This window comes from Phyllostomus discolor, chromosome 7 (genome assembly GCF_004126475.2).
Source record: "Phyllostomus discolor isolate MPI-MPIP mPhyDis1 chromosome 7, mPhyDis1.pri.v3, whole genome shotgun sequence".
NCBI classification, from domain to species: Eukaryota; Metazoa; Chordata; class Mammalia; order Chiroptera; family Phyllostomidae; genus Phyllostomus; species Phyllostomus discolor.
In genome coordinates, this window is record NC_040909.2 from 59,432,276 (window position 1) to 60,008,991 (window position 576,716).

General features: G+C 39.9%; 2 protein-coding genes, 1 long non-coding RNA gene and 1 other non-coding gene across 12 annotated transcripts; 1 reads left to right on the forward strand and 3 right to left on the reverse strand.

The window, feature by feature from the left end:
* The first annotated feature begins 19,818 nt into the window (after positions 1 to 19,818).
* SLC25A26 (solute carrier family 25 member 26) lies at positions 19,819 to 171,753 on the forward strand. 5 transcript variants are annotated; one of them, XM_028518902.2, is made up of 10 exons: positions 19,822 to 19,965; positions 30,541 to 30,697; positions 34,314 to 34,423; positions 47,390 to 47,494; positions 48,637 to 48,684; positions 135,122 to 135,166; positions 157,238 to 157,307; positions 163,446 to 163,510; positions 164,916 to 164,989; positions 171,363 to 171,753. In XM_028518902.2, the coding sequence occupies exons 1-10, from the start codon at positions 19,933 to 19,935 to the stop codon at positions 171,478 to 171,480; spliced, it is 825 nt and encodes a 274-aa protein (XP_028374703.1). In that variant the 5' UTR covers positions 19,822 to 19,932; the 3' UTR covers positions 171,481 to 171,753. The 5 variants fall into 5 exon arrangements, with proteins under 5 accessions (XP_035886893.1, XP_035886891.1, XP_028374703.1 ...); XM_028518904.2 differs by lacking the exon at positions 164,916 to 164,989; XM_036030999.1 differs by lacking the exon at positions 30,541 to 30,697 and having other exon boundaries at positions 19,823 to 19,965.
* Positions 22,386 to 22,488, reverse strand: LOC114502250. Its single transcript, XR_003685080.1, has one exon. It is a non-coding gene; the product is annotated as a U6 spliceosomal RNA (small nuclear RNA).
* Positions 171,754 to 173,104: 1,351 nt separating the features above from the next.
* On the reverse strand, positions 173,105 to 276,178 carry LRIG1 (leucine rich repeats and immunoglobulin like domains 1). Of its 5 annotated transcripts, none has more exons than XM_028518860.2 (19): positions 275,274 to 276,178; positions 237,526 to 237,597; positions 229,635 to 229,709; positions 202,381 to 202,518; positions 199,992 to 200,135; positions 198,339 to 198,482; positions 196,144 to 196,287; positions 193,440 to 193,583; positions 191,295 to 191,375; positions 185,621 to 185,692; positions 184,769 to 184,840; positions 180,798 to 180,961; positions 179,523 to 179,843; positions 177,982 to 178,263; positions 177,078 to 177,497; positions 176,399 to 176,524; positions 175,746 to 175,892; positions 174,893 to 175,174; positions 173,105 to 174,794 (listed from the first exon to the last, which is right to left on the reverse strand). In XM_028518860.2, exons 1-19 carry the CDS (start codon positions 275,489 to 275,491, stop codon positions 174,535 to 174,537), a joined length of 3,306 nt encoding a protein of 1,101 aa, XP_028374661.1. In that variant the 5' UTR covers positions 275,492 to 276,178; the 3' UTR covers positions 173,105 to 174,534. The 5 variants fall into 5 exon arrangements, with proteins under 5 accessions (XP_028374661.1, XP_028374660.1, XP_035886889.1 ...); XM_028518859.2 differs by having other exon boundaries at positions 175,734 to 175,892; positions 275,274 to 276,151; XM_036030996.1 differs by lacking the exon at positions 237,526 to 237,597 and having other exon boundaries at positions 175,734 to 175,892; positions 275,274 to 276,151.
* Positions 276,179 to 530,869: 254,691 nt separating this feature from the next.
* Positions 530,870 to 536,761, reverse strand: LOC118501859. The gene is made up of 3 exons (XR_004904521.1): positions 536,751 to 536,761; positions 531,023 to 531,026; positions 530,870 to 530,985 (listed from the first exon to the last, which is right to left on the reverse strand). It is a non-coding gene; the product is annotated as an uncharacterized LOC118501859 (long non-coding RNA).
* Positions 536,762 to 576,716: the final 39,955 nt, after the last annotated feature.

A 576,716-nucleotide genomic window follows, 5' to 3' on the forward strand; every position in this document is an offset into this window, starting at 1 on the left:
AGGTGACTCTGACTCTCACCTTGATACTCAACTTGACACTGACCTGGACCATCAACCTGACCCTTTATCTGAAAAGTACATTCACCCTTACCTTGACACTGACCATCATTTCTCTCTGACCCTGACCCTATTCATGGTCATCACCAATCTTGACCCTTGTTTGAACTTCGCCCTCATCCTACCCTCACCATTTCTACAACCTTGATCTTTACTCACACATTTACATTAACCCTGAACCACCTCCATCTCAAAATGCATCTTGCACTTGCACCTCACCTACAACCTCATACTAATCTTATCTACCATCATGAACCTGATGTTAGCCTTCACCTATTCCCTGATTCTCACCCTTACCCTCACTGAGACCATTTCCTTCACCCTGCACTTGACTCTCTGACCCTCACCATAGTTTAAATTTCATCCTCATGTGGACCTGACACTGACCCTAATATTCATCTTGACACTGCTTCCAACCCTTACCTTTATCCTTAAGCTGATACTGGCCCTGAAGTCTGCCTGACATTGTCACATTCACCTGACACTCATCCTGATCCTGACTCTGACCATGACTCTGACCCAGATCCTTCCTGACTCTGACTTGAAGTTTGCTCTGATCCTGACCTTGATGCTGGCCTGATACTGACATTCATATAGATCCTGACCCTTACTTTGACCCTCTACTTAATTTTTACCTTCACATTGAAGTGGACCCTGACTTTAAATCTAAACCTAACTTAAACTTCACTATGACCAAACCCTGACACTCATTCTCATGGACATTCAGATCTACCCTATTCCTCATTATGTCCCTGGCATCCACCCTCACACTGACCCTGACACTGAACTTTACCATGAATCTGACTCTGACCTTAAGGTATACCTGACTTTCACAGGGATTCTCATTATCATGACCTTGACTCTGACCTAGAACTTTACCCTCCCACACATCGAGACCCTGCACTTGACACCGAAACTCACCTGACACTAATGCGTTAACTTTCATCCTGGCTCTATTCCTCTCCATGATTCTGATCCTGACCCTCACACCATCAAACTCATTCTGACCCAGACCCTCACCTTCACCATGTCCCTGATACTTCACTTGATCCTCATCAACATCCTAATGCTGACTAATGCTCACCCTGACTCTTAATCTGTCCTAACCTTCATGTTTCCTATTAACCTGACTTTGATATTAAATGTGACATTAACACTTATCCTTACTTTCACAATAACATGCTTTGACACTGATCCTTACTTTGATTCTTCCCTCACTCTGACCCTTAAACTCGTTTTGATCCTGACCCCCTCCCTGACCATGAGTTTACCTTGATCCTCATCTGAATCTTATCATCACCTGATCTTGAACTGATCCTGGAGCTGACTTGAAACTGACCTTTAAATGTGACCCTTATCCTTACCATGACTCTGATCTTCCCCTTGACCATAGCACTAAATCACACCCCTCACCTGATCTTTATATTCATCCTTACTCTTTTCATGATCCTTACCCTCAAATCTGACTTTCACCCTCATGCCTGATTCTCTCTGACTCCTTTACCTCTCCCACCCTTACAATGATCTGTACTTGACACTGAACTTGATCCTGCCCCTGACCATCACCCTGAACCTGAACAATGTCCTGACTTCAACCCTAATGCTCACTCTAACCCTGATACTGCCCTCATTATGAACCTGAATGTTACCCTACCTTACCCTGATCCTTACAATGACCCCAAGTGTGAAGTAAATCATTCATTAATTCTTACTTTACACTGACACTGAACTTGACCTTGACCCTCACCCTGACTCTATCCTTTCCTCCTACCTGCCCTGAACAATGACTCTTATACTAAATCTGGCCCTTGCTATCACTTTGACTCTGATCCTGACCCTCATTCTGACTCTGAAAATGATCTTGAATATCATCCACATTTTACTGGACTCTCATTCTGACCCTGACCCTCTCCATGACCTTGACCCACAGCTTGACCCTGTCCCTGTCACTGACATAGACCCTGAAATGTACACTCACTCTCACCTCGACTCTGACCTTCATCCTCATTCTGTTGCTGACCCTGAGTCATCAAAAATGACTTGGCAGGGCACAAAACTGTGCATGTTATAAAATAAAAATCAGAAATTACTTTTAGATATAGCATAAACGTTGGAGAGTTCATCCTGGAGATGGTTTCCTTTGAGAACTTTCTTAGTTAAACAATGCCACTGAACTAGTTTAGAGCAATTGACAAAGTGGGGAAGATATCTTAAGACTACAGAATACTTTCTATGTGCCAGACACAGCCCAAGATTTTCATAAATGAGAGAAGACAGTAAAAAGACAGTACTCTCCTTCACAGACAGTAACCCAGCAGATCCCTAGAGCAGCCTGTGGTCATGGTGGAAGGAAGACAACTGATTGTTCATGGTTTTAATCATATTTTTTGACTGTGCTCCCTTTCCTTCTTACCAGAGGGAAGTAGATCAGTAAGAAAAGCTAAAGGCCTGATATGAGGAAAAGAGGAAGAAAGGAGCATAACATTTAAAAAATGGAAGCTTTTCTTGATTAAATAGAATCTGTTTTCAATGTGCCAAGTGAGTGAATGTTTTTTAATTCTTCAGTATAAATACTGTTTCTTCACATTACATATCAGGTACTGACCTTGTCATGCCATTTCTGACTTGGTTGTAAGCCCAATCAACTTGAGTAATGAGTATTTCTTATGTAGACACAGGCACCATAGCCTCGAACAGGCAAGGCAGATAGCAGCAGTATGAAACCGCCAAAATCTAAGGAACAGAGGCCCAATACAGAGTATTTTATATTACATAGGACAGGAGATTAAAGCAGAAGAAGCAAATGATAACTGCTGTACAGCTCTGAAATCAGGGGAGCTTCCTATAAAAGCTCATGTAAGAAAGAAAAAAAATCCTATTGTTAAGTTTACCTCAAGAAGGGTGTTTAGATGTCTCAAAATTGTGGCATCATAGGAATCACCTGAGAAACTTGCTAACCATCAGGACTCTTCACCTTTTGTACAGCTCTAATTTCACCCCCATGTGGTCCTACACATCAGTAGCCTTCTGAAAAGTCATTAAGAAACCCCATTTCAAAAAGAAAAAAGGTACAAAAAAAGGAAGGAATTCTCTTTTCCCCCCAGAAGTTATGTGGATCTCTATTTAAATAACTCTAATGGTCAGTGTTTGGCAATCCTAAAGCTTCAGACATCATTCAGTCTCTAGCAAGTACTTTACCATGAAAAATTTAGCACAATGTTTTACTTGGTTGGAGACCAAGGGTAAATTTACTATTAAAAATGATGTATGTTAAATTGTATTTAACTAAATAATGTAATCGTGGATGTCTCTTTAAATGGCTTATTTTATAAAATTCTTGCAATAATACAATTCATAAAAATCTAATATGTGGACTAAATTGTAATTTTTACACTTTTAACTAACTTTAAAAACTTAGACTAAGTTTAATTAATAAGTTATCTTTAAATGCCTATTTCTTTTTTTAAAAGATTTTATTTATTTATTTTTAGAGAGGGAAGGGAGGGAGAATGAGAGAGAGAGAGAAACATCAATGTGCAGTTGTTGGTGGCCGTGGCCTGCAACCCAGGCATGTGCCCTGACTGGGAATCAAACCTGTGACACTTAGGCTTGCAGCCTGCGCTCAATCCACTGAGGTATGCCAGCCAGGGCTCTAAATGCCTATTTCTTTAAGAAATGACAAAAACTACTAAATAGAATTTTTAATTTTAATTTACCTTTTTTAAACCAAGCTCTGCCCAGTTTTATTAAAGAGAAATTTTGCAAGATTTCCTTTTCACCAGTGTATTCTGGCATGCTTCTAATGATACCAGAATCACCTGGATTGCATGGTAGCCAATGTGAACACTCTAGTATTTTCCACACACTGTGTCCTATTCAATATCCTTGCCAATGTAGTGATGGACACCAGTCTCAGCCAACATGGCATAGTGCTCTATTTCCGATCTCCTCAGGGCAGGACAGTTGTTGGTGAGGATGGCCAGTTTCACTTTGCCTTATTTGATCATTCTGAGTCTGTTTGTACCCAGCATATACTTTCCACCTTTCAAAACAAGTAGGAACCTAGAGTTGATTGACACCAGTGACTTTTTCATCTTCTTTACAGCCATCGCCCTCCTGCCTTAGGTGCAGGACCACCCCCAACAGCTGCCAAAATGGCCGGCAAGCAAGAAAGCTAATTTACCCATATGTCTTTAAAATTTTTTTATTGATTGATTTGAGAGAGAGACAGAGAGGGAGAGAGAGAGAGAGAGAGAGAGAGGGAGAGAGATGTTGTTCTACTTATTTATGCATTCATTGGTTGATTCTTGTATGTGTCCTGACCTGGGATCAAACCCACAATCTTGGTGTGTCCAACATATCAGGTTGATGCTCTAACCAACTGTGCTACATGGCCAGGGCCTTACTTCTTAAAATGTCAGTAGAGTAATAAAGTATAAAAATGCCTTTAGATGACAATATATATCTTTGGCTTTCCTTTAAAATATATAATGATAAGAGATAAATGCTCCTCAAAAATTACCAATTTTCAGGATGGGTTTTAACTTTCTGGCCTCTGGGCATCTAGAGAAAGAAAGAAAAGATGGATTACTTTAAATATGGTAATTATCTGTGGTGTAGTTCATAAAGTAGTATATTACTTCTAGGACACTTACAGCAGAAGGTCTTCAGTGGAATGATTACATTCAAGGATCAGCTTGTTCAGCTGATACAGTGAGCCCAGCCCTGAGTACTCCACAGTACTACTCTGAGTTCACCTGTTTATGATCCCACATTCCTCATTACACTGTGAGCATTACAACAGCAGAGAATGAAACTCAATCAGCTTTGCATCTCCACACCTAATTTAGCACCTGACACACAGTAGGCAGGCAGCAAGTTGGAATGGAGGGGAAAGAAATACTGTATCAGTTTATTTACCCTTTTCCTCTGTATCTGAATTGTTATCAGTAAATGAGTTAATTGACCTAATGAAGCAATGGTAGAATTGCTGGCCTTAGAGGTGGAAGCTTGCATAAAAATATCAATAATAGTTTTTATATGGAGTGTGCAGCCAAAAATACCTATACCATTTACTTCTGGAGGGTTATTTTGGATTTTTAGTTTTCTGTTTTCAAAAGCACTTATTAAAATGCTGAGACCCTAGGAAAAGCAAAGATATCATCTGTTTTGTTTACCACTATATCATGTTATCAAGAACATTGTTTTTTTCATCACCATATTCCTAGTCAGAACAGTGACTAGAACAGTAAATATTAGTTGAAAGAATGACTTTTTTGTACCAACTCTGCTGGCTGCTGGCTGCACTTTGTTGGATAAATGTGGTGTTGTTTTAGGAATTGATTAGTGATGTCTGCCATGTGCACAATAATGTAAAGTGGGGATATTTGTAACATGGTTGCTATGAATGTGTCAAACCACTCCTCGCACTACACATTTTAGACAGTTAGTTGACAGTAAAGAGGAAGACTACCGTACTGGGGGGTAGAGGAAGGGTATTGAGCAGGATGACTAAAGTGGCTGTGAGATGAAAATGAGAATTCCAGAAAGCAGGTTCTTGCTATTTCCATGTTTAGCTGAGTACTTTAATGAAAAAGGAAAAATTTCAAGCTTTACTATTATTTATTAATGCTAGTTTTTGTTTGTTTATTTAGTTTTCCCACAAATTAAAAGGCTATATTGTGCAATGCAACAGTTTTTTTAACTTTTCGCTAATTGAAGGAAGGTATGATGTACAATGAAAGGTTTTCATATTTATTTATTGAGATTGTGCATGCACTGTGTTAATTTCACACTCTGCACATGTATTCCTCTTCAAATTAGAGAATGAGCATTGTTGGGGCTCAGAGATAAAGGAATGATTTTAAAGAACAAAGAAATGGATTTATAATTCCCTGTCCCAGAGTCTTACATCTTTTTCTGGTTAGGAAGCAGATGTACTCATGATCATTCCAAAGCTAGGTTATTTCAAGGCTTTTCATTCAAGATCAGAATGGGATTTTTTGCAGGTATTTTATTAAGAGCTTGAAGGAAATTTGAGGGGTGGAGGAAAACATTTTATAGCATAAATACAAAGGGTCTTATACTTCCCCCGACTCAAAAATTACAATAGTAGGCAGTGCTATATAAAGCAGCATTCATTTGCATCTGGAACTGATCATGTTTTATTGCACCCATGAGTGACAGTTGAGTTTTGTGTCACATTGTCACATATGCAGTTTGAGGTATGAAACTTAATAATGAACTCTTTCTTCTTGCTTCCTACCTTCCTGATCAGTGGAAGTGGCCCATTGTCCCACTGAAGAATTATTTGTCTGTTTATTTAATAAATACTTAGACCTGACCAGCACGTAGTTACAGAATCAAGTAGGGTCATTTGTTTTCCACGGCATCTGTTTTAATTTGGGTTTCTTCTAAAATAGACCCTGAGGCAAAGACTTGGGTGCAGGTAGTTTTTTTGGGGGGAGGGAGAAGACAATCCCTAGAACTGCAAATAAGAAAGTACAAAAACTAAGACAGGAAAGGGGGAAAAGGTGATAAATTATGCATAAAATAGCAAATTAGTGCTGCAGGCAAGGAGGGCTCAATTCTCCTACGTAACCTGTGAGAAATTATGTGGAATCTCCCTACCAGAGCAAAGATTGGGACATTTATTTACCCACGTATCTCTTGATAGATTATGCCTGCAAAGCTCCCATGGTGCAGGAGAGAGCACCCAATTAGAGGAGGAGAGACACTCCCAACTTGAGGTGTTGTCAGTGTGCCAGAGCTTGTTTATCAAGAGATACTGCTAAACTCAGGTGAGCCAGGGAGGTATGGGGCAGTGCATCAGTAGCATCTTGAAATTCTTGTTTTCTTTACTCAAGGTAGGATTCATGTTGAAGCTAGTAAAACTCACACTGAAATAGATCCAGGGCCACCATATATGGCTGTGTAGGCTGTGCACTGTACAATTCTAGGGATTGCTACTTGTACAGCCTGCAAAGTAATTATTGTCCCCGAACACTGTGCAGTGAACAATCTGTAAAACATTCACATGGACTACATTGCATTCCTTGGAGCCATGCCATGCACAATCTGCAAAACTGTACACATACTTTCTCTTTATAAGAAAATCCTCCCCTGAAGAGTAGATGTTATTTTTGGAAGAGTGAACAAATTATAATAAAGCATGAGGGGACATTTTAAAACAAAAGAGACTTTAGTTTATATATCTGCATCAGCCCTGCTATTGGTACTGGTTCTTTCTAAATGGCAATCAGACTCAGGAGATCCAGTAGACTTTAACCTAACACATTTTCTTACCTTTTTAGATAGATAAAGGACCACATACACAGCACCTGGGCCTCATTGGGAGGCCAAACTGCTACCTGAATTCCCAGCCTTTTGGCTTTCTTCAGCCATACAGGACATGAATAGCTGCCACATATATACAGTATAGGTGTGTCATCTTAGCACAGAAAGGCTGCAACCTCAGTTTCCCAATGCTTTACACCATTCTAGTGCAGTCCAAGGCTGTTCCATTCTCACTGTGGTACCAACAATTAGAGGTTTTACAGCAAACAAGGCAGATACTACCTTCCATGTATATATTAATTTGTGATTTCCAATGAGACAGTATTATAAGAGACTGACTCTGAATTTCTTCAAGACCAAAGGTAGGTCTTGATTTCAGCCCAGGGCTTGATGTTAACATTTCACTCACAGCCCTGACTAGTGTGGCTCAGTAGGCTGAGCATTGTCCTGAAAACTGAGGGGCTGCTGGTTTGATTCCCAGTCAAGTCACATGCCTGGGTTGCAGGCCAGGTCCCTGGCTGGGGTCTTGTAGGAGGCAACCAATCAATGTTTCCCTCATACACTGATGTTTCTCTCTCTCCCTTTCTTCCTCCCTTCCCTCTCTCTAAGAATAAATAAAATATTTTTTAAAAACCATTTTAATCACAGTAGTCTGCATGATTCTTTGATGAATAAGAACACAATGCATATAAAACAATGGCCCCATCTGACTTGTGTGGCTCAGTTGTAGAATATTTGGAACAGGAGATATAGGCATACAACATGTATTTTAGAATGACATTTATCAACTTCCTTTAAAATTTTTTCCTGTCCCAATTTTCTTGTCTAAGCTTTCTTTTAGAGCAGCAAGAATTTTTAAAACATAGAGTACCTGACTGTTTAGTCAGGGGCACTGACCTCTTTTCCCTTAGATTGTCAAATAAAAAAATGACAACAGCTAACACAACAATAGCCATCCAGTGTGATTGAATCAAAATTATACCTTTTTGTCAAATTGGCAAAAAATATAATAATTTGTTGTGTGCCACAGAATTACAGTAATCATTAGTTTATGCATGCCATGAGATGAAAACAGTTGGTATAAGTGGAATCACAAAGTATGTAGTTTTTTACCTGGCTTTTTAAATTTAGCATTAGGCTTTGAGATTATTCCATGTTGTTGCATGTGCCAGTAATTCATTTGTTTTTATAACTAGGTCATATTCCATTGTATGGCTATTCCATAAAATGTTTATCTACTTACTAATGGATGGACATTTGGGTTGTTTCCAGTTTTTGCTATTATAGATAAATCTGTCTGAACAATAACATAAAAGTCTTTGTATGAACACATTTTCACTTCTCTTGGGTAAATATCTAAGAGGTTCATTGGCAATCTGGGAGGGGGAATGAAGCATTTGGGGGAGGATATAACAGTAGAAAATTCTTCTTTTAAAAAGATAGTAAAAACACATATACAAAAATAAGGTCATTGGTTTCCATATTTGTACCATATTACATTCCCAATAGCAATGCATGAGTGTTCCAGTTGCTCTTCAAAAAATTATTTATTTATTTATTTATTTATTTATTTACTTTTAGAGAGAGGGGAAGGGAGAAAGAGAGGAAGAGAAACACTGATTGGCTGCTTCTCGTACAGTTCCAAACCCACAACCCAGGCATGTTCCCTGGGTGGAGATTGAACTGGTGACCTTTTGCTTTGTGGGTTGATGCCCAACAAGCAGAGCCACACCAGTCAGGGAGGTTCCATTTGCTCTTTGTCCTTGCCAGCAATATTTGTTCTTTTTGGTCTTTTTTTTTTTAAGATTTTATTTATTTATTTTTAGAGAGGGAAGGGAGGGGGAGAGAGAGAGAGAGAGAGAGAGGGAGAGAAACATTAATGTGCGGTTGCTGGGGGTTATGGCCTGCAACCCAGGAATGTACCCTGGCTGGGAATCGAACCTGGGACACTTTGGTTCCCAGCCCGCGCTCAATCCACTGAGCTACGCCAGCCAGGGCTTCTTTTTGGTCTTTTTAATTGTAGTCAGTCTAGTGAGTATATAGTTGTAACTCATTGTGTTTTTTTTTATCCTTCTTTTTATTTATTTATTTATTTATTTATTTAAATTTTTTTATTTTAATCATTGTTCAAGTAGAGTTTTCTCCCCCCTACTCCCATTCCAGCCACCCACCCAACCCTCCCCCTTCCCCCCCATTACCCCCCACCCCTAGTTTTTGTCCATGTGTCCTCCAAATTTGTTCCTGTAAACCCTACCCATTCCCCCCTGAAATTCCCTCTTCTCTCCCCTCTGGTCACTGTCAGACTATCCCCTATTTCAGTGTCTTCGGTTATATTTTGCCAGTTTTTTTTGTTTTGTTGTTTAGATTCCTGTTAAAGGTGATATCATGTGGTATTTGTCTTTTACTGCCTGGCTTGTTTTGCTTAGCATAATGCTTTCCAGCTCCATCCATGCTGTTGCAAAGGGTAGGAGCTCCTTCTTTCTTTCTGCTGCATAGAATTCCATTGGGTAAATGTACCATAGTTTTTTGATCCATTCATTTACTGATGGGCATCTAGGTTGCTTCCAGCACCTAGCTATTGTAAATTGTGCTGCTATCAACATTGGGATGCATAGGTTCTTTTGAATTGGTGTTTTAGTATTCTTAGGATAGAGTCCCAGCAGTGGAATTGCTGGGTCAAAAGGCAGATCCATTTTTAGTTTTCTGAGGAAGTTCCAAACTGCTTTCCATAGTGGTTGTACCAGTCTGCAGTCCCACCAACAGTGCACTAGGGACCCCCTTTCTCCACAGCCTCTCCAACACTTGTTGTTTGTTGCTTTGTTTATGATGGCCATTCTAACTGGTGTGAAGTGGTATCTCATTGTGGTTTTAATCTGCATCTCTCTGATGGCTAGCGATATTGAGCATCGTTTCATGTGTCTTTGGATTTTCTGTATGTCCTCCTTGGAGAAGTGTCTGTTCAAGTCCTTTGCCCATTTTTTAATTGGATTCCTTGTCTTCTTAGAGTGTAGTCATGTAAGTTCTTTATATATTTTGGAGATTAAACCCTTGTCTGAGGTATCATTGGCAAATATGTTTTCCCATACAGTTGGTTCTCTTTTAATTTTGATACTGTTTTCTTTAGCTGTGCAGAAGTTTTTAATTTTGATGAGGTCCCATTTGTTTATTCTTTCCTTTATGTCCCTTGCTCTAGGGGACATGTCAGTAAAAAAGTTTCTGCATGAAATATCTGAGATTTTCCTACCTACATTCTCCTCTAGGACTTTAATGGTGTCACGTTTTATATTTAAGTCATTTATCCACCTTGAATTTATTTTTGTATAAGGTGTAAGTTGGTGCTCGAGTTTCATTTTTTGCACGTGGCTGTCTAGTTCTCCCAACACCATTTGTTGAAGAGGCTATTTTTATTCCATTTTATGTTGCTGCCTCCTTTGTCAAATATTAACTGACCATAGAGACTTGGGTTTATTTCTGGGCTCTCTGTTCTGTTCCATTGGTCCATGTGCCTGTTTTTATGCCAGTACCAGGCTGTTTTGATTACAGTGGCCTTGTAGTATAGTTTAGTGTCAGGTATTGTGATCCCTCCTACTTTATTCTTCTTTCTCAAAATTGCAGCAGCTATTCGGGGTCATTTATAATTCCATATAAATTTTTGAAGTGTTTGTTCTATGTCTGTGAAATAAGCCATTGGTACTTTAATAGGTATTGCATTGAATGTATAAATTGCTTTTGGTAGTATGGACATTTTGATGATATTAATTCTTCCAATCCATGAACACGGTATATGTTTCCATTTGTTTGTGTCTTCCTTGATTTCTCTCCTCAGTGTTATGTAGTTTTCTGAATACAGGTCTTTTACCTCTTTGGTTAGGTTTATTCCTAGGTATTTTATTTTTCTTTTTGCTATTTCAAATGGAATTTTTTTCTTGATTCCTGCTTCTACTGTTTCATTGTTCGTGTACAGAAATGCCTTTGATTTCTGGATATTGACTTTGTATCCCGCTGTTTTGCCGAATTCATTTATTAGGTCAAGCAGTTTTTTGGTGGAGTCTATAGGATTTTCTATGTACACTATCATGTCATCTGCAAACAGTGACACTTTTGTTTCCTCCTTTCCGATTTGGATTCTTTTTATTTCCTTTTCTTGTCTGATTGCTGTGGCTAGAACTTCCAGTACTATATTGAATAGAAGTGGTGAAAGTGGACATCCTTGTCTTGTTCCTGTTCTTAGTGGAAAAGATTTTAATTTTTTGCCCATTGAGTATAATGTTGGCTGTAGGTTTCTCATATATGGCCTTTATTATGTTGAGGAATGCTCCCTCTATTCCCACTTTACTGAGTGTTTTTATCATAAATGGGTGCTGTACCTTATCAAATGCTTTTTCTGCATCTATTGATATGATCATGTGGTTTTTGTCTTTGCTTTTGTTTATGTGATGTATTACATTTACTGATTTGCGAATATTGTACCATCCTTGCATCCCTGGAATGAATCCCACTTGGTCATGGTGTATGATCTTCTTAATGTACTGTTGGATGCGGTTTGCCAGTATCTTGTTGAGGATTTTAGCATCAATGTTCATCAGCGATATTGGCCTGTAGTTTTCTTTCTTTGTTGTGTCTTTATCTGGTTTTGGAATTAAGATGATGTTGGCCTCATAAAAAGAGTTTGGGAGTCTTCCATCTTTTTGGATTCTTTGAAATAGTCTGTGAAGGATAGGTGTTAGTTCTTCCTTAAATGCTTTGTAGAATTCTCCTGTGAAACCATCTGGTCCAGGGCTTTGTGTGTTGGGAGTTTTTGGATTACTGCTTCAATTTCTTTTGCTGTTATTGGTTTGTTCAGGCTTTCTGCTTCTTCATTGAGTTTTGGAAGATTATATTTTTCTAGAAATTTGTCCATTTCATCTAGGTTTTCAAATTTCTTGGCATACAGCTCTTTGTAGTAATTTGTTACAATCCTTTGTATTTCTGTGGTATCTGTTGTAATCTCTCCTCTTTCATTTCTGATTGTGTTTATTTGGGTTTTCTCTCTTTTTTTCTTGATGAGTCTGCTTAAAGGCTTGTCGATTTTGTTTATCTTTTCAAAGAACCAACTCTTGGATTCATTGATCTTTAGAATTGTGCTTTTAGTCTCTATGTCATTTAATTCTGCTCTGATCTTGGTTATTTCCTTCCTTGTGCTTGCTCTGGGCTGTCTTTGTTGTTGTTCCTTGAGTTCTTGTAGACATAGGGTTAGGTTGTTTGTTTGAAATGTTTCTAACTTTTTTAGGTGGGCCTGTATCGCTATGAACTTCCCTCTCAGGACTGCCTTGGCTGTGTCCCATAAGTTTTGAGTTGTTGTGAGTTCGTTTTCATTTGTTTCCAAAAACCGTTTGATTTCTTCCCTAATATCATTCTTGACCCATTCATTGTTTAATAGTATGCTGTTTAATCTCCATGAATTTGAGTGTTTTGGGTTTTTTCCTTGGGGTTGGTTTCTAGTTTCAGTCCCTTGTGATCCGAGAAATTGCTTGGTATGATTTCAATTTTTTTGAAATTGTTGAGGCTTGTTTTGTGTCCTATCATGTGGTCAATCTTTGAAAATGTTCCATGTACATTTGAAAAAAATGTGTATTTAGCTTCTTTGGGATGGAGGGTTCTGTAAATATCAGTAAAGCCCATTTCGTCTAGGGTATTGTTCAATGCCACAATATCTTTGTTGATATTTTGTTTGGAAGAGCTGTCCATTTTTGATAGTGGGGTGTTAAAACCCCCCACAATAATTGTGTTGCTGTCCATATCTTTCTTGAAGTCCTCTAAGATTTTCTTTATGTATTTGGGTGCTCCTATGTTGGGTGCATATATATTTACAATATTTATGTCTTCTTGGTGAATTCTTCCCTTGAGTATTATGAAATGACCTTCTGGGTCTCTCTTTATCGTCCTTCTTTGGAAGTCTATTTTGTCAGATATGAGTATTGCTACCCTGGCTTTTTTTTCCTGTCCATTTGCTTGGAAAATTTGTTTCTAGCCCTTCACTTTCAACCTGTGCAGATCTTTTATCCTGAGGTGGGTCTCTTGTAGACAGCATATGTGTGGGTCATGTTTTCTTATCCAATCAGCTATTCTATGTCTTTTGATTGGAGCGTTTAATCCATTTATGTTTAAGGTTATTATTGATAGGTACTTATTCATTGCCTTTTATGTACATGTGATCCTCTCTCACTCTCTCTTTTCCTTTCTTTCCTTAAAGCAGTCCCTTTAGCATCTCTTGCAGAGCTGGTTTAGTGGAGGTGCATTCTTTTAGACTTCTTTTGTCTGAGAAGCTTCTTATTTGGCCTTCTATCTTAATTGAGAGCCTTGCTGGGTAAAGTAGTTGTGGTTGCAGGCCTCTGGTTCTCATTACTTGGATTATTTCTTGCCATTCTCTTCTGGCTTGGAGTGTTTCCATTGAGAAGTCAGCTGTTAGCCTTATTGGGGCCCCCTTGTATATTACTTCCTGTTTCTCCCTTGCTGCCTTTAAGATTCTCTCTTTGTCTTGAAATTTTGCCATTTTAATTATGATGTGTCTTGAGGTGGGCCTCTTTGGGTTCCTCTTGATTGGGACTCTCTGTGTTTCCTGGATTTGTGTGACTTTTTCTCTCATCAAATTAGGGAAGTTTTCCATCATCACTTGTTCAACTAGGTTTTCTATCCCTTGTTCTTCTTCTTCTCCTTCTGGTATCCCTATTATACAGATATTATTACGTTTCATATTGTCTTGCATTTCTCTTAATCCCTCTTCATTTTTTCTGAGCCTCTTTTCCTTTTCTTGCTCTTTCTGGGTGTTTTCTTCTACTTTGTCCTCTAGCTCGCTGATCTGATCTTCTGCTTCATCGATCCTGCTTTTCATTCCTTCTACTGTGTTCTTCAGTTCTAAATTGTATTCTTCATTTCTTCTTGGCCCTTGTTGAGAGTTTCTATTTCCTTTTTTATGCTGATGTAGTTTTCATTGAGTTCATTGTAGCTTCCCTGTAGTTTCTCATAGCTCATTGTGAGCTCATTGAGCTTCCTGACAATCACTGCTTTGAATTCAATATCTGATAGTTGAATTGCCTCTATTTCATTTAGCATTCTTTTGAGGCTTCCTCCTTTCCTTTCATTTGGGGATTATTTCTTTGTCTTCCCATTGTTTGTGAGACTCTTCTTGTTCTCCTCAGCTTCTTATATTGGTCTGTTCTGGCTCCCTGGGTTTATGTTGTGAACTTCTTTAGTAGAATAGCAGTGAGTTTCAGTGGTGCTGTTTCCTTGATCTCCCAAGCTCAGTGGTCTTGGGCTGTTGTTTAAGTTGGCTTTGTGTTTGCCTTTAGGTTTTGATTGTTGTTGAGTCTTTCTTTGGTGGTTCCTTCCCACCAGCTGGTTAAATGTGGGTTACTCTGTCCGCCACCTTCTGTATTTTGTTGTGCTGGTGAGGGCAGGTTGTGTTGAAGCTGGTTCTTCTGTGTGTACAAGGTTTAAAGAAATCTTGTTCAGTTGTTTGTATTGGGTACTGCCTCTACTGTTTAGTTGTATTTCCAGATAAGTCCTGGATTGAGGTTTGTGTGGTTACTACTCCCTCCTTCACCTTCTTCTGCTGTTATCTGTTAGTGGATCCTTTGTTGTTGGGTTTCCTCTTCCAGTGGGTATCCTGGTGTTCACCTCCTCCACCTATTCTTTTTTGTCATCAGTTGGAGGGGGAAGGCAAAATGGTTTAAGGCAGCAACAGAGAATTCTATGCTATTTACAGTAGTAGCAAGTAGGGAAGCTATAGGAGATCCTTTCACTATGTATAGTGTTAACCGTGGTCTTCCACCCAGCTAGCTGATTTTTAGAAAGGATGGAAAGAAGATAAGACTCTTGTTGGGGGAGGAAGGATTGTGAGTTGGATCTATAAAGCAGGGAGGTTGTGGGCGGTCAGATTCTGGGGTAAGGTGAGAGTAAAGGATAGTAAATAGGTGTAGTGTGTGAGAGAATAGAGTTAACCACTACAGTAATAGAGTTCAGGAAACTTTGAAATGGGCTAAGATCTGGGGCGGGGGGTGTTGTGAAGTAATTACAATTGCATGGAACAGCAGTTATTTACAATAATATTGTGGCAACATTCATATGACAGAGTCTATGAGATCTAGGTAACAAGAAGAGGGACAGAACATCGAGTAGTGTGCTGATGGGACACAGGTGAGTTAAAGGACAGTAGATTAGTAATACAGTATAGAAAGAGATATCAGGGGAAAGCTGTCAGGTCATACAATATATCCAGCCTAGCAAAGCAGGCTATACAAAAAGAAGAGGCTATACAAAAAATACTGTTAAAAAAGATGTAGGAACACTGGAAAAATAATAATAATACAAATATGCAATAACTTGCAGGTTCTCTGTAATAGCAGAGTGACATTTATCTCACTGTCCCAGCTGTTGTGATGCCCCTTCTTTGGGTTCAACTTTGGTCTTTTCACAGATCCAGGATTTTGTCTCACTTGTAGGTATTTAGGAAAAAATTTAAAAAGTAAAAAATAGAAAAGGCAGACGAAGGAAGGAAGAAGAGATAAAATTGGAGGACAGGAAGGAGGAAGGAATAAAACAAGAAATCAGGTAAGAGAGGAAAAAGAAATCAAAAGAGAATAAAAACAATAAAACTTAAAAAATTAAAAATTGTTAAAAAATAGAATCCAATTAAAAAGTCTCTTGATTTCAAAGTGGCCAAACCAGTTTTTCTGCTCTTGCTGGTTGAGGCAGGCTGAAGGAGGATTTGTTTGGCTTTTCTTCCTTGGCCAGTGGAGTTCACACTGGCTCCTCAGCTTTGGGCCCTGGGTGTGGGAATCAGGTCTTTCCCCAGGGTTACTGCTGTGAGCTGGTGTGCAGGGATGCTCTCCTTGCAGGCGCGCCCCTGTGCCGGTGCGACGGTGGGCCCATCCGCTGGTGGGCCGGTGGGCTGGTGTGCGGGTGGGCCAGTGCGCCCGTGCCTGTTCGCCCACAGCTGGGGAGCAGACGGGCTGCAGCCACTGATCACTTTAGGAGAATTCCCCAAACAGTGTCTGTGTCTATTCACTCTTTCCTCTTGAGAAATTCCTCCCGTTCAAACCCGCTGCTCCCCACAGTGGCCTGGGTTCTCCCACCGCCAAAGCTCCAGCCATACCGGTGACCGTGGGAGTCCGGGTCCGCTGTGCGACTCGGCCCCTCTGGTGTCCACCGCCTCCAAAGCTGCTCACCGTCCCCATGTGTTTGCCAGCACCTGGATTCCTCCCAGAGCCGCTCAGACCTTGCTTGGCTGGGGAGGGAGCAGTTGACCTGGCTCTCTCCCAAGAACCCTATGGTAAACCCAGCAGCGGCCCCGGGCCTGGGGCTACAGTCCCGGGATCACACACTTGTCCTGGGACCCTACCTTGTTGCAGCACTCCCCTTAGGATCCGTTCTTTGTTCTTTCGGTTCTGCCACAATCCTTGGTCCTCTGTTTTCAAAAATGCTGAAATATGTTGGTTGCTTGCCTTTCTACTCCATAGATCGGTCAGGATTTTCTCCTCTGAGCAGAGGAAAGCCGAATCTGCTCCTTCCTACTCCAACGCCATCTTTCATTGTGGTTTTTACTGGCATTTCTCTGATATGACAGTTTCCAATATGGCACCCAAATGATCCTAACCTCTTGGTATTTATGCCTTTGCATAGTCCCATCCCATAATAAATAGGAATGACCTGTGTAACAAATAGGCTGTTGTAGAAATGACAACTGAGTGACGTCTGAGGGCAGGTCATAAAAGATACTGTGGTTTCTTTCTTGTTCTCTTAGATCATTTACTCTGGGGGAAAACCTGCTACCATTTCAAGAGGGCACTCAAGCAACACTATGGAAAGGTCCCTGTGGCGAGGAACTGGGGCTACCCACCAACAGTTAGCACTAATTTCCCAGTCATGGAGTGAGCCATTTTTTAAGTGGATCCTCCCAGTCAAGTCTTTGGATATAGCCCTAGCTGATGCCTTGACTGCAGTCTCATGAGAGAGACCGAGACTAAACCACTCAGCTAAGCCACTCTTAAATGCTGACCCACAGAAAGTGTGTGAAGTAATAAAAGTTTATTGTTGTTCTAAGTTTTGGGGTAATTTGTTACTCAGCAATGGATAACCAATAGAGATTTTGGTACTTGGAAATTGGATACTGCTATTACCAACATCTAACCTGTGGGAGTGCCTTTGGCATCAGGTAGCAGCTGAAAGATGGAATAACTTTGAGGGGGATTTTAGTGAAAGCCTATTGACAGAAACTTGATGACCTTTGAGAAGGCTACCGGCAAGGGCTTGTGGGAAAGTATGGTAGGCAGAATTCTCAAATGGCTCTCAAGATTCCTGCCCCTTAATGTATGTGTTTAGCATAATTGCTCCCCTTGAGTGTGAGTAGAACCTGTTAGTATGATATTACAACCAGGATTATGTTGCACTCTATGGCAAAAGGGAATTTGCAGATGTAATTAAGGTCTCTCATCATTTGACTTAGAGATATTCAAAAGGAATACTATTCTGGCTAAGCCTGGCCTAGTAATACAAGCCCTCCAGATAGACAAACAACAGCATAAGAAATTCTTTTGGCTTTGAGAAAGTGAACTAGCATGTTTTGAGATGACCATTGGAGGTTGCCATGTGGCAAACAGAAGGGGATCAGTGCTCTGCAGGCAGCATAGGGAAAGGTGTTCTTGGTCGAGGGAACAACATGGGTGAAATGAGGAGACTTGAAAGTGTAGTCTGTGAGCAGTCCAGTCAGTGGGAACAGTGACAGGAGACACCAGCTCAGAGGTGTCTCATGTTAAGGAGCTGGACTGTCTCACATGGGCAGCAAAGGGCATCATTCAAAACTGGGAAGTGACATCACCATTATCTTCAGACAGTACTTCCAATCAGCCAGGAACTAAGTTAATGTGAATGTGTTATCTCAATCTGTATTAGTACTAAAGATGTTTCTCTCATTATCTCCACTTTACAAAGGAGGAAACTCAATCTTAGAGAAGTTATACCTTAGGGAAGGAAATAAATAGCTCAGAATTTGAAACTCTAAAGGTATTCTGCTAATCATTTCTAGATCAGCTAGTCCATAGAGAATGAAGATTCTAGCAGTGGTATGAAAGATTGAACAAGGGCAGACAGGGAGGCTGCTAAAGCTGTTACACAGGCTTTGAAGAAAAATGAAAGCACTAAGTAAAATTGCAAGCCACTCTACTATGTTCTCTGTAGTTTTTGGTTGGCTACTGAACCTCTTGGAGCATCCCCATCCTCTGTAAAATGTGGTTGGTAATAGTTTATAAGTTACAGTGTGACTGTATTATGTGAGAAACTGTTCCTCAATCCTCTAGTACCACATCCAAGATGTAGTTGGCCCTTAATATACGGTAATTTTGAAGGAATTTATTCAATAAATGTAAGGGCAAGTCCACTTCAAGAAACCTTTATTAAGTACTTAATAAAATGGTATTCAAGGTGTGCACACTGGTCGCAATGAACAAAATGAGCAATAATTGAACAAGTAAATAACTATTTTTAAAAAGAGGGGAAGGGAGGGAGAAAGAGAGGGAGAGAAACATCCATGTGTGAGAGATACATCAATCAGCTGCCTCTCACATGCCCCCACCTGGGGACCAGGCCTGCAATCCAGGCCTGTGCTCTGACTGGGAATCTAACCGGCAAACTTTCAGATCTCAGGCCCTCACTAAATCCACTGAACTGCACTAGCCAGGGCACCAGTAAATAACTTTAAATGCAATAACTGCCAGTGAGAAATGGAGGATATGAAGTGTTTTTCTACAGCTTTAATAATCTTCCATTCTGAGTCTGTTTTATAGTAATTCAGACACTTGCCAGCAATATTTGTTCTTTGCAGATAAAACCAAGACAGAAGCCAAAAAGAAATGACGGATTACAAACAAACCTTGCCTCCCCCAAAACACTTCTCTGCCCTTCCATGCATTAAGCAAAACAAACAAATCCCCCAAAAGCCTTCACACAAAGTGTAGTCGTTATCAGAGGGACGTGGGGGTGGCACGAGAGGGGAAGGGGGGGCGGAAATAAATAGCAATAATAGGAGACAAGACTCCGTGTGAACACACAATACAATACACAGATGATGTATTAATAGAATTACACACCTTAAACCTATAAAATATTTTTAACCAATGCAACCCCAATAAATTTAATAACAAAACACAATAAAACGCAAACCTCTTCCTCTGAAACTAGTTTTGCCTTTCCAAGGCCCCTCCCTCCGCTCTAACCTCTGCGGGTCACACTTTTGCTCCACCCTGACCTCAATGGCGGACTCCCTACTCTTGCATCCCACTGGAGGCTTCTAAGCTCCGCAGAGTTCCTCCATCTAGTCCCAATATTTGGCTTAATCACACTTCCTAGACCCCGCCCCTCCATCTCCGACTTCCTCCCGTCCCAGGTTGTGAGTTGCACACGTAGTTTCTGTGGTTCGCCTCACCGACACGGCGGAAACGCAACACTTCAGGCACCGCCTCCAAGATGGCGGCGCCCAGTACTTAGAGCTGTGACTTGCCTCTGCTGGGCTTCTAAATAAAGCGGGGTTGCTAGTGTTTTCGGACTATGGACCCGCCTGGGTTTACGGCCTCTCTGGTGGTGAGTGCGGGGCGGTACAGTGCGGTGCTCGGAGCGCCGTAATCCAGCACTGGCGCCGGTGGTGCTTCTCTGCACTAGCAGTTTTTTCGGGTGTTGTGTGAGGTGTGGGAGCGAGCGCGTGGGTTCTGCGCCCCCGCCCGGTCCCTTGTTAAGACCACGTCTTTCCTACAAGGACTTCAGAAAGAGTCGGGCGGTTTGGGGGTGGCTACTTGCCTTATTATCTTCCGCGCGAAGACAAGTTTTCTCTCCTTAAGAGCTTCCGTTGATATAACCCACTGGAAAACTTAGACATTTTATGTAGGAACATGTGTAACAAAACAAAACACGTTGACTCGAATCATTCAGAGCCCTCTTGTCCAAGTATGGTCATTTTGCGGTATCTTTTTCAGTCTTGGAAAATGAAATTCCCATTCATCCAGTATATAATTAATCTGCTCCTGCTTCAAAGCATTCTTCTAGCCTTTGGGTATATTGATGCTGTGCCATAGGACCAATAAGACTGGTGCTTAATTCCTTAGAAAACAACTAGAATCAACACTTTTTAACACTAAAAGACCAGTTTTTTAGTAAATATTTTAAAACCATATGGCAGGGGATACTAGATAAGGCAGTGGATCAGACAGAGATTTACTTGTGTGGGGGAGTGGGCAGAACAGGCAAAACAAATAACTTCTAAAAAGCTTCTCACCAAATGTTAATTATCAAATGCTTGTTGTTGCAAGTGTTAGAGATAAGGTGGTGAGCAAGATAAACCTGCCCACATGGGCCAGGTGGCAGAGAAAGAATAGTGAAATCATTGTTGGGAAAAATGTCATCAAGGCTAGTTTCAGAGCGTTATGGAAAAATGTGGAAGGGGCACCTTAGCCAGACTTGTGGGATGATGGTTTTCAATCTAGATTTGTTGAGGCTTGTATAAGCTAGGTTTTAGAGATGCAGGCAAAGAAATATGTTAGCACTTTCAAGGAGTTATTCTGTCTAGCCGTTGAGGTAGCAGTAGTAGTTTTGACAGATAACATTGTTGTGCCAGGAACTAGGGTGAACTTTTTACCTACACCATCTCATTTAATTCTGTCAAACAATTGAAGGCTTGTTTTATTTTTCCAAATGAGGGAACTGAGCTACAGAGTTACCTTATGTAACTTGTCTAGAATCACACAAGTGAGATCCATTTCATGTGTCTATTGGAGATCACATTTCAACCGAGGCAACGTGGGACCCCATGCCCCTAACTGCTCCTTGTGAATTCTAACTCTGAAGTCAGTACCAGTTGCTAAAGTCATGAGTGCTCAAGTTAACACAATAACAATGGTTTTAAAATTCATTTAAAGTGTAGTACACATGGTGAAAGTTATACTTGTATTTTTTAAATGTAGTTACAGAGGGTAGAATTTGAGTCAAAGGGTACAAGTTTCAAGGAAGTTAGATTTCATTCCAGCTAAAGACAAACATGTTATTCATTCTGCACACAGTTTATCTGTCATGTGTTCTGCCCACTGGCCACTCTGATTACCCTTGGAGATAATGATGGCAAACAAACCAAACTAAAAAAAAAATACTCTGAAAGAAATGAACTGAGGTAGGATAGTGATAGAATAATATTGCAGAACCTTCTTTAGATGGAGTGACCAAGGAAGGCTCTGAGGAGGTGACATTTAAACTAAGATCTAAAGGGTAGGAAGGGGCAAGACATGTTGAGGGGATGTGGGGCAAAGTTCAGATCAAGCAGCGCTTCGAGAAAACCACAGGTGGAAAGAATAAACTTTAAAGTGTTAAAGTGGTGGCTGAGGCCTAGTGAGTAAGAGTAGTATAGGGTGGATGAAACTGGAGAGGGCACAAAACCAGCAGAAGTGAGTCTTTGTGGGCTGTGGGAAGCAATTTGGATTTTATTTGAAGCATAATGGAAGCCATTAGAAGGGTTTATTATCAAAGTGGTATACATATAGAGTGGCCATTTTTTAAGGTTGGTAGCATTTTTGAAAAGGGTGAGTACTCCTGAGGAAGTACTGTTTTGCTTACTACTGTGTTAGCAGTACCTTACACTTTGTAGGAACTCAACATAACTTGTTAATGAATGAATGAATGAATGAATGAAAAGAAAGGTGCAGAGCCTGGCATGTGGTAGACATTTTTTTATTATTAGTCTCAGGTGCACACCCCAGTGATTAGACATTATAGACTGAGTGATCATCCTGATAAATCTCATACCCATTTGATACCATACACAGTTTTTTAAATATTATTGACTATATTCTTTATGCTGTACTTTACATCCCCATGACTGTTCTGTAACTACTAAGTTGTACTTCTAAAATCTTTTTTTTTTTTTTACCTATCTCCGCAAACTCATTCCAGTCTGACAACTGTCAAAATGTTCTTTGTATCTATGAGCCTTTTCCTGTTCTGCTTGTTTGTTTATTTGGAAAAATATGGAATACTTCATGAATTTGTCATCCTTGAGCAGGGGCCATGCTAATTTTCTCTGTATATTTCCAGTTTTAGTATATGTGCTGCCGAAGCAAGCCCTGCAGCAAGCAGACACTGTATTCAAAGAGAGCATTGACTGGTACATGCTTTTAGGAAGGTAATTTGGGACAAAGTATTAGCAACCTAAAAATGTCCATAACATTTAACTTAGCAAAGACAATAGGAAGCCACTTACATATTAAACAGAAGAGGAATGGTTAGGTAAATGATGGTGGATGCATTTTATGGACTATTCAGTGGCTCTTGGCATTAGTGCTTATGAAGAAGAACATGTGCTATTATATATTATAACATGGAAAATGCTTATGAGATTAAAAAAATAAAAATATAACACAGTACATATGTGCATCTGTTCATGGCTAATTAAAATGATTAAAATAGTATTCCTAATTAAAAATAGTATTCCATTCATTTTTTTACAAGCTGCTTTGAAATTCTCCAAGGTAATACAAAATAATTTGAAAAAATTGTTTAATGTATTGATTTGAGAGAGAGAGAGAGAGAAACATCAATTTGTTGTTCCATTTATTTATGTATTCATGATTGCTTCTTGTATGTGCCCTGACTAGGAATTGGACCTAAAACCTTGGCATGTTGGGATCATGCTCTAACCAATTGAGCTACCTGGCAAGGGAATACAAAATAATTTTGATAATAACATTACAGGCATACCTCAGAGAAATTACCATTTGACTCCAGACCACTGTAATAAAATGAGAATTGCAGTAAAGTGACTCTGGTGGAGGATCTTGCCTTCCATTTAATGTAATAAACAAACAAACAAACAAACAAAACACCTGTGAAGCTCAATAAAGCAAAGCACAGTAAAATGATGTATTCTTATGCATTTTTCTTCTGGTTGTGTTTTAAATACAAAAAAGTACTAAAGGTTTTTTAAAAAATAGCACACCCTTTCTCACAATCCTTTTTCATCCTGCCTGATTCTTCTGTCCCCTCCCCTTCAGTACCTTACTGTTCCATTGACCTTGTAGTCTTTCTACTCACATGGCTTGTTCTGGAATGAAACTGAAAACATCCCTGCTGCAGTTATTTTTTAAGCAGTCCTAAGTTGCAATTACATAGTTGCAACTCTTTAATTTGTTGTAGTAGGAAGGACTTTGGCAAATGTGGGGACTGTGCAGTGAAAAATACAGGCCATCCTTTGCATGGTAGTATAGGGCTGTACAAATGAATGTGGAAATCACACAGAGTGGTCTTGATGAAAAAATTAATGATAATTTAATGATCTTTAAAAATTCTTGACAGTGTTAAAAATTAAAAACTCAACTGTTGACTGCAAATGTATAGAGAAATGAAAAATAGTCAACTAATATTGAGGACATTGTAATTTTTTTTAAAGGGATTTTACTAAATCTTCTTGTTTTTTTTTAAGATTTTATTTTTAGGGAGGGGAGGGACGGAGGGGGAGAGAGAGAGAGAGAGAGAAACATCAATGTGTGGTTGCTGGGGGTTATGGCCTGCAACCCAGGAATGTACCCTGGCTGGGAATCGAACCTGGGACACTTTGGTTCCCAGCCCGCGCTCCATCCACTGAGCTACGCCAGCCAGGGCGAGGACATTGTAATTTAAAACATTGGAACCACTAAGAATGTATTTCTTTGTAATAAAAAAGTATAAAAATAATTTGAATACTTGTCGTGGAGTCATATAACTTACAATATAGACCAAACATCTTTTTTTTAAGATTTTATTTATTTATTTTTAGAGAGGGAAGGGAGGGAGATAGAGAGAGAGAAACATCAATGTGCGGTTGCTGGGGGTCATGGCCTGCAAGCTAGGCATGTACCCTGACTGGGAATCAAACCTGCGACACTTTGGTTCGCAGCCCGCGCTCAATCCACTGAGCTACACCAGCCAGGGTGCAAACATCTTTTTTTATGCCTTGGCAAAGTGTCTACTGCTTTCTAAGTTTGGATCAACTTCTATCATTTTATCCTGTGTGCTTTCAATATTGGAAAGTATTTCCCAGAGTTCCTTTATTTGTGAAGATTTTCACTGACTTAACTTCCTTTGGGAGTCTCCATCCTTTTCATCACAAACACTTTCCTCTTTATGTTGATGCGTTTTCCTTCTCTAATTTTTTCTGGCTGCATATCTACAGTCTCAAATGACAATATTCCCTCAGCCAGCTATTTCTACTATAACTCCATTTATACCTGTATGGACTTGAATATCACTTACATTGTTACTACTTTTCATGTATTTGCTGTACTTTCATCTTTGTTGACCAGTTCCCTCCTTTGATTACTGGATTTTGTAAAATGTCACTCTGGTACTGTAATTTGAACCATGGTGTCGGAGGACTTGTGTGACTTGTAACTGACATTTATGTGTGTCAGTACTGTGCAAAGTCCAAGGACTGCTTGTATTTTTCTTTTCTTACTTTAGTGAGGTGCTTCTGAAAAAGCTTTTACATTATACTCATGTTGTATCTGCTCACTGGGCCTGCCCCTATGCATGGGTGTGTTGCCAGGGTCTCTTAGATGGAGTGAGTAAACAGAAGAAAAGGATGAAATTATTGGACACATTGTTAAGGGAAGTTTTCAATGTCCTTCACCCCAAATCTTTCTTTCTGGAAGATAGCCCTTTAGTCTTCAATCTGGAGTAAAAGGAAATTAATATCTGATAATGAAGCATTATCTCCAAATCTGTAAGGAATTGGGAATGAGGCTTCATGTTCTCAAGGTTGCCTTTATGAGGGGAACCCCCCAAAACTGGAATTTATTTATAAAAAATTGTGTATTTATTCATACTTCAGTCATCTTCAAAGTACTCTGCATTTAATGCAGTATACCTATGGAGATGTTTTTTTTAACTGGTCAAACCAGTTTTTGAACTTGTCAGTTTTGATGCCTTTTAGTGCCTCTGCCATTTTTTTGTTTCACCTCTTTCATATTGGCAGAACGTTTCCCTTTGAGGACTTTTTCATCCTGGGAGACAAAAATTGAACGGGGAGAGACCAGATTAATTGGGAGGGTGAGGCATGGGGGTCATGCCATTTTTGGTTTAAAAACTGCTGACTACTCGGTGTGGTATGTGCAGATGCGCTGGTAAATCACCCATCATGAAATGGGCAAATGTGTTGAGTCTTCAAAAAAATTCACCGGAGCAGAACGCAGCCTCTTGCAACAATGCTAGTTGGTACACTGATACACATGGGTTCCTAGACACTCACCCAGCAGAGGAAGCCTGTACTGTAAGGGCCCACCCTCCAGAAGATAATTCTGGTTGTTTTTTGGTTCCCCCTTGTATGTGACTTGTTTTATTTTGGCACTTAAGTCAGAGGAAGCAGACCTACCATATTTGCTTGTTTTTGTGTTGAGCAGGCAGTCACCTAGACACAGGTATATTCTGAATTTTTATCAGTTAGTGGAGCACATGAGGCACCCTTGGAGACAGATCTAGGACCATAGCTATGATGGAGGAGTTTCTTCTGCATCTCAAGTACTGAGAGATGGGACTACCTTCCTTTATTTTTCTTTCAGCATAAGAGAAGTACTGGGAAAGTTTTAGTATGTGACAATTTAGCTGGAAACCCCTTGTTAATGTGCTTTTGTTATCATTTCCAAACCAAATAGTATGTGTCCAAATATAAGTTTTAAATACTAATTTTTTATGGCACAGACAGGTTGAGTAACATTACTGAAATGTCTAGAGAAAATTTAAAGTTTTGGAAAGATAAAGTTACACCCATAGGTTTTCCACCTCACAAGTCAAGTATCTTTTATGTTTAGCCAAACATTTGTTAGCTTTTGCTCTGGTACTTGGGAAAAGTGCCTCAAAGCTACAGTCCCTGCCCTCATGGGGTTTATAGTCAAGTAGGAGCAGACATTAAACAGTAAATAAATAAAAAATAACTATGTAATTGCAAATGGTGACATAAAGTAACCATTTACTCATCACTTTAATGTGCTTATACAATTTTTTTCATATCTAAAGTCCTATCATTACAATTTTGTATTCTCCTTGTTTTTGGTAGTCTTTTTTTAAAAATTAACCCATAAACTTAAATCCAAGGGTTATAATGAAGTTTGAACTTCCCTTCCTGTAGGGAAGTAACCCTTCCTATATTCATTAATTCATACATAATTCAAATAGTTGAGTGTCTGCTGTGTACTGGTGCTGGGAACATATTGGTGAACACAATAGGTATGGATTGTGCAATCTAGTGGCACATAAAGACATCATCTTTATGAGCATCTTCCTCATCTAGTGGTGAGATGCTCAGTTATAGAATTGAAGTTGTCATCAGTGTGTGGAAACAAGAGGATCTAATTCTAGACTTGGGGATTAGAGAATAGTTGCACAAAGTCCTGGAAATGAGGAAGATCAGATGTGGAGGAAACGAGAGCTCAAAGTGGCAAGAAGGGCAAATGGTGGAATTGAGAGTGGAGAGGTAGAACTTCCAGAGCCTTAAAAGGATTTTGTTCTTCATCCCAGGGGCTGCTGGAACTTTGGGGGACTCATAAGCTGGAGAGTGGCTAGATGAAATTGAAGTTTGCATTTTACAAAAGTGACTCTGCCATCAGTGTAGAAGTGGCAAGGAGCACTGCAGGACAGGTGAGCGGGGAATGGGGAGAAGAGAAGTGTCCTGGGAGTAGGAACAGCAGTTCCCTTAACAAGGAACTGCTCCATTGTGGAGAACACAGAGACTGTCAAGGAGGGATGTTCCTTGAGGAGCCATGTTAGTATTCTGGGTGGGTCTTCTCAGCTGTGGTTCAGGCCAGTGGCTGTGATGAGTTTGCATAGTTAAATTAGGTGGTTTCATCCTGTAGTTGAGCAGCAGTGATTTATTTTCTGTTGTGCAGCCTTCTTTTGAGAAATAAAGGCTTTATAGCATGTGATCTTGATGTTTTTCAACTCTTAGAGTAATTTCAAAGCACTAATTAGGCACTTCTCCATAGCCCACCAGTATTTTTTACACTTTTTAACTTAAGGTAGAGGACTGCATGTACACACACACACTCACACACACACTCACACACACACACACACACACACACATTTTACTCAAGGACTTTTTTTTTTCATTGCTTTTAAGGAGAGAGGGAGGAAAGGTGGGAGGGAGAAAGAGAGAAAGAGGTAGAGAGACATTGATCAGTTGCCTCCCATACCTATTGGACTGGGAATTGAACCCATAAGCTAGATATGTGCCCTGACTGAGAACTGAGCCCACAGCATTTCTGGGGTACAAGATGACATTCCAACCAACTGAGCCACTTGGCCAGGGTAGTAGAGCTGTGTATTCTATTTGTAGTATGTCAACGTTGCAATAAATTGTTATGCTGTAGTAAGGCTTGCTGGCTGCCTGGGTTATATTCTATATCTTTGGATTTTATTTAGTTTTTTTTTTTTTTAAGAATTTTTACCTGTTTTTTTAGAGAAAGGGAAGGGAAGGAGAAAGAGAGGGAGAGAAACATCAATGTGTGGTTGCCTCTCGTGTGTCCCCTACTGGGGACCTGGCCTGCAACCCAGGCATGTACCCTGAACAGGAAACAAACTGGTGACACTTTGATTTGCAGGCCCAAGCTCAATCCACTGAGCTATGCTAGCCAGAGTGGATTTTGTTTAGTTCTTAACTTACCATTTTCAACTGAAGCTACCATAAATCTTTAAACTAATCATTTGCCTGATAACCTTTTTGATAAATGATCATAAAACGAATTTCTCCAACTAAAAAAAAAAATAAAAGAGTTTGGTAGAGTTTCTTGTAATTCCACTGATGTTGGCTTGTATATTTTGTACATAATTATGAACAAAACAACACTGATGTAAAATAATAAGCACTTCTTAAAGTTTTTATTTAAATCTTGAATATGATGCTTTGTGGATATATATATATATATTCTTATTCTTCTTCCTACTCTGTTATCTGATTTTTTTCAGTGTCATGAATTTAAATGACATTTGAGTCACAGAAGTTTAAAATCTGCAGAAGCAATTAGTAACTTCTCATTTATATTTTACTAGATAAATAGATTGAATCTGGTCATTTTATTCTTAGGAGATAAGAATTCAAAGGATTAGAAACTCAATGCATGCAAAGTAGTCAAAGAGATTGAAAGTGTAATTAACTTATTGGTTAAAATTTAGGAATAGATTGCAAGCACTTTCTGAACCCTCCCCTAAGATTAGAGCAAGAATTATAATGAAATGCTGCTTGTTGTAAAGGAATCCAATTATATTAGACATTCTTAGCAGCATTTTAGTTCTTTGAGGTTTGAGGAAATGAAGAGACAGGCAAAATATTTTATTTACATAGTTTTTGTAAAAATCTATTAAAAATAAGTGGGAAAATATTGAAAAAGGTTGACTTTTTAAAATTTTTCTACATTACTTATGAACCTTTTCCCATGACTTAGGAAAGGTCATCTTTCTACCCAGAGAGAAATCCCACATGATGTGGCATTCTCTATCTACTACGGTGTGTGGTTCTCTACTGGTGCGTCTCTGTTCTTTTGGTGACATCTTTTTAGGTCCTTTGCAGAGTGAGCCTTCTTGGTCTCTGACGTTCCGTTGTGTCTTGCAGGCTTTGATCAGGTCAAAGACCATGATCATATAGTATAATAGTGTTAATGTTTATAGTAATGAGATTTTCTAGTGTAATTTTAAATAATTTACCCATGTTAGTTAATTATTGGATTTCTCATCAGAGTAGTTTTATTTTTCCATTGAATGCTTGCAGTGGTTTTATTGTGAGTGGTAAGTAGAGTGGAGAGTGTTTACTAGGTAATAAGCTTCGTACCCCTTGAGCATTTGTAAATCCAAAGGGTGGAAACAGCTAGTTGATCATTTCTTTCTTTCTTTAATTGTTCAATTACGGTTGTCTCAATGATGATCATTTTTGAATTTTGCTTGTATGGTTGAATAATACTAATTCTTTTTTTCCTACATTTTGGCATATATAGTTTTTAATGTATATATTTAACCTCTTGAATAGGTAATAAAGTCATGTGGTTCAAAATTCAAAAGATAGCAGAAGTTGATAATTCAGTTTAAGAATACCTAAATAGGAACCACAGTGAGAGTTTCCTCTTTGTCATTCTTACATCTGTGTACAGTAAACTGGTTTTGATTTCGCATCTATGATACTTTAAGACCTTGTGTTTGACCTTTTTTTTTGACAGTGGTGAATTCATATTTTTTCTGAGTAGCTTTACTTTGACTAAGGTGTAACCAGTTTTAAAATATTCTCCATATTCTGCAAGTACTCATGAGGTTTAAACTTTTTAAAGTGCAGCTTTCCAAAGCAATGTAGTGTCTGTTGGGAGGTGATGGTAGTTTGGGCCAGGTTTTAATGTCCTCTAGGAATTTAGCTCTTATTTTTTTTCCATTGTTTTCACTTAATGAAAACATTTATCAAGGGATTTTCAGATACAGAAAATAGGAACCCTTATGTACATGATTCTTAAAATGCAGATCTAGATTCCGAAGGATCATTACCTGTTTAAAAACAGAATTCTCCCCACCCCAAAAATGTCTTACTGAAGATTCACCACTCATTAGTTAAAAAGATAAAGATGTAACATTTGGTCTGACATGGAAATATTACCAAGATAAATTAAGTGAAAAAAAATAAGGTTCAGCTTGGTGAACCTTATACACCTTTTATTTTTAAAGAGGAAAATAAAATGCATAGTCATATTTGCTTGTATATGCTCAAAGTAACTTTGGAAGGATACAGTAAGAAAACAGTCAAACTGGTTACCTGATTACTGCAAACAAGGAAGGAGACTTGGAACTCTTTACCTTTCTGAATTTGCTTGTTTACTTTTACTTTTTTGAACCATGTGACAGTATTAAAAATGAATTTAAAATTTATTTAAAGATAAATTCAAAATTCACTTTAAAAATTATTTAAAAATTTACAAATTTGAAAATATAGCACAATAATGGCGATTTTCCTATTGTTTAGTTAGCAGGCCTTTTGACTATGCCACATGGTCCATGGACTGAGAGGGATGAGACATGCTTTAAAGATTACCTTCTTATTCTTACCCCAAATGGCAGAGAGCTTATTTTATTATGACCTGTTTTCCCTTTTCTTATCCCCTCCTTTTTTTTTTAAAGGCTGGTGGGGTAGCAGGTGTCTCTGTTGACTTGATATTATTTCCTCTGGATACCATTAAAACGAGGCTGCAGAGTCCCCAAGGATTTAATAAGGCTGGTGGTTTTCGTGGAATATATGCTGGCATTCCTTCTGCTGCTATTGGATCCTTTCCTAATGGTAAAAATTTTATTTATATTCTCCCTGTTATAAAGCCAAGATCATGGAATTTATTTTCAGAATGATATGTGTTGTTACCCCATATAGAATTTTTTATGTGTTGTGGCTTTATCTTCTGAATTTGTTTTCTATTCATTAACCCATTATTTTTGAATCAGCTGTAGATCCTATTCCACTGTATTTTTAATAGAAAAAATATGAGCAATCTTTTAAAAAAGATTTTTATTTATTTACTTTTGGAGAAAGGGGAAGGATGGCAGAAAGAGAGGGAGAGAATCATTGATGTGTGATTGGTAGCACCTCGCATGCCCCCGTCCAGGGACCTAGCCCGCAACCCAGGCAAGTGCCCTGACTGGGAATCGAACCGTCAGTCAGTGTTTCAGTTCACAGGCCAGTGCTCAATCCACTGAGCCACACCAAACAGGACTGAGTAATCTTTTAAAAATGATTTTGTTACTAAAATTCCCAGTTAGAAGCCTTAATGTGTTATTCTGACATTGATTATGATATCTTAGAACAGAGTTTCTCAACCATGTCTGCAAATCGGAGTTTCTTGGAAAGCTTTAAAAATTACTGATGCTTGCGTCACACATAGACGTTTAATTGGTCTGAGCTTTGTCTGAGTATTGGGGGGGGGGTATTAGCTTCCCAGGTGATTCCAATGTGAAGCTGAGTTTAATAACTACTGCCCCAGTGAGTCTTCAGGAGCAGATGAATCTAAGAGGCATTAAGCCTTTCTGTCTTCACTAAATTGCTTTTAGATGATGAAACAATTTGCACTAATTTCTCCTTCCAGTGTCTTGCTTTTGTTTTGGGTTTGAAGTCACATTATATGATTAGTGGCCCTCTTATTCTAGAATCAATATCATCTGTTTTACTTAATTCACTTGTTGGTATATTTTTTTCAGATATTTACCTCATTTTAATTGTTTACTGATGCTTTGAGTGGCATTGAAAAGCAAATGAAAAAATTATGACCATCACACACACAATTATAAAACCTCTGCTCTAGGAGATTATTAAATCCTATAGTTTGATTTCTTTTTTTCCTGAGATAGTTCATGAGAAATTCTTTTGTGTTAACTTGACATTTACCTGTCCATTTATGTCCGCATGTGAGTGCAGCATTCATGTAAAGATTCATAGCACATGGAGCCCAACAGTGTTTTGGTCCCTTTGTTTCCTTCTCTCTTCTTCCCCTGCTCTAGCAGTCCTGAGCATAGCAAATTGTTTTGAGGTTATCCTTGAATTTTCATTTGTCTCACTACTTTCAGTAATTGATTAATTGATTATAGCATGTTTTCATTGAGCACCCACTCAGTGCCACCAAGTACAGCTCTGTGTGGGAGAGGGGCAGTGTTTCCTGAATTTGACCATGTTGCAGTCACTTGATCACCTGATCAGATTTTAAGAAGTACTGATGCCATGTCCCACTTCCAGAGATTGTGATTTAATCCTTTTGGGCTGTGGCCTGGGAGCTGGAAGTTAAAAAACAAAATCCTCAGGTGATTTAATTTGCAGACAAATTGGGAACCTTGAATGAGGGAATTGAAAGGATTATGTTACTAGGTTCCTATCTTTTGGCCATCAGTTTTTATGGTGTCTCCCTCATTGTCCTAAACATCTTTTTTTTCTTACATATTGCACCTAGGAATTACTGTTGGTAGGTGTGGTATTAGTGCTGGTCTGAGGGTACATGGTGCTTCATTCAGCTCACAGGACTGGTTTAGATTCTTTTTTTAAAAAAATAGCTTATTTTGTTGTTGTTTTTTTCCCCATTATCATTTATCCGCGCCCCCCCCCCCCCACCCCCCATTTAGATTCATGCCAGCAGGAGTTTACATACAGAACATGGTTTTGAATTTTTTGTGTGTGTGATAAGTGGCATTTTTACCAGGCTTGCTTCTTCTCCCCCCCACCCCCCATCCACAGCACATCATTAGATTGGAGTTGCTGGAAAAATAGTCAGTGACAGGGTTTCAGAAATGGTCTTTTTGTTTTTCTGTAAATTTTTTGTGAATTGAAATTTTCTATGTGGCACTTTTTTTTTTTCTATTGCTGTTCAAGTCCTAGTCTGAGTACGATATACCAGTGTAACATTCATAGGCCAGTGCTCAGTCCACTGAGCCACACCAACCAGGACTGAGCAATCTTTTTAAAATGATTTGAGATTATGTTCTCTTTTTGAGAACATATTCTGTAGGGGTGAGTAGTTGGGGATGGAGGAAATTGAAAGTTGAAAGAGGAGGCAGGAAGACTTACTCCGTTTTTATAAGGGACTGTAGAAAAACCATAGTTTTTTTTTTTCCCTTAAGAGTTAGAAGAGACTAGTCTATGGCCATACCACCCTGAACACCCTGATCTTGTCTGATCTTGGAAGCTAAGCTGGGTGGGGCCTGGTTAGTACTTGGATGGGAGTGAGAAAAGACTATAGGTGTCAGATAGCCCACCCCCTCTTTGTTATAACTTGCCTAGAGCCTCATTTGGAACCTTATTGTGCCATCACTTCCAATTAGCAAGGGCTTTCTTGGGTGTCACCCAGGAGAGTTTTGGGGGCTTACATTTCTAAAGAACTTTCTTTGTCTTATAAAATTAGCAATAAGGTCTGACCAGGTTGAAGTGGTTAACCATGAGAACCTAGAAACTTTTTAGCAGTCTTTCTTCCTTCCCCTAGTAGGTGGGGGTAGGAGGGTGGATTGTGTAGCAGTTGGAACTTAGCTGAAGCAATTGGAGATATCCCAGCTGTATGGTGAGTGGGCTAAAGCAGGAAAATCCTTGTTGGGAACCACAGATATGGGAATAAGGACTTGTGTTAACTACATGAAACTGCTCACACAGGTCCTTACTCTTCTGGAGACTCCCTCCTCGTTGATGTTTGTTTGTTTGTTAGCAGCCTGAGGAGTGTTCATAACAACAAAGCCTACCAATTTTAATTGCGGAGAACTGATTTTTCACTATCACACTCTTCCTATGTGTTTTAGACTTTAGTGTGACGTGTTCAGATGTCTTTCAAAAGATGAATTTGTCTTTCATTGATCTTTTATGCCTTATCTCTTATGGAGGTGATAAACATCTTTTGTTAATAGTAAATGGCAGGTCTTAAAACCCTCTTGTGCAACTTAAATTAGCTCATGGTGGCAGGGTTTGAGATTTTGGTTTCCAGTTTTAATTGTTGATTGTTTTCTTGATGTAAAGGTGTGTTGATGTAGTAAAAAGTATCCATGGTTATTTTGACTAAACAGCAATAAAATATCATTTGATGTTTTATTTAGTTAAAGTATATGTTTGCAGTTTTAACCTGTCTATGCTGATTATTTTATGACTGTATAAGGAAATTTATATCTCATTTCTAGAAAGATTTCTAAGAAACATTGAGTGATTTGATGAGTTAGCTGCTAGGCTCCTTTGGTGCAGGAGTAATGTCTTCTGCCTTTTCGTAGGTCCAGGTCGGGCATATCATATGGGCTTGGTGACATTCTGCAAGAGTGAGTGGGGTGGGGAAAGAGTATGTGTTTATTATCTTTATCTGTTATGTCATATTTTATTAACTAGTTTTGTAATTTTTTTGACAAACATATTTCTTAACCTTGTGAAGGCTGGCTTGTTTAAATTTCAGCTTCTGCCTTTTTTATCACCTATGAATATGTGAAATGGTTCTTGCACGCTGATTCATCTTCGTATCTGATGCCTGTGAAACATATGTTGGCTGCCTCTGCTGGAGAAGTGGTAAGTAACTAGTTGTATATATAAAACACTTCAGAAATACAAATCATGCAAGTCTTTGTTGCATTTTTTAATGATAAACAAAGTATTTTTTAAGTTATGAGAGTTAGAAATTCCAGTAAATGTGAATCAATTAGACAAGATAATTAAAAGGCAGGGTCTAGATAGGATGAAAGAGAAATCCAGCTATGTGCTATATGCAAGAGACAGACCTAAAACAATTATACGGAAAGAATAAAATTAAAGAGATAGAAGAGAATACTCATGCAAAATTGGAATGGCTTTGTATTATGTCAGCATATCTGAGCTAAGACTCCTTTTCCTAGAACTCGCTTTCCAGGATGGTTACAGGTTAGGCTGACCAGGAGACATTTGTACAAGTTGTGTTAGATTGGAAGTGAAGCAGATGTTATGTTTATGCTCGGCAGACTGGTGTAGGGTCAGGCATGCTCGCAGTTCATACTCTGCATCACTGCCCTGGGGACTCAGGCAGCTTCTCCAGCTCCCACCGGATCATCTCCTTCAGCTTCTCTACATTCTGAGTCTAGATGTACAGGCACTGTGGTGAAGGGTGTCAGCTTATACCGCAGGTCACCCACATCATCAAGGTTGGTGGGAGATAACGTGAGTTCCTGTTTGTCCTGGCTTTTACCATATATCCATCTTTCCTTCCTGATCCCCTGCCCTCTGACTTCTGTCCCAGCCCTGGACACAGAAGTTACAGTTCTACATAAGCTACTTAATCAGCTCCCACAATTACTTTTCACATTCTTATAATAACTTTTTATTCTTGCTATTCACAGTAGTTCTACAACTCTGATCAACCTACTTTATACAGAAATACTAATTGAAAGGCTAATAAAATAATGTTAATATCAGACAAAAAAAAGAAAACAAAAACCAAAGAGAACAATGTGTAAATGATACAGAGAATAACTCTCCTGAGATACATAATGAACCTGAACCTGAACTAAATAATATAGTCTCAAAATATAAAACAAAATTTCCAGAATTATAAGGAGAAGTGAATAAAAATACAATTTTCATTGTAGATACTCATGATCTATCTGTAAAAGTCTTTAGGACCAGACAGTCATTAAATTAAAAACTGATAGAGGGTCATTTTTTACTAAACTAACATAGAGAAGGGTACCGATAAACATTTCCTCACACCCCTCACTCACTTCACTCTCTCTCGGCTTCTGCTCGGTACTAAGGGACATTCTCTGTTAGAATTATTTGTGTGTCTCCATTCAGAGATGGGTGTTCTTTACTACTATTATCTGCAGTCTGGTGGTTACGCAGTCTTACTAAGCCTCTCCAGTCTTATTATGGGCAGGAGTGCATAACAAAGTGGAAAGAAAGGGTCTCCATTTCTTTTATTATTTTATCAAGTAATATTTTTTTCCTGTTTTGGGAAGTGGTTGTATATATTAACATTAGGAAATATGGAAAGCAAATCAGTTTTTTTAACATTTACATAAAAATATATATTGTGATTTTGTTTTCTATGCACTATGTTTTGTTTAGAAAATTTAGATGAAAATCTACAAACTTAAGTAATCGAATTTTCTTCACTTGAGAATATAGAGAATGGGGATGATGAAGAGAGAGAGATCCTGACAGAAAAGTAAAAGTAAATACTAATTTTAAGAAGACAATTAAAAATAACTTTATTGAGGTACAATGTAAAGTGTATAAGTCAGTGGTTTTTAATGTAATTGCAGAGTCGTGCAACCAACATTGCAGTCAATTCCAGAACATCTTGATCTCCCCAAAAGGAAACCCTGTACTCCTGAACAGTTACTCTCCTTTTCCCCGATTCCCAGCCCTGGGCTACCAGCCAACTGCTTTTTGTCTTTCTGGACTTACCTATTTAGGGCATTTTATATTAATGGAATCCTGCAGTATTCACAAGTGTTCTGTTTTTTTCCGTAGCTTCACCAACACTTGTTATTTCTTTTCTTTCTGTTAGTAGCTGTGAAATGGATTTCTTGACTAAGAAATCAGTTGTATGGGTCCTTGAAGACAATGTTGAAAGAAATTAGCATGAGAGACATCAAAATCACTGTAGTGCTTTAAATAAGCTTCTTGTTTGCCATTGGTTTAAAAATGATTTTTCAGAACCCAAGTTAACCCTGGATTGAAAATAATTGCCTTTGTAATTAAGTGTTATATTAATTTTTTAATAACAAAGAACATAGAGTAATAGTTCTTTCTATGAACTAGAAACCCCTTTAGGAATCTAATGAAACCCTATGTCTATTTCTTCAGTAAAATATGGATATTTGCATAAAATTTCTTGGGGATTTTAATTCTTTATGTTCTTAACTCAATGTAAGAACTCCAGTGCTTCAATTCTACCTGAAAATTAGCTTAACCTGCATTAGAAAGCAACTTATACTTAATTTAAAAAATCTTTTGACCTGTTATTCTTGATTTAGATTTTTTTGGTGATATTCTGAAATTAGAATCTTATTGCATGCAGTTATTTTTGAGTACATGTACTAAAGAATTACAATTCATGGATGAACATTTCATGTCTCTCAGGTTGTGCAAATTCTGTGTGATAGCTTTTGCCTCTATTTTAGAAATGCATGTTGCTTTTGGTTAAATGAGGTTAAATATATTCTCATAAATTCAGTATGTGGCTTACATTTTCTAATATGTTGCTGAAATCAAGCAGCAAAAAGAACTTGGCCACTTATTTCCTTTCACATAGAACCATCTTGTGTGAAAGCTGGTGTGAGGTGTTCAAAGATAGGCTTTCTTCAGTTTGTAAACTTCCTCTTAGAATTACAAAATAAAGTATTTAAACAGACATAATGAGGTAGGGCAAATGAGAGCTGTTAGATTACTCATGTTAATGATACAACTTTTCATTTGTAGAAAATTCTGTATATTCTGTATTTTAATATCTGTAACTGACATTTTAAAAATACAGAAGCCCTTGTAATGTAGTATTCTGTGTGTGAACTGTTGTACATAGGTGGCGCTGTAGGTAAATGTCAGTTAGGAAACAAGTATATAAGAGTGGGAATATATGATTCTAGGACATTCTTACCTTTATTGGGTTTTTTAGGGTTTCTATAGTCCCTTAGGTCATAAGACATGATGTAAGGTGTCTGTTTTAGTTTTCATGATGTCTGGAGGAATTTTATTTATCAGCAGTGGGTACATGGATTGATGTCACAGATAACTCTTGATGTGGACTTTCAATTGATTTTATATATTTATTCATTATTATTATTTTTAGAGAGAGGGGAAGGGAGGGAAAAAGAGAGGGAGAGAAACATCGACGTGTGAGAGGTATGTTGACTGGTTGACTCTCACATGCCCCCAAGTGAGGACCTGGCCTGCAACCCAGGCATGTACCCTGACCAGAAATCAAACCAATGACCTTTTGGTTTTGCAGGACAGCACTCAATCCACTGAGCCGCACCAGCCAGGGTGAGGACTTCTCATATGTTTTAAATGCAATTATGGTTAGAAAAAACAAACAAAGAAACAAAGAAACAAACAAACAAACAAATTCAAGTATGGATTAGTATACTGGAAACATTGTCAAGTGTAGGAAGTTTGTAGAAATGTTGGTTCTGATGCTTCAATTGTCTTTGAATTTTCTTTAAAAATTTCCCAGAGCCATTCAATACCAGTTTTCTCAGCAAATGCTTGAGAAATGTGTGTACTATTTTAGTAGTACATACTAAATGCCCTAAATAGGTAAATAACTGTTTTAATAACTTATTTCAGTTTCATAGAGCATAAGCTTTTGGTTTCAGATTCATACAAGCATGGTTGCTAAAAGCAAGAGAAAGAAATGGGTGAATTTAGGAGAAACACATTTTTATAGGTAAAATAAAATGGAGTAGAAAACAAAAACACATATGGCTGTCAATAGTCAGGTATAGAGACCTAAAAAAAAATAATAGTTGAGTCATTGCCGCATAAACCATTTACTTTGATATAAGATTGTTATGTTACAGATTTCTTAGAAACAATGCCTTAAGAATGTGTCCACAATTACTTTATTGTAGCAACTGTAAATGTATGAAAGAAACTTAGAAGCAGAACCCTACCATAATAATCATTCCCTGTAGCAGCACCTTGATTAAAATGTGATGACCAATCAATAAAACTGTAATTACAACCGTCTACCTGATGTTTGTAATTAGGAATACAGAAAAATGGATCAAATAAGATTTAATATGTAACAACAGTAAGAAGAGTCCTGTTTGTACCATTTTTATGAAGATGTTTGCCATACCAAATCTCTAAATCCCTACCTCAATTATTTTACAGCTCAGTTTTCATCAGATACGATAAAGCCCTGTGAGAAGTAGAATTTGTAATTAGATGTTCGGGGTATGTTTACTTTAACACAACAGATGCTATAAAATTACAGTGGTAGTGATTTTTTTTAAGGTTTTAAGGTTTGACTTTTCCTGGGTCTTATCCAACTTTTGGTCTTAGTTCATGTTGTTTTGAGAAATGAAAGAACATTGACATTTCTTCACAGCCAAAAGCAAGCCACTGTGAATTTACTCTGCATGGATGACATGTGTGGATGCCCTCACATACATAGATGCTGGTAGATGATTCCTTTCAACCCCATTCTGATTCATGTACGAGAAAGCTAGGAAGTAAATTATTGGGTTGGCCAAAAGTCTGCATGTTTTTTTTTCTGTAAAATAAAAGACACATTTTTCATGTTCATCAATAACTTTATTGATTTGGATATTTTGAGTATGTCGGTTATTTTTCACGTGGTAGAATATTGATTGTTCTCAATTAATATCTTTATTTTGTTGCGCTCAGCTTCAGATTGTCTGCCTGACTGTGGAGCATCGTCCAGCGAAAAATCTCTAGCACGAGACTCCGTAAACCACTTTTGATATGTTCGATCAGTCACAGCACCTTCTCAGTACACTGCACAAATCTTTCTTTGTGTTTCAGTTGTGTTTTACCTTTCTTTATAAAACAAAGTGTAGTATGCCAAAAATGTTGCTTATTTTCTTCCATCTTCAATATTAAAATGGCTACACAAAAATTCAACAATTTTGATACATTTTTTTAATGAATGCTGATATGACAGCTGTCACAATACAGTCTAACAGAATTGTTTCCAATGAAGTAAAAGACAACTAAGTGCTAGTAGAGCCATCTTACAGAAAAAAAATGAACTTTTTGGCCAACCCAATATATCATGTGTTTTAAATGCTTTTCCTACAGCTTCTAACAGTAGTCCTGTTAGAAGTATAATCCAAGGAGCACCTACTTCAGATTCAATTGCCTGGACAGCTGATAACAAATGAAGATTTTTGGAGATGGCACCAGGGGCCCTGCATTTTAAAGAAGATTCCTACATGGTTCTAGTTCTCACTGATACTTAAGTACTACTGATTTAGGATTATAAAACAATGTAACATATCCCAGTAGTAAGTATTTGCATGGAATTGGCTCAGCACTCTAGTACATAAACATATTTTGGTAGGTACAGCACAAGAGCAGTGCCACACACTGATCAGAAGTGTGATTTGTCTTGTCTTCCTCAGAATTACATTCTTTAGACCTGTTACACACCCTACTCCCATAAACTGGCTAGTTTTGAGGGTGGCAGTGTACCAAGAAATGGAGATTGGGTTTTGGAGACAGAGTGTAGTGTGGGTTGCACCAGCTCTGATGCTTTCTTCAAGGCCATGCTGTTGAAGTAAGAGCCTTGAGGCTGAAGGCAACTTGTGCTACAGTTTAGCTGCTCTAGCAACTGACAAGGTCGCTGGGCCTCCTTTGTCCTGCAATCAGTCCCAGGGCCTGCTGGATATCAGCGCATTGTTTCCTCTCCTCCCAGGACTCGTTGCCTGGAGCACTGGATGCACTGATGCTGCCTGCCAGGAGCATTTGCCAGGTGTGAGGTACAGTGCACAGCTCACTCTTCATTGAGGCCTCCCTAGTGAGGGCTTTAGCTAGTTTTTATTTTGCTGTTATATCATGTTTTAAAATGTATTTATAGTATTTTTCATGATCTTTACTGGCTTTTTCTAAGAACCACAGAGCAAGATAATAGAAGATTAACAACTTTTGAAATGTGTTACAGCTTTTGAAGTAATCATATTAGATTTTGAAATACACATAAATTAACATAGATTAACTTTGACTTGCAGTTGTGATAATTCTTGGCTGAACCCTTGTTTGTACAGTCAAGTCCCAGGAGATTACGTGGAAAAGATATGCTGGCTGCCATGAGGTAGAAATTGCTCGTGTTTAAAGATGAATGGAAGCAGAAGTTTTTTTGTTTATTTTTCAGTGGCTTGGGAACCTTTTTCACCTCGGGATATTGAGTATGTAAGGCAGATGGACCTTTTGTTTTTTTTTCTTTTAAATTTTTATTCATAGATTTGAGAGAGAGACAGAGAAACATCAATTTGTTGTTCCACTTATTTATTCGTTCATTGGCTGATTTTTGCATGTGCCCTGACTGGGGATAGAAGCTTCAGCCTCGATGTACTCTAACCAACTGAACTACCCAGCCAGGTCCAGACTTTTAAATTTCTTACTAAAACCCCAAAGTGAGAATTACACAAACATTTATCTCAGAAAGATAACAAAAACCCACTTTCTGTCGCGGTCTTTACAACCTTTAATTGTGTATACTCTCCTCACTCAGACCCCTTTGATTCCTTTTATGCTGACTGTGCTGTTCACCTCCGCAGTTCCATCCACCCTGTCTGCTGCCCATCACCAGAGGTGTTCTGGGCATTGAGATAAAAATGACAAGACGCTGCCTTAAAGAGGCTTGCAGTCTAGAGGTGGAGATGGACGTGTAAATCTGTTAAGTACATCAGAGTGTTGCAGGTATTTTAATAGTAAGGACAAGGTACAGTGAGAGCCTGCAGGTAAAGGAATGGCCAGTTGTCTAGATTGAAGTGGGCACAGTGTCATCTTGGGAATGGCCTCATAGAACAGCTAGTCGGTGGGTTGCATTTTACAATATCATTGTTAGGTGTGTTGGTGCAGAGGAGTACTGAGAATATGGAAAGCCCTTGTTAGATACTTTCAGGTCCCAAATGGAGCCCAGGTGTGGCTGGGTCATTGTGAAATGAGGTGGAGAGGGGTGTGGTTGGGCATAGCTGGAGGTCCCTAACTGCTATGGTGAAAAGTTGGGCTGTTAGCCTTTGAAGAGGTGAGCAAAAGAGCACCATTGGTTGGCATTTTAGGACCCCTTTGGCAGCAGTGTGGAGGTAGAGGGAGGAGACTGTCAGAAATCCCAGGATAGACAGATGACCAGGGCCCCTGCCAGGGCAGGGGCAAGGGGATGCAGAGGCAGCAGGTGAGTTTAGGAGGTGTTAAACAGGAGGAAATCTAAAGATTTTTGTTGTTGTATGAATTCTTTGTATATTTTTGATATCAACCCATTATCAAAGGTATCATTTACAAGTATCTTCTCCCATTCAGTTGGTTGCCTTTTTGTTTTGTTGTTGTTTTTTAAAGATACTTATTTATTTTTAGAGAGAAGGGAAGGGAGGGAGAGAGGGAGAGAAACATTGATGTGCAAGAGAAGCATTGATTGGTTACCTCTCGCATGCCTCTAACTGGGGAGCTGGCCTGCACCCTCAGCATGTGCCCTGACTGGGAATTGAACGAGCGACCTTTTGGTTTGCCAGAGGATGCCCAGCTCACTGAGCCACACCAGTCAGGGATGTTGTTTCTTTTGCTGTGCAGAAACTTTTCAGTTTGGTGTAGTCTCATTCATTTATTTTTGCTTTTACTTCTCTTGCCTTTGGGGTCAAATTCATGGCTCATTTCTATTAAGGAAAAGTACAAAAGTAAAAAAGCCATTTGAGGCTTCCTTTGAGATGTATAAAATTATGTGAACAACTTTAGACATATGACCTAATAGATAATATAATTATTTTTGTTGAGAAGATAACTCTCTTTGGATTATTAAGACAGTTTTGTCAGACAAAACGAATACCTACAAAACTATTTTTTCTTATTTCTATTGGTTATTTGTATACATGGAAATAGTCTTGTAAGGAAGAAAGGTGTGATGATCTTATATCCCAGTATCAGCGGATAAAATTTAAACCTTAAGGAGGGTGGGTACGTTAGGATAAATTGCTATTTCTAGATTTGCCATCAGCTGTGGTTCCATTTGTAACCAGAAGATGGCAGAATTGACACACAGATGAGTTACAGGGTTTCAATTTTTAATGGAGGTGCAGAAAGATGTTTTAGGTATTCTTAATTTGGGAACTTGTTTTCTAGAAAAAATTTTGGGAATTACACAAAGAATGTGGAATAAATTACAAGTAAGTAAACTGCATTTCAAAAATCTTCAGCTCTCTCTCCCTTTCATTAATTTGTCACATTGAGTTTGCAAAGTCTAAAGCAGCTTCTTTGCCTTTACCTTGATTGGCACTATTCAACTTAAGTTTCTGTTGACTTCTTTTTTAAAGATTTTATTCATTTATTTATAGAGAGGGGATGGGAGGGAGAAAGAGAGGGAAACATCAATGTGTGGCGCCTCTCGCGTGCCCCCTACTGGGGACCAGGCCTGCAACCCAGGCATATGCCCTGACTGGGAATTGAACCAGTGACCCTTTTGTTCGCAGGCTGGCATTCAGTCCACTCAGCCATACCAACCAGGGCTCTGTTGACTTTATTATAGATTTACCTATTTAGTCATTAGGAATTGGCTGATATTAAACCTTGAATCTTTAAATTCATTAGATGTGTGTAAATATACACCTTTTATTGAAAATAATTTTGGAGATGATAATCAAAGATTTGTATTTTATCCTTGTTCCCTAAGCCAAGAAGCTCTTTGACTTCACTAACTTCTACAATCTTAGATTGATTTGCATATAAAATGCTGATATGCTTAGCTTCTAATATAAAAAACATTTACAGGTTCTTAGTTTCTTAGAGAAGAAGCTTATATCAGTAATTTTTTGTGAACTATGATGAAGTGGTTGGGAAAAAAGATGTAATGTTAAGATAAGGTACTCTGGTAATGCCTAGGGACTTTGAAGAGCATTTTTTAAGAGCACAAGGCTGGAAGTGAGGCTGTCATGCTGGCAGACGTGGGAGGTGTGGAATTTAGTTGTGGCTGTGAAAGAACAAGGGGTTTGTCTCTTCCTCATTCCTTTCTCTCTCTGCCTGCATTCATTAACCTAATGTGAGGCTGTAGTTTGCTGTAACTTTTCCCTTCAAACACTTAGTCTTAGGACTTGTAATTTTGCACTTTGGTGCTTAATAAATATTAAAGGCGATGTTCAGCTCTCTATTGAAAAAATAAGTAATATCATATTAGTAAAGTATTTGCTGTGTCAAAGAAAGAAAAATGTTGGTAGCAGCTTCATTTTTATAAATAATTTTTAATCTAAAGCTCACTAAGTATTTGGTAAGCTTAAATCTAATGAGTCTTGCATTTCAGTGTTGATAAAAGATGGTGACACGTGTATTTTCTTTATGGAAAACCTTAGTTTTCTTGTCCTTTGATAGAACTTTAACATATAAAGCACTCTTGGGTTTAATGAAAATGCTACCATTCCTGTGTGATGGATTCATACCAAACTCCAGATTTATGAGGAAAGAATGCTGTAGAGAATGGATTGACCAAGAGACCCACAGATGACATTACCTTTATTTCCTTTCATAGAACCGCAGTATTGAAACATGTTTTTGTTCTTGTGCAGTGAAATACTCTGTTGTAGCTCAAATTCAAATCTAAGACAGATCAGAGTTAATAGAAAACCAAATGGAAGGCAGTGGAGTTACTGGAGGAGATAGAGGCATTGCTTTGTGGCCTCTCTCTCATGCCCCGGAAGTCAGGAAGCCATGCGGGGTGCTTTATGCCCTTTCTGTTAGTCAGATTGCTTTTCATCTGAGAACCTTTTCAAAGTTTCCCCTGTTTCTGCATTTTTAAGAAATAAAAACAGTAATGCAAGAACATGGAAGGTTATGAGGCGTGGAGTTCCATAAATATTTATGCCAACTCACAAAAGCAGACAATTCCTATTTTCTTGACATATGGGGGTCATTTTTCACTCTTGACCTCTTGAATTGAAAAATACAAGGAATTAGTATACTTTTTATTTTTTCTTTTCTTTTTTATTTATTTTCTTTTCTTTAAAGAGTTTTAGGTGCTGGGAACTATCCTGTTAGGTTCATGTAAATTTCACAGGATTTTATTTTCTATCCTAGTTTTATAAGGATGAATTTAAAAGTTCACTCTTATCAAAAGTAACAATTTATTCTCAATTTTAGGCCTTAGTGGTTAGCTGTTTAATCTGTTTTTATGTGTGTTATTGTTATTGAATTAAAAATAAATGTTTTCTCAAGGATAATAAGTAGGATTGCATAGAAAAACATATTTAAAAGTAGCTCTTTCATTTTTTTTTAAAATTTATTTTTAGAGGGAGAGAAACATCATTGTGTGGTTGCCTCTTGCGCACCCCTACTGGGGACTTGGCCTGCAACCCAGGCATGTGCTCTGACTTAAAATCGAACCAGCGACCCTTTGGTTTGCAGGCTGACGCTCAGTCCTCTGAGCCACACCAGCCAGGGCTCATTTACTGTTTGGTTCATAGCAGATATTTTTGCCCTTGAAAGTATGTTGAAAAATCTTAGGAAGTAATAATACATGTTCTTTGTAGAGAATTTAGAAAATACAAGTCAGCAGAAAAGGAGAAGCATTACCTGTAATCCCACTCTATTTTTCCTTGTCTTTATATAACTATATATATGCATACTACTCAACACAAAGAAAAACAAAATTTAAAAAATTCTAGAGTATTGGTAAGGTCATTTCAGTGGAAATGATTGATTTTTGGTGTTATTTTCACTTGGGTAGTTTCATTTGCTTTCTACATAAAATAATACAAAAATAATGCATAGTATTTATTTGTCAAGTATGCCTAAATAAAGCTGGGGGGAAATATAGTGCAGAGATTCCCTGCCTCTGTCTACGACCATACCACCCTGAATGTGCCAGTCTTATCAGAGATTCCTTGACTCCCTTCCCAGTGGTTTAGTAAGGTTGATGTCTATTTTCTTCTTGCCCTCATAATGTTTATGGTTTAGTAGAAGAGAGAATATATTTGAAAAACTAGGTGACAGTAAAAAATGTCAGGTAAGGTAGTTTATTTTGGGAAATAAGAATAAGGAAGAAATAGTTTGGAGAATAAAGAAGAAATCTTTTGAACTTAAGGAGAAAAGATATGATTGGAGAAAATTAATTACAGTAGTCAGTACTTAAAAGGATACCATAAAGATTTCTGGATCAAGTCAAGTAAGAAAACTTGGACCCAACAAGGCAAACGGAATGCTTGAGAGTTCATTTTCAGAGCTGGGGCCACAGTCTAGGTCTGAATATGCTCAACTAGACCACTGCTCATCTCCTGCTGGAGGTGAGCCCTGAAGGAAAGGTCCAGTCGTGATGCGGACTGCCACAGTTGTGTAGGCATGTGCCAGGGACTCCTGACTCTGCCTTTTTTCATAGCCTCTGGGGTCTTCATGTACTTTCCCTTCTCTTTTCCAGATTTTTTAAAAAAGATTTTATTTATTTATTTTTAGAGAGGGAGGGGAGGGAGATAGAAAGAGAGAAACATCAATGTGCGGTTGCTGGGGGTCATGGCCTGCAACCCAGGCATGTACCCTGACTGGAAATCTAGAAAATCTCTTTTCTAGATTTTTAACATCTGCTTTGCTATTATCACTTTCCCCATGCTACATGCAGATATTAACTATCTTAAAGACAAAGAACTGCCTTCAATTCTGAATCAGTCTGCTGTTGTGTTAGCCTACCTCCTGGAGTAGTAGTCTACATTTGCCCATCTCTGTCTTGAAATTACTTATGAATTCTCTGCATGGGTCTGCTGCCCTAGCCCTCCATTGAACCAATTTTGACGAATGCTGTTAACTCTCATATGTGCATTACTTGAGACTCTTGATTCGTTGCTCTGCAAATCTCCATTTGATACTTGTCTGTCATGAATATCAAGTACCATTCTTGGTTGCATGCATTTGAAATTGGTCTTGGTAAGTATGGAAAAAAGATCTTTGTGGGGAAGTTGAGAGACACTAGTAACTCGCCTTCCCCTTCTAACTTGCCAACAGAATGGTGATTTGGTTTGGGTGTCAGTGTCCCTAACCCTTTGCCAAATCTACATACTCTCAGCTGTCCTAACAGGGTGGCCATGCCACATGTACAAGTAAATACTGCTGGGGGCACATCAAAGAAAAAAAAGATGAAGGCTCGTTCTTCTTGGGCCCAGTTGTGTGACAAATTGTGAGTGAGGGGTGGCATATACATCTCCCTGGCATATCATGAAGGCTGATGTTAAAATTGTCAGGTGTGAGAATGGACCAACCAGGACCTGTGTCATGTTGAATGCTGGAGCAGGTCTGAGAGTACCTGGCATTACTCCTCTGTTGTGGGAGATAATGGTGTGCTGGAGCTGGGAGCTGGTTGAGGCTGCAGGGGGTGATATGGAAGGTTAGGAGTAACTTGTTAAGGAACAGTCCTGCTTCTGCCAATGTGTGCATTGCTCCCAGTAAAGCAAAGTCATGATTGATTAGTTCAGTCTTTTGTCAGACATGTTTGAAATGACTGTCATGTGAACACCAGATGCTGTTCAACAGGTGTGAGGGGTTCACCATGAGTAAATGTGCTTGTTGCTACCCAGGGGCTTATAGACAGATATGATTGGAACAGTGTGGTGGGAGGTGGGAGGCTCTATATGGAAATGGGAGGGAAGGTTTTGAGCTGATAAAACAGTGCATGTTCATTAAGGGTTCTAAGTGTTTTGTGTTAAGAAAAAAAAAAAACCTTCTGACATCTTGCACTAAGCCCTCTACATTATACTTCCTTATACCATAATTTTTACTTATGAAAAAATTTCAATTTTCTTGGCAGTTACTTCTTTTTTTAGGATGTACGGATGTACTTAAATTTATATATTTTAGGTTGCCTGCCTGATTCGAGTTCCTTCTGAAGTAGTTAAGCAGAGGGCACAGGTTTCTGCTTCTTCAAGAACATTTCAGATTTTCTCACACATTTTATATCAAGAGGTAAGATGTGTTTTCAAGTTCTTTTTTCTTTATTAAAAAAGACTTTTTATCATCTGATATGAACACTGTGAGTCTCATATCAGGAGTCCTAGAAGAGACCTTAAAGCTATATTTAATGTAGTATTATAGTAAATTTTCATGCTAAGATTATCATTATCATTCCTTTATTTGTTTTTAAAATTTTATTTTCGTTTTTATTTCTTTTCAAAATTTCTAAACAAACACATAGTAAGTGCCACTACTGTGTATGGGTTCTACATTGTAACCCTTCCACAGTTTTTTTGGAATCAGACATGGAATAAGTAGTGAATGTGTAAAATGGATGAAGAGCTATTAAAACAGTACTATAGAATTTGAGGGCCATGGAAGAGAAGTCTACTAATGGACAGATATCAGTCACCAACATCGTAATGTTTATATCAAAGTGTAATTCCTCTTTTCCTGGTTAGTGTTAAGCTGTGGGTCAGAAATCATTCCTGCTGGCCATGGGACTAAGAACCACTGAGCTCTTTTTCGTTATAGTTTTACAGAAACCTTTAAACAATTAAATTTTTTTTAACAAAAGTCAATCACATGGAAATTTCAGTCAGTGTGGGTTTTAGAAAAAGTTGTTCTCAATGGTCCCCCTGTGTCACCTCGGTGAGGGGATACTGAGTCTTTAATTGTATGAATGAGGTCAGCCCAGTAGAGGGTCTCTGTTGACCCATGTGGATGGTGGAATAGATAAGCCAAAGTTTGTCCAGAGGTTTTCTCACTAGTGAGAGGTTATTAATGAATATATGATACCTTCTGACTGAAACTTTGAAGCATAATTCTGTTTTCATATGAAAAGATATTCAACATTCTGTGTGCATTTGCTTTTGGAAATATTTTTATTTAAAACATCTCAGGTATTATTTTCACAAGAAGAAATATAGAAAGCACCTGAAGCTCAATTTGTAAGTAGTCAGTTTTATTATTAGAGATGTTTTCATTTCAAAGGGAGCTGACCTGAGCTTTATATACCTTGGGCCAGTTAGAACCTTTAACTTCTGAGAGAACTGTGGTCATTACGGTGTTTTAATGCTCAGATTTTAGGAGCAGTTCATGCACTTTATTGAATGTCCTTCTGGAACCTCTGCTCTTCTTTCCTGTTGTTTCAGGGCATCCGAGGACTGTATCGAGGCTACACAAGCACAGTTTTGAGAGAGGTAATGAACTTGATTTCCAGAAACTAGAGGTAGAGAAACTAGTTTAAAAAGTTAAAAAGGAAATTATGATCACTTTTGAAAATACTCTTTAGTCTTGTGTTGGTTTTACGTCTAGTAAATGGGTCAAATGAATGAGTTGGCAGAATGAGCAATCCTGTAGCTTCATTGTAATTCTAGAGTGATAAGTGTTTGTTGTAGCTGAAATATTGGGAAATAACTAAAAAGAGTAAGATATTAAGTTAATTACTCTAATACACAGAATTTGTGAAAAATTGGTCATGAAAGAAGTACTCTAAGAGACAGGTATCTCAAAAATCTGTATGATGCAGTTAACTCTTGTTTTCCTAAAAGCAGTGTGGTGGGCTGAAGAGTCCAGTCTGTCCTGGAGTTCTGGCCCACAAGCTGTTTTACCTCCTGTGCCTTCCAACGCCAAACCCCATGACTCAGTGTGATCCATTTCTTCTTCTTTTTTGAGGGTGGGGTTTAAAAAGCAGAGTGGCTTCAGTATATGACTGTAAGAAGCATATTTTATTTAATTTTTGCCTCACATAAAAGGGGCTGTATTAAAGTTTAAAAGTTGATTTACAGATATGTGAGATATTAAGTCTTTCGTTTGGGACATAATTTTCTTTTTCTTTTTTAGTGAGTTTAAATCCTAGAGGTTCCCCCCCAGTTTTATTGAGATATAATTGACAAAGTTGTAAAGGACTTGAAGCATATACCATGAAGGTCTGATAGATGTATAATTGTGAAAAGGACTGGGACAGAATCTTGTGTTAAAGAAAACACAGAAGAGCATCTGTGTACATCTGCTCCATGTCCTTGCTTTCTGTTTGGTGTTCTTTGGGTGCTGAAATTTTTTTTACTTATGAAAATGTTTTTACTTTGAATAAATATTATCATCATCAACAGAATATTGAAATTCTTTGGTATTCCTAACATGTTACTAGGTATTTTTTTTTTTTTGGTTTGTTTGTTTTATACTATAGATCAGCAATTTCCAACCTTTTTGGCACCTCATCTCATGGCACATATAAACTAATTACTAAAATTCTGCAGCATACCAAAAAATATATTTTTTGCTGATCTGAGAAAAATATGTATAATTTTGATTCATTTACACCTGATGGCTATTATTATGTTGGCTGTTGTCATTTTTTAATTTGACAATGTAAGGGAAAAAAGATCAGTGCCCCTGACTAAAATAGTCAGGTATTGCATGGTTTAAAACTTCTTATAGCACACTGGTTGAAAATTGCTGCATTAGATTAGTTTTCTTTATAAAACACCTATACTGTTATTTAAAGCTTTGTTTCGCACAAGGTAATAATGACCTTTCGTGTGGTATGGTATAGGTGATATTTCTTTGAAAAACTTGTTTTGCAGGCAAACAATGTTTCAAAATTAGTCGTTTGTGGGAAGATGACTTCCGCCTTTCAAAAATACTACCTGTGCTATAGCTTGATTCTGCACTTATATTCTGATTTACTAAACATGCATTAGTTACTCAGATTTCACCTGGGTACAGGGAAAAGGCAGGGAGACCAATGAATCTTTTTTATTTTTCTGAGAGATGCTGAATAAATGAATATATTTACATGCCAGAGAATACTGGTTTTGCATTTAAACAAATAAATAAAACACATAGTTACAACTGCATTCTATCCTTTTAAAAATTTGTTTTGACACATGTCACAACAAATGTGACTAATTTTTTAGGTAATTAATTTCTAGCCTGCAATTCTTGCAAATAGTGTGACCCTACTGAGATGACTTTGTTTACTCAAAATGGCATGCCTTGTTGGAAATTTAATTGGGGTCTTTGCATTATGCGTATTCATAAAAGGGCTTTCAGAACTTATTTTAGTTGAAATATTACTATTGTACAGATTTTTTGGATGAAATGAGAGAAGAATTATTGCTGAAAGAAACATAGCTTCTTTTCAAAATGAGAAAAATAAGAAGTGATACATCTGCTCTAAACAAAATTTTTGCATTATAAGTAGTTTCAGTTCTTACACTGTTCTGACACCAATTTCAAATCTTTTTTTTCTGCCAAGAGTGTGTTTGATTGTTTCAATAAGAAAATACATTGAAACCTTAATGAGAATCACCAGGAAACTTATACATTTATTCTGTGTATAATTTTTCCTTTAAAGTAGTTTTATCTCCCTAGCAGTAGTCCATTAGAATGAGATTGAAGTTTAAATCCATGCATTTTAAAATAGATTGTGTGTTCTTTAGATTTTATGAATGCTATCACCTTGGGTTTTTTTTTTTTAAATTACATCTGATGTTTGTGGAGATTGCAGGCTTATCCCTATGTTCTCCTAAATTATTTTAGTTACTGTGAATTTTAGATTGAATCTAAGCAAGATCAACAGATTATGCCATTTCCCTCACCCTTTCAGTATTTGTTTTCCTCATGATCTTGGCCAAGTACTGTGGTGCAGTGGTGTCACTGTAGTAAGATGGAAATGTGGAGCAGAGTCACAGCTGCTTCAGAGCCAGGCTGATTTGAGATGGTCCACTGTCCTGAGAGTTCTGTGGAGAGTAGCCTCACGATCGTGGATGTGAATTAGGACTTCTCTGGAAGAAGAAAGCAGAGAAGGGCAAGTTGTTTCAAAAGAAGTAGGACCAAATTAAGGTCAGCAAATGTGTTTTATCCACAATTTCTATTCAGCAATCATTTAAAAAGTGTCTGCTGTGTGTTGGGCACCACATAGAAAGAAATAATTAGGGCAGTGGACATGTTACCATGCAGTGTAGGAGTGCTGTAATGATGTGGGTATAATAAGATGCAGCTAAAGTTCTAGAAGCAGTGCTTGAGTGGCACTCATAGTATTTGTTGCATTAATAAAAATTAGTTTTGACTTAATTCTTGAAGGAGTGATTAGAAGTAGTCAAGGAGGTAAGCAGATGTAACAGCATGAGTAAAGGCACAAGGCTGTGAAAGAACTCATGTACCTTGCTTATCAAGCAGAATTGGGGTTTTCACACCTGTAGAAGAGGCAAGAGTGATTTCCCTCTACCTGAAACCTAGTGAGGGCACTTCAGGAAAGCACTTGACCAAGTAGGGTATTTACTAGGAGGAGAGGTTGAATATTTCACCCCAGCTGGATGTTTGCCGGGAGACTCTCATGGAGCACAGGGGAAGATCCCTTGGAAGAGCCTGACATAATGTCCCCTGGAGTTTGTAGGATAAATTACTGGTGTTTGACTCATGTCTGCACAAATATGACAGTGATATGCTGGTTGTAGCTGCTTCATGGCAGGATGTTGCCGTTTTGGTGATGAATAACTCCTGGCTTCTTTTCAGTGGGTAAGTTTGGCTGCTAAAGAGATTTGGGATAGATGAGGGTTATCTCCCCATCTCTCCCTAATTTTCTTACCAGGCTTCAATGAAAGTGAATCTCCCTCCAAATTCTATTATACACGCAATCAAACACATGCATTCAAAGTCAAGCAGGCCAAAATAAATCATTCAATATATTCTTTAAGTTCATTGAGGCCTTCAGTCTATCTCTTTAGGCACAAGAATGAACACTGATTGAAAAGTTAACTTGCAAGTAGATATGGTAGCTTTCCAAAGTTAGTTATGCTTATTTTATTGATTATGCTATTACAGTTGTTGCAATGTTTTCCTCTTTGCCCCCCCCCCCCAGTACCCCTCACTCCCTCAGGCAATTCCCACCCCTTTGTTCATGTCCATGGGTCATACATGTAAGTTATTTGGCTACTCCAATTTTTATACAGTACTTGATATCCCTGTGGCTATTCTGTAACTACCAATCTGTACTTCTGAATCCCATTACCACTTCACTAATTTCCCCAGACTCCCCTCCCATTTGGCAATCATCAAAACTTTCTACATATCCATGATTCTGTCTCTGTTCTTCTTTTTGCTTAGTTTGTTTTTTAGATTCAGTTCTTGATAGATATGTACTTATTGCCTGGTATGGGTTTGGGACCCCTCGCTTCTGAGATATCCCTTCCAAATTTTTACCCACCACACATGGGTATGAGACCAGCCTGTTCTGCATTTACATGTCTCTGATCCTCCTACCAGTCTGGAATGGATGTGATTTCTTTAATTCTGTAGTTGACAGACTTTCATTCAACTCAATTTCTGACCATTCTGAGTGATGGTTGATCTATAGTTTAGTTGTAATTTTGATCTGGTTGTGCAAGGAGGTGAACTGTGTTCACCTATGCCTCCATCTTGACTGGAAATCTCCCAAAATTCATCATGCTTAATATCTACTTCAGGCAGTGGTAATTCCTCTGATCTAGAGGCTGGAAACAGGAATCTTTTGGAATCAAGCCTCAAGGATTGTCCTTCCATATCTGTTTTCCAGTTCTGTTGTCTGTACCAAGTTCATTTTCCCCAGACTCTTCACATTACACAGGGTAGGACAAAGGTAGGTTTACAGTTGTTCATATGATAAGTAATATAATAATAAACATTACAAGAATAAACTCTGTTTCACATATTCACAGCTGTTAACCTACCCTTGTCCCACCCTGTATAAATCTCGTGTATTGTTCAAGAACCCCTCTGTTCTGGGTGGTCTGCATCTTGTCTGTTTTCTTAGCCAAAATATTTGGAGATCAATTTATATCACTTCATAAAGAGCCCCTTCTCTATTTTGTGATTGCATAATACTCCACTGTACAAATGACCCATTGTTTATTTAACCAGTTTCTCATTGGTGGATATTGAAAACATACAACAATGAATAATATTGTTCCTGTGTCATTGTTGAGGATGTTTTTGGTTATATGCCAAAAAGTGGAATTGCTTGCTTAAAGGTGTATAGGCATTTGTAATTTTGATACTTACAACCAAATTGCTCTCTATGGAAGCACCAGTTGACACTTTGGCCAACATTGTGTTTTCTTCTACTTCACTAAGGGTACTAGCAATCTAAGATGTGAAAATGATCTCACTGTAGTTTTAATTTTAAGTGAGACTGGTCATGTTAACATATATCTGAGAACTGTTTTATTCCTTTACTGTAAACTGATTATTTAAATGTGTGCTAGAGTTAGAATTAAATGAGGAGATCCTTATTAAGTGCTTTTCTTCAGAGCCTGTCATATAACAGGTGTTTAAGGAATGTTAACTATGGTTATTAGTATTTTTGGTGATTGAAAGAGTTTTTGACAGGAAGTGACACCTAAGTGTGGAATACAGTTCTGCTCTTGGCAAGTTACTAAATTTCTCTGAGCCCAAGTTTGCCCATCTGTGCTAAGAATGTTGCATAGACCTTTTTTTTTTTTTTTTAGAGAGAGAGAGAGAGAAACATCAATGTGCGGTTGCTGGGGGTTGTGGCCTGCAACCCAGGCATGTGCCCTGACTGGGAATCGAACCTGCGATGCTTTGGTTTGTAGCCTGCGCTCAATCCACTGAGCTATGCCAGCCAGGGCAGAATGTTGCATAGACTTTTCATGTTGAAATCTCACAGCAGGCTCAGGAAGGAAGAATAACAGCAACATGGTCTGTGAGGAGACTCAGAAATAAAGGAATCTGAGTTCAGGCTGAGAAGGTGGATTAGGTAGAAACCCTTTGCTTCTTTGCACAACCAAAAGGAAGATAACAACCAATCTAAAGACAATTAACAACCTTAAGTGCCAGAAATTCAAACTGCACAGAACTGGGACAACCAAGGAGTTAAAGAATCATTCATCAGATCAGTAGGAGGGATGGAGGGCAGTTGGGAGGGTGGAGAGGACCCACTGCAAGGCGGAGGACCATGTGAGCAAGGTGGCAGACTGTTGGAGCAAGGTGAGGCTGGCTGAACAGGAAACCAAAGACTCAAGCTAGCTGTAAACGACTTTAGGGGTTGCCACTCGGGAGAAACTCCCAGTCTCACATGACAGAGTTCATTGGAAAATGGGGCTGGAATGGAGCAAGCAAGCCGCATTGTTCCTTCTCTGACCCCTCTACCATAGACAGCACCATAAGGCAGCAAACAGAGTTGCCTCGCCTGGGTAAATACCTAAGATCCTGCTCCTCTACAACATAACAGGTACACTGAGACAAAGAAATATGACCCAAATGAAAGGACAGATCAAAACTCCAGAATAAGAGCTAAGCGATGAGGAGATAGCCAACCCATCTGATGCAGAGTTCAAAATACTGGTAATCAAGATGCTCACAGAACTGATTGAGCTCAGTCACAAAATGAAGGAACAAATGGAAGCTACCCAAAGTGAAATAGAACAAAACATACAGGGAACCAACAGTAACGGGAAGGAAACTGGTTTGGAGCAGAAGAAATAAACATCCAATCAGAACAGAATGAAGAAACAAGAATTCAAAAAAATGAGGAGAGGCTTAGGAACCTCTAGGACAACTTTAAACGTTCTAACATCTGAATCATAGGGATGTCAGAAGGAGAACAAGAAGTTAAAAACTTATTTAAACAAATAATGAAGGAAAACTTCCCCAATCTGGCAAAGGAAATAGACTTCCAGGAAGCCCAGGAAACCGAGAGAGTCCCAAAGAAGTTGAACCCAAAGAGGAACACACCAAGGCACATCATCATTAAGACTTAATGATGATGTCTTAACAAATCTTAAAAGCAGCAAGAGAAAAAGGGACAATTACCTATAAAGGAGTTCCCATCAGAGTATCACCTGATTTCTCAAAAGAAATCTGATAGGCAAGAAGGGGCTGGAAGGAAGTATTTGAAGTCGTGAAAGGCAAGAACTTACATCCAAGATTACTCTATCCAGCAAAGCTATTGTTTAGAATGGAAGGGCAGATAAAGTGCTTCCCAGATAAGGCTGAGTTAAAGGAGTTCATCATCACCAAGCCCTTATTATAGGAAATGTTAAAGAGGTTTATCTAAGAAATAGAAGAAGATCAAAAACTATGAACAGTAAAATGACAACAAACTCACAACTATCAACAACTGAACCTAAAAAAAAAGAACAAAACTAAGCAAACAACTAGAACAGAAACAGAATCAGAAAAATGGACATCACGTGGAGGATTTTCAGGGGGGAGGGGAGGAATGGTGGGGGAAAGGTACAGGAAATATGCATAATTGGTAGGCATAAAAAAGATGGGGAGATGTTAAGAATGGTAGAGGAAACAGAGAAGTCAAAGAACTTATATGTACAAACCATGGACATGAACTACGGGGGTGGGGGGATGCTGGAGGGTTGGGTAGTGCAGGGTGGAGAGGGGATAAAGGGGAAAAATTGGGGTAGGGATTGTAATAGCATAATCATTAAAATATACTTAAAAAAAGAAATAAAGAAATCTGCCTCCAGGTTCTTAGGTTCTTGAACAGGGATGCAACCTTGATCTCTCTGCGTTTAAACATGTGAATGCCATTTCATGATGATGGGTAACAATAGTTGTATTTGAACTAGAGCCAGCTAACTGTCATTACTTGTAAAGCTTTCTTAACTGCAGTTGGAGAGTGTTGATGGTTGAGCAGATCAAAATTACTAATGCAGATGGGTTGGAAAATTCTTATGATTATCTTCATTTGGGACAGATTGATAATTTACTGGAATTTATTTGCCACATAATATTATCCATCTAGAGGAAGGCTTTCTAACTGAGAATGCAACACTTGAATGTTTCCTGTTGAAAAATGTTTTGAAGCAACTATAGCTAGAACTCTTCTTAATTATTTAATATCCATGAACCTGTGTAGCAGTTTCTGCTTCCATGGTAGTAAAAAGGCAAAAAAAGAAAAAGTAAGATGAGATTTTTTTATGATAATATTTTTTCTCCTTGTATCAAAGTGCTGTATATGTCTCTGTGTTTCTATGAAATTTTCTTTGATTCACCTCTTCCCCTCTTTTTTGGTTTGTCTTCACTTTTTAGTTCTTTATGGCTACATACATGTTTCTGCCTTTTCTTCTCAGCATGTAAGTTCCTCTTGAAAACAGCAGCTGGAGTTTTACCTCTTCATAGCATGCACAGGCTCTAGCCATAATGCCTTCCACAAAGTCAGCTCTCAGTAAATATTTGTGGTTTTTTGATTCCTTTGAGTTTGATTACTTTTTTGTTCAGATGCTTCTAGATACCATGACCATTTCAGAATGCTGAGGGATCTGTGAGGGAACTTGAAATTATGCAAGTTGGTGGTTCAGCCTTTGGATACACTACATTATAAGATCTTTGCATTAGTTAGGTGGTGGAATACCAAACAGTATATAGTTTTCAGTTTTCTTAAACCTTAAAAAAATAATTTTTATAAGCCTGCTTTTATTAGAAGTATAGTGAGTGCTATAATTAATTCACTTATATTCTACATCTTAGTAATTCCACAGAAAAAGAAAAAAGTGATTATAAATCTTTTGAAACTTTTAATGTGAAATTGTTTTTCAGTTAAAATCCAAGGCAAACATATTGAACCCTATTTTAATCCTACATAATTCATTTTATTAACTATGACCAAATAGAACATCTGTTAAAATTCCATACTGTTAGCTTCATGGGAAAAGAAAATCCATTTGCTTTTGGAATTTGTCCACTGTTTTATTGTTCTGGGTTTCAGTCAGTGTATTGAGACATTCTTATTAATATGAATATTAAACAAAGGAAAATAAAATATCCTTTTTCATCACAAAGGTTTATAAAATGAGTCAATTGCATTTACATTGCAACTTTACTGTACAGATGTTCTATGAAGAAGGAACCATAGTTCATTTAGTTCACTCTTTAATTCAAGAACCCCAAATTATTACTCTTCAAATGTGGTTCTTAGCCTACAGTTTTTTCATCTCTTAAATAAACAAACACTTTTAGAAGGAACAACTTAGTAAAATTATCTTAATGTAGAAAAATTACTTTAGCCCTTTTGTGCATATTTTCTCATGTTTTGTTTACATGAAACCAGCTGCTATTCACTTTTCTCATTCTTCGAATGGACTTGATTTGCACTGTGCAGTTTTGAACAGGCTGCACATTTCCGTTGCTGCACATTGGCCATGTCATCCCGAAGGCATAGTAGTTCCCGTGTGCAGGTTTCGCTGGGGTGTAAATGTGGTAATGTGACTGCATTGTAAACAGATAAGAAAGCTGCTCGGTGAAGGTGGAATTTGATTCTTCATTTTAAATGTTAGTATCATAAACCATAACATTGAAGTAGCCCCGTATGTGGTGTTCATTTGTGTTTTTCATCCCATATGAAATAGCCTCTTCCTTCATCTTTGCGTTTCAGTTTAGATTGCACTTAGGCTGCAAATAACAGAAAATTGGACTACTGTGACTGCCTGCACCAAATAAGGTGTTTTTTTCCCTTCTCTAACAAGAATTCTGGAGATGGTTACCCTAAGTTTGGTGTGCTAGTTAAATGAGGGCATCGAGAACCCAGGCGTGTTCATTTTGCTTTGCTCCCTTTAGTATGTTGGCTAATTTACTCATGGTCACACAATGGGTATCTCACTTTTAGGTATTGTGGCTCCTTTCCATGCATGTGGAAATGGCAGGGGCAGGAGGAAGTACTAGCCTTACTCAAGAACAAAAAGGCAGGCAAAGGGAAGCTTAGGACTACTGGGACTGAGTCCCCCTGCAGTGTCTGTGATGTTCTGTCTGTTCAGGTCCTAGCTCAAGTTCCATCCCTTGCACTTTCTTGCACCTCTGGCTTCAGCTGCACATTTGGTACCCTGTTGCTCACATCCAGAACACTTCTCTAGATCACAGTTTTTTGGACATTAAATCTATTCTCTAAACTGTGATGTCTTTTTATTCTTTTTCTGCCACCTTTGTTCTTTTGGGCACACATGCAAGATCTTCTTTAAAAATCATTTGGTGTTCTCTCTACAATTATTCTGAAAACATGAATTTACTTCAAAGTTGCTTATTTTTACACAATTCTGATTTTAAAATTAAGATTTCAGAATACCTGTGTTGATGTAGTCATATGTAGACACTTTCCTTGAAAAATAGGTAAATCACAACTGAAATAGTAGCTAATGTTTACTAAGTACTTACAGTGTTCCAGTCATTGTGCTAAATTCTTTGCATGCATTATTTCATAAAATCATCACAATAACCCCAACAGGATCCCTGCTTTATAGAAACTGAGGCTTAATAAGTTTGTTGTTTGCCCAAAGTCTAGTATCCAGTAAGGGAGAGAATGGAGGACATGAGAGCTGCAAGATCTTAACTGCTATGGTGAACTGTATATTTTGCACTTTATAGGCAGATACATTTTCCTGGAGAGAATGTGTATTTATATTTATATACATTTAAAATTAGTAGTCCACATTTGTATCTTTCTTCAGTCTTTAAACCTTTAGGTGGGCATTAGTACCAGGAGTTTGGGGAAAGTAAGTTCCCAGCAACTGGAATTCATCTACATGACATTAAAATAAAATGAATCAGAGGACAAACTTTAGAGAATGCTTGATGGAAATGTTCATGAAGAAGAATGGCTTGCTAGTGCACATTATCCCACATACTTGCATGATTTGCTCTTATTATTCAGGTGTCAGTCATACGTCCCTTCTCTGAGGGGCTTCCTGTGACCACTGTAGTCAAAATAAACTTGCCTGACCCTGATCACTCCCTAACGTGGTGCCCTAGCTTGCACCATTATCTGAAATTATCTTCATTTCTTGTTAACAAATTTGTTACCTGCCTACCTCCGCCTATAGAATATACACCACACCGTGAGGTACCTACTGTTTGTTTTGTTCCCTACTATTAATCCAACACCTGGCAGAGTACCTGACATACAGCATACTTAGAAAATATTTCATGACTAAACCAGTGATTTTATTATACTTGCTTCTCAGTTTTAAGTACTTAGATATTTCAAATCTTTAACACATGCTCAGACTAAGATGCATTTGATAAGACTTATGGCTTCCTCACTTAATTCTCAGGCAAGTTAGTGGTCTTTTGCTATATAAACTTTCTGCACTCCCAGTGAAGTTAATTTTTTCCTTGTCTTTTCTTTTTTGTATTTCCTGGGATTCTTATGCCTTCCACAAATAGCCCTTATTTTAATTTTGTCAGGTAAGGATTGCTCCTGTGAATATTTTATATATAAAACATTTTTTGAAATCGCATATGAAAATAGTAAACAACTTACTCATGATGAATATTCTTCATCAAATATATTGCAAATTACGTACAATGAATACTGTGTGGATCAAAAATTACCCTTGAGATTATAAGTACTGTATTCTGTCTCATAAGGAGTATTAAGAAAGGAACTATATTTATGTATTAAGAAAACCAAGTGTGAAGATCTGGATTTTTTTGCAGTGCACTTCAGTTTATTTTACTTTTTAAAGTATATTTTATTGACTACACTATTACAGTTGTCACAATTTTATGCCCCCTGCCCTCCCCTGCCTGAAACTCCTTTCCTCCAGCAATCCCCCCACTTGGTTCATATCCATTGGTCATGCATATAAGTTCTTTGGCTTCTCCATTTCCTACACTATTCTTAACCTCCCCCTGTCTATTTTGTACCTGCCAATTATGCTTCTTAATCCCTACACCTTTCCCCCCATTCTCCCCCTTCCTTCTTGCAGCTGATAACCCTCCAAATGATCTCCATTTCTATGATTCTGTTCCGGTTGTTTGCTTAGTTTGTTTTTGTTTTTTTAAGATTCAGATGTTGATAGTTGTGAGTCTGTTGTCATTTTAATGTTCCTAGTTCTAGCTTCTTTTTCTTAGATAAGTCCCTTTAACATTTCATATAATAAGGGCTTGGTGATGATGAATTCCTTTAGCTTTGCCTTGCCTGGGAAGACTTTCTCTGCCCTTCTATTCTAAATGATAGCTTTGCTGGCTAGAGTATTCTTGGTGGTAGGTCCTTGCTTTTCATCACTTTGAATACTTCTTGCCAGTCCCTTCTTACCTGCAAAGTTTCTTTTGAGAAATCAGCTGACAGTCTTATCAGAGCTTCTTTGTAGGTAACTATTCTTTGTAGGTAAGCTTTTCTCTTGCTGCTTTTAAGATTCTCTCTTTATCGTTAACCTTTGACATTTTAATTATAATGTGTCTCAGTGTGACCCCCTTTGGTTCCAACTTGTCCGGGACTGTCTGTGCTTCCTAGACATGTATGTCTCTCTCCTTCACCAAATTAGAGGAGTTTTCTTTCATTATTTTTCAAAAAAGTTTTCAATTTCTTGCTTTTCCTCTTCTCCTTCTGGCAACCCTATGATTCGAATGTCGGTACGTTTAAAGTTGTCCCAGAGGTTTCTAAGCCTCTCCTTGTGTTTTTTTTTTTTTTTTAATTCTTGTTGTTTCTTTCTGTTCCAGTTGAATGCTTATTTCTTCCTTGTATTGCAAATTGTTGATTTGAATCCAGCCTTCCCTCCTTTCACTGTTGGTTTCCTGTGAATTTTTCTTTATTTCACTTAGAGCAGCCTTCATTTCTTCCCTTATGCTTTTGCCCTACTCAGTGATTTCTCTGAGCATTCTGATCACCAGTGCTTTGAACTCTGCATCTGATAGGTTGACTCTCTCCGTTTCATTTAGTTCTTTTTCTGGGATTTTATTCTGTTCTTTTACTTGGGCCTTATTTCTCTGTCTCCTCAACTTGGCAGCCTCCCTGTGTTTGTTTCTGTGTATTAGGTAGTGCTGCTTTGATTCCCTGTCTTAGCACAGCTGTAAAGTTATATGGGGCAGAGCCCTAGGTATTTGCCAGAACAGGGCAACCCACTTCACCACTGTGTGGCTCTGTGTGGGGGGTAGGGCTTGGAGAGGAGACAGTGCTGCTGCCTGGCTTCTGGAGATCTGCTTGGCACTCGCCCCATTTCTAGTCACTTCACCCACTTTCCAGATACGACTGGAGCCCCTCCAGCTCTTGCCCTGGTGGTGGCCCCCAGAGTGGGTGGATTTGTGTACATTTTAGGTCTATTGGCCTTTTAAATGGATTCTTCTAAGAAATCAGCAGTTTTGTGCACTGTACCAACCCCCTGCTACCCCTTACTGCCAGAAGTTATGAGGCTTTATTATCCTGGTACTGGAACCCTGGGCTGTGCGGTGTGGCCTGGGGCTGGGATTGCTAGCTCCCAAGGTATCCCTCCTGATCATTATCCTCCACATGTGAATGTGGGAGCTGCCCTTTATGCCAGCGCCACCTTTCTGGTGCCACAGCACATCTCCTGTGCCCTGTCTCCCTGTCTCTGCCTCTCCTACCCGTCTGGATGAATGTGGCTTCTTTAAATCCTCGGTTGTCAGACTTCCATACAATTCGATTTTCTGGCAGTCTGAGTGTGTTTTGTTTTGATGTTAGTTGTGAATCTTGTGGTTGTACAAAGAGGCAAAGCATGTCTACCTATGTCTCCATCTTGACTGGAAGTCAAAATCTGGTTTTGTTTGTGCATCTCAAGGATTATGGTTGAAGGGAGTCATTTAAAGGAACTATTGAAAATGTTTACCTGAAGGTTTGACTACTTGGTTATATATTACCTTGGGGTTATATAATGATAATAATTACAATTTAAAGTCTGACCACATGCTTTGCATATATTTTTCTAATCTTTAGATAAAATTGTGAGATATTAACTTTTTTCTTTTTGCACAGATCAGTAGGCTGAAGCTTGTAAAAGTTAAGCAGGTAGCTAGCATATGGCAGGACTGGAAAACAGAGGCTAACCCTCTGTGATTCCTAAGTTTATGTTGCTTATTATACTTTGCTTCCTCTATGTCTTGCAGAGAAATGCACAGTTCACTTCTAGAATTTTGCAGTAAGTCATAGGAAAATTAAGTGGTAGTTCATTTGTAAGACTAAATAATATAGAGTATTCAAAAAGATAGAAATGGAGTAATCAACTTGGCCAAACACATGCTTATAAGTCAGACAGTAACATTAATCCTCCTTCATTTAGCCTTTGTTGAGGTCCTTAACCATGCTTTGACTGATTTTAGCCCACTTACCCCCTTTTCTTCCCTGAACTTTAGCATATGTTCTATGAAAGAGCACACTAGGTGGGGAAAAGTTGATAATGTTTGGCATTGAAATGGTTGTTGTACCTAACAAAGTAGTTAACAGATAACTTATCAACTAGTGGAGAATCAGAAGTTGGGGAGAGAGAAGGGTGTTTCTTTTGTAAGAATATTCTGCTTTCTGTTACTTATCTTGTTGATGCAAAAGTTGTGTTACAGAATTGCACACCAGAGGGCGCACAATGCCTGTTTTAATTGTTGGTGGCAGAAACTTCAGTATACATGAATCCTGAAGTTCTTGAGTTGATTGCCTGGCACCTTTAGAAGTGATTCAGATTAAGAATGGAAATCCAAGCATAATAAATAGTGTTTTCCAAGCCAGTATTACTGAATAACGTCTTATTTAATCCAGAAATACTTCATTATGCATCTCTAAAAGATAAAAACTGGTAAGTATATGTAACTTATCAAAAAATGAATGTCACAGTCTCAAAGTATCTCCCAAGCTATTTTTCAATTACAAATGGAAAAGCAATAATTTTACAGTTGGAAAAACTGGCAGATATTGCCTTATTAAAGTAATGAAGGTCATCATCAGTAATAATATCTATTGATATCATACACTCTCGATAGGATGCACTGAGAAGGACACAATATCACTTCTTTGGTCATCTTGCAAAAAGTCATAATCTCAATTTGATCATGAGAAAACATGAGACAAACTCAAATTGAGAGACATTGTACAAAATAGCCAGGGTTAGGAAAAACAAAGATAAAATTAGTCACATGTAAGGGGACACTTAGGAGACACAACAAGTAAATGCAGTGAGGGATCTTGGAACAGAAAAAAGATATTAGGAGGGAAACTGGTGAAATTCAGATAAGGTCCGATTTAGCTGTTAGTATTGTGTTAGTACTAATAGCTGGTTTTGATAATCATACTCTGGTTATTTGAGTTATTAGGAAAGCTTGGATGTAGAGTACATGTGAACTCCCTATATAAGCAGCTTTTAAGAAAGTCTATAAATTGTTTCAAAAATTAAAAACCTGAAAAAAATGCCAGATTTGGACATTATATGAAGTAATTTATTTTTAAAAAGGTCTTCTAAAATAATGATAATTTAACTTGAAGTCTGATTTGTTCAAATTTTTTTTATCAAAGTAATACATGCAGTTGGCAACAATTCAACTAATAGAGAAGAATTTGATGAAAAGTAAGTCTTTTGCCCTGTCCTTCTCCATTCTAGTCCCATTCTCTAGAGGTGACCTCTTCTGACCATTTCTATTTTTAGTTCCTATTACATCCAGATTGTTGGATAATATAAGAGTGGGCAAAATAGGTTTACAGCTGTGAGTATGCAAGTTTATTCTTGCATTATTTATTAATTACTATTATTTATTTTTATTACAACTATAGGCCTACTTTTGCCCACCTGTATATGTAAATACCCATTTCTTAATTTGTCAATTGTAGGTATAATTACTGAGTCTCTGGAGTGGGAGAAGGTCACATCATGCTTCTCCCTAACCCTGTCTCATTACAGCATTCCAGTTATATGAATTTCATGTCTCTGATTATTAGAAACTTTGTCATGTATCTGTGTCTTTATTTCTTATTCCACAATCTTTCAGCATCTTACAACTTTCTCTTTACAAGTTAAAGCTGTTACTTCCTTTTTTTCCCCTTACCTTTCAAATTCCCCCTTTTTGGAATGACTTTTTCTTAGCTGCAGTTTGGTCCTAGATTGTCAAGGTGGCTGACAGTTTCATCCTGTTCTTCACTCACAATCACTTCTTCCATGGTTTTTCTGGATTGATCCTAAAAGTTGAACACCAGTGACCTGGTGTTGGTGTATTTTTGCATTCATGAGACTTCAGCAGGCCAAGTAGTATGCTAGAGTACACTTCCTTTTGTGTTGGTCCTGCATCATCACCCTGACAGAGAGTTTTCGAACATCAGATCAAATGGACTGTCTTCCTGCACCCAATCAGTTGCCAGAACTCACTCAATATTTGAATTTGCTGGACATATGGAGAATGAACCTTCTTATGTTTTTTTCCTGGAGTTTCTAATTGCCCTTTGTGAGGTGTGTTTGACTTTTTCACACATTTAAGTGTGACAATCTCAAAATCATGTTTTGTTGTACTGAGTTCTTTTTCCCTTGGGAATCCTGGACTCTTCCATCCTCCTATTCTAATCTGGAGTGATCATTCACTGTGTCTGGACTTCTCACTGCCTTCCTGGGTTGGATTTGCTACATCTTGGATGTCCTGGAGCATAGTAGTTCAGATGGTGGATTTGCAGCCAGACTGCCTGAGCCCGACCACAGCTCTGCCTCTGACAGAGCTCTTACACCTTTGGTGCCTTACTGTCCTCATCTAACTAAAAACATTTCAAGGCATAATAAATATAAGTATATGGCTGATTTGTTTGAAGGCTTTTCTTTTATCCTGATTTTTTTGTCAGGTAGTTATCTTTCCCTAGTGCCTAATATAATTTACAAAAGTTCTTACTAATGACACTTGATGATAACCATTCATAATGATTCTTTGGCCTCAAGTATGTGTCACTGACTTTTTTTAAGTAACAAGGAATTATGTTAGTAAATTGTGGTTCTTAGAGAAGCATTTTGGTATTAATCAGTTTAGTGTACATCCTAATTATATTTGGGAAATAAGTGATTAAGTTTGTGTATATAAGAGCCTTTTAAACTTTTCCAAGTTTTCTAATAAAGCTCTCACATACCTTGAACCACATGTTATGAGTCTTCCCTGTTGTTTAGCCTTGAATTATTTCATACTTTTGTTTGGAAAATGGAATGATGACCAAGTTAAAAATCACTTTGGGAGGAAGTTTATTTTTTTAATAGGGTAAATTGTCAGTATACACAATGATATGTCTTTTATTGAGCAACCAAGATTTTGTGGAAGTTACACTTTCTACTGACATATATGTTGGTTCACACAATTGTTAATTGACCTTAATCATCATGTTTTGGACATGTTTTGAAAAGTGAAAACACCAAAGGGTGGTAACCTCTTGGTAAGTTCTTATCACATTGTTTTCTGTTTTTGAAGGAGGGAGTAGATTGAATTCATCCAGCACCTGCAGTTCACCAGACAAGATTCACCAGACTTTTCATATGTTTTTCATTTTATCTATAATAATCTGAAAAGAATCATTATTGCCAACTGAGTACTTGGAATGTATGCGTTCCCTACATATCTAGTCATGATTCCCAAGCAATCTGTAATGTTTGTATATCTTGTAAATCATTTTATGAATTAACAGATATTTGCCTATTTAATAACAGTGAGAAAACTGACGTTCACTGGTATAACTTGATAACATTCAGAAATAGTTAATAGAGGGCAGAGTTGGGCTCTGAAATCTTTGCTATTTTACATAGCAATGCATATATTTCCTGTCCCATGTTGTGTGAATAGGTTTTAAAATGCCTAGTAACACCTTTTTCATTTCCTTTTTTCTCCAACTTTTTATTTTGAAAAATGGCAATTTATAGAAAAGTTAAAGCATATTCTTTTCCAAGATTCAGACATTAACATTTTGCTTTATTTGCTTTCTCTCTCTCCCATGTGTATTTATATATATACTTATATATATGTTATATATAATGTGTGTGTATGTATCTATATTCCTGAAACACTTTAAGTAGGTAGCAGACATACTGACACTTCATCATTAAATACTGAGCATATGTCTCCAAAGAACAGAGTCATGCTTCTCATCACAATACCATTATCATATCCAGGAAATTGACACATTAATATTATCTAATATATGGTCATTTTTATCATCTTCCTATTATCCCAATAATAAAAGCTTTGTAACTTCTTTCTATCTGAAGGATTTAGTAAAGTCTTATACACTGCATTTAGTTTAGTTTTCACTAGCCTTTATTCCCCGTGGCCTTGACATTTTTGTAGAGTCTAGGGTAGTTGTTCTATCAACAGTCCCACAATCTAGATTATCTGATTTCCTTATGATTATATTCAAATTAAATGTGTATATGTGCACATGAATACTGCATGTGTGATGTTCGATACTTGTGTTGTATTGTACTAGGGGTGTATAATGTCCCATACTTGGTAAAGTTCAGTTTAATCATTTGATTAAGTTGGTGTTCTCTGAGTTTTCTGAACTCTAACAGTTTAATTCTCCTTTGTTATTAAGAAGTAATCTATGGGGTAATATTCTGAGACCATGTGATTATCCTGTTCCCCAATAATCTTTCACCCAGTAGTTTTAACATCTGTGGGTGCTTCTTGCCTGAAGCATATATTGCATTGGTGATTACAAAACATTGGTTTTCCTAATACTGTCATTTTTCTCTGAATTTATTAGCTTACATTCTTTGGTAAAGAAGAGCTTTTCTCCTCTACCATTCCTCCAACTCCCTTTTTAGTATCCCTTTGGATTCATGGATTCTTTTTTTTTTTCCCAAAAAACTTCATGTACCATACAGCTTATTCATTTAAAGTGACAATAGGTTTTAGTATGTTCAGAGATATGTGTAACTATCACCACAGTTTTGGGCTTTTTTTATTCAATAATTGTAATCCATTACCATCATTATTATTTTTGATGTTCAGACTGACCCAAATGTGGCCAATGGGGGCCTGTTCAAGCCTACTTCTCTGTTCTTACATTTCCCCATTAGTCTTTGAGAGCTTCCTTGGTGGTATGACAAGGTGCCCCAGTCTTACTTTGTACTTCCCTGCCCCTGTTCTGTAATTTGCCACCTCTCCAAGGAGCCCCTGATTCCTTTTTGGGAGTGGTGGTTCCAGCTCTGGAGTCTAGGTGTATTATTGCCTCTAGGCTTTTTCATTATGTAGGAAAGGTTTTAAAAATACATTGTTTTTATTCTTGTTCTCCATTTTCCTATATTTATCTCAGGCAAGAACAAGAAGTAAATACTATTTATTTATTTTTTAAGGTATTATACTGTAAAATAGACTTTTTATACAACTATAAATATTAATGCATGTGGATTTGTTAACCTGCACACTATTGGTACAAAACATTTACATCTTCCCCTAACTTCTGTGCCTTCCCTTTGTAGTCATATCAGTTATCTGACTTCTAACCCCTGGCAACCACTGAGCTGTTCCCTATCACTGTGGTTTTTTTCTTTTTTTTTTTTTTTCCTGAGGACACCATTTAAATGGAATCATACAATAAGCAAACTTTTGGACTAGTTTCTGTGATCACAATGCATTTTTAGATTCATTATACTGATTGTTTGGCTATACTGCACTTATTGAAGGATGCTGGATACTTTTCAGTTTGGTGTCATTTTGAAGAGAAGTGTACTTTGAAGAGAATATTCATGTACAGGTTGTTGTTTGTACATAAATTTTCATTTCTCTGAGGTACAGAGTAAGAAAATGGATTGCTGGGTTATATGGTAAGCTTATGATAACTTTTTAAAAGTACATTTTATTGATTATGCTACTATAGTTGTCACAATTTTTCCCCCTTCGCTCACCTCTGCCTGGTATCCCCATTCCCTCAAGCAATCCCCCCACTTCGTTCATGTCCATGGATCATACAAATATGTTCTTCAGCTTCCCCACTTCCTATACTGTTATTAACACCCCCCTGTCTATTTTGTACCTGCCAATTATGCTTCTTAATCCTTGCACCTTTCCCTCTATTCTTCCTCTTCCCCCTCCCAGCTGATTACCCTCCAAATGATCTCCATATCTATGATTCTGTTCTGTTTTGGGTGTTTGCTTTGTTTTTATTTTTATTTTTTAGATTCAGTTAATAGTTGTGAGTCTGTTGTCATTTTAATGTTCATAGTTTTGATTTTCTTCTTTTTATTAAATAAGTCCCTTGAACATTTCATGTAATAATGGCTTGGTGGTGATGAACTCCTTTAGCTTTTGCCTTGCCTAGGAAGCACTTTCTCTACCCTTCTATTCTAAATGATAGCTTTGCTGTCTAGAGTACTCTTGGTGGTAGGTCCTTGCTTTTCATCACTCTGAATACTTCTTGCCATCCCCTTCTTACCTGCAAAGTTTCTTTTGAGAAATTAGCTGACAGTCTTATCAGAACTCCTTTGTAGTTAATTCTGCTTTTCTCTTGCTGCTTTTAAGATTCTCTCTTTATCTTTAACATTTGGAATTTTAATTATGGTGTGTCTTGGTGTGGTCCTGTTTGGGTCCAACTTGTTTGGGACTCTCTGCTTCCTGGACTCGTATGCCTATTTCCTTCGCCAAATTAGGGAAGTTTTCTTTCATTGTTTTTTCAAAGAAAATTTTAATTTCTTGCTTTTCCTCTACTCCTTCTGGCAACCCTATGATTTGAATGTTGGTACATTTAAAGTTGTCCAGAGGTTTCTAAGCCTCTCCTTGTTTTTTTTTTTTTAATTCTTGTTTCTTCTTTCTGTTCTGATTGAATGTTTATTTCTTGCTTTTGTTCCAAATTGTTGATTTGAATCATGCTTCCTTCTCTTCATTTTTGTTCCCTGTATATTTTTCTTTATTTCACTTAGAGTAACCTTTATTTCTTCCCTTATGCTTTTGCTGTACTCAGTGATTTCTCTGAGCATTCTGATCACCAATGTTTTGAACTCTGCATCTGATAGGTTGGCTCTCTCCATTTCATTTAGTTCTTTTTCTTGGGTTCTTCGTTCTGTTCTTTCATTCAGGACATATTTCTTTGCCTCCTCAATTTGGTGGCCTCTCTGTGTTTGTTTCTGTGTTGTAGGTAGAGCTGCTTTGACTCCCTGTCTTAGTAGCATGGCCTATGTAGATAAAGCACCTGTCTGGATGAATATGGCTATTTTATTTTATTTTATTTTATTTTTTATTTTTTTTAACACTGTGAAAGTTATTTATTCAATATTCACTTGATATTTGCTTACCAAATACTGTAGTAAATACTGGGATTCACATATAAATACATCTTCTGGTGCAAAATAGGAGTTGGTCATGCAGACCTTAAAGGTAAACAATCTTAAGCTATTGCCAAGATCCTAGGAATGCAGACTAAAATGATTCCATGAAATGGGTCCATTACGAAAGTTTATTTTAAGCAGATAATCTGAAGCTGGAGAAGATTTTTCCATAGATAATGTGTCATTCATGCTGGTGACCTTCGCAATCTACCCTTTACTGATTCAAACTAGTGTACATTACTTTTAATCCTGCAGGGCATCTGGAAAGTCCTACCTGCTTTCACTTTTCCAACCATTCATGTCCCAGTGTTGATGGGAGAGACCTGGTTCTTCTTACTGACCCATGTAAAGAATTGCAGATCAGCAAATTTATTAGTGTACATTCTGAGTTCACTAGGGATTGTTTCCCATGGATGAGACTGGGCCTACCTTTTTTCTGTGGGCAACATGGAAAGGCCAATCTGGTTTCCTGAATATGGCCATTTTAAATCCTTGGTTGTTGGACTTCCATATAGCTTGATCTCCGGAAGGTTCTGGGTGTTACTTGTTTTTGAGATCTCGTTGTAATTCTTTCTATGGTTGTGTGAAGAGGTGAAGCATGTCTACCTAGGCTTCCATTTTGACCAGAAGGCAGCTTATGGTAACTTCATAAGAAATGTTCAAACTCTTTTCTATAGTGGCTGTACAATTTTGTATTCCTATTAGCAATGTATGCACTGAGTCCTCATTGGAACTTGGTTTTTGCAGGACTTCTATTTTAGCCATTCTGATAGGTGTGTAATGATATCTCATAGAGGTTTTAATTTTCATTTTACATAGGTAATGATATTAAATGTATTTTCATGCACTTATTTGCCATCCATAGATGTTCTTTGGTGAAGTGTCTTTTGCCTATTTTTTAAAAATTATTTTATTGTTGTTCAATTACAGTTGTCTGAATTTACCTCCTGCCCCAGCCATCCTCACCTCCCTCACCTGTTTCCAATGCCCCTTTGGCTTTGCCTATGTGTCCTTTATACATGTTCCTGAAAACCATTCCCCCTACCCCCCATTATCCTCACTCACCTCCCTTCTGGTTACTGTCAGATTGTTCTTAATTTCAATGTTTCTGGTTATGTTTTGCTTGCTTGTTTGTTTTGTTGATTAGGTTCCATATAAAGAGGAGATCATATGGTATTTGTCCCTCACCTCCTGGCTTATTTCACTTAGCATAATGCTCTCCTGTTCCATCCATGCTGTCATGAAGGGTAGGAGCTCCTTCTTTCTTTCTGTTGCATAGTATACCATCGTGTAAATGTATCATAGCTTTTTGATCCATTCATTTATTGATGGGCACTTCAGTTGCTTCTAGCACTTGGCTATTGTAAATGGTGCTGCTATGAACATTGGGGTGCATAGGTTCTTTTGGATTGATGTTTCAGGGTTCTTAGGATATTATCCCAGCAGTGGAATTGCTGGGTCAAAAGGCAGATCCATTTTTAGTTTTCTGAGGAAATTCCATACTGTTTTCCACAGTGGCTACACCAGTCTGCATTCCCACCAACAGTGCACTATTTTTTTGTTGGGTTGTTTGTTCCTTACTATAGTGTGTTTGAAAGTTTTTTATATGTTTGAAATACTAGTCCTTTGTCACTTATTTGATTTGCAGGTATTTTCTGATGATCTATAGCATGTATTTTCATTTTCTGAACAGTATTAGTTATAAAATAAAAGTCTTAATTTTGTCAAAGTCCAATTTATTTCCCTTTTGTTTTATGAATAGTACTTTCAGTGTCATGTCTAGGAACTCCACTTAACTTCAAGTCATTAAGGTGTTTTTCTGATGCTTTTATTGGTTTATGTTTGACATTTATATCTGTGATCCATTTGACTTAATTTTTGTTTAAAGGATAAGGTTTAGGCCAAGGTTTGCTTTTTGTATATGAGTGTCTGGTCGTTCCAACAGCACTTGTTGAAAAGACTATCTTTTCTCCATTGAAATGCTTCAACACCTTTTGTTACAGATCAGCGGGTCATATTTGTGTGGGTCTCTATCTGGAACAAATTTGTATTATTATGTACCAAGCAATGTGTTTGTTTTTCTTTTCCTATTCAGGCATTTGAGTTCACATTTTTTGGACATCCATGTCCAAAGATGTGAACTCAAAGATGATATTTAAAGATTAAAAAATGGTGTTTTGATTTTCTAAGACATTTCCCTTTTATTTAAAAAAATTTTTTTTAATCCTCACCCAAGGACATGATTATTGATTTTAGGGAGACGGGAAAGGAGGGAGACAGAGAGAGAAACATCTGTGTGAGAAAGAAACATTTCAACAAAACATTTATTGCCTTTTGTACGTAGCCTTACTCGGACCAAACCCACAACTCAGGTATGTACCCTGACCGGGAATCAAACCTGTGAACTTTTGGTTCATAGGATGATACCCACTAACTAAGCCATACTAGCCAATGCTCCCTTTTTTATTTTTTAATTAATAGTAAGGGCTGTCTAATAAGACCCCCAAACTTATATCTGCCATCTTTTTTTCCTAAATCACCTCTTAAAAACAAAGAGCTGATAGTAAATATTGACTAAAAAAATCCAAAACTTATGTATCTTGTATCTTTTCTTCCTTCTATTTTTGTAAAAATGACCTATTTTCTCTTGAATTACTCTGCTTTTAATATGTATATATCAGTGTATCCATCAGTGGGTTAAAATCTTAATTCTTCAGCTAACTTTGATTCAGCATATTTAGTAGTATTTTCCTGTCCAGATTGCGCCACTCACTTTTTTTGTTATTGGTGTTTTGTCGCCATATAGTATATGTAATCCTGACATTCACTTATTTCAAGAAGGAAAAGGTGTTATTTGTGTTTTATTTTCTTTAGGCATGAAGCATGTTTTCTTTGAGAGTTATCCTCTTCGCAATATTCTGTAATAAAACACAAGACCTGAGATGCCTACCAAGATCACTCTGCTAGTTTGTGGTGAAGATAAACCAAGAACTCAGATTATTTGACTCTTAATCCAGCACTGACTTCCTAGACTGGAAAGTCTACAAACCACAGAATTAATGTGAAGCTTTTATGTAAAAGATAGATTATGGAAATATTTTTTTATTGCTCCCTGCAGCCCAAAAGAATTTTCACTGTGAGTGAGAAAAATATTGGTGCTGAGATGGTAACCCAGTTGTTTTTAGCTCACCCAAAATCTTTATGGAATATAGTAAAGAGCTATGGAGTTAGCAATGTGTGGATCAAAACATTTACCCTCAGAGGGCATCTGTAATTTGTGGTTGAAAGGGCACCTATATGCTTTGTGAAGCAGTTCATCAGTAATTGAAAATAATAGTGAAAGTGATAAAGTGCTGCCAAGTATCAGAAATAAGCAGTGAGTCTGGGGGTAAATCCTTACCTCTGGATGAGTCGAATTTTGGGTAATCCTTTTACAAAATAGAAGAAGGTAGTGAAGATTAATGGAATTGATATGTCAGTCTTGGGAAGCATGCTTTAAAAAAAGCATACTAACTGCCTTCTAATGAGTATCTTTTACCTTATATTGGGTTGGCTAAAAAGTTCATTTTTTTTTTCCATAAGATGGCTCTAGTAGCATGCAGTTTTCTTTAACTTCATTCGAAACATTTTTGTTAGATTGTGTTGTGACAGCTGCCATATCAGTGTGCATTTAAAAAAGGAACTTACCAAAATTGGTGTATTTTTATGTAGCCATTTTAATATTGAAGACAGAATAAGCAACATTTTCAACATATTATGCTTTATTATTTCAAGAACGGTAAAAATGCAACTGAAACGCAGAAAAAGGATTTGTACAGCGTATGGAGAAAGTGCTGTGACTGATCAAATGTGTCAAAAGTGGCTTGCGAAGTTTTATGCTGGAGATTTCTCAATGGATGATCGTCCATGGTTGGGTAGACCAGTTGAAGTTGATAGCGATCAAATCAAGACATTAATTGAGAACAATCAATATTATACCATACAGAGATGGCCAACATATTCAAAATATCCAAATCAATAAAGTTATTCGTAAAAATGAAAAATATCGTTTATTAAAAAAAATGTTACTTTGTGGCTTCCCATGGTACTGAAACACTAAGCTTGTACTTCCTGCCTATAATCACATGTACCAAAACCCCTTTGTGGTTGGGGCTTTTGTTAACCTTTTTTTTTAAGTGCTTAACTCTTCCCTCAAATTAGAAGGAAAAATAAAAATTGCAAGCCACGGTGAAATTTGCTTGGAAGGCTCTATGTAATGTTCTCATGTAAATTTTAGGAAAGTATCTTCTTAGAATATCAATATTTAATAGAAGAGCTTTTAAAATATCCATCTGGTGGGAGGCCCCCAAAATTATGGAGATGCTTGCTAATTAACATTCTCTGTTTAGTATTTAATAACCTATTTACAGTGGGTTTCTGATTGATTACTGCAAATAAGTATTAGGAAGATCTTTATAGCAAATGTGTCCAGCAGGCTCAAATGTGTGAATAGTAAAGGCATACCCTTTGTTCTTGGCTCTTACATGTGGGATTTCACTTAAAAGAATGAACTGATTGTCATTGCAACTAAAAAAACAAAATGTTAACTTCTTATCAGGCAGTTTATTGTGATTCCTAATGTTGAAGTAAAGGTAGATGTATGTTAAATCTCATAAAAATTGACTGCAGAGAGAAAAAAATTTGTATTCATTTTATACAAAGCAAAACCACCAAATATTTATGACCCATTTTATAGCTTAGCATTAAATAGGTATCACTCATATTTTGGGACTTGTTGAGGCATTATTCAACATATGTGACTTTGTCAACTTGGACTAGTTCTTTCATTTTCTAAAATTTGCTTGTGTGTGTTTTTAACACTATTTTTAAATTCTTTTTCTTGAAGTAAAGAATCAGAGCCATCAAAGTCGGCAAGCATTAAGCATGCTAATTAGTTCAACATACTGATCAGTTCTTTAAATTATTAGTTCAAAGAGGCATGTAGACAGGGATGAAATCAGATTTGGGCATTTTTCACTCTAGTTGTTTTAGGATATTCAGGGTTCCTTTGATGTGTAAATAACAGATGCTTTTTCAAGCATGGCTCAGGATACATCACACATGTCTAAAACTTTGTCTCAGATTTAGGACCCTTCATTCTTATTGAATTACTTGTAACTGTACAGTAATTTTAGAGAAAACTTTTTAGAGTTTGTGTTTGTTCAAGTTAGGGTATTTTATTTTTCATAATATGTTTTCACAGGCTTATTTTTAATATATTGGCATAAATAGTTACAAGGCAACAAAATTTTACTTTATCAGTTATATTCACTTATTCCATTGTCAGTTTTAAAAGTAAAAGCTTAGGCAGGTATGAATGCATAAAGATTATGTGTTTACATGGGTGCGTATGCATACACACACATACAGCTTCTTATGTGTATATATGTACATGCGTATAATCACACTTAGCTATCTGTGTGGTAAAAGATAACATATTTGTTTTATTTTTTATTAGCTAAGTACTCTCTTTAACTTAATAATTATCTAATAAGTAGAATTAAGAACAAACCTAGTAGTCTGTACTAAACATTATTTTTGATTTTTTAATAATAGTTTATTGATTATACTGTTACAGTTTCCCAATTTATCTCCCTTTGTCCCTCTCTACCTGGTACACCCTTTCCCTGCAGCAGTCCTCCACCTTAGTTCATATGCATATAAGTTCTTAGGCTCCTCCATTTCCTGTATTGTTCTTAACATCCCCCTGTCTATTTTGTACCTACCAATTATGCATCTTAATTTCTGCACATTTTCCTCCATTCTCACTCTTTTCTCTGCCAACTGATAGCCCTCTAAATGATTTCCATATCTATGATTCTGTTCCTGTTCTTGTATTCACCTTGGTTGTTTAGATTCAGTTGCTAATAGTTATGAGTTTATTGCCATTTTAATGTTCCTAGTTTTAAGCTTCTTTTTCTTAAGTAAGTCCCTTTAACATTTTTCATAGTAAGGGCTTGGTGATGATGAACTCCTTTAGCTTTACCTTGTTTGGGAAGCACTTTCTCTGCCCTTCAATTCTAAATAACAGTTTTGCTGAATAATCTTGATTGTAGGTCCTTGCTTTTCATCACTTTGAATACTTCTTGCCAGTCCCTTCTTGCCTGCAAAGTTTGTTTTGAGAAATTAGCTGCCAGTTTTATCAGAACTCCTTTGTAGGTAACTCTCTGCTTTTCTCTTACTGCTTTTAAGATGCTCTGTCTTTAACCTTTGGAACTTTAATTATGGTATGTCTTGGTGGGGTCCTGTTTGGGTCCAACTTGTTTGGGACTCTCTGCTTCCTGGACTTGTATGCCTATTTCCTTCGCTAAATTAGGGAAGTTTTCTTTCACTATTTTTTCATATAAACTTTCAATTTCTTGCTCTTCCTCTTCTTCTGGCACCTCTGTGATTCGGATGTTGGAACATCTAAAGTTGTCCAGAGGTTCCTAAGCCTCTCCTCATTTTTTTGAGTTTTTGTTTCATCATTCTGTGCTGGTTGAATGTGTATTTCTTCTTTATGTTACAAATCATTGATTTGAGTTTCACTTCTTCCCCTCCACTGATGGTTCTGTGTATATTTTTCTTATTTCACTTACTATAACCTTCATTTCTTCCTTTATGTTGTGGCCATACTCAGTGAATTCTCTGAGCATCCTGATCACCAGTGCTTTGAACTCTGTATATGATAGGTTGGTTATTTCCATTTCATTTAGTTCTTTTCCTGGATTTTTGTTCTGTTCTTTCATTTGGGTCATATTTGTCTCTTGAATTTGGCAGCCCCTCTGTGTTTGTTTCCATGTATTAGGTAGAGTTGCTTTGACTCCTTGTCTTAGTAGGGTGGTCCATTATAGAAAACACACATATAAATCATGTGGGGCAGAGCCTTAGGTATTCACCAGAGCAGGGCAACCCACTTCTTTGTGGCTCTGTTTTCCGGGAGGGCTCAGAAAGGGACCAGTGCTACTTTCTGGCTTCTGGAGGCTTGCCCAGCACTCATCCCATCTCCATTCATTTCATCCACTTCCTGTATGCTACTGGTGCCCTTCCAGCTTTTGCCCTGGTGTTGAATCCCATAGTAGGTGAGTTTGTATATGTTTTAAGACCTGCAGGCCCTTTAAGCAAGTTTCCTGAAAATCTGGCCATTTCTTCCACTGCCCCAACCTCCACTGGTTTTTATAGCCAGAAGTAAAGGGGATTTATCTTCTTGGGGCTGGAACCCTGGGTCATGTGGTCTGGCCTGGGGCTGGGATCATTTGTCCCTAAGGTATCCCTTTCAATTTTTATCTACCACATGTGAATGTGGGATTGCTTGTTCCACAGTCTCAGCTGCTTTGTGCAGCACTGCATGTCTGCTGTCTCCACAGCTCCACCCCTCCTACCCAGCTGGAGGAATGTGGCTTCTTTAAGTGTCACAATTTACTGGCTCCTCTGATTTTCATGTGGGAAAACTTTAGTATTGTTGGGAACCCTTTTTGTAAGGAGAGGCATTGAATGGATGGTGGATTAGATGTGAAAGGTGAAAACCAAGAGGGTGAGGACTGAGAAACCCTTGAATTGTACTCTCCATCGTCCCTGATCAGAGTGCTCCATTGCAGGCCCTGCTTCAACCAAGTGCAAGGTGCAGGACCTCCTTGTGACAGTAGTCCAGGCAGAGTCCTGTACTATGTTGCCTCCTATTTAGAAATAGTATTGGAAATATTAAATAACAATGTCTTGTATTAATTAAAGAGTACTAAGTATACTCTTTAAGTCACAGGTGGCAAACACAAAGCCCGTGCAGGCTGAATCCAGCCCTCCACCTTGTTTTATTTGGCCTAGCACCTTGTTTCTACCCAGTAGCAGCACTGAGTGCTTGCTTAACTGTTAAGGAGTAGTTACATTTATACAGTTTTAGAATTACATTTGGCCCTTTGATTGAAGGCAACCATAAGGCTGATGTGGCCCCAGTGAAAAAGAGTTTGACACCCCTGCTTTAAGTAAAATCATCTTTTTTTTGACAGGTCATTAAATTACATGAGCTTTTATAGCAAATTTCATTTTGTAGCTCTTCTTTATCAAAATATTACCACAACAGCCCTGGCTGGTGTGGCTCAGTGGATTGAGTCTGGCCTGTGAACCAAAGGGTCTCCAGTTCAATCCCTAGTCAGGGCACACGCCTGCATTGCTGGCCAGGTCCCCAGTAGGGAGCGTGGGAGGCAACCACACATTGATGTTTATCTCCCTCTCTTTCTACCCTCCTTCCCCTCTCTAAAAATAACTAAATAAAATCTTTAGAAAAATACTACCATAACAGAAGCTTCTTTACTATATTATGCATTAAGATACTGAATTTCTGGTTGTGATTATGTAGCTTGCTGTCTTATGCCTTTTAAAGTTGTTTACTCTCCCTTGACTTTGATTTTCACTTTTTTAAAATGGTTGGTAAACATAAGGGCCTTGCTAAACCACAGGCTGTTTTTATATAAAGTTTTATTGGCACACACCCACTCATTTATGTACATGCTGTCTCTGGCTGCTTTTGCACAGTATGGCAGAGTTGGGTAATTGTGACAGACACTATATGGCCTGCAAAGCCTCAAATATTTATTATCCAGCTCTTCACAGAAAATATTTGCTAAATCTTGGACTACATCATATCTAATGCCTACCCTTTGCCTGTCCTAGACTTTCTTTATGTCAACATCTTAATTATAAGTATCAGAATTCTTTATTTCTGCTAAGGATAGTATACCACATATCATGTTGCAGTGTTCATTTTTCCCGGTTACCAGCTTTGCTAATATAAAGAGAAAGAAAATATTGACTAGGTCCTTGGTTCTGTACGTATGGTGTGGTCTGTGGACCAGCTGCATCAGCATTACCTGGGAACTGTCTACAAATGCAAACTTGCAGGGGCCCACCCCAGACCTCCTGAATTGGAAACTGGGGGTGAGTGGTGGCAGTGGTACCCACAACTGTGTTTTATGAGCACCCCATGTGATTCTGATGTTCACTGAAGTCTGAGAACCATTGGGCTAGATGACACCAAGTTCAGTTAAAAGATTTCTATTTTATTTTATAATAAAGAAAAGAGTTAAATTCTATAGTTGTTTGGTAAATCAGGAGAATAGTGAATTGTTGGATAGTATTATAGAAACCAGAGAAATTAATATTTTTTCCTCTCCAGTAAAACCTTTTGTCATAAATTGTATAATAACATTTTGATGTAATGAGAAATTCCTGAAGGATACATTTATGTCACTTTCAGCATAGTTTGTGTGTGTGTGCGTGTGTGTGTGTGTGTGTACAAAAAGAAAAGTAAATAATATGTATGATTTTTTTCATGGGATTTTCTTTTTCTTGGTCGGGGGTTAGAGTTATTTTAAAACTAATGATTTGAAATAAACTTTTCACAATAAAAGAATCACACCAATAATTATTTTGCTTATAAAATTAAGCCTTTAAGAAAAGAATAGAGGGTACAGTAGCTTGTCTGCTGTGGCTGCCTTCCTACCCATTTTAAGGGAGATCACTTGAATTTTCAATGCTGACAACCCCTAGAAATGTACACCAATCAGACTACTCATCTGTTAGGAAAGATCACTAGCATAGTGCTTTGAATTAAGTATCAGAGAGGAATAGCAAAGTTGTACATGTCAAGAAAGCATTACTCGATGACGTTGTTATTTGGAGAATCGCTTTCATCTTTGCGATATCTCACACCTGCTTCATTTGGCACAGGCTGTTTCCATCTCTTGAAAAAACAGTCTTGCCCTTCCACAATTCCTAAGTACTGGGTTGGCCATAAAGTCTGTATAGTTTTTCCATAAAATAAAACACACAGTTTTCATTTTCTCCAGTAACTTTATTGATTTGGATATTTTAAACAAGTCAGCTATCTACCACATGGTATAACATTAATTGTTCTCAGTTAATATATTGATTTGATTGCCATCGACTTCAACAGATTTACCCAACTGTGGACCATCATCCACTGAGAAGTCTCCAGCATGAAACTTCGTAAACCATTTTTGACATGTTTGATCAGTCACAGCCCCTTCTCCGTACACTGCACAAACCATTCCCTGTGTGTCAGTTGCATTTTTACCTTTCTTGAAATAATAAAGCATAATATGCTAAAAATATTGCTTATTTTCTTTTGTCTTCAATAATAAAATGGCTGCATAAAAATTTCACCAATTTTGGTACCTTTTTTTAAATGCACACTGATATGACAGCTGTCCCAATACAATCTAACAAAAATGTTTTGAATGAAGTTAAAGACAATTAAGTGTTACTAGAGCCATCTTATGGAAAAAAACAAATGAACTTTTTGGCTAACCCAATGTATAGATAACAGCATAATAATCAAAGAAAATTTCTAACATAAAAATTCATCTTAAAATATAGAGTATGTAAGCTGAATTAACTAACTTCATTTTGTTGGAAAGGGACTCTTGGTATGTGTGTATGTGTACATATAATAAAGCATACACATGTATACACTTGTATTATTGTATATACACTTATATATGTATATATACAGTTCATTTGATATGTACGTAAATATGTATAGACAAATTTCAATATATGTATTTTTTTAAAGATTTTATTTATTTATTTTTAGAGAGGAAGATAGAGAGAGAGAAACATCAATGTGTGGTTGCTGGGGGTTATGGCCTGCAACCCAGGCATGTACCCTGGCTGGGAATTGAACCTGGGACACTTTGGTTCCCAGCCCGTGCTCAATCCACTGAGCTACACCAGCCAGGGCTCAATATATGTATTTTTAAAAATGAATAGCAACAAGCTTTCATATATAAAATCCTGTAATGCTATTTTTTTAACTGCTTCTGAAATCTGTGTTAACCCTCAGCACAATGTATTATGCTGGTTACTTCTACTGTCTCTTTTTTAATTTTTAAAAATATTTCTTCTTTTTTTTAATCCTTACCCAAGAATATGTTTATTGATTTTAAAGAGAAAGGGAGAGGGACAGGGAGTGAGGAAGAACAAGAGAGAATGAAAGAGATAGATATTGATCAGTTGCCACCTCTATGTGCCCTGACTGGGGATCAAACCTGCAACCTAGGTATGTACCTTGACCCAGAATTGAACCTGTTGCATTTGGGTATATGGGAGGATGCCCCAACCATCTGAGCCACATGGCCAGGAACCTTTTTTTTTTTTTAATGCAGCCAAAATAGAATTAATTCAAGGGGAACAAAAACTTGCATTTGTACATGTGCACGTGTAACAGGTTATCCTTTATTATAAAGTAATAGTTAAATATCTCCAAATAATAACATGATAAATTCTGTGGTGTCTTCTTTTCTTCAGATAAACAGGTTTGACTTTTCAGCTTATCGGTGCTTTTTTTAAGTTAACATCATGGTTGTTTGAATATAACTCTCTGGGAATCTTCCTCATTGTAGAAATTTTTGAAAAAGAGGATATATGTTTGCTTCAGTTTTTCACGTTTTATAGATGACATATTTGGCTGTATCTGGGGAAAATCCAGTTAAAAAATAATAGTATTTAATATTTAATAAGTGACCAGGCTTTTTGAACCGTCTAGAATTTCACTTTCTCTGCACATGGCATGTGAGTTTCAGCTGTTAGCACTTCTTTGCTCTGGGGAGGGTCTCTTGCTTTTCAGTCTTTGATGCTTGCTGTGTCAGCCCTTTTCATATTTTCAAAATGCCCATGTAAAAGGGCTTTTCATCCATTCATGCTGATAATTCTTTTGAACTTGAGGTTTTAACCAATCAAATCAAATTTAATTATACCTCAAATCTCATTACAGTGAATTCCAGTAGACTTCTAGGCTAAGTTATTATTATTATTATTTTTGTTATACTGGAATGCAACCATTACCAATATTACTTGAAGTGAGTGGGCCATTGACTGCTGTTTGGGAGATGTTTTGTAATGCCCAGATTTCTTACATTGACATTGGTAAATAGTGAACTTTATTCTTTTCTTTCTTTTTTTTTTTTTTAGAACTTAATTAACATTGTTTGAACCACAATTTCTTTTTTTTTTTTTTTTAAGATTTTATTTATTTATTTTTAGAGAGGGAAGGGAGGGAGGGGGGGAGAGAGAGAGAGAGAGAGAGAGAGAGAGAAACATCAATGTGCGGTTGCTGGGGGTTATGGCCTGCAACCCAGGAATGTACCCTGGCTGGGAATCGAACCTGGGACACTTTGGTTCCCAGCCCGCGCTCAGTCCACTGAGCTACGCCAGCCAGGGCTATTCTTTTCTAAGGAAATACTGAATTAGTCTAAAGTAAAATTTCCATTTATTTGCATGTATTTTAGGTGATGTTTTCCTATTCATCTCTAACAGCTTGAATGATTAAATTCCACAAACTATATCCTTAAAAAATCCTTCAGTTTTGTCATTGCTGATTCTTCTTTTTTGTTTCAAAGATATAAGACTGAGTGGGCATTTAAATACTCCTGGAAGCATCACCTGGGGTGGTTTAATGCATATCTGCCTGGTGTTCTGAGAGTGTATTTTTCCTTTTTGTTTCATTAAAAAAAAGTTTGAACAGTTTATTTACTGGAGAGAAAATAGGAAATATAAACATTTTAGACTGCAGCATGTATTAAAAGAAGGTGGACTAGTATTGACATTTTTTAGCACTTTCTTCAAAATGATTGTTAACACATGTATGTTATATGTTAGCATCTCGTTAAATTCACTTGTTAATCTGTATTTATGTTTCTGTGTGTGCAGAATTCTTTTTCCCAGCAGTTTAAGTTTCTGTCTACTTTAAGATTTTATTTGGATTTCTAAGCAGATTTAGAAGTAATAATATTTAAAATACTAAAAGTTTCTTTTCATCTCTAAGATGTTTAATGTTAGACCAATTTTTTTTATCTGCAAGAACAAAATACAGAACTCCTTTCTTTGGAGCCTTTGCTTCTGAAATGGAAAATAGGGTTCATGAAAAGCAGTTAATCACAGAGCTGCTATTAAAGGTGAAAATTGTATTTTCTTTTTTAAGTTCAACTAAAAACTGCCAGTTCCCCTGAATTTATTATAGCAAGGGCTCTAGTTTTAAAATGAAGTGAAATGTAAAGTTAATTTACATACTAGGTACTTTGAAGTTAAATTTTGTTTGCTAAGTAGTTAGGGATTTCAAGTACATATGTTTAAAGCAGTTTTAATAATTTTAGTAATGAAGCTGCCATGCATGGTGTGTCTGCAATTTCCATGTGTAGGACAACTTGATGCCATAAATTGGTGGGTTTTACAATTTTTGCAGTAGTTTTTCCCACTATAGTCAGAGGGCATAGCCAATTCTTGTATCTCTTTTGACTTAAGTGCAAGAGAGCATGACTCGTACACATGGTTGTCAGTATTCTTTTGTAAGCAGAAGCCCAAACTATCATTAGGTAAGTAAAACTTTAGCTAACAAGGACTGTAGCCTGCTAGACCAATATAATTTGAGAGAGCAGAGGGTTAACTTTTTCCTTTAGAAAAAAATACTTCCAATTCCATACATGTTTAGACAGAGTACACTGAATATTGCTTTAGCTTTTTCTTATTGAAGTGTTGCTATTGGGAACTTAGATTGATGAAATATATTTTATCTGTAGTTACAGATGATGAGAGATGTGGAACTTCATGCCTACAGACAAAAGCACAAGAATCTTGAGAGCTGGTGGTTAGGGCATGGCCTCTGAGGGGAGCTATGGCCCTAGGGGTTCAGATCTCAGGCCAGTACTTACTAGTTGTGTGTCCTTAGGCAAGTTATTTAATCTCACTTATCTCATTTTTTTCATCTATACCATGAGAGTCTCATAAGGTTGCTGGGAAGATTAAATATGTTCATGTATGGGGGGGCAAAAGTAGATTTGCAGTTGTAACAAATAATACAGTAATACAAGAGTAAACTCTGTGTTTACCCTTCTTTAACTCTAAACCTGCTTTTGCCCACCCCTGTATATAAAGTGCCTAGTACAGTGCCTGAAATATAGTCCTATAGGAGTATTTGTTAGGAGCTGTTGTTGTTACAATATCATCACCATTATTAGAGACACACTGAAGCTTGCTGGCCTCATCCAAGAACCTTACTATTTAGCTTCATTCTGAGTGTCCCTAGTACTCTATTGGATATACTGAGCATACCCTGAATTTGGTCTGTTTGGAACCTCTTCATTCATCTTTATTATAATTTCCAGACCATAAAGTTCAAAGAGGTGGTCCAGAATGTTGGACCCATAAAGTTTTTAACACTGTAAGCCAATATGTTAAAACTGAGTGGTTCCAAATACAAGTCCAGACACTCAAATTTTCTTGGAAAATCAGAGGATCTGGCAGTATTGAGCCCACATTACTGTGTGGCAACAGTTGGTTTGAGCTGAGTAGCAGCTGGCTCTTGAGATGGCTGTGCTCTCCAGATCACCAGAATCTCTGCCACTGCCGTTGCTTTGACCCCTTCCTCCATCAGCCATTTGTATCATTTGCTTGGGCTGTGTAGTATTTATTTGCCACCAGCAGTTTAGACTAAGCAGTGCTCCTCAACTGTGTGTTGTGCACAATCACATTCCACAGTCCTTTGCTGGTAGGTCGCCAGATTTTGATCAGTGTGTAAAACCTGTTTGTTAACTCCACTACACACAGTAGTGCTTTGACTTTGTCAGAAGGAACAGTGAGCTGTGCAGATGGGCCTGTGCTGTTTAAGCAGGATACAATCTGCTGAAAATAAGGGGTGAAAAATTTAGTCTTTGTTGAAAGCTCAAGTCAAAAAAAAAATCAGTGAAAGCCCAAGGCCAAGAAAAAGGGGATGTGGGAGAGCTTTGCTTTCTGAGAGTGTCAGAGCACAGTTGAGGCAGGTCAAAGTGCTATGCGGGGTCGACAGGGGTAACGAGGGATAACTGTGTCCTTCACAGCAGCTTTTCTCAACCTCAGCACTGCTGACATTTGGGGCCCAATAATTCTGTGCTGTGGGCGCTGTCCTGTGCTTTACGGGGTGTTCAGCAGCATCTGTGGCCTCTGTGTCCTAGAAGCGAGAAACACTTATCCTCCTCTCCTGGTAGTGAAAACCAAATGTCCCCTGGGTGGCAGAATTATCCTTGGCTGAGGACCACTACTCTATAAAGATATGGAAGACATTTGTAATGTAGTAGTTGTGCTTTAGTAACCATTGCCATCTTTAGTACTCCTTTTAGTCTTTGAATTTTTTCCTTTCTAATACTTGCTTCATAACCTATTTTTCTAAAGCATGCAGTATTTATTTCACAAACATTTTAATGCAGTAAGAGAGATGAGATATCCATTCTCTCTCTTTCTCTTTCTCTCTACAGTGAAGCCCAGCTACTAATATCTTTCAGTAGAGGCCAACTGACCTCCTTCTGAGGAGACAGCTCAGTGTGCTGGGGACCTGGGCTTTCGCTCCTCCTGCACTGCTCATTAGCTTTGCAAGCCTGGGCAAGTCAGCATGTATGTGGCTTGTCTAGAAAATGGGCTGCTTGTATCAGATAATGATCACCATGACTTCTAGGTAAAGTGTAGGCTCTGAGTCAGAAAATACTGTAAGATTTCTGAAGCCTGAATGGCATCTATATATACACCCCTCCCTTATACACATATGTTACGTTGGTTTTTTCCTTGTCTGAGGTCAAACTTTTAATAGTCAAGATCATTTAACCAGAGTATTCCATATTTTTTCACCTTGTTAAAATGAATAACTTTAATAAAGGGTCATGTAATGCCAGGTTTTAACTTTGGGGAACATGTAAAGGTGCCTTAGATGACTGTGTTAGTTATCTATAACTGTGCAATGAATTACCACAAACTTAGTGGTTATAACCACATGTATTTATCATCCCACAGCCCTCTAGTCCAGCCTCTGGCCGGTGTGGCTGGTTCTCTGCTCAGAGGTTCAGCAGGCAGCAGGCCAGGTGTCAGCCAGGGCTGTAATCTTGTCTGAGGCTCTGGCCTCTCCCAAGGCTATTGGCATATTTCTTTCCTGTGGTTGTATTGATACATTAGTATCAAGGAGGTGATTTATGACATGCATTACCTGGTAACTCACCAAGGTTTTACTGAATAATGTTAACAAACTTGAAACATTTTGTCACTGAAAAGTACATTTTGTGGTTTTTAGAACACCGTGGTATTAGTTGTTAGGATCCTAGGACTTACATTAAGCAACTATTTCCTAGAAACTAAAATTTTACACTTGCAGCTGTCAAAAGCCACAGCTATTTCCAAATAATCTTTTCCCCCCACCCCCAAAAGAATAATTCATAAGATCAGTAAGTATCCTGGGCTAGCATGCATATCTTTGGTGTTCTCACAGATGTAAGAAGTTTGAAACAGCAGTGTCTGAATTTCAGGGCAGAGTTGTTTTTTTTTTTTTTTTTTTTTTTACATTATTAAGTCATTGCTGTAATTTAGACACATAGGACAGCTTGTCTTTTTTCCCCACAAGTGGATCTGCGTAGTTTTCTCCAAGGTGGTTCTCTAAGAGTCACCTGATGGGATAACTAATCTGTTGTGTAAAAAATGAACTGGTTAGCCCCAGCTGGTGTAGCTCACTGGACTGAGCATGGGCCTGTGAGGCAAAAAGGTTGCCGGTTTGATTTCCAGTCAGGGTACATACCTGGGTTGCAGGCCAGGTCCCTAGTAGGGGGCACATGAGAGGTAACCACACATTGATGTTTCTCTTCCTGTCTTTCTCCCTCCCTTCCCTTCTCTATACCAATAAATACATAAAATCTTTACCAAAAAATGAATTGGTTAGGATTTTAAGATTATATTAACAGACTCCAAGTTTATACATTAAGGACAGAAAGATTTTTAGATTCATAAATTTGAGTGACCCTTAGCCCTGCCTGTGTGATCTGTGCTATACTTACATGGATTTTCACTTAACGCTGATAGACTTCATATGCGCGGGAGTCTGTAAATACAAAGAGTGAAGGCTGGGTCATAGCCAACCTCAGGGAGCTTACAGTTTTGAGGTAGGAAGTCAAGAGTCAAGTTAGAGGTTGTAGAATAGGAAAGTGTATCAGATGAGGACCTCATTACAAATTTCCTATATATCAGGGACCTCATTTTATAATTTCAGTCTAATATAATTTTTATGGTCAGTGATAGTAATCTGAGATGTGATGTGTGCTACCAGTCTGTCTGTTGGAACACTTCATGTGCTTTCACCAGGCAGTTTGTTTTTTATATAATTTGGAAGAAAATGAAATTAGATACTTTTTCTTTGAAACAAGACTACTTATGTCATCTTCATGTACCTTCCTGGTCTCTGATTAGTTTTTGTAACTCTTCTGTCTTTCACAGTTGATTTAACTAAATTGGGTTAAAACTGTTGTCTAATTTCCCATAAGTGGGTTTTCTTTGTGAGCATATAAATACTGTAGACTAAACAGGACCAATATGACATGTCTTTATAATATAAGGGCTCAGTTAAACTGATTTCAAAGTACTGATATCAGCAATTTAATCTATAGTGGGCTATTAGAACAAATATTTGAGACTAAACCATTTGAACTTTTATGGGGTGGTAAAATATATGTAATATAACAGTTGCCATTTTAACCATTTTTAAGTCTGTAATTCAGTAGTGTTCATTATATTCATGGTGTTGTGCAACCATCACCACTATTTATTTCAAAAACTTTTTCATCACCTCACATATAAACTCTGTAACGATTAAGCAATTCCCCCCTCACTCCAAACCCTCATAACCTCTAATGTATTTCTTTCTGTTTCTATGAATTCACTTATTATAGATATTTCATATAAGAGAATTATATTTGTCCTTCTGTGTTTTCACTTACAATGTTTTTTCAGGGTTTATCCATGTTGCAGCTTGTATCAGAACTTTACTTTTTATGGCTGAATAATATTCCATCGTATATACCACATTTTGTTTATCCACTCATCTGCTGTTGAACACTTGGGTTGTTTGCACCTTTTGGCTATTTGGAATAATGCTGCAGTGTGTTAGTTCATGCTGCATAACAAAATACCACAGACTGGATGGATTAGGAACAGCAGAGATTTATTGCTCACAGTTGTGGAAGCTGTAAATTCAAGTTCAGGATGCCAGCATGATCTGGTGAGGGTCTTTTTTGGGGTTGCAGATATCTCATTGAATCATCACTTGGCTGAGGTAGCTAGGGAGCTCTGTGGCCTCTTTTATAAAGAGCACTGATCCTGTTCATAAGGACTCCACTCTCATGATCTAATCCCCTCCCCAAAGCCTCTTCTAACATATTGCACTGGGCGTTAGAGTCTTACCATGTGAATTCTAAGGGGACACAAACATTCTGACTGCAGCATGCAGTGAATGTTGATATAGAGTATCTGTTTGAGACTCTGCTTTCTATTCTTTTAGGTATATACCTAGAAATGGAATTTCTGAGCCATATAGTAAGTCCATTTTTAGCTTTTTGAGGAACTATCAAACTTTTCCACAGTGGCTGCACTATTTTCTCACCAGCACTGTATGGGTTCTGGTTTATCTGTAATGCTTGTTATTTTCCATTTTTGATTATAGCCATTCTAGGAGGTATGAAGTGGTATAAACCACTTGAATGTTTAAAAGTAAATTTACGATGGTTTATGAAAGCTTTAAACTTTATTTTAAAATGCCCTGAGTTCAACAGTTTTTAAAAATTACTGTATATTTTAAAATATTTTATATGAAAAATTGTTAAACCCTCTAATTCTTTTATATGTTAACATTGCCCACTTTTATCCCTGTTGTCATAATTTTTAAAGTGTGTGTATCATAACTAAAGTATACTAAACAAATGGAAACTTTTTTTTGAGAAAAAAAAAGGAACTTCTTATAAATTAATGCCAAACTGATTTCTAACCATAGGAACTAATTGGGATTCTCCAAACAGGTCATGCATTTCTTCTTATACCAGTCATTCTCAAAGTGTGTTCTGTGGACCAACAGCATTGCATCAGCATTACCTGGGAATTGGATATAAATGCAAATTCTCAGGCCCTACCAAAGTCAGAAATCGAGGGATACTGCCCAGAGTTATAACTGTGTTATAACAAGTCCTCCACATGATGTATACCAAAGTCCATGCCATTCTCTCCATTGGGTGTATCCTCTCGTCCTTTACAGCATGGTGAGGGACCATACGCCTTGGCCCAGCTGTAGTGACACCCCTTGTAGGATGGCTTCCCTCCCCCTACCCAGGCAGTTCCTGCTCAGGGCTCCTTGAGTGCTCTGCTGTGGAGTGCTGATACTTTGTTAGGTATTCCCTCCAGTTCAGAAGCCCTTCAGTGTAGGGATTTCCATTTCTTTCAATTTTTCATCTTTCATAATGCTTAGCAAATTATAGAAATTCTTTAAAGATTTGTTCATCTGTACTATATTCCCAGTAAGTAGGGAGAGGGTACATGAATAATTACAGGGAAGGAGAGAGGAAACCAGCTGTTGTTTAATCTGTGGGATACTGGAAACCATGGCAAAGGTGGTTTTAAGTTAAAATTTTTTTTTCTTGTGGGATTTTATATATTCGTATTTCATTGTTTTTTTTCCCCTCAATTGAACAGTGGTATGATGTTAAGAATACAGAGTTAAGAATCAGAGGAAGTTGCCTTAAAATACAAGGTTGTCTGAACTGAACTTCGAAGATATATGGGAGGTGACTTCTCAGATTATTTGAGAGTATAACAAAGTGTTCTTAAAAACAGTTGTCCTTTCTGTTAATTTTATTTCACTATTCACTAGTTCAATACATACTTTAGATTTTTCTTTTTCTTTTTAAAATGTCATTTTAATATTCATAGTTTTGATCATCTTTTTCTTTAAAAAGTCCCTTTAACATTTCTCATAGCAAGGGCTTGGTGATGATGAACTCCTTTAGCTTTACCTTGTCTGTTAAGCACTTTATGTGCCCTTCCATTCTAAACAATAGCTTTGCTGGATAGAGTAATTTTGGATGTAGGTTCTTGCCTTTCATGACTTTGAATACTTCTTGCCAGTCCCTTCTTGCCTGCAAAGTTTCCTTTGAAAATTCATCTGACAGTCTTATGGGAACTCCTTTGTAGGTAACTGTCTCTTTTTCTTTAAAGATAAAGAGGGAATCTTTAACCTTTGGCATTTTAATTATGGTGTATTTTGGTGTGGTCCTCTTTGTATTCAACTTGTTTTGGACTCCCTATGCTTCCTGGACTTGTATGTCTATTTTCTTAACCACATTAGGGGAGTTTTCTTTCATCATTTTTTCAAATGATGAATTTCTCAATTTGACATTAAAATGACAACAAACTCACAAATATCAATAACTAAATCTAAAAAAAATAAAAACAAAAACAAACTAAGCAAACAACTAGTACAGGAACAGAATCATAGGTATGAGGATCATTTGGAGGGTTATCAACTAGGAGGGGGACTGGCAAGAAAAGGGGAAATGGTGCAGGGATCAAGAAGCATAATTGGTAGGAACAAAATAGACAGGGGGATGTTAATAATAGTATAGAAAAGGGAGAAGCCAAAGAACGTACATGCATGACCCATGGGCATTTACTAAGGAGGGGGTATAGCTGGTGGGAAGGTGGGTACCAGTAGGAGGGGGCAAAGGAAAAAAAATTGGGACAACTATATCAGCATAATCAATAAAATTAATTGATTTGGAAATTTTTCAAATTTCCAATTTCTTGCTCTTCTTCTTCTCTTTCTGGCACCTTTGTGATGAGAATGTTGGACCTGTAGAAGTTGTTCTAGAAGCTGCATATACTACTACCATTTTTTTCAATTTTTTTTCTTCATCTCGTTCTAACTGGTTATTTTTGTTTGTTTGTTTTTTGTTTGCTTCCTTATGTTCTAAATCACAGATTTAATTCTCAGCTTCACCTACTCTACTTTTGTTTCCCTGTAAATTGCTCTTTATTTCAATTAGTAAATCCTTCATTTCTGACTGGATTTTTTTATGCTGCTGAGGCACTCACTAAGTTCCTTGAACATTCTTATGACATTCTTGAACATTCAGTGTTTTGAACTCTGCATCTGATAGATTGCTTATCTCCATTTTGTTTAGCTCTTTTTCTGGAGTTTTAATCTATTCTTTCATTTGGGCCATGTTTCTTTGTCTCCTCATTTTGGCAGCCTCCCTGTGTTTATTTCTATGTATTAGATAGAGCTTCTTTGACTCCGTGTCTTGGTAGTATGCTCTGATGTAGTAGGTGTCTTATAGGGTCCAATGGCACAGCCTCCCCTATTACTCAAGCTGGCTATTCAAGGTGTGTGCCCTTCTTGTGGGCTGAGTACATCCACCTCTTGTAGTTGAGTCTTGATTGCTATCGGCACATCAGTGGCAGCCAGTCAGCTGCAAGGATTGGCTATGACCATTTACCATCAACCTCCACCCTCCATGGAGGATCAGCTGTGTAGGAACAGGGTGGCAGTGCTCCAAACTGGTCTGTAGCTGTTCATTGATGCACTAGCCCTGGGGTTTCCTGGGTGCTACAGGCTAAGGTCAGCCCCCACCTGTGCTTTGCCTGGGGCCACCCTCCCTGAGCTCTAAAGCAATCTGGGATGGCTGCTACATTGTGCTGGGCTTGGAGATTCCCAGGCAAAGACAAGCTGTGAAACTAATCTGAATGCTGCTAGTGTCCAGCCTGGAGCTCACTGAGGCCAGCTGTTGCTTGTTTGAGAGGATTTTGGAAGTTGTAAAGCAGGAACCAAGACCAGTTATTCATACGGGAAAGCAGCTTGGGTGGACCCATAAGTTGAGTGGGGCACAGTCTCTGCAGATCTCCAAGGTGGACACTCAAACAGTGTTAGCCTGATAAATGGAGTCTCAAATATGGCACCAGCCTGCTGACTCCATGGCTCTGCAGGGAGAGGGCTTAGAAAAGGGACAGTGGCCTCTGCTTGCTCTGATGCCAGATACTTCAGCCTCTCCCTTCAAGCTGCCATTCTGGTGCTGGAGCTCAGAGGGAATGAATCTGAGTAGGTGAGTCTGTGTATGAGTTTTTTAAGAGGAACTGCTTGGGACTCCAGAAGTTTCTTCCACTGACTCAATGCCTGCTGGTTTTTGCAGCCAAAAGTTGTGGGGATTTATCTTCCTGGCACTGGAAACCTGGCCTGGGGGGCCTGGTGTGGTGCTGGGCCTGCTCGATTCTGAAATATCCCCCTGAATTTTTATCCACCACATGTGGGTGAGAGACCAGCCTGTTCTGCATCTGTGCCCTTCCTCCCAGTCTTAATGACTGTGGTTTCTTTAATTCTGTAGTTGTCAGACTTCCATTCAACTCAAATTCCGGCATTTCTGAGTGATGATAGTTCTGTATTTTAGTTGTAATTTTGATGTGATCATGTGAAGAGGCAAACCATGTCTGCCAATGCTGCCATCTTTACCCGAAGCCTCTAGATTTTTTAAATTGTACACTTTTACCCTGCAAAATGTAAATATTCTATAGTTGAAGATATCATCTAAGTTTTTGCACACATTCTATTGTAAAATAAGTAACGGGATCTGTTGAGGTGGAACATTTTTTTCTTTTATCCTCTAGGTTCTTTGGTGTAAAAATCAAATTAACATCTCAGATTAACAGAAGAAAAAAACAAATTTAAATATGTACATACAGGGGCCCCATAAGAATATGAAACCAATAGGCATTCAGGCCAAGAAAGGCTATGTTGGGAATCCCCCTGCCTGGTTTCAGAAGCTGTAACCCCCACCAAGGCTAAGGCTGAGGGAGCAACCTTGGACCGTAAGCCACCAAAGAGACAAAAGCTTATCTCCCTGGTGTAGGAACATCACTTCTGCTCCTTTTACTTCATCCATAACTGGCCCCCAATGCTTGGTTGGTTAGCCAATGACGTGTAAGATTCCCCAAGGGGGGAGCAATTTAAGACAGGCACAATCACGTGGGAGGCCCCCAACGAAGGACTTTGGGGACTACAGCAAAAGGGGGTGATGGACCCTCCCCGCCTCAGCTTTGACAAAACCTGAGTCCTCATTCTGTCTGTGAGAAATCTCTTAATCTCTTGGCTGCCTTACTTCCCGTGATCCACCTAAGCCTGAAACAATGACAGAGGGTGGTGCAGCCCTGTGCTGGAAAGGGTGGGTTCCCTGGGCAATCAGGCCTAAGAAAGAATATGTAAAATCCTGTGTAAACTGCTTTGTTTAGAATGCTCTCAGTTAAATGATAAGGGTCCAAACAAGAAGTAAGTTTGTTCCTCAAAGTTTTACAGCTCTTTAGCTATCTGACTCTGACTCAAAATAGGCCCTCAGAGTTGTTTGATCCTTACTGCCTGGCAATGATTAATGAGCTTTACCTGAATTCCTGTGTAAATGAACCCAATAAAAGCCCATTGAGTAAAAGGCTCTTAATCCTTCTCCTTTGAGAGATTGGCCGCCTTCCACCCCAAGCAGATCATGTCTTGGTAGACTTATTTTCATCTGTGGCTGCTGGGGTGGGGGGCCTGTGGGTGGAGCACCCCTCACAAGGCTAAGAAGGAGGTGATAGGGTTCTGGGACTTCAAAGGGAAGGAGGACAATTCATAGGGAGTTGGTAGGAGCAGATGTTTGGTAAACAATGTTTGCTGTGCCATGAGGAAAGAGACAGTGGACACAGAGAGGACTTTGATCTCCAGGCCTGGCCTAGGTCCCCTCAGATCACCACACCCCATATAGTCCATATTCTTTATAGTTATCTCTGGTGAGATTGGTTCCTTTCTGGGCCAGACCCTCTGTCTAAATTCTTTTAGTCAGTTAAAAGGGAGGCAATAAGCCCTTCCCTGAGTCCTCTCGGGGCTGATTGTTTTAGCTCAAAAGAGTCCACGTGCCAAAGTGGCACATTCTGGGTAGACTTACTCTGAACCCCTACTGATCCATGTTTTTCAGTTCCTGGGATAAAAATTGAAACTTGGTTAGTGGTTGCTACAGTTCAATCCCATTATAGCTGCAATGAAGTTTTCTTTAGGACAAACCTTTCTTCAACTACATACACCTTTTTTAGCTTAGGCTTCATAAAGCCTCATAATTGAGGCTGCATTGGAGTTGAGTATCTCACATTTAACAGACTTCTAGTGCTCCATTTGTTTCCCACAATTTTCTGCATGTTTGTCTCAAATGAACCATAAAATGATTCAGTGCCAACATGTGGTTTTAATAAGAAATAAGCATGGGCAAATGAATGTTGAATTAGAATCTGAATTAGAATGTTGAATTAGAATTGAAGTTTTATACAGTTACTATATTACATTTTTTATTCTGTGCAACAATTACTTGTGTATATTAATGATTGAAAATCATACATTTGTTGATAAATAATTTTCTGCAAGTTTTTTATAGTACATTTCTAGTCAGGTTTTATAACTTAAGTAGGAACAACTTTCTCCCAGAGCTCTTTTTTATCTCCTTAGCTTTTAAATATTATGGTTAATATTAAATAAGATGATTGTTTCAAAATTAATTTGGTATTATAGAACTCACTTGTTTGTAAAATTCCTATTGCAAATAAAGCCTTTGAAGCAAGAATTTACTCTGTAGCTGCTCTGAACACTAGGATTAGGCACAAGTGAAAATTCTTTCTCTTCTTCCCTTTCTGTAGTGGAACAGCATGAGGTTATAGAAATGTGTCTGTTTCCTCAGGTGGGTCTTGGGGTGAGAGGTGAGGGGGGCTGGGAGAGGTGATGAGAAAAAGAATATTAACAGAGGCCACATGGCCCTGTCTTGCCCTTAACAGGCATTGCCTAATCCAAAATCATATTTTCAATCAGCTTTACAACAATAAAAATTATATTCTTTCTTTCTTTCTATCTATCTATCTATCTATCTATCTATCCTCTGTCTATTTAAATCTTTTTTTAAAGATTTTATTTACTTATTTTTAGGGAAAGAAGGGAGGGAGAAAGAGAGAGAGAGAGAGAAACATCAATGTGCGGTTGTTGGGGGCCGTGGCCTGCAACCCAGGCATGTGCCCTGACTGGGAATTGAGCCTGCGACACTTTGGTTCTCAGCTCGTGCTCAATCCACTGAGCTATGCCAGCCAGAGCCTAAATATTAAAGTACAATTTATTAATTCTTCCTTTTATAGATCATGCTGCTCGTCACAAGACTTAAGGATTCCCTTTTTCTTTAGTATATTTTATTGATGATGCTATTACACTTGTCCCATTTTTTCCTCCTTTTTATCCCTTTTGCCCTGCATTCCTTCTCTCTCCAGGATCCCCCTCCCTTAGTTCATGTGCATGGGTCATACATATAAGTTCCTTGGCTTCTCCATTTCCTATACTGTTCTTAACCTCCCTTCTGTGTAGTTTGTATAATTGGTACCTACCAATTATGCACCAGTTATACTTCTTATTCCCAGTACCTTTTCTCCCATTCTCCCCCTTCCTTTCCCTGCTGAAATAAAAAAAAATGAGGAGAGGCTGAGAAACCTGTGGGACAACTTTGAACATTCCAACATCTGAAACATAAGGGTGCCAGAAGGAGAAGAGGAAGAGCAAGAAATTGAAAACTTATTTGAAAAAATAATGAAAGAAAACTTCTCCAATGTGGGGAAGGAACTAGACATGCAAGTCCAGGACACTTAGAGCCCAGCACAAGTTGGATCCAAGAAGAAATACACCAAGACACATCATAATTAAATTATCCAAGATTAAAGATGAGAGAATCTTAAAAACACTAAGAGAAAAGGAGACAGTTACCTCCAAAGGAGTTCCTGTAAGACTGTAAGACTGTCAGCTGATTTCTCAAAAGAAACCTTTCAAGCAGGAAGGGGTTGGAAAGCAGTATTCAAAGTGATGAAAAGGAAGGACCTACATCCAAGAATATTCTAGCCAGCAAAGCTATCATTTAGAATGGAAGGGCACATAAAGTGCTCCCTAGAGAAGGTAAAGTTAAATGAGTTCATCATCACCAAGCCCTTTTCATTATATGAAATGTTAAAGGGACTTATCTAAGAAAAAGGAAAGGATAAAATATATGAACAGTAAAATCACAACAAACTTACAAATATCAACAACTGAACCCACAAAAAACAAAAACAAAAACTAAGCAAACAATTAAAAAAGGAACAGAACCACAGAAATGGAGGTCACATGGAGGATGTTCTATTTTAAAAATAAAGAAATAATGCTTTATATGTAAAGAAGATGGTTTTGTAGAAGTTCATTTATAAGCCCAATTTTGTTTCTTTCGCTCTATATTTTGTCTTTGCTTTTTAGAAAAACTAATCAGACTGATGTGTTGCTTTTACATCATGATGTATCCTCTTCAAAGTATTTGTTCCTTTTAGATTAGTTTTATTGAGGTATAATTTACCTAAAATGTATTCATTTTAAACATACCAGCCAGTAGATTTTGACATATTCATACAACCTTGTAACCCCATCATCTCAAGGAAGGCAGAGATAAGGAACAGGTGTCAACAAATTAGTAAATGTCTTAGACTTTTTGTCATTACATTAAGAATTTATTAGGGGAATTTACATAGGATATGCGCCCTGGGCAGTGGTAAGACACCATGAATATCCTCCTTCAGCATAGCAGATGCTAAGGGCTTATATAGGACAGAGCAGGATGGTTGGGGTACTGGGGTATGACCTGCCCCAGAATAGGGGAAGAACACTTGTCACACTTGCCTGGGGTTGGGCAACAGCCCCTTCCAGGAACCAGCACAGACCAGCATGCTGTGGAGCATGTGTAGAAGTGGAATAGGTGGGCCACATGGTGTGACTTTAACTTTTGAGAAACAGCCAAACTTTGTCCAAAGTGATTGTACCATTCACACCCTTCTACCACTGAGCTATGTGTGAGTTCTAGTTGCTTTATATCCTTGTCAACTCTTGGTATTGTCTGTCTTTTTACTTTTCTGTTCATATATACTTTTTTTTCTTTTTCTTGCCTTATGATTACTTGCTAGTCCCTCCAGCAAAATGTTAAATAAGGTGGCAACTGTGGACATCCTTGCCATTTTCCCAGTCTTGGGGCAAGCTTGCAGTCTTTTACCACTAAATGTGGTGTCAATGGTATGCTTCTTATAGATGTTCTTTATGAGGTTAGAATAGTTCTCTGCTATTCCTAGTTTGTTTATTATAATGGTTGTTTAGGTTTTTGAAATACTTTTCTGGCATTTATTGAGGTGATCATGTGGCTTTTCCTTTTTATTCTGTTGATATCAAAGTATATTGAATTTAGACTGATGAAACAACTTTGTATGTCTGAGGTAAACCTCACTTGCTTGTGATGCATTATCCTTTTTATTATTTCTGGATTCAACTTAGTAATATTTTGTTAAAGTTTTTTACATCTATGTTCATGAGCAATATTGATGCATAGATTTTCTCGGAATATCTTTGGTTTTGGTATCAGGGTAGTACAGGCTTCATAAAATGTATTAGGAAATATTCGTCTCTTATTTTCTAAAAGTGTGTAAGGTTGGTAATGATTCTTCGTTATTGTTTGATAGAGTTCACCAGTGAACCCATCTGGGTTTAGATTTTCTTTGTGAGAAAGCTTGTGATAAATTCAATATATTTGATAAATATAGAGCTATTAAGGTATTTCTCTTGTGTCTATTTCTCTTGTGTCAGTTTTGTAAGTTGTATTTTTTAAAGGAATTCTGTCCATTTCATCAAAGTTGTTTGTCTTATTCTTTTAATGTGATGTCCCCTCTTTCATTTTCAATTTCAGTAATTTGTATCTACACTTTTTTCTTCTTGGTCAGTATAGGTTTGTGAATTTTTTGATCTGGTCAAAGAAACAATTTTTTTAAAGCTTTTCTTTATTTTTAGAGAGAAGGGAAGGGAGAGAGAAAGGAAAGGAGAGAGAAGGATGGGGAGAGAAATATCAACGTGTGCCTGCTTTTCTCATGCCCTCCTACTGGGGACCTGGCCCACAACCCAGGCATGTGCCCAAGAATCAAACCAGTGACCCTTTGGTTCTCAGGCTGGCACTCAATCTACTGAGCCACACCAGACAGGGCCAAAGAAACAATTTTTGAAAATTAATTCTATTTCTGGTTTGTTTTCTATTTCACTAAACTGCTTTTATGTTTATTATTTCCCTTACCACTTTGGGTTTACTTTGCTGTTTTTTTTCCAGCTTCTTCAGATGAAAGCTTGGATGAATGATGTGTAGATCTTCCTACTTTTTCCTTATCCATTTAAATTTATAAATTTTCCTCTAAGCACTAAATTAGCTGTATCTCCAAAACTCTGATATGTTGTATTTTCATTTTAATTCATTTCACAATATTTTCTGAAGCACCCTGTCACTTAGGATATATGAAGCCACATGGAGGAAAGGGACAGGTAATGTGTAAAATCATAGTTATTTTTCTTGAGACCATCATAGAACTAAGATTGCAAGGCAGCCAGGCAAACAAGGGAACCAGATAACAAAGGGTCATAAGTCCATCCAAAGAAATACTGGACACATGAACTGTCTGTCACCTTTGGAAGATAGGAAGAGGTAGGTGGCAGCCATAAGAAGGGGTAAAAGCCTCTCACAACAATGCCAGCTGGTACACTGACATAGATGGGTTCCTAGAATGCTTTCCTAGTGGGGGAAGCCTGTACTATAAGGGGCCTGCCCTCCAGAAGATAATTCTGTTTTTTTTTGGGGGGGGTCTTCTTTCATATGCCCAGCTGTGTTGATTGATTTTTAATTTTCTACAAGACTGTTGTCTTCCACATGGAAGTTTTACATTTTTGGGTAGACAAATACATCATTTTCCTTTCATCATGATTTTTTTTTTTTTTGCTTTATGAAAAGGCCTATAGTGATTTTTTTTCCTGAGATACAATTTACATACAGGGTAGGCAAAAGTAGGTTTATAGTTGTTCATATGGAAAAACACAAATAATAATACAAGAAAAAAACATGTTTTGCATATTCACAACTATTAACCTACTTTTGCCCGTCCCTATATTCCAAAGTGCACAGGTCTCCAGTGTACAGCCTGGTGTGCTATACTTAGGGTGCACGTCCCCGTGACTGCCATCCAGATCAAGGCACAAAACTTCTCATCACCCAGAGGCTCTATGAGCCCCTTCCTATTTCATGTTCACAATCCAGTCCTCACGAGTTAACCTCTGTTTTGACTTTCATCATCATAGACGTTTTCATATAAGCAGCATCAATCACTGTGTGTGCTTTGGTGTCAGTCTCCTTTCACTCCAAGATTCAGCCATATTATAAAATAGTAGTTCTTTTTTATTGTTTTATTTTATAGTAGTCTAATGTATGAGTTGCCACAATGTACAGTACATCCATTGCTTCTCCTATTGATAGATACTTGGGTTGTTGGCAGTTTTTGGATACTGTGAATGAAGCTGTATGAACATTTCTGTGTGTGATATTTTTGTGAGTTTCGGTACTTGGGTGTATACATAAGGGTAGAAATGCTGTGTCATAGGATAAGATGTATATTTAACTTAATAGAAACTGCCAAAGTCTTATCCAAAGTGGTTGAACCAATGTAAAACTCCCCCAGAAGGCATGTACTCATTAGTCTTCCCTTGTTGGAGAGATTATTTTTATGTGTTTTTAGCAAAAATTCTATTTAGTTCATTTTCAAATTATAACATCAAGTGTGAGAAATATTATTTTGTATAATTGAGTGACAAAGCACAACTCTGTGGAATATGACAGTAGGTCAAGGCCTAGTATCCCTAGCTGCTCCCAGTATTTAAAAGAAATATTATTGTTTAGAAAAAGCAGTTATCCTATTTCCAGGTCAGTACATTCTTTTAACAATGTCATTTCAGAACATGTAAACTCTTTAGGTGAGTAGAGAGTGTTGTTAGGTTAATTTTTTTAAAATATATTTTATTGATTATGCTATTACAGTTGTCTCATTTTACCCCCTTCACTCCCCTCCATCCTGCACACCCCCTCCCACCCACATCCCTCCCCTATAGTTCATGTCCATGGGTTGTACATATAAGTTCTTTGGCTTCTATATTTCCTATACTACTCTTACCTTCCCCTTTTCTATTTTCTACCTACCATCTATGCTACTTATTCTTTGGAGCTTTTCCCTGTCTCTCCCCCTCCCACTCCCCTGTTGATAACCCTCCAAGTGATTGATCTCCATTTCTGTGGTTATGTTCCTGTTCTAGTCGTTTGCTTAGTTTGCTTTTGTTTTTGTTTTAGGTGTGGTTGTTAATGATTGTGAATTTGCTGTCATTTTACTGTTCATATTTTTTATCTTCTTTTTCTTAGATAAACCCCTTTAACATTTCCTATAATAAGGGCTTGGTGATGATGAACTCCTTTAACTTGACCTTATCTGAGAAGCACTTTATCTGCCCTTGCATTCTAAATGATAACTTTGTTGAATAGAGCAATCTTGGATGTAGGTCTTTGCCTTTCATGACTTGGAATACTTCTTTCCAGCCGCTTCTTGCCTGCAAGGTCTCTTTTGAGAAATCAGCTGACAGTTTTATGGGAACCCCTTTGGAGGGAACTGTTTCCTTTTCTCTTGCTGCTCCTAGGATTCTCTCCTTCATTTTAATCTTGGTTAATGTAATGATGATGTGCCTTGGTGTGTTCCTCCTTGGGTCCAACTTCTTTGGGACTCTCTGAGCTTCCTGGACTTCCTGGAAGTCTATTTTCTTTGCCAGACTGGGGAAGTTCTCCTTTGGTAGCGTTATTATTCAGATGTTGGAATGTTTAAAGATGTCCTGGAGGTTCCTAAGCCTCTCATTTTTTTTGAATTCTTGTTTCTTCATTCTTTTCCTGTTGGATGTTTCTTTTTTCCTTCTGGTACACTCCATTGATTTCAGTCTCAGTTTCCTTCCCATCACTACTGGTTCCCTGTACATTTTCCTTTATTTCACTTAGCGTAGCCTTCATTTTTTCATCTAATTTGTGACCAAATTCAACCAATTCTGTGAGCATCCTGATCACCAGTGTTTTGAACTGTGCATCTAATAGGTTGGCTATGTCTTCATTGCTTAGTTGTGTTTTTTTCTGGAGCTTTGATCTGTTCTTTCATTTGGGCCTTTTCTTTTTCTTTTTTTTTTTTGTCTTAATGTGCCTGTTACATAGTAAGGAGCAGAGCCCTATGTGTTCACTCAGGTGGGACAACTTACACCACTGTGTTGTGATGCTGTATATGGAGGGGAGGGGTCAGAGAAGGAACAATCATGCTTGCTTCACTTCCTGCCAGATTTCAGTCACTTCCTCCTCTTCCCACAAGCATTTTGGGCCCTTCTGGTGCTGATTCCTGTGTGATTGGGTTTGTGTACTTTCTAGGACCCTGTGGGTCTCTCCAACAAACTCTCCTGTGAGGCTGGGAGTCTCTCCCACTGCTGCCTCAACTCCCACAGGTGTTTACCATCAGTAGTTTGAGGCTTTATTTCCCTACTCTGGGACCCTGAGTTGTGTGGTCAGTCCTGCTCCCCAGGTGTTTCTCCTGGTTTATCTGCATGCAAATGTAGGACCACCCAGTCTGCAATCTGCCACCACTACTGCCTTGCTGGCCGGCCACAACTTTGCATGGCCTGCTTCACAATCCACTGCCTCACTGGGTCCACCAACCACCACCTTGCCATGAGTCCTCTCTGCCCGGCCTGTCTCCGCCCCTACTGTGATCTGGATGAATGTGTCTTCTTTAACTCCTTGGTTGTTGGACTTACATACAGTTCAATTTTCTGTCAGTTCTGGTTGTTTTTTGTTTTTAAATTGTTGTTCTTCTTTTGGTTCTTCAAGGAGGCACAGTGTGTATACCTATGCCTCCATCTTGGCCGGAAGTTAGGTTTTTATTGTGATTTTATTTCTGTCCAGGCATAGAGAGGACTCTTTTGTGTCTTAATTTAGTTAGTTATATGTAAGTGAAAAAGAAAAAAAAGTTTACCCTTCCTTTAAGGGATATGGGAAACTAGTGGTATTTTGTATCTAAGTTTCTTTTTTACATGAAAATCTAGAAATCACATCTTTAATGTATGTGAGACCCTCACCTGTTTGAGTTTTCTACTCATCCCTCTAAACACTGCTCACATCATTTGTATCTAGCTTAATAAGTGAACTGGTATGATTATAGAGAATAGTTTAGAAAATTATGTTGCCCCAGAGAAAGGGGTTTGGATGTTATCATTTGCTGAATAGTTGAAGTGTTAAGGATGTTTTAAAAGTCAAATATTGTATCATAAAGGTGTGACCACTGTCTTTGTTCCTTTATCCTGGGGTGTTTTCCCCCTGGCTTAGACTCTAATTAAGTTAGCCCCACTGTGGGGATCAGTCCCCAGTTTCTCATTTTGTTCAGTGGCTTCTATGGTTTTACCCTTGTTCATAAGGACATTTTGTGTGCCAGTGTCTCATTTTTTACTGTCCTGCACTTGGACATGCTGGCGTTGATCGCCTACCAGATGAAGTGGCAAGAATAACAAGGAGCATGCTCTTCTGTTACTGCTTAATGGTGTGCTCACCTGTACCTGGCCCGTAAGCAGGTGCTGGGGTGTGCCCCTGCTCCCTGACCACAATCCGGCTTGCTTGTTCTCTTCTGGTTTAGTTGCTTTGGTTCTGGCAAGATGTCCCTCCACATAAAGTGTGGTCTTTAAATGTACTTACAGACCTAGGGAGCCTAAACCCATGTGAAACCAGACTGCCCTGGGAGAATCCAAATGCATATGAGTCATGGCTGCTTAGTGGGGCTGTTGTAAGAAAATGCCAACCCAGAAAGACCAGAGCAATGAGCTGTGTTCTTTTCTTCAGCATTCTAAAGAGTAGCATTTACGTGGCTTTGATCTAGCAAACCATGGATTTAAATCCAACACCTACTATGTGCAAGGCCCAATGCTACACATTATAACAAACACATATCACAGTGAGCATATATTAAGGTTGAAGAGTTTTAATAATAAAATAACTTTCACAGACAAGCTGGCCACTTTAGAAGACTGATCTAGCTTCCTTTCACCTAGAAATTGGATAACATCTTAAAGGCAGAATGGCTTGAATTCTCAAAGATCTGCACATTGCTCTGTTCTTTTCTATGCTTTATCTTAGTGGTTGTCAAACTGTGGTGTGCACACATTACTTTGTAAGGTTGGTTATATAAAACCAGGTATCCTAAATTTTAAGAGCAAGTAAAGAGGAATTTATGGTAATTTGGAGCTGATTTGAGTACTTTCCTCCTTTCCTATGTATTGCTCAGCTTAATAGTTTGATCCCCACCCTCTGTCCCCTTTCATTGGGGTTTCTCTTTTTTTTTATGCCAGAGAATTGTCTTGGCCATCCCTGCCTTATCTTGGTCTTGTTTGCTGTTTTCACAATTCCAGTACAAACATTTCTTTCAGAACACTCATAAGGTCTAGTTTGTAGGAGACTTAAGGCATATATTCAACAAAAAAAAGAAAAGATAATCAGATTAAAAGGTAAAGATTCTAAGGAAAGGTGAGATGATGCACACTACCCTGCTTGTATATCAAGAGTCGGGTCCAACTACATGAGGTTTTACAAATCGTTGGATGAATGGATGGTTAGTTCATTGATTTATTTATAAAAATGTACAATGAGTCTTTTATATGTGCAAGGCACTGTGCTTGGGGGAACACCTATTAACAAGACACATGTGGTTCCTGCCCTTTGCTCTTGCCTTGCTCATGGTCTGGTACATGAAACAGACACTATTTAATTTGACTATAATGAGTATTTCAAAGGAGCAGCATAGGGAATGTCAGAGCAGAGCACCTGATATAATCTGGGATTGGTTCATGCCATTTTCCTGGAAGCTGCTTTTGTGTCTGAGTTCCAAGGTGTGAATGGTAATTAACTAGATGAAAAGGGGTTCAATTAAGGCTGAACAGTCTAAGCAGAGGGAATCATATGAAGGCCTTGGGGCTAAGGCTAGTAGCTGAGAGCATGGAAGAGGGTCAGATGGCTCAAAATGGGCCTGTTTATGCAGAACCTTGAAAACCATGAGTGATGTTTTACTTTATTCTAATAGTAGTACCAACATCATGGAAAGCTTCTGAAGCTGCCCCTGGCTTCTCTGTGGAATGGATGGGGGTGGGTGGGTGGAGGGAATGGAAAGGAGGGAAGGCAGAGATGAGTCTGGCTGTTGCTGTTTTCCAGATGAAAGTTAATGGCAGCTTAGACTAGGGTAGATTGGAGAGAAATAGATTAAAGAGAGCAGACAGATTTCAATGGACAGGATAGGATTGTTCAGTAGCATTTGAAGAAAAAGGAGGTGCCAAGGAATACCTACAGTTCTCTGACAGTCACCTGGGTGTATTGTGCCCACATTGATTGAGATAGGGAACTGAAGAGAGAATGGACATGAGATCGTGGGCCATTGGACTGTGAGATCGATTGCAGGACATACTGAGGTTGAGTGAGTGGACTGTGAGATACGTAGTCCAGCAAGATACTGAGTGGATAGTTAAATGTATGGATCAGGAGCTAGAGAAGGAAATTGCAGATGGATTTTTAAAGAAAACATGTTTGGGTTGGAACAGCTTTGTGAGTCCCATAATTGTTATTGGAATGTCTAATATTATAGAAATTTGCAAATGCTACAGATTATGCTAATAAAACCTTTTATTTATTGAATGAAATATCTTAAATGACAGCAGCAGTGCAGTGGAAAGATAAAAACCATAACATAAGGTCATCTGTGGAACTATTTTGGGCAAGCTACCATTCATTGAATGTCTGCTGGCAGTCAGCCCTTTATATCTCTAATCCTCCTACATAGTGCCTCTCTTTTATGCATAAATAATGAGATTTAGGGACATTAAATAACTTGTTCAAATTCATTTGGCCTATCTGGATTTTAACAAGAGTCTGTTTGGCTTCATAGTTTTTGCTCTTTACATTAATCCTGTTGCAATCCAGAAAACAAACTGAGATAATAGTTTACAGTCAATGTAAAATCATTTTTGGAGCATCTGTGGTCCACAGGTACACGAGATGTCCCATGTTGCAGTGGTATACCTCTTGGCTTCCCTGTCTTTTTCTTCTACCATTATTCTCTCAGCTAACAAAACGTAAAACCTTGGAACCTTAGAATTTCTAAACTTTAACATGGGAAAGGACTGGTGAAATCTCCTGGTCTAGTGGCCTTGCTTTACAGTTAAGGTAAGAAAGACATCGAGGTCACAGGTCCTATAAATGCAAAAAACATGCCATAGCCTAAGCATCAAAGTCCTGGTCTCCCCTTTTCTTAGTCCCCTGCTTTCTTCATCTTTGCCTTCACTTTCCCAACTCACATTTTGTCACTGGAGCTTCATCAATTGTTCTTCTATGATACCTTTCATACTGTTCCTATCTCTGCTTCTTACTTTCTCTAGCCTAGTTCAGTCTCCCTTTGAGTCTGCATGTTGCCATAACCTCCTAACTGGTCTTTTCCTAAAGCAAGACTGTGTGCTAATTCTCTCTCTAGCTATACCCACTGAATTCTCCATGGAGCCTCCTGTTTTACATCAGAACTTCAGACTGTCACTCATGGGAACCTATGGCAGGCTCCAGCCCCCATATTCTCCTTCTGTGTACCCCACTGGTCCTAATCTTTTGTATGCCAGCCAACCATGCATTACTGCTCCTTAATGGCTTTTTCTTAGCTGTACTTTTCTACTTATTTGTTCCTCTGCCAAAAGCTCCCATTATCTGTTTTGTTCAAGCTTGGAACACACCTTCCATCAGTTGATACAGAAGATCATTCCCACCTGCAGTCTCCTCTTATCCTACTCACCCCTTTGTTTCCACTGAGGGCCCTTAAATCTTGCAGGAAGGTATAAATATTTGTTAAATAAATGCTGTGTGATTCTCCCTTTTTGGGGTCAAAGTTGTACTTTCTTAAGAGAACATAAAATTTGTATTGGTCATTTGGATTTTAACACTGTAAATGTCTTGGAATTTCTGATAACTTTCCCATTATGTACATGTGTTTGCTGTACTATTTGTGTCTGATTTCTGGTTTTTACATCACTTTTGACACTGTTCCTGGGTGCTGTGGGGTGAAATCATACAGAACAGTGGCTGGAGTCACAAGGACTTGGTGGAAAGGGTCTGATTTGAAAACTGAAATTAAATCATTGGTAATTTATTAGTTTGTAGGTACTGCTATTTCTATAGTTTAAGTTATTTTGCAGAAAGCATTACTTGAGTATTGTATTATCTGCAATTTATTGAAAAATACTTCTAAATACTGTAAAATATATATATGAGTTAACTGACACCATGTTGTAGGATGGTTAGGAAAACCTGACAATAGTAGTTTGCATTTGAAGGACCCTTATAGAGTCTACATTACAGAAGTAGCTATGGTAAGGACTTAGATATTACCATCTAAACTTGTTCTAGAGGATTCCTTAATTGACATAAAGAACCTTTACTGGTTCTGTAATCACCACTGAAAAGAGGATTCTATTGCCTGAAGGTCATGATTGGACATTGTTGCTTTCTCCTAGGACTGGACATACCCAGCTGCCTAAAACAACAGAGACCAGAGACTTTACCAAGCTTAAAAATTCAGTTTTTTCAACCATTCTTAAATCACAGATTGCTTATAAATATCTGTTTTAAATTCCATCTGAGGTGTCTTTTCACTGTAAATACCACCTGATAGAGAGGTTGTTGAGTAGGAAACTATTGCACTTACCCCTGCCTACTTCAGTGTTTTAAAAACAATTAGTTTTTAAAATACTAATTAGTTCTGCCAGTATTTTAAAAACAAACAAACAGACAAACACATCTAGTCAGATTGTTTTGGTCAGATCACAAGAGTAGTTAGACAAATATTAAAGCCCCCACTAATAACCACCTCTTCCTTTATCACCCCATGCGCACTGCGAGTTATGATGGTTGGGGCAGATCAAGTGGCCTTAACATTCTAGAATGATAGATTTAAAGCTTCTCACTTCTTTCCAGCTTAGTTTTGCTATGTCATAATGGAGGTTCCAAAGTTCCTGCCTATGTTATGTGAACTGTTGGGTTTCATTCCCTGTGTGTTTCTTAAACAATCAGGGGTCTTTTTTTCTTTATGCTGAAAAGATTATAAAAGGGTTTCAACTATTTTTTTTTTAATTTAAAAAATAAAACAAGCAAATTCTTGGTTAGTCCTGCAGATTAAGCATAGCTTTGTAGCTTATACAAGTAGAAAATGGATGTATCCTTCTGCCTACATTATAGCAATGTGTATTAAAGAGTTTTGAGGAAGATAACTGGAGTTCTGGCCAAGATAGAGGCATAGATAGAAACGCTTTGCTTCCTCCTACAACTAAAAGAGGGATAGCAACCAATCTAAAAACAATAAATAACCAGAAGTGCCACAAAATCGAACTGCATGGAACTCCAACAACCAAGGAGTTAAAGAAACATTCACCCAGACAAGTAGGAGGGGCAGAGACAGGCAGCCTGAGAGGAAAGGACGGGCAGCAAGGTGGAGGACTGGGAAGTCAAGGCAGGGCTGGCTGAATGAGAAACTGAAGACTCAAGCTAACTGCAAACTACTGTGGGGGTTGCCACAGCGGGAGAAACTCCCAGTCTCACACAAGAGTTCCTTGGAAATGGGGCTAGAGCAGAGCAAGTGAGCCACATTGTTCCCTCTCTGACCCCTCCATCACAGACAGTGCCACAAGGCAGCAAAGAGAATTGCCTCACCCAGGTAAATATCTAAGGTCCCACCCTGTTACAACATAACAGGTGCAGCTAGACAAAGAAATATAGTCCAAATGAAAGAATAGATTAAAACTCCAGAAAAAGAGCTAGGTGATGGGGAGATAGCCAACCCATCTGATGCAGAGTTCAAAACACTGGTAATCAGGATGCTCATAGAACTGATTGAGCTGGGTCGCAAAATGAAGGAAGAAATGAAGGCTACACAAAATGAAATAAAGCAAAATATATAGGGAACCAACAGTTAACGGCAAGGAAACCAGGACTCAAATCAATGATTTGTAACAAAAGGAAGAAACAAACACCCAACCGGAACAGAATGAAGAAACAAGAATTCATAAAAATGAGTAGAGGCTGAGGAAAGTGTGGGACAACTTTAAACACTTCAACATCAGAATCAGAAGGGTGCCAGAAGGAGAAGAACAAGAGCAAGAAGTTGAAAACTTATTTGAACAAATAATGAAGGAAAACTACCCCGATCTGGCAAAGGAAATAGACTTCCAGGAAGTCCAGGAAGCTCAGAGAGTCCTAAAGAAATTGGTCTCAGGGAGGAACCACCAAGACACATCATTATTATCAAAGGTTAAAGATAAGGAGAGGATCTTAAAAGCAGCAAGAGGAAGGGACAGAATTATCTACAAATGAGTTCCCATAAGACTATCAGGTGATTTCTCAAAAGCAACCTTATAGGCAAGAAGAGGTTAAGATTGGTATAGGAAACAGAGAAGTCAAAGAACTTATATGTACGACCCATGGACATGAACTAAGGGGTGGGATGCTGAAGGGTTGGGGGGGTGCAGGGTGGAGGGAGGTATAGGGGGAAAAATTGGGAAAACTGTAATAGCATAATCAATCAAATATACTTTAAAAAAGTTTTGAACTTTTGGCAATTGACACTATTATTCTTAAATAATTATATGTCTTTGATATATGTGTTTGTATGTATGTATATACATACACACACTCTCAGCCTATATGTACTCCCCCCCGCCCTATACACACTCATTCCCTTTCCTTGTTTCTGTAATTTTTTTTGTAAAATTATTAGTTTGCAGTTTTTTTCCTATTTTTTTGACCAAAATTGAAATGGAGTTACTTGGCAAACCCACAATGCCAAATGTCTGTCTTATTTTCCTGGTATACAGATAACAATTGCAAATATAGAGGAAGACCAGTTCTCATTTTTGTTATTAAACTAATAGCTGAACTAGGCTGGTTATACATCCCGGGCTCCTGAATGTGACTCATCTTCTCAAGGAGTACCAAAGAACTGGTGTTCTGGGAAGGGCTTTGTTGAAATACGGAGTTGCTTCTGAAGCTATTTAGTTGGGGGAAGGGAGACACGTGAAGAGGATACACAAAACTTCAACATCCATTTTATTGTTTCTCACCTTGTTATTTGAGAAGAATGAACTTTTAAGGACAGGGCATCAATAAGCCTTTTGTACATGTGGTTGAACTTCCAGTACCCCTTTCTTCTATGCTGTCATTCAGTTCAGCTGCTTCATTGATCATTTAGGAAGTGCTTACAGGGGCCATGCCCTGTGATTGTCATGAATATGGAGCCAGTAACTTTTATTTAGTGGAGTAACATTTGTTAAAGTTAGCTCTTACAAAATTTTAAAATACCATTAGATTATAGGCTCCTTGAAGCTAAAGGCCTTGTTCTAATTATCCTTTACCCCAGGGTTTACCTTAGTACTGGATGCTTAATGGGCCTTCAGTATATGTTCATAGTGTTAATGGAGATTGAATTAAACTAAGTCTTTTTGAACTTTCATATTGAGTTTTACTTAAAGATTTTTTTCATAAAAAAACTTGTACATTTTAAAGGGGTCTTAGGTTTTTTTGTTGTTCATTCTGTCATGAGTATTCTTTCCATTCATTTCTTTCATATCTAATTTAATGATCAGAAGGCGAGTAATAGTTTAGTCATAAAGAAAATAAAGGTAGCCATGGCTGGGTGCCTCAGTTGGTTGGATTGTCATCCCGTACACCAAAAGGTTGGGGGTTTGATTCCTAGCCAGGGACATATGTACCTTGGTTGCATGTTCAATTGCCAGTCAGGGCATCTGTGGGAGGCAACCAATCAATGTTTCTCTCTCTCTGAAATCAATAAACATATCCTCAGGTGAGTATTAAAAAAAGAGAAAAGAAAGTAAATATATTAACATGTAATAAAATCTTTCGTTGTGTCAAATTAATAAATATACTGTGTTTTATTAGGAATTTGATTGAAACAATAAATATTTTATGAAAGTACATTTTATTATTTGTAGTATTTGGTTACTCCTTGTCTCTTATTAACAATTTTAATTAGGAAGAAAAGTTCTTCACATATTTTCAAAATTATGTTGATCTTTCTTGGTATTGTGATGAGGTTACAATCCTTCCACAATGGAATGGAAAGAATAAAAGTCCTATTAAGATGCAGATTCAAAGACTGTTACTTCATATCAAAGGTTTTTCTTTATAGCTAGACTTCAACCTTTTTACTCTAAACTTTTATTTAATATGAAAAGCTAATTCTAGGAGGCACTCCTCAACTCCTCATGTGAATCAGTGTTAGACTGTCACAGTCTTAAACTCGGTGCTTGTGGTCTAACACACTACCTACCAGTAAGTAGATCAGCTATGGTGCTTGTGTATATATATTTGTGAAAAGCTTTCAGGTGGTTCATTGTTATTTTTTCCCTTTAACAATGAAACTGTGAAAGACTTGCTTTCTGTCACACTTCTATTTCTTATTTAACACACCTCCATTCATCTGCTAATGCTCAAATCATCTATCTTACATTTTTACCTGAAAGAAAACTTAGTTTTTAAGGAATGGCTAACTTATTTTAAGGGTATTATACATTCTTCAGCCAATAAAAATTGTTTCAATAAAACACCTTTGTTACTGGAGGAGGACCTGTCTGGAAATAGGTTCTTTCATGATGTTGCAGGAAAGGAATTTCAGGGACACACGTGTAGGAAGATTTTAAGTGATTGTGGTAAAATTTACTAGAGCACCCTTGAAAACGCTGCTTAACTTTGATGAGTCACTTCCCTGGCAATTCCAGCAGTAGAAGCTGGTCGACATTGTTGATCTGCCCCTAGATACACCATGCCCACTACCTCATCCATGACCAAGTGCATTAGCCCTGTCTTGTGAGAGAAGTCCAGTGTCCAGGGCTGCAGGGCTGCCTTTATCCCCATTAAGCCCAGGAGGAGGGCCAGGGCCCCAAACTGCCATGGTATTACTCCAGCATCCAAGGCTTCATCAGTCTAACTTAGTCTCTGTTCCCATCTGGCTCATGGTCAGTGCTGTATTTCAGCCTACATGGCTGTGAAAGAGACTGGGGCCTTTGTTAAGCTTCCCTTATTTCCTTGGGCTTGGGAGAGAGCAGGCTTTCTCTCAAACTATCCAGTCTTGAAAAGCCAGGGTAAGGATTTGCTTCCTTATCCTATCCTATATTTTTCCCAGATTTTTCCAGGTTTGTCTTCTACCATTTGTGATCTCTATTTTGGCTCCCACTCTGCATATACCTGGTAGAAGGCCTTTCCCCTTAACTGCTTTTCCTTTCCCCTATTAATCCAGGGCAACTCCCCAGAGTGACTGTTGTGTCTGTTCCGCCTACTGGAATGCCCAGAGTGACTGTAAAATTGTTCTTTCCTATTAATCGGGTTGGTTATGTTTGCTCCTTCCTTTTTGTTAATATCTAACTAACTACCTACTGTAATATTTCTCTCCTGAAGAACTTTGGGCCCTTGTATCTTACAAGGGTAAATGGGTGGAGGTCTTGTTTTCTGTAGTTTCTTCCAACTATAAAGACACATAGTCCCAGCTATCTCTGGGCCCAGAGATTCTTGTTACCTGCCCAAAAGAGGAAGTGAAATAAGAGGAGGGGTGCTTTTACTCAGGGGAGAGGGCTTTTGTAACTTCTGAGTGAGTTTGTTGCTGTTCTTGGAAGGCATCATATGTAGTGTCTAGAAGATGGAACTATTGGACAAGTTGGCATCCTTGTGGAGGCATCTGTAACATGATAGCTTCTAGACAGGAAGCTTTGATTTTGCTGGCTGTTGACTCCAGACTTTCTTATTTTAAAAAGAAATTTTAAGTCCTCAAGGGGTTGGCAGTCATAGGTGTGCTTGTTGTGGACTACCTCATCTGGATTCTTCTGGGAAAGAAAAAGGTTTAACTCTAGTCAGATGGACCCAGCTAGTAATCCCCTGGAGCTTCACAGCTGTTTCATTGCCTCAATTATTTAGTCCTGAAAATAAGTTCAGTTAAATTGTTGAGTCTTATCTCAGGAAGTGGTAATGCAGATGGGCTCCCAAAGTGAGACCAATATGGTATAAATAAGCAATTGGGTATTTAATAAGGTGTATGCCTATGAAAACAGAAGGAAAAATCACAAAGGTTAATGATAACAGCAGATTATAAACCAGTTTCTCAGTGTGTAAAGTGAGAAGATTTTTAGATGTAAAGGCTCAAATTTCTTTTGCTGGAATGAAAGCAAGCAGTGAAAACCTAAGTATCTCTGGTGATATCATCAAGTGTTCAGGTAAATTCTGTATGGTGTACACAGCTTTATGGAAAAAAGTTTTAGTTTTTAATAATTCCAAGTCAAAGGATGGAAGAAAAATGAGGATTGAAGAAAATTAGAATTCAGGATCCAGATTAGTTTATAGGTGAAAAATAAAACTTTGAGGACAACTAACTGAACTGGAGTCTAATATCCACAACTGGATATTAGATAACTATTGAAACACAATTTCCGCCTTATGATTTCCATTGAAACACAATTTCTCTCCCTAAAATCACCCTTGTTTTTATCAAAGAACCAAATTAAGACCAATTTATTTACTACTTTAAGTCCAGTTTCAATTTGGCCTGATTATTTGCATAAACACAACAAGAATAGCAATCAGTTACATAGGCTGTTTACATGTGAGTTGCTGGAATCTCATAAGGAATTTCCAGATGGAAGGCTTTAATTAGCCCCCCAGGGCAAAGAAGCCAAGCCACAGAGTTGCCATCAGGCTTTGGGGGACCTCAAGTTGAGGCCCAAAATGTCTTGAGGTACTTTTTTGCCATCTCTCAGGAAAGCAGTCTTGATTCCTTACCTGAAAAAACTGTCATGAATCGTGTAAATAAACAAGATTCCAGGCTGTTTCTCCAAGGGGTTTAATCAGCTTCCAAAGTCACTCTTTATTCCTTAAGGATTTCTAATGACATCCAGAGTCTAGGCATGTCTCTCTCAGACACGATATTCCAATAAAACTGTGGTTAATAAAACTACAGTTGAAATCTGGTCTTATCTGTAAAGAGAACAGATTCTTATTGGATTCATGCAGACAAACATGTTGCATGACTCACTGGTTAAGAGTTGCCACTTCTGGAGGGATCAGGTAGGGAGAAAAATATAAAGCATAAGGAAAATTCCTGTTCTTTTAAAAGAGTGGAAAAGAATCAAACTCCAACTCAATTAAACAACTAAAAAGTAAGCAATTAGCTTTCTTTAGATTGGCAAACACATTTCATAACTTCTAGAAATAAAAGTTTCTCTATTGGCAAACATACACTTTTAAGAGACATAGGTTGCCACCCAAATATTGGCAAATGACTGACAGATTTATCTATCCATTTTTGGAATGTTTCTATCTGGGTATGTTTCTCTAGTTTTCAGGCAGTAAATACATAGCTTAGGGTCATTTCTGAGAGCAAAAAAGTCTTAGATATGTGGAACCTTAATTTTTTTCCTTGAGACTGACAAAACAGGTCTAGCTGTAAGATAGTATTAACAGTAATGGTGTTATGTTGTGACTGTGTGACTCAGCGGGTTAGGTATCATCCTACCAACTGAAAGGTTCCCTGTTTGAATCCCAGTCAGGGCACATGCCTGGGATGTGGTCCAGGCTCCCCCCCAAATCATCCTCCCCAACCTCTGTTGGGGCACATGTGAAAAGCAACCGAGAGATGTTTCTCTTCCTCATCGATATTTCTTTCCCTTTTTCTCCCTCCCTTCTCCTCTCTCAAATAAATAAATAAATAAATAAATAAGTAAATAAATAAGTGTGTGTATATATGTATACACACACACACACACACACACACACACACACACACACATATATACTATTAAAATAAATTAATTGTGTTTTTAACTGGCCATACTTCTTCATTGCCCAGTTTATATTAGAGCTAGGCTGTGTTGCAAAACAAGATTCGAGACTTGGGGTCAAATTTCTCCCAGTTGATGAGTATGCACCTCAAAAGTGGTCTCTTGAGGCATTGTGCATGGACATGGTATTGCCCATTTTCTCTGAGGAGAGAGTTATCCTTCCTTGTAAAAGATGAAGTAATAGGACAGCTAAGGAAATCACTGGCATCTTTAGTTTTTCCCTAGCTGTGCATCATATAGCCAGAACCTAGGATGGTGTACAACCCACTTGCTGGCCTTGATGTCCCAAGCCTGACCCTTGTTTTTATCCCAATGGGTGAAGTCCTTCCCTAAGATGGAGATATGGTTTATGTCTGGGTGTGGAGTGTTACTGCATCTTCCAACAGTCACAGTGGTCATCAGACACTGCTTAGTCAGGTGGCCTTAGTTCCACACAGATGATAAGTATGGAGCTCTGATCTTTTAAGAGGCCAGTAAGGAGAAGATAGCCAGCCCTAGAAGGGAAGGGAGAGTCTGTGTTAAGTCATCCCTGAGGCTCTCATAGAAAAGGTATTTTTTAAAGACAGAGGACCTGGGAGGGATCAGAGAAGATCCCTAGTGTCCTAGGTATGGTATCGAGGATGGCCAGACAGAGACAGCACCCTAGACAGGGATTATAACATATCTTCTTTGACATGAATTTCAATTCCTCTCAAAAAGATTCCCAGACTTCCAGCCAAGATGGAGACATAAGTAGATATACTTCACTTCCTTGCGCAATGAAAAGAATAACAGCCGGCTTAAAAACAAAAAATAACCAGAACTGCCAGATAATTGAACTGTATGGAAGTCCAACAACAAAGGAGGTAAGGAAGAAACATTCATCCAGACTGATAGGAGGGGTAAAGACAGGAAGCCAGTGTGGAGAGGACCCGTGTAGTAAGGTAGTGGCTGGTAGACTGACATTCCAATATTCACCTGCTGATAAATTGGGAGCAAGACAGACTGCGCATCCCAGGGTTCCAGTGTGGTGAAATAAAGCCTCAACATCTCTGGCTGTAGAAACCTGTGGGGGTTGTGGTGGTGAGAGAAACTGCCAATCTCACAGGACAATCTGTTGGAAAGGCCCACGGGGTCCTAGAATGTACACAAACCCACCCACCTGGGAATCAGCACCAGAAAGACCCAATTCACTTGAGGGTAACGAGGGAAGTGACTGAAAGCAGGGTGATATCTGAGCAAGTGGTATTGTTTCCTCTGTAACACCTCTCCCACATACAGTACCACAACAGAGAGATGTGGGTTGCTATGCCCTGGTGAATACCTAATGCTCCTCCCCTTACTACATAACAAGTGCACTGAGACAAAGAAATATGGGCCAAATGAAAGAACAGATCAAAACTCCAGAAAAAAAACTAAGTGATGAGGAGATAGTCAGCCTATCAGATGCAGAACTCAAAACACTGGTAATCAGGATGCTCACAGGAATGACTGAGTATGATCTCAAAATAGAGGAAGAAGTGAAGGCTATGCAAAGTGAAATAAAGAAAAATATACAGGGAACCAACAGTGAAGAGAAGGAAACCAGGACTCAAATCAACGGTTTGTAACAGAAGGAAGAAATAAACATTAAGCTGGAACAGAATGAAGAAATAAGAATTCAAAAAAAAAAATGAGGAGAGGCTTAGGAATCTCTGGGACAACTTTGAACATTCCAACATTTCGAACATAGGAGTGCCATAAGGAGAAGACAAAGAGCAAGAAATTGAAAATTTATTTGAAAACACAATGAAGGACAACTTCCCCAATTTGGCAAAGGAAATAAACTTCCAGGAAGTCCAGGAAGCTCAGAGAGTCCTAAAGAATTGGACCTAGGGCGGAATACACCAAGATACATCATAATTAAATTATCCAAGGTTAAATATAAGGAAAGAATCTTAAAAGCAGAAAGAGAAAAGGAGACAGTTACCTCCAAAGTAGTTCCCATGAGACTTTCAGCTGATTTCTCAAAAGAAACCTTAAGGCAAGAAGGGACTGGAAAGAAGTATCCCAAGTCTTGAAAGGCAAGGACCTACATCCAACATTGCTCTATCCAGCAAAGCTATCATTTAGAATGGAAGGGCAGATAAAGTACTTCTCAGATAAAGTCGAGTTAAAGGAGTTCATCATCACCAAGCCCTTATCACATGAAATGTTAAAGGGACTTATCTAAGAAAAAGAAGAAGATCAAAACTATGAACAGTAAAATGACAACAAACTCATAACTGTTAACAACTGGACCTTAAAAAAAAACAACAAAAAAACAATGAACTAAGCAAACAACTAAAACAGGAACAGATTCACAGAAATGGAGATCACATGGAGGGTTATCAGTGGGGAGGGGAAGAAGGGAAAAATGGGGGAAAATGTACAGGGAATAAGAAGCATAAATTGTAGGTACAAAATAGACAGGGGAAGTTAAGAATAGTATGGGAAATGGAGAAGCCAGAGAACTTATATGTGTGACCCATAAACATGAACTTAGGTGGGGGAGAATGTTGAAGAGAGGGTAGGGTGCAGGGCAGAGGAGATAAAGAGGAAGGAAAAGGACAACTGTAATAGCGTAATCAGTAAAATATACTTAAAAAATTCCTACTTCTGTGCCTGTTGTTTTAATCATTTCCTTATTTTGTCTTAAACATAATATTTGTTTTACACAGAATATATCCAAGTCTTTTAATGGAACAATTTTCTTTTTTCACAAACTATTGCATAAGTAATTTTTCTTTTAATTTGCTTTGTTATATATTTTTATTTGTGGTTTCTTACCATTTTTCTTTTTTTTTATTTTGCTGGTTTGATCAAGTTGTTTTGGATTGTATTTTAAATGCAGTTAATTTGGAAACTCTACTAGGCATTTCCATTCAATTAATGATGAGCTTCTCTTTCTCTGTGCTTTTAATTAATAATATGAATTTGCTATTTTTTGGAAAATGAGATAGTGATTTTTCCTCAGCAACTTAACTTGGCTATGATTGGTTCATTTTTCTACCTCTTCCTTCTACCCTCTTCAGCACAGTGAGAACTTTATAATACTTTACTTCCTTCCCCTTCTATGTCTCTCAAGTCCAGCTGAGAACTTCAGGATAGAAACTTTATTCCTCCTTTCTTTAGCCCTCTCTGAGCTCCTAGATTTTCCTGAAACAATTTAGTGCTGTTAGTTCAACTCTTACTAGATATTGCTTTGCTGTAGCTCTGTTTTGTTTTAAGAGTTCTGATTTAGAATTTATTACATTACTAGATAGTTATTCATTACTCATTTAGATTAAACTGTATATAAAACTATCATGTTTCATGATTTTAAAGGCATTTTTTTTACATTTTAGCATTTCTGAAATTAGGAAATGTCTATAATTGATAGAATTAGATTTACAATAGAATTGGCAAGTGTTTTTTTTTTTTTATAGCTTGTATAGTGACTGGAATTGATACAATACATGAAACTATATGGAGGGGAAGCAAATGCATATACAAAGTTTATTTCTTACTGCTATTATCTCATCCCTTCTTTCCCAGAGAGTCTCTGTCTGATTTGTTCTCTAGTCAGAATTCTTTCACAGATATTTTGTTGCATGAGGTTTGTGAGTAGTACATTTTGTGAGTTTCCACGCATTTTATTTTTCCTGCCAGGTGCCAGATGTAGTGTTTGGCCACTGGCTTTCTCTCAGTAGTCTGTTATCTGCTATCATGTCCTCCAAGGCTCTTATCTTTTTCTGTCATGATTCTGTTTTGCTGCTTTGAGCCATTTTTTCCACTTGATCCTACAGACCATGAATTTGGACCTTTGCCACGACCCATTCTTCTGTTCAGTTATCTACTATATACTTTATTTGGAGAATCATGTTTTTAGATCCAGGAAGACTTCTCTCTGTTGTAGTTAAATCTTTCTAAGTTCCCTTGTTTTTGTGACCCATATGACCTCTCTTTCTTCAAGCAGCTCTGTTTGGTTGTGGGTTTTCTCGCTTTGTCTTGACTGATCACTGTGTTTTTGGGTGCCCAGCCTCCTTATATGTTGTCATAATTTCCTTCTTAGCTCCTCAGGGCACAGTTCTGGTCTTGGCAACTTATGATTCAGGGAGATAAGCTCCCCACTCAAGTGTCCTCTGATCTCCGCAGTCCAGGCTTTTTCTAGAATCTTTAAAGTCATTTATCCTGGGTGCCAAGAAGCTGGTCTCAAGGCACTTGCCCAGCTTCCAGAAAGACTAACTTGCACATCTCAGTTCCCACTTCTGCACTCCACAGAGCCCAAGCCTTAAATTCCATGGGCTGTCTGCAGGCTCTAGGCCTGTGTCTGTTGCAGCAGAGAGATCAAAAAATGATAGTGGAGGTAAAGAGGCATGAGTTCATGTCATCATCTTCTGGGATCATTGTCAGGCCTGGACTTTTGTTTTTTTTCATTCCCTTAATGATTGTGGATGTGTGTTTTGGTCCAGACTTACCAACAGTTGAAGAGAAAAAGCATTAGTCATGGAAGTTGTACAATGTGTGGTATAAATAATATTATAGTTCTCATCTTCTTGCTTTTCCTGTGAGAGGATCGATTTTACTTCCCTGACTGCTGTTAAGTGATTTGCAATTCCTCCCTGGCCCATGGTCATGATTGGCATTAATGACTTGTTGTGGCAAGTGGAGTATATGCGTGACAGAATTCTAGTTCTGAACAAAGCTTTAACAGCCTAACAAGTTTTTGTTAGTCCTTTTTCTTCTGCCTTTTGTCTTGAGAATGGCATGTCTCAGATTTGGTCTGTTCCTTCTGATTGGGTCTGGAAATGTGAGGACACCAGAGCACAGGCCACCACCTGAGGGCAGCCATGCCTGCCCAAGGCTGATGTGTGCTTGAGTGGCAAAGCATGTGTGTGAGGTGCCACTGAGCCCAGAGGGTGGCTTGGGTAGTGTAGCATTACCGACTGAGAAACTGCGGCTTGATTTCTTTTTTTTTAATTATTATTTTTTGTTTTAATTGTTGTTCAAGTACAGTTTTCTGCCTTTCCCCCCAATCCCAGCCCACCCCCCTCCACCGTCCTCCCCACCTCCCTCCCGTTTCTGACCCCCCTTGTTATTTTCCATGTGTCCTTTATACTTGTTCCTGCAAACCCTTCAACCTTTTCCCCTGAAATTCCCTCCCCTTTCCCCTCTGGTCACTGTCAACCTGTTCTCAATTTCAGTATCTTTGGTTATATTTTGCTTGTTTGTTTGTTTTGTTGATTAGGTTCCTGTTAAAGGTGAGATCATATGGTATTTGTCTTTCACTGCCTGGCTTATCTCACTTAGCACAATGCTTTCTAGCTCCATCTATGCTGTCGCAAACTGTAGCAGCTCCTTCTTTCTTTCTGCTGCATAGAATGCCATTGTGTAAATGTACTAGAGTTTTTTGATCCATTCACTTACTGATGGGCACCTAGGTTGCTTCTAGCACTTGGCTATTATAAATTGTGCTGCTATGAACATTGGGATGCATAGGTTCTTTTGGATTGGTGTTTCAGGATTCTTAGGATGTAATCCCAGCAGTAGAATTGCTGGGTCAAAAGGCAGATCCATTTTTAGTTTTCTGAGGAAATTCCATACTGTTTTCCATAGTGGTTGTACCAGTCTGCAATCCCACCAACAGTGCACTGGGGTTCCCTTTTCTCCACAACCTCTCCAACACTTGTTGTTTATTGATTTGTTTATGTTGGCCATTCTGACCTGTGTGAAGTGGTATCTCATTGTGGTTTTAATTTGCATCTTTCTGATAGCTAGCAATACTGAGCATCTTTTCATGTGTCTCTGGACGCTCTGTATTGTCCTCCTTGGAGAAGTGTCTGGTAAAGTCCTTTGCCCATTTTTTTAATTGGGTTGCTTGTTTTCTTAGTGGCTTAATTTCTTGTTTCCCCCTTTATCAGTAAATATTTTCCCATTAAAATCTGTATGAGGCCCTAAAGTTTGTTTCCTTTCTTTTCTACTTGACTGATAGGCATGGTGAACTAGTATTGTTGTTATGGTCAAACACTAATTAGCTGTGGTAGAGTGTTCACAGATTATATAGTAAGACCCAACCTATGTAGCAGAACTGAAGAAAGGATAACCAGTAAACTGGGGGCAATGTCTTGTAGCAATTTATCCCATTCATTTATCTAATGCCATAAACTTGACCCGAAATTATTCTTCTGAAGGTGTGGCTTATCTCTAATTGTACCAAATAATCACTGGTAGTTCTTGACAACTGGGCTTTAATGCTTTTTTTCTATTATCATAAATGAATAAGAGGTAATTAGAGAAGCCTTTATACAGTTGCTTTCCCAAGCTTCTGTTTCCTGGAATGAATGAGTGAATAAAGAAATACATACATACATACTTATCTGACTTGTTGACTTAACTAACAGAAGTAACAAATGAGACCTATATTTGTATTTTATTCATTTTCTGTATAATTCATATTTACTTTTTTCTTTTTAAAAAATATATTTTATTGATTATGACATTATAGTGGTCCAATGTTTTTCTCCCCTTTATTCCTCTTCACCCTGTACCCCCCTCCCTCCATCATTCCCCCACCTTAGTTCATGTCCATAGGTCATACATATAAGTCCTTTGGCTTCTCCATGTCCCATATTGTTCTCAACTTGCCCCTGTCTATTTTGTATCTACCATTTATGCTACTTACTCTCTGTAACTTTTCCCCCTCCCCCTCCTCACTGATAACCCTCCATGTGATCTCCATTTCTGTGAATCTTTTGCTGTTGTAGTTGTTTCCTTAGTTCATTTTTGGGTTTTTTTTTGGTTTAGTTGTTGATAGTTCTGAGTTTGTTACCATTCTAATGTTCATAGTTTTGATCTTCTTTCTCTTAGATAAGTCACTTTAACATTTCATATGATAAGGGCTTGGTGATGATGAACTCCTTTAACTGGACCTTATCTGGGAAGCACTTTATCTGCCCTTTCATTCTAAATGATAGCTTTGCTGGATAGAGTAATCTTGGATGTAGGTCCTTGCCTTTTATGACTTCAAATACTTCCTTCCAGCCCCTTCTTACCTTAAGGTTTCTTTTGAGAAATCAGGTGATAGTCTTATGGGAACTCCTTTGGAGGTAACTGTCTCCTTTTGTCTAGCTGCTTTGAAGATTCTCTCCTTATCTCTAATCTTGGGTAGTGTAATTATGATGTGCCTTGGTGTATGCTTCCTTCAGGCCAACTTTTTTGTGAGACTCTGAGCTTCTTGGACTTCCTGGAAGTCTATTTCCTTTGCCAGATGATGAAAGTTGTCCTTTATTATGTTTTCAAATAAATTTTCAATTTCTTGCTCTTCCTCTTCTCTTTCTGGCACACCTATAATTCCTATATTGGAATGTTTCAAGTTGTCCCAGAGGTTCCTAAGCCTCTCCTCATTTTTTTAAATTCTTGTTTCTTCATTCTGTTCCAGCTTAATGTTTATTTCTTCCTTCTGTTACAAACTGTTGATTTGAGTCCCAGTTTCCTTCCCTTCTCTGTTGGTTCCCTGTACATTTTCCTTTATTTCATTTTTCATAGCCTTTGCTTTTTCCTCTGTTTTGCGACTATATTCAACCATTTCTGTGAGCATCCTGATTACCAGTGCTTTGAACTGTGCATCTGATCGGTTGTCTATCTCTTCATTGCTTAGTTGTATTTTTTTTGAGCTTTGACCTGTTCTTTCATTTGGGCCATATTTTTTTTGTCTTGGCTCGATGTAGTAAGGGGCAGAGCCTTACGTGTTCATTGGGGTGGGGAAACTCATGTCTCTGTGCTGAGATCCTGTATGTAGGGGAGGGGTCTGAGAGGGAATAATACCACTTACTCAGCTGTCTGCTAGTTTTTAGTCACTTCCTCTACTACCCACAACCAAATTGGGCCTTCTGGTGCTGATTCCCAGGTGGGTGGTTTTGAGTACATTCTAGGAGCCTGTGGGTCTCTCCAGCAAACTCTCCTGTGAGGCTGGGAGATTTTTCTGCCTTCTCAACCTGCACAGGTTATTTTTCAGTCACAGGTTTTGAGGCTTTATTTCACCACACTGGAACCCTGGGTTGTGTGATCTGTCTCACTCCTCAGTTGTTTCTCCCAGTTTATCCCCATGCAAATGTGGGACCACCCACTCTACCAGCCACTGTGTTGCCGGTTCACCAGCCGCCACCTTGTTGGGAGTCCTTTCCAACCCAGCTGTCCATCTCCACCCCTTCTGCCAGTCTGGATGAATGTTCCTTCTTTAACTCCTTGGTTGTTGGGCTTCCATACATTCCAATTTTCTGTCAGTCCTGGTTATTTTTGTTTTTAAATTGGTTGTTGTCCTCCTTTTGGTTGTGTAAGGAAGTGCAGTGTATCTACCTATGCCTTCATCTTGGCCAGAAGTTCTCACTTTTTTCTTGTTAAGTTCTCAGAACATTATTTTGAGAAGTATTTATAAATCAGTTGTTGTTGAGTGGAAAGAGTATTCATTGGATCGTAAGCCAAAAGACCTTTGTTCTTCCTTAATTTTCTACTAGTCTTCTTCCCAACCTTCTCTTCTTTCATTCTTTTGCCTTTCTTCCTTCACTCTTGTAATAAATAGTTACTGAGCAATTGGGTATGCCAAGCACTGAGATGTAATGATGTGCAAACCAGACACAGCTACCTTCCAGCCCTTATCAAGTTTACTGTCTTTTTTCTGCTCCTGCAACCCCTTCTTTCTCTTTTTTCTTCTGACCGTACTATAAATTGGTCAGGGCCACATTACTGCTCATTCTATTTGTTGTTTTGTATTAGTGGGGCTGCTTTCTTTATTTTTTATCCTCAACCAAGGGCATTTTGCTTTGCTTTGGAAAGAGAGGAAGGGGTGGGACATAGAGAGGGAGAAAGAGAGAAACATCAATTGGCTGCCTCTCGTACACTCCTTGGCCAGAGATCGAACACCCTACCTACGTATGTGCCTAGACAGGGTATTGAACCCACAACCTCTTGGTGTACAGGATGATGCCCCAACCAACCGAGCCCCACTAGCCAGGAGATGGTTACTTTCTAATATGTTTTTCCTACCAGTGGATTTTGTGGGGAGGTTGGAGTGGTACTGAGAGAGAAAGGTAAGTGTGAGGGCGTGAGGAAACAGGTGAGCTGTTCACATGGCCTAACCAGCATACAAACATATTTTTATTTTTCATGATTCTTTTCAAGTTGTAATTTTGCACAAATACTCAAAGGGTGTATCTCTATAAATGATTGGAACATTAGGTATTATTGCTCCTGGTTATTCTAAATTTAAATACTTTCATTTTAATTTTTTTAGAGTTTGGGAAACCATGAATTAGAACATCTTCATTACTAAAAAACCAGTTCCTTCAGAAATGAGGAAAACCTGAAAATTAAGCATGTGTCTTAGTTTACAAGAGCAATTGGTAGAAAAAAAAGTAACATAATCTACTTTGTATTGTAGGACTTCCTGAGGGATTGGTTACTATTTTTCCTCACCCTTATTTTTTGCTTTGTGAGTAAAGAGTTAAATGTGCCAGCTTGCCAGGGGGTAGTGGGAAGATGGGGGTCAGTGGTTGGAGGAGAGAAGGAGTTGTAGGTGGGAATAACAACTGAACTATGCATGCTAATGGTATTCTCAGCTGCAGATGAAAATCTTAAGAATAACCTCATTATATTTTGTAAGGGATTAAAGTTTGCATGCAGATTCCAACTGAAAACATCTGTTTCCTGACCCTGTGCCACAATTCTCACATCTTGACAGGAATTCTGGTTTTGACATTTCTGTCTCCAGCACCTCCCTCTATTACTCTGGCTGTTTTCTTAGAAGGCTTCAATCAGCACTGCTTAACATATTGGGAATGATGCTGAAGAACTGAAAATGAACTTCTTCATTGGCTTCTTATCCAGAAAAGGACAATTTCAGGTTGATTAGCAAGAATCATCCTAACTGCTGAGTAGCTGTTGTAAGAATTAGTGGGGTGCCCCATAGTTCCTTAAAGAAGCCAATAAACTGTGAGTCTGTTCTTTGTATCCGTGAATCTGTTTCTATTTTGTTTGTTCATTTATTTTGTTCTTTTGTAAACTGAATTGAAAGATATGTTAAAAAAAAACAACAAAAGCCAATGAACATAAATGGACCAATGAGGGATTAGTGTATATGTGTATGCGTATCTCTGTATGTATATTTATACAAAGATATGTGTTTTTTCAGACTCAAAGGTACAAAAACCATTTTTTTCTCTTTTTTGTTGTTCAAGTACAGTTTCCATTTCTCCCACCACCACTCACCCCCACTGCAGCCATTCCCACCACAGCCATCCCCACCTCCCACCCTCCATTCTACCCCTTTTTGACTTTATCCATGGGTTCTTTATACATGTTCCTGATGGACCTTCATTCTTTTTCCCCCATTATCCCCTCCCACCTCCTCTTGGGTTACTGTCAGTTTGTCAGTTTATTTCTATATCTCTGGTTATATTTTGCTTGCTTGCTTGTTTTATTGATTAGGTTCTACTTATAAGTGAGATCATATGGTATTTCTCTTTTACTGTTTGGCTTATCTCACTTAGCATAATGCTCTCCAGATCTATCCACACTGTTGTGAAGGGTAGGAGTTCCTTTTTTCTTTCTGCTGCATAGTATTCCATTGTGTAAATGTACCATAGTGTTTTGATCCACTCATTTACTGATGGGCACCTAGGTTGCTTCTAGCACTTGGCTGTTATAAATTGTGCCGCTATGAACATTGGGATGCATAGGTTCTTTTGAATTGGTGTTTCAGGATTCTTAGGGTATAATCCCATCAGTGGAATTGCTGGGTCAAAAGGCAGTTCCATTTTTAGTTTTTTGAGGAAATTCCATACTTTCTGCCATAGTGGCTACACCAGTCTGCATTCACACCGAAAGTGTACTAGGGTTCCCTTTTCTCTAGAACCTTGCCAGCACTTGTTTATTTGTTTATGATGGCCATTCTCACTGGTGTGAGGTGGCATGTCATTGTGGTTTTAATTTGCATCTTTCTGATGGCTACTGTTGTTGAGCATCCTTTCATATGTCTCTGAGCCCTCTGTATGTTCTCCTTGGAGAGGTGTCTATTCAGGTCCTTTGCCCATCTTTTAATTGGATTATTTGTCTTCCTAGAGTGGAATGGTGAGTTCTTTATATATTTTAGAGATCAAACCCTTGTCTGAGGTGTCATATGCAGATATTTTTTCCCATATGGTTGATTCCCTATTCATTTTGCTGATGTTTTCTTTAGCCAGGCAGAAGCTTTTTATTTTGATGAAGTTCCATTTGTTTATTCTTTCCTTTCTGTCCCTTGCTCTAGAGTATATATTGGTGAAAATATTACTGCATGGAATATCTGAGATTTTCCTCTGTATGTTCTCCTCTGGGACTTTTATTGTGAACTTGTATTTAAGTCTTTAATTCATCTCGAGTTTAGTTTTGTGTATGGTGTAAATTGGTGGCTGAGTTTCATTTTTTTGCATGTAGCTGTCCAGATCTCCCAACATCATTTGTTGAACAGGCTATTTTTACTTCATTTTATGCTTCTGCCCCCTTTGTTGAATATTTGACTGTAAAGACTTGAGTTTATTTCTCTGTTCTGTTCCATTGATCTATGTGTCTGTTCTTATGCCTGTACCAGACTGTTTTGATTACAGTGGCCTTGTAGTAATAGTTTGATATTAGGTATTGTGATCCCTCCTACTTTGTTCTTCTTTCTCAAAATTGCTGCAGCTATTTGGGGTCATTTATGGTTCCACATAAATGTTTGAAATGTTTGTTCTATATCTGTGAAATACATCGTTGGTATTTTAATAGGGATTGCATTGAATCTGTAAATTGCTTTGAGTAGTATGGCCATTTTGATAATGTTAATTCTTCCAATCCATGAGCATTGTACATGCTTCCATTTGTTTGTGTCTTCCTTGATTTCTTTCTTCACAGATGTGTAGTTTTCTGAGTACAGGTCTTTTACCTCCTTAGTTAGGTTTATTCCTAGATACTTTGTTTTTCTTGTTGCTATATCAAATGAGATTATTTTCTTGATTTCTGTTTCTGATATTTCATTACTGGTATACAAAAATGCCTTCAATTTCTGAATATTGACTTTGTATCCCACTGTTTTTCAAATTCACTTACTAGGTCAAGTACTTTTGCCTCATTGAAAATGATGTTGGCTGTAGGTTTCTTGTATGTGGCCTTTATTATGTTGAGGTATGCTGTTTCTATTCTCACTTTGCTGAGTGTTTACTGAGTGTCTGAGTGTTTGCTGGGTGCTGTATGTTATCAAATGCTTTTTCCACATCTATTGATAAGATCACGTGAATTTTGTCTTTCCTTTTGTTTATGGGATATATTATTACGTTTATTGATTTCAAATATTGTACCATCCTTACATCCCTGGGATGAATCTGGTATGATCTTTTTAATATATTGTTGGATGCGGTTTGCCAATATTTTGTTGAGGAGTTTAGTATGTATGTTCATCAGTGTTGTTGGCCTGTAGTTTTCTTTCTTTGTTATGTTTTTATCTGGTTTGGGGATTAGGGTGATTCTGGCTTCATAAAAACAGTTTGGAAGTCTTCCCTCTTCTTGGATTTTTTGGAATAGTTTCATAACAATAGGGGTTAGCTTTTCCTTACATGTTTTGTAAAATTCTCCTGTGAAACTGTCCAGTCAAGGGCTTTTGTGTGCCAGGAGTGTTTTGTTTACTGCTTCAGTTTCACCAGATGTTATTGGTCTGTTCAGGTTTTTTGCTTCTTCTTCATTCAGTTTTGGAAGATTATATTTTTCTAGAAATTTGTCCGTTTCACCCAGGTTTTCAAATTTCTTGGCATGTAGTTGTTCATAGTAATTTCTTACAACCCTTTGTACTTGTGTGGTATCAGTTGTAATCTTGCCTCTTTCATTCTGATTTTGTTTGTTTTGTCCTCTCTTTTTTCTTATTGAGTCTGGTTAAAGGCTTGTTGATTTTGTTTATCTTTTCAAAGAACCAGCTCCTGGATTTATTGATCCTTAGAATTGTTCCCTTAGACGCTTATGTCACTTAATTCTGCTCTGATCTTGGTTATTTCCTTCCTTGTACTTGCTCTGGGCTTTGTTATTGTTTCTCCAGTTCTTGTAGCTGTAAGGCTAGGTTGTTTATTTGAAATGTTTTTTATCTGTTTTAGGTAAGCTTGAGATACAGAGAACATTTTGACAGTTGCCAGATAGTAGGGGGTTACGGGTAGGGTGAATAAGATGATGGGATTAAGAAGTATTACAAATTGGTAGTTGCAGAGAATAGTCATGAGGGTATAAAGTACTGCATAGGGAATATCATCAATAGTATTGTAATAACTGTATGCTGTCAAATGGGTATTAGATTTATTGGAGTGATCACTTAGTTATACAATTTCTAATCATAGGGTTGTACACCTGAAACTAATATTTTATGTCAACTCTAATTGAATTAAAAAGATAGGGTTTTATTTTAAACTTTCCTGAATTAAGTGGGAAACTTTAAAAGTATTTGTAAGTTTATTTCTTAAGACTCTCAACTACCAAAAATAGTTCCTTTTTTTTTTTTGGTAGGACACAAGTTATATCTACTTGTGACCTCATATTGACATTCTGCTCAGTTAGGCATAGGATGGTAGTTCTTGATACTATAATTCCTCTGCATAAGTAATGTTTACAGACCCATTGAAACAGGTCTAATGCAAGTATTGAACATTTGCTAGGAGTCAGTTAATATTGAACAGTGTATTAAAATCTGTCACTTGACATATGAAAGCCAGTGTGACTTTCTTATTTTCAATTTGATTCATTTCTTAAATTAAATCATGAAGACACCTAAAAGAGGATTTCTGTTTGCTTTGATATTCCCAATGTTAACATTTTTAAGGATAATTATGCTAACAAATGTTTAATATTGGGCCTTAGCCTTCCATGTTATTCGGTATGTTCAGAGATTATGTATTTATACTCTGTATACTATATTAGAATCTCATGTGAATCTCAATCTTAATCTAATTAGAATCTCAGTTAGAATCTCAATCTAATAATAAATGATTAAAGAAAAATAATGTTTAATGGGGGAATTGGAAACAAATCATTCAAGGATAAATATTATGAGATATTATGCAGTGGTCAGAAATAACAGGTCTATATTAATCGACATAGAAATATCTCTAAAAGGTTGTTTAGGGAAAAAACAAGTTTTGGAATTATATGTATACTAACTAATGTCTAATTTTAAAAAAAGGTTGAAACTAAATAAGTTGAGATAAATGAGAAGCTATATCCCAAACTATTAATGTCAGTTAACTTTGGTTAACTGACCAAGTGAGGTATGGAGCTCACTTGGACCTTTAGTTCCAGGCTTCTATATATGAATTTTAGCAATGGGAATGTGGTCATGCTTTACTTGTACATTTATTTTTTATTAAGAAAAAATTAAAACATAAATAAGGCAAGTAATGGTATAACACACCCCAAAGTACTCAACACTAAGCTTCAATCAACAGTTATCAATATTCTGCCACTTAATCATCTATACCCCTGTTCACGCTTTACCTTGAGCATTTTTATAAAAGGTATAAAACTATACCTTTTATAATTATATTTGTCGATAAAATCTTTATACATTGAATCACAAATCATAGGTGTACTGTTTTGAAGAATGAATATAGTCTTGTAAACCACATCCCTATTATGATTTTAAAGATTTCCATATCCCCGGAACATGCTCTGATGTTGTATCCCAGTCAGTCTGCCCACTCAGATAGTTGTGCCTTTCCTTAGAACTTTATATAAATAGAATCATACAGCATAAACTCTTTGTGTGTGTGACATTTTTTGCTTGATGTGATGTGTGTGAGAATCATTCATGTTATAGCATGTATCAGTAGTTCTTCCCATTTTATCCCTAATATTCCACTGTATGAATATGCCACACTTTATATAGCCTTTTTCCTGTTCATGGGCACTAACTACTGTGATTAAAGCTGCTGTAACATTCATGTACAGATTTTATTGTTGACATATATTGTCATTGCTATATGTATTGATTTTGAATACATACCTAGGGGTGGAATTTCTGGATCAAATGAAAACTTACCAAACCCATTTTGAAAGTGACTGTTTTGTTTTAAATTCCTACCAGCAGAATAGGAGAGTTGTGGTTGCTCCACATGTGTATCTTTATTGGTTTTGTCAGTCTTGTTCATTTCAGCTTTTTTAGTGGTTCTATAGAGGCACCTCAAATTGTGCTTTTTAAAAGTATTTTTAAATTTGTGGTAAAATAATATAACATAAAATTTGCTATTTTAATCACTTTAAGTGCACACTTCAGTATCAGTCATAACATAGTGCAGTGATCACTACTCTGTACTCCTGAAATTATTCCATCACCTCAGACAGAAAAAACTCTACTCATTAAGCAGTGACTCCCTACTTCCCCTCTTCCTTGAACCCCAGGGAACATTTAATCTGGTGTCTTTCTCTATTAGAGAATTTCTCTAATAGAATTTTAGATTCTCTATTAGAATTTTACATTCCCACCAATTTCTTCACATCCTCTCCCCTATTTATTATATTCAGGGTTTTTTTGATAATAATTTCCTAATATCTCATGCCTTGTCTAGCTGTGTCATGTAGTTGGAATGGTACAATGTTTGTCCTTTTCTATCTGGCTTAATGTTTTCCAGGTTCTTCCATATTGTAGCATATATCAAAGTTTCATTTCCTCTTATGACTGAATAATATTCCACTGTATGGATATACCACATTTTGTTTATCTGTTAATTTGTTGATGGACACTTGTATTGTTTGGCTGTTGTGAATAATGATGTAATGAAGGTTTGTGTGCAAGTATCTGTGTGAGTCCCTGTTTTTAACTGTTTTGGCTATATAACTAAGAGTGGAATAACTATGCTGCATGGTGATTCCATGTTTAACTTTCTGAAGAAACGCCAGACTGTTTTCTCAGTGTGTTTTAACTAACATTTCCCTGGTGGCTTATGATGTTGATTATCTTTTCATGTGTTTATATTAGTGATGTGAATATCTTTCTTTGTGAAATGTTTATCAAGTCTTTCATGCATTTTAAAAATTGGGTTATTAGTTTTTCTTTCTTTTTATTAAGTTTTGAAAGTTATTTATTCTGAATAGAAGTTCTTTGTCAGATATGGTTTTCTAGTATTTTCTTCTAGTCTGTAGTTTGCCTTTTTTAAAAGTATCTTTTTAAAAGTTAAAAATATTTTTAAATGGTGGTAAAAATACACATAACACCATTTTAACCATTTTTAAATGTACAATTCAGTTGTATTAAGCATTTTTACATTGTTGTGCAACCAGTCTCCCAAACTCTTTTCATTTTGCAAAACTGAAACTCCGTATCCATTAAACTGTAACTGCACATTCCTGTGTTCTCCCAGCCTTCATTCTGCTTTGTGTTTCTATCAATTTACTCTAGATACCTCATATAAATGTAATCATATAATTTTGTCTTTTTGTGACTAGCCTGTTTCATTTACCATAATGTACTCAAAGTTCATCCATTCTGTGGCAAGTCAGAATTTTCTTTTTAAGGCTGAGTAATATTCCATTGTGCATTTATAGCACATTTTTGGTATCCATTTCATCCATCAATGGATTCTTGGGTTACTGCCATTTTGGTTATTGTGAGTAAATGCTGCTATGAACATGAATGTACAAAAATCTCTCTGAGACCTTGCCTTCGATTCTTTAGCGTGTACACTCAGAAGTAGAATTGCTGGATCATATGGCAATTCTATTTTTAATTTTTCAAGGAACTTCCGTACTGTTTTCCAAGTGGCTGCACCATTTTATATTCCCACCAATTTCTTCACATCCTCTCCCCTGCTTGTTATATTCAGGGGTTTTTTGATAATAATTTCCTAATATCTCATTGTGGTTTGGATTGCTTTTCCCTAATGATTAGTAATTTTGAGTATCTTTTCATATGTTTGATGGCTATTTGTATATCTTTTTTTTTTTTGAGAAATGTCTATTCAGATTCTTTGCCCATTTAAAAATTTAGTTTCTTTTGTTGTTGAGTCGTAGGAGTTATTTATATATTCTGAATACTAACTCCTTATCTGACATATGATTTGCAAATATTTTCTTCTGTTTCTTTCTGTTTGTGTCCTTTGATACACAGGGGTTTTATATTTTGATGTAATCCCATTTGTCTAGCTTTGCTTTTGTTTCCTGTGAATTGGTGTTACACCCAAGAAACCATTGCCAAACCTAATGTCATGAAGGTTTTCCTCTGAATTTTGTTGGTTTTAGTTCCTACATTTAAATCTTTGATCCATTTTCAGTTGATTTTTGGATATGGTATACGGTAGGGGTCCAACTTAATTCCTCTGCATATGAATATCTAGTTTGCCTGGCACCATTTATCTTTTCCCCCTGAATGGTTTTGTCGATGATCATTTGATCATATATGTGGGGGTTTATTTCTGAGCTCTCTATTTTACTTCATTAGTCTATATGCCTTTGTTGATGCCACTATTGCACTGTGTTGCTTACTACAGCTTTGTAGTAAGTTTTGGTACTCTGAATGCTGCTGCCTTTGAGATCTAATAGGTGTACTTAAGAATACAACTACTCACATTCATCTCCTTTTCAGTATTTGATTTCAAAGTCTTGTGTCCATATTCTGTGCAAAGATGCTTTAGGAATTTTAGTATGTTTTAGAAATATTAAGAATAATTCAGTTTTAATTGTTCCTACTTTTAGTTTACTGGGTAATTTCCTTCATTATTGAATACATTATTTTCTCTATATGTATATAAATGGGTTACAGTTACTAAATTTAAAATAATATATACTTATTATGTATAAATTTTTTGGTATGGCATATGCTAGCAGATCAGATTTGAATGGTTCTCATCACTTTTTTATTTTTTAATTTCATGACAAGTTACATTGAGACAAAAGGTTTCAAGTTCTTCAGCTTTGTTTGCCCATGGTGACCACTGGGGTTGGATGGAAAAGGCCCAGAGCGCTAAGGAGGAGAAACAGCTTTGTTGTTGTGTGACACTAGGATGTAAAACCCTAAATCAAGCACAGAGATTTTAACACAGTCCTGCAACAAAAGGTGATTCCTGGTGGGATCTCTTGAAAACTGCAATGGCCAGTGCTTGCACCCACCCTAATATCCATGCTGTTTTTCAGACCCCTTCTGATTTGAGGTCTTGGCAGATTCTGTGATTTTTTTTGTTTTGTTTTATTGCTAGAAAATTTTGGGATTATTTCTGAAAGTCTGAAAGCTTTCACAGCTTTTTATATATACTTTCTTATTCGTTAGGCTTCCTTGATCACTCATAGTAGTAGTATGCTCATTGCAGATTACAATCAAGTCTTTTTTTTTAAAATGAATTGGCATTTTACTTTGACCTTTTCAATGAAAAATATAGTTATAGAGCTAAATGATACAACTCTTATGTTCATATCCCCTCAATTATATTATAAATTACATCATTATTTGTTAAAGGACTTATCAGGTTACAGACATTTATTTTAAAATCACAGCATTATAAGTATTTATTGGTTTCAAGGATGAATCTAGTCCAATACCTGGTGAAAGGTAAAGTGTGCTTGTAATGTGATTTTGTGCATTCTTTATGCCTTTAGTAACACCAAGCACTTCCTTCCCCTGTTTACCACACCCAAGATTTCATTTTATCTATTTCACATGGAATCCTCACGCGCCCTTGCATAGAATTGTTGCTATGCTTATTACTAGTGGAATCCATGTTAAATTTTAGCAGGTTTTTTTCCTTCTACATCTGCCTCTTTGATGGTAGCTGGGTTTACTGCCACTCACTTATTAGGGCTCTGGGTCTTAATAACCTTATTTAAACAAAACATCTTAAATGGAGGCATTAGAAAGGTCAAAACAGTGAGCCATTTTGTAACTTTTAGTGCAATAAAATGGATATGTTATGTTTGGAATATAAGACCTCTGAGTATAGTTATGCATTTTCTTCATCTATAAAACATTTTAGAATAACAGCTTACATCTGTTTGGGGTTTTAAATTCTACATTTTGAAGAAACTTCACTGTTACATAACTCCAAACCAGACATAGGGAGGGTGCTAGCTTTCTGATAGGCCTTGCTGGCAACTATGGGACTTGAGAGAAGTGTTGGTTTTCGCTGTGGAGCCATGTTTGCTCCACGTGAGGAACACATTCCATTAATTGTTTTTTCATATGGTGAATGACAAGATGCATGTAATATGATTTGACTTATTTTTAAAATTTTCACACATCAGGAGTTTATCTTAGGAGGGATATTTCACTATCAGAAACCAGAAATAAATTTAATTATTTAAACATTTATAGCACATTTAATTACCTTAGACTGTCAGTTAATCTTGTTTTAGAGAATAAAGTTGGGATTTACTGCCAACTCACTCTTAAAAATAAATACCCAATGGGATAGTTTGGCCGTTTCAAATGTGTGATTTTAAGATTACTTCTTTAAAGGAACAATTTAACAAATAATATTTAATAGAGGAAGGTGGGTGAAATCCAATACAGGGTGAGGCAAAGGTAGGTTTATGGTTATGAGTACGTGAAACAGAGTTTATTCTTATATTATTATTTATTAATTATTGTATTATTTTCCATATAAATAACTGTAAACCTATATCCCCCCCATATTAAGAAAAAGTGCAGATAACACACAACTATTTTATGGGTTATTTTAATCAAGAAGTGAAAAATGCTGTCATGGGAAGTTACAATAAGTTATAAGGCCTTTTTCATCTTATAAGTGTGAAATACATTCTTGTTAAAATGTGATACGTTTACATTTGGGAGGAAAGAGTACAAAGAAGAACATTAAAATAATCTGTAATCCTACTTCCTGTTCTCCTCTTGGGTATTTTATTAAATACTGGGTATTGGTAAAAATTTTGGTTTTAATAATTAATTTAACTGCAAATAGAGCACTTTAGTTTCTGAATGGACAGTGTCAGATGCTTTCATGATTTTATGACAAAAAAACCCTGAACTAAATTGGACTCCTGTTGTAGCACTTTGACACATGGAGTAGGATGTTGCCTGTTTTGAAGATGATGATCTTCTCTGAGATTCTGCTTAAACCAATCTATTGACATTGAATTTTTTTTCCTCACTGCCATTTCCTGTCTGAATGGAAGACAGATTTTCTTTCTGTGGCCCTTGTCTAGCCTGGGGCTATCATTGTTCCAGCATAGTAAGAGAGATTATGTTAGATTCTTAATTTCTGAATAAATATAAATATTTTAGAAGTAATTTAATACCTTATTTCATGGGCCATTAATTCCTTCAGAGTTGCAATCACACACACTCACTCACACTCACAAATTCACACCCACCCACACTATTAATGTTCAAAGTGTGCATTTACTTTTCAGCAGTGAGCCGAGTACAAGATAACAGTACTAGGGCCATGGCCGGCTTGTGAGCAGTGTTGTCCCCAGCACAGGCCTCTATGGGTCAGAGGGTGGATACTATGTAGCTTGGTGGGTGGGTTCCACTGGGGTTCAGGTACTTGGAGGTGTAGGGTTCTCTTTTTAGAATTTTTGAAAGTTTAATTAAAAGCTAATAGATTATACTGAAGGTGAATGTACTCTATGCATTAAGTGCACTTAGATGTATTTTAGGTAGAGACCTACATATCACTGGAGTCAGATGGTCTGAGCTTCTTAATTCTAACTGTGCCTTTAGGCTAGTTACACAGCTTCTCTGAACCTCCACGTCCTCATCTCTAAAATGGGCTGGTAATAATACCTCTCTTGTAGGATTGTGAGGACTCAGCAAAATAAAACCTATGAAGTGCTTATACACAGTGCCTGAAACATGAAAAGTGCCTGTTAATTCCAACTCTTATGGTTATACAACTAATCGTTAGTTCTTCTTATGTAAGTGTGGTGTTTAAGACACCATTCAGACTTCATTATTACAGATTTCACTTCTCTTTGCTGCTCTTGTGTCTACATCAGGCACTCAGGAGCCCTCTACTCTGCCAGCGTTGATCAGCTGTTCCTTCTTTGAGGGGTGCACACTTGCCACACCCATGCTTAGTCCCTCTGATCCCACGTCTCATCTTCCTCTTGCCAGTAGCTCTGTCTGTCTCTTCTCTTCCTTCTCCACTCCTTTTCTCCACCTGCCTTACTTTCTCTACCTTTCCTCACTAATCTCCCTCTGGTTTCCCTCTTCTTTCCTCCTCTCTCCCTTTCTTTCTCCTCAACTCCTCCCTCTCTCCAACTTCTCCCCTCCTTTCTCTATCTGTCCCCCTGCTTTCCCTTCTCTCTCACTCCCTCCTTCTCTTCCTCTTTGCCTCTCCTTCTCTTTCTTTTTCACTCCTTTTCCCCTTGGCTCTTTCTTCTTTCCCTTCCCCTACTTTCCTTCCCCCTTCCTTTGTGGCCCTTTCCCTTCTACTGCCTCTTTACTCCCAGCTCTTTCTCCCTCCTTGGTCCTCTACCCCTCTGTCCCGCTCTCCCCTATCTCTTCTTCTCTTTTAAACCCTAACAGTTGGCCTGCCAAGGAGCAGACAGTTCTAGCTTATAAGCAGAAATATGCCAGGTGTTTATTATATGTGATAGGAAATGCTGATTTTGTCATTTTAGTAGCTGAGCCTCTCCATATTGTGCTTTTCTTCCACTTGAAAAGAGCATCAAGCATCATTTTCTACCCCATGGGCTCAAAGAGTTAGTGGAATGCTCATAGTTAACTTGTTTTCTAAAACCTGTATATATATAGTAAACCTATACATTTGTTTAATGTTAGCTTTACTATATACATAGTTCAAGTGAAATAATGTTCTCAGTAATAATTATGGGTTTGTGTAGTCATGCTAGGCAAAATCTCATATTCTCTGCCCAATTTATTTGATTTTTTTTTTCTCTCTTCAGATTCCTTTCTCATTGGTCCAGTTTCCCTTATGGGAGTCCTTAAAAGTAAGTTTTTCAATCTTCATATAAAATTCCTCTCTAATTATTATAAATACCCAAAAGTGTTCATGTGTAATAGTAGAATATAATATTGAGTGCCAGTTTAAAGAACTCAAAATTATGAAGAGCTGAAAATATTTTTTGCTTGTGATCTACATGACAATTAAATCTTTTAAACTTGTTCAGGTGTCTCATGGTCCTGAGAAATAATCATAACTTATACATCTGAAGACTCAAATGTTAAAGAAAAACCGTGCTTCACTTTCTTCTGTTTTGCAGCTGTTTTCTACACAGTTGACTTTTATTTCAGTTCACTCTGTGTGTATGTATGTGTGTGTAGAAGTTAAGGAATGACAATGAGGGTAAATGAAAAAGGAAAGAAGCAAGGCTCTGACTATTCAGCCAGGCCTCCCCCACCCACTGTCCCTTCCGCTGCTGCTCGCCCCACTGGACCTGGCAACCGCCAGTGAGAAAGAAGGAGCAGTCTGCCGCCTTGTAAGTCAGCCTCAGTGAAGGTTATTCGTGTGTTTAAAAACTAACAAATGAATTTTTAAAAGCCTGTTTTCAAATACACAGAAACATTTGTATTTGTTTTTCACCTTCTAATGCCATGATTTTTAAAATTATGGGTCATCGTATGAATTGCGTGAGTGTTTGCCAGCATTTTAAAGACTGAAAAAAAAAAGAGAAAATTATTAATAGAGAGCATCTTATGTGGTGAGGATAAGTCCTGTTTTGTAAAACTTTGGTGCTGTGCATACGTGCATACACAGCTCTGTACTAGGTTTCATTGTAAATGCACTTCTCACTGTAGATGATAGTCAAAAGAATTTGAAGGCCCTTGTTCAAATGAAAGTGGTTGACAAATCACCAAACTGTAAAATGGTAACGTATCTAGGTAGGCACTGATAACACAGAAAATAAAGAGATGACTCCCATTGTTGTTGTGGACTTAGTAATCGTGTGGTGTGCTTGTGCAAAATGTCTGTTGAAGAGTAACAAAGATTATCTGTACTCTAAAAATACATTCTATTGTAGTTATAATATGAAGATAATAACATGAGACAGAACATTAATCATAAAAAACAAACTCTGGAATAGTAAGTGTTGAGAAATAGTACTTATAAGTGATCTGATTTAAAGAGTAGCACAGTTTATTTAATAAGGGTTTCGGGTCTTTTATTGCTGTTGTTTTGTTTGTTTTTACCATTTTCTCTGTGCTGCTTGGCGAATGGATCTCTCAGGCAGGGTTTCCGGACGTGATGTAACAGCTATACAACGAGAAGGTCACATTCCATGAGCATAACAGCCCCCCCCTTTTTTGTGAGTGACAAAGGAACAATGGAGCCAGCAGCTGTCCAGCAAACAAGACTCACTTCATTAGTGCCTCAATAACCAGCATTCACGCTGCTTCTGCACTCCAACATCCTGTGCCCTGTCTCTGCACAGGAATGTTTTGAGGCCCAACGAGGGAAAAAGCACACAGTTTATTTCTTTCCAGTATTAAGGACATTTGTAATATTCTAGCTAGTTAAGAAATGTATAGAACTTCACAGAGTAATCATAGATAACAATGTTGGGTTTTAACAGTTTTCTTTGAGCAAATATTAAGATGCTATAGTGTTTTTTTTAATATATATTTTATTGATTATGCTATTACAGTTGTCCCATTTCCCCCCTTCTCTCCCCTCCACCCTGTACCCCCTCCCACCCACATTTCCCCCTTTAGTTCATGTCCATGTGTCATACTTATGAGTTCTTTAGTTTCTACATTTCCCATACTATTCTTGCCCTCCCCCTATCTATTTTCAACCTACATTCTATGCTACTTATTCTCTATACCTTTTCCCCCTCTCTCCTCCTCCCACCCCCCTGCTGCTAACCCTCCATGTACCTTCCATTTCTGTGGTTCTGTTCCTGTTCTAATTGTTTACTTAGTTTCTTTTGGTTTTGCTTTACGTGTGGTTGTTAATATTTGTGAGTTTGCTGTCCTTTTACTATACATGTCTTTTCTTTATCTTCTTTTCTTAGATAAGTCCCTTTAGCCTTTCATAAAATAAGGGCTTGGTGATGATGAACTCCTTTAACTTGACCTTATCTGAGAAGCACTTTATCTGCCCTTCCATTCTAAATGAGAGCTTTGCTGGATAGAGCAATCTGGGATGTAGGTCCTTGTCTTTCATGACTTGGAATATTTCTTTCCAGCCCCTTCTTGCCTGTAAGGTCTCTTTGGAGAAATCAGCTGACAGTCTGATGGGAACTCCTTTGTAGGTGACTGTCCCCTTATGTCTTGCTGCTTCTAGGATTCTCTCCTTCGTTTTTACCTTGGCTAATGTAATTATGATGTGCCTTGGTGTGTTTCTTCTTGGATCCAACTTCTTTGGGGCTCTCTGAGCTTCTTGGATTTCTTGGAAGACTGTTCCCTTTGCCAGATTGGGGAAGTTCTCCTTTATTATTTGTTCAAATACGTGCTCAATCTGTTGCTTTTCCCCTTCCGATTCTGGTACCCCTATAATTCGGATATTGGAACGTTTAAAGGTGTCTTGGATGCTCTTAATCTTTTCCTCAATTTTTTGAATTCTTATTTCATCATGCTTTCCTGCTTGGTTGATTCTATCTTCCTTCTGGTCCACTGTATTGTTTTGAGACTCATATTCCTTCCTTTCACTATTGGCTCTCCTCCGAGTGTCTTCCTGCATCTGTTTTATGGTAATCTGCATTCTTTCATCTAAATTTCATCCAAAATCAACCAGTTCCATGAGCTTTCTGATCACCAGTGTTTTGAACTGCACATCTGATAGATTGGCTAATTCTTGGTCGCTCAAAAGGATGAGTCCTGGGGGACTGATCTGCTCTGTTGAAAACATTTTTTTTCCCCCCTGTCTCTCCTTTTTTTTTTTTTCTGGTCTGGTTGCTCTTGTTACGGTGGGGGGTGGAGCCTTAGGTGCTCACCAGGGCTGGGCACCCCAGTCGCTAGATTGTGACGTTATATGTGGGGGCGGGGCGGGAGCGGGGTGGGAGAAAACAATGGCGGTAGTTCCGTTCCCCTGGACTCAGACCCTTGTCTGGGCTTCTGGGCCGCGAGTTCTGCCCTGGTCCACAATCGCTACCCCTCTGGGTCTGCCAGCCGCAGCTTGCGTACTCAGTGATCGCCGCTGCCTTCTTGCGCGCCAGATGGCTTTTGCGCCGATTTCGCGCCAAACCTTCCCCCGACCTCCGCGCGTCGCCAACCGGAGCCAGCCCCGCGCCCGCCCGACTGGTCTTCTCCTACCAGTCTAGATGAACGCGTCTACTTCAACTTCTTGGCTGCCCTACTTCCATTCAGATAAATCCTCTGCCGACTCTGGGTGTTATTCTGATAGTAAATTATTGTTGTAAATTATTGGTTTTCTAATCTTGGTTGTACGAGGAGATACAGTGCATCCACCTATTCCTCCATCTTGCCGGAAGTGAACGCTATAGTGTTTTTTTAAAGTTGGGTTTATTGAGGAATAATTTTCTGACAGGAAAATTCAACCTTTATAAGTGTACAGTTTTAGAGTTTTGATAAATGTTTATTACTGCCATCATAACCATAATGTCTATAGAATATTTGTAATTTTTCCTTTTTCTAGACTACCGTATAAATAGAACCGCATACTATTAAGCATTTTGTGCCTGTTTTTTTCCCCATGTACATTCGTGTTTTTGCCTATAGCAGCAAAATGTTGCTAAATAGTGTGCCATGGTATGGAGGTAGTAGTTTATCTGTTCACTAGTTTGTGCACATTTGAGTTCTTTGATGATTATGAATAAAGCTGCTATAAATATTTGCATATAGGTATTTGTAAGGATGTATGTTTTTGTTTCTCTTGGGTAAGATCTAGGAGTGGGATTGCTGGTTCATAGGGAAAGTGTAAGTTTAGTTTTGTAATTAACTGAAGTGTTTTCCAAAGTGGCTGGGTCATTTCACAACAATGTATGAGAGTTCCAGTTGCTTTGCATTCACATTGTTGCTTGTTGTTATTAGATTCTTTAAAAATTTAGCCATTCTGATAGTTGTGTACTGCTATCTCATTGTGGTATGAATTTACAGTTCTCTCATGGTTAAATAATAATGAGCATCTTTTCATATAATAGTGTTTTAAAAAATCTAAATGTGAAATCACAATGCTTTTTAGAAGCAATTTTTGGCCCTTATTTTTGTGTTTATGATTTTATCCATTTCACTTTGCTTTTCAAACACAGAGACTGTATTATATGGAAGGGTTTTTCTATTATGTTTATATGGAAATACTACTTGGTGAGATTTTTCTGGGCAAGGACTTGAGAGGATAACATGCTTTTGTACTGTAAGGAGTGGGCATCAGGAGGCGGGGGTGGCCACTTTCAGCTTAAACTTACTCTGCATGAAATGGAAGGTACCATCTCTCTTTTAAAATCACTTTCTGCTGCCCTCTCTCTGATTTCCATCAACCATGCTGAGTGCTTGGTCTCAAACCCCAAATTAAAATCTGAGTCTCTCTTTTGTCCTCCTCTGTATCTTATCACTCATGAAGTTCGGTTGACTTGGATTTTTTGGAACCTCTGGCCTCCTTTTTATCAGATTCTTATTAACTTATGCCTGGACTGAGTTAACAGAGTTGCTCTGCTTTCTCATCCACTCTACACGCTGAGTTTGTGTGATCTTTCTTAAACATCTTTGAAGTTCTTAGAAATGTGTAACTTTCTAAAACTCTAAATCATAAAGTTGTCGCCTTTAAGGATGTCCACATTGTGTTCCCACTAGTTTTTCCATTTCCCCACTCCTTATGCATTTTTTTTACAAAGTCATTTCCCTCCAGCCAGAATATTATGGAGCTTCAGGCTCCCTCCTGGATGCTGTGCATGGAGCCAGGATGGCCATGACCATGATGCGTCTAGGGCTGCAAGGTTGTGTGCTCCTGGATGAGAGAGCATGCAAACATACCAGCAAATGCTTCAGCAGGTCAGCAAGAGAGAGACTCCCTCCTGAAGGTCATGGGCCACATGACTGATAAGATCACATGGCCCATGGAGAGGACAGGTCAATGCACCATCTAAGTGCAGCAAATGATGCACTACGATGAACAAGAGCAGAGCCAGTCCTGAACAGCAAGCCAAGAGCAAGAGCAGAATTGGTCCTGAGGAGTGACCTACAGGTAGGAGCAAAGCTGGCCCACATCAGTGAGCCACAGACAAGAGAGGGTTTCTTTGTTTTGCTAGGGCTATATCCATTTTGGGTATGGGAGGGGCTAAATGCTTTCTCCCAGAGAAAGACTGATTAAGTTCCTAAACTTTCGTGTGCTTTGAGTAGGTCCACCCTGTAACCAATCCCTTCTTTCCCCAGGCTAGACTGATAGGCCTCTTTGGTCCAGGACCTCCTGATGCCACCATTCTGACTTCTGATTTCTAGGGCACATGTGCCTGCCACCTGTGATCCCACCCCCAATCTAGTATGGGAAGGGCAGCGCAGGGGCTTTTCCTTGTACCCAATTATCTTTCTAGCTTTTGGTGTCCTCTGGCCCCCTCCATTTGTCTTTGCAGCTTTCTGTGGGCCTGGGTCTTTACCATTCATATTTTCAGCCTTCAGCCCCTCAGTTTAAGAATCGCCCCCTGCTGCCATCTCACTGGTGGAGACTCCCCTGCCTCCACGGGCTCCCAGGTCCTGAGACTGCCCAGCTTCCCTGCCCTTGGGGCCTTGTGGCACGTCTGGTCACGGTGGCTGCAGTGGCTCTGCCATCTCTGGGCAAGTGCTGTGCTGCAGCTGGGCCCAATCACCGCTCCCATGGTGGGAGGCAGTGCCTTGCCCCAGGAGGTGTCTGCCATGGTTCCTACCACCTCTGGGCTGGGCAGTTGGGTGGCTAAACTGCCACGATCATCCAAGCCTCTGCACTACTCGCCTCACCTGCAGAGGGACACCCCCTCCTCCCTGCAGCTCAGCACAGTCCTCCAGGCATCGGGTGCCTCAGCTCACTGAGAAGGGGCAGGCTAGAGGTATGGGCTCATCTACTGGTAACAAGAATAGGAGCCTTATTGCTCCTGTTCTGTGGCCCCTTTTTGCAGTGTGCATCCGCAGATCTAAGTACCATGCACCTTTTATAGCCACTTCAGTTTTTTTTTCCTTCTGGGTGAAGTATTTCAATCCAGGATTGGAAAATTTACTTTTACTAACCAAGCATTTGTCTATATTGCTGATTGGTATGTAATCATGCACTATATTGTGTTTAAAACATCTTGGAACTAAGCCTTATATTGGAACAAGGCCTCAATCACTTTCATTTACAGACATGTGACGCACACCATCAGTGTACACGTACTGTCTGCCTGCTCTGGGCTAGGCATTGTTCCATTTCACAGCAATGCAAAGATAAGACATAATTCATGCCCTTAGTAGGCTTCTAGTCTACCAGCGACACCACAGATCACTTCAAGGTACTGTGTCAGTCATTGAAGACCAGGCAAGGTAACATGGGAGCCAGCCTGCCAGACTCCCCAAATCATGTCACTGCAGTACCTCATTTCATGCATATATATGTACATATATGTAATAATACATATACTTAAAAAAGAGTTTAGATAAAAGACTAGATACCATAAAGAGGAGGGGAAGCAAGAGGTGTATATTATCATATGCAGAATTTCTGAGATGATAATTGTTCTTTATGTTGAGTTTGGAGCTTTCTGGCAGCCAAGCAGGAAGAGAAATGTGATAGATTACATGTTTCTTGTTTTCTGATAAAGACTCATACATAGCTTCTTAGTTAATCTTGTCACTGACTTTGGATGACTTGACATGTGTAGCTTAGCCGTGGACCACCTCCTCACAGTTACAGCCTAATTTGACCAGCTTGCTAGTAGGCATCCTTACTCATATGTCTCAGGGGAATCAGTTCAGAACAGAACAGAACTCCTGGTGTTTATTCTTCTCCTCACCTGCTCCTTCCCAGTTGTTCCCATCTTGGTAAATAGCACATTCATCTGTGCTTGCTAAAGTAGAAACCCAAGAATTATTCCATTTCTGTTTTTCCCTTGTCCCTCACCATCCAGCCCATCAACAAGTCTGCTGTTCTGACGGAAAGCTCCAGCTCATCTCTTGATTGATACAGTGGCCTCTCAGATGGCCTCCTGATTCCATTCTTGCTTATCTAAAACAGCTTCTCTTCACAGCAGCCGTAGTGATCTTTTAAAGAAATGAACCAGGTTATACCACTCTCTGCTTAAACTCTTCAGTGATATCTTTTTGAAAGGTAAATAAAATTAAGTTTAAACTATGACTGATAGGGTCATCTGTCATTTGGCCCCTCCTGCCTCACCGCTGCCATCTGTCACACTCCAGCTACAGTGTGTCCACTTACTGCACTGAGCCCTGCAGCCTCCCCTCTGTTCTTTTTGACCACACCAAACTGGTACTTACCCCAGGACCTTTGCATTTGTGGTGCCCTCTGCTGGAAATATACTTTCTTCATTCATTCTGTATGTCATTACTGAGTGCCTACTATGATGGGCCAGGCATTTTTCCAGGGTCTGGAGATATAGTGGTGAAGAGGAGTAACAAATATTTCTTCCCTCATTGAGCTTTCATTCCAGCACTTTCCCTAGGTCTTTCTCATGTCCAACTCTTTTTCATTACCCAGAGCTTAGATCATGTCACCTCAGAGAGCATCCCTTGTCCTTCCCTCTTGAGAGTAGGACCTTTCCTTCTTTCCTCCTCAATAATCACTGCACTTGCTTATTTTCCCCCTAGCATTTTAATAGAAGTTTATTTAGTTATGCATATATCATCACTTGAATACTTAATTTAAAAATATCAGTTGTGTCTTGAGCTATATGCCAGCCACTGGGCTAAGAACTATACAGCTGACCCTTGAAATTAGGGGTGCTGACCCCCACCGAGTTGAATAACTGTGTATAACTTAAGTTGTCCCTTCACAAACATGGGTTGAAAATACTGAGTATTTGTTTGTTTTTTCAGTCCTCACCCAAGGTTATGTTTATTGATTTTAGAGAGAGGGGCAAGGAGAGAGAGAGAGAAAAAAAAAAAGCAATTACCTGAAAAACACCAATGGTTTACCTCCTGTACATGCCCCAGCTGGGGATCAAACCTGTAGCCTTTTGGTGTACAGAATGGTACTCTGACCAACTGAGCCATGTGGCCAGGGCTGAAAATACTGTTTTTGATCTGAGGTTTGTTGAATCTGTGAGTGGGAGATTGGGGATACAGAGGGCTGACTATATGTTTATTGAAAAAGAACCATGTATAAGTGGACCTGCACAGTTGAAACCCATGTTGTTCAAGGGTCAGTTGTACATTCATTAGCATCTCATTCACATCACACACAACCCCGGGGAGATCAGCCTTCTGTTTATCCCCACTGAACAGGGAAACAAGGCTTGGAGAGGTTGTCTTCATCTAGTGACCCAAGTCCTCAATTTCCTGTTCAGCACCCTTTTTCTATTTTAACATTGTTAATGATAACCATAGTAATTTAAAAAAACAACTAGAATACCTAACTAACATTTCTCTAAGTTACAATGTGCCGGATAGTATGATAATCACTTTCCATGGATTATTTCCTATTAATCTTCATGATAGTCCTGTGAGGTAGGTGCCACATGGTCTTTCATAGATGAGGAAACTGAAGAAGAGTTTGAGTGCCTTGCCCAAGGCTCAGGATATTAAATGTCTTAAGGGTACAGCCAAAATCTGAACCCAGGCAGTCTGATTCAGAGTTGAAGTTCTTAATAACTCTGCACAAAGCACGTGATGTCTTTAACAATGCCTTGGCTGTTTCATATGCACAAAGTGTGCTAAAAAGTTCAGGTCATATTATATCACATCAGCTTATTTAAGATGTTTCTACAAATTGTGTTGATTTCTTAACTTGCTGACATAAAGCCCAAACAGCCTGGCCACAACATTTCTTAGACCAGCTCTCCCAAACACCCCTGGTTCTGCTGCACTTGGGCAGGGATTGAACAGTGTTCACTTCGTAAGTCAGCCCTCCGTGACCCACCATGGGGAACATGCATGGTTTATGGTGATGAGTGGACCCAGACCACATTCTTCCACGTGTTTTGTTTAATTCCTCATGGGACTCTGCTTATTAGAGGAAGGAACTTTGTCTTCTGATTGTTTATGTTTATATTCCTTACGGTCTGTCTGTTACACAGCCAGTTTTATAACTATTGGTTAATTGAAGGTTAGCATTTTTTTCCAAGTTGGATAACTGTAGACATTAACTGTTTTATTTCTAATTAGCTTCTTTTAGAAACATGTTCAAAGCTATAACATACAGATTTACTGTTACTCAACTTTATATAAATAATAAGCATATTTTAAAAGGATATGAAAAAATTTCTTGTAAGAATGTCAGTTTTTTTTCTATTGTCTGGATATTCAACATCAGTGTATAGTATAGTATAAAGGATTAAGAAGGATGCTGTTAAGTCTAAGTAGTTTTGCATCTAGCCACAAGATATAAAGTTGCCAATCAGTAACTAGTATTGCATTGGCCCAAAAGTCCATATGTTTTTTTCCCTAAGATAAAAGACACATCTTTTCATTTTCACCAATAACTTTATTGACTTGGATATTTTGAATATGTTGGCTGTGTCCCATGTGGTATAATATTGATTGTTCTCAATGTTGTGGTATAATATTGATTGTTCTCAATGTCTCAATTTGATTGCTATAAACTTCAACTAGTCTACCCGACCATGGAGGATCGTCCAGCAAGAAACCTCCAGCACAAAACTTCACAAACTACTTCTGAAACATTCCATCAGTCACAGCACCTTCTTCATACACTGCACAAATCTTTTCTTTTACATTTCAGTTGCATTTTTACCTTTCTTGAAATAATAAAGCATGATGTGGCAAAATGTTGCATTTTTCTATCTTCAGTATTAAAATGGCTACATAAAAATTCTTGAATTTTGATTTTTTTAAGTGCATGCTTATATGACAACTGTCACAATACAGTTTAATGGAAAAAAAACCATCTTACAGAAAAAAACAAACTTTTTGACCAATGCAATAGGAATGCAAGCTTTAAGTTCAGATGCAACTTTGAAGCAAAATGAAAATAAAACCAGTTTGGTCATGTAAGATTATGACATCATGCTGATGATTTTCTAAGATAAAATCATAGCTTTGCAATAGAAATCAGGGGCCACTGGGTTATCATTTCAGTTATATTCTAGTGTATAAAATAATTGGATTTTTCCTTTACATTTTATGAATATTTTAAGTAGCCAGTACCTTATAAAAGCTATGTTGTGTTCATGTTGAAGAGTAAGTAACTTATTATTGTTGATTTCTATTTCTTAATTGTTAAAATGTCACCACCTCACCCCAAACAAAATTCTCCCATACTTTTAGTAATGTAATAAAAATAATAGTAATCAGAGGGTGTTCACTGCTTGGGATCTCCGCATACACCATGTCAGGAGCCTGGGGCGCTCTGGTGTCTGCACAGACATGTTTGGTTGGAACTTAGATTTCTGTAAAGATTGAGGAGGAAATGAGTAAAAATATGTGTATGATTTCTGCTGCACTAAGTTTGTGCCCTAAATTAAATATAATTTGTTAATGTGGAAGAAAACAATTGAAAAGAAGGGCAAAGTATTTATTATATGTCCAAGTCACCAGTGAAGCCAGAGTCCATGATGCCAATTAGGATTTTAGTAAAATCAAATAATGAACAGGCATCTTTTAACAATCCAAAAACTGCAAGGACATTCGAATTCTTAATTTGCATCCTGGAAAATATGGGATACTTCATGAAAAAGGAAAAGAAATTAAAATCCCAAAGTATTCTTTCACTCAATTCATAAAAATAACGGGTAACACTTTCTTGGCTGTTTCTAAGGCTGTCGAGGGAGAAAGATTCAATCAGTAAACAAAATGCTTAGAAAATGCTTGCATTTTATAGTTTGGCCAATTAAAAGGTAGACAGATGGTGAAAATGAGATGCCGATAGAAACTGAGTCGGGAAGGAGAAGCGTCTTGTCAGCCAAGGCTTGATAGGACACGTGCGCGTGGCAAGCTGATCGTCCCCCAGCTCCTCAGGCAGCCTGTGTGCCCAGCTGCAGGCAGCCTGCGCATAGCCATATCCATGAAGCCAAAGGAATAACAGCACCCGTCCCATTCCTTTTACCTGAAAGTCAGATTTAACCTTCATCCCTCATGAGTGCTGCAGCTAAGAAGGTAGTGGGTTAGGGTCCTTTGTCAAAAGACAGTAAAAAGCACTTTATGTCTTTGGCCTTCTTTCCTCTTTTTTCTTCTTTCTCTTAAGCATTTCTCTCCTTTTATGCAAATTTGTGACTAAAATAAGATAAATATGATCATCAGATAGAAAATTCCTATGATGAGTCATATTGATGTTGTTGGCTGAGACAAAGTGACAACAGGGGAGAGTTTACTGCCTTAGTTTAATTCGATTATGAAACAAAAGTATGTATTGAAATGCACCTTGATGATGCCTACAATGATTCCCAGTTCCTTTGGTGATACAAAACCCTGGGTTCTATTTCAGAGAACCCATCTTTGGATGCATATGTAACCCCCTTGGAAAAACAAGGAAAAACGGATTTAGCTTTGTTTTTACTTGTCCTTTAGACTTGCTTCCTGGTTATTCATGGGCATTTTGGGTATTTGATTAATATGTTTGGTTTAAATGTGCAATGTGGCTCTGCTGAGAATACAGCAAGGCTAGAGCCGCACAGTGCCAGGTGATCCCAGCCCTCCTTCCAGCTCAGCCAAAATGAAACCTTGGACTTTCTGGGCACAGCTCACCAGGAAGCCCTCTCCAGCGACATGAATGGTGGTCCTTGACGTGGCACCCATTGTCATTTCGGAATTACATGGTTCTCTGCTGAGCCAAGAATGAATGAAAATTTGGGACGATTATGTTTGGCCAGTTCATATCTTCCCTCATTGTTTACACAAGGTAAAACGATCAAACACTATGTACACTGCAAGTAGTTGTTCAGGATCAAAGGTTTGGCTACCTTGTATGTACAAGGAACTCTGCAAGGCCTGTGGGACTCCAGACCTGAAGGGAACGAGGGCCTCTCCTGTAGAGTCAAGGGTGAGGTGGGAGAGCTTTTGAAGGTGAGTGAAAGTGAGTGACTCATATTTTTTTTGGTGTTGTTGAGGATAGAGTCTTGTCAATATATCTGTTTCTAGATAAATGGGGTTTGTCAGTGTAAGTCCCTCAATTCTTTCATTTTAACCGTTTTTTATAAAACTTTAAGAAGATTGTTCCATATTTAAACATGTCAAGCCAGGTGTGCCTTTGTAGGTTGAAGCATTAAAAGTAATAATACCTTGTTGATTCATGGGAACATCATAAATGTGGGTTACAATGATCTATTTCATTGTAACTGTTAGTGAAATATTTTGATATTGTTATTGAATAACATGAATGGGAACTTTTATTTCTACCCCAAACTCACAAGACATCAAACCACAGACGTAGGAAGCTCGAAGAACCTCTAATCAGCGTAAATACCCTTCCATGAAAACCTACCCACGCACATGCCAAAACAATTACTTTCTGATTATAAAACCTAACTATCACTAAGCAAACTTGGCCCATCTTGCTTATGCTCAAGAATAATAAATAAAATTTCTTCAATTATCAGCACAATCATTTGTTATATACCCTCCTATAAATTCTTATTATCTTTACCACTTACTTATCTAGAAGGCAAGTATTAAGCCAAAATATAGTTTAACAACAACAAAAAAGGTACAAATCAACCCCAACAAAGTTGGTGCTACTTAAAAATTTCAGAATAGTTTCAGTCCAGTTGCCATTGTAATCAAAATTGGCATGTGCATTTCAAATGATCTGTAGCTATCAGGTATATCTCATTTTAATTATGGAAACTAGCACTATAGAAGAAATCTATTTTCACCTTTCAGCCATTTGATTCTATTGCTAGAGCTTCTGTGTGGCAGAAGTGAGCTTAATCATGGTTCCAAAGTATATTTTATATATTTTTTGGTTTAAAACTGTGCATGAGAAATATCTTTTAATGACATATTAGTATATGAGTTCTTTGCAGAGAGACCATTCACCAAATTGAATACAAAACTTTAGGCAGATATTGCTTTAGTTTTTAAAGTACGTGTGCGATGGCCACATGGCAGCTTGCTTGGCGGTGGTGTGGAGAATGTTTGCCTGATGTTGCCTGCTATCTTCGGTGTATTGGAAGATTCTGCAGGTAGGTTGGCAGCAGTGAGACCTATATAGAAGATTTTCATTCTGTTAAATAAATTACCATCTGATGTTATTCATGTGGAATTGAGTAGGTGATTCTGTGCTTGGACATCTTGTACCACAAAAAGCATTTGGTAAACTTTCATAATCTTGCAAAATGAAAAACATAACTACTTTTGAATACAACAGGTGAAGAAGTACCAAATATAAGTTTTCCTGCACTAAAGCCACACATTTATTTTAATTGTTATTCATTCATAAGACATGCACATTTGGGTGGGTGTTTTGAAGTGAAAAACAAAGCCTTTTCTTTATGCTATACTTTAATAGAACACACCTGACCCAGCCTCAGCCTCCTAAGCTATTTCGTAGTGTTGTGCCTGGTGTTTGCTCTCTTGGCCTGCAGGAATCCCGGTACTAATAGCTGTTACCCTGGGGCCCGGGGGCAGCTGGGGCATGTTCTTCTTCTGGTAGGCCTTCAGTAATGAGTGAAGAATCGCTTTGGAAATTAGAACATCCTGATTACTTTTGTAGTGATACTACTAGGTATTCAAGATTTCTCATAATATCCTAATGGATAATATAAATATCATTAATTGAAAAAAAACAGGAAAAATCACATACCTTGAAAATTTAAAGTAGTGGTATGGGGAAATTCAATTAAGGTATGTATTTTAGTAGTATTACACCTACCTTAGTCTCCTGTTTTGATCTTGTACTGTGGTTATATAAGATGTGAACATTAGGGGAGACTGGGTGAAAGGTATATGGGAACTGTACTATTTTTGCAACTTTTCTGTAAGTCTAAAATCATTTTGAAATGAAATTTTCTATATGAGCTCTTAGAAATATTTTCCAATCAACCTATATTAAGGAAACTTAAGAAAAACTGTAGAAACTAAGCTATGACCCAGATGCCAGGCAGTTACTAAGGACAGGATTGTGAGCACCATAGAGGTCTCTCTCATGTCTAGGGACATGCAGCTCTGCCGTGCTCATCCCTGTCTGTTGTCACTTAGTAGTTGACATTCCCAGTCAAAAGAGAAAAAAAACAAAAAAACAAAACTAAACCACAGAAGCAAAAATTAAGGACATTTCTGACTATCAGCCTCATTACTTCAACTTGAAATTTCTCGTTAATATGAGATACAAACACATGCTTGTGAATTCATCTGAAAAATATATTCTTTAGTTGAAAAGAAAAAGGAAACAGGACATCAAATTGGATAAATAAGCAAATATGCCAACCTGCTTTTTTGTTCATATTGTTTTTGGTGCACAACCTGCACAGTATCATTCTTCATATCTAGGCCCACTCTCTGTCCCTCATCTCTGTGCCCGGTCATTTGTCTGCCTTTACTGGAATGGTCAGTAGACCTCTTTGGCAATGGAAATACTTACGTAGGTTGAGATTTTATGGCAATTTAAAAAATGTCTGATGTTCAGATAGACCCTTAAAAATCCTCCATTACAAACACACATTATTTAAACAACTTTTATTAATATCAAAATATTTTGTTGAATAACTTGCATATTATCATGTAGCTCTACTGGATGTTAAGCTATATATGGTAATGAGGAATCTTATAATGATGCCACATGAATACTGTTCTGTCTGTGAGACTCGTGGCTTTGGGGGTGGGAGCCAGACAACCAGCTCTAGTCTTAAGTTATCTGAAAGTCATGAACAGTATTTACAATTGCAGTGAGTAACCTTTCCTGTCTTTCCAGCCAGCGTTTTTGTTGATCACAACCCTCTGATCTTTCCACACACGTGGGCAACTGTGTATTTTTAGAATATGATACATAATCCATATGTAGTACTTTTTACCAGTCAGATTCTTGTTATTGGTGGTGCTTAATGAATTTAAAGTTGTTCCCAAATGAATCATTTGTATTTAACACTTGTCTTTTTAGCGTGGTCTCAATATTATTTTCTAGAGTTTCTATATTTGGAAAATTCCTCATTTAAATTCCTCATATTATTTAAGGCAGGTTGCTTTGGGCATTGATGTAGTTTGTTCATCTACTTGAATATTTTAATAATATTTCAGTAAAATTTATGACCCATATGTGTAAGTAAATACCATTCTATTTGCTATGAAGACAATGATAACTTACAGATGCAAGTTCACGTGTTCTTGTGCTCTATACCGATTGTCTCATTCAGATCCCAGTTGTTATTAACTACCTCTTTAAACTTCAGCCAGTTACTTAACTTCTCTCAGCCTCAACATCCTTGTCTATAAAATGAGGATAAAACGGCACGTCCTCAGAAGATTGTGGTTAGGATTATACGAGTCAATGTGTATAGTGTTTAGTGCCTGGAATGTAGGAAGTCGTGTGTGTGTGTTTATTGTGGTTACTGTTATATTTGTTGTTTCTTTCAAGATCTGTGTTTGCCACTGAAATTTCTCACCTGATTCTAAACCATGTGGTTCTAGAGATTTTTCTTTTATTTTAAGATATTTTTTAGTATCCTCTTCAAATATAAAATGATTTTTTTCTTTGTCTTTAGACTAAATTATTCTGGCCAGGAGATAGTGGGAAATTAAGGTTATCTATAGAGATTCTATTTTTAAACTGTGTTTTCAGGCATCTGAACCTGTTTTGATTAAGTGTTCCCCCCCCTCCCCACCCCTTGCAACCAGTTTGTTTTTGTCTTAGATTACAGCAGGCACCTCTGTGAAGCCTTCACCATAACCTCCCTTCTCTCTGTTCAAACCCTCTTCTACTCCCTCCATACCCCCCATCAGATATTTGACCTCTAGGAACTGGTGGCTTGTTTCCTTGACTCTGTAGTACCTGGCACCTAGTTAGATACTCAGTAAATAATTGAATTTATGAATTACATAGCATCTTTGTTTCCTCTTGTAAGCTATGCAATTCACATTTTGTTATTTGTTCTTTATTGTTTATAAACTCTGCATTGTTAGTAATATTTTAAGTCTGTTTGGAGTAAACTTTTGCTTTTTGGAACCCTTCAGTAGATTAACTGAAGATGACCTTTAGTCATCATTGAAAGTCTAGTTTATGTTCCATATTCCTTTTCTAAAATGTTGGCAAAGTAAATAATGGTGCTATAACTGGAATTAGCCTGATAAAATACACATTTTGCTACCTTAAAAGTAAAAGGATGTTGCTCCACTGTCTTTTTTCTTATTCTTATAAAATTTGTTTGCAGTGCTTATAAGACCTCAGGAGAAAATGTTTGCTACAAAAGCACAGGTATATTTGCAAAACTAGTGTATTTACTAAAGAAATACCGAGTACTACACTTAATGGCAAGGCTATGTTTAGAAAGCTGGTTTTTTTTTTTAAGATTGTATTTATTTATTTTTAGAGAGGGAAGGGAGGGAGAAAGAGAGAGAGAGAAACATCAATGTGCGGTTGCTGGGGGCCATGGCCTGCAACCTAGGCATGTGCCCTGACTGGGAGTTGAACCTGCGATACCTGGTTCACAGCCCACACTCAATCCACTGAGCTATGCCAGCCAGGGCAGGAAGCTGTTTTTAAGAAAATATTTTTTTAGCTTATCTACTTCAGGTTACAAATATCCATTTGATAGCTGCACTCATAGTCCAGTGAATTTAATAAATACACTTCTACAGTCACTGTTCTCATCAGTTAGGTGGAAGAAAATGTCAGAGTCTCATACCACACATGACTGTATGTCTGATTTGCTGGGTAGTTTACATAGCTAGGTATCTACTTAAGAAGAGCTGTTCCCTGGTATTGGTGTAAAAACAGACACAAAGATCAATGGAACAGAATACTCAGCCCAGAAATAAACCACACATACATGGTCAATTAATTTATGACAAAGGAGGTGAGTCTATACAATAGGGAAATGACAGTCTTTTTAATAAACAGTTTTGGGAAAGCTAGACAGCCACATGCAAAAGAATTAAACTTGGCCACTATCATATACTGTACACAAAAATTAATTTAAAATGGATTAAATGATCTGAAGTAAGATCTAAACCCCTACAACTCCTTGAAGAAAATGTAGGTGGTAATCTCCTTGGCATTGGTCTTGGTGATGACTTTTTGACTCTGACACCAAAAACAAAAGCAAAAGCTTCTACACAGCGAAGGAGAGCAACAAAATGAGAAGATAACCTACTGAATGGGTAAAAAGTATTTGCAAATCATATATCTGATAAGGGGCTCATACTCAAAATACGTAACACACAACTCAGTAGCAAATCTCCCCCCACAAACAATCCAATTAAAAAATGGGCAAAGATTTGTATAGATATTTTTCTAAAGATACACAGATGGCCAACAGTTATAAGAAAAGATTCTCAACATCATTAATAATCAAAAAAATGCAAGTCAAAACCACAATGAGTTTATCATTTCATACCTGTTGGAAGGACTGTTATCAAAAAGACAAGATATAATAAGTGTTAGCAAGTGCACCGAGAAAAGGGAACCCATGCGCACTCTTGGTGATAATATAAATTGGTGTAGCCGCTGTGGAAAATGGTCTGGAGGTTCTTCAAATATTCAAAATAGAACTACTGTGTGATCCAGCAATTCTACTTCTGTGTATTTATGCAAAGGAAACAAAGAAAAAAACCTAAAAGGATATCTGTACCTCTATGTTCATTGCAGCATTAATTTTTTTTTATTTTAATTTTTTAAAAAGATTTAAAAAATTTTTTTAGACAGGGAAGGGAGGGAGAAAGAGAGAGAGAGAAACATCAATGTGCGGTTGCTGGGGGCCATGGCCTGCAACCCAGGCACGTGCCCTGACTGGGAATCGAACCTGCGATACTTTGGTTCGCAGCCCGTGCTCAATCCACTGAGCTACGCCAGCCAGGAATTCATTGCAGCATTCTTTACAACATCTAAGATATGAGTGAATGGAAAAAGAAATTGTATATGCACACAATGGAAGATTTTTCAGCCATTAAATAGAATGAAATTTTGCCATTTGCGACAAAATGGACCTTGGGGGCATTATGCTAAGTGAAATATGACAGAGAAAGACAGATACTGTATGGTCTCTCTTCTATGTGTAATCTTGTTAAAAATATATCAAACTTATAGATACAGATAAGAGATTGGTGGTTGCCCAAGGCAGGGCATGGGGAATGGAGTGAGTGGTGAAGGGGATCAAGGAGTAAAAAGGAAATAAAATAAAACCAGTAAATAACACACACAAAAAGTTGTTAAAATTGACGATAAATAGGGCCCTGTGTCCTTTTTCATGGCAACCTTCTCAACCTCACAGGTATATTTTCAGTGGGGAAGTATTGAAAGTAGGAAATTAGTATCAACTTTGCTGTTCTTTCAGTTGTGGTATATTTGATCATCCCTAAAACTGTCATTCCATCATAAATAGGTCATTACACTGTTCTAACCATTGTAATTAATATATTTGAGGTTTTTTGTAATTTTTTCATCAATACTGTAGCACATACCATTATGCTAGAGGTCCTTTCCAGTGCAGTAAGGCAAGAAAAAAGAAGTAAAAGGCAATAATCTGATAGGAAAGGAAGAAACTCTTTATTCAGAGACAATATGAATAAAGAAAAGAAATAAAAGGCAATAAGCTAGTTGGAAAGAGAAAAACTGTCTTTATTCATAGACAGTTTGATCATTGATATAGAAAATTTGATGGAATCTACAAAGAAGCTATTAGAGCTGTTAAGTTGAGCAGGGTTGCAGGATACAAGATCAGTGTGTGAAAATTAATTGTACTTGTAGATATTAGCAACAAACAGAAAGTGAAATTAAAAACAAGCACTACTACTCACAGTAACATCAAAACATGAAACAGATAAATCTGACAATGAAGCACAAGACCTGTACTGAAAACCAGAGAACACTGTTGAGGGAAAATAATGGAGGCATAAGTGACTGGAGAAAAGTGCCATGTTTATGGTTCAGAAAATTCAATGTTAGCACCTGTTTTCTCCAGAATGATTTATAGATTCAGTGCAATTCAGATAAAAATCTTGGCAGGCTGTTTTGTGGAAGTTGATAAACTGATTCTAAAATCCATTTGAAAGTGCAAAGAACCTAGAGTAGTAAAAGCAACTTTGAAAAAAAGAACAGAACTGGAGAACTGACACTACTTGATTCCAAGATATTATAGAGCTATAGTAGTCAAGAATTAGTACTGAATTTCTATCAAGATGGATATGTGGAGTCGAGCAGAGAGTCCACAGAGACCCACACATACATGGGCAATTGATTTTTGACAAAATTGAGAAGGCAGTTCATTGGAGAAAGGATAGTCTTTTCCAATTGCTGTAACAATTAATACCCATATGTAAAAACAAAAGAACTTCAATCCATAACTTGTGGCATACAGAAAAATGAACTCAAAATGGAAGATAGGTCTAAATGTCAACCTAAAGACATAACATTTCTGGAAGAAAATAGAAAAATCTTTGTGGCCTGAGTTAGATAAAGGTTTCTTGGATATGTTATGAAAAGTAAGATCTGTAACAGGATAATTTAGACTTCATCAAAATTAAATACCTTTGTCCTTTGATAGACACTGTTAACGGAATGAAAAGGAAGCCACAGATTAGGAATATTTTTCAATGACTTTTATCTAGAATACATAAAAAGCTCTCAAACCTCAATACTTAAGGAAACAGACAACTAAATAAAAATGCAAAACATTTGAACAGACACTTAAGAAAATATATGGATGCCCTGGCTGGGTGGCTCCCATCCCATACACTGAAAGGTTGCTGGATTTTGGTTTTTTTTTTTTTTAATTTTATTTTAATAGTTGTTCAAGTACAGTTTTCTATCCTTTACTCCTATCCCAGCCCACCCACCCATTCCTCCCCACCTCCCTCCCATTTCCACGCCCCCCCCCCCTTGATTTTGTCCATGTGTCCTTTATATTTGTTCCTGTAAACCCTTCCCATTCTCGCCTGAAATTCCCCTGAAATTCCCTCCCCTCTCCCCTCTGGTCACTGTCAGCCTGTTCTCTATTTCATTGTCTTTGGCTATAAGGTTACTGGTTTGATCCCTGGTCAGGGCAGGTACGGGAGGCAATTGATTGATGTTTCTCACACCAATGTTTCTCTCTCTTGCTCTCATTTTTTCTCTCTCTAAAATCAATAAACATATCCTCAGGTGAGAATTTTTTAAAAAGAGGAAATATATGGATGGAATAAGTACATAAAAAGCTCAATATCATTAGTCATTAGGGAAATACAAATTAAATGGCACAGTGAAATGCTACGTATATACTCCTATAGAATAATAAAATTTTTTAAAATACAATGTCAAGTGTTTGGAAGGATGTAGAGAAACTGGAACTGGTTAGAATGTAAAATGGTACAACCACTTTAGAAAATAGTTTGGAGGTTTTCTAAAAAGTTAAACATATTCCTACCATGCAATATAGCTATTTCACACTTAGGTATTTCCACAAGGGAAATGAAGGCACACATCCATATGCTTCAGCGGTCCCCAGCCTTTCTGGCCCCAGGGCCCAGTTTCATGGAAGACAATTTTCCACAGACTGGGGAGGCGGGTGATGATTTCGGGAAGATTCAAGCTCAGCTCCTGCTGTGCAGCCAGGCTGCTAACAGGCCACGGTACCAGTCTGTGGCCCCGAGGTTGGGGACCCCAGCATATGAAGGCAGGAATATAAATGTTCATAGCAGCTTTATTTGTAATAGTCAGAAACTGGAAGAATCCCAAATGCCCATCAACAGGTGAGTACATAAATTATATATCTACACTATGGAATACTATTTACCAATTAAAGGGCAATGAACTGTTGATATCCACAATAACATGGGTAAATCAGACAAAATTTCTGAAGGAAAGAATCCAGGTTTTAGAAAATGAATGTATAATTTGTTTATATAAAATTCTAGATAAGGCAAACTAACCCAGAGTGACAAAGATTGTTTGAGGGCTGTCAAGGAAGGACAGGAAAGAGAGAGAGGAATGGCAGGGACACAGCAAACTCTGGGGTGGTGAGTATGTTCCTATCTTAATTGTGGCAGTGATTTCATGTCAAAACTTAACAAGTGGCATACTTCAAATAAATGTACCTCATTGCACATCACTTACATACACCTCAGTAAAACTAAAAAGAGTGAACAAGCAGGCTCTGCTGTTATTAGAAAGCCCAGGTAAAAGGTAGATAATAACAGGACCCAACTCTTAGGGTGGTTGTGAGGACCATGAGTTTTCATCTATGTTCAGAGATTAGACCAGGCCTGACTCAGCACTGTTCACCACTTGTTGTGAATGTATCTTGTCTTCTACCGTACCGTAAATGCTTGGTGAGCAGGGCACCATGTCTCAGTCATCATTTTGTCTAGTTGTGAAACTCGCCATGGGTATTTAATTGTATAATCCTCAACATCATGAACAGTGCAAAAAAGTTTTTGACAAATTTCAGATTGATACTTAAGTAGCAGAATCAACATCCTTCACACATGCAACATGGATAAAAGATTGAAAAAAAGAACTGAAGAATTCTGACATACACTGTTCTGAACTAACTTGTGAATTATAGAAAGTTCGGATTTATATGGGAAATTTTTGCAATGCCATATTGTCTTAAAGATGCATCTGTGTTTTATTTACACACACGCACAGTGTGTGTGTCTGTGTATCACACACACTGACTAGAAATCGTGTCCTCTGAGCACTCCGATGCAGCCGTCACCCTGGTTTCTTTCACTTATTTTAGAATGCAGTTAAGTCCTTGGGAAAATCACTTAGGTCATCACTGAGGAATGCCACCAAAATAGCTTCTCACTTAAGTTCCCGTCCCTAGAGCTCACCCATAGGAGGTTCCGATAAATTCAAATATTTAATAACTTGTATTTTTCTTTCTCCTTAAACACAGGCCCTCTGGTCCTGGAGGCAGGATCGCATGGTGGATTCTTGGCAGTCAGCAGTCTGTGGAGCTTTTGCAGGTGCAGAGGATTATATTATACTGGGAAAGACCAAAGTGGGATGGGGGGGGGATGTGAAAATACTCACTATGCAAAAACAACATTCTTCAGAAATTCCAGATTGTTTAGATGAAGAGAGTTCCACTAGTTGTTTGAGAAAAGAAAGTGTCTTAGGAAAAGGAAAAACCTAGAAAGGTGTCCACTTGAAAGACAACCAGTTTGTTTTCAACAAATTTTTCTCTTTATCTTTATTAAAGCCTTCACTCAGACCCTTTGGATTATTTTAAAGATGATTTATAAAGCCCTGTGTAGGTAGGGACTTGTTGTGGGTGCAGGGCTGACTCTGCAGCTGTCTGCCCTGAGCACTGCTTTGGGGGTTTAAGTGATTTCTGTAGCAGGCTGTGATTCACGGTTCCTGTGACACATTTGACAGCACTGTGGATTAACTAGTGTCAGGAGAACGGAGGCTGCCCCACAGTTTACTGAAGGCTAAACTGCTCCGTGTAGAAAATATGGAGATCTAAACATCTGGGTATTTTGTAGACATTAAACCAAGAGCAAAGTGACAATATGTGGTATTGTGTTATCCCTCACTGAGTCATATGAATTTTCCAGTGAGGGTCTAATGAGAACTCAGATGCTTTATGGAACTTAATAAATCATAGGTTTAACATTCTGAGAGAGAAATAGAGTTTGTTGTTGCAAACAAAGGTAATTAGAATTACAGTTGAAAGAAATTGAAGTAGAGATTTGCCAGAAAGTTGTCAATTGCTAGTTTAGATGTGAAGCCAGTAAGTTGACAGATATGTAGGGTTAGATGTCGACTTGATTAGAAACACATTGTTTCAATTTCTTCAGTGGTTGCTGGATTGGGTGTTGTAGTGATTAGGAAAATAGAAAACATACATGTTATAGGATTCTGCATTAATAATTGGACCCATTTGACTTGTAGAATTGATAATCAAAAATAAGAATGTTGCCTCTAGACCTGAAGCCAGCTCAGACTGATTGTGATGGGCAATTGTTTCCACATGACACTGCCATTAACTGTGTTAAATAAGTAGGTGGTCTTGATTCATTTTCCAGAAGTCAGGTATCTTTATTGCCCAGTCCTTAAATGTGAAAATGTGTACTTTTGTGACTCCCTCCTGGGCCCTGGGGATGAAGTGAGCACTGGGGAAATCTGGTCTCCTGGACAAGGCAAGGCTACTTTCTTAGGCTCACAGTGCCACGCAACACAGTGCACAGATGATGTGTTGTAGAATTGTGATCCTGCAGCCTGCATGTTTTCGTTAGCCAGTGTCACCCCAATCAATTCAATAAAAAAGGAAAAAGATAAAGTTAATAATACCATGAAACTCTCATGTGTTGAAATGAGAAGTATATATTCTCTGGGCCCATTCCTTAAGTAGCAGATACATTCAAAGCCAATGCATTGGATCTGTTAAGGAAATTTGCATCCATTACAGTCCCTTTTTCTGAGTAATGCTTTGTAATAGGCACTAAGCACTTGTATTAGAGTCAGAATAGGGGGAGAAACATTTTATCAGATGGCTGCCCATTGATCATGGGATCCTGTGGGCCAGGCCCTCCCATTAAGGTGGCTCACTGTGTCCAGTGACAGCAGAGAAGCTGGGACGTGAGCAGGGAAGGGCTTTGCCCAGAGCCATATACCTAGTCCTGGCCAATTGGTTGGATTTAAAAAAAGCTGTCAAGTCTCAGTTCTGCCACCAACTAAGGAATGAGGTTTTGGGGCCTTCCTGGGCACCAGCTTCCTTACCTGTAACATAGCAGCAGCTCTCCCTACCTAAAGGCATTATAGTGCTTTAGGATATATATTAGTACTTTGTAACTGATAAAACTTATGTAAGGAATTATTACTATTTCGATAAAAACAACCAACACCTGGAAAATGAAAAGCTGTTATCATCACAATAATTTCAATTACATTGATAGAATAATATTAATAAAGTTACTGTACAAAAACTTCTCTTCCCATACAGTCACCTTATTTTTTCACCTGAGGTTCTGATATGTGAAGAAGTTTGTCCAAGATCTGCAAAAATCCCCAGATATTTAGCAAAAGATTAAATACATTTCTTGTTTATATCCCTTTTGTTTTGAAATTTTAATTTATGATAGTGTTGATCCTGAGGAATTACATTACTACTTTAAAATGTTTCTGAAAGATAAAAATCACTGGAAAATACTCCAGATTGTGAAAAAGTGATACTCTGCAAGAGTCTGTTGCAACATTGTCCATCACACACTATAGAGAAGTGAACGAGGACTCACCGCGGGGAGCAGCCCTCTGCGGTCCCACATGCTCACACACACTGTCAGACTCAGGCTTATGTGGCTGTAGAGGCAGTGATAAAACTTGCCCTCATGTCAGAAATCAGAGTTCTCATTCCTGCATGCTTGAACACAGTCTGTGCCATCTTCTGTTCCCGTGCTTGTTTTATAAAGTACTTGACACACATATCCAAAAATGGCCCTTGAGAATGGAGGTGTTGAAGGCTTGTCATGCTCAGCAATTTCCTGGCTGCTGGTGAGGGGTTAAACTAGGAAGAGAAGGGACTTTGCCAACTGTCTCACTTCAAATTGACTTCTAAACATAAAATTGTAATTCTGTCTGAGTAATTATGACATCTGCTACTAAAGTGATAATTGCCATTCCATGGTGTTTTTTGATCAGTTTCTTGTAACTAACACCTATTTACATTCTCTGAGAGCAGAATGATAGAGATGTATATATAGATAGACAGACAGACAGATCTTCTCCTGACTTGAAATTCTAGAATAGGGTGAAGGGTTACCTGGGTACAAATGAGAAGGCGTAACACAATCTTTAACAGAAAGATACGTTTATTGTTGTTGAAGCCCTACCTGTCCGGACACTGTTTGGAGATTAAGTAGAAAATGTACCTGAAGACCCTGTTCTGGCTGCCAGGCTAATCTGAGAGGCCCTGGAGGGCCTATGAGGGACAGTGCTGCCCCCTGTAGCCCCCACCATGCTCACAGCTGCTACTAGGAGGTGACAGCTGCAGAACCTGTTGAAGGAAGGTGGCCCCTTTTGTCTGGACAGCGTAAATAACCAGCATTTGTTTCCTAAGGACCTGAGTAACATCTAGTTTCCCCTAAATCTGGTCCTGAAAGCAGTTCTCCTAACATTCAGTCAAGTAAAAACCTACTGTGGTAGGGCCCATAGTAAATTGTTTCTTGTGTGATTTGAACACGAAAGCAGCCTACAGTGGCTGTACCAAAGAATTGTTTCCTGTCCAATATGTTAGCAGGTTCCCTGTATTTATTACTGGCAGTTTACAATTCCCTTGAGTAAAATGTAGAAAATAATGACATTTTAACTGAAAGTACCAGTCCTCCGCCCCCTCCCTATTATGACCAGTTACTCTGTACATGACCTTCACAAGTCCTTCCTGCAGCCTCATAAAGAACATTGTGGGGTCTGTGAATTAGAGCAATCTTTGATATTTGAAGATATTCAAATTGACTTAGTAACTTTCATAAAATACAGTTTTCCTTATGGTAGTAAAATTAGGACCTATTTAAGCATATGCATCCTTGTCTTTCACGCTTCCTCGTATCGTTTTTGATGAACCGAAATCTCTAAGAGAATACTGGCAGGTGTCCACAGTAAAGGAATGGGGAACTTACGCTAATGGCTAAAATAAGTTTGATTTGCAGCACCCGGTTTTATTAGAAGGCACATACTTTTCAACATAGGTGGCTCATAAAAGCTTGAGTAGACCGACAGGGGACAGATGTTCTTGCTAATTTTCAAGTTGTCATAGTTGGTTTAGGACAGTTTGTGAACATTTTCAAACAAGAAAAATGCACTCAGAGTGCATAAAACTCAGTATGCACTTCCGAGTTTTAATGAACAGGTAAATTTTAATGTCTTTTTATGTATCAAAGTCAATACAGTGAAGGAGCTAAGATACATGTGACTTTGAGTCCCCACTCCTTATTATCTGTGTGTCCCTGGGCAAGTTGTCTGTCAAGTGCAATGAGATAAAATAATCTGTGAAAATACCTAGTACAGTCCCAGTGTACCAGATACAAAATAAGCACAGGATTAGCTTGGGACTTCCCCCTCCTCCTCCCCTTTTGAGAACAAATTGAAATCTTCAGTTTGTAAAAACTGCAGCACTTGTCCAGGGCACCCCGTAAGCATGTTTGAGCCCCTACTGTGCTTGCTGGGCTACAGACATGAAGAAAATGGCTAGAGACATGAAGAAAACTCACACATCTCTGCCCGCCCAGAAAAGAGCTAATTACTTGGAGCATAAATATGAGCCAGGGACTACTCTAGACCCTTTGCATAGACTCATTTCATTTCTGTGTCATATTGCTGTCTGCATTTTATAGATGAAAAACTGAGCCCACTGGAAGACCCAGAGGCCAAAAGCCTCCGAGTCTGGAAGTGAGAACAGTTTGTCTCAGCTCTGTATTAGGAAAACCTGCTGTGATTTAATGTCTGTGAGCTCCAGATTCCCCCCGCCCATAGCATGGCATAACCGGAATGCCTGTCTCATAGGGTTTTTTTACTGAGGGCAGTCAGCGAGGAGAGCAGGAGTGAGGCCTGGGTCTTCCCGACTCTGAGGGAGGGTTGCTTCAGGCCAGACCCTGCAGCTAGTAAGGTCAACAAAACCGAGTATGAGATTGGAGTGCTACAGGTTCATTGCCTTTTTCTTCCTTTGTCCTTTTTATTCCTTCTTAAGGATTTTTTTAATGGATGTGAAGCCTTCCTGGACCCTTTTCTGTAGTTATATTTACTCTTTTAGTACAGAATGTGTGGTTTAAAAACATTGATATTGTTGGATTTCAGGACTGAGTCCACCAAATTTTAACATACTTGAGGTTTAGCCAACTCTCTGAATATCAAACAACTTCTGATTTTGGGGGGAAAATATTCCACATGTTCATAACACAAAAAGTGGCTTAGAAAGGGCACTCGCATTCATGTTATTGATCCTTATTAACCCTAAGTGTGTCATCTGTGGGTAACCAAAAATGGAACACAGAAGCATAAATGGGTGCATCTTTCTAAAACTCATTGTCATGAGTTTAGCGATTGGAGGAGCTTCAGTGTAATGCTCGTTCTTCAGCAACACATTTAGAAAGAGATTTGGCAAAGTTCAAATGACCTTCTTGTCCACACGCCACACAACTTGGAGGGAGAGTGTTGCTATTTTTGGAGTATCCTTCCCACATGTGTTCTGTTCAGTCCTTTTACAAAACTGTCCACCTCACCCGAGCTCATGGACGCTGAATCTTTTAGAAAGTCCTTTGAGTTTATTATTTTACCTCCTTAGGGCCTCTTGAGGTTGAAATGATATCTTTGTATCATATTACATAGAATATTTGCACCATATAATATGGTTTCTGTTAGAAAAAATGTTTGGATTTCTCTGTCTGTAGATATAGCTCCCTTTAAAATATGTGCATTTTTTAAGTATCTGTTGTGCAGTCACAGCATTTCCGTGGGAGAGAAGGTAGGAGGGAAACCATGAGGAGCGTGCTTCTTAGACAAGACAGACTAACAAGATGCAGAAGGAAGCTTAGAAATGTTGTTTCTTCAACTGGCTTGTTATCAGAAGCCTGGAAATACAGACAGCTTTTCTTTTTCAGTGTTTTTAACTTGAAGAATCCAGGCATTTGTACCCAAAACCCCACTGTGATATACATTTCTCTTGGCCCACTCTGCCTCAGAGCAGAAATGATAGAAGCATTTTGGAGTCAGATGAGAGACCAGTGGCCGATGGAAGGCATGGCCCTCTGAGAATCAATGGGAGCCCCCTGCCTCTCTGAGTAGGTGACTGCTATAGACACGTAACCCGGTACACACTCATCTCAGTTCACTGTGCCACAGAGAGCAAGAGGTGGGGGTGGGGCCCAGTTAGCCTGAGGAGGTAAAGCATTATTACCTTGTCATCTTGTCATATGTGGTGCAGTGTCATTGCAAAAGCTGTGGCATGCAGGTAAAGGTTTTGTATGCGTGCAATATAGTTCTTGAACCAATCAAGGGGATATAATGATAAAGAACTGATTTTTGCAGACTTATGTGGAATTATAAAATAAACATTATAAAACACTGTAACACCATAAACAACACTGTATTGGGGTTTATATACACAGGTGGATTCGCAGCTATGGTCACCACACCTCTGGATGTGGCGAAAACAAGAATCATGTTGGCGAAGGTAAGTGGTAAAATAACATAATGTGGACATAACAGACGCTCCTATATACTAGCACTGGGGCTTATGTGTACATAAAGTGAAGAAAAGTAGAAAACACTTCCCTGTAGGAGAAGCCTTATGCCGCTGTCAAACCACCAATGAAACTGACGTTGATGAAACAATCTGTATTGCTGTCACTGTGTACAATGTCTGTGTAATCATTTTCAACTACGCTATGTAAGTGAGCAGGGCTGGTAGGGTCTCTGTGTGGTACGACTATATTCGAATTACCTCTGTTTTTACCATTGACAGACCTGAGGCTCAGAGTCAGCTTGCTTCATGCCACACAACAGGTGAATTAACAGGCTCTTGAACTTCATGCTTGGCCTTAACTGGATAAATTAGGAGAGTTGTCAGAATTCTTACAATTTTTTCCTTAAAAAGAAATATTGTTAAAAAAAAACAACTACAGACTTCCCGGGTGCCATACATACAACGTAGCTGGAGACTAAAACAATAAAAAATAAAGTCATACACTTGTGGAAAAGTACATGACTTTTCCTAAGAGGTCAACCATGTTTACATTGAACATATTAATAGCACCCTTCAATAAATGTGTTTATTAGCTACTTAGGTGAGTTTCATAATTGTACCATCTATACTGACTATCCTCCATTTTTCTCAGCTCAGTTGATACTGCTTTCCATCGCTCTCCACCCCTCCCTCTACCCCCCAGTTGTGTATGAACTATCTAGATGTGTATTTCCTGTCAGTAGTTGTATGTCAGTATCTGAGTGTGATTTTCCTATTTAGTAGTATGTGTGAATTATCTGAGTATGGATTTCATAGTTAGTAGTTGTACATGAATTACCTAGTTGTGGTTTTCCTGTTCAGTGGTTGTATGTGAATTACCAGGGTGTGATTTCCCTGCTTAGTAGTGTAAGTGAAATATCTGGCTATGGATATCTTGGTCATTAGTTGTATGTGAATTATCTGGGTGTAGTTTTCTTGTTTCATGGTTTTATGTGAATTATCTGGGTGTTATTTTCCTGTTTGGTAGTTTTACAGGAATTATATTGTTACAGTTATCTTGTTCAGTGGCTGTTTGTGAATTACTTGGGTGTGATTTTCCTGTTAACACAGTAGTTGTATGTGAATAATCTGGGTGAGCTCTACCCATCTTTTGATAATAAGACCAGGAAAAGTGGCTTTCTGTGGCTTTAAGCCAAATCAGCGCTTGCTTGTGGGTTTGAAGATAAAGCCCTCTGGTGCAGTGAGATCCAGGGCTCCTGATTCCTCAGAAACTCCCCAGTCTATTTGAAACTATCTTAGATAAAGGCATTAGGGAGCTGTGTACCCAAGGATATCATCTGTAAGTTGGAGACTTTCATAAGATAACAGTTTTCTCTTTTGTCCTTTCATGCAGGCTGGTTCCAGCACTGCTAGTGGGAATGTCCTCTCTGTCCTGCATGAGGTCTGGCGGATACAGGGATTGTCAGGGTAAGAATGAGAAAGAATGTTCACCTATCTCACTCTCTCCACTGGTTTGTCTTCTTCTGGCCTGATGTAGGACAAATCCTTTTCTTTCTTCTGCTTATGCCCTGGCTGGGGGTCTCTTTGTTTTAATGTATTGGACCAAACATTACATTTGATTTTGGTTATGTGAGATAATATCACACAATCAAGGTGATACAGTCTTCTAGCAAGGTGATTCCCAGCCTTGTTAATCTTGATGTGAGATGCCGCCCACATGTGTACCTCTTGCTACCTTCTGGGCTGCAGCATTAAGACAGGCTTCCAGTTATGTGATGCAGGAACTCGGTGAGTGAGGGTAACATTATCAGGAGAAAGCATTTGTGGTCTGGGGTACTGTTCACTATTACTAGCCACAAATGACGGCCAGCACCCTGTAGTGCATGACCCCTACTTGAAGGCACTGCTCTGTATTATCAGTAAAGTGCCTCAAACCTTTAGCATCATATCCCCAAAAGCTGTCTTCAAAATGTTATTTCAGGACTTCCGGCCAAGATGGAGGCATAGGTAGACACACTGTGCCACCTCGCACAACCAAAATAAGGACAACAAAAATTTAGAAACAAAAAAACAACCAGTACTGACAGAAAATTGAGGAAACACTCATCCACACCAGTAGGAGGGGCGGAGTCGAGTAGCCGAACAGAGAGGGCCTGCTTCACTCGAGTTGGCAAGTGAAGGTGGTGGATTGTGGAGGGATGCCGTGCACAAGGTGGCCCCACGTTCGCGTGCAGATAAACCAGGTGGAACTGGGGAGTGAGACAGACCACACAACCCAGGGTTCCAGTTCAGGGAAATAAAGCCTCAAAATACCTATTGAAAACACCTGTGGGGGCTGAGGTTCTAGGAGAGACTTCCAGCATCACAGGAGAATTCATTGGAGATACCCACAGGGTCCCAGGATGTACACAAATCCACCCACATGAGAATCAGCACCAGAGGGACCCAGTTTGCTTGGGGAAAGCAGGGAAAGTGACTGAAATCCAGCAGAGAGTGGAGCAAGTGCCATTGTTCTCTCTTGGACCCCTCTCCCACATACTGTGTCACAACCCGGCAACTGGGTTGCCCTGCCCTGGTGAACACTTAAGGCTCTGCCCCTCACTAGGTAACAGGCGCATCAAGACAAAAACAAATGGCCCAAACAAAAGAACAGATCAAAGCCCCAGAAATAATACAACTAAGTGATGAAGAGATAGCCAACCAATCAGATGCACAGTTCAAAGCACTGGTGATCAGGATGCTCACAGAATTGGTTGAATTTGGTCGCAAATTAGATGAAAAATGAAGGCTACACTAAGTGAAATGGAGGAAAATGCACAGGGAACCAATAGTGATGGGAAGGAAACTGGGACTCAAATCAATGGAGTGAACCAGAAGGAAGAAAGAAACAACCAAACAGAAAAGAATGAAGAAATAAGAATTCAAAAAAACGAGGAAAGGCTTAGGAACCTCCAGGACATCTTTACACGTTCCAACATCTGAGTTATAGGGGTACCAGAAGGAGAACAGGAAGATCAACAAGTGAAAAAGTTATTTGAACAAATAATAAAGAAGAACTTCCCCAATCTGGCAAAGGAAATAGACTTCCAGAAAGTCCAGGAAGCTCAGAGAATCCCAAGAAGTTGGACCCAAGGAGGAACACACCAAGGCACATCATCATTACATTAACCAAGATTAAAATGAAGGAGAGAATCCTAGAAGCAGCAAGAGATAAGGAGACAGTTACCCAGGAAGGAGTTTCCATAAGACTGTCAGCTGCTTTCTCAAAAGAGACCTTACAGGGAAGAAGGGGCTGGAAAGAAGCATTTCAAGTCATGAAAGGCAAGGACCTACACCCAAGGTTGCTCTATCCAGCAAAGCTTTCATTTAGAATGGAAGGGCAGATAAAGTGCTTCCCAGATAAGGTCAAGTTAAATGAGTTCATCATCACCAAGCCCTTATTTTATGAAATGTTAAAGGGACTTATCTCAGAAAAAGAAGATAAAAAACATGTATAGTAAAATGACAGCAAACTCACAATTATTAACAACCATACTTAAAAAGAAGAACAAACTAAACTAGAACAGGAAAAGAACCACAGAAATGGAGATCACATGGAAGGGTAGCAACAGGGGAGTGGGAGGGGGAGAGAGCGGGTAAAGGTACAGAGAATAAGTAGCATAGATGGTAGGTAGAAAATAGACAGGGGGACGGCAAGAATGGTGTGGGAAATGTAGAAGCTAAAGAACTTATGACACATGGACATGAACTAAAGGGGGGGAATGTGGGTGGGAGAGGGTGTACAGGGTGGAGGGGAATGAAGGGGGGAAAATGGGACAACTGTAATAGTATAATCAATAAACTATACTTAAAAATGTTATTTTCAGTGTTGCTTTTAAGCAGATACTTACAAAGCTGTCTGAATGCTGGGGTCTGTACAGATACGTGAAATTACAATTTTCTCTTTGGAATCATCTACCAGGGATTTTCCTAAGCAGCAGCCTCCTTTGGGGAGAAGGTCATGACTGAGCCTCATGACAGGGTTGACTGGTGCGGACACAGAGGGTGGTGGTGCCATCTCCTCATTTATTTGACAACAGGAGTTTATTTTAGTTGGTTGATGGTTTGGGGATCATGAAGCATGTTGGTCAGGCTTCAGGTAAGATTTTTGAAGAACAGCCTCATTATCCATTCAGAGTTTCCATCTGGAAGTTTGAAAAGTAGGTAGTGTTGGATGCTTGTGTGCCTATGACCACTCTGATGGACTGATGCTGGTTGCCTGAAGGATGTAAGGATTCTGATACAAGAACTGAGATTAACAGAGAGGACCAGTCAAGCATGGGAAGGGCAGAGTGATGGCCTCTGTGCCTGGTCAGCCATTTATGGATAGCACACTGGGAGGAAATAAGAATGCGGTTGCTCAGAGCTGAGGCATATTGATTTGGACAACAATTCCACACTGAACGAAGACATGGTGTGAGAAGAAAGTGAGGGCTAAAGCAGCTTAGTAACAGGAAAAAGACCCTTACTGTTCCAGTTAGTTTGAGGCTACACAGAGGCGTGACACATAGTAGCATTTTTAGATCATAAGATCAGACTGCCGAATCTCAGTGTCTTACTCATTTCAATATAATTCATATTTGATTCTATGGCAACTCTTGGTCAAAGCTCTGCTTCTGACCTTAGTTCTGTGGATTTGGTATCAAGCTGTGACCCACCTGCCTGTCTTGAGAAAGTGGTGATATGTGGATCGTAAGAAGTTTGATTGGCCAAATAGTGGCCACTGAGAGCTTCTACAGAAGGGATTTCCTTGAGTAGCTGACATGAAACCTTCCCTGTTCCAGTTGTGATGTGAACTTGATGTTACATAACTAGGCAGAGCGGAATCATGGGCAGAGGATGGGGGTCAGAGACATGCGAAGGGCCTCTGTCTCCACTGTCAGCCCTGAAAAGGTAATTTGGAGTTTTGCTTAATTCTGGAAGCTCCTTAAGTCTTGGGCTCTTATTAGTATCAACAGACCTCAGAGTTGGGCGGGTTCAGTTCCAGGCACCACAATGAAGTGAATTATGATCTTTTTGCTGGTGGAGAGTCTTATTTTCAATTTGTAAAAAAAAAAAGCAACATCTGTGAAGGACAATAAAACAAAATGTAATAAAGCACAATGTACCTATATGCACAGTATTCCAGGAGCCAAGCTTATCACTTAGGGAATGACAGTTTTCACTAGCTTCCTATTAAAATGATAAAAGACAAACAATAATTTGACAAAAGAACTATAACCAAAAGCAGGGAAAACAAACAAAAAACTCCAACAATTGTGCACAGTGTTCTGATGACGGGTCCTACACATGCTCAGCCCTGCAGGCGTCTCAGTGGCTCCACCAGTCCTGCTTCCACACACTGCGGACTCCTACCACCACCCTGAATGCACCTGCCAACATCACCAGGTCCTTGGGTGCCCAGCAGGTTCAGGGTTCATGTCAGAGTGGAATGGTGCTAATCTCTCAGAGAGAATCAAAGGGGTGACACTTTGGTGTCGTGTTGGTTTGCTTCATGTTTTGGCACACCTTTGGTTTCTCCAAAATAAAACTGTGGTGTGCTCGTTGGTCCAGCATTCAGAAAACGAGCAGGAAACTGCTTGCCCTGCAGCGCTCCTTCCTGCTTTTGTGTTTTTCTCGACTGTGCCCTGTACATAAGAACTGCCACTGCCATGTGTGCCCTCCGCTAAGCGCTCTATGTCTGCCGTCTTGTTTGATCTGTGCTCACTCAGAACAGCCCTGCTCTACTTGTCTGCCTTGCTGTACAAATGCCTTCTTTAAGGCTATGCGTTATATTAAACAATTTGACTGTCATCTATTGAAACCATAAACTACTTCCTTCTGCCTCTTGCCAGGAGCAGCTGAGCTCATTAGATGCAAAAGCTGAACCAAGACCCTGGCTTTAAAGAGAAGTCAGATAGAAAGGAGCAGGGAGGGTGGCTTTGTGGCCAGCGTGGTCTCCCAACTCAGCCTCTGCTGGCCTCCTTCCCACACCCTTCCCTTTGTGGGTTACGGCAAGGTGATTAATCTGTTTTTCAAGCCATAAGGACAGAGTGGCCTTAGAGTGGTAATTTATGAGTTTTTTGTCCTCACCAACCACCTCAGGCAAAAACAATTTGCATGATGCTGAGATGAACAACTTTTTTTCTTACAAGTGTATTTTGGTCTTCCATAAAATATTCATGGTTATTTCTAGACAAGAAAAAGAGGTTATAATTTTATCTCTAGTATTTTACCTAATGATTTAAGTCCTTACTTAGCTAATTAAAATCAGGATGCCCTAACACTACCCTCCAATCTGCTTTCCTCAAAAGTGCTGAGCGCTGCACACTAAGGGGCAAGCTGACCTCATCGTACATGGTGCACAAAGGAGGTGGCCAGGGCTGCCTCAACTTGGACAGCAGGGCTTTCTTCCTGGCATTTCCTAGCAAGCCACCGTTTACTTATTGTGGAGGCTTTTCTCTTATCTGAGAAGATACACAAACTACTATTGGCATAACCTGACCATTTTCAGTTTTCTTCTGTAGACCTGATCTTTTCACTAGTAAACTCACTACTTCTTTGTAATTTTGTTTTTGTGCTTACAAAAGTAATACTCTTGGTTAAAAAATAAAGTTGTTATTACAGAAATACAAGTTCTTTTCTGTAATGCCATGCCCCAGGTGCAGTTTAGGACACATGCCTACCATATGTGTTACACATACATTCACGTTACACAAGCAGCTTTGGGACTTGACTTTTCCAGAATCCATTGTGCATACTTTCTGTGTTGGTATCTCCTGCCTGCCCCATTCTTCGCAACTTCAGTTTCCCCTGTGTGTAGACACTACACCAGGATTTGTGTAACCAGATGGGGTTATTTGCAGTTTTTTTCTTTTTAAATTAGCAATGTCATGATGAACATCTTCGAGCAGATACCTGCGCATAGCTATGGGAGGGTTTTTAAAGAATGAATTCTGCCCTGGCCAGGTGGCTTAGTTGGCTGGAGTGTCACCCCATACACTAAAATGTTTTGGGTTAGATCCCCAGTCTGGGCACATGTAGATGGCAACCGATTGATGTTTCTCTATCCCCTCCTCCTCTAAAATCAATAAATATATCCTCAGGTGAGGATTTTTTTTAAATGAGTGAAATCTCCAATATACATCCATTGTAACATTGTTCTTTTACTTTGCATTTCCTCAATTATTCCAAGTTGCAACTTTGACAGTAAGTCATCTTCTGAGGTGCTTGGGCACGAAGCTACTACTCCTTTCCCTGCCATAGCCCTGTTCGCCTTTCTTCCCCTTCATCAGAGGAGAAAGAAAACAGAATCCGTGGAGATTTGCCTCCCACTGTGGCATCATATTTGTGGGTCTCCAAGGACAAAATGTGCCTGAGTCAATGGGAGGAACAGCAGAGTTGTCCAAAAGTCTCCTCTAACCCCCTGAGACCACTGCGGGCTTCCAGGGTGGGCTGTGCCCCTTGACCCCTTGCCGATTCCATCATCTCTAAAAGACAGAAAGAGTTTGAAAGTTTTAAACAGGACTATTGTGCAGACAGAGTTACTATTTCTTGACTAATTATTTGACTTAATTGTGAGTGCTCACAAGTAAGCTGTCTGGTATGTAGCCACTTTTGCCAGCCAACAGCTGGGCTCAGATTTTAGCAAGTCTACTTGGGAATGTAATTTAGTGCCATTATAAAAGGAAAAAACACACATTTAAGTACTGTGTGGGGTTTAATGAGCATGGAGTGTTGAGTTGAGCAAGCTGTGGGTGTTGGAATTTAACCTTTTTTACACACAAAATATTTTTTTAAATCTTTGTTTTGTTGCCCCTAGATTATTTGCAGGTGTCTTCCCTCGAATGGCAGCCATCAGTCTGGGAGGTTTCATCTTTCTTGGTGCTTATGACCAAACTCGCAGCTTGCTGTTGAAACTTGGCAAAGAGAGCCCATGAATCCCACGGCCCTGCATCCCCTTCTTTCATGAAGGGGCCATGCTGTGAGAGCTGATCCAGTCCAGCGAGCAGCTGTTCGGCTGTCTAAACCACAAAACACAGTGCTGAAATCCAGCTCTGCAGATTACGACATGGAGAATGTGTTTTCTGTGCTATAGGCTGGCTGGAATGAGGTCATCAGCCTATTTGCCAGAAAGAGAGAAAACAATGTCCATAGAGGTACTCTGAATAATTTTCTCAGAACCACTTAATAAATAAGTTTGGTGATGCTGAGTCATGGCCTCTGAGAGCTTTCATTTGGTTGTATCTGACCTTTTGTTTCCTGCCCCATGATAGCAGATTCGACAGAGATGGCTATAATTTTAAAAGAATGGCTAGACTGGGGAAGGGAAGAGCCAGGGAAACAGTGGTACATGAGAGTGCGTTTCTCTCCTGGATTAATCACTACTGTGTAAGCTTACAGCTTTGTTGGAAAGAATGAACTACAGGTGCATGTGAACATTCTTGCTAGGTAACCAGGCTGGGCCCTCAAATTTAACCTGTAAAAGTACACAGTTGTATTTGACAGAGAAGTATCCAGCGGCCCATGTGGTGTGTGAAAGAAAGCAAACAGTTGCAGGCCCATGACCAGGCAGGCCTCCTGGGCTTGGGGGCAGAAGGTGTCTGGGGGCTTCGGTGGCAGCTGGGCTGCACTCCACTCTTTTCCATTTCAGACCAAAGGATGGGCCAGGCCAGCTTTGCAGACAGCGTTATTTCTTGGTTCCTAATCAGTAAACTTTTCCTGAAGTTTTAAGCTCAACACTGGAAGTGGAAGGGATGAAATGGGAAGGTAACCATTCTAGAGTTTGACTAATAAGCTCCAGGTGTTGGAAAAATTCAGAATCTGAGAAATCTAATGCTGCTATGTCTTCCCTAGTGCCACAGCACACCATTCTGCTCTGCCTAAGTTTTTTTTTTGGGGGGGCGGGGGGCAGGGCAGGAGGGCAGATGATAATTAAAGGCAGAATGACTGCATTTATCAGGGCATCTCTGGAATTAAATGGGGTGAAGTGATGCTGGTTAATGTACACAGAAGAATGACCCAAGCCACACACTGATGCAGACCCCGGCTTATGGGGTCCACATCATTATGGATGAAAATGAGACATTCACAGGGATTACCGAATGTGGGGGAGGAAAGGGGCAGCATGGCTTTTCTCTCAAGGGGAGCAAAAGCCCCAGCCCTTGCTCCAATGAACTTTTATTGTCTCCCTGGGCACATCACAGGAAGGTCCTCATCAACTATGCACAGGCTCCCTTTAGGTGGTTACCTTTTACAGAAAACAAAGGAGCCAATGCTGCTAATCACATCACAGAAGAGGGATATTTACAAATGAAAAGGCAAAAGTAGTTGGACAGGTTACACTCAGCCTTGGAAGGTTTAGCATGAATTTTAGGAAGTTGCTTTGCAGTAAATGTCCTTAATTCAGGGTGAGGGAGTTTTAGCAAAAAGCAAGACTCATAGTGGCCTAGGTACATTGCAGGCCTGATTCCCCACGGGAAAACCTATCCGTGGGCGTGGGTCCTGTGCATCTCCCAGTGGGAGCTGGGCCCACACCATGCAGAATAGTCTACTACAACACACTTAACGTTTATAAATGAAACTTTATTAAAGACACTTCAATGCCATTTGTTAGACACTTCAATATTTTACATGTTTTTCAATGTACATTGTACCAAAATTTCTATAAATAAATAACTTTGTACATGAAAGTAATACTTCCTCTTTCACATTGCCTCTCAGAAGCAGCAAATTCACATATGTTGTGGAAGTAATATTAATCAGTTCACTGTTAACAAAATTCTAAATGTGCTTACCTTTTGGAACAGTGATGACATCTGACAGTAAAATTTAACAAAGTAACCATTTTGTCAGTATACCTTCAGCTTTTTTGCTAAAGGACCTTGCTTTCTGAGCTTTTAAGGACCTTGTTAGTTTCAATGTAATTTTTCCTGAACTATACATTGGCACTCACAAGATGTTTAGCTACCGGTCTCAAAAGTGCAAATATACCCAGAACCCAGGTCAAGGGCTAAAGCTTGCAAGTCCAAGCCTGGGTCCGTGTGCGAGGGAAGGTGTGGACAGGCCTGCTCCCAGTCCTCAGTCAAGATAAGCTAGCCCTGGAAAGGAAGGACTTGATCCTTTTTCTCCCTTAAGATCAATATATTAGTCCTATTGGCAGACTAAAACATCACTGAAAAATCCACAGGTATCAACAGCAGCAACTTCTATCTCATTAGAAAGCCTCAAATGATACTGACAAGACCACATTTGCTTTTATCATAGAAGGAAGGCTTAATGGTTCGGAACAAATGCTGGTGGTGGATTAAGAACCCGCCCCCCCTTCATGTTTGTTAAAGCAAGAACTCAAAACTACGAGAAAGTCACTCACTGCAGAGGTCCACGAACACCGTGGGTCTGGGCTCCACAGGGGGGTCTGCGGCAGGAGGCACCACAGAAGTTACATGAGCAACACTGACATGAAGTTACTTCCAATGCAAACCAAGGCTCTGCCTATAAAGCATCCCAGGGGCCTGTCCTATGATGTGCAACTCAGGTAGGACTTTCCATCCTTCCCACCCACTACAACTCCTCAGAGCAAATGTGGTTTTTAGCTTCTATAAATTCTATCCATACATTAAGGCACCAGAACTATCCCCGTTCCTTCCAAAATTAAACAGCAACCTGGTATGAAAAATAATATTGTTAAAATTGTACGATTTTTTTTTCTGTTAACCATGCACTAAAGATTAAAATATCCTCTGTAAAAGATATATAATATATATGAAATCTCTGAAAACTCTTATGTACAACAATATCAAATACTTTTCTGCCTTTTGTACACAATAGCCTCCTGCATTCTGTGACTTCAGCTGCAAGTCCTTTAGACTACTGACACTCCACATGGAAGTTAAAACTGTACAGATCAGTGACGCTTGAACCCAAGCTTCCTCACAGCCTCTCCTACCTCTCTTTCCCATAGAGATTGCCACAAGAGCTGAGGTAGACAACGCCTAGATCTGTGGTGCAAACAGCAGCGGCCCACTCCGTTTCCCAGGGAGCTGTCCTGTCAGTGGTGTGGACTCAGTACCGGAGTCACATGCTCTGGGGAGTTGTCCGTTGGAAAGAAGCAAGTGCTGGCCTTCGCTGGGGATGTCGGGAAAGCCCGAAGGGGCTCGTGTGAGCTCAGAACTGCCAGGAGTTAATGTAGAGGAAGGCTGGAGGTCTATGGAGTCTGGCTCACACAACCTTGCTAACGTCCACGAAGAGGCCCCTAACGAGAAAGGAGAGGGCACGTCAGACCCCCTAGCTTGGCTGTTTCCATGCCCACCCCAGATGCTGGTGACTCCTGGGATGAAAGTAAACATTTACCTTTGCCATCTGGGGGTGCCCCAGACTTTTTCTTCAAGGACATCAGCATTCTGTCATGGTTACTGGGGTAGAGGGACTCCCTGCAGTCGGTGTGGGGCCTGTCCAGAGTCCCACTGGGCAGACGTAGAGAATGTTCTTGGTCACTGTGACTGGGCTCCTGGCTGTTTGGTGTACCTGGTTGTGTACTGTCTCTGGACACAGGCTGAGGACAGAAGGCTTGTTCCTTGGAGTGACTGTCCATATCAGTGTTGCAGTCACTGCATACAACTGGGCCACTGTGCTCTGCAACACACAGCCGGAGACAACGAGAACCATCAACTGAGGCCTCCACCCCCACACAGAGGCTGCTGCACTCCACCTCTGTGAGGCCAGAGCCCCACTCATCAACTCTACAACCCCCCACGCTCCCAGTATGTTCATATAAAAACTACTGGGCAAATACCGTGCCATTAAGAATGGGTCTTCCATGTTTAAACATTTCAGATTAAATTCTTTGTCAGACAACTTTGGTCCAGAAAGGAATCTCATTTGAAGAGAGCACATAGTTCAGAAGCCAGGAATCTTCTGAACAATTAGAAACATAATCTCCAGAGCCCTGGTGAAAAGGTCCTTTTGTTTGGGCTTTGCCTTTATTTAGGTTGCTTATAAATTTGGAAAGTTCACGTCCAGACTCACCACACTATCAGTTTATTTTAGAGACACCCTACTCAAACTCAGAGAGAACCAGGCCCCACAGAACTTCCACTGAATACCAACTTCTGAGATAATCTTAGACAATAATGTGTCCCCCTGCACTTCGTTTTCGAGGTCAGCCCAGATTTGGATTTCAAGAACAAAATACCTCCTGACATACCCATCTTCTGTTGACCAGGTGTGCCATCGGCTTTCTCCATCACTTTCCACGGCTCCTTATTGTACCCAACACAGAGCTTGGGCTGCCTGCAGGTAACCACATGAGCATCTGCCTCTGGATAGAGACCTGCATCTCTCGGACAAATACCTGCAATAGAGCCCCACACTGTTGGATATGCTGGGCCTAGCACGTCACAGAAAGCCTGATGGAAAGAATGGACAACACTGCTAGGACAGCCATTTCTGAAGTGTTCTCTAGCGTGATGGTTCACAGGCCCGTTTTCTAAGACTGCCTTCCCGGTGGGCAGACCTTTCAGCACTCAGCCCTGGGAACAAGTTCCTGTAAGGATCAACTTGCCCTGAGCATGTGCTCTGTCTCCCCCACTGAAGTCACTGAGCCTTGTGAGAGTTTTGCGTATGAGAGGAATTGAGACTCTTAGTAAAAGATGCTAAGCTCAATATAGTGATTTCCTAGGGGATGAGGTTTTAAAACTTTGTAGAACTTGCATAGGGAGGTCCAAAAACCCAACAGGCTTCCGTTACCAGCCTTCCAAATCAAATGCGCTGGGTGTAATGCTATGTGCCTGCCCTGGGAGAGGGCTAGAGGCCACCTCCTGCTCATGGGAACAGTCATATCAAACTTGGAGGCCTTACCATTGCTCTCAATGTGTCCATTGGCCTGATGGCCACCCTCAGTCCTGAGCACAGTTTCCTGTCGGTCAGAGAGCGTCCCCTGAGAGGAGAGGTAGCTTGGAACATCTGGAGGCACGACGGTCTCATCTACAAGGAGACAGGACAGTCACCCACCAGGTGTCCCAGTCCTTTGTGGTAACAAGAATATAGACACAGACACAGGATCCCTCAATGGTAGCTGTCAGGGCCGTGCAGAGACTGTGTGGAGTCTTGCACTCAAGAGGCCCTCCCAGGATGTGCTGAGCCTTACTTTATACCCAGGTGTAAAAAGTGTGGCAATCAGATGCCCAAGTGCACAAAAGAGAGGAAGTAGTGATGCGAAGGGACCGAGCTACAGAAACACAAAACTGAGATCACTGTGGCAACAAAGCGTGTGCCCAGGATGCCTCTGAATTACCAAAGAGACAGAAAATTGCAGAGTTCATAATTGGAGAGTATTCCCACCTAATGCTAAATTCCTGGAAGTTAAAAGAGTATCAATGACACTAAAGCCTCAGCTGTCCAGAATGGCTCCATATTCCCATATGTTCTAGAGTTCTAAATACACTGAAATCCTTCAAGGGCCTCTGGACCTGGCCTACCCCCCAAACGTCACTGCTCTCCTTCTCCCTGAAAACCGACTTGGCCAGTGGGGACTCACCTGTGTTGGTGACACTGTACTCCTCACTCTTCTTCCTAGTCTGGTAGATGATGCACACCCAGACCAAGGATGTCAGGACAATGCTGCACACCACGGCGATGGTGAAGATGCCTGCAGTGGTGCCGTCCCTCCTGCAGCCGGGGCTGGGCAGGACGCTCAGCTGGCTGTGAGCCCGCTCTGTGCCGAGGGCGTTAGACATTTCACAGGTGTACTGGCCTGCATCCTCAGCCACCACATTCTGTACAACCAGCAGCTGGTTGCCAGGGGTGAAGTGGTGCCGCTCAGTGAGGCTCAGAGGGCGGTCCCCCTTGAGCCAGGTGATGCGGGGTGGAGGGCTGCCGGCTGCCTTGCACTGAAGAGCCACTGTGTCTCCCATGGACACCACACGGTCTTCCAAGGGCACCGCCAGGGATGGGGTTTCTGCAAGGCAGAGGAAATCTTACAGTTATTCCGGGTGTCCTAATGGCTTCTGGACAAAGGACAAACCACCACATGAGTGAAATGCCATATGAGATCTTCTACTGGAGTGGCAAGCTTTTCAGAAGCCCTTCTAACACACTGACTGAGTCACTGCCATGCTGGGGGTGGCTCCTACAAGGAGAATGAACTGGCCTGCTCCCCAACTGTCCTGTGTTTCTACACCTATCCTGCCCCATTCAGACGTGGTTCTCATCTACAGTGTTTATACCTAAGCCTTTTTTTTAAAAAGATGAAATCACTTGTTCAAAAAAATCTTAGAAAGTAGCCTAGAATGTTTTCAGAAACAGCTTACCACATTTCTGAACCTCAAGGCTCAAAGATGGTTTCAGAACCTTGCCTCTAGGTATCTGTGATATTTAAGAAAACCTCTGTCATACACACACACACAAACACATGTAAACACCCAGTGTAGCAACAGTCGAACCTAAGACAGTCAGGGTGGCGTTCGCTGAAATGGAGCCGGCAGAGTTCTGGGCGGTACAGCTATAAACCCCCATGTCGTCTATTTTCACATCAGTGATGAAAAACACGTCATCATCGGGCATGACATGCATGCGTCGCTCACGAGCAGCAGGGAAATCTGTGCCTCCATCCTTCTGCCAGGCTATCTGGGGGTTAGGGTGGCCAGTGGCAGCACATTCAAGGCGGGCCATGGTGCCAGTCCGGATAGCGATGTCATGGGGCATTTTGGTGAATGACGGCAACACTGTAAAACACAATCCGGTTGGGTTATGGGATGCAAAGGCCAGCATAACCCTCTGGCAACCAGCCCTCCCACCGTTCCTAGGTGTCAGCTCACCACCTCACCACCCTGCATGCCAAGGTCTGCCTACAGCCACTACGCTCACCTCTGAAACAGTAGTAATATGTCCCCAAGGCTGCCCAGCTGCCCACGACCACAGTGGAGCACTTCCATCCATCACTCTGTACCACTGAGACTGGTGGCACCCCCTCAAACCAAGGCTTTCAATGAAACATTTCCCTTGTCTCTCACATGGTGACACCCCATAAATGCCAGGGCCTAGTGCTGGCCCACCGTGAGTACCAACAGAGAGCCTGAGAAACACAAACATCTGCTGCGGCAAGAAGCAACTACAGAGGGAGGGTGACGTGCCTGCACCCAGAGAAAGCAGTGGGTGAGCTCTCCTTCCTGAAGAAACCCGTTTGGAGAGGGAATGTCAGGCCATGTTACTGTGTACATGCAAGCTGAAAGCACTTATCCCGCATTCTTACCCCAAATATTCCCTGATACACTGGGAAGTGGTCAGCCACATATTCCAATCAAGGTTACTTTGGTGGGGAGTCTAACAGTTCACTGAGTTTTTGAGAAACAATGAGGAGTCCCTCAGAAAAGCCAAGAGACCCAGCCAAAATGTAGTAAAGAATGTTTTTCTGTGGTCTGCAAGGGCTTAAGAACACATTAATTCTAGCGTTTTTTTATTAGAGGTTTAATAATCAGGAAAATCTTGTTAGGTTACAGGGGTGGGTGGTTAACTACTAAAGCTCTATACCTCTCTCCTTCTGTTCTAAACTCACTACAACAAACAGCAGTCTTGAAGAAAGCCACCTCAACGGGCTCCAAAGCTGTTTGCAGAGTAACAATTGCCTGTCAAACATCCATAGGACCATTTGCTCTCAGGCTAGCACTCACGCCAGCTTTGCACGCCACAGCCTCTGAGAAGTGTGCCTGGCTGCCCTCACTGCTAAATAAAAGGCTTGGGCTCACAATTTCAGTTAACATAATAACTGCATTAAAAAATCCCTCAAAACAAAGACTCTGTTGAAAATAACCCTTTAATCTTCAAAACTTGTTCTGGGGCTAACGAAGGCAATAGTGTGAAATAGGACTGTCCCAATGATGGTGTTACTGCTGTCTCAATCATCCCTACAGGGATAACTGACTGAACAGTCGCACTCGGACTCCTAGGAGCCAAACACCAGGATAATGAGATGGCACCTCCATACCGTTCACGGTGAGCCTGGCCTTATGAGAGTAGGTGGAGCCAAAGTGGTTGGTGATGACACACTGGTATCGGCCCTCGTGCCTGAAAGTGACATGGCGGAGGTGCAGGATGGTGGTATACTCCATCACTTCCCCATCCTGTGCCCGGACGTGGGCGAAGTTCTCCATGTCGGCGTTGACCAGGACCTCATTGTCCTTCTTCCAGGCAAAGGTCATAGGGGAGCTGCTGCTGCTGGCTGCCGAGCATGTGAACCGGATGTCGTTGCCCACCACAGCCATAGTCGTCTCTGGCTGGATGATAATCTGTGGTTTTGGTAAGTCATCTGGGAAGAGAAGAGCCAACTCTAAGTCCCCCAGGCACCTAGGACACAGAGGATCCAGCTGCTGTTCCAGATCCAGACACAGCAGGACCTCACATCTTTGGATGTGGGAAGGAGGACTTTGGCAGGCACACTGGCTATGGCTATACCCAAAAAGTAGGAGCATAGGAGCTCCCATATCCCTAGAGGCACTCCTGGTCAGGACCATCAGAGCAGGGACCGCAGAGCTTAGGGCAGACCAGGAGGCAGCAGGACTCACACCTGTCTGGCAGTTCCAGGTAGGCCTGGGAATCCCACTCTGGCTCCTGCTCAGAGCACAAACCAGGAACAACTCAAATTCATTGTTCTGTGACCACATCTTACTGACCACAAGGGCATTATTCCTATCTGAGCTAGTGCACTGGACTTCAGCCAGCCCTGGGCAAAAGATGACAAGACCTACATTCCAACAATCAGAAGAAAAAAGAATTTCAAGCTACAAGTACAGATTTCAGTGGTTTGAGAAACAGCAAGAGGGCAAGTCAACATTAAGGAATTATTTTTACGCAGCTATTCTCCTGAGACTAGTTCTTCCTGTATTTAACCTTTCAATCTTGGGGTTGGAAAGAAACACATTAATACCCCAGCCTCACACACGGGGCAAATTCACAGCTAAACCCGGTCTCCAGCACACTCTTGAAACAACACAAACTATCTTCCTGTAACTGATTACTCTGATTTGTAACTGAACCAATCCCTGCTCCTTTCTCATTAAACACGTGGATGCCAAGAACCACATAACGAGGCAACTATGCAGTAAATACTATGTGTGGTTTCAGTGGAAAATAAATTGCATTCAGCAGCTGATTGGTAACCACGGGCTAGGGTTTAACTCTGATCATAGGAATCACTCCCATAATGAAGAGCTCCTCCTGGCTCCTTGCCCTTCATGGAAAATAATCACAAAGACAGTCTTACCACACACGAAACTCTCTGGCAGAACAGAGAAAATGCTCTGGCCCTTCAGTGATTCCGGGTGGGCACAGGTGGCTGTCACAAAGGCCTGCAGCATCCTGCCCAGTAACCACGGCGGCAGCCACTTCAGCTGGCAGTCACACAGGAAGCTATCACTGCTGATGCGGCTGCAAGAAAAACAAAAGGGGTGTTTGAGGTGTGACTGAAAAAAGGAATATTCTCTCAGACAATGATCCACCACCTCTGATCAGCTTCTGCCATTCACACCCACGAACTGGAAAGGGAAATGATTCTTCTCCCATTTCCTCTTCAATCACATAGAATCTACCTGGAGATTCTGATAAAATGTAGCTTCTGGTTTACTCAGTAGGTTGGGGCTGGATCCAAGACTCTGCATTTCTATCAAGTTCCCAGGTGACGCTGATATGCTAGCCTAAGCACAAACCTGAATAACACCAAGCTGGAGTTCACACATGTTCTGGGACAGACACTGCTTTCACCGGACCTTGGGGTGGTCAGGTCACCTCTCCTGGTCTCTGACCATCCAGTGGGGAGGGATGATGCTCTCCTCTTTAACCACTGGGAGTTTCCAACTTCAATCAGAGACTTTGATCTAAATTCTGAAACAAGTTCTGAGAAGGGATCTATTTCTATATGACTGTTATCTTTTTATTTGGCAAAGCTGCATGTTTTCTTCCAAATGTAAGCCTGGCTGACGGCTTCTGTCTTGTTTGTGTATTTATCTCTACACCAGCCCTATCGGGAGGCCGGCAGAAGTCGCCTCCACTCCCTAAATAGCACTTGTTAGTTAACTGCCACTGCCCGGGGAGCATGAGAATGCACAACTTTGGTTTTGTGAGGCTCCAACCAAAACAGAGAATATTTTCTTCTTCATTTCTCAGCAACTGAGGATCAGCTTTTTAAACAGAAATCTGAGTCGCCACCTCAGTGGACATTCTTTCCTGAGGAGTCACTCGAAGATAAGCCAACCAAAGAGCCTTGCAGCCCCATTCCTGGAAGACCTGAAGGCCACGTGCGCAGAACAGGGTCCGGCCCACAGCAAGGATGCAGACCGAGAAAGAAGACACACAGGCTTCCCTGTCATCACCTGTCTCTAGGACGTGTACCTAGAAATTCCAAAATGTCACATGGACCAATATTATGGCAATAGCTTCCTTCTCCACCCACCATTTTCCTCAGACATCAAACAAAGCAACCAAATGGACAGTTTTTGTGTTTTCTTCCATTTCACACTGGCCTTCTAATGCGCAGAGGAACTTGCCCTAGTACACAGCATGGGAAAATGAAACAAAAGCCCGAGAACCCAAGGCTGACTAAATTTTGTAAAATCTACTCTTCCCTCCTGCTCCTCATCATTCCCAGATTAGTCAGGCCTCTTAACATATTAAACTTATTCCAGGAAGTGCTTTTTTAAAGACCCAAATAACTGCTCGCAAAGCCATTATAAGCTAGATGCTTGCCCATATTAGATCTTTAAACCAGCATTAGATTTTGAATCTATTTTTTGGTGGGCAGGTAACTCTACTTCAAGACACCTGGGGGACTGTTCTGCCACAGAGTTACTGTAGGGGCAGGGAGGCTGTCACAGCGAACCATGAGGACACAGCCAAGTCCTGCTCAGCAACTGAGGAGCTTCCCAGCATGGGCGTGTGTGTGGAGGGAAAGGCTGCCACGTGGACTGGAAACCTCATCGCCTTGGTGAAGAACAAGAAAAAAAATGTAATGGGTGAAGAGCTCCCCATTACAGGGCATTTGGCGAGACTGTCCCTTTCTACATAGTCAACAGGAAAGCCTGGGTGTTACTGCACGCAAAAGTCTAGAGGAAGACACTGGGACTTCACTGTGAGGCTTCAGGCACTTAAGCGGGGGACAGGGACATATTTCATTCAAGCCACAAGAACACATTGGGGAAAACAGACTTGCCATTTGTTCTTGATCAGAAATAGTGTAGAAGGGTCAAGCCTCACACCACACAGTTAGTCTGTTGGCCTGGGTCCCGAGGACTTCCTTTTTCCTCCACAATGACAGCCACCTCAAACAGATGTTCAGACCTCAGAAGCCACTGGGCACTCGGGGTTGAGAGAAAGCTTTCCTAAATAATAAGTTCGGACCAACAGGATAGACAAAGAAGAAAGGGAGCCAGACACTGACCCCTGACCTCCCATCTACATACACACATTGCTTTAAAGACAAAGGCTGAGCTGAGAGACTAGACAAGGGCATGACCAGCAACCCCAAGGCTCTGCAGACCACCGTCACTCCTCCCTCACCACCTAAAAGCACAGCTTTGCCAACTTCCTCAGCTGCCACTGCCAGCCATCCCAGCCCTCTGCTGGCTTCCACCGTGCACTGTCATGATTCCAGTTCTGAGTGTGTTTCTAATCATCACATGTGGAAATTTACCCAGAGGGTGACTAAGCACATAGTACAACCTGCCGTGATCGGATGGGGGAAGAAAATGACCAAGTGGAATTAACTGTTTCTCTATTGGAAGGCTGGGACCAGGGCCAACCACAGCTGGGTCCATGCAGTGAATGATGGGAAACTCAGGCAGAGGGCCAAGGTGGAGTCTCCAGAATCTCGCAGATGTGTGGGGGGTAGGGGGTGTCCAAGCACCTGGAAGGATCCAGTTAATCCCAACTAGAAACTGGAATTTTAGGAGGCCAAAAGGAAAATCTTGTCTCTGTGTCCTTCCCGCTTTCTCTCAAAATACTCTCTTCCCATTTAATTAGACTTTTCCAACTTACATTATATTTGAAGAGTTTCAAAAACAGAAACATTGATGGAAACATAAATACTCATGTCCTCACCACTTAGATATTACAATAAATGCTTCGTTATGCGTGCTTCATCACCTATCTATCCATGTAGCTATCTTTCTATGAACTCCCATTCTAAAATCATGACCCTTCTACAAAAAAGCATCTACTCAACAGACTGGAATCTCACAGCAAAGAAAAGGTGCCACCTAGAGGAGTGTCATCAGGGACCTGCTTCTGCTTTGATTTCCAACTATGGGGACTACAGCTCCCTATTTCCCCATTCCTACTCCCACCCCCTACAATCTAGTGTCCACCCGGCACAGCCTCAGGAAATAAGTCAGGGTGCAAAGATGCCCACCCTTGGCCTCTCCACTCCGTCAGCGCACCTTGAGGGAACTAATATTATAGCTAGGACTCACTGGCTGCAGGATCAGACTTATGTATAGGAATAATAAAGGAAACTTGAGTATCACCAGTTGAATACCTAGATTACCTCCTCTTCCACAGACAAGGACACAGGTAAGCTCTTCTAATTCTTGTCACCCAAGAGCCTATATGGTGACAGTCTACAGTGGCAACACTACCACCATGAACTCCAAGGGGACCTTTGAAACAGATATGGGCTCGGCACCACTTCCCTGTCCCACAGCCATATGTGGCCATGCCATAGATATGTCTGTTCTGCTCACAGCCCACCAAGTTCTTTAAAGAAGCCCCTCTCAACACAGGCCCTTCATTTTAAAATTCCAAACGTGAAAACTTGTCCCTGACACAACTGCAGGGATGTCTGTACTTGTTCTGGAGCATTCACTGCATATCATTCAGAACAGCGGGAGTAAACCACAGTGTGCAGCCCACTGTCTCTGCAAACAAACTTACCGGTGAACAGCTTGCCCGTCCCTTTATGTATTATCTATGGCTGCTTCCTGCTACAATAAGAATTATCAACACAGAGACCCTATGGCCCACAAAGTTGAAAATATTTATAATATGGCCCTTCAAGGAAAAGTGAGCTTACCCCTGATCCAGAATAAGCCCCACAGGGAATTTTTTTAAAAGACAATTTAACTTGCACACAATGATATATGATCACACCTATTACATAAGATGAGACACAATCCAGGTAAGGCGTTTCTTACTCTGAAATTCTCTACTCATGTTAACCGTGGTCTTGGAGTCCCAGGTACTTACAGCTCTTTGAGATTCTTCATCTTCACAAAGGCATCAAACTGGACAGATCTGATAGCATTCTCGCCAAGGTTCCTGCAAAAAAGAATACTCTTTACCTATGCAGAGGACTCTGGGTACCCTTCAAGTCAGCCCCATGTTTGAGCTAAGAGACTCAGGCATTTTTCAGGACAGCCTTGGCTTTGCGAATGAGCCACAGGTATCAGCCAGATGCTTGTGTCCTTCTGTTAATTCCAGTGTAAATGGCTATTATTTCACATGTGTTGATGTAAGCATATGGAATAACTCTGGAACCAAGCCAGCCTTAAGAGTAGCATCAAAGCTAGGTTAAGGACTGCTCAACAAGTCAACAGGCAAACCTTTCCTAACAGAGATCAAACTTGACTCAAGGACAAAATAAACTAAGAATCAAGTACTGGAGTCATCTGCCCCAGAACCACCACACAGAAAAATCACTCAGCAAAGCTCAGCAAGTACTCAGCACTGTTAAGCTGTTCTAGTGGAGGTACAGGCCTTGGCCAGGACAAAATACCCTTGCCAAAGTGGGAAGGAGACCAGGGTCTGTGGAGGACCTGGTGCAGGGGTACAGCAGGACAGGAAAAGGAGGAGTGGATTTATCCAAACACCAATGGCATTAATTGGGAGCTCACAGACTGACCATATATTCTGTAACTGTCCCCAGCACAGGCAAAATAAAGGCCAAAGTTGAAGCTGATTTATAATGAGAAGGAAGCAGCTGGTGTTTCCATATTGCCTGTTTCTCGGTTTACAAAGATGTGATTAAATTGCTTGCAGGCATCCCTAGCCCTGCATTTGGCAGCCCTGGGGTCAGGGAGGGTCTGGCAAGATACTCACAGGTGCTCCAAGCCTTCCAGCCCCGAGAATGCTCTCTTAGCTACCGACTTGATCTTGTTTCCAAACAGAGTCCTGCAGTTTCCAAACATCCAAAAATGGGGGGTTGGGGGCAGGGGGAGGAGACAAGGGACGGTTAGAGAGAGAAAATACACAATTAGGGTAGTGCTATCTGATAAGTCTGTCCAGTGAGAGGCAGGTGGAAATCTGACCTGTGCTGAGCTTACAGGTCTGAAAAACACAGGCCTTCCCCTTTCTGAAATAAAATACTTTTATCTTTATTAGAATTTAACAGTGATGACAGGTTGGAATTGCATGCACTGTCTCGCCTAAAAAGGCCCCTTGCGATGTTAAGTGGAAATCTACTCGTCTAGCCCTGGCTGTTTCCCTCTGAGGACCACCCAAGGGTGAAGGCTGAAGTTCAGCCATGGTCTCAGAGGACACAGGGGGGTGATCACTGTGTCAATGAGAGGAAACAGAGTCATAGAAGGGAAGGAAAACTCCAGAACCAAAAACTACCATCCACCTCTGAAAGCTGCATTCTGGGATCAAGGTTCCCACAGGAGGCAAGAAGAGGGCAGGAGTCCATTGGGATGACTCTCCAGCTCTTGTCTTGGCCTCTTTAGCAAGAACCCAGACTATCAATGATGACAACAGGCCCAGGCTCACTAAGTCTCAGACAGTCATGTTATCAAAGATCAACCACCACCCACCCACCCATAAGAGGCTCCTGCTTCCAAGCAATTCCAATCTCAACCTTAGCAGTAACTGTTGAGTTTTCTTAGGAACCAAAATTTGCCCCTGTCCAGCACACAAAGACGAAATGGGTCTTCTTCCACTAGGCTGTGTAGTGCAAAGAAAAGTTTCTGGACAGAAGAGGAGGGACAGCAGCTAGAATATGCTGGACATTGGGAATGAAAAGAATCAAGTTTCAGTTTTTGCCTCCTCATTTTCAGGTACTCTGATGAGAGCCCACCAAGGTGTTCCCTCCGCCTCCTGTTAGCATGGGGACTATCTGCCAGTGGACACCTGAAGGGAATGCGGCAGTCAGCTACATGGGCTCTGCAACTCTGACGCATACGAGGATAATCTCCAGGGCTTGTTAAAAATCGACTGCTGGGAGTCAGCTCCCAGGCAGTCTCAGAATCACCAGATCAGGGACAGCGACTCCTACGCAGCCCGTGCAGGTGGTTAGGGCAGAAAGCCAGTGGATAAAGCCAGCCTGGTTCAGCCCCTCATGCAGGGTGGGGGTGTCCTCATCCAGGGTCTACTGAGAAGCAGGAGAAAGATTTCAACTAATAGCCAGTTCCACCTTCAGACCTGCATTAAGACTGGGACCCAAAAGGAAAACCAGCAAGCACCAGACCTCCCTGAATAAACAATGGAAAGGAAATATACCCTTGAAAAAATTTAAAGATGGCAGGGTAGCCTCCATGGTTCTAGCTTTAACCTAATTGTAAAAGGCCCCAGGGCCACCCAGGCAAATATGGAATGCTGCCTTGAGGAAGACAGGATCAAATGTGGACTGAGCCAGGCAGTGCCAGGAGCACTGGTGGAGGGGCTTTCTCAGCCTGCTCCCTGGGCACCACGAGCCCATGTGACCACTTCTGAGGGGCTTCCCGATGCCCCCACTTCATCAGGAACAGACTCTTCTCTCAGGGCCTCCAGTTAAGCAGCCTCACCAGTAACTCTGAGTTCAGCCTTCAGACAAAGCCAGCTCTGTTTCCTGCCTCTGGAGGGAAGGGGAGCTCGAAGGCCAAAGATCCCTTTGCCTTTTCTTTCTCTCAAAGGTAGTCTGCATGGATGTGAAAACAATCTCATTCTGAGTTTCTAAAACCTCTCTTAATCTGAAGCTCTTATTTTAGAACAAATAAACCAAGCACACAGATACTGGTGGTCATGCTAACTAGCACCGCCCCTCCCCCCTTTCCCAGCAGACAGGGCATAAACCCCATTCCCAGAATGCTGCCCACCTCACATTACTCAGGTCCCCAGGACGAGGCAGGTCCTATTAAACGTTTTGAACTATAGTGAAGTCTCCCGTAAACTAGAGCCAGGAAAAGCTGTGCTTTATTTCACCCATTAAATATTAGCCACACTGACCTCTTTTACAATGAGGGCAGGCTGTTATTTCTAATGATGACAATAGCAATAAAACAAATTCTCAATTAGGCAGAGACTGATCACCCTGGTGGTAGATAAAAACAGGTTGTTACAGTTTCCCAGCAAACACCTGAGGGGTGTGGGGGCTAGGGCTCAGCCAGCAGACGGTGAGCCCCTGATACAGGTTGCTGTGTGGAGGAAGAGCTGGACTCTGACCTAGGAGGATGCTCATGCTGTCCCATGTGGTTGTGGGCCACTGAGACTGGGTCCACCTGATCTGAGGCTCCCAGAGAAGGGACAGCTGACCAATTTCTCCATACCACCAACTCAGAGCAGACAGTCACCCTGGGAAGCCACCCATCAAGTCCTCTCATGCATCTCCTGGCCGACCCAGCCAAGGGCTCCCACAGGTCTTTGGGCTCTTGCTAAAGCAATCCTGCAGATCCTGGGGGTGGGCAATGCTAAGATGGTGCCTGTGATGACTGAGAGTAGCCTCTTCCCCCACCCCCCACGACTTGTCAACAATGAATACTGTTGTGTAAAGACTGGGAGATCTCCCTCAACACTCAACCAGGGACAGTACCTACCAGGGCCCTCTCCAACCTGCAGAAATCAAGAAACTTGGCCCTATAATCCAATGCTCCATATTGTTCCCAAAACTACCATTCGCACATGCTACCCACCCCTGTGTACCTCCCGAGGAATGCCATGAGGAGCACTCCACCCACGGGGCAGGCCCCTGCATCCCTCACTGCACACAAGAGACTGAGTGTCCCTAGTTTATGCCCCAGAAACCCCCTTCCCCCCTCACATCCTAGGACACTGCAGGCCCCCAGCAGGCTCCACAAACATTTGGAAAGCAGGGCATTGAGTTGGTGAGTATAATGATCACAGGCAAATAAGGGAGAAGGACCTCTAGGAACATTCTTGCCTTGCCAGGGGCTCCAGTCTGAAGAACCATCCAAAATGGCTGTTTAGCGGCTGCAGAACTTACAGGCATTGCCACATCCACCCAATCTTCACAGACGGAGGCCTCTTATGTCTCTGTTGCTTACTGGTCTTTTTTGGAAAACATTAAATTTAGGTCTGGCCTCTGGCATGGTAGGAAGGACACGAGATCCTTGAATAACTGAGTGAATACCAGAGAGTTCCTAACTTCCCATTCTAAGGTAGATCCCTGGAACATCATCCCTCAGGTACTTCAAAGGTGAACCCACACCAGGTCCACAGGACACAGCACTGGCTACAGCCCACATGGGTCAGAACCATTCTCTGTGCCAACGTGCTCCTTACATCTAATAGACCCAACAGACTGTCACCAGGCCACTGAGAGGTGGCAATGTGGTGTCACTCACAGACACATCTCCCAGCCATGGCCATGCCACAGAGCTTCCAGGCAGTGCTCTAAGTGGAGAAGAGATCAAAGCCTGCCCTCCCTCCTATAATGTTTACTCCAAACCTTCCATATGCCAGGCACAGTGGCTTTAACCAGAACCGGGCACCAGAATCACAAAGAAGCACTTGCTTTCCTTTTTCCCATTTAACTTGAAAGACCTTGCACACCTTCATGGCAGATGAAAGAGAGCCACCTACCCCACGTGTCTATCACACAACTGCAACCACCTCTAATTCTGCCAGCCTTACTTCATCTTCCCATTCCCAGCTGGGCCAGATGACTGGGAATCCAAATTAGAGGCATCACACTATGTTTTTTAAATTCAAGAAGAGGAGGATTCTTTTTTCTGTTTCTGTTTTTGTTTTTTTGCAACATAACTATGATACCATCTCACCTAAGTAACTGACTGCATATACTTAATCATATGAAACAATTATTGTCATTGTCTCAATTTCCCCTACTTATGTGCATCTCTGTTTTTCCGTGCACCAAGATTCTGATCAGTGGGGCTAGGTCAGGGGAGGCAGGAGACTCTGTTTTAAAAAGTTCTCTGGGGTCTCAGCACCAGGTCAGTTGGAGCCCACTGCTTTGGGGATCCCTTGCTAAAAAAGCACAGTGCAAGTGAGGAACATGGGGGCTTGTGCTAACTTCTTGGGGCTTTAGACAGAACTGTGGGGCCTGGTCCAGCAGGATGAAATACAGAAAACACAGGAAAGAGAGCAGGCTGTTTGGTTAGGAAGGGAGTCTGGGCTGTGGACACAGCCTGGTTTATCCAGAACCAGAGGCCCTAGAGTACCAGCCACACTTCACATGGGAGGGAAAGCCTCCTGGAAGCCATGATACCCAGCAATGGCTCGGTTCCTCTGAGGGACATGCCCTGCAAGGACCCGAGGGTTCCAGCCCCTGTCCCACCTACACCTCTGTCAGTTATGGCTAAGGCCCTCACAGTGAGGCTTGTGCTCAGTGGCTGGCCAGGTGCCCCCCACCAGTTGCCAAATTCCCAGTTCCAGGCTCCTTCACCCCACTCACTGCACTATCCTGGGCAAAGGGGTCAGGAGGCAAGGAGGAGGGAGCATTTTTTTAGGGAAGAAAAGGAAGACTGACAGACATTTTTGACATACTGTTAGAATATAGGATGCTCAAGAGAAACAATCCTCAGAGATCCCAGCTTCTTTTTACTCAGGACTGAGAGACAAGAGGTATGAAAAGTCTACTTTTCAAAACAAATCAGAAACAGTGACTATACAGACTCTTCCTGCCACAGGCTTTCCCTAGGGCCCTGTGCTGCTGCTTCCAAATGTTTACTTTATATCTTCTACCCAGCTTGCCGTCAGGGATGGGACAGGAGCAGTGGTTGTCTTCTCTGTCTCCTCCAACCCCCGCTCTGAGAGGTTAGTGAACAGTAATAACTGCTCCAATCTCTGCTCCTGCATGTTGCTTGGGCAGCATCTGCAGAAAGTGCTGGTGAGATGCAGAGAAAGCATGGGACAAGGGAGACCCAACCCAGGCTTTGGGGCCACACAGGCAAATTCTGACCCTGCCACCTATAAGCTGTGTGGTCTTGGGCAAAATCCCTTCAGTTATGTTTCTTCAACTACAAAAAGGTTGCATAACAGCCTGCCCTCATGAGACTGTTCTATATAACACGTGTGCCTCAGAGAGTAACTGGCAAATCCTAAGAACTTAGAAAAACAAAAATACCAGACATTTTGAATAAAAAATAGCTACCATATTACCTGTAGTAAATTATTGTTTCTGTTTAAAGTTACTATCTATGACAAAAATACCAACTGAAGACTCACAATGTTCAAGAGGTACTCGCCTTTAGACATTTCACACAATTTCTAGAAACTGAGCAAGAGGGCAAGACTTGTTTGTATAAAAAATTTGGCTGTTTTCACATCAGTCAAAAATGAAATGGTAGAGGAGCTCCAACAGGCCTCCAGACACCGGGTCTTAAGCCCTAAGGGAATTAATGCCCACGGTATTATGAGACCACAGGCCAGAGAGAAGCTGGTATGTCTCTCACTCTCTTATTCATATTTTTCTTCCCAAACAAAAGAAGATAAATACCAGCCAGCTCTCCTCTAGCAGGCCTAGAACAAAGGAGACCTGGCGGGAGCCAAGAACTGTCTTCACATGCAGGAGCTCCCACAACTTCAAAGGGGAGATACTCACAGCTTGCTGAGGCTGTCAAGCCCCATAAAAGCGCCACTGGTATCTTCTATTGTGCCCGAAATCTCGTTATGGTCCAGATCCCTGGGGAGAAGACAGAAAGACAGTTCACCATCCAGTTCTCAACTTGTTCTTCAACATGAAGGGGAGGATAAACTGACACCCAAACTGCCACACTGAAGCGGAAACATTGAAAAACATTCTAGGTGCCCAGCTGTGATGTACAGTCAAGAGAAGTGTGACCACTGAGCCACAGGAAGCCCAGGTTTGAACCCCATGTGGCGCAGCCTGGCTTTCTCAGACTTCCCACAAAGCTGACACACACTTTGAACAAGCAGCTTCCCCAGCTCTGTGCACTGGTCCCGAGTCGGCTGAGGCCAAGGCTGGGGAAGGAGGGTGTGCAAACAGCACACGAGAAAGCCTAGTTTGTATTCCACCCCAGAGAGCAGATGTCTGGCCACTGGCACCAAGAATCAGACTGCGCCCAGAACCCTTTTTCTGGACTTGACCAAGAAACTACAAAGAGCATGTGGAAGGAAAGGGACAGTGAAGAAAGGGGCCTTGGCATGGGGCCCTCCTAGGGGTCTCCTCCATGCTGACAAGTGGTTTTGGAGCCCAGAGCCTCCGTCTTTTTACAGGACCTGCGCAGACCCTGACTCTGAGCCAGGGATGACATCTGGGGGCTGAGTCAGACTTGTATTCCATTTTCCAGGATCAGAGTATAAGGCCAACTTCTTAACCCAGGCTCCTCCAGCAATGCAAATCACAAGGCCAATGATTCAGCTTCCTTCCCCAGCTTCTAAGGCAGGTCATGGGCCCAGGAGAGAAGTTCCACCTGGCAACTGGGCCCCCATCTGCCAGATGGTTGGCCCTCCCCAACTCTCCACAAGGTTCTCAGTACCTACACCCTCTTCTTCCAAGCCCTTGCAGATGAGGGCCAGGAACAGAGAAGATGCTACACTTGGCTCCCGTGAACCTTTAGAAGGACTCCACAGTGCCAGTAGAGAGGGAGCTCTGGCCACAAAGTGAAATGCTTCCTCTGACCTTTATTTTATAGTAAGATGCTCAAAGAGCTGAGATTTTGCTGCTGGCAGCGACTTCTTTCAATGCGGTTCCTCCTTATTATCTACAAGCTAAAAAACTGGGAACTGGGGCTGCAGCTTTGTGTGCCTATCTACCCGCTCCCAGCCCTGGCTGCCAAATCTTTTCTCTTCTTCCTGGCCTACTCAGTCAGAATATTCCTAGCCTTGTTATTTGGGCTTTGCCAGGGCTTCAGGCTGACCTCAGCTTGAATGGCCTAGCATCTGGGCTATTTCACACGCCCCAACAATGGCTCAGCATCAAAGCCCACTCTGCCCTTCCACCAGGTGCAAGTGCAAAGGCCTTCCTCCCTGACACGGGAACAGGCCCTCTTTCTGCAGTGGGCTGGGCTGGAAGGAGGTCTCAGAACCTACCACTACTGTTGAAACCATACTGCCATCTTTGGGGACATTATGCCAATAGTTGCCTGGAAGTTCTCTAAAGCCAACAACTAAAAAATTTTAAGTCCCAGAAAAGGATCCTGTGGCAACTTTTGGCAACTACATCTAATTAGAAGTTTAGAGAGAAATGACATTCTTGCCTCCATTTAGGCTGAAGGAAAAATACAGGATCCTCTAATTCCCTGTCTTGGAAATGGGGCCTCCTAGACACAGGGTCCCCAAGAGGTGAGCCGCAGCATTCCCTTGGTCCACACAGAAAGCATTCAGAACTTAAAATGGAAGTGGCAGAGAGAGGACTCGGGATTGAAAGACTGACCACACAGCCATTGTCCAGGAGACTGCTCCAGCACTCAGCACGGGAAGCTTCTCACAACCATAGGACCCCTGCATCCCGCAGGTGGCTATGGGAATTAGTGCTCATTAACCTTGAGTCATCATCACTCCATAGCACCACCCTGGGGAAGTAAGGGGCATTTTTTTGCTCAACCAGTTCTTTTTTGGTTGATTACATGTAAAAAAGTGTGAGACTATACCCATAACAGGTCAGTTTTAGACCCAATTCTAACTGGCAGCTAATGAAAGGTACTTTAACAAAGCAGCTAGCTGGCCCATACTGCCTCCCAGCCAGGATCCCTTCATTCTATCAACCCCACAGTGACAGACGTACAAGATGCGCAGGTTTTTGAGTCCCCTGAAGGCACCTTCCGCGATGTGGCTGATGGAATTGTGGCTGAGACGCAAGATGCTTAAGCTACTGAGGTCAGCCAGGCTCTCCTCATCCAGCCGGGTGAGATTGTTGTAGGACAGAATCCTGAAGAAGGGGAAAACAAATGTCACCTTCAGGTTGCAAGAAGTCACCCTCTTCTGATCAGCAAACCATAGCCAGCTGGGTCTCAGTGGGAAGGAACATGCACAAAAGAATCCTGAGGGCAAGACTGGTCAGACAGCTGGAAACCCATTGGGACTATGACTGCTGGAATGTTCCTGGAGACCAGGAAGTATGAGGACTACATGAGGACATGCAACTCAAGAATGCTCAAGGTTCCAACCCCTTCGTCTCAGCACCCATGGCCTGTCCTGATCCAGGCTACGAAGGACTTTTCATATCAGGGGCCTGAGTCTCTGGACAGGACCCCAGGGCGTGCCCAAAGTGAGCAGGGAAGCTCAGTTAGGCTCCCCACATTGACCAGCAGAGGGCACCACTAACTACCACCTGGAACAAGCCTTCCTCGCAGCACTTCACGCCTTTACCTGGGCACCATCCATGGCACCAGAGTCTCCTGTCCAAACTTCTAGGATGACATCAATCCTCCACCCCTCTATAAGCAGGACACCTTCCCTAAGCATCAAAATCAACTTTCCTTTCTCTTGGTATGCCTCCTGCCCCTCTGATTAGGCCCTGCCTGGGTTGGTTACTTGGCATGTTAAGTCATCTATTGTTGAAAAATCGGAAATTTGGTCTGGGACAGGCATATAGAAAATAAATTCAGAGAAGATTAATATGTTTTTAAAGGCAGCAGGGAGTAACATTCTTTCCCTCCTGGAGCAATAAGTCATGGTGCCTGTCAGTTGCAAAGACTTGGCAGGAGATCAATATTACATCCTCACCTGCAATTAAAGAATTTAGCTGAAAGGAGGGGCGGGAATATGCTGGAAAGTAGTCCTGAACCAGGACCCAAGGTTCTCTGGGTGTCAGGCAAACTGCCAGGCTGCTGATGGCATACTGCTATGACCTCCTCTGCTCCTTCTAAAGGGTACAGAAAACATTCTCACACTGACCACTAGCCCTTCACCACCACTGCCTCAACCCCAGGGCTCACACCCCCTCCAGTGATCAGAGGACTCTCCTTCACCTTAGCAGTTGGACTGGCTCAGGTCTGGAGGACTTAGAAGACCCCTCCTGCTTCCCAGGATCCTAGGCCTGGATGATAGAGAACTGTGGGTCCCGGGAGTTCCCGAGTCAGGTCACGGCCCAAACAAACAGCCTGTTAGGAGTCACCCAATGCCACATGAGAAGACTATGCAACAACACTGCCATGAAGGGTTCCAAAACTAAACCCAAAGGGTTAACATTCACATGCACACTCACAGAATCCAAGGAAAGTGAAAGGGAAAAGGAAAGAGGCAGGACCATTGACTGCTGTTTTAGGGAATGATGGATTCGCTGATATATAAACTCCAGGTCAGTGCAGGGTATGTGGGGGAGGGAAGTGGAGGAAGGGACATGGAAGCCCAGATGAAAATACCAGCTGCAAGGCTCAACAGTACATTTAAACATCCCCCAAAGTTTGCCTGGTGAGGTCAAGAGAGACCAGACACACAGAGGATTGGCACTCATAACAATTATTTGCTTCAGTGGCTGAAATCTTTTCCAACGGTCAAGTCTAGGGGGAAAAAAACCCACCAAACCTTTTTCAAAAAAGTAAAAAAAAAAAACACTGGACTAATTTGGATTGAGAAACCCTGAACATATTAAACTGAAATAACAAATACAATGAGAATCTACTTTTTTCCTCCAAAACAACTACTCTTCTAGACATGGGGCATGAACAAAGGGACATGGCTATGTCCACTGAGTCCCTGGCAATGCCGCTTCCATCACTAGTCACTGACCCTGCCATGGCAACCAACCATGCCCAGAGCAGTCCAACACCACTGGTCTCAGGGGCCTTGGACACCAGCTCAGGAGGTCCCAGTCCCAGCTGAGGCCCATCTGGGAGTCCCTGAAAGGGATGAAGGGCTGTCCATCTAAGTGAAGTGTGAGCAGTCACATCAGCACAGAAGCTTCATCACGAGGCCAGGGGAACACTGGGTGGGGAAGGGGGAGGAGCCACTGCGGCCAAATGTCTAAGGGCAGTAAGGTAAGACTGCAAGGCCGTGTGAATCTTCCACTGTTGGCATGTCACCATCTCTCAAGTTTACTGTCTTTTATGTATTTGAGCCCAAATAAGCCCTTCACTAAAGAAGTCCATGTTACTTGTAGCCTTTAATGTGTAATAGCTGCAAAGAGAACATGCCAGCAGGCTGCCCTGCGACACCAGAGGACTCTGCCCCAGGGACTTTCTCCAAGCCCAAGGAGGCCCTAGGACTATCCATAGGGGATGCAGAAAAGAATCAAGAAGGAATCAGGAATCAGTTAAGCTCAAATCACTGAGGTCTGCCTGGCCTCAGGGTCCTGCTCTGGGCCTGGTGGTGGGGCTCTGGCTTCCCTCTAGAATAGGCAGTGCCTGTCTCTGAGCCCTCCCACCTGAGCCCACCCCAGTTCACCATGCTGTGGGACAAGCCAGGCTTCCAGCTTCCTGGGCTCTGGAGGGTCCCCTAGGCAGTGTCTCTCCACAGCATGACACAGAGAAAAGTGGGACAAAACTCACAGTTCATGTAGCTTTTGGCAGAAGCTCCAGCCATCCCGGCTAATACGGGAGATGGAGTTGTTGCTGAGGTGCAGCTGGTGCAGGGCCGTGAGGCCATACAGTGAGCCACTGTTCACTTCTACCAGGCTATTGTACTCCAGGTGCCTGCAAAGACAGATACACACAGGATGAAGGGGAAGGTCCTCTGGTTCTCATTCACCCCACTGCATAGGCAGCAGAGCTGGAACTGAGGGTAAAACACCAAAGATCCACTGGCTGGCACCAAGTATCTAACAACAGTGCATGGGAGTATCGTGTATATGCAGGAGTAGAACAAGACAGGCAAACCAAAACAGATGGTAGTGAGTGTCCAGGCCAACCTAGAGAGCTCAGGAGGCAAGGGGAAGCTTTGTTTTCAACTGAACACAAGGTGAACCAAGCACAAACATGGGCAGAAGAGCTGAAAGCAGAGGGCAGAGCCCACGAAAAAAACAGAAAGGAGAGAGAACAGGAAGCAGCTTTCATCATCATCCCCGTTTTACAGATGAGTAGTCAGATTACTTGGATTTAAATACCAATTTTGCTACTCTGTGGGTTGAATGAACCTGAACACATAGAAAATGGAGATATCCAAGAGTACTAACCTCATAGGGCTGTTATGAGAAGGAAATAAAAAAATAAATGTCAAAATTTCATCATAGCGCTGAGAACTTAGCTCCTACCAAGTGTATTAAGTAAGAAGGTTGCTACCCAGTTTCTTGACCCTGCACACCTGGCTGGGGATGGCTCTAACCTTGAGAATGAAAGTTAGTCATTCAAATACTGCCCCCATACAGTATTACAAGGGCTTTGGGCAGCTATGTTTTGCTGTTATCCATTTCACTCTCTGCTGCTGCACAAAAAGCAAGCACTAAACGTATAACCAACCTCTAAGGCAACTAATCACCTCCAATTTATATGAATTTGTTCAACATAAAAACTATATGGTAGATACTGCTAACTGCATTTTCTTCACAAATTCTCTTTTTATCTCAGCCCACCCAACATACAACCACTTAGATTTCAAAGTCTAAAGTTATAGTTTTAAGGATGTCAAGTAAAAGTGTTCTTAAATATGAAAAAAAAAAAGTATAGCCAGTCAGAGGGGGACATCAAACACAGGGAGAAGCAAAACCGTAGTGCTAAGGCCCTTACTTCTGTGCGTACATGTGTGTGAGCGTGTGTGTGAAAGAGGCATGGTCCATGAGACATAGCAGAGAGAGCCGATGGAGTGAGACCTAGAATTTTTTTTTGTTTAGGTTGCAAAGATAACAAACAAAAGATAAATGCAGTGACATCACTCACAGAGACTAGAAGGGAGCACAGAAGGTGTCTTGACAAGTTAAACTGCTGACCATAAAGCAAGAAATCTCAAGTCAACTGATCAAGACAGTGATATAAGTGCATTAACTACAAACAGAAAACACAAGAGAGAAATGAGAAGTGACTGCCTCTTAGAAGCGCACTGGGGGAAGAGGGCGGGCAACCACTGCTTTTCCTCACCATTCAAGTATGTTTACAACTACGAGTAGAATTTACTTTGGATTAACAATAAACAAATTTAAATGTTTGAAAACAGAAGATGAACACTGCCTTTTCTGCCCTTCTCTGTGCATTCTTGCTGCTTTGTGCTACTCCTTCAGGCAGACGAGTTCTGCGATATACACATCTGCTCCCGGGATAAAGGGGACATGCCGCCAATGCCAATTAACTCAGCAAGCAAAATAAATCTCCCAGGATGAACCTACACATTTTTGGCCCACCTGAACATCAAGACTGTCAAAGCTCAAACAGGAGAGAGGGAACCTCCCCTAGGGTGTGGGCCAGAGGAGAGGACACGGGAAGGGCACCTGCTCCACAGTCCGTGAAATGCAGGAAAGGAGGGAAGAGCGGCCCCCCAAAAATGGTTCTCTCTTCCATCTTCGCTAACCAACTTACACCACTGAATCTACTATAACTCCCCACAAGAGGTTTTCTTAACCTTCAAGGAAAAGACTCTTATCTGGCAAAGTCCCCAAAGACACTGAGTTAGGCCTAGCTTAAGTCCAAAGGACTAGGGGCTGGTTTGGGCTGAAGTCCTAAATGATCCTTGGGGCAGGGCACTTGATGAACACATACATGTGACTCAAAGAGATCACACACAAGTCCCTGGTGCCCAAACACAGCCCTGCACTCACAGCACATGCATCTTGGACAGCCCCCAGAAGGCTCCGTCGGTCAGCTTGCTGATGTTGTTTCGCTGAAGCTTCAGCACCTCCAAACTGTCAAGCCCCTGGAACGTCAGGCCCTCGATCAGCCGGATCCGATTCCGATTAAGGTCCCTAAAGATAAAAAGCTGGTGGGTTCAGAGTGTCTGCACACACACCTCACCTACAACTATTCCCACACAGTCCCTGCTGGATTTCTGAAGCAGCAGGGAAAATCCCAGTGAGGAGGTCCCAGTGGAGCTGGTCATGCAGTGGGAGCTCACCATGCAGACAATGGCACTGACCAAGATGTGGCTAATGAATGAAAGAGGAGTAGAGAGCTCCTGAGCAAGTGAGCATGCCCATTTCCTCCTGGATACCCATGACTCTGCAGTGAGGAGGTGGGTATGACTCAGGATGTGGATGTCTGAGGTAAGCTGTCTCTTAGCTCATCAACAGAAATCCACACCAGATGCCTCAATCCAGGAAAATCTAACCACTGGGTATCAGATGGCAATGGCACTTTCCAGTTGAGCATTAATAGGATCTCTACAGAGAGGAGTTATTGCCTTTGGGTGTGAGGGGAACTAGACAAACCACAAAGCACACATATTTGGCTTCTAGCCCCGTGTGATAAAACCTCAGTTAACCAAAAGATTTCAGGAATCTGGTGGGCTGGACCCATTAGTAACACTAGGGGAAGAGATGGGGAACACTGGGCTAGTCAGAAAGCTCTTGGTTTTCCCCCAAATACTTCCATAGTGCCTCAGAGCCCTGCCTCCCACAAACCTCCTGGGCACGAAGAGCCCAGGTTGCAGATGGCAAAAGCTGGACTGCTGTGAGGGCTGCGTGTGTGAAGCACAGGCAGAGACAACACTTGCCCTGAACAACTGTTTTGTTCTGTTTAAACCAAATCTCCAATAATGGCTTCTTTTCCTGAGATGCAAACTTCCGTAACAAAGAGGATACAGAAAAAAAAGAAACAACAAAAAAATAAAAACAAAAACAGGGAACAAATATTCCATCAGGTTCTGAAAATAGAGGTTTTCTTGAATCCAAACCATGTGCCATTCCTGAAGGGTACTCAACCATGGTCATAAAAAAACTAAACAAAGAAATCCTTTCTTTAAAAAAAAATAAATCAACAAATTTATAAAATATAGGAGATGAAGATGATGACCCATCTCTTGTTTTCTACTGTCTGGCTACACTAATTTCTTCTCAAACTGTTCAAGAAGCACTGAACACCATAGTGTTCATGGCACAGATTTTATAGCTCCCTTAAAAAACAAAAAAAAACCTTGAGGAACAATAAAGAATCTGATCACAGCTGAAGCCTAAGCTTTAACAGGTTCAGCTAACTAGCAGAATTCCTCATTTCATTCTGGAAAGTGCCATCAAAGATAAGCATATATATCCTCAGTGGATCTTTTTCTCAGCAACCTAAGGCAGCCCACAGGCACCAGACCCAGATTCTAATTTGCTTTTATTAGGTGTTGCCATAGGGTCATTAATGATAGTTTATGCAGGGCTTGACTGAGGAGAAATGAGGAAAGGGCTGCATATGGTACAGGGTCCTTGGGGAAATATAGCCTCCATAAAGTTTGGCTAACCTTAATTAACATGCAGGTTTCTAATACTCACAGCTGTGTCAACCTAGGTAACTTGAATGCTTTCACAGGAAGCTGGGTGATCCTGTTTTTGCTCAGGCGAAGTGTTAGCAGTGACCGTGAAAGACCATCAAATGCTCCTGACTCTAAGGTACTGATCCGGTTGCTGACCAGGTTGCTGGAATGATTCAGGAGAGAAAATGCAGTGGTCAGTAGGAGTCCTTCCTCATTTTGTTATAGACACCAGGCCCAGCAAAGTTGGGAAAATAAGCTAAAACACATCCAGAGACACAGATTTCCCATGAGACATTTGTCATCCTGAGGCTGCAAAGCACATCTTCACTTCAAATGGGGGAGCCAGGGAAATGCAGATTTCAGGACCATCCACTTCAGGCCTGCACAGAAGCCTTGTTTCAGCCTAGAGCAAACTGTGCTTATGGCCACTGGGCAACCCAGGAGGATGAGCAAGAAAGTCAATTACCTCCACCCCAAGAGCCACCTGCAGGATTCCTTCTCAACACCCATCACTCAAGGATTAGGGTTCAAGGTTAGTGAGAAAAGCTCTGGGAAGCAGAAAGACAATTTCGAGGCAAGGTCAGAGTAGATGTAATTTGGGGACAGCTTTTAATTTTGCAGTGTACAAAGCTCTCATTGTACAGCTTGTAATAAATGTGCATAAACCAATGCTCTGTAATAACTGTAAATGTGTCAAAGAAAACACTCTAGAGAGCCTTGCACAGTCCCCTTAGAAAATAAGCAATACTTCAATGGGAGCTCCACTTACAGGATTATGCATGTAAGGGGCATTCCCCTTGAAACACACTGCAGTACACAGCTCAGATCTGTGCATTCTATTGTACATAATGATATCAAATAATAAAAGAGAAAAGACAGAAAAGGGAGGAACACTATGATATTCCTATGAGAAGTCACCCCAATACCTCTCCTCTTCCCCAAACAAATGCTGTTTATATGGGGCTTAAGCAAAAAGGGAGAAAGAATAGAGAGAATTTTCTACAAAAAAGAGGGGAAGGGAATAAGGCATTTTCTGTCTCTGCATCAGGCAGTGGCCCAGGGCAGGGGACATGAGGATTCTTTGCAAATAGGGCTGGGCTTTTTGTTCTTTTTTTTTTTTTAAGATTTTATTTATTTATTTTTAGAGAGGGAAGGGAGAGAGATAGAGAGAGAGAAACATCATTGTGTGGTTGCTGGGGGTTATGGCCTGCAACCCAGGCATGTACCCTGGCTGGGAATTGAACCTGCGACACTTTGGTTTGCAGCCCAAGCTCAATCCACTGAGCTACGCCAGCCAGGGCTTCTGTTTGTTCTTAATACTCCAGATTAAAGAAGAACGATCTGTGTAATGAAGATATACTGGCTCATATCTGCCAAAACAGAAAGTCCTTCCCGCTCTCATGCAGAGAGAGAAGGTATAACTGCAATTCATTTTAGCAGTTGGTGGTTTCTTTGTTCCCACCAAGGAGATGCCAGGTGGCAGGGAACACCTTTGGAAGGCCCACAGGGGGGCCCTGAGCTGCACTGGACACAGCCCGAGTTTCCCTTTTCCAATTTGGTGCCTTGATGCTGCCTAAGAAAGAAACCACTCCTCTACTTGTGGGTCTTGGAAAATCCACACGCCAAGCCTTGGCCTCCCTAAACAGATGGGTCACAATGATCCCTCCTTTCAATGATCCAGCCTTTCAAATGATCTCCAAAATTAGTCAGGAACGTTAATAATGCAGAGAATGAAAACTCACACGTCATTTGAACATATCTCCGTAGCTTGGGGTTTCAGGTTCTTCCCCAAAGCAACATTTTCCTACCATGGGTTACATTGGTTTTAACCTTTTCCTCCTATCTACCGTCTGATGGGTGTAAGATGGGGCATTAAGATGGGTAAAAGCAAAACAGACCAATGACAAAATTTAGAAGGTTCTGAGAACCCACAGAATGGAGTCGCTGTCCCCTCAAGTATACCAAGGTATACCAAGTGGCATGTTTCAACAGTGCATGATTAAAAAGATAAGCAGTGACAGGTTAAACCTTTGCAAAGGCCTCCCCCCACTACCATGACTCCAACTATCCTGAGTCTTTCCTCTCTGGCTTCCTGGGAGGCAGCCCAGTAAATGGGGAAGAAAGCAGGCTTTGTAGCCAAGACAGACCTGTACCTGAGGGCTAGAATCTCTTTAGTGGTGAGTCTATTAGACTAATCCTCACTTTCCCTGCCTCAAGCTGCCCCACTGTCTGTAAATCTCTACAAATAGAAAACATGGCCACAGGTCCCCTGCCCTTGGCCCTGCAGAGGACAGCCCTAGAAGCTCTGTCCGCCTATCCCCATGAAGTCAGCCAGGCCATGCTGAGAAAAGGAAAATGCCCACCCTACATCCAGACCTGGGTGCCAAGAGTAGAGCAGAGGCACTTACAGCTCCTTTATGGGTGGTCCGTACAAGAAGCAGGTGCTCCGCATCTCCGTGATGTTGTTCCAACTCAGGTCCAGCACTTCCAAGGACAGGTAAGCCTTCAGCCGGCTCCCTTCCACATTGCGAATCTTGTTGTGTTGACTAAACAAACAAAGGGTGGTGGATTCCAGCATGTCTTTTTGCAAAGAAAGAGTTATTTTCCCCCTTACTTCTTTAGACACATTTTCCCCTAGTTGTGTTGCTTTTTAGAAAATTACAAATGCAGTGACCCTCAAAGTGACATCTCCCGTTCTCCCTTCCATCAAGGTATTACCTGCTGGATGGGTGCTAGACAGAATACTCAAGTCTGTCTGGGACAAGTCTGTCCAAGTTGTAAGCCTAAGCTGCTCTCCCCAAAGCAAGAACACAGGGGTGAGGTTTCAGAAATGCAGAGAGCAGCATGACATGACCAGGACCAGAACTCACTGATGTACCTCCCATCAATGATGTGCCCTGATGCAGCTGTCACCTCAAACCTTCGGAACCTTGGCCAAACCCTATGAGACTTTAGGCACCAGTGCCCACAGCTCGATTTAATCCATCCTAACACATCATTACATAAACTCCTTACATTTTACCAACACCTACGATGCCAGTCATGGAGACAGGCACAATGGACTTTAAAATAGACAAATTCTCAACAACAAGGGAAATCAGGAATTCAGTGCTGGATCTAACTGGAATCCAAGCCCCTGAACATCTGACTCTAGCCCTTGATAACTTTATTCTTCACTTTTCTCATTTAGAAATGTCATCTTAACATTTCCAAATGGGAATATATAGGATCTCCTTTTGATACACCTCCAGCTGTCCTCTTGGGATTCTGTGGGTCCTTCCCTTATTCTCCTGTTGCATCTGTCTCTGTGTTGCCACCACCTTTCACCTGGCCCACTGTGACATGATTCCCTACTCATTTTAGGATATGGATAATCCAATCTGAAACCATCAAAAATGTGCAGTAGATGTTAGCCTAAGAGTTTGGTGGTGTACCTCCCTCCAAGAAAGACATTCCACCACCATGATTATCGGTACCTTTGATCCTCTTTCTGACAAATCCAGTCTAATCAACTAACCACAGAAAGATAACACATGCTGTCCAAGGCTAGAGGGAACAGCCCATGCATGGGTTTGGGACAGCCTGGCAGATTTTCACCACTGCAGCCCTGATCCCAACGTTCAGAGACGAAATCATGTGCTGGGTGGCAGTGCTGGGCTTCTTGGGTTCCAGGCACTCACTCAGCCAGTTTCTGAGTAAACAGTGTCAAGGTCTCTAGCCAATCAAAGCATTCTTGAACACAACACAAGTAAGCCAGGCGTCGCTTACCAAGTGGCATCTCTTTTAAACAAACACTTGACCAAATCAGTTCCAACAGGCATAAACAAGGCCCTCTTTCCCAGAGGCTCTAGGCTTCTCATGGAGTCCTTTGTTGTTTTTTTTTTGTTGTTGTTGTTTTTTTCCCCCTCACAACTCTCCCAGGCCCCAAAATCCATTTATAAACGCACAACTCCACATACAGAGAAATCTCTCTAGAATGAAAGACCACTTTTTCCCTTCACTTCCCCTCCTCACCCCCCAAAGCTATTTCCTTTGAGTTCTTTATTAAGTTCTTAATAAAGATAATCTCTTCAGTTTTCTGACTCCAAAAGAAAAGAAAGGAAAAAGTAAAATAAAAGAAAGCCTTTATTATGTAAAGTATGGGAAAAGAAGAACAAGAAATAAAGGCAACAGAGCTGAGCTTATCCAGGAAGTCTGAATGCAGTGCAGGGAGCCAGGAAGAGTCTGAAAAGACGGGAAAGGGCGCCACAGGCCTGCAGTCGCAGAGAGGCACACAGTAGAGGGGCCACGGGACAGCTGCTACAAACCCCCAGCACCTCCCCTGTTCCTCATCTCTCCTCTTTCATCTTACACATTTCTTCTTTCTCATCAGTCTACTTATTCATTGAACCAAACACATTCTGGGCCCCTGCTCTGCGCCTGGCCTACTCTGGAGGAAGGGCTCTGGAATAAAGACAGGTCTTTTTCACACACTGGAAGAGATCCCAACTTAGCAGAGGCAGCCATGGAGATGAGAAACGACGGGGCCTGGGATGGGGCAGGGTTACAGAGGCAGATGGATGAACTGTGCTGGGTCGTACCCCCTCTCCCCCACCCCCGTTCCAGCAGGCAGGATGCTGATGTGGGGGAGACTGCAGAGCAGCAGCAGGGCTGGAGCTCGGAGCTGGGAGGGCAGGCAGGACCATAATGAACAATGCCTCACAAGCCAAGCTGAGAAATAGGGACTCATGTCACAGTGGGCCAGGTGAGACAGACACAGGAAGAGAATAAGGGAAAGACCCACAGTACTGAAAGTTGAGAGCTGCAGCAACTCAGGCCTGGGCCCTTGACCCTGCCCATCAAACCCCACCCTAACGGCACCAAGGGCAGCAGGCCTGCCCTAGACATCTCCTCTGAATAGCCATCCATCTGGGTTAGAGCAAATAGCCTGTATTCTGGAAGCCCTCCCACCTCCTTAAGAGTAGATGGCTCTGCAAATGTGTATGCTGCTCTGATTCAATCCAACATGCCACTTTCCTAAAACTGTGCATGTTTTAATGTCATGTGCAACATGGGGGGTCATGATATCACTCCTTTAATGCAACTAAGCAGCTTACTTCAGAAGAAGGTCCACACTCATATTTACTGATTCTTGTCTAAGTTCTTTTTAACAATAGCTGACCAATTAGTGAACACTGGTGTGCACAGGCCCTGGGTGAAGCCTCAGTGAAATCTCACATGAGGCAGGTACTATTCTTATCCCTAACTTCATAGGTGGAAAAATTGAAGTTCAGACATCTGCTGGAATTTTCCCAAGGTCTCAGCTGGGAAGTGAAGGAGCCAGCATGCAAACCCAGGGCAGCAGGCCTACCCACCAGCCCATCTGAGAAGCTCCCCCATCTGAATTTTATGGGTACTGCATCAGATTTCACCTGTAAACCTTCCCTCAGAGCTTGCCTAGACCTGAATGCTAGCTATTTCCTGGGCAACCAGACTGGTCTGCGTAACTGTCCTCAGCCGGTCCTTGCTTTTCTACCAGCCTCCCAGTCCTGTGTGAGCAGCAAATCTGCAGAGGGATTTATGCAGCTCATTTCAGCAAATATGGCAGATGGAGCTAAAGTTCTTACTCATGGACACTCTGGATGAAAAGAAAAGTTCCACTGAGATCATGTCTTTTTACAGACCTATATTTGAGGGGGACCAACACCCTTTATTCTTCAGGAAGAGAAAGCCACAAAGGGGCGCCCCTAGACTTACAAAAAAAGAAACGAGAGGAAAGGGAAGAGGATAGTACTGTGGGAGAAATACTACCAACTGGCCTCATCAAAGGGGCACTTCAGACTTTCTCTGCCACCAAACAAAATTAGAAGGATTCTGCAGTGACGGGGCTGGGAGAAGTGTCTGATGGTCAGATCGCATGGCATCCACCTCCACCCAGTGTAGGTTTACTCCATGGGCTGCCCTCTGGGGCAAGGAGAACTTAATACAGCAGAAGTCTATTAAACCAACACCTGTTAAAGACTTCAAAAATAAAATCAGTCTTCAAAGGCAGAGAGTAGGCAAGATAAGCTGTAGCCACTTGGCTACATTTTCTGAGCTGATATTAAATGAGACAGTAAAACAGACAGATGCATTTGAAACCAACATTTAAAACTTATCATAAGTGATTGTTCCACAATAGCTCTGTGAAACCCTGGTTTACAAGGTATTCCCTTTAGTAGGGAAAAGATCCCATGTCACAGATAACAGCCAGGAAGAAAAGGCAGGGGATCAAAGGATGCAGGGTCAAGGTGGATCAAATAGATTACAGCTGGTTCCTGAAATTATGCACTTATTGCCTACACCAGTCAGGGATCAGCAACTGTATTTTATAATGGGTCAGACAGTAAATTTTTTAGGCTTCGTGGGTCATTTGGGTATGTCACAATTACTCAACTCTGACGTTGGAGCATAAAAGCACCACAGACAATATATAAATGAATGAGTGTGGATATGTTCAAGTAAAATTTTATTTTCAAAAACAAGCTGTGGGTCAGATTTGGCCCACTGCCTGTGGTTTACTGACCCCTGGTCCATACTGTAGCAACCAATTTGGGTTTCTGGAAAACAGAGACCCAGATTCTAATTCTAGCTCTAATGCAGCTTTGGAACTGTGTGTAACTCACTTGCTGTATCTAGTTTAACCATCTGCAAAATGGGGCTAAATGCCTCTCTACAGCAACAGAACCCTCCCATTCTTCCAATAGTGCCCATATCCAACACCACTAATTCCACACTTTCCCACTGATGTCTTTCCTCCCTCTTCAGGAAGCGAAAAATAGAATATAAGTCTGTATCACTATTACACTCCTGATAAGATGATCCAGGCTCCTTACAGAGCTGGTGCAGTCAGGCAGGCATTCACACTCTATATCCTTCTCTTTCTAGTTCTTCCAATTAGGCAGAGATTGAAGCCAGCCAAAGCATTGGTCCTAACACCAAAACAGACTTTGGCTCTTCCGGACAATTATGGTGACTCAGGAGTCCACACTGTCAGCCCCCAGAGCACTGACTCTTAATAGAAACAGCAACTCTTCCATAATACTACCTCAACATCAAACTTCTAAAATGTCTTACTTAACAAATCAACAAAATTCAAATAATGGCTCTTTCCCGGCTGGAACCTCTGGCTAAGAAACAGTGTTATCAATCTAGCCCTGAAATGAGAAAAGATTATAATATACCTGCCAATACTCCTTACCCTCCCCCTGCTCCCACTCCCCACAGTGATCTTGGTAGACATAGTTCCTCCAATTCCACAGTGGGCAGCCTCTGAGCAGCAGCAGCACTTTGCACCTGGCCCATCAATGTGCTGCCCCATAATTCTCACTATGGTTCTGCACCATAGTGTCTAACCCACTGTCCCCCAAAGCAGGCAGTCCAAGGTCTGATCAAAACAAATGGGAGGATGCATGCATCCTTGAGTGTCACCTGGGGCTATAGTGTAATTTTATATCCCATATGTGGAATCTACATAGTGTGAGACAATTTGTGATCCTGATATTCATTAGTGTAAAATTCAGTGCAGGGCAGAGTGGCCCTGTTGCCTACCTAACAGGGTTTCTGTATTACTGCAAATGCCAAAAGATGTTAATGATTTTGAGAGCACATGTGAAGATAGCAATTTTTCTTTTGTTGAATAGTAAAGTTCTACCAAACAGGCCATGAGGTCCATAGTTGTTCTGTTTGTTTGTACATGTTCTTAATGAAATAACAAAGGCAAACTGAGAAGTGCATAAATGATAAGTACAGAGATCAGTGCATTTTTATAAAATGTATTGTACCCATGTATCCACCACTCAGATCAAAGTACAGAACATTTTCCCCCTGGCCAGTATGGTCGAATCAGTTGGAGTGTTGTCTGTCGAAGGAAGGTCACAGGTTCAATTCCTGGTCAGGGCACATAACCAAGTTGCAGGTTCTATCCCTGGTAAGGGTGCTTACGAGAAGGCAACCAATCAATGTTTCTCTCTCATATCAGTGATTTTTTTCTTCCTCTCTCACCCTTCCTGTCTCTAAAAAGTAATGAAAAGAAAAGGTCTTCAGGTGAGGATAAAAAAATATATATATATACAGGACACCTTCAGCATCCCGGCAGCCTCCCTCCTCTCATTTTCCTATTGTTATTCTTAAAGGGAACGTCTAATTTCTACCACTTAATTTTGCCTATATTTGTGCTTTATATGCATGGAATTGTTCCATATAAATTCTTTTGCACCTTGCTGCTTCACTCAACATTATGAGTGTCAGATTCAGCCACACTGCTTCATTAACAGTAGTTAATTCTTTTTCATTGTTCTATAATATGTCTATTGAGGGAATATACAGCAATTTGTTTTTCATTTTACTCTTCATAGACAGTGAGCTATCTCCAGTTTGGGTTATTGCAAAAGTCACAGCTATCAACACAGACATGACTCCTGCACATACCTTTGGTGCATATTTACATTCTGGCAGGTGACAAGGTCCAGGTGCGGCATTGCTATAGTGCGGCCTTAGCCGACACTGGATAGTTTTCTTTCAAACCAAATTCCCCAGAGTTTAAGTGATCTGAAAAACCATTTGCCATGTTTCATGCTACTTCATTCACCTGCATTCCATTCCTGCACCCCTCCCTCACAAAAACCATTAGGAATATATAGCCTGGGGCCACAGAGCTACAAGAGGAAAAAAATAGAATAATTCTAAGTCCCAAATTGGCAAACAATAAGGTGAATGTACCTGATGTGAGGACCAGTGCCAATATTTAACTTGAAAGCGAAGATAAAGGGGTTTAAAAAAGAGCAAGTCCAGAAGAGCTTTCCTAGGCCAACTTGGAAGACAGTTTTCTTTTCAGAATGAAAGTTGAAAGCATCACCCTCTCACTAGCCTGCTCTATGTTCATCGTCTTAAAAAAAAAACAAAAACAAAAACAAAAATCTGTTATATTGCATACATTTATAATTTGCTCCAAGAAACTGGTGCCTCACAGGAACAGCCCAGCCTGGGTTAGTTGCTGAACAGGAAATGAGGATCGGAATAAGCAGGTCTCTTTCTCTCTCTCAATCGCTCACTCCCTCTGCCTCCTCCCACTGCTGGTGAATCACTAGGTCCCTGGGGAATTTTGGCAGATTCTCAGTCTGGCTGCAGATAACATTCTGGATCTGTTTATTCAGGTGGAGATCGGATAAAAAACAAGAGTGGCCCAGTGGCGGAATAAACAGCCTTGGCCAGGCAGGGTCACCCCCTCCAAAGTTAGGACTGGGCTATGTCAACCAACCTCCCAACTGCTAACTTCCTTTAGCTTCACCCTCCCCTTGATGTCTTCAATGAACCCTCCTGATTAACTACTTGCAAAGGGAACACGATGTCTTCATGGGAGTGTATGGCCCAGGCAGCTTGATGCGCAACCTGGCTTAGCCCTCCTACCCATTGGCTTATATACATTCAGCCCAAGATCCAGAATGACAAAACCTGCACGGTGAAGAGTCAGTCACCAGGGGCCTGTGAAGCCTGCAGTGACTCACACCAGTAATTGCTACAAATCATCAGCATTTGGTCCAAACTATTAGGGGTCTGCATTCTATTTTAAGATGCACAAACAAAAAACAATAACAAAACCTACTAAGGAACTGGGGTTTGGGGGCAGAGAGGGCTGAAGAGCACAGGGGATCTTTAGGGCAGTGAAATAATTGTGTGACACTCTAACGGCGGATATGTGTCATTAAAATTTGTGGAAACCCACAGAATGTACAACACAAACAGTGAACCCTAGTGTAAACTGTGAGTTTAGTTAATAATATTGTAATATTGGCCTATCTACTGTAACAAATGCACCACACTAATGCAAAATGTTAGTGAGACTAGGAACTAGAGGAGGAGGGAAGTCTCTGTACTTTCTGCTCAATTTTTCTGTAAACCCCCAAACTGCTCTGAAATTCTATTAATTATAAACAGAACAAAACAAAATCTCCTCAGATATTAAGTAGTCCTGAGGTCATTATACCATTAGAATGTAAGCTGCACAGGGGCTGGGACTTTAGCTGATCTGTGCTAAATTCTTAGCACCTAAGACTACACATAGAACATAAAAGGCATCCAATAAATATTTGCTGAATAAACTCATGAATTACACTTTAGAATTACACTCATGAATGTCGGTCTCCTACATTCACCACCACAAACGTGAACAAAGGAATGTTATTCAGAAAAAAAAAGAAAAACACTCTGACACAAGAGCAACCATGATATTAAAAATTTTTTTTAAAAGGTATACAATTAACTGTTTTAGGTAGAAAAGCCGACAGACATGTTTAAAAGAAAACGTCAAAATGAATTTTCAGGTTAATTGTACATTTCCCAAGTTCAATTTAACCCCAAACACAGACATTCATTGATTATCCAGGGTTGGCAAAGGTATGAGGGCTCTCTTATCATGCAGTAGACAACACTTTCTCTGTCCCTGCCCACCTCTCAGCCTCAAGGGACAATGAGGAGCAGCCCAGTCTGAGTCTCCAACTGTACAGATACTTCCCCAGCTCCTGCCTTGGCCCCAGAAGGGAAGGATAACAAGGAATTCAGCTGGGAGTGTTCTGATCATATACCACGGACCGGAGGGAGCCCTTGAGCCTCATCTGAACTGCACTCCCCAGGGAGAAAGGCTGTGCCTGTTAACACTGGCAGGGACTTCTGAGGGCTGGCTGATGCAGCAGGTGAGGGGAGTGATGTCAGTTCTGTGACAGTGGGAGGTAACTTGTCCTGACTTCTGGGTAGGACAGAGAGGCACCAAATCAGGCCAGGAGATGGAAAAGCCAGGAATAAGGAGCTCCTTGCACCTGAACTGCCATCCATATATGGGCAACCCTGGGTCAGAAAAGCCAATGTTTCTCTGCTCTGGTAAAGGCTGATATGGCCACTCTGTTTTTTTTCTTGGGTTTCTCTTCTGAATAAGTCAGTACATCCCTGCATTCTCCTTTTCTTCCCTTCCCTCTAACACCCTGCTGGCCCGCACACCCAGGACACAGGTGGTGGTCCTCTCCACCACATTGGAACCCCCATGACCCAAGAGTTAGGGCACCATGCTGTGAGGCCATTATGTGAAATCACAACCCCAGCACCAGCACTGGTCTATGGGTGCACCACAGCTGACCTGGACTCACCTGATTATTTCTCAGTGAGTTTTCAAGGTCCACATATTTGTTCTCATTTGGTTCTGACAGGAAGCAGGGAGGAAAGTCTGCATGCCTAACCCCCATATCTAGTGCACAAAATGACCCATATTCATGGGACTGAGCTACTACTGTTTCTGGCAAAGAACAGTGGGCCAGGTGGAGACAAGGCAGCAATCAGCAACAGGGTGGTAAGAGAACACCTTAAGGTTCAAACCCTAGAAATTAGCAGCAGTAGTGTACACAAGGAAGGTGTGAAGAAGCTGCAATGGATAATTCTCAAACTGATGGCCCTGCCCAAGCATGGGTCTGATGGGAGAGCCCCCCACCCCTCACCGTGAGCCATAACAGCAAGCACGTCTCTCCTAGTCCATAAACACTGTTGGCAGCTGGGGTGAGGCTGGGGTGGTACAGAGGGTCAGCCAGGAGTTCAAGACCAACAGGCTTTGTCATTAGCTATAGTGGTTTCTGTTCCTCATAGATATCACCAACCAGGACTTGAATAAATGGAATCACCAATGAGAAACAACTTGGCGACCTTACTCAATATTTCCAAGTGAAACAGCCTCCTTCTCACATCACCCTCCCACGTCAGCCTCAGACACCAAGCGCCTGTGAGCGCCCCAGCACTCACGTGCTCAGGAGACTGTCCCACACCACCATGCTCAAGCGAAAAGCAGGATGGACAGTTGATCTCACATGACTGCTACCCTCTCAAAGATGTTGGCAGAAAAAAGGCAGGCAATACTATACACTGCTTTCCAACACAGTATGATGATGACAAAATTTTTTCCCCTCCTCTTTTTGGCATATTATTTTAATGTGTTTATCAAATAGGTAAACAAATTAAATTGATATTTTACAAAGCAGTTAATACAACCTTGGACATTGACCTTTGGGACCTGATCCTTATGTTTAGAAATGCCTGGCATGTGTGACAGTTGCAAGGCAGAGGGCCTTCCCGGCAGGCAAAGCCAACAGGGCCTTTCCTCAAGGACTGCCAGTGGAGCAGGGCCTCAGGGCCACCACACAGAGTTCCTGTACTCCCTCACCAAGTAGGTTAGTGCTGGGTTCCAGATGCTCCTCTTGAGTACAGGGTGCTCCCCCCACACCCTAACACTCTCATGCATGCAGACAGCTCCAGGAGGTGAGAACATCAAAGGGCCTTTGTAGCCAGAGTTTAGAGTGGAGGCCCAGGGTCTCTGCAGCAGCCTGAAGTAGTTCCAGCACCCAAGTCGGCTGCATGGGGGCAGTGAACCCTACACCGAAGAGCTCCAACTTGCCACTCAGCCCCCTAGGAGGCACACCACATTTCTTTCTTAGCAGACATGGTAGCTAGAGTAGCAGGAGCCATAACAGCAAGAACAGTGGTCTCAAATTTAACATGGTAGTGCTTACCAAGAGCCTGGCTCTGGCTTAGTTCATTTAATCCTCATGACAACCTGAAAGGAGTGCATCATTACTATCCCCATTTCACAGACAGGGATGCTGAAGCACTGGCAGGTTAATGTAGCAGAAAGCAGTGGCTGGGACTGGAGCCCAGATGTGAATCCTTACCCCACACTCCTACTTGGGGTGTGGAATGCCTCACAGTAGAAGTGGGCAGAAGAACCCTTAGGGAAGAGAGCTTCTCTGAATAGCACCCTGTGCCTCTCCCTCTTTTTGGCCAAATCCATTAGGATCCCTACCACTGGCATCTATGGCTCAAATGAAGGCAGGACCCAACTCTGCACATACAGAGGGCACAAATCCTCCTAGGCCCACTGCACAAGCCCCCTACCCCCACACCTACACATGTGCACATGGGCCTCACAAGCTTTCAGATGTTGCACACAGTGGCTGCAGAGCATAACCAGACTGCCCCTACTTATATTTAAGATCACTGGTGCAGTGTCTAAATAGGAGTGGGTATGACAGAAGAGAACTGGGCTTTCTCCAGGGAGTAAAGAAACTGTTCACTCATCACTCTCTACCATGCCAGAGAAGGCACCTGCGGACTCAGAATCAGAGAAGGTAAGGCCCTGATCTGGGGTCACTCAACTAACCTGCATGCAAGGCCAGGCACCCTCTGATTTTAGGGTGTACCACTCTCTGGAGGGACAGAGACACTGGCTATGAAGACAGAGACAGGACAGTGGGTGCCAGGATGCCCCTGATATGCCCTTGGGGCGAGGAGAGGGCCACTGGCACATTCCCTGTGCCACCCAGGCAAGCTTCCCTCTGAAGTTTTAACAGAGAAGGAAGCTGCTTCAGTACTTGGCTGCAGCCTCCAAGACAAGATCCTTTCCCCTCTGGGGAGAAATATCACTTATGTGCCTTTAAAAATAAAACCAGGCCAGCTTCCTGCCCCATCTGGAAGACTTCTGATCTCCTGATCATATGATTTAGAATATCTCTTAACAACCTAAATTCCCAAGCCTTCAGCATATGCTCTCACTGCTCTCTGAGAGGGTTAAGGATGTGTACGGCTGGGATTAGGGAGTCAGCCCTTTAATGCAGTACTTCTTATCCACCCTGAAGATGGTAAGACTTGCTACAACATCAAAGTGGCACCATCTCCAGCACCTCAGCTGCCACCCAGAATCACACCCTCCCCTCGTGTTGCCCGTTCTGGGTCCTTGTAGGACCCAACACTTGCTCTGTTTCTTTCTTGAAACCACAAACTTCGATTTTCTTCTTGGCTTTTAGTTCCTATTATCATGGACCTAAGTGTATAGACTTTTAGAAAATACATGGGAGAAAACTAAAGGTAGGCAAAGTTCTTAGACGTGACACTAAAAGCACAATGCATAAAAGACTTCATGAATTAAAAATGTTTCCACTGTGAAAGATCCTGTTAAGATAAAAAGGCAAGCTTCAGGCTAGAAGAAAGTATTTTCAAATTACATATCCAACAAGAAGTAGTATTTAGAATATATAAAGAAAGAACTTTCAAAACTTAGCCAAAACTGAATAATCCAGTTAGAAAATGGGCAAAAGACTTAAACAGACATTTCAACAAAAAGAATATGCAGATGGCAAAGGGCAAAGAAGCACATGAAAAGATGCTCATCATTAGCCATTAGGGAAATACAAATTAAAACCACAATGAGATGTCAATACACAGCTATGAGAAAGGCTAAGATTTTAAAAAACTGACACCACCAGATGCTGGCTAGAATGTGGAGAACCAGGTCACTCACATATTTCCAATGGGAACATAAGATGGTATACAGCCACTTGGGAAAGTTTGGCAGTTTCTTAAAAACCTAAACATATAACTACCATACAATGCAGCAATTATACTCCAGGGCATTTATCCCAGATAACTGAAAATTTATAGCCCACACAAAAACCCATACGTGAATGCTCACAGAAGCTCTGTTTGTAATAGCCAAAATCCAGGAACACCCAGATGTCCTTCAACAGGCGAATGATTAAACCAAGTGTGGTACATACATACCACAACCCAAAAGCCAACCCTAAAAGCCAACCCTGAAAGGTTACATGCTGCATGACTTCATTTACACAACATTCTTTAAGTAAAAAAACTGCAAATATGGAGAGGATATTAGAGATTGCCAAGGGTGTGGGGCAGGAAGGAAATGGGTGTAGCTATAAAAAGGCAACAGTAAGGATCCTTGTGGGATGGAAATGTTCTGTATCTTGAGTGTATCAAGGTCAATACCTGGGTTATAAAAAGTTCTACAAGATGTCACCATTGTAGGAAACAGGGCTAAGGGTACTCAGATCTCTCTGCATCATTTTTTACAGTTGCATGTGAATCTACGACTAGCTCAAAGTAAGTTTAATTAAACCAACAAAAAACATATCATGGTGGACTCAAATAAAGGATTTGGTGGAATTTGGGGTGAAATCAGACAGCCAATATGCTACATCATTTGGTTTCCAGCATCTCCTTCAAATCTGCAGGAATTTACCCCTTATGACTCACTGCGAAGGACCAAGCACCAAACACTGCTGGGCTCTGAGAGGTTTCTGAAATCTAGAGATATTCATGCATTGTTTACTTCCTTTCCACCATTTGGGAGCAGGGGTGGGGGGAGGTCCTGGTGAGGAAGGTGTTGCTGATAAAGCTTATTATACCAGTGTGGCCCCTGCCTGATATGTCAGAAGTTACCATTCAGTTCTGTGCCCTGTAACAGCCAAGCCCAGTAGTACCTGGCCAAGCAGGAGGGCTTGCTGGGCATCCAAGCTCAGATGGTACAGACACAGGTTAGGTTTGAACTGCCAGACACAACACTCCCAAAGTGCCACCCCTGGAACACTAGCAATGGGCACAGTTCCATGAAAAGGTTCTGGAACTCTGTTCCAGGAAGGTATATATCCTCCCTTGTGGGCTGGTACAGATGCCCAAAGCAGGTCAGCCAAAGAAAAGTGTTGATGAGGGCTCTAATATAGATATCTTTCCTTCTGCTCGATTCTGTATTTGCCCAACAAGGCTCCCTTTTCATGAAGTAACTGTTAACATCTCACAGAACAAGAGCTCCATGTAGCTCATTTTATGTGGGGACACCATGCTTCATCCCTCATTATCAAAGGCCCTGACATGTCCTATAGCAAAGACAGCTGCTTATCTTTAATTCAGTTTTTCTGAACTATCTGACTACACTGGAGAAGTAGCCAGGGTGGTCTGGACACACAGAGGGACCTACAGTGATTATTCATCTTCGCTTCAGAGAAAACCTTCCCCCAAACCACCTGCTGGCCCCTCACAGGTGAGCAGACACACCCATGCCACCAGAAGGGCAAACCAGGGCTTTAGAGAGATGCTCCAAGGAAGTAGCAGGATAGGGGTCAAACCTGGATAATGGGAACCCCTGCCTGCCATGGGGCAGTTTCTACTGCTTTCTCTATCAGCATCTGCCCAGCTTTTCAATAAATCAAGAAAGCAAGTCCCATCTCTTGGCTGAAAAGGAGCCATGCCCTCTAGGAGCCCCCAACAGACGATTTATGCTAATATTCGTCCCAAGTTTCTCTCTAAACCTTGATGATAAATGTCTAGAATGATCCACTTTCTGCCCTATACTCCACAATCACTTATACTTGGATTGACCCATCTATTTAGTGAATTTACTTATTCTTTCAAACGGGTATGGGATGTGTCATGTGTAGCTGCTGTAAGAAAAAGTAAACTTGCCTGCCGTATGGTCATCCCCCTAACCCTATGCCCCAATGCCCCCAAATGTACACACGAGTCAAGGATACAGGAAAAGACAGATGTGACGGGCGCACTGATAGATGTGGACACAGTGTTGTGGAGGAAGCAGGTTAGGAGGACAGCCACTCCAGACCAAAGTGACAACATGAACAAGGCATGGAATTGACAGACACAGTCAGTATGGGCTTTCATTCTATGTAGTTTGATGTCAAGTTCAAGGCAGGAGGTAAAAAGAGGTCAAGAAAATGGAAGCAGAGGCCAACTCTAAAAGAGCTGAGAATTCATCTCATAGATGATGAAGAAGCCACAAAAGAGACATGTCCTTCATTCATTTCTTCACCAAACACTAACTGTGGGGCAACCACGAGGCAGGTACTTACTTCCCTGGATGAGGTGTGAAACAACAGGAAGGGATGATAAGGTTACAGGTCTCTGGGAGACACATGGGGAAGAAAAGGAAGGCCAAGTCTGGGTGCCTTTGGAGCCAAGGCCATGAGCAACCCCATTAGAAATGAGGTGCATGTCTCCGGTACGCAGTGGACCAGAAGAGCAGGACAGGATACTATCTCCCTGCATCATTTACCCAAACTTCTCAACACCAGTGCACATAACACAGCTGGCCCACTAGACAGAACTCACAAGCATCTGAGCCTCTACTGGGAACCCAGGGTTTCAGAGCCAGTGGGTCCCCCACAACAACCATCTCAACTAGAGGTGGACACACACCCCAGGCCTCACCCGGTCTCCAGGTGCACAGGTCCACAGGAGGGGCAGTAGCCCTGTGTATTCTTGACCCTGGTTAAGTGTGGCTGATGGAGAACCAGATTCTTTCCTTGGAGTTGAGATAACAGACGTGCAAACAGGAAAGGTGACTTGTGGAAGGTCCTATAGTGGGTGCCTGGCAGAGTCAAGGTTAGAAGCTGACTTGCCAATCTGGTTCCTCTCTGAACACTGGTGTGCTGACAAGATAGAGGCCGTACACAGCGAGGAACAGATGCTTCCTCCTATGCCCTAGCACCCGCACCACACTGCAGAATGACCTGCATTCTGGAACCAACAAGTAGGATGTACTCGCTGGGTGATGTCCTGAGAAGAGGATGGTGAGTCACCAAATATACCCCAACATCCAGCTAAAGTGGGCAAAGAATGGACCATAGTTCTCTCCTAACCCCTTGACCCCCACAAATGAGCAGCCACATGAGAGGCAAGGAGAGCATGAACCTTCACCTTGCCAGGAAACTGATCTGATGATGCCCAGAGTTTACAGTAGCACTCTGGTTCCTGAATCCATTTCCCTGAACAATTTATTGAGTTTTCAGGAGCTAGAGCTCTTTTTCAGGGAATAGGAGAAAGTGAAGACAGGCATTAAGACTCTTATTTGGAACCATATAATTGATGGAGAATCACCAAATCAGGGATCTTGTTAATACACTAGAGAATGAGGGAGGGGATGGGGCCAGCCTGACCTACAAGGAGCCCCAGGTGGTAAAAGGGTTGGGGGGCAGGGAGGGACAGCCAGTCCTCACTCTGACTCCCAGAACCAAGCAACAGTTACCAAGCAGATAACCACTGTTCTTCCACTTATAAAAAAGAGCACAATTTGGAAAAAACATCATGTTCTAAAAAGTCCAAAGGCATTTTTTCCCTCATTTCCAAAATTCTACTTATCCTTTGCAACTCATCTAAGGGTCCAATTCTAAACACAAGCCTCACAAAATTATCTAAATCAATGTTAGTACTAGAATTTTGCTACATCACAATATAACTTTGGGTGGGATCAGAGGGGACCTTTACTTTCTACAGCATATATTTACATATTCTTTTTTAAAGAAGAAAGTTGAGCTAAATTTACTTACAAAATTATTTTTAAAAAAAGGTTTTGAAAGAGCCTGAAGTTAGTAAGTTTTGCCTATTGTTTTACTATAGAGGGGTTTTATTTTTGCTTCTGCTTTTTTTTTTCCCGCCATCATAACGGGACTTCTCTGATTTATAGGTAGACTGCATGAGAGAGCTGGGTGGGCTGACTTTCAGGGAAAATAAGTGATCCAGATTAGATGCCAAATCCACAGTCACATTCTGTGATCATCAAATGAGGGGGTCATGTCTAATCAGACCAAATGCCACAAAGGCAAAAGCAGTTTCCTAGTACTTAAAGTGGCTAACATCACAGTGCCCTCCCATTAAATCAATGGTGAAAGAGGTAATTCAAACCCATAAAGGGACCCTCAGAATCATGAGGGTTAAAATGAAGGCCAACTTTGCTATTTACTTTTCCTCTACCTGGATACAAAAAGAAAGGGGGTGAGCCAGGGCAACATTTTAAGTGACACGTATGAGAGGTAAAGGAAAGAATTAGAGGACAATACCTTGTACTTGCAATAACCCAACTGAGGATCATTAAGATTTTTGGCTGCACATTGAAATGACCCGGAGAGCTTTAAAAAACAAAAAACATCAATGCCTGTGTCCAATGTCCTTCATGCCAAAAATTGGCATGGTATATGGCCAGGCATCTTGGCTTTTTAAAGCCCTCAGGTCATTGGCCTAGGCAACCAAGGATGAGAGCCACTACTTCATACATGCTTAGTGTTTTGCTGCTTGCTGCACCTACCCTAGGTACAGGCAATGAGAAAAGAGGAAAGAAACAAACCCCACTGCTCTACGCAAAGCCCCCACAACAGGAATTAATGTATACTCACAAACATGGGGGTTACCCACAAGCTTCAGCTAGTTCACAGATGAGTCACAGGGGAATCTGTAAGGAAGGTCTGTTTCCAGAGGGTGTAAATAGCCTCCTGGTTCCATGTAAAGACCACCAAACCCCTCAGAACACTGCAGCCACAATGGGTCAGCCCTGCCACACCCAGAAAGTGCTTAGGAGAGAGCTGTCAGTGATAAAAAAGTGTCTACTACTTGGGACACGTTCACTAGAACTCCAGACATAGTACTGGGGACATACAGTACTTAGTGAATCCTCCTCATATCCCATTATTATCATTAAATAAGAGAACTCAGCAAGGATGATGACGGCAAGACTCAAACCCAGATCTGTTTGATCCAGAACCTCCACTTAACCATTTTGCTATACTGCCCCCTCTACATAAAGCCCAATGATGCAGAAATCAATAGGGTGAAGATGCCCCTTTGTACCTACATTTTTCCTATGGCTACTTGGTCTTTACAAATTAATTCCATAGCAGCCTCCCAACCACAGACTATTTCTGAGCCCTCAAAGATTATGTGGAGACTGATGAGCAGAGGCCATGGGAGCTGAGAATCCATGCCCCTGCCATTCTTCCCATCATACATTTCCACCTACTGGCTGAAGAAGTTGGGAAGAAAGAAACTCCCACAAATGGACACCTTTATCTCAGCTCTTTGGGTTTGAAAGGCATCAGGAAGTGAGGAAACCATGAAGGAATTCACCTTGAAGTGATTATGTTGGAAGGTACATGGCCTATGTCAGAAGCTGATGGCACCATCGAACAAGTCTGGGTTCTGTATAAACCGCAACAAGATGATTTCCCTCACTATGCCCTTAACAGATGGATGATCACACCACCTCAGAGTAACTTACTGGGTGTGACTAGGAGGCCAGGGGAACAGCTGGTCAACCTAATGTTCAGGGGCTTGAGAAGCACTTGCTATCACTCTGCATCAGTTAAAGACAATCCTACTGAGGCTGCCCACGGTAAGGCTGCCCATGTAAGGCCAACCTTACAAAAGTGCACACAACTTTAAGAGACACATGCTGCCCTTACAGGGAAGCAATGTCTCAGCCCTGCCCCAGGGCAACCTACAGTCTTTTGGTCACAATCCTGAGGCTTCCCCCTCTTAACAAAATTTGATATGTCATCTCTTGAAAACACAATACCCTCCCAGGCTTCCAGACCATACACTTCCAATTATACAGAGAAATGAGATCAAGACTCACCTGTGTCACTTCCTGTATGACCTCTAGCAAGTTTCTTGCCCTCTCTGTGCATCAGGTGCCTCATCTGTAAAATGTGCTCAACGACAGACCCTGTGTCTCCTGGGACTACAGAGGTGATCAGTGCAGTGGGGCCCAGGAAGGCACGTGGAGCAGTGCCTGCCAACTGTCAGTATATCATGTATGCTGACCATTGCAATTTTCATTACAAAAGACTGAACCATATGAGACTGCCAACGTTTTGACCCTTTTTGAGCTATAAAAAACAGACAATTTTGTATGACTCGTCTTAATACACTGAGCAGACTATTCTATCTTTGAAGGCCCTTGCCTTTGAACAAGCAGGGTGAATCTAATACTCCCTTCGATCACCTAATAATAACAGGCCTTATGAAAGGAAGGCCGGATATAAATGCAAACACATTTCTTCCACTTGGGCTATAAAAGCTGAAAATGGCTCCCAGGTGTGAGCAGACAAAATGGGCTCTGCCTTCTTTGCAAGGTCACCATGGGGGTCAAAGTCAGGCTAGCCATTTTCGGATTAGGTGCACAGACTCACAAGGCTTCCCCAGAGGTAAATGGATTAGAGAAACCACCTGCAGGAAGTGGGCCAGGGGGAGGAGGAGGAAGTGGTCCCAGTTGGAAGGAGATTGTTGATATGGGCAGGGGCCAGCTCCTTTCACACAGGAGATTGTGCAACTGACAGAACAGCTCTGCCTGCCGGCCACAGTCCCATTGCCCTGGGGGTGTCGGCACTGCAGCTGGTAGGAGACACCTCCCTCCAGACCACACGTGCTTTGCCAGCATCCTATTCCCACTGGATCTTGGACTGTATTTAAAGCTTACATGGTCATCAGAAAAAATGAAGGAGGAGTGGCAAACACAAGACAAAAGCCAATCTCACCAACAGAACCTAAGCTACAAGTTCCCAAAAAAGGCAGTGACCATGGCTGAGCTCCTATTCCACCACATTCCCCTTCCTTGGCTCTGAGACCCTACAGCTGGTGTTCGCTTCATTTCTGCAGCAAATGACTTGCAGATGTACTGCTCATGTGGCTGCCTCATCACCCCTAACCCTAACCCCTCCCCACTCGCAAAGAAGTAAAGAAAAAGTAAAGAAGGAAAATGACAAGTCACGATTGTGTGTAACTTGGCAGGCTCACAACAGAGGCCATAGTGGCTCCTTTCCCAGTGAACAACTCAGACTCAGGCAAGAGGCAATCTGCACTCTAGAACCCCTGAGAAGTTCCTGGGACAGAGAGAGCTGCTTTCTTTGTAAACTGGGTGCTTAATTTTCTATTTTGAGGCTCATGGGTGGTATCCAGCATCTGATGAGGCTAGAGTTCTAAGAACCAGGGGTCTTGCTCTGCCTTCCAACAGAAGCTGGCTGGCTCTTCCTACCAGCCTGCTCATCAACAAGGGAGAGAATGGGGAGGGGCAATCTGAGCTGAAGATGGGCTGAGGACTAATATTCAAATCTTAGGTGAGGGCAAAGATTTATCTGACAATGGTGATTGATCAGCATCAGGGAGGTGAACGGTGTGCTGGTCCCCGTCCCCCATCCAGGTAGGTGGGGCTATAAGGAGATTCTTTAATACTCCTAGGTTGAGATAACAATGGGTCAGCTAGGCTGCACAGCAAGTCTTGCTCCTCTGCAAGAAATGGTAAAGGGCTGCAGGGGAGACTTCTTGTTCACCAATAAATAGCAAATTCTGCAGAGACAAATTTACCACCACCTTGGACCACTAACCCGCAGCCACAGCCAGGTCTGTTCTCTCCATACTCAATAAGTGTCCTCTATCCCCAGCTCTTTTGGGACCCACCAGCCCAAACAAATGCCTGTTGCTACATCAGTGACATTGGGAATTTGTCTAAATAATTTACTGCCCCCCAAATGCTAATCAGCTTGGTAGAAACTTGACACATGAACCTTGTCCCCCAGCCCCCAGCCCTGTATGCGCCCAGGCAGTGGTTCTCAAATGGGGGTTCCCAGAGTAGCAGCATCACCTGGGAAAATGTGAACAAAGAAAATTCTTGAGTCACACCCCAAACCAACTGGATCAGAAATTGGGGCTGAGTCCAGCCATCACGTGCTCCTGATGGGTGTTCCAATGTAAGAACGACACAGGTGATTGAGAAGCCACGGTCTCTCATAGGAATGGGTGGCATGTTTTATCCAGAGGACAGAATTCATTCACACCACCAAAAATCTGGGCAAAAAATGCAAAAGTGAGCATGTCTCTGAAGACACAGGGAAGCAGCTTCAGCCTCCACTTGACATACTTTCTCCCCAGTTGTGCTGTTTCCTGACTAGGGCCACATCTGGGAACCCAACCAGTCACTGGCTGCCCAAAAAACAAGGGCATTCACTTAAACCTGACTTGGGGCTTTTGAAACACAGCTTTGATCACAGTTTCTTCCTAAAGTGTTTCAGTCACTATTACCTCCACACTGTTGATGAAAACGCATAAGACGACCCAGAGCATAGAAGGCACCAACAGCCCAGGTGCAAACACTGGCCTTCCTTCACCAGCAGGGCTAAATTCGGTTCTTAGGTGGAGGATGCCTCTCTGAAACAGAGTGGGGTAAGGGCCATTACCCATTTCTACATTTTCTACCCATTAAAATGATTCAGTCCACTCTTAAACTGATGATTTGTGGGAGGTCCACCAAATTCCCCCAGAGGAAAAATGAATGGTCTGTCACCTTAAGAAATGCTATGTCCACCTCACCTTGTACGTACATCTACAGTCTCCACAGGTGCAGCTATGTTTCAGTAGGCAAAGAGCTTCACTAAGATCACCATTAAACATTTTAAGACAAATTATTTCATACTTCTGGAAATAAATATCATGTGTAAAAAATATTTCAATGCCTACACTCTATTATGTCTGCAAATTATGACCTTCCTCTAGAGAAGGCGATATGGAGAAAGTCTGAATGTCAGCTAATTGAAGAGACAGGCAAGAGACCCCACACCAACTCCTTAGGGCACAGGTGGCAAACACAGGGCCTGCAGGCCGAATCCTGTCCGGCACCTTGTTTCTACCCAGCGGCAACACCAAGCTCCTTGCCCCTAGTTAAGGAGTAGTTACATTTATACAGTCCTAAAATTACATATGGCGCTTTGAAGGCAACTGCGAGGCTGATGTGGCCCCCAGTGAAAATGAGTTTGACACCCCTGTCTTATATCTGCCCTCCACACCTTCCCAAAATGTACACACAGTTTCAGGAATGCCCACCAATTATTTGTTATTTAATGTAATTTCACCTGTGCTTTACTCCTGATTATTAACAACCTTAGTTCAGGTCCTGAAGACAACCCTAATTTTCTGCAGTGGATTCTGGGTCCTTACCTTTCTCACTGGCTCCTGTTTGGGTCCTATGAGATCTTAATTCCTCTCCCAATCCCTTAGCAGTCAGGCAGATCATCACTGCCTCCCCTGAAGGCATTGCTCTGTAATTACGCTTTAATGTGAATTGATCTTCGCATTAATGAGCCTATAAAGAAGACTGATTTAGCCCCTCTTTCTCACAGGGCTTTCGAGGCACACAGAGAGTTAAGTATTGTTATTAATTTTATTTCCCCAGCAGATCTATCTAAGAAGAGCCTCCATCCTTCAAGGCCTCAGGGCCAACCAGCTCCACTCAGGGCTCCTGACACTTAACTCCCTCTGAATGGGGTCACAGACAGAACACCAGGTTTTATTCCTTCAAGGTTTTATTCTTTGGAAGTTAGAATGAAGAGATATCAAATATTCCATGACTTTTATTTAATCAGTTTTTCTTCAGCTAAGAGGTGAAGAAAAACTATATTTTCTTCTATAGAAGACTATATAGAAAACTATATTTTCACAGCAAAATATATAAGTAGTCAAATCTACTTCTGATATTTTTAAATTATTCATATTCTAAGTTTTCCAGGTCCATTTGCTAACACAAGAGAAAAATACTTTCATTAAAAATATTGGTTTTCAGCCCTGGCTGGTGTGGCTCAGTGGACTGAGTGCCAGCCTGAGAATTGGAGGGTCAGCGGTTCGATTCCAGGTCTAGGCATATACCTGAGTTGTGGGCCGGGTCCCCAGTAGGGGTGCGCATGAGAGGCAACCACACATTGATGTTTCCCTCTCCTTCTCCTTCCCTTTCCCTCTCTCTAAAAATAAATAAAATATATTTTTTAAAAAATTAGTTTTCAGATTATTGGTTGCCAGGGTACTGGAGGGAAGGGGATGGGGAAGTGATTCCTTAAAGGGTATGTATGGGGTATTGTTTTGATGTGATGACAACGTTATGGAATTAGATAGTGGTGATGGTTGTACAACCTTGAAAGTGTACGAAAAGTGGTGGAACTGTACACTTTAAAATGTTTAAAATAATGAGTTTTAGGTTATGTTAGTTTTACCTCAATAAGAAAATTATTTTCAAAAATTTTTTGAAGATCAGAAGCAAAAGGTACTTTGATGTGCTTTCATATTCAACATAACCTTAGGGATTTTAACAGTACTCTTGCAAAGTCACAGTATTTGTGTGCAACTGCTCTTTGCCTAAATCCCTTAAGTTGATCTAGGCCAAAGGCAGGAGACAGGGAAGATGGTTAAGAAAAAGCCTGAAATATATCAGTAACTGGAAAAGAAGTTACATGGACAAAGCCCAACACCATATGGGAAAAAGGCTCCAGCCAATGTGCTAGCGACAAATGTTGCCCTGCTTTAAAACTAAAGTCCATTTTACAGCATGCTTTTGACTCCTAGGACAGAAAAAAAATCCAACCATTTCCACTGTAACCAATCTTCTCAATGATACAAGTGCAGCAACACTACAGGAAAAGTGGAAATTTTTCTTCACTAGAAATGTCACTTATGTACCACACAAAATTACTAATGCCCTGGGAATCATAATTTGAATTTCCTGGACTTTATATTTTTAAAAAAACTCTCAAAATGAAAATCTAACGGCAGATCTTGCCCCCATTTGACAAAAGTCTATTGCTTTTTCTGATAATTATTTCATGAAACTAGTTACCTTACTCTAACCCAATCCTATTAAAAGCTTTCCTTCAGTTTAGTGCTTTTTTGTTAAGAACAAATGGCTTCAGCATTATCCTCAGAATATGATGCAAATAAATCTGCTCTGTGACAAATACTTTAATTGAATTTGATTCCTTTAATCAGAAAGTATTAATCAACTGAAATTCTACTGAATGACTCCAGTTCCCCCAAATCGTGAAAAACTGTTCTGAAACCAAAGAGTAATACCAGAGGTGAACCATTTTATTATGAGGCCCTCCCAACTGTGACCCAGCAGAGGACGACCCTGTGTCTGGAGCTCTCAGAGCACGTGAGCATGGAGCCAGGACACTGACACGGACTTGGGGGATAGGAACCTAACACAGAGATGAAGAGTTGACTTCCAGAGACCAAAGTCCACAATTCCAGGTGTCTGAGCTGAAAACCACAAACCTGCTGCTTCTGCGAAGTGACAAAAAGCAGTAATAGATGTTATAGGACATCAGGCTCAGTAATATCTTTTTTGTGACATTATTGCCTATCTTAGTTTCTGAGTCACAGAAGGAATATGAAAAAGCTGTCTTTTATCCTTCACTCAACAAATGATATAAAACATCATCTGAGACAGCTGGATATATGCCTAGTCCACCTTTTCCCTATTGCACCTGCCTATACAGCTGACTTTTGAACAACGCAGGGGTAGGGGTGCCAAACTCCACCCCCGTGCAGTTGAAAATCCACATACAATTATAGTAGTCCCTCAGTAACCAAAGGGGATTGGTTCCAGGACTCCCCTCAGATACCAAAATCCAAAGATGCTCAAGTCCCTTAAATAAAATGGCAGAGGTCAATACATAGCCAGCCCTCCACATTCTCGGATACCCAACAGTGAATCAAAAATATTGTTTCTGATCTGTAGTTAGCTGAATTCATGTATAAGAAACCCATGAGTACGAGGCCTGACTGTTCATTGGAAAAAAAGCTACATGTGCCCTGGCCAGTGTGGTTCAGTTGGTTGGGCGTTGTCTCTCAAAGCAAAAGGTCACTGGTTCAATTCCTAATCAGGGCCCATGCCTGGGTTGCAGGTTCAGCCCCCGGTAGGGGCATGAAAGAGAGAGGCAACAATTGATGTTGTTCTCCCTCTCTCTCTCCCTCTTTCCTCTCTCTCTAAAAATAAATAAATAAATAAAATCTAAAAAAAAAAGTGGAATTTCTACACATAAGTGGAACTGCACAGTTCAAACCTGCCCTGGCTGGTATGGCTCAGTGGACTGAATGCCGGCCTAAGAACCAAACGGTCACTGGTTCGATTCCCAATCAGGGCATATGCCTGGGTTGTGGGCCAGGTCCCAAGTAGGGGGCATGTTAGAGGCAACCACACGCTGATGTTTCCCTCTCTTTCTCCCTCCCTTCCCCTCTCTAAAAATAAAAAATAAATAAAATCTTTAAAAAAAATCCTATATTGTTCAAGGGTCAACTGTACTATCAATGTGAACATTTACTGAGCTGACCAACCACATTTTCAGACAACATGTCAGAGGCTTCCCACATCTGATGACACTGAATACTCTTGAGGTCACCCTGGGAAGGCCCCAGGCCTCAACTGCAGAGGCACAGGACGTGCCAACTAAATAATTGTTCAAGATATGACACCTTTTAGTTCTATGGTTCTGAAAAAAACAGACACATCAGTACACATGCTCTTTGAAGCCTGAATGGGTGAAGTCATCACATGGCTGGAGATGCTAAGTGGGTCACCTTCACACATCAGGTGGGAAAGTATTGCCCATCATCTGCTGCCATGTTCTCTGCAAAAGTCCGCTTGGGAAATACAGAAAGGCTTGAAGATGACAGCAAGTTATCTATAATCCCGCTACCCAGACATCATTGTGCCAACCTAACTTTGCAGGATGACATCCAGGCATCTGGTCCAAGATTAGGAGACATAGGACCCAAAGAGAAAAGGAAGGTAAGGACCCTTCTGTTCCTATAATTTCAGAGAAATCACTGACCAAGTCAGATGGAGACCAGCTTCAGGCCAAAGAGGTAGCTGTCAACGCTAACCTGCATTTTCCAAACTCACTCAAAACCAGAGCGGGAGTCTTCTCTTCTGCTCCCCTTCTGCCACTTTACATATTTTAACACAGTCTTAATGAAAAAGCAGGAACAAGACCAACCAGCCCCACTGCTCCAGGCACTTGGGCCAAGGCACAGAAATGTATTTTTAGTCAACAGAGCAGAGCAGGATTCAAAGTACATAGGCCCTGGGGGCAAGCTGGGGTCCTGCCTATCTCTGGCACAGGGTGGCTCAGAGTCATCTGCCACCACACTCTTGTGTCAGTGCACAGGGGCAGATAAAGGGGAGATGCACAGGCATTTATGGGCAGTGTCAGTTCATCTCAATTTTACAATTTACGGGGACTTGGGGAGCCTGCTGGTAATATAAAGATGTTCTCTGTGGCTCTGGCTTCCCAACCAAGCCTGGAGCAAGGGGAGTGAAGGCAGTGCTTCTGAACTTAAATGAAAGGGCAAATGACCAGGGGAACTTAAAGTAGCTTCTGACCCAGTAGGGCTGGGATGAGGCCTGAGATTCTGGACTTCTAAGGAGCTTAGCACCGATAACACTGTTGGTCTAGGAACCATACTTTTAAGTAGTAAGGCGATAAAAGCATCTTCCATTGCTTCGCTCTGTGAACATATGAAGGATTATCACATCTGTAATCAACCACAGGTAGGGGTAACTCATTTAATTTAGCCAGTAATTATACACATCCCAGTTGTTGGGCACACAGGCTGAATAGGCACAAAAAGTCAGTCAGACCTGCCTGGGACAAAAGGCCACAGCCTTCACTCCAACACTTCACAGGAACACAAACTGAATCACACCTCCTGTGGCCCTAAATGTGAGATCATACCAGGCACAAGGGGTTATGTGACAACTACCCACCAGCCAGAAGCAGCAGCCACCATCTTTAAAATACCTACTGTGTGCTAAGCACAATACAGGAGTTTCATAGATACCCCATTACCCTCAACTCAGCCTCACTTTCCATGCACATAAAACAGGTCAAGAACACATTCTGTAAATAAGATTCAAAGAGATGAAGTTGTTTGTCCAAGACACAGAGCTGGGCCAACATTCTAACCTCTGTCTCCTACCCCTACAAGTGCCGTGAAAGAGTTAAGCCTGAAACATTGTCTTACAAGGACGAGCATCTCCTGAACATAGCCTGTTGCTAGAAAAACCTAGAGATCTTCACGCTGCACCAGCAGTCTCATAATACAAAGATGGATGGCACCTTGCTGCCAAGTCCCTGTGCTCAGCCTGCCCAACCTCAGTGTCAAGAATAGATATATACAGGTGAGCAAATAAGTTACAACACCAGCAAAATAAAAGTCAAGTAAAAGTATGCAGGGCTGGAGTGGCAACAGGAAATTCATCGTGGAACGCAAGGTGCTCTGCTGAGGAACCTCCCAATAGGATCTATTGAGAGAGTTACTAGATTCATGACTGGTTTATCTGGAAAGACTGGGTAACTTCAAAACAAGCAAGCACCTCCACCTGACTACTGGAGCAGGCTCTCACCTGCCCCTTCCTTCCTTCCTTCCTTCCTCCCTCCCTCCCTCCCTCCCTCCTTTCCTTCCTCCCTCCCTCCCTTCCTTCCTCATTTAAGTCCCTCTGCATTCACACTTTTCCATTTCCAGAGTGTTGCCTATAATAATCAGCAGGTTGCCTGCTATCTCACAGTTGACCATTCCTTACACAACTAATTCCTTACTTTCCTGATTTTGGAAGACTGGGATATTTCCTTTTTTAAAAAAATTATTTGTATTTAGTTTTAGATAGAGGGGACGGAGAAAGAAAGAGAGGAAACATCAATCAGTTGCCTCTCACACACGCCTAACTGGGGACCTGGGCTGCAACTCAGGCATGTGGCCCAACTGGGAATCAAACCAGTGATCTTCTGGATCATGGGCCAGCACACAATCCACTGAGCCATACCAGCCACGGCTGGGGTATTTTCTTTTTTAAAACCAAAACAGGAGACTGCATCATGTTACCAAGTTCACTGGCACAAAGATGAACTTGCAGTCTTATAATTCAGACAGTTTCTTTTAACTCCAGTTTATTCACCTAAGAAATTTAATTCTATATGTATCTCTGGGCATTAAAAAGACCAGTTTCTCCCCAAATCGGAGAGGAGGCAAAACTTACAGGTTTTAATTCTTAAAAACCCCAAAACAGCATGTAAGACATTTGTCATGATCATTAGGACTACATAAAGAAAGGCTGTTCTACACCACTAAGTACAGGAACACAGTTTCCTACCACCAAATGTCAGTATGGTAATACTGTAGCCTTATCACCCAGCCCAGGGTCCCCAAATGCACCACTTACAGGAAGAGAGAGACGATGTGAGATGAAGCAACACCCAGGGATGGTATGGCTGTCAACTCATTGTTGTTAAGATACCTGTAACAACACAAAGAATTAATCACCTACATGGTTTAAATTAGTAGTTTGAAATCATATACTAGTAAGAGAAATCAGAAAAACAGTGCTGAGTTGGACATGGTAATATTGAATAAAGCATGAAGTTAAAAGTGAGTTCTTAAGGGGAAAGAAGTCAGGTGAGGTCACAAAAACTACCTATCACATCCACGGTTTGGAAATTAACACTCAGGGAGTGTCTCTTGTCTTCCAAGAACTTCCAACCTAAATCAGAAATCAACACTAACAATCAAGGAACAGTGACGACACGCCAAGATGCACAGTGCAGAACAAAGTGTCCCAAGATCACCCAGGAGAGTGCTCCTTATGGGCTGAAAGAGTCAGAAAAGGATCTGAGGAAGAAAGAGCATTCCCTTCTAGATGTTTTCACACAGTTGGACACAGTGGTCTGCAAACTGCTGCTCTGTCCTCACCAGAAGATGACATGCTGGGACGCAAAGCTTAGACAGACGTGCGGGAGGTTCCCAGGGGCTTGGACATGCGGGGCAATTATTCTGATGCCTCATCTGTGCAATAACAAGAGAGTTGGACTGGAGACTCTCATTTATTTGAGATTCTAGATTCTTTGAACTCTGATGGACCTTCCAGACACATTTTCCAGGAATACATACATATAGAGACATTTTTGCACGACATTTTGAAAATTCTCTGCAGACCAGAGATACCCTCTCTCCAAGCTCACTTCCTGTCGGAAAACTCTACATCTGTGTTTCTAGAGTTCACATCTTTTAGTGGAAGGGGAAACCTGCAAACTAAAACACTGTCACCCGGGCTGCCCCCAGTGGCTCTGCAATCCAGCCTCCTTACATGGACATGTATTTCCAAATCTGGGAAGAGAATCCAAAATCAGGCTTGTGAAGTAAGCCCAAAAATCCTTAAGAAAGCCAAAGCACAGTGTTTAGGCTTTCTGCCAAGTGACGGGCTGAAAAATTGTATCTGAGATGCAGAATTAAGGGGGTAAAGCTAGGCTATCTCAGTCTCCTCTTTTTAAAGGAGTACGTCTTACCTAGATCATCTTGTCACTGTTTGAAGACAAGGCCGTGAAAATGACAGCTGTATTCAGGTATGCATACAGCTAGCATTTGCTTGAATAGAATAATCTGATTGCCATCTTTTGTAGAAACGAATAGGAAAAAAGAAAAGACAAAGGCCTTGAATTATCCCATTTGCTTTGTTTAGTGCCACAGCCAGTTGGAGATGAAGTTTGGCAATTACTAGGCTAAGGGACACAGAATGTCTGTTTCACAGTTTCAAGACTACAGCATCTGGCAGAGAGAAAGCAGATCCTTATCATGTGGCAAATCCTTTCTCCACTTAAAGGGCCCTTGTTTGTGTGCTGAAGTAGACAATTAATTACTTTAACAGTCTCTTATCTGACATCCCCTAAACCAGATTGTTTCTGCTTCACCTTTTCTCCCCAGCCCTGCAGTGATACAGATACTGAAAACTCTATGTCAGTCTGAATCTACTAATAAATTTTCATAGTACTATCGATGTACTTATTAGTAAAAAAGACCCTCAGATCTTATCAGAGTAAGCTTGCTTAAGAACTCTTCATTTCCTAGATATTTATTCTAAACAGGTGATGGTGATAATAGTAATAATTTAATAGCGCCAGCCAACTTATCGAGGGCTTATTATATGCTAGGCACAGCTCTGAGAGCTTTTCGATGTATCAGGTTGGCCAAAAAATTTGTTTTGTTTTTTTCTGTAAGATGGTTCTAACGGCACTTAGTTGTCTTTAACTTCATTTGAAACAATTTTGTTAGGTTGTACTGTGTCAGCTGTCATACCAATGTGCATTTTTTTTAAAACTTACCAAAATTGGTGAATTTTTGTGTAGCCATTTTCATACTGAAGATGGCAGAAAATATATAACATTTTCAGCATATTACACTTTATTATTTCAAGAAAGGTAAAATGCAACTGAAATCCAAAAAAAAAAAACGATTTGTGCAGTGTATGGAGAAGGTGCTGTGACTGATGAAATGTGTCAAAAGTGGTTTGTAATGTTTTGTGCTGGAGATTTCTTCCTACTGGATGATGCTCCACAGTTGGGTAGACCAGTTGAAGTTCACAGTGATCAATTTCAGACACTGAGAGCAATCAATGTTATACTATGCAGGAGATAGCCGACATACTCAAAATATCCAAAGCAATAAAGTTATTGGTGAATATGAAAAATGTATATTTTATTTTACAGAAAAATCAATTTGGATTTTTTGGCCAAATCATTATTAACTCACCTTTAGGCCCCTAGAAGGTATATCCCATGAACTTTTCCATGTACCAATGAGGACACTGAAACACTGACAGGTTAAATAATTTGATGATGGGTACTAGCAGTAAGTGGCAGTAGCCCTGGGAATCCAGCCCCAAAGTCTAGATTCTTCTAGAATCTAACCACCACACTCTATTTCTTTACAACTATCGTAACCACTTGACATGTATTATGTAACTTCATCATCACAACCCCGAGTAAGGTACCAGATACTAGTACTGTTCCCTGCCTTAAAGGTAAGCTGTTTAACTGAAGTTTCACTTCAGGTCACTACCCCAGAGTTACAGATGAGAACTGAACCCAAATGTAATTGCAAGTCAAGAGACCAACAAGTGAAAAGGTCTGCAAGCGCAAAGCTCCTACCCCTAGGTAACATGGTAGCTGTGTTTCAGCCTGCTTAGGAACTGACTTGACTTTAAACCTGAAACACGCAGTATGGACTCTCTGCAGGGGAACCTTTGCTAAATGAACTTGGTCTTAGGCCAGCCCTCCTGCACACGTGACAAGCTACTCCATCCAAGTTCACAGAAATCAATGAATAAGGAAAGAGGCATCATCAATAACAGTTCAAGTCTTCACAAAACTGCTGGAAGTGGAGAGTACAGGTGCAGTGAACCAGTACTCAAGACAAACAGGGCATTTTGTCTGGAGCAGCAGCCCCAAATCAATAGGTGGAGGCAGAAATCACAGGCTCTGCACATGGCTACTCAATTTACAGAGAGGACAGGTGGAGCACAAAGGAGGATTGCATGGCCAGTTCTCTCTAGATCACGTCTATGAAAAAAGAACTGCTAGCTAAATGTACGTCTGTTAGCTCCACAGTGTAGCTTTCTTTGTTTGCCCCATTCCCTGCTGAAATAAGAATACTGTCCTCAGAAGGCAGTGGAAGCCAAACTGGCTCTGCGACATTACCAACTTGCCAGACTGAAATAGAGACTGGTCAAAAATAGCACAACCAGAGCTGGAGGGAAAGGGCTCTAGGGAAGTTTGCAGTCTCCACAAGTAAGAAAATGGCAGGAATTTAAGACTTGTATTTAATGAAATCTAACCTTTACACTCTTCCCATATCTGCTTCCATCTAAGACCCTAAAAATCCTTTCGATGTCTGGCTTCTATAACTGAATCTTTTCCTGACGATTTCTGACCAAGAAGTGCCTGGCACAACAGATCATGAGTCAAAATCGTGACCCACCTGATCTGGAAGAGGTATGAATAAGAAAAATGGGCAGCATTGACCAACTGAACCCAGGGCAGAGCCTGGACATGGGCCTTTCTCAGTTCAGGCTTCAGGGACCTCAGCTCTCTCCGAAACTTCCATTTACTTGGCTTAATTAAAGGAAGTGTTTACATTTTGCAAGATGCAAAATGTTAAAAATAAAAAAGCCACTTCGAGGTACTTTATTATTACCCAGTCAAATTAGGCTTTAACAAATAAAAAACAAACCCAAGGAGTAATTTTGGATTATGGAGCTTTAGGGTTTTTTGTTTGCTTTATTTGCTTACTTACTTTATTTATTTGCTAATTAGCTGATACTAGCACACAGTAAAATTTTCAAAGCCTTTCAAAAGAGAATACCAAGAATATACAGTGAAAAATAAAGCTTTCTTGCACTTTGGCTCTCTGGTCTGCCTCCGAGCGGAGGCTCCTGTTGCCAGCTACTAGAAATGCACATGTTGCTCTTTTACACAAATGCTTGTGTTTCATACGGACTATTTTGTTACACTATTTTTCCCTTAGTAATACATCTCAAAGTTTTCTATAATTCTTTTAACCTGCTGCAGAGTACTCCTCTGCTGGCATGAACAGTATAATTGAACCATAATTTATTCAGCCATTCCGCTATTCCTAGACACTTCAGTTGTTTCCAAACACAAAGAGAACTGCAATTAATAATGGTCAAAGTTGGGCAGGGAGTTGGGACTTTGGTTAGTTTTGTTTCTTAAAAGGGAGCAAGTCACCAATACCAAGTAAGTAGGAGCACAGGCTTTGGAGTTAGGGCCACTTAATAACTATTATTATTAGCACTATTAGGCACTTGAGAATAGGGCATATTAAATAACTGGCAAGTCTTTATGACATACAATTTGCATACCAGAGGGCCAGGTATAGATGTTTTAGTGCAGTGATACTTCCATCAGAAGCAATAATAATAAGAGCAAATGTTTCCTCTGTGCCAGGCTCTGAGCTGAGTGCTTTACATGTAGTTGTCTCAACGAATGACACGTCAACCTTTGAGGAAGGCACTATACTAAATGATCACCCTGCCTTAAAAGAAGAAACTGAGGCACTGTTACAGAGCACTAGGAATTATTAGGGGGGGGGGTTACAGCTCAAATTTTTAAATCAGATACACCTGGGTGCATTCAACCCCAATCCTACCCCTTATCCATAGAAAGGCCTTCAGCATGTCACATAACCTTACTGTGCCTAGTTTCCTCTTTCAAAAAATGTAAATAATGTAAGTACCAACTTCATAGTTTTTTGGCAGGATCCAGCTGAAATAATTAAACCTAACAGTTTAGGATATAGCTAGATACAAAGTAAACACTTAGCAGGTGGTGGTAATTCACAGCCAAAAAAGTGGTGCCTCAAAATGACACTCCTCGTTATTTCAGGCCTCCCTTAACCAACACCACACACACGCACACACGCACCCAGGAGAACACAGGCCTGAGACACAGAGGGTGAGCCATAAATACCCACAGGCAAGGCCTAGTCAGGCTTCCTCACCGCCAGCAGGAACATTTTAGGTCAATGGCCCTGGGAAGCACATGGCAGCACCCACATTAAGTATTCTTGGGCCAGGCAGCAGTAACATGATCCCAGGGCGGTTTTTAAAGAGGATGGTATAAATAGCCCCTCTTATTAATAGAGGAGCCTGGCCATCCAGGACCCTGGCTGGAGGCCCTCCTGGTGGGCTTTCCTCAGCTGTGGGCAGTGAAGCTTGTGGGGCCTGGCAGCAGCTGCACAAATGTCCTCGTATCCTCCAGGGGCCTCCAGCAGGCTCACTTCTCTTCAACCAGCCCACACTGTTCTGTAGTCCCAGCTTCCAAAATAAAACCACCACTCAAACACCACCGCCTGCTGCTTGCCAGCCTGTGGTTCTCCTTGCTGAGGTTTCCAGACTTGCATGGCTCTGCAGAGTTCAGAAGAACTGACAGGTCCTGGGAAAGCCTGAGCCCAGTTAATTTAGAAGCAGCTGTGTGTCCACTATCATTTTTTTCCTTCAATATACTTCTTCACCCCTCACTCTTGACAGCTTCTTTCTGTGTCCACTAGATATTAGACTTACTATTAGTGGCAAGTTCCACTGCTCTGGGCACCAGGGAATTTGTCTCACCTTTAGCCCCATGGTGTGACACCAGGGACTGCAGGCAGTCACAGCGGTAAAAAGTTCAACCTATCAGCCCTCAAGGATTTGTTCTTTAACAATGCATCCAGCCTGGGTGGCTATGCAATTAGAAAGTACTAGAAGAAAAGAGAAGTAACCTTTAGTGAGTCATTCCCATGTACAAGGCATGGGTGTCATGTCTAATTAACAACTATAGCAATAATAATAATGTGTTATTATGTTCACTCTGTAGAAGAGCAAAAGAAGGCACTGAGGCACTAAGTAACTAGTCCAAGGACAGAATCCCATAAGGGACAGAATCAGACCTCCACCCAGGTCTATCTGCTACCACAGAGTGTGTTTTTCCCACTACACGGTGTTGTATCCAAACAATGTAATCCCTGCCCTTATATCTCCCACACACAGGAAGGTTGTATTGCCATAGAGGACACTGGATAGGAGTGAGTTTGGGGATGCAGGCTCAGGTCTACCACTCACAAGCCATGCAGTTCTGGCTAATTCTCCATAGCTTGATTCCCTCAAGTGTCTGAAAAAAGTATGAGTGACTAAAGGATTGCAGTGCTTAGCACAATGACTGGCCATGGTCAACCTTCCTGAGGGCATTAGCAGAGACAGGAGAGAAGTCCTACCTGAAAGAGAAGGAGCATGGGATGGGCTCAGGCCTCATCCACCCTGTAAGTGCAACAGGAGCTCAGAGGAGGGAGAAAAGCCAAGCTGTGAGGGGAGAAAAGAGGCTTAACTTGGAGGACTATATGGGTTTGGAAAAGAGGTCTAAAGGAGTAAGAGGAAATACTCTGCACCTAGAAAGAGCAGACTGGTGTAGAAACAGTGATACAAGTTGATAAACACTGGATTTTCTGTGTTTAAAAACTCTTCAGTTGAATGTTGTATGTTAAGATGAGGGATGTAGGAACCTAGGGCAGTGCAGCTTCAGGGTTAAATGCTTAAGACTTGGAATTAAATAGATTTAGTTCAACTCTCAGGTCTACCAACTGTGTAACACTGCATAAGTGTACCTAACTTCTCCTAGCTTCCGTTTCCTTTTCTGTCCAGTGGGGAAAATTATTGTAATGAAAATAATTTATATGAATCATAGTGTCAATGTGAGGATCGAACGAGGTAGTATTCACCAACAGCTTAGCAGGGTGATACTATAATTGCTATTATCTACAGTCTGATCCCAAAGTTACATGTGTAGAGATACATGTTTTTCACTAAGTGTTCACAATGGTTTTGTCTGGGTGATAAGAGTGTTGATTTTAGTTAATTTGTCTTTACATATTTCTATAGTTTTCAAATTTTCTGCGGTGGGCCTACATCATCTATGGCAGCAAACACAAGGCCCACAGGCCAAATTCGGCCCTCCACCTTGTTTTATCTGGCCCAGCACCTTGTTTCTACCTGGCAGCAGTGCCAAGCTCTCGCTTAACTGTTAAGGAGTAGTTATATTTATACAGTCCTAAAATTACATTCAGCCCTTTGGAGGCAAACACAAGGCTGATGTGGCCCCTGGTGAAAATGACTTTGACACCCCTGATTACAGTAAAGTGTCCTAAAGTCTCTGTGGAACTAATATTCCTGATAATACTAACATCCATTTTAAAAGCAGAATTCTTTACATGGAAAAGGAGGAAAGGTTGAGGCCTGACTTAAAGGACACTGCAAAGGAAGCCAACTTGGGTTCCAAAGGAAGCAATGCCTAGCTCTGTTTGGAGATGGGATAGGAAACATAAACCTTTACTGTCCACTTTTCCGTATCTTTGTTTCCTGGGAAATAGTTGGGTGGGGCTGGTTCTCTGGGAATTGTGGGAAGTACCAGCCAAGTGTGTTAACCTAGCTGGTCCACAGGACTTCCCACAAAGGAGGGGATTCTGTTATACCTACCATGTTCCTGGAATTTCCAGTAAGTCCATACCTACCTGACTATAACACACCCATCACTGAGGCCTAGGAAGAAGAGATGGGCTGCAACGAGGGAGAGCTGAGTGAGCAGTACATTTGTCACCAACAATATGAACACAAATGTTCCTTCTAACAAGCTTAGACTGGTGATCCAGGGGTGATACTCCTGCACTAGGAGAGGGTTTTCCCCAGGAGCTCCCCATCCCTCCAATCCCCCAGGGGCTTGGGGAAAAGCACTCACACTTCTTGTAGATTCGGCAAGTCCTCAAAACCCGAAGGGTCAATCTCAGAAAGTCTGTTGTAACTCAGGTTTCTGGTAAAGGAAGAGGGGGGAAAAAGTTGAATCAACATTTCAAAACACCCAACATTCTGGAAATTTCTATTCCCTGCCCCAAACAAAAATAATGACTGCCCTAATCCATGCATTATTTTAAGTAACCTTACTGACATTGAGATTTACAGACATACATCCTGGCTTTTGCATCCATCAACAAGTCACTGTGAAAATCTCAAATCACCTGAGGATTGCTGAACTCAAATGAATTTTACTCCATACCATTTCAGCACTTAGCAACTTGAAAGAAATTCTAAGGTACGTCAGTCCTCTACTTACATTAGAGTGTCCTATTCTAAAGGTTTTGCACCATATCAAGTCCAAGTCCATTCTAAAAGACACTTTTTAATAATGTCTTACTAAAACATCAAACAACATCAAGCAGGAATACAGAAAAAGAGCAGGGTAGGGGACTAACCCTTCATTGTCTAAAAAATATCAGTGGTTCTCAATCAGTGATGACATTTGGCAATGTCTGGAGACATTTTTAGTTGTCACAGCTGTAGGGAAGGGGGTGAGTGGCTACTGGCATCTGGTGAGTAGAGACCAGGACACTGCTAACATCCTATAATGCAGGGGTGTCAAACTCATTTTCACTGGGGGCCATATCAGGCTTGCGGTTGCCTTCAAAAGGCCGAAATAATTTTAGGACTGTACAAATGTTACTACTCCTTAACTGTAAAGGAGGTGAAATTACATCCAGTTAGGTTATGTTACATTAGCTTAATTAATTCACAGGAACAGAATACACACAGATGTGGTCCACTGGACCTTAACTTCTTGCACACTGGCTGATCCATGCCACCGAAATATATCCCAGCCCTAAGGAAGCTGAAAAGGTCAACAATTTTCACTTTAGCTATTAATTTCACTGACATTACTGCCAATTAACAGTGCTACTAATCATGAGTTTAAAGTCTAGTTCTTAAGGGCACAATGTCACATAAGTGGCAGCTACCTTTTAAACTTACTCCAGAGATATTCCAGTCAATCCTAACCTACAGCTGACAGTCATTTCACTGTCAACTCAAGACATTCATCTAAATAAAAGTCAAACTACACTTGCACTTAACAATATATCTGTATTCAGGGCATAGCCTAAATAAAAAGCAATTTGTCCAGAAATTATGTTACTACAAAAAATTGAGGATGGTAATTTTTAAAACCACATTACTGAAGCCAAATGTGAGCCTGTCTGCACTTAGGGCTACACAGAAATCAACAGGTTAGACTCAGAAAAGAAATTCACAAATGGAGAGAATTTACCCACATCAGAAAAAGGACCAGGCAGACTGAAATTGTCTAGTTTGAGCACAGTTTCTTAAAAGGGAGAACTGAAATATCGTTTCTGGGTCTAGAGATACTGTGAGTTTACACTGACTATACATTTATATCATCAGAGGTAATGGAAGGTGTTGAGCTGGAGGAGACATCAGAGAAAGACTTAGACACCACACAGACAAGAGCCTGGAAGGCAGGCAAGGAATGTGGATGGTCACCCTGCAGGTGTGGGATGGGGCCAACACAGGAGTGCCCGCCTGCCCATCTAATGGGCATCTGCTCCTGCGTCTCCAGAAACAAGGCCAGTGCAGACCAGTCTTCTTCACTGTCAAGGAAGCTCAAACTCTGAATTCTTACATGAAATCTTTCCAATTCTTTAAAAAAAAAAAGTAACCCTAGATGGGCCAAACAATATGTATCTGCAGACTGCATCTGGCTTGAGAACCACCAGCTTTCAATCTCTCATCTAGACCACTGACTCTTGTGGCTACAGGTACAAAATGAATGACTTGTTTCAGGCTTAAATATGTAGCCAGGGGTGGAGCTGGGGTCATGGGATCTGGGTCTTAGGCAATTAACTGGCAGCCACATTTTAAACTATCTGGAATGAAACTACTTAAGGCTACTTTAAAAAGGGTCTTCCATAAACTGGTCTTAACAAGAAGCCAAACAATATCAGGACCTAACATTGAGATCCCAGTAAGTAGAAATGAAGTTGTATATATTGGGTTGGCGAAAAAGTCTGTATGATTTTTCCTGTAAAATAAAAATTTTTCATTTTCACCAATAACTTTATTGATTTGGATATTTTGAATATGTTGGCTATCTCCCGCATGGTACAACATTGACCGTTCTCAATTAATGTCTCAATTTGATTGCTATCAACTTCAACTGGTCTATCTGACCATGGAGTATCATCCAGTGAGAAATCTCCAGCATAAAACTTCACAAACCACTTTTGACTCAATTGATCAGTCATAGCACCATCTGCATACACTGCACAAATCTTTTTTTTTGCATTTCAGTTGAGTTTTTACCTTTCTTAAAATAATAAAACATAATATGCCAAAAATGTTGCTTATTTTATTACATCTTCAATATTAAAATGACTACACATAATTTACCAACTTTTTTTTATGCATGTTGATATGACAGCTACCAGAATACAACCTAACAAAATTGTTTCACATGAAGTAAAGACAACTAAGTACTACTATAGCCATCTTATGAAAAAAAGCAAACAAACTTTTTGGCTAACCCAATATTTGTAAGTGGAAATTGAAAGCTCTCACTGGGTCAGCCTGGATGTGGTAATGTTTCAACATTCAGTGAACAGCCACATACCAACAAATGAGGGCCAAGCAGACTGGCTCTCAAGGGTTAATTCTCCCCTGGGAGCATCTACAGCAATTACATAGAAAAGACAGAGGCTGAAGCTTGGGTCCCCTGCAACAGCTTCTACTTCTTAGCCAGAGCTTTTAAGTCTAAGAAGTGACTAGTCCTGCAACCTGAGACAAGCTGTTGATCATCAACTGCTTTACCAGGAAATGGGGAAAATATTTACTGTATTCTCCCACATGAATATATTCTGAAGTAAAATCCTTAGAGATATTTTCTTATTTGCTCATTTCAGGGAGACACACTGCCAAGCATAACTTTTTTTTGTGGTAAAATATAGATAACATAAAATTTACCATCTTTATCATTTTTAAGTGTACAATTCAATACACATTCACACTGTTATGCAACCATCACCATCACCTATCACTAGATCTTTTTCACCTTCTCCCTGAAATTCAGTACCTGTAAACACTAACTTCCCGTCTTCCCCTATCACCCACCCCACAGGCCTGGCAACCACCAACTCTACTTTTCTGTCTTTATAAAATGTGACAACTCTAGATATTTTCTATAAGTGAAAGCATACAGTATTTGTCCTTTAGGGTCTGGCTTCTTTCACATAATGCCCTCAAGGTTCATCCATGTTGTAGCACATGTGAGAATTCCTTCCTTTTCAGGGCTGAATAACATTCCTCTGTGTGTGAACATGTGTGTACATGTGCACACAGATTGTGTGTATCCATTCAATAGTTGATGGGCATTTGGATTTTCCCATCTTTTTGGTATTGTGAATCATGCTGCTATTAACATTGGTTTAATTTTTCCAGCAGAATGCTAAATAAAGTTTTTTTAACCCTTTGACTGCTATACCTACTGATATTCAGTTTTCAATGATTAAGGAACTACATTTACTCAGCCCAAGTACTGTATACGGAGGGATATGAATTCTCATCTTTGTGCTCAATGAAAATTAAATGGTTAATCAGTGAAAAACCTTTAATGAGGACTTTCTTTCAGGTGGCAGCTGACATGCACACAAATCTAAAGCATCTTACTTATTTCTACAAACATGATCACCCTTTACCCAGCTGGACATCTGAATGTGTCTTAAGTTGAAGGTTTCAGATTCTCCTGTCAAAACAATTCATCTGTCAGCAGGACAGATGCTGTCAAAAGTATTTCTGCACCTTTCAGTAGCAAAGAGGAGTGAAAAGAAACCTCAGGGAATTTAGTTACTGCCAATTGCAGCTTTCATTAAACATTTTGTCAGCCATTGTCATAACACAAATTTTCCCTGTTCTTGTACAAAGGGTGCACAAATCTTTGAACAATTGAGCCCAAACACAGATATTCTTTCAGCTAATCTGCTGAAAGATGACCATCGGCCCACCCTTTGCAGCACATACAAGAGGCACCTCTGCTGAGAACAGCTCAAGTTTTATCCAGGTTTTATCTGTGTCTGAAAAGCAAACTGTTTAACAGTGCACAACACAATCTGCCTGCTGATCATTTTTCCTAACAAGGCCCCTACCCCAAACCCACAGAACTAGAAGAGCTAAAGCTTTAAATCGCTGAGAAATCCCCACCATTAAGTAAACCTGTGGTGTCCAAGTCAGTAGTTACTAGCCACAGCTACCCACATCTGTATTTAAACTAATTAAAATTACACAAAATTAAGGATTCAAAAGTGTTCAACAGGCATATGTGAGAGGGACTAGCCCAGTGCACAATGCAAAGAGCACCTCTGTCATCACTGAAATGTCTAGTAAACTGTGCTGTATCTAAGTCATGGGGTAATCAACAAATATTTCTAAATCATGAAATCATTAACAAATACAGGGTCCAGCACAAGTAACACCCCTTTTTTATTACAAAATCTTTTATTACATAATTATAAGCATGTGATTCTGTAACATCCCAATATCACACTTAAGCACAGCATATGACATTTTAGGTGAAATGCTGAAATTAACGCTATAAACTATTACACCCATATTATTACCCTACCAACCACACTCAAGCAGGCCTTACTTCCGCCAGACCCTGTAGTTAAAGTGAAATGGCACCTATATGAAAACCTTGGATTTTAACAATACATGTGAATTTCTGAAGAATTCCAGAGCTTTGTTAAAAAGTGTGGTAGGGGATGAACATGGATATTAACCCACATCTTTCAGGAGCATCAAAGTTCTTAACCATCCCAACAGTGGAAAGGGCCTTGGAAAACTCAATTCACTAGGAAGACACTCTTAATTAAAAAAAAAAAAAGTGCCCTCTGAGTGTAACTTTATAGGCTTAATCAGTAGTTACATAATCTGACCAGTATCTTCCTGGATTACAATCAGAACCACATATTATAAACTTGGCAAAGCCTACTCAAGGCTGGCAAACAATAATTCATTGACTCTTTGGAAGCTGAGGGGTAAAAAGTTCCATTTGCCTTCGACTAAGTTGTAGTGAGAAAATAACCCCAGTGTCCTTGGACAACATAATTAGCACTCATCCTCAAAATCAGGGTCACTGACAAAACCTCTAGCTGAGAAGGGTGGCACAGCACATGGTTATATCTTCAACATTAACAGGAATCATTCTTCAGAGTGGAAAGAACTGGCCCTAAATCTACGACAAGCATTCCCTAGGGAAGGAGGTTTCCATATGCATTTGAGTTTCCAGGCCAGGCTATTTCCCATTACTCAGCCTTGTCCGGACTCCTAAACGTCACCACACTTTACATATTTTTAAGCTTTCAGATGCCTGCTAAACTGAGTAATACAGCTGGAAAGAAAAGTGTGAAACAATCCAATGACCCAACTATTGAGCACTAACTACTGAGGTGGCCCAGGACTACCCCAGGAACTTCTTGTTTCTCTGATGATGGACATCTCTTCTGAACCTCAGAAACTGCATTGTTTGCCACCCATTTTAAAAAGGAGTCACCTGCTTAGGACCAACTGAGCAGTTCTTTCAAATTTCAAGGGGTGTGAATGAGGAAGAACATATAATTCTGTAAAAGTTATTTAATCCCTTACGCTTTGAAGGTTCTTTCTGCTGACTTTTGCCTTCTGAGGAATTATGTGCAACACATATCAAGTTCTAATAAAATCATCACATTATGTTCCACAGACACACATTATAAGGCTTTATGAGAATAAGAGATTTCTTTTAACACCTAGAATATCAGATGGCCTTTTTGTTTTCTACTGCAATGTTTCCCCTCATTAACAAGTGCCACAACAGCCTAATAATGCACATAAAATGCTTATATTAAGAATATAATTGTACCTTAAACTGGAATCATCCCTCTGGCCTCCTCAGCCCAGATTCTCACTCAGGAGAAGGTTCTGAGTATGCTGCCATCTCTCTTCAGTAAGCTAGGCAAGCAACATACTCCCTAAACTGAGGCTTGGAAAAAGAAACACTTGCTGCAAATAATAAAAGGCAAAAATCACCCAGATATTAACTAGATACACACAGCTCATTTTGTAAGCTTTTGGTCAGTTACATTTAAGAAGTCAGTAATGAATCATAGTTACTTCAATTTTTGAAAATGTTTCATACCTAATTCTCTATGCAAATGAGGTATACAAACAACTCAAGAGAAGAGATCGTACATACCAGCCACATAAGGACTCCAGAGTCACTGCCTACTTTTACTCCTTAAAATCACCTACAGAAATCAGTGTGGGCCTCTAAATTCTGACGCTTAACACGTTATCTAAGAGCAGTCACCATGCCTGCTTCCATAATCCCATGGGTCTCAAATGTGCGCCTCTACCTTAATAGTTCATCACACACCTTGCCCCAGCCCATGGTTAATTTGAATACAGGTCTAAGTTTTGTCCTTTAGCACCCAACAGCTATCAAATTCAACAAGCAGTAGTTGAGGGCTTTTCTACAAAGTATACTGTACTAAGTTCTGACAAAAATCAGGATAAGATCTAGTCTGTGACCTTAAGTTTACCACCTATGTTCAGATAAGCCTCTGGACCAAATCATGATAGCCAAAGGGTCTAATATGGCAAGCATCTGTGAATGGAAGGCCAGCAGTTGCAAATTGGTGGCTCTTCGGCCAAAGCTGGGCTTTAGGGAAATTTGTTTGTTTTGGGACTGAACAGTGTCTGGAGAAACATAAGATTTTCACACAAAAATAATAATAATAAAAGTTTCAGTTTCTCTTGCAAGTAATCACCGGGTCAGCATTCCTGATAGCAGCAACCATTTTGCAAGCACTCCACAGGGGCACAGACCTCTCCACATACTGGCCCACCAGGCCCTCTTCAGTCAGTTGCAGCATCTGTGTGGTCTCTGGAAACTTCTGAGTTTGTCATTCCTGGTAATGGATACCACTGAGTCCAGATGGTGTTCAGAGCAGGTAAGATCAGTTGTGACAAGAAAGATGTATCAGAAAAACACAAAACCTTAGCTAAAAATGGAAGAAGACTAGGAAAAGAACATGGTTTTTCAGGAAGAGTACCAGGAAATAAGGCTAGAAATGTTAAATAGGGTGTAGAGGTTTTTAAACAAAACAAACAAAAACAAAAACAAAAACAAAACCCCAAGAAGTTAGGTCCTCCTAGAAAGGAGAGAGACAAGAGCAGTTTTAGGGCTAAGTCAAGAAGAGTAGCCCGAGACGTGTGTTGTCAGATCCACAGCTTACCAGTAAGTTAAGTCTCAGTGCCAGGCCCCTCGTAAATGTTAATCTTCTGAGCCATTAAAGTTGATTTCCACAGAAACAGAATATCTCTTTGTTCAACTACTTAAAACTTTGACTATAACAGTCCAGAGGTCCACCACTGAAGGCAATCAGCATTTGCTTTCTATAACATCCCTTAAAATAAGATATTCTAGGATTTATTTTTCCTAACAAACTAAAATTTTGACCCAAGAAAGACAGAGCAATTGGGTGTGATGTAATCTTGTTATTTAAGCACTCTCATACTTAGTTGTGGGGTGGTCCAGGGGGAGTCCACAAATTTCCTGTAACAGTCTCTCGTTAAATATGGTACATGCATCATTAACCCATAAAGATGAATTAATTTAATTAGGAGGAGGCAATGGAGCCATAGCAGCTCTGCAGTTGGTAGGGAGTCTGCACAGGTAATAGTTGCTGGCCACACGCTAACCCTGACACAGGTTAACCTTCCCACAGGCCTGCCACAAAGGGAACACCACCATGACCACCTCAGCAGGGAAGAGATACCTACAGGCACCAACTGGTATGACTGTTAGAGAAGTGGCTTTGTGGGAGACTTCGGAATGAGCAGGGAGAGGAGGGGGTCAGTGGTCTGGTCCCTATTCTGTACTTTATCACCTCTAAAAAGGGATCACAAATCTGCCATTTCAAAGTCCTCAAGCTCACAGAGGTGTCCAACCTTTTGGAGTCTCTGGGCCACACTGGAAGAACAAAAGTTGTTTTGGGCCACATATTAAACATACTGCAACACATAATCACAAAAACATCTCGTAAAGTTTTAAGTAAATTTATGATTTTATGTTAGACCACATTCACAGCCATTCTGGGCTGCATGCGAGCTGCCAGCTGCAGGTTGGACACCCCAGGACTTTCCAGACTCATCACCTCCACAACAGAACCCTTTCACCCTTGCCAGACACCATCTAGCACATAGCTCATCTTGACCTGAAGGCCTGGCCATTATGCAGAACTGAGGGGATGTGGTTCCTGGGAACAGTCTCTTCCCCAAAAGGCCCCCATGTCCCATCCCAAGAAGCAAGGTGCTTCAGTGAGAGCAGAGAGTTTAACACTCATGACCTGGAGGGGATGGAAAGTGCAGCAAGAACCAGTGCTCACCTCTAGGGACACACTGAGAGGCTGGAGTTTCTTCAGTGAAAGAGTGAAGAAGGATTCCCCTAACTGAAAACCTTGCTCTATTAAAGTAGGAAACAGTGACTCTTGCTTCTGTAGCAGTTAAAACAAGTCAGGCAAACAGGACAGGAAATGAGGGATAAATTTGGAATCCTCAGTGCACCAAGTGCTTTGTAAAGTCCATCAGTGCCCTCCTGCTCACAGAAAAATGTTTTCCTTTCTCAACACCTCCATCCATACCCCTCTGCCCCTATAAATGTCCATGTGGAGATCAGCCTCCTGTAAAACCACCACTGTAAAATAAAAGGTGTCTATTAAAAGCATGATGCAGCTTTAAAATTCATTAACTCCGGATTTATATATGAAAGCTGCTAACTAACAATACCTTATGAACATGTCTTTGGCTGCATGTGTCACCCAACAGAATTTGTGTAGAAGATGACACAGTTGACAACCATCAGTCATACTGTGATCAATTTCCTGTTCCAACACACTGAAATGATTCTCCATTTCACACTGTGATTTCACACACTTTGCACCCACAATTAAAAGCCCTGAGAGGAACATCACTATGGGAGGGGAAAATAACTATTTTAACACAACCCCATAAAAAGTACTCCTGGTCACAAGAACGGGGTGGCCAAATCCCAAGCCTGTCTTTTTTAGCACAAGGAACAACCAAGGATTTCACTGATTAAAGGTGTAAGGAAACTACACCAGCGATGCTGGATTTTCAGAAATGAACCCTCCAATAGTGTATCACTTCCTTTAAGTACAGACACACATTAAAGTATTAAAAACAAATAACAACCCCCACCCCCCACCTCTATCTGACTCCTTATACACCATTCTAACACTCTCATCTAGATGTTTACTAGAACCAGGAAAGGATCAAGCCATTTTGAGGCTTTTTTACCCCTCATTTTCAACAACTCCCTCTCTAACATAATCCAATCAATGAAAATAATAGTATGCAAATCTCATGTTACAGAAATGTATGCAAAAGGATTAAAAAACTGTGTTAACTCAGTTCTGGATGTGTAATGATCGGGGCTTGTCATTGTTAAAGAAAGTGTTTAGAAGGACAATTTTAGGCAAATACACTTTTGGGTTACAAAAGAGCAATATATAGTAAGTTGCCTAGTTGTCCTTTATAGGGGAGGAAGAAGGAAATGAAAGTGCTTTTTTTAAGCAAATACATCTGTACAAACAAAAGCTAACTTCACTGTTATCGGCATCTCTTTCCTCCCTTCCCCCCACACAAAAAATTTTAAGGGACAAATGACACAAGTGGGTGTAACTACCTTCCCAGGCTAGATCTGCTCATAAGCAAAATCTGTCCTGGGAAGCCTGGGGTTCCTGGAGGTGTGTGCTGGTGTCTCCTTGTCAGCTTCCAGGGGACGTATATGCACCTTTCATTTTTCCAACTGAAATCACATCCACTACTCACTGCTCTTTAACATCTTTGTGCCTAGATGAAGCCCAAGCATCTGAAATCTAGGAAGCTGACACAAAAATACTCTGTATTTTAATATATTAAGTGCAACATTCTTTCAAATATTACCATGTGTTCTCAATACTACCTTCTCTTCTAGGTTTTCAATGTCATCTTCTAGGTTTCAAACACTAAATATTACCTCCTAGGTTTATCTTACCTTCCTTTCCCAGCTACCTCAACCCTCAAACATGAAGATCACTCAAATATACAGAACAGGTCCCTGCTATGAAAATTCAATTCCAAAACTGAATTTTACCCACAATTTTTCAAGAATACATTTGGTCTGTTATAGGAAGGTACACAAGTGTCTCTAGCTATTTTTTTAAACAAAATGTGCAGTTTTAAAAAGGTTAGCCTTCTGACTAACAGTTAAGGCCCTGACTTTATTCACTAGCTTACTGACACATGATTACGTTCTATCAACTTTTCCATTGGGTTTTTTAAGTTTATGCGTGTCATCAAATACTTAGCTAAACCCAAAAGGCAACATTTTTCTTCCTATGATATGAGGCATCATGAAACACTGTAACTTAAAATAAAAGTTTGTCTCCACCGTTTTCTCAGGGCCATGGCCGCTTCTCTGGCTCTGGTTATTTAAATGGCTGAAGTGACACTAAGTCAAGGTGCAACAACCACAGAGTATTTAGCATGCATTATTTCATAGACTGCTTTCTGCTATTACAACATGGAAGCTCCTTCTCATTGAAATTATAAGCACAAAGAATCAGAAGATGCATGTGACCTCCATCCTTGAACAGATTAAAATTTTACTATTTCAAATGGAAAACTGGCCATGAAAATGACTGAACCACAATGTATGTTCATTTTCTCCTTTAAAAAAATCATTTACCAAGTCCTTTCAAAATGATGCCTCAACTTTTCCACATCCACCTTAACCCAGGGCCAGGGCAGCCCAAAGCCAAGAGCTCATGTCTTCTCTCTCTCTCTCTCTCTCTCTCTCTTCTCTCTCTCTCTCTCTCTCTCTCTCTCTCTCTCACACACACACACACACACACACACACCACTCTTGAGAGTTTGCAGTTCCGGGTCATTTACTTCCAAAGATGCATCTTAAAGGGTGGATCCTAGCAGCAAATTCTACTTGCTAAACTATACCTTACCCAAATACAGGTACCTACAGCATGTCAGTCAGTTTTTAAAGTAAACACCAGCAACTTCTGGACAAGGTGGAGACATAGGCAGACACACTGTGCCTCCTCACAGAACCAAACGAAGGAAAACAACAATTTAAAAACAAAAAATAACCAGAACTGATGGAAAATCTAACTGTATGGGAATCCAACAACCAAGGAGTTAAAGAAGACACATTCATCCAGACTGGTAGGAGGGGCAGAGTTGGGCAACCAGGCAGAGAGGGCTTGCAGCAAAGTGGTGGCTGGTGGAGCAGGCACTCCCACATTCACTCGCAGATAAACCAGGTGAAACAAAGGGGCAGCGGGAACTCCCAGCCTCACAGGAGAATCCATTGGAGAGACACACAGGGTCCTAGTACATACACAAACCCACCCACATGAGAATCAGTACCAGAAAGGCCCAATTTGCTTGTGGGAAGTGGGGGAAGTGACTGAAATCTGGCAGAGAGTGGAGCAAGCACCACTGTTCCCTCTAGGACCCCTTCCCCACATACAGTGTCACAACCCAGTGACATGAGTTACCCGCCCTGGTGAACACCCGAATCTCCGCCCCTCACTATGTAACAGCCACATAAAGACAAAAAAAAAATGGCCAAAACAAAAGAACAGATCAAAGCTCCAGAAATAATACAACTAAGCAATGAAGATATAGCTAACTTATCAGATGCACAGTTCAAAACTTCGGTAATCAGGATGCTCACAGAATTGGTTGAATGTGGTTGCAAATTAGATGAAAATATGAAGGCTATGTTAAGTGAAATAAAGGAAAATGTACAGGGAATCAATAGTGATGGGAAGGAAACTGGGACTCAAATCAATGGTGTGGACCAGAAGGAAGAAAGAAACATTCAATCAGAAAAGAATGAAGAAACAAGAATTCAAAAAATGAGGAGAGGCTAAGGAACCTCCAGGACATCTTTAAACATTCCAACATCCGAATTATAGGGGTGCCAGAAGGAGAAGAGGAAGAGCAACAAATTGAAAACTTATTTGAACAAATAATGAAGGAGAACTTCCCCAATCTGGCAAAGGAAATAGACTTCCAGGAAGTCCAGGAAGCTCAGAGAGTCCCAAGGAAGTTGGACAGAAGGAGGAACACACCAAGGCACATCATAATTACATTAGCCAAGATTAAAAATAAGCAGAGAATCTTGGAAACAGCAAGAGAAAAGGAGACAGTTACCCAGGAAGGAGTTTCCAAAGACTGTCAGCTGATTTCTCCAAAGGAAGAAGGGGCTGGAAAGAAGTATTTCAAGTTATGAAAGGCAAGAACCTTCACCCAAGATTGCTCTATCCAGCAAAGCTTTCATTTAGAATGGAAGGGCAGATAAAATGCTTCTCAGATAAGGTCAAGTTAAAGGAGTTCAGCATCACCAAGTCCTTATTATACAAAATGTTAAAGGTATTTATCTAAGAAAAAGATAAAAAATATGTATAGTAAGATAAAAGCAAACTCACAATTATTAATAAGCACACCTAAAACAAAAACAAAAACAAACTAAGCAAACAACTAGAATAGGAACAGAACCACAGAAATGGAGATCGCATGGAGGGTTATCAACAGGGGAGTGAGAAGAGGAGAGAGGGGGAAAAGGTACAGAGAATTAAGTGGCATAGATGGTAGGTAGAAAATAGGAGGAATATAAGAATAGTATGGGAAATGTAGAAGCTAAAGAACTTATATGTATGACACATGTATGAGCTAAAGTGGGGGAATGTGGGTAGGAGGGGGTATGCGGGGTGGAGGGGAGTGAAGGTGGGAAAATGGGATAACTGTAATAGCATAATCAATAAAATATATTTAAAAAATAAACACCAGCAAAAAGTAATTAAAAGCTCTACAAAACTCAATCATAAGTGACTCCTTTTGGAGTCTCAGTTACAGGGTGCAGAGACCTCAACAACACCACGTGGATTTCTAGGTACTCCATATCCTCTTTGTGTGCCAGGAGAGACAAGAGCCACCCACTTCCCACCTCAGCAGGAAATCAAGGCCCATCCATGGTTCACACCAAACCCAGACATCAGATGAGCTCAGCTACATCATGGCAGCTTTCCTATGAAGAGCAATCACTTCTTTGCCTAGCACTTTATCTGATAACCCACCACCCACCCCTGCTCCCAGCTTCCACCATCAGTCCTTGTTGAAGGTATTGTGATGAAACTAGTTGGTTACAATTTCTGTTCAGATTGCCTGAGTCAAGTAAGTCCATCAGGACTTCCTTCTAATAAGCACACCACCTTGGGGAGAGAAGAAAGTTTGACTTGTTCCTGCATACTTCACATTAACAGAATTGGCATCATAAAGCCCTCCTCAATTAGAGGGCAGGTGAATACTAAGCCCAGAGATACAGGGGATCAAACAAAGTATGGTTCAGGATGGGACACAGTTGGCTCGATATGGCATTCAGGTCTGACATCCAGCTAAAATCCCCAGGCTGGCTTTTCTTTCTCCCCAACCTCCCACACTCAGTTCTGAAATACTATCAAAGCAAACAAAGGTGCTCCAACCCCAGGTCTGGTCCACATGACCACACAAGCATGACTCTGCAAAACTGTGCTGGCAACCACATTTACTTGCAGCAAACTCAAATGGGATTGATAAACCAAAGCAGGTTGGGATTTGATTAGGTTTAAGCTTGCACTAGCACAAAGAGAAAACCACCCACTCTCAAATGCAAAAAGCTACTGCAGAAGGCACCTGCACAAACTAGTCAAGGTGGTTTATAAGGTCCCAGCAACTCAGAAAAACTCTTTCATTCCTAGGGGCATGAGACAAATGGTAGGCCTGTCACAATGCTGGGGTCAATATTTACCTAAGGCCCAGATATTCATGATGGTATTAACAAGGCACTTCTTCAATTCACTCATACACATAATTTGCCACTACCAAGCCCCCAAACAGATTCATTTACAGATTGAATTTCTTTTCTTCCATTCCATACAGGAGCCTGGCCGTGGGGCCTACAGTCTATGTCAGCAATAATCCTCGTGGCTTGAGAATAAAGTGGACCACATAACACAGAACTACCAATATCAAGTGGCCTGCACCCAATGATAACAGTAAGATGGGGAAGGGAATAAAGCTCCTGCTTTCTCCATTCCTATGGCATGCATGTTGTCTGCACTGGAAATGACCAAAGCTCAGACCTTGCAGTAAAGTAACTGAACCCCTAGCACCACACCCAGGCATTTCTAACTGTGACTTGCTCACAGGACAGGGTTAATCCAGCAACCGATACCCAAAGGTATGTGAGGCTCAGACGGAGACTAGCTATTCAAGTCATTTTATCAGCTCCAATTCTCCCAAACTCCCTCTTCCTTCACCCTTTATGTAGTCTTCGTCCCTCAGTCTCTCCCTCCATCTAAATAAAGAGCACTATGCAATTCCTCTCCCCAGGTTAAAAGTCATGATAGATAACTAGTCCATTAATATAAACTTCAGGAGGCCCTTGGGGCCTCTGAAGAGAGGTGAGAGGAAACCAGGGGCATAAGCGGATTCCTCCAGGTCTCTTGCCATCACTCAAAGTCCTCAGTCCCTTTTGCCATGGGTGCTGAAATGCAGCCCACTCAGTGGGTTGTGTTGGCTTCTTTCAAGGGGATAGCCTGTGGTGGCCTGCTTAGGAGGCCAATGCCAGATTTTCATGCATAGGAAATTGAGGGTATAAAGAAAGATGGCTCTCTCTCCAGTAACAAATGAAAGAACTTTAAAGCCCTCTTGGCAAAGTTGATGGGAAGTAACTCTGCAGCCAGCTTCCTATGCTTCACTAAATCTACTTTTCTGATCTCATACTCACAATTCTTCCCAACTAGATAGGCATCCCTACCAAACTCCTCATTCGGATTCTGGATACTCCATGTAGCCTGGGAAGGATCATCACACTTGTATCTGCCAACAGGCTGCAAATCACTCTGCTTCCTTCCTAAGCAGAATGCAACGGTGATTGAGCTATGATATATAGTACACATGTGGTCTGTGAGGGACCAGCATTCCTACCTCTGCTTTAAATACACCTGCTGAGTGAAAACAGGCAAGTACAGAGCCCCAAATGGTAGCAGCTGAGGGTGTGGTCAGTTTTATTTTTTGTTACATAAAAAAATATACATGACACTCAAGCAGTCAATATTTCCTCATGCACATTGAAGTTAATAATTCACAAACCAACTGACATTCATCAAGGATCAGAAAACTTAAAGGTGGTGTGTGCAAACACTTCTGTTCTTGCTCTTACTTAACAGCTGGTATAGTTAACTGATGGCTTCTGTTGCCATTAGGGGAAGGTAGCACTTCAAAATGTTATTTGTTAAGCCAGATATACTACTACTACCCAAGTCACCTAGCCTCTGGATGTTATGCTATCCAAATTCCAGCATTTTTTTTCTCATATGGAACAGTTAGGCAATTCTAAGATAGCAAAATTATTCTAACTTGCTGGTAAGATTTTTATTATAAACATGCTCTCTCATTTCTAATCTGTTCCCTCTACATGGACAATCCCCAAAGACACCAATGCATGAAAGAGCTACACATACAATGGAAATAGCACTCATCCAAGAAGCAAGCTGCCTGGATCTCAAACCATCCTGTCTTGCCCACATGAGGAAGACATGCCTCTCCACCTTGGTTACCCCTCGCCCCAGAAACAGAGGGCCTAAATTCCCTCTCCCCTCCACCCTTCCACTCTCCATCTCTTTCTTCATCTCACTTAACTTCACTCTCTCTAAAACTGTATGCATGCTAAGAATGGGCTAAGGAAGAGGGGACCTATAGAAGTCTTCTCCAGCCATTATTTGGGTGTGTCCAACCGGCTGCAAGAGAGGATTACCAGTTGGTGGTGGTGCTTGTTTTCAACCAAAGGAAATTAAACCTTGGAGTATGAGTTACCTGAAAAGCCATGCTCCACAGCATGGGTTTATGAGCCTGTGATAGCTGCAATGCCACAGGCAGCCTTATTAAAGAGGTTACACATTAACCACTACACATCTCAAGGTAGATCCTATCACCTCCACCATCTCTACACCTTCTATACCCTGCCTTTGAAAGGGCTTCCTGGAAGTTGCTACCATGGCATTTGAAATAAATGCAGATGGGTCCATTTTTTAGTTTTTGTTTTTAATAAACTAATTTCAGTGCATGTAGCTGGTCCTTAAAAGGCATCTAACTAACCCCCACTGGGCAGAAAATAAGCAGTCCCAGGAGACCAGAGGTTTGGATGGCCAATCTGTGGTTACTTCTACAGGTGTATGTAGGCTGTATCAGACACAGGAAACAATGCCTGGGACCATACAACACAGCAGAAAAGCCAATGGTCACCCACATGTGGTTGGGAAATTAATGAACACAAAATGCTTATTAAACACCTTCCATGTGCCAGGAGTGGCACTGGACTTCATCCAGGACCACACTGCAGTAATGTAGTCTCTATCCTTACTGAATTTACAATCAGGAAAAAACACAGACGCTGAGCAAGGAATCAGAGCCATGCCCCTAAGGCTTTCCTGGAAGAAGGTAGAGGCCCTCCCCGGCTTGGTGCTCTGGGAAAACCTCTCTGAGGAAATGTTTAACCTGAGACCAGAAGGATAAGTCATGCAGAAGGAGGCACAGTGGCAAGGGCACAGTGGCGAGAGCACAGGCAAAGGTATTGAGGGCGGTAAAGGCTTCACTACCAAAGAAGACTCAGTCCTGTATCACCCAAAATCAGAAAGCCACAGTATCAGGCGACTGCAGAGGGTGGTGGAAGGCAGGGGAACAGGGACTTGGAGCCACAGGGACTTGTAGCTGAGCCTAAGGGAGCCCACCATCTAGGGCAGTGGGTCTCACATATAAACCTCCAAAGCAGTGTCCCACTAAGAGCCTGATGAACAGGCAGACTCCCAGGCCTTGGCACCACAAATTCAGACTCCAAGGTCTATGGAGGAATTTGAAAATGCCTACTGACTGCCTAAAGGACTAATAGAAAGCCACCATGTAATTACTATTTCATTTGTTTAGAGATCTGTCCACTGCCCACTCTACCTAAAAGGATCACCAACCAAGGTGGGCTGTCAATGTGTTTTCAAAGTGTACCTGTAAGCGTTCTCTCAAGCTCCCCACCACCACCCGGAATCCCTGCCTTCATCCACTCAGTTCATCCAGAATGGGACTGAGCAGCAAATTAAAAACAAACAAAGAAAACAGAAGATCGGATCCTCTACACCCAGGCCCAAGGTTCTAAATGCTGGCAGTTTCTGTACAGACCCCCTGAGGAGCATAGCGAGCCATTCTCCCTCTGGCTTCTTGCTGTAAAGGAAACCACTGCAAGGCCTCGGCTTCCTTTCCCATTAAAAGCCACAAGGGCCATACTTTTCAATTAGCTGTGTCAGCCTACCACCCTGAAGCAGCCCAAGTTCAATATGTCTTCCTCCCTCCCAAGCGCCCCCCTCCCCCCCGGCTTCCGGTCTCCACCAAACATTTCACACCTCCTTATTGTAAACCTGTCCAAAGCAATTACCCCTCCTGAGTTTGGACAGCCTCAGTACTGCATTTCTCTGTAATTTATAGCTGCAGTTCTCTTCGGCAAAACAGGCTTGCCCTGGAGCAGAGGAAATACACAGAAAATGGTCAGACCTGGCTATAAATGCATATGCACAGTAAATTTCCTTTGATTACAGGAGAGCAAATTATCCCAATCTAGCAAAGAACACTGTGTGATGAGCTGCCCCAAAGGGTCTGAAATCTGTACTCACTGCAAGAATAACTATCGTTCTTTTCTGCTACATTCCCTCCTTCACCTGGGGTTACAAACAGGAGACAAGAAAACCAAATAAACCAGGCAAGTATTGTCCATTATATTTCTACCTAAAGATGTTAAAAGTCCTCAAACCCTTAAAAATAAACTTCTGTTCATCTAAGGAACGTAAGACAAAGAAAAGTATTGGGCAATAACCAAAACCAATGAAACTGTATAACCCAACTTAAAAAATGAGCAAAGAAACTGAATTGCATTTCTCTGAAGACACATAAATGACCAGCAAGCACACAAAACCACAAGTCATCACAGGTGCTCGGCATCACAAGTCATTACCGAAATTCAAATAAAAACCACAATGAGATACACTTCACATGCACTCGGATGGATAAAATTAAAAAGACAGACAATAATAATAATCATTGGAGAGATTGTGCAGTAATAGGAACCTTCATAAGCTGCTGATGGAAGTCAAAAGTGTATAACACAGGCTGTAAGGAAAATAGTCTAGCTGTTCCTCAAAAAGTTAAACAGAGTTATAATATGATCCAGCAATTCTACTCCTAGATACCTACCCAAGAGAAATAAAAACATACATTCGTATAAAAGTTTGTATGCCATGTTCGTAACAGCATTATTCATAATGCCAAAAAGTGGAAACAACTTAAAAAGTTCATCCACTGATGAATAGATAAACAAAAGTTGATATATTCATTACAGTGGAATACTATTTAGTCATAAAAGGAAAGAACCCTGAAAACATTATGCTAAGTGAAAGAAACCAGATACAAAAGGTCCCATACTGTATGGTTCCACTTACATAAAATCTCCAGAATAGGCACATCTATAGAGAGAACAAGGACAGGTTGCCAGCGAATGGGAGGTAGGAAGAATGGGGAGGGACTGTGAATGGGTGATAAAATGTTCTAGAATTAGTAGTGATGCTTGTATAACTCTGTGAACATGCTAAAAATCCTGAATCACATAGTGTAAAAGGATGACTTTTATGGCATTTAAATTACATTTCAATAAAGTTTTAGCAGGCTTTTAAAATTCCAGATTAAAAATGCCACCTATTTCTGTATCATAAAAATGCAGAAATAACCTTTATCTTCTAGCTGCTAGTAGATAAATGAAGTTGGGAGCAGGCAAAATATCCACACTTCGGATGCTAAAGCCATGACACAACCTTCAAAAATGCTGCCCTCCCAGCCAGCACCTTCCTGCTTCCTAAACTGTACTGCACGCATACCACAGCTCTGCCCATGAATCTGTTAGCAGTGAAAAACCTCAGTTGGAGTCTATCCTCTCACAGAAAACAAAATTCTCGGCATTTTGAAACAGCATTTTTTTTCTTCTTTTGACTAATTATTTAATAAGGCTCTGAAAAGCAGGGTTCCCAATGGCTAGTCATTCAAAAATTAAGAGCAAGCCATAAGGCAGGAGGAAATGTCACCACAATGGGGAAAAAATAAATTAGATTAAGACTAAGGTCTGACTAATTAAGATATAACCCCTTTCAGTGGTTGCGGCAGGCAAATTTTAGAATAAAAGCCAGCTATTCTGGAAAAAATCCCTCCAGCAGAAAGGCTGGGAAGGTGGGGGTCTGAGACTATATGTTTCCATTTTACAATGAAGTGTGTTGAAGTGGAATGAAAACACACATAAATGGTCAATGCCCCACCCCCAATCCCACAGGTATGTTGGTCCTTCCTGGACCAGAGCAGGTCCCCCCAGACTTCAGGTACCACACCAAAATGCTGCCCTCACCAGCAAAGACTTAGTTAACTGGGAAGTCTGAAAGTCTAATGGGGGCAGGATGCTAACAAACATCAAAGGGATTCCAGGTGCTCCCCTTATGCAAAAAAAACTTCTTTCACCCAGCATCATTCACACTTTCAGAGTGCAAAGTTCACTCTGATACTAGTGGCTTTCTCACTTTGTAGCTTTCTTGGCAAGTGTCCCTTGTCCTGGTTGTTCATTAATACACAATAAGAACATTAATAGCATTGTTTTGCCTTGGGCAGGGGGGCTGCGACCAATTTAATAAAGCCAGCATTGTCCCTAGGGTGGGGGAACCCCACCTTGCAACTGACAGAGGATTCCAAGATACACAGATCAGAGGGTATGTTCATGTCCATACTCACACAGAGTTAAGTATTTCACAAGATGTTTTTTATATGCCTCCATGGCAAAGAGGTTAAGATTAAAATGTTTATCTTACCACAGAAATTGACCGGCACTTTTTCCTTTTAACCCTTTCAACCCCAAGTTACTTCTCACCTTTAAAATCTTTACAGAAGTACTGACATTTGCAGCAGGAAGACAAATGAAGGAACATCTTGAGCCAATCAGACTCTAAGAGAACACTGGACAGTTTGCTCCTCTTACTTTTCAAATCAGACAAACACAATGACAACTTACTTTCAAGACCATGTTTACATTGTTGAAAGCCACATTCCAAACAGGCCGGTTGGTAGAGGGAAGCAGCTCACAGGCCAACCTTGTTTATGCTCCAAGTAGGTTTGACAGAAAAACCACATCAATTTGTTTTAAAATAATTTCCATTTGCTGGAAACTGTTCCTGAAGGGTTCTCCACCATGCTAATCTGCTCTGATTCCTACCAGCTGTAAGTAGCAGGCAGCTAGGGCAACTGCTGGCTGACTCGGCTGACTTTGCAGGGCTGGAGTGGCTGCATCTAGAGGTCTGCAAAGCCACTGCCACCTTCCCCTCCAGGACACACAATCAACTTCCATTTAAGAAGAAAACAAAAACACCTCCTAGTTCATAGTCACAATCTGTGACACGCCCATACAGAACACAGTTTGTTATGCAGTGACACCTGAGGAAAGAGGCTTTTCCTACTCACAAAAACATATAATCTCTTGTGCCCTGGCTGGTGTAGCTCAGTGGATTGAGTGCAGGCTGCAAACCAAAGCATCGCACGTTTGATTCCCAGTCAGGGCACATACCTGGGTTGCAGGCCATGACCCCCAGCAACCACACATTGATGTTTCTCTCTCTCTCTATCTCCCTCCCTTCCCTCTCTAAAAGTAAATAAAATCTTTAAAAAAAAGAATTATTTTAAGGAAATGCAGATTAAAATAACAATGCAATTTTCATGTATTAAACTGGTGTATGGTTACAGAAAAAAAGTAATGTTTGTGAGGGTGTGGAGCAAATGGGCACAATTTCAACATAAATTGGTAGCCTCTTAGGAGCAGTGGTGCCAAGTCTTAAGAATTTGCAATATCCAAAGCGATTTGGATTCAGTAACTCATCCTAAGGAAATAAGAAATGTATAAACATGTATGTATAAGGATATTCACCACAGTTTAGGAAAAAACCTAAATGCCCAATGTCAGGGCAAGTTTAATTATAACTTACACGGTAGTTTTTAGAAAATGCCTAAATCAAAGAAAATATTCATCCTATTACGTCTTTATTTAAAAAAAGCAGACATGATGTACAACTGAAACTAATATAATGTTATATATCAATCATGCCTCAATTAAAAATTTTAAAACAGAATTACAAATAAATAGCAACCCTAAATTTGTTTTTAAAATGTTAACTCAAAACAGGTATTCAATGACAGACATTGCTGGAAATGTATACAACAAAGTGGTAATATTTATCACTGAATATGAGATCAATTGTTCTTTTTTCTTTTGTAGTTTCCTCTTTATTCAATAAACACACCTACCAGAAAATTTAAAGTAATTAAAATAAAGGCATGGTCACTAGGCAAACAGGTCAACAGCACAAAATCCCTTTAACATAAAGTCACCCTCCCCAACCATCACAGCTTACTAGGTACACAAGGTCCTTCCCACAGAATCACAGCCCAAGACCTCAATACCATTAAAATACACATGAGGCAGAACTTGCTGGGCAGAACACAGCTTTCCCACTGCCTCTCATTAGCATTGCAGGAAGACTGCCCACACCTGAGGTGCATGCCAAAAGGGGCCAGATTTAGAGGTCCATCCACCCAAACTCTCCTGCTTGGAAGCCTCTGTAAATCTAAGTTGCTAGTTTGAATTGAACCTGTGAGGGTATGGTATTCTAACCTTAATATTCTTATAGCTTGCTCTGGTCAAGGAGAGAAGCCTTTCCCATTGCCAGGGAAGAGGGAGAAAAACAACCTTGGCCTGGTCACCTTTTTTGTCAAAGTAGAGGACTTAGCAAAATAACAAAGAGCCAAGCAACCCAAACCAGCTGCCTGGCCAGGGCTCAGCATAAACTGAGCAGAATAACCACAAGGGAAGGGCGTCTAGACAGCCTCAGTCTGTGCAAGAAGCAACTCTCCCCTGCAGGGTCAACTCTGAAAAAGCAGACTCCAAACATCAGCTCCAGCAAAGAGATGAGAGCCATGCCACAACTGGGAAAGGCACTGTGGGCTCCCTGGCCAAACGCAACACAGAGGAGCTGCCCGCCAGCCCACCTGCCAAGGACAGCTACCAGAGGTCCAGAGGGAAAGCGATACTGGGACCCTACATGGGATACAGGTCACATGCTTTAACTGAAAAGGAGTTCCGGTAACAATACTTAGATCCAGGATTTTAAAGCCACCTTCCTACAACAGAAGGACTAAAAAGACCATCTATTTTTAATATGGCATGTAAATTACCTACCTGTCATCCTTCAACTTCGGTTCTCTTTGCGGCTTCTTCCTTACCTTCTAGTTTCTCAACTAGTTTCTCAATTAGTATTTGGTGGCAGGTGGAGACAACTATCAACTAGATGAGGCATAGTTAGGAAATGTACAAAGAGATGAGCCCTTAGGAGGCCAGAGTTATACTGAGTGTCTGGGAGAGGTATTTCTCTAGAACTTGTAGGAACACATAGAATGAATAAATACCAAGAGCTTTATCTACTTCAATATCTGTACTGGCAACAAACGTGTCCCAGGCTTTGTGCTAAATTCTGAGAATACAACAGTGGATCAGAAACAAAGCCAGTCCCTGCCTCCAAAAAGTTCACAGATTAATGGGGGCAAGAGACAGTAATCAAATATTACATGAAACTTCTGTATAAAGTACTTCAGAGTCCTCAAGCAGGAATCTAACCCAGAAGGAAAGTCAGCAGTGGTTTCCAGGGGAAGAGACATTTAAGGGGGATGAGTAGGAGCTTGCAAGTCAAAGAAGGAAAAATATTTCTTCAGGCAGAGGGAACAAAATATTAAGAGCTTAGAAAAAGTTCCACGTGATTGCCAGGACACATGGAGGACACATAAGACACATAAGAAATGCAGGACACATAAGAAAGAATGATGAAGGTGGAGAGGTAGATGGACAGCCAGAGCTTTACCCATTGGGAGTCGTGTGTTCTAACCTACAATTCTGCAAAAACCCCTGTGGCTTAGAGGGGGGGGGACAAACCAGATTTGAGTAAAAAGATCTCTATTTCCCTGAAGCAGGGGTGTCCAATCTTTTGGCATCTCTGGACCACACTGGAAGAAGAAGAGTTGTCTTGGGCCACACATTAAATACATTGAGACAGGTAATCACAAAAAAAATCTCATAATGCTTTAAGTGAATTTATGACTTCATGTTGGGCTGCATTTACAGCCATCCTGGGCTGCATACAGCCCATGGGCCCCAGGCTGAACACACCTGCAAAAGTCTGCACAACACACAGACATAGCGTAGAAGAAAAGTGGAACATAAAATTTATCATACAAAATCACTGATGTATTCCAATGTGCTTCCATCTCTCTCTCTGCTATGGTCCTTTTTTAAATGAAATGTCGGGGGCAGTGGGTCACTGCCATAGCAGTCTCCCAGGATCACATACATCTCACAGAGCCACACAACCCAAGGCACGTCAAGGATTTCTGGCAGCATATAACCTCCATTAGCAGGCTAAACTGTTTATATGTTCTGGAGTTAAAAATATACCAGTCAGGTCAGTGTTAACACCAAGGCCTTATCACCCAGGCTGTTTGTAAGCTGGTTACACAGGCCGGCCTAGGACGTGCCCATCTTCTAACTGTGCCTCAATCTTCAAATTATCTAAGGCTACATCGGTAAGATTATAATAAAGCCACCAAATATACAGGCATTTAAGAAAAACACTTTCCAAACCCAAGGATACTTTACTGTTTATAAATAGTTTACTTTTTTTGATCCCTGAGTATATAATATTCTCAGTTGCTCCAGAAACCAAAGAAATATGGAACAGGAACACAAACCACAACCTAACAGAAACAATAAACAACAGATGGCGAGACATATGCTAGCATCCCCTTCACCAAAGGGGCACACCAAAAATGGACTCTACACACCACCCTACCAATAAGAAGCGTGCTGTTCAAGGTCACATTCAGACACCATTCCAGAGCACTAGCTCTACACGCAGGCCCCAGAAGAGTTGAAGGACCACTCACTGGCCTCAAGGAACTCACAGACTTGGAGGGGCAAGACAAACACAAGAAGGCAGACAGGACTAGTCTTACAGTATTTTTTCTGAATACAATCATGGAGAGTCAGGTTTGAGTTCCAACTCCAGCAAGTGCGAGACCCTGGACAAGTCAGTCAACCACTCTGGGCCTCATGCATAATATGGAGGTAATGTATTCCACAGAGTTAAGATGATAATTAAATTAGTTAATGTACATAGGTCCTGCTGCAAAAATGTGAACTTCTCTTACTGCTATAGTTATAATAATAATGACTAACTTTCCTCAGGTTCTTACTGTGTGTTAGGCCCTCTTCTAAAAATTGTAAAATATTTCAATTTTTCCTCATTTCAAGTTTAGTGAGCTAGACACTACACTTATCCTTTTAACAGAAGAGGATACTGACTCAGGGGGAAGCTGAGTAAATTGCCCCAGGTCACCCAGAAAGCTGGGCTGCCACCTAACAATATGGCTGTTTCACCCCCACTGCCACCACCCCTCAAAACCACACCTGTGGAAGGAGGCAGAGCTTTGCAGAGGACAAGGACACCACAGCCTTATCTTCCCTAGGAGACCCTTTAACATTTCACTCTTCTGGGCTTTTCACTGGTTAACATGGCTTGAAATTATTTGAAGAGTTGAAGACAAATGCTAAAATAAATTCAGACTCACAAGTCATATTTGCCTTAACTAGTGATTCTGATTATTTGGTATTTACGAAAAAATGTTAAATATCATCCATCTCAAAGCAAAGGGGAGGGGTCCCAATAATAAGTGTGGCTGTCACACTGCTTTCCATATACAGACGTGTCTATTTTAGGTATCACAATCTCAAGTCTAATTATCTGGCCAATTTTACCTCAATGTTCATTTTTTAAAACTTTGACTAGAATTTTCCAACTGCACTGTAACTTTAAGCTTTTGTGTTTCTTCTACATTTAAAAAGAAAGACATTTCCCAACATATAACTCCCAGATGGAGAATTCACAGATGATTCATCTCACAGAACAAGTGTTCAGACACATCAGCGCCAAATAGAGGAAAAACTTGGAATCCCCTTCTCTCTCAAAGTAAGAACTCGCCTAGATCTGCTTTGCTCAACAAAGTTTGTTTTCAATTATACTTTCAAATTCTTTTAACAATGACTGCATGGCGTCGGGTAACAACACATCTGATTCTTTGAAGTGGTTCTCAAACAGAAAGTAGAAAATCAGGAGAAAGGGGAAAAGGAAGGAAGGACCATCTATAATTGTTGTTTTAGGTCAAATATTCTCTCCAAAACTTCTCTTGGACATATAATATCAGAAAATCCACACACTGTACTTCTCACTTTTGAAAGCCTGCTCTGCAAGGAGCACTGGTGAATGGAGAAAGCCTCTGAATTCATCCCGTAACCACCCCTCCCTGCCCCTCTCTCCAAGGGAACACAGATCCTCAGCAGAAAATACTCTTTACTTCTACCTCAGTTCCAAAACACTTTTGCTAAGTCCTCCACACAGGTCAATTAGAAGGAATCTTCCAGAATAAATCTCAGAACCCCTTTGGGAAACAATGAAAATGTGTGAGATCATTTCTGCCCAGAAAAAAGGTACCAAGCCCCATGAAGGAAAGTCATAGGGAAATAAGTAGGGAGGGAATTCCTAGGTACATGAAATTGAACAATCCCTGTTGCTTTCAAGTCTAAGTAGAGAAAAAAGACAGGGATCTGTGAAAACTTAATTAACCACACAGACTGAGAATCCTCTAGGAGAGAATTAGATTTAAAAAAATACATTCACCAGAATGAGGGAAAGTAAATGAGAGAGACTGCCTGACATTGACAAAAGTCTAGTGGAAGAGTAGGAGGATTATTTTCCCTATTTTGATCTCAGAAAGCACATGGGAAAATGCCATCTTTAGATCTTAAAGGAGAATTTTTAAAAGGAAAAAAAGTCTAGTTCTTTGGACTATTTGCTTTAAACCTAAATTAGTCCCTAATTCCTGTTAAACTTCCTGTCAAGAAGTTCCAAACCACTAACTGTGCCTCCAATTTCACAGCATTTTAGTTGTATCCCCAAACAAGTTTCCAAATTCCAAGAATCTGTTCTAAAGAAAAAGAAAAAATCCAAAGTTTTCTCCTTATGAAAATTTACATGACAAAGAATGAGTGGAAGAGAAAAAGCCCAGGAATTTCCACTCAAGGAATTAACAAACTCCATGTAGAAGAAAGGTGAATATTCAAAACAGAGAAAATAAAATTTCTGTATTATTTAGTAGGACAAATAAAGTCTTTTAAGGAGTCCAATTTTAATAAGGATCATGATTTTCAAGAATAGTGTTTGTCTAGGCCAAAACCAATGAAAACCTAGTCAGATGGATAGATGTGGTATAAATTTGACCCTCCCCCCTTTAAAAGACCACAGTTGGATAAATCAAGCCACTCAACTGTATATACTAAGCTGTTGAGTTTCATCTTGAAAGGTACACACTCACTCTCTGGTAAAAAGGTAGAAAGTGCCCTGGCTGGTGTAGTTCAGTGGATTGAGTGCCAGCCTGTAAACCACAGGGTCACGGTTTCGATTACCAGTCAGGGCATATGCCTGGGTTGTGGCAGGTTCCCAGGGGGCGTGCATAAGAGGCAATTACACATTCATGTTTTTCTCCCTCCTTTCCCTTCTTTCTAAAAAATAAATAAAACCTTATTAAAAAAACCGGTGGAAAGCTACTCTGATATCTATGTTCCTTACACATAGTCAATGGTGAGCCAGCTTAGAAAGGACAGACAGGGAGTATAGCTGCCCTTTCTTTGGCAATAGTCATTTAAGGCAGTTTACCGGCAATGCCTACAACTACACTCATCCCAACCATGCACTAAAGGCCTACTTAAGACGGATGCTACCTGCAGTGGCCCTAAGAAAGGCAGAGATAGGCAACTCTTTGGGAAAATGTGCCCTTAATTTATTTGCTGTTTCTAACCTAAGTGTTCAAAAGCAAAATCCAGGATCTTAAGTAGGTCTCTACCAGCTCCCACAGTTCTCTCTGGGCCAGAGGGAAAAAGATGGCAGCATCAAAGAAAGAAATACCAAGAAGTCCTTTCTCCCCCTCTACAACACAAAAGGTTCCCTCATTGGAAGATCCCAAGCACACCCTATTTCCCTGTGCTAAGCCGGTTACACATCTGAAGATTCCACTCAGAAGCACTGACCCTGCTAACATTATTTTTAAGTAAGTATCCTAGACATGCAGATGGATTTACTAATTCCTACCATCCGATGAGTAGTAAGTTTATTCCCTCTTTGTTTCAAGTGGGATAAAATCATAAAACCTGAAATTGACAAGTTTTTAAAGTCATACATCCCTTTATATAAAGGAAATTAATTGATTAATCCAAGGTCACACTGCCAAGCACAGTCAGGGCCAGGACAAAACCCCAAGGTCTCCTGACCCAGCCATGGACTATTTTCCCATCCTACCACATTCCTGCCTTCACAGCTTTAAGAAAATTAATTTTTTCCTGTTAAGTCAGTAGTTTTATTCCTGTTTGGTCAAGAAACTCTTAAGGAAGCTTAAAGAAAATGTGGGCTCCTTTCTGCCCAGAAAGATGTACTGTGCTCTAAGACTTCACATACAATAAAGCTTCCTAGACCCCCTCCCCTCAAAATATTTGCCAGTCTTTAAGTCAATCTGGAGTTCAATATAATGTAATCATTTCTAAGTACTGTTCTTTCAAGTAAACTTGTGAAAGAATCCAAAAATCTCCACAGAAGAGTTCCTGATTTTTCTCTTGGGCAAAGCACACACCTTGATGAGGCCAAACCACCCATGGCCAACAGAGCCCTCACAGACACCAAATCTGAGAAAACATTCAGAGAAATTTGGGCTGAGGCAAACCTTAATAGATGAAAAACATTTCAGTTTGCTTTCTGGATCTCTTCCCTTCCAAATTCGGAAGGAACACTGTCCCACTCAAGCTGCGTCTGCATCCATCACTCTGATTCATCAACAACCAACTTCCTGGGAGCAATGAGCTCTTCTGGCTGTTTACAAGTTCTGCAAGCACTGGGAGTTTTTGTGCCAGAAACTTACACCAGCCCAGGTGGAAGGAGCAAATCATAGGCAAATTTTTTTAATTGAAAATAAAATAACGAAAATATAGGTAAGATGCACAGTGCTGGACCAAGGCACGTGCACTGCTGAATCAAATGAAAAATGAAGTTCTCTCAATTTGCAAAATAGAAATTAAATACCTAGTTGGAATTTCTCAATTGTAAGTATTTTCTCCCATAAATTTTTAAAAACCCTTTGGCATGTGCTTCCACTTTTCTAAACATAGAATCCACTGTAAGATGGTATCTAATTAAATATCATATAAATTTAATTAAGCTGAATATATCCATGAGTTTAACCTGACCATGTTGGACAGCGTTTAAAACCTTTGAACACTCCATAACCCATGTAAAGTTATATTTTCACAAGTAGAATATAGAAATCATTCCATAAACTATGACCAAGTGAATGGAGCTTGGATGACTACGTGACTGACCCCCATTCAGATTCCTAATTAAGCTGTAGCCATCATGAAATCTATTCTAAAAAGGGCTCCAAACCAATCAAGTAACATGCTATGGAGAAATTAAACTATGGACTTCCACAAAACAGAACAAAACCGTTCTGCAATTACTTGGAGAAAAGCATTCTGAATCTGTATGAAGCTTAAATCAAGCACAGAGGGTTCCAGGAACCTAGTTCTTTGCTTTCTGAGGATTTTCTTACAGGGTACCCTAAACTCTATCTATTTAAAGCAGCCTCAAGTAGCCGCAGCTGGAGGGTCAGGCCTTACAGAGTAAACAATAGTTAACTCAATTCAGACTCAGGACTTAACTACAACCAATGGTTAATTATCCTTTTATTAAGTAACAATATCTGAAAAGTCAGTTCTTAAACGACCCATTTGTAATTATGTTTGCTCACTAATGGATTCCAATCGACAATTAAATAGCACAGTAGAAACTTCCCCATTGAGAGCTACAGGGGGAGAGAGGAGAGTTCTGGCAAAGCCTCCAGGAAAAAGCACTTTTGAAGCCCCTCCCAAAAGAGAACAAAAAAATCCTGTATTCTGAAAACACAAATTAATAATGCACACTGTATATGCTCAATAAACATTCCATAAATACAGAGTTTACAAAAAAAAACCCCACAAAATAAAAGCTGAAATTTTTCAAGTTGTTCAAATCCACATTTCTTAAAACATAGTTTAGTAAATTGTATGATATGTTAATTATATCTCAATAACGCTATTTTTAAAAAACATACACATTTACAAATGAAATGATAGGCCTGGACTTGCTTCCCAAAAACATGGAGAAGTGCATTGGGAAGTAGATCAAAGAGCTGGGGGATGGTACATAGAGTTCATTACATTATTTGTCCACTTCCATTAGATATCTGTTATCCCCATAGTAAAGGGTAAGAAAAAACACCTTACACCAACAGAAGGGAATTAGTTTATTTAAAGTACCTGGCTGCATATTCAATGTTCCTTTAATTCAGAATTTTGTTTTAAATAAGACTTTTCAGCTCTGGCTGGTGTGGCTCAGTGGACTGAGTGCCAGCCTGCAAACCAAAGGCTTGCTTGTTGATTCCCAGTCAGGGCACATGTCTGGGTTGCAATCCAGGTCCCCAGTAGGGGGCACCTGAAAGGCACCACACATTGATGTTTCTCTCCCTCTCTTCCCCTCAAAAAATAAGTAAATTAAAATCTTAAAAACAACAAAAAAAGACTTTTCGGATCTTCTCCTCACAAGAAAAAGATGCTCTATCCCCAACTACCAACTTCCCAATCAGTTATAGTTGTCACTGCCCACACAGAGCCCAGCCTGTCAATTTCTTTTCACCCAGCCCAAAGTGCTAAGACTCAGAGGTACATGCAAATGCTTCCATACAAAGAATGCTACAACTACAACATTTGGAACTAAAGTGAGATGATCTGTCCCCAGTTCAAAAGTGCTCAGTCCTTTTCATTGTATCTAACAGGCACTATCAAGTAGGTCGGAATTTATCAGTGTAACATATGCTCTGACCGAGATAAGCAGCAAATTATTTGAACGGCAAATTATAAATTGGTGGAAGGAGCAAAGGACAGGAAGTGAGGGTGGAGGGACATCTGCTAAATGCTACAAAGAAAAGTCTTAGATGATTACATTATGAGAAAAAAAACTACTATCTATATCTCCACCTTGTTTCTCAACATGGAGCTAATTCTACTTGAGACAGACCCTCACTCATTTCATTCATTTCTTCCTTATGATACCTTGAGATATAAAAGATTACAGACCTGTGCATGACAAAAGTTTAAAGGACAATCAATGTAAATCACTTAAAAAGAGACAGGTCATGCTTTCTTTAAACTCTCTAAATGGCACCTTTTGTCAAAATAAACTAAACAAGCAGTGATTGGAACCTGCATCCTGGTTCATAAGGAAACCAAGACATATTAGACTTGCGGGAATGAACGGATTGGTTGTTCGCACAATAGGCTTTACCGGTTGTGGTAGATTAAACAGTAAAGAAGCCCCGTTGTAGTGGGCAAGGCTGTCAATTGTGGCCACTCACTGGGGAAGGGACATGGGTACAGATGCAAAGAAGCCACCACACATGGTTCTTCTGATGGCACCCTTAACAGATTCCTCAGGTGACTGTGCTCACTGCCCAAGGTCCCCTATAAAGTTACTTTAGGATGGCAAGCAAACCAAACCAAATGAAAATGTCAGAGCTCTCCAGCTTTCTGCATAGAACCCAACAATTACCTCCCCTCTACACCTCCTCCTTCAACTATTTCCAAAGAAAAGTGGGTACAGTACAGGGTTCAGCCAGCCCCATAGTCTGTAACATAACCCGTGTTTTGAGGAGTACACCTGCATTTTTCCAAGCTATTGACCAAGAGGAGTTAGTTGCATCTCGGTCAGGCTCAATTTCAATGAAACCCTGGGAAATAACAGGATAAAATTATTAGTTTAAGGTCCTCTCACTTCCCTGCCTCCTTCCCACATCTCACTTCCCAAAAGGATAATGCTAATAGAAGTAGTCGCACAACTGGAGTACATTGTTAAACCACCTCGATAATTTTTGCTAATTGTATAATTTGTTGCAACTGTTCATAGCTTCCTGCCTGTACATCTCAGCTTCCCAAGGGCACATGAAGTTTCACTGTTTCTCTCTATACCTATAACCAAAAACTCTATGGGAGAAAGCTGCTTGGGTATAAGCCCTGCCGTCCTGCCCAATCCAAAAGAAGCCTTCATACCAAAAAAGTAAACTTTTCCCAGGAGGGCCTTTGTCACCAGGAAATGTGACTTGTAGAACCTTTGTGTGAGAGGATGCAAAATTTGATGTACTGAGGCCTTAATTTTCAAATTGTGTTCTGGAATCATCAGCAAGCTGATCAACCCACATTGTGAAATCACGCTAAAACAAATGTGCCATCTAACTTTGTCCTCACAGCAGCCATAAGAGAGAATATTATGATCCCTTTTAAGAAATCAAGGAAAAAGGTTTGCCCCAAATCACAAACATAGCTACAGAGCAGTGGAGCCAGGAAATAGACCCCAGAAATAATTTTCCATCTCTTCATCACTATTCCTAGTGAAGGGTGTGTACTCCGTGTGATCACCAGATGAGAACTTCCTCAATTTAACAGAATAAAACTGAAGAAGGCTTTACCCTCACTCATTTTTCCCCATCAGTAACCCAAACCAAGATTTGGGGTTCAACTGGGTAGCAATTGCCCATTTAAAGGGCATCAAAAAGAACTGAAGGCAAGACACCAAAAGCATGAAACCCATGGAAATAAAGAAATAGCTGTTTTTAAAATAGAGACACTTTTATAAACAGACTGGGTTTATAGCTTGTGTTTCAGAAGACAATGTATAAAGTACTTGGATAGAAAGTACATATAAAGTATTAAATTATATAAAACATAATAGTATGTAAGTATATAATGCATAAAGCTTTTGCATAAGAAAAATACATAAGCACATCCACTCCCCAAAAGACAGAATACAAATTAGCAACTTCCAATTGGACCAGACACAAACCACAATTTTCTTTTTGATATACAATCTCCATCCATTCATTTTGCTTTAATGACAACAATGGATGTACCAAATTCTTCATTAGAAAATTTCTCAGCCCTTGGCATGTAACTGGCTAATTAACTGGTCCATTTGGACAGTATTCTAAACACTGCAGTTGTATAAAAAAATAAGTGCAGGTTCCAAGAGGATAAACTACTGTGGAAACTTTAACCTCTGGTCTTCAAAGTCCTACTTCTTTGCATGGAGAGCTAAGAACGTATCTGACCTTCTTACCAACTCCCACACTTTCTCTTGAAATAAAAGCAGGACACCAGCACATTACTGACATACAACATGAAGTGGAACTAGGAGGTAGATGGAATGGACCCCACTGCCTCCACATCATGCTTAAGTCATTAAAAAAATTAAAAAACAAAAACAAAAGAAACAAAACAAAACAAAAAACACTAACAGCCCTGAATTTCCCACAGACCAAGAAACACTGGGGAGTTTTAGATATTTCTCCTCTGCCTGGGAATGTCTCCTCCTCCCCTCCACCCTCCTATCTAAAGACAATGCCTTCAGCCTTTGAAACTGCAACCACTGTAAATAGCTCTGAATATTAACACAGCCTAGAGTCCCATTGCTTTTAAAAGACCCCTAGGGTTTCAAATTGCAGTCCTGAGGAGGGGGAAGGTCCCCAGTGAGTAAATGTCACCACGCTCATTCAAAAAGAGTTGAAAGTTAGGCTTGCTCATGAAACTTCAATCTATGGGTATGTCAGAGAAATCCCTTTCAGTTTTAAACAAGGAAGAAAAAAAATTAAAAAGACCTGGGACAACCAACATTCTTTATTGCTTAGAGTGACTTTCAACTCAATGAACCCCTTTTCTAGATTCCTCTGCCTTTGGATGTCACTTTTAAAATAACCATAGGCTATTTTAAATAACCTCCTTCCGCCCTCCTTCCCACTAACAGATCTTCAGGGCTTTAGCAGGTGCACAAAATGGGCCCAGGTGCATTGTTAAGTCACACAAAACCCTGCTGTTCTCTTGCATTCCTGTCCAGCCTGAAAGAGAGGATGCTGAAAAGGCTCTGCACCAAGGAGACACCTCTGCAGAATGGGGGAGAGGCCCTTTCATTGTGAGCATGTGTCTGAGGGAGAGAAAGGTCAGCCAGGGGCCATCCCAATGTGCTCAGGGAAGGCTGCCTGGGGAACCCAGGCAAAGGAATTAACACTGCAGGGACGGAAATCTTCAGCTCCAGGAGCAGAGCTCAGATGCTGGACATTGGGATGTGTCCCCTAGGATCCAGTTCTCATTATACTGCACTGAATCATCTTCATCTTTCTGGAGACGAAGAATTATTGTTGACAATATATTCCAAAGTTCAAAGTTTGTGAAATCTACTGACCAAATGTAATTATGGAAAGAGACGAACACACTTCTTTTTAAAATGGTCCCTTGAAAAAGGAGGCAAGAACAGCTCTGACATACCCTAAAGGCAAGAGGAACACTGTGCCAACATAGCTCACTGGGCCTTGGGCAGGGGTCTCTAAGCACTGAAAAATTAGATTTTATGTCCATAATTTCATATTAGGGGTCTTTCTCTCAAGGCAACCAATTCTATTTGCCAGAGGCTTCCTCTTACTCAAAAAAGGTGTGGGAGAACTAGTAACAGACAAGTGCCCCAGCCTGGAGGGAAGCAAGGCCATGCTTCTGACATTAGTTGCCACAAGTCTTCTGAGTTCCAGCTAAAGCAAAACTCTGAAAGCCCTCACACCTTTCAGGTTTTCTCTTCCCCATTTCCCGGTGGGTAAAAAACTCGCTATTCCAAATTACCCTTTGCCCTTCCTGACAAGTAGGAAAATGTCAATGTCTCCTGTGTCCTTGATAAGTGATATAGGGACATAAAACAGAAATGGGCAGAACCTCAGGACAATTTGGACAATAATTTATTTCTTAAAACAAACAAACAAACAAACAACAACAACAAACCCTGGAGAATCCCAAGTTGGGTTCCTAAACCATTTGGTCACCTACACTTTAAATCTAATTTGCATAAACAGGATGGGAGGTATTTTCCAAATTCTTAATACACAGCACCCTGCACACCTGGACCCCAGCACAACTATAAAGTTTGAAGACAAAAGCACCCTTTGCCTCACAACTACAACAGCAACCGCATTCTGTTTTTATTTTCTAAAGTAATCATAAGCATCACTTACATGCCCAAACCAACGATTCAAGGCACCCAGGTTTGGTACTGGAAACACATAAGGAGATATAATCCAAGGAAGCCCAACCAACGCATTCCTCTTTGTGTGGCACAGGAGAATCACATGTGGTGTCCTTTGGTGAATGTCTTTGCTTTCGAATGCCACGTCGTCTTCCCTCCACACTGAGAATGAGAATCAGGGTTTGTGCTTCCTCCCTATCATAATCCCACTGGGCCATCATTTAGCTCCCAGAGAGGTTAAGCTAGCAACGCTGTGCTCTACATTACTCCACAGATAAGAGTCTACAGTATGTTGTATTTAATACTTCTTAAACGGTTTCTGAAGCCTTGCTCTCAAAAATAATTTCAAAGAAAGCAAACATCTGAGTTCTAAGAAGTTCAATTTCTAAGGTTCTGGGAAGTTAGAATAAGGCTTGGCAGTGCTTGGTGCTATTTATGAATGTGCTGGTTGGACTATGCCAATCTCACCTACGTAATGGGATGGCAGACTCAGTTACTGCTTGACTACTACAAGTTATTGTGCTAAATAATTGTCCTCAGATTCTAGGAATGAATGCCACTCGAGTCCTTCTATTCAAACTGTATGTACATTCACTATTAAAAAGTATTAATTTCCTTATGCTAGGCCTAAGGACAGCTCCAAAATTAGATATACTGTTTACAAAAGCAAAAAAAAAAAAAAAATTCCATAAAGCCACAGGTCTCTTTCTATCTTAAACTCACAGCCTGAAATTGATTGAACTAGCTGCAGTAAATCTCATTCACGGGATTGTAACTTAGGTGAAATAATTCTCTAGATACAATATAGACTCACATGGTATAATCTTGGTGAAATTACAACATATTTTTTATATATACAGAGACTTTCTCCCTAAAGTCTTGCTGAATCATAGCCAGGAATATAAACTTTATAAATATTCTTATGGAAAATTCAGAATAAGAGTAATGATTTAAATGGGGAAACTGAAGTCTAAAGAAAAAGAAAAAACATCAGCTTGATTTTTCTTTAACCAGAAAGAAAATAATTTCCCAATGTTTTTGTACTGAACACTGTATAGCCAGAAGTCACACTCTTCACATCTTAAAATCTAATCAGTTAACACTATAATCAGTACAATCAAGTCTACTGAAGGTCAAAACACCCAGTTTGATATTTACTGATCATCAAATGTTGAGTAAGGAAGACTAATTTTAAAGGTATTTTGTGCCACATGAAACATCACTCCTAGGTAACAGAATGCTCAAAAAACAACCAGTAGTTCTGCTCCAAAAATTAAAAGGCAAGGTAAAGTGGATTTTGTGATAACAGGAAAAATGCAAATAAGAGGACACTCTGTCCTCTCCGGTAAGTCACCACTTCTGAACTAAGCGCCTTTCCACAATGCCACTGACACATGGCATTGGGAATCACTTTCCCAACAGGTGAACAATGAAGAAGTTATTCAGATTCAGCTCACATGACTTTATTTTTTATTTTTTAAAAAAACCATCTTAAGACTATATAAAAGAAAAAAAAAACACAATACCCCAGACTGTCCCAACTAAATAAAATACCACCTTAAAGGCAATGTTTGGCTCCTAGTGTTTGATACAACCACTGCCCGTATTAAACAACTATGACCACTGTTTTTCACGGAGTCAGTGAATTCCATGGAAGCAGCAGAATATGAAGAGAAAACCTCATCATAACTAAAGGGTCCCACTTCAGAACTCTGTAGCACTTGATCATCCAACAATATGTGTTGTGGTCCAAGTTAAATCTGGGCCCCATCTTTGGAGGTGCAGGACCTTCACGTGAAAACAGAATTAACTTCTTCCCTACCATGGCAGCCAGATATCCAGACCACATTTTCTTAGATCAGGCCATACGTGTTGGTTAAAACTTGTGTCACCGGTTTTCCCTTTTTTAAACAGCGAATGTCTTGCCTGAGGTTATTACTGTGCCCCTTCTATGTTCTAGGAAAGAAGTCTAGTTACTCAACTGAAAAGTATACTCAAGCTAGGCCTTTTCTGGAAGACACTAATAATTCTGCAGAGATGCTAATTACCCATAACTGAGCAGGATTTTGACTAATGGACCAAATTGTTCAGAAGTTTAGGAAAGCTGTTATATTCTACCATGTTTACAAAAGACTATTGTATTTTTTTCCTCCCAAATTTCTTGCAATAAGTGTCCTACTAAGTCCTAGAGGCCAAAATCCTGACAACACAAAAAAGAGCCTCTTTTGGCTGAAACAAACTCTGCTTAAATCAACCAAGTCCCTGGCACTCTCTCCTGAAGTAGCACTACTCCAAAACTAATTGGCACCATTTGTAAAGGAGAAATGCTAGAGGGTGGGCCCCACCCCAATGGATCATATGCCCACGGGGCCCCTCAGCGAACAGAGAGGTCTGGACCACAGTTCCCTATAATGCCAACCGGTGTACATGGACAAACTCCTAGCAGTCACAGATTTCCAGGAACTCTCAAGCCCCCTTACTGGAGGGCCCTCCAGGGAAGGCTGCCTTTTGCCCTGAGAAGAGCCAAATCAGGCCAACATGGTCCTGGGGGATGAAAAGGCAGCTACACACACACTTTCACTCATAAATAATGTAAATGCAAAACTGGAGACAAGAGTCACCTTCATTCATTACCCACTGGAAGGCCAAGGAGCTCAGACACCAAAGAGCTGGTTAAAGGAGAGGAATAAAGAAACACTTAACCACATACCCCAGACAGACATCCTCACATTCTCCCCTCCAGATGTTTCCCACTCTCCACCCACAAACACCTCACCTCCAAACTTTCCTTCACATTCTCTCACCTCCAAACACCAGCTCACCCTCAAGACCCAGTCACACTCACCTCCACACCCCCAAGAGACGCACACTTCTCTCCTCCAGACCCACACAACCCACACTCGCTCACCTCCAGACCCCGACGAAGCACATGCTTCTCTCCAGCAGACTTCTCACGCCCACCCTCTCTCCTCCAGACCCCCCGCGCATGATCTCATCACTTCAATCCACAATAACAGTTTTCCAGGCCATACAACTTCACACGCACACAACTGAACCCGCATACCCTTCTGGGAGTAGCACCCCAGCCACCCCAGCCCCTAGTGACAGCGGGGAGCGCGGAGAAAGCTGCACTCACAGGCTCCGCGTCCAGGCAGGCAAGTCTTGAGGCAGTGCCGCCAGTCCGCGCCCACCACAGTCCAGCGAGTCCCCAGCGCAAGAGCAGGCAGCGGCGCAGGGCAACCGCGGGACAGATGCAGCCGTTGCGGGCTCCAGCCAAAGTAGCAGCAGCAACAGCCACAGAGGACATGGCGAGCGCAGTGGGGCTCTGAGCGATCCCCAGACCGGCCGCGCCATCTTGTCTGAAGCGCGCAGCAAACGAACTCCAGGCGTAGGGGCTGCGAGGTTCGGGACAACCACAGCACGGGCTGGCCCGCAGTTTCTCTCCGCACTAGGCTCTGCGCCAAGGCATGGCCGCAGGCACAAGTTCTCTACGCTGCTGTGACTCTGGCGCTCAGCGGGCCCCCAGTGCCCGGGTCGCCCTGGAGCGCCCGGAGGGGGCCGCGAACTCTGTGTCCATATGGGCCGACCAGCCTGTGCTCACTGCGAACCCCACGGATCTGGGCAAGGGGTGCTCAGTGGACACTCCTTGTTCTCTGGCGACACTCTTGGCTGGCTCTGGAGCTCCCGCACACCAAGTGCTGGGGCCGCAGCAAGGACTGTGCTCAGCCTTGCAGCCTGATCTCCGCACCCGTGGGCATCCTCCTCGAGGTTCCGAGAGCGCGACAAGCAGACCCTGGGCTGGACAGCGCGGCCACCCCCACAATCCTCCAAGCGCCCGGTGCGCCTTGCTATTCCAGTGCTCACAGCAGAGCGCGCGCACAGCCCAAGACTACGCTAAGCTCCTCAGCTAAGCCGACCTCGCCTCGAACAATCGGCCCAGCTCCGGCCAGTACCGAGGCCCCGCCCCCCGGGCCCGCTAGCCTTCACACACGCAAGGCTCTGAGCTCCACCGCCTTCTGCAGGCCCACGTTGGCTGCTTTGCAACTGTGCCTCGCCACACCCCCCGCCTTCTGCCCATTGGCTGCCGGAGACCACAGCCTTCAGCCTGTACGACCATTGGAGTGTTCACCATGATCCCGCCCCTCAGGCCTCTCGGGCTACCCCGCCCCACTCTCTTTTCCCACCCAAGGTGTGAAAGGCCGGTTGGGAGGGGTGTTGGGTTAGGGGGCCACTGGGAGGAGCTAGGGAGAGAAGTTCTCCAGCCCTTAAAGGGGACGTGGAGACCATTGGTGGAGAAGGGGAATGCAGCCCAACAGGACAGAAAGAGTAAAGATTTTTCCCTATAGGTCTAGGGAAGAAGAGAAAATTGGTTAAGAACATATTGCCCCTCCACCCATCCTTTGGAGCTGTCTGGCTCCAAGGTTTCTTTGCTCATGCCTAAGGCTGCTGCCAACAGGACCAAAGATTTATATTTAGAGCAAATCTGTACAGTTTGCCCGGTATCTTGTAGGAGCAAAGGCACAGATTTAAAACTTTACAAATTCCCTACTGATTGAAGCATCTTTAGTTATTTCTTGAGGGGTGATAGCCTTCTTTGCACAACAAGGAGCTCCTTTTTGCTCCTGACTTGTTCTTGACCTCTTAAATCCAGCAAAATGTCTTTGATTTTCAACATGAATGTGTACTACAGAAACCAAGTCTCAAATGTGCACACACTACAACCCCCACCCCCACCCCCACCCATTCCACCCTAGTTAGTTGAATAATACTTTTGGAAATGCTCCAGCCTTCCCCAAAGGGGTTACCATACTTTATTTGCATACTTGTTTAAATCAAAGGGGTTTCTATTTTTTAAGCCAGTTTTCAACAAGGCATAGATGGAGTACTCCTAAGAGAGTAAAAAAAAATAATAATTGTTACAAAGCTTCTAACTTTGACTGTTCTAATAAGGTTAAACATAATAACTAATGTTATGACAGTGCATTGAAACAGCAAGCCAGTCACCCACGAGGAGGATGTACATACACATTCACACACATGGCACAAACATACATTGTGAAAAAGGGAAAAAATTAGCACAGTAATATATATAGCTGCCCCCTCTGGGTGTTTTGGTTTACTGGTGTCTCATGTCACTTCCCAAGAGTATGCAAGTTTCTAACATAACTGCACACATTGTCAGAAAAATTAAGCAAGTGGAGTCTGTTGAAAAACATTTGCTCCAGCAAATGAATTCTAATTTCTGTTCTATGAAAATGAAGGGGAGGAGATGTTTCTCAGGAAGAAAAATCAAAAAACCTTTAAAGGGTTTTGTTCCATTTTGACCCATTCCAAGGATTTTGCTTTAACAGAGGTGTTAAGATTTCCATCAGCCATAAAACCACCTCTTTTTTTAATTTTAATTGTTGTTCAAGTACAGTTTTCTGTCTTCTGAAGACCACCTCTTTCTTTAACCAAACTTGCATTTGGGCTTGGTGGTCAAGTGGTTTCTGGTTTCTTGTTATTCTTCCCCCCCTTTTTTTCCTCCTCCCCCTTCTTCTAATTCCTTATGCTACCAGATAATGATACCGATTCTCAGTCTGTCTGTCTGTCTCTCATTCTCTACCATCATCATCATCTCAGTGCTGATGCCCAAAGCAATTCTCAAATATATGTATAAATAACTATCTGAAAAATGCTGCACCCCACCCAGTCTTCTCAGGGCTTTAACCAGCTTTATGTTTCATTGTAATCTACACAAACACATATCTCCCAACTGGACAAAAAGAAATACATCTCTTTTTTGCAGTACCTTTGGTAAAGTAATAGTAATAAGCATAGGAATGGAATTTAAAAGACTCCATATTTATGTCATTCTCTATGTCAACGTTTTTTAAATTTTCCCAGACCAAAGAACACCAAACAGTAATTTAAAACCAAATAGCCATGAACATGACTCTAAACTGTCAGATTCTCTTGGCCCCTCCCCCAACGAAACAACATATGCAGCAAAAAGAAATCGAACACACTGAACTTGAGCTGCTGACCTAAAATTATCTTTCAGGTTTGTGCCATTATTGATATTATAAAATGGGTATTTATTGTCAAATGTTTTCCAAGTGCTTGGAGGTGCAACTGTATAATGTTTTTTAGGGACGTGAGAGTTCTGGAGGACAAGATTTGAGAATCTGCAAGGTAAAGTTGTGCCTACAAATCTCATGCATCCCCTGTGGTCTGGTTATACCGCACAGCCAGAGAGGATTCCAAAACCAAGAAACTTTTAGGGGACTGGGTGCCTGAGCCTTGGCAGTTCATCTCGTTTACAGCAGAGCATGAAGTCATGTCTGCTCGCCATACCATGTATGGAAGTTTGCCCACATACTAGCAACCTGCTTGTCATGGAAAGGAGTGTGGGCTTCATGTAGTGATGTGGAGCTCAGGGGAGAATTCATCTGTAGCAAGAAGCTAAGATCAGAAAGACCTGAACAACAACAGCCACTTTCCAAAGACATCCAAGTCCCTGCTTACAAAAGAACAAGTCTTAGTCTATTTAGCACAGAGCAACCATTCATTTGGGCACTCCAGGTCCTCATTTTCCTCCACTGCCATTTTCACAATTTCAAATACTTATTCCCTGAGAGTCACCCAGGGACTTTAAGTTTTCCAGTTTGTTTTAATCTACCAGTGACCAAACTACAGGGCCAGCATCAAATCAAATCCCTAATGAGAACTGTAGGTCTCTTAAATACAGAAGCCCTAGCAGTTAAACATCTTAAACCCAATGCAAGAGAGGAACTCAATATTTAGATAGCCTGAAATCACCAAGTGGAGAGAGAAGCAAATGACAAAATAATAAGAAAGCAGGTTGATCATATATATATATATATATATATATATATATTTTTTTTTTTTAAAGAATACAAATTCTAGGGGACTAAATTGTGGCTGTTGTAGGTGGTGATAACTGACGGGGTTTACAGAATGCTGGGGTTCAGAGGTGCCTTCCTACTGGTACAGGTTTTTATTAGAAGAACACCAGGCCAGCGCTCAGAGGACCTGGATTCTAGCCAGGCCATATTACCCATGAAACCTCTGCCCACTCATTTCCTTTCTTTAAGCCTCATTTTCTCAAATGGAAACAAGGATAGTGGTACTTCTGACCTGAGTGCTAAGATAGTTACAGGAGGATCCATTGTGATATACAATTCAAGGGTGTTTATAAACTGTTCAGGGCTGAACACATCTAAGGCTTAGTTTATAGTGTTAATGAATTTGAACTCTGAAAAGTTGAAACTTCATATACATACCATAGGTGGAAAATCTTAGTAGGTGCTTTTAGCAGAGAGATTTTTGTTTTTCTCCAGGAATGCCACAAAGAGTTAATAATTACCTATAAAACCCTGGAGACTTACAGGGTGATGACAGCCCTGCTTTGAGCCTGTTTTGTATTTCTCTTCCAAGGAAAATAAAACTGTAACTCATTAACTCCTCCCTTGCATATCTTGTCAAGTAGAAGGATCAGTGGAAAAGGTAAGGGGGGAAGCTAATGAGTCCAGAGATGGAACATAAGAGATAATTTTGAGATTTCTCTATTCCCCATTACAAGATTTTCCTTTGGTGGGGGTCTCAAGAGGTGTGTTTTGTTGTGTAATTGCTGGCTATTGGAATACTGGTTGATGCCCAAAAGTGCCAAGTGTAGTTGCTGCATTTCTGCAGAGATATTAGCTGATGCCTGGAGCTCAGCTGTGACCTGGCACGTGTCCCTGCCCTCCTCTTCCATGCATCATCAGCCAGAGGCCAAAACCATCAGAGTCCACCTTTTAACACAAACCAGGACCTGCACACTTGTCTTTCCCTTTTGAATTTGCAGTTTTAACTGGTTCACTGAAAGGATAAAGAAATTTTTATGAACATTTCAAATTTCTGAGATTCCGGATTATGGTCCATGCAAGAGGCAGCCTTTTAGCTCCAGTGATGGAGGGAGGGGCTGATTACATCGTTGCCAGAGACTGCATCCCTCACCCCCAATCTGCTGCTGCCTTTGCTATTGTCACTTAGAGCAGCATGTGGAAGAGGAGGGGAAGGGAAACAAGGTTTATGCTTTACTGCCAGCAACTGACAAGCAACACTTCAATGTAACAGCACATTTATCACAACTTACAATAATTTTCATGAAGTCACATACCTTATAGTTTTTTTCTATTGACTTTATTGGGGTGGCACTGATTAATAAAATTATATAGGTTTCAGGTGTATGATTCTATAATATATTATCTGTATAATATATTTTGGATATTAACCCCTTTACAGATGTATCATTGGTGAACATATCCTCCCACTTTTCAGTTTGTTTGTGGTTTCCTTTGTTGTGCAAAAAACCTTATAGTTTAATGTACACTCATTTGTTTAATGTACACACTATATTGTATTGTGTGTTCACCAACACCCCAAGTCAAGTTTCCTGCCATCACCATTTATCTCCCTTATACCCTCTTCTACCTTCCCCAATCCCCCCTTTCCTCTGGTAAGACACTGTTGTCTATCAGTTATATTTCTTTTTTGCTTAATCCCCTCACCTCTTTCACCCAGCCTCTCGAACTCCCTCCCCTCTGACAGCTGTCAATCTGTTCTCTATCAATCTGTTTCTATTTTCCCTGTTAGTTAATTTTGTTCATTAGATTTCACATATAAGTGAGATCATATGCTACTTATCTTCTTCTGACTGCCTTATTTCACTTAGCATAATCTCTCTAGATCAATCCATGCTGTTGCAAAAGGTTCATCCTTCTTTTTTATAGCTGAGTGGTATTCCACTGTATAAATGTATCATAGCTGTTTTTAACCATTCATCTGCTGATGGACACTTGGGCTGCTTCCAAACCGTGGCTATTCTAAGTAATACTGCAATACATAGGAGTGTATATATTCTTTTGAATTAGTGTTTCAGGTTTCTTTGGATATATTCTCAGAAGTGTAATCACTGAGTCATAAGGAAGTTTCATTTATAATTTTTTGAGGAAATTTCATACTGTATTCCACAATGGCTGCATCAATCTGCATTCCCACCAACAGTTCATGAGGGTTCCTTTTATCCACATACTTCCAATACTTGTTTGTTGATTTACTGATGATAGCCATTCTGACAAGTATGAGGTGATATCTCATTGTGGTTTTAATTTGCATTTCTGATGATTAGTCACATTGAGCATCTTTTGATATGTCTATTGGCCATCTGTATGTCTTCTTCGGACAAGTGTCTATTCATGTACTCTGCCCAATTCTTTGTGGTGTTTTTTGGTGTTGGATTTTGTAAGTTTCTTAATAAATTTTGGATATTAACCCCTTGTCAGATGTATCATTGGTGAACATATCCTCCCACTTTTCAATTTGTTTGTGGTTTCCTTTGCTGTGCAAAAAACCTTATAGTTTAATGTACACTCATTTGTTTATATATATATTTTTTGTTTCCCTTGCATGAGGTGATATTTCAGAAAAATATGTCTATGAGAAATATCTGAGATTTTACTGCCTATGTTTCCTTCTAGAATTTTTATGGTTTTGAGTCTAACATTTAAATCTTTAATTCCTTTTGAGTTTGTTCTTGTATATGGTGTGAGAAGTTACTCTAGTTTCATTTTTTTTGCACATATCTATCCAATTTTCCCCCCACCATTAATGAATAGACTGTCTTTACCCATTAATTGTTTTTGCCCCCTTTTTCAAATATTAATTAACTATAAATTATTTTCAGGCTCTCTATTCTGTTCCATTGACATATACGTCTGTTTTTATGCCAGTACCTTACTGTTTTGATTTCTATGGCCTTGTAGTATAGTTTTATATCAGGTAGCATTATTCCTCTGAATTTGTTCTTCTTTCACAGGATTGCTGTGGCTATTTGGGGGTCTGTGGTTCCATAAAAATTTTTGGAATATTTGTTCTAGTTCTGTGAAATATGGCATTGGTATCTGGATAGGATTGTGTTGAATCTGTAGATTGCTTTGGGCAGTATGGACATTTTAATGATGTTAATTCCTCTTATCTGGTAACATGGTATATCCTGTATTTTGCTGTGTATAATGCATACCTACACTTTTCTATGCATTATACATGAGGATTATTATACCTGTGATGTGTAATCATTATACCCATGTATAATGAGCATCCTTATTTTTCCCTCAAAAATGTGAGCAAAAAATTGTGCATTATACATGGCAAAATACAGTACTTCCACTTATTTGTATCTTCTGCAATTTCTTTCTTCAGTGTCTTATAATTTTATGAGTCTTTTACGTCCTTGGTTAAATTTATTCCTAGGGCATACCTTATATTATTCAAAGCAATGTCACATCACAACAACAGTTCTATCATTTACTGAACACTTACGTACCTGTCACTTGGCTGAGTCCTTTATATGTTTTTTTTTTTCATTGAGGTAGAAGTTGAAAAAAGTGTTCAAGGCCACACAAGCTAGCTAGTAAGTGACAATGCCAAGATTCCCAGTTAGCTCTGTTGACATCAGAAATCCATTATGGCATTTGAGCCAAACAAACTTTGAATATGACAACTGTTATCATTCCCATTTTATAGATGAGAAAACTAATGTTAAACACTCATGTCAAGGTCACATAAGGTCAAGAATAAATAGACCCTTAAATCAAAGTTCCACTTCAACCATTGTTACACATACTTTATATTCAGTGTACATCTTATGAGATGTGTCATGATGCTTGTTTCTCAAGAATAATGTGAGAATGGATATATTTTCTTTTTTTCCATACTTGCTAATAGTTTTCCAGAAATTGCTCTATGATTACTACACAAAATATTTTAAGATAAATGTATTAGCCTTTCCCTGTAACATATATAGCAGCATTTGTGTAATAAGAAGAGTTAATAACTACTAAGCACTTACTGTGTGCTAGCATTATTTCACATTATGGCTTAATTTCACTGAACTTGCTTAAGAATTCTATGAGATAGACACCATAAGATCATCTTATAGATGAAGATACTGAGACTGGTCAATCAGCTTGCCAAACCTACATCCTAGTTAGGGGTTGAGTCAGGAACCCAAAGACTGTATTAACAGTTAACCCACCACAATCACGATTAACCCCAAAACTCTCTTATCACTCTGAATTATTTTTGTGTTGATCTCTCCTTCTAGGCTCATTGAGTTGAGTCTGAGTCTTAGCCCTGTCTTGGTATTCTTGTTGCCTAGCACAGTTTCAGGTATATGGTAGGTACAGAGGCAACATTTGCTGCCTCGGGAAGGAGGCTTATGAAGTTTAAATCCATGCACCTGTGGCATCAATAAACATCACCTGAAGCTTGTCAGAAATATGAATCTCATCCTCCACCCCAGACCCACTGGATCAGGATCAACCTCTTCTTAAGACCTAGTCTTTCAGTGATCTCTTTGCACACTTAGAGATTAAGAAGCAATAGGTCACCATATTATACCCTACATATACACCTCCTATGACTGTCTCCCCCATCACTGCCATGAGGACAGATCATACTCTGTGCTGTACATATTTTTGTGTGCTTGCATTTGTGTTTACATTTTCCATATTTCACAAGCTCTTAATATAATAATTTCACAAATATAGGCAAACATGTTGTTGGCATTATTGCCCCTTAACTGAAGAGCATTCAAAACATCTGCTGCCTGCGAGATTTTGGAAAAAATCCTCTCATGCTGATCAACTCTTTTTCTTTGAGATGCATTCAGACTAATAAGAAGCATTTGAGAATTTTATGTCCTATTCTGTTTGTTTCCAAAAGGACAGTTGGGTTTTTTGGCACATTTCAAATTTATTATAAACATATAAACACACACACATTGTATGCTTTCCACTGTCATTCTTATCCATAGCTACATTCTTTAGATAATCATTTAAATGTCCTTATTTCCCTGGGGGTTTCTGATACTCTTCCTGGATTTAGATGCTATAAATCAAAGAAAAACTTTTGCCTTGTCAACAGATCCCCTGACCACCACCTAAAAAAAACACTATTCTTTCTTATTTGAAGTTCATTGACAAAGACTGAGAAAAACAAGTATGTAGATTGACTGCAAAGATGGTCACCACTAATTTCTGCCATCAACAGGGGAATTATATGTCCCTTATCTCCTTGAATCAGGGATGTCCTGTAACTTGCTTTGATCAATAGAATTTGGTCGAAGTGACAATGTGCCAGTTCTGAGCCTGGTGGTTTCAACTCTCACCCTCTTCTTACCTAAGCTGCATGGAAAGAAGTCCAGGTTCTGCTAGACATGAATGTCCCAGAGGATAAGAGACAATGAGGAAAAAGAGGCTATGTGGAGGAAAGCTCTGCAGCTTAGAGAACAGCCAGCACCATAACCTCAAACGTGAGAATAAAGCCATTTGGAACCTGTCAGCCCAGTATAGCTACCAGCTAAATGAAACTGCATAGATGAGCTTAGCCAGCCCCACATGAATAGAGATAAGCCATCCCACTGAACCTTGTCTGAATTCCTAAACCACAAAGGGTGACCAGTAAAAATTTGGGGGTGATTTGTTATGCAGCCATAGGTAACTGAGACAACAAGTATGGTTAAGTGGACATGCAGTAAAACATGAATAGACTGGGGAGGGGATAAAGTCTAATCAAATAAACCTGTCATTAGGACTGTCAAAAAATAGTGTTATCTGTTGAACTTCCAGACATGTTTGTCAAGATCATTGATTGAATGCAACATGCCAATGGACTGATGTGGATTTTGTGACCAGAACTTCTTGTGTAACAAATATTCTCATTCTTCCACAGTCCAAAAAACTTAGCTCCCTCCCTCCTTCCAATGGCATAGGTGTGAAAGAAATGCAGAGCACCTGCTTTCTTATCCAACGTAGGTTCTCTCATGTAGCTGGCAGCAAAATAACTGAAATAATTGTCATCCTATTATATTCTTCTTGGAATGGTCAGATAAGTCTCAAAGTGTTTGTATTATTTTTCATAAAAGAAAAATGGATGAATCTCAAAAAATGGAATCCCAGCCATAAAACTGACACTGAGATATGGAGTTTGGGTGTGTGTTTGGTAGGGAGTGAGAGTGTAAGGGTTACATCTCTTGGGCATAGCTTAACTCACCTACCCAGTAGTTATCTGGGTGTAAGTTCTACAGGCACAGCTTACTGCTTCCTTATGCTCTTCTCCAGCTCTTATTTGTTAAGTGGCTTCACTGTACATGGTATGATGGAGGGGTATGACAGGGTACAGAGCCAAGTTAGCTCTGTCCCTCCCATCAGGGAATTTGTCATTTTACAGTTTTGTTGACTGCTAGCTTCCCAGTATCTAGAATATTGTTTGGCAAATAGCAAGTGTTCAATAAATAGTATCAAATGAATACTTGATTGAATGAGTAAGTGACTTTCTATATATGAACCCCATTTTTGTGTAAAGGCTGTAAGTAGATCATAGGAAGTAGTCCTAAAATCAAGGACTCTTAAAGGACAAATGGGCCTTTGTGATAATCTAGTGCAGTGGGTCAGGCCCTGCCTGCCCCCAGACCTGCTGGACCAGAAACCCTGGGGTGAGGCCCAGCATTCCATGTTTTAACAGCAGGAGATTTTCATGCATCTGTTTCAGAGACACCCACCTAGTCTGAATTCCTCACTTTACAGATCTGGAAAAGGAATAAGGTGGTCTCAACACAGTTACTTAACACCTGGAAGTAGCATTGGGGTGACCAACCATCTAGACATGTCTAGAACTAAGGTGTTTCCCAGGTCACACAACTTCCAGCAGCAATATAGGGCAAATTCTGTGTAAATCAGGACAAGGCAGTCACCTGCATTAGAACCCTAGTTACCAAATTCACATTTAAGCCCTTTGCCTGTCTTATAGCTTACCTCTATGACCACAAAATGGGGAATAACTTGAGTGACTTAAGTACATTAACTCCTTTAATCCTCTCAATAGCCCTAGGAAGTGGGAGCAATATTATCTTTATGTCACAGAGCCAGGAAATTAGATTCCAGAACCAGAGTTATTAACCATCACTCTCAAATACCTTCTTTTTATTATAGTGAATTCCCAGGTCCTCTTCCACTTAAAAAACAAAACAAAACAAAACAAAACAAAACCCTTCATTCCTTTGTCTTCATAACACTTTTCACCGTTCACAGTTGTTTTCACAACCTCTCTGCCTGTTTTAGAAAATAGACCTAGAGGGTGGAAACCACTACTCTGTCTCACACAGCACTTTGTATGGAGGGGTTCAGGACAGACATGTATGAATGTCACAGGTACGAAAGCAGTAGTCATTGACTGGTGGACTAACTGACCGAGGTGGGACTTCCAAAATAAATCTAGTATTAACCAAATACCTACTATGTTTCAGCCACCATCCAGGCAACAAAGGTGGGTCAAACTTGGCCTTCAGTTAGGGTTCATTTGGCCCAATGTGTTTATTTTTCAAAAATTGAACTTGACCTATTTTTAAGAGTTAGGCATCTGTTCACTGTTTTAATTTGTATTTCCCACCTGCGCACCCTGGTAGGCATTTGAGTTTGCAACTATGATTTCAGGATTTCTCTAACATTAATTCATTTTTTTTCTTTACAATAAGCCTATGCAGTAGGCATTCCCATCTACACTTAAATAATAATAATAATAATAATAATAATAATAACCCAAACAAACAAACAAAAAACACCCAAGGCTTAGAAAGTATAGGCAACCCCGCCAAGTTCACAGCTTGTAAATCAGGAAGAAGAATTCAACTCAGGGCTAACTCTTTTCTTTACCTCCACCCCTCTATCCTACCTTTCCCTCAGCCACTAGGTTTCTCTAGGCATCACAGGAATGAGGGACCATCTCATCTCAGTTGAACTGTGTGTTTTACATAGGTGAGGCTTCTACAAAAAGGAGTCTTCTGCATTCAACACAATCAGCCCAAATGTACCCAGGGTCTCCTAGATGATTCTTTCCTCTGACTCTAGTCCCTCATTCCCTTGAAGAACATGCTAAGTGGGAGGGACAGTCAACTATTTCAAAACACTTTTTTTCTAAATCCTCATCCAAGGGTATGTTTATTGATTTTTTAGAGAGAGAGAAGGATGGGAGGTTAGAGAGAGAGAGAGCATCAATATGAGAGAGAAACATTAATCAGTTGCATCCATATACTCCCTGACCAGGGATCGAACCTGCAACCTAGGTATGTGCCCCAACTGGGAGTTTAATCCTCAAACTTTTGGTGTATGGGATGATGCTTCAACCAACTGAGCCACTGGTTAGGACTCAAAACACTTTTGGATGGTCACTGTGGGACTAAGGACTAACCTCTGGATTAAGCAATATAGATGTCATTTGTGACCTTGACAAGAGAACTTTTGGTGAAGTAAAGGTAAAAGCATGATTTGAGTGTTAAAGAGAGAATAGAAAATAAATGTTGGGCACACTGAGAATAGAGAGCACTTAAAAATTTTAAGAAAAGAGAGAGAGAGAAACATTGGGGTGAGAGAGAAACATTGATCAGTTGCCTCTTGCTTGTGCTCCAATGGGGGACTGAACCCATAACCCAGGCATGTGACCAGGAATCAAACTTGCAAACTTTTGGTTTGCAGGACAACACCCAACCAACTAAGCCACACTGGCCAGGGCTAGAGAGCACTTTTGAAGAGTTGTTCTTTAAAGGGGAACAGAGAAATGGGGAGGTAGCTGGAGAGGGAAATGGAGTCAAGAGTTTGTTTTGTTTTGAAATGAGAGAAATAACATATTTGTAATGATGAAAATATTCTTGTAGAAAATGGGAAGAACAAATAAGGTACTAAGGGAAGAAGAGAAGTGTGAAAGCAATATTCCTGGATGGGTAAGATGGGACAGAGTCCAGTTGGTAAATGGAGACGTTGGTCTTAGCTGGGACCACAGAACCTTACACAAGCTGGAAGGCAGATTATATGCAAAGAAGCATGTAGCTATGATGGTGGGAATTGGTGGATATTCACTTCTGATTGCTTCTTTTTCTTGGTGAAATAGGAGGCAAGATCATTAAGAAAGAGAATAGGGTGGAGGTACTGGAGATTTAATGAGCAATGAGAAGGTATAAAATAATCATCCATGGGAGTTGGTGTGAGGAAAATGGAGTAAGATTAGCAGGCAGCATAAGTGTCCATTTGAGGTTAGAGGACATGAATTAAAGTGAGCCTAGTGAGCCTTACTTTATATGTTTTTCAACCTCAAGGTCATATGTTTTTCTTTAGTTAAGTTCTTGTGCTCAGGTGCAAGCTTAGTCCAGTACTAGGCATAACCAGGACTGAGGTTTTGCCAGAAGAGCAACGAAGGGGAAAGAGGGCTTGGGGACTCGGGCTAGGGAGTAATTATAGCAAAAGGCCATGAAATTTAAGCTAGGCAGCAAGGGACATGAAGGTAGAAATGGATCAGGGACAGTCAAAAGGCAATGGGATCAAGGGAATAGGTCCCAGTGGGGTTGGCAGTCATTGAAGTCAAAGCTACAGAAAGTAAGTGGAGCGGCCTGACTGGGCAATGGTAGTTCTAATCGGCAAAGATGAGGTTGGGGATGACTGTGGGAGGAAGTAGCTAAAAGACTGGAAGAGGGAGGTTTGGCATTCAATAAATAGTTGTTGAATGTTCAATGAAAGTGAAATCAGCCCTGGCTGGCGTAGCTCAGTGGATTGAGCGCGGGCTGGGAACCAAAGTGTCCCAGGTTCGATTCCCAGCCAGGGTACATTCCTGGGTTGCAGGCCATGACCCCCAGCAACCACACATTGATGTTTCTCTCTCTCTCTCTCTCTCTCTCTCTCTCCCCCTCTGTATCTATCTCTCTCCCTTCTCTCCCTAAAAATAAATAAAAATAAAATCTTAAAAAAAAAAAAAAAAGAAAGTGAAATCACTGATATGGTCTCATTCAAGACCTGAGGGGCCAGGATAATGGAAAGATCACTTATGAAAATAGTTATGAAAATTACCAGGAATTATGATGGGAAAATTATTGAAATAATGTTAGAGAGCTAGGAGCTAAAATTCTCAGGGATCAGTAAATGACTGCCACAAGGATGGAGGATTGAATGGGAGAAAGTAAAATCATGAAATTCAGAGCTTCAGGGATTTGAGGGAGGAGGATGGAGAAGAGCCTAGAATTGGCAGTGAAGACCAGGAAAAACATCTACCCCACCTCCTGGCCCAGTGATATGAGAGGTGGGGTAGATATTTTTCCTGGACTTTACTGCCAATTCTAGGCTTTTCCCAGTGAGGCAGGTGGGGCGGGGGGGAACAAACAGCAAAGAAATAGGCATCATCCTGTTTCTCTGGAATTAAAATAAAGGGCTAGATAGTCATCAATATCAGGGTTCAACAAACTTTCTTGGTAAAGGGCCAAATAGTAAATATTTTCAGCTCTTTGGACCATAGAGTCTTTGTTGCAACTACTCTGCTGTGCCACAAAAAAAGGAGTTGTAGACAATACATAAATGAATGGGTATAACTGCATTCCAATAAAATCTTATTTGCAAAAACAGGTTGCAGATCACATTAGATCTTTAGGTAGAAATCTGCTAACCCCTAATCAATACCAATGAAAAAGCCCAACTAGGAGAAGGTCTAAAGAACAAAAATAGAGTATGTTCATCTGAGGACAAAGATTAAAAAGGGTTTAAGTTTAGGATACTGGTTGCAAGCAGGGCAGCCATGTTTAGTTATGAAGGTTGTATACTGCACAACTTCTAGGGGCAATGATCACACAGACTTCAATGTCAGCAGCTGTGCATGGCATAAGCTGAATGGCTGCATGTGACAGTCCTAGATGCAAAAGTAGTAACTGCAAAGATTTAATATCCATTACTATCCATGTTGCTATAATGAAATAGTTGAGAGGATATCCCTGCTACTTCTAGAAAAACATGAACTACTTCTATTGAACACCTCCTATGCATCATGTATACTACTTAGCGATATATAAATATTATCTCATATAAGCCCCCTAGCAATCCTGGAAGGTATATATTTTCCTTTAAAATCAAGAAAGGCTTAAACAATTTGCCCAGAGTACTCAGCTAGTAAATATATAAACCAAGTTTTGCCTGACTTCCTTCTACTCCCCACTCCTCTCATATTGGTTATAAGGTTCTTTAATGATGACCTAGCAAAACATGTGTGAAGAAAATGTCTTATGGAGACCTAATGAAAAATAATTACATATCTTAAAACACACTAAAAATATGGCAGGCACACCAACAAGGAAGACAATTCTTATTATATCAGTGTCTTTATGGATTTGGATTATGTTCAGAAAAGCTCAGACTCAAAAGGTAATTACTGGCAGCATGCAAAACCCATCAACCCATAATTAACAAAAGACAGTTATTCTAATTGCCTCAGACAACATTGCTATGTTTTAAATTGTAGCGCAATTTGCCATTTACATCATTAATTGGCAGTTCACATTTTAAACATGTGAAAGACAATGAGTCTTTATTTCCTCTGAGGCAACTGAACACATTCATTGAATTTTAAAAATACATTTTCTTCTTTTTCTTTGACCATAGGACCCCCTTCAGATGGTTCTGATTGCAGTTTCTTCTGGCCAAGTTATATTTTCTCTGGGTAATCTAATCTTACTTTAGCACTTTAATACATTTTGCTAACAATTCATTTAGACCAGGTGCTTGTTTCTCTAGATACTCTGAGTGGGGCTCCTGTTGACTTCAAAGGGAGGATCATAGGTACAGAAAAACTAGGAATCTGGTTTTTCAAAACACCCCCACCCCCAATATAAAAACTCATTGTTGTCTTCCTGTGTGTTAAGGTCCAATTAATATATGTGAGTGAAGGCTTTATGTAGAACCACTCTGGTACTTAGGAACTACCTGGAAAGCCCAGCAGCTTTAAAAGTTTAGTGGATGCAGGTCCCACACAGACTCCTCATTTGCTCAGCAGGAGGGAGCAAGAAGAGTTAAAAATGGCCTCAAAAAGCAGAAGGACAGTAAGGACAACTACTAACTTCAATCTCAATCTCTCTCTCTCTCTTTCTCAGTTCCTTCACCACAAATCTATAGCACACAGTGGACCAAAAAACACTGGGGTAAGTATCAAAGATTAAAAAGGAATTCATCATCAAGTGTCAAGCCCTTACTCTGGCTTTAGGAGTCACTTTGGCCTGGAATGTTAACTCTGCCACTGAGGCAGCCTGCCAGCTCCCCTGTGTTGCAGACTTTTCCTGTTGGGCTGCTGTAGGTCACCTGGACTCCAGACATCAGCCTTGTCAGGGGGCTGTAGCTTCTCTGCTAAGGCTTTAGTGGAGAACAGCAGGAGGAGCCTTCACGTTGTCCCTTATTTCCCCCAACAAAACCATGACCTGACCACCATCACTACTACCTCATAAGCTGTACTTGGCTGTGACAATTTAATGATGGCCTGGAGGTATATGATGGACATTGGAAAACAAAATTTTCAATAATGTCAATCCTTTTGCAACTATTTATGTGACTGTTCTGCATTGATTAGGGAAGAGCACAGACAGTTAATACTTGGAGAGGAGTTGCTAGCCTGGCCTTCAGGGCATTCTCTTCCCAAGATCATCTCCCTCACCAAACACACCCATTTAGTCTTGACCTTGCACAGTGGAGCTCAACTCTGGCTGCATATTCTCTGGGAGCTCTACCTGGATTGATTAATTCAGAAGCTCTGACATGAAGCCTGGATATCAGTATATAATCTCTCTCCCCAGGTAATTTTAATGTGTAGCTAAGGTTGAGAACCACTGCCTTAGAGTAGATCCTATTCCTCTACCAGGCCATGTGGGTAGGTAGGGGACTCGGGTCCCAAACCTTTAAATATACAACCTCAACCAAGGTCTGCAAATTGGAGGCCCACCCGCACGCTGCATCCGGCCAGCAGATGTGGTTTTTTTTTTTTGGCCCAAATAGGGTTTAAAAAAAATTGAATTACTTGCCAACATATTTGGGTATTTGGCTTCTCTTGGAAAATAGGAGTACCTGGTCATTCTCCATCTGCATTCCTATGTGACCACAATTGGCTGGAGAAGAGGAGCTGCTAGCCTGTAGGTACAGCATGTGCTCTCTGGTTCAGAGTCCTCACCACTCCCTATTACTTTACATCAGTCCTGCCTCACTCCCTCACCTTCCTGGTCCCTGTGGCTCTGGCTAATGGGGGTGGGGGTGAGGAAGAGGTGAGAAACCCTGTCTCCCTCTATAATAGCTCCCTAATGAAGTGTAATACAAAGACTCTAAAAGCCATCCACAGGACAAGGATGAAGGTAAACACACAGAATTCTTTTTCTATACACAGCTTCATCTGCAGAGGGACTTGCCTACAATGAAAGAGGACTTAATATTATTCTTGAGGAGTGGCATAAGTTTGAAGCCCACTGCATTGCCATCATTTCCTCTACCTCCATTTCTTTGTTCAATCTCAAACTTGGCTTGCATTAAAAAAAAAAATCCCACCTTAGACTCTTTAACCATTCTAAGATAACAGAGTTACTGTTTATTGATGCCTCAGGCTAGGTCACATTGCCAGGCCAAAAGGCCCCACACCTGTTTTCCTGAGGCACTATTTCTCAATGTGTGGCTCATACCTTGTGGCAGATTCCTGTACCCCACCCTAGACTTATGGAATCTAGATTTCTGGGGGTGGAGCCAAGTATCCACATTTGCCAAGTAACATTTTTGCTCAATAATAATAATAGCAGCAGATAATCATAGCACTTATTAGGGTTTATGTGTAGTATTACATTTAATAGAAATACTTAGGTTGGGTAGTAGTAGCCCTACTTTACAAATGAGGAAACTGCAGCACAGAGAGGTTAAGTAACCTGCTCAGGTTCACATAGCAAGTAGCAGACATGGGATTCTGGTTATCTGTTCTAGTTGGTAAATTACTGTTTTGAGCCAAAGGGAGGCGAGAGGAAGATTCATGATCTCCCAGGCCAAGCTGGTCAAGGAGGATGTGGTAAAATTTGTCCATTACAATGAGTAAACATTGGCCTTGCTTTTAGTAACTTGAACTGTTTGAGGTAGAGACTAGACAAAAGTATGTGGTAGCATATGAGTAGATGACAAAAATATCCTGTGTCCACAGGATCTGGACTCTTCTTGTCTCTCAGATGTTATCTTTATCCTCTTAATTCAGCCTTCCTGCTGTCCTCCAAATCTTCATATTGTGACTTGTCATGTCCCTTTGTGTAAGTGTTCTCTTAGACAAGGGGTCAGTACACTTTCTCTTAACAGGCTACACAGTAAATATTTTAGGCTTTGGGCTCTATATGGTCTCTATCGCAACTATTGATCTCAATCTCTGTAGCCTGAAACTGGCTGTAGAAAGTGTGGAAGTAAGTGTATGAGGTTTTTTTCCAAAGAACTCTGATGGATGCTGAAATTTGAATTTCATATTTTTTTATGTGCCACAAAATATTTTTAACTTTAGATTTGTTTTCAACCATTTAAAAATGTAAGACCTGCTTTCCTTCCCCATCTGCGCTACTAAATAAAAATAAAAATGTACAACCCATTTTTAGTTGGCTGGCCACACAAAAACTGATGCCAGGTGGGATTTGGCAATGGGCCATGGATGGCTATCCTCTGCCTTAGGTCTACTCAGGGGAGCACTTTATGTCTCAAGCTCAGCTCAGCTCTGGCATCTCAGGGGCCTTTCCTGACTCTTCTAGCCAAAGTGGCCCCTCCCCCAACCCTTTTCTCTCTCTCCTGTCACCTTTTAAGATTACCCAATAATGCTATTACTATTTTAAGATGTTCTTGTTCATTAATTAATTTGTAACAGGTGTCCCTCTGCTAGAATATAAGTTCCATGAGAGCTAGCAGCTTGTCGGTGCTGTTATTTGCTGTTCCTTCAGAGCCTAAAGAGTAAATGCCATGTCATAGAATTACTAGTAGGATAAATAACTGGAAAAAACTCTCCAGTAGTAAAACTTACATTTCATTCTATAGATTAATCTCTTTAAGACTTTTATTATGTTATTATGTACCTAGCTACTGCCCAAAAGAATTTTAAGTGACAGGCAGAAAAAGAACAGAAAGTAAACCAAAAACTCAACAATTACCTGATTTTTCTTGTCTAGAATAGAATAGAATAGAATTTCTAAAATACCAATGACTTGAAAGGAATAGGAATTGGGATCTTCCTTTCTCTTTACTCATCTGGGGGGACAGAAGATGGCAGCGAGATAGGTAGGAGTGGAGTCTACTTCCCTCAGCACACGGGTGAAACACCTAGCCAATATTCTGAGGAACAGAACAAACAGCCAACAGTATCCCAGCATATATGAATATTGGAGAACAAAAATTGTAGAGTACATTGAAAAATCAGACGAGTAGATGGAAGCTGTGAAAACCAGGATACCTGCTGAAGGAAGAACCCACCAACAAAGGAACCACCAACACATAACAACAGAAGAAGTTAAAGGAGTGAGTAGAAGCCACACCAACTCAACCCAGGACCTATCTAGAAATACAACTAAATGGTGGGGAAACTACTCAGAACAAAAAGCTGAACAAGAGCAAGAGAGAATCCTCAAAACCTTATACACACAGAAAAACCAGCTTCAGCACAACCTGCCCACATCCGCACAACAGAATACAAGATGTGGTGGATGTAGTGACCCTCAGATAACCAGCTAGAGGGAAGGACCCATCAAAGAAAGACCCAACAACAATCAAAACCCAAAGACATACAGAGAGCCAATATAAATGACAGCCCAAGACCAGTGAGCTCAAGAGATCAAGGAGACTGCACCACTGAATCTCACAGGTCTTCTACCATAGTTCACCCCATAAAGCCAGGGAGTCAGAACAGATCAATTTAAAAAGCAGAGGCTAACTAGAAGAGTCTCACAAGCAATGGGAAGACAAAGAAACAATCCCCTAATGAAAGGAAAAGAGGAAGCCTCAGAAAGAATGCTAAATTAAATAGAGGCAAGTCAACTATCAGATATTGAGTTCAAAGCAATGGTTATAAGGAAGCTCAATGAGCTCACAGAGAATTACCAAAAACTATAGGGAAATTATAATGAACTCACTACAAACTATATAAATGTGAAAAAGGAAATAGAAACTATCAACAAGGGCCAAAAGGAAATGAAGAATACAATTTCTGAACTGAAGAACACAGTAGAAGGAATCAAAAACAGGCTAGATGAAGCAGAGGATTGGGTCAGCAAGCGGGAGGACAAGGTAGAAAAACACACCCAGAAAGAGCAAGAAAAGGAAAAGAGGCTCAGAAAGAATGAAGAGGGATTGAGGGAAATGCAGGACAACATGCAATGTAATAATGTGCATATAATAGGGATACCAGAAAGAGAAGAGCAAGGGATAGAACACCTATCCCTTGAAAAAGTGATGATGGAAAACTTCCCTAATTTAATGAGAGGAAAACTCACACAAATCCAGAAAACACAGAGAGTCCCAATCAAGAGGAACCCAAAGAGGCCCACTTCAAGACACATCATAATTAAAATGGCAAAATTCCAAGACAAAGAGAGAATCTTAAAGTCACCAAGGGAAAACCAGAAGTAACATACAAGGGAGCCCTTTGTATGGGCTAGCAGCTGACTTCTCAATGGAAATGCTCCAAGCCAGAAGGGAATGGCAGGAAATATTCCACGTAATGAGAACCAGAGGCCTGCAACCAAGACTACTTTATCCAGCAAGGCTCTCAATGAAAGTGGAAGGCCAGATAAGGAGCTTCCTGGACAAAAGAAGCCTCCAAGAATATACCTCCTCTAAAAGAGCTCTGCAAGAGATGCTAAAGGGTTTGCTTTAAGAACAGGAAGAAAAACAGTGAGAGAGAGAGCAACACAGGTACAAAAAATGGCAATGAATAAGTACTTATCGATAATAACTTTAAATATAAATGGATTAAATGCCCCAAGAAAAGACACGGAATAGCTGAATGGATAAGAAAACATGATATGCTGACTATAAGAGAACCACCTCAGAACAAAAGACCTACACAGACTGAAAGTGAAGGGCTAGAAACAAATATTTCAAGAAAATGGACGGGAAAAAAAAGCTGGAGCAGCAACATTTATATCAGATAAAATAGACTTCAAAAAAGAGTCATAAAAAGAGACCCAGAGGTCACTTCATAATACTCATGAAAGAATCCATTGAGTAGACATAAACATTGTAAATATATATGTACCCAACACAGGAGCACCCAAATACAAAAAGAAAATCTTGGATGACTTCAAGAAAGATATTGACAGCAACAAAATTATAGTAGGGGATTTTAACACCCCGCTGTCAAAAAATGGACAGATCTTCCAAACAAAATATCAACAAAGATATTGTGGCATTGAACAATGCCCTAGATGAAATGGACTTAACTGATATATATAGAGCCCTTCATCCCAAAGAAGCTAAATACACATTCTTTTAAAATGCACATGGAACATTTTCAAAGACAAACCACATGACAGGCCACAAAACAAGCCTCAACAAATTCAGGAAAATTTAAATCATATCAAGCATTTTCTCTGACCACAAGGGACTGAAACTAGAAACCATCTTAAGAAAAAAACCCCAAACACTCAAACTCATAGAGATTGAATACCATGCTATTAAACAATGAATGGGTAAAGAATGAGATTAGGGAAGAAATCAAAAAGTTTCTAGAAACAAATGAAAATGAACTCACAACAAACTAAAACTTATGGAACACAGCAAAGGCAGTCCTGAGAGGGAAGTTCATAGTGATGCAGGCCTTCCTAAAAAAGATAGAAACATTTCAAATAAACAACCTAACCCTATGCTTACAAGAACTCGAGGAACAACAACAAAGGCATCCCAGAGCAAGTAGAAGGAGGGAAATAACCAAGATCAGAGCAGAATTAAATTACATTGAGACTAACAGCACAATTCTAAGGATCAATACATGCAGGAGCTGGTTCTTTGAAAAGAAAACAAAATTGACAAGCCTTTAAGCAGACTCATCAAGAAACAAAGAGAGAGGACCCAAATAAACATGATTAGAAATGAAAGAGGAGAGGTTACAAATGATACCACAGAAATACAAAGGAGTGTAAGAAATTACTATGAAGAACTATATGCCAAGAAATTTGAAAACCTAGGGGAAATGGACAAATTTCTAAAAATATATAATCTTCCAAAACTGAATGAAGAAGAAGCAGAAAGCCTGAACAGACCAATAATAGCTGATGAAATTGAAACAGTAATCAAAAAGCTTCCAACACACAAAAGCCCTGAACCAGACAGTTTCACAGGAGAATTTTACAAAGCATTTTAGGAAGGGCTAACCCCCATCCTCCACAGATAATTTCAAAAAATTCAAGAAGAGGGAAGACTCCCAAACTCTTTTTATGAAGCCAGCATCATCCTAACTCCAAAACCAGATAAAGACATGACAAAGAAAGAGAACTTCAGGCCAATATTGCTGATGAACATAGACGTTAAAATTCTCAACAAAATATTGGCAAATTGGATCCAGCAATACATTAAAAAGATCATTCATCATGATCAAGTAGGATTTATCCCAGGGATGCAAGGATAGTACAATATCCACAAATCAATAAATGTAATATACCACATAAACAAAACGAAAGACAAAAATCACATGATCATATCAATAGATGCAGAAAAAGCATTTGATAAGATACAGTACTTATTTATGATAAAAACACGTAGCAAAGTGGGAATAGAGGGAGCATTCCTCAACACAATAAAGGCCATTTATGAGAGACCTACAGCCAACATCATACTCAATGAGAAAAAACTTAGAACTTTTCCACTAAGATCAGGAAAAAGACAAGGATGTCCGCTTTCACCACTCCTATTCAACACCATACTGGAAGTCCTAGCCACAGTGATCAGACAAGAAAAAGAAATAAAAGGCATCCAAATTGGAAAGGAGGAAGTAAAACTGTCATTGTTTGCAGATGACATGATAGTGTACATAGGAAATCCTATAGACCCCACCAAAAACTACTCAACCTAATAAATGAATTTGGCAAAACAGTGGGATACAAAGTCAATACTCAGAAGTCAAAGGCATTTTTGTACACTAACACTGAAACATAAGAAACACAAGTCAGGAAAAAAAATCCCATTTGCTATAGCAACAAGAAAAATAAAGTACCTAGGAACAAACCTAACCAAAGAGGTAAAAGATCTATACTCAGAAAACTATACAACACTGAAGAAAGAAATTAAGGAAGACACAAACAAATGGAAGCATGTACCATGCTCATGGATTGGAAGAATTAACATCATCAAAATGGCCATATTACCCAAAGCAATGTACAGATTCAATGCAATCCCTATTAAAGTACCAATGACATATTTCAGATATAGAACAAACATTTCAGAAATTTATATGGAACTATACATGATCCCGAATAGCTGTAGCAATTTTGAGAAAGAAGAACAAAACAGGAGGGATCACAATACCTGATATCAAACTGTATTACAAGGCAACTGTAATCAAAGCAGCCTGGTACTGGCATAAAAAAAAGCACATAGACCAATGGAACAGAACAGAGAGCCCAGAAATAAAGCCGTCTCTATGGTCAATTAATATTTGACAAAGAGGGAAGAAGCATAAAACGGAGTAAAAATAGCTTCTTCAACAAATGGTTTTAGGAGATCTAGACAGCTACATGCAAAAAAAAATGAAACTTGATCACTAACTTACATCGTACACAAAAATGAATTCAAGGTGGATAAGAGACTGAAATATAAGCTGTGACACCATAAAAGTCCTAGAGTAAAACATCGGGAGGAGAATCTCAGATATTTCACACGGCACCATCTTCACTGATATGTCCCCTAAAGCAAGGGACATAAAGGAAAGAATAACAAATGGGAGTTCATCAGAAAAAAAAAACTTCTGCATGGCTAAAGAAAACAGCATTAAAATGAAGAGAACCAACTATATGGGAAAACATATTTGCCAATGATACCTTGGACAATGGTTTGATCCAAAATATATAAAGAATTCACACAACTCCACTCCAGGAAGACAAAAAACCCAATTAAAAAATGGGCAAAAGACTCGAACAGACACTTCTCCAAGGAGGACATACAGAGGGCTCAGAGACATGAAAAGGTGCTCAGCATCACTAGCCATCAGAGAGATGCAAATTAAAAGCACATTGAGATCCCACTTCACACCAGTGAAAATGGCCATCATCAACAAATCAAGAAAGAAATCTTGGAGAGGATGTGGAGAAAAGGGAACCCTAGTGCACTGTTGGCGGGAATGCAGACTGGTGTAGCCACTGTGGAAAACAGTATGGAATTCCCTCAGAAAACTAAAAATGGAACTGCCTTTTGACCCAGTAATTTCACTGCTGGGGTTATACCCTAACAGTCCTGAAACACCAATCCAAAAGAATCTATACACCCTAATGTTCATAGCGGCAAAATTTACAATAGCCAAGTGTGGACGTAACCTAAGTGCCCATCAATAAATGAGTGGATCAAAAAACTATGGTACATTTACACAGTGGAATTCTTCCTAGCAGGGAGAAAGGAGCTCCTACCCTTTGCTACAGCATGGATGGAACTGGAGAGTTTTATGTTAAGTGAAATACGCCAGGCAGTGAGGGACAAATACCATATGATCTTACCTTTAACTGGAACATAATCAATTAAAAAAAACAAAATATAAGCAGAGATATTGAAATTAAGAACAATCTGACAATAGCGAGAGGGGCCGGGGGAGGGAACATTGGGAGCAGGGTTTTCAGGAACCCTTGGACACATGGACATATGTGTCCAGTAAAGGAAACATGGAGAAAACCAAGGAGGAGGGTGGAAGCAAGGGAGGGAGGTCAGTTTGGCTGGGGTGGGGGTGGAGTGGTGGGGAGAAAATGCAGATAACTGTAATTGAACAACAATGAAGTAATAAAAAAAGAAATAGGAATTGGGATGGCTACAATTGACTAATGCACAGAATTCTTAAGAGTTAGGCATGCTTATTATTCAGATAGCAAAAAATTTCATCTTGGGCTAAATTAAGGGTTTCTACATTTCCTTATGAAAAGCTTAAACAACCAGGTTCATTATGTTCTCTTACATAAATTAACTAGACATCGAAGCAGCTCTGAAGTGCTGTCCACATCAGGGTATGAAGAAAACTGACTCCTGAACAGACCTGCATTGGCATCTATACAAGAAAACAAATGGAGGCCCTTCAGTCCTTGGTCAGCCATGGCCACCAGGCCCTCTAATCACAAGAGAAGTTCCTCCTAGGGTGCTCAGGGTCAGCCAAGGGGCACAGATGGGGAAAACACTGTGGTGGTCATCATTTGGCGGAATTTTTCCTAGAGCAGCACAATTTTTCATTCCCACTGAGGACCTTTGGGAGGGGCTTCTGTCCCCCAGTACAGATGGAAGGTCGAAGGAGAATGGATCTGAGTATTTCAGGGTGGGCGGCCCTGTGAAGACTAAACATGTGACTGTTTTCCTGAGTGGTCACCAGGCCCCGGACGGTTTTAGTCTCATGTGTACTTCACCACACCAAACTCTCAGACTGAGGAGGGTTTTGTTAAAACAAACAAACAAACAAAAAACAAAAAACCAAACCAAAACAAAAAAAAAAACAGGCACAGTTCTACCCTAGAGGCCTAAATCCCGAGGCAGAATGATGTATGCTGTGTTCTTTGTATGTCTATTTTAGACAAGAAAGTCCCAAAGGATCCTGTAAGCATTAGGGCAAAAGCAGCAATGTCTAAATTCAGGATCTCAAAGTTAGGATCTGCTTGTCTCTGACAGAGCTCTGCTTTCCTTCAAAGCATTACCTATGTTTCATTCATCACATTAATTGTAAGTCATTAAAATAATTCGAGGATCACTTACTTCTTAGCACTTGGAGCTTTATGCTTCTGTTGGGCACTTAGTACACACAAAGCAATAGGCTGGTGGATGAGGGGAGAGGGTGGGTAGAATACAAAGATGAAGAAAGGAGGGTCCTGCCATGCTGGAGTTCCCAATTGAACAACAGGATGTATGTGTTGGACAATATAATTAGATTTTTACATACTTTGAATTGGAGATTTTTAAAATTAAGTTCCATCATCACTGCAAAAAAACAAATAAGCAGCTTTTACTTGTTACCAATGATTGTCACTTACTGAGTACATAATTTGTGTCTTACCTCATTTAATTCTCAAGACAACTAATAAAGTAAGTTCTATTTTGCCCCATATTATAGAATGAGGCAACCAAGGACCAGAGATGTTAAAGAAATATGTGCTAGTTCATATAGCTGGTAAAAATGGCTAAGCTGGGGGTCACCAAATACCTGACTACTATGTCTCTTTTGATAGTGCCTTCTTGGTTTGGCCTGCCTCTTAGGTACTGGATGAATGTCTTTACTTGCTATGATTAAAAGGGGCCTCCCTGGAGCGTCTTCTTCCCTAATTCTACCTCATAGTCTTACTTTTGAGACCTATGACTTTACCACTAGAGATTCATTCCATTGGGGGAAATCAGGATATCTCAAATACTTGGTATTTAAATACTTGGTATACTTAAATACCCCCTCAGAGGAATAATGCATTATGCCTTTATCCTTCATGAACTGCTCAGTGTCATATTGATAAGTGGAAGCATGGAAAAGGTGGTCCAGGAGGTAGTTACCATTTAGAGGGTGGCCTTCAGAAGCTAGAGTCCCTCAGGCAACTACCAGTTTTGGGTACATGTGGCTGCAGGAGAGGGGAGGGATGTGTGAACAGAGGAGATGAGCCTTTCCCTTCTCTGCAATTCGGTTTCAGGCTACCATGAATATGTGTTCTGTTCTTTCTGGGTACCCAGCTATGCCACATCACCCTGCCTCTCAGAATAGTTGTGGTCTCACTGAGTTCAGGCCAACAAACATGAGTAGAAGTGAAATGAGCCCATAATGGAGAAGCCTGAGTTCCTAAACAAGTCACCACCTGGCCCTGACTCGTATGGCTCAGTGGGTTCAGCATCCTCCCCAAAATTGAAAGGTCACCGGTTTGACCTGCTCAGGGCACATGCCTGGGTTGTGGGCAGCTGATGGATGTTTCTCTCACACATTGATGTTTCTCTCCCTTTCTTCCTCCCTTCCTCTCTCTCTAAAAATAAATAAGTAAAATCTTAAAAAATAAGTCACCACTTGAACACTGAACAAGGAATGAACTTAGTGTATTAAGGCCTGTTTGTTACAGCAGATAGCTTACCCTGCTACATATCCTATGCTTTTCCTACTGTTTTGCTTCCTCAACTTGCCAACACTTTGCTACTGTTTTCCCAAGAACAGTAGCAAATGGTTGGAAACACATGGTTATTTGTATCAAAGTAGACTGGGTTATACAGCATGATTTTATTTGGAAACGGGGTCTTAGCAGAGTAACAAGTTAAGGTAAAGTCATATTGAAGTAGGATTGGGCCTTAATCCAACATGACCAGTGTCTTTATAAGAAGAGTAGAGATCTGACAGAGACACATGGGGGGAATACCTCACGATGATGGGGACAGAGATTGGAGTGTTGCATGTACAAGTCAAGCTGCAGCAAAGATTGGCAGTAACGCTGGACATTAAGAGAAGCCAGCCAAGAGAGTATGGTCTTGCCAGCACCTCAATTTCAGGTTTCTAGTCTTCAAAACTGAGAGAATAAGTTTGTTGTTTTAAGCCCCCAAGTTGGTGGTCATTTGTTATGGCAACCCTACAACACTAATACACAAGAGAGTCAGCCACTATCACATTTGGCAGAGACTCAATGGCTGTCAGGAGAGTGGGAAAGCTTTGTAGTGAGAAAAAGGGAAGGTTTCATGTGTGCTCTGATTGGAAGCTGTTGATGTGAGAAGGCTGGAGTCAGGCTAACTATTGAAATAGAAGCTGGGCATCTTCTGTGATTGGTCCGGGGAGTATCTGGCTTTCTCTGATTAGGTCTTAGCTAGGAATGAGGAAAAACAATAGAGATGTTGGCAGTCATTGACTGAATCTTAATTGCTTTTGGCCAAAGACTGCAGAGACTGTGGTTTGGCTTCCCAGGGTGGTTGCTGCAGAGATTGTCAGCATTCCACTGACATGTATGTTCTTGCCATTGTCCATTTGCATATTCAGTCTCAGTCAAAACCATTCAGGGCCAATGCATCTCCACTGAAGTCCTTCACCCTCCCTAGTCTCTTCTGAATCTTTCATGGTTTTATGCCTTCCTCCTCCTCCTCTTTCACTTCCCCCTCCTCCTCCTTCTTTTGCTCAATCTTCTCCTTCCCCTCTGTCTTCTTTTTCTTCATGCCTTTGTATTTCTTTATTTCCAGAATGGGAGTTCTTTAGGAATGTTGTCCTTACTAAGAAACCATTAAAAAATAATAAAAATAATAATATATTTGCTGAGTACTCAAGAGGTGCCAGAAATGTACAATGTCCATTTAATCCTTTCAACAGCCCTATGAGTTAGATATTATTAGTTTTGCTTTGCAGATGAGGAAAAAAAACTCAGTAATTGGGCAATTTGCTAGAAAGTGGAAGAGTCAGGATTTGTACCTAGGAGTACACTCTTTTGACCCATACTTGCTTTCTTTCTTTTTAAAGATTATATATATTTATTTTCAGAAAGAAAAGAAGGGAGGGAGTAAGAGAGGGAGAAAAAGATGTATGTGTGAGAGAAACATCCATCAGCTGCCTCTCGCACATACCCCAACAGGGGACTGCCCTCAAGCCAGGCATGTGCCCTGACTGGGAATCTACCCAACAACCTCTTGTCTTGCAGCATGACACCCAACCAACTGAGCCGTGCCAGTCAGGGCTCAGCCTGTGCTTTCTTACTCTTCACTCTGCCTTCTAATCATTTTGTCTTTATAAAACTATAATTTTCTTATTATTGTGATTATTATCTTTTTACTATTATTAAATATTTTTATTTCTGAAAAACTTTTTAAATATTCTTCTTACAAAAAAGAAAGGTAGTTTTTATGACAGAAATGGTTAAAATTAAAAGAGGTGCTGCAATTTGGAAGGAAAATTGGATATTGAAAGAAGGGGTTTTAATTTCTAAAAGTTGATACTATATATCCTCAGAGCAGAGAGCTGATAAAGGCCAGTATTATGGCAGGCACTTTAACTATTTGGTTATTACAGATTTAAATTTTGATTGAATCAGCAAAACAAACAATTAGCACTGAAAATCGATGTGAAATGGATTTCTGTGTGACTTGCCCACTCATAAGCTGGAGTTCGACAGAAAGCAGATGTTTTATTGGAATTCAATTAGAAAGATTGGGCCAATACAATCCCAAATTGTTTATCTGTAATTCCCATTATAAATGCTGTAGTCATGCCCACAGCCTGCCCTCCATAGAATATGGTCATCTATTTTACATATATACATTTAATAAACATTTTAAATGACCTTAAAAAAAGTCTAGCCCTCCCCACCCCCATTCTTTTTACTCTGGAGAATTAAAGTCACATGTGGTTATCTTTGGCAAAGAAGAACCTGCTAAACATGTTTATTTATTAATACAACAAATCACTGAGTTCCCATTATGGGCCAAGCATTGTGCTAGGCACCATGGGAGATACTAAATGAATCATACTCCAGAGTTCAATCATGGAGATACAATCAGGCACATATCAAAGTACCTGGAAATGATTTGTGTTATTTAAAAGATGCTATCAAATATTTGGATACTCTTCCCATGGAATAAAGGGGTCTAATTCTCCCCCTGAAGCTGTTGCATCTGCTCTGGGCAATAAAGTGAGGCAGAAGCAATGGGAGGTCCAGACACATCCTTGAAAGGACTGCAGCTTCCTGTTTGCTATTTTGCAGCCCTGAGTGTCTTTGTAACATTTGCTATCCAGAGGCCAGAACACTGCAGGGAAGTCTGTGAGAGGTGTGTGGCAAACTCTGTGCAGAGAGTGAATAAGAGACACACTTCAGTCAAATTTGCTGAGACTCCAGAAATCAAGAAACAAAGATGTGCCATCCTTACTGTGCCCTGACCAAATTTTTGACCCAGAGAATCATGAACTATAATAATAAATTGTAGCTTCAAGCCACTAAGTGTTGGCATAATTTGTTCTATAGCAACAGATAGCAAGAGCATGCTAGTGTTACTAAAAAGGGATATATGAGAGCCATAGGGATTGGCATAAAAATGGTTTTCTAGGCTTAATGATGGCAAGAAACAGAGAAGACTTTAAGGAAGTGGTGACATTTAAGTTGAGTTTGGAAAACTTTAGAATTTGGAAATTCAGTGATGAGGAGTTAAGGACAGTACAGGCAGGAAAATAATGTGGGTCCAGGTACAGAGGTGAGAAAGTGTCTGATGGATTGAGAGCTCCATTTGACAGAAGAAAATGGTTTGCGAGAAAGAATTGTGGTGACATGAACAAAAGAAAGCCAGGAACCAAATATCATATCACTGAAGGCCTTGAATGCCAGAGTGAGGAGTTGCATTCAGTTAAGTAGACAACAAGGAGCCATCCACTATTTTGAACAGAGAAGCGTTGTGGGCCTCTAAGGAAGTTGTCCAGTGGGACTGAAAGTGCAAGTGAATGTGAGGAAGGAGGCCTGTGATGAAGGTGGAGCAGTTGGAGAGCTAGAGGGTCACACTGACATCTCTCTAGGGTAGAAGTGGGGTACTAGCCCGGCACATAAGATAGTGGCCCACAGCAATGCCACATCTAAATTCCTGGAACCTGTGACATTCTACTTTACAGGGCAAGAGGGGCTTTGCAGATTCTATTAATGGTAAGGACTTTGAGATGGGAAGGTTATCCTGGTTTATCCAGATGGTCCCAACTTAATCACATGCAGCCTTAAAATGAACCTTTCCCAGTTGTGGTCAGAGAGCCATGTGACTGTGGAAGAAGGGTCAGATTGACACAATATGACAAGGACTTGACTTGACATTGCTTTGCAGATAGAGGACAGGATGATAAGCGAAGGAATGCAGTGTCTTCAGCAGCTGCTAAGGGCACTCCATGTGCAGTCAGCAAAAATCTGGAATCTTGGTCTTAAAACTGAAGAACTGAATTCTGCCAACAACCTGAAAGCTCAAGAGAACAGACTCTCCCCTAGAACCTCCCCTAGGACTGCAGGAGAAATGCAGTCCTGCCTACACCAAGGATTTAGCCTGGAGAGATGTGTCAGATTCCTGATCTCCAGGATGATAAGATAATAAATTTGTGTTATGTAAGTCACTAAACTTGTGGCAATTGGTTGCAGCAGCAATAGAAAATGAGTACAGGTCTCAATTAGTGACTGATATTTATTGAGTAGCACTGCTCAGTGCATTAGAAACCAGAGTTTGACAGATTTCTCCTGAGCTTTTGCTCTCTTTGGGCTATTGTTCTATTTTCATGCTACCTAGAAACATTGGCTTTATGTCCTGGTTTGATCTCCACCAAGTTGGGTGAACTTGGTCAGTTTACTTAACCTCTCTGAGCTTTTAGTTTCCTCATTTGTTAAATAAGGAAACTGAGCAAGAACTGTGGTTCTGAGCTTTATTATTTTTTCACCATCATGTTTGATAGAGAATGTTCCCATCTGCCAAGTTATCAATAGGCATAATCTAGGTTTGGAGAAATGTCCAAGGTTCTAGCAATAGCATTGTTTTCTCTCCTCATCAAGAAATTATCTCAGAATATAAGTGATGTTTTGACAGTGATAACCTTATTTTTATTCCAATTTATTGAGCTTAGATGCAGGGTTTATAAATTTATATATATATATATATATATATACCTAATATTTTATAAAAGAGACACAGAATTTCAATAACATAATGCATGACAAGAAATATATATTATAAATATCTACAGTGAATTATTACTATTAGTGTAGCCATACTCATAGCAGTGAAAATGCTAAACTAGATGCTGGTAACCTTCTTCCTAGTATTAAAGTTGAACAGTTTAAGGAATTGAAGAATAGTCTGAATTAGTTAAAGGTGAATCACTTGCAGCTGGAAAGGTGGAAAGAGCATGAGAGGGAAAAGGTTTTCTAAACCTTAAAGAAACCAGTCTCTCCTGAGACAACCCCACCCCCCCCCACATATAAACAAGCTGAACAAACCCTTAATATGATAATATATTATAGTACTTGTAATTATTTTATTAGGAAATGACACACAAAATTCAATTCTAACTTTGTGGAGGGAATAAAGGCCAAGGAAGGATCTTCTAGTAACTCTTAATGAATTTGCTATTGAATGAGGAAGATCAGAAAAAGGGTAACAAGGAAACTGATCAATATTGACAACAGGCCCACCTGAGTGCAGTCTATTTAATGACTCAGGAGCTGTTTTGTGTTGAACAGCTGTGCCAGAAATAGTTCTAAATCTGAGTATTTCAATATTTTCAAGGCAATTGAATTTGAGTTAGGGGTCCTGACACAAAGCATGTGAATTCCTAGAAATTTCTCATGGGGAGGGATGGGGGTGGGAGTCCTTACATTGGGTCAATTTAATAGTGTGGTTAACATTGTGGGTTCTGGGGTCAGATCCCAGTTCTGCCACTTACATTAAACCTGACTTTGGGCAAGTTACTTATGTCCCCCATCCTAAATCACCCCAGGACTGGGTATTAGACAACTAGAGACTACCACTATAGCCTAGAACCCACTGAAATCATTCAAACTATCCAACCCTACACCTGCACAGTTTGCCTACCCTGACTTCCCATTTCTTGTAGGGAAAACCACAGTAAAGGCTCTGGCCCATCTTTCCCCTCAATTTCTGCCTTTTGATCCACACTGGTGTTTTCCTATATGATCCTGCATGTTTGATATGCCCCTCCTCCCTGCAACTGTCAGCAGCAAACTTGATTTTCAGTAGTATTTGTCTCTGGATCTGTTGCCCTTACTGTAGCAGAGTGAAAAGCCTGGCCTCTCTAACCTCATCTCTTCAAGCCTATGTTGTTCCCACAGCCCCCAGGCTAATAGCTTTTGCTTTATCTTGCATGTAGATATGCTAATCATCATGGGATTCTGCTAGTGGCTTGAGTTTTATAAAAATGGCCCCTTCCATTTTCCATTCCCTTAACATAAAAGAAGCCTGAATTCTATACTTTCTTATAATAGATTATTTGTAGATTAGGTCTCCCATCTTCTGGATTGGCGACCCCCAAGAAAATAAATCTTTCCTTATTCCAAACTAAGGTTTTGAGTTTTGGCCTTTTGAAATGTCAGGCACACAGACTGGTAAAATCATCGTACCTGAGTATAAATGACCCACTACATTTTAAAACATGGTAAAAGGATACCTTTGTTCTACTCTGACTAGTTCTGAAGAACTTTAACCTCATCACCCAGCAGTCTGGCTCTTTCTCTGTCTTAAAAATTGCCCTGTTACAGAAAGTAGGTGAGTTGCCAGGGGCTGGGGGAGAGGGAATGGGAGTGACTACTAATGGGTACTGAGATTCTTTCTGGGGTGGTGAATGTTGTGAAATTAGATAGTGGTGATGGTTGCACAACTTTATTAATATACTAAAGACCACTGGACTGTATGCTTTAAAAGAGTTACTTTGATGGTATGTGAATTATAGCTCATTTTTAAAATAGCCCTCTTTTTCTCTCATTCATATTTCTCTAATTGATATTGTCCTGCACGATTCAGTTCAGATGCCTCCTCTTTCCCTAAAGCTCTTGCATACACTGCCTCAATTACTATAGTTTGCCTTTCTGTGTATTAAGTACCTGTCTTATCGGGGGGGTGGGAGGCGGGGCTAAGAAAAAGAAACATTTTTGGAGCTCCTGTTCTACTGCTTGTGGAACTTGTCCTTGAACACCCTTTCTCCACCTCTCTCCCTTGATCTAAGCAGTTCCTCGGAAAGTCCTAGTTTGACTTGCGCAAAACAGAATCTGGAATGTGTGACTTTCTGGTGTGACTTTTCCTACAGTTTCCCTGGGATTTCCAAATTAAAAATGGAAAGAAGGTACTCTTTGTTTTCCAGTTGGAGGCACTGCTTTTCAAAGATTTGGGGGCAGATGAATTTGGCAGTCGAGTGAGGTCTGTCTTATCTTTTCCATTAATTTATACCAGAAAGATGATTTTTTTCTCATAAAGGACCTCTGATTTTGGAAAGAGCCCCAGCCCACAAATACCCGTCAGAAAAGCCATGTTTCATGTTTTAGTAGTTTTAGCCAACATTGACTCCCTAAAAGGTTAACTGAGAGCTTTGATAACTGGTTTTGCCAGCCCATTAATTGGTTCCTGGGGAAGGGAAAAACCAACCTTTCTACTTCCACTTATCTGTCCATACCTCATCAATGCTAACAGTTTGTTATCTTTTTCCTTGAAAGAGTACAGAGACCTCCCTCATGACCGAGCCTTCTAGAAACATTGACTAACTATAATAGTACCTCTAAAATAAGACAGGACTCTCCCTAGCCTCATGTGCTCAGGCGAAGAAAGCCATGGTCAAACCATGGTCTTCTTGAGGAGCCCCTGTTAAATGAAGGAAGGATTATTTGGTAGTCAAATGTTGGTGAAGGTGAAGGAGGCAAAACAGTAGGCCACGGTGCTCACTCCTCCCCCCAGGCTGGGAAGATTCTTGTGTTTTTCAAATTGTAAGTATATACAAAACACATGGACACCTTGATAAAATTTAGACCCTATATCAGCAGGTCTAGGTGGAACCTGAGGTTCTGCATTTCTAACAACCATCCAGGTGATGCAGATGTTGTTAGTCTAGGGACCACACTGAACAGCAAGGAATATCTTTGATTTCCAAAGAAGTTTGACACTTTGGGGTTCCTTCTTGCTGGTCCTAGTTAAGTATTAATGATAGCAATAATAATTATAACAACAGTGATGGCTGACAATTATGGCAGGCTTAGAATGTACAAAGCAAGCCTGGCCTAACTATAACTGTTGTCATCTTATAAATGTACCTGTGGTTTAGAGACACTAAAGAACTTGCCTGAACTCTTTTTGTTGGTGTCAGAACAATAATTCAAAACACTATCTGGCTCTATAGGTGGGCTCTTAAATATCACTGCCTCTCATTTTCTATTGTGCTACTTTAGGTTCAGTGGGGCTATGCATGCTTTTAAAAAGGAGCATTTTCCTTGTGCTACAGAACTAAGCCAATGGTGCAAAGTTATCCATGAAGTCAGATGGCAGTTATAGACAGACAGTGATGGATACTCATAGGCAGAGCTCAACTGATAATGACCTGTAGGCTGAGGGTACACTGATAGCAAAATATTTTCCCCAGCAACTTATGTTTTACCCTGCAAAGTACATAATACTGTAGAAGAATGTTACCACCATAATAAAAGTTATTAAAAATTGGTGAGGAGGTAAGAAAAAAAGCACAATTTGTAAAAGAAAAATAATTGATAAATTGGATTTCATCAAAATGAAAACTTTCTACATTTCAAATGACACCAGTAAGAAAGTGAACAGAGATGTCCAAGATGGTGGAGGAATGAGTAGAAATTACACTAACCTCCCCCAGGACCAATCTGTAATTACAACTAAATTGTGGGGAAAGCATTTGGAACAAACAGCTGAACAATAGCAAGAGAGAAGCCTTATAACCATGGACAGACAGAAGAAACAGCTTCAGCACAACCTGATGGGTAAGGAGTGTGGTGTAGACACAAGAAGGCTGGCTGGGCACCCACACGCAGCAGCTGAAGTGCTGGAGGGATATTTAAGCGGCCAGTGGGATCACCCTGGGAAGGGCTGGGTCTAAACCCTAAGCTGGGATCCCCAGCCAAGAACAGCCTAGCCCAAAAAGTACACAGATGACATCCAGCTGCAAAAACCGACAGGGTTTCTCTGTGCCAGAGACAGATGGCTGGAGATGCAAAGAACTGTTTGAAGGGCCAATGCTTAAAATTCTGTTGCAGCCACTTACCCTGAACTCCGGCAAAGGGGCAGGCAGAGTGGACTAGAAATGCCCGAGGAGATACTGGGGACAGAAGCTTTGGGAAGAGAACTGAGAGAGTAGCCCCAGGATCCGGGTGCTGAGTCATCTCCCATACAGCAGCAACCATCTTGCTCAGGCAGACCACTCCCCTCCTAGTGGAAGCAACCTGCAGGGAAATAATAGCCCCGCCCCTAGGAGGGATTCTGCCCAGCTCTCTGGTTCTTAAGCCTGATTGCTAGACTAACAACTAAAGGAATCAGCCATAGACAGAACGTCCCTGCTAGTCTCGAACATGCTGCCTAAGGCCAGACAGGGTCACCATCTGACATTACCAGAGGCAGATCCAGAAAGAAAAAACAGTGGTGAATACTAAATGCTACCAAGGTGAAATCCATCATGGTTTTCTCCATGATTTGTTATATTTTCTTTCCTGCATAGCTTTTAAACATTCATTTCTTGTCCTTCAAGTTTGTGCATATTAAGTCACTAGATTTTATATTACAGTTTATTTCAATTCACATATTTTGCTCCTCCTTTCTCTTACCCTATTTTACCATCTTCTTTTCTCTTACCATTTTCATTTTAAATTGTGTTTTCTCTCTTGCTACAACTTATTTCCATTCCACACTCTTACTATTTCTCCCCCATTCAGCCTCTCAAAACCAATTTTCTTGTCAATGGTCATCTCACATTCATTTCCCTGATCTTAAAATACCTGCATTCTCCCTTCACCTTTAGCAATATTTGCTCATTGGTTATATATAGGGTAGTTGTTGTTGCATTTTTTCAATTTTATCTCTAGACCTTCACTATTTTGTATTTCAAATCTAAAATTTCACCATTCCTGTCTTCTACTCATTTTTTATCTCAAATTTTAATTTCCCCCTGCCTTATTATCTGTTTTCTTTTTTCCTTTTTCTTTTCTTTTTTCTCTTTTATCTTGCCCTTTGTTTTCTTCTTGTCTCAAATTTTAATTTTTCCCAGTCTTAGCCTGGTTTTCATTCCTCACTCTAAGAATTCCCTCTCCCTCTATCATCTCAAAATCAGTTCCCTTTCCTCTAGACATCTCTTAAGCTTTTCTTTCTTTCTTTTTTCCCTCTTATTTCCATCCCACTTATATTATTTTTGGCTTATTGGTTGTTGATTGTACCATGGTGGATCTTTTTTCCAATTTGGTTCCTATTTTTTATTACTTATTTGTTTTTTTTTCTCTCTCTTTATTTAAAAAAAATTCTGTTTACACCTAATACTATACACTTCCCTTTTATTACTCCATTCCATCTTCTTCATTCCACTTTTTATTTCTGATATAAATTTTACTTTTTTTCTTCTCATTGCTCTGATTCCCAGCTCTTATTAGTACTCTTCTCTCTACCCTCTCAAAATCATTTTTTTTTTCAGTAGGTCATCTCATATTCACTCTCCTTTCTTATAATAGTCTTAATTTATTTACACCCTTACTAATACTGGTTCATTTGCTGTTGATAGTGGGATGGTGGGTGGGAATTATTTTTGCAGATGTGGGTTTGTTTCCTGGGTTTTGTGGTTTGGTTCTGGCACCATGTGCTCAACAGGTTGTAAGATGTGGTGGGTGGGGTGACCTTCACTCAACCAGCTGGAGGGAAGAACCCACCAAACAATGACCTAACAATAATCAAAAGCCAGCTACATCCAGAGAGCCAACATAAATGGCATAAAGGGCATCCCAAGAGCACCATGTTCAGAAGAACAAAGAGATTGCACCACTGAATCACATAGGTCCCCTACCACAGAAGTTTACACCACAAAGACAGGGAGTTAAAACAGATCAATTTAAGGAACAAACAAGAAGCAGAAGCAAACATAAAGCAAACAAAAAAATTTTGAAATGGACAACTTTCTAGAAACATAATCTTCCAAAGCTGAATTAAGAAGTAGAAAGCCTCAACAGACTGATAACAGCCAGTGACATGGAAGCAATAACCAAAATATTCTCAGCACCCAAAAGCCCTGGATCAGGTGGTTTCACAGGAGAATTTTACAAAACATGTAAGGAAAAGCTAACCCCTTTTTAAAAAAACTATTCCAATAAATCCTAGAAGAGGGAAGACTCCCAAACTCTTTTTATGAAGCTAGCATTATCCTAATCCCCAAATCAGATAAAGATATAACAAAGAAATAAAGCTACAGACCAATATCGCTGATGAACATAGATGCTAAAATCCTCAACAAGATATTGAAAAACTGCATCCAGCAATACATTAAAAAGATTATACACCATGGTCAAGTGGGATTCATGCCAGACATGCAAGAATGGTACAATATTCACAAATCAATAAACATAATACATCATAAGAACAGAAAGACAAAAATCATATAATCATATCAATAGATGTGGAAAAAGCATTTGATAAGATACAGCACCCATTTATGATAAAAACACTCATCAAAGTGGGAGTAAAGGGAGCATACCTCAACATAATAGAGACCAAATATGAGAAACCTACAGCCAATATCATAATGGGGAAAAAAAAATAAAAGCTTTCCCACTAAGATCAGGAACAAGACAAGGATGTCCACTTTCACAATTTGTATTCAGCATAGTATTGGAAGTCCTAGCCATAGTGATCAGACAAGAAAAAGAAGTAAAAGGCATCCAAATTGGAAAGGAGGAAGTAAAACTGTCATTGTTTGCAGATGACATGATAGTGTTCATAGAAAATCCTAGAGGCTCCACCAAAAAACTACTTGATCTAATAAGTGAATTTGGCAAAACAGCGGAATACAAAGTCAATATTCAGAAATCGAAGGCTTTTTTTGTGCACCAACAATGAAACATCAGAAACAGAAATCAGGAATAAAATCCAATTTGCTATAGCAACAAGGACAATAGATTACCTAGGAGTAAACCTAACCAAGGACATAAAAGACCTACACAATAGGACAGAAAACTACACAATACCAAAGAAAGAATTAAGGAAGACACAAATAAATGGAAACATATACCATGTGCGTGGATTGGAAGAATTAACATCATTAAAATGTTCATACTACCCAAAGCAATTTATAGATTTGACACCATCCCTATTAAAATACCAATTACATATTTCACAGATTAGAAAAAATAGTTCAAAACTTTAGACTCCAAATAGCTGCAGCAGTTTTGAGAAAGAAGAACAAAACAGGAGGGATCACAATACCTGATATCAAACTGTATTACAAGGACATAGTAATCAACATAGCTTGTTACTGGCAAAGGAACAGATGCATAGATCAATGGGATAGAATAGAGAGCCCAGAAATAAACCCAAGTCTCTATGGTCAATTAATATTCAACAAAGGGAGCAGAAGCATAGAATGGAGTAAAAATGTCCTCTGCACCAAATGGTGTTGGGAGATCTGGACAGCTACATGCTTATAAATGAAACTCAACTACCAACTTATACCATACACAAAAATAAACTCAAGGTGAATAAAAGATACCATAAAAGTCCTAGAGGAGAACATAGGCAGGAAAATCTCAGATATTCCACGCAGCAATATTTTCACTGATATGTCCTCTAGAGCAAGGGACATAAAGGAAAGAATAAACAAATGGGACTTCATCAAAAGAAAAAGCTTTTGCCTGGCTAAAGAAAACATCAGCAAAATGAGAAGGGATCCAACCATATGTGAAAATATATTTGTCGGTGATACTTCAGACAAGGATTTGATCTGAAAAATATATAAAGAACTTACATGACTCCACTCTGGGAAGACAAACAACCCAATTAGAAAATGGGGCACAACCAAGAACAGAACAACAATAATTTACAACAATGATTTGTAGTCATAATATCAGAACTGTCAGAGGATTTATCTAAATGGAAGTCGGACAGCCAAGAAGTTGAAGTAGACCCGTATATCCAGACTGGTAGGGGACGACGAGCCGAGCGAGTGGGTGCGGGGCTGGCGCGGGTCGCAGGCGCGTGGAGGTCGGGGGAAATTTGGCGCAAAATCGGCACGACAGCAATCTGGGGCTCGGGAGCACAGCCGTGCAGCGGTGATCCCTGAGTACGCAAGCAGCGGCTGGGGGAATGAGTGGGGCAGCGATTGTGGACCAGGGCAGAGCTCACGGCCCAGAAGCCCAGGGAAGTGTCTGGCTCCAGGAGTACAGAACGGTCGCCATTGATCCCTCCTGTCCCCGCTCCTGCCCCTGCCCCTACATATAACGTCACAATCTAGCGACTGGGGCGCCCAGCCCGGGGAACACCTAAGGCTCTGCCCCCTACCATAACATGAGCGACCAGACCAGAGAAAAAAAAATAAATAAATAAAATAATAGGAGAGATAGGGAAAGACAGAAGATATGTTTCCAGCAGAACAGATCAGTCCCCCAGGACTCATTCTTTTGAGTGACCAAGAAATAGCCAATCTATCAGATGCACAGTTCAAAACACTGGTGATCAGGAAGCTCACAGAACTGGTTGATTTTGGATGCAAATTACATGAAAAAATGCAGATTACCATAAAATGGATGCAGGAAGATATACGGAGGAGAGCCAATAGTGAAAGGAAGGAATCTGAGTCTCAAAACAACACAGTGGACCAGAAGGAAGATAGAATCTACCAAGCAGGAAAGCATGATGAAATAAGAATTCAAAAAATCGAAGAAAAGCTTAAGACCATCGAGGACACCTTTAAACGTTCCAACATCTGAATTATAAGGGTACCAGAAGGGGAGGACCAACAAGTGGAAAAGTTATTTGAACAAATAATAAAGGAGAACTTCCCCAAACTGGCAAAGGGAACAGTCTTCCAAGAAATCCAAGAAGCTCAGAGAGCCCCAAAGAAGTTGGACCCAAAAAGAAACACACCAAGGCACATCATAATTACTTTAGCCAAGGTAAAAACGAAGGAGAGAATCCTAGAAGCAGCAAGAGATAAGGGGACAGTCACCTACAAAGGAGTTCCCATCAGACTGTCAGCTGATTTCTCAAAAGAGACCTTACAGGCAAGAAGGGGCTGGAAAGAAATATTCCAAGTCATGAAAGACAAGGACCTACATCCCATATTGCTCCATCCAGCAAAGCTCTCATTTAGAATGGAAGAGAAGATAAAGTGCTTTTCAGATAAGGTCAAATTAAAGGAGTTCATCATCACCAAGCCCTTACTTTATGAAATGCTAAAGGGACTTATCTAAGAAAAGAAGATAAAGAAAAGACATGTATAGTAAAAGGACAGCAAACTCACAATTATTAACAACCACACCTAAAGCAAAACCAAAAGAAACTAAGCAAACAACTAGAATAGGAACAGAACCACAGAAATGAAGGGCACATGGGGGGCTAGCAGTAGGGGTGGGAGGAGGAGAGAGGGGGAAAAGGTATAGAGAATAAGTAGCATAGAATGTAGGTTGAAAATAGATAGGGGGAGGGCAAGAATAGTACGGGAAAAGTAGAAGCTAAAGAACGCATAAGTATGACACATGGACATGGACTAAAGGGGGGGAATGTGGGTGGGAGAGGGGGTACAGGGGGGAGGGGAGTGAAGGGGGAAATGGGACAACTGTAATAGCATAATCAATAAAATATATTAAAAAAATAAAAAAAAATAAAAAAAAAAAGAAAATGGGCAAAGGACCTGAACAGTTCCATATGACATGGAACTGTCATATGATGCAATGAATCCACTTCTGGGAATATACCCAAAAAATTCTGAAACAACAATTGAGAAAAATATATATACCCCTGTGTTCATAGCAGTGATATGTACAATAGCCAAGATGTGGAAACAGCCTAAGTGCCCATCAGTAGATGAGTGGTTAGAAATGCTATGGTAAAGTTACAAAGTAGAATATTACACAGCAATAAAAAGGAATTCTTACCTTTTGTGACAGCATAGATGGAACTGGAGACTATTATGCTAAGTGAAATAAGCCAGTAAATGAAAAACAGATGCCATATAATCTCACTAATAACTGGGATCTAATGAACAAAATAAACTAACAAGCAAAACAGAATCAGAGGCAGAGAACTATGAAAGAGACCGACAGCTATAAGAGGGGAGCAGGGAAGTGGGGACTGATTGAAAGAAGGTGAAGGGATTAGACAAGTAACATATATGAATGACCCATGGATATGAACAATGTTATGGGAATGAGGGGCTGGAAGGGGGAATGAGGCAAAGTGGGAAAAATTGGGACAACTATCATAGCATAAACAATAAAAAAAAGAAATCCACCATTTTATAAACTGATATAGATGACACGATTATAGGAATTTTATTTGACATAATTTAAACCTCACATTATCATTATTGCTTTACATGATCAAGGTTTCTTTCTTTATTTAGATTTTTAAAAATATATTTTATTATGCTATTACAGTTGTCCCATTACCCGCCCTTCATTCCCCTCCACCCTGCACACCCTCTCCCACCCACATCCACCCCTTTAGTTCATGTCCATAAGTTCTTTAGCTTATGCATTTCCCATGCCGTTCTTGCCCTCCCCTTGTCTATTTTCCACCTACCATCTATGCTACTTATTCTCTGTACTTTTCCCCCTCTCTTCTCCTCCCACTCCCCTGTTGTTAACCCTCCATGTGATCTCCTTGCTATCATTCTGTTCCTGTTCTAGTTGTTTGCTTAATTTGTTTTTTGTTTTTTTGTTTGTTTGTTTTTGTGTGGTTTTTAATAATTGTGGGTTTGCTGTCATTTTACTATACATGTTTTTTTTATCTTCTTCTTCTTAGGTAAGTCCCTTTAACATTTCATAAAATAAGGGCTTGGTGATTATGAACTCATTTAACTTGACCTTATCTGAGAAGCACTTTATCTGCTCTTCCATTCTAAATGAAAGCTTTGCTGGATAGAGCAATCTTGGATGTAGGTCCTTGCCTTTCATGACTTGGAATACTTCTTTCCAGCCCCTTCTTGCCTGCAAAATCTCTTTGGAGAAATCAACTGACAGTCTGATCGGAACTCCTTTGTAGGTGACTGTCTCCTTCTCTCTTGCTGCTTCTAGGATTCTCTCCTTCATTTTTACCTTGGTTAATATAATTATGATGTGCCTTGGTGTGTTCCTTCTTGGGTCCAACTTCTGTGGGACTCTGACCTTTCTGAACTTCCTGGAAGTCTATTTCCTTTGCCAGATTGGGGTAGTTCTCCTTTATTGCTTGTTGAAATAACTTCCACTTGTTGCTCTTCCTCTTCCCCTTCTTGTACCCTTACAATTCAGTTGTTGTAATGTTTCATGATGTCCTGGAGGTTCCTAAGCCTCTCCTCATTTTTTTGAATTCTTGTTTCTTCGTTCTTTTCTGTTTAATTGTTTCTTTCTTCCTTCTGGTCCACTCTATTGATCTGAGTCCCAGTTTTCTTCCCATCACTATTGGTTCCCTGTGCATTTTCCTCCATTTCACTTAGTGTAGCCTTCATTTTTTCATCTACTTTGTGACCAAATTCAACCAATTCTGTGAGCATCCTGATCACCAGTGCTTTGAACTGTGCATCTGATAGGTTGGCTATCTTTTGGTCGCTTAGTAGTATTTGCTGTGAAGCTTTGGTCTGTTCTTCTGTTTGAGCCATTTTTTTTTTTGATTTGTCATGCCTGTCATGTATGAGGGATGGAGCCTTAGGTGTTCACCAGGGTGGGGCAACCCACATTGCTGGGTTGTGATGCTGTATGTGGGGGAGGGGTCTAAGAGGGGACAATGGTGCTTGCTCTGTTCTCCCTTGGACTTTGGTCCCTTCTGCCACTTCCCCCAAGCAAACTGGGCCTTTCTGGTGCTAATTCCCATGTGGATGGGCGTGTGCACATTCTAGGACCCCATCAGTCTCTCCAATGAACTCTCCTGTAAGGTTGGGAGTATTTCCCTGCACCTCAACTTTCACAGGTATTTTCAATCAGTGCCCTGAGGCTCTATTTTGCAGTGCTGGGACCCCGGGTTGTGTGCAGTGCCTTGCTTCACAATCACCACCTTGTTGGGTCTGCCAGTTGCCACCCTTTGCCTGGGGTCTCCCAGCTGCCACCTGTGTACCCAGGGTCCACCTGCTGTGGTCCTGAGAGCTCGGGATGCCTTACTGCCCAGTCCCACCACTCTTTGTGCTTTAACCTCTCTCCACAGGGTTTCCTGACTCAGCCCCTTCTACCGGTCTGGATAAACATGTCTATTTAACTCCTTGGTTGTCCAACTTCCTTACAGTTCAGCTTTCTGTCAGTTCTGGTTGTTATTCTGTTTCTAAATTGTTGTCCCTATCTTGGTTGTATGAGGAGGCACAGTGTGTCTACCTATGCCTCCATCTTGGTCGGAGGTCCCAAAATATTTAAAAAATGTGATGTATTAATAAATTTTTCTTTTTAAAGTCATAAATAAAGACATATAGTAGAAGATCTAGTGGTTGTAATTTTGAAGTAGTGGTAAATATAAATACATCAAAATCTATTACAGATCAAGAAAAATTTATATGTACAACTAACATGATCATGATTTACGGCCCAGAATTGGGAGAAATGTTAAATTTCAGCTAGAATCAATGAAAATAAAGATGCAATCTTTTTTCCAACCCAAATTTATAACCCCTCAGGTTTAAAACACATGATCCCCACAATTTTTCTTTAAAGGGTAGGTAATAAATATTTTAGGTTCATTGGCCATATTTTCTCAGTCACAACTTCTCAGTTCTGCCATTATAGTGAAAATGTAACCATAGACAACATGTAAATGAATGGGTGTGTTTATGTTCCAATAAAACTTTATTTATTCAAACAAGAGGATCTGATTTGACTTGTGGACCATAATTTGCTGTTCTTAATACTATTTTCTTACACAGAAAAATGTTCCTGAACTGCTAAATGAAAAAAAGCAGGCTAAATATAATTATGCAGAGTTCCATTTTTAATGAAGAAGTATCTCTATGTATGTCTCTGTGAATATATATGTATGTATATAAATAAACAAGTATGAAGGATCTGCTAATATGTCAACAGTGGTTATTTCTGGGTGATGAGAATATGAACATTACTTTTTCTTTTAATTTTCTATATTCTCTGATTTTTTTCAATTGGTGTGCATTAGTTTTATAATCAGAAAAATAAGAATTAAAAGAAATCAGTGGGAGGGGCTTTAAAAGTCCAGACTCATATGGAGCAGAAATTTCCCCTCAGAGGCCCTTAACCACTCCTGTTCTCTAAGTTCTCAGTGAGAAGGAACTCCCAGGCATCCTTTTACTTTCCTAAATCAAGTACATGAGCTGACATTCTGTTTTATGCTGTTCAAAACATTATCCTGAGAAGGGATCCATTAGGCCTCTCCTGTCCATTTCCACCCCATCCACACCTCCATATTTCCCCTTGTCTTTGCTCCAGCTGAGGCCCTGCTGAGAATGCTGCCACTTCTCCTCTTCACAGTCACTAGCTGAGGCTCAGATGAGACCCCATATCCTTGGGACAAACATGTCTGTGTTTGCTTTATTCCATAGACTTTTCCCCTCTGCTGATATCTTTTAAAAAGAATTCTCTGAACTTTATTATGAACATATTATTGCCCATATCTTGATTTATTTGAGTTGACATTTAATATTAAAAAAAAGCACACACTCAATTCTTAAATACTACTCAAAATAGCCCCCTCGTTAGGAAACAGAAGGCCACCAGTTGCTCATTATGTAACTTTGTTTACCTTGTTTTTCTTTTTCCTAATTAGTTGGGTGTTTTGTCCAACCTCTCTTGGAGCCTCAATTTCCTCTGACCCAAATGGGCATGATCTTATGGGTTCTTGTGAAGATTAATTCAAATATTGTATGGGAAAATGTTTATTTAAATTTTCTTATTAGTTACTGGGAAGCCAAATGCCCAGAGTTGGGTGGCTAATGTAAATGAGGGAAGGAGGCCAGAGTGAGACAGCAGGGACTGGTAGGGACTCTGGTGCCTGGAGATTGTCTGTCCTATCTGAAGCCAAATGCTGCCAGGTAGGAATGAAGACCTTGTGTTGCTGGAGTTTAATTTTTGAACAGAAATCAGAAATATAGACTTCTTATGACATTTCTTGATTTTCGAAACATGGTATATGCCAAACAAAACCCAGAGTCTTTCCAATAAGAAGCCAATTTGCATCTCTACTCTATATGTATATATGGTTCCAAACTAGAACAGACATCTGGACTGGGTCCGAATTTCTTTCTCTATAGGGTCTGTAAGCTGGTTTTGATTCCTCAGTAAGGTTTTTTGAAGACATTGCACATCTTCTGTATTGAAGTACAATTCAAGCCTGATCAATCAACTTGGTAAATGGTACTTTATTGTCTATTCATAAGGTTTTTAAATTTCAGCATCGCCTAAGTTGTTTATTAAGAATGCTGACTTGCCCAACAATTGTACTCTTAGATATATAACCAAGAGACCTGTGGATACATGTACTAGGCATGTACTAAAATATTCATAGCAGCACTAAAATCCATCTAAATGTCCATCACCAATCTCAAAATAAAAATTTTTAAATTGTGGTATATTCACAATAAAAATCTACACAACAACAAAAATGAATAAATTGCAACTGTGAACAACAATATGGATGAATTTCACAAATAATAATGTTGAGCAAAAGAAGAGAATATATGGTATATGTTTCATTTATATAAACACAGAAACTGGCCAAACCTAACCTATGGGTTATAAGTCAGGATAACATTAACAGTTGGAGACAGGTAGTAACAAAAGGAAACAGGAGACATTTCTGGGGTGCTGGCAATATGGCTGGTTGCATGGGTGTGTGAAATTCATTAAGTGGAACACTTATTTGTACTTTCCTATACATTAATATCTCAGAGAAAAATTAAAATGACTATTCTAGGGCCCCATTCCAGACTAACAGAATCTCTCTCTGGCATGGGGGTGGGGTAGGGCAAGGGTTGTCAACAAAGTACCCAGGACTACCAATGCAAGTTATTAAAAGAATCCCCTTTTGAGAGAGACGCTGTACTTAAACAAACACATAATTCCCCCTCCAAGGGATTTCTGGAAGTGCTCTTGGCTAATCCAGCCAGCATTTGCCTTTCCTAGATTCTCTTGTATATTTGTACATTTTACTAGAAGCAACGAGTGATATAAAATCAAGAGGCATTATGGTACATTCAAACAGTGGCACTTGAGGCAACAGAGAGAGACAGCTTTGATAATGTGCCAGCTTATAAAGTATGCCTAAATAAAATTAAATGTTTATGGACTGACTCAGATACCACATCCCCAAGGGTAAAAAGTCAAATGCTTACCATTGATGAATCTCAGTTGAATTCTGGTTTCCCTGGTGAAGAAGAACTGGGTAGGCGCTGAAGGAATCTGGGCTTCTCCTGGTATGAAAGAGGGAGATTCTGTCACTAAGGGAGGGCCAGTACTGTAGACATTTTGGGAGCTGCAAGTCCAAGCTTTGCTTTTGTCACTGTGAGAGAGCTGAAGCTGAGAAATTTATTCAGGTTACATCTATTTACATATTGTGCTCTTGCATTTAAGAATCCAGAAATTAAATGGCAAAGAAAACCTTGGCCAGGTAGCTCAGGTGGTTAGAGCATCATCCTGACACCCAAGGTTGTAGGTTCAATCCCTGGTCAGGGCATAGACAAGAATTAACCAGTGAAGACATCAATAAGTGGAACAACAAATTGATACCTCTCTCTCTCTCCCTCTCTCTTTCAAATAAAAAATAAAATAAAATAAAAAATTTTAAAAAGTCAAAGAAAGCCCTGGCTGGTGGTAAAATTTTTTTAAAAGTCAAAGAAAGCCAAAGAAAGCTCAGTGGATTGAGTACTGGCCTTCAAACCAAAGGGTTGCTGGTTTGATTCCCAGTCAGGGCACATGCCTGGGTTGCAGGCCAGGTCCCCAGTAGGGGACATGTGATAGGCAACCACACATTAATGCTTCTCTCCCTCTTTCTCCCTCCCTTCCCCTCTCTCTAAAAAATAAATAAATAAAATATTTTTTTAAAAAAAGTCAAAGCAAAACCAGAAATGAATCTTTTAACAAGCTATAGGAAGGCCAAGACTCTATGAGCTTCATCTTTAACTCCCAGAACCTGGCACCATGCCTGTCTTATAAGAATGCTCAACAAATTCATTCACACATTCAACATCTATTCATTGAGCTCTACTCTAGGTTTGGCACCATTCTATGTAGTTGAGACAAAACAGACAGAAGTCCCTCACCTAAAGGAGCTTATGTTCTAAGTGAAGGGAGAACAACCAATCTCATATATAGCGTGTTCCATAGTGGTCAGTACTTTGGAGAAAAATAAACCAAAGAGAAAGAGTAGGGTGTTGGAGGGTCAATAAAGGCTACAGTTTTACTAGGGGAGGTTAAGGAAGGCCTTACTGAAAATTTGACAAAAAACCCAACTTTGAGGAAGTAAATCATGTGAGTATGTGAGGGAAAAGTCTTTCAGGAAGAGGGATCAGCATATGCAAAGGCCCTGAGACAAGAGTATATCTTGTGTGTTTGAGAATGACAAAGAGGCTGGAGTATTTAGTAAGAAGATAATGAGAGTAGGGTGGTACAAAATGAGATCCAGCAGGAGGTTGGGCTCTGGGTCACTCACTGTGAGGACTTTGACTTTAATTCTGAGTGACACAGGAGCAAGTAGATGGTTTTATTTAGGTAGGGGAATGACATGACCAGACTAAATGTTGATTGAATGATTATATATGGCACCATACACACTGTAAACTACTTAACATACATGATTATCTCTGATCTTTATAGCTGCTTTAAGAAGTAGAAGGAGCAGGTGTTGTTATCCACATTTTCAAAGGATTACAACATAATCCTTGGAGAAAACCACATCTGGGTTTGAATCCTGACTCAGCCACATAAGAGCCAGGACTCAGTACAGGGGTCAACCTTGGTTTCCTTATCTCTGCAATGTAGAAATAACACTATTGGGAGAGAAGATCAGATGAAATTATAAATAGAAATGCCTAGTTTAGTGTCCAGCACACACTGTGCTCGATAAATGACATTAGTTGTGACTTTTTCCAGGTTCAAGGGGCTGTACAGCTCTGAGAATCTTAGAGATAGTCTTTGGAAAGCTGCATAAACATATGTTGGGGTAAATATACAAATTCTGGGCTGATACCAAACCTCCTGAATCCTGAATTCTGTTGCATTGGAGCCTCAGTTCAAAGACTAACAACTTAAATGAATGTATGAACAGAGCAGAACAACACAGAGGTTAAGATGGCTCTAATACAACAACTGAGCCTCACATTTCTCATTTGTGAAGTGAGAATAAAATATCTTCTACCACTGAGGGTGGTTGGGGATGATACCTGCACAGCTCCACCAATGTTAGCTGCAAGAAAGTTTCTTAAACTTATATTGTTTGTACTTAAAATGAACTCACCATAAAGAATAAAATTCATTTCATTACTTGATTATTTTTTCAGTTAAAAAATAAATATTTAGGTTAAAAAGAACTTCATATCAGAAAGATTACCTGCTCTGGCTTGTGTGGCTCAGCGGATTGAGAGATGGCCTGTGAACCGAAAGGTTACTGGTTCAATTCCCAGTCAGGGCACATGCCTGCATTGCAGGCCAGGTCCCCAGCTGGGGGTGTGTGAGAGGCAACCATTCGGTGTTTCTCTCTCTCCTTTCTCCCTTCTTTCCCTCTCTCTAAGAGTAAATAAATAAAAAAAACATTTTTTTAAAAAGAAAAGATTATGTATATACCATCCAAAGTCATCCTGCAGATTCACTAGAAGGAGGAATACACCAGGAACATAAAGGAATAATATTAGGGTCGTGTCCCTTGCTAGTGTTTTTGTGTCAAGGCTGCAGCAAGTTTGAAACCTGTTGCCTGGGGCAGATGGAAAAAGGAGCTGATTCCTTCAGGGAGGCTGAGGACAGACATGTTGGTGCCAAGTTGTGGAACATTTATACAAGACAGGAAACTTCATCATGCATAGGAGTACTTTTGCCCAGGAAGAACTGGCACACAATTAAAGTGGCTGTCAAGATGTGGGACTTACAGTCTACAAAAAAAGGGCAGGTCTACCGAGATTCAGATTTATGCTCTTGGACGGTAGGAATGCCACTGTGAATATACAATTCACGGGAATTCCTGGCTGACTCCTCCTGGGGCCTGTTGCTTTTTCTCTGCCTTCTTGGGTTAAAGTATCACTCAAGTATTCATGAAAAGGAAACATAAAATTTGGCTAAGGTTTAGCATAGTTCGATGCAATCAACCTGCACTGAGCCCTCAAATATGCTGGAATACTGATTTTATTATTAAATAAGTAAACAGGGATTAGAGAAAACCAAACAGAATTACTACCAGCCTCAACCATTCATCAAACACCTACCTTGTGCCATGAGTTTTGCCAGAGACATTTTACTGTTAGTTTATGTACAGTGACTCCATAAAAGGATCTCATTCGGCCCATTTAAGGATGAGGAAATGTAGGGAGGTGAAGTGATTTTTGTGATATCACATGGCAATTTAACCATAGAGCTGGATTCAAATCCCAGCATGCCTCATGCCAAAGCCCCATTCTGTAGATGTTCAGAAGTCAGACAGGCTTGTAAAGACAAAGAGGAAGACAGCAAGGCTCTAAGGAAGGCTACTCTATTCAGGAAGTATGTAGAAACTGAGAATTTGTTGGTAGCTCTCCTGGTATTGGTTTAACTAAGTCAAGAACGAATGTGAAACAGAACTGTGCACAATACTTGACCACATTTCTAGGCCCACACCTTGAAGAGACATTAATACTGGAAGACAAGGAGGCATGTCTCTTGGAATGAGACATTCCTGCCAGCCAGTGACATACCTGCAGTAGATCTGCTAACATCATGGCACTCTTATCTTGTGAAGAATTTGCCCAAGCCACCTGGCTGTGCCCCTACATAAAGGTGGAATTTGGTAAGACTGGAGATAGTATTATGAATCAATTTACCTATTACTAGCTCATACAAAATGCCCACTTGGCTGTCAATTTTAACTTTGAAGGGTGGTCATATGATCAGGTAAGATTCAGGTCTGAAAATCAGTGAGCAGGCCCTTGGTATGCACAGATGTAACTTTAGTAATAACAACAACAGTAACAATTATGTCAACATAGTGCTAAGCATGTGCCAGACACTATTCTAAGCATTTTTTAAATGTGATAACTTATTTAACCTTTGAGGATATCATGGTTATCCTCATTTTACACGTGAAGAAGCAGAGATATAAACTTATCCTGGATCATACATCTACTAGATGACAGAGCTTGAATTTAAACTAGTCTTCAGAGTTTTCAGTCTTCATAAGTCACTCTGAAAATTCATGGTTTAGAATCATTTGTCATTTTTCAGAGGTAAGGCATGAATTCACATTTATTTGCTGTGAGGGGCTTTGTGCAGGAAACAAGGCATTTAGCTAGTAACTAAACCCAGTTCATTCAGCAATATCTGAATCTCAGAAAAGTTTTCCTGGTTTCTAGTTAATCTAATGTGGACCTTTTATGGGAAAAGTATATGTCACAGTAGATAAAATAATTATGATGCTTTTGACTACAAGTAACAAATAAACCAACTAAGAATAGTTTTTAAAGTAAAGTCAATTAATTTTCTCCTATACCAAGAAGTCTGGAGACAAGCAGTTCTTGGTTGGTACACTGGCTCCTAGATCCTTTGTGTGTTGGTGCTATCGCCCCTCACAATCCCAAGATGGTTGGAGCAGTTCCCAGCATTCCAAAAAGAAAGGAAAGAGGCTGGGGTAAAAATATATTTCTACATTTTAAGGCGGAAAATTATTTTCCAGAATTTTCTCCACCTCCTTCCTATGCCATTTCATTGTTCTAGAACTGGGTCATGTGACAATTCCTAAACTAGCATTTCTCAACCTCAGTCTTGTTGACATTGTGGGCCACATAATTCTGCTGTGGGGCCTGTCCTGGGCATTGCAGGTTGCTTAGCAGCATCCTTGAACACTATCCACTAGATGCCAGTAACATATTACCAGTTATGAAAACCCAGAAGTGTCTACAGAAATTATTAGTGACCTGTGTGTGCATGCAATGCATGTGTATGCATGTATGAGCACCGTGGCCCTAGACCAATGACTTGCAAAGAGGAATGGGACAGTCAACACTGGCGTGGAGGAATCCTGGGTCATCCCCCGAGGTTGCTGCCTGGAAAGAGTTCTGTTTAAAGCAGGAAGTGTAATTTTGTGCATTTGGCAATCATTCCCCATGTTGCTTTTTTGTTGTTCAGACAAATGCTGTTGTTGGAAGTTTAGGGGGAGAAATGAGAAGGAGGTTTTCTATTTTTTCACATCCAAGCATGCACGAGGCAGGATTCAGGAAGAATCCTGATCAGAAAGATTATGATATCTAAATCTGCAGCTTTGGTGGCCACAGGGAAACAATTGGGAGTCAGAGTAACCAGTCCTTGTTTTATTTAGAAAAGCTACAACAATCTGCCTTTCTTTGGAGACATTCCTTTCTTTTTTTCTTGCCCCACGCCCCTTTGAAAAGAGATAGACTTATATATGTCCAAAAATATTTGATAAACAAGGGCTTCAAGTGGAAATATCCTGTATTTGTTTCTCAATTATATGACTTGGACATTTAAAAAAACTACATGCTATTTAAAATACAATTGGCAATTTTATTCCTAATGTGAGAACAGTTATCTCATTATAAATATGATTATTGGAGGGTGTATGTTTTAAGAACAGCCAACAGTGTTGAGCATTTGTGTTCTGGAAGCTCAGACAAACTGTAGGACATAGACTAATGCTATTAAGTAGGTGTCTGGATCGCACATTATAGAGGAGGAGACTCAGAAGTTCAGTGACTTGCCCAAGTTGCACAACCAGTAAAAGAAGGGGCTACACTTTGGACTATGAGAGCTTCTATTACATATTTTATTGTTTTAAAACCACTTCAAAAGTGAAGATGATGATTCTATCAGGTCAATGTTAAAAAACTAATTTATTTTATATATATATATATATATATATATATATATATATATATATATATATATATACATACTCCCTCTCTCCCCCCTCCCTCTCTCTCTCTTTCTCTCAAACATACACACACCCAAACAAAAACTGCCCAAACCTTTCAAATTGCTTATCTGAAACCCATTGGATCCTTGGTTGGTGTGACTCAGTATATGTACTGAGTGCTGGCCTGTGAACTGAAAGGTCGCCTCTCTGATTCCCAGTCAGGGCACATGCCTGAGTTGCACTCCAGGTTCCCAATTGGAGGCATACAAGAGGCAATCTATCACATGTTTCTCTCCCTCTTTTTCTCTCTCCCTTCCTTTCTCTAAAACTAACTAACTAAATAAATAAAAATTTTTAAAAAGAAAACCATTGGTGAATTTTGTCAAGTTGGTTGCCCAAGGTCATTTCAATTTTTACCTATTTTTAAAATTTCAATCAGTTTTATATGGAAACTAGGATTTGAAACTTTCAGCTAGTAAACATTGGTTGGATTTAAAGGATTATAAGCTATGACTTCTCTGGTTTTAAAGAACAGCTCTTTGGATCATGGTTTCCATCACAGTCTTGTTCTACATTTTTGTAAACATGTTCAATAAGAAAATATTTAAATAGCAAAAACAATATGAAGGATTGTTCTAAATGTGGAAACATTGGGGTGAATGTTATGTTTTAAAGACTCTCACTTATAAAAACAGTAATTAAAAAGTCTATACTGTGTATCCTAGGTAAGAGAGATACTCCTTTATTGCTTTCTAAAAATTTGTTTTCGTTATTCTTAAGCAGTAAGAATGAAATAATATTGAGAATTCTCAATGGAACACAAATTTCACTATAAAAGGGAAAACCTAGAATCAATATGAAATTACTTACATTAAGGGCTACAGATTCAAATCAAGGCTAAAAGTTAATTACAATAAAATAAAATTGTGTTAGTTAATCCTCCAAAATCCTGGAGGCAGAAAACTTCAGGAATTGATTAATTTGTTCTCAGATATTTTATAATGATTCAGCAAAACAAAGTTATAAATACTTCAGCCCTGAGTAACATTAAATTGGGAGCAGATTTAAACATATTCCCCAAGGCCAGCGCCTCAGGAGTCAGCCATGTCAGGGCATGCTTCAGTAGAAAAGTTTATCCTGAATTGATTGGAGCAGAGAAAACAAAATCTGATACATATATTTTTTAAATTCTACTCCTCATTATGTTCTCAATGCATTTCATCTCTCACTGCAATTAAAATAAAATCAGATTAAAAATATTTAATTGGAAAACAAGATTAATCAGATTCTGCAGAACTAAAACAAGAGTAACCTCAAGGTGAGTGTGTATGTACATACAGTTCATTCTTACTTTTTGTGTTAGTTCTGTTCTATAAAGTTGCAGCAAACACTGAATTAGTGAACAACGAATCACCACCCCCAGGGGAAACACAGGGTTAGGTTTCTGGGAGCCTTTGGTTATAGTATTTGGTTATTTGATCAATACAACCTTGTTTAAAGACATTTTGTTTCATATATATTGTTGATTTATTAAATTGAACTCAAAGCCAATAGTGCTGTAAGTCATGCCTGCAAGAAGCTTACCTAACATACTTTCTACATAGGCACTTCACAGCAATTTGTGCCTAGGAACATCAGCTAGTGCTTTAGCACTATGCCAGGGGACATTGTAAACAGCAAAATCACCAACAATAATCTCGAAAATGTGAAACATGTGGTGCTAAATAGACTGAGTAAAGGACACATGTTCAGAGTGTGAGAGCCAAACAAGAAGGCAGCATCACCTTCCTTGACCTCAGCAGGGCCTGTGCTTGGTGATCCCAGCTTTCACTGCTCTGCAGTGATGGACCCTCAAAGGGCTGTGAGGAGAAGGGTGTGGTCACAAAAGGTGAAGTTACACACACACACATGTGAGTGAATAATGAGGGCTGGCTCTGTGTGTGCATGTGTGTAGACGCATATGTGCATACACAGATCTTGTTTGATGGTGAAATGTATGTTCTCTGTTTACTACAGATGAATAAAGAGAAGCCATCTTTCCACCTGGCCTCATGTAAAACTCTGAGTTGGGAGCTGGTAGACTCCAGCATAAGGATGGTTATAAGCAAGGGTATAAAAGGTCAAGAACCAGAGAAGCCTGGAAGGACCAACTGCCTGAAACACAGCACCCTTAGAGAGTGGCAAAGAGAAACTACCATGTTGTCCATTTTTAAGGCACATCTGAGGCTTTCAATCAGAGAGCTACTTACTAGATGTGTGCACTCGGGCAAAGCATGTAGCTACTGTGTGCCTCTGTTTTCTCAGCTATAAGATAGGACTAATTTTGGAACACCTTTCTGAGTTGCTGTGAGGATTAAATAAAATACTATGTGTAATGATTCAAAAGCACATATCTTTTTTGGGACAAGCAGATGTGTGCTAATTCTTGATGAGTTGTAGTATGTGAAGCAGACAACCCAAGAATAACATATTATTGCCAAAAAAGGTGAGGGCTGATCAAGGTCCCAGAGCCAACCAAGAGGAGAGAGGAACAAGTCCAACAGCTCCAGGCTCAAATCCAGAAAGCAGGACAGCCAACTTTTCTACAGTTAGGCAAGGGCATGGAAAAAGAAAGGGAAGGGGACTCTTCTAAATTGTGACATGGAAGGATACACAATCAGGTGCTACACATGGAGGAACCAACTGTAAAAATACATTCTTGAGACAACTAGGAACATTTGAACCAACTGGCTAGTGAATGGTGTTAAATAATTATTGTTAATTTATGAAGAGTGATAATGCATTGCAGCTTTGTAGGAAAATGTCCTTATCCTTTAGAAACACTTATAGATGTGTTGAAGAGTGAATGACATGTTGTCAGGGATTTGCTTTAAAATATTACAGAAAGAAAAAGACAAAAGGGGAGGACTGTGAAAAACTGAAAATTATTTCTTTGGCTAAAATTAGTAGTAAATTCTTCCAAAATGATTGCTGTCTAAAGTACTTTTAGAGCTAAGAAGGGAGCTCAGCTCAATTATTCTACATAGTTGTTATTACTTAGAGTGAACATTTAAGAGAGAGAGAACCTTATAAGTAAGAAACAGCTACTAAGTTAGCAGAGGTCTGAAACCCCTGGGGTCCCTGAGATTTTTCATTTGTAAGTCCAAAAATTTTTAACAATACTGAGGATCTGCTAATGCTAAGAAAGAAGGAAGGCTCTAGGATGAGGGGTGCTGTGCAAATGGAGGTCTGACTGAAAGGGGTTCTTGTATGACAAGATACAGTTCTCCACACACAGGTTAAAAGCATAGCTTATGGAATACTGCATATGGGAGGTGCCTCGCTTGCCTTACAGTCTCCCATTGACACAGGGGAAGCCTGGAGACAGAACTTCAAGACTCTTGCAAAGATGTGACATCCTGTCAAGGTTTAGAAGGCCTACCTCAAAGGTATCAGATGCTATACATTCTCTCTCTTGTTTTTCTGTATACTTAAAAGTATTATTCTTAAAGATACTCAGGTATGGCAGAGTAATAGTAATCATTCCAGCCCACCCATATTTGTGACTTGATGAAGCTCTTTCTTACAAACATTTCTGTGGTTTGGTTTTGAGCCTATACAGTCAACCTAGTGGGCATCATTATCCTCAGTTTACAAAGCAGGAAACTAAGGTCAAAAACATCAAGTGTCTTGACCAAAGTCACACAGTTAATGAGTGGCCAAGCCAGGACTTAAAGTTTAGTCTCTAGTCAATAAATCATTACAAAATTTGTCAGTTCATTAAATGCTCATTGATTCCATATGATTCTGTTGTAAATGAAGGCTGAGGTTCAAGATGAGTAAGACAGTCCTTGCCCTCACATACTTAACCCTAATGGTTCTGCACACATTTAAGCACACAACAGAGTGTTACAGACCTACAGAGCTCTGTGTTCTTCCACGACTGGATACCGATTCTTTGCCTTCACAAATGGTTGCTGGGTTCTGCCTGATGGGTCTGATATTGCATGTTAATACTGAGCACCACTGGGGTGATAAGAAAGAATGGCCTACTGAACCATTCATAACAACACATTCTTTGTATTACATCTTTTAAGTAAGGTGTTTCAGGCCTACTGTCTTGCTACTTTCTAAACAACATTATGTACAACTGCACATGGGGTTCAAAAAAGTGCAATTGTGCACTTGTGCACAATTGGCTCTGGCCAATGTGTCTCAGTCGGTTGGAGTGTTTCTCCATAACTGAAAGGTTGTGACTTTGATTCCTCATCAGGGCACACACCTAGGTTTCAGGTTCAACCCCTGATCTGGGCGTGTATGGGAGGCCACCAAATCAATGCTTCTTTCTCACATTGATGGTTTTCTCTTTCTCTTTCTATAAAAACAATGAAAAAATGTCCCTGGGTGAGGATAAAAAAAAAGTGAAAATTTACGTGTTGCCTCTGAGACTCTCTAAGTGGCAACGTGGTGGCAACAGGCCAAACCCAGCCCTCAGGGGAAATCTTGCTCACTGACTCAGTATTGGAGTCCCCCTGCCCCCTTAGTGGTCCTTTACTGTGTTTTAACTTTGAATTAGTTACCAACATTTATGAACAGGAAGAAGAGTACATTGGGATCTGGATCTTTGCTTCTCTTGAACTGTGGGAAGATTTGGCAATGTTAGCCCTGTATTCTCCCGTGTTAACAATTGGTTGGAATATTGACTGGCTTCCTCAGTGACTCAGGTGCACTCCTATTTGCCATAGTCCCCACCATTTTTTATTTTCCCTGGGCCACTGCAATGATTTACATCACTGACTGGTCTTGGCATTCATATACATAAACTTGGGCCTAAAGGATCAACCCACTTTTTCTGCCTCCATCTTCTTCTGAACTTCATGTTCTAGCAATGAGGTGATTGAAGTTTTCCAGAACACAGCTTGCCATTGCTTCCTGGGGATGCCTTTTACCCTGTCCTGCAAAGCCATATTAATCCTCCAGGTCCTAGTTCTGAAATCATTTCTTCCAGGAGACTCTCCCTGTTGCTTGAGGTTGGTTAAGGATCTCTTTACATTCCTCTAGTTTGTGCTCCCTCCAGCCTATGATGTTGAGATGATCAACTCATCCAGCTGTCCCTTTGTATCCCATAACCTAGCACAGTGCCCGGCACACTTAGGGGTGGGTATTATAGAAATCAGTCAAAGACTCTGAGCTGAAATACCTCCAATGGAGAAGACCTAGGAGTCCCACTGGGGAACTTTCCTGGTGTCTAAATCACCTTCTATAGCCTGCCTCTCATTTTCTCTATGTGTCTATTACAAGAGCCCTGGCAATGAAGGTAAATATCATGAGTTTGGTTTTATTGGGTACTTTGGGCTTTACATAGGAGATGGCTTTTAATGTTGAGTCTTTCTGGCTTTTTATTTTAGCATACCTGGTTGATGTTGAGGTGGGAATGTAAGTGAGCCACTGCCTCACCTCTTGGCCCTACTGTACTGCAAGCCTGAGAAGACTGCTTCCCAGGACAGGTGCTCTTGGCAATTTGGGGAGGGAACCAATTCAGAGATGCCAGCCACAGGTTAGGATGGGTTAGTAACTATAAATGCTCACTACGGTTATTTAGATAAGAAGTAATTAATTTGACATTAGTAATTAGAGGTACTTAGTGTGAAATCAAACACTAAGAATTGCTTAAAGCCATTCTTTGAATAGAGGCAGGAAATGTGGCAGTCTAATTTAGAGATTACTCTCCTGCAGGCCAACTCTAGGAAATTCACCTGGATAGGATTGGTTGAGGACATTGTTTTTCACCTTGTAGCAAGTCCTTCCAGTGCTCTTAGGGAGAAACTGATAAATTTCTGTGGACCAGGAGTAGTGTTTTTCCCAGAAAATGTGAGTAATGTAGCTGATCATAGTTCCCTTCTTGTGTGATTACTGGAAGTTCAAGGCCAAATTTGTGACTTGCCTGGTTTAGTCTTTATGGTACTGATTTTTGGAATAAGCCTCATTCTTAGCTCCCTACTCTTACTTTTCTTTATTTTGGCCTACCTACTTAAGAAAAACAATAAAACTTTCCCACCCTGCCCTTTTACAAAAGTAATATAAATTAGTTTTTAGAAAATGTTAGAGAACCAGAAAATATTAGAAACATAGAGAAAGAAACATGGAATTAGTAAAAATCATTCATAGTCTTACCTGTTAGGGTGGTCAGTGATGTGGGCTGTGAAAGAATTCAAAAAGAGCAATAAGTGCAGAGAGTAAAGTTTTTTATTCACTTTCCAAGAGATGAGAGGGACAGTGTATGAAGAGATACACCAGCATTGAGAGGTGAGGGCTTTGAATTTTTATTGGATTATTATTGGACTATAATTGGATTATAATGGGGGGGCATTGCTGTTGTGTGGCCCTTGGGCATTGTAACATAGGAGATTTAGGTTGGTTTTGATAAGCTGCAGTTTACTTCAATATTATCTTTTGCCTGCAGCTGTAGGAGGTAGTCATATTCTGTTCTTGCTTTTCAGTAATTTCCAGTACTGGGGACACAAGCTCTGAAGAGTAAAATGGCAATCATGTTTAACAAGGTCATAGGCATGCTCAGCAAATGGTGCCATGATGGCAAATGGCAGCAGCTTTATCCTTTCAATACCTGGACAGAATCATTTACATTTTGATGTATTATATTCCTCTTCCCCACCCCCCATGGTATACACATACATTATATAAAATGATGATTTAACATAATTGACAGGTTCTTGTGACTGACTTTAAGTGAAATGATGTACCATATATTGCCATGTATAATGTACTTTTTTGCTCACATTTTTGAGTGAAAAATAAGGATGTGCATTATACATAGGTAGTACTAATTTTCTAGCTATGTAAATGTCTTTAATTCTTTTACTTATGCTTATGCATTAAAAGTAATTATATCTGACAAATGTAGGATTGTTGAATTTTAGGTTGTTTCTAAATTTTCTCTTTCATAAAAAGACACATTTTGTTAAACAGTCTTATAGCCAAATCTTCATGCATGTATGTATGGATCTTTTTTTCAGTTAAAATCCTTAGAAGTTCTCATTGGCCTCTAAATTATCTTGCTTTTTTAATGTATCCTGCTGAGCACTCTGACTTTCTGAAACAGCCTGAGATACAATTGAAAAGAGAAAGTCAGATGTGCCTAATCTCTTGTACTCCACTTAGCACAACCTTCCTTGAGTCAACCAGGATTAAAAGGGCACTACCTTATGTTTCATTTTCTCTGATGACTCAAGATGCAAAGAATAACCGATGTTGTCTGCCCTCAAAAGGTTTAAATTCTATCAAGGGCAACAGATGAGCTATAAAAATGTGCACAAATTTACCAAATACAAGCCTGGAGAAAGGTGTCTATCAAGAATAACCCAAGGAAGTACCTGAAAGGTACCAAAGGCAATGAATGACTCAAGAAGGCCAGCAGGGACCATCAGCAAATATTTACTATGTCAAGTGCTGTGTACCAACACTGGGGATACAATGGGATTAAAACACAGACTTTGCCCTCAAGAAGCTCAAGGGTGAATGGTTGAAGGGGGAAAATCCCAGAGTACTTAAATCACTGTAAAAACAACTTGTACTTGGAGACACCCACAGAACCTTCTGGAAGCTTGGCAGTCAAGCTCTTAAAGGAGAAGGGCTAAAACAGGCTGCTAACAGTTTACACTAAAGTATGCAGAGAACACCAAAAAAGAGGGAAGGGTGTCTTAGTAAGAAAACGATCTTTTTCTGAGAGCAGTGGATTCAAACTTTTTGACCCTGGACCACATTTAAACTCATTACAAATATTGATTTAGTATAGGCACATTTTTGTATGTAAGTGAAATAAAAGTTCCATGTATCAATGCTTTCTTTAATACATGCAAAATATGCTTTTAATGGGGGACTCAAGTGTTAGAAAAATTTTAGTTTCAGGTAATAAGCTTAGTAATCAATGTATGTAAAAAGTTACTGTTTCAGGAACTGAAGGTATGACCCACCCTGACTCCAGGAGACCATAAGCAGTTCCACCTTTGTGAGCAGGCGACAAGATGGTATGTGAGGCATTGTGCTCCAGGGGGAGGTGTCCCTTGCCCAGGACACAGATAAAGACCAGTGGCCAGGGCTCAGATGAAAGAATGCTGCAGCTTTTTATCTGATTAACTTTTTCCCTGAATTCCAAACCCCTTACCTACAGTTTTCTTCTCCTTATAAAAAGGATCCTTTTAAAATGGAATTTAAGACAGTCTATCAGGGTACAGACTTGCCGTATTCTTAGATCACCGACCATCTGAATAAAGCACCCATAAATACTCAATACCTGTCTCTGCTTATTGAGTCTGGTAGAGACAGGCAGCACGAATGCTGAAAAGCCAGTTTCACTTTTACTTTCTAGTTTAATTCAGTAAAAAGGTGTAGGGTTGCAATTCACTAAATTGTTGTTGTGACCACTTGAGTCCTTATGTGCACATTGACCTTTACAGGTCTAAACCAAAGGTGGGTTTAGAGTTCGACAAAACAAAAATTGAACAAGCAATGGCTCAAGCTCAAAGGCTCTGAAACAGATCCACAGGGTCAGAAAAAGGCTCTTGAAAATTCCCTCTTAGCGTGAAAATGAAAGCCTAAATAGGCTTTCATTGTCTTCTAAAGGAGAATAAAGAATACCTTCTAGTTCTTTTGAGCCGTTTACCAAAAGCCACCCACCCTTTGTCTTGCAAAGCTGGTTCTTAGGGAGAACTGACCAGTGTTGTGCAAATAGTTCCAACCTCGTGTAGAGAGATTTGGGCCTCCAGGATGGCTATTACCAATGGTGGGACTGGGCAACTGAGGCCCTACAATAGTTACTTCAAGAAGATTCTACCAATGATTAAGTTTAATCCAAAGGGCTGAGAACTCCCAGAAGTTGGCTGATTTGGCCCAGTGTGCAACTGGAGAACTGACCCAGCCATCTAGGCACAGTAGGTGTGCTTTGTTGAAACATGGCCGCCTGTGAGATTATAAACAGAAAAACATCTGCCTAGTTAAAGTCCCAAATGAGACTTCGGTGGCTTCAGCAGGTGCTCAGTCAGGACCACCCAGCTCAATAATCAACGCGCCCTCCACAAGCTGTGGTTCGGGAGCAGGCTTTCAATAGCACCCCCATGTGCTCAGGAGGAGCAATGCCAGTAGTAAACAGATCTGGGCGGTTTCTCTGGCTCTTGGAAGAGGAGAAACTCCTTCTAGAGTCAGTAAGATTCTGGGGTTCTTAGTCTTGTGTATGTGTGGAGCTGTCCCAGAAGAATGATCCAGAACATGCTGCTAATAGCAGAGATTAACTTTTTAAAAATGTGACCAGATTTGAACCCTGAGTTTGTAGAACTTTCTGTACCATGTGGAATAGTTGTATTAGCATAGGTCTATCCAACCGAGCCCATATTTTTAAGCACTTTACCAGGGGTTCTCCAAGTGTGGTCCTCTGATCAGGAGCATGGGCATCACCAGGAAGCTGCCCCTCACTGAATCATAAACTGTGAAGGCAGGGGCCTGGTCATCTGTGTTTTCACAAGCGCTCTGGGAGATACGACCCATCCACAACTATTGCTTGTCAATGCTGCTTCACAACTCTCTCCCCTCTTCACCTTTCTCTTATTTAACCACTCTACCCTGTGCCTTGGCTGGCTTCTGAAATTAAAACAAAAGTTGACATAAGTAAATTCAAATAAGAAGTTGGGAAAAGAGCACTGAAGGCTGCAGAAGGTTTGGGGCTTAGTTGGGTATTGAAAGGATGTAAAATTTGACCAGGTAGAGAGCAGACAGGAGCATAAATTAGGCTGCAGAGGAGAGTGACACTAGCAGAGGGGGGAAGGGACAAGGCATGTTATAGGACAGGCAGCCAGTCACCAGCAGCTGTTGGGAGAGGTGGACTTCTTCCTATAGATGGGTGATAGGCTGTAGAGGGACTTTAGGGTCAGACTGAAGTGGGACTGGATTTTAGGATTAAATGTTAGCACTTGACTTAGTAGACAACCAGAAGGTGTGGGAGGTTTTGAGCAAAGGAGTACTAACTGCAATTTTTTTGGAGAAAAAGCTATAACACCAATTTGGTAGTTTTCTGTGTCAGCCCCTGTGCTACCTACAGTCTCATGCTCATTTCATCCTTCTAAGAATCCATGAGGTGTGGGTGGAAGCCTCATTTTATAGGAGAAGATATTGAAGCTTGGAGAAGGTCACACAGCTTTTTATTTTTATTTTTTAACGTTTAACAATCTTTGCTTCAAATGTGAAAACCATTTGTCGTGCTTGGGACTTGTTCTTTTAAAAAAAAGAGTGAAAAAATGAAACGAAAGGATGTTTTCACTTTTTCTTCAAAAACTTTCAAGGAAAGGATACGTCATAGGGCCATGAAAGATCCTTTCAGTCATACCTGCTTTCTCCTGCTACTAGGAGTCTTACACCCTTTCCATAATCTGAATTCACATTCCTGAAGGAAGATTTACAATTCGGCTTTGCATATGTAACCATTTAAAAATAAAGCACCAGCTTGCTTCTTATAATGCCAAACAAGTCAAATCAGGAAACTATTTCAATGTGCATTTCTGGTGATAGATCTGTACTCAGACTCATACAGCCCCACTTTGGCAGAATACATGCTCTTAGACATGAGCACAGTGTTTCTCAAACTTCTGGTCTGACCTGTGGAGTCAGAATGTAAATTACTTCCTGACCCAGGAGAGACATACAAATGTGCTAGGAAACAATATTTAACTATGCCGTGTACTCTTATTTGTTTTTTTTTCTATTCTGCTTTCTTTTATGCTCTGCTATTTTATTCTCTGAAAGTTTTTAGTTAATGACTCACCATATTGACTTCACATTCCACCAATGATTGGGTTACAACCCATAGTTTGAAAAACACTGCATGAGAAATATATTACTTTGCAAACAAAAAGCCAACTGATCCTACAAATGTTGGATAAATTATGGGGCATCTACAAGACTGAAGAGGAGTGTAATGTAATAAGTGGGGGTGGGGGAAGGACTGTTATAAAACATTGTACAGCAGGTCCTCAAATAACATTATTTTATTCAAGGTAGTTTATCATTACATCATTTGAAATAGCAAGAATATGAGAAAGGCAGAAGGAATTTAAATACCTAACTGTCGGGAGCAGGTGAGAAGTATAATGGGCAGGCATTTAGAAGAAAGAGAGAGAAAAAAGGGAAAGAGAGAGGAGAGATCTGTGAATGTTCTAATCAACCTTGAAAGACTTCCAAGGAGAGGAGGAAAACATAGTTCTAAGCCTTCAGAATAAATAGAATTTAGAGACTAAAAAATCGGGGAAGGATATATTTACAAAACTCTCCAACAATCCCTAGGCTCTGAGAGATTAAATTCAGAACTACTAAATCTCAGAGTTATCACCATAAAGTGGGGGTAGTAACTGCCCTGACTGGAGGAGGTTATGTGAAGCTAGAAGGAAAAATGCATGTATCGTGCTTTGCACTTAGTTGCTGTTCACCAGAGATATAACGAGAACCACAGAAATAATTTAACATTGCTAGTAGCCAAATTTAAAAAAGTAAAAACAGGTGAAATTAATTTTAATATATTTTATCTAACCCAATATATCTAAATAATATCATTTCAATATATAATCTATATAAAATTATTAATAGGATATTTTATATTATTTTTCATATTATATATTTAAAACCCAGTGGATATAGCTATACTTAGAGCACATCTCAAAAAATTTACTTAAATTTTTTAATGTTTCAATTATAGTTGTCATATAATTATTATATGTTTCAGGTATACAATGTAGGGATTAGACATTGATATAATTAATGGAGTGACCACTCTAATATAACACATCTTAATTTTGATTATTTTAGGGATTGAATTGCTACAGGTAGCTTGTGGCTGTTCTAGTGGACAGAATGGGCCTGCACATAAGAACTGTTTTGTAAGTATTATTATTGTTATAATTATCATCATTATCGTTATTCAGTATTGAGTAAGGTATCAAGGTATTTTTTGCAAAAGTGGGGCTGTGTGGAGTGGTGCACCACAACCTTCAGTTTTCCTGCCTGCAGAGGGCCTGCTGCTGGGATGTCTGTGCCCCAGAGGCCTCAGTCTGGCTAAGCCAGAAGATCCTAGAGTGTAGACAGTGGGACCCTTGGTGAAATGCACAGGCTATGGGAGTATCAGTGTTTATAATAAGGTCATGTTTATACTTTGTTTCTGGTATGAATTAATATTTTACTTGCGATATTTAATAAAAACCAGACATCCGCTCCTTGGTGTTTAAACAAAAATTGTGCTATTCATCTTATTAATTCTGCTGAGATCATCTTCTGCTATGGGGTTCAGAGGGTGGGGGTAGGTAGGCAGCCTTACAGGGTCATGTGCCTAAAGGGTCATGAGCCTCAAGGTGTTGGCTTCTTGTTTAGGTGGGTCTCTGGTGGGTCACAATTGAAGGTGAGATAACAGAGTGGGGCTGGGTAGAGAAAGGGAGAATGCCTAAGATAGCCAATGCCTATGCACAGCTTGGGATGAGGGCCTGGCAGGTGCTCCGCACTTCCAACGGGATCTCATCTATCCCTTCCAGCTCCACTGAGGTGTCCACTTTTACAGAGCTGAAAACCACAGCTCAGAGAAGGTAGACAAGTTGCCCAGCTCTGTAATGGTTAAACCTGGCCTCTCCCACAGGTGTGTGCCCTAGAGTCAGTGCTCTTGACCATGGTCCTGGCCTTTCCTCTTCTGTTCTTCTTCACCAGAGCCATGTTCTCCTCAGCCCATTTTTTTCCTGACTTGGAAGATGACTACTAAGTCTGGCTATTAAGTCTGGTCAAACTCTTTTGTCCTTCATGAAGGAAGAGTACTTTCGCAGGTGACATGAACAGGTCTGAGCATGCTGTTGGATCCAGGTTTCCCAGCTCTAAGCAATGAGTGGGAGGAAGTGAGGTTCCAGCCCCTCCTTATTCTGCTGAAGGCCAGCATTGTCGCTTATTAGGAGGAGGGTGACTGTAAGGGCCATTCTCTTCCATTCTCAGAGGTGGATGTCACGTGGCCCATCATGCTCCAGCCATACTCTTCTCTCTTTCAGTTCTTGAATTTGCCAAGCTCCTTCCTGTCTCAGGACCTTGGAGTTAGCTGTCTTTGGCCATGTGCCAGCTGAGAACATCTCCTCCTCAAAGTCACCTTTCCTGACCCTGCTGCAGAAGTAGCTCACTGCCACTGTACTCAGCTGAGCCCTGGCCAATTGCCATATACCCATTTGTGGGCTTGCTTGCTGACTGACTGCCTCCCCAGAATAGAAGCTCTATAATGGCCAAGAAAATATCTGTTTGACTTACTTGTGCCTCCATGCTTAGCACAGTGCCTGAGCCCAAACAGACTCTCAGTAAATATTTCTTGCACAAATGAAGAAATTAAGGTAAAGATCCTTCAAGATTCATGCCCACTGGGTGAATCTGGGTAATTCCTTCCCTGTCTGTGTCTCAGTTGTTTCATCTGTGAAATGGCCTGGAGATGACCTCTAAGGTTCCTTTCAGCTCTGAATTGCACAGCTCTCTGATCTGGCATTGGAAACTGTGGAGCCCCACCCCATTCAGTTATTTGGCCTTTATCACAGGAATACTTCTAAAGAAAAGGGGGTGGGGATATTCTAGTAGAACGTTAATTCCTCTTTGAGCATTTGGGCAATTTTCCAAGTCTTGTAATTGTGTTAGAAAATGGCAAAGTAAGCTGAGAGTAAGCTGAGTTATTGATTCTGGAGTTTTGAGTCTCTGTTGGCAAGACCAGACCCACAGGCTGGCAGCTTGGTATTCTTTTTTTCTTTCTTTTTCTTTTTTCTTTTTTTTTTTTTTTTGTAATGTTTTGAGACTGCAGGCCAGTCCCCGAATCAACAATTCTTTCACTCTATAATAAAGTTGTATTTTTAAATTTTGCTTTTGACTTTAATTGCAGCCAGGCATGAAACAAGAGCAATGAGGGTGCTGTTCCAGCTGAGTGCACATTCAGAGTCATTCAACCTCTACTGGAGAAAGGAGATGAAAATTAATAATGAGAACAAATAGGTCTTTGGGACCAGGCTCCCCTCCTCCCTTCTTTGTAAAATGGGATCCTTCTAATAGAGGAAATGGAAAGAACACCAGAGCAAACCAACTGAAGGAGGTGCTAGTCCAGATAGATCTTTTGGTCTATATAGACACAAGTAAAGTGAAGAATGAACTATGGATGTGATAAGATCAGATAATTCAATATTTGTTCTTTCTTTCATACAACATTTATTGATCACCTATTCTGTGCTATACTTTGGGTTGGGCATGGGGATAAAATAATGAGCAAACTAATAAAATTCCTATTCTAATACAATAGTACTTACTATTCATGATAATAATTATTCTCACTTATACTTAAAATGTGCTTGACACAAAATAAGTGCTTTTAATAAAATTTCTCATATAGTTCTCACATTATCTTTATGAAGTAGGCACTATCATGAGACCAATTTTAGAAAAGGGGAAACTGAGCCTCAAGGGAATGAATGGGTTGTTCAGGATCATAGGACGAGACAGTGCAGCAGCAGGGCTGGCTCTAGAGGCTGAGCTCTTGAGCAATGGAGTTTAGAGTCTAATGGAACAAGTTAGGCACTGAATAGGTGTCTCTAAAGTGATTCCAAGCCAAACAAATATTATGCGGCATTAAGAAGAGCTAAAAAATAAATAGAACAACAAAATTGGACATTTATCTATCTCTCCCTCTCTCAAATCAATCAGTAAATTTAAAAAAGAGCTAAAAATATCTCAGATGAGAGAGAAGTGGAGGAACAGGACTGGAGAGGAATGAATAGGAAGTGAATCCAGCAGGGTGACCAGGAGGCCAGATCATGAAGGGTCTGGGAGGCCAGGCTAAGAGCTTGGTGTTCCGGTGGTACTGGGGAGGTCCTGAAGTAGCAGTGTCAGATTCACTTGTTGGAAAGGTCATCTCTAATTGCTCTGTGCACAGAATGAACTGGAGCAGCAATTTTCAACCTTTTCATCTCATGGCACACATAATCTAATTACTAAAATTATGTGGCACACCAACAAGTAAAATTTTTTTGCCTGTCTGACAAAAAACATAGGTATAATTTCGATTCATTTATACCGGACAACTATTGTTGTGTTGGCTGCTATCATTTTTTTTTATTTAACAATATAAGGGAAAAAAGGTCAGTGTCCCTGACTAAATAGTCAGTTATTGCATGCCTTAAAATTCTTGCAGCACATTGGTTGAAAATGGCTGGACAGGAGGGTTGGAAGCCAAGACTAATTAGGTCCAGGGAAAAGGTGATGGTGTCTGACTTGAGGCTGGGGCCAATGGTGAAACGAGTAGTGTGTTGGTTTGGGAGCATTTAGGATGTAAAAATTACATGACTGGGTGATAATTTAAATCTCCATTCTTTAAATCAGGCTAGAAACTTAACAACTTTGGTTGCCTGTGATAACTGATAGCTCTCTACCCTGTACTGTGCAGACAACATTACTCATACAAATACCAGGGGACCCTCTGCCCTGTGAGGTCATCTTTTCTCAAAGGCCCAGCCAAAGCTGGTGTGAAGAACATAGCTACATTCATGTTACAGGCTTTGCCATTGTTCTTTATTCTGCTTTTAAAGTCCCTTATATGAATGCATATGCCAATTTATAGCCAAGATCTAGTGTTTTTCCTTTTAACTTGTAGTTGAAAATGATTTAAGTCACCATGTTTTACTTTTTCCTTGGTTATTGAGAAGTTCAGGGTGAACTTTAATAATCATTATAAATATACTAGCCTAGAGGCTTGAGCTATATGTTTTCCCCTTTTAAAATCTAACCTCTATCATTTTATACATGTTTTTCTTAGAATCATTAGTGTCCTCCAATACTATTTGGAAGAAGTGGTAAGACAATAAATATAAATTGCTCATCTGAGAGTGAGGTCACAAGGTATAGCTTCTAAACCAACTCCTTACTCACCTGCTGCAGGTTGTTAAATTGGGACCATTCTTTTGTGTTAGGGTATCATCTTCACAAGACTTGAGAATTATATATTTATATTTTTATAAATACATATTTTTATAAATACATATTTATATATATACATATATATATGTGTGTATATATACACACACACACCACTGTAGAGGATAATTTTTCTGCACTTATTCCAAAGTCAGAAGCAATTAGTTAATTGACTGTTAATATATGCCACTTAGCAGGGTATAAGATTTGGAAGGGGTGGGAAATAGGACAGTGAAGTTTCGGTGGTGACTCAGAGGCTAGGGACAGTTTGGAGGCTGGAGGTTTGCGTAGGAGCCCCAGGACAGACCTTAATGGGAGGCCATGGAAGGACTGACCAGATCAGTCTAAATGAAGACAAACCTCAGTGGCAGGAGAAGTGAAAAGCCAGAAGTCTGGTCTGAGGAAAGTGGGCTCAAGTATGCCATGCAGACTTGTGTTTCTGCCATTGTGTTGTAGCTGGATAAACAACCCACACTTTTGACTGACTTGAATAAACAAACTCAAAGTACCACAATTAGATGCTTGTCCAAGTGGAATGATATTTAAAAGACTTAGGAAGAGATTCTCACTTTCCGTTGTCCAAATACATATTACCTTTCCAATATTGGTGGTTCATTCACTGTTAAGGCATTGCCATTTCAGGAAGTCTCTGCCTAAAAGTGAGTCCCACAACAAGGATGAACTCATAGACTCATGGATCTCTGAGTTGGTAGGGATCTTGGAGATAACTGATGGCAACCCTCCTGTGTGTGACAGCTGGGGAATCTTAACCACAGGGAGTTAATCTAATCCAATCAAAGTTACTTGGATTAGAATGCAGGTAGGTGTCTGGCTTCTAGTAGTTGCTCTTTCCATATCATGTGATTAGAGCCCAGTTTACATCTAATTCTTGTTGTTGCCATCTAAGGCAACAGCAAAATAAAAGGAAACTTTAGATCCAGGGCAAACAGGTTTTGATATGAAGAGAGATAAGAGAGACCAATAGTAATTATGTGGAATTAGTTATGGAGACCTGAACTATTCTTGTGAGCATATGTTGTGTCTGTGGAGAATTGTCCTTTGCACACCCTATATCATTTTAGTGCAGGGGTGTCAAACTCATTTTCACCAGGGGCCACATTAGCCTCACGGTTGCCTTCAAAGGGCCAAAATAATTTTAGGACTGTATAAATGTAACTACTGCTTAACTGTCAGGGAGTTAAAATTACATTCAACCCTTTGAAGGCAACCTTGAGGCTGATGTGGACCCCAGTGAAAATGAGTCTGACACCCCTGTTCTGGAGGGAGCATTGGTCACAGAACCTAAGTCACTCCACCCTCCTAGCCTGCATGCATAGGAGAGGGCACTGACTAAGCCTGGTCACTCATAGTTCTTTGTGCCTATTTTAAAGTATTGGTACAAGCAAGGGGTGGGTTCCACATCCAGTCAATGTCCCTTCATGAAATGGGATATATAAAATCTCATTCCTTTCGTGAAGACTCTTTCACCTAGAACTGCAAGAGGCCAGCTTTCTCATGGCATTTGAGAGAGCCTGCCTGAGTATGAGCCAACATATCAGAAAGCAGAACCCAAAGCAAGAACAAATAGCAAGAATGAGAAGAACTTAAGGAGAGGAGAAGGAGGGTGAAGCAGATTGAGAGAGAGATTAAGAGATTGAGACAGTGTATGAAAGCAAGCAAGCATCTGGAAGAAATAGTTTGAGTAACTGGATCTAGCCACGCCTGAAGCCAGATGCACTCCAGGTCTTCAGTTTATGGTAGCCAGTAAGTGCATTGTATTTTTTCTGTTTAAAGTAGTTAAGGTTGAGGTTCTCCTACTTTTAACTGTAAAGATCCTCTGTTTATAATAAACTTTTAATATAAATTATGCCACTTAATTTTCTCAAGTATTCTGTGAGATAGGTATTATTAGGATCACCATTTTGTGAATGTGGAAATTGAGGCTCAGTGATGTTTAGTGATTGGCTTAAGTTATAGAGCTTTATGAAAGTAGCCTGTGTTACTCTTTATAAGACCTTTTCTTTTTTATCTGAGGAAAATTTGCTATTCAAGGATTTAGGATAAGAGGACCAGCTTTTCCTTCTGTGGCATGGTGAGGGGCTAGCTGTCTTCCTTGCTGACTGTTCTTCCTGACCTGGAATGTTCACACATCATTGGCTGCTAACATAATGCTAAATAGACAAGATATCTACACTTGGCCATGTGAAGTGGATGATTTGAATTGCTGAATCTGGCGTGGTCAGAGGCAGGCTCAGCTCCAGCCTTGTGTGGGCACATGCTGCTCCAGCTGCTTCCTCTAGCACCACAACCAGCCTGGGTGGGAAGCACAGCCCTGAGCCATTCTCCTCTGAGGTCAGCATGTGGTGAAGCCGGAAGCCTGTGGTCAGCATGTGGCAATGCAAATAATATGCTCCACCACTGTGAGAAAGCCACAACACAGCACAGAGGAAGCAGTTCACCAGAACTTTCTACCTCACTTCTCAGGGCGAGATGGCTGCTGCAGCTGGGATTTGAGCAATGTCCCTGAGTTCACCAATGCATGTACCCTGGAGACATGTGTTAAAAGACAGGTGGGCTGGAGAGCTCCTATCAACAAAAATGTAAAGGCCTGACTCTCCCTTTTGGGTTTGTTTCTTCCAGCAATGGGGCTGGATGAGGACACACAGACACATCCTCTGGGGCTTCTATCCATTCCCTCAGAGAACATGCTTAGTCCTGCACCTTCCTAATGAAGACACCCAGCCACGAGGGGTGTGGCTAGCTTGTCCTTTGGACCAGTTCCCTGGATAATTTGGTGTGCTTGCCTCTTTTTTTCCACCTCTCTGTGAGACATATGGTCCAGCAACACAGGAAGAAAAACCTGTGTTACCATTCTCTGACTTGTGAGCACATTTCACCTCTGATGTCTTTTTCCTGAATGCGTTTCAGCTTTACTATTCTGATTCTTTCTCTCCCATCTGGTTTCTATCTAACCCAAGCAGCTGTTTTTTCCATTTAAAGTAACACGCTTACCTCTTTCTTCTTTACATGCCTTGTTTTCAGTTTTGAAATGCTATTCCATATGGACTGAAACAGATTTTTTCCCCCTTTCTTCTTCTTCAAAAAAAGAAGTATCTGTATTTTGATTTGGGTACATGCAAATCCTTTAAGCAGACCTATAGAACAATTGTGAGAGTGTCTTTGCTCCCCAAGCTGGGATGCCATCTACATATCCACAATCACTCTGTTCTGTGCATAGAAAGATTTGAAGCCAAGACTTTCTGTGCACAGCAAGACTTTAAGCCATAATATTAGCAAAGCACAGTATATATTACATAGTCAGTTGTATGTCATAAATATTTATAAAGACCATAGGAACCTTCTTATAATGAAGAGATATGCCTAATAAAAGTAGCTGAGCAGTATATGTTGGATGTTTTTGTAAAATAATAGGTGACCTTTTATCCAAATGACAAAATGTACCCCCCAACCCAGATTTTAAGGGTAGTTGAGAAAGCAAAGTCCTGGAATTTTCTCTGCTTACAAGAGTGGGGTAGGATACTTTGCCATCAGCAATGGAAGGATTTATTCCCATTTTAAGTAATGTATGCATTATCCAGCCACACCATAAGGAAGAAAATACACTAGAAATTTGAAAAAGATTGAATTTAAGACAGTGTCTGACTAAATGAGAGGTAGGGATCAGAAAGAGAGCCAAATCCTGACTCCACTATTTGCCAGCTTTGTGACTTCTGTGTCCCCAGATTTTCCTTCCTTCTCAGGGTCTTTGCACATGCTGTTCCTTCCACGTGCAACACCCTTCCCCTATTTGGTGTGGTATTTCCTTCAGGTCTCTGCTTTGATGTGAACTTCCCCAGAGGGGCCATGTGCCTTGTTTGTTTCCTTCATTGTGGGAATACTGGCTCTTGTTATGTCCTCCCCCTGTTTCTGATATGTTTCACCTTATGTAAGTCTTCATAATGGCTGTGGTCTTCCTCTCCCACTTATTTACTTATTTTTAATTAATAGACTTTTTTTTGAGAAGCTTTAAGTTTACAGAAAAATTGAGTGGAAAGTACAGAAAGTTCCCACATGCCACATATACCATTATGCCCACCCTATCCCATATTCCCCTGTTATTAATGTCTTACATTAGTGGGGTATATTTATTATAATTGATGAATGAATGTTGATAAATTATTAACTCAAGTTCATAGCTGTGGGGGGACTCTGCCTGCAGAGCTCCCCACTGGCTACTGTAGATGAGAATAAGTCTACCAAGACATGATCTGCTTGGGGAGGAAAGGCTGACCAGTCAGTCTCTCAGAGGAGAAGGGCCTTGAGCCTGTTCCTCAATGGGCTTTAATTGGGTTTAGTTTGCATAGGAATACAGGGTGTATATGTAAAGCTCATCAAACATTGTCAGGCAGTAATGATCAAGGAATAGAAAACATTCAAAGAACTATGAAGGCTTATTTTGAGTCAGGGTCAGATAGATAGAATGACACCAAAGGGCCATGAAACTTTGGGAAACAAACTCATTTTATGCTTGGGCCCTTATCACTTAAATGGAGGGTATTCTTAGCAAAGCAGGTTTCACAGGATTTTATGCATTCTTTCTTAGGCCTGATTGCTTCCAGAAACCACCCATTCCAGCACAGGGTTTCAGGCTTAAAATCAGGTGGGGGATGTGGGCAGCCAAGAGATTAAGAGACTTTTTACAGATAGGATGAAGACTCAGCTTATGACAAAGCTGAGGGGTGAAGGTCCATCACCCCTTTTCTATAGTCCCCTAAGTCCTTCCCTGATGCCCTCTTGGTGACCATGCCTGTATTAGGTTGTCCCTCTCTTGAGGAATTTTACCTGTTATTGGCTAAGCAGTCATCTTAGGGGCCAATTGGGGTGAAGTAAGGGGGGCAGAGGCTATACTTCTGCTGTGAGGATAAGCTTTCTCTCCTTAGTGGCTTTTGGTCCCAAGCCATGGGGGGTTAGAGCTTCTGAAACCAGACAGGGCAGTTCCCAAAATATAGTTACAGGAGGGTGCACTCTTAGTGTTGCACATTCTGTGAATTTTGTCAAATAGGTAATAGCATGTATCCACCACTACAGTATCATACAGAATAGTTTCACTGCCCTAAAGATATCCCATGTTTCACCTGTTCATCCCTCCACACCTTAACATTTGGCAGTCACTGTTTTTTTTTTTACTGTATCTGTAGGTTTGTCTTTTTCAGAATGTCATATCTGAATCATACAATATGTAGCCTTTTCACACTGGCTTTTTCCATTTAGCAATTCTTCCCCCACCTGATTTTTAACCACTGTATCACAGAGTCCTTGATTTAAGAACCGAATGTTTATGGAATGAATTAAAGAATGAGCTTTAAGTTACCCTAATATGTAAAATAGGTCTACTTTATAGAGTTGTGAGAATTTATGAAGGTAACACATGGGAAGGGCTTGCCAAGAATATAGCCCCTGGAAAGCACAAAAGTGGTGGTTGCTATTTGTCATATTCTAGGGCCATAATCCAGTCTTGGTGATGCTGATGTGAGGGTGGGGAGCACTTAGGGACTGATGGTGTGTTTATGAAACTAAGGCTTTTGTCAAAGCTCTGGCAGGTAAAATTATAACTTCTCCATTAATTTCCCTATCTCAGAACAGCCACCCCCTACAATTATGGGGCCCTTGAGAAGTCTTAGTGAACTGTTGATACTATGTTTCTGGTTGTTGTTTTCAGTGCAAAATATTTCCACTATTTGCAATTATTCTGAAAGATATTTCTTTCAGAATGATTCTGGGGCTCTGTCTTTGAAATGTTTTTATTTCTTTTCTCCCACAGCCCCAGCTTTTCTTAAGGTAAATCTTCACAGTGTTCCCAGTCCCTCTTCATTTTGCTGTGGAGTGGAAATTCCAAGGGCTTTCCCAGTGGGGGCTTTGTGAGATAGGCCTGGTTGTAAAATTGTGGTCTGCACATAGGAAGTCTCCATATTCTTAAATAGTTCAGTCTTCTGAAAATTCCAGGTTGCTGAAATAACTTCTGAAATGTAAACCATGAGATGCATTTCACAAGAGCTCCTCTCCTATTCCTGGATTATTAAAAATGCTTTTGGGAAATGGAATATTTCTGTGGTCCTTTTAGGCCAAATAAAAATTGTGTCTTCAACTACTATGTGTTGTCTATCTAATGCCATACCTCTGGAAAGTCAGGATTGGCCAGGTGACTTTGACATGGGTGCTGTATTGTTTTACGGAGTCTTAGAATCATTGTTTTATAAAAGCAAAGTGCAGCTTTTTAGATTTTTAGAATGGCTTGTGCCAGAATTGTCATTTTATTTTTTTAATTGTTTTATTGATAATGCTATTACAGTTGCCCCAATTTTCTTCCTTTTGGCCCCCTCCACCTAGCACCACCCTATTCCCTCAGGCAATCCCCACATCATTGTTTATGTCCCTGAGTCTTGTATATAAGTTCTTTGGCTGCTCCATTTCCTGTAGTGTACTTACACCCCCATGGCTATTCTGTAACTACCTATTTGTACTTAATCCTTTCACCTCTTTACCTATTCTCCCACAACCTCCACCCATTTGGCAACCATCAAAACACTCTCCACATCCATGATTCTGTCTTGTTCTTCTTATTTGCTTAGTTTTTTTAGATGTAATTGTTGATAGATGTGTATTTATTGCCATTTTATTTTTCATAGTTTTTGTCTTCTCCTTTTTCTTAAATAATTCCTTTTAACATTTCATGTAATAATGGTTTGGTGATGATGAACTTCTTTATTTTTTTTTTTCTTATCTGGAAAGTACTTTATCTGCCCTCCCATTCTAAATGATAGCTTTGCTGGGTAGAGCAATCTTGACTGTAGGTTCCTGCTTCCTATGATTTTGAATATTTCTTGCTAATCCCTTCTAGCCTGCAAAGTTTCTTTTGAGAAATCAGCTGACAGTCTTATGGGAACTCCCTCATAGTTAACTAACTGATTTTCTCTTGCTGCTTTTAAGATTCTCTCTTTATCTCTAACCTTTGGCATTTTAATTATGATGTATCTTAGAGTGGGCCTCTTTGCATCCATCTTGTTTGGTATTCTCTGTGCTTCCTGGACTTGCATGTCTATTTCCTTCACCAAATTAGGGAAGTTTTCTTTCATTATTTTTTTCAAATAGATTTCCAATTTCTTGCTCTTTCTCTTCTCTTGCTGGCACTCCTATGATGTGAATCTTGGAATGTTCGAAGTTGTCCCAGAGGCTACTTATATTATCCTTACATATTTTTTTTTGCATTCTTTTTTTCTTCTTGTTCTTCTGATTGCTTGGTTTTTGCTTCCTTATGTTCCAAATCATTGATTTGATTCTTAGCTTCATCCATTCTACTATTGATTCCCTGTAATTTTTTTACGTCAATTAGTATATCTTTTATTTCTGTCTGGATCTTTTTATGCTGTTGAGGTCCTCACTAAGTTCCTTAAACATCCTTATAATCAGTGTTTTGAACTCTGCATCTGAAAGATTGCTTATCTCCATTTTGTTTAGTTATTTTTCTGGAGTTTTGATCTGTTCTTTAATTTTGGCCATGTTTCTTTGTCTCCTCATTTTTGAAGTGTCCCCGTGTTTGTTTCTATGCATTAGGTAGAGTTGCTATGACTCCCTGTCTTGATATTATGGCCTAATGTAGTAGGTACACTGTAGGGTCTAGTGGCACATCTCCCCTATTACCCATGCTGGATATTTGAGGTGCAGTACTACATGTGGGCTGAATACTCCCTCCTCTTGTAATTGAGCCTTGGTTGCTGTTGGCAGGTTAATGGGAGGGATTTACCCAGGCCAGTCAGCTGCAAAGACTGGCTATGACCACCGACGACCAACCTCTGCCCTCCATGGAGGATCAGCTGTGCAGGAGCAGGATGGTGGTATTCTGATGTGGTCTATAGCTTGGAGATTCCCAGGTGAAGCCAAGCTGTAAGCCTAGGCTGGCTGCTGCTAGTGCCAGGCCTGGGTCCATTTAGCAAGAGGTATGGGGGCTGGGGGCTTATTGATGCCAGCTGTTGCTTGTTTGAGAGAATTTAGGAAGTTGTAAAGCACGAGCCAAGTCCAGCCATTCATATGAAAAAAATCATGGTTAACAGCTTGGGTGGGCCTGTAAGTTGGGTGGGACAGAGTCTCAGGGGATCTCCAGAATGGGGCAAACAGTGTTACCCAGGTTGATGGAGTCTCTGATATGGCACCCTCCTGGCAGCTCTGTGGCTTTGTAGGGGAGGGCTCAGAAAAGGGACAATGGCCTCTGCCTGCTTTTCTGTGTGCAAGAAAGCTGTCCCCCAGCTCCTACCTTGATGCCAGATATGTTAGTTCTGCCTGTATGCCACTGGTGCCTTTCAAGCTGCTACCCTGGTGCTGGAGCTCAGAGGGAATAAATCTGAGTAAGTCTGTGTGTGGGTTCTTTAAGGTGAACTACTGGGGTTCCAGCAGTTTTTTCCACCAACTCAATCCCTGCTGGATTTTGCAGACAGAAGTTATGGGAATTTATCTTCTTGGCACTGGAATCCTGGGCTTTGCAGCCTGGTGTGGGGCTGGGAATCATCACTCCCAAGATATCTGTCCTGAGTTTTTTTTTTTAATTTTTATTTTAATCATTGTTCAAGTACAGTTTTCTGTCCTTTACTCCCATCCCAGCCCACACACACATCCCTCCCCACCTCCCTCCCACTTCCACCCCCACGAGTTTTTGTACAGGTGTCCTTTATATTTGTTCCTGTAAGCCCTTCCCCTTTCCCCCTGAAATTCCCTCCAAGTTTTTATTGGGACCTGCCCATTCTGCATCTCTGCACCTTCTACCAGTCTGGATGAATGTGGTTTCTTTAATTTCATAGTTGTGTGTGTGTGTTTTTTTTTTTTTAATTCCATTCATTTTGATTTCTGATGGTTCTGAGTGACGGTTGTTCTGAATTTTAGTTGTAATTTTGATGTGGTTGTGCAGGGAGGTGAGCTGTATTTACCTATGCTGCCATCTTGACTGAAAGCCAGAATTGTCATTTTAATTGGAGAAAAAATTACATATTTTTGCTCTGGAAAGAAGAAAGTTCTATATTCAAATTAACAGGGTGAAACATTTTAAAACAAGTTTTCTTCATGGAACAACCTTATAATCTTTATAGTCCATTGGTTCTAATAATTTAAAATCCTGATTTCAGTTTTGCAACTTTAGACATCAGAGAAATTTCTTCTTGAGACTCAGTTTGTTTGAAAGTCAGATAAAACCCAAAGGTGAGACCAGCTGGCTGTTGGTTAGAGCAGGGGTTGTCAAACACTACTGTGTGGAGGATTGTTTTGGCTCTAGGTGCTCATTGAAAATGCTCCAACCCTCATCAAGATTTGACTTAACTGCCTGAGGTATGAGATGAAGTCAGAAAGTCTTCATGCATATGGGACCCAGAAATTTACTAGATTAGTGTTAAACTAGTATTATATAACACCGTTCTAAGAGCTTTGCATGTACTCACAACAACCCTAGAAGTTGGGTACCTTCATAATCCTCATTTCATAGGGGAGGAAACTGAGGCAAAAATAATTATGCAGCTAGGTCCCCCAAGGCCACACAGACCCAGTTGGCTACAGCAGAAATGAGTTCAAATTCTGACAGTCTGGTGTCAGAATCCAAGCTTTGTTAAACAACCTCTCATGGGTTATCATTGCTTTCTTACTTTAAATCTGGATAATAAATATTTTCCACTTTTTGCCTGAATGAAAATTTGCATGTATCTGTGCAACTTGTTCAGCCATGTTGAACTGAGCATTTAGTTAATTTTGTCAAGATGACCAGGCATGTAGATCTAGGACCACTGAAAAAGGAATGAGCATACCCCTCAGAATGGCAATAATAAGTGTTGGTGAGGATGTGGAGAAACTGAAATCTTGGTGCATTGCTCATGGGGATGTAAAATGGTACAGCCACTATAGAAGACATTTTGGCAATTCCTCAGTAAGTTAAACATAGACTTGCAATATGATCTAGCAATTCCAGTCTTAGGTATATGTCCAAAGGAGTTGAAAGCAGAGACAAACACATTCACAGCAGCTCTATTCACAATAGCTAATAGGTAGAAGCAACTTAAATGTCCACCAACAGATGAATAGATAAACTAAATGTGGTATACCTATACAATGAAATATTATTCAGCCACAAAAAGAAAAAGGAAATTCTGACACATGATAAATGTGAATAAATTTTGAAAACATATGCTAAATTAAATAACCCAGGCACAAAAGGGAAATATTATATGATCCCACTTATATGAGGCACCTATAGGCCAATTCAAAGAAACAGAAAGAAAAACAGAGGTTATCAGGACCTGGCAGGCAAAAAGAGGATAATGGGAAATTATTGTCAAATAGGTGCAGAATTTCTGTATGGGATGGTGAAAAAGTTCTGGAAATATAGGCAGTGGTGATGGTGCACACATTGTGAATATACTCAGTGCCACTGTACATTGAAGTATACACTTGAAAATGGCCAAATGTTATGTTATCTATACTTTATCACAATAAAAAAGAAAGAAATGGAAAACAGAGAGATCACTAGCCAAATGAGAAGAGATAGTGAGGCAAAGAGACTTTGATTTGATTCAGATTTTTATCTCAGCTCTTGGCATTTTATCGAGATAATTGCCTTCATTATTATCTATTTTAATGTGTACATAGACAGAACTGGGGTAACTTTAGAGAGATATCACTGAAATCTATTAAGTGTTTATGTTTCCGTGTAGAATACAAATGCTATTAATGTTAAGAGAACATAAAAACTATTTTAAAAGATTAAGTTTCTAACAAGTCCTAAGCAACATAATACATTAAAATGAAGAAAGTCCCTTTGATTCTTGTATTGAGTAGTTACCACAGTGTTGCCATGACTATGGTGGGTGTTATAATGGCTCATTCATAAATATAGACACCCCAGTTATTGGCTCATCCCAGGCATATTTTATTAGAAACAGAATAAGCAACCTTGACCACAAAAATGAGTTGCCAACTCAACTGAAAGAACAACTTGTAGATTGTACTCCACTAAGGACTATAGTTTGAGCAAAGACAAACATTGCATAAAGCAGAGTTTGTTGTTCAACATTATACAAGATGAGTAAGGTTTTCAAGATCTCAGTTCAACATATGTAACTAGATATGGACACCAAAGAATTATTTTCGACTAGACAACAATATTCACTGTGCATGAAGCCCAAATTCACCATGAATTATGATGTTCAGAAGACAGACTTCATGAGTCAGTAATGAAAGAGTGACTTTTGACTGACAAATGGAATGATCAATCATACTTGAGAAAGATCAGAATTATGTCCTACTAGGACTACTGCAAGGGATAAAAAGCTTATGGTGAATTCTAGTAAGTACTTTCTACTCCATGGTAGATAAATCACAATGTCTCTCACCTCCTGCATTGGCACTTAGTCTTTTTCAATAATTCAATTGAAGGAGCAATGTGCTAATCTTTGAGTCAGTTTATGACTTCTTACTGCTAGTGTCAACATCAAGATGGCTGGTATCTGCCAATCAACAGCATTGTAGAGGACAGCTAACCAGTATAATTTAGAAAAACCTTCCCACTAAAAAACACTATGTAAGTGTGAGTTACTTTCTTTAGGTAATTAAATGGGTAACTCAATAGTTATTAGTTACTTTTGCTCTATAATTGTGCCTGTTGTCTCTGTTCAGGATACAAGGACAGTGACATAATATTCATTTCTCAAATCTCTCAAACTAATCATAGGTGTCTAACCACCCCCCTAATGCAAGTTACCCTCAACTTTCACTGGGGCTATTGCAGCAGGATCCTAGCTGGTCTGTCCAAGTCCAGACTTGTACTCCTCAAGTCTCCAATCCCCAAACTGAGTGATCTCTTTAAAATAGAGATCTTGTCATTTTACTTCCTTGCTCAAAATCATCAAATAGTATTTTGTTCATTGTCCTGATGAAGCCTTAAATATTAACTAGGCCCTACTGGACTGAGTCCTTCCCTAGTACTTGGGTACCTGATCCCATCCTTGACTATACTTCACTCCCCACTCCTCCATCCTGCCTGCAGCACTTGCACCAGCCTTCTTCCAGTTCTCAGAACTCCTGTAACACTTCCTAGCTTCAGAGTCTTAGCCAATGTTAGTCCCTCTTGCTGGAATGTCTTGCCATTAGTTTAGGCTTGGCTAACTCTTACTTCATACCTATACTTCACACACTTTTTCAGAGAGAACTTTCTGGGCACCCTATGCTGATTAGATCCTGTGTGTGCTGTGTCTCAAGTCCTTTCCTCTAGAGTGCTTATTATAGTTGGCAACTGTATTTTTATTTGAGTGGTCATATACACAGAAAGCCAGCTGCCCACTGCACCATAAGCACAGAAGGGGCAATGTATACATTATTTATTACTGTGTGTGCATAATCTTGCAGGTAGCTAACCTGGTACATAGCAGTTCCTCAATAAATACTTGTTGAATGAGAAATATTTAATCATAACATGTTTACTGCAGTCAGAAAGAAGATGTAGGTGCAGACATCTTATAAACAAACCACATGCATTTTTTAGGACTCTCAGTTAGTTTTATTAGTAGTGTGCAGACACTCATTAAATTATAAAATCATGACAATGAGGGGAAATCGATTAATCATTTAACCTTCATTTATATTTACTATGATTTTCCTAAACAGATGAAGAACCACACCAACCTTGTAAATAGATTTATAAAATTCGCACAGTCAAAAATGCAACAAACAAACTCCATTGTTTTTCCCCTTCTTTACTTTTGTTATTCTTCAGCTCATCATGTCCAGGAATTAGTGTAGTACTTGGCAACAGGAGGTGTGGAAATGCACTGAGGACATGAGCAACAAGTGACATGGAATCCCTCTAAACTCCCACTGAGCCACGTTCTCAGGGAAGTCAATGCCAGCGTGCAACACAGTGACGGAGGCTGACAGGTCCTCTAAATATTGCTTCATGTTCTTAGATCCACTTTGAGTAGGTCAGCCAGAGCTATTCTAAAAAATGATCCACTTTATTCTTAAAGCTCTCCAAGAGAAAGAAATGCCGCAGTCTCCACAGGGATGAGGTAAAGATTAAACCAGATAATCCATGGAAAGGATTTACCAAAGTGATCCTCAGATAGCAAGTGCTCAATCACACTGTCACTGAAATTCTTTGTATTCAGGATGCCCAGAGAGTTGCTTTTAGGTACATAGTCTTAGAAGCTATACTGATTATCTTAGAACTCTTTTGGCAAAAAATGTTTTGATAAATCAAATCTAAATCCCTCTTTCTGTTATTCAACAGTCTTTTGTATTTCTTAATATTTCCTCTATTTTTCTTGAAATTTGAAATTAAAAAGTAATATGTAACTATTTCATGATGACTATGTCTAAGAAAGTTGGGGTGAATTGTCAGATCCTAGCAATTAGCCAAATAGCTAAGCCTAGATTTTCCTCTCCTTTCTATCCTAGCCCTCCTTGTTGGAGTAATTGCATCAGTTCTACACTTCATTTTTCATGTATCCCCAGAATCTCAGCTGTGAAAAAAGGGATGTCCTTTAATGGTTTCCTTTGAATGACCTTCCATCTAGGGAAGAAGAGGGCCCCTCTGTTCAAATACAAAGGAACCATCCATCCACTAAGGCCTTTCTTCTTCCTTAAGTATCTCTTGAATTTCAAAGGAGGACTTGGGATTTCTGTGTCTCAATCCTAACTGAAGCTCATTTTCTTTGTCCCTTTAAGACCAGAAACACTACAGGCAATGAAATAACTGCTTTTATTTTTCTTGGGTTGAAAACAGGACAAAACTCCAACCTGCTAATGCTTATCCTTTCATGGCAACCATGAAGTTTATGATAATCAACTCAAGAAAACACTTTCCTTCCAAACAAGGATATGGCTACCAGCAGCAACAGCTGTATTTTGCTAGTCAATCCTCATGTTAAAGATTTACAGTTCTGCATTCTGTCACTTGGTTTGCCAACTGTTCTTCTTCTAGGAGCTGCCCAGTTGTTTCTCAGGGTCCTTGAAGTGGTTTCTTAACTATTTCAACTCCCCCCGAATGACAATGCATCCTTAGAATCAGGCTGAAGAATGGAATTCCCTGTTTATATCTACAAGAATTCTCTCGCTCTCCTTCTTTTAAACATATGCAGAGTCACCACAAAAACTGGAACCAGATGAAAAGAAATGCTGGCTTTTAAGGCGAGTTTGAAAAATGCAAAGCTGGGAGCGGCTTTGCGCTCTCCTTCGTCCCTTTCCGCGTGATGTGATTCATTTGCTCTAATCCATCACCGATTCATCATGCCCTTCTGTCAGAACCTTCAAAGCAAACCCCACAGCTGCTTTTGCCATTTATCAGTGGGAAATAAAAGAGAAAATGGGGAAAGTAAGGAAAACACATCACCATGTTCCAGGGCTTGGAATAATGGGTGTGAAAAAAGGGTGGAGGGTAAGCTTATCTAATAAAACCCAGAACCTTCCTAAGATGTGAGATCCTGAACAAAGGATTAGACCTGAGAGCAAGTCATGCAGTCTGCATAAAGTTACAGGGATAAAGCCTGTCAATAACAAAAATTTAGTGGAAAACTGCAGGAATGTGTACAAAATGATATCCACTCAAGAGGAGTTTGATACCTACAAATATGGTAGAAATTTATTCTCTGAGATAAACTTGGCTTTCAGCTGTGCAGTATAGGTCTTGGAGGTGGGAAGTGTACATTTGACCTCAATGCTCTTCTTTGCAGAGTGGGAAATGACCTGCCTAGTAATTCACAATTTCCATGTTCATAAGAGGCCCTGAAGTCACCCTCCATTTAAACACAGCTAATGAGGGTCTCAGTCTTGAATGGGTGATGTACCAAGTTTTGTTGTCAGATTTGAGGATCAAAAAGCAAGGGCTTTGACTCAGCGATTTCTCTTCAAGGAGTTCAGACTGTACAAGGTCTGTACAGAAAAGGTCCAGCCATTGTTAATATAACAAGAATGGTTTGCGAAACATCGTGTAATCTGGCAGCCAAGGAGAGTGGACTAGAATGTGCATGCATGAACAATGATGGCTTCACTGTACTAATCAGTGGGGGTGGTACACACCGTTGAGTTAGCATGTGTACTATGTGGCCATCACATTCAAAATGACTGAGCAAATAGAACAAGAGATCTGCATCAAAGTTTGCATTAAGCTTGACAATCCTCCATGGAAACTATTTGGATGATTTAGAAGGCTGTAGCTATGGACAACTGGTGATTGGTAGCTTCATCACAATGACATGCCCACTCATGCATCACATATCTCGCATAGTTTTTTTAAATTATATTATTTAAAAAAATTTTTTAAGATTTTATTTATTCACTTTTTTTAAAGAGAGAGAGGAAGGGAGGGGGAAGGGGGAGAGAAACATGTGTGGTTGTCTCTCACATGGCCCCCTTAGAAACCTGGCCTGCAGCCCAGGTATGTGCCCTAGACTGGGAATTGAACCAGAGACCCTTTGCTTCGCAGCCCATGCTCAATCCACTGAGCTACACCAGCCAGGTTGCATAGTTTTTTGGTGAAACATCAAATCACCTCAGTGACTTAGCCCTACAGCCCAGATTTGGCACCTTGTGACTTTTGGCTTTTCCCAAAACTAAAATAACCTTTGAAAGGGAAGAGATTTTAGACCATCAGTGAGATTTGGGAAAATATGCCAGGGCAACTGATGGCAATTGGGAGAACTGTGTGAGGTCCCAAGGTGCCTACTTTGAAGGGGACTGAGGCATCATTGTCCTATGTACAATGTATCTTGTATCTTCTTCAATAAATGTCTCTATTTTTCATAGTATGTGGCTGGATACTTTCTGTACAACTTTCATATATTTATAATCCATGTGAAATGCCACAGGGAGGGATGAATCTCTTTGTGATAGCAGTATGTAGAAACAGTCTAAATGTTCATAAATAATAGCATAATATGTAGTTATTAAGAAGAATGAGAGGGTAAGCAAACTGTGGGAATACCGTGGGTGATATTCCACACTGTGGGAATACTCAGCAATTAAAAAGGGAAAATTACTGGTACTCGCACCAAAATGGGTGAATCTCAAAAACAGGAGTATATCCTATATGGTTCTGTTTACAGGACTTTTAGAAAGGGCAAAGCTAGTTTATGGTAGAAAAAAATCAATAGTTGTCTCTGAGGAAGGATATGAGGAAACTTTCTGGGAAGATGTTTATATTCTATATCTTGATTAAAGTTTGGGTTATACAACTATATTCATTTGCTAAAATTCAGTGAATGTTTACCTATGAGTTGTACATTTATTGAAACTCAGAATATGTACTTAAGAGGTATTTTGTATATATATATTTTATGTAAAAAGAAAAACTGTAAATAAATATTGAACTCTAGCTAATGATACATTTGTTGAAGTAGTCAGGTGAAAGTGTATTTATGTCTTCAATTTACCTTGATATGCATCAAAAAATAGTAAGTTTTGATGGATGCATAGAAGGATGGCAAATAGGTGGATATCTTTTAATAAAGCCAGCATAGTAAAATGTTAATGGCAAAAGCTAGCTGGTGAGTGTTCACAGGTATTCACATTAAAACTGAAAGTTTGCTTTATTTTAAAATGCTCATAAAGTATCCGGGAAAAATGAGGAAGATTTCTGTGTCCTGATATGGTCTTATTTCCAGTTTTATTAAGTGAAAACATTAACAGTATTCATGGTATACTACTAATTGTAGAAAGAAGAATGAATGCATGTAAGTATTTGTTACTATGCATGTAGCATCTCAGGAGAAAGACCCTGGAAATGGATTTGTATATAGGCAATGACTCTAGAAACAATTACTTTGGAGGAGGGGTAAGTATGAGGGCATATTTTAAATCACAAGGTAAATAATTTTATTACCTTTGAATTTTGTATATGTGAATGGATTACAGAGAATGAAAAATGAGAACAAGGATATATATCTGAGCTGTCTCAAACATCTACAACTGATTTCCTTTGCATGGCTGACACTTGGAATTTATTTTCTTAACATCCATTTAATCATCCTATATTCACTAATCTCTGGATTAGTGCCAGATGCTGGGGATAAGGTAAGGAAAATAGAGGTGGTCCTTGCCCTCATGGAGCTTACCAACAGGTAGACCCCATTGAACCCAAGGTTCATGTCATCTGGGTGACTTACCAAGTCTGGGTGGGTGGTTTGGATGAAAGGATCTGGGCAGAGGGGACAATGGCAGGGAACATGGTGGTTCAAGTCCCTTGAAAGAAGGTCAATAAGTGGGGAGGGTTGTCACAGAGAGCACTGAGGGCTGACTGCAGTAGGAGACAAAGTGATACGAGTAGGGACCAAACATTCAGGACATTGACATTCATTCTGTTATTTAATGTCAGAACTTACATTCCAGACTTCCTTTGTTTGTCAAGTTACATGTTTTTCTTTTTTGTTATTTCCAATTTTTTTCACAAGTTCTAAGAAAACATCTGAGCAAAACTTGTTATAGCTGTTCCTAGGAGACATGGAGTATCTAATGAAATCTCACAGCATAACAGATGCTCATATCAATGTGTCCTTTCTACCTCAGTACACACTGGCATGACCTTCACAGGCCAGGGCCTACATGTCTTTGCCTGAAGGCTTTCTCTGGAGGCTCTAGTCCTTTTTGCCCAGTGTGGCAACCAGATGGGTATCCTAGAGAGTTAATGCTCCTTGGAGAGCTGCCCTCAACCAATGACTGGTGAGAGCTGGGATAGTCATACCCGAGTTGTCCACTTTGGCTTTCACAGACCTTTCCTCCTTTTCCTCAATGGAACTTGGGAGAGTTGACTTTGATGAATTTGGACTTGGTTAAGATCTTAGGTTTTTGACCTCCAAGGCCAGATCTCATCAGAGGAGAATGTATTGATTGTCATATTTTCTTTTCAAGTCCACAGCTAATATTTCTTTGATCTTTAATCTCATTAAACAATCACAGGAAATACACTCATTTAAAAATTGTATTGGCTTCCATTATCTATCAAGATATCCACCTGATACTTCTTGCATATGGTTTCCTTATATACTTCAAATTATCAAGAACAAAATGAACAGATGCCAAGTAGTCTGATTGGAACAAAGCTGTTACTTTATTTGACTATTTCTGAAGAACTTTTATCTGTGAACTTTTAAAGTAATAATCATTCTTGGTAAAGTTAATTCTCCCATCCTGTCCTTTACATTCTTCACTGGTTACTATTGAAAACTTAGTAGAATTTTTTTCAGAGATCAGTTGTGAAGAAATCTATGTCAAGGAGAAAGTTTCTAGTCTGGATGCTGCCTTCCTATAAAGGTATCATTTCCCTTTCTTAGGAAGAATACAGCTGTTATAGGGGGTGTCTCTGTGAATGATTCAAACCAAAATCCTTTTCATTTGGGAAGTCCAAGTACTAAGATAATTTTCAAGCTGGGATTCCTTGTCCAGGTGGTTTATTTTCTTGGCATGCTCATAAGAACACAGGAATTTTCAGGGAACCAGAGAGCACATCAGGAAGGGGAGTAGGTGAGGTAGTGCAGGCCATCACTGAGAAGTCAGAGAAGAGTGTTCAATTCCACACAATGGCATTGGCCAGCTGAACTGGAATCAGTCCTAGTCTATTTGGCAATGGTATCCTGATTCCTTCTCTAAGAGCACCGGTGTTCCTTCTTCACAGTGGTTATTATCTGGCTCTATGGACAGAGAACAAAAAAGGAAGGAAGCAGAGGGAAGCTCACAGTGCTGATGGAGGTAATAACCAGGGTGAAGCACAAGCCCCAGAACCAGGTAAGCTCCAGTAAACTCCCTTATGTCTGCATAAGGGTCCTGAGCTCCATGGGCAAAGAGGCTTGTCAAGGGAGATGTCATTTCAAAGAGCTGTGTTGGTCCTGGAAACTCAGCATGGATTCTCTTTGATAGCCTCAGCAGCCACCATTTAAAAACAGAAATAAGATGTGGTAGGCAGAACTCTGAGATGGTCCCCAAGACTCCCCTGGTGTGTACATCAATCCCCTCTTACTGATGGGGCAGATATTCCAAGTGGGTGCCTGAAACTTTGAATACTGCTGAATTCTGTAGACACTATGTTTTTTTCCTATACATACATGCTATGATAAAGTCTAATTTATAAGTTAGGAAGCTCAGTAAGAGATGAACAAAAATAACAAATAAAATAGAGCAACAATAGCAAAATACTATAATAAAAGTTATGTGAATGTTGCCTTTCTCTCTCTAATGACTCATCTAATACCTGAGATGGCTGCTAAGAGACTAATGGGCAGGTAGTATGTACATTGTGGATATGTTGGACAAAGGGATGATTCATGTCCTTGGTGGGGCAGAGCAGGATAGCACAAGATTTCATCATACTACTCAGAATGGCACACAATGTAAAACTTAAGAATTGTTTATCTCTATATTTTTTAAAAAACTTTACCCAACAATATATTTTTTATTGATTTTAGAGAGAGAGAGAGGGAGAGAGAGGGAAAAACATTGATGTGAGAGAGAAACATCAATTGTTTGCTTCCTGTATGTGCCACACTGGGGATTGAAACTCTAACTTCTTGGTGTATAGGATGACACTCTAACCAACTGAGCCACCCAGACAGATTTATTTCTGTAAGTTTTAATTTAATATTTTTGGACTATGGTTGACAATGGGTAACTGAAACCCTGAATAAGGGGCAGCTACTATATACACTTTCTTCTACCTATTCAATCACTATTCTAGACACAGCTGTGAAATTTTGCAGATGCAATTACAGTCCAAGACCAGTTGACCTTAAGATAGAGTGTTGATCCAGGTGGACCTGACCTAGTGTCACAAGTACTTTAGAAACAGCGACTGGCTGAGATGGAAATCAGAGAACTGTATTTTTGCCGAACTGGAAGAAAGCAAATGCCAGTGTTCCTGAAATGCCCATAGAGGCCACATGGCAGGGAATTGTTGGTGACCTGTAGGAGCTGAGAGTGGTTTCTTAACTGACAGATAGCAGAAAGTGGGGACCTCAGTCTTATAACTGCAAGAAAGTGAATTCTGCTGACAATCAGTGTGCTTTAAAAAGGAGCCACAGCCCCAAACATGAACTGCAGTCCTGGCTTATATCCTGGTTTTAACCCAGTGAGACCTTGAACAGAAAATCTAGTTGTGCCCAGGCATCTCACATATAGAAATTGTGACAGAATAAGTTTGTGTTGTTTTAAGCTGCTAAATTTCTGGTAATTGGTTACTCAGCAGTAGAATAGCAATATATGAGACAACAGTTAGATTCACAGCCAAAAGACAGTGTCAAGGGAATGTGGTCTTTCCTAGAACTTCTCTGATTAAAACCTGGGTTCCACTGCATCCTAGCTCTGTGATGTTGACCAGATCACTGAAACTCTCCAAGACCCAGTTTCCTCATGTGTAAAATGAGATTAAAATAATGTATAAGATTAAAAGACTTATAAAGATTAAATGAAATAATATATATTGAGCTCTTAACATGGTGCATGGCATCTAATAAATGCTGAAAAAGTAAGAGCTACCAGCAGCAGCTGGGATTTCTGCAGCACGCAGCACACTGGGCACTTCACAAGGGGCTTCACAGAGTTAATCTTCAGAGAAACCCTGGGAGGTTGCAATTTTGTTCATTTTATAGATGGGGAAACTGAGACATGGAGAGGTTCAATAACTTGGCTACAGTTATCCAACTACTAAGTGGAAGAATCAGGATTAAAAAACAGGTCTCTTTAACCCTAAGTCTCATCCGCTGATCCTTTTAATATTTTAACCCCTATTCATGGTGAGGAAGTCATAACTCTCCAGATTCTTCTTTGAAGGAGAACCAGGGTGACCGGTTGGGATTCTGGCCTGCCAAATCTCTCTAAATGGAGCTAAAATGATCCCCAGTACTCCAGCCATAGTGTCTCATCCATGGATGCTCTCCTCTGGATCACCCTGCCCACTTGTTTGGGTACCTCCTGCTTACCTTAAGATGTCAGCTATAATATCACTCCCATAAGAAGGCCTTCCCTGACTCCACAGACTGAACCACATCCACCTCCATACATGCTCACAAAGCCCCTGTCTTTTGCAACAGTTACCACATTTCATCATTATGTACTAGACCAGTGGTTGTCATCTGGGGCAATTTTGTGTCCTGGGGACATATGTCTATGTCTGGAGACATTTTTGGTTGTTACAATGGATGGGATGCTAATACCATGAGTAGGTCAGGGAGGCTGCTAAATGCCGGTGACAATGAATAGGACGGTCCCCAATTATAAACATTATCTGACCCCAAATGTCAATTGTGCCAAGGCTGAGAACACCTGTCCTCTATTTATATTTTTAAATAAAAATGAGATCACCTCATACCTATACTGTTTATCACTTGCTTTTGCAAGTTAAGAGCAATTTCTCAACACTTATCTATTCTTTTATCTAACATTACTAACTTCCTTCCATTGTTCAGGTACACACAGGAGAGGCAAAGTAATTTCATGCCTTCACATACTTTTTTACAGCATCACATTTTCATGACTGTGTGTGATTAATATCGAATTGCTGTGCATTATTTAGTCAACCAATAGTCTATTGTTGGTCACTTAAGTTGCTCCTTATCCCCTTTTTCCTTTCCTTTTCTTTTTTTGCTATCATAAACAATACCATCATGAATATATCTGTGGCCTAACCTTTACATATGTCTCCAAAAACTTCTTAAGAATCAAATTGGCCCTCACTACTTTGGAAATCACCTTGTGTCACCAAATGTAAGTGAGATGACATGACCAATAGCAAACCCACAAACATTTGAAGTGAAAAATGCACATGTTGGCCCTCTCCTAATAACATTGATGGGAGAGCCAAGGGTGTAAAAGGAAGAGGCAGGGAAGCCAATTCTCACTGGAGGCCTGGTCTTCACATTGTCTGAACCTGTTGGGGCAAGCCAGACTTTGGTAGGGAGTAACTTTATAATCTCTTTTGCCAGAGGCTTCCAAAAATTCCCAGCTTTTTCTTGAGTTCCCAGTGAAGACACTTGACAGAAGCGTCTTTTTTTTTAAAGCTAAGTATTTTTATTTTATATTTTATTTTACTTTATTATTTTATATTATTTTAATTGTTGTTCAAGCACAGTTTTCTGCCTTTTACTCCCATCCCATCCTACCCCCAGCCCTCCCCACCTCCCTCCCGTTTCCACACCCCCCTTGTTTTTGTCCTTATGTCCTTTATACTCGTTCCTGCAAACCCTTCACCACTTTCCCCTGAAATTCCCTCCCCTCTCCTCGCTGGTCACTGTCAGCCCGTTCTCAATTTCAGTGTCTTTGGTTATATTTTGCTTGTTTGTTTGTTTTGTTGATTAGATTCCACTTAAAGGGGAGATCATATGGCATTTGTCTTTCACTGCCTGGCTTATTTCACTTAGCATAATGCTTTCCAGTTCCATCCATGCTGTTGCAAAGGGTAGGAGCTCCTTCTTTCTTTCTGCTGCATAGAATACCATTGTGTAAATGTACCATAGCTTTTTGATCCATTCATTTACTGATGGGCACCTAGGTTGCTTCCAGCACTTGGCTATTGTAAAAGAGAAGCATCTTAAAGAAGAAAAAGATGTGCTCACAGACAAATTAAAACAGTAAATACCAACTGGCAGAAAGTCATCCTTTCTGTGGGGAGCCTGGGAAAAACCCTAAGTAAACAGCTTATAGAGACAAAAAAGGAGGTGTTCTCTTTTCTAAGTGCTGAATATTTGGAAAAAGCATGCATCAGATTTTGCAACCTTCACAAGATTGGGTATCATAACATCTTACTCCTGGACCATGTCAGAGCCAATTACCAGGTTCTAAGATGGCCTCGGAATTAGCTCATACTAGGTTAAATTTGGGGGACTGGCAGGGAGGGAGAAAACCAGGTTCGGAGTTACCTACAGAACCAGAAAACATCTGGAGTGAAGGTGTTGGAGATAATATGGTATGTTTGTAAAGATACACAAACCATTCTCACCCTTATCCCTGACAGCTGCTTGACTCTGTTGTCACATTGAACTCAAGGCATTATCCAGGTGAGCATAGGACATGGGAGAGAGGATGTGTTCTGGTCTAACAAGGAGCATAACTTGTAAATGTGGGAGCGACTTCTGGCATCATGTTCTCATAACATCAGGAGCTGAGATACAGGAAGAAGCTACCCAACACCAAAGCATTTAAAGTTGTGTAGTTTTTCCAGGCACAAAGCACAGGAAAGAGTTGAGGGAAGGGAAGAGTGCTTTGTTCATAAAATATAAAACTAAGCAAATAGTGCAGGTTGAAAAGGAATTATAGGATTTTAATATTGTGCAAAAGAATAGATGAAAACAGGAGCAGTGAATAATCCAGAAAGCAATGCTCCAAGACCTGAAATGAATAATGTGATATCTTGCGCCTGTGTATTTCTGTTCCTGTAACTTATGGTTAAAATGAATGAGCATTCTCTAAATGGCTGGAGAAGGATGATCTTCATGTTGGGCAGCAGGTGGAAAACCTCACTGGGGTCAAAGCTTTCCTGCATAAAACTTATCCAGGCATCAGTGAAAGTTGACTGGATGTTCTCTTGTCTGGGACTTTTCTTTTTTTTAGTTAAAAAACCTTTGGATCCACTATTGTCTATCAATACTTTTGGTGTGGATTTTCCATTCCCTGAACCTTACTAACCACCCAGGTGTCCTCTCTGACCTAGTATACATTCTTGTCACCCAGCTTTACTTCTTATTTTATTACTACTAGCTGAAATTATCTTATTTAATTAAAAAAATTATTTTTCCTTAGCTGTTTATTTTCCTTGGCCTCTCATAAGCTGAGAGGTTCATGTGGTCCTTTGTTCTGTTCACTGTAGTATTTGCTGTGCCTAATATAGTATTTGGCATATAATGGGTGATCAATAAACATTTGCTGGATAAATTGTTACATTTCTGTTTTTAAAAATATATTTTATTGATTATGCTATTACAGTTGTCCCATTCCCCCCCCCCCCCCCCCATTCCCCTCTGCCCTGCACAACCCCGACCCCACCCCCCACCTGCATTTCCTCCCTTAGTTCATGTCCAGGGATTATACCTATAAGTTCTTTGGCTTCTCCACAGCCCATACTATTCTTAACCTCCCCTGTCTATTTTGTACCTACCATTTATGCTTCTTATTCCCTGTACCTTTCCCCACATTCTCCCCCATCCTCCCTGTTACTGATAACTCTCCATGTGATTTCCATTTCTGTGAGTCTGTCCCTGATCTAGTTGTTTGCTTAGGTTTTTTTTTTGTTGTTGTTGTTTTTTAGATTTGGTTGTTGATAGTTGCAAGTTTGTTGTCATTTTATTGCTTGTATTTTTGATCTTGTTCTTTTTCTTAGGTAAGTCCTTTAACATTTCATATAATAAGGGCTTGGTGATGATGAACTCCTTTAACTCGACCTCATCTGGAAAGCACTTTATCTGCTCTTCCATTCTAAATGAAAGCTTTTCTGGATAGAGTCATCTTGAATGTAGGTCCTTGCCTTCATGACTTTGAATACTTCTTTCCAGCCCCTTCTTGGCTGCAAGGTTTCCTTTGAGAAATCAGCTGATAGTCTTATGGGAACTCCTTTGGAGCTAACTGTCTTCTTTTCTCTTGTTGCTTTTAATTCTCTTCCTATCTTTAATCTTGGGTAATGTAATTATGATATGCTTTTGTTGTGCTTTCTTGGGTCCAACTTCTTTGGGACTCTCTGAGCTTCCTGGACTTCTTGAAGGTCTATTTCCTTTGCCAAATTAGGGAAGTTCTCCTTCATTACTAGTTCAAATAAGTTTTCAATTTCTTGCTTTTTCTCTTCTCCTTCTGACACCCCTATGATTCAGATGATGGAATGTTGAAAGTTGTTCCAGAGGTTCCAAAGCCGCTCCTCATTTTTTTGAATTCTTGTTTCTTCATTCTTTTCTGGTTGAATCTTTATTTCTTCCTCCTGCTTCAAATCATTGATTTGAGTGCTGGTTTCCTTCCCTTCACTTTGGTGTTTGTCTTCATTTCACTTTGCATAGCCTTCACTTTTCCCTCTATTTCATGACCATGCTCCACCATTTCTGTGAGCACCTTGATTACCAGTGTTTTGAACTCTGCATCTGATAGGTAGGCTATCTCTTCATCACTTAGTTCCATTTTTGGAGCTTTAATCTCTTCTTTCATTTGGGCCATTTTTTTTTTTTTTTTTTTTTTTTTGTCTTGGAGTGCCTGTTATGTTGTAAGGGATGGAACCTTAGGTATTTTCCAGGGTGGGGCAACCCACAGTGCTGCATTGTGGCCCTGTGTATGGGACAGGAGTCCAAGAGGGAAGAATTCCACTTGCTGAGCTCTCAACCAGCTCCTAGTCAGCTCCCCTGCTACCCACAAGCAAATTGGGCCCTTCTGGTTCTGATTTCCAGATCGGTAGGTTTGTGTACATTCTAGGACCCTGTGGGTCTCTTCAGTGAACTCTCCTGTGAGACTAGGAGCTTCTACTGCTGATGCAACCCCCACAGGTTTTTACCATCAGAGGTTTTGAGGCTTTATTTTCTCATGCTGCAACCCTGGGTTGGGCGGTTTGTCTTGCTTCCCAAGTAATTCTTCCTGGTTTATCCACATGCAATTGTGGGACTACCCAGTCCTCCAATCACTTCCTTGCTAAGTGTCTTCTCTGCCCTGGCTGCCAGTCTCAGCCCCTCCTAGCACTCTGGATGAATGTTTCTTTTCTAACTCCTTGGTTGTCAGACTTTGATACAGTTTGATTTTCTGGCAGTTCTGGTTATTTTTTGTTTTTAAATTTGTTGTTGTCTTTCTTTTCGTTGTGCAACAAGGCAAAGTATATCTACCTATGCCTCCATCTTGGCCAGAAACCTAAATTGTTACATTTCTGCTTGGTATACTTTCTAGGGAGGAAGTCAAGGCTCTGAGAAGATTCAATTGCACCCCTCTTCTCTTTTTTCTTTTTTCCTTTTAAAAAATTGAAGTATAAATTACAAAGAGTAAAATGTATTTTTTTAGGGTACAGTTCTGCAAGTTCTGACAAGTGCCTATAGTCATGTAACCACTTAACATAATCAAGATTGGAACAGTTCCATCACTCCCCAAATTCTCCTTGCTACTAAGTAGTTAACCCTACCCATGTCTCCTTGACCCCATCCCCACCCCAACAACCATTGATCTGATTTCTGCCCCTATATTAGCAGAGCCTTTTGAATCTAGATCCTTTCACTTAGTATAACACACGTGAGATCCTTCATGTTCTATCATTAATTACTTCCTTTCATTTGCTGAGTTGTCATCCATTGTATGGCTGCACCACTTTGTTTATTCATACCCCACCAGGGGGACTACCTTCTTCTCTCCTTTCATGGAAAAGATGCTCTCAAAGTGGCTAAGAGCAGAGACTTTGGGGTCAGCTGAATATCAGATTGAATTCTAGTCCTGACACTTCCTAGTTGTGTGACCTAGTTGTGTGGCAACTTGGTGAAATACTGTGACTCTTTAGCCATGGTAATAGAGAAAATTTCTGTAATGTATTTAGCACAGGGCTAGCAAATAATAAGTGTATAATATATACATTTTAGTATATCATCCTTGACTCTTCTGAAAAAGCTCTTTGACAGTTCACTTGTATTTCCCTCCATAAAAGAATAAAAGGAGTTTTTGCAATGGCTTGGTGGTGTTTGGAAACTAGACTTGTCTGGTTTCTTACTCTAGGACCGACCTGCTATGTGAGTCTAGATAAAGTGACTGCTTTCTCTGTGCTTTGGGCTGCCTTTGTGCATTGTTGAGTTCAGTCAACAATTCTTGTAAAGTTGCTCAATATCCATAAAGGTGATAAATATGTGAAGGCACTATAAGGGTGACTATCTTTCATTGTAAAGAGATGAGGGGTTTTAGACATTGTTTGGTAAAAAGATAGGCTAGTGTAGGCTATACTACTCATGCATGTCAAGTTTCTAAGCCCTTATGGAAGTATGCTTTTTATTCATTTATTTTCCAGATATCAAGCATCTACTATGTCACCTAATTGTAAGACAGTCTGACCTTGGGTGGACACAAGGCAGATTTCACATCACACTATGCTGGCCACTGTGTGTGGTCAAGGGATGCTTAGGATGAAAACTGGTCCAATTGGAATGAATGTCTAAATTTTGGTGTGAGCTGCCAGAAAAGAAGCTAACTGTTTCCTCCTGGACTTATCAGAAGCAGCTGCTTGTGGCCATTCTGCCACCACAGGGAGACTGTCCCAGAAGGAAGCCCATGCAGAGGAAGCTGGTTCAGGAACAGAGAGAGAGCAATGAGATCCTACTGACTGAGCTGAGGCCTGACTCCAAGAGTGTCAGAAAGCCCCACTTTTTATGAGAGTGTCTTTCTACTAATGTGTCTATTGATGACCTTTTCAATTTTGTAAGCCATTCAGACCCTCCTCCCAACTCTTTTTGGTCCATGTTGGTTTAGGTTGGGTTTTCTATGGCTTATAATAGAAAGAGTCCTATTACTGGTTATGAGTTCTTGGGGTTACTTAACAACTCTAACCTTCAATTTCTCCCTCTATAAAATAGGGATAATAGTTATGTGTGGTTATGACTGAGTTTGGGCTCCATCATGTACTTCCTTTGGTCAAAGAGATATTTGTAACTATGATGAAAGCAGAACATGCATGTTCATTTGTCATCTTGCAGGACTGGACTATTCACCTTTGGTTGTTTTCCTAGCCCTGAGAACATTCCTGGGCTTGTCTGTCAGAGGAATGTGAGACACACATGGACCAGGTGACCTGTTTGCTCCAACTGAGCCTGGGTGACTGACTCCTCAGCTGCAACCAAACCAGTGAGCAAGCCCAGCTGAGGCCAGAAGAACTACCAGCTTCAGTGCTAATCTGCAGAATCAGGATGTAAAGATGGTCATAGTACTAAGCATTTGAAATTCAGGGTAGTTTTTTATGCCACAAAAGTGTTACTGTATGCTACCGATACACTAACACGCCATGAATTTACTTACTTGCTATGTATACTATCTCTCTCTTTCAACTAGACCATGATGCCCAGTAGGATAGGGATTTTTATTTGTTTTGTTCCGAGTGATGTCCTGTGTCTAAAACAGAGTCTGGTAGATAGTACACACTTGATAAATACTTGTTGAATGTTAAATGAATAACATATGAGGTACCCTACAAAATATTTTTATGCCAGAGTCAAGATTTTTTTCCTTGGGCTCTTCTGTTATTTTTCCTGCTGATATTGTCCACAAAATGAGAAAAAGAAAAGTGACTTTCCTTTGGGTCTATTATGGGGGATGAGGGCTGACAATAATATTAGATAAGAAGCTTAATTATTTTTCTGATCAAATTGACTTGGGATTGTGACTGTCATGGACACACAGCCTTAGGGCTTTCATTTGTTAGCTCCGTGCCAACCTAGCAGCCCCTGTGGGTGCCACTGAACTGACATTTAGGTTTGTAGGGGGAGCAAAAAGAGAGACTTGCTGCCTGGAGTCAGAATGTAGATTTATAGCATGGACAATTGTTTTAAATAATTTTTAATTTGAATTTATTAGGGTGATATTGAAAAATAAAATTATATAATGTTCAAGCTCAATTCTATAATATTGATACACCATTGTATTTTTTAAAGTTATTTTATTGTTGTTCAATTACAGTTGTCTTCATTTTCCCCCACCACTCCCCGCTACCCCAGATAAACCTCCCTCCCTCCCTTGCTTCCACCCTCCCCCTTGGTTTTGTCCATGTGTCCTTTACAGTAGTTCTTGAAAACCCTTCTCCTTATTATCCCCTCCCACATTGCCTCTGGTTACTGTCAAATTGTTCTTAATTTCTATGTCTCTGATCATATTTTGCTTGCTTTTCTCTTTTGTTGACTGTGTTTCAGTTAAAGGTGAGATCATATGGTATTTGTACCTCACTGCCTGGCGTATTTCACTTAGCATAATATTCTCCAGTTCCATCCATGCTGTAACAAAGGGTAGGAGCTCCGTCTTTCTCTCTGCTGCATAGTATTCCATTGTATAAATGTACCATAGTTTTTTGATCCACTCATTACTGATGGGCACTTAGATTGCCTCCAGCACTTGGCTATTGTAAATTGTGTTGCTATGAATATTGGGGTGCATAGGTTCTTTTGGGTTGGTGTTTCAGAGTTCTTGGGATGTAATCCCAACAGTGGAATTGCTGGGTCAAAAGGCAGTTCAATTTTTAGTTTTCTGAGGAAATTCCATACTTTTTTCCACAGTAGCTGCACTGGTCTGTATTCCCACCAACAGTACACTAGGGTTTCCATTTCTCTGCATCTTTTCCAAGACGTGTTTGTTGATTTGTTGATGATGGTCATTCTCACTGATGTGAAGTGGGATGTCAATGTGCTTTTAATTTGCATCACTCTGATGGCTAGTGATGCTGAGCACCTTTTCATATGTCTCTGAGCCCTCTGTATGTCCTCCTTGGAGAAGTGTCTGTTCAAGTCTTTTGCCCATTTTTTTAATTGTTTTTTTTGTCTTCCTGGAGTGGAGTTATGTGAGTTCTTTATATATTTTGAAGATTAAACACTTGTCTGAGGTATCATTGGCAAATATGTTTTCCCATATGTAGGAGACTGTTCTGCATCACATGGGCCCACCTCCCACTTGGAGATGCACAGGACCCATGCCCATGGATAGATAGGTTCTCCCATGGGGAATCAGGCCTGCAATGTACCTAGGCCACTTTGAGTCTTGCTCTTGCTAAAATACTCCCTCACCCTGAATTGAGGACATGTACTGCAAGGTAACTTCCTAAAATCCACGCTGAACCTTCCAAGGACGAGTGTAACCAATTCAACCACTTTTGCCTTTTTGTTTGCAAATATCCCTCTTCTGTGATGTGATTAGCAGCATTGGCTCCTTTGTTTTCTGTAAAAAGTAACCACCTAAATTGAACCTGTGCATAGTAAATGAGGACCATCATGTAAAGTGCGGAGAAACCCAATAAAAGCTGGTCATGCAAGGGCCAAGGCTTTTGCCCCTCTTGAGAGAAAAGCCATGCTGTCCTTTTTCCTCCACCAGACTCAGTAGTTCATGTGAATGTCTCATTTCATCTATAATGATGTGGACACTGCAGGCCGGTGTCTGCATCACCCATATAGTTGGTTCTCTTTTCATTTTAATGCTGTTTTGTTTAACTATGCAGAAGTTTTTTCTTTTCATGAAGTCCCATTTGTTATTCTTTCCTTTATGTCCCTTTCTTTAGGGGACATATCAGTGAAGATGGTGCTGCATGGAATGTTTGAGATTTTCCTGCTGATGTTTTCCTCTAGGACTTTTATGGTGTCACAACTTATATTTAAGCCTTTTATCCACCTTGAATTTATTTTGTGTATGTGTAAGTTGGTGATCAAGTTTCATTTTTTTTTTTTTTTTTGCATGTAGCTGTCTAGATCTCCTAACACCATTTTTTGAAGAGGCTATTTTTACTCCATTTTATGCTTCTTCCCTCTTTGTTAAATATTAATTGACCATAGAGACTTGGGTTTATACCTGAGCTCTCTGTTCTGTTCCATTGGTCTATGTGCTTTTTTTTTATGCCAATACCAGGCTGCTTTGATTACAGTTACCTTGTAATACAGTTTGATATCAGGTATTGTGATCCCTCCTGTTTTGTTCTTCTTTCTCAAAATTGCTGCAGCTATTTGGGGTCATTTATGCTTCTGTATCAATTTCTGAAATGTTTGTTCTATATCTGTGAAATATGTCATTGGTACTTTTTAATTGAGATTGCATTGAATCTGTACATTGCTTTGGGTAGTATGACCATTTTGATGATGTTAATTCTTCCAACCCATGAGCATCATATATGCTTCCACTTGTTTGTGTCTTCCTTAATTTCTTTCTTCAGTGTTGTATAGTTTTCTGAGTATAGATCTTTTACCTCCTTGGTTAGGTTTATTCCTAGGTACTTTATTTTTCTTGTTGCTATAGCAAATGGGATTTTTTTCCCTGACTTGTGTTTCTTATGTTTCAGTGTTAGTGTACAAAAATGCCTTTGATTTCTGAGTATTGACTTTGTATCCCACTGTTTTGCCAAATTCATTTATTAGGTTGAGTAGTTTTTTGGTGGGGTCTATAGGATTTCCTATGTACACTATCATGTTATCTGCAAACAATGACAGTTTTATTTCCTCCTTTCCAATTTGGATGCCTTTTATTTCTTTTTCTTGTCTGATCACTGTGGCTAGGACTTCCAGTATGGTGTTGAATAGGAGTGGTGAAAGCGGACATCCTTGTCTTTTTCCTGATCTTAGTGGGAAAGTTCTAAGTTTTTTCTCATTGAGTATGATGTTGGCTGTAGGTCTCTCATAAATGGCCTTTATTGTGTTGAGAAATGGTCCCTTTACTCCCACTTTGCTAAGTGTTTTTATCATAAATGGGTGCTGTATTTTATCAAATGCTTTTTCTGCATCTATTGATATGATCATGTGATTTTTGTCCCTTATTTTGTTTATGTGGTGCATTATGTTTATTGATTTGTGGATATTGTACCATCCTTGCATCCCTGGGATGAATCCCACTTGATCTTGGTGTATGATCTATTTAATGTATTGCTGGATGCAGTTTGCCAATATTTTGTAGAGAATTTTAGTGTCTATGTTCATCATTGATATTGGCCTGAAGTTTTCTTTCTTTGTTATGTCTTTATCTGGTTTGGGGACTAAGATGATGCTGGCTTCATAAAAAGAGTTGTGAAGTCTTCTGTCTTCTTGAATTTTGGGGGATAATCTGTGAAGGATGGGGTTAGCTCTTCATTAAATACTTTGTAAAATTCTCCTGTGAAACTGTTTGGTCCAGGGCTTTTGTGTGTTGGAAGCTTTTTGATTAGTGTTTCAATTTCATCAGCTATTATTGGTCTGTTCAGGCTTTCTGCTTCCTTATTCAGTTTTGGAAGTTTATATGTTTCTAGAAATTTCTCCATTTCCCCTAGGTTTTCAAGTTTCTTGGCATATACTTCTTCATAGTAATTTCTTACAATCCTTTGTATTTCCATGGTATCAGTTATAATTTCTCCTCTTTCATTTCTGATTGTGCTAATTTGGGTCCTCTCTCTCTCTCTCTCTCTTTTTTTTTTTTTTGATGAGTCTGCTTAAAGGCTTGTCGATTTTGTTTATCTTTTCAAAAAACAAACTCCAGGATTTATTGATCCTAAGAATTGTGCTTTTAGTCTCTATGTCATTTAATTCTGTTCTGATCTTGGTTATTTCCTTCCTTCTATTTCTCTGGGCTTTTTTTGTTGTTCCTTGAGTTCTGTAGGTGAATAATTAGGTTGTTTATTTGAAATGTTTCTGTCTTTTTTTTAGGTAGGCCTGTGACATTATGAATTTCCCTTTCAGGAGTGCCTTCACTGTGTCCCATAAGTTTTGGATTGTTGTGAGTTCATTTTCGTTTGTTTTCAGAAACTTTTTGGTTTCTTCCTTAATCTCATTCTTGATCCACTCATTGTTTAATAGCATGCTGTTTAATCTCCATGAGTTTGAATGTTTTTGTGTTTTTTCCTTGAGGTTGGTTTCTAGTTTTAGTCACTTATGGTTGGAGAAAATGTTTGATATGATTTCAATTTTCTTGAATTTGCTGAGGCTTGTTTTGTGTCCTACAATGTTGTCTATCTTTGAAAATGTTCCATGTGCATTTGGAAAGAATGTGTATTTTGCTTCTCTGGGATGAAAGGGTCTCTATATATCAGTTAAGTCCATTTGATCTAAGGCATTGTTCAGTGGCACAATATCTTTGTTGATATTTTGCTTGGAAGATGTATTTATTTTTGACAGTGGGGTGTTGAAATGCCCTATTATAATTGCATTGCTGTCAATATCTTTCTTGAAGTCTTCCAAGATTTTCTTTTTGTATTTGGGTGCTCCTACATTGGATGCATACATATTTACAATGTTTATGTCTTCTTGATGGATTCTTCCCTTGAGTATTATGAAGTGACTTTCTGAGTCTCTTTTTATGGCTCTTTTTTTTGAAGTCCATTTTGTCCGAAATTAATATTGCTATCCTGGCTTTTTTTTTCCTGTTCATTTTCTTGGAATATTTGTTTCCAGCCCTTCACTTTCAGTCTGTGTAGGTCTTTTGTTCTGAGGTGGTTCTCTTGTAATCAGCATATGTGTAGGTCATGCTTTCTTATCCATTCTGTTATTCTATGTCTTTTGGTTGGGGCATTAATCCATTTACATTTAACGTTATTATTGATAGGTACTTATTCATTGCCATTTTTCTGTACCTGTGTTCCTCTCTCTCTGTCATTGTCTTTCTTCCTTTTCTTAAAGTAGACCCTTTAGCATGTCTTACAGAGCTGGTTTGTGGAGGTATATCCTTTGGGGCTTCCTTTGTCCTGGAAGGTCCTTATTTGGCCTTCCATTTTAATTGAGAGCCTTGCTGGGTAGAGTAGTCTAGGTTGCAGGCCTATGGTTTTCATTACTTGTAATATTTTTTGCCATTCCCTTCTGTCTAGAAGTGTTTCCATTGAGAAGTCAGCTGCTAGTCTTATTGGGGCTCCCTTATATGTTACTTCCTGTTTATCCCTTGCTGCCTTTAGGAATCCATCTTTGTGTTGGAATTTTGCCATTTTAATTATGATGTGTCTTGAACTGGGCCTCTTTGGGTTCCTCTTGGTTGGGATTTTCTGCATTTCCTGGATTTGTGTGCCTATTTCTCTCATCAATAGGGAAGTTTTCCATCATTACCTTTTCAAACAGTGTTTCTATCCCTTGGTCTTCTTCTTCTCCTTGTGGTATCTCTATTATATGGATATTATTGTGTTTCATGTTGTCCTGCATTTCTCTTAACCCCTCTTCATCCTTTCTGAGTCTTTTTCCTTTTCTTGCTCTTTCTGTGTGTTTCTTTCTACCTTGTCCTCCCGCTTGCTGATCTGATCCTCTGCTTCATCTAGCCTGCTTTTGATTCTTTCTACTGTGTTCTTCAGTTCAGAAACTGTATTCTTCATTTCCTCTCAGCCCTTGTTGACAGTTTCTATTTCCTTTTTTATGTTGATATAGTTTGCAGTGAGTTCATTATAGTTTCCTTGTAGTTTTTGGTAATTGTCTGTGAGCTCATTGATCTTCCTGATAACCATTGCTTTGAACTTCGTATTTGATAGCTGACTTGCGTCTATTTCATTTAGTATTCTTTCTGAGGCTTCCTCTTTTCCTTTCATTTGGGGATTGTTTCTTTGTCTTCCCATTGTTTTTTTGTCTTCCCTTTTTTTGTCTTCAGTTTGAGGGGGAAGGAAAAATGGTTTAAGACAGCATGAGTGTATTTTATGGTATTTAAAGTACCAACCTGTAGAGAAGAGATAGGAGGTCTTTTGGATATGTTTAGTGTTAACTGTGATATTTCACCCATCTGACCACTTTTTAGAAAGGGTAGATAAAAGATAAGACTCTTTTTAGGGGGCATAAGGACTGTGAGTTGGATCTGGATAGCTGTGAGCTTGTGGGAGGTCAGATTATGAGGTAAAGTGAGAGTAAATGATAAAAAAATAGGTGTAGTGTGTGAGAGAATAGAGTTAACCACAACAGTATTGAAGTTCCAGAAACAGTGAAGTGAGATAGGATCCAAGAGTGGTGCTGTGTAGTATTTACAATTATATGGAACCTCAATTATTTATAATAGTAATGGAGCAACAATCATATGACAGAATCTATGTGATCTGAGTAAAAAGAATAGGAAGTACAGGACCTAGAGTATTGTGCTATTGAAATACAAGTGAAGTAAAAGATGGAAAATTAAAAATACACTATGAAAGAGAGAACAAGGGAAACCAAACAATGAAATTTATCAAGCTAAGAGAAGAAGACTAAACAGAAAGAAGAGAATTTAAAAAATACTAATAAAAGATGTAAAAATAATAAAAGATAATATAATACAAATATACAATAACTTGCAAGTTCTCTGGAGTAGGAAAGGGAAGTTTGTCTCAGTTGTTGGGATGACACCCCTTTGGGTCTAACTCTGGTCCTTTCACAGGTCCAGATTTTATTGTTTCACTTGTGGGGTAGGGGAAAGGAAGGAAGAAGAAATTTAAAAAAGAAAGATATAAAGGAAGAAGGAATAAAATAGGAAAGAAGGAAGGAAAGGAAGAGGGAATTAAAAAAAAAAAAGGAACCTCCTGCTGGCTTTAAGCAAGCCAAACCAGTTCTGGGGGTCTTCCTGGCTGTAGCAGGCTGAGCAGGGGATTACTGAGATTGAGCATGAGGTGCCTCTAGGTGGCGAGATCAGGCACAATCTGTCCCTGGGGCTTCCTTAGGCCTCTATTGCTGGGGTGGAACTGGCAGCTGCTGGGCTGGGTTTGGACACTCACCATCTCTGGGGCTGCGAGAGTGAATGCATGGCCTTCACTGCTGGGGCTGGATAGGCTGCCACTAGGCTGTGAGCTCAGGGTGCACTGTCCAGGGGTCTGCGGGTGTGAGTGCTCGGCCTCTGCCGCTGGGGCCGGATGGGCAGAGGCTGGGCCAGGGTTCTGGTCCGCATCATCCTGTGAGCTTTGGGTGTGAGTGCACAGCCTCTGTCAGCAGCAGCTGGGGTGGCAGGGTCAGGTGTGCTCCGCCTTTGGGGCTCTGGGTATGAGCGTTCAGCCTCCACCAATGCAGAGGGACTGGCAGCTGCTGGGCCATGGGTTGGGATGAACACCGTCCTGGGGTTTCTGGCGTGAGTGCACAGCCTCCGCCGCTGTGGTGGCAGCCGGGGGTGGAGGGGGGTTTGGGGTGGCTGGGTTGGTGGCACACCTCAGGGGTCGGGGGCGCAGTTGGGCACCCTCTGCCACTGGGGCCAGCGTGAGGGGCACAGTTATGGTCCTGGCAGCAGAGGTGGGCCCTCAGCTGAGGCTGCGGAGGCTGCTAGGGTATAGCCAGGGGAGGTGGGGCTGGCTACCCCAGAGAATTCCCCAGACGCTGAGTGCCTCATTTTTTTTTCTTTTTCTTTTTGAAAAATTCCTCCTGCTCAAGCCTGCCTCTCCAAACAAGTATCTGGCCTCTCACACAGCCCAACTCTCCAACCAGACCAGGGACTATCTGGGTCAGGGCCTGTCAAGGTCCAACTTTTCCGGGCCTGTGTCCGCAGTCCCAGTGGGTGCACACTGCCCCTATGTGCTTGCCATCTTGTCCTTATTCCCCCAGTGACTTCAAGCATCCAGGTCCATCCCGATGCTGCTCAAACCTTGTTTGGCAGGGGACGGAGCCGTTTTCCTGGGTCTCTCCCTAGAATCCTGTGGCAGGACCAGTGGGTACCTGGCCTGGGGCTGCAGCCACCCTGGTTCCCATGCTGGTCCCAGGGACCTTATTGTCCTGAAGCACTCTCCTTACCATCTGATTTTTCCATGTCCTCTAGAGTTTTGGCCTCCAATCTTCATATATGCTGAGATACCATTGGCTGTTCACGCTATTCCTCCAAAGATCAGCTAGGTGTACCACCCATGCGCAGGGGAAAGTGGGCTCTGCTCCCACCTATCTCACCACCATCTTCCCCCCTCCAGACCATTTTCTTTTAAAACTTTCATCCCAAGGTAATTAATTAGTTGGTGAATTATCAGTTTCATTTCTCTCTTCTCCACCAGGCTGTGAGATCCCTGAAGGAAGGGATCACTGTACTTTATTCACCATTATATCCTCGCCATCCATCACAGGGCAGATGCTCACCTCGCTTCAGTGAGGGAGTGAATCCTGATCTTGCTCATTTTAAGAGTGTAAGTGTCTTCAACTGAAGGACTACTTCCCATAAACATGGTGTGCATGTGGTGCTATGATAGCAATTCGCATGTGTGAACTCACTCATGTTTTGACAATTATGAGTAAATTTTATTGAACTATTATATGCTCCAGGCACTGGTCTGAGCTCACAGGGCACTCACTCATTGTGAAGGTAGGTGCTGTAATGAGCCCAATTTTACAGATGAAGAATCAGAAATATAGTAGGCCTCTCTTGGATCTCTGTGACATGTCTTTGGCAAGTCACACTCCCCCTGAATCCCTGTCCCTCATTTGTAAAATCAGGAGTCAGTTCAGAGAAACCTTCCCTCCTAAGTGTTTGGAGGAGAACTATAAATCTGAGATATTATGGAGGAAACAAAGACTTTATGGCAAGTACACCTGTGTGGCCCATTCCAGTTCAGTGCAGCTGTGTAGAAACTTCTACCTATCTTGCCTCAGTCCCTGTGAAGTGCTTCCCCCAGTGTCTCTTGCTTTGCTGTCTTAGAACTTTCTTGAAAGCTGCTAGAGCTCTCAGCCAGCATGCAGGTACAAATGAGAAGTGCAGGCAGCTGCCCCTAAGGGCTTCAACCAATGTGGAACGGCCCTAGTAGCTTCAGTCTTTCATGACTAATAGCATATGGTGACTAGCAGTACTGAGCTCCAGTTGTTCACATTTGTACAATAATTCAGCTCATAAATGCACATTCATTGTCTTTTGTTTTCCAGTCTCCTTCTCCCTGCTCCATTTATGATCACTGGAATCAACTCCCATATAAGCTGTACCTGAACCCAGGTCTTTGGCTCTGGTTTTGGGAGAAAATTAAAAAATTCAAACCAAATTTCAAACTAAGACATACAGTCAAATAACTTGAGAAAACACCACATACTGTTTCTTCTCTAAGACATCCAAACACACTTTAATGAATTCAAAGCTCTGAGAAGTCCTGCTGCGAAGTAATCATCCACATCTTTTTAAGTCCATGTTTCCCAAACTCATTGGCCATAGGAATTTTTACTCTTAAGAACTTTTAAGGTTCCTCAGAATAAGTGTCCCATGGAATATGCTTTGAGAAATGCTGGCCTGTATAATATTCTCTTCTTCACTGTACTCTTCAAATTGATGGGTGGATTCTGTGTCTTCAGCTGCCATTCCCTGGCATGGAACCAACAGCCAAAGAGAACTCCCCAAACAGGAGCTTTCTGTTGGTGCCAGGGAGCAGGACCTTCAGGCAAGGCCTCTCTGGAAGCCATCTCTGCTGGAGCCAGAACTGTTTGGCTCTGTGGGCTGGGAGTATAGCTGTGTGCATTTTGAGAAAAGCTCTGTTTGCTGATGATGCAGGAACATGGATGAGATGAGCAGGACACCAATGCCAGCCAGCTGGCCTGCCTCCCCACACTCTTCTGCTAACAAGCAGCATGTGAGAATTTAATTGGCCCCTGTCCACAGGGGCTAATTATTTCCTATTGTGTTGCCCAGAAGGACACTCAGGAGGGCCAGGGATTGCAGGATCAGGAGGTTGGGCATGGAAGCCTGGGGCCTGGGTTTGCAGCCACTCAGAGTGAGCTGGTTGGGGGGCGGGGACAGGGGAGACCAGCAGCCAAGCCATCCTCCTTCTTTTCAAAGGCTTGACTTTAACTAATAGCATTTGGGTTCTGGGATTTGGGGGTTCAGGTCACGTATATTTGAGAGAAATGCTTGAAAATTTTATCATTCTCTTGTTTATTAAAAATGGATTTGATAAAAATAATAAGAATTGGCCCTGGCTGGTATAGCTCAGTGGATTGAGAGCAGGCCTGAGAACCAAAGGGTCACCAGTTCGATTCCCAGACAGGGCACATGCCTGGGTTGTGGACCAGGTCCCCAGTAGGGGGCATGCAAGAGGCAACCATACATTGATGTTTCTCTCTCTTTCTCACTCCCTTCCCCTCTCTCTAAAAATAAATAAATAAAATCTTTAAAAAAATAAGAATTGGAATCAATTCCTGAATCCTTTGTTGAGGGATGTACAAATACAGCCTTTTACCAATTTTTTTTTTTTTTACTTTAAATGATTAGCCTATGTCAGGGTTTCTCAGCCGCAGTATATTGGTGTTTGGGGCTGTGTAATCTGTGCTGTGGTCTTTGTCCCGGGCTTCACAGGATGTTTGGCAGCATCCCTGGCCTCACTCACCAGATGTCAGTAGCTCTTTTCTCCTCCCTAATTGTGACAACTAAAAATATTTCCAGATATTACCAGATGTTCCTGGGGGGGTAATAGCAGTTACATATGGGAGCTAGAGGTTTATGATAAAGGGAAATATAATGAGTTAAGCACAGATTTCCAGCCATGTTGTCTTTGTTCAAATTCTGGATCCACTATTTATTAGCTTTGTAACTTTAGGCACATTATTTAACCTCTTTGTGCCTCAGTTTTTTTATCTGTACAATGGGAATAATGACAGTACTTACCTGATGGGGTTATTGTGAAGATTAAATAACATATAATGTATATATGTATACATTAAATAATATGTACATAAGTATTTAGCACACTCTGGTACATAGAAATCTCTCAATAAATGTAAGCTGTTATTATCATAATCATCACTTTTTTTTTGCTTTTTCTTCTAGACTTCAAACTCTTTGAGTGCAGAAATCAAGACTTCATTTTTCATTCATGCTTAGCCCAGTACATAGTAAAGACTGAATTCAGGAAGAGAGGAGGGAAGGTAGGAAAGAAGGAACAGATAGGTTTAGCAATGGAACTTGCAGTGTGCAGATGTAAGAGAGGATGATAAAGAACCTCCCCCGACAGCTGGTCTGTGCTCGAGTCTGGGCTGGCACTCTCACAGTTTTTTATTATAGTCCCAGGTGGAAGAGGGGGAAGAGGAGAGATTCCACACAAAACACCAGGAGTATGTAAAGGGACCTGAATTCAAAACTTCAAAGTGGGTAAGCAGGTGCATGGGGACCTGCCTGAAACTTCTTGGGGCTGAAAGTTTCATTGGGCTTCCTGCTAAGAAGTGATTGCTGCAGCCTGGAGAAAAAAGTGAACAGGAATGTCTGTTGTCTCTCTTGTTTCAGGAGAGACTGATGTGTGGCTAACAGCATATTACTTCCTCCTCTATTCACAAAACTCATGAAGCTCATTCATGATCTGGGATAGAACCCCATATGTAGTGGGCTGGAATAATACAGCAGAAGGCTATCAGACTTCACCTCCCCCACCAACCAACCGCCAAGCAGTATCTACCTGTAAGTGCTAGGACAAGGGAGGGCTCTAGAACAGCACTGTCCAGTGACTTTTCTGCAGTGATGGAAATGTTTCATATTTCACTGTCCAATATGGTAGTCACTAGTTACATGTAGCTGTGGAGAACTTGAATTATGGCTAGTGTGACTGATGAAACAAAATTTAAATTAAGTGAAATTTTAATAGCCATATGTTGCTAGTGCCCACCATATTGGACAGTGCAGGTTGGGAAGGTTTCACGTCCTTTAGATACTCAAGAACACATTGAGAGATAGTGGGCTCACTGCTGTCAATGGAGAGGAGTGAAGCATAAATTGCTATGACTCCCCACCTGTATTCACCTGCCAGGCAGGCTAAACATTGCCCTGCTTTGGACCATTTCATTTTCCTGGGCCACTAGAAACCTGGTGTGAGGGGAGATGAAGACAGAGGCAACAGCAACAATGGTGATTACTCTATCACTCTTACTGCTATAATAATTAACATTTATGGAGCACTCAGTATATGTCCAGTACTGTCCTAAGCATTTTACATGGACCATCTCTCACTGGGTAGGTCTAGGCATCATTCCTGGCTTACAGATGCAGAAACTGAAGGTCTGGGAGGTTATTCAAAGTCACCCAAGCAGAGCATCTTGGAGCTGGATTGGTAACTGGTTAGAAATGTAGACTTCAGAATTAGGCATACGTATGTAAGACTGACTCAATCATTTTGGGAAAGGGATCTATAAGAAAATGTAATTCTGGCTATTTTTCAAAGAAGAACTGGGGCTGAGGTTGGGATAGAGGAGCTTTTTTTTCCATTTTCTGTATTTATATCTACATCATATGATGCATAGCTTTTAGTTAAGGAAAAAGTATATCAGCAGGGCTTATCTTGTTGTTGGGGTTGTGGTGCTTTTAATTTTTTTCTGTATTAATGCAGTCAAATTATTTTAAGCTGAAGAAAGATCACTTTGTGCATGAGGACCACAGTGGGTTGCACAGCAGGTTCTTGGACTGGGAACCTTGGAAGTAGAGTGACACACAGTCCAGGTTTGCCTGGGACTGGGGGCTTTCCTGGGACATAGGACTTACACTGCTAACAGGGAAAGTCCCAGGCAAACTGAGTCAGTTAATGACCCTACTTGGAAGTGGTAAAAAGATGAACCCTTTTTGGAGACTCACATAGCTCCTGAGGTAGGGGTAGAGAATCAGAGTTCCAGCAGGCCACTCTTCAGGTGGAGGAGGGGATTACCAAACCAAGCAAACCAAGAACATACTTTATCTCTCTGACACTCCTTGTTTTACCAGTCAAGGTTCAAATGGAGGGTGCTCCAAGAAAAATGAGGAAAACCATCAGTTCTAGGCAGGGCTGCAGCATGACCTCCATGGGCTTTATGCATGTTTGCCTTTGTGAGCTCCTTTCTCTTTAAAAAAAAATCAAAAATTATATTTAAGACTGGTTTGTATAAATATAATCCAGGCTGCATGCATTATTTTCCATCCATTATTACTATATTCTTTTTTCTATTGATTTTAAAAGAAATTAAAATTAAAACATTTTTATGAGACCTCAAAAATATCCATTGGTCCTAGGCATTGTGACTACTGTGCCTAATAGGCAAGTGGCCCTGGTTCCAGAGCTTGAAAGAGATGCTGGGAAAAAAGGGAGATCTGGAATCATGTAGGTCAGGGGTTCCTAACCTGGATCAACTGGCCTGGGAGAAAAAGGTCTTAATTTTTGGCAGCCTCTAACTGAAATTTAACATTTCTGTTTATCATGATTGTAGGCAATGAACCATCCTGCATGGTGGTACCAGCTACTTTGATAGCAGTAGAAATTACAGGTATTTTGAGATCACATTGTAACAGGGTGTAGCCCAGAGGGGGTCCCTAAATAAGGATTTGGAATGGGGTCCAGAACTCAAGGTGTCCAGGAAATATTAGAAAGATATATAGGATATCCTCACCCCTTGCCCCCACAGGTGTGAGTTGGGGGAGGGGACATATGGAGCAGGAACATGAAGAGCTGTTTTGTACAGCAAGGAGCTTTGCAGCTAACCTATGGCATGGTCATTTAACACATCTATAACCTTTAACTGGCTTCATAGATATGTTAAATAACTGCAGTGATGCTTTGAGCCAGGGGGATGGAAGTGATTTCCACCCAAGATGTAACTAGGGGGCAGCTCCCCCTGGTTATAGCTCCTGCGTGAGAGCTTGGAGAAGATTGGCTCCATGACATGGGGCCACACCTGCTCAGACTTATGATAGCAGCCCAGTAAACCTGGAAGAATATAGGAATGCTGGCAGGTGTAACTGATTGTAGGAGGAGTCAGAAATGGGGATGCAGAGAAAGGTTGGCCTGGGGATTTAAAAGCAAGATTCAGCAGCCATGAGAGGAGAGAACCATGCGGCTTTGGCAGAGTGGGGACCACGTGGCTTTGGGGTTCTCCCTTTTGCCACATGGCTTAGGAAGCAGGAGAGACTTTGCCTGGAAGAAAAGAGGTTAAAAGAGGTTCTCCTGCTGGTGGGCCATGAGAAGGTGCCACATGGCTTTGGATTAACTGGAGATCCTGGTGGCGACACAGCTGATGGTGCCAGGAGTCTGAACCATGGACTTCTACTCCTTTTCCTGAAATATGTACCCCAGATTAGGGCAGAGGGAGAAGGAACAACTGTGTGTGTCTGTGGGTATCCTAAAGGACTTTAATATTTTAATGAAGACATTAAGTCACTACTTTAAGTCTGTATAGCTTTAAATAAATACTTCCTTTCCTTTTCACAAATTTCTGGCATTGAGAGATGTCTTTCCTCTGGTGGCAGGCATAGCGAACCTAGTGGTGGTCCTTTTGATAATAGTATATCATACACTCCCTTGGGTGTGTTCTGTAACAATATTACAACTGTGACAGATGTCTTGAAATAGCATTTTCCCTTATCACCTCCTCAAAATTATGGTGGTTATTAGAGTAGCCACTAGACAATGTTGCTTAAAGTGTCACTAAATAAGTTTACAATTTATATAGCAATATTAATATACTGTATTTTTGGACTATAAAACACACCTTTTCTGCCCCCAAATTTGGGAGGAATAATGGTTGTTAATGCTGCTGTTGAGTTCTGTTTATATTTACATTGGATAAATATTATGTTATTTATGTTATTAAATATTTTACCACATTTTTTTGCTTCAATTTTTTCCCTATTTTGTCCTCTAAAACCTCGATGTATCTTATGGTCTGAAAAATGTAATTTTTAAATAATTTTATGTATTTTGTTTTATGCATTTCAAAACCTTATTCTGAAAAGTGGCTCTCAGGCTTCATTGCCAAAAGTCCATGCCAAAGAAAAGGTGAAGAACACTATTTGTCATGTTTTGTGGTTCACAAATCTGGTCCTTTATTTTAGCTTCATCCCTCCACACAATGAGGAAGCCCTTACTCAGCTTTACCCACCTGAGAGAAGTCCATGACAGGGTTAAAAACTGGCTTGTAGAGGTGACTATCACAACACAGGTGTGCAGCCTAATGAGGTGTTAATTGGGTACCAGCTGAGCTGGAAAGGAAGCCTAGACAGGTTGCATTGGATCTTTTTCTCATGGTTTGCTTGTTGACAGAATTTCATCAACCCTTCCTCCTGGGTAGAAATAGTCTGAGTGCTCCCTTTGCAATGATTCTTCCACAGAAAACTCTGTGGCTGTGATCCTGGAGTACATCTTGATTTTTAGTTTTATATATCTCATTTCTTATTTGTTTTAAACCTTCTCTGAACACTTCTTGTATGCCATGCAATTTGCTAAGCACTCTACAGGCATCAGCTCATTCAAGCCTCACAAGAACTCCATGCGGGAAGGTACTCATTATTTCTATTTTTATGTATGAGGCAATAGAGAGAAACTCAAATGAGCAAGTGACTTCCTTAAATCCATACAGGTGGCCAGTGCTGGGCTGCCATCTGAATTTGGTCAGACTTCAGAAAGTCTCTTTTCTTTAAACTTTTGGGTCATTTTTTTTCTTCAATAGGATTTTTTGTTGTTGTTAGCAAGCCACTTTTATTTTCTGTGTAATGTAATATTAAATAATCAAATATTGACCATCCTGGTTTCTAAGCTCTCTGTTGATGAAGTTTCTTGCCCTGGGAAAACCTATGTCTCCAGGAGGAGTGCATTAGACAGGTCGATCCGCAACCCCACCCTGTAGATCTGTGGTGGATATTGCTTCTCCAGGGTAAAGAAGAGCTGCCTACCTCTTTAGTCAATGAAATTATTAATAAATAATTTCACGTTTAATAAAAACATGAAATCATGTTTAAACTTTCCCATTGTTAATGGTGGCTCTGAGAGTTGGGCTTTCCCCTCCTCTTCTTGGTGTAGTTACTGAAGCATGAGCAGGCATGGTCTCTTGTAACATAGGGCAAGGTTCAAAGTGTTTACAGATCATTTCATGTGTTTTTTTCCTCTTCTTTGGGCCTTCTATGTATTATCTTGTATGGATGACTTGCTGTATTGAGTAAATTCATATGGCATTTTGGTATTTGTTCTCCATTTTACTTATTTTACTTAGCATAATATCTTCTAGGTCCACTCATGCTGTTGCAAAGAGCAAGGCTTCATTTTATTTTTTATTAATCTTCATCCAAGGGCATGCTTATTGACCTCGGAGAGGGGAAGGGAGGGAGAGAGGGAGAGAAACATCGATGTGAGAGAAGCATTGATGTGGGAGAAACATTGATTAGTTTCCTCTCACATGAAACCAGACTGGGGACTGACCCCACAACCTAGGCCTGTGCGCTGCCTGGGAATCCACCTTTTAGTCTATGGGACCATGCTCCAATCAATTGAGCCACATTGGCCAGGGAAAGTCTTCACTTTTTATGACTGAGTAGCATTCCATTCTATCTATCATCTATCTATCTATCTATCTATCTATCTATCTATCTATCTATCTATGTATCATCTATCTATATCTATCACATTCATCTTATTTATCCATTTATCTACTGATGGACACTTAGTTGCTTCCATACCTTGATTATAGTGAATAATGCTGCAATGAATATAGGGGTACATATATCTTTTTGAATTATTGTATTTATTTTCTTCAGATAGATACCTGGAAGTGGAATTGCTGGGTCATATCCTAGTTCTATTTTTAGTTCTTTGAGGAAACTCCATACTGTTTTCCACAGTGATTGCATCAATTTGCATTCCCACCAACAGTGCACTAGGGTTCCCTGTTCTCCACATCTTCTCCAACACTTATTATTTGTTGCTTTTCTGATAATAGTTAATCTGACAGGTGTGAAGTGGTATTTCATTGTAGTGATACTGATGATTAATGATACTGATCATCTTTTCATGTGTCTGTTGACCATCTGTATGTCCTCTTTGGAGAAGTGTCTATTCAGGTCTTCTGTCTATTTTTAAATCAAAGTGTTTATTTTTTTGATGCTGAGTTGTATGAGTTCTTTATATACTTTATTTTTTCTTGCTGTTCAGTCTTTATTTACAGCAAAGCACAGAGTATGTGGTTGTTTCTGTAACTGCAGTCAAGACCAGGTGGTGGAAGGCAGAGGGGAGGAGCAAGCATCTCAAAGGAAAAGTCCTTACCCAGCTGTTGGCCACTCTTGAGGCAGGACTGGCTAGGCTCCCACCACCTTCAAGAGCAGAGAGGAGGCCAAGCTGCCACAGGGCCATCTGCATGGGGAGGTAGAGGCCCAGACACAAGAGGTCAAAGGGGGCTCTGAGCTCCAGACTCAGCCTACTGAGGGACTCCGGACTCAGCTTGCTCTCTCTCTGTGGCTTTTTCACATTCCACCCTGAGAACAAGGTAAAGGGCAGAACCTGCCTCTGCCTGCCCAACCCAGCACACAGATGACTCTTGACCCAACTGGGCTCCAGTGCCTTCTGCTTTCCACTGGCCTACAGGCCGACCCAGAGGCTAAGGAGACTGGTGCTCCACCCTGTCCCCAAATAATGGAGCCCAGGAGAGACAAGATGCCTGTGTCCCATGTTTGGCGAGCAGCCAGCACAAAAGCAGGTGCTGCAGGGACAGTTGGTTCTGAAGGGTGCCCTGGAGACCCCTCTATCATCCTCTTGTGACCTGCTCCTAAGAGCTCCTGTTGTCTAACCACTGCTGCTGGGGGCCCACCAATTCCACTCCACAGCAAAGGCCACCCGAGGTCAAAACATCTACTCATAAGACCTGTGTCTCTCTTGTCCTGATTCTCATCTCTGCTCCTATTGGTCTCAGAATGCCCAAGAAAAAGACACCTATCAGTGGAGCTCCATTAGCCAGAGGGAGTGTAGGGCTAGGCCTTCCCACGACACAGAGCTTGGACGCCTGTTTCCCATATACCTGGTCTATGGACAATACCTGGGAAGGGAGTCTGGGAAGGAGAAGCAAGCATTGTAGGGGCTTTGAAGCTGAGACTCCCATGAGCGTGACTAATGTCATCCACTCTGCTCATGTCTGAAGAGCACCCAGGTGACTCAGGTCATGGTTTCTGGCCTAATGACTCTCCAGTGGAATCAGACCCAGTGCTCTTAAATGCCAACTCCAGGGTTTGTCATGTAGAAAGATCAACTTCAGACCCCAGTTGGCTAAATGCTGCACTTGCCAGAGGGGCAGAGCTTCCCATCCCTCTCTGCTGGATTCAGGGAGTCACAGAACCAGCGGCATCATTGGCACTGCAAGTGAGTATGGCCCAGTGCCCTCAGCCAAGCCACCAAGGCCTGGTGCTGGTTTTACCAGGAGGCAGGACAGCCTTAGCACTGCTTACTGGACAAGACTGGGCTACTCGGGGACACTGAGCCTTGGTCCCAATACTGCAGGCAGATGAGGAGGTGGCTAGGTAGGTCAAGGCTCAGAGATGAGAAGAGCCTACCTTCCAAAGCAGTGGGACTGACAGCAAGGCAGTAAGTGGTTTGGCACCTGGGAAATTCAAGTTAAGTCCAGCTTGCCACCCACTGACAGACAAGCTATGGCTCCCAGATGGGCTTCCCCTGAGCACACAGGCCCATCTGGACAAGAGGACCCTATGCTAGGCCTGCCATGCACCCTACATGTCAGAGCTTTCCAAGGTAGGATGAGCAACACAATGAACTTTGACTCTGAAACACGGACTCCAGAACTTCTGTCCAGGGGACACTGGCTTTCAGAGCAGGCCCCTCAAAGTCCTTGTACTCCAACCAGGTGGCTGTGGCCACCAGTAGCTCCCTCCAGGGCCTGTTACATGGTCTCTCCAATGTGTCAAGGTTGGCAAAGCTCTGTTGGGGATTAGGTTTGACTCTTTGAAACAGCAAAATAGTTAAATTGAGTCCAGAAAAGAGAGGTCAAAATGGATGGTGCTGAATCAAATGGGATGGTTGGGTGATTAGAGGGTAATGATGACAGATGTACATGAATGGCTCCAAAAGGCTGTAACAGCACTGGGAGAGGAAGGGCCTCCCAAAATGCTTCAGGCAGGGCAGCCTCAATGGACAAGGTAAGGACATGATGACTAAGTTCTGAGATACTCAACACTGATGGATGGGAAAGGCTCTGGCTCTCCACTGTTACAAGCTGGGGAATGGGGCTCTCTACTCAGACCTCAGCTTTGCTTGGTCCCTTGACTTCTTGCATGCCTGAAGCAAGACTCTTCAGGAATCTGTGTTTCTTCCAAAAATGCAAATTTTTGCCAAAAGGGAGCCCTTGGGTAAGTTGGAATTCTCTATCCCAAGTGTGTTCAACCTGAAGCTCCAGCTTATGACCTACATACTCTATGTCCTGTACTCCCTTCCATGCCCAGTGCTGCCAAACCCGTAAGTCAGCCCATCTGTGATACCCTGAAGACATGTGCCACCCCATCTCACTGCAAAGCCCCACATCTTGGGGACAAAAGCTACTGCCCCCTGTGCAAGCAGAGCTCTGTTGTTACCCTGTGAGGGGCGGCCAGCTGTCTTCCTGCCAGCAGAAGTCCTCTAACACCCAGACTGCAAGGGACGTCTGTGTACTTCTCAGTCTGGGTAAAGCCTGGGGAATCTGGTCTGTGACATTGGCTTTGAAAAGCTCTGGCTTTGGAGAGAGACACTGAGAGGTGGGTGAGAAAGGAAGAAGTTATTGAGTGACCACCCAAGCAGCCATCTTTATATACATTAGAGATCAACACCTTATTGGATATATCATTTGTGAATATCTTCTCTCAGTGAGTTGCCTTTTCATTTTTTTGATAATTTCCTTAGCAGTGCAAAAGTTTTTTAGTTTGATGTCATTTCACTTGTTTATTTTTTATTTTGATTTCCTTGCCTAGGGAGACATGCTGAAAAATATTTAAGCTAATGTCTAAATTTTACTGCCTATGTTTTCTTCTAGAAGTTTTATGGTTTCAGTTCTTACATTGAAGTCTTTAATCCATTTTGAGCTTATTTTTATATGTGGTGTGTAAGAAGGTGGTCTATTTTCTTTTTTTTTTTAATGTATCTGTCTAGTTTTCCCAACATCATTTATTGAAGAGCCTGTCTTTTCCCCATCGTATATTTTTGCTTCCTTTGTTATAGACTAATTGACCATATAAGTGTGGGTTTCTGGGATCTTTATTCTGTTCCTTCAATAGAATTTTTTTAACTTTAAGGATACAGCATATCTCAGAGACAATGGCCAATAGGTATAAAGCACAGACAGAAGTAGCTTATGAACTAGAGGTCCAAGATCATGTAGAATATGACTATACAACCACAGTGTAGTTTTCCTTAGAGTCCCAAGATCTCTGGAGTGGAGGACAACCTACATGACACCCAAACTGTATTGCTCAATGATGATCACAGAGGATGACACCAGACAGGTCAGGTTTGGTGTGTGTTGGTAGGGTGCTGAGACTAGGAGAGAAAACTAGTCTCTCATGTTGAGTTAAAGATCGCAAAACTCTTGTACACATATTCCTGAGTGTTTAATTAAAAAGTCAGGGGGGAAATAGTTGCATCTCTGTTTCTTGTAACTTCTTAGTCAAACTCAAGTCCTCTACCACTGGACCTTTAAGAGAGGTGGCTGGTGTTTTTCTGGGACACTGTAGGTTGGGTAGGTTTCCTATCAGAGTTGTTCTCTCCTAGGTCTGGGGTCAGCTTTCTCTACCCTACCTTTAATCACTCAGAAACATCAATGCTCAGCTGCAATGACTTAGGGCACCCACCCTTTGTCACCATCTGTTTAGGACCCAAAGAAAGATCTGATGTTGCAAAACACTGAAATTTAGAGTAAGTGGAGCAAGGAACAAATCCATTCTTTGTTTTAAATCAAGTTGTCATAATCCAAAGGCAAGCTCCAACTTTAATAACAAACGCCCAATGTTATGACATTTTACCTTTTCCAACTATTTATGTCAGCACAAATATTGTGTTTAAATGTTAAACTATACAGTTAACATAGAACAGTCCACTTACTTAAATATAGTAAAAATCAAGCTAGTTATTCCAATTATGCTTCCCTTAAAGGCCTCATTCTTTAAATAGATCATTCATTCAACAAATGTCTGCTGAGTGCTCAGTGTCAGACACCATGCTTGGCATAGCATACTCTGAAAGGAACCAGAAACGGTGCTCTAGGCATTATAGGGAAGCAGTAGGACAAGGTGAGAGCCATTTTACACTGACCCATGCTTTTACATCTCTAAAACCTCAAAATAGAGATATCAGAATTAATTTGCATTCTTTTTCGTTCTCCACCAAGCCCTATTTCTACAAATCAAGCTGTAATGGGATCTAGAAGCTATATATTTGGAGAGTGGATTTTCAACAGTTTTATAAACTAAGGCTGTGAAACACAGATATGAAAGTGGTGAAGAAAACAGGATTTCATGATCACCCAAAGAAGATGCTCAGGACTTGGCATTGTGACTCTTCATCCCACACTCAGATGCCAATTGGATTTTAACAAGCAGTGGGGTTTGTGGTTTGGGAAATAAGGCAGTTTTTACTGCCTTGGATCATATTTGAAATATTTGCAAGCATTTAAAATAGCGAAATGTTATTTTTTCCCTTGTCTTCAAAACAAACTCAGAAAGCTTTTATAAGTGAAAACATGAAGTATATACAAAATTGGGACATTACAGAACCCATGGGCAGGGCTTTGGAAAATCCATTCTCCCTTAGAACAAGTGTTTGGATTTGGGTGTAGAGAACCATGATGTTTTAGGGGGCCTGACCTTGAATGACTTTGGGATCCTAAAAGAATTGGGGAAGAGCTCCAGGGGCAAGATGGGTGGCATCTCCTACCCAACCATTCTTCAGTGCAGAGACAGAAGTATAAGCAAGGGCTTTGGAACTCCTTTTTAGCCAAAATGTTCTGTTTTTACTCTGGAAGTTTCTTTGAAAGAAAAATAAAAATAATCCAGAAATGTATATTTATTTAAGGACCAATTTCCAAAACTTGCAGCCCTGTAAACCATGCTGTCTGGGCCTATTCTTGCCAAAGGGTCTCAGGTGGGGCAAACACTAAAATAAAGACATAAACTGGCCTTGAATGTAAGGGTACCCAGCTTTCTGTCTATTAGAAAAGTGAAGGGTAATCAGGCTTTGCACAGAAGGAGATATATCAGTCAATATGTTACAGAACACAACAAGGGGGGGGGGCCTGGGACGATATACTATTATTGAAAGAAGGCCCGGTCCATTATGTCCGCTGCCTTGGGAAAGACATCTCTCAATGCCAGAGATTCGTGAAAAGGAAAGAAAATGTTTATTTAATGCTATACTAACTTAAAGTAGTGACCTAATGTCTTTATCAAAAAAATCCTAAAGTCCCTAAAAACACCCACAAACACACAGTCCTTCCTTCCTTCCCCCTTTGCCCAGTCCAGAGTACCATATCTCAGGAAAGGAAATAGAAGTCCATGGCTTAGGTAGTCTTCTGGTTCTTCCCAGTTAGAACTCCATCTCGACTGGGAGACCTCCCTGGGTTCCCGGCACCCTCGGCTGAGTCGTCAGGATCTCTGCTAAAACCAGGTGGTGGTCCTCTCTCTCTCAGGGCTGTGGGAAGGGAGAGTCCCCACTCTGCCAAAACTGCATGGTTCTCTCCTCTAAGGCTGCCGCGTGGTTCTCCCTCTCTCAGGGCTGCAGGAGTCTCCACTCCGTCAAGTCCGCGTGGTTTCTCCCCCCAATGGCTGCCGTGTCTGGGTTTAAATCCCCCGTGCCAATCTTCTGCAGCCCCATTTCCGACTCCTCCTACACTTGGGCACACTTGCCCTCAATCTGCTGTCTTCTCCAGCTTTTCTGGTCGCCATCGTGGGTCTGGGCAGGTGTCACCCCATGTCCTGGAGCCAATCTTCTCCCAGCTCCCACGCAGGCGCTGTAACTCAGGGGACCTGCCTCCCAGGTCCCATCTTGGGGGAAAGGTCCCGTTCCACCCCCCTGGCCTTGAGCATGGCCATAGCTATTTAGCATATCTAAGTGACCTGCCAAAGGCTATAGGTATGCTAAATGACCATGCCATGAATTAGCTGCACAGCTGCCCTGCATATTCTTGCTCTGTGTGCCCCTTCCCCCAACTCACACCTGTGGGTGAAGGGGTGAAGACACCTTAAAATCTCCTGGACACCTTGAGTTCTGGACCCCATTTCAAATGCCTATTTGGGGTCCCCCCTCTTGGCTGCACCCTGTAACAAATACACAATATATTAATATAATAAAGGTATAGTTATGTAGTGAACACAAGTATTCCTTGAACATCTAGTAGTACCATACTCCCATTAATCATCACAGAGGATGTGTGAGGATTAATAATTCTATGAAATGTGGGCTATTCTTATCCCAATTTTATTGATGGAGAAAACAAATGTAAAGAGAGGTTAAGTTACTTGCCCAAAGTCACACAGCTAGGAGGCAGCAGAACTGGCATGTGGACCAAGACAGCCTCCTGCAGGGAAGCAGTCTGAGCACTACGTTATGTTGCCACTACTCACCCTAGGCTTGTTTCAAGTATCTGAAATTCTGCAAACCTGATAGCAAAGGAAAGTAATGACTTTCCTTTTGATTTTCAGTATTAAAAAAATAAGTATAATTCTTAGATTATTTGGATGATATAAGAAGAACAAACAAATCAAGAATGAATTAAAACATATCCTCTCCCAAAGATCAAAAGAAGAAAGAAAATAAAGGGGAAAAATCCTTTTGTCCCTACTTTTTGAGGTGATCTTTTCAGACTTCTAAATTCCTGGTCTTAGGAGTGGAAAAAGAAGGAGAAACCGAAGTAGAATTGTGTTCCAAGCTGGTGGGAAGCAGCTGTGAATGGTTAGGGGCAGCTGCCTGCTGGGGGCTGTGCTGGCTGTGGGAGGACCTTCTGTGGAGGAAGGACTCAGAATCCAGGAGGAAAGGTTTGAGAAGAAAGGCAGTCCTCAATGAGTGGTGCTCAACAGGGCCTGGAAAATGGGGAACGGGCTTGCTCAATGAAAAGCTGAAAAACTTTTGTTGATTTCCTCACTGTGAAGTGCTGCTCTCCTTCCTTTCCAACTTTGTCCCCAGCTCATCGCACTGGGGTCAGAGAAAAGGCTTCTTGTTGTAACCCCATCTGCCTGCTGCTCACCCACATTCTTTTATCTGTGCCCAGGGCCTGGCAGTTGGGCTGGAGTTTCAGCTGCCAGATATTTTGGGTTTCAATTGAATATTCCCAAGAAGGGCATCTGAGAAATGTCAGTTTACATCAAAACTGCCCTCTCTAACAAATAGCCAGAAAGTTTTTTTTTTCCCCACAAAGTCAGGAAATAATACTCTTTTCAAGACTGTGCCAATACAAACTCTAGTCCACATTTGGGATAATCTGACTAAAAGGGACAGATACCACTTTGGTTTTACACTTAAAAATAAAAGAGATTTAATTTTAAAATTAAATTAAAGAGAGAAAATGAGTATTGTTTTCTTATTAATAGTGCTTGGTTTTACAGTGAATATTGCACTGTAACAAATTCTTAAGAATGTATGGCTATGGTTATAGGGAGCAATTTGGGGGAATGTTAAAACATCAATAGATAACACATCATATGGTTGGCAAATAAAAAGAATAAAAGGGGTGGAGATGGAGGTCATGGGATAAAAAAAGAGATGGAAGAATTTCTTAAAGAAATCTCACTAATCTTTAGAAAGTTCTGAAACAAAGAGACCAAAGCACTCTTTGAGGCAGCAAACTGGGTTAGAGTGCACAGGAGAAATTAAGAGGAAGTCTGTTTGTTAACCCTGCAGGAAATCTCTGTTCAAAATGGTAATTTCAAGCATTGGTATATTTATCCCAAAGACTGGGTTCTTGTGTCTAGGAGAGGAAAACTCAGGCTCGGGGTTGGCAGAGCTGCCTCTACTCTGCAGTAAGGGTGCCTGTCTGCATTGAAAACTTAGTTACTTAGTTTTAGGTCTGAATACCAAGCACAGCATCCAGAGGCAAAGGAGCCTGGGCCTGCCCCGTAAGCTCATCTGCTGCCATGCCCCTTGCACAGTCCTCTTCTGTTAGCTGGATTTTTACCTAAGGGTGGATGTGGGAGGTGAGAAGGCAGGGGGAGGTTAGGGGATAGGGCCTGGGAGGGTGGGGGGCATGTGAAGTAAACAAAGGACTAAGGTTACTGGGTGTGGTTACCTTAACTGCAACTTTAGGGTGATGGCTTGGAGTTGTGCACACAGATTCTGTTAGGTTTTGAAGCCTTTGGTAGTTCTTTCTACAAGCTCATTTTCCCCCTCATTTGTGGAGAATAAGCAATACCTTCAGGTCAGCCTTCCCCCTTTCAGCAAGAGTTCTAATTCCTGCAACTAGTGAGGCCTTTTTAAAATAAGAAATGAGAGCCTAATACTAGCTAAAAATCCTGCAAAGGTCTGCCTGTCATCCTTGGGAGAAGATGCAATCCTATCCATGGGTCAAATGTTGGGGACCATTTAAATGATTACCCAAAGAAGGGCATTTCTTAAAGTGAAAGTGAGTGCAGTGCAAATTATCCTAGTGCAATGGCTATATGCAGAGGATGTCCCAAGTCACCAACCCAAAGGCCCTGCACTGCCTGGCCCCCACCTATCTCCAAATCCTCTCCTCCTGTCCCTGTGTCCTCTGCCCTCTGCTCCAACCATGCTAGGTTTTTGTTTCCTGTGCCCCCTCCCACTTTAGTGCCTGGATCCTGCACTCTTCTTTGTCCATCTCGCCTGCCTAGCATCTGTCTGTCCCTCAGAGTCCTGCTCTGCCCAGGGAAGCTCTCCATGACTTCCATCATCATACTGAGCCCTCTTGTTTCATAATCCCAAGGACCAGGGGAGATAGCCAAAATATATAATCATTGCTGTGTACTATGAATGAATGAATGAATGAAAAAATCTCACTTGTCTTAGTGAGTGGGCATTGTCATAACAAAATAGCACACTGGGTAGCTTAGACAACAGAAATTTACTTTCTCACAGTTCTGGAACCTGAAAGTCTGAAATCAGGGTGCCACATGGTTGGATTCCAGTGAGGACCCTCGTCCTGGTTTGTAGACAGCTGCCTTCTAACTGTATGCTCCTGTGGTGGAGAAAGCAGGAGCAAGTTCTCCAGTCTCTTCTTACAAGGGCACTAATCCCCATCATAGGGGGTCCACCCTCATGACCTCATGTAAACTTAATTACCTCCCAAAGGCCCCACATCCAAATGTCATTACATTTGGGAGTTAGGGCTTCAACGTGTGAATTTTGAGGGGGGATTAATTCAGACCCTAACACACTTTAATTCTGTATATAAATTAAACTTGTGTTCAACAAATTTACTCAATGAATGTTGCAGGTAAGTTGTTCATCAAATCATTATAAAATTTCCATATTACTTTATAAAACCTATTTATTTTGAAATTATTATAAATTCATAGAGAGTTGCAAGAATAATAGAGAGGCCCTGTATCCCCCTTCACCAAGTTTTCTCCAAAGGTAACATTTTTATGTAACTATAGACAATATCAAAACTGGAACCTTAGCCCCTGCCCAGGTGGCTCAGTTGGTTGAAACTTCATCCCACACACCAAAAGGTTTGCAGGTATAATCCCTGGTCAGGGCACATAACTAGGTTTCAGGTTTGGTCCCTGGTAGGGGCATGTACAGGAGGCAACCAATGTTTCTCTTTCATATTGATGTCTCTTTCTCTCTCCCAATCTGCCTCCCCTCCTCTTTCTCTAAAATCAGTGAACATGTCCTTGGGTGAAGATTAAAAAAACAAAAACAAAACCAACCAGGATCTTGGTATTGGTACAATGCACAGATCTTACTTAGATTTCACCAGTTTTCCATGCACTTTACATTTGTGTGTGGTAGGATGTATATGTGTGTTATGGTGGTATGTGTGTATAGTTCTGTACAATTATATCACATGTGTAGATCCATGTGACTACCACCACAATCAAGTACAGGACTGTTCTGTCACTACAAAGATACCTGGTGCCACTCTTTTATAGTAAGATTAACCTATTTCCTTGTCACTCCTACCCACTCTGTCCCCAACCCTTGCAAGCACTAATTTGTTTTTTATCTCTGTAGTTTTGTCATTTTGAAAATGTAAGATCAATGGAATCATATACTATGTAATCTATAGTTTAAAATCATATAATATGTATTTTATACATAAAATAACCTGAATTTTAAAAATAGTTGGTATGTTGTTTTCTGTGATGTGGTTGCCACAAACTACATGTGTCCCTTCTGGGTCATGATTTGACATAAGAAACTGTATCAATATTTTCTAACAACTTCCCCATTAAACTGACAGTTGTGAGGGACCTCACAACTTTGTTTTGGGTTGGGTGCTACCTGCACATTCAGGTGGAGCATCCATGTAGGTGCCAGCCTTCCCAGGTGGTCCAGAGAACCCCCTCAAGTGCTGACAACAGTGAGGTCCATGTCTGTCCTCTAATGTCCTTGAAGTCAGGTACTGTCTTGTACTTGTCACCTTGCCAGCACCTAGCTCTGTGTCAGTATACAGTAAGCACAAACACTTACTGAATGAACAGGTGGGACTCTGTTTTGTGGGTAGCTTGTTGACTCTAAACTGATTGCTTGAGAAGAGAATATTAATTTCTTTTCCAAAGATGCTTTTCCCTCAAATTCCCTTGGAGGTTTTCTTTTTCTTTCTTTCTTTTTTTCTAATCAAGAAATGGGGGTTGCAGCAGCAGCTGCTGGCTTAAGTGGCCTCATTATTGCATTCACAATGTCTCCTGCCCTCCGGACAGTTTTGAAACAAGCACAGGAAATTACATATATTGGCAATAAGAGTCCAACACTTGGGGCCTGGGAGGTGTGCATATTTGCTTTACCAATTTTCTGCTCCCCTACCAAGTAAGCACGTGGAACTCTGACCTTCCATATGTTTTCACTGCATATTGAAGATAAGTGTTCCAGCAAGTTGGAAGCAACTGGTTGAGTGTGTTTCCCTCCTCATACCATCTGAAGATGCTTCAAGCAGGCTGTGGAAGAGAGAGAGAGAGAGAGAGAGAGAGAGAGAGAGAGAGAGAGCGCACAACCCTCCATGGCACTAGGCCTTCTCAGAAAGTTGTGGACTCCCAACCCTTCTCAGTTGTTTGTTCTGGAAGTCCTCCCTGACTGCAGGGCTGAGTTAGGTTAACCCCTTGCCTCCATTACCCTGTGTTGGCCTCTTATGGCATGACTGCACCATACTGGAATAACTGCTTTCTTGTCTGTTACTCATGATAGACTATCAGCCCAAGGGAGACTGGGACCATATTTGTCTTCTCTATGCTGTCCACAGTGCCTGGCTTAATCCCTGACACAAAGTAGGGGTTCAGCACATGTTAGATGAACAAGTGAATGAATGAAGAAATGATAAGGGAGAAACAGCATTAACCAGAGTGGCATGGCAGTAAAAAAGTCAGCTGTTATTTTGGTACCCATATGATCTAGTTCTCAATGAAGACTCACCAGACAGACTGATGACCATTGTCATTAATTCATTAATTTCAGTGGTTTTCAACTTTGAGTGTGCATCAGAATCCCCTGAGGTTTCTGGTTCAATTTGTCAGGGATACGCCTTGAGAGCTACATTTCAAATATATTTCCAATTCATGCCAATGTTGCTGAACAGTTTGAGAACCACTGTGATAACAGAGGAACTGTGATATAAATGCATTGTTAAAAACAGGATTAAAAAAATGGCAGCATTACTGCTTACATTGTAAAATCAGCATTATTAATTAAAGCATGACTTATAGAACTTAGGAATCTGTATCTATGACCTTGTGGTAGATACATAGATATGCTTTTCATCAATGTGAATTGCATATTTAAAAAGCATGTGGAAGAAAGATTAGGCGTTTGGAGCCACCAGACCTGACTTTGGATCTTACTTCACTACTGACTGGCAAGGAGACCTTTAAGAAGTTACCTGCTTTCTTAGGGAATCAGATTCTTCATCTGTAAGACATGGATAGTAAAAGACTCTTTTTTTTTAGTTGCGAGGAGAAACAAAAACAAAAAGTATCTCTTGCTGGCCAAAAATTAATTAATTAGATTATGAGATTTAAAATACTGACTTAGTATAGGCAGGGATGTAGTGTTTTCTAAAGCTATTGAGCTCCTGAATTTTAGGTTCTGTTGATTTTATTAGAGAAATTATTTCAGGTTTTTTTTGGTTACTGAGCTTAGATAAGAGTTTGGATAGAGAAGTGTATTTGTACAGGTAAAATAGGTTTTCACAGAACAGATGCTCAATAAGTGATAGATATAATAGAAAAAATGAATGGAAGAGAATAATGTACTCAAAGAAAAGCTGGATAAGTCATAGAAGCAAGAGCTTTATTATCCGAGTATTCATTATTTGAAAGCTCATAGATAGCCAGATGTGGAGGAAAGATGAGATCATGATAGTCACCAACGACATGACTACTTCAGAATTAATTCCTACTCAAGTCCTTCCTTGCTTAGGTCTACTTTGCTCATTAGGTCACAGTCTTATTCGGTTCCTCTCTCTTGCCATCCATTGGATGCCCACATAACAATGTAGCAATCATGAAAATCTACTTGGAAGTTGACAGCAAACCTACCAAATAGCACAGGGTTTCATAAAGTTGATGAAAATTTGTTAGAGAACTGTTCAAACCACAGGGAAACAGGGGCCTCACAGTTAGATAGGTTTACACTGAAGAAGAAAAAATCCAGAAGGATGATGTTATTAATATTTGGCTATCAAAAGATTGTGCGAGACCCCAAGGAAAGTGATGAAGCCCTCAAATATTTTTGTGCAATTGACTCTTTCTGATAAAACTGCTGAGGTCAAACAGCAAGAGATGATATTTTAATGCATTAGCACACATTTTGTCAAAAACATTAAGTTAAAAACCACATGATTCTTGTTTTTTTTCTAAGAATTAGCATACCTTATAATTATAACCCAAATCAAGGGTCAGCAAAGCACAACTTAAGGGCCAAATCTGGCTGGCATCTCTTTTGTAAATAAATCTCTGGTGGAGCATAGCTCTGCCCAGTCATTTGCTTGCTGTCCATGCTGCTTATACACTGAGCCAGAAGACTTCGAAGGTTGTGGTGGAGATTTCATTGTCTGCAAAGCCAAAACTATTTACTAGCTGGCCCTTTACAGGAAAAGTTTGTTGACTCCTGACCTAACTTTCTTTTAAAAATAAACTTTTCTTCTTTATTTTTATTTTTAAAAAAATAAAGTTCTAATAAATTTTTCCCCTCCATTATTTACATTGGCATTGTGATTTCCATTTTAAGTGGATTTCTTCTAGGTGATGCCTACCCCTTTCCTCCTCCCCATATTATCCTTAGCTAATGAGGCCTCTCTGTAACTCAGGATAAAACATGACTATTTATAGAGATAAATCATTGCTGGTTCCCAATTTAAGAGTGCAGGGAACTAGCCTGATAGTGCTTGAATCCTGGTACTGCTAGTTCCTAGCTACTTAACTTCTCTGAGTTGTAGGTTCCTCCTCTGTCAAATGCGGACTGTAGCATTAACCTAGCCCAGTGAGTGAACTGAAACAAAATAATGAAGGCAAGTTCTTACCATAGTTGCTGGCATGAAGTATAACTACACTATGGTTGTTGTTGTTCTTTCCTACTTGATCTGAAATGGCCCTCTACACAGTTTGGATTCTAAGTTCTAAGTTCCTTCGGGTCTTCCTTGAGCTGCTTACCGTAAGGCCCTCTCTAGCACTATGGTTTATAGGTTAGAAGCAGAGTCACATCCTCTACCAAATTGATCAGGCTGCTCTGTTTGAAAAAGGAAGGGATGCATTAAGAATTTATCCTCCCTTTGAAAGATGTTTCCTCAAGCCAGTCAGTGAAAGACAAATACCATATGATCTCACCTTTAACAGGAACCTAAATAACAAAACAAAGAAACAAGCAAAATATAACCAAAGACACTGAAATAGAGGACAGGCTGACAGTGCCCACAGAAGAGAGTAGAGGGAATTTAAGGGGACAGTGGGAAGGGTTCACGGGAACAAACTTAAAGGATAGATGGTCATAAACTAAGGGGAGGGTGGTAATGGGAAGGAAGTGGGGAGGGGTGGGAGGGGGGGCTGGATTGGGAGTAAAAAGGAGAAAACTGTATTTGAACAATGATTAAAATAAAATTTAAAAAAAAAAAGAAAAGTGTTCCCTTTAGTCAGTTGTCTCATAAGTACCTGCAGCCACAGCAGCAGCAGCAGAAAGGAAACTTTTCACATCTGACTCCAGTAGGGAGAGTTAGCTTGGATGTAAATTTTGCCAGGTGTTCTGACTTCAATAGGAGTGGTATTTTGTCATTAGAAGTAGACAGACATGACAGCCGTATGGCAGTGTTCATGGTAATCGTGAAGGTGGTAATCAGCAGACCACAGGAGAGCAAGATGATTTTCTGACTAGATGAGGAACAACACTGGCTTTATTCCTCCAGAGCTGGTCCTGGTTTATAATATTCATGAGAACAGTTCTTGGTAAGCCCCACTGATAAGCAACTTCTAAACTGGCCTCCAAAGATCCCACCTCCTTGTACTTATTACTTTGTGTAATACCCTGCCTGTGAGTGTGGACTGGACCAAGTAACTTACTTCTAACCAACACAAAGGGCAAAAGTAATGGGATATCATATCCATGATATTACAAATGTGTATAACACCCATCTTTCCAGCAGACTCTATTATCTTTCCAGCTTGTTCATTTTTGTGGAACAAGCTGCCATTGGGATAGACCCATATACCAAGGAACTAAGGCCCAACAGCCTTCAATGTACTGAATCCTGCCGACAACAACAAAAATCAGTGTGGAATGCTACTGTAGTCAAATCTTTGGATGAAACCTCTGTTCTGACTGACATCTTGGTTCTAGATTGGTGAACCTGAAGCAGAGGACCCAACCAAGGCATGCCCAGATTCCTGGCCCACACAACTGTGAGATAATAAATGTAGGTTGTTTTAAGCCACTAATCTTTAGAGCAATTTGTTATGCAGCAATAGGTTCCAATCCAGATTTCTTTCTTAAAGTCAAAAAGTAAATGAAAGTAGATTTGTGCTGAATGTTTGTGATTAGATTGTCACTAATTTTATGTTCTCTTAGTTTTCCTTTATCTAACACTGTGCTGCACTTAAGGATAACACACTCTGATAGATCAATTTGCGTAACACACAACTCTGATATTGCCCTTCCCCTATTGAAAAACTTTCATCAGCTCCTACTGACTGAACAAAGGAAGTTCAATTTTTCCATTTGGTTTTCCAGGCTCATTTGGATATCTGTCTTCTACCAGCTGTCAGAATGACCATATGAAAACACCAATCAGCATATGTCACATTGGTCAAAAGTCTTTGTTGGAGTCCCACTACCAACTAGGTTAAATCTGTGTCCCATGGCATGGCAATCAAGGCTTGGCATGATCAGCAACAACATAGAACAGCTTGTCCTGGGCACCCAGTCTATGTCTTTAAGACACACTTTTTCTTGGCTGCCATTGCCCACCTCTTCCTTTAATCCTCCAATTGCCTTCTCTGGAAGGATTCCAGGAACCCTTCATACTTAAGGATTCAGCTCAGATCATCTGTGAATAAGAGGACAAACAAAGAACCCAAACACACTTTTGTATTTGGATCTGCATAGACCATCTCTGGAAGGAGCCAGAAGAAACCAATGACATTGGTTGTCTCTGGGAGTGGTATTTCAGGCTTGAACAGAGAGAGGTTGGGAGAGATAATTTTCACTGTAAACCATTTCTTATCTTTGTAATTTTCTGACAAATGAACACATTTACATATTCAAATACTAAATAAAACAATTACAATGAAGGAAAAAATGTTAATTTCTTGACTCCTCCTTGCTGGGAAGACTTCCCTGACTCTCCTACTGAGTTTGTGTATCTGTCAACCCTGTCTCTGAGGTCCTAGAGATCAGAGATCATCCCTTATTCATTCCCCATCCTTTTCCCCCACTGTCCAGAACAATCCCATTACTTCAAAGACCCTCAAAATACCCCCAAAATAAAAAAGTGAAGGTCCTCATCACTCCCCAGCCAGACTGAACTAGTAACTGTCTCCTCTAAGGGCTCTGGCCTTTCCTGACTCTGGGAGTGGCTCCTACTTCTCCCTTCTGCATTTCCTTCCCCCCATTATCTCACTTTTGAAGTCTCCTTGTCTTTCAAGATACAGCTCAGATTTCAGCTCAGGAAGCCATTTTTTCCTTCTCTGACTTCTTATGACACTCCTGAGTTTTATTACTTTTCCCTTTACATCAGATCCATCCCCGTTTCTGTAAATTAGGATGCCCATTCTTTTACGTGTTGCCTCTGGCTGTTCTCCCTTGACAATTACAGAGTTGGTACTCCCAAAAGAAACTTTAAAGGTCTGCAAAGACAAATATATTTACTTACTGCCTTTTAGGGAAAAAGCTGTTGACCTCTGAGTTATGTCACAATTGTGTCTATTGAATATTCCATTCATTAAGACACCAACTCTGTGTTGGATCCAGACAAACTTATCACCCTGGCATGTGGAGAGTATCATGCATGAAGTATCTTCCTATTCTTTTGATCCTTTTCTGTCTCAGGTCGGAGTTTGCTCTTCCTCTCCACTTGGAGCTCAGTTCTTCCCCCGTTGGTGTCTTCTTGTTCTCCAATTCACACCCCATGTCTCTGACTTAGAGAGGTGTTCCAAGACTACTTAATCTCTTGAGGTACCACTGCTAGTCCTGGCTACAGTGTTCCCACATGGTACATACTGCAACCTAAAATTATTTTTATTTATTTGTTCCCTCTTTATTATTTTATCTCCCTCTCCTACTAGACCATAAGATCTTTGAGGTCAAGGAGCTGTCTAGTTTCCCATTGTGTTTGCAGTGTCTTGAACAGAGTCTGTTACACAGGGTGAATACTGTAGGAAACACTATTTACTGACTGACTAAACAGATGAATGAATGAATGAATACATCCATCTTTGTCTTCATCAGCATGACTACCTAAGTGTCTAATAGGCACTTAAAACTATTTGTTGCATTAATGAATAATGTAAGAGAGGACATTTAATCATGATAATGCTGATAAATGAAATGGCATGGTTTTCCCCACCCATTAATATCAGCTCATAGAAAAGAATAGCTTCCTTCAGCTCCATTAAATTATTCAAGACAAAGGAAAGGAAGTAAGCTCTCAAGGGACATGCTAGAGTATCCCTCTTGGAGTGTGTGAGAGAGAGAGAAAGAGAGAGAGAGAGCCTGCAGGTGTAACTCTAAGTCAAGGTGCTGTCCACAGACTATGGGAACAGGAAAACAGGCTAGTTCTGGTGCAGATATACTGCTGGTGGACCATGATATTTGTTTTTCCTCAAAACTAGCAGTTCAGAAATTGAAACACTTACTTAATATGTTTTTAAAGCAACACTGCTTTGGATTATAAAATTGATGTGTGCATTGGAAAAAATTTAAAAGCTTCAGAAAATGTAAATAAATTATCTTTCAACCCATCATCATGATTATCTTTTTTTTTTCTTACCTATATGTGTTTTAGATTTTCTCCCTTTCTCCTTCCTTCTCTCCCTCCCTCACTTCCTTCCTTCCTTTCTTTCTCTTTAACACATTTGGTATTCATTTTGTATCATATCCTAAACATTATCTCTTAATATTAAGTGTGTTCTGACAATAAGATTTTAAATAATTATACTATACTATTCCAGTGAATTTACCCCCAATTCCTTATGTTAGTTGTTTTCTTTCTATTGCTACTAGTGTTCTATAAGTAACACAGTTTTACAATGATTAAATTAGGTAATTGAATTTCCTTAGGCAGATTTATTAAGGTGGCATTATTGGCTAAAAGAGAGTAGAAATATAAGATATTGTTTCTAGGTATGGCCATATTAATTGGGTAGAAATACAGACCCAGGTCATAACTCTATTTGTATCTATTATTCCACACTCTCATCATGGGCTTTCATTAATATTTTTGTAATATTATCACATGATAATTTTATATTTAATTAGAAAGGTCCAATTAAAGTGTTTATCATTTATATTTCTTTTACTAGAAATTTATTTTTAAGTATATTTTATTGATTATGTCATTACAGTTATCCCTTTTTTTCTCCCCTCTCTCTCCCTCCACTGAGCACCCCTGCCCCCTCTCCCCCATCCCCCCTCTTAGTTCATTTCCATGGATTAAACACGTAAGTTCTTTGACTTCTCCATTGCCTATACCATTCTTAACTCCCCCCTGTCTAATTTGTACCCACTATTTATGCTTCTTATTTCCCGTACTTTCCCCCTATCCTCTCCCATCCCTGCTGATAACCTTCCATGTGATCTCCATTTCCATGATTCTGTTCCTGTTATAGTTGTTTGCTTAGGGTTTTTTTTTTTTTTTTTGGTTCAGTTGTTGATAGTTGTGAGTTTGTTATCATTTTACTGTTCATAGTTTTGATCTTCTTTTTCTTAGATAAGTGCCTTTAACATTTCATATAAGGGCTTGGTGATGATAACTCCTTTAACTTGACCTTGTCTGGGAAGCACTTTATCTGCCCTTCCATTCTAAATGATAGCTTTGCTGGATAGAGTAATCTTGGATGTAGGTCCTTGCCTTCATGACTTTGAATACTTCTTGCCAGCCCCTTCTTGCCTATAAGGTTTCTTTTGAGAAATCAGCTGATAGTCTTATGGAAACTCCTTTGGAGGTAACTGTTTCCTTTTCTCTTGCTGCTTTGAAGATTCTCTCCTTATCTTTCATCTTGGGTAATACAATTATGATGTGTCTTGCTGTGTGCTTCCTTGGGTCCAACTTCTTTGGGACTGTCTGAGCTTCCTGGACTTCCTGGAAGTCTACTTCCTTTGCCAGATTGGGGAACTTCTCCTTCGTTATTTTTTCAAATAAGTTTTCAATATCCTGCTCTTTCTCTTCTCCTTCTGGCACCCCTATGATTCAGGTGTTGGAACTTCTAAAGTTGTCCCAGAGGTTCCTAAGCCTCTCCTCATTTTTTTGAATTTTTATTTCTTCATTCTGTTTGAGGTGAATATTTATTTCTTCCTTCTGTTCCAAATCATTGATTTGAGCGCTGGTTTCCTTCCCTTCACTGTTGATTCCCTGTACATTTGTCTTCATTTCACTTTGCATAGCCTTCACTTTTTCCTCTAATTTGTGACCTTACTGAATCATTTCTGTGAGCATCCTGATTACCAGTGTTTTGAACTGTGCATCTGATAGGTTGGTTATCACCTCATCACTTAGTTCTTTTTCTGGAGTTTTGATCTGTTCTTTCATTTGGCCTGTGTTTCTTTGTCTTGGTGCACCTGTTACATTGTAAGGGGCAGAGACTTAGGCATTTGCCAGGGCAGAGCAACCTACTTCACTGTGTTGTGGTGCTGTATGTGATGGAGGTGTCATAGAGGGCACAATGCTGCCTGCTTGACTCTTGCCCTGCTTTCCGTCACATCCTTTACTACCCACAAGCAAATTGGGCCCTTCTGGTGTGAATTCTTGGGTGGGTGGGTTTATGTACATTCTAGGACCCTGTGAGTCCCTCCAATGGACTCTCCTGTGAGACTGGGAGTTTCTCCCACCACCACAACCCCCACAGGTTTTTACTACTAGAAATTTTGAAGCTTTATTTCCCCACGCTGGAACCCTAGGTTGTATGGTCTGTCTTGCTCCCTAGTTGTTCCTCCTGGCTTGTCTACATATTAACATAGGACTGCATGGTCTGCCAGCTGCCTCCTTGCTGTGCATCTTCTCCTCCCCAACTGCCCCTCTCTGCCCCTCCTTCCAGTCTGGATGAATATTTCTTCTTTAACTCCTTCATTGTTGGACCTTCATACAGTTCAATTTTCTGGGAGTTCTGGTTGTTTTTGTTTTTAAGTTGGTTGTTGTCCTGCTTTTGGTTGTGCAAGGAAGTAAAATGTGCCTACCTCCATATTGGCTGGAAGTAGACATTTATTTTTTTCTAATTCATGTACTACTTTTGGAGATTAAATATTCTGAAATTTAATTAAATTAAAGATATGATATAATCTATGTGCTTGATTATACTTCCAATTAAAATAATATTTTAAATATAGAGTGCAGGGTCATTTGATGTAAGTAATCAGGTTGGAAATAAAGTATAGAAATAAAAATGTATGTTAAGAGTTCACTTACCCTCAGCTGATTTACTAATCTGTTTTTTACCCTTTGGAATACTGGGTACCTGGGTAGAAAAAAAAATAATTGATTTGAGATGCCTGAATTAAGATAAAAGGCCACACTCTGAAGCAGTGATCTTTAGGGTGTGGTCCAAGGAGAAAAATCAACTAAGCTCCCTGAGTGGTACTGTGCTTGGGGTACTGGGTTTTCTCCCACACACAAAATTAGATGACCTAGTTGGCAATGCCTGGTAATCTGCATTTTAACAAAGATCCTACAAGGTAAACATTGACATTGACTTTCCTCTTCCTGCTTACTCTATTGTGCTTTACCCACAGCTTAGTGGGCCTGATATGATGTACATATCCTGAGTAAGGTAACCCTCATTCAATCCAAATCATAAAAAGGGGTGTACCTGTCACAAGGGCAAGTTTTTGCTCTTAGGAAATGAGATCTTGACTATACTCAGAGAGAGGCCATGTGTTCTAGGAATATGGGTGTAATAAATACAATACCCCAAGGATGTACTTTAATTTGAGAATCTATAAAGATGATTGGCATGCCTTTGTTGCCAATGGACAGGCTGGTTTTTGACTTGGGTTTGCAGCACCACTGGGGTTAGGGGTTTGGAGTAGGCTGTGATGGGTGTGGGGGGCTCATAAAACAAAATGGAGACAGACTCTGGATGGGAAGCCAAATATGCATCACAAAAAATAGGAGGCTGAAAAAAAAAAGAAAATAGGAGGTAAAACCCCAGAGAGATGCTATGATTAGTACTTTCAGAGGGAAAGTGTCATTGCAATGTTCTTCTTATACAATGACTCTTCTTATTCAATGTTCATGTGGCCCCTAAAGTGTTTGAAAAATCATTTATCCCTAACATTTTAAAACTGAGGGATAAAAAATTCATCATGAGGTTAAATAGTTGTGTAATTTCTAGCACTGGTTAAAATGTTGATGCTGCAAAATACAAACAGTTTTATTCATTCTTTCAAATTCATCCAGGGGTAGCTAAATATCAAAGGATTTGACACATTTCTCCTCTCCTTGTTTCCATGACACTTCCTGAACAGCGTTTACTACAATGCAATATATTTTAATGCTTGAAAGTCTTTTTATTGATCATTCTGTCATACTTTTCTGGATCAAGATTCTATACAAAGTTTAACTTTAAAATCTTTAGTATTTTTTGTAAACTTGGTGTTAAATGTTAATTTCTATGTGTTGAGTTCTCAATTATTTTTATTTATACTTAATTTCTCAAAACAATAAATACATTATAAATTTTGATAAAAGTTCTGAAACATAAGAAGTAAAATTTTATTGGAAGTTTATGTCTCAAATGGATGAGACTTTTCCTTCTTATTAAGTCTTGAATATTTCTTTTTGCCCGAATGAGATAGGGTTCAGCATAAGTTTTATTCCCTCTTTTTTCTTTTAATCATACTTTTAAGAACTGAAAAACATTGTTCACATAAGTAGATGGGAATGGAAAGAATTTTGTTATAGGAACATCACTCAATTCTTTATAAACTTTTCCAAGTTGTTTACCAAAAATCATATAGTGATCTATCATCAAAAGTTATTTTTAATGATCTACCATCTCCATCAGATCCTTCTTCAGTTTTTCTGAAAGCAAAGAACTGAAAAGGATTTGTAACCCAATCATCAGGATAATTCAGTTTCTCAACAGTAACTGCTAGGTTTTGAATCAGTCCTTTGTCTGGAGTCCTAGATTTTTTTTTTTTTTTACTAGGGGAATGCACCACAGTAAGATTCAAAAGGGTGAGAAGTGGGTCTTTCTTTGGTAAAGCAGAAAAAGGAAGCTGTTAAAGGGGAAGTGAGAGAGGAGACCAGCTGGGGTCCATGGTACAACTCTAAGCGCATCCTTCACTTTGTTTGTGGTGTTCTGTAGGAGATGTCCCCTGGAGGCCTTGGAGGGAGAACCAGCATGCTCTGAGAACAGTTTTAGGAGCATCTGGAGTGGAGCTGACAGTCTGGCAATTATTCCTTTAAAACCATTCATGCCAAAGTTGCCCTTAAAAATCTCTGTGGTAACTACGAGCATAATAACAGATGTAGGTGAGATCATCAGCAGAGGCTAGAAATGGTTGGGGAAAGTCTGAGGAAGAGCATGACAGTTCTAGAGTCTCAAAGAGTCTCCCCACAAAGCATGAATTAATTACTCTTTCACTATCACTAAATACAAAATACTTATAAGTTAACTTTATAGTAGGGAAGCTGGCAGATACTATTTCTGGACAATGGGTCTCAATGGATGCACTGAGAAAGACACAGCATTGTTTCTCTGATATTTCTACCAGAAAAGCATAACCTGCATCTAATCTTGGGGAAACATTTAGACAAACCTAAATTCAGGGATGTTCTTCAAAGTAATTGGCCTGCAATCTTCAAAAATTGATGCAATCCCCAGCTGGCAGTGACCGTGGAATGCTGTGGATGGCTCGTCAACACGTGAGAAAAATGTACACAGAGACAACCAGGTCCTGTGGGGGAATAGGAACAGAAGGGCCACTCCTCACATGGGGAGCACCTTGGCCATTCTCTCTCCTGGAGGGCACCATGGCCACTCTCTCTTTGGCGGGGAGAGCACCCTGTTCCCCCTCTGGAGAGGCTTTTTATTGGTTTCGTTTGAATAAGAATTCAGGTAAAAGCTCATTACTCATTGCTAGGAAGTAAGGATCAAACAATAGATAACACAGTCTGAGGGCCTATTTTGAGTCAGGGTCAAAGAGCTGTAAAACTTTAAAGAACAAACTTACTTCTTCTTTGGACCCTTATCATTCAACTGAGAGCATTCTAAACAAAGCAGGTTTCACAGGATTTTACATATTCTTTCTTAGGCCTCATCACTTGGGGAACCTGCCCTTTTCAGCACAGAGCTGCACCACCCTGTCATTGTTTTAGGCTTAGGCGGAGCAAGGGAACTAAGGCAACCAAGAGATAAGGAGATTTTCTCCCAGATGAGGAGGACTCAGGCTATATCACAGCTGAGGAGCAAAGGTCCATCACCCCCTTTTGCTGTAGCCCCCGAAGTCCTTCCTTGGGGGCCTCCCATGTGATTGTGGCTGTCTTAGGTCATTCCCCCCTTGGGGAATCTTACCTGTCATTGGCTAACCGACCAAGCATTGGGGTTCAGTTATGAATGAAGCAGCAGAAGCAGTGCTCCTGCCAGGGAGATAAGCTTTTGTCTCGTTGCTGGTTTATAGTCCAAGGTCACTCCCTCAGCCTTAGCCTTGGCTGGGGGGGGGGGGGGGAGGGGGGAGGGGGGGGGGGAGGGGGGTTGTTACAGCTTCTGATACCAGGCAGGTTTAGTTCCCAACAAAGAATGTTTAGTCACAAAAGGTGAGGGAATAGTGAGGGACTGTTCCAAAGAGGAAGAAGGTAAGGAGATTTGACAACCAAATACAATGTGTGATCTAGGTTGGATCTGGACCTGTAAAAAACATTATTGGGATAAAATGGTGAAATGCAAAAGATTGGAAGGCATCATTGTTGCATGGCTGTGGCTATACCCTGGCTGTGTACCCTTTGTTGTAGGGAATACACCTTGGGATACTAAGGGGTAATGGGGTGTCATCTCTGCAGGTTTCTTTTGTGTGGTTTAAGAAATCAAATATAAGTATCTAAACAAATTGAGAGAACAATAGGGGAATGTGAGCAATCTAGGTAAAGGACATGCAGGAACTCATTGTACTATTATTGGATTTTTCTGAAAGTTTGAAATTATTTTAAAGTAAAAATCTTATTAAAAATCTTATTTTCTAGGGGAAGACAGACTGTTATCCCCCAGTTTGAAGATCACTATATTTTTAGGAACACTGGTAAAAAGATGAAGCCTTTAAGAGTCCAAATTGGTGTGGACAAATGAAAAGGATTTAAGAATGAGAAGGTCCTCATTGTATAATAGGAATAAAACATGCAGAGATATGTGAATGATTCTCAAAGGAGAGGGTATAGAGAAGCTCCTTTGCAGATAGGTAATGAGATTTTTATATTTATGTAAAGACAGAGTAAATGAAGAAAGCTTGAGAAATGCTGGTATAGATATTAGCAGGAAACCCCTAAATCTGAGACAGGCATAAGGTAGAGATACAGGATATGTCATGGCATGTGATATCCATTTTTGGTATTTTTCATTGAGTAAAATGATGATAACTGTAACCAAAGGAATACTCTGTCCTGGTTAGGATTGTATTCCTTTAGTATATCCAACTGTAATATGATCTGATCTTCAATAAGCTCTCGCATTCTGTGATATGTGATTCTTGGTCCGCACAATGAGATATTTGACTATGAGACTTTATCAATTGATTTCTGCTGCAGGTTGTGCTCCTTTCCCATCGACTTGACAAATGATGGCCATGTTGTAGCTCTGTTTCCAACTAGAGCCACCTGTTTCTGTCCAGATTTTAAATCTAAATGTTTCCCCCATAGCAATTACTTGAAATGGCTACTATTTAAATAAGGGGAGACAAACTAGCTTTATCTCACCAACTGATTAGTAGTAGGCCTGCCTCTTGGAGTTCTCTACTAGCTAGGATTTTGAAGCCCTTTCTGGACTTAGTGGGAGAGAGCACCATGAATGATTAGTGATGTTTGCTTATGAAAGATGATGATAGGCTTGTTATGTGAGGTAAGCAGCCTCAATGGTGGCTCCCAATGATCTTCCTCCTGGAATTCTCCTTCTTGAGTGTGGACAGGACCTAGTGACTTGATTGGAACCAACAGAATGCAACAAAGGTGATTGTCACTTCTATGATTTGGTTACAAGACTGTGACTTCCATTTTGCTAGCAGATGCTTTTTGGCTGGCTTTGATGAAGAAAGCTTTTTGCCTTATTGAAGAAGCTCATGTAATGAGGAATTGAAGTGGCATTCAGACAACAGCCAGCAAAAAAAAAAAAAAAAAAAAAAAAAAGAGGTTCTTAGTCCAACAATCCTGGACGTATGGAATCCTACCTTCAGATGTGACCCCAGTCCAGGCTGACACCTTGATTGTGTGCAGCCATGTCAGAAAGCCTGAGGCAGCAGATCCAGCTAAACATTCTGAATCTGTCCCAGAGATACTATATGATAATCAATGTGCACTCTTTTTAGTTGGTAAGTTTTGGGGCAATTTGTTATGCAGCAACAAATAACTAATACACCAGGTATTTGCCATCCTTAGTTTAATCACTTTATGCACATAATTGTGTAACAAAAAAAAAATAGTAGGAGCAGCACCACACACACAGCAAGGAGCAAGAAACTAGAGTTAACTTTAAAGGAGAAGATAAGTGACCATGATCAATCATAAGAACTCAAGATATAGCAATACAAGGACATTTAGCGGAGAGGTAAACTGTTCTGAAAAACTCAGCCAAGTTTGAATTCAACTGTTTTGCTACTCATTTCAGTGTAGTTCACCATAGTCTATACTTCTCTTATCTTAGTACTTTAGTGTAATCCCTTGTGTTTATCTCTCTTTTCCACCAACACATAGGTTTAATAAAAATAGGTTCTCTGTCTCTCTTTCATTCATTGTTACATTGCCCATAGCAGCCACAGTGCCTGGCACATAAGAGGCTTCAATAGTATTTATTCAATGAATAAAATGTTTATGTTTCAGTGAATGTCAATAAGTCACAAAATATTGCCACACATTTTAGAAAAATAAGCTTCAAAAATGGTTATAATAAAGGTTTTTTGTGCATAAAGGAACCAAGTTTTTGTATTTGGAAAATACACTTATTTAGGGCATCTAATTCCCTGATAACATCAGTTAAATAGGGCATTACTGTAACAAGTACCATTAATTATTCATTGCTAGCACAGTGTTCAAGGTCAAATGAAATCTGATGGAAAATCTCTTCACTGAGGAAAAATTGTTCGCTGATTGTTATCACAATGTTCACTGCTGCTATACAGAGATTTCTCTCCTTCTAGCATTTTCAGAAGGGGTCATAGTCATGAAGTTCATTTAATGGAGAATAAGGTTATTTCATTTATGTGATTGCACATTTCTCTGCTGCTTGAAATATCCTTAATTTGTAAATTATATATATATAATTTATATATAGGTTATATGTAAATTATATATAAACTATATATCTATATATATAGAGAGAGATATATGAACTATGATAAAGAGATAAAGAGAGAAAAAGAAATAATTATGGAAGGATAGAGACAGAATAAATAAAAAATGGATTATATATGAAAAAGAAACATAGAAATCAATTTCACCAAGCTTCTGAGATCAACCCTGAACTACCAAATATAAGTTAACCAACATGAAATCCAGAATCTACACTAAAGGAGGTGAGTTAAGCATTTGCTTGGCTGGCAAAATGGCAAATGGTGGTGGTGTCTTTGTTCAATGAGAACCGGAAATGGCATTTAGGCTTCTTTTCTTGCTGTTCCATGTTGAAAAGGATTTTGAGGCCCAGTGGAGAAGCTCTACAATTGATTAATGATGGTGCAGAGTCTAGAGCAGACGTATTAATCAGTGTGCTTATGAGTCTTAGATTTCTCTAATGTAATACAATTAGCTAATCTCAGGGTAAATTGTGACTCAGTGAAATCCAATTATGATTTATTTTCCTTATTATAATAGTATGACTAGACGTGTTTCCAGATTCAAGTTCATATCCAAAATTTATAATGAACTCAAGCAACTCAACTCCAAAAAATCCCAAATAATCCAATTAAAAATGGCCAGAGGACCTGAACAGACACTTTCCCAAAGAGGACATACAGATGGCCAATACATATGAAAATATACTCAATGTCACTAATCATCAGAGAAATACAAATTAAAACTATGATGAGATATTAACTAACACTCGTCAGAATGGCTATCATCAATAAATCAAACAAGTTGATGAGGATGTAAAGAAAAGGGAACCCTTGTGCACTGTTGATGGGAATGCAGATTGGTGCAACCACTGTGGAGTTTCCATAACAGTATGGAGTTTCTCAAAAAATTAAAAAATAAACTTCCTTATGACCCCGCAATTCTACTTCTGGGTATCCAAAGAAACCCAAAATACTAATTCTGGAGAATATATGCATCCTTATGTTCATCACAATGTTTTTTATTTATAATAGCCAAGCTATGGAAGCAACCCAAGTGCTTATCAGTAGATGAGTGATAAAAGAGTGGTGGTACATATATACAATAGAATATTATTTGGCTATGAAAAAAGAATTGTGACAGTATGGAGGGTATTATGCTAAGTGAAATGAGTCAGACAGAGAAAGACAAATACCATTGATTTCACTTATATGTGGAGTCTGAAGAGCAAAATAAACAAACAAAATAGAAACAGGCTTATAAGCACAGAGAACAGGCAGATGGTTGCCAGATGGCAGTGGGTTTGAGGGCTGGGTGAAAAAGGTGAAGGGATTAAGAGCTACAAATAGGTAATTACAAAATAGTCCCAGGGTGTAAAGTACAACATAGGGAATATAGTCAATGTTATCCTAATAACTATGTATGTGCCAGGTGGGTACAGGAAATATCAAAAAATTTGATTGTCATATGAAAAAAATCAATCATATGATTGTCTAACCACTATGCTATATACCGGAAACTAATACAAAATAATATTGAATGTAAACTATAACTAAAAATAAAATAAAATAAATAAATCTCTGCTCTTCTAGCTTTCACTTGGTTTATATTTACTTTCAACAGGCTATTTTAGCTTAGGGAATGATTTTAGTCTCTGAAATATTATCAGATTTCCTGTGAGTGAAAAACAAAGACCATAAAAAAAAAATGAATCATTTTTCAAAGGTGACAGAATCTGATGATGCCGCTTTTCACATGTTTGCATTTCACAATAAAGCAATAGCTATATGTCCACTGGTGATTTGCTTTAATCTTAAAATAAATAAAACCTGTTGGAGCAGAAGCGAGGAATAGGAGGTCAAAGGGTGAACAGTACTGCGAGTTCTTTGTTCACACATTGCATATGCTTTCCTTGGGGCCTGTAGCCCTTCTATAATCTCAATCAATGCACCAAGCTTTTTAAAAATGTAAATTAAGACAAAATGAGCTGAAAACACTTTATAACATGGTCCTCAAATTAGCAATTTGTAGACTGATTAAAGACTGTAAATGTTTTTCAACCATTTCAGCCTGTGAAAAACCCTTTTCCCTCACTCCATGGTGAAACTTACAGTGTTTCTTTCATTTGGCAATTCTGCAGATTGCCTGAAATTTGTTCTTCCACAGTTTCTACTAAACGAATCAGCTGTGTGTAGCCTTCTCTGCCTTCCCCTCAAATACAAGGTGTGGAGTAAATACCTTCTCTAAGAACCTGCCTTCTCCTTATCACCATGTACTAGTCCCCCAGCTTCCTGAACTTTCAGTCACACATATATATATATTTAATAAAAATGTGCTCAAAGCCTAGCAATGCTAGCTAACTATGTGATGAAGTTAAATGGTAAAGAAGACAACAGGGTTGCCACCCTCATGGATGATATACTATAGTAAGGAAGACAAAAAATAAATAATTAAACAAATAATGATAAATTGTGTGTTACAATGGAAATAAATGAGGGACCAAGAAAGGGAAGAGTAGGAAGAGATTTCAAATTTTGGCCATCTGGTGGACTAGATGTTTGCAGAAATCCCACTCAGTGAACTACAATGAGAATACTAAATAAAACACTGAAGACAAAAACAAACAAAGAACAAACAAACAAACAAACAAACAAAAAACTATGCATGGCTGATTGGACAGGAGAGTAAAGAAATTCTGTGGAGGCCAGAAATGACCAGAAAGCAAGAGTCATCAGAGTAGGGATAACTCTGGAGTTGTCATTTGCCCTGGGGTAAATTTATCTCTGGCAGCCTGAATCCTGGATTTTATTTAACCATGTATTAGAGATGAGAGGCAGAGCATGAAATTGAGCAGAGGTTTGGACTGAGGACCCTCTACACAATGCCAGGAAGCAGAAGGGCATGAACCTTTTTTGGTGAATGAACCAAAAAAACCCCAATCCAAACCAAACCCTGACCTTGAGAAGGACTCTGGGGTTATAGTGCCTGCCTGAATGTTGCCTTTGGATGAAGATGAAAGATAACAGAATCCCTCGAGGACTCCTTATCATAAACCCATGGTAAAGTTAAACAAACCATGATATTGCAAGCAAACAAACAACCTCCAACCAAAATATAATTTTAGGTGGTTCTAAGGTGGCTGGAGGAAGGAAAACCTCAAATCCTCTGTGTAGAAACACCACTAAATTTCAAATCAGCTCTCAAAGGGGATCTAGAAACTAACATTCACAATCAAAACCACTACAAACATTAGGACACAAAGTCATCATGAATATAAGGAGAAACAAGAATACATATAAAATTCCAAACTAGTCAAGAGGAAAATATGGAGTTAGGAAGGCTTACCTAGTCCAAGATGGGACGCAGTCAATAGAAAACTTAAAACAAGACTGTGGAAATAAATCTAAATATATCATAAGTTATAATCAAATAAATAAAAACAAGAGGGTCACTATTTTGATAAAAGTTTCAATTTATCAGAAAGGTGGACAAATTCTAAACTTGTGTTTCCAATAATATAACTATAAAATATCTAAAGCAAGAATTTCAGGATCACAAAGAAAAATTAACAAGCCCCCTATTATAGTGAGTAAAAACTTTTTTTATCAATAATTGATAAAGACAGATAAAGGAAATAAAAGATTTAATAGATAAAGGAAATTTAATAATAATAATATAGAAAATTTAAACAACATAATTAGCAAGAATAATCTAGTGGACACTAGATTACTATTCCTAAAAATTGGAATAACCTTTTTTGTGTGTGTATATGTAACATATAAAATTTGGCCATGCACTAGGGCATAAAGCAATTATAAACAAATTTCAAGCAACTGGTATACAGATAAGGGCATTCTGGTAAGCTACCAATGTTGGAAAAGAAAAAGCCCTGATTTGTAATGTTATCTGATTTCTGTGTTATAAATATTTCTACCACAGCTGATTTCAATCTACTAGATGTTTAACAACAGGTTTATAAAATTCCTGAATCTTTCAAAATCACATCTTGTGAGTCACCATGGATTGGCCTGCAGCATTTTCTAACTATAAAAAATAAGTTAGCTATTAATAACAAAAGTATAAACCCACCCCTCATTCACTGAGATATTAAAAACATACTTCTCAATAGCTCAAATGTCAAAGACAAAATTATAATGGGCATTCAAACTGAGTGACAATAAAACTACTGTATTATGAAAATTATGAAATGCAACTGAACTGTTCATCAAGGGAAATCTGTATCCTTAAATTATTGTATTTTAAAATAAGAAAGATTAGGGCTGAGATTCATTTTAAAGACAATGCCACAAACAAAAAGCAGAAAAAGAGTCAAAGAAAGTAGAATGAGTGGTACAATAATGAAAAGGCAGGCATTACTGAAAGATAACACATTATACAATAGAGATCATCTCCACAGATACATATTTGCTGGTTTATTAAAGTGATGCAATTAACAAACCCCTTATGAAATTGATCAAGAAAAAAAAAGTCCAAACAAAACAATTAAAAGGGGGAAATGATAGGTGCATCCAAAAGTAAAAATATATGAGACTAGTATAAATTATTTTATGCCAATATATTTTTTTAAATTTAGGTGAAATAGATACAATCTTAGAAAGGTATAAATTACCCTGGCTGGTGTAGCTCAGTGGAATGAGCGCGGGCTGTGAACCAAAGCATCACAGGTTCAATTCCCAGTCAGGGCACATGCCTGGGTTGCAGGCCACAGCCCCCAGTAACCGCACATTGATGTTTCTCTCTCTCTCTCTTTCTCCCTCCCTTGCCTCTCTAAAAATAAATAAATAAAATCTTAAAAAAAGAGAGAAAAGTATAAATTACCCAAAGTGATTCAAGAAACAGAAAATATGAATGGTTCTATATATTGCTACATAGCAAACCACCCTACCATTCTGTAATGTAAAACAATAATTATTTATTATTGCTCAGAAGTCCATAGGTCAGCTAGGCTGTACCTGTAGTCTTTGGTAGGGTTCAGATTGGGTTGGTGTCTCTGCTGATGGAAGTTGCAATCTCCCTCACACATATTCCAGGGCAGCTGGCTGTGGGTTGGTATAGTGTGACCTCCATTGTGACAACTGGGCTGACCTCCATATAATTTCTCATTCTCTAGCAGGCTAGGCTGGACTTCTTCATGTGGTAATAGGAGGGTTCTTAGAGAGTCAGCAGAAGGGTGAAAGGCCTCTTGAAGCCTATGATGCAAATTGGTCCAGTGGAAGAACTATGTTGTATTGGCTCAGAAATTCACAAGACTAGTCCAGATTCAAAAAGGCAAGGAAATACTTTTTCTCTAGTAGATACAGAGAAGAATGAGAATTATGGGAATTTTGTAATCTATCTCATCCTAACATCATCAGAGATATTGATTCAGCAGTTAAAAGTCTTCTCAGTAAGAAAATACTTGGCCTAGATGCACTTACTTGTAAGTTCTACCAAACATTCAAGGACTAGACAAATGCAATCCAGAATCTCTTCAAAAAGATTCTGGCCAGGATGGACAAGTAAGTAGATACCCTTTGCCTCCTTGCACAATCAAAAGAAGGAAAACAACAAATTTAAAAACAAAAATAACCAGAACTGCTAGAAAATCAAACTGGATGAAAGTCCAACAACCACAGAGTTGAAGAAGAAACATTCATCCAGACTGGTAGGAGGTATAGAGAAGGGCAGCTTGGACAGAGAGGACTCACTCTCCTCTCAGGTGGTGGCAGTCCCACATTTGCATGTGGATAAACCAGGAGGAGCAGCTGGGAAGAGAGACAGACCGTACAACCCAGGGTTCCAGCATGGAGAAATAAAGCCGCAAAACCTCTGACAGAAAAAACTGGTAGGAGTTGCAGCAGTGGGAGAAACTCCCATCCTCACAGAAGAGTCCATTGGAAAGACCCACAGTGTCCTAGAATGTACAGAAATCCATTTACCCTGGAATCAGCACCAGAAGGGCCCAATTTGTTTGTGGGTACCAGGGGAAGTGCCTAAAAGCTGGCAGAGAACTGAGCAAATGGCATTGTTCCCTCTCAGACCCCTCCTCCACATACAGGACCACAACCTAGCAAAGTGAGTTGCCCAGCTACAGCAAATATGTAAGGCTCAGCCCCTTACAGCATAACAGGCATGTGGAGACAAAGAAATATGGCCCAAATAAAAGAACAGTTGAAGCTCCAGAAAAAATACAGCTAAGCTTTGAAGAGATAGCCAACCTATCAGAGGCACAGTTCAGAACACTGGTAATCGGGATGCTCACAGAAATGGTTGAGTATGGTCACAAAATAGATGAAAAAGTAAAGGCCATGAAAAGTGAAATAAAGCAAAATGTACAGGGAACTAACAGTGAAGGGAATGAAACCAGCACTCATTGGTTGGGAGCAGAAGGAAGAAATAAACATTCAACCAGAAAAGAATGAAGAAACAACAATTTAAAAAAATGAGGAGAGGCTCAGGAACCTCTGGGACAACTTTCAGTGATCCAACATCTGAATCACAGGGGTGCCAGAAGGAGAAGAGAAAGAGTGAGAAATTGAAAACTTATTTGAAAAAATAACGAAGGAGAAGTTCCCCAACCTGGCAAAGGAAATAGACTTCCAGGAAGTCCAGGAAGCTCAGACAGTCCCAAAGAAGTTGGACCCAAGGAAGCACACAGCAAGGCACATCATAACTGTATTACCCAAGATGAAAGATAAGGAGAGAATCTTCAAGATTCTCAAGAATCTTCAAGATCAACAAGAGAAAAGGAGACGGTTACCTCCAAAGGAGTTTCCATAAGACTATCAGCTGATTTCTCAAAAGAAACCTTATAGGCAAGAAGGGGCTGGCAAGAAGCATTCAAAGTCATGAAGGCAAGGACCTACATCCAAGATTACTCTACCCAGCAAAGCTTTCATTTAGAATAGACGGGCAGATAAAGTGCTTCCCAGACAAGGTCGAGTTAAAGGAGTTCATCATCACCAAGCCCTTATTATGTGAAATGTTAAAGGCACTTATCTAAGAAAAAGATGATCAAAAATACGAACAGTAAAAGAACAACAAACTCACAACTATCAACAAATGAACCTAAAACAAAAACAAAAACAAAAATGAACTAAGCAAACAACTAGACTGGAACTGAATCATAGAAATGGAGATCATATGGAGGGTTATCAGTGAGGAGGGCAAGAGAAAGAATGGGAGAAAAGACACAGGGAATAAGAAGCACAAATGGTAGGTACAAAACAGACAGGGAGAGGTTAAGAATAGTATGGGAAATGGAGAAACCAAAGAACTTACATCTTAGTACTTGAACAAGTCCCATGGACTTGAACTAACATGTCCAAACATTCAAGGACCAGAGCGGGGAATGCAGGTGGGAGAGTGGTTGCAGGGTGGAGGGGAATAAAGGGGAAAAAAGAATGGGACACGTGTAATAGCATGATCAATAAACTATACTAAAAAATAGAATCTCTTCAAAAAGAGAAAAAGAAGGACTATATCACAATTAATTTTTACGAGGCTAGTAAAACCCAGACACTAAAATTGAATAAACGTTATGAGAGAAGAAAATAGCCCAAATGTACTGAGGATCATGAACACAAAATTCTAAGTAAAATTTAAGGAAATGAAACTGTCATTATAAAAAAAAAGGGAACACATCATAACTAAGAGGGGGTTAGCTCAGGAAAGCAAAGTTGGTTCAACCTTGAAAAATCTGTTACTTCACCACATAAAAAAATATATAAATACATTAAATTAAATTCACCAGATAAAGAATGAACATTAAATAAAATTTAACAAACATTTATGGTTAAATTCATGATAAATATTAAAAGTAGAAAGGAACTTTCTTAATTAAAAAAAAGTGTCTACAAAAACCTGTAACCAAATGACAGACTTGATATTGAAATGATAAAAGCATTTCTTTTAAAATCAGAATAAAAAAAGAAATGATTGTTATTTATTTACTTATTTGAAACAATTTGGTTGCCCTCAACAAGACAGCTAGGAGGACACTTTTTTTTAAGGATTTTATTTACTTATTTATAGAGAGAGAGGTAGGGAGTGAGAGAGGGAGAGAAACATCAATGTGTGCCTGCCTCTCATGTGCCCTCTACTGGGAACCTGGCCCACAAGACAAGCATGTGCCCTGACTGGGAATCAAACCACTGACCTTTTGGTTTGCATGCCAGTACTCAAGCCACTAAGCCACACCAGCCAGGTCTGATTGTTACTTTATTCAACATTGTTTTGGAGGTTCTAACTTATGCAATAGAGTAAGAAAATTAAGTAAATGTATAGATATTAAAAAGGAAGAAACCAAATGCTCATCTCTAGATGATATATATGTCTATGTAGAAAGTAAACACATAAAATAATCTACAATTAATTGTGACAATTTAGCAAGTTTGTGGACTATAGCTATATATATTTAATTACATTTCTGTACAAGCAATAAACAGAAAATATAAGTAAGATTCTGTTTATAATAACAAGATTATTTATCTTAGAAACAAAGACAATGAAATATTTATAAGATCTGATGAGAAAATAAAAACAAAAGAATTAAAATCACTTAAATAAATGCAGCTAATCCCTATGTATGGGTAGAAAGACTCAATATTTAAATATGCCAATCTTTCCCCAATTAATATGTAGATGTAAAGAAATTCCAATGAAAAATCTCAGAACAGGATTTTATTTTGTATTTTTTATTAGTGGAACTTTACAGGCTGTTTCAGCAATTTACATAGAAAAGCAAGAATTGGCAAGAAACTACTTAAGAAAAAAATTAATAAAGAAGATTTATCATAATCTATGTTAAGCAGACAGTGGCCCAGGGGACTGGTTAACAGACTGCAGAAACAAAAGGTACATATCAGTCTGAGGGGAAAAGATGGACCATTCCGTAACTGATGTGAGGAACACTTCATTATCCATATGGGAAAATAGAAAGAAATAGAATTTCCACCTCATGACTTTCATCAAAGTCAATTCTAGATACATCAAGGGCTTAAGTGTGAAAGCAAAACTTAAAAACTTTTAGGAAAAAATACAAAGTCTATCTCTGTGACTTGGAGGTTGGTTAAAACAAGAAACAAAATGGACAAAGTACCAAGGAAAAGATTAACCTCATTAAAACTAAAAATTTTGCTCACTAAATGATTCTATAAAGGTGAAAAGCTAAGCCCCACACTGGAAGAAGACATTTGTTATACTCAGAACTGAGAAAGGATTAATGTGTAAATTATATAAAGAAACATAGAGAGAATTTATTTTGATAAATTAATTGTAAAAGTCCTGAGTGAGGTGGTGACATGAAAGTGAAAGTGACAGGATGAGAAGGAAGTGTAGGGAGGAAGAGTGGTCAAGCCAGAAGAAAGACTAAGTTCATAGTCTGTGAGGTAGAGAAAGGAGGCCAGTGGGGAAAAGAGAGAAGAGAAAGGAAGGAGATGACCTCAGAGAGAAAGACAAAGGTCAGAAGAAGGCAATAAAGTGTTTAATGGAGCACACCTGGCTGCTTTGTGAAGCATGGACTATTGGCTGAGACTGTGGTGCTCAGTAATCCAGTAGAGGAGCTTAGAATTTCAAAGCAGCAGCCATGGGGCCTTGGTTAAGGGCATGATCTCTGGACTAGACTGCCTTTTTATTCTAGCTCCTTCGGTATATTACTTAGGCTCTCTGTCCCTTGGTCTCCCAGGCTGTGAAAATGGATAATAACAGTGCTTACTAGCTGTTCTTCACCTTTTCTATGCCTTGAACTCCTGGGCAGACTGTGAAGCCAATGGATCCCTACTCAGGAAAAATATTTCAAATGCATAAAATAAAACAACATAGGATTCCTAAGGATACCAATTATATCCAAAATATTTAAACAAATAAAGTTGTATATATTTCTTTACTTATTAAATAACAAGAGCTATTAAGGAGTACAATAGCTACCAAAATTTTGAAGTTGTGTTAGTGAAAAGTATATTTTAAGACACCTACAACTCTAATGTGATACCAAAAGAAATCAACAACTTTATGGATTATAAAGTCACAGATACTTCCAGTTCCAGTGTGTGGTGTATTATCTTCATTCATAATTGAAGGAACTGTTAAATTTCAGTCAGAAGTTACTAAAAAAATGTAATTTCCTCCCCCCTTTCAAGTTGAAGTACTCTCTGAATTCTAACTACTAATCCCTTGGATGAGGTTGCATCCTAGGATAAAAATTCCGTGTCTTAGCCAGTTCAGGCTGCTATAACAGGATAATTTAGACTGCTGCCTTATAAACAACAGAAATTTATTTCTCACAGTTCTGCAGACTGCGAAACCCAAGGTGTAGGTGCCAGCAGACTTGGTGTCTCATTCACAGATGGCTGCCTTCTCAGTGTCCTCACATGCAGGAAGGGCTGAAGGATCTCCCCAGGGTCTGTTTTGTAAGGACACTAATCCTCTTCATGAAGGCTCCACCCTCATGACCTAATCATGTTTGAAAGGCCTCACCTCCTCAAACCATCACACTGAGGGTTTGGTTTCAATTTATGAATTTTAAGAGAGACACAAACATTTGATTTATAGCAACACTTCTCCCACCCCCCCCCCAAAAAAAAAAACAAACAAACAACCAACTGGCACAGAGCAACTTTAGTTGTTGTTGTTATGGTTATTGCTAGTATTTTGAGAGGTGGGATAAGTGAGGGTGAAGATTTTATCTTTTATTACAGCAGACAGACAGCTTTGCTACATTCCTCTCCTGGAAGCTGATAGAGGGCTAGGGAAGGTGGAGGGAACAGGAGGAAACAACTTCAGGGCAGTTTTGCTGGTTACTACTTCCTCCTAACGAGATCATTATTCATGAAACTCTAACTGCTCATTCTCTAGGTTTTTATTGCTCTTAAGAGCTGAGGATAATGTCCTTAATTAAAGTCAGGAGTTGGACACATAAGAAAGACATGGAGAACATCGGAAATTCTGAATCTAAAATAACTCTTTAAACAAATTATTTTAGTGAGAAAGAATAAAACTATATCCTCATGGGCAAAAGTAATCTTTTTTAAAAAACTTTGAGCTTATGAAGTTTGTTCTGAACCCAATGGCTCAATAATTCAGAGTCTTCCTGCTTCCTTGCAAAAAGCAATCTTCCTTGGTTCTACCAGATACTTGCATTTATGCTCTCAACATTTACAAGTACTTTCATATCTACCATCTCACTTTTTCCTACAGGGTTTGAAAGGTAGGCATGATCACCTTTATCGTGAGTTAGCTAGAGAAACTTTATGGTGCTTAGAATCTACTTTTCCTTGCTGTGGGGCTTCTCAGAGCCTCTACATGCTGAAGGGCACTGGGAATCCCATAGAAGGGAAGAGCAGTCAGCATTTCTCAACTTGTGTGACACACTCTTATCTGTAGCATTTCTCATGAGGCTAGTGGGTAAATGCTGCTTTGGATACACACTTTAAAAAAGAAATCTTTTTCCTTAGGGGGTGTTTGTAGTCACCATATTTAAAAGATAATCAAAGAAAAGGCAGGAAAAGTTGGGGGTATGATAGGGCTGAACCAGTGGTGGAGCAAGAGCTGCTCAGGAAGATTCCATGGTGTTTTCATCCTGTTTGTCTTATTCATTCTGTGATTGTTGTAAAGACTGAAATACCACTCGAAGACAACTCATTTCTGTTTTGGAGACACTTTTAGGCTGCAGGCCCTTTCAAATAGCTCAGAATAGCTTGCCATCTTCCGAGATCTGCCTCTATAGCTATACTGAATGGCCAGCTATTAGCTCTTTCTTCTTCCTGTATCTCTTCAATCCTACTCTGGCCCCCTCCCACAGAGGTGCTGTTGGCTGAGATTGTTTGTTGAACCAGGTTGGCTCAAGGCAAGCTGGAACAGGGCATGTGGGTGTTAACTGAGCCACGTGGGGCTGCAGAGCATCTGGGCTGTCACCGACCCAAGACTCTGTCTCTGTCCAACATGAAAGGAAGCAGCCACAGAACATTTCCCAGATGGGGAGTTGGCCTGGTGGATTACACAGGAGATTAAAAGAGTTATTTTTGGTTTACCTCATGGTTAGTTGTAAACTTGCTTCTCACTTGCTAAAAGTAAGAAGTCAGTATTTTGAGAGGAATATCTTCATCCATATGACCAACTTTAACTGACCATCTGGAGCTCTGGGTCTTAGGGATGAGCTTGCTTCCTGCCACCACACAGGGGACATTTGGCAATGCCTGGAGACATTTATAGTTTCATCAGTGGGGGTGGGTGGTGTATGGGTAACAGTACTGGCATCTAGAAGTTAAAAGTGGGGGATGCTGCTAAACAGCTTATAATGCACGAAATAGTCCCCACATAAAAGACTTATCCAATGCCAAAATAGCCAGTAGTGCAGAGACTGAAAAAACCCTGCTCCAGGCTTTGTGGTTAATCACAGGGTGCTGGGGTCAGCTGGGGTCAGACAGGCCAGGATTCAAATCATGGCTTCATCACCTACTGCCTGTGTGGCCTAGGCAAATCACTTCACTTGAGTCTTTCATTTGTTAAAGAAATCTGCTAATAGCTACTTTATAAGGTGGTTAGTATAGAACAAGGCACTTTTCTTTTTTTTCTTTTCAAAACATTTTTAAAAATTGTTCAAGTACAGTTTTCTGCCTTTTTCCTCCCACCCCTCTGCACCACCCCAGCCATCCCCACCTCCTTCCCCCATTTTCAACCCCCTCTTTTATTGTCCATATGTCCTTTATAATTGTTCCTGTAAACCCTTCACACCTTTCCCCTATATCCCCTCCCCTTTCCCTTCTGATCGCAGTCAGAGAACAAGGCACTTTTAATGATAAGACTGTACTGTTATTGTTCCCTGAAAGGTACTGAATTGGCCCCATGAAAGACAGGGAGTTGACAGGTATGGATAGAACCTCACGTGCCAGGGCTGCAGAATGTGTAGGAGGTGGCAGGGTAGAGTTTGTGGAAGAGAAAGAACATAAATCTGCGGCCCTAAGTCTTGTTGTACTAAGAACTGTGCAGTTCACTAGAATGTTCTGCCATGGAGGACACATTCCATGTCTGCACTGTCTGATGTGATAGTGGAAATGTTGCTACTGCAACCAAGAAGCTGAATTTTAAATTTTATTTAATTTTAATTACTTAAAATTAAGATGCTGCACATGGCTAATGGCTCTGTCTTGGACAGAGCAGGTTTAGGAGAGGAGATTGAGGTTGATGTAGACTAAATATTGACATGTATGTATATGTATGTATGTATGTCCTCTCTGTGTGTGCATATGTATGTATATCTCTGTATGTGCATGTGTTTGTGTGCATGTGCATGTGTTTGTATTTGTGTATGTGTTAAGGACTCAGCTGTGGCACAGAAAGGAGAGGAGGAAAGCATCACTTCTAATTAGCAACTTCATGGAAGAGACCCTGAGCTATACGAGCCTGTTGGACACACAGGCTTCTGAGAGCAGAATTGGGGCCCTTGGGGGCAGGGGTAGTGGATTCCAGGCAAAGAAAGCATGAAAGTAAAGGTGTAGGCAGGGCAGAGGAGCTCAAGTATGTCTGTACATGAAGGTCAGGTCCTAAGGCAAGAATACGAACACCTTCTGAATGCAAACAAATGTGCTATTCCAATATATAGCATCCCTGATAGGTGACATAAAAGGGAGTTGTATGACAGCACATCTTGCTTTAAGCCAGGAAATGGAAATGCCATGTTTTATAGGACACATCTTTAATGAATCTACCTGAAAGTAGTCTGGTAGATTCTACCAATGTGGGCTTTAGAATGCAGGTCTCAGTGACTTCAAGTACAATGTTTTCCATGCTGTCCCATGAGGGCACCAGGTCTGTGTGTGGGCACAGAAGTTGTAGAATTAAGCTGAAAGACTACTGATGACAAATTTTGACAATTCGCTTCTGGCTGTGCTGGTTTCCCCAACCCAGTTAGGATGGATAACATGGATGGGCAGAGCATGGATTGGTACTATGAAACTCCCTGTCTGATCCAATTTTATAGCAGACATCCAGACATTGCCTAAACATTTTCCTAGAAATCTGTTAAGTATTGTGACTCTATGAAACAGTATTTATTTAGTAGCTACTGGGGCTGGACTAAGGTGGGCAATTGCTATTGGGATTTCACCACCAGGAAAGGGGAAAAGAATCTTGCATGTAAAATCTGAGGTTTGCTATGGAGTTTGCTGCTGGAAGAATAAAACTGATCTCCCACATAAGGGACATTTGCCAAATATGCCAAGCTGTATGTTCACTAAAGACAAATAAAGGACTGTCAGTAACACAAACATTTTTCATGACAAGAGGAAATCATCTTGTGCAAACCCAAAACTTTGTCCATTCTGGTTCCTGGCTAGGACTAAGGATTCATCTAAAGTGGAAGTAGCTGTGGCTCTGCAAGCTGGGTTACTTTTAAGGTTCCACATCTTAAAATATCTGGCTCAGTCAATAACCCAACACTGTGATGAATAAAATGGAAACAAAAATTTCATATCGTAGACTATTAATTTTGGAAAGAAAAAATAACAAGGTAATAATACTTATCTCAAAATAAATATTTGGATGTTTAAAAAAGAAAAAGATATATAGCCTTTGAAAACATCTTTAAAAACTTAGTACATTGCTCCAAAGAGCTATGTCATAGAAGAGTTAAAATGACATTAGAAAACCAAAGCTGGATGACATTATCAATCTGTGGATAGCTTATTCATGGTTTTAGTCATCTGACATTAATATAATATTCTATGACTTAAAGGTATACTTCAAAATAACTAGACCTTCTAGGTCTTCAGTTAAAGTTTGCAGAGTTTTACTCTCTCGAGAACCTTGGACAAGAAATCCAGGTAACAAAGTGGTCTTTTTTCACCTCCCTGGTTTACAAACATCTACTCCCTTTTCATGCTCAGACACTTTGGATTAGGTTAGATGTGTTTTCAAACTACTTTGCCTCTTAATTTTAAACCTTTGTCTATTTTAAATAAATTTAATCCATATGTTTCTGATTCATTTACACTTAACTCATCAAAATGCTGTTTTCATAAAAAAGCTCTTTGATGTTCAAATTGCCTTTGGAGCTATTTTAATAAGATTTTTTTAAGCCTCCCCTACTAGAAACAGAAAGTTCCATTTCAATGCAATATAACAAGTAGGGTCCAAAGGTTTGGGTTCAGGTTCATTATTTAAATGAAATAATGTATGTAAAATGCTTCATGAATTCTGAAGCCATCTATGCCTGTTAGTGATTAGAGCTGCTATTGTTATTAGACATGAAGAAGACAGAAGGTTTGAGCTTTTCCCTTCCCACAGTGGGCTGGACCAACATCTTATGCCTTGCTCCTATTATTTGTAACATTATTTTATTCTATATCTTTTCTATTCTTAGCACACATTCATCAAATGACTAGTAAAAATAATGAAGAAATATGTCAGAGAGTGAGCCATCACTCAAGCTGGACTCCTTTGTAGCTGAGGTCTCACTTGGGCCTACTGTATGTAGCATGCTGATTTTCAGTTGGCTTTCATTGACTTGGGGTCAGGTCTCCTCACTGTATTATTTGCATGAATTGATAAACCTTGACAGAAAATGATTGACTAAGGAGAAGTTTTTTGAGCAGGCACCTGGGTAGGAGGTGAATGACCAGTGCCATGTGGGGTCTGTTCCCCAGCGACACAGGAGAGTTGCAGGTGTTTTTTAAGGTGGGCCCTGGGGACATGGACACATCCAGTGTTGCTCAGGGTCAGGGGGTTAAATCTGAGGCAGAGTCTTGTCCTACTTCTGGGTGGAACCAAGCTCCAACTTGGATTGTAGGAGTCCTTCTACATTGGTGATAGTGTTTGGCAGAACCATGGAACAATGTAGCTGAGATTTCTATTGTTTGGTAGGAGATGACAAAGGAGTTTTGGCAACAGACAGCAGCAGTTGCCTGTAGCAGCATCGTCCAGACAAATTATCTTAAGCACAGGTGAGCCTCCCCTGGGTCCCTAGAAACACTTCGGGGTGTTTGTGTGTCTATGTCCCAAGGTCTCTATGACCTCATTCCTAGCTCAAGTCTGATGAGGTTTGGGGCCATTCAGGTTACATGTGAAAATGGCAAAATGGCTGTTTTGTTGCTCCTGTCTTGACAATTGTTCAAAAGGTCTTGACAACCCTATCAAAAGTGAACAGGAAACCTTGTCTCAGGGAAGTTGACCCTGGTCTTGAGTGAAGCACATACTTTCAGCTTTCACATGCTGTCCCGATGGCTCACTCCACTGCACAACAGGCTGCTTTGGGAATTTGGAAGCAAACATGAAACTCTTTATCACACAATGAAAGGAACATTGCTTGCCCTTTCGCACATCAGTCTTTCCTGGTGAATGGCTCCCTAGCCTTCTGATTCTTGCCGTATGGAACAATTGGTCCCTTCAGTGAACTTGCCAACGGTAATCAGTTACTTCTCCCTAGTCATAAATTTTAACCATTCTTTTTAAGGGGGCAGAAATTGAAGTAACAAAGACAGGTGGCTATAAAGAACAGAACTGTCAGAATGTTTGAGTCATTTGTTGGGTCCTTGGTTTAGGGTTGACTGATTTTAGCACTAATTTGGGTTTGGAGTATTTCTGAGGACAAAGAGACCTTATTTTAATCGCCATCTCCAGCAACTTATGATTTTTAAGTGTGGAAAAGGTTGCAAGCATGGTTTTATTACAATTAAAAAATTGATATTTTTCCTTTGTTTTGGAGATCTGGTATCTGCTTGGCTATCTCCTATTTCATGAAACAAATCAGATTTTTGACAATACTTTTTTGAACTTGGTCCAAAAAGACATTGCCTGAGAAATCACCTGGCCCAGATAAATTGTAATTACTGCTCTGAGCATCTGACTCTACCAGGTCTCATTTGAAAAAAGGAAAAAATTCTCTAACTTACTAATGCTTTTAGGTCCAGCAGCAGTTTTTTTATTGTCCGCACAGCACCTAGCATAACCTGCTTGCTTTCAATTCTTCTGAGAGCCTATGGACTTGAAATGCAAAAAGAAAACAGGATCCCCTAAGTCCACAGGGCAAGACAATCTGCTTTCACACAGAAAACACTGAACATTTTCAAACATGTGGCCTGTTAAGCTCCCTTAGTCAGGGTTAGATTTATGTATTTGCTCTGGAACTAAGATTTTTGTGCACCAGGAACAATACCTTGGAGTATTTACAGTGTAAGCTATTTTCCTAAAGCAAACAGCTGCACCACCAAGCTCAGTAAACCTCTGTCCCCAGACACAGGAGCCAGAACCTTCTCTGGGAGCAGGTGTGCCTTAACTAGGAAGAGCCCTTCCTTGGGCCTCACTCCCTAAATGTCTGAACATTTCCCCCCTCCCAGAGATGCAATCTAATGATTTCTGAGAGGCCTTGAGAGGCAATTATTTTCTTATTTTCCTCATGATAAGAAAAACTAAAAAGAGTCCAGTTATTACAATCTAAAGGGAAGGGCTGGGTGGCTGTTAAGAGGAAGCTGTAGATAAAGTTTGAGCTGTTACAAAGGCACTTTATCTTCATTTTTCTTCTTTTTAAAATTTATTTTATTTCAAAAAATTGCCCTCCCTCTTTTCTGTCAGGGAGGGTGGAGGCTTTGGTCTGGAGCTGGAATTTGAAAGGGAAACAAAAGGCAAAGCATGAAGCTGCATTCCCGCCTGGAACCTTATGTTGTTTTTGCTTGTGAGGCTACAAGCTGCCCTCCATTGTGCCCGTACAAATTCACCCACATTCCTACAGACAGGAATGTAAACAACCAGGAGGAAGTGGCATGAAGGGATGGAGCAATTCATTGACTTTTACATTCCCTAATTAGTTATTACCAACTTGATACTGGGGGATAAGGTGACAGTCATAGTGGAGATGGGCAGGATCCCTGCAGGAGATCAAAGATATCTCCTTCATTCTTTGACCTCAAAACCTTCATAATTTCAATCATCCCCTACTTCTCTTGGAGAATGACTGTTAAAGTGGAAATGCTGTATGAGGATGGTATATAAAACATAATATTATATCATATTTAATAATCTTATTTTGGATTATGGGGCCCAATGTAATATGGGAGAATTACAATTCTACAGTTAGGAGAGTTGAGTTTATTCTGGCTCTGCTAATAACTAGCTGTGTTATGTGACCCTGGACACACGACTTTCCTCCTCTGGGCCTCAGTTTCTCCATAGGTACAATGAGAGGGGAAGGGTTTTTAACTGTCTTCCGGCTTTATGATTCTATTATTTTTTAATAGTTTAAAAGCAGATATCCAGATAAAATGTGGTAGATTGGCTAAAGCACTTACATGTATTCTAATCTGAAAGAGAAAAAGGCAGAAAAAAGAGACTCCTTACATGTGGACTGAGGCTGCTTGTGAACAACATATCAGGATAATTGGGGACAGCAGAGAGGGTAGGAAACAGTATAAAATATGGAGTCAGGCTACCTGGCTCTGAATTCTACTCTCCCACTATGTAGCCCAAGACAAGTTATTTACTTTTTCTGAACATCAGGGTCCTCATTAACAATGGGTTTAATATTGGTACTGGCCATATAGCATTGTTGTGAGGATTAAGTCAGACTGCGCATCTAGCACAAAGTATCTGGAACACATTCAGTTCTCTGTATCAGGGATCTACACATCATGGCCTTGAAAATCCCTGGAGAGCCTGTCAAGGGGTCTGTGAGGTCAAAACAGTTTTCATGATAATACTAAGATATTATTTTCCCTTTCACTCTTATTCTGTCATGAGTGTACAGTGGAGTTTTCCAGAGACTGCATGATGTGTGATATTGTCGCAGATTGAATGCAGAAGAGGTTATGAGAATCCAGTTGTCTTGTATTAAGCCAGTCATTAAAATTTCTGCAACAATATATAAAAATGCTACTCTTCTCTTTCATTTTCTTGTTTGAAAAATATAATTATTTTTAATATGCAAAATATGCATTTTTGTTAACATGTAATAAATTTACTATTTCACATACATGAATAATTACATTTTTCAGTTGGAATTTCAAGTATGGTGCATAGCAGAAGCTCTAACTCACATAAACAAAAGCTATTTAGAATGATCAATAATTAGTAAGAATGCATTTTAAAAATAAAGAGAAAAATATATTCCTGCATTGGTTTCCTGTTGCTACAAAAAAGAGCTGTAAAAACATTCCAAATAGTATCTTAAAAATAGCATCAATTTATTTCCTTTTTAAAAATGTATTTTATTGATTATGCTATTACAGTTGTCTCATTTTTCCTCTCCTTTATTCCCCTCTGCCCTGCATTGCCCTTCCCACAAGCATTCCCCTCCTTAGTTCATGTCCACGGGTCATACATGTTTCTTTAATTTTGCCATTTGCTATACTATTCTTAACCTCCCCCTGTCTGTTTTGTACCTACCATTTATGCTACTTATTCCCTGTCCCTTTTCCCCTATTCTTCCCCCTCCCTGTGCCCGTTGATAACCCTCCATGTGATCTCCATTTCTGTGATTTTGTTCCTGATCTAGTTGTTTGCTTAGCTCATTTTTGTTTTAGGTTCACTTGTTGATAGTTGTGAGTTTGTTTTCCCTTTACTATTCATATTTTTGATCATCTTCTTTTTCTTAGATAAGTCCCTTTAACATTTCACATAATAAGGGCTTGGTGATGATGAACTCCTTTAACTTGACCTTATCTGAGAAGCACTTTATCTGCCCATCTATTTTAAATGATAGCTTTGCTGGGTAGAGTAATCTTGGATGTAGGTCCTTGCCTTCATGACTTTGAATGCTCCTTGCCAGCCCCTTCTTGCCTGTAAGGTTTCTTTTGAGAAATCAGCTGATAGTCTTATGGAAACTCCTTTGGAGGTAACCGTCTCCTTTTCTCTTGTTGATCTTGAAGATTCTCTCCTTATCTTTCATCTTGGGTAATACAGTTATGATGTGCCTTGCTGTGTGCTTCCTTGGGTCCAACTTCTTTGGGACTGTCTGAGCTTCCTGGACTTCCTGGAAGTCTATTTCCTTTGCCAGGTTGGGGAAATTCTCCTTCATTATTTTTTCAAATAAGTTTTCAATTTCTCACTCTTTCTCTTCTCCTTCTGGCACCCCTATGATTCAGATGTTGGATCATTCAAAGTTGTCCCAGAGATTCCTAAGCCTCTCATTTTTTTTTTAATTGTTGTTTCTTCATTCTTTTCTGGTTGAATGTTTATTTCTTCCTTCTGCTCCCAACCATTGATTTGAGTGCTGGTTTCCTTCCCTTCACTGTTGGTTCCCTGTACATTTTGCTTTATTTCACTTTTCATGGCCTTCACTTTTTCATCTATTTTGTGACCATACTCAACCATTTCTGTGAGCATCCTGATTACCAGTGTTTTGAACTGTGTATCTGATAGGTTGGCTATCTCTTCAAAGCTTAGCTGTATTTTTCCTGGAGCTTCAGTTGTTCTTTCATTTGGGCCATATTTCTTTATCTTCACATGCCTGTTAACGTTGTAAGGAGCTGAGCCTTACATATTTGCTGAGGTTGGGCAACCCATGTTGCTGGGTTGTGGTGTGGCTCTATATGTGGGGGAGTAGCCCAAGAGGGAACAATACTGCTTGCTTTACTCTTGGCTGACTTTCAGCGACTTCCTCTGCTACCCACAAGCAGATTGGGCCCTTCTGGTGCTGATTCCATGGTGGGTGGGTTTGTGTACATCCTAGGACCATATGGGTCTCTCCAAAATCTGTTCTGAGAGGCTGGGAGTTTCTCCCACCACCACAACTCCCACAGGTCTTTTCAGAGGTTTTGAGGCTTTATTTCACTGTGCTGGAACCCTGGGTTGCACATTCTGTCTGGCTTCCCAGATGCTCCTCTTGGTTTATCTGCATTCAAATGTGGCATCACATGCTCTACCAGCCAGCACTTCACTATGAGTCTTCTTTGCCCTGGCTGCCTGTCTCCTTCCCTTCTAGCAGTCTGGATGAGTGTTTCTATCTTTAACTCCTTGATTGTCAGACTTCCATGTGGTTCCATTTTCTGGCAGTTCTGGTTATTTTTGTTTTTAAATTTGTTGTTGTCCTTTTGGTTGTAGGAGGAGGCATAGTGTATCACCTATGCCTCTGTCTTGGCTGGAAGTCCCTAGTTTTAGTTTTCAAAACCTTGCTTTAATTACTATTTCTTGTCCCCTTCAACAAAGATAGAAGAAACTTAATTTCCTCCCTTTTATGATGTTTGCTCTTCTCCAGATTTCTGCTAAGTTCTAAGGATGAGAGTTGTACTGTGCCAAGGCATTGAAAGAAGTTTTATCTGCTCCCCTCCTGACGCCTGTCCCAGCAGATGCTGTAGGTGCTCTTCTATGGCCACCTAGGCTTCTCTGAGAGGCATGGTTTTAGTTGTAAAGGCTTAGTGACCATCAGTCTGGGCAGCACAAGTCTGTGCTGTAAGTCTTGCTTTCATTCTTTTGTTTTAATTTTTGAAACAAAAGTCCAGAAGAGCATCCTTCTTACCTGCTTTTCTGCTAGTTTATCTATTCCCTGATGCAGTGAACCCAAAGTGGACAGCTTCCCAAATGGGGAACATGGTTATGGGATAAAAAGAAATCATGGGAGAGGGAAAACAAAGATAAGTAATTCACAGATATTATTCTGTCATTATATTTGATAAACTATTTTATTGTTATTTCTAATAAATTTATCATTTTCTATTTTACTATATTAGATTTTATATTGTTATATAAAATATAAAATGTTTTATATTAATTAATAAACAGTATGTATTATAAATGCTTTCCTACTGTTATTTATTGAGTGTCTAATGCATGTTCTTTACAAAACTTATTTCTAGGATATAAGTAAAACAACCCTACACAGAAGTTATATACAAATTTATCAACTAAAGACACAAGTTCATAGAAGTTAAATAATTTTTACATGGTAAGGATGATAGCACCAAGATCTGAAACCAAATCTTTCTGGTATTCCAAAAATTTTTGCCCCCTTGCACTGAGTCATACCAACTTCTTTCTCTTCTTGCTTGAATTGGTTTTGTTTGTTTCCCCCTCACAGTGAGATTAGCAGAGCATATGTGAATGACTGCGTGGTGCCCCTTCATGACCTTGGGTGAATCAGCTCTCGGAGTCAACCAACAAAGGGACCCAGCATGGCCATGAAGCAGCTGCTAAAATGGCTGGTTCAACCAGTGATTGCCCTGGCCTTTGGTGCCATCTCAGAGTGGGGCCACTGCTGCTTCCCATGTCAAGAGAACCTTCATTTCTGATAAATGATGGTGGCCGAGGTTGGAAAACTCATGTACAGCCTTTGGCAGCGAGCAGCAGGTTCATGCCCTCAAACTGACTGCTTGTAAGTTCATATCCATAATTGCATGTGAGTACTGGGTTCTCAGCCATCACTAGAGCACAATGGAGACCTGACTTAGAGTTTTAATCCTAGCTGAATCTTTTCTATAATAATTTTCATTCTTTACCTGAAGACATATATTTCTTTCTGTTCTGCTCTGTGCTATATAGATCAAATTTTCTTGTTTTGTTTTTGCAAGAGGGCAGTCCACAAGGATCAAAGGGCTGATTGAATTACCTACTTCAGTTCTATTTAACATTTAGGTTGGTTTTATTATTTGGATTTTATTTTGTCCTTCTTAATAATCCTGGGTTACATCACTTTTTCACTTACCTATTACTACATAATTATTTAAGCATCTCTCTTGTTCATTTTTAGCAACTTGAGGGAACAGATCTTTCTATTATTGATTTTAGAGAGAGAAAGAAAAAGAGAAAAAAGAGAGAAATAGAGATAGTGAGGAAAAAACAGCAATGTGTTTTCTACTCATGCATGCATTCATTGGTTGCTTCTTGTGTGTGCCATGACTGGGGATAGAATCTCCAACCTTGGTATAGCTGGACAACACTCCAACCAGCTGAGCCACTCAGCTAAAGTCAAGAAGAGATCGTGTCTTACCAACATTCTTTCCTCTTCTTCAGTACACTTGTTCGACATATATTGATTAAGTACCTACTATATCCCAGGAACAGGCCAGCCAAAAAAGATAAAAGAAGAACATAATTTGGTCCTTATACCATGAAACTTAGAGCAGTGTTTCTGGCAGTGGAATTTTAATTAATTTTATAGGAAAAAGAGATTCCTTGGGTAAATAAATTTGAAAAATGCTGTGTTTAATTAACCTCACATTCACCCTCTTGACACCACAGGACTTCTCAGAGCCTTTAATATGCTAATGTGCACTATGAGTCTCCAAAAAGGAGGATGAGATGTGCAGTGTTTCTTGAAATGTTTTGACCATAGAACTGTTTTATATGGTATAATCTCATGGGAGAAGTATTTTGAAACCTGCTTTTGGGAATGGTGGTTTAGAGACTAGTAGAAGGAATAGACTGAAAAAAGTAATTAAAATAATGTCAGATAACAATTATGGAGTTCTTGTTCTGTGTCAAGGTCTGTGTAGATGACAAGGAAAGGAATCCTCCTGAGGGAGGCAGATAGACATCATCAAGAAAAGGCTCTTAAGCTGATGATTGAAATTGGGTAAAGATGTAGATATAGACTTTAAGAGTATTTGTTGAGAAAATGAATAAAATAATATGTGTCTGTATTCAACTTGATATATAGCATTGTTATGAATTTTAATTGTTTTATTTTGTTTATATATAAGGATCCAATTTGTGAATTACTCAAAATGCAATTGTTGTGGTATGGCTAATGGCACCCAAGATATCCACGTCCTATTCCCTAGAAACTGTGAATGTGTGTTGAGAGCCGACCAACAGCTGACCCTTGATACAGTCAGGTCAGATGAGATGTATCTGCACAGCAGAGGCTACTGTGGCTGGATCTCCTGTTTATCTCTTTCTGTATGCCTGTCCCTACTAGCAATAGGTGGTGATACCTGTGTGTTATAACAAAAATCTGCATGATGCCTCTGATTCTGTGCAAAATGACTTACTGACCACAAAAGAGAAATCCCTAACTACCTAATGCTGCCTACTCCCCCCACATGGGAAGTTAAGGACAAAATTAAACTATGGGCAGACCAGCTGCCAGAATGCTGGAAGAAGCTGTTGCTAGGAATGTCCCTTAAGGAGTCACCACTTAAAAGCTCAAGATTTATTAGAGCCACTACCCCTTCTATACCCTGGACAGGAATGTTTATTAGTGGGACCAGATGGGTAAAGAAGCAAGTAGTTCTAGTTGAATATAATAATCTCAATACATGGAAATAAACACAAAACATGGGCCCCCAGATGTATAAATCAAAAAACCTAGGCAAAAATCAATTACCTAACCAAGACAAATCTAACCTCAACAGACAATAGCTAATTTCTACATAACCTATAAATCACCCCTTGCACCCTTTTAATTTAGACCAATCCCTAGAATCTTAATAGACACCTAGTTACTAATTGGCACCTGAATGTTTGTGCCCTTATAGCTTCATTGGCTATCTGATTGATAATCCTCTTGGTCAAAATAACCTTTGTTTAACATGGTTGATCTGTGGGACCTCCTGTACTTTTCGGTTATTTCTTTGTTTAACATGATTGAGCTGTAAAACCTTCTGTACTTTTTGAAGTTATTTCTATGGTAACCGTTTCTGTTTTAATAATCATACTATGCATTGAATATTGTATAACCTCCCCTATAAAAATAAAGATTGATTCTTCTCAGTGAGTCAGTCAGGCCTAGAGAGCCTGGTTGTTCTCCAGCACCCCACCTAGTGTTTCGCTCCATTCACTTCGCCTGAGCTGTTCCTCCTTCGGGGACTCTGAGACTTGCCGAGGCTGGACCCTGGCAAATGTGTAATCTTATATGGCAAAAGAGACTTTGCAGTTGTGATTAAGTAAAGGATCTTGAGGTGGGGTATTATTAGTCTGGATGGTCCAGGTGGACTAGTGAAACCACAAGTGTCCTTAGAAGAAGGAGGCAGGCGATCAGAGAGGCAAAGATGATGTGACTGCAAAGGCAGGGAAAGATTTAAAGAGGCTATACTATTGTTTTTGAAGATGGATGAAAGAGGCCATAGCCAAGGGATGCAGGCAGTATCAGAAGCTAAAAGAATAAAAAGAGAGATTATCCACTCAATCTCAAAAGAAGCAAGTCCTGGAGACTTAGTTTAGACTTTGGACCTCCAGCATATTAAGAAAATAAATTTGTAGACTATTAGCCAATATGGAGGCATAGGTCAAGACACTTTGCCTCCTCATGCAACCAAAAGAAGGACAAAAACAAATTTAAAAACAAAAATAACAAGAACTGCCAGAAAATTGAGCTGTATTGAAGAATGACAACCAGGGGTTAAAGAAGAAGCATTCATCCAGACTGGCAGAAAGGGTGGAGATGGGCAGCCTGGGAGAAGAGGATGCGTGGCATGGTGGAGGCTCATGGAATGCGTGGTCTCACATTTGCATGCAGATAAACCAGGAGGAACAACTGCAGATTGAGACAGACTATACAACCCAGGGCTCTAGCACAGGAAAATAAAGCCTCAAAACCTCTGAAAAGACCTGTGGGAGTTGTGGTGGTGGGAGGAACTCCCAGCCTCTCAGAACAGATTTTTGGAGAGACCCATATGGTCCTAGGATGTACACAAACCCCCCACCATGGAATCAGCACCAGAAGGGCCCAATCTGCTTGTGGTAGCAGAGGAAGTCGCTGAAAGTCAGCCAAGAGTAAAGCAAGCAGTATTGTTCCCTCTTGGGCTACTCCCCCACATATAGAGCCACACCACAACCCAGCAACATGGGTTGCCCAACCTCAGCAAATATGTAAGGCTCAGCTCCTTACAACGTTAACAGGCATGTGAAGATAAAGAAATATGGCCCAAATGAAAGAACAACTGAAGCTCCAGGAAAAATACAGCTAAGCTTTGAAGAGATAGCCAACCTATCAGATACACAGTTCAAAACACTGGTAATCAGGATGCTCACAGAAATGGTTGAGTATGGTCACAAAATAGATGAAAAAGTGAAGGCCATGAAAAGTGAAATAAAGCAAAATGTACAGGGAACCAACAGTGAAGGGAAGGAAACCAGCACTCAAATCAATGGTTGGGAGCAGAAGGAAGAAATAAACATTCAACCAGAAAAGAATGAAGAAACAACAATTAAAAAAAAATGAGAGGCTTAGGAATCTCTGGGACAACTTTGAATGATCCAACATCTGAATCATAGGGGTGCCAGAAGGAGAAGAGAAAGAGTGAGAAATTGAAAACTTATTTGAAAAAATAATGAAGGAGAATTTCCCCAACCTGGCAAAGGAAATAGACTTCCAGGAAGTCCAGGAAGCTCAGACAGTCCCAAAGAAGTGGACCCAAGGAAGCACACAGCAAGGCACATCATAATGTATTACCCAAGATGAAAGATAAGGAGAGAATCTTCAAGATCAACAAGAGAAAAGGAGACGGTTACCTCCAAAGGAGTTTCCATAAGACTATCAGCTGATTTCTCAAAAAACCTTACAGGCAAGAAGGGGCTGGCAAGGAGCATTCAAAGTCATGAAGGCAAGGACCTACATCCAAGATTACTCTACCCAGCAAAGCTATCATTAAAATAGATGGGCAGATAAAGTGCTTCTCAGATAAGGTCAAGTTAAAGGAGTTCATCATCACCAAGCCCTTATTATGTGAAATGTTAAAGGGACTTATCTAAGAAAAAGAAGATGATCAAAAATATGAATAGTAAAGGGAAAACAAACTCACAACTATCAACAAGTGAACCTAAAACAAAAATGAACTAAGCAAACAACTAGATCAGGAACAAAATCACAGAAATGGAGATCACATGGAGGGTTATCAACGGGCACAGGGAGGGGGAAGAATAGGGGAAAAGGGACAGGGAATAAGTAGCATAAAGGTAGGTACAAAACAGACAGGGGAGGTTAAAATAGTATAGCAAATGGCAAAATTAAAGAACTTACATGTATGACCCGTGGACATGAACTAAGGTGGGGGAATACAACGGAAGGACGGTGCAGGATGGAAGGGAATGAAGGGGTGAAATGAGACAACTGTAACATAATCAATAAATATATTTAAAAAAAACAGTGGAAAGAACATCATGAAAGGTGAAATAATTAATAAACTCAAAGGAATTACCTTTTTGAGAAAACAATGCTTGCATTCCTCTCTACCTTTAACAATGTTTGCTAGTTGGTTGTGGTAGGGTATTTGTTGTTGAATTGTTTTCTCAATTTTATCTAAACAGCATCACTAATGCTGTATTTTAAATATCAAAGTCTACTGTCTCTTCTCTTCTCCTTTTTTTTTTGGTCTCAAATTTTAATTTTCCCACCTTAGCCTGCATCTTCTTTTTTTCTCTTCTATTTCTCTTTTTGTCCTGCCCTTTAATTTTCTTTATTCTTTATTCTCTTTTAAAAATTTTTTCTTTTTCCTTACATGCCAAGTTTTAATTTTTCCTTCTCTTAGCCTGGTTTTTGTTCCTCACTCTTAGTATTCCCCCTCCCTCTGTCATTTCAAAACCACTGCCCATGCTTCTAAACATCTCTTAGACTTATCTTTGTTTCTTTTCCCCCTCTTGTTCCCATACTACCTATAGTAATTTTACCTTGTTGTTGTTCATAGTACTGTGGTGGGTCTTTCACTCCAATTTGGCCCCTATATTTTAAATTGTTTAGCGTTTTTCCTTCCTTTTATTTCTTTTTCTCAATTTATTTTATTTTACATTATTTAATTTCTGCTTAAACCTAATATATATGCTTCCCTTCTCATGCTCCATTCCACATCTTCATTCCCTTTTTTATTCATGAGGTAAATTTTACCTTCTCTCTTTCCATTGTTCCAACTCCCAAATCTTATTAGTGTTCCTCCCTCTACCCTCTGAAATCATTTTTCTTTCAGTATGTCATCTCATATCTGCTGTCCTTTCTTATAATAGTCTTACTATTGTTATACCCCTAGTAATACTGGTTCATTTGCTGTTGATAGTGGGATTGTGGAGGAGCAGTAATATTGGTGGGTGTAGGTTTGTTTCCTGGGCTTTGTGGTTTTGTCCTGGCAGTACCTGCACAACAGCATACAAGACATGGTGGGAAGAGTGATGATCAGTCAACCAGCTGGAGAGAAGAACCCACTAAAGGAAGATCCAACAATAATCAAAACCCAATTACATCCAGAAAACCAGCACTAAAGCATAAAGAGCATAATGCACCAAGAGCATTAAGTTCTCATCAAGGAGACAGCACCACTGATTCCACAGGCCAACTACCACAGAGGTTCACAACATAAAGTCAGAAAACCAAAACAGATCAATTTAAGAAGCAGAGGCTAACAAGAAGAATCTGCAAACAATGGGAAGACAAAGAAACAACTCCCCATCAAAAAGAAAGGAGAAATCCTCAGAAATAATGTTAAATGAAATAGAGGCAAGTCAACTATCACATATTGAGTTCACAATAATGGTTATAAGGAAGCTCAATGAGTCACTGAGAATTCCAAAAACTACAGGGAAACTACGACGAACGAACTCACTGCAAACTACATCAACACAAAAAAGGAAATGGAAACTATCAAAAAGGACCAAGAGGAAATAAAGAATACAATTTCTGAATTAAAGAACACAGTGGAAGGAATCAAAAGCAGGCTAGATAAGCAGAGGACTGAATCTGTGAGCTGGAGGACAAGGTAGATAAAAACTCCCAGAAAGAGCAAGAAAAGGAAAAAAGACTGAAAAAGAAAGAAAAAGGGTTAAGGAAACTGCAGGAAAACATGAAACACAATAATATCTGTATAACAGGGATACCAGAAGGAAAAGGAGAGCAAGGAATAGAAAACCTGTTAGAAAAAGTAATGATGGAAATCTTCCCTAATTTGATGAGTGAAAAAGTCACAGAATTTCAGGAAGTACAGAAGGTCCCAATCAAGGGGCACACAAAAGGCCCACTCCAAGTCACCCCAATATTAAAAGGGCAAAATTCCAAGCCAAGACCAAAAGAGAATCTTAAAGCAGTAGGAGAGAAACAGGAAGTAACATACAAGGGAGCCCTGATAAGACTAGCACCTGACTTCTCAACAGACACATCGCAAGCCAGAAGGGAATGGCAAGAAATATTTCAGGTAATGAAATGCAAAGACCTGTACCAAGACTACCCAGCAAAGCTCTCAACTAAAATGAAAGGTGAAATAGGAGCTTCCCAGAGAAAAGAAGGTTAAAAATATACCTCCATCAAACCAGAACTCCAAGATATGCTAAAGGGACTGCTTTAAGAAGGGGAAGAAAAACAGTGAGAGAGAAAAGAACAAAGGTACAAAGGAAATAAAATAGCAATGAGTAAGTACCTATCAATGACAACCTTAAATGTAAATGGCTAAATGCTCCAATCAGAAAAGCATAGAGTAGTAATGGATAAGGAAATATGACCTGCACATATGCTGCCTACAACACACCCACCCTAGAACAAAAGACCTACATAGACTGAAGGTGAAGGTATGGAAAAAATATTTCAATCAAATGGACAGGGAAAAAAAGCTGGGGTAGAAATACTTATATCTACAAAACAGACTTCAAAACAAAGGCCATCAAAAGAGACCCAGAAGGACACTTCACAATATCAAGGGAAGAATCCATCAAGAAAATGCAAATATTATAAACATATATGCACCCAACATACGAGCACCTAAATATATAAGAGAAATCTTGGAAGACTTTAAGAAAAATATACACAACAAACTTATACTAGGGGTTTTTAACACCCCACTGTAAAAAAATGGATAGATCTTCTAAACAATATATCAACAAGGATATTGTGGCATCGAACAATACCTAGATTAAATGGACTTAACTGGTGTATATATAGAACCTTACATCCCAAAGAAGCAAAATACACATTCGTTTCAAATGGGCATGGAATATTTTCAAAGATGGAACACATGGTAGGATACAAAACAAGCCTTAACAAATTCAAGACAATTGAAATTGTATTAAGCATCTTCTCAGACCACAAGGGCCTGAAACTAGAAGCCAACCTCAAGGAAAAAACTCAAACACTCAAACTCATGGAGATTGAATAGCATGCTATTAAACAATGAATGGTTTAAGAAAGAGATCAAGGAAGAAATCAAAAAGTTTCTGGAAACAAATGAAAATGAGCTCACAACAGTCAAAAACTTATGGGACACAGTGAAGGCAGTCCTGAGAGGGAAGTTCATAGCAATAAAGGCCTACCTAAAAAGGATAGAAACATTTCAAATAAACCACCTAACCTTACACCCATAAGGACTGGAGGGATAGCAACAATCAAAGCCCAGAGAAATTAGAAGGAAGGAAATAACCAAGATCAGAGCAGAATTAAATGATGTAGAGACTGAAATCACAGTTCTAAGAATCAATAAATCCAGGAGCTGTTTTTGTGAAAGATAAGCAAAATCAATAAGACTTTAGGCAGACTCATCAAGACAAAAAGAGAGAAGACCCAAATAAACACAATCAGAAATGAAAGAGGATAGATTACAACTGAAACCATGGAAATACAAAGGATTGTAAGAAATTACTATAAAATCATATGCCAAGAAATTTGAAAAACTAGGTGAAATGGATAATTTCTAGAAAAATATAAGCTTCCAAAACTGAATGAAGAAGAAGCAAAAAGTCTGAACAGACCAGTAACAGCTGATGAAATTGAAGCAGTAATCAAAACCTCCCACCACACAAAAGCCCTGCAATGAACAGTTTCACAGGAGAATTTTATGAAACATTTAAGGAAAAGCTAACCCCTATTCTTCACAGACTATTCCAAAAAAATCCAAGAAGATGGAAGACTCCCCAATTTTTTATGAAGCCAGCATAATCCTAATACCCCAAAGCGATAAAGACACACGAGAAAGAAACTTCAGGTCATATTGCTGATGAACATAGATGCTAAAATCCTCAACAAGTACTAGCACACCAATCCAGCAATATATCAAAAAGATCATACACCATGATCAAGTGGGATTTATTCCAGGGATGCAAGGATGGACAATATTCACAATCAATAAATGTAATTCATCACATACACAAAAGAAAAAGACAAAATCACATGATCATATCAATAGATGCAGAAAAAGCCTTTGATAAGGGCGAGCAGCACCATTTATAATAAAAAACACTCAGCAAAGTGGGAATAGAGGGAGCATGTCTCAACATAATAAAGGCCATATATGAAAAACCTACAGCGAACATCATACTCCAGTGGACAAAAAATAAAAGCTTCTCACTAACTCAGGAGCAAGATAAGGATATCCACTATCACCACTCCTATTCAACATAGTATTGGAAGTCCTAACCATAACAATCAGACAAGAAAAGAAATAAAGGGCATCCAATTGGAAAGGAAGAAGTAAAACTGTCATGTTTGCAGATGACATGATGTGTACATAGAAAATCCTATAGACCCCACCAAAGAACTACTTGACCTAATAGTGATTTTGGCAAAACTGTGGGATACAAAGTCAATATCAGAAACTGAAGGCATTTTTGTACACCAACAATGAGATATCAGAAACAGGAAATCAGAAAAAATCCCATTTGATATAGCAACAAGAAAAATAAAGTACCTAGGAATAACCTAACCAAGGAGGTAAAAGACCTGTACTTAGGAAACTGCACAACATTGAAGAAAGAAATCAAGGAAGATACAATAATGGAAGCATATACCATGTTCATGGATTATAAGGATTAACATCAGCAAAATGTCCACACTACCCAAAGCAATTTACAGATTCAATGCCATCCTTATTAAACACCAATGACAATATTTCACAGATATAGAACAACATTTCAAAAATTTATATAGAAACATAAATGACCCCAATTAGCTGTAGTGATTTTGTGAAAGAAGAACAAAATAGGAGGGATCACCATACCTGACATCAAACTATATGGCCACAGTAATCAAAACAGCCTGGTACTGACATAAAAACAGACACATAGATCGATGAAACAGATTAGAGAACCAGAAAACAAACCCAAACCTAATGGTCAATTAATATTTGACAGAAGGGTCCAGAAGCATAAAATGGAGTAAAAATAGCCTCTTCAACAAGTGGTGTTGGGAGATCTGGACAGCTACATGCAAAAAAAAAAAAAAAAAAAAAAAAAAAGAAAGAAAGAAAGAAAGAAAGAAACTAGACCACCAACTTACACTATACACAAAAATAAACTCAAGATGGCTAACAGACTTAAATATATTGTGATATCATAGAAGTCCTAGAGGAGAACATAGGCAGGGAAAATCTCAGCTATCCACACAGCAATATTTTCACTGATATGTCTCCTAGAGCAAGGGACACAAAGGAAAGAATTAAATAAGTGAGACTATATCAAGCTGTAAAACTTTTGCACAGCAAGGAAAACATCAACAAAATAAAAAGAAAACCCACAGAATGGGAGAAACATATTTGCCAATACATCTGATAAGTGGTAATATACAAAATTTATAAAGAAGTTACAAAACTCAATACCAAAAAAATGAGCAGCCCAATTCAAAAATGGGTAAAGGAGTTGAATAGACACATCTTCAAAGAGGGACATGCAGATTGCCAATAGACTTATGAAACAATGCTCGATGTCATTAATCATCAGAGGAAAAGCAAATTAAAAGCATAATGAGATATCATCTCATACTTGTCCAGAATGGCTATCATCAATAAAGCAACCAAACAACATGTGCTGGGGAGGATGCAGAGAAAGGGAAGCCCTTTTACATTGTTGGTGGGAATGCAGACTGGTGCAGTCACTGTGGAAAGCGGTATGGAGATACCTCAAAGAAATTAAAATGGATCTGCCTTTTCTACCCAGTGATACCATTTTGGGGATATGCCTGAAGGAACCCAGAAGTCTAATTTGAAAGAACATCAGCACCCTTATGTTCATTGCAGTATTATTTAACTACGGGGCATTACATAATGTAATATTACTCAGTAATAAAATGAAGACAATTTTGCCCTTTGGGATGGTATGGATTGACCTGGAGAACATTATGTTAAGTAAAATAAGCCAATCAGAGAAAGACAAATACTATGTGATTAACTCATATGTGGAATCTAATGAACAAACTGAACTAACAAGCAAAATAGAGTCGGATTCATAGATAGACCACAAAATGACAGTTAAGGAGGGGGCAGGCAGGGGGTGGAGGGAATTGAGCAAAAAACATAAAAGGACTCATAGACTTAGAGAACAGTGTGGTGCTTGTCTGTAGGATGAGGGCAGAAGCAGACTAAATGGTAATGCAGAAAAACACAATAAGGAATTTAACTTTGGGAAAAATTATAAAGGTGGGTCAAGGTTTATGTGAGAAGAAAAAAAAAGGCATTCGGTGACAAATATATATGATCTTCTTATGAAGTAAAAAACAAAAGAATTATATGATTTTGGTCCAGCATTAACTATTGGTAATGCTGTGAGGAATATTTACACATGCCAGTGGTTACATAGGCAACGTCCAGGTAGATATTAAATGTCTTTTGATGAATCTGGAATGATGCTAGTGACACCATAAATACTTCGTGAACAGAGTACTACAGCATATAAAAAAATCTGTTATTGACATTTTATTCATGTGGTCACCATATTTCCTCAAGAATTTTACAGACACTAAGTTTTGTTTAATTTAAGGGGAAACAATCTGGACTAGGGGAAGCTGCAAATAGCTCATGGGGCTTTTAATTCTTCATGTTTGTTATTTAATAAGGATTCACGTTACAGGTTTTATTTTTTTTGCTTGTTTTTGTTGACTGACTAATCAAATCACTACCAGTTTACATTTTGTCTCATCCTAATTTATAAAATATCAAATAAGAATTTAAAAATCCCAAATTCAAACTGTTATTGAAAAATAAAATTAAGAAAACCCCCAAATTAAAAATACAAAAAGGTCAAATTCCCAAGGTTGTATTAAAAATAATCACCATCCTTTCCAAATATATACCAGCTTCAAATGTGCTAATTGGTTCTTGGAGCCATTACTCACCCCCAAACTCTAATGCTCCTTTCACTAGTCTCTCCTTAATTTGATTTAGAACTCTCTGATGCAGTCTCTATTATGATGTTTCTTAAACATTTTCTGCTCAATTTATCTGATCCCTTTGGATCATTCACTCATTTAATTCAAGGAAAGTTTTCTGAGTACCTATCATGTGCCAGGTGCTGTGTTAGGCATCAAGGATTCAATGATGAAAGAAACAGATGTTGCTCCTGCCTTCATGAACTTGACACAAAGTAAATTATCATCAACTGGGCTAACAGAAAACATCATACATACATTTTGAACCTGGTTTCTTTCTGGTAGCTTTTGTTCAACCTAATATTTGTAGCAACAGTGATTAATGTCTTCTACCTATCAAGGCAAGGCTTTAAAACATGCTCATTATTTTTTGCCTCACAATAACCCCAATTATTCCTACTTTAAAGTGGAGGAAAACTGATTCCAAGATCACAGAGCAGACCAGAATCAGTCCTAACTCCTCTGTTTAATCGCCACTCCTACCCCCACGTAGCCACCTGAAATCATTAATGCAATGTGGTTTTTCAATATTTTATTCCTTTTGGTTTTGTAACTCTTCTGTCTTTAGTGGTACCCTTCCCTCCTGCCTTGAATCCCTTTGACCTTGATGTCACATTGGAAGTTAACCTGAAAAATCAAAGCTTGCTGAGGAATCATGATGTTACTTAATAGAGAGCATTGGATCTGTCTCTAAAATTTTTTCAGCACTAAAGGTCTATATCTCTGACATAGGACTTTCAGTTGCTGCAGCAAAGGTTGATCATGTTCCTACAGGTAAATATGCCCCTTTTGCCTTGATAACAAAATACCCATTCTTTAGCTAAGACCATGACTGCCCAAGAGAAAAATGATATCTCCTGGTCTCGTTTTTAGCTGAGATGACCATGACATTGAGTTTTGGCCAATGGTATGCAAAGAGAGTGGTGTTTTGGATCTCCCGGGAAGTGTCTTTGATGGAAGATGGGTGTGATCTTTGTGTCTGTGTTCCTATTGGCTAGAACACGGACATGAAGGTGGGGCTCAAGTAATCAGTTTGGATCATGAGGTAGATATTGTGTTGATGACAATGGAGCAGGAAGCTCTAAGAAGCCTGTGCCTGATGATGAGGGACCACCCCACCTGCCGTGGGCAGCTTACCTTTGGATTTTGTTTATGTAAGAGAGAATTACACATCCATCTGGGTTTCTGTCTTGGGGTTTTTATATCAGCAGATTAATCTAATCCCATCGAAACAGGCACTGTGACATTCTGGTGGAGAAACAGAAATAAAGGCTAGTGATTTCCCTGGTTTCCTTGAGTCAGATGGTTACTGATTCTCCCTACTTTGTCCATATACTACCCTTAAGCCAGAATGAGTTTGACAAGAAACAGTTATTAATGATCAGAATGCATTTTGGCAACTATATTTCAGATGTCAAGGCCCCTGCCCCTGGAGATCCTGGAAGTCCCCATCCCCTCAGTCTGGACTTTGTACAGCTTTCTTCCAGAAAAGCAGGCCTGTTTGTGACAGCAGTCATTGCCTCTACCACCTCAACCCTAGAGTCACTTACTCTGAGGAGTTTTTAAACTACCCTAACTGTTCTCTACTAAAGATGACTTTGTTCAAGGGAGCCTACAGGGCAGAGAACAAAGAACAACAAGATCAAATGTACAATTTGGAATAATTGGTATAGAATGGATTGAAAAGAGGAGATGTCAAATTGGTAGCAAGGAGAAAAATTAGGAAGGCATTAAAATAATCCAGGAGGCAAGTGGACAAGTTCTGGAATTAAGGCACTGCCATAAGATTGTAAAGGAAGCAAAAAAGTAATAATAATTGTGTAGGCATGAGATCTCACAGTGATTATTCCTGGAGGGAGGAGTGGATGATCACTAATAAAGTGCTATTTAAAAGCAGGCTGAAGAATGAGAGCTAGCAAAGCAAATGGAGAAAGTCTACCGAAAAGGGGAAGAGAAAAGCATAAAAGAGGGCATCACAGAACATCATGTGTTTTTAAAGAAAGGATGGAAAACAGAGTAAAACTAGCAAGAAATAAGAAGAATAAGGAGGAAAATGTATCTATTGGTTTGTCACATGGTGGTTATTGGAAACTCTATCCAGAGCAGATCTGTGGGCATGGAGACCAGACTACTGCTGACTAAGGAACTAAGGTTCTTCTCCATCATAGAGTCATGGAAGGCAGGGGGGGTAAAGGGTTATTTCCATGGGGATACAGAAACTGTTGCAACACAGACATCAGATGAAGGCAATTTTTAGAATAAAGAAGCCTTAGTTTGATAACATGGAACACTTTCAATTCATATTTGCATTGTCTTTTGCTCATTGGAAATGGTATGAATACAAAAACATCAGCATTGTGACTGCTCTCAACTGTTTTGGACATCTCACTGCCATGCAGTTATTTGGGGCCAAGACCAGCTGAGAAATTTTGTGTGTGGGTGTGATAGCAATATACCAAATGTTTGCTGTCCACACTTAGAGATAGTAATGAAAAGTTCTGCTAATTAGGTGCTATTTATATTTATATTATCATACCTAATTACCTGTTTTATTCAATGATATGTTTTATTAATTATCAGTATAACTCTTATTTCTCAGCATACTTTAAACATCTTGCAGTGCTTTCCCTATCTTCCTGGTGTCCTTACCAGCCAAGATTTTGTTTGTATTAAAAAGCAATAGATAAAGGGAACATAGCGTGCAAATTGTTCTTTCACTGAGAAACCTGGTCATAGACTAGTTAAATTTTAGTATCAGAAGGGATGAAATTATCATTTTATTTAGTGGAGCAGTTCTCACCCCAGAAGTTGGGAGAAGACTTCTTGGTAGAACATGGGAATTTTATTCTAGTTAGAAGGCAAAATTAGATGTTTCCATCTAATGCATTTCTATAAAACAACTAGTTTCATTCCTTAAAACTCTTCCTATGTGGACGCTATGATAGCAGAATGCCTATAAAATTGTGTTTCTCAGGAAAAAAGTGGACTTTTGGTTTCTATCATGGCAAGTTCCAGATTTTTGAAGGAGTAATTGGTGGTTTATAAGATAATTAAGGCCATGTCTGCAATTTTGTGAATGGAAGAGCCTGAAGTCCAGATAGATCACAGGGACTGTCACAGAATTGCCAAGTGTGGGAATAACAAAGTTAGAATTCTAATCACTGGCTTCTTCCCACATATTACCCTATGCTGGAAAGGCAAGGTGATGGTTGCTGTTATAGATCAACTTAATGGGCTAAGGGATGCCTGGATAGTTGGTAAAACATTACTTCTGTGTGTATCTGTGAAGGTGTGTCAGGTAGAGATTAGCATTTGAATCCGTAGATTGAGTAAAGATCTCCCTCACCAATGTGGGTGGACATCATCCAGTCTTTTGGGGGCCTGAATGAAATGAAAAAGCGGAAGTAGGGCAAATCTGCTTTTTGCTTGAGCTGGGACATCCATCTGCTGCCTGTGGCATTGGTGTTCATTGTTCTCAGGCCTTTGGACTCAGACAGGTATTCACAACATTGGCTTCCTTGGTTCTTGTGTTTTGAACTCAGATTAACTTGCACCACCTGCTTTCCACCACCTGGTTCTGTAATTTGCAGGTGGCAGATCATGGGACTTCTCCGTTTCCATAATCGCATGAGCCCATTCCTATAATGAACCTCCTTTTACATAGATCTTCATAAGTGCAATTGGTTCTGTTTCTCTGGAGACCCTAAAACAGCAGGGTAGCTCAGACTCTGGGGTCACACCGGCCTCACTGAAAGCCTGGATCCACTTGACATCTGAAGAATGGGATCACAGTAGTTATCACCATAGTCCTGGGGTGGTTTTAATGGTTAAATGAAGAAATGTATGGGAAGTCCCACCTAGTAACTTGACACCTGGTGCTTACCCAACAAATGTCAGCTGCCTGAACCACACAGACCCAGAGCTGAGTGTGGCTTTGCTACCAACTCTGGGGGAAAAAATAATTGTTCTATACATGTTTGTGTACATGTGTAGACTGTTTGCTTTTCAAACACTGTCTGCCTGTTAGGTTCAAGTCAGACTCAGTCTCAACTGTATTCAAAAGTCAAAGGTATGTGGGTGAAAATATACACCCTTTATTTTGTTGTTTTCTACTTTCTGTATCTGACTGAATTAATTGGTTGGTGTCTGAATGCTCTGGGAAATAACTCAACTTCTCTGTGCCTCTGTTTTCTCATCTACAAAATGGGGATAAAAGAGGAACTACCTGTTGGGTTTATAAAATGAAATACTGCACATAAAGTGTTTAGCCAAAGAGTGACCATTCTAAATTCTATGTTATTATTTCTGTGTCCTCTGCCATTCCCTCATCTCATTATGAAGCCTGGTTCTAATATGGAAGAGGATATGCAAATGTCACCTGTAATTTATGGATTTATGAAGCTATACTAATAGGCAGGCTGAAAGATGACCCAGCTCCTTCCTCTGCTTCAGGCTGTGTATTTGGTGACTAAGCAGGGGGTGGAGTAGGATGGAAAGAAAATCCTGCATCTGAGGTTCTTTGGATCATTGTGTTTATGGGTTTGGATTTGTAACACAAACCAAGTTTAGGGGATTAGAGCATGAGGAAGATATACTTGTATTCTCTCCTGACTGTAATTCCACATTCTCTCTGTTCTGCATCTTTCCTTGACTGGTGGTAAGAGATTTCCTTTTGTCTGATGGCTTATGTGTAAAGATCTTCATTCTGATTTTGGGTGCTTGTTCTAAAGATGATGAGGATGAGGAAAAGGTGTAAAGCAGCAGTTCAAACCTGTACTGTGCATGTGGACCATCATGTGGGCTTTTTATAGTGCAGGTGGCTGGCTCCTCCCTTAAATCTCTGGATTCAGTCACTCTAGCCCAGGAATCCTCACTTTTTCTGAACACCAGCCCAGGTGATTCAATATAGGATCATTGCTGGACTTCACTGTAAGAAACATGGTTCCATCTCACATTCACACCAATATTCTGTTCCTTCAAAGCTTGTTGCTAAAGTAAGGAAACACTGGCTCTGGTGCACAGGGACTGCCTGTGTTCAAGCCCATGAGCATACCACCCATCCTCTCATAGTCAACTCATTTCCTGAGATAGGATATCAAGAAACATTTTTAAAGTCCATTAAAAATCACTTTAATTTCCTAACAAAAAAATAGAAAAATTATAGTAATTGAGAAAAAGGATACCATTTAAGTAAAAAGCATTTTTTAAAATCATGATTTTAAGATACCAAACTTACTTATTTGATGAAAACAAAGTATTCAAAACCCACTGGCCAATTCAAGGAAAATCTAATTCAGAATTGATTTTTATCATGTAGACCAAACTCCTAAAGGATGAAAGTAGCCTGGTGTGACAAAGAGAGCACAGATACTCCTATCAGAAGACTTTGGTTTGATTCCTGTCTCCATCAGTCCAGCCACGGGGATTGAATGTCTTTTAGATGTTGTTTCCCAGTGGTGATATGGGTGTGGTAAACATTAGTGATAATGTATATAACTTGCTTAGCCCAGTTTTTGGTATTAGTCATAGCCATTGCTGTTGTCATTTATCTTCTCTTACCTTCAGTCGATAAGATGCAGAACATAATGGTATTACCTTATAAATTTGTTGTGAGGATTATTAAATTAGATAATTAATAGGCCATGCATTTAGTACTTATGATGTGCCAGGGACTGTTCTAAGTACTTTACATACATTAACTCATTTAGTGTTCACACCTCTATGTGGTTCTCTCCATTTTACAGATGAGAGAACTGAGGCTCAGAGATATTAAGTACATTGCCCAAGGCCTCACAGCTATAGATGCAAAGCTGGACTATTGTGTGAAAAGCTCAGGTCAGTACCTGGCACAGGGTAGTGTGAATAATGGGTAGTATTTATTGTGTTGTATAGAGAGTACTTTTCCTAAGGTGCTGCCTTGGGGTGTCCGAATTATGGCCAGTGTATAGTACTGATGGAAATTCATTTTTTCATGGAAGATGGGTTCAGTGTTGTCCTGTGCCACAAAAAGTATCTCTTATCTATGAGTTGCAACAAGTGTGGACATATATTTAAATAGGGATTAAATTTATCTTATGTTGTCTCCAAATTATTGATACTGGCCTACAAAGAAACTGAGCAATTGTCATACTTTTACTTTTCCCTTCTAATACTGAGAGAATTATTATGCTGCAAAAAATAAGATCTTATGATGGCCTAAGAAAACAAAACAAACAAAAACTTCTCTTGTAAGTTATATTTTGATGGGCTAGCATTAGACACAATAAAAAGCAGTGCTATTTAAGTTGATTAGGGACAGATGTTTAACATATTTTATGTAAGAATTGTAGACACAGTTAACTGCCAAAACAGACTGTTTCCTGAAACACTGGATAGATGGAACCAAGAAGATGTACTCCTGAGGAATCTGAACTTTTCATAGTGACACTTATTTTTTTTAATAATTACTTTTGATCAAAGCACTTCAGTGATTTTAAATTCTTTTGTTTCTCTAATTTGTTCACTTTGTCATGGCTACAAAGGTATTTGGAATGTGAAATTTCTCTTTCTCCTTCTCTGTTTCTGTGTGTGTGCTACACATGTGTGAATATTCCTGGTTTCAAAAGCATACTTCGTTTTATTTTCTTTCTATCATTCACTGTGGGAAAATTGAGTGTGCTCTACACATTGTTGGCTCTCTCCCCAACATCTGCTCTCCTCCTTACTTCCAACAGGGCCTGATTTCCATTTGGGAGTCTGGGGTTCCAGGGATGTTGACTCCAAGCCCAGTTCAATATCTTGTCATTACTCTGCAGGAAAGGCTCTGATGGCTCCCTTTCTAATTCAGAGTAAAAAAACCAAAGTCTTCCCGCTGGGTGCAAGGCTTGATGCAGTCTGGCCCTGTTACCTCATCTTCATCCCTGACAGCTTCCCCGCCCATTCTCTGATCCTTTACAAGGCCCCTTTCCCTTCTTTAAATATGCCAGGCATGCTTCCACCTCTAGGCTTCTTTAACTCTGATATGTTAGAGGACATCTCACTGAGTAAAACAAGTGAAGACCTTGATTGAATTAAACAGTTTTCCGCAAATCCCTCACTTTTGCACATAGAAACTCCCCTTCCCTAATAAAATCAGATTAATTTTAAGTATTCACCATTAAATATTTCAAGAGGAGTGAGCACCAACATTCTGCCCTGGTAAGAATTTTAGAGGATGTGTATGAAGTCTTTCTTCTTGTGTTCATAAAGAACAATGTGTAATTCAGTTGTGGAGAGAAGGCTTTCTTGAGAGCAATTGAGAAAGTTATTTATGGGGCGGGGTTTTGGCCTTGCTGTGTTTACATAGCATTGGCTATTCTGCTGATATTCATATAATGAAACTTAAAAACATCTGGAAAGTATGCCAACCTGTGCCTGTTTCACCAGTTCAGCTTTCTGGTTTGCCCTAAGTAATTTTAATAAAGTATGTTAACTACCAGGGTCTTGAAAAATGTTCTATAATCTGGCCTTCTTCATTGCTACAACAGTTTTGGAAATAGACCCATGAATTTAATGAAATACTTAATATAATACTCCAGGATACTTAAATCTTGCTAATTATGCAAGGAGTTGTACTTCAGGTATATATATTACATGTTTCTAAAATGACACATTTTGCCTAGAATTCTGATTGTTGTACTTTTAAGGAGCTATGGTTACCAGGGTCATATTTAAATAGAGTTTTCAAATCACAGATTACCCAAAATGAAGTTCATGCAACTAACAGTAGGGAGGGATGGTGCTACCAGTCTCTTGAGTTTGCCTTATAATGACTCCATTTAATTTCCTGTTTTAAAGAAAGAACTTGAATGGAATTTCTTCTTTAGGAATTGTTTGGTTTAAACCTGATCCTCTCAAATGTTTTCCTAAATCCCTCCTTTGAGGATTTGGGTTCCAGACTCACCTGAAGGTATCATTTCAGTTATTGGATGAGAGACACACTCTTCATCATTCCAAAGCAATCTGAGAAAGTTCTTCTCTGCCACAAATGGCATCAGCAAGTGTACAAAGCCCACTTTGTTCTGTGGGAAAGAAAACTCATTCTTAACAGTACATCCTTGGACTGAAATAGGAAGAGCCTCCATCTGGACATTAATGAAGTTAGAGTCATTAATGTTCATAAAAAGTCATTATTGCCATTTATACACTTGGTGTTCAATGTATCTGGATCTTGTTTCACTTAATAACACAATATCTGCACTTGCTAGCAACTCCAATCTGAACTTTTTGCTGTAAACTCAGCTAGGAAAATTAAGAGTCATAACGGAAAGTCTAAGGTTGAAGCCTTCATACTCTTTTTCCATTGGCAGTTAGGGGGACAAAAGACCTCACAATCCAACCACCCAAGCTCTTCCCACTTTCCAGTGGAAAGATAATTAATTCAGTGATAACAATGAAGAGTCAGTGTTCAAGCAAATCCTTTTAGGATTCTGCATATATTGTCTTTAGCAATACAGGTGAGGACAACTTATTTTGAGCCACAGCACAAAAGATATGTGCAAGACACTGGAAAGTTATAAAATAGACTTGCTCACACAAATAGAAATTTTTACATATTGCTAGGTTAAGCAAACAACCCTAACAAAACTCAATTAGTCATTGTGAGGCTAAACTGAGAGTAATTTAAGATAGAAAACAAACAAGAAAACACCACTAGGAGGAATTGAAAATTGCAATCAAGTAAGACAGCAGTACAGTGTTCCTTACTCCCATAGCTTAGTGGTTCCAGTGATCCAATGGCACGTATGTGCACAATCAGAGCATCACAGCTCTCCACTGTCAGACAGCTTTCTTAGTAGAATTCAGAATCAAAAGCTATAAAAATCTTCTAGTTCTAATTAGTGAACTTCAAGTTTTGGGGAACTCTGAATAACTCACTTATTAGGTTACTATTAAGTAGCCCATAATGACACATAAAAATCAAAGACCATGGAATTACAAACCATTCACCCAGAAGCCCCAAAAGACAAACACACATTTAAAAAATTTAACTTTTTATTTAGAGATAATTGTAGCTTCACATACAGCCATAAGAAATAGTACAGAGATCCAGTGCTCACTTTATCCAGATTCCCCTAATGGCAACATCTTGTAAAACTATAGTTAATATCACAACTATACTATTGACATGGATACAATTAAGACAGACATTTCCCTCAACACAACAGTCTCTGCTATTGTCCTGGCCATATTCACTTCTTTCCCACCCCCACTTTCATCTTAACCCTGGGCAACCAGTAATCTCGCCTCTGTTTGTATAATTTTCTTTTCTTAAGAATGCTCAATCAATGAAATCATACAGTATGTAACCTTTTGAGAAACTGTCAAATTGTTTTTCAGAATGACTGTAACATTTTACATTAACAGAAATGCATGGGTGATTCAATTTCTTCACATCCTCATCAGCATTTTGTATTATCTCTATTTTTAATTAGCCATTCTGATAGATGTACAGTGATATCTTATTGTGGTTTTAATTTACATTTCCCTAATGGCTTATGATGTTGAACATCTTTTTCATGTGTTTATTGCCACCAGGATATCCTCTTCAAGGAAATATGTTTTGCCCATTTCTTAATTGGCTACATTTTTTGAACTGTTGAATTCAAGAATACTTTCATAGTCTAGATGGTAGTCCTTTGTTGTATATGTGTTTTGCAAATTTTTTTCTCAGTCTTAATTTTTTTCTTGTTTATCTTTACATTCTTTTACAGGTATTTTGAAGAGCAAATTTTTAAATTTTGGTGAAGTCCAGTTTATGTTTTTTTTTCCCTTTTATGGGTCATCCGTTTGGTGTCAAGTCTAAGCTAAGAACTCTAGTCCTATGTCACAAATATTTCTCCTGTTTTATATTGCTTTATAGTTTTACATTTAATTCTGTGACCCATGGTAAGTTTGTGTTTGTATAAATTGTGAGGGTTAGGTTGAGTTTAGTTCTTTGCCTATGAATGTCTGCTTTCTCTAGCATCATTTGTTGAGAAGGCTATCTTTCCTCCATTAAATTGTTTTACACCTTACCAAAATCAATTGGGCATATATGTGTGTATATATGAGAGGGCCCAGAATTATTTTCTGGAGAGCAGGCCCCTTATAGTATAGACTTCTCCTAGGTGAGTATTCTAGGGACCCATCGGTATCAGTGTACCAGCTGGCATTGTTATGGCAGGCTGCATTTGGCTTCAGTGAATTTTTTTTGGAACACTCTTTCAATGTGTTTGCCCATTTCATGATGGGTGATTTATGAGTACTGAGAGTTCAGTAATTTTTGGCCAAAAATGGCATTACCCCCATGCCCCACCCTCCCTATTCACCTGATCTCACCCTAAGCAACTTTATTTTGTTTCCCAGATGAAAAAAAGTCCTCAAGGGGAAATATTTTGCCAATGTGGAAGAAGTGATACAAAAACAGCAGAAGCACTAAGTGTCATCAAAATCAATGAGTTCAAAAACTGTTTTGAACAGTGGAAAAAGTCTTGATAGGTATATTGCATTGAATGGAGAATACTTTGAAGGTAACTAAAGTTTAAACATGTAAGAATAAATACATAATTTCATATAAATAAATTCAATTTTGGGGGGTCTTCCCTTGTATGTCTGGTTCTATATTTGGTTCCATTGATCTGTGGGTCTGTTTCTCCAGACAAGTGCCACACAGTCTTGGTTTACTGTAGCTATCCAGAAAGTATCCAGCCATGTAATATGGAAAATAGAGACATTTATTGAAGAAGACACAAGATACAAGAAAAATAGTACATAGGACAATGGCTCCTCAGTCCTCTTCAAAGTAGGCATTTTGGGACTTCACACAGTTCTCCCAATTGCCATTAGCTTCCCTGTTGTATTTTCCCAAATCTCATCAATGGTCTGAAATCTCTTCCCTTTCAAAAATGATTTTAGTTTTGGAAAAGTCAGAATTCTCAGGGCACCAAATCTGGGCTGTAGGACTGAGTCATTTGGGTGATTTGAGGTTTCAATAAAAAACTGCACAAGATGGTACATTATCTTGATGAAGTTGCCAATCACCAGTTGCCCATAACTGTGGCCTTCTGAGTCATCTGAATAGTTTCTGTGGAGGAATGTTCAAGACTAATGCAAAGTTTGATGCAGATTTTTTGCTGTATTCATTCAGTCATTTTGAATGTGAAGGCTACATAGTACACATGCTCACTCAACAGCATCTATCACCCCCATTGACTGATACAGTGAAGTTGTCATTGTTCATGCATGCATATTTTAGTCCACTGTCCTTGGCTGCTAGGTTACATCGATGTCATGCAAAGTGTTCTTATATTAGCAGTGGCTGGACTTTTTCCACACTGACACCATAATAAGTTTTGACATTGGATAGACTTATTCTTACCAGTTAGTCTTTTTCAAAATTATTTTAGTGGTTCCAGCCAAGATAGAGGTGTAGGTAGAAACCTTTCACTTCCTCACACTACCAAAAGGAGGATAACAACCAACCTAAAAATCAATAAGCAATCAGAAGTGCCAGAAAATCAAACTGCATGGAACTCTGACAACCAAAGAATTAAAGATATAGTCAACCAGATCAACCAGACCAACCAGACCGGTAAGATGCTGGGACATAGCAAACTCGGGGCAAGGCAGCAGACTGTGCAGGTGGGGCTGACTGAATGGGAAACTGAGATTCAAAGCTGACTGTGAACTATGCATAGCAGGGGTTGCGGTGGTGGGAGAAACCCCCAGTCTCACATGAGAGTTTGTTGGAAAGTGGGGCTAGAGCCAAGCAGGGGAGCTACATTGTTCCCTCTCTGGCCCCTCTCCCACAGGCAGTGCCATAGCACAGCAAGGAGGGTTTCTGTGCCCTGGTGCATACCTAAGGCCCCACCCCCTTAAAACTTAACAGGTGCATCCATACAAAGAAATAGGGCCCAAATGAAAGAACAGAGCAAAACTCGAGAAAGAGAGCTAAGTGATGAGGAGATAGCCAACCTATCTGATGGAGAGTTGAAAGCCTTGGTAATCAAAATGCTCACAGAACTGATTGAGCTTGGTTGAAAAATGAAAGAACAAATGAAAGATACCCAAAGTGAAATAAAGCAAAATATTCAGGGAACCAACAGTGACCAGGAAGGAAACCAGGACTCAAATCAATGATTTGGAACAAAAGGAAGAAACAAACATCCAACCAGAGCAGAATGAAGAAACAAGAATTCAAAAAACATGGAGAGAGGCATAGGAACCTCCAGGACAACTTTAAACATTCCAATATCTGAATTATAGGGATGCCAGAAAGAGAAGAACAAGAGCAAGAAATTGAAAACTTATTTGAATAAATAATGAAGGAAAACTTCCCTGGTTTGGCAAAGGAAATAGACTTCCAGGAAGCCCAGGAAGCCCATAGAGACCCAAAGAAACTGGACCCAAAGAGGAACACGCCACAGCACATTATCATTAAGTTACCCAAGATTAAATATAAAGAGAGAATCTTCAAAGCAGCAAGAGAAAAGGAGACAGTTACCTACAAAGTAGTTCCCCTAAGACTATCAGCTGACTTCTCAAAAGAAATCTTACAGGCAAGAACTGGCTGGAAAGAAGTATTTAAAGTCATGAAAGGCAAGGACCTTCATCCAAAATTACTCTATCCAGCCAAGCTATCATATAGAATGGAAGAGCAGATAAAATGCTTTCCAGATAAGGTCAAGTCAAAGGAGTTCATCATCACTCAGCCCTTATTATATGAAATGTTAAAAGGACTTATCTAAGAAAAAGAAGATGATCAAAAATATGAACAGTAAAATGACAACAAACTCACAAATATCAGCAAATTAACCTAAAAAAAAAAGAACAAAGCAAACAACTAGAACAAGAACAGAATCAGAGAAATGGACATTACATGGAGGAAAGAGGGAGGGGAGGAATATGGGGAAAAAGGTACAGGGAAGAAGCATAATTCGTAGGCATAAAATAGATGAGGAGAGGTCAAAAAGGATATAGGAAACAGAGAGTTCAAGGAACTTATATGTATGGCCTATGGACATGAACTAAGGGAGGAGGTTGCTGGAGGGTTGGGAAGTGCAGGGTGGAGGGGGGTAAAGGGAGAAATTGGGAAAATGGTAATAGCATAATCAATAAAATATACTTAAAATAAAATTCTCTTACTAGATTTATTGAGGTGATCCCTTGACAAAAAAGATTATTTTAGTTATTCTAGTTCCACTGCATTTTGACATAAATTTTAGAGTAATCTTCTGTATATACAGAAAATGTGCTGACATTTTTATAAGAATAGCATTAAACCTGTATAAAATTTGGGAAGAATGGACATCTTTACTAGGTTGAGTTTTTCAGTCCATAAACACGGTATGTCTCTACGTTTATTCAGATCTTCTTTGATATTTTTCATCAGCACTTTGTACTTGTCAGAATACAAGTCTTGTGTATGTTTTACATAATATTTTTATTTTCAGTGATTTCAAATGCTATTATAATTTTAATGTCCACATGTTTATTGTTAGTATACAGAAATAAAATTAATTTTTAAATGTTTATTTTGTATCCTATGACCTTGCTAAACTGACTTGTTAATTCTAGAATCTTTTGGTAGAGCTCTTGAGTTTTTTTATGTAGGTAATATAGGTGACACCTGCAGAGAGAGACAGTGTATTTTTTCTTCCATTTGATTTGTATTTTCCTTTCTTTCCTGATTGTACTCACTAGCCCCCTGTTGAATAAAAGTGGTGAGTGTGAGCATCCTTGCTTTGTTCCTGATCTTAGGGAGAAAGTATTCAGTCATTCACTATTAAGTATAATGTTGGCTCTTACGTTTATTTTTTGTGTGTGTGTTTTCTGTAGATACTCTTTCAGAGTTTTTCTCATATACCTGTTGAATTTTGTTTTCACCTTTTCTGTATCAAGTGATATAATCACATGATTTTTCTTCTTTAGTGTGTTAATACTTCAGATTATAATGACTGATTTTTGAAGACTGAACCAATTTTGTATCCTGGGAACAATCTCCACTTGATTGTGGTATATGTTTTGGGGTTTATATTACGAATCCAATTTTCTTAAATTATATGGATAGTCAAGTGATCTATTTCATAATGAGTGAATTATAATTTGTGCCTGTCATCTAAGATGTCATATTTGTGTGCATAGAGTAGTTATAGTATTTGCTTATTATTCTTTTGAATTCTACAGAATCTATAAAAATGTCCCTGTTTCATTCCTGATATTGGTAATTCATGTCATGTCTCTTTTTTCTTTAGCAGTCTTGTTCATGGTTTGTCAATTTTATTGATCCTTTCAAAAACTAGCTCTTTTTTTCATAGATATTTTTCCCCATAGAATTATTTGTCTGTTTTCAGTTTTATTGATTACTACTCTTATCTTTATTATTTTCTTCCTTCTGCTTGCTCTGAGTATATTGTGTTCTTTTTATAGGTTCTGAAGGTGGGAATATAGATTCTTTATTTGAGACTTTCCTTGCTTATATAGATTTAGTTCTACAAATTTATTTCTCAGCATTGCATTAGCTGTATTTAAAAATGTTTGATCTGCTGTATTTTCATTTTCATTCAGTTCTATGTGTTTTTAAATTCTCTTGAGACTTCTTTGACCAATAGATTATTTAAATGTATATCCTAAGTTTGCATGGTTTTCCCATTAACTTTCTTTTTTAGGTTAATTTCATGGTGGTTATAAAACATGCTTTGTAGCCCTGGCTGGTGTAGCTCAGTGGATTGAGTGTGGGCTGCGAACCAAAGTGTCGCAGGTTCGATACCTGGGTACGAACCAGTCAGGGTACATGCCTGGGTTGCAGGCCATGATCCCCAGCAACTGCACATTGATGTTTCTCTCTCTCTCATTCTCCCTCCCTTCCCTCTCTAAAAATAAATAAATAAAAAAATCTTTAAAAAACCCTACATCTTTTAAAAAAACATGCTTTGTGTAATTTTAATTTTTTAATTTTTTTTTTATGGCCCAGTATAGGCTACATCTTGGTATATGTTCTGTGGGTACTCAAATGTCTATTCTGTTACTACCAATGAAGTGTTGTATTAACGTTGAATTAGATTCTGCTGGTTGATGACACTGTTGAGTTCTGTATTCTTGCTGATTTTATGACCTGTTGTCCTATTAATTGTTGAGAGAGGGATGTTGATCCCTCCTAATATTTCCAAATGTTATTTTAGATTTGTCTATTTCTCTTTCAGCTCTATCAGTTTCTGCTCTATGTATTTTGCAGCTCTGTTGGTGTCACACACTTAGGTTGCTTTGGTGAATAGACCCTCTTTTCATTATATAATATTTTTCTCTGTCTCTGGTAATTTTCTTTGCTCTGAAGTCTATAATATCTGATACTAATATAGCCACTTATGCTTTCTTTTAATATTTTCATCATATATTTTTTCATCATTTTATTTTAAGTATAGTTGGGCCATTATATTTTTAAAAATTTACTTTGTTTGGAATTTGCATAGATTCATGAGTTAGTAGGTTTATTGTTTTGCCAATTTGGGAAGTTTTCGGCCATTAATTCTTCAAGCACTTATTAGCTCTTCTCTTTTTCTTCTCCCCTTCTAGGACTTTGATGACATGAATGTTGTAGTCCTAGTAGGACAAGTCAGTCCTACAGGTTCTTGAGGCCCTCTTCATTTATTTTTCAGTCTATTTTTCCCTATGTTGTTCAGATTGGGTAATTTCTATTATTCTATCTTCCACTTCACTGATTCTTTCCTTTGTCCTCTCCATTCTGTTACTGTACCCATTCACTGAGTTTTAAATTTTTGATTATTGTATTTTTTACTTTTAAAATTTCCATTTGATTATTTACATATTTTTATCTTTGCTGAGATTTTCTACTTTTTAAATATGCTTCAATTTTGTTCATGATTAGTTATTGAAGTATATTTATGATGCCTGCTTTAAACTCTTTATCAGATAATTCTAACATTACTGCCATCTTGGTGTTAATATACGTTGATTGTTTTTATTATCATTGTTTGAGATTGCCCTGGTTCTTGGTGCTATGTCTAGTTTATAATTAAACATGGATATTTGGGTATCATATTATGAGATTCTGGATCTTATTTAAAACTCTCATTTTAGCTGGCTTCCTCTGACACTATAGCATCTCCCCTTTTCTTGCTACAAAGCCTTGGAGGTGTTATCTGTATTAATATGTCTGTCAGCAGTTCATTCATTTTTTAATTACTAAGTAATATTTCATTATATATGTACTACAGTTTGTTTATCCATTCACTATTTAAGGACACCTAGGTTGCTTTAAGTTTTTGGTGATTATGAATAGAGTTGCTATAAATAGCAATATTTTGTAGCTTTCAGTGTATGGATCCTATTCACTTTACTATATAATATCTATATTTGGAGCTATTAAAATGGTACTATTTTTAAAAAATGCTGGTCTAGTTTACAATTTTGCATTACAAGTACATAATTTGATTTTGTATTCTTATACTTTCCTCCTTGTTAATTCACTTATTAGTTCCAGGAGGTTTTATGGTGATTCCTTGGAATTTGTATATAAATAATCATGCCATTTGCAAGTAAAGACAATTTTATGTTTTCCTTTCCTCTTCAGTATGATGTTGAATAGGAGTGGTAAGGGTGGCCATTCTTGCCCTGCTCCTAATTTCAGAGAAAGCACTTAGCCTTTCACCATTGAATGGGAGATATGGGGTAGCGTATGCTTATTCCATTATACCTGGAAAAAATAACTTTAAAACATGCACTTTAAATTCATTTAACACCTATCAAAAAACTTTATACCATACTATAGAATCACCAATCAAAAATGAGGTAACTCAATCTTTCATTTTTTCTAAGAGAACAATAACATGTTTATTAGTCTTTTAGTCATGACAGTTACCATTGATTAAAAATGTGTTACTTAAAGTCTTAGCTTCTCTAAGCATCTTTTAAAAACACTATATACCTGGATGATATTACTTTAGTTCTTGGTTGAAATGTGCTCAAGACAGTGATTAAAAACAGACTTTGGTTTTTATCCAAAGTTGAAAAAAGAAAAGTAATCTCAAGTTTGCTTTGTTATCTTTTGCAGTTCTACTTTGGAAGACATTGTCCATTTTGTTCAACGTTGTTTAAGTAAAACATTCCTCCTTGAATTTCATGTAAAGAAATGGTTCATCACTTCTTATGAACTCAAATGCCTCTTATATAACTTAGGTTTTCTTTTTGTCCTGCTTTTCAGGAATATCAGAGCCTAATATATTTTTGTTCAGTTACCCTGGCTCTTCTTTATAGGTAGGTTTTCTGGGAAAAAATTGATTTTTCTCTATCATGTTACATGGGCCTCATTATTTTATACATTTTATTGATAGAGACTAAATCATAAATGAGTAAGATACAATGGTAGTTACTAGTTTATTCTCTCCTTTTTTTGTGCCATTTCTTTTGTACTTTAAAAAAATAATGTTGAATCTAGGTAATAAGTTTGTAGGATTTTACAATTTAATCATGTCTATTTTGTGCATTTTTGATCTATTATTATTTATTATTTTTATTTTTCAATATATTTTATTGATTATGCTATTACAGTTGTCCCATTTCCCCCCTTCACTCCCCTCCACTCTGTACACCTTCTTCCACCTACATCCCCCCTTTCATTCATGTTCATGTGTCATACTTATAAGTTCTTTAGCTTCTACATTTCTCATACTATTCTTACCCTCCCCCTATCTATTTTCAACCTACAGTCTGTGCTACTTATTCTCTGTAACTTTTCCCCCTCTCTCCTCCTCCCACTCCCCTATGCTAACCCTCCATGTGATCTCCATTTCTGTGGTTCTGTTCCTGTTCCAGTTGTTTGCTTAGTTCCTTTTGGTTTTGCTTTAGGTGTGGTTGTCAATAATTGTGAGTTTGCTGTCCTTTTACTATACATGTTTTTTTTTTATCTTCTTTTCTTAGATAAGTCCTTTTAACATTTCATAAAATAAGGGCTTGGTGATGATGAACTCCTTTAACTTGACCTTATCTGGGAAGCACTTTATCTGCCCTTCCATTCTAAATGAAAGCTTTGCTGGATAGAGCAATCTGGGATATAGGTCCTTGTCTTTCATGACTTGGAATATTTCTTTCCATCCCCTTCTTGCCTGTAAGGTCTCTTTTGAGAAATCAGCTGACAGTCTGATGGGAATTCCTTTGTAGGTTACTGTCTCCTTATCTCTTGCTGCTTCTAGATTCTCTCCTTCATTTTTACCTTGGCTAATGTAATTATTATGTGCCTTGGTGTGTTCCTCCTTGGTTCCAACTTCTTTGGGATTCTCTGAGCTTCCTGGACTCCTTGGAAGTCTATTTCCTTTGCCAGAATGGGGAAGTTCTCCTTTATTATTTGTTCAAATACGTTTTTAACCTGTTGCTCTTCCTCTTCCCCTTCTGGTACCCCTATAATTTGGATATTGGAATGTTTAAAGATGTCCTGGAGGTTCCTAAGCTTCTCCTCATTTTTTTTGAATTCTTATTTCTCCATTCTTTCCTGTTTGGTCGTTTCTTTCTTCCTTCTGGTCCACTCTATTGTTTTGAGTCCCAGTTTCCTTCTCATCACTATTGGTTCCCTGTGCATTTTCCTTCATTTCTTTTATTGTAACCTGCATTTGTTCATCTAATTTGTGACCAAAATCACCAGTTCTGTGAGCTTCCTGGTCACCAGTGTTTTGAACTGTGCATCTGATAGGTTGGCTATCTCTCGTCGCTTAAAAGGATGAGTTCTAGGGCATTGATTTGTTCTTCTGTTTGAACCATCTGTCTCTCTCTCTCTCTTTTTTTTTTCTTGGTCTGGTCACTCCTGTTACAGTGAGGGGCGGAGCCTTAGGTGTTTACCAGGGCTGGGCACCCCAGTCACTAGATTGTGACGTTGTATGTGGGAGCAGGGTCGAGAGGGAACAGTGGTGGTAGGTTCGTTCTCCATTCTCAGTCCCTTCTCTGGGATCCTGGGTTGCACACTCTGCCCTGCTCCACAATCGCCACCTCAATGGGTCTGCCAGCTGTTACTTGTGTACTCAGGGTCCAGCCGCTGCGATCTTGTGCACCCCAGACGCCTTAAGCACTCAACTCTCTCTGCTCTTTGTGCCTTGCTGCTCGTCTCCGCCCCTCCTACTGGTCTGGATGAATGGGTCTATTTCAACTTCTTGTCTGTCCAACTTCCAATCAGATAAATTTTCTGTTAGTTCTGGATGTTATTCTGCCTCTAAATTGTTGTTGTTCCAATCTTGGTTGTGTGTGGAGGTACGGTGCATTCACCTATGCCTCCATTTTGACCGGAAGTCTACTTTGTGTATTCTTAAAATCCTCTATAATAAAAATAAAATAAAATAAAAACAGTAGTCCCAAATATTAAAGAATTTATTATATAAACATTTCATACTTTGTATTTTTAAAATGAAAACAATAATCCAACAACAAAGTAGAAATAATATTTGCAATAAATATTACTGGCAAAAGATGTGTTCCATATCAATGTTAAATTAAATAAATAACATGAACACAAGTCTCAAGCAGATAAATAATCAAATGTTTTGATAATTTACAAAATAAGAAATGGCTAATAAATATGAAAAATATATTTTTCATTAAACTATTTAGGAGAACTCAGAACTATTAGATATTATTATTTCTTTACTAAATATGATAAAATTTTAGAGATATTGTGGTTAAAGAATCTTTTTAAATTATAAAGATAAAGATTTGATCAAGCTATTTTGTCAAGAGCTTTAAAGTGTTTAAAATACTGCACATTTGATCCAGTAAATTCACTTCCAAGAGTTTATTTCAAGGAGATGATATATATAATATATATCATATGCATTTTGTATATATAAATTACATATTATAAAATTATATATGAATTATACATGTGAATATAGGTAAGAAATTATGTCGTAAAGAGTTTACAGCAGTTATAGAAATACTCCAATAAGCAGTTGCAAACACACTTGAAACAATTGAAAACATAGAACATCTAAAAAATAAAAGATGTAAAGCAGAACCAAGTAGAAACATATGTATAGACACACACAAATACAAACACACACAAACACATATTTGTTGCAAGAAACAACATAATTTGTATGGTTATAATAATGGCCCAGTAAATAATAGCATATCTACATAGGGAATATTTTATAGTTAATATGAAATAATGTTAAAATTTATTATTTTTCTACAGAGCCTTGGGATATAGAAGGAATGAGCCCAGAGTTTCTGTTTGGCATGATGAAAATGTTCTAGAAATAGATAGTGGTAATATATTGTGACATATGTACTTAATGCCACTGAATTGTACACCTGAAATGGTTAAAATGGTAAATTTAATGCTATGTATATTTTACCACAGTAAAAAAGAATAATTTTTTGATGCAGAAAAATACTTGAAATAAAAAAAAGATGCTGTGTTAAAAATGAGGATGTTTATATATATTACAAGGAATCCATTGTTATTTTTCCCCATTGGAGTGCACTGATTTACAACTGGTGATGTGGATCAGAATCATCAGGTGAGCTGAAACAAATCTAAGGATGTCCAAGGTCCATCACCTTCCTATTTACTGAAACATCATTTTCATCAAAAGGCTTGGTTTTACTTTATTTTTTAAAACATGAAATCTATAATGGATTTTAAGGCATGCCCTGAGTAAGAACTACTATTTTATTTTATTTTATTTTATTTTTTAAAAATATATTTTATTGACCTGGCTGGTATAGCTCAGTGGATTGAGCATGGGCTGCGAACCAGTGTCACAGGTTTGATTCCCAGTCAGGGTACATGCCTGGGTTGCAGGCCACGGCCCCCAGGAACCACACATTGATGTTTCTCTCTCTCTCTTTCTCCCTCCCTTCCCTCTCTAAAAAATAAATAAATAAAATCTTTAAAATATATATATATATTTTTATTGAATATGCTATTACAGTTGTCCCATTTTTTCTCCCCTTTATTCCTCTGTGCCTGCACCCCCCTTCCACCAGTATTTCCCCACCTTAGTTCATGTCCATGGGTCATACATGTAAGTTCTTTGGCTTCTCCATTTCCCACACTATTCTTAACCTCCCCCTGTCCATTTTGTACCTACCATTTATGCTTCTTATTCCTTGTACCTTTTCCCTCATTCTCCCCTCCCCTCCTCCTACTGACAACCCTCCATGTGATTGCTATTTTGGTGATTTGGTTCCTGTCCTAGTAGTTTGCTTAGTTTGTTTTGTTTTTGTTTTAGGTTCATTTGTTGGTAGTTGTGAGTTTGTTGTCATTTTACTATTCATATTTTGACCATCTTCTTTTTCTTAGATAAGTCCTTTTAACATTTCACATGATAAGGGCTGGTAATGATGAACTCCTTTAACTCGACCTTGTCTGGGAAGTACCTTATCTGCCTTTCCATTCCAAATTATCTTGGCTGGATAGAGTCATCTTGGATGTAAGTCCTTGCCTTCATGACTTGGAATACTTCTTGCCAGCCCCTTCTTGCCTATAAGGTTTCTTTTGAGAAACCAGCTGATAAGTCTTATGGAAACTCCTTTGAAGGTAACTGTCTCCTTTTCTCTTGCTGCTTTGAAGATTCTCTCCTTATCTTTCATCTTGGGTAATACAATTATGATGTGCCTTGCTGTGTGCTTCCTTGGGTCCAACTTCTTTGGGACTGTCTGAGCTTCCTGGACTTCCTGGAAGTCTATTTCCTTTGCCAGGTTGGGGAACTTCTCCTTCGTTATTTTTTCAGATAAGTTTTCAATTTCTCACTCTTTCTCTTCTCCTTCTGGCACCCCTATGATTCAGATGATGGATCATTCAAAGTTGTCCCAGAGGTTCCTAAGCCTCTCCTCATTTTTTAAAATTATTGTTTCTTCATTCTTTTCTGGTTGAATGTTTATTTCTTCCTTCTGCTCCCAACCATTGATTTGAGTGCTGGTTTCCTTCCCTTCACTGTTAGTTCCCTGTACATTTTGCTTTGTTTCACTTTTCATGGCCTTCACTTTTTCATCTATTTTGTGACCATACTCAACCATTTCTGTGAGCATCCTGATTACCAGTGTTTTGAACTGTGTATCTGATAGGTTGGCTGTCTCTTCAAAGCTTAGCTGTATTTTTTCTGGAGCTTCAGTTGTTCTTTCATTTGGGCCAATTTTTTTTTTTTTTTTTGGTGTGCCTGTTACATAGTAAGGGGAGATGCCTTAGGTATTCACTAGGGCAGGGCAACCCAGGTCACTTCCTTGTTGCACTATATGTGGGGGAGTGGTCCAGGAGGGAACAATGCCACTTGCTGTGCTCTTGGCAGACTTTCAGCTGTTTCCCTTGTTACCCACAGGCAAATTGGGCCCTTCTGGTGCCGATTCCCAGGTGTGTAGTTTTGTGTACATTCTAGGACTCCGTGGGTCTCTCCAAGGAACCCTCCTGTGAGGCTGGGAGTTTCTCCTACTGCCTCAACCCCCACAGGTGTTTTTCAGTCAGAAGTTTTGAGCCTTTGTTTTCCCATGCTGGAACCTTGGGTTTCCCAGTCTACCTCACTCCCCAGTTGTCCCTCCTGGTTTTTCTGCAAGTAAATGGAGGACTGCCTTGTCTACCAGACGCCACCTTGCCATGAGTCCTCTCCACTCGAGCTGCCCATCTGCACCCATCCTTCCAGTATGTATGAATGTTTCTTCTTTAACTTCTTGGTTGTTGGACTTCCATACAGTTTGATTTTCTGGCATTCTGGTTGTTTTATATTTTTGTTTTTAGATTTGTTGTTGTCCTTTTTGTTGTGTGAGAAGGCAAGGTGTATCTCCTTATGCCTTCATCTTGGCTGGAAGCAGAACTACTCTTTTAGATTAAAGGTAGTTTTTAAGAAAGGGAGTGAGAAGAATCCCAAATATGTCAAAGGAAAAAGAAAATAGGTACACCAACCAAATATACACAGAGATTTACTGAACTTTGAGAGCAGATGACATAATTTCACTATTTGTGTGTGTGTTACTTGAAGTTTTCCACACAAGTGTTAGATATAATTAGCAAAAGTTTTTTTTTATAAAATTTAGTAAGCAAATGAGTTAGTAATTTTTTGAAGAAGAGGGTTTCCCATTTTAAAGCTAGAGATTACCCCAAATCCCAACTTCTACTATACTGGGTATCCTTGTCATTGTGGCAAAATGTGTTCTGTGTTCAGTGTCAGCTGAAAAGTTAAAAAGTATCTACTTCTGTTGGGGTTATGAAAGAACACAGCCACTTCCTCCTTTCTGCTCCTTCTGTGCCTTTCCCATTACAACCACTGCATGGAAGTGCTATTTTAGTTTTCATTCTATCATGTTAAGGGCCAGGGATACAGCTATGCAGGTACTCTGGGCTCCGTCTATGTGGGTGGCCTCTGCATTTTTATTTATCCTCTCCTTACCTTAAGAGTTTGAAATAAATCAGGCAGAGTCTCAGAAAAGAAGTCAGGCCAGGAACTAAGACTTTTTGGCCAATACTTTGTTTTTTGGGAAATAAAGTCTTTCTTTTTGCTCACCATAAATACCATGTCCACCTCCATCAGATTTCCATAGTATCAAATTCTTTTTCTTAGTCTCAATCACTTCTTTCAGGTGAATGTTAACCATTTTCAACCTTCTAAAATGAAACCCAACCCTGTTTTTCATTATAATGTGTCTTTGTAACATTCATGTTAACATTTAAAGTGGTAAACTTCAAGCTTAGTTTTCCCCTTTTCCATTAGATGATAGAATCTCTGAGGGCATAGACAGAGGGTTAATCTGTGTTACTACTTAGTACAGTACCTGGTTTATGGGGCTTAGTAAATGTTGGTTCTCCAGCACACCAGTACTTCTTAAGTCATATGCTGAACACATTTTACAGAGCTTCTATGTCATGCAGATTGGAAAGCTGTTCTTCAGGGGAAAAAAAAATGGAAAGAAAGAAGACTGTAAATTAATGAGATGAGCCTGGTAGAATTTATAAGGGTAGAACTTGGAGGGCCATAGGATGGTCATGCTTTTTTCCAAAACACCTCTCAAATTTAGGAGCTAGAGAGTCAGTCATTAGGAAAGTTTTCAAGATCCACACTAAATATTATTATTGTGCGGGATATCTTTAATTTCCCCTCCTGATGCACTCCCCCTCTACCATGCCCTGTGCTCCTAGGAGGCTGATCTGCATGGCATCTATCAACAGGCTCCACCAATGGGCTCCCTCACCTTCAGACTTCCTGTTGAATGCAGCCAGCCAAGGGCCTTGCCAAGAGATCTGTGCGTGAGGTCATGAATCTTACTTTTCTTCTTCCCTTCTGGTTCCTCTCTTGTTCCTTCTGTCACAGTTTGGTTGTATCTTTCTACTGAAGGCCATACCTTCCACCAGGCAGCCCTTGTGTACACTAGAGCTTCTTCTCCAGGTGATGTCTGGTTCTGTTTACAGCTCCTTTAAGCTTGGGTTGATACAGCTCCTTGGTAGCTGAGCACAGGTTCTGTATCACCTCTTGCTGGTTCCCCTGAACCCTACCCACCCTTTTGGAAAAAACACTGCACTTTCATTAAATTTTTCTCCACTGTTCCATGGGAAGAAGCTGTGTGTGTCCTGCCAAGACCCCAAGCCACACTTCTCTTGATGTGATATAATGTTTTTACCTCATGCTTTCCCTGAAGAGCTAAGCATGCTTTCTGCTAGCTGAGTGGGAGTGTTGAAGAAGCCTCTGTACAAGAAGAAGAAGCCTCTGTACAAGACTTTGGAGATGAGGAATGCTTTGCAGCAAAAGAAAAGCAAGTGAACCCAGATGGGTTCATTGAAGTCAATCAACAGGTGTAAAAAGCATAAGGCTAGTGCTCCCCCCACAACCCTCAATGACTTTTCTGATCTCAGTGTTTCTTTAAAGCTACTGGCCACTGATGGTTTCTGTGCAAAGCTTATACCAACATCCAATCAATTCGACATCCAACTTGAGAGTATAGGAGATTTCAGTTAGGCAACCAACACAGAATGAGTGTTGACCATTTGTGGAGTACCCTGTTACTCAGTATACAAACCAGCCATATTTAACCTTCAGGACTCGGCATGCAGCAAATATTATTACCATTTTACATATGAGGTAAGCAAGCTCACATAAGTCAGGCAGTTTCCCAAGCACATCCAATGAGCAGAAGAACAAGCATTCAGACTCAGGCTTGAGGCTTTGAAAGTTTTGTTATTAGAGAAATAGTTTTGGAGATAAAAACCCTTACAGTTAAGCCCTGACTCTCCTGCTCTGGTTGGGTAACTTTGAGCACCTTACCTAACTTTTCTGAACTTCACATTCCTCATCCATGAAGAAGATAAAACAGTTTACAAATTACAGGTTAATTGTGACCATCAAAGAAATAATGTGGCAGAAATAATTTTTAAAAATTCTTAAGGATTGTAAAAATATGATTTATGTCTTCCACTCTCTTTTTCCCAATTTGCCTTGAACTTGGAACTGGTAAATCTGACTATGGTTTCAATTTTGACTTACATGAGAAATCCAAGGACAGACTAGTGAGGTTTGACTTCACAACAGCAATGGTAACAGTAATAATGATACTAATAAATGCAATAATAAGTATGCTTTAATAACAAGTCACATCCATTGACCACTTATCGCCTGCTGGGCACTTTACTTAGGTCATTCTGTTTAATTTTCATACCCACTCTGTAAGTAAACATCACTGTTATTTTTTTGACTGACAAAACCAAGGTGCAGGAGTTTAAATAACTTTTCCAAGGTCACATGGCTATCAGAAGCTCAGATTCATGGAATGTGAATTTACCTCTGTCTCTTGAACTGTATTTAATCTCTAATACAGTAGTTGCTAATCACAGGTCACACAGCACTTGAAATATGGCTGGTCCAAAGTGGGATGTGCTGTGGGGGTAAAATACACATTGGATTTTGAGGACAATATGAAAAAAATGAAAACATTTCAATAATGGTATATTGATTACATATTTTGGATATATTGTTTAAATGTATATTATTAAAATGAATTTCATTATTTCTTTTTAGTTTAAAAAAATCTTTACTGAAAAATTTAAAGTTGTGTATATGGTACATTGTCTATCCATTGGGGCAGAGCTGGAGCAAAGGAAGGGCTTTGAAGTCCCTCATGAGCTTTTGCTGGGTGAATTTCTACAAGCGCACCCCGTACCCGCCAGCAGTAACAAAGAACAACAGACTTTCACTGGATACCGTTCACAGGGAGGAGGAAACCATAGCCATGTCTGTACGCCTGCAAGAAAGTGATAGCTCTTCAGGTTTCTATTCACCAAGGAAGGGGTCTGCTTTTTGGAACTATGGCATGTGCTTTTCCAAATACTTGATGGTTGAATCCAGCCTGAAAGCAAACATTTCAAAGTCTTTGGCAGAAGCAGTTTAGAGATAGTCTTCCAAGCCATCAGGCCAGCAGATGATGTTTACTTCTTGTGACATAATAGTTAAGTCAAATTTTATTTCATAGCAGTTACTTTTGTGTCCTGAGAAAGAAAAATCCCTTCAGATGACCAAAACACCCCTGCACAACCCAAATCTCATTAAATGAATCTGTAGCTTTGCCTCTTTTGAGGAAAGCAGTGATTCTTATTTCCAGGAGGTCTCTTAACCTCCTGAAATGTTTTTAACATTAGCAGGAATGTGTGTGTGTGTGTGTGTGTGTGTGTGTGTGTTTCTTTAAATAGATTGATTATGGCCGGGTTCAAAGGTATGCCACCAAGTTCAACAGAGTGATTTGGAGAACCTTATCTCCTCCAAGGGACAAACACTGGCAGAAAGAAGCAATGCTACCATGCACATCTATGAATTTATAGCAGCATCCTCCCCCAATATCAATGAGGGAGAGAAGGAAACTGATGCCAGGCAGGGTTCCAGCCCAGTACTGGGAGTAAGGATAAGATTTGGAATCAACAGGCCTGAACTTCAATTTTTGCTCTGCTTTTCTAGCTGTGTGACCTCAGGCAACCTAGTGAACTTCTCCTCCTTGCTTAGACTTATTCATAAAATGTAGTTAATACAGACTTAACAGGCTATATGCTGTATGATTTCATTTATATGACATTTTATTAATAGGGGAGACAGGCCTACAGGAACAGAGAAACAGTGGTTTCCAGGGATCAGGGGTCAGGGGAAGGATTGATTACAAAGGTTTAGCTAAAGAGAAAGTATGTGGTGACAGAACTCTTCTGTATATTCATTGTGGTGGTTATACAACTCAGTGCATTTATGAAAACTCAGAACCAACTGTACAAAACAAAAGGTCAATTTTACTGAATGTAAACTTGAAAATATTTATATGGTTAAAAAACACGGGGTTGATAAAAATGCCTCTCTCACAAGATTGCTGTGGCATTTGAGTTTATACAGTAAACAGAGGGATAACAACTGAAATCTATTTCTTTATATTCCTAACTTGATATTCCTAGGTTTGCAGCTGCTGAATAGAAGCATACAAAATGGAACCAACTGGATTTCATTTCGGCTCTTCGAACTGGAGAAAAGGAAGTAGGACCAAATCCAGGGCTCCTATTGGAATGCTGATGTGGTGACAGCTGAAAACAGGCAGGAGATAGGACCCCAGGACTTGAGAACTAATCCATATATGCTTCTGTGCCTGAGTTTGCCAGCAAGAGAAGTCCAAAACTTTCTGTCCTCCCTGCTGCCCATTTGATCTTAAACTGGAGCCCCCTTCCCTGGCCCACAGACCTTAAACTTTTTTGCCAAGTCTCACACAGATCTAGTTGTTTCTTGGTTATTTGTTGCAGGCATACTGCCAGCTGGCTTCATCTGCCGACTGCTACAGAAAACAAATCTCTCCTCCATTTCTCATGTGTTACCGGCTAACAAACTACTGTCTGCATTTTACACTGATTCCTGCAAATGAGTCGGCCTTTTCCATGCAGAATGCTTTCTGCAGGCTAGAATATTTTAAAAGATGAAATATAACTGACTGGTTGCAGTGTGGTCCTTGGAGTTGGCAAAGGATAATTTCACTACGAGGTTTTCATTAATTACACTGGCTGCTGGCGCCCTCTGCTCTCGCTTTCTTCTGCCTTGCCAAGGCGAGCATGTGGCTTTGAAATAGAACTGAATCTGCCTGGAAGGTCCCAGCTCTGGTTCGCACGGATGTCAGGGTCATGTCTTCATTTTTAGCATGCTCTGAATTGTGGATGCGGTGTGGTGCGATACAAAGAGAAACATGGCTTCCTTTTCTTCCCCACAGCTTGAGCTCTCTTTGGCCTTTGCCTCAGAGATAGGCTTAAGTTTTGTAGCTTCTTCCCTGAAGCCCACTTCCTTTTAAGGAGATGGTTGTCTATGCATAAAATGCAGAATTTTAAGACTCAGGAGTTCCTCCTGGTGTACAGGAATTGTGGATTTAGACTTATTCTGGTAACTCTGGGGGACAAAAGTAGGACCTTGAAGATAGATGGGTTATAGAGGCTTTTAACTAGTGATCTCTCTGTCAACAGAGGCATTCAAGAGGAGGTTGAACAGCCATTTGCTGAGATACTTGAGAGAAATTTTATGTATCACAGAGGTTTGGTGCTTTCAAACTTCCCCCAAGCTCGTGAGTCTGTTTAACTTGAAAAGTATGATGCCGACTCAGGGAAGGTGTGGAATTGGTCATTTTTGGAAATCAGTTAACACAACACCGAGCTGGTAACCCGTTTGTCCCTCCAGCTCTACTATGCACCCTTCCAGGAAGCTGACAGATAATGAGTTACTATCCCCAGGCTTCTGTACCCTCTAGATTCCAGGTGAGTCAGGCCACTAGGACCTCCACAAAGGTGCTCAAGAGGAGAATGAGGTTAAGGTCTACTCCCTCAGTGCTCATGCTATGAATTTGACACACAGTGGACATATTCCTTGGACAAAGATAGCTGTCTGTTTCTCCTGTTCACTTCATCCTCATGTCCTTTCAGTCCTAGTGATAATTCTCTTCTCAGTGCCCTAAGTCACTGCCTGTCCCCTGCAATTTCTCTGTACCTTCCTGCACCTTTGCAAATTGTCCCTCTGTTTGACTCTCCTCAAGTGACTCCATTTGAGTAGGCTCTCTTTCCTGGCAATGTCCTGACTGACATAAATAGTAAACATAGTAAACACTCTGTGCAATGGAGAAGATGACATAGTTCTTGCCTTCAAGGACTTTCTGGGATAGTTACAGAGATAAGATGAAGATCTTGTGGGGAAAACAGACACATTTTTGTTGTGGTGTCTGTTGACTCTGTGAGTTCTTGTAACCCTAGGAGATGAGAAGTATGCCTAGATACATGAACTAACAAGACCAAATTCAGCTAAAAATAAAGCAAACCAACTCTGATATGAATTCAATCAAACAGATATCTTATTTTTTGGCCTTTTGACAAACCAGATTGACTGAATGTTCCTTCTGGACTAGCTGTTTTGGCCAAATGTTCAGACATGGCCTCTCATGGCATCTGTGTAATGACAAGGGTGACTGTGGAGGAATGACACACACCAGGGAACGGTGGTTTCTGGCAGCTGCAGGGTGACCCAAGAGGGTCAGGATCAGAACACATGTGTTGGAGCTGGAAAAGCTAAGGACACTGCCTTGTGACACCCCCACAGCTGCCTGATCACGAAGAGGAATGAGGCTGAATCTCCTGTGAGGGCAACACCTTCAGACTCGTTAATAGGAAGGAAAAGTCAGGGAGGAGTGCTGGAATAAAATGTCCCCATATTTTTGGGAGGAGACACAAAAAGCAGCACAAAGAGTTTCACACCTACACCCCAGCTTATAGAATTGGGTTAAGTGCTTTGTACATAGAGCACAAAACTTGAGTGTGGCTGGCTTTGATTTTTTTGGAAAGCTCTCTCAGTTTTCCTTTAGGCTAAAACCTAGGAAGTCTGAAGTTATACTACATTTATTCTCTTTATTTCCTAGTTTTAATGCACTGAAACACCAGACAACATTTATTAAATAGTAGAATGAAGGTAGAATTCATATACCTTCCTTGACCTGTGAGGTCACATTCTTCTTACTAGTCAAGATGCACAGTTCTGAAGTCCTATCCCTTATCAGAGTATTTCTGAGGGATTCTGTTCCTAGAGTAAATCTCAGAATCCCAGAGGTGTTTGCTGGCATAAGGGGTCATTCTTGGCTGGTGTCCCCTTCAGAGATAAGTCTGGAAAATATCATTAGTCTGAACACGAAGCTCAGATTGTGCTACTGTTTTTGGTATTGTCACCACATAGTGTGGCTCTTGAAGACAAGAGGTCCAAGAATAGGAAGTCATCTTGCACCACTGAAGAAAAATGTTTGGTTATTCAGGCACATGCCATAGTTGGCCCAGTAGCAGTCTTATTGGATCTTAGAAATGGGGAAATGAAGCCCTTTTCTCCTTAGTTACATTCGTTATATCCTGTTCTATCACATCTAGAAAAGCACTAGTACTTATGATTACTTGAACTCATATTTATTTATTATTTACCTTTACTCTCCATGAGAGCAGACAGTTGTATCCCAGCACATTCTAGAGTGTGCTGGACACACAGTAGGTACTCAATAAACTTTGTTGAGTGAATGAATGAATGAATAAATGAGTGAGCCACTTTATGGTATTATACTGTATCATGTTGGATTATGTGTTCCCAATAATATATACAGTGGTTTAGTATACAACTCTTTTAGCATATGAGTACTCACCCATTTGAATGAAGAGGAACTTCTAACTTCAGCCATGTATTATGTTTGGAAATAATCTTCCCCCGTGAAACACTTGATTCTGGCTTTGAGGTGAATTGACAGGCCAAGTCTATCCCATCCTTTATGGTAAATTCTCCTCTGGGTACCCTAGCCACTTCTGATTATCCCATTTCATCATAAATACTATACAAGGTAGAACTTCAATGTAAGGGGTATTGCCCCTTTTCTCTTGAGATTCCCTTGGTTCCTAAGTCAAAGAGGACCACTGGTATACTGAAGTCATTTAGCTATCTTTCTGGGCACACAGGTAGACCACATCCCATTCTCTCATTCAGGTAAGTGTGGTCATATGACAGAGTCTTCCCCAGTGGAAAGTGGGCAGAAGTTAGGTTAGTGAAAACCTCTTCTCTTTTTCCTCTGTTTGTCCACTAGACTCAGAAAGTCTGACAGAGGTCACAGGGAAGGACAGACCCACAAGAGAGAAAGCTGAGATTTCTGACACAGCTGCTTTCAAAATTAATCTTTATTTGAGTAAGAAATAAAATTATTGAGTTGAGCCACTGAGATATTCAGGTTTATCTGTTATGGAAGGTAGTTATGTTAATTAATACAGTTCCTACACAAATTTGTCCTCCAGCCTTAAGTACGATGTGAGCTTTGCAGACCAGGAGAGGCAATCAATGCTACCTTTTCTCAAACCACAACATGGAGGCTTTACTTGCCTTATATCTGCTAACTTCAAAGGGCCAATCTGAGTTCTCCCCTGGAAAAGAAAATACAACAGGATGTTTCCACCACTACAAAGCTTCTGGCAATGATTACCTGGAATTTTTTTTAATTCATCAAACTGGAACCTCACTGCAAGTGAACAAATGTACAAACTTCTGGTGATGTAAGCATGTGAGATGGGACAAACCTGTATGATATAATGGAAAGCAGTTTTTGGACCAAGAGAGAAATAACCTGGTTCTAGCCATCATGGTTCTGCCCTAGCCAGCTGTAAGAAGCTTCAACCACTCTCTTGACCTCTCTAGGCTTCATGGGGGTATTGAAAGGATCAAAGAAGAAAAAATAATTTAAAATAAGCTCAGGTTAGCATGACCCCACTCCAAGAAGACAAACAACCCAATTAAAAATTGGGCAAAGGACTTGAACAGACACTTCTCCAAGGAGGACATACAAAGGGCCCAGAGATATATAAAAAGATGCTCAACATCACTAACCATCAGAGAGATGCAAATTAAAACCACAATGAGATACCACTTCACACTGGTCAGAATGGCCATCATAAACAAATCAACAAACAGTAAGTGTGGGAGAGGATGTAGGGAAAAGGGAACCCTAATGCACTGTTGGTGGGAATGCAGATTGGTGCAGCTACTGTGGAAACAGTATGGAATTTCCTTAGAAAACTAAAAATGGAACTGCCTCAGGACCCAGCAATTCCACTGCTGGGATTATGCCCTAAGAACATTGAAACATCAATTCAAAAGAACCTTTGTACTCCAATGTTCATAGCAGCACAATTTACAATAGCTAAGTGCTGGAAGCAACCTAACTGCCCATTATTAAATGGATGGAACAAAAAACTGTGGTATATTTACACAATGGAATACTGTGCAGCAGAAACAAAGAAGGAACTCCTACAATTTGGGATAGCTTAGATGGATCTGGAGAGCATTATGCTAAGTGAAATAAGCCTGGTGGTGAAAGACAAATACCATATGATCTCATCTATAAGTGGAACCTAATCAACAGAACAAACAAGTAAGCAAAATATAACCAGAGACATTGAAATTAAGGTCAAACTGACAGTAACCAGAGGTGAGGTAGGAGGGAATAATGGGAGGGGAGGGGGAAAGGGTTTTCAGGAACATATATAAAGGACACAGGAACAAAACCAAAGGGGGGTAGGATCTGGGGTGGGGAGTGGGGATGGCTGGGGTGGAGGGGGGAAAATGTAGACAACTGTACTTGAACAACAATAAAATATGGAAATAAAATAAAATAGGTTCAAGTTCTATAAACTGTAATGGGACAGGGAATTTGATTCAATAAAGCTTTATTAGGATTCATTGGAAGGGGTTGATATATTGAGATAAGTCATAGCTCCTGCCCTCCTGTATCTTTCGGTCAACTGGAGGAAATAGATACTTAAATGACAAACTACAATTCCTAACTGGACCAAATGACAGCAAACCATCAACAATGTGATCTGGGTATGTAAAAGAGGTAATTAACTTTGATCTTGAAAGTGACAAAGACTCTATAGTGTTCCCAATGTTCTGAAGGAAAAGGGCAAGTTTCCTTAACATGGCTTACAAGGTCATGTATGATTTATCATACTTTCAATACTTGTTTGGCTTTATTTCCTGCCACCCCATAAACAATATTCTAAGCTTCAGCCACCTATTTTTAGTTTTTAAACTTGCCTTATTCTCTCCTTTGAGTCTTCGAATCTTTTAGAATCTTTCCTTCTATAACATAATATGTACACGTATTTCATGCTTTAGCTCATGAGTCACTTTCTCTAAGAAGCCTTCCTTGATTCCCTCTTCCCAGGTTAGATACCCTTTGTACTGTTTAATATGCTATTGGCTATAAGTAACAGTTATTGAAATACAATGCTATTATTACATAACAAGAAATTGGGAGGTATATAGATATGGGATTAGTTCTATACTATAATAATGTTAAGACTTGGATTCAACTTTCCTGCAATTCTCTTGGCTTTTGCTGCATGGTCACAAGATAACTTCTGTAGCTCCAAATCATAGCCTCTCATGAAACACCAAGGGCAGAAAGGAAAGAAGATGCCTCTCTGTGATGATCTTAATCCTTAAGGAAAACCCTTCCCAGAGGACTTTGAAGGCTTTTTCTTTTAGCTCCCTGGCCAGAGGGGTGCATATTGTATGCCCTGGCTGCAATGGAGGCTTGAAGTGAGTGTCTGCATTTACAAAGGAAGAGGCTTGACAGGCATGGAAGAAAAACAAAAGGTGTGACTGCTGGGTAAGCCAATAACAGAGCCTCCCTCTGGACTTTCACTGCCTCCAGTTCTTCCTATGGTCTATCATTACATTGTATGCAATTGCTTACTTTACTGTATCCACTAGCCTACAATCTTTCTTATGGAAGGACAATTGTGCTGAATGAATGAAAAAGAAACAGGGTATTATTACCTATACTTCTAATAACAAAACAACAAATTAACCAGCGGCTCCCTGGTGAAATCCTGAAAGATAAAAGTTTAACCTCAAGGGCTATCAATTATGAGAAAAGCAAAACAAAGCACAGTTCCTATGTCCCTACCAGATAGCAAGATGGGGTAGGGATAGTGAAAGCAGAGAACTTGAGAGCTGGTGGTAGCAGAGGGATCTGAACTGGCTTCATGGAGACCAAACAGGTATGCACATCATTTGGGATTCTTTGGGTTGCAAGAAATAGAAAATTCAAGTCAGTTAACATGGTAAGAAACAATTATTCTCTCAATAGTCAAACTCAAGCTATGGCAGCTCCAGAGTTTATTCTGCTTTGTAATCCACAGCTTACCTTCCTCAGGCCACCGTAGTGCCAATCTCCATATCCACAGTGTATATGGCAAGACACTTTTGCCTTTATTCTTCTTTTTAATGGAAAGAATAACTTTTCTAGAAGCTTTCCAGTAGATTTTTCTTCATTTTTCATTAAGTGGTGATATATTACACACTCATCCATAAACAAATCACTGACTGGTATGGGTGATCAGGATTGAATTAAACCTAGTAAGATTTATCTTTGCTACATGTGGACACCTCAACAAAATTAGGTTCTCTTCTTCAAGGAAAAAGAGCAGGAATTGGAATGACTGTTGGATAAGAAACCAGTGACATCTGTTATAAATGGCTACCCTGGAAAAAAGCAAATTCCAACTTTGGAATGAGTAAGTCTGACAAGGCTGAGGTTCAGACCACACCTGTCAATGCAGAACACTTCAGATGAAAGACAGCCTAGGTCACACTGTTTGCCTACTGGTTTCTTCTGCAGCAGTCTCATGCAGAGATTCATATCATTACTTTAGAACTCCTAGGACATAGATGCAGAATAACTTACTACATGCACACCCTCTGGGTTATTTCTTTGCAGAGGGACCAGGTGTTTTTTCTAAACACCAAGAGTTGTGTACCCTGAATGATTCTGGAAAAGAAAGACCCTGGCACTCACTCCTGTTGTTCTGGTTGGGGTCTGGACTCTGGCCTCTGATTTCATTAATGTCTGAGAAGCATCTCCATTTACATCTCATCACTTAGAGGAAAACTTCATTGTTTCAGATTTGGAATCTGCTTTTCTTGTTCCCGAACTGCCTGGTCATCTGGGTCATTCTTATTAGATATTTTGAGACTCTAAGTCAGCAAATCTGGGCTGTCATCTGTTTTTTTTTTTAATAAAGTTTTATTGGGACATAGCCATACTACTTTGTTTATACATTGTCTATATTTGCTTTTGAATTACAATGGCAGAACTGAGTAGTTGTGATGGAGATCCTATGGCCAGCAAAGTCTGAAGTATTTATTCTAGGGTCCTTTACAGAAACATTTGCTGATCTTTTTCTGAGAGAAAAAGAACAAGTGAGAAGCTTGAAGTCTATAAGTCAGATGGATGCCCAAACTCATATAAATAAATGCTAACCAAAAGCTGAACAGAAGTTAGAATGGCTTCAGGTGGTCTGGAACCAGTGACGGGGTAAAGCCGGGCCTTACCAGGGCCCTACTCAGCCCCTGGGGTATATGGGGCCTTCACATAGAACAGCCCCAGGGCCACATTGTCCTGGGAAGAAGCAGTTGTGAAATCTGGGGGTGGTTTTCTACACTGCCCAGTCTAACTGCTCCAGTCAGGCGTGTTTTGCAATCTGACACACACATCCACCAGAGTTATTCTGTGGAGCCTCTGGATGGGCTGTAAAACACTCAGCTACAGACCTCCTTGTTTTCAAATGGGAGCCCAAGAAAGACTACAGCAGAAACCTGTTTATACAATTCAGGTTTTCCTAGTAACATTAGGTGGACATCAGACAAGTCTTAATCACTAACTCTGAATTGGTATCTGCTAAAACCTAAGGCAGAGTTAGCTGCTTAGGGTCCAGTTTTCTTACCTTTACTTAATCAAATAAACAAGTAAAATAAAGTCATGGAAGATAATAATTATTTAGCAGTCTTACCATAGACAATGAGTTAAGCACTCTACGTACATGACCACAATCTCCACAGCAAAACTGTTGAGAGGATGTTATTACTACATTATCTCCTATAGATGAGGAAGTGAGGCCCAGTACCATGTTTCTCAAACCTGAAAAATTGGTTAAAACAGATTTCTGGTCCCTGGAGATTCTTCTTCAGCCAGTCCAGGTGAAGCTCGAGGTTCTGCATTCTAACACGTTCCCAGGTGGTATGGATGCTCCTGGCCAGGGCCACACTGAGCATACACTAGCTGAGCATTTAAGTGAACAACCAAGTCTCATGAACATTGTGGCAACCAGTTCTCAAACCCAGGTTTCACTGTGTGCCTCTTTATCTATTCTTTTAAACATTTTTTATAATCTGCCTACTATGGGCTCCAAAAAAGGTGAGAGGTGTTCAAACACATACTCCAAAAATCCTGTAAAAAAATTCAATGGATGCTATTTCCCAAATGCCTCAAGTCTTTCTCAGTTGAGGCCTTGCCTTTTTAGCCATCTTGGGAAAGGATGTTTGGACACTATACAGCCACACAGCCATGTAAATAACCTAATTGGCACAGAAGTTTGGTCTAGAGGAGTAGAGCCTTCAAAATAGAATTATCAATTCTAATAACTCTTACCCAAGTAAGCTCACTCTCATGCCTTTTTTATATATGTTCAGGACTTGAGAAAGAGGTTATTGCGGCATGATTTTGTTCCAGGAGTTTCAGCTCTCTACCTCATACCTTCTCTTACCATACAGAATGGATATTGCTTATTTAAAGGGATTATTTATTCTGTCCTAATATCCTAATGTTGTATTGTGCCTGAATATAAAATATTCAAGAACTTCTTGAATACTCTAGTATTGTGCATACTAGAGTATGCACAATAGAGTATCTGGATAGCATGACATGATATTGTCAATGTAGGTTTTGCAGTGCTGGCCAGGTGACTCAGTTGTTGGAAAGTTATCCCACACACCAAAAGGTTGTGGGTTCGATTCCCAGTCATGGCACATACCTAGGTTGTGGGTTTGATTCCTGGTCAGGGTCTGTATGAGAGACAACTGGTCAACGTTTCTCTCTCACATCAGTGTTTCTCTGTCTCTTTCTGTCTTCCTACTTTTCTCTCTCAAAAACTCAATAAAAACATATCCTTGAATGAGGGTAAAAATAAAAGAAGGTGGGTTTTGCATTCAACTTTTTGTTCATGTACAAGCATTGCTATTTACTATGTGACTTTGCTCAAGTTCCTAAATGGTCTGCTGTTGCCTTATCAATAAAATGGAGATCAAAATGCTTCCATAAAGTTGCTGTGAGTATTAAATACAAAACACTCAGCTATGGTATATAGAGAGGACTTACAATGCTAATTATGAATTATTATATACATATCTATATTATATAATTACAATTATATAATTATTTACATATATAAGTATATCATATAGTGTATATGAATATTAATCAATTGATTATTATGCTATTGACTGCAATTACTAGTATGCTATTATCTAGTCATTAATAATGATTTATACTATTAATAAAAACATAATTGTTAATTATATATGCATATACTATATGCAATTATATGTAGTTATTATTTAACCTCCAGAGAACGTGTTTACTAACTGCATCTTTTAATCTAGAGTTCTAGATGAAGAAGGGCACAGTAGCCCTGGATGTATTTAGTTGGTATAGCTTAGCTGCAGGCAGAGGTGTAGTGAACAATGTTCCACACTCATCAGTGTGCATCAGTATCCTTTTGCTCAGATTACTTTCCTTTTGGAATAATCTGTTCTTCACTCTTTGCCTATCCAGTCTTCCAGTCTCTCCTCTGTTGTGAGTCCTTCCCAGACCACAGAGACATGCTCTTGTTCCTCTGAACATACTACCTTTTAAATAAGTGGCTTCAATTAATTTATACTCTTTTCCATTTTTTCCTGCGTACAAGCTTACTCTGCCAGTCAGAATATACTCTCCTTGGGAGCAATTATTCATGTCTGACTTGTTTTGTGTCTGTGATCTTGTTATAGATCACTTGATAAATATTTGAGTGGAAGCATGGAGAAATACACTAAATTTAAATGTATTCTTTGAGAAGAAGCAGGGTCTAAATTGTGACACAAAACACTTTTGGTCCTGGAAGAATAATCACTAGTCCTATTTACAAAGTAACAGAGTGTGTTTAAACCAGTGAAAGTAAAAAGCTTGCTCAGGCTGGATAGCTCTAAACAGGTTAGAGAGAAATAATGAGGCCATTCTAGTCGACTCCCCACAGCCAAAATACAATTTGGTACATGCTGGAGACTGGTTGTATGAACATTTCCATATGTGTGTGTGTGTGTGTGTGTGTGTGTGTGTGTGTGTATGTGCACATATATATAATTTAAATTTTTAATTGAATTTATTGGGGTGACATTGGTTAATAAAATTTTATAGATTTCGGGTGTACAACTCTATAACACATCATCTGTATATTATATTGTGTGTTCACCACCCCATGTTAAGTCTCCTTCCATCACCTTTTATCTACTTTGTCTACCTCCCCCAGCCCTCTTTCCCTCTGGTAATTACCACGCTGTTATTTGTGTCTATGAGTTTTGTTTTTGTTTTTGTTTTTTGCTTAATCCCTTCACCTTTTTCACCCAGACTTGGAACTCCTCTCCTCTCTGACAACTGTCTGTCTGTTCTCTATCTTTGTAAACATTTCTGAAAGCAGATCGTTAAAGATAATCCTGAGGTCAGCTCTCCTTTAACAAAATTATTATGTTTAGGCATTAGTCTAGATTAAAATGTCACATGAACTTTGGAGAGCATAAAGATGGGCATTAGGGACAAACTCTGGAAAAACATAAGGAATTTAAAAACTACCATTAGACAGGTTCTATATTTTAGTCCTAATCCATGACTCCATATTTAGAGAATTTTCAACTAACTTGAAATAGCAAAATGTTGAGGTAGGAGACTGAACACCTCACCAAGTGTTGCCACTCAATGTGTTCATGAGAGAAAGCCAACCGCACTGCCTGGATCTCTGTGGCATCACTGTTCCACTCCCCCTGAATTGGAGTCTACTGACTCACCTTGACTTTTCCACCAGTAGTCTCAGGAGGGAAAAGTTCCATTTTATGTCACAACTGACAAGTAGGGCAGTGTTTTTCAAACTTTCACATACACACAAACCACCTAGAGGTACTGTTAAAATGTAGATTCTGAATCAGTAATTCTGGGAGAATCCATGATTCTACATTTCTAACATTCTAGATGCTGATTCTCCTGGTCCAAGGATCACACTTAGAGCAGCAAGTAGGTGTTGGCTGGTGGACTACTTAAAAAATGGCTGCATAGACCAACCAGCCAGGGTGCAACAAGGAGACACATGCACTGTTCTAAAGGAAACTAAAACAAGAACCTTTTAGAAATGAACACTAGAGAAGGAATTTGATAGCCTTCACAACAAGTATCCTACCCAATGTCTCTTGTCGGAGATGTCAGATTCATTAGCCCAAAGAACACGCTTTTCTTTCTAATCTGCAAACGAGCTAGTTACAATGATGGAAAATAAGGGTAATTATAAGTAGTTACAAGCTCTGGAGTCAGACAACCCAGGCCTGACTTTCAGTTCTGGCTCTCATTCATTAGCCATGACTTTGGGAAAGTCAATTGCTCTTGCTAAGTCTCAATTTTTACAACTGGAAAGTAGGGATAACAACCATAGGGCTGTTGTGAGGACTGAAGAAAGAATACATGTAAAGTGCTTCATTTTATTCAATAAATTATAGTTTTACTTTTTAATTAGAGAATCAATCAGTCAAGAGTGATTGCATACTTGTTCAGTGAACACCATTGAGGTGTTCCTAGGGAAAGAGAGTAACAAAGAGAGAAGGAGGAGGTGACAGACAAGGAGATTTGACCACAGATCTCAAGTAAATTCCAAAATATACCTGGAAAGGCAAAGACATACACATGTGGAATAATTTAGTATTTCCACAGTGACATGCCAAGATACATCACAAATAGAGTTATATAGAATACATAATTCATTCGGAGAAAGCAAATGTTTAAAAGGATATCACTGGAGGCAGGGAAACTGAAGGAGTCCCTAAACAAAGTCAGGGCTCTATAAGTTTTTAAAAGATGTTTTATTCTTTAACAGGGTATTGATAAGAACTACTATCATATGGAAACTATTTTTTAGAAACACCTGGTAGGACCATTTTAGGGGACTGATTTTTTTCACATAGATTTAACACACAACAAAACATAACATGTGTCTGAGATGCAAGTCCAGTCAGAGATTAGATCACTAAAGCTAAGTTACTGTAATTCCCGTATTATTTCTGATTATGGTTTGAATGTGTCCTTTGGGTCACAAGCCACCATTTGCAAAGGACTTACCATATATTTTTTAAAGATTTTATTTATTTATTTTTAGAGAGGGAAGGGAGGGAGAAAGAGAAAGAGAAACATCAATGTGTGGTTGCTGGGGGTCATGGCCTGCAACCCAGGTATGTACCCTGATTGGGAATTGAACCTGGGACACTTTGGTTCGCAGCCCGCGCTCAATCCACTGAGCTATGCCAGCCAGGGCTTGGACTTAACATATTTTTGGGACTATAAATGCACTGGACCATAAGATGCACCTAGGTTTTAGAGGAGGAAAATAAGAAAAAATATTTTGAAGCAAAAAATGTGGTAAACTATTTAATAACCTGTGACCCTGTGCCACTGTTGCCCCCCACAAAAGCCAGGTAAGCTATATTTGGACTATAAGTTGAACTCCCCTTTCCTCCACATTTGGGGGGGGAAGGGAAGAAAGTGCATCTCATAGTCTGAAAAATATGGTAAATTTTTGTAAAGCTCACAATAGTCCAAATCCTCTCTGTTTTGATATTTTTCTCATAATGGCAACTCTGAAAAAAATCATAATAAAAGCTTATTACTTTCATAAACTTTCTCCATTAGTTGACTTTGTAGTTAAATGTGACTATTTTCCTGGTTGCACAAACCAGCCTGCCTGCCTACAACAATGAGATGCAGTCATGGCTCTTGAAGAGGGTGGAAATAGGAGTCTTTGGGAATGAGCCCTGTTATTCTGGTTGCTGTGCCTCAGCCTGTGCACATATATGATCATTCTTCCTGGAGAAAGGAGCATAGGAAGAATCAAATTTATAGTTGATTTTCAATTTGATTCCATCTACTAGATGGAACTATTCACAGCCATCTCAAATAAGTTTTTCAGATTAGAGGTTTAGAGTCATTGTTTTAGTTTTATTAAGGAAAATGTTGTTTCCTCTTCTTTCTCTTTCTTCTTAAGGCCCTGTCTTCAGCTTCTCAACTTTCTCTTCCTTCTTTATTTGGCAATTGCCTGTAGCTTTACCAGGATATTCAACAGGCACCACAGACTTAGTTAAACTTAACAAGCATGGATTGGCTGAGATGTTCATGGGTGGTGAACTGGCACAGAGGACTGGGATATGTTCCCTGTCCTCAAAGAGCTGATTTCTGAAAAGACGGACACAAAAATAAGTCATTTCACAATAGTGGTAGAGCTATTCCCAAGGCACAATGGGAATCATTGTCTTTAGAAGGTTGAAGTTTAGTGGAGGAGACAAGTATCTGACTTTACCCTGAACAAGGAAGAGTTATAGTTACAAATTCCTTCATAGCCCTTACTTTATTAGCTTTAGTTTTCTAATTTTCACAATGATGATAATAATAACCATCTACCTTTAGGTCATTGAGTGGATATGTAAGTTAATATGTGCAAATAAATCGTAGTTAAATGAAGCATACAATGAGTGAGTGGTAGAGCTGGATAGGAATTTCATGGTGGGGTCTCAAGGCAGAGCTCTCAATCACAACACTGTCCTGTGAGTAGAGATGAAGAAGGGTGTGGCAGACACGGAGGAGTATAGCAAAGGAATGGGTGGGTGAAACTGCACAATAGTGTGTAAAGTCCAAGGCAAAGAGTGTCGGAGGATGCAGCTGGAGCATTAGGAGGAACTCTTACCCACACTAAGGAGCTTGACCTCCATCACCTGGACAATGAGAGTCAAGCAGAGGGTGCAGGAAGTGTGTGTTTGTGAAGAGACAGGCAGATCTCCAATGTTGAGGGATCACTCTTGCAGTGATAGAAGGGTGAGGCTGTGGTAAGAGAAGCTGAAAATAGCATGAGCTATTAGACTGAAACAGCAGCTGATGATAGGAGATGAGTACTTTGCCCCAGAGCAGTGGAAGTGACAGAAAATGGGGCAGTTTGAGAAATGTGGAGGCTGATCGGTAGGATTTGGAGCTGCTGTGCAGCCTGGGAGATGGTCCCTGATGGTGCCTGCCTCTGACAGAGATGCTCTGTGCAGTTTCCTCTAACACTGTGCCAGGGTGATCAGTATGACCAACTGCACGTAGTAGAAGTGGTGATAGGTCATCCTGAGATTGAGTTACAATAGACTGTGCTTTCCATTTTGAGTTCTTTCTTTGGGATTACTTGCTGTGTGGGAAAACCAGCTGCTGTGGTGTGAGCTGCCCTATGGGGAGGCCCATGAGGTAGGGGACTGGACCCTCCAGCCAACAGCTGGTGAGGAAGTGAGGCCTGCCAACAGTGTGAGTGAGCTGGGGATTTGATTCTCCAGTTCAGGCTGAGCCTGGAGATGCTGGAGCCTGGGATGACAGCTTGTCTGTTTCCTTATGAGAGATCCTGAGCCAGAATCACTCTATGAAGTCAAGACTGCATGCCTGACCCTCAGAAATTGTGTGAGATAATAAATGGTTGTCTTTTTAAACTGCTTAAATTTTGGGATAATTTGTTGTGCAGCAATAGCTAACTAATACAGTATTTTAGGGAATGGTAGAAAGCAGAAGACATTTGTGATGGCATCAGGCTTGGGTGGCTGTGCAGGTAGTAGTGAACTCAATCCTCCTCCTTTGCTGGCTCCTCCTTCTAACTTCCCCATTCTAGCAATGGTACCACTGTTTTCCCCAGACACAGGCTCACACCTACACAGCCACTAGTGCTTGCCAGATAACTGATACCCAGGTCTGCTGATACTATTTTCTAATCGTTTCCACTCTGGCCTCCAATTTTCCACCAGTCTACTGTACTTCACTTCCTCCCTACATATTACTACATCTTAGCTGTAAAGTCACAAAAGCTTCTTTATTTATTCTCCTTGCCCTTTGTTCCTCTCCTTCCTTTGTGCTGTCAAAAGTTAATCTTCCTAAAGTTACATCTATAACTTTATTGTGGTGTCTGGAACTGAACCTATAATATCTCTGAGGTATGCCTGTATATGAGTAAATAACCGAATGAATGCAATCACCGTATTTTCATTTAACTTGGTGCCACAGTGATCTATATAAAATAGAAAGAAAAGTAAAACCAACTTAATATGTGTAGGTTTAGAAAAAATAAAATTTGTTGATACATATGGGTAAAATAGTTTTTAGCAACTAAAAGCTACATTTTATAGACTTCTTCACAAGTTTCTGCATATATGCAGTGCTACACAACAGTAATAAATCCCAAATTTAATACTCACAAGGAAGCTAAGATACAGGGACTATTATTGTTTCCATTTTATGGATGGAGAACTTAAAGCTCAGAGAAGTTGTGTAACTTGACTAAAGTTGCACAGCTAGGAAGAAGTGTAGCTGGACTTTGAACTAAGGATCTGTGCTCTCAAATGCTGCCCTCTACTACAATTTCTGTAAGGCAGAAATTAGTTTTGTAAATTTTTTGGGGGGTGGGAGTTGTGTGCTTTGATTTTTTCAGAGTATTTATCCCCAAAAGACAGGGTCCACAAAGAAGAAGCAGGTTTATATCTTCTAGGGCTTGTTGGGTATATAAGAATGTTCCTCCCCACAGCTATGGCGTGTCATCTCCACATGTCTGTCCTGATGTGCTTTTCCCTACACAAACCCTCTCTTTCTTTTACTTCTGTCTCTCATACAAACTTTCTCAGAGCATATCTCACTTGATCACAAGCCTAGTGCAAGAGTGCATCTAGGAAGATCCAATGTTGGGACATTTGGAGTCATCTTATTTTCTTCTCTGTCTTAAGAGGCCTGAATGCCAGTGTAGTGGAGGAGATAGAGGTGAGCAGGGTTCTGGTCATGGTCTGTATCCACAGCAATTGTTTAATCTATCACAGCCTCCAAGGCTTTCCACCTTCTTAAGGAAATGATAGTAGCATTTTCATCATGATGCCTTTGAGCACAGTGCTTGCTAGTGAGCTCAGAAACAGCTGAGATAAGTCTTAGAGTTCTAGGTACTATTCCTTAGAAGTTTCTACAGAGATGGAAATGTTTGCTATTTATGCTGTTACAGGTGGCTATGGGGCACTTGAAATTTGGCTAGTGTGACAAAGGAATTGATTTTTAAATTTTATTAATTTTAGTTAATTTAAATTTAAGTATCCACAAGTGACTAATAACTATTGGACAGCACATTTCTTGACTACAAAATCTCAATCCATTTATTTTATAGGGTCGTGGTGAGGGATAAACCATGAAAGATGAAAATAAATAGCAGTGCTTTGTGATAAAGTCAGATAACCTCGTTTAAATACCAACTTTATTCCTTTCTACTTAACCTCCCTGAGCCTCTGTGTCCTCATCTGAAAAATGGGCTTTATGATTACTATCTCTTATAGAGCAGTCAAGTGGATTGAATAAGATAATAGATATAAACTACTTAGCAATCACTTGGCACGTAGTAAATCCTAAACAAATGATAACTTTTTCTTTTTTAAATTGAGAATGTTCTGGAAAGCACAAAGTTCTGAGTAGGGACAAGGGCTCCCATTATTATCAGGAAATGACATGGTCTGTGATTGCTCCCCTGAACTGTGCCTTTTCTTGATAGGACATGGATGTGTGGGACTCCTCCCCCTTCACAGCCCCCTTTTGGAGTCACATCTTAGGTAGCTCACAACTACCTGATGTTTCAGAGGCATCTTTGAAAGATTTCTCAGCTCCTTGGTGACAAGTGTGCTGTCCCTGCCCCACGCGGGGGGGTGGGTGGTGACGGGAGGTGGGATGAGGCCTATTCTTTTGGTCCTCTTCTGCTTAACCTCTGGACACTGGTCAGGTTTCCTTGGAGACTGTGCAGTGAAGGCAGGCTTTGTCTGGACAGGGAGAGGCTGGTCTGGCTGGCGCAGCAGCCAATGTTCTTGCTTATTTCTCTCAGTGTTGGCTGCCTTTCTGTTTATCCAGTCAGGAGCTCAGGCTCGAGGTGGGTAGCATGGAGCTTTGAGAGACAAAAAGCAAATATCCCCAGAACTGTCATTGCCATGGGCAGCAGCCATGTTTATGTTGTTGTTATTGATGTGGCCCCATGATGGCATGTGCTTCAAGGCATCAAGGAGAGCCCACTGGCTGTAGTGGCTGAAATTGCCACCAATATTTTATAGTTCCCTGACAGCTACCAGCCAGGGAAAGTGCAAATCACTTGAGGAAAGCAAATCCTTGCCACTCCAGCCTGATGCAGGAGAGCTCTTTGCAGTGCATGGGAACTGATCCCAGTTCTTACTGCTCCTATGGTCCCCACTTCACCCCAGGGCCATGGTGCAAATCTACTCTGCAGAAGGGAAATTGAGGAAGAAGAGAAACTGGATCACAGACTTAAATGGTTTCTTTAGCAAAAATTGCTAAGGGTGAAGCAGTGCCAACTGCTGATGTTTGAACCCAAGCCAGGAGCTTATCGCTTGGCATCTTATTATACATTGGCATTCCATCTGCCCCTGCCAATGGAATACAAGTTCCATGAGGGCAGAGATTTTGTCTAGTTTGTTCATCACAGTATCCCCAAATCATGGTACAAAGACACTCCTTAATAAATATCTGTTGAGTAAATGAATGAAGAACTACTCTCTCCTTACTGAGGAATAATTTTTAAAGATTTTATTTATTTATTTTCAGGAAATGGGGAGGGGAGGGAAAAAGAGAGGGAGAGAAACATCGATATGTGATAGAAACTTACATAGGTTGCCTCTTGCACACCCCTAACTGGGGACCTGGCCAGCAAGCCAGGCATGTACCCTGACTGGGAATTGAACCAGAGTCAATTTGGTTTGCAGGATAATACCCATCAAACTGAGCCACACCAGCCAGGGTGAGGAATCTTTAAACATATTTTAAGTACATTTATTCAGAAAGCTCTTGACTATAAATCTGCTTCCAAAAGAACCAGACATATTGACCTGGCAGACACATGAACTCATTGACTCAGTGACACTCAAACATTTCACCTTTTCTCCTTACCTCCCCTCCCTCCCCACCTCCCTCCTTCCTTTCTCCTCCCCCCATGCCTCCCTGTCTTCCTCCCTCCCTCCTTCCTTCTTTCATTTGCTCATCTAATATTCACTGAATGCATAAGTAACAATGCATTCTGAAGTGTACATTGCTAAGACACAGTCTTAAACACATTTGTCCTTGCTCAGCCAGTGTGTTTGTAAAAAAACAAAACTGGAGCTTCTACTCTGTGAAGGATGAAGGTTCATTGGTACTTGGAGAATTTGCTGAAAGATGGGATTAAAACTAGAGGTACAAGTTGAACTGGGCAGTTTATAGCAACATCCTGAAAATCACCCAAGGGAAAAATGTAAGAAGAGGAGATATAATCTATGGTATTTTTATGGTAGGAATATTTCCTGGACTAAGCCACTGATTCAAAATACACAATGCAAATGCATTCTACTGAAAAATCCAACTAAATTATCCTTGAACATAAAAATATGATCTCAGCTGGTAGCATGGGTTGTTTGGGATCTGGCATGACTATGGAGTATATTGATGTAAAGCAGGGGTCAGCAAACAATGACCCATAACCTGCTTTTATAAATAAGTTTAATTGGAAGGAAGTCATGCTCATTTGTTTATGAACTGTCATTGTTGCATTCATACTGCAACAGCAGAACTGAATAATTTCAATGGGGACTCTATGGCCTACAAAGCCTAAAACACTTACTGTCTGGCCCTTTACAGAAAAAGTTTGTTGACCCCTGGTGTAAAGGAAAGATGTTTTGTGCCAAATGAGATCCTTTAAAAGAAAACATGGCCCACATTAGGTGTGGTACACTGATGTTTATATACCTGCCTTTCCTATCAGTGAAAGGCAGCCAATAGTTCATAGTATTATATCATCAACGCCCAATAGAGTATTGTTCTCTGGAACTCTTTCTGCAACATGGCCACTAAAATAATGAGATAATTTTCCGTAAATGAAATTGTCAAAGGATCAAAGTATTTTCAGTCTAGGCTTCCCAAAGCACTGCCCCTTTGCTGTCTCCTGCCAGAGCTGAATAAAACAATCATATCAACTCATGTATATCCTGAGGCTTGACTTGGCATATAGCAGCCTTATAACTGAAGGTTTCTTCACCTGTGCTTGTTTTGTGGTTACAGGTCTCAAAATGTTCATAACTTGATTAAACTTGTCCCTTCTATGCCTTCCTCATTTTGTAGGAGGATTGTTTATGATTTTGAGTTACGTAATTCTTGGTTTCCCAACAAAGAAATCAGCAGGTGGTGTACCTCTTTGTTTTTAAAGTTGCCTCCTCCCTGTGTAAAGATTTGGAGCCGGGTGTCTCTCACTAAGTTCATCAGACTCAAGCATCCAGACCTCCTAGGCATTCCTTAAAACCTAGCCCTGATTTTTAAAAATTTAAAATAAATATTTTGCAAGAGGGTTGAAAGTTTGACCCTTACTCTTACTACAATGCAGAAATGGAAAAAATGGGATCCTCCTCCACTGCTTTGGTGATAAAGCCTTGCTAGAAAGGTAACTGAAACAGAAGTTTGCAGATATATTGATACATTCAATGTAACCCTCACAATCCAATAGTTATTTTCACCCTTTTACAAGTGAGTAAACTGTCACTTAGGAAGTCCCAATAACTGAACCAAGGACACAGAGATAGTGAGATGCAGAAGCAAGATTTAAACTCCCACTTTTCCTACTCTGTGGTTCTTCTTCCCAACAAAAGCGTGGGTGAGGGCTATGACACAGAGCTCTCTGTGATCAATACCTCATTGATATCCTGTAGTCAGAGTTAAGAGGGTTTTATAATAAATGAAGGAAAGTTGGTTTACATAATCTTAACCAGTGTGCAATAAACAATTATTTTTATTGTTATTTCAAATGCAAATTAAGATAGTGGGCATCTGGAAGGTGGTGGTGGAGTAGGGAAGAAAGAATAAATTAAGTTCAATTTTATTTGGAGCACCAAATTGTAAAGGAAGAAGCTAAATCTGTATGAAAAAGTGAAGGAAGTGTGGTCAAAGTCAGCTTTAAGAACACAAATATTCTTTTAGTCATGGAGAGTTTGTTAAAATGTAGTGGGTCTTACCAAAAATGTCAGTGATAATTGCTTTAGAATATAAAGTCTTTGCTATCCTTTGTCCCTCTTGTCTTTCACCTTTTCGTCTTCTTTCTTCTCTTGTTCATTCACATATTTATTGGTTGCTGACTCAAGGCCAGGCTTTAAGCATGATCTTTGGGCTATAAAGATGAAAAGACATATATATTGCTCTCCAGAATCTTAAGCTTAAAGCTTTAATGGTGAAACCATTTTCCCCACTTGTGGGGATGGAGAATCAGGGGTATTATTGAAATACAACCCCAAGTATTTCTGAGGTTTAATGTATCATGGTATATGCAAAGTGGTTTGCCTCTACAATTTGAAGTTTTATCCTAGGAATTGCCTACTGGACATCTCCTTCTGCCTCATCACTGCTCTTTTCAGTCCTTTAAACTACAACTCCAAGTTTAGCTTCTTTTGATTCATGGGGATAAAGGCCAAGGGAAAGGTAGGCAGTAGTTGGTTTATTTTAGCTTCCCAAGCAACCCCAAGGCAGGGAGAAGATGTACAAAGAAAATATTGCTATAGTGAGTTAAACCTACATTCTCATTAGGGAGCCCAAGGAGCTTGGGGTAGGTGGAAATGAGATGATAGCATAACATTCTGATTTCCATTAAAAACTAAGAATATTTCATTAATTAATTATTTAAAACCTAAAGAATTTACTTCTTTAAAGTATTTTTACTGCTTTAAAAATATATACTCCCACAGAATGTACAGCACCAAGAGTGAACTCTAATGTAAGCTATGAACTTTGGGTGATAATCAGGTGTCAACATTGGTTCATGAATTGCAACAAATACAGCATTTTGGTGCAGGACGATGATAGTGGGGGAAGCTTCACACGCAGTGTGTACATGTGTGTGTGTGTGTGAGTGAAAAATTTTGCTGTGAATCTAAAATTGCTTTAAAAAATAAAGTCTATTAAAATAATACACATTCATTGGTAAAATATGTCAAAATTGTAAGAAAGAACAAGAGAGAGGTAAAAATCCCTTAGCATTCTTCTGTTCCTAATGTGAGATGAGTAGGGCTAATGACTACGTGACCATCCTAAGGCATTTCTCTGACCATACCTGTGTTTGTACAAATTTCCATAAATAAAGATGCTTGTGTGTGTGTATTTGTGTTTCACTCAACATATTTTCATATTGATTAATATGGGTTTACATATTTTTAATAGTTGCCAGGTATTGCAGATATTAATATGCCATAATTCACCTAGCTAGTCTCTTACTTGATAATCATTCAGGATTTTTTCCTTTTTGCCCATACAAATAATGTTGCAGTAAACATTTCTGAATGTATAACTTTTGCCTATTACAATATTTCTTATTACATTTACCTCTTTTTTATTGAGGTACAACTGACATATAACATATTGCTTTCAGCTATACAACATAATGATTCAATATTTGTTTTGCAAAATAATCACCAAAATAAGTTTGCTTAACATTTGTCAACATACATAATTACAGAATTTTTTCTTGTGATGAGAATTTAAGAAGTCTACTCTCTTAGCAACTTTCAAATATACAACACAGTATTATTAATTATAGTCACCATGTTGTACATTACTTCCCTAGGACTTATTTTTTTTATAAGTTGAAGTTTATACTTTTTGACCTCCTTTACCCATTTTGCACACCCCTATTACCTGACTCTGGAAACCACCAATCTGTTGTCTGCATCTATGAGTTTGGTATGGTTTTCTTTTCTTTTTTTTTAGATCCCATATATGAGGTCTGTTTGGAAAAGGTCCAGCCATATTTAATATGACAAGAAGAGTTTGTGTGACATCATGTAACCTGGCAGCCAAGGACAGTGGACCAGAATGTGCATGTGTGAACAATGATGACTTTACTGTACTAGTCAGTAGGGGATATAGATGTCACTGAGTGAGCATGTCACTGAGTGAGCATGTGTACTATATTTGTTGCTCTACTCGCTCATCTAAAATGAGCGAGTAGAGCAACAAATCTGCGTTAATTTGTTAGCAACAAATTTTGTGTTAAGCTTGAACATTCCTGGAGGAAACTATTTGAATGACTCAGAAGGCCATAGCTGTGGGCAACTGGTGATTTGCAGCTTCATCACAACAACGCACTGGCTCACACATCATGCATGTGTTGTGCAGAGTGTTTTGGTGAAACATCAAATCATCCAGGTGACTCAACCCCTCTACAGCCCAGATTTGGCACCCTGAGAATTCTGGCTTTTCCCAAAACTAAAATCACCTTTGAAAGGGAAGAGATTTCAGACTGTCAATGAGATTTAGGAAAATGTGATAGGGTAGCTGATGGTAATTGGGAGAACTGTGTGAGGTCCCAAGGTGCCTACTGTGCAGGTGACTGAGGCATCATTGTCCTATGTACAATATTTCTTGTATGTTGTATCTTTTTCAATAAATGTCTCTATGTTTCACATTATATTGCTGGATACCTTCTGGACAGATCTCATATAAATGAAATCCATACAGTATTTGTCTTTCACAATCTTTTAGAGAGAGAATAAGGGAGAGAGAAACATCAATGTGAGAGAGAAACATTGATTGGTTGCTTCCTATGCGTGTCCAGACAAGGGATCAGACCTGCAACCTAGGTATGTACCCTGACCAGGAATTGAACCCAAAACCTTTTGGTTACAAGATGATATTCCAGTCAACTGAACCACACTGGTCAGGGATGAATCTGTATATCTTTCTAGTCCATGCCACATCTTCAGAGAGGTTATGGGTCATGTAAACTTAATATACACTGTACAAGGCAGTTCTTCACAGAAAGTACACTTCTAGGCAGAGAACCTTGAATAATTCTAGGTTCAATACTTCTATTAGAGAACAAGGAAGAAGATTTGACTGTGAGATCACGCATGTAAATATGTAATTCCTTAGCTGAAAGCTTTGCAAATAGTATGTGCCCTCATAAACAGTAGCTGCTGATACTACCATTATTATTGCTGTTTCTTTTGTTTTGGCCCATGTTAAAAAAAATCTGTGGATGGCACAGGATGGCTTGAACCACAAGACATGCAAAGAGAACCAGATTTCCATTCCTTAAAGGTTTCTGGCTTTGGCTGTAAATTATCATGAATTTCAGAAACAAATGGTCAACCTGAGAATGCAGTTAACTCAACCAGCCTCTTTAGATACACAGTGAAAAGGTTATGAAACAGAAACATATAGACCACATATTCAGTGACAGCTATTATAATGGTATTGTTTTGCTTTATCCTTTTTAATTATAACACAGCTGTAAAAAAAACTCCAAACAAAAAATAATATCAAACTGTTTCTGCCCAAACCTACCATGCTTTTTGTGAGAACATTATGTGGCTCCTGTGTCTGCTGTGGTTTGAAACATCAACTTCAGGAGGAAAAAAAATCTTGTTCTTAGCCTAGGCTTGGATTTATGTCTCTATTCTTTGTTTGAAGGGGAAATGGAAGCAAAATTAATGAGGTTAGTTTAGGCTGCTAGAAGCAAGTAACATGAGCCAGTTTTCAGTGTTCTAAGATCAGTAAAGTAGGAAAAAAGCTAGATGAAGAGCAAGAATTTCTATTTCTTGCCTGTGTCTGTGATAGAATTCATTTCAACATTATAAGTAATTGTGTTTTATTAGCATTAAAGACAACCAAGTTGGTAGCATTAAATTTGCTACTAGAAATATTAGAAATAATGATTTGCCTGGTGCCTTCCTGACTTCCAATCAATAACCAGTCTTATCAGTTATAGCACATCCTCACTGAAGTCTCTATCACCTCCTTTGTGAACAGAGTGAGACCTTCTGAATCAAAATTTTGTGTCATCTCAACCCAATTAGTTATAAATAATAATAATGACTACCATTTATTGATCACCTCTTAGGTCTTTTGCATGTATGAGTTAATCAATATTTATTGAGAGCTTAATATGTGCCAGGGATCATTCTAGGTGCTAAATTTAGAGCAGTGAATAAGATACCTACAGGCCCTGCTTTTTCAGTTTCCATTCTAGTAAGAGAAGACAGTCAATAAGTTCATAAGCAAACAAAAAGAGAATCAGTGCTATGCAGAGAGTTAAAATACAGTGGTGTGATAGAGAGTGATTGGGTAGTCCAGAAAGAACTCTCTGATGGGGATATTTTTAAACTGAAATCTAAATAAAGGAAACTCCACCTAATTAAGGGTGGGGTGGACAATTTAATCCTCATGATAACTCTATCAACTCTGTTTGAAAGCAGAGGAAAATGAAGCTCGGAGAAGTTAGGTAACTTCTTTACAGTAGGGTTGGGATTCAGATACTGCTTCCATGTCCACTAAATCCTACTGTATTGGGAATAATATGGTCATTAAGTTCACAGATGTCTCTCTCCAGAGATTACAATGATGGTAATTTGGGAAATGGAATCTCAGAGTTTATTACTGCAAGGTGGGACCAGCCCGAGTGACATAGATTTGAAAAGGGAAAGTGAGCATTTTGGTCAGCATCCAAAGCACTTGCCAGTTTGGAGAACAGGGGATGGAAGACTCCTGAGCCATACTTCTAGGTATCATCAATTTAGAAGGGCCAGGGAAACTCTATTTTTTAACCTAGGTGATTGTGATCCATCTTGCTCTTGGTCCAACTTCGAGGAACACTCTCTTATGCTAGTGCTTCTTGACTAGAGCTGGGTTTTTGTTTGTTGTTTGAGTGGGTTTTATTGTTTTTGTTTTTGTTTTGGCCTTCATGAGACATTTGGCAATGTCTGGAGACATTTTTAATTGTCACAATTGGTGTGAGTGTTACAGCTATCTAGTGAGAAGAGGCCAGGGATGCTGCTCAACATCTTATAAGGCACAGGACAGACTCCATAACAAAGAACTATGTGGCCCAATGTCACTAGTGCTGAGGTTAAGAAACCCTGCCCAAATGAACGTCTCTTCTGAATCAACTTCATTCCCTGCTAGCCTCAAAGAAAAGGCATCACCCTCTTTAGAACTTCCATAGCACTTTATCATATTAAGAATGATCTTTATGTGTGTGGTTATCTCCCTAACAGAGAAAAACTTTCTTGCTACATTCATTTCTGAGTCTGGCCTTACCTCTCCTGCAGCATATAGTCCTCATTCCATGAATGTTCATTTAACATATTCTTTGGGAGTGACCAAAAAATGACTTGGGGACTGCTAACATAACTAGTGTCTGCAGGAGAAGAAAAACCCAAGGGCCAAATTTTCAGTCTAAAAGTTTAGTATAAATCTTCCAGTCTTCATCTAAGAAAAATGGCTCCCCATATATATTTTTCAACATACACCAAATACTACAGTTGCTTCTGGACCTGCTGGGATGTCTAGGCAAGTCAGCTGTGTGAACATAAGACCCATCCAGGAAGCTCCAGCATCACATCAGGAACCTCATTGGCTATAGTGTCTGGCTACCAGTTGGCACCTCTGAGCAAACTAACTCAGTCCCTTAGCCAACTACGAATTCCAGGAAATCAAAACCCAACAAATAACTCTATATAGACCGTGAGGGAATTAAATGAAGAAACAGTGTCATTAGTGGCTCTAAAAAGAGCCGGATAAGATAATTACCTTTGAAGACCTTTTAAGAAGACACACAACTGCAGAGAGAGAAGCAGCAAAGGCCTTGTTTATTTGTTGATAAGAGCTGTCTCTATGCAGACAGCAGACCTCAGAGTGTTGGAAACCCAATCAGTATTTGAGTACTACAGAGTTACTATGCTGCTGGACTGACCATAGTTAAAAATAAGAAATTACCATTAGTGAGGCTGATCTGACCACATTTTTCACTAAATTGATCATGATAGTTTTCCTGACTTTGATTTTTATTCCAATTTTAACACTTGGCATGAATATTGTGATGAAGTGCATTCACTACTTTTTCACTTCATATGTTGGAGCAATCTATCGGCACCATCAATTCTTTAAATGCAACTTTAAAGATATTCCACCTGCAGCAAGATTGTTGAATATAGAAATGAAATATATCAAGATTGGTTGTGAAATTCAACTGATATAGTAATTTTCCTCCTGTGGTTAATCGCCCATGTAATAGTTTGCTCTTTTTCTTTTTCATGTTTTACTTCTCAGTCTTTGCAATATGTACTAAAATGACCTGGAGTTATGAAAAGTATGAAAATGTGTTTGTTTCAAATAGTTGGCTGGGTTCTCAGGAACTGCTATAAAGGACACATGGACAAAACCTAGGGGGAGGGGGGGAAACAAGGGTGGGAGGTGGGTTTGGCTGCGGTGGCAGGGAGCGGTGGGGGGAAAATGCAGACAACTGTAATTGAACAACAATAAAATAATAAAAAAAAACAAATAGTTGACTGGGTTCTTCATCAACTGGAGGCCCAGCACAGGTGTGAATATTTGTTTATAATCCAAACACAGCAAAGTAAATAGTTTCATTTTTTACCCCCCTTTTTCCCATTCAATGCTTTGAATATTTTCTTTGTGATGGTCAGTGACTTTGTTTAACTTTAAAAAAATGCTGAATGGAAAGGAAGGGCCAGGAGACTCATGACTGTTTGTACAAGGGCTTGAAGTGACTGATGGCTAAACTAAGCTGGCACAGAGGCTTGACATTTTGTCAGCTCCCCTGAGGAGTCAAATGTGATGTCTATGACTCACCTGTCAAGTGTTGATAGAAAAACAACTTTGTCATACATAGCCTTTAAGGGTATATACATGACCTCTACCCTGGAGCCCCTTCCAGAGTTTTCCACTGCGTATCAAAATCCTCTCAAATATCTCCAGCTGGAAAGCTCCTTGAACTGTAATAGCAGCTCATTATTTTAGCACTGGTGGTTATTGTTGAGAGTACCCCACCCCCCACTTTTATATTCTCTCCCTTGGCAAGGACCAGTTCTGAAATCTCATTGATAACAAGAGAGAGGGACTGTACTCTTTGTCCAAAACTCAGCCACCTTTGCCTCCTTGATGAATCTGTCTTCCTAAAAACAGCCCCTCTGTTTTTTGAGGCCACTGAGATTCCTGTCCTTATCTCAAAGTTCTGAAGTACTAGAAGGATCCTGCAAGACAATAAACATTTCTATGCTATGAGGTTCAGTGTTTTCTGAGGGCTTCTCTCAGTTTCCCTTTTTGCATAAGAGGCAACAATAAAGAGGAAGACAGCAAGATATGCTTGACACCAAGGTTTGATGTAAAAAAACCCGAGTACTGAATTTAAGACAATTTGCAAGTCCACCAAAGATTATTAAAAATAAATAAATGAGAAAACAACTAATGTAGGATATATCCAGGAAAAAAGACTTCATGCCTGAGGCAATAAATATCCCACAAATGGAAAGGTGCTTCTTCAGTAAACGTAGCAAGAAAATTGTTTAGTACATTGAGCCCATTCAGAGTAATAATAAATGAATTCCATGGAGGAAAACAGAATCACCTTAAAACTATGTCTGTTGAACTCCACCAGTGTTGTAGATAGGAGTCCTTGGGTCAGTTATTGTGTTTACAACCACACCCCCCCAAAAAAAAACAAAACTAAAATGGCCTTGGGCAGAGTATCTTCAAATCAAAAGAACTGCAACATTGTAGTTTAAGCCAGAATATTTCCACTGCTCCTTCTATAGATGGTTCTTTTTTCCTGCTGTTCCACAGATGGCCAGACTAAAAGACCCAAGCATTTGCTGAGCACATGGAAGCACATATTTGTACTTCGGATTCAGAAGTTTCCTTAGAAGCAAGCTAAAAATAGCCAGATGAAAGGGAAACCATGGTCTGTATCTTTAGACAGTATTAACATTATTTTTCTCATTTTATGGATGAGAAAATTGAGATTCAGAGAAGTGAAGTGTTTTTGCCCCAGATTACATAGCTAGTAAATGACAAACTCAATGAGGACTTGAATTTCCTTCATTTCTTTGAAGCCTGGAAGCCATTGCTTACTTCTAAATCTAAATTTATACATTAGTATACTCTATAGATAGAATCTATTTCATAACCAGTGATCACAAACAAATCAGTGGCTTATAATATTAAGTCACAGGAACAGGACCTGTCCTTGAGTTGGTTTGCCTTGGGATGGCTGGTATAGTGTGGGTTCTTGACTTTGTGCAGGAAAGATTTCACAGCATGAGCCCTGGTGATTTTCAGAGTATGTTTATTAAAGCTGGGACAGTGAAACAAAGGAAGAGCTTAGGGTAAGAAGAAGGAACAGAGAGAGCCTAGGCAGTGCTCTGCATTGACTCTCTAGAAATGTTATAAGAAAGAAGTGAGCTAAGGTGGGACTACTTTTAGCTCACTGAAAAGTCAGAAAAAAGGGGAGACAGGTTCAGGGGGTTAGCCCAGGATGAGCTGCTGCTGCTTATTTCTTCCTTGGCTGCATGTCTTTCAGGGACCCTTAGAGAAGAAAGAAAGGCGTGGGTGTGCTACAGAGAGAGAATGCACTGGGTCATTCATTGTCTTAAGGGTTTTTTATCTGTTTTCTAAAGGTGAGAATTTTAGAGAAGGCTTTAGAGGGTTTCAGTAGAATATTCATCCACTTTATGCTGATGCACCAAATGAGATTCATTCTTCTGATTTCATCTGTCCCTAGGTGTGATTCACACTATCTCCCTGAGTAGGATGATTTAAGCTATTTACCCTCTGGTTGGGAAGGAGAAGTATAAATAATTTTTTCTTAAGTGTCCTTGGTTAAAGAATATAGGATTTTGTGATTTACTAGATGGCTGTAAACTGGCTGTTTATCTGTCTCAGTTTTCTTATTCCACTGGTCTTACTAACCCAATTCAATTACATTTCAGGAAAAAACAAATGCTGCAAAGTTATTATTGTTCTAATGATTTTTTGAGCCATTATTGATAAAATTTCCTGGGGATAATAATACCAATTCAGCTAGTCTAGGTGCTTGAATGAGCTGATACCTGTTCAGGTCACCATTCAATCTGATATTTGCAGTATATTTGTCTGATTATCTGTTCTAGAACAACTCTGCAGCTTATCCAGTGTTGTAATAAACTCTGTGGCCTGCCCAGTTTTCTTGGCAGGTCATATCAGCTCTTCTACCCTTCTTGTTGGAGCCTAGTCTTACTTTTTAGTCAGTTTTGTCATATCCCTTGAGAGACTTGTGTATTCTCCACCTGAAGTTGCTCAGCTTCCTCAGCCACCAAAAACCCTAGACAGATCTGCCTAGTTCTCAACTTGTGGCATAGGCACCTGTTTGGGCTAAGAAGTTAACGCAGCTCTCTTGATGCAGTCATTATGGATGAAATGAGACATTCACACAGACTACTGAGTCCGGTGGCGGAAAGCGGACAGCATGGCTTTTCTCTCAAGGGGAGCAAAAGCCTTAACCCTTGTTCCAATGAGCTTTTATTGTCTTACTGGGCACATTACAAGAAGGTCCTCATTAACTATGCACAGGCTTGCTTTAGGTGGTTACCTTTCACAGAAAACAAAGGAGCCAATGCTGCTAATCACATCACAGAAGAGGGATATTTGCAAGTGAAAAGGCAGAAGTAGTTGGACTGGTTACACTCAGCCTTGGAAGGTTTAGCATGGATTTTAGGAAGTTGCTTTGCAGTAAATGTCCTTAATTCAGGGTGAGGGAGTTTTAGCAAAAAGCAAGACTCATAGCAGCCTAGGTACATTGCAGGCCTGATTCCCCACAGGAGAACCTATTCGTGGGCGTGGGTCCTGTGCATCTCCCAGTGAGAACTGGGCCCACGCCATGCAAAACAGTCTACTACACTCTCTCATGTCAGAGAAGTTACTCAAATGCTTTAGTCTCATGATCTGGGAAATTGCCAGTGTCAGGGAGTGAAGAATCAATCTCTGGAAGGAAAAGTAGCAATGTGTTCTGAGTCAAACATAATTTTTCTAGATTTTTTGGTGTCTGAATACTCTTTCTTAGACCATTTAGTTTATTTTGAGAAATACTGTGAAAGTTTGACTGCAAAAGATGGTGTGCTACCTTGCTGCTCCATACACCAGCAGCATTGGCCTCACCTGGGAGCTCATTAGGAAAGCAGTATCTTGGGCCCAGACCCACTGAACTAGAATGTGAATTTTAACAAGGTCCCAAGTGATGCATATACACATTGAAGTTTGAGAAGAGTCCTGGGGCTGGAGAGATCCACACAGGTAGCTCTTTGATTTTGCTTCCCCTATTCCTGTGATCTATGGTCACTGGGGGAGAGGCAAGCTCTTTTCAACAATACCTTTTTCTCCTCCACCTCCACCTGGTTCATCCCTTCCCTTCTTTTTCAGTTTCCTTGTCCTACCTGTCCACCACCAGCCCCTTTCCATTTAACTCTTTATAATCCTATTTGTTTGACATGAAATACTACTATATATTATAGTCTTTTTTTTCCCTAGAAACTTCTCATGTTTTAAGAATAGAAGTCTCCTTTTCAAGTAGAGGCCACTTGCTCTTCCTTACTTTTTATAGTTCAGGACACAAAGTAAGACTCAGATTTCCTCCCACTTATTATGGATGCTGCCATATCACATTCATTCTGGAACTTCTCTTTGGAAGATTTCTTAAATATGCTTGATAACTTGTCTATATTAAAATTAGGAACTTAGATTTAATAAATAACAGCAAAAAGAAAATGAAAAATCAGTTTTAAATGCACATGCCACTCAGAATTAGTGTGTAGAATATATAATAAACTCATATATATCAATAAAAAATTAAAGTCCATTTAAAAGAAAATGGAAACATGATACATTGAGGCTATCCAGACCAGGAAACATGACTAGCCTGTATGAAAAATGAGAAGATGCTCAGTGGCAGTACTAATTAGGAAAATACATGCAAAAACCCTAGCAAATACCATTTCAGAACCAATTAAAATGTTGGACAATATCAAGTAGGGATGATGATATGGAATCATGGAAATTTAGACTCCTGGGTAGAGTGTAAATATTTATAACCACATTGGAGAGCAACTTGGCAGTACCTAGTGAAGCTAAAGAAGCTCTTACCCAATGACCAAACACTTTTATTGCTAGGTGAGTCCAGAGCAGCTCTCACTTGGATGCATAAGAAAATATATACAAGAATATTCAATGGAAAAATATTTGAAGTGACAAAAATTTGAAACAACAATGTTCATCAAGAAGATGGATAAATAAACTTTATATTCACACAGTGAAAAACTATCAGCAGTTGTATGTAAATGAACTTGAAATAGGTGAATGTGTGTATAGGTATACATATATATTTTATTTTTATATATAAACTTGGATAAATCTCACAATTTAAATTAATAAAAGCAAATTGTAGAAAGTATATAGCATATCATTTTTATAAAGTTTAAAAACATGGAAAACAAAGCTTTGCCTAAGGATACATGGCTTTGATAAGCATCATATTTAGGATAGTAGTTATTTTGGTGGGATCAGGAGAAAGGATGAACCCCTGGGGATTTACACAGGAAGGGCTGCGATAGTTTTGATCTAGAGCTTTATTTTAAGTTGAGTGACAGGTACAAAGACCTATCTCACCCTCTTTCCACTCTTGTCAGCATCATCCACTGATGAACTCACAACCATGGATAAGCCTTCAATTTTCCACTCCATTCCTTTCACAATCACCTACATGATTTCAGCAGCTCCATTGCTCAGACATCCAATGACCCCCACAGTTCTTGGTTCTTCTATGCTTTCTATGCTCCCACAACCTTGAACATCACTTGCCCTAGTTACATTTTGGATGTTTTCACCCAGGGCATCTTTATCCCATACCTCATCTTATTTTCTCTTCTTCCTCTTCCTCATTTCCTTTTTATTTTCTCTTTCTCCTTTTCCTCCTCTTCCTCCTCCTCCTTCTTCTTTCTCTTTACCTACTCCCCCCGCCCCCATGTTTTTGTCTAGCTAATCTTCATATTGACCTCCTGGTGGGCTTTATTGACTCAATCTACTATATTTCTCCAATCTTCTTTTGAGTTATTTTTCTTTTTAGCCAGTCTAGACCCATAGCCAACACTTTAGAGATTTGGTTACACTCATCTTGCCTAATTCCAATCATCCATTTTTTTCCCCTTCTAATCCTGGCCTAGGATGTGAATTAATGCTAACATATATCACATCATAGTCCTGATCTGCATCATTTTAAATTTGTTTCTCTGGAACAGATGGGCTATAGGCTCTGACACATTTCATATATCCCTATTTGAAATCATTCCTAGCTTTTAATATCAATGTCCTTTAATATCAATGTCCCAGCATTCAATGCCAATGGGCAATGGCTCCCTTTGGTCTAGAATGGTGAGTTTACTGTCGTGAAGAACTCAGCTTCCAGGAAGGTGCCTTGGGAGTAGTTCCAGAAGTCTTCTCAGGCACGTTCTGAGTCCCCAAGCTCAGTTAAATCAGAAAAAGTCTGTTTTAATCATATTAAATATTGGTTTCCCAAATAAATTTCATTTAATAAAAAAGGAGTGGGAGTCCTGCTCTTAAACCTTTTGGTGGCTATCCATTGCACTTAGTATAGAACACAACCCCCCAGGATGGAGTCCCTGGGACATGGCTGTGTCTCCTCTCTGACCTTATCTAGGGCTACTTGTCCCTGGGTTCCCACGGTGAATGCTATTTCCCTTCTGCTCCTACCTCTAGGCTCACATGCTGTTCCACCTGCCAACACACCTGCTCCTTTGTTCTTTGCATGCCTGACTTCTCATTTTCAAATTCCTTCTTAAATGTTACCTCTCCTGTTCTTCCTTGTTATTCTCTCCTTATTCACCTCCTTCATAGCACTTCTTGCCATATTTATGCAATTGTTTGCTTCCTCATTTAGTGTGCCTTTCTCCCACCACTAGGTTGTAACGCCCTTGAAGAGAGACATCATATTTGTTGGGTTTAACAATTAGTAGCAGGGGCAAAGGGTGGCTTCAGCCCCTCTTTACATCCCCAGGGTAGGATCTTTATCCCAAATCACCCTGAATAAATAAGTAACTAAAGGAGAAAGAACAACCTGGCCATGTACATGTGGGTTCATGGAAAGCACCCAACCCTCCTCCTTCCAGCCAGATGCTGGGCTTGGACCTTTGCCACAGAGAAATCTGTATGTTGCACTGGGATTAGCATAACCCTAATAGATCCTATTCCCATGCATATGATGCACTCAGGACATATTTTTGAATGAAGCAATAAATCTTTGAAAGTTTGAAAAGCACCAGAGTAGGAAATAAAATTCAGCTCCCCCGGATCAAAATGAGCAGGAAAAGTAGTTGGAGGTTGGTCTTCCCTCTTAATCTCCATTACCTACCCCCATTACTCTATTCCAGGATAAATGACAGCAAAACAAACAAACAACCCTGCCTTCTGATATGTGTGCTGCATTGAATCTTCAGATATGAAAAATCTGGACACTTGCAGAGGTAAGTGTTGAAAGTGCTGACTTTGGAGTAAATTGCATAATTACTTAAGTGTTTCAGGACACAATATAAGTGTCCTCAGTCCATCTGAACATATGTGTCAATCTTTTCAGAAGATTGGAATGGTTGTTATGATAGCAATATGCAAAAGCACTACAGAACAGAGTAATAGTTACTCTGAATATATGAGGTAGAGTAGATATGACCAGTAGTGAAGACAGCCAAACCTCAAAAAGAAAACTCCCAATTACACCCCTGTGTGTGCATGGGTTGTCATGGCCACACCTTCACTTAGCAAGAGTTTCTAAGTCCATTTTCTCCCAAGGCTTTCTTTTCCCTTCTCTGTTGTGACTGTTCTCAAGGCTTCTAATAAAACATGGTGAAATAGCAAACATGTGATTTGTGTGGGTGTATTTGTTTTTCTGTGCAAACAAGATTGAGTCTTTTGGAAGAAATACACAAACAGGAATTGGCTTCAGGAAAAAATCAGGCAATGCTGTATGGATTAGAGAAACAATGGTGATGGTGGGAGGGTGCAGGGTGCTCAGGCATGTGAGTTGGGCATCTGGATCAGCAAAGGGATTGACCTAAAATGAACTTGGGGTAGGGGTTACTGTAGTAGGGTGGATAGATATGATAATTTTGTAGCTACCTTTTTTTGAATAACTGTCATGAACCAGGTACTATGCCCTTTATATAGGATTGATTAATCATTTCAGAAAGATTATAAGATAGGTATTCTTATTATCCCCATTTTACATGTGAGGTTACAGAAGCTCAGAGAGGTTAAGTTATTTGCATGAGGCCACACAAATAGTGCCAGGGCAAGGATTTTAATCTAGGATTGTGTACCTCCAAAGTTTTGGCTCATAACCAGTATTTCACACTCTGCCTCCAGTTGGCAGGGCAGTCTGGAACCCTAGAAAGAAGTTAAGCTTAGAGCTATAATTATAGGAAAAATTGCTTAGAAAATAATGAAAACAGAGAAAGAGTCAATCTCTTGCAGCTTCACTAAGATTTATAATGAAGAAGAGGTCTGAGGAACACTGAGACTTAGTATGTGAGAAGGTATGTTCTGTTGTTCCCTAACTTGGGGACAGATAAAAAAAAAGTAAATCTGAGGATAAAATGAAAATAAAAAGAAGGGTAAAACATAGAAAAACACAAAAAAACAATAACCACTAGCATTTACTGATTGATTTGCCAAATGCTTAGATTTACAGATGTTAGGGTTTGGATCGGCTTTCTTTTTACATGGGCAACTTTGTATAGCAGAGTTCGGGGTAGGATGTTTAAGGAATGTATTTATTTAATGATGGTTAATGATATTTTTGAGCAGAAGGAAAGAGGTCAGCTTGTTCTTTGTGAAAGAGGAGTCAATAGACATCAACATTGTAATTTGTGTCTCACTGAAGATAGAACAAAAACCTTGTCTGATGCATCATTATTGATGCCATCTACCTCTAGAGCTTTGCATGATCCATGAACCATCAGCATCGCCTGGGAGCATTACCCTGGATTCATCAAAACAGAATTTACATTTTAACAGGATCCCCAAGTGATTTATATATGCAGTAAATCCTGAGACATATTGCCCTAGAATTTGTATTGTTTCATCTTGGCACCTTGGCATCTAAACTCCTATTCATCCTTCAAAGCCAGTTCAGATACTACCTCTTTAAAAAAATACTCTTTTAGTAATTCCTGACAGTTAATCACTCCTTCCTATCTGCTATTTCTCTGACTTCTGCTTAGTTTTATCCCATGCTCATCATAATGTGTTGTTTGCATGTCATTGAGCTGAGAGGCATCTTTATAGTCTCATTTTTATATTCTAGTGTCAGTGAACTGTGTCAACAAGCTAGGTTCTAAAAATATTTAATTATTCAATTCACTTATTGTTAGTCAATTTAAATCCCTTCTGGACCATAGTTTTAAATTTTCCTATGCACAAAATCACCTGGTAATCTTGTTAACATGGAGGGTTGTGAACCCCATCCTCCCATAAGTTTTGATTCTGCTCAGCCTCAGGAATTTACATCTTTAACTAGCAGCTCTAAGTATCTCTGGTGGAGATGGTCAATGTAAAACTGCTTTAGAAATATTTCTCAATTGAAGTTTGGGATGTTGAGTTTTTGGTCAAGAGGCCTGCTACTGTCCTATTGCACTGGCCTCAACATTGTTTAGGAACCAATAGTGACCAAATCTGTCAGAAGGGAGCCACCCAAGTATATTTGGACTGTGTTTCAGTGAGGATACCTTTATAAAGAAATGGAAATGTGCTCCATGTAGGCCATAGAACAATTGGAATTATCTAATACTGATGCACAGCTCCATGGTTGTAAAGGTCTTTCTCCTGACCCTCTGGCCCTTAGGGTCTATTCCAATATTCTGGAAAGACATGAATATTTTCCACATATATAGCTCTGATTGTGTGAGTGCTGCTGTGTGCCAGGAAATGTGTGATATCTCATTTAATTCATACAACAACACTAGGAGGCAAGGGACACTATTTCCCTTTTAATAATGACAAAGAAATCAAGCCTTGGGGGCATTTCATGACTTACTTAGTGTCACATGATTAGGAAGGGGCTGAGCCAGGAGTCAAACCCTTATTGTTCTGATTCTAAAGCTGTTGCTACCTTCCTGTTTGTCAAACTCTCTCTCTGTTTCTTCAACTACACTTTCCACACCAAATGCCACAGGACTGGCACAGCTGGGGATGGTTAGAGCCTTCCAGGACAGCCATTTGCTTCACTCCTGTTGTAAGCTGCATCCGTAACCATTTTTCTCCAGTTGTAACATGTATCTGTACTAACAGAATGTCTGGAAACATAGAAAAGTGATTTCTTTCCCTTCCTAAGGCAACTTTTAACTCATTTGATTTTCCTCTTAGCTGGTACTCTGAGTCCACACATACCTGGTTGGGTGGAGAAACAGACACATGAACACATATCTTTGAGTTGTTATAACAACTGAATCAAATCACAACAGAGTGGAGACAATCAATTTTTACAGTTGATTGAGAAGACAATTAAGAAATTGGATGAGTGGCCCTGTAGCTAATTTAGTTAACTATCCAAATTTCCCAGAGAACAAAGCAAAGTTATTTTTTTCTTGTTGTGGGGAGGAGTTTATTATTCTGGGGGTAGGAATACTTTCCAAATACTAAATTATGGTATACCTAAAAAGAAGACACTATGCTGCTGAAGTTTTTCAATGTCTATCATATATGTAGGGCCCAGAATTATTGAATATTAGATGAAGCAGAATTATGTCAAACTATATATACCATCATAGTATACTATATATAGTAGTATACTATATATACAATCATTGAAAGTCATCCAAGATATGTTGTAAAAATGCAAAACATAAGTTTCAGAGGAGTATATAGAAAGAGAAAAATGTAATATATATATTTATATACAAGTAAATTTGCCAGATGGCTATATACAATGTTATTAATTTAGTCTTTGAGGACTAAAAATGAATTTGAGTTGGGGATGAGGGAATGATAGACTTTTTGTCAGATTCTGCCAACCACTTGCCCTCAAATTCTTTCTTCATTCGAAAAACAAAACAGAACATTTTCCAGACTCCTTATGGCTCAGTGTAGCCATGTGACTAAGCTCTGGGCAAGCTACAAGTTAGAAGAGTTGTGTAGGACAGTTAGGAAGACTTCATGGAGAGGGAAGAAACTGGCTTTTTGTCCATGTTTCTTTCTGCTCCCTGGAACATGATTCCCATGAATTCTCATGAATCCCATGGATTCATGATGTGGTTCCAGCAGCCATTTTGGACAATGAGGCAATCTTGAGGGTGAAACCATAAACAGGGGACTAGTAGGGTAAAACAACTTCTTCCCACCAACCCACTACTGCTCTGCTGTCTACTGTGGGAGCCATGAGCCACATGTGGATATTGTAACTCAAATTCATTAAAATAAAATTAAAATTCAATTTCTCAGACCAATAGCGACATTCTAAGTGCTCACTAACTGCTGTGGCTACTGGTAGCTACCAAACTTGACAACACAGGTAACAGAACATTTCTATCATCACATCAAGTTCTGTTGGGTAGGGCTGCTCAGCTGCTCACTTCCAGATTACAAGAGAGAATAAATCCCTGAATGTATGTCTTTGTTACTTGTACTTGCATTAAGCTCACACTGTATAAATTCTATATTAGTTTATTTTAGAACTATCATCAAACATGGATTAAAACAGTTAAAGATATGCTGTAAATAATCTGGCTTGGTCATTTAAAAATAGAGGAATATTATATTAAAAAATAGATATCTTTAAAACCCTAGGTATAAAAGAGATTTGGAAAACTATAAACCTTTAACTTTGTTTTCTTGTTCAAAAGCAAAAGGCTGAGCAACAGTGTTTATATAACCCTCATTTTGAACTGAAAGACCACACACCAGGTAGGCATATGCATTTCTATAGAGTTGTTGTCTACACATTTAGCCATGGAGCATATTGAGAATGTTCTGAGAGGTACAGTTAACATTCATTGGAGACACTTTTATAAGGATAAGCTATGGTCTGGTGCTCTTCAGCTATTCATCATACTCTGTTTTCATTTTAAAAATATACAATGACATTACATTTTAAATATTCTGAGTTATATTGTGCTTTCTTTGAACCTGCAGCAAAATTATGATACCATTGTGTATTTTTAAAGATTAAATATTTCTCATATTTTTTTTTGCTGCAGCAAGCAAACCAAAGGCTTTTAGCATTCCAGGTCATGTAGATAATTTCAGCAAGGTTATTTGTTCTTTGTTCAACATGTGCGGGATTCAGGGGAATTATTTTCATTTTTATAAGAAGGGGCCACAAGGTGATCTTTGGCAAGTGAATGTCTATGTATATTCTGATCAGTCTGAAAAATGCAGCGTTAATTACCCATTCATTGGGCTGGTGTAGCCAAAAACAGATAAACCAAGATTCTCTGGTGGGTGCTTATAACAAAGCAGAAAACTCTTAAACTCTCTTTCAACAGGGCACCAAATGCAGTAAGTCCCTAAGTTCCCATCTGGTACTCTGCCAGCACAAACCTAGTATGCGTCTTTTTTTCCTTCTCTCCTTTGGTGTGTGTGTGTGTTATCCTTCAAGTCCTGGTTATTTGAAATATATTCCGTTTTCCCACATCTTTGTTTTCTAATTCCACAGAAAGTCTTAGAGGCTGTTTGACCTGAGAATCAAAAGCCAGGCAAGTGTGTTCTTGGTTGGCCATCAATGCTGTTAGGAAATCCCTTTCTCATCAAACTGAGAAAAGAAGTGGTTTCAATTGTAGGCTTTATATGAGCAACACCTCCTTTTGACCTTTGCCTGAGACCAAAGAGTAAATAAAGAGGGTTGAGAGGCACCATTTGGAGAGAGGGTTCCAGGTCCTGCTCCGAAGATGAACTTGACATTTTGGAGTGCACCATGTCTCCTTTCCTCTATAGCAGTCGTGGTGATTTTTAGTTCAGACTTTAGGATCCAGGACTACTCTTCATTTGACACAACACCTTGTCTGACACCCATGAAATATTAAAGAACAATTTAGATTTTTACTGAAAGCCCTTGAAATGTTGCACAAAGGGTATTATATTCCCAACCAATGAAAACCTTATAAAGTCCTCTTTACCCCTCTTGGCCCATTGTCTCTGAGTGTAACCAACTCTTGCTGTACCCCACTCCATAGCTCCTCCAACCCCCGCCCTCCTCTCCTCTCCGATGCCTGCCCCTCCACATTCTGGATCTGTTATTTTCTTTCAAGAGGATCTTAGTCTTCTCTAATGTAAGTATTCTAGGTTTCTGGTTATTTTTCAATTCTCCTTTTGCTATTGTCAGCTTTCACAGTACCAAAGGCCCAACAGGATAAGCAGGTCAACAAAACCCCCCTGGGAAGCAGCAGGATAGGGTAAACCTGAGGAACTTGCATGATGAATTTTTATTTTTGTGGATCTCTGCTACAATAGTTCTCAACATCCTTCAAATTCATCCTCTCTTCCTCCAATGTTCATGTCCCCTTAATCTTAGCTGGTCTGAAACTTTACTAGTTTCTTTCCAACTACATCCTCACCCCAACACTGGCTGCTCCTTCCCTCCCTCTCACCTACCTGCTTCTACTATTTGACCTTGAGTGAGTCACTTTCCATCCTAAATCCTTGGTTCCCTTAGCTGGAGAATAAGGCACCTGTTCCACAAGGTCTCTGAGGGTGTTCCTATTCTGAGGTTGCAAGGTTACAAGATTCACATCATGCTTGCTCAAGAAAAACACATGTGACTTGGTTAAAAGTAAGCACTGGGCATGGGTTACTCTTTCTGCTTTAAAATATTTTTTAATGGCACATGAAATGAAAACATTCGAGATAAGACTCAAATTGTTCCTTCCTACAAACTCCCAACACAAGCCACCTCAATTTTTTGAGATCAAAGAAATACAAAACCTCCAAACTTTATCCACTTCACTTCTTTAAGAATTTATTCTATAGTTTTTTCCTGACATATATATCCAAAGAAATTGTATAATATTATTTTGTGAGGATATATATATGTGTGTGTGTGCATACATATACATATATACACACACAGATATATATATATATATATATATATATATATATATATATACTGTTCTGCATAGTTTTATTTTGTTGAATCTGGGCAAATGTGTCTTGGTAGGTAATTGATGCTGTTATAAATACAAAAAATTATACTTTGTTACAGTTAAATTCTTCAATGTCTTTTATAACTTCAGTAGAAAAATTAGAGTTTTCTAAATTGGGAATTTCTTCTGCCTTTATCATTTCCTACTTCTGTACAATTCCATTATAAATAAATAAATAAATAAATAAAATGGTATACTATGCAATCAGCACAGTTTTGAACTTTTGTTTGCCATTAACATAAGTTGTTACAGAAGAACATGTAGGTCATTCCTTTTAATAGCTGTATAGTACTCCATGCAATAACAATAAAAAATAATAGCTATGAGTTATGGACTGCTGGTAATTTGATAGGAATTATTCTTACTCAATCCTCATGGAACTCCATGAAATAAGCAGCCAATATTGGTCTCATTTTGCAAATCAGAAATCTCAGAACAAATGTAAAAATGCCATGCTTTCTTTAATCTACTGCTGGACATTTAAGATGCTTCCATTTGCTTGCTATGACAAACATGCTACCAAATCTCTTTGTCCAGGTGTAGGTAGGATGGGTATGAGAAGGGGAAGAGGTGAGAGGTAGGGACATGCATTTTTAGGTTTAAGGATACTTCCAAACTGCTTTTCATGATCTTACCAAGTGAGATTGTGAACACTGAGAGGAAGACAGGACATGGAATGGGGAGTTGGCTGGAAAAATGATCAGAAAGGGCATGAGTGAAGGGACACCCCAAACTCCAATTTCACCCACTTGCAAGTGTGTATGAGGGCAAACCTGTGTAAAAGCAGGAATTTTCCACCATTTCTCCTAAGTGCCCTAAATTCTAAGGCATCTGCTCTGTTTTCCCTGCCTGGGACCTTCCACCCACCCAGCAGACCATCTGGGGCCCAGCTGTGCCAGCTTTGTTAGGCTTAGAAAAGACATCAAGCCCTTCAGTATTTACTTGATCCTGAGAACATTAAGGAAGGTAGACAGGCCTGGTCTCTATGCACAATTTACACAAATGTCAGGCTGTAGATGTGGGTGCATTTTTCATTCTTTAATCCTCAGGTATGAATTAAACCATAACCAGCCTCACTGACATCCTGGTATCAATATTTTCTCAGACTGGAACATGGTCTGCCTGTTCTTATCCACCACTGAAAAATAAACTTAACATATGGCATTTGTCTTATGGCAAAGGAATGCAATGTATTTTTCTTGACATATGACTCAGTTCAAACAGTATGAAAACTTAGATATTTCAGAGGAGTTTGCAGTTGGGAGGAATATGCTTTTTACCTTTCTTGTGAAACAGGCAAACTCCTTGAGGCAAATTTCTGTTCCCTGAGATGTCCTAAGTTTCTCAGATAATTGAGTTCCTTAAATCACAATATATGTCATACAGACCCTTGAGTAGTGCTAGATGAGGCATCTTATAATAGTCAAAGTATAGGTAGAATGCATACAAGTTGGGAACATCCATGATGATATTTACACAGTTTTCTCAAAGACTCTACAATGCTTGACTAAGCATTCAAAACACCCCAATGTCACCACAAAAGTGGAGACAAAGGCAAAAGAATTATGGACACATAGTACAAGCTTGCAAGTGGGAAAAACATGCAAACACAAGCAGAACATTACAAAAACAACTATCACTTACTGGGTGTTTATAATAATCCTTCATATTCATTACAACATTTCTCTTAGGCTGGTGTTTTATTATTTCTGTTTTACATATGAGGAAACTGAGATTTAGAAAGCATAGTATTTTGTCCAAATTTATATAGCTATTAAAGGCTAGAAATAGGACCCAGATCCACTTCTGCCTGATTTCAGAACCACATTCTGTTGGTCAAAACAAGACACTAGGCCTGCACAGATTTCAGGGATGGGGCAAGATACCTTACCTCTTATTGGGAAGAGTAGCAATAACATATTATAAGAGACATTGTCAGGGAGGCATTATTCCCTTGGGGCCATTATTATAACAACCTACAACAGGGAATATTCTTTCCCACAGTTACTATTTTCAGAAAGTTCCCTCTGCATCAGCCTAAGGGTTTTACCTACATATTATATACGGTTTGATTTTCTGGGGTTAATAGGATACTCAGTGGCCTTTACTCAGTATAGTCAGTTACTGGCCAAATAAGGGGACAAGTTAAGCCAAAACTTTCTACTAGAGGCATTCTGGTCTTTGAATCTGCTTCTGCTACTTCCTTGCTCCTTCTCCTCACTAAAGAGCAGATGGGCTATATATGAGTTGTGGATATGATGTTGACCTAAGACTTAAATAAAAAAAATTACTTTGACACTTTGAGATGCTTTTCATCATCTTTAGGAAGGGGATCTAATTCTAAGAACTGTTCTGTCACCATAATCTAAGCCAGCACTCTGTGGGCTGTGTTGGAGCAATAGCACATATTCAAAGTGTAGCTCTGACCAGTGTGGCTCAGTGGGTTGGGCATCATTCCACAAAGCTAAAGGTTGCCAGTTTGATTCCAAGTCATGGCACATATCTAGGTTGCAGGTTGGGTCCTGGTTGAGGTGCGTACAAGAGGCAGACGATTGATGTTTCTTTCCCTCTTTTTCCCCCTCCTTCCCCTCTCTCTAAAAATAAACAAAGTCTTTTTAAAAACAATATTCAAAGTGTAAGTCATTTGAAATTTATTTGCATTTCTTGAGAAATATTGAAGAGGATTTAGTTCCTTACCCAAAAAGCACTGTCTCCTCTCAGTTTTTAGCCCTTTCCTTTGAGCTGCCCCATCGCTTCCTTCTCCATTTTCTCCTCAGACTCACTTTGATGCTTCCAAATGGTAGGTTCCACTCTTCTCTCCCCTTACTTTTTCATTTTCCACACGAGTTTTTCCCTCTGTATGTGGCTCTGAGATCTCTGAGACAAATCCCCATTGAGTCCTTCCCATTATGAACTTATGGCTTCTTCGCTTTGGTACTAACATCATTTGGGGTCATATGATTCTCTGTTGTGGTGGCTATCCTGTCATCATAAGGTGTTTAGGGTTATCCCTGGCCTCCCCTTCCCTACTCATGCCTGTAGCACTGCTCCCCAATTGTAAAAACCAAATGTCTTCTGGGTGTTTCTGATGTACACTTCTGGTAAAGACCAGTATATTAAAGGTTCAATAAATGGAAGTGGCTATGTTGGAGAGCATGTTAGAATGGAAGATGAGAGACCTCAGATCTCTATTAGATGGATCACTAACTAGCTATGTGACCTCGACAAAGGCATTTCACTCTCTGGAACTCATTTTCTCATCTTCCAAACAAGGGGGTTGAACCAAATCAGTGTTTCTTGGAGTGTGGCCCGGGACCACCTTAGGTATATTTATCAAAATGCAGATATTTTTGACTCTGATTAACATTTAAGGAACTGGAATCTCTCAAGGTAAGGACCCAGAGATCTACATTACCAAAATGCACCCTAATTTTTTCTACAATTAGAAAATAAACATCTATAAATTATTTCTATGTATCAGATTCTATGATAAAATTTTGGTTATTATACTATATACCTATAACATGTTATTGTTATACCCATTGGAGAGATGAAGAAACTGAGGCTTGTCATTAATTACATGACTTTCTCAGTCTCAGGTATAATAAGTTTTGGGAGCCAGGTTCCAGCCCAAGAAGTCTGGCTGCAGAATCCTGACTCTTTAGAGCCTCTAGATTCTGACAATTTCTGTCTCCCAACACCTCACAAATTGTGAGACTAATTAAAGTTATTTTAAACTATTGGCCTCTATTGTAAGTAGTGATGGATCCAATGAAAAGGCAGTTTTGGGAGCTGCAGGAGAAGGAAGAGGAAGACTCACTAAAATAAACATGAGAAGAATTTGGCTTTTAAACATGAGCAATTTTTCTTATTAAGCACCTTTCTCCAGGCTATCATGGCTAATTCATTGGCATATTTCATTACAGAAACTAAATGAAAGGTTATAAGTAAATACTTCTTAGTCAGAGGTTGCAGTTAATTTCAACTTCAATACTTACTAATGTTTCTGAGTTAATGCTGATTGATCATGAAATTCCAAGAAGTCATGTGAAGACTGGTGTGCTGTTTCATACTCTCATCTTCTCTTCTAGATACACCATTTTAAATAGCCTTATTGGACAGCTCATGAGAGGCATCTGTTTTGATTTTCCTCATTAATGTTTTATCCGTTCAGGATAAATCACTGAGAATACATACCAGACTGAACATTTGCAAGCAGAATCTGCAAAATAAAGTCAAATTCAGGAATAATCTTATTATACCAATTCATCATATCTAGCATTACTGACAATATTCAGACAATGTAATTCCTATTACACCTGCTTTTTGAAAAAAATATGCAGTCAATAACCCAAAATTAAATTAACATTTTAGTGTATATAATTTGTAGTTCAGAGTGAGCTATAATTATCATTTAGGGAGAACCATATGGAAGGCATTACCAAACTTCACTGGGTCTTGGGTTTTAACAGTGATCTATGACTCAAAATGCTTTATTCAAATAGGTTGTAAATTCTGAGACAAGCAAGATGTATTTTAGTCATTTTTATATTAATTCCAAATGAAGAATTCATTGTCTTTTCAAATTATAATAAATTGGAGGGCAATTTCCCACTAAACAAATCAAGGAAATTGAAAAATTACTTCTCTGGGAGCTGTTTTCTATATCCTTTTTTTTAATGACATGCTTTTATTATTCTTGATGTGTATACTAATAGACATCTGCATTGCCAAAACAGTTTTCTTCCTCATCTTTAAAGTGGAAGGTGAACTCTGGAAAATGTTTAATGTTCAATGTAATTTCATTCTGGGGGGAGTCTGGAGCCTGCAGTGAGAGCTCACATTTAAGAACCTCAATTAATATTTAGAAGATTTATTCCTGAAGCTACTGGCCTTCTTTCTCAGGGATGCCTTTGACTTTCCAGGGAATCACAGAACTCCGCGCATGTCACAATGAGGCCAAGGAGTCACCTGTGTACACTCAAGCATCCCCAAATTCTCATGGTTGTTAAATTAATCTGAGACTTAAAATGATGTACATCATAATTTTATAAAATAGAAATAAAATGGCAACAAAAAGTAATATCAAAAACCAAAATGCAGAGAAGGAAACAAAGCCAAGGAAATAGTGCTGTTGCACAGAAGAGAGCCAAAAACAAACACACATTTTAAAAATAATGTTTTCTTTAACAAAATATAACCAGAATCATTGAAATTAAGAATAATCTAACAATAGCCAGAGATGAGGGGGGAGGGGACAATGGGGAGAAGGGTTTTCAGGAACTACTATAAAGGACACATGGATAAAACCAAGGGGAAGGGTGGAAGCAAGGGAGGGAGGTGGGTTTGGATGGGGTTGGGGGGGAGGGGAGGAGAAATTGCAGACAACAATAATTGAACAATAAAATAATGAAAAAAAAATTTGCTTTGTCTTTTGAGAATCTATTCCCTTGGCTTTTTTGCCCTCTCTATCTAGAGACATGGGAACATTCTCTAATGAAAGAGGTGAGGGGAAGCTCTGTATACAGGCAGACCTCAGATATATTGAGGGTTCTGTTCTGGACACCACAGTACAGCCAGTATCACAACAGAGTGAGTCGTAATTTTTTTTGCTGGTAGAGGGTCTTGCCTTCAATTTGTAAAAAAATTATTGACTCTAGAGATTGACTTGGTCTGTGTTTAGGTTATCTGGATGCTGGACTCTCTGTGCAAGGCCTACTTTTATGTCTACTGACACTGAAAATTTCTGACTTCATTTCACAGAATAAATCAAGAGTTTTCTATCTGACAGGTTGCAGCTTCTCCAAAGGGATGGTTGGCAAACACCAGGACCAAAGAAGCCTTGCTTGGAAGGAGAGCTTGTCCAGTGGATCTCATGTGGGGCATTTTATTGAATTTTAAAGGGCTTTTCTGAAGGTCCCATGAGATTTCTCTAAAGAGTGCCCTGTTGGCTTGGGTTGGTCAACCTGGTGGTTCCCAAGTAACAGACATATGACATCAAACTACCAGTTGTGAGACTATTTTCTTGAAGGCAATTTTGTTTCACTTCATTTTTATTCTCTAGAGTTGGATGAAGAAGAGAAAGAACTAGGAAGAATATATACAGAGAATAAAAACCTGTGACTATGTGAAAAATTTTCATCACTGTTTCATCATTCTAGTCAATCCTTGTGTGTGTGAATACAAATACAAATACAGACTTCTTAGATTTAATGGTGAAAGTCATCAATATACCAAGGAGAACTAAGTCTAAAGCCAAATCATGGACTGTCTTGAAAATCAACAATAGAACAATGTTGTTCCAAAGCTTTATTTCAGATGGGAACCAAAAAAGTTTGGCTTTAGCCAAACATAAATGTGGCTTGATGCTAGCAGACCCTTCCCAGTAGCATTCTATGTTGTTAGGATAAAGATCACGAGAAAGCTCATAATAGCATTTTTTACCAAGGGCAAATAAGAGGACATCATTTTCTTTTCTTTTTAATTTTCTTTTTTCTGTTTACTTACCTTTCACTTCTTCTCTCTCTCTCTCCTTTCCTCCTTGCCTGCCTTCCTTCCTTCCTTCCATCTATCCTCCCTCCCACCCTCCCTTCCTTCCTTTTCTCTCTTTCATTATTTTTCCTTTTCCATATATTAAGCATGATTTAGATATAGTAAAAATTTAGGACCATTAGAAAATGTTGAATATGTTTCTCTTGATAATTCTCAGAGTAATGACCCACAGAGTTTTAAAGAGAAGTCCAAAGATACCATCCAATTTCTTTAATGTCTATATATAAAGTGCCTGGGTCAGTATCTGTTATGTGGAAAGTGTTAGAAATATGATTGCTATTATTGAGTAATTACTTTAAAAATAAATGAGATGATTTATGTAAGTCTTTCAGCAGAATGCTCAATATGTGCTCAATAAATGGTATGAAATATAGATATGAATTATTATAAATTATATAACAAAAATATAAATATATTATCGTTGTCTTTGCTTGCCAAACTTCTATTTATCTCCTAAAATCTCAACTTGAGTTCCACTTTCTCTGTCACTCCCAAATAGAATTAATTATTCTATCTCCTACAGTACCTAGGCACTAATCTATTACAGGTACTTATATTTTGTTATAATGACCTGTTTGCTGGCAAGTCCCTTTGATAGTCCACGAGGTCCTTGGAGGCAAGGACTATGTTGTATTCAGCATAAGACTTCCTACAATCCACAGGATAGTGTCTGGTCATGTGGTAGGTGCCCAATAGACATCTGTTAAATTGAACAAAAACATTAGGCTTGAGACAAAGGGAACAACACTCCCTCTTTATGCCCAAATGAAGATGGGAATGTAGAGAATGTTTTTCTTTGAAAAAAGAAATCTCAGGGGCTTACTTGAGAATAGGCTGAGAGCTTAGAGAAATGAGTGCCAAAAGCAATGTATAAGCAACTCAGTCTTGGTGTAGCCCAAATGCTAGAAAGTATCCCAGCCGTTCTCTTTGACTCAGCAGCTGCAAAACAGATGGGAATGAGTGTGGCTCAGTCATGCTGCCACTGGACTGGGGAAAGGGGCCAGGCTCCAAAGGAAAGAATGTTTTCTCCTGTGTGTTCTTTTGAAAATAAAATTTTCTTTAAAGTTCACCACCACTCCACCAGCATAACTCAATGTGAGTTTTGGTGCTCACAATGGGAAAAGAAGAGTCTTGTAAGCTCTGAAGATGATCACATACCCTGCATGGCAGTTGTGTGGCTGACATATAAGCCATCTTGCTTAAAAATGCCCTTTTACCTTCCCCAAGGTCTTGCTTTTTCTTCAACCCACAGAGTGGCATGACTAGGGCAAATGTAGCCTGAGTGGCAGGAAAAATCTGAGCAGAGAGCTCTGGTCCAAAAAATGTCCATTTATGGGGCTGAGTCTGCAAAAAGTGCAATAGTTTGGACCCAAACCACTGCCACACAATCAAAAACTGGAGCAGCTGTGTGTGGTGGCCCAACTTCCACTGCCACTTGGGCTGAGAGAGCATCACCATCTTTACTGTCTGGCTGCAAGAAAATTCTCCAAGTTAGCTGGTTATTGTTAGCCCCTCACCATGAGCCCAATCTCCAGGTCACAAAACAAAGGCAGCTTTTCTTCTTTTGCTGATTAATGAACGAACTGATACATCCATTCACCGGCAACCAGGGTGCATATCAGGCATGGTGTGAGGTGAGGTGACATACCAAGCTGAAGAAGTGGTTGTCCTCAAGGAACTCCTAAATCTGCTGGTGACAGGGATTGTAAACATGTAATTATAACACAGTTTTGATAAGTTCCCAGGAAATTTAATTTCAAATAATTATTAACAAGAGCCCAAGAGGAGTAATTTATTTTAAGTTTCCTGGTAAATTGTTAAGTTGAAGGTCTTTGGTCCAATGTGGGATACTGGAGGAGATTAGTACGCAGTATGGTTCTAGGGAAGAGTTCTGTAGCAGAGTAGAAGCCATTTACAAATTGCTCAAAAGCTGTCAATTATGAGACAAGTCTCGAGGAAATTGCTTGTTTGCATTGAGTTTATCCTCATAAAAGGTGTGGGGTGGTTTGCAGATTTTAATGGCAGCTGTCTAGCACAGTCATAGGCTCAATTGCCTCTGGATATTAGGCCCTTGTACACATGATTCCAGTCAAGAACATTTTTTCTGTGTGATAACCATGTGCCTGAGCCTCCTATTCCTCACATAGTTCAGCAGAAAGCATATCTAAGTATGGTATTCCATTTTCACTTATTCTGGAAAATCACTTGTTCTAACCCCATGAAGGTGCTCTAGGCCCTGTAAAGGAACTATGTGTCTTGAGAAGCTGGTGGACAGAGCAGAGGAAATTTAAGACAGTTGATGGGAAGAATGTATTATCCTGATGTCCAAACACAAACCCTGCTGGCATCACAAGGAAAGTGAGGATGTAGCTGAGCAAATGGAGATTCAGCTGCCTGTCACAATGAAAGCCAGACTTGTGAGGCAGGTGCTGGTGCAAATGGAGAGAGATTTTATTGGGTGCCGTGTGATCTGGTCTTTGAGATGGGTGGCCTCCCATCTCAAAGATAATCCCTTTCCTTGCTCAAGCCCACAGTTCTTATAGGAATAGGGAAAGAGAGCTTTTTTTTTTTTCTCTATCCAATTACATTGCTAGGTTTTGATGTGCTCAGGGCCCTATCCATTTTATTTTTAGCTTTGGCGGTGGTCAGTGTAAGAACGCCCCTCTCGGTGCTATTTTGGCAATAGGGGTACTTCCCTGTGCTCCAAATGACTGTCTACGGTAATAACTCCCCCTTCAAAACTCTGAATCCTTGTAATTTTACAAGGGTACACGGATGAAGGTCTCATCTCCTGTAGTTTCTTCTTGCTCTCAAAGGGCATAGTCTTACTTATCCTTGGGTCCAGAGATTCTTACTATTTACTAAAGGAAGAGAGGAGTTAGGAATGGAGGGAAGACTTTACACAAGGGAAAAGAATTGCTATTTTCAGAGGGTGGCATATGCGGTGTCTAGAGGATGGCACTGCTAAACAAGTGAAGCTGGTATACTGCTTCATATTTCAAGAGATGGTTTTGCATACAGGCTTCCAAAGTCCGACCTATTGTGCGGACAAACAATCAAGTGTTTAGTGAGGGATATGCCTGATAGTGCAGGGGAAATTGTAATGAAATCAGAGACTGGAGGGTCTAAAGGATTCCCATGATCTAATCCTGAGCAGGGCTTTGGGTGGCACACCCTACAGCAGAAGAAATTTTCTGAGGAAGTCACTGTTTGGGAAATGCAGAATAAAAGAAAAAGTAACATTGCCACTTAGCTTTGAGAGTTGCTACCCCTTTCCAAAAGGGGAATTTTAAATCTCCTTCAGGAGTGCAGGGTCAGCTTTCCCTTGCAGTATCAATGGCAGCAGCAAGATCTGGTCTTCCCAGGTGGTGTCTGCTTTATTCACGTGGATCCTACTTGATCCAAGGCTTGATTACTGTGAGCTTTAGGGAAGAATGCATTTCAGCAGGACATCATAGAGACTGGTCCATTGCTTGGCTAACTGCTGTTTAGGACTCTGAGTCTTCCAGGTCTTTAGTAAGAAGAATCAGTCTCTTGGCTGGAAAAGGTGTAAGGAAGGGCTCATTAGATGGGTAGATAGACCTGCAATGAGTCAACTTGTGCAAAGTTGTTAGCATTAGCCCTAAATGTCATACATACTGTTTGATTTTTGATTCACATCCTAAAACAGAAACTTGGAAGGGTCTCCCATAAGCTTTCTTAAGGGCTTAATTAAACCCACTTCAGGGCGTTACCCTCACCCAGAGCAAGGCAATGGGGAGTGCCTGATCCCATTTCAAATATGTCTCCTGGAATATTTTTGCCAGGGTCTTCTTTATTGTGTGGTTCATTTCCTCAGTCTTTTGCATAGATTAGGGTCACCAAGATGCATGTAGTTTTCATTGAATCTGTAGTGCCTGTCCTATCTTCTGAGACGTTTCTGAAGTGAACTATGGTCCATTGTCACTTTGAATACTGTAAGGAAATCCAAACCTAGGGATTATTTCTTTGAGTAGAAGTTTTACTATGTTAGATGCCTTTTCACTTCTAGTAGGGTATGCATCCATCCATCCAGAAAAAGTGTCCTATGGCATCTGTGTAAAGTCAACTTGCCAGTCCTTAAATGGGCATATCACTTTATGTTGTACTCCCTTTCCTGTTGGGGCACATTCTATTTAGAACTGATTTTGGCTCACATCTGATAATCTTCTGAATGGTCCTTTGTAAATGGGCCCATTAAACATCTCTTCCATAATAGGTACCTTCATGTAGGTGTTTGAGGATGGAATGCCCTAGAGCTTTATGGTGTAAGATCATACCATAAATGTTGATCTTCCATATAGAATTAGGGTGTTAGAGAATCCTCATTCACAGGACTGTTCCTTATCTTGTTCTGTGCAATGGGGCTTAAATTTTTACAAGTTCCCGTGGGGAATCGAAGCCCCAAGAGGTGGCAGCACTCAGGAGGCTTGTGCTGCTGCTCTATCAGCAGTTTGGTTTTCCTGGCTTGTTTGGTAACTGTTCTTGTGATGTCCTGGGCAATGCATTATGGGAATCTGGTTCACTAGATTCACTGCTTCTAGCAATTGTAAATCTCCTTTGTATGTTTCATGTACTTATTCTCTGAGGTTAAGAGCCCTCTTTCTTTCAATATTGCCCCATGGGCTTGGACCATCATGAAGTCATATTTGTGTATGTATTTATTTATTATAAATTTTATTGATTATACTATTGTAACAGGGTGCAGCCAAGGGCGGGGGGGCAAATAGGGATTTGTAATGGGGTACACAACTCAGGGTGTCCAGAAAATATTAGAGAATTATATGTACATGATGTCCTCACCCCCCACCAGTCTGAAATGGGGGATGGGACTCATGGAGCAAGGTCATTAAGAGCTGTTTTGCACAGCAACAGCTTTGCAGCTAACCTCTGGCGTGGTCATTTACCATATCTATAGTCTTTAACTGGTTTCATAGATATATTAAATAGCTGTGGCCATGCTTTGAGCCAGGGGGATGTGAGTGACTTCAACCCAGGATGCTACTGGGAAGCAACTTCCCCTGGTTAAAGCGCCTGCACGAGAGCTTGGACATGATTGGCTCCATGCCATGGGGCCATGCCTGCACGGACTTATTATGGCAGCCCAGTAAAACTGGAAGAATACAGGAATACTGGCAGGTGTAACTGATTATGGGAAAAGTCGGAAATGGGGTTACAGAGGAAGATTGGCACAGGGGTTTAAACCCAGATGTGGCAGCCATACCAGAGAGAGGACCACGAAGCTTTGGAGGAGTTGGGACCACATGGCTCTGGGTTGCTCCTTTTTGCCACATGGCTTAGGTAGCAGGAGAGACTTTGCCTGGAAGAAAAGTGGTGAAAGGACTCTTGCTGGTGGACCATAAACAGGTGCCACATAGCTTTGGATTAACTGGAGATTGTGGTGGCGACACAGCTGATGGTGCCGGGATCCTGAATCATGGACTTCTACTTCTTTTCCTGAGATACGGTACACTGGACTGGACAAAGGGGAGAAGGAAGGACTCTGTGCATTTGTGGGTATTCTGAAGAACTTTAGTATTTTAATGAAGACATTAAGTCATTACTCTAAGTCTGTATAACTTTTCAATAAACAATTCCTTTCCTTTTCACCAATCTCTGCCATTGAGAGACATCTTTCCTCTGGCTGTGGGCAAGGCAAACCTAGTATGGAGTGGGGAACCCCCAGAGATAAAAAGGGGGGGTCCTTTTGGTAATAATATATTGTTCATCCCCCATCTGTTCTGTGACACTATTACAGTTGTCCCATTTTTTCTCCCCTTAATTCCCTTCCCCCTGTCTCCACCTCCCACCATCATTCCCCCACCTTGGTTCATGTCATGTGTCATACATATAAGTACTTTGGCTTCTCCATTACCCATACTGCTCTCAACCTTCCTCTATTTTACACCTTCCAGTTATGCATCTTATTCCTTGTACATTTTCCTTCATTCTTCCCCCTCCCTGCTAATAACCCTCCATGTGATCTCTGTTACTGTGAATCTGTTCTTATTCTAGTTGTTTGCTTAGTTCATTTTTTTTTTAGGTCTGGTTGTTGATAGTTGTGAATTTGTTGTCATTTTATGGTTCATAGTTTTGATCTTCTTTTTCTTAGATAAGTCCCTTTAACATTTCATATGATAAGGGCTTGATGATGATGAACTCCTTTAACTTCACCCTATCTGGGAAGTGCTTTATCTGCCCTTCCATTCTAAATGATGGCTTTGCAGGATAAAGTAATCTTGGATGTAAGTCCTTGCCTTTCAGGACTTCAATTAGTTCTTTCCAGCCCCTTCTTGCCTGTAAGGCTTCTTTTGAAAAATCAACTGATAGTCTTATGGAAACTCCTTTGGAGGTAGCTGTCTCCTTTTCTCTTGCTGCTTTGAAGATTCTCTCCTTATTTTTCATCTTGGGTAATGTAGTTATGATGTTCTTTGGCATGTGCTTCCTTAGGTCCAACTTCTTTGGGACTCTGAGCTTCCTGGACTTCCTGGAAGTCTATTTCCTTTGCCAGATTGGGGAAGTTCTCCTTTATTATTTTTTCAAATAAGTTTTCAATTTCTTGCTCTTGTTCTTCTCCTTCTGGCACCCCTATGATTCATATGTTGGAATATTTAAAGTTGTCACAGAGGTTCCTAAGCCTCTCAGTTTTTGAATTGTTGTTTCTTCATTCTTTTCTGGTCAAATGTTTATTTCTTCCTCCTGATCCAAAGTGTTGATTTGAGCCCTGATTTCCTTCCTTTCACTGTTGGTTCTCTGTACATTTTACTTTATTTCACTTTTCATAGCCTTCACCTTTTCCTATATTTTGTGACCATACTCATTCATTTCTGTGAGCATCCTGATTACCAGTGGTTTGAGCCCCACATCTGATAGGTTGGCTATCTCTTCAATGCTTAGTTGTATTTTTTTTCTGGAGCTTTGATATGTTCTTTCATTTGGGCCATATTTCTTTGTCTATCCATGCCTGTTATGTAGTAAGGGGTGGAATCTTAAGTATTTGCCAGGGTGGGGCAACCTATGTTGCTGTGTTGTGGTGCTGTATGTGGGGGAGAGTTCCAAAAGAGAACAACCCTGCTAGCTCAGCTCTGGACCAGTTATCAGTCATTTCCTTCATGACCCACAAGCATATTGGGACCTTCTGGTACTGATTCTTGGGTGGGTTGTTTTGTGTACATTCTAGAACCCTGTGGTTCTTTCCAACAAACTCTCCTGTGAGGTTGGGAGTTTATCCTGCTGCCTCAATCCCCACAGGTTTTTTCAGTCAGAGGTTTTGAGGCTTTATATCCCTGTGCTGGAACCCTGGATCTGTCTCAATCCCCACTTGTTCCTCCCAGTTTATCTGCATGCAAATGTGGGACTGCCTGGTCTGCCAGAAACTGCCTTGCCTGCTCTGTCCTCTAGCCACCACCTTGCTACATGTCCTCTCCAACCTAGCAGCTTGTCTCCTCCCTCCCTACAGGTCTGAATGAATGTTTCTTCTTTAACTCCTTGGTTGTTGGACTTCCATACAGTTTGATTTTCTGTTAGTTCTGGTTCTTTTTGTTTTTAAATTTGTTGTCATTCTTTTGGTTGTGTGAGGAGGCAAAGTATATCTACCTACACCTCCATCTTGATCAGAATTTGTCATGAAGGCATAGTTAGAGTCAGTGTGGGTGTCAAGATTCTTTCCTTGGGATAATTCTAAGGTCCTGGTGAAGGCCATCAGTTCAGCCTTTTGTGCCAAGGTTTCTATGGCAAGGTCTTAGATTTCTATTACCTTGTCTATGGTGACTATAGTATACATGGCTCTTTGTTGATTATTCTCCGTGAAGTTGCCCCCACCTGTATAAAATTCCCAGTCAGATTCTGTCAGCGGCTGCTCCAATAGATCTGATCTATTGGACTAAACTTGGTCAGTGATTTCTAAGCAATCATGTAGGAGGCCTGAGCCTCCCTCAGAGTCCTGGAGTAGGGTGACTGGGTTTAAGGTAGTGGTGGTTTGTAAGGTAACATTTGTTTAATAAAATGGCCTGGTATTTTCCCAAGTGTCCTGCTGTCAGCCAATAACTTCCTTTCTGTTTTAATAGAGTTAGGATTTGGTGGTACAAATACCATAGTAGGTTGACCCAGAGTGAATGTCTTGGATTCCTGTAAGATGTCACAGGTAGCTGTTATTGCCTGGAGACATGGCAGCCATCCTTTTGTCCTGTGATTTAGTTTCTTTGAGAAATAGGCTATGGGTTAAGGGGCGTTTCCTAAGCTCTGGGCTAGTACCCCAAGTTCCATTCCTTGCCTTTCATGAATGTGTAATTTGAAAGGTTTCTGTACATTGGGCAAATCTAGTGTGGTGGCTGAAACGAGTTTCTTCTTTAAGGTGTCAAATGGCACCTGACAGTCTCTTGTCCATTCAAGAGGTTCCGAGTATAATCTTTTCAAAGAATTACACAATGATTTCACTATAAGCCCAAAGTTTGGAATCCAAGTTCAGCAAAAACCCTGTAATCTCTAAGAATCCACGAAACTGCCTCCAGTTCTCTGAGATTTTTATTGTAGCAATGACTTGTTTTCAACCAGCCATCAAGCTACTAGTGCTCTGTTTCAGTTGGAATTCCAGGTATGCCACCCCCTGTTTGCAAATCTGGGCCTTGTGAGGTAATACTTTATATTCTCTTTTTCCAAATGATCCAGGACTGTGATGGCATTGAGCAGTCTTTGCAAGTAATGCTAATTGTGAATAAGTCATCTACATATTATAGAATTCCTGTTTTCAATTGAATATCCCTTAAATCTTTTGCTAATATTTTCCCAGATGTGGTTAGAGAATTCTTAAATCCTCATGGCAGCACAGTCCAATACTATTGGAGAGTGGCTTTAGTTTCTGGGTCCTGTTTTTCAGAGGTAAATAATAATGGAGCCTGTTCATCTATTGGAATGCAGAAAAAAGCATCCTTCAAGCCTACAGCTGAAGACCACTTGCTATCCCCATGTACTGTGGTCAATGAAGTATAAGGATTAAGCAACATAGAATGAATGTCTTGAATAATGTCATTATAGCCCTATGATCCTGTACAAATAGATATTCATCAGAGCAGACTTTCTGACTGGCAAAATGGGGGTGTTATGGGAGACTGGTATGACTGAATTAATTCTGATTTTAAGAATTTCTGCAATACTGGTTGAATTCTCTCCAAAGCTTATTTATTAAGGGGTGTTGTTTCTTCTGTGGGATCTGCACTCCTTCATTTAGGTTAATTTTTAAGGTTGAATGCTAACTGCCCTACCTGGAGTTCTATCAGCCCAAACTACTTAATCAACCTGCTTGTAGATCTTGGGTAGGAAGAGTTCACCTGTGGGTCCTTCCAGGCAAGTCAGGAGCACCTGGACCTACAGAACATGTTCCAGAGAAACTTCTACCACAATTGCTGCCTTTCAGGGGAAAAAGTTATTTGTGCATGCAATTTACAAAGTAATTCTCAACCCAACAATGGAATGGATAGTCTATCATGTAGAGAAAACTATGCATAAGTTTTTGAAGGAATGTCTATTTTTGTAATTGTCCAGCCACTCCAGTAACCATCACTGTGGCTGAATTTTTCTTGGTTAGTTTTGTATTTAGCACCGAGTATGTAGCTCCTGGATCTATGAGAAAGTCAATTATCTTTTTCCTCACTGTCATTTGTACCTGGAGCTCTTGTGGGGAAATAGTAATAGGTTAGGAGTTATCTGGGGGAGCCCCTGGGCTTGCTCATTTGTCATTGGTTTTGTCATCCCTTTTTAACATTTTGTGGTGAGGGTTTCTACCCTTTTTATTTTTCTTTTTGAGTTCTGGGAGGTCCTTTCTCCTATAGCAGGGGTGTCAAACTCATTTTCATTGGGGGCCACAACAGCCTCACAGTTGCCTTCAAAGGGCCAAATGTAACTTCAACTCCTTAACAGTTAAGGAACAGTAACATTCATACAGTCCTAAAATTATTTCGGCCTAATAGATTCTTTCTAAAATGTCATAAGGCTCTTCATTTGGTTTCTGTTGAACAGTGCATATCATATTCAGGCTCTTTTTATTAGGCACACCTCTCTTAAGTCCTTCCAATATGCACTTTTTGTAATTTTCTAAGGAGGCTAGGTCCCTGCTATTTATGTCCCAGTAGGACCCCTAGCTGGGTTGTGGGTCCCTTTGGGATTATCTTGAAAGAAGCAATGAGCCTCTTCATGAGCTTTCTTTATAATTAGCTATCTTTCATCTGCCATTAGCAGGATGTTAAGGAGAACCTGTACATCTGCCCAGTTTTGATGGTGAGTGACAAAAATGGAGGCGATAAGCCCTGGCTGGGTTGCTCAGTTGGTTAAAGCATTGTCCCATACACTGAAAGGTTATGGGTTCAATTCCCAGTCAGGGCACATACCTAGGTTGCAGATTTGATCTCCAGTTGGGGCACATATGAGAGGCAACAGATTGCAGGGTTTTTCATAGGGAGGGTTGGAATTCTTCCAATCAGTAAACTGAAATGGAAAATAGAGTATGGGCCCAATAGTAGCCAGTGGGCTGGGCATTACCTGTAGGGTACTGCCTCAAAGGAAATTGTCCTACTCCAGAAAGGAATGTTCCCTGGCCAAATTGGGTGCCCTGCCAGGTCTTTGAGACCATTCCTTCATTATACAGGGTGGAGCTTTCATCCCTCTGAGCCCTGTTTCAGGTGTATCTAGCAGCAGGGGTGGTGGTAAAGGAAACCTTCCTACTGTTAATCTTGCATCCCTTGGGCTCAGTGCATTAAAGAGACTCTTCTCCTCCTTTTCCTTTTCTTTCTGGGCCTTACTTTCAGGGAGGGGGTTTGAAGCCAATTTCCTTCTTTGTATCATAAGTTTGTTCTCTTTGTTTGCCTAACCCTTATTGTATAAAGACATAAATGCCTGGGCATAAGGAATTTTGTTCCATTTCCCTGACAACTGTCAAAACAATTCCAATTACATCACGGCAAAGTAATTTAGGGAACAATATAGGGAGCATTTCCCCCATTGTCTAAAGTATACATAGGCCAACCAAGCAGTGTTACAATAAAAAACCAATTCCTACTTTTTTGTTGGACCATAGCTGTACATGGACTAATTTGCTAAAACTCAGCCCAGTGGGCTCCCTTCAAGGAGGCAAAACAGAACAACCCCTGATGGCACAAAAGTACAAACCCCAAGCCATAACCATAGCAAGACCCCAGACAAAGTGGGAACATATAATCAAAGCTTGGATCCATAATTGCATTATTCCAAATGAGTGTTCACAAGCAAATCTTAGCATCTTATGTCCTGCAGGACCAATACTGCAATTGGTCCTGACTGGACCCAAATGTCATAAAGCCCAAGTGGCAAAAAGCCCAAACAGCCCAAGTGGCAGGGATAGGCTGCCAACCAGTACCACAAGTGGTCCTAACCGAACCTAAGTGACACAAAGCCCATGTTACACAAAACCCAAGTGGCAGGGATAGCCTACCAACTGGTACCAAAAATGGTCTTATCTGGACCCAGGTGGCACAAAGCCTGAGTGGCATAAAGCCCAAGTGGCAGGTATAGAGGACCCTGGTGTGCATGTTGGTTTGACTTACCCAGTCTTGGAGTCCATCTGCTCCATAGAAACCTGTCTCCTTTCACCAGCCAAGTATTTCAGGTGGCTAATATCTTGATAAGGAGTGCAAGGAAATTGCCCCTAAAAGCTCTCAGCAGCTTCCAGGAAGTCTCCACAGTTCCGCTCCCAGGGTCATCCTGTCACAGACAGCTGAGACCCTGGCCAAACCTTTCAGGACTTACCAAGGTCCATGTGGTCCCAGAGGAGTTACCAAAAACTGGAATAGAACACATGAGTTCTACCACCTGCTGCAACAAAAACCAAACTCATGAGGCAGCTGTTGGTGTAAATAGGAAGAGGGTTATTCAGGTGCTGTGAGACCTGAGAGAATGGTGGACTCCATCTCAAAGACCACCTCTTCTTCCTGCTCAAACCCACAGTTCTTATATGGATAGGGAGGGGAGGGCTTTTCTTTCTAACCATTCATCTTTCTAGCTTTTGGCATCCTTGAGCCCTGTGCATTTATGTTTCTAGCATTTGGTATGCTCAGGTCTGATCCATTCATTTTTCTAGCCTCTGGTGCACTCAGTGTAAGGATCACCCCCAGCCACCATCTTAGCCAATGGGGGAGACTCCCCAGCAATTATTCATGGACAGAAGAATTTGGGGACCTAGTTTAACCTCTGGGGTGGTCTCAAACCATAATGGGTTTGTGAAAATCAGAGATTCTCATGTCCCAAGAAGTTTTGATTTGTGTCCTTCAGGGTTTTTTGATTGAAGTATCTGATAGGAAAAAATTATCCATGAGCAAGAAAGACCATGTTTTGTATTTTTTAAAAATCACCTGGGGATATGTTAGAGAGAGAGGAAGGAAGAAAGAGAGAGAGAGGGACAGAGAGAGAGAGAGATTGATGTGAGAGAGAAACATCAATTGATTGCTTTTTGTATGCTCCCTGCCTGTAGATCAAACCCACAACCTAGTTATGTGCCCTGACTGAGAATCAAACTTGCAACCTTTTGGTGTATGGGACATACTGCAACCAACTGAACCTTCTGGCTAGGTTAAGGGTCATCTTTTACAGAAACATTGATTTATTATGATGTTGCCATGTCTTTATGTCTTTGTTTTGCTTCTTTGTCTTACCAAAAACCCTTTCTGTTTTAATAGAGAGGTGAATAGAAAAAAGTAAGACAACTGGAAAGAAAGAGGGGGAGAGGAAGCAAGGGCAAAGGCAAGAGATGGAAAGAGAAAGAAGAGAGAGTGAGTGTGTATGCACATAAAAGATGGGGAGAGAGAAAGAGAGAGATTGGAGGTGGTGGGAAGCAACAAAACTTCAAGTTGCCACAAGTATACTACGTGGGAAACTTATAAACCAATATATCTTGGGGGTTTTACTATTTAAGAATAAAACTAAAAGAGATAATTTTGAAAATTAAAAAATAATACAATTCAGAGCTAAAACAAAAGTTTTTAGACATAGCACCAGGTTGGCAATTTTCTTTTTTCTGTGAAGGACAGATGGTAAATAGTTTTGGCTTTATGACCCTGTGGTTTCTTTCACAACCACTCAACTATGATATTGAATCGTGAAAGCAGCCACAGACAATACATAAATAAATGAGCATGGCTGGATTTAGCCTTCCAATATTAATTTGCAAACCCATGGTAGCTGATAAAATAACAACTGCTATTTCACTAGTTCTGTGGGGGGAGTTCCATACACAGGGCCCCCCCACTGGCTGCCACAGATGAGACTAAGTCTACCAAGGCATGATCTGCTTGGGGAGGAAGGGTGGCCAGTCTCTCAGAGGAGAAGGGCCAAGAGACTTTTTCTCAATGGGCTTTTATTGGGTTCATTTTGCACAGGAATACAGGTAAAGCTCATTATTCATTGTCAGGTAGTAAGAATCAAACAATAGATAACATACAAAGAACTATGTGGGCTTATTCTGAGTCAGGGTTTGGTAGCTAAAGGACTACAAAACTTTGGGAAACAAACTCATTTCCTGCTCAGACTCTTATCATTTAATTGAGATCATTCTTAGCAAACCAGGTTTCATAGGACTTTATTTATTCTTTCTTAGGCCGATCACCTGGGGAGCCTGCCCTTTCCAGCACAGGATGTACCACCCTCTGTCATTGTTTCAGGCTTAAATCAAGCAGGGGAAGTAAGGCAGCCAAGAGATTAGGAGACTTCTTGCAAACAGAATGAGGACTCAGGCTACTTGGAAAACTGAGGGGCAAAGGTCCATCACCCCCTTTTGCTATAGCCCCCAAGTCCTTCCCTGGGCACCCCCATGATTGTTCTTGTCTTAGGTCGTCCTTCCCTTGAGGAATCTCACCCGTCATTGGCTAACTGATCATGCATCGGGGGCCAGGCAGGGTGAATTAAAAGGGGCAGAGGCAGTGGCCCTGCCAGGGAGATAAGCTTTGTCTCTTTAGTGGCTTATGGTCTGAAGATCGCTCACTCAGCTTCTGAAACCAGGTAGGACGGTTCCCAACAAGTTCAATACATCTTTTTATTTTTCATCTTTTGATTCAAAAGAAGATGTCTTAGGACACATTTCCATTATCTTTCCAGTGTTAACAGGCCACAGTTTCATGTTAAGTCAGAAAATTTCATGTTTCCACTTTGAGGTGGGAAAGTCTGGGGCATGATTCTTTCCCTCAACTTCTCACTAGTTCCATAAATTTGGATCTTATATGTCTTTATAGAAGGGAGGTAACTTTGTGCCTCAAGCAAAAAAAAAAAAAAAGACTACTAGATTTTGTGCTTTGTCTTGTAAGCCCAGAGCAAGGACACTGGCCACATGAATGATCCTTTTCCAGAAGCACAGGCTGAGAACCTGGGGGAAATTTGATACAATGAGCCCAGAGGATTCATGGTCTAATTTTTTACCTTTAAGAATACCTTGGACTGTAGCTTTTCATTATTTCCCTAGAAATCATAACCCTCAAAGAACACTTGGTTTATATAGTTGTGCTTCTGTATGTCTTGGGCTCAGTGAAATTCTGGGTCAGTCACCAAATCACAGAACCCAATTTGCCAAGGGCTAAAATAAAGGGTGGGAATGTTGAGAGAATTTCCCTTAGGAAATTCCAAAAAAACAGTGTTTTAAGCATATTTCAAACCATTCAAACACTGCCTTTCTGGTCTTTGCTTTTCCTTTAGCAGAAATGTTTAAATAGAATGATTTGATATTAGATAAGTTAAATTAAAATCACCATGTTTGCAAAGATAATCCCTAATGAGCAGAAATGTTTCCAAGCTCTAGCCATTGGTCTATTTATTGAAAACAATATTAGGTAAAGCAAAATTTCTGAATAAGAAAAGGATTTGACAAGGCCCTCAGCGGTCATTGAGTGGGAGTTCTGGGCCCTTATAAGTTTAAAGGGTCCCAGTGTATCAAGAGAGACATTTCAAAGAAGGATTGTATTTTAGTCACAGCAATGACTCAGTTGACCCAGAGAACAAGTGAAACAATAGCAGTCCAAGAAACTGACAGTTATTATAGCAAGGGAGAGAAATTTGACAAACAGAAGGCTTTCATGATAATCTCAACAATGTAATCGGTAAATGTTTATGAAACCACCTCAGAGGCTGTGTGCCAAGTTTAGGAGCTGCCCAGAGGACATGCTGACCTACAACTCTGTGGTCATACATTTTTACTTCTCCACTCCTTTTCTGCCCCTAAAGATGCGCTGGAAAATTTCTTGTCCAAGTTACATTTTGTAAAATCTTACTTAAACTTTGGAAATAGCAACAAATATTGAGAAATGAACATATTTGCAGAAAATGTTGGAGTGTTGTATGGATTCTTCCAATAGCTCAAAGCCTTTGCCCTATCAGCAGTTGACTTTTTTTTCTCTATTCTTAAAGACTTGTTTATATTTTTCCAAAGCAAACTTTGTACATACAGAAAAGTGCAGAAGACATAATCATTTGACTCAATACAATTTTTTAACAAAGTGAAAACACAAAATTAGCTAGCACCCAGATAAAATATATTACTAGCTCCCCAGGAATCACCTCTGGGGCTCCTACCCTAACACTACCCCTCTTCTAACTACATAGATTATTTCATATCTGGGTACTCAAGGAGGGTGGTCCTCCTTCCAGGGCATTTGGCAATGTCACAACTGGGGAGTGGGTGCTCCTGGCATTGAGTCAGCTCGGATGCTACTAAGCATTCTACAGTACACAGCACACACTCCAGTGCAACAAAGAGTTACCTGGCCCCAGTGTCACTAACACCGAGGTTGGGAAACCCTGCTTTACTAATGGAACTGTATAATATGTTTGCTTTTGTGTCTGGCTTTTCTTGTTCATTGTGATTTCTGTGAAATTTACCCATGATGTCACATGTGCCAGTAGTCCATACATGCTCATTGCTGAAAGGAATTCCTTTGCTTACTTTTTAAAAAGTTGTTTTTTTAACTTTCAGATGTTCACTTGAAGATATTTTTCAAAATATATTTGGTCTTTTCCAAAATTTCAAATCTTAATTCTATATCTTTGCTAGCAAAAAGAAAGTGGAAGTGCTGGTTTATTGCAATAAAAATTAATACATTGCTTGCTTCCTTGCTTATTGGGCTGAGTAGCTGATTGATTTCCTGCCAGGATCTTGTAGGTCCTGAAGGGTGTAGAGACAAGTAAGGAACTCATATTGGCACTTTTGTTTGGGTGTCAACAGAAATACACTCAGGTTCCAGGATAGAGGATGTCATGTTTGGGAATAGAGTAGGGCTGGGGTGGGGCAGTAAGTATGTGAAAACGATGCCACACTTGCCTACCTTCTCAATGTGTTGCCTCGGTTTGCTTTTACACCATTTCTTCTTACATCTTTTCATCATCATCTCACAAACCACCTTAAAACTGTTGAAAAGGCAACCCTTTTGGAGTATGTACTTTGGAAGGAGCATATTTTCCCACAATATACCTTCTGCCCTTGGCCTCATGCTTCCAAGTCCATACAGGGATTTTACCTGGTCAGGCAAAATAATTAATTAAGTCCATTGGTTTTTAGCCACTAAATAGCTAGAGGGGATTCTGAGTTAGCCTGCCCCTGTACAAATTTTATATCCATTCCTAAAGCAAATCGCATTGCGTTAATGTCTCAACCTCAGCATCCTTGATATTTGGGGTCATGGAATTGAGCTCTGGAGGCTTTTCTGTGCACTGTAGGATGTTTAGCAGCCTCCTTGACCTCGACCCACTAGATGCCAATAATTCCACTCCCTCTTCTCAGTTGTGACAACCAAATGTGTCTCCAGGTATGGCCAAATGTCTCCCAGATGGGTGGGGCCAAAGCATCCCAAGTTGAGAACTACTGACCTAGTGTATAGGATACATTTCTTTACCAAGCAAACATTTCAAGTGTTCTACATAGTAAATATCTCAGCTTAATAAAATTATTGGGCTTTGAATGTAAGCTGGGGAAAGATCTTCAGTGTTCACTCTGTTTAGAACATGAAGCAGATTTAGGAACTGAAATAAACATATCAATCAATGAAATTATCATTTGGAGACCATACTCAGAACAACTATGGCCTGGCTCCCTGGTTGTTTTCTTATATAGGCCCTTGGAGTGTTTGAAGGTCAGCTTTTGCAGATAAACCTTTCTGTTCATAGTTTCTATATTAGCTTGGACACAGGTTTAGTCTGGGATGTCTGGAAGACTTATATCTAAGGACATTTCCCTTTTGCTTAACATTTTGGGTGGATAGTGTTTCTATTATGCTTGAATATTCCATCCCAGGATCATGGTTCTCAACATGGAGGTTACTGAACTTCGTAACACTGGAGGAAAGTCAGCCCTTGGTAGTTAGGGAAGGACAGCTAAAACTTGTCAAATACTTATGCTAGCACAGTGCCAATCACTTTATATGCTAATCTTATTTAATCTGCACAGCAACATAACTGGATAAATGTGATTATTATGTGAATTATTCTTAACAAGGGAACTGAAGTGAAACAATTTGTCTAAGAGGAAATAGCTGGCATGTGGTGGAGCTGGGATTTGAACCCACAAGTGACAGATTTAGGAAGGTTTTAAGAGGTAGGGTTGTTTCCCCTGACCTTGAACCTTGGTTAGTTCTTTACTAGTTTTAACCAATAAGAATGAGGTAGGTCTTAAAAGATCTACAGTCTCAACTTTTGTTTGTTTTGGAATGTTCTCTCACACTCATGGCAGCAAGATGCAATATTAGAAGTTTGATTATCCTAAGGCTTCCATACTGTAAGGAAGTTTAAGTTAACGATGTGGGGAGAGAGAGGCCACATGGAGAAGCAGTGAGGTGCCAGGAATTTGGATGAGGCCTTTTTGTACCTTCCAGCCCAACCCCATCTGTAGCTGAATGAGTGACCCCAGCAAATGAAGCACTGGCCATATTTTTCACCCATGTAACTGTGAGGAAATAAAATTGTTGTAGTTTTAAACCATTAAATTCTGGAGTAGGTTGTTACACAGCAACAAATAAGTAAAACATTAGGTGGGATTGACTCCAACACTTGGTAGTTTATAGTGAGACTAGAGGGTACAGGTCAGGAGAACTGACTTTGTTCTATTGCAATTGACTTGTGGGGGAAGCTGCCCATGTTCTCTCTTCAGGCCCCCAGATTCTGTGACTGAAGCTGGACTAGTGTTGCTCCCAGTTCTCAGGTTCTATGATTCTAAATGTGTACACACCTAAATCTATGGAACGAGAAACACAGTCAGTATATTAAGTCAATTTCTTTGATTCACCAAACTTTTTAGTTCAAGAAGCTCTGCAGAGTCTATCTTTCTGATAATTTTTCTTAAGCTTGTTTTTCTTAAGAATATCTCCAGAATCCAGAGATCTCAGTAATAATCTAAGGCTGTGGAATCTCTAGGCAGACAGTTAAAACAATATTTCCCAAACTGGGGAAAAGATGTTATATAAATACACTTAAATAATTAACAGTTATGCTTTTATTTTACAGTTACTTTTTACTTATGGCAAGTGATACTGGCCTTCCATTTATGCCAATGATAAGTTTTAAGGCAAGTTTAAATTAAAACAGTAAATTGATTTTAAAAATGTTAAATTATAGTACCAGTGGTGGGAAAACTTGGCTAAAATATTGAAGGTGATAGATAAATTTAAAAAGTTTTGGAAATACTCAACAAGACAAAGAAAGCTAAAATGCCATTGCAACACGCATATTTCTCTTTCTTCTTATTGACCTGGTTATTCATACCTGCGACTGGCTGTTTTGGCTAATCACACAAGTGGTCCTCTTTTTGGTCCACTTTTGGTGTACATGTCATTAATTGCCATGGCAATAATTACTCCTGCACCATTGAATTTTGTTCAAGACAAAATACACAGGAAAAAGAAGAAACATTAAAAAAGAAGACAGAGATCTACTGTGGACTATTAAAAGCTCAATTCTGAAAGCCATAGATTTAGGTAGGAGCATTATGTTTCATTTGGAATGACTAAATAATAGTTGATGTGACAGATCTTGGCTGTTAGGATAGGGAGACACGGAGAAGCATTGAGCCAGAAGTCAATGAGCAGATTCTGGTGACATTTGGGCATGACAGTGCTGCTGTCTAGGGCTGGTTTGTAGATTCCACTTCCAAATCTTGCCTTCATTACCCCTCCTGGGCAATCTTACCCTGGATACCACAATTGCTAATCTGAAATTATATGGTGATTCATGCTTTTCATATTTATAGTAATATAAGATTAGAAATAAATCTACAGATATACTTTCAAACTCTTCACAGCAGTTATCCTAGTGGTAGAAATTGGTGAGACATTCCCTTCTTAATGTCTGTGTTTTTGCAATGGTCATGCATTACACATCTAAAGAGAAAAATAAAAAATCTAAATGAGAAAGAAAAATTAGAATGTATATATACACACACACTTCCTATTGGTTCTATTGGTTCTCTGGAGAACCCTGACTAATACAACAACCAATTAATAATTATAAACAAACAAATAAATACTAGATTCCTATTGCTTTTGCCTCCCACAACAGTTCTCCAAGTTAGACAGGATCAGTAATATTATTCCCTTCCTGAGAGAGGAAGCTGAGGCATGCAAAGCTAAGTGCTCCCCTTCCTTTCCATTCTATACAGCTAAAGAGGTTACTCATAACACAGTGGGCAAGGCTTCTCCTGTAGCCAATTCTTGCTCCTGCAGACTTGTAATATAGTGTCAAGACAATATAGTGTCTTTCACTCATTACTATCTAACTCCAGGTAGCTCTGTATCGCCATATGTCTTATGAAATGGACCTCTCACAGAAGGCTCCCAAGTGCTTCATTTCAAACTTCAGACCAGATATGCAGGTGTGACCTGTCATCTCCTCTGGCTGTGCTTTGTGCAATATTTACCAAGTCATATTGAACTCTCCAATAGGTTGACCGGTCATGCCCTTAAGTCTCCAGCAAAGCCAGCTGTTTCAGGGAGAAAATGGAAATGCAGATTTTGTGTTTTATACATTTATACACACATATATAATTTTTAAACAGTTTTTAAAAATTTTTTTTATATTTTATTTATTTATTTTTAGAGAGGGAAAGGAGGGAGAAAGAGAGAGAGAGAGAGAAACATCAATGTGCAGTTGATAGGGGCCATGGCCTGCAACCCAGGCATGTGCCCTGACTGGGAATCGAACCTGCGACACTTTGGTTTGCAGCCCGCACTCAATCCACTGAGCTATGCCAGCCAGGGCACATATATAATTTTTAGTCGATTTACCTATCTGGTAGAAGGAGTGGGATAACCATAGTTTTTCACTGCAAAGGTTTGTAAGTGTCTTAATTCCTAACTGCTACTGAATCTTCTTCCTTAGGAACCCCCAGTTATCCTTTAGTACCTGGGTTGGTGTAGACAATCTGTGTTGCATAAAAAAACCACAAGCAGGCATGGTCTTACTAACCCTGACACATCCCTTTGGTTTTCTGGAACTGTGCAATCCAGCTCCATTTCCTTCTTCTCTCCTTATCTTACTTCAAGGCCAAACAGAGTCTTGCTTAGAGATCCTGGTGACAGGTTAAGTAAGAACCATTATTTTATGTTTATCTGGGTCTTACTCTGGAGTTGAGCATCTACTTCAAGGCATTTGTCCTTCATTATCTTTCAGGACTGAAGGTCATTTTAGAGGCTACAAACATCTTTGAGCAAATGACTGTGTTTGAAATTCATAAGATAGTGGAGTCAAGGTAAGATTTTTTCCCCCTACGATCCTAAGATTCTAAGAAATAAGGTGATTTAGACAAATGGGAGTGGGTAGGGAGTGGCAAATCAATGTTCCAATGTCCTACATCCAAGGCTTTCTCTTTAACACTACATGTCTTTCATTCAATCAACAAATTAAATAATAACACTTGTTATGTGTTTAATACAATGATGAACAAAATAGACATTGTTCATGCTTTTATGGAACTTAACTTCTATTGGAGTTTCCTTCTGAAAGAAGTTACATCAGTCATTCTCAACTAGGGGTGACTTTGCCCCTCAGAGGACACTTGCCTGAAGACACTTGATTGTCGCATCTGGGAAGAGGAGGTGCTACTGGCATCTTATCTAGTGTGTGAGGCCAGGGATGCTGCTAACCTCCTACAATCCACAGGACAGTCCTCATAACAAAGGATTATCTGGCCAAAATGTCAATAATGCTGTGTTTAGAAACCCTGACACACATCAACTGTTTTCTTTGATTTATGTATAAAAATAGAATTTAAACTTTATTTTAGATAAAGAGCCCTAAATACACATGATGGAGATTCCACCATACAACAACTGTTTGGTGAATTGGAATAGGAAGTTGACAAGATTTCTCCAAAAGAAAGATGTTAAAAATACTAATTAAGAAAATATGAAAGAACATTTTTCCAGCTACACACAATGTCAACAAGCTGCTGCAATAACAGCAACATGCAATGTGTAAATAGTGTTTTCATGTTATTGTGCTTCTGAGTTTCCCAACAATCCAATTACAAGGAAAATGAGAACCACAGATTCAGATAACTAAAGACCTATTCTTTCCATGAAATTGGAACACCACCATTGCATATCTGGAAATTGACTTTTTAATTTAAAAGTCTAATTTCTGCAAAGGCAAGGAATCCTTGCAGGTAAAAATGACATCTTTTAATTCAGTGGGCACCTAATTCCAGAGATTTCTTTCCCAAGTAAAGAGAGAAGAATGGAAGTGAGGTTATATTCCTGAATCTTGCAACTATGACCCAGGGCTATCTGGTCACTCCTGTGGGTGGCCTGTTAGCATTGTTTACTAGGGTATGGTGCAACAGCTTTCTCAGATCATGACAGATAAGAAGCAGCTGGTTTAACTGAGTTCCCTGCCTCCTCCCCGCCCGCCCCCCCCCCCCCCCCCCTTTAACAAGCCAGGCTTTTCCTTAAACACAAATTTGAGGATGCCAATCAACTCCAATGGGAAAAAATGAGCCGGAAATTAAATAACAGTAAGCAAATTAGTAGCTGGGAATAAATTTTGCATTATGTTCACACTCATAAACTTGTGTGACCTTACACAAGTTATTTCTCCCCTTTGTCTCTTAATCTCCTCATATGTAAAATGAGAAGGCCTGATTAGATGATTTATGAAACCCTATTATTCAGATGTTGACAGAATAAATTATGCTTATTGTAATTACAAGTGCTCCAGATGATCTCCTCCTACCCCCCTGCCTTTCTCACACTTTCTCTCCTCTGCTTGGGTTTAAAGACAAAGTTCTTAATAAAATGAACAGGAAGATGTCATTTGTCTCTGGAAAAGCAGACTGACAACACTAGGCCACATGAGCACTTATCTTAGGGTCAAGTGCTAAAAATCAAAATCAACAAAATTATATAGAGAAAAAAGCTGGGAGTTCATAGAACAAAGCCAGGGGTTGGGCCCCTATCTTACTTTATTCTGTTCATGGTTAAGGTTGCTCTTTGTTACAAAAGAGAGCTATTAAAATTGCATTGAGGGTGCTGTGCCAGCCCCTTATCATGACTAGAAAGATGTTTGAAACCCTCTTTGCAAGGAGCTGTGTTGTCTTAATCAACAGGAGTAGAGATTGCAGGTGGCATGGAGTGTACTCAGATTCTACTTGGAAATCTTTGTTTTCTCCTGAGTGTTTATGTTTGGTGCTTATGCCTGGGATGATCCTGGCTGTTTATGAGGGTGTCTGTGTTTGGCATGGGCTTCAAATCAAAGCCCATGCTCACAGACTTTCTGTCTGCAAGAATTTTTGGAGACATGCAGTTTTCTAACTCAACCAAAGTTCTAGGGAGATTCCAAAACTGACTATCAAAGCCAAGAAGAAAGATGCCACTGTTTCTCTGCCAAAGATGATGGCAGGGCCCTTGTTGGGTGCTGGGAAATGTCTCTGCTAGTAATTACTTCCACTGGCCCCTCCTCCTACCTGCTGGAGTGCTGGGGTGTAGCTTTTGGGAGCTCCCAGATGTTGAGCACCCTGGGTTGGTTGCCCCTCAGCTGGATTCCAGAGCCTTGATTCTCACACCCTCATGGAGGTCTGGGGAGTGCCCTGGAAAAATTTTGCTAGCAGAACAAAGCTTATTGCCTGTCCAGACAGCCTTTCTATCAGTCTCTGTACCAAATCAATAAGGGGGCAATTTTTATTTCAGAAATTAACGAGGAAAGCAGAGCTTTCCTTACTCAGGGGAAGAATAAAACAGGCAACTTATTGTCCAGCAATAAGGCCCAGGTTAGTAAATGCCAGTTATTATTTTATGGCCCTTAAAGAACTGGGTCAAGCAAACTCTATGCCCCCAAGCAACCCTGCAACCAGGTGGTTCCAGTGCTTTAGGCTCCTTTCCCAAAAACTAGTACAGCTACTTCCTGGAGCTGGCTGGAAGGAGTTGAGACTGCTGGAATTTGGCCTGGATCTGTAAATCTTTAGCTAACAGGGGCCTAGTTTGATGCTTCTTTAAAAAAAAATTGGAAAGATAATAAGTGCTATTTTTAAATTACCTTTGGGTTTGCAACCTTTTTAATTTCTTACTCTCCCTGTAGGGGACCCTCATCTTTCTCACCATTGATGGCACCTCTGTAGGTGAGCTGTAGAACGTGCCATGCCTTCAGAAAACTCTCATTGTTTGAGTCTCTCATGCTTGTCTTTCAACATGCTGATTTGCTCTGGCTACACTTTTTGAAACTGGCAGCCTTAGGGAGTATTTTGTGACCAGTATTATGATTTTGCTGTGAGCTTGCCAGTCTTTTTTTGATTCTGGTTGAGTCAGTCCTGTTGGGTCTTGATACTCACTCTCTTTGTGTTTACTCCACAGGGGATTTCATCACAGTGCCTCAGGGGATGGACTGCATATAGTTTTCTCTGTATGTGATGGGACTCAGTCTCATTGCATTCCAAGTATTGGGCAATCTCTTCCACCTCTTTCCAAAATGGTACTTTCATTGTGTTTTTTTTAACCTGCTTTTAATGGCAGGTTTTTTCCTCCCTTGTATATAAAAGAAGTTTGTGTTGAATTTTTTTCTAGCACTGAATTAAGAATGATGTAGTTTGAGGGCTGGAAAGTGACTTTCTGGGGAAGTTTATTTCTTTCTTCAGGACATCTTTTGGGTTTGTTCCATCTTGAAGAATCTAATGCTGTGACCAATTTGAGAAAGAACCACTGTAATTTAATGGTTGAACTTAATCATTACAGATTTGGTGGAGTAAATGTTATAGGTTGACTCTTGGGTTAGATCAATCCAATCCAGGTAGTCACAAGAGCTTATATCTTTTCCCCTTGAGTTTTTCCAATCTGATAAAAAACAATTCCTCCAAACAGCAGAGCAGAGCATCTAGAGATGGGGATTTTCCTGTTCCTAAAGGAGCAGAACAGGGAGCCCTTTTATCATTAATCAACAGCAAGTATAGTTTAGGAAGTCCCAGTTAGTATTCTGGTCCTCAAAATCCAGGTCAGGTCTAATTATAAACCTCAAAGGATCTTGGAATAAGGTCAGTTGAATCCATTTGACATCCTTTTCATAACATGAAGAATGCTGTCAGGTGAGTCCAGTCTCCATTTCCTAAGCATGTTACAGTCACTAAGATTGAAATCATGGACTTGGATCACCTTTTCTATTCTTATTATTTTTCTTTTCTATTCTTACTATTCCTTTAGGAGACATTCAAGGCTTCTTATTTAATTTTGGAAACAATGGTGAGTTCAGGCTACCTCTGCATTTTAGTTCCAAAATACAATATATAAAACTGAATTCACAGGGTAAAAATTCCTAAACCACATCAGGTATTTTATGCACTGTTATATTTCTCTGCTCTAAATCCTGTGATGACTATTTCACACAGGACAAAAGCTACAGTTCTTACCAGTACTACAGCCTCAAGGATCCTGGCTCCACTGTGCCTACTGACCTCATCTCCTATGACTTCCCTCCCCCATGCTCACTCCTTGCTATTTCTTGAACATGCCAAGCATGTGCCAGCCTTAGAACCTGTGCTTTAGCTGTTATGTCCATATGGCTTACTTATCTACTCCAAGTCCCTGCTCCCCTCTCACTTTCTCCAGGAGGCTTCCCTGACTACCCAATTTAATCCTGTAATATGTCTCATTCTCCTTCCTCAGGACTCATGATTACCCTGCTCTGCTTTACTCATTTTTCCCCCAAAGTGCTTAGAAATACTATGTAACTTAATTATTTTGCTATTGTCTCCTCCACTAGAATGTAAGCTCCATAAAGACAGCAATTTTTGTCTGCTTTGTTCAAATATCACAAGCCTACAATAGTGCCCTAGTACTGAATACTCAGAAGGTACTAAATAATAAATAAAAGTTAAGATTTTTATTTGTTTTTTTGTAGATTATACAAGTGAGAACATACAGTATTTTTCTTTCTTTGTCTGACTTATTTCACTTAGCATAATACCCTCAAGTTCCCTCCATATTGTTGTGACAAGATTTCCTTCTTTTTGGCAGAATTTCCTTCTTTTTTATGGATGACTAGTATTCCATTGCACATATATGACATATTTTCTTTATCCATTCATCTATCAACAGACACTTAGATTCTTTCCATGTCTTGGCTATTATAAATAATGCTGCAATGAACATGGGTGTGCAGGTATCTCTTTGATATAAAGAATTCATTTCCTTTGGAACATCCCCAGAAGTAGAAGTATGGGATCCACAGTGGCTGTACCAGTTACTTATTATTTTTTTAGTTTCAGTTTCTTCAAATTTTAGGTCTTTTACTTTAAAGCGACCTCTCTGCTCCTCTGTGATAGAAAAATTCAGAACTTCAGAGATTTTGTATGGACACCGTTGTTTGGTTCACACTGGGGCTATCCTGTTTAAAAAACAAACAAACAAACAAACAAACAAACAAACACAAAACTGCATTTGTCAAGAGAATTGTGACCAGTTGCAAAAATACACAGTGTTCTTAGTACTATGCCCAACACTGGAGCTAGAGAGATTCTTGTAACTCAGATCATGCATTTCTGTGCTCAAAATCATCCAGTTGTGCCCTGGCTGGTGTGGCTTAGTGGATTGAGTACTGGCCTGTGAACCAAAATGTTGCTGGTTTGATTCCCAGTCAGGGCACATGCCTGGGTTGTAGGTCAGGTCCCCAGTTAGGGGTGTGTGACAGGCAGCCAATGCTTTTCTTACATAGTGATGTTTCTCTCCCTTTCTCCCTTCCTTTCTCTCTCTCTAAAAATAAGTAAATAAAATATGAAAAAAGAAAACATCCAGTGGCTTTCCATCTCACTGTTAGGGGCCAAGCCCTTACACTGACACAGCTGGGTTAAGCTGAAACTTCTTTTCCCAGAATCCTCTTCACTAAATGATTCTGAGTCAGAGCTGTGCAAGATTTGGAAGGCAGAAGTGGAACAGTGGCCATTACTCTTTGAATATCTTTGCAGTCAAATATGATGAAGAACAAACACAGAAGTGTCCAGTAGGTTCCAGGTGTTTCTCACTTTCCTCTGTTCCATGTCTAACTCTTCCTTGCTAGTGACCAACAGCTGCCTCAGTCCCATCTCCAGATGCCTATTTGTGGGCAGAGAGAGGTGTTAGCTTTACATAGTCTACAATTTTTCATAGACTTTCCTTCCAGATCCTCATAGTTCTACCACAGCAGCTGGATGTGACAGATCCCAGATGCTTTTCTTGTCAGCTCTGATCTGGCTTGTTCATACACATCAGGGCTGGTTGGTGACTCTGCTCTTACATCCAATACCCACTCCCAGATTGTTACCTCCCCAGTTCCTCCCATGATGGTAGTCAAAATGCTATAACAAAGCCCTTATTCCAAAATACCATTGTGGTTTTGCTTCCCTGGTTGAACCTTGACTGATACAATCTCTAAGAGATGGGATTATACTTGGTGCTTCCTCTGCCTAGAATGTTCTTTCTGCAGATAGTTGTGAGGTTCACTTGCCCTTTTTTACGGTATATTTTATTGATTATGTTATTATAGTTGTCCCATTTTTTTTCTCTTCTTTCACCCTGAAGCCCCCTTTCCACCATCATTCCCCCACCTTAGTTCATGTCCATGGATCATACATAAAAGTTCTTTGGCTTCTACATTTCCTATACTATTCTTAACTTCCCCCATCTATTTTGTACCTACCATTTATGCTTCTTACTCCCTGTACCTTTTCCCCCTTTCTCCCCACTCCCTGTCACCACTGATAACCCTCCATGTGATCTCCATTTCTGTGATTCTGTTCCTGTTCTAGTTGTTTGCTTATTTTGTTTTTGTTTTTGTGATTTAGGTTCAGTTGTTCATGGTTGTGAGTTTGTTGTTATTTTACTGTTTATAATTTTGATCTTCTTTTTCAGAGATTATTCCCTTTGACATTTCATATAAGGGCTTGGTGATGATGAACCCCTTTATCTTTACATTTTTGGGGAAGGACTTTATCTGACCTTCCATTCTAAATGATAGCTTTGCTGGATAGAATAACCTTGGATGTAGGTCCTTGCCTTTTATGACTGAATACTTCTTTGCAGCTCCTTCTTGCCTGCAAGGTTTCTTTTGAGAAATCAGCTGGTAGTCTTATGGAAACTCCTTCCTGGGTAACTGTCTCCTTTTCGCTTGCTGCTTTGAAGATTGCTTCCTTATCTTTCATCTTGGGTAATGTAATTATGATGTATCTTTGTGTGTTCCTCTTTGGGTCCAATTTCTTAGGGACTCTCTCAGGTTCTTGGGCTTCCTGAAATTCTATTTCCTTCACCATATTGGGGAAATTCTCCTTCATTATTTGTTCAAATAATATTTCAATTTCTTACTCTTCCTTTTCTCTTTTTGGCACCCCTATGATTCAGATGTTGGAATGTTTAAAGTTGTCCCAGGAGTTCCTAAGCCTCTCATTTTTTTGAATTCTTGTTTCTTCCCTCTGTTCTGGTTGAATGTTTATTTCTTCCTCCTGCTCCAAATTGTTGATTTGAATCCTGGTTTCCTTCTCTTCACTGTTGGTTCCTCATACATTTTTCTTTATTTCACTTTGCATAGCCTTTACTTCTTCCTCTATTTTGCATCAGTACTCAATCATTTCTGTGACTATCCTGATTACCAGTGTTTTGAACTCTGCATCTGATAGGTTGGCCATCTCCTTGTTGCTTAGTTCTTTTTCTGGGGTTCTGATCAGTTTTTTCATTTGGGCCATATTTCTTTGTCTTCCTGCATCTATTGCATTGTAAGGGGCAGAGCCTTAGGTATCCACCAGGGCGGGGCAACCCACTTCACTGTGTTGTGGTGCTATATGTGAAAGAGGGGTCCAAGAAGGAACAATGCTGCTTTCTTGGCCCTCAGCCAGCTATCAGTCACTTCCCCCACTATCCACAAGCAAATTGGGACCTTCTGGTGCTGATTCCTGGGTGGGTGGGCTTGTGTACAGTCTAGGAGCCTGTGGATCTCTCCAGTGAACTTTTCTGTGAGGCTGGGAGTTTCTCTTGCCACCATAATCCCCACAGATTTTATAGCCAGAGGTTTTTTTGGCTTTATTTCCCCTTGATGGAACCCTGTGTTTTACTGTCTGTCTTGCTGCCCATTTGTTCCTCCCAGCTTATCTGAATGTGAATGTGGGATAGCTAGTCCACTAGCTGTTGCCTTTCCTGGCCTGATCTGTCACCTTACTATGCATTCTCTCTACCCCGGCTGCCTGTCTCCACCTCTCCTATCAGTCTGGATGAATGTTTCTTCTTTAACTCCTTGGTTGTCAGACTTCCAAACAGTTTGATTTTCTGGTAGTTCTGGTTGTTTTTTGTTTTTAAATTTGTTGCTGTCCTTATTTTGGTTGTGTGAAGAAGCAAAGTGTATCTACCTATGCCTCCATCTTGGCTGGAACTTCCCTTTTGTCTTTCATATTGTTGTTCAAATGTCATCCTAGAGTGGTATTCCTGATATAAAATAATAACTCTTCCCCACTCCATGCTTGGCTCTTTCTATCTACATCACCTGTATTATTTTTTATTCTACTTATTACCACTTAGCATGTTATTTATATGCTTACTATCTACCTTCCCACAAAGGGTCCTTACTCAGGGTCAACCTGGAAGTCTACAAGGTCCTTGTACAGGAAAATAATCCTATCTTCTTTTTACCCCCCTCTAAATGAAATTAAACATTTTTTTAATTGAGTACAGATAGTAAACTACATGATTTAGAAGTACCTGTCATTTGTTACTAAAAAATCACAAATGTGTTTCCTACCATAATATCATTGTTCAAAATATCTTGAATGTCATTTATGCTCATCACTTTGAAATTATAATATCAATAGGCTTGCAAATAGATGGTATATGATCAAAACCTTCCTGTTTAAACATGCTGATGGATAGCTGGGCAGTCATAGATCACCTCTATGCCTGGTAGACATTCAGCCACTAAACAGTGAAACCAGGATTTCTTAGGTTGGTGACTTAGATATCTCATTGCTTTCTAGTATTTCCTACTTATGATTTTAATCAATATATAGAAGGAGTGAGTGGTTCCTGTTGTTTTTAAAAATATTACAGAACTGAATAGTTCAAATGAGAATTCTTAATTCTCTATAAGCCTGCATGACCTTTTGTAACAAGGATAAGTATCTAGTCTAGAAATAAAGACCAAGTAAGTTAAAATACATGTGGTGGTTGAGATAATTATTAAATTGTGTTATTTAAAGTTACTTATTACTAATAGACTATGCAGTAATATGGGTTGAGCACAGTGTTGAAAGTTACTCAATCTTAATATAATTGTTTTTCTTTGAATTACATGTATTTTATTTTATACATTTGCAAAACTATTTTATTTTATACATTTGTGAAACTATTTTGAAAAGGATCCATAGATTTCATAACACTGCCATGGGATCTATAGCACAAAGAGGTTAAAATCATGCATGTACTAGGATATAATCTCCAGAGGGGTACAGACTTTTTCTCCTTTGTTTGTTGCAACTTTGTTCATTTCTTTTGTTTGGGAATGTACAATTTGGCAGAATTTGATTAATTTCAAGAACAACCTAAGGCCAAATAGAACTCTGTTATTTATATTATATCCTCTCCTCACTTTGGTATCCACCCTCTTTCTCTTTTTTTCACTATAAGTGGCATAGTCATGAAGGGAATTGCACCCCTGGTAGGAATTGGAAGAAACACTCCTGAAGATGCTTCTGGCATGTAAGGGTTTTTCAGGACATCGTGTCAAACCCTCAATACAGCCCTATCAGGAAGTAATAACATTAACAGAGGAAAAAGGAACCTAAGAAAATATCTTAAAAATAAAGAAACTCAGTAATAACTCATAATTTGAGAATGTCCATGTTTCTTTCTTTTCTCCAGAAAAAGAAAAATGACATTGTATTCAGAAGTGGCATTTTTCACTGTCTTGACAACACTGACTTAAAGTACCTTCTGTCATATAGGTCTTAAGAATTCTGAGATAAAGGATTTTTCTTTTCTGATAACCCTTGGCACTGGAAGATGTCTCTCAGGGCCCCCATTGCTCTACTATTTAGATAAGGAACTGGTGAGCACTTCCTCATCTTAAAAGATAAAACAACATAGAAAAAATGTAGTTTTAAGCAAAACTGTAGGTTCATTTCAATAAATACAACCAAGACATACAAATCAATTAAGTCAGTCACACAGGACATAAGTGGTAACCATCAACACTCCGTCTGTGTGTAGACTCTAATATACTTCCATACCTTGCTTCCTCATTTGATATTCCCAACATCCAAAGACAAAAGCTGAGCAGTTCCAACCAGATTAAAAAGACCCAATTTCTTGTGATGGGTCTAAATGATGGGAAAGGGACTTCACTAAAGAAAATAAAACCAAATTTGATTAATGTCTGATTATCAGTGTTCTAATATCTGATTAATAGCTTTTCTAAGGCCCACTAAAAATTACATTTTCTAAGTTCCAGTCAAGATGGCAGAATAAGTAAATACTGTGATCACCTCCTCCCATGACCACATCAAAATTACAACTAAATTGTAGACCAACAGCCCTTGAGAATTACCTGAAGACTAGCTGAACAGAAGTTCTATAACTAAAGTTATAAATAAAAAGCCAAGAAGAGACTGGTCAGAAGGGCATAGACTCCAAACAGGCTGGTCCCACACCCGTATGTGGTGTTAAGAATTGGGAGGAAAACTTCAGCTGTGGAGGACCCCCTGAGGAGTGATAGGTCCCAGCCCCATACCAGGCCCCCAGCCTGAACCACTAGTTCCAAGAAGAGGAGTCCACATAACATCTGGCTGTGAAAAACAGTGGAAATTCCATCAGGGTGAGACTGAGATCTGTTGTACCCAGCAACAGATCTCAGAGGCACAGCAAGTGCCTTCTTAAAGGTCCTGAGCAAGACTCACTTGCTCACAAATATTCTCTCTAAGCTCCAGCAAAGGGACAGCAGTATGAAAAGTGCCAGGGACATATGGGGAGGAACTGAGTTGTCTGGCTTCAAGGAGAGGGCTGAAGAGGCCCTTTAGGACAAGAGTGCTGTCAGATGCGTTTGTTCTTTTGTTGAGCTCTTCCTCCTCCCTATTCCCAAGCCTGCAGGTGTGGGTGAGTTCTGTATCTGAGTCTCCATAAAACTGGCTAATATTGCTGTCCCCATATTGGTGATCCCCTGAGACCCCATACTTCCCAATTCACACACCAGCCCTAACCTATTACAGTGACTATTTTTCACAGGCAGCCTTCCTTGGCCCATGATGTGGCTCTCCTAAAATCTCTCAAAGCTCCACAAACTCCAGACACACAGTGGCTGGCCTTTGCATGCCCCATACCTCTTGCTAAATAGCCCCAAGCCTAGCACTAGTGGCAGCTGGCCTCAGTTCACAGCATAGCTTTTCCAGGTGACTTCAAGCTCAGCACAGACAGCTAACAACCACAGATAATGTTGGAGCTCCTACCAGGTGTCCCCAGACTGAGCACAGGCAGCAGCTGACCTTAATATGCATTGGAACCCCTCCCAAGAGGACCCAGAATCAACATATCCAGTGGCAATATTCAGACCTTACCAGAGCAGTACCAAATTAGCTTCACAAATGACATACACAAAGGGTAATCTTAGCAAGCACTAGAGCTCTGCTAAGGTGAATCCTGCTCCATGGGGTTAGCCCCTGCACAAAAGCTTATGCACTGTAGTCACAGCCAATCTTCATAGTCAGTCAACCTAAGGGCCAGTTCCATTCACTGATGTGCCAATAGCAATCAAGTCCCAACTATACAGGAGTGCACACATAACCCACACGAGAAACAACCCTGGAGTACCTGCTTAGGTGATCAGAATGACATACGACTGAGCCTCTCAGGATATCCACTACTCCAGGAAAGGAACTAAATGAAATGAAGAAGCAATCTAACAGATACACAGTTTAAAACACTGGTTATAAAGATGTTAAATGGAAAAAGGGAAAGAATAAATGATCACAAAGAGATAGGAATGATAAGAAAAGCAGTCAGAAATGAAAAATACAGTAACTGAAATGAAGAATACAAAGAAGGAACCAACAGCAGATTTTTTGAAGCAGAGGAAAAAATCAGCAATTTGAAAGACAAAGTAGCTGAAAACGATCAGAACAGCAAAAAGGAAAATAAAATTAAATAATGAGGATAGTTTAAAGAAGCTCTGGGACAACATCAAGCATGACAGCATTTACATCATAGGGGTACCAGAAGAAGAGAGAGAGCAAAGTATTGACAACCTATTTGAAGAAAAATGACAGAAAACTTCTTTAACTTGGTGAAGGAAATAGACATACAAGTTCAGGAAGTATGGAGAGTCACAAACAAGATGAACCTGAAGAGGCCCACTCTAACACATGTCATAATTAAAAGGCCAAAGTTTAAAGACAAAGAGAGACTCTTAAAAGAAGCAAGAGTAAAGGATTTAGTTACCTACAAGGGAACTCTCATAAGACTGTCCCCAGATTTCTCAATGAAAACTTTTTTTAAAAGATTTTATTTATTTATTTGTTTTTAGAGAGGGAAGGGAGGGGGAGAGAGAGAAAGAGAGAGGGACAGAAACATCAATGTGCGGTTGCTGGGGGTCATGGCCTGCAACCCAGGCATGTACCCTGACTGGGAATCGAATCTGCAACACTTTGGTTCACAGCCCGCGCTCAATCCACTGAGCTATGCCAGCCAGGCCTTCACTGAAAACTTTTTAGGCCAGAAAGGATTGGAAGGAAATATTCAAAGTAATGAGAAAGCAAAGAGTTACAACCAAGACTACTCTATCCAGCAAGGCTATCATTTAGAATCAAAAGAGAAATAATGAGCTTCCCAGAATAAAAAAAACAAAACAAAACAAAGGAATTCATCACTACCAAACCAGCAGTACAAGAAATGTTAAAGACACTTTTTTAAGAAGCAGAAGAAAGAATATAAATATGAATAATAAAATGGCAATAACTACATACCTATCAATAATTCATTTAAATTTAAATGAATTAAATGCTCCAATCAAAAGACATAGGGTGACCAAATTGACAAGAAAACAATACTGATACATCTGATGTCTACAAAGGACCCACTTCATATCAAACAATATACACAGACTGAAAGTAAATGAATGAAAAAGATGTTTTGTACAAATGGAAACAAAAAAAAAGGTGTGTTGGCAATACTTATATCAGACAAAATAGACTTTAAAGCAAAGGCTATAGCAAGAGACAGAGATGAACATTTCATGATGATAATGAGATTAATCCAACAAGAGGTTGTAAACATTTACATACCCCAATAAGAGCACCTATGTATATAAAGCAAATATGCATGGACATAAAATAAAAGATTGACAGTAATGCAGTAATAGTAGGGAATTTTGTCATCCTGTTGACATCAATGGTTAGGTCATTCAGATAGAAAGTCAACAAAGATACAGTGGCCTTAAATAATACATCATTCCAGATGGGTTTATTTGATGTTTTTGGAACATTTCACCCAAAAGTAGTGAGCTTTTCAAGTTCACATGGAACATTTTTCCATGGGAGACCACATATTGGGCCACAAAACAAGTCTCAATAAAGTTAAAATAATTGAAATCATATCAAGCATCTCCAACCACAATTGTATGAAACTAGAAATAAACTACAACAAGAAAACTGAAAAATACACAAACATATTGAGGCTAAATAACATGCTACTGAACAATTAATTCATTAACAATAAAATCAAGGAAGAAATCAAAAGATACCTTGAGACAAATTAAAATGAAAACACAATGATCCCAAATCTATGGGACACAACCAAAGCAGTTCAGAGAGGCAAATTCATAGCAATACAACCTACTTCAAGAAACATGAAAAATCTCTAATAAACAATCTAAACATAAACCTAAATGAATTATAAAAAGAACAATAAACAAAGCCCCAAGTAAATAAAAAAGACTAAAGGTCAGAATGTAAATAAACAAAATAGAGTCTAAAATACAGCAACAAAAAAGATCAATGCAACCAAGAAAAGGAAACCATTGAGCAGTGTTGTGGGACTGCAAATTGATACAGCTATTATAAAAAAATAGTATGAAGGATCCTCAAAAAATTAAAAATAGAACTACTATATGACCTAGCAATTCTACTTCTGGGTATTTATCTGAAGAAATCGAAAACACTAATTTGAAAAGATATATGCATCCTTACATTCACAGCAAACTTATCTACAAATGACAAGATATGGAAGTAACCTAATTGTCCAATGATAGATGATTAGATAAAGAAAAAGTGACATATAAAGATATAAAATGTAATATTACTTGCTGTAGAAAAGAGTAAGTTCTTACCATTTGAAATAACATGGATGGACCTAGAGGGTATTATGTAAGTTAAACAAGTCAAACAGAAAAAGGTAAATATTGTATGAATTCACTTATATGTGGATATAAAAAACAAAATAAATGAATAAACAAAATGGAAACAAACTTATAGGTACAGAGAACAAACTAATTGTTGCCAGATGAGAGGAGGGTTGGTGACTGGGTGAAAATGGTGAAAGAATTAAGAAATGTAAATTGGTAGTTACAGAATAGTCATGGTGATGTAGAGTATAGGGAATATTGTCAATAAAATTGTAACAATTATAATATTATTGCCTATATATTATTGTGATGCCATGTGGGTACTTGAATTATTGGGGGGATTACTTCATAAGTTATATATATATCTAACCGCCATGTTGTATACTTGAAATTAATGAAATATTGAATGCCAACTCTAATTGAAAAGTAGAAAAGGCATATTTTCTTTTAAATATTTCATTGGGAGAGAACTAACACTTTTTTATTAATTCTAGGCAGAATGCTTGTTACTTGACAAATATTATCCTATTTGAATTGCTCTGTGAGGTCAATAATACGTGAGCTGAAGCTCAGGGGATTCAGGTGATTTGCCCAAGGTCATACTCTTTTTATCCATCATAACATGCTGTCCTAGAGCTCATATAATTGCCCAGCCTTCACCCATTTTTTAAAATTGTATTTTATTGATTATGTTATTACAGTTGCTCCAATTTCTCCACTTTGCCCCCATCTACCCAGCATCCCCCACTCCCTTAGTTAATCTCCACACCTTTGTTCATGTCCATGGGTCACACATAGAAGTTCTTTGGCTACTCCATTTCCTATGCTGTACTTTTACATCCCCTTCACCTATTTTATGCCATCGTTATGGTTCTATTGTTTGCTTATTGTTCTTTAAATCGATTGACTTAAAAGACTAAATACATTTATCCAAGAAGGAAAGATTGCATTGTTGCTGACAACAAATAGTACCACTTGCTACAGTTTTATATTAATTATAAAAATAAATTCAATTAGGCTGGTGGGAAGATGGCGGCTTTACTCTAGGCAGCGTTTTTCTTGGCTTCTGTGAAGAGGAGGGAAACTTACAGATCGGTGGAGAAACAGAGCAAGTGGGCTAGGTTACCGAATCACTTTTGAAAGCAGGACATCAAAAATTATTGTGATCACGGAAAAACCAGACCGTAAGGAGACTTCTTCAGGACAAAAGGGGCCCCGGGATCAGCGTGGGGACTAGGGGTGTGCAGTCCCCAGGCCTGGTTCTTGGGGCTCCTGGGAGAGGGGAGTCACTGCTCCCTCCCCCGAATACGGGGTTGAGCAACTCCAGGGGAGAACATGTTGCTAGAAGGAACAGATTGGCCAGTTGGAGTGGGAAAAAATCGCCCAGGGACTATGAACACCCGCCCAGAGACCTGGGAGAAGTGAAGTGAGGGACTCTAGCCGACAGGACCAGGGGAAGCCTGGGAGTGTGCCCGCATCCCTAGCCCAGAAGAAGTGCAGATTGGTGGAGAGTACAGAACTGGGCCGCACTCTGCTCGAGCCCCATAGGGAGGCCTGAATCGTGCACTGGGATCCCTGGGGGTACATGGCACTTGGTGCATTCCTATAGTAGTGGCTCAAAAATTTACAGCCAGCCTGACTGGGGGAGCCGGGAAAGGCGCCAACACCAGGTTGGAGTGCGGTTCGGTGGTGACCACGGAGCTGGAAAGGGCTTGGCTTGCACACCGTTGGGAAGACTGTTTCTTGCTCACTGTGAACTGGGAACGGGCGCAGCGAGGTGCTAAAGGCGATCCTAGACCCCGAATTTCAAAAGTTTGGGGGAGGGGCGCACCCTTTTACGATTCGCAGGGAGGGCGCAGTGAATCCCAAAATGTTGCGGGTGCCTCCTGAGATCATAGAGCTGGAATCCTGCAGGTCCCCGGAGTCTGGAAGAACGTGGAAGTGAGATCCAGAGAGCCAGTGTGCAGATTTGGGCTGGGAGAGAGAGAAGCATTTCAAAGGTCCCTCAGCCAGCTGAAGCCAGCAAGATCAGAAAAACTGGTCTGGCCAGTTAGAAACCAACAAGAGGTTTTTTTTTTTTGTTTGTTTGTTTTTTTTCCTTTTCTTTTTTTCTCTTTTTTTGTGTTTTGTTTGGTTTTATTTGGTTTGGTTTGGTTTGGTTTGGTTTTTGTGGCTGTTGTTAGTTGATTGACTTTATCTTGTGTTTTATGTGACATTTTACTTTTCAATTCTTATTATTTTTATCTCGCAATCCCTTATGTTTCTCTTCCATTCATCCTAATATTATTCTTTCCACTCCAAATTTATCTCTCCTGCACTACATCTTCTGCTTTTCTTTCCTTTTTCTTTTTTTTTAATTTGCAAGTTACTGTAAATTTGTATTATCTTTTTCTTACTTTTCAGACATTTTTTATTTTAATAATATTTTGGTATTCTTTTTCTTTCTGTATAATCTTCTTTGCTTGGCTGGTTATACTGTCATTTCATAGGTTCCTCTTGGTATCTCAGTCACAAGGTGTTGATAAGTTACTATCCTTCATCTGTGTTCCATTAATACACCTCTCAAGGTCCTATACTCCTTATTCTTGTTATCTAGAACTCATTGATTCTGCCACAAGACTGTCACTTTACTATTACTGTTAGTAAGACCTAGTCTATACAATTGTAAATACTTCTCAATACCCCTACCTGATCTCAGCCCACTTTGCAATTTTCTGAACTATACTATTGTGAGGGTTGTCTCTATTCTTTACACACTACTCCTATATACTAATCTTTAATCCAACCCTACCTTAGAATCTGACCTCCCACAGCCTCACAGCTTTCTAGATCCAACTAACAATCCTCTAGTCCCCAATAAAAGTCTTACCTTCTTTCCATCCTTTCTAAAACGTGGATAGTGGGGTGGAGGATCACGGTTAACACTATAAGGAGCCAAAGGATAACCATCTCTTCTCTACTGGCTGCTAATGTAAATATCATAGTATACTGTCTTGCTGTTTTAAACCATTTTGCCTTATTCCTCCAACTGATCACAAAAAAGAATAGGGGGAAGCTGTGAACACCAGGATACACGAAGGAGATTGTACCACTGAATCTCACAAATATTCTACCACAGAAGTTCACACCATAATTACAGGGAATAAGACCAGATCAAATTAACAAACAAGAAGAAAAAAGAAGAAACCCACGAACAATGAGAAAACAAAGAAACAACCCCCAACTGAAGGGAAATGAGGAAGCCTCAGGAAAAATGCTAAATGAAATAGAGGCAACTCAACTATCAGATAGTGAGTTCAAAACAATGATTACCAGGAAGTTCAATGAACTCACATTGAGTTTTCAGAAATTAGAGGGAAACTACATCAATCTCACTGCAAACTATATAAACATGAAAAAGGAAATAGAAACTCTCAACAAAGGCAAGAGGAAATGAAGAATACGATTTCTGAACTGAAGAACACAGTAGAAGGAAAGAAAAGCAGGATTGATGAAGCAGAAGATCGGATTGGCGAGCTGGAGGACAAAGTAGAAAATAACATCCAGAAAGAGCAAGAAAAGGAAAAGAGGCTCAGAAAGAATGAAGAGGGATTAAGACAAATGCAAGACAATATGAAACGTAATAATATCCATATAATAGGGATACCAGAAGGAGAAGAAGAAGAGCAAGGGATCGAAAACCTAGTTGAACAAGTAATGAAGGAGAACTTCCCTAATTTGATGAGAGAAAAAGTCACACAAATCCAGGAAACACAGAGAGTCCCAATCAAGAGGAACCCAAAGAGGCCCACCTCAAGAGACATCATAATTAAAATGGAAAAATTTCAAGACAAAGAGAGAATCTTAAAGGCAGCAAGGGAGAAAAAGGAAGTAACATACAAGGGAGCCCCAATAAGGCTAACAGCTGACTTCTCAATGGAAACACTTCAAGCCAGAAGAGAATGGCAAGAAATACTCCAGGTAATGAGAACCAGAGGTCTGCAACCAAGGCTGCTATATCCAGCAAGGCTCTCGATCAAGACAGAAGGCCAAATAAGAAGCTTCCCAGACAAAAGAAGTCTAAAAGAATACACCTCCACCAAACCAGCTCTGCAAGAGATTCTAAAGGGACTGCTTTAAGGAAGGGAAGGAAAAGAGAGAGAGAGGGGAACACATGTACATAAAAGACAATGAATAAGTACCTATCAATAATAACCTTAAAGATAAATGGATTAAATGCGCCAATCAAAAGACATAGAATAGCTGAATGGATAAGAAAAAATGACCCACATATCTGCTGTCTACAAGAGACCCACCTCAGGATAAAAGACCTACACAGGTTGAAAGTGAAGGGCTGGAAACAAATCTTCCAAGCAAATGGACAGGAAAAAAAAAGCTGGGGTAGCAATACTCATATCAGACAAAATAGACTTCCAAAAAAGGTCCATAAAGAGAGACCCAGAAGGTCACTTCATAATACTCAAGGGAAGAATCCATCAAGAAGACATAAATATTGTAAATATATAGGAACCCAACACAGGAGCACCGAAATACATAAAGAAAATCTTAGAGGACTTCAAGGAAGATATGGACAGCAACACAATTATAGTGGGAGATTTTAACACCCCACTATCAAAAATGGACAGATCTTCTAAACAAAATATCAACAAAGATATTGTGGCATTGAACAATACCCTTGAGGAAATGGACTTTACTGGTACATACAGAACCCTCCATCCAAAAGAAGCTAAATATACATTCTTTTCAAATGTACACGGAACATTCTCAAAGATAGACCACATGATAGGACACAAAACAAGCCTCAAAAACTTCAAGAAAATTGAAGTCATACCAAGCATTTTCTCAGACCACAAGGGACTGAAGCTAGAAACCAACCCCAAGGAAAAAAAACCCAAAACACTCAAAATCATGGAGATTAAATAGCATGCTATTAAACAATGAATGGGTCAAGAATGACATTAGGGAAGAAATCAAAACGTTTTTGGAAACAAATGAAAATGAACTCACAACAACCCAAAACTTATGGGACACAGCCAAGGCAGTCCTGAGAGGGAAGTTCATAGCGATACAAGCCCACCTAAAAAGGTTACAAACATTCCAAACAAACAACCTAACCCTACGCCTACAAGAACTTGAGGAACAACAACAAAGGCAGCCCAGAGCAAGCAGAAGGAAGGAAACAACCAAGATCAGAGCATAATTAAATGACATAGAGACTAAAAGCACAATTCTAAGGATCAATGAATCCAAGAGCTGGTTCTTTGAAAAGATAAACAAAATCGACAAGCCCTTAAGCAGACTCATCAAGAAAAAAAGAGAGAAGACCCAAATAAACAATCACAAATGAAAGAGGAGAGATTACAACAGATACCACAGAAATACAGAGGATTGTAAGAAATTACTACAAAGAATTGTATGCCAAGAAATTTGAAAACCTAGGTGAAATGGACAAATTTCTAGAAAAATATAATGTTCCAAAATTCAATGGAAAAGAAGCAGAAAGCCTGAACAGACCAATAACAACAAAAGAAATTGAAGCAGTAATCAAAAATCTCCCAACACACAAAAGCCCCGGACCAGACGGTTTCACAGGAGAATTCTACAAAGCATTTAAGGAAGAGCTAACCCCTATTCTTCACAGACTATTCCAAAAAATCCAAAATGATGGGAGTCTCCCAAACTCTTTTTATGAGACCAACATCATCCTAATTCCAAAACCAGATAAAGACACAACAAAGAAAGAAAACTTCAGGCCAATATCACTGATGAACATTGACGCTAAAATCCTCAACAAAATACTGGCAAACCGCATCCAACAATACATTAAAAAGATCATACACCATGACCAAGTGGATTCATTCCAGGGATGCAAGGATGGTTCAATATTCGCAAGTCAGTAAATGTAATACATCACATAAACAAAAGCAAAGACAAAAACCACATGATTATATCAATTGATGCAGAAAAAGCATTTGACAAGGTACAGCACCCATTTATGATAAAAACACTCGGCAAAGTGGGAATAGAGGGAACATTCCTCAACATAATAAAGGCCATATATGAGAGACCTACAGCCAGCATCATACTCAATGGGCAAAAATTAAAATCTTTTCCACTAAGATCAGGAACAAGGCAAGGCTGTCCACTTTCACCACTTCTGTTCAATGTAGTACTGGAAGTTTTAGGCACAGGAATCAGACAAGAAAAAGAAATAAAAGGCATCCAAATCGGAAAGGAGGAAACAAAAGTCACTGTTTGCAGATGACATGATAGTGCACATAGAAAATCATATAGACTCTACCAAAAACTGCTTGACCTAATGAATGAATTTGGCAAAACAACGGGATACAAAGTCAATATCCAGAACTCAAAGGCATTTCTGTACACCAACAATGAAACAGCAGAGGCAGGTATCAAGGAAAAAAAATCCCATTTGAAATAGCAAAAAGAAAATAAAATATCTAGGAATAAACCTAACCAAAGAGGTAAAAGACCTGTATTCAGAAAACTATATAACACTCAGGAAAGAAATCAAGGAAGACACAAACAAATGGAAACATATACCGTGTTCATGGATTGGAAGAATTAATATCATCAAAATGTCCATACTACCCAAAGCAATTTACACATTCAATGCAATTCCTATTAAAGTACCAATGGCATATTTCACAGACATAGAACAAACACTTCAAAATTTATATGGAATTATAAATGACCCCGAATAGTTGCTGCAGTTTTGAGAAAGAAGAGTAAAGTAGGAGGGATCACAATACCCGACACCAGACTATACAATAAGGCCACTGTAATCAAAACTGCCTGGTACTGGCATAAAAACAGGCACATGGACCAATGGAACAGAACAGAGAGCCCAGAAATAAACCCAAGTCTCTATGGTCAATTAATATTTGACAAAGGAGACAGCAACATAATTTGGAGTAAAAATAGCCTCTTCAACAAATGGTGTTGGGAGAACTGGACAGCCAAGTGCAAAAAAATGAAACTTGAGCACCAACTTACACCATATACAAAAATAAATTCAAGGTGGATAAAAGACTTAAATATAAAACGTGACACCATTAAAGTCCTAGAGGAGAACGTAGGTAGGAAAATCTCAGATATTTCACGAAGAAACTTTTTTACTGACTTGTCCCCTAGAGCAAGGGACATAAAGGAAAGAATAAACAAATGGGACCTCATCAAAATTAAAAGCTTTTGCACAGCCAAAGAAAACAGTACCAAAATTAAAGGAGAACCAACTGTGTGGGAAAACATATTTGCCAATGATACCTCAGACAAGGGTTTATTCTCCAAAATATATAAAGAACTTACATGACTCCACTCTAAGAAGACAAAGAATCCAATTAAAAAGTGGGCAAAGGACTTGAACAGACACTTCTCCAAGGAGGACATACAGAAAATCCAAAGACACATGAAACAATGTTCAATATCTCTAGCTATCAGAGAGATGCAAATTAAAACCACAATGAGATACCACTTCACACCAGACAGAATGGCCATCATAAACAAAGCAACAAACAAGTGTTGGAGATGTTGTGGAGAAGAGGACCCTAGTGCACTGTTGGTGGGACTGCAGACTGGTACAACCACTATGGAAAGCAGTATGGAACTTCCTCAGAAAACTAAAAATGGATCTGCCTTTTGACCCAGCAATTCTACTGCTGGGACTCTATCCTAAGAATACTAAAACACCAATTCAAAAGAACCTATGCATCCCAATGTTCATAGCAGCACAATTTACAATAGCTAGATGCTGGAAGCAACCAAGATGCCCATCAGTAAATGAATGGATCAAAAAACTATGGTACATTTACACAATGGAGTTCTATGCAGCAGAAAGAAAGAAGGAGCTCCTACCCTATGCAACAGTGTGGATGGAGCTGGAAAACATTATGCTAAGCGAAACAAGCCAGGCAGTGAAAGACAAATACCATATGATCTCACCTTTAACAGGAACCTAAACAACAAAACAAAGAAACAAACAAAATGTAACCAAAGACACTGAAATAGAGGACAGGCTGACAGTGACCACAGGGGAGAGTAGAGGGAATTTAAGGGGACAGTGGGAAGGGTTCACAGGAACAAACTTAAAGGACAGATGGTCATAAACTAAGGGGAGGGTGATAATGGGAGGGAAGTGGGGCGGGGTGGGAGGGGGGAATGTATTGGGAGTAAAAAAGGAGAAAACTGTATTTGAACAATGATTAATAAAAAAAATTAAAAAATTCAATTAGAACAGGACAACATTAGTACATTTTAAACAATTGCAGTCCTTGGTGACCATTCTGAGCCTGAGGCTTACTTTCCTCAACAGGGAGCTATGTTGGAGATGTAGTATATCCATAATTAGGGTATCAGTTTCCTATGGCTGCATAACAAAATATCAAAGCCTGGGTGGCTTCAACAACAGAAATTTATTCTTTCACAATTCTGCATGACAGAAATCTAAGATCAAGGTGTTGGCAGGGTTGGCTCCTTTTGAGGCTTATCTTGGCTTGTAGATGGCAAGATTCTCTCTGTGTCTTCACATGGTCCCTTGTATGTTTGTGTGTGTCCAAAGCTCTTTTTATAAGGACACCAGTCATATTGGATTAGGACCCACTCTAATGCCTCATTTTAACTTACTTGCCTCTTTAAAGACCCTATTTTCAAACTCAAGCACATTCTGAGGTACTGGAGGCTAGGACTTTAACATATGAATGTGGGGGAGCCACAATTCAGCCCATAATAATTAGTACCAAACTAAGACTTTCTCTTTGGGATAATCAGAGGGTGGGAACAGAAGTGGAAAGGACAGAGCTTTCTCACCACTTGTTTCAATGTTATTTAATGCCATGAACCAGAACCAACTAAAATCGGCTCCTGAAAAACTGGAGCATGTGGTGCTTGACCCATGCTTTGGAAACTTGATATAGTGTACTTTGTTGCAGATGTCTTTGTCAGACTCTGTTGGCAGATCCCTTTGACCCATGCCAATAGCATCTTGAATTTGTGTGCAGTCCCTTGCATGTAACTGGCTTCTGAACTTGGTCTGAGGATGGACTTCCTGTGGCCCACAGAAGACTGCTTGACTCACTTGCAGGAGAGACAGGCCTGAGGGCAAGGACTAATTTCCCCAAGCATACCTAATAGTAAGGAGTTCGTGGGTAAATTCTCCTGCTTCCTTGTGTTTTGTGGGGCCACTTTAAAGGGTTGTTCTACACAGTTCCTCAAAGAGTATCCAGCAAAATTAAGCCTCACTTGCTCAGGACAGCAACCTGCTCATTAATACACCCTTTCTCATCTTTTTCCTCTTCTCTCACTCACTCCCCTTCTCCCTCACTGTGCTGCCTGGAATTTTCTCCTCAGATAAACTACTGTCCCTTAAGTCATCTGCTTTCAGGGAATATAACCAAACAGTATATCTATGATTGTCCATTTAAAAATACCCAAGTAAACAAACAAATAAGTAAATAAGACAAAACAATGTGTTCTTAATATCATTTACAGATAATCTGGCCCAACCCTGACACACAGTGCTCTTTCTTTTAGAACAATGATGTGAGTCCAGATGGACAGAGCTCTTAGAAACTTTTTAATAACCCAGAGTTTCTAGAGCCTAACTCAAGACTTGCTTGTCCTTTCTGAGAACTCGATCTCCCTTCTCATTCTAGAAAATTGAAATATGATGTTTAATATGGCTTTAGTAACCACAGTGAGTATGCTGTGCTTTTTGTTTTTTGTTTTATTTTTGGTCTTTAGATAATTTGATTACATCATATCTATCTTTTGTAGATTGGACCAGTTGTGAGTAGCTTATCTGGTGATAAATTTAGAAGAAATCCCTCTGCTAGGAAAGGGAGAATAAACTAATTTCTCATTTTACTTAAAACTGAAGAGGGTTACCAATGATGTGTAGACTTCAGAGAAAAATATGAACAGAATTCCACACATTCCTTTAGAACATTCTTGGCAGAAGTCGTATACCAGATACATTTCTAGGTCCACAAATAAGGCAACAAACCATATGAACTCACTGAGGCTTATGATTCCCATGAAGCTTTTAAAAAATATGTCAATAAAAAATCACATTTCAAGTGCCCACTTACCATGCGTAACTTCATGAAACCTTAACAACTTCCCATAGACTCTGTTTTCCATTTAAAGAAATAAAACATCACAAATACACTTGAAATTCTTAGTACCTCTATTCCTATTCCCTTCCTTCCTCAGATGAATCTTGTTTTTATCATTTCCAAGGCTGCTTTAACATTTTTACTACACATGCAGTATCATAAAGTATGGTATTGTTATTCATGTCTTAAAACTTTCTATAAGTGAATCACTCTGTTTGCATCACTTACAACTAGATTTTTTCTCAATACACTAATTTAGAGATTCATCCATGTTTATATGTGTAATTTAGCACACTCACTTTAAATGTTACATTTAAACATCATATTGTATGAATAAACCACAATTTGTTTTTCTACTTTCCAGCTGATAAATATTTAGGTTGTTTTATTTTTTTAAAGATTTAATTTATTTATTTTTAGACAGAGGGGAAAGGAGGGAGAAGAGAGGGAGAGAAACATCAACGTGTGGTTGCCTCTCACATGTACCATACTGGGGACCTGACCTGCAACCCTGGCCTGCACATGTCCTGACTAGGAATTGAACTGGCAACCATTGAGTTTACAGACTAGTGCTCAGTTCACTGAGCCACACCAGCCAGGTCACATTTAGGTTGTTTTCAAATAACAAACAATGCCTCTACAAATATTCCTGGACATGGTAAGTTATATATATATATATACGAGCAGAAGTTTCTTTTAAGATATACACCTAGAAGTCGAGAAGCTGAATTATATATGATGTGTGGCTTTGATTTCATTATATACTACTAAACTGCTCTGTACAGAGCAGTTAGTAATCCCAAGAGCATGTTTGAATCCTTTCCCCTACATTCTCACATGTTTAATATTGAGAGATTTTTTGCCAATTTGAGGTCTTTGAATAGTATTTCAATCTAGATTTAATTTTCATGTTCTTATTACTAGCAATGGGAAGAAGTTTATACATTTTGGATTTGGATGCTAACACTTTGTGGGTTTGTATGCATTGCAAATATTTTCTCCTAGAGAGTGAATGAGTTTCTTTGCACCTTTGTTTTATTTAGGAAATCATTTCCCTATCCTGAGGTCATTCAGGTATCCTGGGTATCCATTTATTATGAAAATTTTAGAGTTTTAGCTAAACAATTAGTTTTTGGAATAGAGAAGAGATCTGATTTCAGTTTTTCTTTATGGATACCCAAATGTCCCAGCACCATTTAAATAGATAGTTATCTTTTCATTGCATTGTATGGGCACCTTTATAATAAATCAAGTATTCATATATGCATGAGAATATGTCTTGATTCTCTAGCCTAATTGTTGGTCTATCCATCTATCTGTATACCAAATCCACAATGTTTGGTATAACTTTATAATGTTAATAAACTCCAGTGCAAATATTTCTCTCTACATCCTACCAGATCCTTACTCAAAATTAATTAACTTGTCTTTTTATAGCTGTTTCCTCTTGTACATGAATTTTAGGGTCATCTTGGACAGTTACAAAAAAAATCCTGCCTATTAAAATGGTAATCCTATATTTTTAAATGTATAGATTAATTTAGGGACAATTGATATTTTTATGACATCTAGTTTTTCCATCTATAAACATATCATCATTTATTTGGGTTTGCTTTTAAGTGTTTCAAAAATATTTTATAATTACTTTTATATGACTGCTATAGTTCTCAGGTTCACCCAAAGAGAAGATAAATAGATTTTACTTCTTGGTGGGAAGTGGAAAGGTTATGAAAGAGTATGTGGGACCAGAAATACTGTTATGGCCATTTTTAGAAAATACATTTTGCTACACAGTCTGCCCTCTGGCTACAATAAGTCATATTCCTCTCCTATGCAAAAACCCCTACTTTCTTCACCATGATCTGCAAAATCTAATCCCATTATGGCCTGAAGTTCAGCCTTATAGTGCAAGACCTTGCTATCTAGATCATATTCACATACAATTGAAGCTCTTTGGGTTTGTTCCCTTAAGTATAGCTTCCAGAGGCAGTTCCCAATGATCTTAAGACTTGTAAACCTAAGAAACAATTTGGTATAGAAAGGTATATCCATTGATATCTACATGTATGTAAATATATTAATTTATATACACACACAAACAACATATAATGGTGACACAGGTATAGAGTAACTGTTCTGGACTTTTCTTTTTGAAATGAGGAAAATGGAGAGCACACAGGAATCCATAGCAAATCTGAAATCCAGTAGGGTAGATAGTGCCACTTACTTGAGTAGGTACAGTGCTACTGCCTGGCAATTGTTCACCAGGGCTCTTGGTTATTGCCTGCAAATCTTCTCTTCTTTTCCTTAAAAAGTAGTCCATTTTACAGCTGAATGGTTTTCTCAGTCTGCTTTCTGCATGTTGAATAATTCATTCTTTCCATTTAAACTGATATAATTATTTAAAAAACCTGTGGATTTCTTATGAATCAATACATTATGAATACAGTCCACTAGGCAAAGCTATACTCACAAATATTGTCAAAATAAGCCCTTCTCTACATTGGATTTGCTATAAAACTGCTGAAAGACAGCACTTATTGGATTCTTAAAAGTTCGATTGGTTAACATAATCTGTGAAGCACTCCCATCTGCTATTTAGAGGGCCTTTTGTCTGAGCAGAATAGTTCTTGGGACATTGCCTTAGATATTTCTGAGGTTTTGACAAAGGATCTTATGATCTGACTGTGAGTTTAATCTTTGCTATGAAGCTCTCTCTTAATTTGAAAATATTGGAGAGGCTAGGGATTAGAAATAATTTTATTTTTGAACTCATCAAGTTCTGGTTCCTATATATGAATATTTCCTAATTCTTTTTTAAGTCATTTCCCTGTTTTCTTATTTTATCATAGACAATGGGAAGAAACCAGAAGGCACTTTAATATTCTGCTTGAAATCTCCTTAGCTAGATCATCCAACTAATTAGGTACTAATTAGGTATCTTCAAGTTTTCACATTGGTGCAAAAACAGTGTAGCTAAAAATCTCTCTCACTACGTAATATGGATTTCCTTTCCCCCAGCTTCCTATAACATTTTCTTTACCTCCCTTTAAGGCCTCACTGATAGCATTATCAAGGGTTATCAGGCTTCCTTTAATGGCCTCCTCAAGATCCTTTAAACTTCTACTAACACTGTCTTTAAGGTTTAGTTTTTGTCTACTTCCATTCCCTCATGTTTTAGTTTCTTCTTGCTACCATATCTTACTTCTGGCACCAAAAATATGTTCTAATTTTATAGCTATATAATGGGTTACTCAAAACGAAAAACAGTGGCATAAGCAACCACTTATTTGCTCACGAATCTGCAATGTGGGCAGGTCTTGGCAGAAATAGCTTCTGTCTACTGTACTTGGCATTAGCTGGGGCAGCTTGAAGGCTGTGAGCTACAGCTACCTGATGGCTTACTCACTTCCATATTTGGTGATTGATGCTGGCTCTTGTCTGAGATCTCAGCTGGGGTTATTGAATGAAACACCTCTATGAGGGCTGTTCATGTTGCCTTAGCTTATTTACAAAATGGTGGCTGAGTCACAAGGGCAAATGCCCCAGAAAAGAGAAAGCATCAGAAGGAAGCTGTATCACCCTCTATGACCTAGTCTTGGAAATCCACAGCATTATTCCTACTGTATTCTATTTGTTGAGGCAATCACAAGTCCCACCCCAGGAGAGGGAAAAAGACTCCACTTGATGGGCAGGGTAAGTTTCTGAAAGATCATGTAGGACTGGAAATACTGGTGTGGTCATTTCTGAAAAACATATTTTACTGTAGTTATTATTTCACATAGTATTGTAGGCAGGCTTCTCTGAATGTAACATTTGAACATATATCCATAAATATGAGGGGGTGAATCATGTTTATATTTTGGACAAAGAGTGAAAATAAGTACTAAGGTCCTGAGGCAGATTATGATGGCTGTATTTCAACCAGTTTGGCTGAAGTCAGGTGAACAAAGGGAGGAACAGTAGCTCCAAGTTCAGATAAGTAATCAAGGAGTTTATCTATGGTATTGTAGACCATTGTGAAGATTCTAGCTTTAACCCCCAGCCATGGAAAAGGGTGTGTGGTTAACAGATGAGGAGCATTATTGAATTTAAGTATTAAAAGGATCAGGAGATCACTGTGAAGACTGGCCAATAGGGACAAATAGGAATGGAGTTTATTGTTATACAACCAGGGTACTCAATTACATTTGTGCCAAGAAGATGAATGATAAACCTTTGGCTCTTGTAAATGCCTTTCTAAAATTTGTATTTGGTTTAAAGCTGGATTTATACTTTTTTAGGCCTTACTGTGTCCAACCAGTCATTTTCTGATTTTGAAAACTTTTATATGTATGGGTGATGAGTGTGCTGGGTATATTCCTTTTGTCCCCAGATCCACTACCTCTCTCTACTCTGCTGTCTGCACCACCAGCTAATGTCTGAAGACTAGTTCAATAGCCTCTTGGACCTCTGGGCTTCCAGGTGGGTATAGCCAGTGAAAAGTTCCAGCAGATGGAAGGTTATTAATTCCTCTGGGCCCCTCTGAGAATCCCTCAACTATGGTCATAACTTCTTTCAAGGCAGATGTTCTATGTGACTCTCTCTTTTCAGTTCCGGTAACTTCTCCTTCCCCTTCAGGCTATGGTCATGAGAAATTTGCTCCTGTTTGTTCTTGTGCTGTTCCCTGCTGTTTCCTAAACCCACACCTTTGTAAGTAAACCCTTTGCAAATGCAACCTCCTTAAATACTTGCATTTTGTGTGTACCCTCTGTTTAGGGTGGAGAGGCTGAGCCAGTACTGTATATTTACCTTCAAAAAATCAAAATAGGGTACTTACATGTTTAATTTTGATCTGCCTCTCTCTTCCCTTTGTCCTCTCTTTCCTTATCCCAGCCCTATGGCCTATGGGAGTGTAAAATATATATGGAGATGTGTTCAGAATTTCAGAGGGCAGTTTATTAAGAAATACAGCCTTTCAGCTATGGATGTAACACAAACAAATAGATGTATACCTATAGGTGTCTATTTGGGCCTTAATGTTCATGTGAGCCTGGCACCTGCATTTTCCTTCTGTTAATGGGCGAGTACCTTTCCTGGTACAATTTCTATTTCCTACTTCCTCACCATCAAACCATTAAAACTGTACTGGCATCTAGGGACATTTTACCAAGAAACTGAACAAAGGATAGGAAGAAATAAGTCATGCTTATATCTGAGGAACAAGCTCTAAAAACATGTACAAAGCTCTGGGCTGAGACAAGTCCGCAGGCCATATTCTGCAAATCTTAAACACCTGAATCTCTCTTGCAACCACACTTAGTTTAGTAGATTTTTGTCACCTACTCCTTAGGTCTTTATATTTTTCTCTGAGCTTTCTGATTCCTCCACCCCTTTCATTTTCTTTTTGAGAGAAGAGCATTACAGAGAGTATCAAATGGTCAAGATTTCTAGTAAAAGGCACATTTTTACTTTTTATAAGAAAATTATTGTATAGTACCTTTTCACAGAACAAATCCATCTGGACAAAGCTCAGTGCTGGTCTGAGTAAGTCCTTAGTGAACTATTTTTTACAAAATATATTTTATTTTATTGATTATGCTATTCTAGTTGTCCCATTTCCCCCCTTCACTCCCCTCCACCCTGCACATACCCTCCCACCCACATTGCCCAACTTTAGTTCATGTCCACGGTTCATACATATAAGTTCTTTGGCTTCTACATTTCCTGTACTATTCTTACCCTCCCCCTGTCTATTTTCTACCTACCATTTATGCTACCTATTCTTTGTACCATTTCCCCCTCTCTCCCCCTCCTCCTCCCCTGTTGATAGACCTCCACGTGATCTCCATTCTTTCATTTTGTTCCTGTTCTAGTTGTTTGCTTAGTTTGCTTTTGTTTTAGATGTGGTTGTTAATAATTGTGAGTTTTATGTATTCTAGTGTTCATATTTTTTATCTTCTTTTTCTTAGATAAATCCCTTTAACATTTCATATAATAAGGACTTGGTGATGATGAACTCCTTTAACTTGACCTTATCTGAGAAGCACTTTATCTGTCCTTCCATTCTAAATGAAAGCTTTGCTGGATAGAGAGATCTTGGGTGTAGGTTCTTGCCTTTCATGACCTGGAACACTTCTTTCCAGCCCCTTTTTGCCTGTCAGGCCTCTTTTGAGAAATCAGCTGACAGTCTTATGGAAACTCCTTCCTGGGTAACTGTCTCCTTTTCTCTTGCTGCTTCTAGGATTCCCTCCTTATTTTTAATCTTAGGTAATGTAATTATGATGTGCCTTGGTATGTTCCTCCTTGGGTCCAACTTCTTTGGGACTCTCTGAGCTTCCTGAACTTCCTGGAAGTCTATTTCCTTTGCCAGATTGGGGAAGATCTCCTCCATTATTTGTTCAAATAAGTTTTCAATTTCTTGCTCTTCCTCTTCTCCTTCTGGTACCCCTATGATTTGGATGTTGGAACGTTTAAAGATGTCTTGGAGGTTCCTAATCCTCTCCTCATTATTTTGAATTCTTGTTTCTTCATTCTTTACTGGTTGGATGTTTCTTTCTTCCTTCTGGTCCACACTGTTGATTTGAGTCCCAGTTTCCTTCCCATCACTATTGATTCCCTGTACATTTTCCTTTATTTCACTTAGCATACCCTTCATGTTTTCATCTAATTTGTGACCAAATTCAACCAAATCTGTGAGCATCCTGATTACCAGTGTTTTGAACTATGCATCCGATAGGTTGACTATCTTTTCGTTGCTTAGTTGTATTTGTTCTGGAGCTTTGATCTGTTCTTTCATTTAGGCCATTTTTTTGTCTTGATGCACCTGTTACTAGTAAGGGGTGGAGCTTTAGGTATTCACCAGGGTGGGGTAACTCACGTCACAACCCATGTCGCTGCACTGTCATGCTGTATGTGGGAAAGGGGTCCAAGAGGGAACAATGTGCTTACCCCACTCTTTGTTATATTTCAGTCACTTCCCCTGCTACCCACAAGCAAATTGGGCCCTTCTGGTGCTGATTACAGGTGGGTGAGCTTGTGTATGTTCTAGGACCCTGTGGTTCTCTCCAACAAACTCTCCTGTGAGGCTGGGCATTTATCCCACTGCCACAGCTCTCACAGGTGTTTTCAATCAGTGGTTTGAGGCTTTATTTCCCTGCACTGGAGCCCTGGGTTACACAATCTGTTTCATTCCCCAGTTGTTTCTTCTGGTTTATCTGCATGTGAATGTAGGACTACCTGGTCCACCAGCTGCCACCTTGCCACAAGTCCTCTCCACCTGGCTGCCTATCTCCACCCCTCCTACAAGTCTGGATGAATGTTTCTTTAACTTCTTCATTGTTGGACTTCCATACAGTTCGATTTTCTGTTAGTTTTGGTTGATTTTGTTTTTAAATTGTTGTCCTTCTTTTGGTTCTGCGAGGAGGCACAGTGTGTCTACTTACACCTCTGTCTTGGCCAGAAGTCTGGTAGGTCAACTATTTTTGAAGGACTGGCTACCTCTTTCCTCAAAGAGGCCAATTTAATATCTGGCTTAAAATGTCTTTAGTTCAAATGCTTTCAGGAAGCCTCTTCTTATTCCCCA

What these genes read in the sequence shown, in the direction of transcription:
- SLC25A26 (XM_028518902.2), top strand. Translation starts at nt 19,933, where the DNA reads ATGGACCCGCCTGGGTTTACGGCCTCTCTGGTG. An exon ending in CCTTATGGGAGTCCTTAAAA is followed by an intron (nt 135,167 to 157,237) that starts GTAAGTTTTTCA and finishes CCTTAAACACAG; the next exon opens with GCCCTCTGGTCCTGGAGGCA. An exon ending in CAAGAATCATGTTGGCGAAG is followed by an intron (nt 163,511 to 164,915) that starts GTAAGTGGTAAA and finishes CCTTTCATGCAG; the next exon opens with GCTGGTTCCAGCACTGCTAG.
- LRIG1 (XM_028518859.2), bottom strand. Translation starts at nt 275,491, where the DNA reads ATGGCGCGGCCGGTCTGGGGATCGCTCAGAGCCCCACTGCGCTCGCCA. An exon ending in CTCAAAAACCTGCGCATCTT is followed by an intron (nt 191,376 to 193,439) that starts GTACGTCTGTCA and finishes TCTTCTCCCCAG; the next exon opens with GGATCTGGACCATAACGAGA. An exon ending in GGCACCCCCAGATGGCAAAG is followed by an intron (nt 174,795 to 174,892) that starts GTAAATGTTTAC and finishes CTTTCTCGTTAG; the next exon opens with GGGCCTCTTCGTGGACGTTA.